The 523280-nt window shown below is 48.8% G+C and overlaps 3 protein-coding genes and 1 long non-coding RNA gene across 42 annotated transcripts; 2 read left to right on the top strand and 2 right to left on the bottom strand.

Moving 5' to 3' along the window:
- Window positions 1-37350: 37350 nt before the first annotated feature.
- RIMS1 (regulating synaptic membrane exocytosis 1) lies at window positions 37351-297756 on the bottom strand. Of its 35 annotated transcripts, XM_064164201.1 has the most exons (34): window positions 297218-297733; window positions 201745-201958; window positions 198415-198426; window positions 184299-184352; window positions 175270-175613; window positions 173386-174260; window positions 155125-155192; window positions 153042-153152; window positions 151780-151879; window positions 150543-150666; window positions 144420-144466; window positions 143213-143325; window positions 141053-141183; window positions 139478-139649; window positions 138401-138557; window positions 136186-136257; window positions 133170-133326; window positions 132154-132279; window positions 128037-128099; window positions 125628-125705; window positions 125199-125312; window positions 124524-124613; window positions 117510-117593; window positions 111511-111588; window positions 108687-108758; window positions 107423-107535; window positions 89794-89906; window positions 83296-83462; window positions 70381-70613; window positions 49620-49761; window positions 46641-46753; window positions 42126-42227; window positions 41348-41487; window positions 37351-40095 (listed from the first exon to the last, which is right to left on the bottom strand). In XM_064164201.1, exons 1-34 carry the CDS (start codon window positions 297379-297381, stop codon window positions 39877-39879), a joined length of 4962 nt encoding a protein of 1653 aa, XP_064020271.1. In that variant the 5' UTR covers window positions 297382-297733; the 3' UTR covers window positions 37351-39876. The 35 variants fall into 35 exon arrangements, with proteins under 35 accessions (XP_064020271.1, XP_064020239.1, XP_064020240.1 ...); XM_064164169.1 differs by lacking the exons at window positions 111511-111588; window positions 184299-184352 and having other exon boundaries at window positions 297218-297730; XM_064164170.1 differs by lacking the exons at window positions 111511-111588; window positions 184299-184352 and having other exon boundaries at window positions 133170-133323; window positions 297218-297730.
- Window positions 297757-355035: 57279 nt separating this feature from the next.
- On the bottom strand, window positions 355036-373768 carry LOC135186490 (uncharacterized). The gene is made up of 4 exons (XR_010306980.1): window positions 373443-373768; window positions 373078-373176; window positions 355978-356103; window positions 355036-355165 (listed from the first exon to the last, which is right to left on the bottom strand). It is a non-coding gene; the product is annotated as an uncharacterized LOC135186490 (long non-coding RNA).
- On the top strand, window positions 373131-404258 carry ASRGL1 (asparaginase and isoaspartyl peptidase 1). 3 transcript variants are annotated; one of them, XM_064164165.1, is made up of 7 exons: window positions 373131-373327; window positions 376783-377025; window positions 381254-381396; window positions 385911-386065; window positions 391570-391688; window positions 395259-395369; window positions 400695-404258. In XM_064164165.1, exons 2-7 carry the CDS (start codon window positions 376839-376841, stop codon window positions 400934-400936), a joined length of 957 nt encoding a protein of 318 aa, XP_064020235.1. In that variant the 5' UTR covers window positions 373131-373327; window positions 376783-376838; the 3' UTR covers window positions 400937-404258. The 3 variants fall into 3 exon arrangements, with proteins under 3 accessions (XP_064020235.1, XP_064020234.1, XP_064020236.1); XM_064164164.1 differs by lacking the exon at window positions 373131-373327 and adding an exon at window positions 373611-373805; XM_064164166.1 differs by lacking the exons at window positions 373131-373327; window positions 395259-395369 and adding an exon at window positions 373611-373805.
- A 75394-nt stretch (window positions 404259-479652) lies between these two features.
- On the top strand, window positions 479653-494409 carry OGFRL1 (opioid growth factor receptor like 1). Of its 3 annotated transcripts, none has more exons than XM_064164163.1 (7): window positions 479653-479712; window positions 484133-484219; window positions 485605-485686; window positions 490177-490255; window positions 490349-490415; window positions 490578-490723; window positions 493170-494409. In XM_064164163.1, exons 1-7 carry the CDS (start codon window positions 479680-479682, stop codon window positions 493915-493917), a joined length of 1242 nt encoding a protein of 413 aa, XP_064020233.1. In that variant the 5' UTR covers window positions 479653-479679; the 3' UTR covers window positions 493918-494409. The 3 variants fall into 3 exon arrangements, with proteins under 3 accessions (XP_064020233.1, XP_064020232.1, XP_064020231.1); XM_064164162.1 differs by lacking the exon at window positions 479653-479712 and adding an exon at window positions 480019-480528 and having other exon boundaries at window positions 485608-485686; XM_064164161.1 differs by lacking the exon at window positions 479653-479712 and adding an exon at window positions 480019-480528.
- The last annotated feature ends 28871 nt before the right edge of the window (window positions 494410-523280 follow it).

The raw sequence follows: 523280 nt of genomic DNA, 5'->3' as shown, positions 1-523280 counted from the left end.
ACAGTGACTGCCACAAGCCACTGGCAACAGTGCCAAATGCATTCTATTTTCCCATACATCTGGCTGAAATGTTTGGGCTTTTGCTGCCCAGGCCTTAGGGACAGGGGGAGGGAAAAATCCATTTCCCACCAAAAGCAAATGCTGCTGTGTGAAAAGAAAACTCAAAACTGAACTCCAAAACTGCTTTGACAGCTCTTTGGAACCAGGCACATAGTAGAAGATACTGGATACTGAGGTACTGGAAGGTGTCCAGAGAAGGGCAGCAAGGCTGGAGAAGGGCCTGGAGCACAGCCCTGTGAGGAGAGGCTGAGGGAGCTGGGGGTGTGCAGCCTGCAGCAGGGGAGGCTCAGGGCAGAGCTCATTGCTGTCTGCAGCTGCCTGCAGGGAGGCTGTAGCCAGGTGGGGTTGGGCTCTGCTGCCAGGCAAGCAGCAACAGAACAAGGGGACAGAGGCTCAAGCTGTGGCAGGGCAGGTCTAGGCTGGATGTTGTTATGAAGTTGTTGTCAGAGAGAGTGATTGGCATTGGAATGGGCTGCCCAGGGAGGTGGTGGAGTCTGTGTGGCTGGAGGTGCTGAAGCCAAGCCTGGCTGGGGCACTTAGTGCCATGGTCTGGTTGCTTGGCCAGGGCTGGGTGCTAGGCTGGACTGGATGAGCTTGGAGCTCTCTTCCAACTTGATTGTTTCTATGATTCTGTGAAGGGAGAGTGCAGAGCACAAACAGCCTCTCCTCCCACCCTGGCAGCTAAGCAAAAGGGTCTGCTGCAGGTCCTTGGAAAACCTTCCCAGCTCCACAGTGTAACTGGGTGGGGGGGGTGGTCCTTTAGCTTTGGACTGCACACAGCTCTCACAGGGATAAGAGCACTGGCACAGGCTGCCCAGGGGGGTTGTGGAGTCTCCCTCTCTGGAGATATCCAAACCCCACCTGGCTGTGTTCCTGTGTGCTCTGCTCTGGGTGCTCCTGCTCTGGCAGGGCGGTTGGACTGGATGAACTTTCGAGGTCCCTTCCAGCCCCTGACATTCTGTGATCTATTTATCCAAGAGCCTCTGCCACACCATGGAAAGGTGCTTGAGATCTAAGTGGACCTTGCTGGTGGGGGTTTTTCTTCCCCCAAACCCAAATGCTTGCATTCAGACCCTTTACTCTGATCTTTCCTGGGTGTTCTCTTTCTCCATGCAGTTCCCACTCAGCAGCAATATTCTGCTGACTCCAGTTTAAGGTTAAAGTTGCCCTCATAAGGAGGAAGCCTCTGCAGCAGTGACAGATGCCCATGTTGGTCTTTTTTATTGCTTTTAAAGAGTGCACTGCTTGCAAAAACCCTGACTGCTCAGCACTTTCCTCCCCCCCATGCTTTAATATCTACAAGAACTTGGTCTTGTCTTCTGTCTTCCATGAGCATTAGCTGGGGAAATCAGCAGGCACTGTTCCTGAAGCCCAGATGAAAAGGAAAAGGGACTTTTTACAAGGACATTTGGTCAGAGGGAGTGGATTGAAGCTTGAGAAGGGCAGATTGAGACTGCATGTTAGGAAGAAATTCTTTCTAGTGAGGGCGGTGAGACACTGGCACAGGTTGCCCAGGGAGGTTGTGGAGCACTTAGTGCCTTCATTATTAGATGCTTGAACACTCTTTCTGTGTAAAAATCTCTCCTAGACAGGTAGGAATGGGGACAAAGGTACCTTTAAAAACATTCCTTAGTGGCACTGCATTGATTTGAGGGCATTCATTATTAGAACCATCACTTGGAAAGGACTTCAAGGTCATTGGGTCCAACCATCCTCTATTTCTACTAAGGCTGGTGCTAAACAGGCTGAGAGAGTTGGAGTTGTTCAGTCTGGAGAAGAGAAAGCTCCCAGGAGACCTTATTGTGGCCTTCCAGTATCTGAAGGGGGGTACAGGAAAGCTGGGGAAGGACCTTTTTAAGGTGTCAGGTAGTGATAGGAGTTGGGGGGATGGAGCAAAACTAGAAGTGGGTAGATTCAGAGTGGATCATAGAATCATAGAATCAACCAGGTTGGAAGAGAGCTCCAAGCTCACCCAGTGCAACCTAGCACCCAGCCCTGGCCAAGCAACCAGACCATGGCACTAAGTGCCTCAGCCAGGCTTGAACACCTCCAGGGATGGTGACTCCAGGATGTTAGGAAGTTCTTCACTATGAGAGTGGTGAGACCCTGGCACAGGTTGCCCAGGGAGGTGGTGGAAGCCTCATCCCTAAAGGTGTTTAAGTCCAGCCTGGATGTGGCTCTGAGCAACTTGATCTAGTGTGAGGTGTTCCTGCCCATGGCAGGGGGGTTGGAACTGGCTGAGGGATTGGAACTGGCTGATCCTTGAGGTCCCTTCCAACCCTGACCACCCTGTGATCCAAGGCAAACCTCTAGCTCTCTTTCTCAAGTGCCTTTTAGAGAAAGACTGTTCTCTTTCTCCAAATTCTCTAGGTGTCACATAAAAAAAAATCACTTTCTGGTCCTTCTTCTTCCCTGAATTCTGAAACTTCCTAACCAACAGCACTTAGAAAACAGCATCAGGAGTGGTGCTGACTGCACGGTGTGCATCCAGGCTGAAAAGGAAGAGGATTTGTCACAGAGAAATTCAATTCTGCAAATGAAACTACTCCTGAAACTTCCCCCCCCCACCCTTTTTTTTTTTTTCTTGGTAGAAGAACATTAAACAACTCTAAAAAGATTAAAAACACCATCTGGTATTTTTTTTCCCTTCCCCCACACCTTCCTTCCCAGCACTAGGACAACCTGACACGTAATCCAGCTTTTGCTGCTCTGGCACCAGTGGGTGTCAGTTAGCATTGTTCAGTTGCCATCACACAGCTCCTTAGCAGATTGCACTATGGCTACAATTAATTAGGAGGAGAGATTGCTGCTGGCACTGCTGCCTCAGGTCTCTGGTTCAAGAGAAGACTGGATGAGGCACTTAGTGCCATGGTCTAGCTGACTGGCTAGGGCTGGGGGATAGGTTGGACTGGATGAGCTTGGAGGTCTCTTCCAACCTGCTTGATTCTATGATTCTCTTAGGCAGGCTGTGGTCAGTCTCCACTGGGGAGCACTTGGCTGGCAAAGGCCAGCAGGCTCTCAAGAATTTAGTTGTTCAGGAATTGTTCCAGTTCAGGAGAGACAGGGACCTGCTGGAAAGAGTCCAGTGGAGAGCCATGAGGGTGACTGGGGGACCTGAACATCTCCTCTATGAAGAGAGACTATGGCAGAACAAAGCTTTGCTCCACCTTACTCAGCAGTCCAGCTCTGACCAGGCTGTATGGCTGAGAGGAAGGCACAGGAGGGGCTACCAAAACTAAGATGCTTTGCCTGGTGTGAGCCCTGGTGCTGTTCTCACTGAAGTTAGTGAATGATTTAGGATCTAAGCTGTGACTGCCAAACACTTCTCAGGGTTCTCTTCGTAAAGCTCTGATCTTGCCATTTCCCATGGAAAGATCCCAAGTTTTACTTGGTGTGAATTTTAAAACAGGAGGAACCTTGCAAGGAATGGAAGAGCTGAAGTTGTAGGGGGAACTTCTTTAAGGGTCACAGAGCCACAAGGATGATTTTGGGACTTGAACATCTCACCTGTGAGGAGAGACCGAGAGCCCTGGGGCTGGTTAGTCTGCAGAAGAGAAGGCTGAGAGGGGATCTGACCAATGTGTACAAATATCTGAGGGGTGGGGGTCAAGTGGCTGGGGCCAAGCTCATTTTAGTGGTCAGCAGAGAGGTTGTGGGGATGTGAGGTCTCCTTCTCTGGAGCCTTTCAAGGCCTGTCTGGATGTGTTCCTCTGTGGTCTGTATTAGATAGCATTGTTCTGCTCTGGCAAGGGGGTTGGACGTGATGGCCTCCTTGGGTCCCTTCCAACCCCTAATATCCTGTGAGCCTGTGGTCCTGTGATCTGATCAATGTCTACAAATATCTGAGGAGTGGGTGTCAAGTGGCTGGGGCCAAGCTCTTCTCAGTGGTCAGCAGCAATAAGCCAAGGAGCAACAGGTACAAACCAGAACAGAGAAAGTTTCAGCTCAGTGTGAGGAGAGAGCAGGCTGCCCAGAGAGGTTGTGGAGTCTCCTTCTCTGCAGACTTCAAAGCCACCTGGATGCATCCCTGTGCAGACTACCCTAGGGGATCCTGCCTTGGCAAGGAAAGGTTGGACTGGGTGATCTCTGGAGGTGCCTTCCAACCTCTACAGTTCTGGGATTCTCTGATTGTGTTTAGCACCATGGAATGATGAAACCTCAGCATCCAGGAGAGTGTGGGGCAAGCCTTTGCCTACAAGAGGCAGCTACAAATGCAGAGCTTACCAGAGTAAAGAGCTCACTAAGTATGTTAGCTGTCACCTGAAATCACAGCAAAGATGGAAAGGTTCAAGTATCTCAGACTCACAGAATCATAAAATCACAGAATTCACTGCCTTGGAAAGCACCTTCAAAGTTCATCTAGTCCAACCCCTGCAGTGAGCAGGGACACATCCAAATACATCAAGTTTCTCAGAGCCCCCAGCCTTGAATATCTCCAGGGATGGGGCCTCCACCTGTGGTTCAGGGGTAGGTAGTTTTGCCAGAGGAATGGAAAAAAATCTTTCAAACCCTCCCCCCCCAAAAAAAAAAGATGACTTGGAGAGGTGCAGCAGTTCCAAAACATCCAACTTAAGATCAAAAGCCTTTCTGGAAAGACAGATATTTTAGTTCTAATTAATCAAGGGGCAAGGAGGGGGAAAGTTACAGTATCACAGTATCACCAAGGTTGGAAGAGACCTCACAGATCATCAAGTCCAATCCTTTACCACAGAGCTCAAGGCCAGACCATGGCACCAAGTGCCACATCCAGTCCTGCCTTGAGCAGCTCCAGGGACGGCGACTCCACCACCTCCCCGGGCAGCCCATTCCAGTGTCCAATGACTCTCTCAGGGAAGAACTTTCTCCTCACCTCCAGCCTAAATCTCCCCTGGCACAGCCTGAGGCTGTGTCCTCTTGTTCTGGTGCTGGCCACCTGAGAGAAGAGAGCAACCTCCTCCTGGCCACAACCACCCCTCAGGTAGTTGTAGACAGCAATAAGGTCACCCCTGAGCCTCCTCTTCTCCAGGCTAACCAATCCCAGCTCCCTCAGCCTCTCCTCGTAGGGCTGTGCTCAAGGCCTCTCCCCAGCCTCGTTGCCCTTCTCTGGACACACTCAAGCATCTCAATGTCCCTCCTAAACTGGGGGGCCCAGAACTGAACACAGTACTCAAGGTGTGGTCTGAGCAGTGCAGAGTACAGGGGCAGAATGACCTCCCTGCTCCTGCTGGCCACACCATTCCTGATGCAGGCCAGGATGCCACTGGCTCTCTTGGCCACCTGGGCACACTGCTGGCTCATGTTCAGGCGGGTATCAATCAGCACCCCCAGATCCCTCTCTGTCTGGCTGCTCTCCAGCTGTTATGTAGCCTTCTGATAGAAGGGATATAAACTCATGCTTGGAATGCAACAAACGGATTGGACCTTGCTTGCATCAAGCTTTCTCCCCATCTCTTACCCTATTACCCATGGTAATTGGCCTGTGGCCCCTTGGCTCATGGGTCTCACCTGTCCACAGCCCATTGTGAGGTTTGTTAGTTTGCACAGCTGCTGCACCCAGCTTCCCAACCTCTCACTGCCCTGGAGCTCTGCTCTTGATTCTTGGTGGCAGCAGAGCTGTCTGCACTGCAGCAGAAGCTAAATAAAGAGAGAGCTCAAGTCCCAGATAGGTTTTTACTATGACCTGTCAGAACAGCAGCTTTTAATGTTATGGATTTTTAACACAATGCCATGTTTCTGATGTGAAATCTCTTCTCTTTCTGTCTTGGAAAGGCTGAGAGTTCAAGGCAAGGTGGGCATCTGGGGAGGCAATGAGAGGATTTAGGCTTGTGCAAATTGGATTTCTTGAGAAGAAGACAATCCTTATTGGCAGGGCTAGCAAACCCATTTCATCCTAGCTAGCCTGTGAGGGGTGAGGGTAACGGCACCCAGAGGAAGGCAAGGGACCACTGATGGATCAGATGCATCAGCTGCTGCCAGAGAAAATTGCCATGGTAGATGGCCTGGAGGCAGAGCAGACAGCTATGAGCTTGACATCCATGGTATTAGCTAATCATTTTTTCACAGAAGCTGGAGGAAGGACATGCAGTCCTTTCGCTGGGATGCTACAAACACCTCGGGTTTAAGTGCAGTACAAAAGGGCTCAGCAGCACACACACCCCCTAAGCACCACCTGAAATCTCCTCACCACAGCCCCTCTGTGCTATAGGATGAAGAGAAGGCTTCCAGGAGACCTTGGAGTGGCCTTGCAGGATCTGAAGGGGCCTACAGCAGGAATGGGGAGGGACTATTGACAAGGTCTTGTAATGACAGGACAAGGAGGAATGGGTTTAAAGTAGCAGAGGGGAGATTGAAACTGGCTGTTAGGCAGAAGTTGTTTGCAGTGAGGGTGGTGAGACACTGGCACAGGTTGCCCAGGGAGGTTGTGGAGCACAGAAGCACCCAATGTGATCTTTGATCACATTGGGTGCTTCTGTGCTCCACAACCTTCCTGGAGGTGTTCAAGGCCAGGCTGGATGAGTCCTTGAGCAACCTGTTCTAGTGGGAGGTGTCTCTGCCTATGGCAGGGGATTGGAACTGGTTGATCTTTGAGGTCCCTTCCAACCTGAACCATTCTATGATTCTATGAAAGCAAAGCTGCCTCCAAATACATTCTTTTTAATAGCATGTGGTGAAGAAAATGAATTTTGCAAACTCTTTGCCATGTGATTAATATTACAGAGGAGAAATCTCAATTGCTAGTCAAAAGGGAAGCATGTTCTTAATAAGAGAACATTTGGACCAAAACAAAATGTCAAACGTTTTCTGATCAGCTGCATCCTCAGCTTGATGTGCCTCCTACTCTCTCACAAGATCAGCATCACCTACTGAGCTCTAGAGTGAAATCAGGCCTGCAGCTCAGTGGCTTTCTGGAAGCACTGAGGAGTCATGGCAGAGTGGTGGGAACAGCCAGCCCACGGGGAGAGTGTAGGCATAGTGCTGAGGTGAGACCTGAAGGGGGATGCAGCCTTTGGGGTGAACAATTCATAGAGCCATAGAATGGGTTGGGTTAGAAGGGACCTTAAAGATCATCCAGTTCCAGCTTCACTGCCGTGGGCAGGGACACAGAATCACAGCATGAACCAGATTGAAAGAGACCTCTAGGATCACTGAGTCCAACCTATCACTTAACGCCTCCTAATTAACTAATTCATGGCACTAAGTGCCTCATGCAGCCTCCTTTTAAACACCTCCAGGGGTGGGGACTCCACCACCTCCCCAGGCAGCCCATTCCAATGCCAATCTTGCCGTGATGAACTTCTTCCTAACATCCAGCCTGAACCTGCCCTGGTGCAGTTTGAGGCTGTGTCCTCTTGTTCTGTCACTGGGTGCCTGGCAGCAGAGCCCAACCCCACCTGGTTACAACCTCCTTTCAGGTGGCTGTAGAGAGCAATATGGTGTCCCCTCCAACTCGCCCACGTTGCTCAAGTTCCCATCCAACCTGGCCTGGAACACTGCCAGGGAGGGGACATCCATGGCTTCCCTGGGCAACCTGTGCCAGGGTCTCACAGCTCTCACTGCAAAGAATTTCTTCCTAGCATGGAAGGTAAATCTGCCCTCCTCAAGCTTCAATGCATTCCCTCTTGTCCTTTCACAGCAAGCCCTTGCAGAATGTCTCTTCCTGGCTTTCTCCTGTGCTCTCTTCAGATAATGGAGGGTCACTATAAGGTCTCTCTGGAGCCTTCTCTTACCCAGACTGAGCAGCCCCATCCCTCAGCCTGTCTCTAAAGAGGGAGTGCTCCGATCCTCTGAGCATCTCCATGGCCCTCCTCTGGATCTGCTCCAGCAGTTCAGTGATGGGACTAGCCACTTTGGAAGAGAACCAAAAGCTGTTGGTTACAGTGAAGCGAATCCTCAGGGGTCATGTACAAGACTATTTCCAAAAGCTTTACTGCCCAGAGCCAAAGGTGTTGGCTTCTACCTCGGGGAAACCATCAGAGGTCAAAGCCTACAGCAGCTCTGGGCTTGGCTCACTCCCCTCTGTGCCCAAGGCAGCTGGCTCCCTTGAAGCTGTACCATAAGTCTTGGTGACCAGTAGGAAAGGCCATGCAAATAGTTGGCTGAAGCAGCCATCTGCATTGACCCATATATTTACAAGCTGTATCTTGAACATCTGCAGCTCTCTTCAGCCTGGAGAAAGGAAGACCTCAGAGAGACCTCATAGTGCACTTCCAGTACCTGAAGGAGGCTAAAAAAAGCTGAGGAGGAACTTTGTACAAAAGCTTGTAGTGACAGGATGAGAGAGAATGGATTGAAGCTGGAGGAGGGCAGATTTAGACTGGTTGTTAGGAAGAAATTCTTTGCAGTGAGGGCTGTGAGACACTGCCGCAGTTTGCCCAGGGAGGTTGTGGATGCTCCCTCCTGGAGGTGTTCAAGGCCAGGTTGGATAAGGCCTCAAGCAACCTGTTCTAGTGGGAGGTGTCCCTGCCTATGGCAGGGGGTTGGAACTGGCTGATCCTTGAGGTCCCTTCCAACCTAAACCATTCCATGATTCTATAGGAACGTAGAACTGTTTCAATTGGAAAGGACCTATAAGATCATCGAGCCAAACCATCAACCCAACCCCATCCCCACTAAACCTGATCTGGAAGGTGCCCTCCAACCAGACCACTCTCTGAATCTAACAGCATGCAGGGGTACAGCAAGGGGTTTGAAAACCTCCCTTTAGAAGGAGACCAAAGAGCTCAACCGTGCAAAATGTTCTTGCTGGAGGACTCGGGGAGCACAAGTGGTAGCCAGAAAAAGCAGAGAGGAGGATTTGTGATGGCTCCAAGCAACAGAAGAGTGAGGCTTCTGAAAACAAGTGTTTCATAATCAGAATTACAGTAAGTGATAAGGCAGAGTATTCTCCAGTGTGGAAACTAAGGAGCTGTTTCCACCCGGAGACTCTTGGCTTAGGTTAACCGAGAAGGTCCTGGCGAAGCAGGATGATGTTCCAGAGAAACAAAACCCCACGGAGAGCAGGGCTCTTGGATTAGCTGCACTTATTTCACTGTCACTCTGTGTTCTCCCTGGCCTTTTCTCCCTCCCGATTCCAATTCAGATGCTAATTGCAGTATTCTGGCCATTAAAAGGTCCACTGCTGGGGGAGAAAAGCATCTACACCCTGGGTGGAATAGGTCATCCTGGGTCAGCTCTTCAAAGACAAAGGTGGAAAGGTTCTTCTGCAGGGCTTTATCTCCTCATGCCTTCTTGGGAATTTTGCTGATATACAGAGGGTAGCTCAGCTGCAGGGCATCGCAGAAAGAGTTCACTGACCTGCTAAAATGCTGGAAGAGTCTTGCTAAGTGCCTGCAGCCCCTCTTACGTTCATGTCATGCATCTGGATTCCTCAGTGCTCCCTCTTATGTTTCAAAAGAGAACCGTAGAATCAGTCAGGGTTGGAAGGCACCACAAGGATCAGCCAGTTCCAACCTCCCTGCCATAGGCAGGGACACCTCACACTGGAGCAGGCTGTCTAGAGCCTCATCTAGGCGACCTCCAGACAGAGCCTTGACCACCTCCCTGGGCAACCCATTCCAGGCTCTTGCCACCCTCACGCTGAAGGACTTCTCCCTAACATCCAGTCTGAATCTACCCATTTCTGACCCAAACCACAAGCTGGAGACAATCTTGACCTCAGATCTCATTCAGACTTGCCTCTTTTCACCAACATCTCTTTTAATCCTTAATGAGTCAAACTGTCCCTTAGTGTGTGATCTGGAAGAGAACCAAGAAAAACAGGGGCTTGATCAGTCAGTGGTTGGACTCAGTGGTCTGGGACATGGTTTGATGGTCATGGTGGAGTTAGGTCAATGGTTGGGCTCAGTGATTTGGGACATGGTTTGATGGTCATGGTGGTGTTAGGTCAATGGTTGGGCTCAGTGGGCTGGGACATGGTTTAATGGTCATGGTGGAGTTAGGTCAATGGTTGGGCTCAGTGATTTGGGACATGGTTTGATGGTCATGGTGGTGTTAGGTCAATGGTTGGGCTCAGTGGGCTGGGACATGGTTTAATAGTCATGGTGGTATTAGGTTAATGGTTGGGCTCAGTGATCTGGGACATGGTTTAATGGTCATGGTGGAGTTAGGTCAATGGTTGGGCTCAGTGATTTGGGACATGGTTTAATGGTCATGGTGGAGTTAGGTCAATGGTTGGGCTCAGTGATTTGGGACATGGTTTAATGCTCATGGTGGTGTTAGGTCAGTGGTTGGACTCTGTGACCTGGGACATGGTTTAATGTAAATGTTGGTGTTGGGTCAATGGTTGGGCTCAGTGATCTGGGACATGGTTTAATGGTCATGGTGGTGTTAGGTCAATTGTGGGGCTCAGTGGTCTGGGACACGGTTTAATGGTCATGGTGGCCATGCTGGTGTTAGGTCAATAGTTGGGTTCAGCGATCTTGAAGGCCTTTTCCTACTGAAACCATTCTATGACTCCAAACACTTTAGTCTCTTGATTTAAAAATAATTAAACTCCTTTGTTTTCTTTGCTGCTTAAGCTTGCCACAGTACCTTGGCAATCAAAAGAAAAGTGTTTCAGTAAGCAAATCAATCCAGTGAGCTTGGTGATCTCACCATGATCGCTGTCGATGACATTCCTTGGGCCCACAGTGTGTTCTCACCTTGTCTTCAGCTCTCTTGTGTGTTGATTTTTTTCATGCTGATGTCAGCACCTTTGCTAAGGATCAACTGAGAAGTTGCCAGTGCTTAGAAGCAGGCTGGTTTGCAAGTTAAACAGCTGCTATAGAGCCAATGAGTCCCTGGGGAACCGTTAACACAAGAAGGCTGATTTTAAAGTGGAATTTGTGATGCTTCTGACCTGGCTGAAGACCAAAGAGGGTGGAACCAGCATCACCTTGGTTTTAGAGATAGAAAATAACTGAACACAGCATTCAGGACTCATCAGTCAATATATAGAAGTGTGTGTGGCAGGGAGCTGCTAGGAAATCTGAACTAGGATCTGGCAGTTGGATGGCCAGGTGAAGAGACTAGGTGTGAGTCCAAGGAGAAGCAAACCAAGACACAGATGAAATGTGGCTAATGTTTGTGTTACGGTGAAAGGTGAAGATTCTGGAGCAGGATTTGGCAAGGGGGTCAGGGAAGGCTGCTCAGGGACTGGGGTCCTTCTAGACTGGACTACATTTCTAAGCTCTGCTGCTTGGAAGGAACTGCTTAGCCTACAGCCAAATTTATATTGCTGTGACACGTTCATCTCAGCCTGAAAGCACAGAGGACACTGTAATTCTATAAACAGGGCTCTTTGCTTCTATTTTCTTTCTTTCTGGCCACAGTTAGTGCTGCCTCCATTTCCTCTTTGGGTTATTGCTAGCATTAATCTCTCCAGGGACTTGTACTGCAGAGCACAAAGCTACCAACTGCTGCCTCGATGGCGAAGTGACAAACGTTGGAGGAAATACATAAGCCTGTAGATGTAAAGTGATAGAATTGTGTCAATTGCTTTTTCTCACTTCAAAACCAAGTCTTGGCCCAGCACAACCTGGTGTGCCTGACCATCAACACCAGATCAACCACTCTCAGTTCCCTGGGAGAGCAAGGGCACAAGTCATTTACTTGTGATGGTTTCTTTAACTGCACTGTGTATTGTATTTTACCAGAAGCTGGGTCTGTGATATTGCACAGAAACAAGCCCATGCATTGTGTAAGAGCCTCCCCAGAAAGACAGTCCTGGCAGGGTGTGATGTCCTTGGCCCAGTGGAGGATGGCTGTCAGAGGGATGAGGTGGTGTCTGCAGCTCCAACTGCTGCTCTTTTCCAGCCTCTGCTCTCCTGTCAAGGACAAGAAGTGGGGTGGGAGGATGAAGGCTCCTTGTGCCTGGCCTGGGAGCTGTGTGGAGAGTTTCTGGTGAGAAGCTGGTTGGCAGCAAGGAAAGTTTAAGGCTGATGTGTGAGCCAGCAGAGAAGACTCTGAGTAAGCCTAAAAATGTCTGGGCAAATGATGCAAACCAAAGCACATTCCCACAGAGGAGAGAATGCAGGGCAGTGGGTGGGTAAACAGTAGAAGAATGAAGTAGCTGCATAAACACCACTGGAAAGCTTCAGACTGCTACAGAAAGGGCTGCCAGGCCACTTAGATACTTGAAGGCTTCTATATGTGTGCAGGGCTCTCAGATCCCATTACTGAGATCTAGGGAACAGTTCAGCAGGTCACTGATGGGCAAGAAAAAAGCCTTTGTAAGCTGAGCTGCTCATCTGGAGAGGCAAGAGTCACATCTGCTGGCCTCATACTGACATCTGGACCACCCTAAAGCCTTCAAATGGCTTGAGGTGCCTGCTACAGGCAACTGAAGGAAGCTCTTAATCAGCAGAGTGATGGAGCACAAGGTTCAGGATGCCTTTTGCATGCAGCTGGGGCTCAGTCAAGTTGTCCAAATGGAAGCATCTATGTTCTGTTGTTTTAGGCATCATGGAATATCCTGTGTAACGATCCTACAGCAGATCTGCCAGCCCTCTGCAGCTCCTGGGTGTGCTGGGAATGAGGCTAGGGGAACACTGCACCAGATTGCATAGGGAAGTTGTTGAGGGCCTATAGAATGGTTTAGGTTGGAAGGGACCTCAAAGCTCATTCAGTGCAAATCCCCCACCAGGAACACCTCCTACTAGAACAGGTCACTCCAGGCCTCATCTGACCTGGTCCTGACCACCTCCAGGGAGGTTGTGGATCACATTCTGTGCTTCTGTGCTCCACAACCTCCCTGGGCAACCTGCAAAGAACTTCTTCCTAAATCCAGTTCAAATCTCCCCTCTGCCAGTTCAAACCCATTCCTCCTCATCCTGTCATTACCAGACCTTGTCAATAGTCCTTCCCCGGCCCTCCTGGAGCCCCCTTCAGACACTGGAAGGTCACTATAAGGTCTCCTCTAAGCCTTCTCTTCTCCAGGCTGCAGAGCCCCAACTCTCTCAGCCTGTTCTCAGAGCAGAGCTGCTGCAGCCCTCTCAGCATCTTGGTGGACTCCCTCCAACTATTCCTGGAGATATTCAGGGTGAGACTCGACAGGGCTCTGGGCAACCTGGTCTGGTTAAGGGTGTCCCTGCTGACTGCAGAGGGGCTTGGACTGGATGACCTTCAGAAGTGCCTTCCAATCCATACAACTCTCTCATGATTCCATGATGATTCTATGAGGACCATAGAGGAAAGTGATCCTCCCCCTCTGCTCCAGACTGGTGAGACTCCAGCACCAGTACTACATCCAGTTCTGGAGCCACTATTACAAGAGGGCTATGGAGGTGCTGGAAGGTGTCCAGAGAAGGGCCACGAAGATGAGCAGAGGGCTGGAGCTGCTCTGCTATTGTTTCCTTTTCACAGCCTACAATCTAATTGCTCTCACTAAAACATCCCAGCTAGGCTCAAGCTAGCACATGGAGGAAGGATGACATTGGTTGGCCTGGATGTTTTTTTAGTCTTGAAACTCTTCTTGCTTGTGTTAAGAAAAACTAAAGAAGCTGGAACAGACCCTGCAGCTTCCTCTGGCCTGAGACAGCAGAGAGTTCATAATTTCAAGTATTTGTCAAAGGAGAAATATAGTCTCAAAGAAAGAATTAAAAAAGAGAAAGTGTTTGTCATTGCTTTTATTATTTGGGGAGCTGTCTGGAAAAAAATGCACCACATTAAACTGGAAAGTAAAGAGCACAGCAATTCTAAAGTGCATTTTCTCAGCTCTTGGGGCAGTCCTAATTGTTCCTGCAGAGACAGCCCCTAGGGAGCAAAATCTATTGCCTGTGTACAAACCTCAAGACCAAATCTCTCAGAATTTACAACCTGACTAAAATCCTAATCCAGAGGAAAAAAAAAAAACCAACAATCCAACATTTACTCACTCTCTTCACAGTCAGTGTTTAAATAGCTGGAGGCTCTTAAAAATCATGCTTGGAGAGATGAGCTGTGTGCATATGAAAGATGCTTGTCACTTGCTGCTCTCTTACCAGCATTTCCATAACTTTCATAGGCACAGAGCTCAGCAGTGAGAGAGCTGAAGTTCTAAGCAGGCTTTTTTATACCTACATGTGTAGATACTCTGCCTGCCTCTCTCTGGGTGCCTCTCTTCAGCATGCCCAGAGAAGGGCAGCAAGGCTGGGGAGGGGGATGAAGCACCAGCCTCAGGAGGAGAGGCTGAGGGAGCTGGGGGTGTGCAGCCTGCAGCAGAGGAGGCTCAGGGCAGAGCTCATTGCTGCCTGCAGCTGCCTGCAGGGAGGCTGTAGCCAGGTGGGGTTGGGCTCTGCTGCCAGGCACCCAGCAACAGAACAAGGGGACAGAGTCTCAAGCTGTGCCAGGGGAGGTTGAGGCTGGTGTTAGGGAGAAATTTGTCACAGCAAGAGTGATTGGCATTGGAACGGGCTGCTTGGGGAGGTGGTGGAGTCACCATCCCTGGAGGTGCTTAAAGAGACTGGATGTGGCACTTGGAGCCATGATTTAGTTGATTAGATAATGCTGGGTAATAGGTTTGGCTTGATGATCTCAAAAGTCTTTTCTAACCTGATTGATTCTCTGATTCTGTGAACTACCTGAAAGAAGGTCGTGGCCAGGAGAGATTTGGTCTCTTCTTCCAGGCAACCAGTTACAGAATGAAGGGACACAGTCTGAAGCTGCACCAGGGCAGGTTCAGGCTGGATGTTAGGAAGAAGCTTTTCACAGAAAGAGTGATTGGCATTGGAATGGGCTGCCCAGGGAGGTGGTGGAGTCACCATCCCTGGAGGTGTTTAAAAGGAGGCTGGATGAGGCACTTGGTGCTGTGGTTTAGTTAATTAGATAATGTGAGGTAATAGGATGGACTTGGTGATCTCAAAGATCTTTTCCAACCCAGTTGCTTCTGTAGTAAAGATGTAGATCTGTGTGTAAGCATGTGGACATCTGCCCACATCTATCTGACTGCAAATGCTGGGAACCTCAGCCACTGCTCTGAGCTGGAAAGGTCACTTGAGCTGTATGAATTCAGGGAACTGGCTCTGGGGATTGAGCCTGGAAGCATCAGGCCCTAGAGCTGGCCAAGTAAGGGAAAATAATTCTGGAATTTTTTATTACTACTGTTTTTTTTTTTAATAGGGATGAGCCTGAAAGGCAAATCACAGAGCCAAACCATTCCACAAGTAGTGGAGCTTGGAAGAGATCTCTAAATTGGTTTCTTTACAGAGGAAAAAGTCATCCATCTTCTGGTCAGCAGAGGCCACTCACAATACTGGGTAGAAGCTATCCTGGTTTTTTGCCCCTGATGAGGTAATTCATCAGAATGGTTGCCAGACCTGTGCTATATCCTCTTTTGCATTGCTCTTCCTGGCTCAGAAAGCTGCAGGGGCAGCTGAGTGGACCAGTAGGTGTTGGAGCTCTCTGCTCTGGATAACTCTTCACCCACCTCTCCCACATCCATGTTTGAGAGAGTTTTCCTCCGTGCTTGATGACTCTTTCAGGTCCCCAGTGAAATCTAGACCAGTTTCACAGGACTGCAAGTCAAAGCACAGACCTCTGCCTTTTGTGTTAGGTTCTCAGCTATGTTCAGCCCAAGTGCTGATGTTTGTGGAATCACAGAAGCTTAGAATGGTAGGGATTGGAAGAGACCTTTGGAGATCATAGAATCATTGAATCAACCAGGTTGGAAGAGCTCATCCAGTCCAACCCAGCACCCAGCCCTGTCCAATCAACCAGACCATGATCATCGTGTTCAATCCCCCTGGCCAAGCAGGATCAGCTAGGGCAGGTCACACAGGAATGCATCCTGATGGGGTTTGAAAGTCTCCAGAGAAGGAGACTCCACAACTTCTCTGGGCAGTAGGTTCCATGGCTCCTGTACTCTCATGGTAAAGTTTTTTCCTCATGTTGAGGTGGAGCTTTCTGTGTTCCAGTTTGTAGCTGTTGCCCCTTGTCCTACCACAGAATACCACTGAAAAGACATGAACCACCTTCTTGACATCCACCCTCCAGATGTTTATCAACATTGGTAAGATCTCTCAGTCTTCTCTTCTATGGACTAAGCAGCCCCAGGGCTTTCAGCCTTTCCTCATCAGACAGATGCTCCAGTTCCTTCAGCATCTTTGTAGCTCCCTGTTGGCCTCTCTCCAGTAGATCTCTGTCCCTTTTGAACTGAGGAGCTCCAAAGAGGACTCCAGTTCTCCAGGCTAGGACAGAGTCAAGTGCAAGTAGAACCACCCTTGCTCTGCTGGCCAGATGGCAGTGAGCCACAATTACAGCAGCTCCCACTCACCCATCCCTACCCAACACCACCTTGTGTGGCCTCAAAGAAGAGAGAAGGGAAATGCAGGATCACTTTGAGAAGGGGATTGCAGTGGTAGGAGAATCTCCTCTGAGGGAGTGCAGGAGGAGGAACAAGCAGGGCAGTGCTCTGCAGAGGTACCCTGCCCCTTAGCAGTGTCAGCTGAAGCCAGTTAGCTCTGACTGATGTTGGAAGAGCCACTTGGCCTGTAGTTTAACTTTAGCTGACACCTAAAGTCCCCAGGCTGTTACCTGCTGAGCCATAACATGTGCTTATTTACAAGGCACTGAATGCAGCAGAGTAAACTCCTTTAAGGCACCTTCCTTCTATTTTCTTCCTGTATTTGGCTTCCAGTTCCTCAAGATGCAGTGGTTGCCCTTGGCAACATTCTCTGGATTCTTCCCCAAATGTAAGAAGATAAAATGGCACATTTGAGGACAAGCCATTTTGGTCATGAAATAAACATTCCCTTTCCATTCAGGGGCAGCATCAGAGCTACAGAGAGGCTTTTGCCTGGGTAGTTTCCTGAGAGTACTGTGATTTAGCACCAAAGCTACTGGGTCTTGCAGCAGAAAACTAACAAGTCCCACTCCATCCTAGGATGTGCACAGTCTTGCTACTCTGAGAATGAAAAACTCTCCATCAAAAGGTGAAATGATCCTTTTTGAAGCCCAAATTACCCATTTAAATAAATTAAAAAAATCAATCCACCAAAAGAAGAATCTTAATTAGTTGTTAAATTCCAGACCAGTTTGAAATCTATTACCAGGGTTTTTCAAATGGGCAGCAGCTCTGTGGCTGCCTTCACAGAACATTTTATCTCTAACATTCTTGGCTGGCTGACCCACAGTAGTATAATCTGGTTTTTTTGGTGGCCTACAAGTAGCCTAAGACAGGGTCACAGATCACAGGATGTTAGGGCTTGGAAGGGACCTCTGGAGAGCTTCCAAGTCCAACCCCCCCTGCCAGAGCAGGAGCAGAGAATCTAGCACAGGTCACGCAGGAACACATCCAGACAGAGCTGGAAAGGCTCCAGAGAAGGAGACTCCACAGCCTCTCTGGGCAGCCTGTGCCAGGGCTCTGGGACCCTTCCAGTCAAGAAGTTCTTCCTCATGTTGAGGTGGAACCTCCTGTGCTGCAGTTTCCATCCATTACCCCTGGTGCTATCCCAGGGTACAAGTGAGCAGAGCCTGTCCCTGTCCTTTGCTTCCTGACCCCCAGCCCTCAGCTATTGATAGACATTGCTCAGATCCCCTCCCAGCCTTCTCCTCTGCAGACTCTCAGCCCCAGGGCTCTCAGCCTTTCCTCCTCAGGCAGTGCTCCTGTCCCTGTAGCATCCTTGCAGCCCTCCCTTGGTCTCTCTCCAGTAGATCCCTGTCTTTCTTGAACTGGGGAGCCCAGAACTGGATGCAACATTCCAGGTAGGGCCTCACCAGAGCAGAGTAGAGGTTGAGGAGAACCTCCCTCTATCTGCTGGACACACTCTACTTAATGCACCCCAGGATGCCATTGACCTTGGCTGCAAGGGCACATTGCTGTCCCTGCAGAACTTCTTGTCCACCAAGACTGCCAGATCCTTCTCAAGGAGGCTGCTTTCTAGCAAATCACCTCCTAACCTGTACCAACAGAAACAGGAAAACCAAAGCAGGCACAAAACTTCACAATGAAAAAAAAAAAAAGAAACCCAACCAGAGTGAGAAATATAAGGAAAAAAATAGCAGCAATTACTCTAAATAAGTCCTTAACTCCATCTGCACAGGATTTAATTACAGCAAAGAGCAAATCAAAGCCTTCAGACACCAATATTTGCAGGCAATTGACACATCTTGGCAGAAGCACAGCCACATTAAAATGAAATAGGATACCTAGGTCTGGAAAACCTTGGCTGGAAAACCAGATCTGCCAGGGGATGGATGGATGGATGGATGGATGGATGGATGGATGGATGGATGGATGGATGGATGGATAGAGGAGAAAACAAATATGATTTGCTTGCAGGCTGAAGGACACATTAGGCTGTATGCAAAACAGCACACAAAGGTCAGAAAATACATCACTGAATGAGTGGCTGGAGGGAAAAATCAGTTGGAGAAAGCAATGTGGTAGAGAAGAAGTGATCTAGATCGAATCACAGCTTCAGTTACTGGGTTCAGTGCTGGGTGCCACAGTACAGGAAACACATTGAGGTCTTGGAGGGTGTCCAGAGGAAGAGCAAGGAGGCTGGTGAGGGGTTTGGAGGACATGGCATATGAGGAGCAGCTGAGGGAACTGAGGTTATTCAGTCTGGAGAAGAGAAGGCTAAGGGGAGGTCTTACTGCTCTCTCCATTCTCCCCGAATGGAGACTGGAATGAAGCTGGTGTTGGTCTCTTCTGCCAAGTAACCAGCAAAAGGACAAAAGGAAACGGGTTTAAGCTGTGCCAGTGGAGGCTTAGGTTGGATATGAGGAACCATTTCTTTCCTGAAGGAGTGGCCAGGCTTTGGAACGGGCTGCTGTGGGACGTGGTGGTGCCAACATCCGTGGAGGTGCTTAAGAAAGGTGCAGCTGTGATGCTTCAGGATATGGCATCGTGGTCACAGCAGCTGGGTTATAAATCACAGAACTATTGAGGCTGGAACAGACCTCTGAGATCACTGAGTCCAGCCTATGACCACCACACTGACCAAACCATGGCACTAAGTGCCACATCTAATCTTTTCTTAAACACCTCCAGCGAATCAAGCAGGTTGGAAGAGACCTCTGAGCTCAGCCAGTCCAACCTAGCACCCAGCCCTGTCCAATCAACTAGACCATGGCACTAAGTGCCTCATCAATTGAGGGAACTGAGGTGGTTTGGCCTGGAGAAAAGGAGGCTGAGGGCTAACATTCTTATTCTCTACAAGTCCCTGAAATGGGGCTGGAGTGAGGTCTCTTGCAGCCTTAATGATGCTATGCACTTCGAATAAGGCAGGGCTGTGCCAAAGCTGCCAGGTGCCTGTCAAGCTTCACTCAGAATCATAGGATCAGCCAGGTTGGAAGAGAGCTCCAAGCTCAGCCAGTCCAACCTAGCACCCAGCCCTGTCCAATCAACCAGACCATGGCACTAAGTGCCTCACCCAATCTTTCCCTAAACACCTCCAGGGATGGCAACTCCACGACCTTCCTGGGCAGCCCATTCCAGTGTCTAATTACCCTTTCCATGAGGAAGTGCTTCCTAGCATCCAGCCTAAACATTCTCTGGCACAGCTTCAGGCTGTGCCCTCTTGTCCTGTCACAAGTTGCCTGGGAGAACAGCCTGACCCCCACCTTACTACACCTTCCCTTCAGGGAGTTGTAGAGCATGCCAAGGTCGATTGGACTCAATCTTAAAGGTCTTTTCCAGCCTTAGTGATCCTTTGACTCCAAGAGTTCAAATTAACAGGGGGTTAAGAGCAGATTTAGATATTTCTTCTCTTTAAGTAACTGTACAAACAATGTTTGCTGGAGAAAAGGCACCCACAGTGCCAGTTACAGACAGCTGCAGTTGTCAAGGAGGGCATGGAAGCTTTCTTAGGAAAAGATGTGCACTGGTGGAGCTAATCCTTGGCTTTTCTCCTTCCTATGTTAAGACTAAGACTGTGTTATAAGGAGCCCCTCTGCTATAAAGACAGGCTGGGAGAATTGGGTAGTTACTTAGCCTGGAGAAGCCTCTGAGGAGATCTTGGAACTACATTTCAGTGTTTGAAGGGGACTTACAGGAAGGTTGGGGAGGGACTGCTGAGAAAGGCTTCTGGTGATAGGATGAGGAGCAATGGTTTGAAACTGGAGCAGGGCAGAGTTAGGTTGGACATCAGAAAGTTCTGTTCATAGAGAGTAGTGAAACACTGGAACAGGTTGCCCAGGGATGTGGTTGAGGCCCTCTTCCTGGATACATTCAAGGTCAGCCTGATCCCATTGGGGGTGTCCCTGCTGACTGTAGGGGAGTCAGACCAAATGGTCTTCGAGGGTCCCTTCCAGCACGATGCAACCTGTGAATATTGTTAAGTCAGTGTATGGAGTTTGGCAGCAAGGTTTTGGTAGTTGAGTGTCTACAGGGGTGGCTCTGCCTGTGCCCCCCAAGGAGATGCTTGACCTCTGCTCCCAGCATGTCCCAGCAGAGCAGACAGCACAGCCATAGATCCAGCTGGGAAAGACTTGCAGGTGTCCACTTCACTTGAGATCCTATGGCAGTGTACTGCAGCCTCTCACCACCCTTCCCACCTGCAGGACCTGCCCTGCCTCCTCCTGCACCTAGTGTGCTCACCCAGGTTAAAGTATCAGGTTCATGACAACGTTTGAACTTGAGCTGCTGACCCAAGTTAAAACTGAACAACCTGCAGTCCACAGATCTTGGAAATCAGGTTAGTGAACCTAGGCTAAGAAGATATCTGCTTTCCTGCACTAGCAGGAGCATGCTCCCAAAGATGCTCTCTGACTTTGCCAGCTTGTGTTGGTGCTGTGGCCTTGGCCTGGCTGTCCTGTACATCACAGCAGCCTGCTCTTTTTCCACCTAAAAGCAAATGAGCAAGGCCATTTCTGTGCAAACTGGGTGCTAAGAGCAGGCCTGTGTGAAATATTTCACTAACAGGAGCCCCTGGAATGTAAAGATAACACACCCGGCTCTATTTACAGCAGAGGCTGAGGATGTAGCACACATTTGCATCTCATTAGTGTAATAAGGAAGAGTAACTTTCCATGTCTCCAACTGCTTCTCTTGCCTGTAGTAGCTGTAAAGAAGGAACACAGGAGGGGAAAAAAAGGAGTCTGTCAGGAAAGAAGATCTGGTGTAAAGGACATGCAAACAGAAGGTAGGATGTGACCAAAACCCCAGAGGTGGGCACGGAAAAGCTCGTTTTAAATTGTCCCCCTAATTGCACCAGTTCCACTTGTTGGTGTGTTATGGCCCTGGTGGAGATGTTGTTATGAAATTAAGGCAGATGCATTCCACTACTCCTGTTGATCATCCTTATGTTTATTCATAGACTGTAGGGCAATTTACTCAAATGCTAACTTCTGGGGTTTCTCACCATCAGGGAATTGGATACAAGGGGAAAAAAAGGCAAAATTAATCCAAGCCTGGCTGTAGCTATCACACACCCCCCACCCAAAATCATTTAGATGAAGCACGAAGCAATCTCCTCTGAAAGGCTGCTCCTCCTGGAGAGGGAGCTGGGCGGGCAGCACCATGAGCTCTGCTCCTCAGCTGGAAGCAAGTGGAGTGTGGTGAGGAGACAGATCCCTTGCAGTGGCTTGGGGCACCTTGCTCGTGTGAAAGAGTCCAATGAAACATTTTAATCATCTCACAGATTCACAGACTGCATCAGGTTGGGAAGGACCCTCAAAACTCATCCACCTCCCCTGCAGTCAGCAGGGATACCTCCAACAAGCTCAGGCTGCCCAGGGCCACATCAAGTCTGATCTTGAATGTCCCCAGGGATGGGGCCTCAACCACATGCGTGGACAATCTGTTCCAGCACTTCACCACTCTCTTTACAAAGAGCTTTCTCCTGCTGTCCAACCCAAATCTGCTCCATTCTCAAGCCATCTCTACGAGCGTGGGGTTGCTTTAGAGGTCATCTGCTGTACACAGTGCAGACCTTGTCATTTTGAGGGTGCAGAGGAGTTTGCAGGCTGATGAGTACTCAGGAAGAATTCAAGGAAGAAACCAAGCCACACCAAGCCAGCGGGAACATAAAAGAAGCAAAAGCTGATGTCCCTCCCATTGAAACAAGGTGAGATGCTTGGCCTGGGTGAAGATTAAGTCTGTGTCCTGCAGAAGGGAAGACTGATGCTTGTCCCACAGCAAGACAAATACCACATTACAGTCAGGTCAAGCAAATAACTAACTCTTCAAATTGTAAAGAGGAAGAATCTACCCTGCCAGAGGGCAGATTTTGACTGGATATTAGGAAAAAATTCTTCACAGTGAGGGTGGTGAGACACTGGAGCAGGTAGCCCAGGGAGGTTGTGGATGTTCCCTCCTTGAAGGTCACAGGACCACAGGATCAGAGGTTCACAGGATGTTAGAGATTGGAAGGGACCCAAGGAGATCATCCAGTCCAACCCCCCTGCTGGAGCAGGACAGTCCTATCTAACACAGGTCACAGAGGAACACATCCAGACAGGCCTTGAAAGGCTCCAGAGAAGGAGATTCCACAACCTCTCTGGGCAGCCTGTGCCAGGGCTCTGGGACCCTTACAGTCAACAAGTTCCCCCTTGTGTTGAGGCAGAACCTCTTTTGCTGCAATTTGCACCCATTGCTCCTTGTCCTATCCCAGGGAGCAGTGAGCAGAGCCTGTCCCCCCCCTCCTGGCAGCCTTCAGATACTTACAAACATTTATCAAATCCCCTCTCAGTCTTCTCCAGTCCAAAAAGTCTGAAGTCTCTCAGCCTCTCCTCATAAGCCATGCCCTCCAGTCCCCTCATCATCCTGTTCAAGGCCAAGTTGCATGAGGCCCTGAGGAACTTGGTCTAGTGGAAGAGGGCTTGAAACCAGATGATCTCTAGAGTCTCTTCTGACTCAACCCACTCTACAAATCTATGCTGATGAAAAGGCCACGCAGACGATGGATGCTAATGTGGGAGCCATTCCCAATGTGCTTGGATCTTCCCAGTGTTTACTTGGAGAGCAGCTGTTGTGGTCTGAAGACAAATAACTGACACTACCTGCCTTTTTCCTGACCTTTCTAAGAGCCCAGCAGCCGCTCTCCACATGTCCTGCCTGACTGCTGGCTTGGCGGCTCCTGTGGGAAGGTGCCGAGGAACGGCTAGGCTGTGGATGAGAGAGCTCTGCGTAACAAGAGCTAACTGATGCCTCTAATTGGTCTTAGTTATTCACCCAAGGTTTGGTGATGTTGCATGAGGAAATGCTCAAAGGTCTGGCCCCAAGTTCTCGGTGTCAAAGTTAATGGTGTTGAGCTCCAAGAAGCTTTTAATAGCCAACCCTAATTGCCAATAGGTGCTGCTGCCAGGTCTCAACAGCAATTACAAGCGAGGAGGATGAGTTCAGGCTTTCTGAGGTCCCTCTTCCAAGAATTTTCTGGTTTGAAACCTCCCCAGCTCCACTGGCAGAGGGCTCCTTCACAGCTCCTGGGACGAAGGAACCACAAAAGGAGCAGACAGAAAGGCTCAGGACAGCCCCAACCATATTCACAGGCAACGAAACGTGCAAAACCCTGCTGGCGTGTCAGGACGGTGATCAGCAGCTCAGTTCAAAGTATCAGTTATTGAGCCTGGTGAGGTCCAGGAGGCTTAGTCACAGAGCAGCTTAGTCAGCTCTGCATCTTTTCAGCCTGTCCCAAAACCAGAGGGATTAGGATCACTACGAGGGGAAACTCAGAACAAGACCTGACCATCAGCCAGCCTGCCAGATGGTCTCCTCTCGCTGAAAGGCTCAGCCACATTTATTTCCTCAACTGTACACCCCATCTAGCTCACTTTGAAAAGTGTCACAGCTCCAGGCCACTTTCCCACGTGGCCACCAGGCATGAGTGACTGAAAATGGAAAATATTCAATGCTTTAATAGCCATGGTGGTCTCAGGTTGATGGTAGGACTCAATGGCCTTAGAGTTCTTTTCCAACTGAAACAATTCCATGGTCCTGTGATTCTGGGTGGAGTGGTGAGCGAGCCACACTTGCCTTTGCCCAAGTGTTCTGTCTTCTTGTGATTGATACAATGGTTTGGGTTAGAATGAACCTTGAAGATCATCTACTTCCAGCTACCCTGGTTTTGGCAGTGACACTTTCCACTAGACCAGGTTCACAGAATCACAGAATTAACCAGGTTGGAAGAGACCTCTAGGATCATTGAGTCCAGCCTAACACCTTCTAATTAACTAACCCATGGTACTAAGTGCCTCATGCAGCCTCCTTTTAAACACCCCCAGGGATGGGGACTCCACCACCTCCCCAGGCAGCCCATTCCAATGCCAATCACTTTTGCTGTGGAGAACTTCTTCCTAATGTCCAGCCTGATCCTTCCCTGGTGCAGTTTGAGACTATCCTTGATTGCCCAAGATCTCAACCAACTTGGCCTTGAACACCTTTATATTGTGTACCTTTATCTTCTAGAAATGAGTTTCTCTCTAACCAGAGGCTCTTTCCTGGAAAGGATGCTGTAACTTTCTGACTCCTCCTGCACCTGCTTCCCCAAAAAAGGTTGATCTCTGGCCACAGGTGTGTTGGCTGTTTCAAAATGGTCATTGTGGCACCAGCTCCCATGTTTCTGCAGCTAACCAAGTTATTAATTGAGTAGCTCATGAAGCTTAAAAGAGGATGCAAAGCGATTCTGAGAGTGTGTGAGCTGGTTTTGGGAGGTAGCTGTGCTGCTGGTTGATCAATTGACGTTTTGTCTTTGTGTTTTTGGAGCTTACCAACCAGCTCCTGCAAGCGCAATGGAGGGAGATTAGCTCCAAATTCCACCACCTAGGGGCCTTTTATCCCTCAGCCCTTTCACGCAGTAACAAATGGGAGTTGTCACTACTGCCTAAGTTACTTTTCTGCCTCTGCTCTTACGTATGCAAATGCCTAATCCTGTATGGAAAAGCAGTGGCAAAAAAAAACCACCCCAGCTTCTTTACAGACACATCGTGGAAGGCTTGGATTACAGCCCGGTGGAAGAATGCTTAATAAAAGCAGCAGCATTCCCAAATTCCCTGGGTTTTGGTTTTTTTTCCAATTTCAGAGCTTGCACAAACAGTTAAAGGAGCCTCAAACCCAGGCTGAAAATGGATACAATTTGTTTGTGGATACAGCTGCCGTCATCTGCAGTTGGATAATTTATTATCGCCTACCGCTGCTGGGGATAATAAAAGAGCTTGAGTGGGTTTTGTGATGCGAGTAAAACATGAGCACAAAATCTCCACTGGAAATACTGAGTCACTTTAATAAACATCTAGACCACAAATTCGTTGTACATTATTCATTACGCAGGTTACAGATGGGGCTGCAATAGAGGAGCCTGCTTAGGTTCGGTGATGGAGCAGGAGAAAAGGGTGTCCGGCTATGGATGTCCCTTTGGGCCACCTCCACAGATAGAGAAAGGTTGGGAGGCAACAAGATGTATCTCAGCCACCTGCAGGACCAGCAGCCTGCAGTTTTAGAGGTTTGGGCTGATCTCCAATGCCACTGGTGTTAAAGTCACTGTTGGAGGAAGAGCGATCAGGGGTGTCTGTATTCTTACAAACGAGGGATAAGGGATCTGAGATATTAGAATACAATGGAATCAGCCAGGTTGGAAGAGAGCTCCAAGCTCATCCAGTCCAACCTAGCACACAGCCCTGGCCAATCAACCAGACCATGGCACTAAATGCCCCAGCCAGGCTTGGCTTCAACACCTCCAGGTATGGCAACTCCACCACCTCCCTGGGCAGCCCATTGCAATGCCAATCACTCTCTCTGCCAACAACTTCCTCCTAACATCCAGCCTAGACCTCCCCTGCCACAGCTTGAGATATTAGAATACAATAGAATCAACCAGGTTGGAAGAGACCTCCAAGATCATCCATCCAGTCCAGCCTATCACAGCCAACCAGACCATGGCACTAAGTGTCTCATCCAGGCTTTTTGTGAACACCTCCAGGGATGGTGACTCCACCACCTCCCTGGGCAGCCCATTCCAATGCCAATCACTCTCTCTGTGAAGAACTTCCTAATATCAGGCCAGCTTCTTCTTGACACTGGTGTCTACCTCCAGTGAAGTAACAGCTGGCTGGACACCTGCAGTCTGGACTTCTGGCAGCAAAGTGCAGGGTAGAAGCAAGATATCTGCACAGGGTGGTTTACCTTAGTCGTTTGGATGTGTCAGTCTGACACAAGCTGGTCAAATGGACCCTCAGCTCCAAATAATCAATTCCACCCTGAAGATAGAGTCTGGGAAGTCCACAGCAGGAAGAAAAAGCAAGATCATAAAATTACAGAAGGTTTGGGTTGGAGGGGATCTTAAAGACCATCCATTTCCAGCCCCCACCATGGACATGGACACCTTCTTCTAGTCCTGCTCAAGGCCTGATCTAGGTCCAGCCTTGAACACTTCCAGGGAGAGGGCATCCATAGCTTCCCTGGGCAGCCTGTTCGAGATGCATGTCTCCTCCTTGCATGAAGCCTGTACAGCCCCACAGTTAGGCCAGAGGTTAGGACTGGTGACTTTGGCATTTATTGTAGACCCCTGGGTGGAAAAAAACACTCGGAGAGAGAAATGCAGGAGATGTGAATGTTCTGGTGGTACACAGCAGCCTGGAGCAGAGATCAGCTGGCCTCAGAAGCAGCACTGGAAGCAGGTCCTGCATCAGAACTTTAGCCAGAGGAATAAGAGCAGAGCCTTACCTCAGCCTTCTCACCTGGTGCACTTGCTTAACCCAAACTAAGCAGCACAACCTGCCCTCTTTTTTCTTACTCTTCTTCTCTTCTCTTCTCTTCTCTTCTCTTCTCTTCTCTTCTCTTCTCTTCTCTTCTCTTCTCTTCTCTTCTCTTCTCTTCTCTTCTCTTCTCTTCTCTTCTCTTCTCTTCTCTTCTCTTCTCTTCTCTTCTCTTCTCTTCTCTTCTCTCTTCTCTTCTCTCTTCTCTTCTCTTCTCTTCTCTTCTCTTCTCTTCTCTTCTCTCTTCTCTTCTCTTCTCTTCTCTTCTCTTCTCTTCTCTTCTCTTCTCTTCTCTTCTCTTCTCTTCTCTTCTCTTCTCTTCTCTTCTCTTCTCTTCTCTTCTCTCTTCTCTTCTCTTCTCTTCTCTTCTCTTCTCTTCTCTTCTCTTCTCTTCTCTTCTCTTCTCTTCTCACCTCTTTCCTCTCCTCTTCCCTTTGCCCTTTCCTTTCCTTTCCTTTCCTTTCCTTTCCTTTCCTTTCCTTTCCTTTCCTTTCCTTTCCTTTCCTTTCCTTTCCTTTCCTTTCCTTTCCTTTCCTTTCCTTTCCTTTCCTTCTTTGCGAATAACCAGACAGCAGTGCAGACCAAATCTCTGGAAAAGACTGGAATTTCCTTGGATTGTCACAACTCTGTTGTAATAAAATGGGCAAAAAAAGCTTCATGGCAACCTTAGTCCTACTTTCTGCAGGCAGCTGTGGTTTGACATTCAGATGAATGCTCACCCAGCTCACAAACACGAAGGCATTCAAGCCCAGGTGCCAAGGCACGGCCATACACTCCATTTGTGCAGCTGTCAGGGTGCCTACAAAACGCCAGCCCAGAGGAGAGGACCACCCTCTTACCCAGAGACCACAAGGCAGGCATTCTCATCTTCAGCACATTTTCCAGTCTTCCCCACCTCTTGAGGAGCCACTCTCCTCATCTGCAGTTGACAACACATCTATCCAAATTCAATCCTACAGCAGTTTCCTAGGTAACTAACTGCTTTGGCACCCAAACCCTCTGCACAGCAGAATGAGCCAAAACCTCCTCTTAGCATTTCCACTTTGTTTCAAACCTTTTGAAACATGCAAAGATATATATATATATAAAACCCAAAACAAAACCAAAAACCCAAAGTCAAGCCCCATCACAGAAGCATAAAGAAAAAAAACCCAAACCCAACCCAACCCACAACAGGAAAGCCAATGGCAAGGTTTGTTCAGCTCCTCTGTCTAACTTTCATCCAGGCAATTTTGCATCCACCAAAAATGAGCTCAAATCTGGAGACCAGACCAATCCAAGCTCTCAAACTGTTTCTCAAGGGTTGGACCTCTTAAAGGTATCTTCATAGATCCCAAACACCCTTCTAGGCTTGCAATTGTGCCTATAGTGTGGACAGACATTTCTAAGTGCTGGGAGCTAATAATTGGAGTCTCCACTCTCTCAGCCCCTCTTACTGTAGTCAAGCTCCAGCAGGGCCTTACAAGGAACATTATCTCCAGCCTATTAGTAGGCTTCTCTGGAGACATTTCCTCAGACTGCCTTGAACCTTGCTGTTCAATAATCATAGAATCAGCCAGGGTTGGAAGGGACCACAAGGAGCAGCCAGTCCCAACCCCCTGCCATGCCCAGGGACACCCTACCCTAGAGCAGGCTGCACACAGCCTCAGCCAGCCTGGCCTTAAACACCTCCAGCCATGGGGCCTCAACCACCTCCCTGGGCAACCCATTCCAGCCTCTCACCACTCTCATGCTGAGCAACTTCCTCCTCACAGCCAGGCTGACTTTCCCCACCTCCAGCTTTGCTCCATTGCCCCCACTCCTGGCACTCCCTGGCAGCCTAAAAAGTCCCTCCCCAGCTTTTTTGTAGCCCCCTTCAGATAGTGGAAGGTCACTCCTGCTGGCTGCAGAGCTATGATCACTTTTTCAGTATCACTCTAGTTATTTTCAGGTTCCTTTCCAAGGTTCTTCTGTCCTCCTCAAGAGTGACTTAAAGGGTTGGACTTGATGATCTGTGAGGTCTCTTCCAACCCTGATGATACTGTGATACTGTGACTCTGCAGTGCCCATCATGGGACTGGTTCTAAACGACTCCAGCGGAGGAATGGCAGCGAGGGAAGGGGCAGGGTGACTGCGGAGCTTGCCCTGGCTGCCCCTCTGCAGGCCAGCAAGCCCAGCTGGTTCAGGGGCAGGGCTGTGGCTGCAGAAGTGTGGTGAGGCAGAATGCATTTCCTTGGTTTGCCTGCAAGGAGAAGGCAAATTCTTGCCCGTCCCTCCTACCCAGACACGGTGTGCTTAGGCACGGGGAGGGGGAAAGCACGGCCCGAAGCCAGGTTGGTGTAGGAAGAGGCTGGGCTGCAGAGCTACGCTGACAGCTCTTCCTAGCGCTAGCGTGCACACACACAGAGCTGAGCCCTACCAAAAGGGAATTAAGGTGAGGGGGAAACCTGGGAGCGGCTGCCATAGAGTGCCCTGGAGGGGAGGAGGGGACTCAGGAATGCGCATCTGAAGGGCTTGGTCCGCTGTCAGGTTCTGCGAACAGGTCCTGCTGGATCTTGCTCGCATACCCGGGCGCAGCCAGCTCTGGCAGGCCTTCGCCAGCCCCGTTCCCGAGGGAAGGAGCGGGCTCCGCCGCTGGAGGCTCGGCCGCTGGAGGCTCGGCCGCTGGAGGCTGCAGCTCGCCGGCAGGCAGCGCCCGGGCCGCCCGCGGTGGTGCCATGCGCTGCGGGGGCCGTGCCCGCGGCTGTCCGCGCTCCGCCGCCTGTTACAGCACCTTAAAGGCTGCGGGAAGCTGTGCCAGCCACCGGGAAGCTTCCCTGGCAACCAAGCCCTGCCAGGGCATACAGATACGCCAGTCATGTCCCTGGAACAGTGCCTTCTCCAGGAGCTGGGGAGGGGGGGACGCCAGAGACACCTCCTGTTGACCTCCTGAGTGCTGTGCGGGAGAGGGGAGCTCCGAGGAGCCGCAAAAGCGGGGTTAAATGTGCCGTGCCCGAGTGCGAAGCTGCCCCGAAGTGAGCTGCCTTGGCTCACCAGCGAGTGCGAGACCTGCTGGTTTCTCCACTCGGGGGGTTTCATGCTGGTGATCCTCCGAAGTGCTTTACATCAGGTGAGCGCTTCCCTCCTTGCCATCTAGCAGAGGTCTGTTGCTGAGGCACAGCTGCCACTGGCAGTGCGCCGCAGACTGTGGTGTCCCCTGCTGACCCTCAGGGCTATGGCAAGATCAATGTCACTCTTCTGCTTGTGGTCCCCTTTTAGATTATCAGTAGCTGGCTGAGAGTCGTGTACCAGGGCTATGTGTTGCTATTCCCTCCTGATATGGGTAGAGAAGCTCCGACACTGGCCTCAGGGCTCAGCCCTTGCCTGTGTACCGTGTCTGACAGCCTGTAGCTCAACTGTGAGATTCTTCATACCAAGAGCAAAGCCCAGCAAACCTCAGTTTTGCTCTTGAAGGTTATTTATGTTAGCCTGAGTGATTTAATCCATCCATTTGATAATTTAAACGCCACAGTACTGCTATTGGGCTACACAATGCAGCCCTGTGCACTTCCCTGCTTCGGTTCCTTCGTGGTACTGCCCAGTGGTGCCCAGGGAGAGGACAAGGGGTAACAAATTGGAACACAGAACATAGAATCAAACAGCTTGGAAGAGATCTCCAAGATCATCCAGTCCAACCTAGCACTCCAACATAGGAGGTTCCACCTCAACACGAGGAAGAACACAAACCCTATGAGGAGAGGCTGGGGGTGTGCAGCCTGCAGCAGAGGAGGCTCAGGGCAGAGCTCATTGCTGCCTGCAGCTGCCTGCAGGGAGGCTGTAGCCAGGTGGGGTTGGGCTCTGCTGCCAGGCAGCCAGCAACAGAACAAGGGGACACAGTCTTAAGCTGTGCCAGGGCAGGTCTAGGCTGGATGTTGTTATGAAGTTGTTGTCAGAGAGAGTGATTGGCATTGGAATGGGCTGCCCAGGGAGGTGGTGGAGTGTCTGTGCCTGGAGGTGTTGCAGCCAAGCCTGGCTGGGGCACTTAGTGGCATGGTCTGGTTTATTGGGCAGGGCTGGGTGCTAGGTTGGACTGGATGAGCTTGGTCCCCCCGTCGAGGCCGAGGAAGCCGCCGGAATAACCCTGCTAGGAGAGCCTAAAACTTAGGCTTAGCCCTTGAGCCGCGCTGGGAGCTCGGCTCGGTGGGAGGCGGCTGAGGGGCTGGAGGTCGCCGAGCGGCATGGGCCTGCTGTGTTGCGGCGCCCTCTGGCGGCGGCAGGAGGGAACGGGCGGACTAGGGGAGCGGCAGCGAGCGGCCGTGGGGAAGGAGAGCGGCGGGCGGGCGGGAGGAGAGCGGCGGCGTTGTATTTTGCTTAATAAACAGAACAAATCACTCGAGTTGGCTGACGGCCGTAGCAGGTTGTTTTTGTTTGTTTGTTTGTTCGCTTCGATGCTCCTCAGGCACCTCCGGTACCGTGGCGCCGGGCCGGGGGCTGTCAGCGCGCTGCCAGGCTGCTGCTCTGGAGTGGCTTTGCAGACAGTGCCAGCTTTGGTCTTTTGTTGTTGTTGTTGTCGTCGGGGGATATGCATTACAAAAAAAAACAGAAGCAGCAATAAAAAGAGGCTCGTGTATGGGCAAGGCAATGTCTGCTTGTCACGCATGGGGTCCCTCGGCTGCGTGGTGCCGCCGCTGGCTGTCACCTCCGCTGTCACCGCACGGACTGCTGCGGCTGCGTGCTTGGTGCAGCTGGGATTGCTGGCAGCCCTCCTGCTTCGGCTGCGCTCCGACACTCACCTGCTGCCTCAAAAGGCGCTTTGGGCTTGAGGAAATCAGCGGCGAGATTTGCCATCTTTTCCAGCGCAGACAGAGCAAATCCGGACCGCTGTAAAACCTCAGCGTGCACAGGAGAGCTGCAAGCACTAGGGGGGCAACAGTGCTCTTCGACCCAGGAATGGGAGAGCGGCTCCAGAGGGGTGAGGTGTTCAGCAACCCTCCTCTGCTTCCCTCTCCTTGCTCCATTGTGAATGCTATCAAATCCAACAGGTATCCTCCCTGGAGGTGTCCAAGGCCAGGTTAGATGTGGCTTTGAGAGCCCTGTTCTAGTGGGAGGTGTCCCTGCCTATGGCAGGGGTTGGAACTGGATGAGCTTTGAGGTCCCTTCCAACCCAAACCATTCTATGATCCTCTGGATATGACAGATACAGCCCTGAGCTAGTATCAGGCAAACAAGTGATGGGAGAACAAGGCTAACATCAGTGCTGCAGGAGGGACATCACAGGATGTTAGGGGTTGGAAGGGACCTCCAGAGCTCATCTAGTCCACTCTCCCTGCCAGAGCAGGACCAGAGACTCTAGCTCAGGTCACACAGGAATGCATCCAGACAGGGCTTGAAAGGCTCCAGAGAAGGGTACTTGTCAAGAGTAACCAGGTCCAACAGAGGAGGGATTTGTATCTACTGATATCCTATCCTTCCTTACAGGGCTGCTCTTAAAGGGGAGAAGGCTTCTGCAGCTGGAGTGACTCTGCTTAGTAAATCCCTCTGCTTATGTATCTGCACTGCAGGAAATGCTGAGAACATTGTCTCCAGGCTGCTCAAACACCTCCAGGCATGGGGACTCCAGCACTGCCTTGGGCAGCCCATCAGTGTTTGAGGACCCTCTCTGGGAAGAAACATTTCCTAACACCCAGCCTGAACCTCCCCTGGTGCAGCTTGGAACTATTTCCTCCGATCCTGTCACTTGCCACCAAGGAGCAGAGGCTGCCTCCTCCTCACTCCAACCTCCCTTCAGGTAGTGCAGAGAACAATGAGGTCTCCAGCCTGAACACCTCCGGCTCCCTACCCTGTTCCTCACAGCCCAGCTGCTCCAAGCCCTTCTCCAGCCCCCCTGCTAGAGCACCATCCAGCACAGGTCACACAGGAACACATCCAGATGAGTCTTGAAAGCCTCCAGAGAAGGAGACTCCACAACCTTCCCTGGGGAGCCTGTTCCAGTGCTCTATGACCCACCTAAAGGACAAAGGGACAAGCAGGTGAAGCCCTAAAGAGTGGCTCACTTGCATGGACATGCATCTGCTTCTCCTCCTTTACTCGGGGCTTTGTTTTAGGCAATGTCTGAAGAGCATAACAGGAACCTACCAAAGAAGCCTGCATGTATAATGGAGCTGAAGAATGCAACAGCACCGCGGTGACTTCTGGCGTGGCTGCAATTGAATCCTGTTTCAGGCTCTCCAACAAAAGAACAGGCTTTCCTACCTCCGTGGTGTTGCTTTGTGGGTGTTTTTCGTGCACAATGGAAATGAAGAAGCCCTGAGGGCTGGGGGTTGTGCACTTTAACAGGAACGGTTTAGAAACGCTGTTCTTTTCCACCAGTGTGCTTGAGAATCCAGCGTGCAGCAGGCAACGCTGGAGCAAAGCAGCTGAGAGCTGAGCCCAGGCACCAAACTACACTAAACTTGGCTTCACAGCTTGCAAGGTGAATGAGCAGGGGAAAGGCAAGAGGAGGCAATCAGAATGTCTTTCTTTTTCTAGGAGAGCAGCTACTGTACTTCAGCTGTCTCCTAAACCTCAGGGCCTTTTTCCCACCGGGTAAAGAGGAGCGAAAGAGGTCAGCACAGCATTCTGAAGCTGCCTGTGACAAGCTTTTTTGAGGCTTCCTCTTCCCAGCAATTACAGCCTGTATGTGCCTTCTGAGACTAGCTACAGAGCAACTAAAAGATTGTTTGTGCCATGAACTTACCTTTCCTCTCCTGGTTAATTCCTGGAGAGTCACCTGTAAGAAAAAGAAACCACAGAGTGCATCCTATCTTTCTGACGAGCCTTGTGTCACTAGAGGGTCTATTTCCAGTACTGAAGCTGGGCCAAATTCCTTGAGCCTTCAGGAAGAAGGAGCCCATGGAGTAGACTGCCCAGAGACGTTGTGGAGTCTCCTTCCCTGGAAATTTCAAGACCTGTTTGGATGTGTTGCTGTTTGACCTGCCCTAAGTGATCCTGCTTTGGCAGAGGGGTTGGCCTTAGAGATCTCCAGAGGTCCCTTCCAACCCCTACCATTCTGTACTTGTGTTTTACAGGACTTGCTAGATTTGCTAATGTTATTTTTCAGTTTAAACTGCATGGCAAGCTTGCAGAAACTAGAACTACCCTACTGCCTCTTGCATGAGATTGTTCTAAATGGGATTACTCCACCTTCTAGAATCAGACCTGTAGTGTGTGCATGGGCAGCTTCCTTCTGTGGAGACCTGCTGACAGATCAGCCAACAGGGACTAAAGCCAAAGTGGTGGGACTGGCCATGCAGAGGTGATAGTGCTGTTGTGCTTTGTAAAGAACAGGAGATTTCGGTTTGGAGAGGAGAAGGCTCCCAGGTGACCTTATTGTGACCTTTCAGTATCTTAAGGGGGCCTACAAGAAAGCTGGGGAGGGACTTTTTAGGCTGTCAGGTACTGATAGGACTGGAGGGGGGATGGAACAAAGCTAGGAATGGGTAGATTCAGACTGGATGTTAGGAAGAAGTTCTTCAGCATGAGGGTAGTGAGACTTTGGAAGGGGTTGCCCAGGGAGGTGGTGGAAACCCTATCCCTGGAAGTATCATAGTATCATAGTATCATCAGGGTTGGAAGAGACCTCACAGATCATCGAGTCCAACCCTTTACCACAGAGCTCAAGGCTAGACCATGGCACCAAGTGCCACGTCCAACCTTGCCTTAAAGTGCCCCAGGGACGGCGACTCCACCACCTGGATGAGGCTCTGGACAGCCTGATCTTGTGTGAGGTGTCCCTGCCCACGGCAGGGGGATTGGAAATGGATGATCCTTGTGGTGCCTCCCAACCCTGACTGATTCTGTGATTGAGACAGAAGCCATCATGTGCATGAAGGGCCCTTTGTCTAGGTGATGGTATAAGCTAAACTGAAGGCAACAGCTGTGCTCTGCTTTGGTGTGTGGCTCAGGAGTTTGTACTTGTCTGCAGCTTAAATGTTAGAATCACAGAATGCTAGGGTTTGGAAGAGTTCTCTGGAGGTCATTGAGTCCAAGCCCTTTGCCAAATGGGATCACCTAAGGCAGGCCACACAGCAGTGTCCCCAGATGGACACAGTGAAATTCTCTAGAGGCGACTCCACAGCCCCTCTGGGCAGCCTATTCCAGTGCTCCACCACCTCCACAGTAAGGAGGTTTTTCCTCGTGCTGAGGTGCAGCTTCTTGTGTTCCACTTTATGACCACTGACCCTTATCACTGGCCCTTTCTTCTTGACACCCACCCTTTGGATATTTATGAACATGAATAAGATCTCCTCTCAGCCTCCTCTCCAGACTGAACAGCCCCAGGACTCTCAGCCTTTTCTCAGAAGGCAGTGTTCCAGTCAGTCATCTTTGTAGCTCTCTGATGGACTCTCTCCAGAAGATGCCTGCCTCTCTTGAACTGGGCAGCCCACAAGTGGACACTGTATTACAGATGTGGTCTCACTAGGGCAGAGTAGAGGGGGAGGAGAACCTCCCTTGACCTGCTGGGTACACTCTAGTGACAAGGTTTGGCACAGGAGATGCTGCTCACTCATACTTGTCAGTGTAGGAAAGACTTTGGGAGCCAGGACAAGAAAATGAGATCATCTGATGGAATCTCAGTCTTTGAGGTCCTCACAACTGCTTCTCCACATTGATGCTCTGTTCCTTCCATGTCTAGGCAATGTCTCTGAAACTGGGAATTGCACCTGCTCCCATTTTATTCATCACAAAGTCCAGGGGCAGAGGCTGATGCCTCGTTCTCAGTCACCCAAAACCAATGATTCACTAAAACTGAAAAGCAAATGTGAAAAGAGACTCTAATCCTTCACCTATATGCCTTGTTGAAGACAGTGAAAGCCCACACAACTAGAGATCCAAGTGCTTTACCAAGTGAGCCACTACTGACTTGTAACTGCAGGGCTCTGGATCACAGGATCTCAGGATGTTAGGGGCTGGAAGGGACCTCTGGAGATCTTCCAGTTCGAACCCCCCTGCCAGAGCAGCACCAGAGAATCTAGTGCAGGTCACACAGCAACAGGCAGGGCTGGAAAGGCTCCAGAGAAGGCAACCCCACGACCTCTCTGGGCAGCCTGTGCCAGTGCTCTGGGACTCTTCCAGTCAAGAAGTTCTTCCTCATGTTGAGGTGGAACTTCCTGTGCTGTAGTTTCCATCCACTGCTCCTTGTCTTATCACAGGGTGCAAGTGAGCAGAGGCTGTGCCTCCCTTCCTGACACTCAGCCCTCACAAACACGTTAAAGGTGACCAGAATGAGTAATTCTGAGTTGTCCAGGGAGCATTACAACAACAGCCTGCTGCTCATCACCTTCTGAAGCTTGTTTTTTCCAGAGGCCATCTGTGTGATTCTGTGAAACCCTTGGGTGAGTCACCTCTAGCATCTTGAATCTCCAACAGACTCAACTCTCCAGCACACCTCTCTCGTACTAGCTGAGGCATAAATACAGCTGCAGAATATTTTCCTTACCTGAACTTCTGTAATCCACAGATCCTATCACAGGATCACAGGATGTTAGGGGTTGGAAGGGACACAAGGAGATCATCCAGTCCAACCCCTCTGCCAGAGCAGGATAACACTAACACAGATCACAGAGGAACACATCCAGACAGGGCTGGAAAGGCTCCAGAGAAGGAGGCTCTACAACCTCTCTGGGCAGCCTGTGCCAGTGCTCTGGGACCCTTACAGTCAAGAAGTTCTCCCTTGTGTTGAGGCAGAACCTCTTTTGCTGCAACTTCCACCCATTGCTCCTTGTCCTATTCCAGGGGGCAGTGAGCAGAGCCTGTCCCCCCTCTCCTGGCCAGCCCTCCGTGAGCCTGGCCTTGGGCACAAGGACGGTGGAAGCTCTGAGACTGATGAAACTGAGGGCTTTTTACCCCAGTACAACAAATTCTGTGCTTAGCTCACTCCCCCCCCCCCTCCAAAAGCAGAAATGTAACATGCCTTTTGTTCAGAGATTTACCAGCTTTCATTATTTTTTTCTTTTTCTTTTCCTGTTTTCTTTTTTCCCTTCAGTAGCTTAACCACGTAGTCAGTAAAATCAAGTAAGAAACAAAAGTGTTCAGAGTGAGGCAATAATATTGTCTTTATGTTATTTTTTTCTTGTTTAAATTGTGATCAGGTATCTGTGGGACATGGGAAAAAAAAAAACCACCAAACCCAAAACAACAAACTAAAGACAAAAATAAAAATCAAAGTACAGAATCTTTGCTTCTCCAATCAAATTCAGTACCAAATTATGCTCTCAGGTACACTTCCATCAAGCACTGATATCCACAATGGCATCACAGTATAAGGACTGAGGGAGGTGTTAATTTTGGGGTTTAAAAAGTGCAAAAAAAGCTCAGGAGTTGTTCTTACCTCTTGCAGGCTGCTCAGACACCAAACTGGTGTCTGGCTCTAAGCTGACCTACTGCCAGCAGGCGCAGCACCGCTCAACTCCAGTAACGCGAGCTGCTTTCACCAGCTGCTCATTTGGCTCAGTCCAGGGTTTGACTTCAGTTTGCCTCCTTCAAGGCACGAGAGCACAATTTGGCTCCTTTCTCAGTGAAAAGGAAACCAACCAAACACAACTTCCCCCAGGCCTCAGGGTTTGACTTGTCTGGTTTGGCCCCAGATTTCAGCGTACATTTAATTACAGCCAAGGATAGAAACCACCTGAGCATTTCACGGCTCCTCGACACGTTTCACACAGTCCTGCAGCCAGCAGAATCACAGATGAACCTCAGAACGTACAGAGAGCACAACTACTACACTGGACATGAAAAGGAAATTTTATTAAACATGTTTACAGAACATGAGTTGGAAGTTCATTTAAAAGCACAGGGTGGGGAGGGGGAAAGTGTTAAGACAAGTGGTCCAAATAGAAAGATGCTATCCAATTATACCTAGTCGGTTGGGTTTTCCTTTTGGCCACTAAGACAGAACAGGATCTAGTAGTAGTGCACCAATGCTTGAGTTCTTCCTGCTCAGCAGGTCGAGCAGTAACCAATCTGTGCCCCATGGAAAGCTGGGCAGAGTTAATTCCCACGTGTTGAGTAAGAATAAATAGTTCACTCGGTGCAGGCAGTATGTCTATGGATTAAAACCTAGTGTGTACACAGTTTCTACATGTCTTACAGCCCCACGGTAGGAATCTACACCAAAAAGAGTTATTAGTCGAAGGAATTTGGTCCATACTACATCAGGTTGGGTGTTGTTTTTTTTTGTTTTGTATTTTTTTTTTTTCTCCAGAGGGTTAAAAAATAAAGTCCATCTATAGACATTTAGCACCAGACTCAACAGACCTAGCCTGGCTAAAACCTGCAAAATGCCTATAATAAGAAAAAATGGATGGCTTAGATTTCTTGGTTAACTTCAGTATAGTCATTACGAGCAAACTGTACAAGTACATGCAACATACAAGCTGGCCTATGTGGAACTAACATACATTAGTAAATGACCTTTTCTCTCTCGGGTGTTTTTTTTTTGGCTTTTTTGTTTTTTCATCTCTTTTTTTTTTGTTTTGTTTTGTTTTGTTTTGTTCTGTTGCTGTTGTCGTTGGTTTGTTGCTGCTGTTTGTTTGTGGTGGGTTTTTTGTTTGGTTTTCATACAAAACTTTGCATGCGGCTTTGAAACAGTTCCAAGTCATGCTGCTCCATTGGTGTGGTCACCAAAAAAGAGAAAGAACAAAAAATCCAATGGCCTGTAAAAGGAAAAGGAGGAGGGTGAGGGGGGGGGGAGGGAGGAAATATCTCAATGCACCTGCAGAAATCTGCAGTTGGGATGTTTTGGGTTTGTTTTGCACATGTACAGAATATCACAAGGGGCTTTGTTTTCTTCCTGTGTTTCTTTTGCTTTGTGGTGGTTTTCCTTTTGTTTCCAAGGCCAAGAAGAACTCAACTGAAGAAAAAGCAAATCGAAACCAGACCTTATATATATATATCTCTCTATATATTTATTTTCTTCTTCTTCTTCTTCTTTTTTTTTTTGGTCATTTGTTTGGTTTTTTGATCCTTTTTTTTTTTCCTTTTTGTTTTTTTTTACTCCAAAAAAAAAAAGTCAGCTCTCTGGCGTTAAAAAACCAAGCCTTGTGCTTGCATCCATCTCAAAGAAATGTAAACTCAAACCCAGATTTAAAAACCTCAGTGAAGTGCAGAAGATTTTTTCAGCTGGAACAGCCCAGCGCAAAGACCGAACGGCTCACACCATGCTCCTAAGCCCTGGGGTTGGGGGCAAGCCAAGAGGAGCCCCTGGGTGCAGCTGAGAAGTGTCCTACGCTCAATCCATCCCCGGTCAACGCTTCAGGGAGGTCAAATGTACATCTATACACAGAAAGGTAAAGCTTTCCTCTCCGTTTCTAGGAGGGGAAAATGTTGCATTACCAGTAACAGGTCAAAAAAAAAACAACCCCAAAAATGAAGACTAAAGCTGCTTTGTTTTTTATTGTTTTTTTCATTCCCAGGCCCCAGTTGCAGAATTCTTCAAAGTTCTTCCATGCAAAACATCCTCAACGGAAAAGTTCTTCTATAAAATGCAAACAGATCTGCTTGATTTTGTTATTTCACAAAGAAAAGGAGGGGAAAAAAAGCTGGCACTGTGAGATATATATATTTTAAGGGTATGAACTTAGCTTGGTTGGGTGTTCTGGGTTCTTCCTTGAGGGACTTGGAAGCGCCCAGGAAGTGAGGAAGGATTTGAATTGGCTGCCGAACGCTTTATTAACGATGCTTACAGAGATGTGCTTCAGCCCTTTGGAGTTTGGTTCACAAGAAGAAATAAAGAAGAGTCTCTGTTAGCGTTGTGAGGACAAAACTAGCAGGATCACGTGGCAATGGCAACCAAAAATCAACAACAACTGCAAAAAAAAACCCCAAACCCAAACCAGTGAAAGTAACAAGTACAGAAAAGAAAGAGCAAACCCTGCTGAAAACACCAGGAAGGTAACGCTGCTTGAGGGCTCTGTCAAAAGGGGGGAAAGACAACGGTGGTAACAGAGGGAGAGCTTCCAGTTTGGGTCATCTTTGACTTAGGTGGAATCTAAGGGTCGCTCTCTCTTTACTTTTGGGGTGGTGATAAGCATCGGTGATAGCCTCTAATAGATTGGCTGTGTGTGATAAACCTTTGCTCTGCCAACTTAAGCCATCTCTCGGCAGACAGACGTATTTTGGGGTAGCTACTACAAGCAGGAACAGAAGTGATTGTCTCTCTTCAACAGTGGTTTGGTTTGGGTTTGTTTCACCGTGTAATTGTCTGGTTCCCATTGGTATCCTGGGTGATGTTTCAATAGACAGCACCTGCTACTAGGATCTAATGCAGGGAGGCCCAGTTGAACTTTCCAGAGATGACTGGGAAGCCCTGCGTGTCAGGGGAGTCAAGGTTGGATCCACGAGTGATGAAGGTGGAAATAATTTATACCAGCCTATTACCACACTGGACAGATCCAGTTCCTCCAGAAGGATCTGGGCGACTCCCATGAAGCATTTGTGGTCCATTCGGCCATAGTCTCCCCACACTATTACCTGGAAGAACACAAGAGGCAGGTTCAGCATTGCCTCCAAACCCAGGCTGAGATGCTCAATGCTGCTGTCGGGTGGAGGGTAAGGATAAGCACGGAATCAGAGAGTGGTTTAGGTTGGAAGGGACCTCAAAGCTCAGCCAGTTCCAACCCCCTGCCATAGGCAGGGACACCTCCCACTAGAACAGGTCACTCAAGGCCTCATCCAACCTGGTCCTGTACACCTCCAGGGAGGGAGCAGCCACAACCTCCCTGGGCAACCTGTGCCAGTGTCTCACCACCCTCACTGCAAAGAACTTATTCCTAACATCCAGTTTAGATCTCCCCTCTGCCAGTTTAAACCTATCACTCCCCACCATAGGCAGGGACACCTCCTACTAGAACAGGTCACTTAAGGTCTCATCCAACTTGGCCTTGAACACCTCCCAGGGAAGGAGCATCCACAACCTCCCTGGACAACATGTTCCAGTGTCTCACCACCCTCACTGTAAAGAACTTCTTCCTAACATAGAATGTTACTCTTAAGGGTGAAGGATTGCTCTCTCTTGTGGGAAAACCTAATGGCAAGACAGAAGTAGAGGCAATAGGAGAAGAATGTTTCATCACAGAATCAAGAATGCACTGGGTTGGAAGGGACCCTTGCAAGTCACCATGTCATGCTCCCTCCCTGCAGTGCACAAGGGACATCTACACCTAGACCAGGCTTCTCAGGGCTTCATCAAGTCTGACCTTGAGTGTCTCTAAGCTTCCACCACCTCCCTGAGTGACTTGTTCCAGTATTTCATCACTCTCATGGTAAAGAACTTCCTCCTGCTGTCCAACCTAAATCACCCTTGCTCCACTTTCAAGCCATTGCCCCCCATCCTATCACTACAAGCTCTTCTAAAGAGACCCTCCCCAGCCTTCCCTTAGGTCCCCTTCAGATACTGAAAGGCTTCTATAAGGTCTCCCCAGAGCTTTCTCTTCTCCAGGCTGAACAGCTCCAACTCTTATAGCCTGTCCCTACAGGGGAAGTGCCCCAGCCCTCTGACAACTTTGTGAACTCCTCTGGACAGGTCCATGTCCTTGCTGTGTTGAGGACTCCAGAGGCAGCCAGGCATTGTTTCAGGTCCAAATCCACATGGCCACCTTTGCTGGCATTTACCAAACGAAATGCTTACCGAGCTGGGAGGCTTTCTGGATGTTGCTTAAACTTAACTAAACATGCAGGAGCTTCTCCAAGTGAAAGCCTCCAATGGGATTAAGCAGCAACTGACCTGAAGGACTTTACCCTGTGGACTATCATCAAAAACAAGTGTCTGTTGGTACAAAGGGTCCAGGGTCTTCCGTGCGATTCTTGTCTTCTTCTTGGCTATACACGCTCCGTTCTCCAGCAGATACACTTTGACATAGGGAGCTGCAAACAGAACATCAACACTTTAATGCTTGGGCTTGAAAACTTCTGCACTGCAGATCTGAGCTGGAGGACAAGTGTCTCAAAAGGAAGCTGAGTGCAAAGAAAATGATACATAGTACCTTTGCTGCATCATATGAATTATAGAATCAGTCAGGGTTGGAAGGGACCTCAAAGATCATCTAGTTCCAACCTCCCTGCCACAGGCAGGAGCACCTCACACCAGATCAGGCTGTCCAGAGCCTCATCCAGCCTGGCCTTAAACACCTCCAGGGACTCCCCTGCCAGAGCAGGTTACACAGGGATGCATCCAGGTGGGGTTTGAAAGCCTCCAGAGAAGGAGACTCCACAACCTCTCTGGGCAGTCTGTGCCAGGGCTCTGCCACCCTCGCCATAAAGAAGTTTTTCCTCAAGTCCAAGTGGAACATGAGTTGCTGGAAATCACTCCCTGCAAGGTGGCGTGCAACTGGAAGATGAAAGGTGGTAAGGAGTGGGCACTGGTAGCAAGGACATATCCGTGCACATTGTGGAAGAGCAAAGCAATCAAATACAAAGGCAGTGACAGCTAACAAGGAGCTCCAAAGGTCTCAGTCCATCCTATTCTTGTTCTCTGTTCACACATTGTCTATAGTTTTCCTTACCTGGGGTAGACTTGGAGCCAGGTTTTTGTGTGAGGCCACGGGCTCTAATGACTTCTACTTCTAACTGGCCCTTTTTATCCACCATTCCAATCTGGATGTCACCTGGGAGGGAAAAGAAAGAGGTCCACATTTCAGAGAAGCAGTATGGCCCAGCAGGTAAGTGTATGAAAGTGAGAAAAACCAGTTGGCTACCAGTCTGTCACATTGCTGTGCCTGCCACCTCTCCTCCTGATCCCTGTTAGTCCTGCTGTAAGGATGGAGAAGTTAAACAGACATACTCAGGTAGCACAGTGTCCTCTCCTGGTGTAGGGTTTACAGCAGAGCCCAGTACTTCTGATCCATGGAGGCAGGCAAATTTACAGCAGCACTATGGTGTAACCACCACACCTTGATTTGTGCACTGCTGGACTATCTGGAGGCTTCCTACCTAGGATTGCTGCCCCAGTGTGCCAGCCACTGACAGCGTGACACCCTGTCAGTGGCCATAAAACCCAACCTCACGTTCAGAAATCCCCAGAGATGGAGGTTTCTGGCCCCAGGCTGTGATGCAAGAGCTGGCAATGTGAAGGTTCCTTGTCTGGTGAATCAGGAACAACTGCTGGTAGAACCTGACATTGAACCCTTCTTCTGGGACTACAGGTGCCTGACTGGATCCTCGGGTCAGGCAAGGGCACTAACCAGTGCCTGACTGGATCCTCAGTGTCAGGCAAGGGCACTAACCAGAGCCTGACTGAGTTTTAAGGCCAGGCTGGATGTGGCTGTGGCCAGCCTGATCTAGTGTGAGGTGTCCCTGCCCATGGCAAGGGGCTTGGAGCTAGATGATCCTTGAGGTCCCTTCCAGCCCTGACAATTCTATGATACTATGACTTTAAACGACAATTCTGCAGGCAAAAGGAACTGCTTAGTGTGAGACCAAGCACTGTCCTAGATCAATAACATGCAAGGGAAGGCAAGCAAAGGCTGATGCTCAAAGTGTTACATCTGTGTGGTTTCACATAGCATTGAAGCAGCCTGACAGAAAGCTTAGCATAGAATCATGTCACTTTAGAGTGAAAAATGGACAAGAGGACGTGGGCAGCTATGTGCAACTGTGCACCAATCCATGGCACACCTGAGCATGTGCACGTTTGCCCTGTCAACTCAGAGAAAACACATCAAAAGTCAACTCTTGAACTCCAGAATTTGAGATCCAGATGTAGAAAGAGTGTTTTGAAACGATCAGGGCAGTGTGTTATAGCAGTGCAATCCCTCACCGTGCCTTGCTCCTTGGCCAGCAGCAAGGAAGCTTGGACAGGGCGTGTTGTCCAGAGCACACCTCCCCAGCACTACGTGCAGCAGGGAACCAGAAGGGGGAGCGATGCACAAACACATTCCAACCATCGCTAGTGAGAGGATGCCACACTAAAGGCTTCTTCAAACTGTTACAACCCATGAGCCAGTGCCTTTTTTTGGAGGGGGGGGATGGGGAGCGAGCAGCGCTGAGTTTTACTGAAGTGATCTGCAGGAACAAGTACTTTGTCAGCAAACGAGGTTCAAATACATGAAATCTAGACCCTTGCATTCTTCCTCTCTTTCCCTTTCTTTCCCTCTTCCTCTATTTCACTTCCTTCCATCCTTCCTTCCCTTTCTTCCCTCTCTTCCTTCCCTCCCTTCCTTCCTTTTCTTCCTCTCCTTCCCTTCTTCCTCTCCTTCCCTTCTTCCTCTCCTTCCCTTCTTCCTCTCCTTCCCTTCTTCCTCTCCTTCCTTCCTTCTTCCCTTCCTTCCTTCCTTCCTTCCATCTTTTCTTTCCTTCCTTCTCTTTCTTCCTCTCCTCTCCTTCCTTCCTCTCCTTCCTTTCTTCCTCTCCTTCCTTCCCTCCCTCTCTTCTTCCTTCCTTCCTCCCTTCCTCCCTCCCCTCTTTTTCTTCCTCTCCTTCCTTCCTTCCTTCCTTCCTTCCTTCCTTCCTTCCTTCCTTCCTTCCTTCCTTCCTTCCTTCCTTCCTTCCTTCCTTCCTTCCTTCCTTCCTTCCTTCCTTCCTTCCTTCCTTCCTTCCTTTCCTTCCTTCCTTCCTTCCTTCCTTCCTTCCTTCCTTCCTTCCTTCCTTCCTTCCTTCCTTCCTTCTCTTTCTTCCCTTCCTTCCTCCCTCCCTCCCTTCTCTCCTCCCTTCCTTCCTTCCTTCCTTCCTTCCTTCCTTCCTTCCTTCCTTCCTTCCTTCCTTCCTTCCTTCCTTCCTTCCTTCCTTCCCTCTTTCTTCCCTTCCTTCCTCCCTCCCTCCCTTCTTTCCTCTCTTCCTCTTTCTCTCTTTCCCTCTTTCTCTCTCTCTCTTCCTCTCTTTCTCTCTTTCCTTCTTTTTTCTCTCTTTCCTTCTTTTTTCTCTCTTTCCTTCTTTTTTCTCTCTTTTTCATTTTTCTTTCATTTTCCTTCCTTTCTTCCTGAGCAGCCCTTCCTGAAGCTGAGTCTCCCAGGACAGATGTACTGGAGCACTGCCCATGTCTCGTTTCCAGCAGGACAAGTATGGCTGAAGCAGAGGATCACAGACTCCTCTCTACAGTGCTAAAGCTTGTCTAGGAATGGCTCACACATAAGCCACAAAGCCCCTCCTGGCCTTTGCACAGCTGCTCACAGCACTGCACTGCTGCACACCTGATATATTCAGCCTCTGTTCATAAGCAAGCCACAGCTAATGCTGCTACAGGGGAAAGCAGAGTGGCCAGGATCAGGGAGATCACAGACGGCCCCGGGCAGGTGCTGCAGAAAAGGATTTCTGTCTCTTTCATCACAACCACTGGCTGCTACCAGCAGCTGGTCACTGGGCATTGCAAACAGGGGCAGAAGTTTCACATTCTGCAGTTAGATGAACTAAACTTGGACAAAAGCAGGCTTTAGCCAGAAACTGTTTGGCACAACCAATGTAATCTGTGGCAAGTAAAAATAAACTGAGCAGCTGAGGTCTGGCAGGGACCTGCTACTGGAAAAGCCACAATCATTCTGAGTGGGAAGTGAAATCCTTACCTTCAAATGACAAATGAGATTGGCTGACAACTCGCATGGAGCAAACATCTTATCTCACCCCATTAGGGGTGCTGGCATGCTAGGGATATCAAAGACTGTGTATAGAAGCTTCAGTGAGAGAAGCCCCTTTGTAGAAGTCTTTTTGGGGTCATAGTGTGACAGTGAGTGCATTAGAGGCACAGAATGCCAAGTTGGAAGGGACCTCAAGCATCATCTGGTCCAGCCTTTCACAGAATCACAGAATTAACCAGCTTGGAAAAGGCCTCCTGGGTCATCGAGTCCAACCTATCACCTAACACCTAATTAACTACACCACAGCAGTAAGTGCCTCATCCAGCCTCCTCTTAAGCACCTCCAGGGATGGGGACTCCACCACCTCCCTGGGCAGCCCATTCCAATGCCAATCACTCTTGCTGTGAAGAATCTCTTCCTAATATCCAGCCTGAACCTGCCCTGGTGCAACTTCAGACTGTGTCCCCTTGTTCTGTCCCTGGGTGCCTGGCAGCAGAGCCCAACCCCACCTGGCTACAGCCTCCCTTCAGGTGGTTGCAGACAGCAATGAGCTCTGCCCTGAGCCTCCTCTGCTGCAGGCTGCACACCCCCAGCTCCCTCAGCCTCTCCTCACAGGGCTCTGCTCCAGGCCCCTCCCCAGCCTTGTCGCCCTCCTGTGGACACTTCCAGCACCTCAACATCTCTCTGCAATTCAGGAGCCCAGAACTGGACACAGCACTCAAGGGATGGCCTGAGCAGTGCTGAGCACAGAGGCAGAAGGACTTCCCTGGTCCTGCCGGCCACACCCTTCCTGATCCAGGTCAGGATGCCATTGGCCTTCTTGGCCACCTGGGCACACTGCTGGCTCGTGTTCAATCAGCTGTTGACTGGTGCCACCAGGTCCCTCTCTGCCTGGCTGCTCTCAGCCACTCTATCCCCAGCCTGTAGCACTGCTTGGGGTTGCTGTGGCCAAAGTGCAGAACCTGGCACTCGGAGTTGTTAGAAAATTCTTCACTGAGAGAGTCATTGGGCACTGGAATGGGCTGCCTGGGGAGGTGGTGGAGTCGTCATCCCTGGGGCAGTTCAAGGCAAGGTTGGATGTGGCACTTGGTGCCATGGTCTAGCCTTGGGCACTGTGGTAAAGGGTTGGACTTGATGATCTGTGAGGTCTCTTCCAACCTTGGTGATACTGTGATACTGTGAACTCCTGGCACTGGACTGTGCCCATCTGTTCAGCCTGCTCACAGGCATGGATAAATCTGTGACTTATGCAGCTTCTGGAACAATCTTCTTGTTCAATCCTGACACTAAACAACTTGTTCAATCCTGACACTAAACTTGTTCAATCCTGACACTAAACTTGTTCCTGCGAGCGGTCAAAAACCTTGGCGCAGGCAACCAGCCAAAAGCAAACCGCTTGCGCAGGGAGTGCATGCAAATCATAAGCAGCAGGGAGTGTCATCTCGTGTAGCTAATTAAAGTGGCTGAGTTAATTGGCTTGTCATTGCACAGAGGAGAAGACGTGCTCCTTACCCATGGCAGGGGTTGCCAGCGTCTGCCGTCCCACTAACTGCGCAGGCCCCAGCCCGTCGAGGAAGTCGCTGAACTGGCTGTCAGCGCCCAGCCGTACTCCAGGAAATATTAAGCTGAAGCAAAATGAAAGCAGAAGAAGAGAGTTAATTTCTGTTGTCCCACAGTGTTTAACTCCAGAGATCACAGGATCGCAGAATTAACCAGGTTGGAATAGATCTCCAGGATCATCGAGTCCAACCTATCACCTAACACCTTCTCATTAACTAACCCAAGGCACTAAGTGCCTCATCCAGCCTCCTTTTAGACACCTCCAGGGATGGGGACTCCACCACCTCCCCAGGCAGACCATTCCTATGGGCAATCTACCCATAGAATGGGCAAGGCTGAGGGGCTTGGGATGTGCAATCACAGTGGCAAGAATCATGAGCTGCCTCTGGCAGACCTCGGGGAAGCAGAGTGAAATGCATCACAAAGAGATAAGGGAGGCCACAGCACAGGCTTGGTAAGGACTCCTTCTGGCATCCTGGGACCCTGTGAGGGGTCCAAGCCCCCTGCCAGAGCAGGACCACACAATTTAGCTCAGGTCACACAGGAACACAGCCAGACAGGCCTTGAAAGGCTCCAGAGAAGGAGATTCCACAACCTCTCTGGGGAGCCTGTGCCAGGGCTCTGGGACCCTTACAGTAAACCTCTCACCCAACATTATCTAATCAACTAAACCATGGCACCAAGTGCCACACTCAGTCTTTTTTAAAGCAATTCCAGGGACAGTGGCTCCACCACCTCCCCAGCAGCCCTTTCCAACATCCAATCACTCATTCTGAGAAGAACTTCTTCCTAACATCCAGCCTCAACCTCCCCTGACACAGCTTGGCCATTTCAGTCAGTTTGTGTAATGTCTTAAGCCACTATGCTCCTTACTTAGACCTTGACAGAGGACAGAGATGTCTTAATGAAATTGTTACTGCTCTGGATACATACATGCACCAGTGGGCACAATCCAGCATTCCCATCAACACTACTTGCTGCTTATCTGCTGTGCTTTTGAGCCATTCATGATGGAGGATTCAGTGATTCTATGACTCTGATTTTCTTGAGTGGCTCTTGCAGTTCTTAGTGTTAGCATAGAATCACAGAATGGTTTGGGTTGGAAGGGACCTTATTAAACCACCTAGTTCCCACCCCACTGCCACGGGCAGGGACACCTTCCACTAGCTCAGGTTGCTAAAAGCCTCATCCAATATGGCTTTGAACACTTCCACAGCTTCTCTGGGCAACCTGTTCCAGTGTCTCACTGCCCTCACTGTTAAAAGAGAAAGAGGGTGGTGAGATTATCCGGTAAGGGAGGAACTGCACCTTTACATAGCTCCTTCCAGCCACCAAGGCTGCCCCTGCTGCTTTATACCCAACGTGCAGCAGCAATTCTGCTAACATGGTAGGCATTGTAAATAAAGGAAGGTAGAGAAAAGGTCTTTCCCAACCAGAGTGATTCCATGGAATCCCAGCCTCCTGTTTTCTTTTCCCAGGTGTCTTAGGGTGCATTTGCCTGTTCTTGTTTTCATAGAATCAAGCAGGTTGGAAGAGAGCTCCAAGCTCAGCCAGCCCAACCTAGCACCCAGCCCTGGCCAACCAACCAGACCATGGCACTAAGTGCCCCAGCCAGGCTTGGCTTCAACACCTCCAGACACACAGACTCCACCACCTCCCTGGGCAGCCCATTCCAATGCCAATCACTCTCTCTGACAACAACTTCCTCCTCACATCCAGACTAGACCTGCCCTGGCACAACTGCAGACTGTGTCCCCTTGTTCTCTTGCTGGTTGCCTGGCATGAGACCAACCCTACTTGGCTACAGCCTCCCTGCAGGCAGCTGCAGACAGCAATGAGCTCTGCCCTGAGCCTCCTCTGCTGCAGGCTGCACCCCCCCAGCTCCCTCAGCCTCTCCTCACAGGGCTCTGCTCCAGGCCCCTCCCCAGCTTTGTCGCCCTCCTGTGGACACTTCCAGCACCTCAACGTCTCTCTGCAATTGAGGAGCCCAGAACTGGACACAGCACTCAAGGGATGGCCTGAGCAGTGCTCAGCACAGAGGCAGAAGAACCTCCCTTGTCCTGCTGCCCACACTGCTCCTGAGCCAGCCCAGGATGCCATTGGCCTTCTTGGCTGCCTGGGCACACTGCTGGCTCCTGTTCAGCTCCTCTCTGCCAGCACCCCCAGCTCCCTCTCTGCCTGGCTGCTCTCAGCCACTCTGTCCCCAGCCTGTAGCACTGCTTGGGGTTGTTGTGGCCTAAGTGTAGAACCCTGCCCTTGGCTTTGTTCAATCTCATCCCCTTGTTTTCCCCTTGTGCCTAAGAATTCCCTTGTAGGGAATTCTCTCATCAGAGTCCTACCAAAAGCTGTGAGGAGGTTGGACACAGTTTGGTGTCGGCTCTGCCTTTGTTCTTCTTTCCTGCACATCGAGGCACTCAGCAGGGAATAAAACCAGCTGCCCCATTCCCTGCCTGATGTCAGCTGAGGGGGCAGCGGGACTCTGGGTTTACAATCCTCAGCAAGAGCCTTGGCCCAGCTCCAAACTAAACTTTCTCTGTCTAGAGTGTTACAGAACAGAGTTTCGTATCACAGGGCTTTACATACAACAATCTGAGGCTTAGCTCTGAGTTAATCCAAACAGAACTGAAAGAAAAAGTAGCCCTGTGTCTGGTTTGGAGTAATGCTCTCTGCATTTACTCATCTTCTGACGATGAAGCAAATGCCTCAGTGGATGACAGGGGAAATGTGACTCCTTAAGAAGCCCTCCCTCTCACTGTCACTTGGCAAGAAATCTGTGCCTAAACCAGCTCACTTTAGCAAACATTCTTCCAGAGGAAGAATCTGCACACAGCACCATCCCCTCTGGCCACCACTGGGACCTCTGTTCACACCCCAAGGTGCCTGACCAAGACAAGAAACTCCCCCCCCCAGTGATGCTTCAGTGCCACTTACTTGCCCTCGGAGCTGTAGCTATTGATGCTGCCGTCGGTGGATTCTCGGCTGGGCTGCCGGACCATGCGGCTTCTCATCTCTGCTGCCATGCCTGTCTCTGTGCTTCTCTGTATCGTACTCTTGAGCTTCTTGCTGCCAGCCTCTGAAAGCAGAGAGAAGGAAGCAGCAGTTAGGACAACTCAGAGCAAAGTCTTTCCTTGCAGTTTTCCCACAACAGTGCCCTGACCTGGCTGTTAATGAGACAAAAAGATGGTCCTGATCGGAGAAGGATTCTCTCCTCTTCAGCTGGAAACAAGCAATGGCTTCTCCTTAGGAGGGCTGTGGGTTGAAGAGCTTTGTTAAGGCACACTTAGAGATGGAAGTGTGTTCTACATAACCTTTAGGCAGCTGGAGTGCAGGCAGAATGGCTGTGACAGGGGCTGCTAGCCATACACTCAGTAAGGTTGGGTGTGAGGCAGGTGGGGTGACTACAGAAGAATCACAGCAGCACAGAACGTTAGGGGTCGGAAGGCACCTCTGGAGATCAGCAAGGCAGGTTCACCTGAACAGTTCACACAAGAACATAACCAGGTGGGGTCTGAATGTCTCCAGAGATGGAGACATCTCACAGAAAAGAGGTGGTGGTGAAATAAAATCCTTCCTGTGTCCCACAGCAAAATGTAAAGCACTAAAATACTTCAGTATTAAAAACCAGAATGCTGTCTTTTGACTCTGCTTTTCACCACAGAAATTCTTCCAGCTAAGCAGGACACAGCTCCTGATCTCAGCACTTGGAGCAGCATCAACTCTTGGAGACTTTGTCTGGGGGATGATAGGTTTTGCAGCCCAGGCTTGCATTGAACACCACAGAGTCATCCAATTCTTCTCAAGTTGCCCAAAGACTCGATCCCTTAGGAAAAAACTTCCAGCACCCATTCTTCAAAATGCCATTTGAGTTCCACCTGGAAGGTTTTGTCTTGCCACTGAGCAAGAAGAGTTTCCACTCCTCTACAGGGGTGGTTATGAGCTGAAGGTGCCAATCTACCAAGAGTTCAGCTTCTAGATGATGATAATTGTTCTTAAAGACCTCTAACTGAAATACATTTTCTTCTGGAGTCCAATGGGAACCTCCCAGGCAGTAACTTGTCCCCATCACCTCCTGTCTTTTCCATGGGACTCCTTGCAAAAGCAGAGCCCTCAGCTGGAACCTCCCAGGCAGTAACTTGTCCCCATCACCTCCTGTCTTTTCCATGGGACTCCTTGCAAAAGCAGAGCCTTCAACTGGAATCTCCCAGGCAGTAACTTGTCCCCATCACCTCCTGTCTTTACCATAGGACTCCTTGCAAAAAACCAGAGTCTTCATCCTCTTGGTAGCTACTTTTCATGTCCTGGTCCATGGTGCTAAGGTCTCCTCTTCTAAGCCTTCTCTTCTGAAGGCTGAACAAACCCAGCTCTCTCAGCCTCTCCTCACATGGCTTCCAGTCTTCTGACCATTCTCAGGGTCCTTCTCTGGACAACTTTGTTGGTGTTGCTCTTGCTGAAGTGGCTCTTTTTAAACTTCCATTCCCAGCTTGCACTATTTTTAACCCAGCAGTCCTAAGTATACCTTTGGATTGCTGCCTTTATATGAAACCAGTTCATAAAGTGTTGACATTCAGTATCTATGCTATGATCTGCTGAGAAGCTTTTCTACTCTTGCCTGGACCTCTCTTGGAGAATTTTTGGTCCTCCTTCTGCTTGCTCTTAGTTTCATGTGTGTAATTAAATTTTCTATCAGGTTCCAGTTATTTGCCTGCCCTGTGTAGGTCACACCACATTCATTGTACAGCCTGAAGACAAACTGTCTCTACACTGAATGCCATTTAGGGGCAAAACTTACTCCAAAATGGTCTGTATGCTTCTGTATCAGGCCTTCTGCAGGAGGAAACAGAGATTGATGTGCTTCAATTGCTTGTAAACACCTAGTTCAACAGGCACCAGCCAGAGAAAACCTATTAGAGAGCAACTGTGATGAATCCTTTTGCAGCTTTAGTAACTGGTGCCAAAGGATCATAAAAGCAGGCAGCTGCAGCTACAGAGCAGACACAGCTTGTAAGCATTTTGCAGTTCATCCACAGCCTTGCTGTGGCCCCCAACTCAGCCTGAGTGCATGCAGTGAGATCTTTCAGTGCACCTACTGCAGATACAGCCTAGGCTGAGTCACAGAATCATGGAATGGTTTAGGTTGGAAGGGACCTCAAGGATCATCCAGTTCCAACCTCCTGCCATAGGCAGGGACACCTCCCACTAGAACAGGTTGCTGAGGGCCTCATTCAACCTGGCCTTGAACACCTTCAGGGAGGTTGTGGAGCACAGAAGCACAGAATGTGACCTCCAGAGACTGTGGAGTCCAATCCCCTTGCCAAAGCAGGATCCCCTAGGGCAGACTATACAGGGAGTGAAGCCTCTGAATCATAGAATCAAGAAGGCTGAAAGAGACCTCTAAGCTCATCCAGTCCAACCTATCCCCCAGCCCTGGCCAATCAACCAGACCATGGCACTAAGTGCCCCAGCCAGGCTTTGCTTGAACACCTCCAGGGATGGTGACTCCACCACCTCCCTGGGCAGCTGTCCCTGAAAGTATCACACAGTATCACAGTATCACCAAGTGTTGAAGCCAAGCCTGGCTGGGGCACTTAGTGCCATGGTCTGGTTGATTGGACAGGGCTGGGTGCTAGGTTGGACTGGATGAGCTTGGAGCTCTCTTCCAACCTCCTTGATTCTGTGATTCTATGAACTGCTTAAGGTCCACTCCCAAAACCAAAGTAAAGAAGAGCTTGAAAACTGGGCCATTATTTGCCCCCTGACAATGGTCTCAGCTCTGCTCTTACAAACCTTATCTCCTTACAAAAAGATGGCCTTAGGTATACCTATGGTGGGGGAAAGTAAAGCAGGGGAAAAAAGTGATTTTGGTATGATCACAGAATCACAGAACATTAGAGGTTGGAAGGAACCTCCAGAGATCATCAAGTCCAGCTCCCTTGCCAAAGAAGGATCCCCTAGGGTAGCTCATACAGGAATCATAGAATCAGTCAGGGTTGGAAGGGACCACAAGGATCATCCAGTTCCACCTCCCTGCCATGGGCAGGGACACCTCACACAACATCAGAATTGTCTACAGCCTCATCCAGCTTGGCCTTAAACATCTCCAGGGATAAGCCTTCCACCACCTCCCTGGGCAACTTGTTCCAGGGTCTCACCATTCTCATTGTGAAGAACTTCTTCCTACCACCCAGTCTGAATCTGCTCATTTTTAGCTTTGCATCCAGGTGGGGTTTGAAAGCCTCCAGAGGAGGAGACTCCACAGCCTCTCTGGGCAGCCTGCTCCAGGGCTCTGGCACCCTCACTGTAGAAAAGTTTCTCCTCATGTTGAGCTGAAACCTTCTCTGTTCCAGTTTGTAGCTGTTGCTCCTCGTCCTATCACTGCTGACCACTGCAAAGAGATGTGCCTCCTCCATTTGACACCCACCCCTCAGAAAGTTGTATCCATTGATCAGATCTCCTCTCAGCCTTCTCTTCTCCAGACTTGACAGCCCCAGGGCTCCCAGTCTCTTTTCATAGAGGAGATGCTCAAGGCCCCCAGCCATCCTCGTGGCTCTCCACTGGACTCTTTCTAGCAGGTCCCTGTCTCTGCTGAACTGGGGTCACCTAGGGCAGGCTGTGCAGGAATGCAAGCAGGCAGCTCTGATTTTCCCATGTCAGGTGAAAAAAAAACCCTGTCTAAGCAGGACAGAGGTATCTAAGTGAAAAGCAAGGCTATCAGCTCAGAAAAGCAAAGTGCTGACAGCATTGGTGGTCAAAACCTTTTCTGTGGGTAGTGTTGCCCACACACACTTGCAGTGGAGCAGAAGGAGCCACTGTCTGTGTGCTAAAATGAGGCAATCAGTGCTGATATATGGCACAGAGCTTTTACTGCTGGGATGGCACTAAACACCCTTTACAAACACACAGGGGGGTCAGCAGCTGCATTACCTTCCTGCCAGGTAGGCAAGGAGCAGAATCATTAGCAGGTATCCACACCTAACTCTTCAACTCTCAAAGCCAATTTCAAGTCGATTTCAATTCCTGGCACAACTGAAGTCATCTCCCCAACAAATTATTTACTGTGTAAACACTTCAGAACATTTTGGGCACCCTGTTACTCACATACTCCTGGCAGAGTAAATGAAGGAGCTCAGAAGAGCTGTTTGCACTTCAATAAGCACATTGCTGCAGCCAAACACAGCCCTGGATTGCAGCACTGCTTTTGTGCCAGCCAGCCCTTCGTAGATAACTGACATATGGGACAGAGAAAACATTTGTCCATGGAAGGGGTGGAAAAGGACACAGATGATGCCAGAGGGGAAAACAAATTCACTATGCAGAAGGGAGTGGAAGAGATTCTTCAGACAGACTAAGCCAGCAGATTCTTGCTTGGGGGATTTAAGTAACTGCAGGGTTTAGATTCCAAGCAGCCATTAAACTGTTGGGAAATTTGAAGCTGTTTTTAAATGAGTCTCTGCAATTATGGATAAATCAGTATTGATTACCTATAAAAACAATTAATATGGTAGCATGAAGACAATGTTTCAGAAGATGGTATCACCAACAGGAGAGGTTTCTAAGGCATGAGTAACAAAAGAACTTACTGTTCTACATGTCTTACAACCAGGTTGGCAGAGAGCTCCAAGCTCATCCAGCCCAACCTAGCACCCAGCCTTGGCCAACCAACCAGACCATGGCACTAAGTGCCCCAGCCAGGCTTGGCTTCAACACCTCCAGCCACACAGACTCCACCATCTCCCTGGGCAGCCCATTCCAATGCCAATCACTCTCTCTGACAACAACTTCCTCCTAACATCCCCTGCCACAACTTGAGGCTGTGTCCCCTTGTTCTGTTGCTGGGTGCCTGGCAGCAGAGCCCAACCCCACCTGGCTACAGCCTCCCTGCAGGTAGCTGTAGACAGCAATGAGCTCTGCCCTGAGCCTCCTCTTCTGCAGGCTGCACACCCCCAGCTCCCTCAGCCTCTCCTCACAGGGCTGTGCTCCCTAAGAACAATGTCCACAGTGGCAAACCAAAGCTTCATTTCTTCTAATAACTGCTGTAAGAAAACTACAAATTGAAGGAGTGCCAAAACCACCAGCACCAAAGCATCTGCTAGTAAGAAGATGTCCCATGCCTTTTTGTACACAGCAGAAGTTTCTGAGTTACAACTCAGCCCTAATTCAGCAGCCCAGCAAACACATTTACAGCTGCAGAGAGAGTTCTCCTCCTTTTTCCTTACAACAATTAGCATCCTCTGAGTTGATCTCAGACTCGGTCTGAGTGCAACTTTCAAGCTTCCTTTTGTCACTACCTCCCAGGTGAGTATTAGATTTGCCTTTTAAAACATCACTAACCTGCCCTTAGAGACCATTCCCAGTGCACTGGACCAAGGCAGTGTCACACCCAGAGAGGTTGTGCCTAGGTGAGTGCAGCAGGGCAAAGTTAGAACCTCCCAGACCGACAGACGCTGCTAAACGAGAGGAGACTCAGCACAGAGACACACAGACAGCAAAAGCTTACCTCTGCTCTAGGCAAAATTAAACATCAGCTACGATATAATCCTCAGCCAGCAGCTTCACCTTTAAATATCTGGAGCTGTTTCTGGGTAGAGTAAATCTCTGGGGTCCTGGAGCTGCCTCTCCCTCTTTCTCCTGTAACCACTTGGCACTGCTGCACCGCGAGGAATGATCAAGTTGCTTCACTCACCAGTTCCTTTTACAACTCTGATTACATTATAGGGCCTTGCAGTGAAAAAAAGAAGCCAACCCAACAAACCAGGAGTCCTCAAGTACCTGCCAGCTAGAACTTCACAATAGATTGCCAAAAAGCTTCACAAAGTCAGCCAGCAGGGCATTTGCCAGGGATGTGCAAGCAGGGAAGAGCAAAAAATATTCTTGGCAACCTTAGCCAAAGCATTTCATATTTTTTTCCTTACTGCTGCTGTTCAGAACTGGGTAAGAGTCAGATAAAGCCAGGAAGGTGTATCTCTGTCCTGGTGATTTGGACTCATTCTGCATGAGTTTTGCTGCAAAACCACCTGAAAGGCTGTGAAGAATGAGAACACTCAGACAAACCCAGAACCAGATTTCTCTATAGCAGTGATTTGGATTCATTCTGAATGAGTTTTGCTGCAAAACCACCTGAAAGGCTGTGAAGAATGAGAATAATCAGAAAAAAAACAGAGATTTCTCTATCCCAGTGATTTGGATTCATTCTGCATGAGTTCTGCTGCAAAACCACTTGAAAGGCTGTGAAGAATTAGAACAATCAGACAAACCCAGAAAGAGATTTCTCTGTCTTGGTGATTTGGACTCATTCTGCACGATTTTTGCTACAAAACCACCTGAAAGGCTGCAAAGAATGAGAACACTCAGACAAACCCAGAAAGAGATTTCTCTATCCCAGTGATTTGGATTCATTCTGCATGAGTTCTGCTGCAAAACCACTTGAAAGGCTGTGAAGAATTAGAACAATCAGACAAACCCAGAAAGAGATTTCTCTATCTTGGTGATTTGGACTCATTCTGCACAATTTTTGCTACAAAACCACCTGAAAGGCTGCAAAGAATGAGAACACTCAAACCCAGAAAGAGATTGCTCTATCCCAGTGATTTGGACTCATTCTGCATGATTTTTGCTACAAAACCACCTGAAAGACTGCAAAGCTGAGAAAGCATCAAGCTAGCATTAAATACTGAATTAAAGCTATGCCACAGAAAAGTCTTAATCATGTTCACAGATCATAGAATATTAGGGGTTGGAAGTGATCTCAGAAGCTCATCAGTCCAACCTCCCTGCCAGAGCAGGATCACTTAGAGAGTAAAATGACTACTGAGAAAAAGACAACTGATTTTATTATGCATTTCAGCTAATGAAGATGCAACAGGGTGTATGAGACAAACACTGTCCAACTCTAGACTACCAGATCCTCTGCAGCACATCTCATGCTGCACCTATGCAGGAATTTCATTGCACAGATGTCCTGCAGAGTACCACAGCTGAAGTAATTTGTATCTTCTGGCTCTGCAGTAAGCACTTAGGAATGATGCTCAGCACACCACAGATAGGGTGGTGGAAAATGGTAAGATTTAGCTCCCCAAGATCAGTCCAATGCCATGGTAGGAATGAAATACTGATGATGGTAGTTGCTCCTGAGGCATGCTTGCAGCATGAGCAAAGGGACTGAGGCCAGGTTGCCATGTCAGAAGCACAGAGGAGTTCCCTCCCATCCAGGCTCTTGCTTGGAGAAACTCAACAGAGCTTTAAAGCTTAAATAAAAACTTCAGGGAGAGAAAGATTTTCATGTCACAGACTCCCAGAAAACTCCCACCTCAGCCACAGCAAAGCTTAAATAAAAACTCCATGGAGGGAAAGGCTTTCATGCCACAGACTCCCAGAAAACCCCCACCTCAGCCACAGCCTTGCCCACTTTGTGCTCTTTCTTGTGGTACCAGGTCAGGCTGCCATGTCAGAAGCTTGGAGAAGTTCCCTCCCATCCAGGCTCTTAGAATCGTAGAATCAAGCAGGTTGGAAGAGAGCTCCAAGCTCAGCCAGTCCAACCTAGCACCCAGCCCTGGCCAAGCAACCAGACCATGGCACTAAGTGCCCCAGCCAGGCTTGGCTTCAACACCTCCAGCCACACAGACTCCACCACCTCCCTGGGCAGCCCATTCCAATGCCAATCACTCTCTCTGACAACAACTTTCTCCTAACATCCAGCCTAGACCTCCCCTGCCACAACTTGAGGCTGTGTCCCCTTGTTCTGTTGCTGGGTGCCTGGCAGCAGAGCCCAACCCCACCTGGCTACAGCCTCCCTGCAGGCAGCTGCAGACAGCAATGAGCTCTGCCCTGAGCCTCCTCTGCTGCAGGCTGCACCCCCCCAGCTCCCTCAGCCTCTCCTCACAGGGCTGTGCTCCAGGCCCCTCCCCAGCTTTGGCGCCCTCCTGTGGACACCTTCCAGCACCTCAACATCTCTCTTGAATTGAGTAGCCCAGAACTGGACACAGCACTCCAGGGGTGGCCTGAGCAGTGCTGAGCACAGGGGCAGAAGAACCTCCCTTGTCCTGCTGCCCACACTGCTCCTGAGCCAGCCCAGGATGCCATTGGCTCTGCTGCCCACCTGGGCACTGCTGCCTCATCTTCAGCTCCTCTCTCCCAGCACCCCCAGGTCCCTCTCTGCCTGGCTGCTCTCAGCCACTCTGTCCCCAGCCTGTAGCACTGCTTGGGGTTGTTGTGGCCAGAGTGCCCTTGGCCTTGCTCAGTCTCATCCCATTGGCCCCTGCCCATTTCCAAGCAGCTGTTTGCGGCATTAGGTTCAAACCAGTTTACATTAGTGGCAGCAGTCAGTATGTAAAAAAACACCTAAGGAGCTGGGCAGTGGATCTGTGCTGGATAAACACTGGATAGCTGTAAGACATAATTGTTCCCTTGCTGTTTATATTACTGAGAGTGGACAACTGTACACAAAGGCTCAGTTTGGAGACAGATGGTTCAGCCAAACTTCCCAAACGAACGCTCCGGCATAACCCCGCTTTGGATTCCTCAGCTTTGCATCCAGCCTTGCTGGATTATGTCCATCATTAAATATCAACTCTGCTGACAACACATGAAAAGGTTCAAGCACCCTGCAGGCAGACAGCAGCACAAAGAATTGCTGCAGCATCAGGACTGCTCTGATCCCCTGAGCAAAGCTGGGAGAGATGTGAGTGGGCAGGATTTTCTGCGGCACCTTCCCTCCCGCCACCAAAAATCAGAGAGTCACTCAGAATCCACAGATAATGGCAGGATCAGAGCTCTACAAAGATAACCCTAAGAAGTTTTTGGAAGTCACAGGTTAGATTCTAAATAATTCACTGACTTCATTGAAAACAGTACCAGGAGTCAAGCCAGGCAAAGCATCGTAGTTTCGGTAGCCCTTTCTGTGCCTTCCTCTCAGCCATACAGCCTGGTCAGAGCTGGACTGCTGAGTAGGATGGAGCAAAGCTTTGCTCTGCCATAGTGATTCCTATTTAGAATCATAGAACCAACCAGCTTGGAAGAGACCTCCAAGCTCAGCCAGTCCAACCTAGCACCCAGCCCTATCCAGTCAACCAGACCATGGCACTAAGTGCCCCAGCCAGGCTTGGCTTCAACTTCCTCCTAACATCCAGCCTAGACCTCCCCTGCCACAACTCCAGGCTGTGTCCCCTCCTTCTGTTGCTGCTTGCCTGGCAGCAGAGCCCAACCCCACCTGGCTACAGCCTCCCTGCAGGTAGCTGCAGACAGCAATGAGCTCTGCCCTGAGCCTCCTCTTCTGGAGGCTACAAACCCCTGCTCCATCAGCCTCTCCTCACAGAGCTGTGCTCCAGGTCTCTCATGAATCCAGGGTATTTTTGCATGTCCCTATGGCTGCCCCTTCCTCATTTTCCTTTCTGAATTGCAAATCTTGCTCAGTGAGGAAGCTCTGAACGGCACAGGAGATGAGACAACAGTCAACAGAGAGCAGGGAGAAAAGGTTTTAACACAGGTTCTCTGTTTTCCTACCACCTTTTCACTACAAAGCAGGAATCTTTTGTGATGTCTGTTGGCTTGATGGTTAATAGAATTCAACCACAATGAAGCTGTTAGAAACATGATCTTTAAAAAAGCAACCCAATCAACAAAGCAAGCAGAGTGAAGAATTAACCAATATTGTAAGTGCATGCTTGAGAGCATCTGAATTATAAGACAGCAAACACAAGCAGCCAGCCTGTGCTTAACTGGCTTTAGAGCCCTTTCTAACACAAGTCAGGAAGAGGTGGAAAGAAGAAAATGAAGCACAGAATCACAGAACTTTAGAGGTTGTAAGAGATCATCGAGTCCAACCTCCCTGCCAAGGCAGGACCCTCTAGAGTAGCTCACACAGGAACACATTTAGTTTGGAAAGTCTCTGGAAAAGACTGAAGTGGTACTATTACAGCTTAGCTTTACAGAGTAAGACCCACACAGCCTCCTTTGTAAGTGAAATGATATCACTGCTGCCAGACAAAAAAGAAACAACATGTGAGTGACTTTGGATAAGCTTAAGTAATATGCAGAGTTGGGATAATAACCATTTCAGTGCCTTTAAATAAGAAACAACATGTGAGTGACTTTGGATAAGCTTAAGTAATATTCAGAGTTGGGATAATAACCATCTCAGAGCCTTTAAATAAGAAACAACATGTGAGTGACTTTGGATAAGCTTAAATAATATACAGAGTTGGGCTAATAACCATCTCAGAGCCTTTAAATAAGAAACAATATGTGAGTGACTTTGGATAAGCTTAAGTAATATTCAGAGTTGGGATAATAACCATCTCAGAGCCTTTAAATAAGAAACAACATGTGAGTGACTTTGGATAAGCTTAAGTAATATTCAGAGTTGGGATAATAACCATCTCAGAGCCTTTAAATAAGAAACAACATGTGAGTGACTTTGGATAAGTTTAAGTAATACACAGAGCTGGTATGATAACCATTTCAGAGCCTTTAAATAATAGTATGTGAGCTACACCATTTTTAAGACCAGGAAAAACATTGACATTAGCACAGGTAGGTGTCAGAAAGAGGATATTTTGAAGGGGAGACTGCAGCCAATGGATTTAGCTTACCCATTAGTGATGCAGCGCTGAAGATTTGTAGTGAAGATGCTCTCCAGTTGCTTTTGAGCCCAAAACTGAGCCCAGGTTTGATGTGCATTTCGGTGGCACTGAAAGATGACTTCTAATCCTTTCATATGATGTGCTTGATGGCATGACTGTTTCCAAAAGGAACATCTGTATCCCTATCTCTGTATCTCTATTTCTATATCCCTATCTCTATATCCCTATCACTATCTCTATATCCCTATCACTATATCAATATCCCCCTCTCTATATCCATCTCTCTATATCCTCATCACTATATTACTATCTCTATATCCCTATTTCTATCCCTCTATCACTATCTCTATATCCCTATCCTGATCTCTGTATCTCTATATCCTTATCACTATATCCCTATCCCTATATCCCTATCCCTATATCACCACCTCTATATCACTATCTCTATATCCCTATCTCTATCCCTATTGCTATATCAATATCCCTCTCTCTATATTCACATCTCTATATCCCTATCCCTATATTACTATCCCTATATCCCTGTTTCTATCTCTATATCCCTATCCCTATATTACTATCCCTATATCCCTATTTCTATCTCTATCTCTATGTCACTCTCTCTCTCCCTCCCTACCTCTATATCCCTCAATCTCTATACCACTCTCCTCTCTCTCTCCATATTTATATATGTAAAGATATGGATACAATCACAGAACCACAGCATGTTAGGGGTTGGTTGGAAGTGACCTCAAAGCACCCAGTCCAACTCCCCTGCCAGAGCAGGATCACCTATACCAGATCACCCAGGAACAGATCCAGGCAGGTTTTGAATTACTCCAGAGAGGGAGACTCCAGAACCCCCACTCTGGGCAGCCTGTTCCAGGTAGACATTCACAACATCTCCTGTGTTCCTCAGTTTCAAACATGGCTTTAACTTTGAACCAAACCAGCACATTCCAAAGGCATTTCTCTCAAGTCCAGACCTTCCAATACACAGTCAGAGAAGCTCTTATCAGTAATTATGTTTTCCCCCACAGAAATTTTAAAGTAAAAGCAATCTTTCTAACCCTTGATTTGCCACCAGTGTCCAGTGGTGGTCTTGCTGTGCTGACTGCATTATGTGTACCAAGCTGAGAGGGAGGAAAATGCACAATGAAAACCACAGCTTTTACAGAAGTCTTAACTGATTTTGCCTTCCAACATTTTTCTGTTGTCTTCAAAGGAACTACAGAGGTTCACTGACTATAGCAAACCAAACAGAGAAGCATGGGGAATGTAAAGCAACCCCCTAAGTGTGTGGTCCTGTTTGCTCTATGGTTTTCCTCTCTATTTGGAAGAAGTGAGTGTTGGTTTTTTTATCTCACACATTTATTCACATGCAGAATTTTCACCAGGTCCAAGTTCATCATGTGCAGATCTCCAGGGGATTATTCCCTGTGAAACATACAGTAGAGTAGACATCACCCTCATCTGGACACTTCATGCACTGTGTTTAAATCAAACTCCTTAGATGTCTGCAATGCGCCCAACAGTGAGGAAAGTAAATGCACTTCAGAAACCCAAGTCAGCTTTCCCATAAAATCCTGATCCAGCACAAAGGTGCCTGAAAACCTGCAAGGATCACAATTCCCTAGCTGCCAGGATATGATTTACATAGAAGAGCATCATGGGTGTAACATAAATGACAATCCACGGGTTCAGAATCTGTTCTTTTCTCTTCCTCCCATCAACACAGTGAGCCAGAATCAGAGGGAAACTGTGGTCTGCTTCCCTCTGACACACATCTTACCATGCCATCTTCCTGCTGAGCAAGGTAGGTAGCCACAGGATATTCAGACAGTTTGTTTGAAGTGACAAGCAATTCTTTTGATAGAAAATCCTGAAGCAAAAGATCTGCTTACAGAGAGTTTAGGACTGTACCACCAAGGAAGAGAACCAACGCTGCCACGCTATGTCCTGAAGCACACACCACGAGCAGGTCAGCAGGATGGAAGGATGAAGCTCCCCAGTGATGGATGAATCTATTTGTAATCACTCAAACTTAGCTAATGAGCTGTGCATACAGCTTATGCCTTTCCCCACAGTGACTTGTGGTCAGCAAAAGCCTTTAGAATCATAACCCGAGTCTGTCAGGTCATCAGACACCACTGCTTGCTCATTTAGCTCATTTCACACCACAGAGAATAATGATCTCTTGTACAAACCTCTAAAGCAGGACCTTCCTGGTAGAGCATTTAATTGAAACCCCCCCAAAAAGAAACATTCTTAGTAGGAAGACACAAGGAAAATAAAAAGCTGTTAGAGGAAGCCAGGGATGAATGTTGGCACGACCCAGCAGCACAGAGACCCACAGCAGCCACATGTTGGAGGCAGCAAAACTCACAGCTATACATTTCCATTTCAAGAAAGCTGACACTGCCCTGGTTTGTACTGGGAACATAAACCACATTTGAGATGCAAGTTAAAGGAAGCCAAGGATGAGTGTTTGCACAACCCAGCAGCACAGAGGTGAGTCCTACTGCCACATGTTGGAGGCAGCAAAACTCACAGCTATACATTTCCATTTCAAGAAAGCTGACACTGCCCTGGTTTGTACTGGGAACATAAAACACATTTGAGATGCAAGTTAAAGGAAGCCAAGGATGAGTGCTTGCACAACTCAGCAGCACAGAGGTGAGTCCTACTGCCACATGTTGGAGGCAGCAAAACTCATAGCTATTAAGTTCCATTTCAAGAAAGCTAACACTGCATTGATTTGTGCTACAAACATTCTTAAACACATTTGAGATGCAAGTTAAAGGAAGCCAAGAGGCCATAGATTTCCATTTCAAGAAAGCTAACACTGCCCTGGTTTGTACTGGGAACATAAAACACATTTGAGATGCAAGCCAAAGGAAGCCAAGGATGAGTGTTTGCACGACCCAGCAGCACAGAGGTGAGTCCTACTGCCACATGTTGAGGGCATAGAAACTCACAGCCATAGATTTCCATTTCAAGAAAGCTAACACTGCATTGATTTGTGCTACAGACATTCTTAAACACATTTGAGATGCAAGTTAAAGGAAGCCAAGGATGAGTGTTTGCACAACCCAGCAGCACAGAGGTGAGTCCTACTGCCACATGTTGAGGGCACAGAAACTCACAGCTCTAAATTTCCATTTCAAGAAAGCTGGTTTGTACTGGAAACATTACTAAATGTGTTTGAGAGGCAAGCCACACCTAAACATATGGATATTTAAGGATCCATGGGATTTTGACTTAAAACAGCACCCCTGACTCCAGATTTACACACATGTGGTCACACACGCTCTCTGGGTACTCCTTCCACCACCGTTCCCAATGAGATTACTCTTACAATGCACTCCTGGGTACTTCAAAGAGCCACAGATGTATTTAGATGTACTTTTTAAAGCTGGGTAATCACAGTTGTAAGGTTTTTAGGAAGTTTGGGCTCTTCTGCAGACTGTGAGATTCCCAGGAGGAACTTGCAGTCCTGGACTTTGCTCCTCAATAAGCCAGAACTTACCGTACCTTGGTAAAACACTTTAAGGTCTACCACTGGCAACCAGACAAAGAACCACTGTTACTATTTAAAAGCTCTGACAGGAACTTGAACTATAAAAGCCAGAACACAAAGGAAGGGCACATCAAACAAGCTGTACTACAAAGCAAAGCCCAGCAGCACATGTTTATACAGCAGCCGCAGCAGCTATTCCTCAGGTCTGCATTGCAAAACCCTCACTAGAAAAATGTGGGCAGCAGGCAACAAAACCAAACCCCAAACCTGCAAAAGTTCAGCCATTTATTCCACAGAACAGCCTTATTGGGGTAGCAAATTCTTAAGCCTTGGAAGCAAGGGGTTTTTCTTTATCATGGATTTTTCAGCAGCAACCTCTCAAGTGCAATGGGTTTCTTAGAAATAAGCACATCCCAGTTTCTGCATGGAGAGAAATGACCTCTGTGTGTTTAATGCCTGTGGGAAGAGAGAAGGTCTTTAAGTGAAAAAGGAATGCTGGGATGCAAAGCATTCAAGGTACAGTTCTCAATCATGCAGCTTTGTTTCATTCACAGTTCCTTTACAAAACACAGAACACAGCTTCTAAGTACTGCCAGCCTTCTACTGATGAGCGCTGTGTGAACACAGACAGGGAGTGAGAGAGGAGAAGAAAGTCAAGAGATGGCATAAAAACAATAAAGATCATCCAAGACCTCCAAGACATCAGAGTCTAATCAACATGATGATACCTGTCATTCTAAATTAACATCATTCAGCTCTCCTTTTCAGACCAATCACTGATCCAACTGGATGGACTAGGTGACCTTTGGGGGCCCCGTCCAACACAAACCATTCTATGGCTCTGTGATTCTATGATTCTGTGATTCCATGATTCTGTGATGACATGATTCTGTGATGACATGATTCTCTGCTGCTGTGCTTCTATGATTCTGTGATTCTGATTCTGTGATTCTATGTTTCTCTGCTGCTGTGATTCTCTGCTGTGATTCTGTGATTCTATGCTTCTATGATTCTGTGCTTCTGTGATTGTGCTGTGATTCTATGATTCTATGACTGTGCTTCTATGATTCTATGACTCTGTGCTTCTATGATTCTGTGCTTCTGTGATTCTATGACTCTGTGCTTCTATGATTCTGTGCTTCTGTGATTCTATGACTCTGTGCTTCTATGATTCTGTGCTTCTGTGATTCTATGACTCTGTGCTTCTATGATTCTGTGCTTCTATGATTCTGTGCTTCTATGATTCTATGACTCTGTGCTTCTGTGATTCTGTGCTTCTGTGATTCTATGACTCTGTGCTTCTATGACTCTGTGCTTCTATGATTCTATGACTCTGTGCTTCTATGATTCTATGACTCTGTGCTTCTGTGATTCTATGACTCTGTGCTTCTATGATTCTGTGATTTAATTTGCCTCACTGCTTCTCTTCCTTGCTTTTAAATTAAGCTCATACTCAGAGAATCATAGAATCATGGAATGGGTTAGGCTGGAAATGACCTGAGAGATCATCTACTTCAACATCCCTGCCACTGGTAAGGATCACAGACTCACAGGACATCAGTGGTTGGAAGGGAACCAATGAGATCATCGAGTCCAGCCTCCCTGGCAGAGTAGGACCATACAATCAAGGATGCCTCCCAGCTAGACTTAGCTGCTCCAACCCAGCCTTGAATACCCCCAGGAATGTACTCAACCTCCTTGGACAGCCTATTCCACAGTCTCACCACCCTCATGCTGAAGACCTTCCTAAGACGCAGTCTAAACCTACTCTCCCTCAGCTTCAAACCATTCCTCCTTGTCCTGTTGCTAGACACCTTATGAAAAATCCCTTTGCAGCCTTCCTGGAGGATCCCTTCAGGTACTGGCCTTTATTGGGACCTTATTCTTCTGTGTGTCAGGGTTTGATTGCTGTGCCACAGGAGAGTCCTTTTCCTCTGGATGACTATAGGCACTCTAAACCTTTCTCCATAATCCCACAAGTTCCAGAAAGCCACAAACTGTGGCCCTGACCAGGCAAGAAGCACAGAAAGAGCAATAAAACTAACATTTGAGTCTGATGCTCTTACAGACCTGTGTTTATGTAGGAATGTTTAATATGAAGATAGCAGTCTTGGGTTTTTTCCCCCTTTTTGGCAGTGCTCTATTTCCTCTTTCTGTCATCATCCTGATATTATTTCAGCTCTGTGTTTGCACTTGCACAGAGCAAAACTTGTGAGCACAGGGTGAATTGGATGAGAGAGCAAACAATCCCCTTTAAACAAAGCTCAGTTAAGCACAGTCAGTATCAGCAGGTCTCACTAGAAAAGATTTCATGGGAATAAAACAGAAACAGAGGAATGAAGCTACACTGGTTAAATACATTTCATCTATTTTGATAGCTCCTCTGATATTACAGTTCACAGAGAGGTGGTTGGGGCTTGGATGTTAGGAACAAGAGGTGCTTGGATGTTAGCAACAAGTAGTGATTGGATGTTAGGAACAGGTGGTGGCTGGGGCTTGGATATTAGGAACAAGTGGTGGTTGGGGGGTTGGATGTTAGGAACAAGTGGTAGTTGGGGGGCAGGACGTTAGGAACAAGTGGTGGTTGGATGTTAGGAACAAGTGATGGTTGGGGGGCAGGATGTTAGGAACAGGTGGTGGTTGGATGTTAGGAACAAGTGATGGTTGGGGCTTGGATGTTAGCAACAAGTGGTGGTTGGGGGGCAGGATGTTAGGAACAGGTGGTGGTTGGATGTTAGGAACAAGTGATGGTTGGGGCTTGGATGTTAGCAACAAGTGGTGGTTGGGGGGCAGGATGTCAGGAACAGGTGGTGGTTGGATGTTAGGAACAAGTGATGGTTGGGGCTTGGATGTTAGCAACAAGTGGTGGTTGGGGGGCAGGATGTTAGGAACAGGTGGTGGTTGGATGTTAGGAACAAGTGATGGTTGGGGCTTGGATGTTAGCAAAAGTGGTGGTTGGGGGCTGGATGTTAGGAACAGGTGGTGGTTGGGGCTTGGATGTTAGAGACAAGTGGTGGTTGGATGTTAGGAGCAAGTGGTGTTTGGGGGTTGGATGTTAGGCACAAGTGGTGGTTGGGGGTTGGATGTTAGGCACAGGTTCTGCACCATGAGGCTGGTGGAACACTGGAACAGGATACCCATGCAGGTACTTGAGACCCCATCCTTGGAGATATTCAACGTGAGGCTCAAGAGGGCTCTGGGCAACCTGATCTAGTTGAGGATGTCCCTGCTGACTGCAGAGAGGCTAGGAATAGATGATCTTTGGAGGTCCAACCCAAACCCTTCTGTGATTCTTCAAGACACATATGTCACAGTTTAGCTAATAAAACAAGGCTGTGCTTTTGGAAAGGAATAAATTCTCCTCAACCTCACACTGCTTACATCTTGGGAGCAGCTCAAAGCACAGGGACCGCTGCAGCAGTACCCCTGCTTTGAGGCAGCAATTGCAAGGAGGGAAGCAAAGGAATACTTCTGAGTACAAGTCAAGCAAGAGCAGAGCAGGAGACACAGGCAGAATTTATGTCTGAGGAAAAAGGAAGAGAGCCACGTGTGAGAGTAAGACAGGAGGGCTTTGAAACTATGAGGCCTTATTAGGAAATCTTTTGGAAGATGAGCAAGTGGAACTGAAAGCTGTTTCTATTCAGGGCAGTGAATTCCTCAGCTAGAAGGCAGCAGTAAATAAAAGAGAACATGCTTACACTCACTCAGGAGTTGCAAAGAAGTAAGGATCATTACCAGAACAAAGAGTTCCCCTTACAAAAATAATCAGGTCTTTTCCTCTGGTTTTCATGTTATTCTTCATCCTTTCCTCACCCTCTCCTGCTGCTGCAGAGACGGTTGGGTGCAGGTGGAATGGGTGGGCAGCTGTGGCTGGGGCTACAGGGGTGCTCTTTGCTGCCAGAGTGTCAGGTCGAGAGCTCAGACCCTGTCAGAGTCCCCAGGGCACCCTTTCATGCCTGATGCTACACTACAGGCTTGCTTAGATCGGCTGAGAAGAGAAATCCATCTAAATGCCAATCCCCCTCCAACCTTCCTTTTGTGTTCTCTCTGAGTTGCTGTCCTCAGAGATCACCACCACAACTCTGCTGTGCAAGCTCCAGAGGCCTGGAAAAAAGAACAACCTGGATGGGACAGCCTCATGAGCGAGCTGCAGGATGGAGCAGCACACTTCTCTTAGGCTGCAGACAGCTCTTTTTCAGCTACGTTCCTCAATCACCTTCTACAACTACCTCAAAGGGTTGCTCTCTCCTCACATGCAACAAGCAGCAGGACGAAAGGAAATGATCTCAAGTGGTGCCAAGGCAAGTTCAGGTTGGATGCTAGGAAAAGATTCTGCTCTGAAGGGGTTAAGAGCCTGCCCAGTGAGGTGGTGGAGTCGCCATCCCTGGAGGTGTTTTCCTTTGGGTTTAATGGCCATGGTGGTGTTAGGTCAAGAGCTGGACTCAATGACCTCAGGAGTCTTTTTCAAGCACAACAATTCTTTGAGTCACTCTTACATCACTTCCTGATGGTGTTGCCCTTTAGCTTCAAAACCTTTTTTTGCCTTGTTGCTGTTTGCCCTCTCAAAGAACAACCAAACCTCTGTCCAACCTTCATTTGTACAGGCTGAACAGATCCAGCCCAACCTAGCACCCAGACCTGGCCAAGCAACCAGACCATGGCACTAAGTGCCCCAGCCAGGCTTGGCTTCAACACCTCCAGCCACACAGACTCCACCACCTCCCTGGGCAGCCCATTCCAATGCCAATCACTCTCTTTGCCAATAACTTCCTCCTCACATCCCCAGGCACAGCTTGAGGCTGTGTCCCCTTGTTCTGTTGCTGGGTGCCTGGCAGCAGAGCCCAACCCCACCTGGCTACAGCCTCCCTGCAGACAGCTGCAGACAGCAATGAGCTCTGCCCTGAGCCTCCTCTTCTGCAGGCTGCACCCCCCCAGCTCCATTAGCCTCTCCTCATAGGGCATTTAAATGAGATTTAAATGAGATTTAGGAGCCAGAAAGAAATGCCAGATCAAGACACAAAACCAGTCTGTAACACACTTACAATATTTTGGTTTTTACAGCAAATGGAGTAAAGCACAAACCTAAAATCCTCTCTATGACACAATACAACTTTTTATCACCTTAAGAGCTTGATTCTGATGCATCTAAAACATCTTAGTGTACAGAGCCACCTATATTCTACCCTAACATCAGGGCAGAGTGCCTTTTTGAGCAACACAACATGAATTCCCATTCTAGCCTTCAATTATGCCTGCTGCTTGGACCATTTGGTCCAGCTGCACAATTAGACACTTGCTGAATTAATTTAGTTGTTAAAAATCATTATTAATTAAAACAATATTTAAATTTGCTTATTTTTAATTTAATTTCTGTTATTTTTCCCCCTTTAACTCATAAATAAGTTCTGCAGGAAAATATTTCAATCTTCCTGCTAAGCCTAGCCCAGGTTTATATTTTGTAAGAATTACTTTTCTACTGCTTAGCTGGGAATAGAAAGAAAACCAAGGGGAAAGGGTGAGCTCCTTGATGATATAAATGATCTTGTTCCTTACCTTGGTTCAGATTGCCCTGGCTATGTGAGAGGAATGCTGCAATATGCCTGCCTCCTATGCTAGGCTGCAGCTTTTCCTCCTTTCAGCAACAAAGAACCCTTAGGGTTCTGCCCTGCTCTCACTGAAGACAAGAGCAAGGTTCAATAGAAGCAGGACAGGGACTTTAAGACATTCCCCCTCCTTTTGTATCTTTCTGGTTTGTTCCTTCAGGCTATGCAGATATGAAGCTTTTAATGTTTCTGGAGTGACAGTAAAGAGTTGGAAGTCTGATGTTCCTAATGGAGCATCTTGCTGTCATCTAATCTATCTGAAACCACTGACCCCAATTTGCTGTGTTGGGTTTAAAGGGGAAAATAAAGAAAAGAGATTTACTCTTGACTGTGAAATCAAAGGCAGTCATAAAAATATGTTTGTTTGGGGTTTTTTTTTGCCACTACAGGTAGAATCTTTTATCCAAGTCAAAGAAACATAGAATCAGGGTTGGAAGGGACCACAAGGATCATCTAGTTCCAACACCCCTGCCACAAGCAGGGACACCCTACTCTAGACCAGGTTGGCCAGAGCCTTAAACACCTCCAGGGATGGGGTCTCAACCTCCTCCCTGGGCAACCCATTCCAGGCTCTCACCACTCTCATGCTCAAGAACTTCCTCCTCACAGCCAGTCACATAATTGCCATTCATCTGCTCAGCTTCCAGTTACTCAGCTCTTCTGCTAGGAGGCACTGCCTAAGCACAAACCATTCTCTTAGCCAAACCATTCTTCTCTTAGCCAAACCATTACCCAGGTGAGACCCACCGATGTCTCTTTGAAAGAAAGGAATAAAACCCTTTTAGCACTGATCAGGAGAGAAAGTGGTTATGGTACATGTTCTGAAAGGCAGTTGGGTATTGTTTCTTGCAGGTGTCAAGCACCTCAGATATTTGTTCACAGCTTCCCTGCTGGGTGCTCTCTACCCAGAACCACACAACACAGACGCCACGGGTGAAAGGATGGCAACCCACGTTTGGTGAGGGTCCTGCTCCCAAGCAGTGCTGTGTCTCACTCACCTGTTTGGCTAAGCTGAGATGTGCTTCTGCTCCTTCGAGACACTATGGCAACCACCTTGGCACTAAGGCTGGAGCGCCTTTTCTTCCCACCTGTGCCAACCATGCCGACAGCCGTGTCCGACTGGCTCCCGTCATTGTGCTCCAGCTTATACATCTCTCCGCTCACACTTGTGCTCTTAGTGATTCTCCCTGAAGTCCCCATCCGTCTGCCTTGCATTTTAGGAGTAAATGTACTACAGTTACAAAGTAAAAACAGAACAGGTTAATCTGGCTGCCAGAGCAGGGCTCCAAAAGCCTTTGCTGCAGTCACACAGTGAGAACAGAACAGGTTAATCTGGCTGCCAGAGCAGGGCTCCAAAAGCCTTTGCTGCAGTCACACAGTGAGAACAGAACAGGTTAATCTGGCTGCCAGAGCAGGGCTCCAAAAGCCTTTGCTGCAGTCACACAGTGAGAACAGAACAGGTGAATCTGGCTGCCAGAGCAGGGCTCCAAAAGCCTTTGCTGCAGTCACACAGTAAGAACAGAACAGGTGAATCTGGCTGCCAGAGCAGGGCTCCAAAAGCCTTTGCTGCAGCCACACAGTAAGAACAGAACAGGTGAATCTGGCTGCCAGAGCAGGGCTCCAAAAGCCTTTGCTGCAGTCACACAGTAAGAACAGAACAGGTGAATCTGGCTGCCAGAGCAGGGCTCCAAAAGCCTTTGCTGCAGTCACACAGTGAGAACAGAACAGGTGAATCTGGCTGCCAGAGCAGGGCTCCAAAAGCCTTTGCTGCAGCCACACAGTAAGAACAGAACAGGTGAATCTGGCTGCCAGAGCAGGGCTCCAAAAGCCTTTGCTGCAGTCACACAGTGAGAACAGAACAGGTGAATCTGGCTGCCAGAGCAGGGCTCCAAAAGCCTTTGCTACAGTCACACAGTGAGAACAGAACAGGTTAACCTGGCTGCCAGAGCAGGGCTCCAAAAGCCTTTGCTGCAGTCACACAGTGAGAACAGAACAGGTGAATCTGGCTGCCAGAGCAGGGCTCCAAAAGCCTTTGCTGCAGCCACACAGTAAGAACAGAACAGGTGAATCTGGCTGCCAGAGCAGGGCTCCAAAAGCCTTTGCTGCAGTCACACAGTGAGAACAGAACAGGTGAATCTGGCTGCCAGAGCAGGGCTCCAAAAGCCTTTGCTGCAGTCACACAGTGAGAACAGAACAGGTTAATCTGGCTGCCAGAGCAGGGCTCCAAAAGCCTTTCATTATTACCTGGTTTGGTTTGATTAGTAACATAGCTTCAAGCCCTGACACATGTATTCAGTTTGCAATTGAAGGCCAGTATGATGCTTTCCTCAGGGTATGTATTTGTAACCTGCTCTTCATTTTTTTGGTGAGGGAAAGAAATGTGATGGAATGAACAGGGTCCTGTGTGTTTCAGTGACAAAAGGAGAGACTACATTCAAAAGCCCTGTGGAGCCTCCCTGTCTATGCTCCCAGAATACAGAAAAGCAGCTTTTGAATGACAGAGAGTGAGAATGGGCCAAGTGATATAGAATCATAGAATGCACTGAGTTGAGGCCTTGAGGGACCTGTTCTAGTGGGAGGTGTCCCTGCCTATGGCAGGGGGTTGGAACTAGTATGAGCTTTGAGGTCCCTTCCAACCTAAACCATTCTATGATTCCAAAGGTCATCTAGTCCAACCCTGCTAGAGCAAGCAAGGACATCCCCAACAAGACCAGGCTGTTCAGAGCCACATCAAGCCTGGACATCCCCAACAAGATCAGGTTGTTCAGAGCCACATCAAGCCTGAGCTTGAATGCCTCCAGTGATGGGGAGAGCAACCTGTTCCAGTCTTTCACCATCCTCAGAATAACAAATTTCTTCCTAATGTCCAGTCTAAAGTTACCCTGCTCTAGTTTCAAATCCCTTGTCCTATTGACAGGTTAAGAGACATATCTCAGTGGCCCTGCTCACCAAAGCTTTGAGACCTAACAGATATGAAGACGTGTTTTATGTTTTCACACATCACAGTTTGTTTCTCTTGCTGCTTCAAAAGGTAAATGCAATAATCACAGGATGAAGGCAAAGTAATTTTGGGGGAGAACATTTCACTGACTGACAGAAAGAAGAACCACTCTGATTTTCTTCAGCTGTATCATTGTATTTCAATGTTTCCACACAAATCCTTTTTTCTGATGCTGTACATGGAGGCTGGGGAAAGCATTCAGAAACATGCTCTAGAGAGCAAGCTCAGATACACACCAGGCACTAATACACAGACTGAACACTGCTGTGACCAAGCAATGCTCTAGAGGCAAGATGATGTTAGCTAGAACTCTGCACAGACCTAAGAATGCCAGCTGCAGCCTGACTCACTGCTGATGTAGCTGTTAAATCAGTCTAAAAGGTGGGAAGCTCAACAGGAGCCAGCAGTGTGCACTTGCAGCCCAGAAAGCCAAGCAGAGCCTGGGCTGCAGCAGCAGAAGTGTGGCCAGCAGGGCCAGGGAGGGGATTCTCCCCCTCTGATGCACTCTGCTGAGACCCCACCTGGAGTGCTGCATCCAGTTCTGGAACCCCTGGGACAAGAGGGCTGTGGAGATGCTGGAGAGTGTCCAGAGCAGGGCCAGGAGGATGCTGAGAGGCTGCAGCAGCTCTGCTGTGAGCACAGACTGAAAGAGTTGGGGCTGTGCAGGCTGGAGCAGAGGAGGCTCCCAGGTGACCTTCTTGTGGCCTGCCAGCATCTGAAGTGGGCTACAAAAAAGCTGAGGAGGGACTTTTGAGGCTGCCAGGGAGTGACAGGACTGGATGAAATGGAGCAAAGGTGGAGGTGGGGAGAGTGAGGCTGGAGGTGAGGAGGAAGTTGTTGAGCAGGAGAGTGGTGAGAGGCTGGAATGGGTTGCCCAGGGAGGTGGTTGAGGCCCCACGGCTGGAGGTGTTTGAGGCCAGGCTGGCTGAGGCTGTGTGCAGCCTGCTCTAGGGTAGGGTGTCCCTGGGCATGGCAGGGGGGTTGGAACTGGCTGATCCTTGTGGTCCTTTCCAACCCTGACAGATTCCATGATTCTAAATTCCATTAACAGCCCTACAGCTAACACACTCACCTGGGGGACTTTAACTTTCAGCAATTCTGCATTTTGAACTCAAATTTTGAATTTCTTTGTTAAGCAATGGTCCTACTGCTCCTACCAGCAAGTCTCATTCCCAGAAGATCTAATGGTCTGCTGCTGTTGTTCATCCCCCCAAAAATGAGAGTGGTTTTTTTAGGCTCAGCCTTCTTCACGTCATGACAAGTTTCAGACAGACAGGAAATCTTGTTGGGGAGAAATGAAGTGTTCTGTGGAAGAGCTGACATCCTCTGACTTCTGCACACCTGGGCCCTACTAAAGTCCTGTCCAAAGGCAGATCTCAGAGAGTAGAACAAAATGTACACCTCTGTTATGTTTTACTGACAGTTACCACAGGCAAGAGCAGAAGAAGCTGGAAGAGCCAAGCCCTTGGACAGACAACACTTAATAGCAGTTACCAATCATCTTTGCCACTGTCTTCATTCACCACTTAGGATCTGCTCCAGCTGGGTTCACATAAAAATCCAGCTACCACCTCCACAAAGAAGGTACTGTGATGCACTGGAGTACTCAAGAACACCTTTTAGTTGACCCCCCTGAGGCACACTAAGCTTAAAGCAGATTCTCTCATGTGCCCTCCTATCCCACTCAGACTTTAGGGGGTGGCATGGCAAAAATCACAGGACACAATGATAGAATCCTTAAGGACCTCCAAGATCATCAGGTCCAGCAACAAGAACAGTCAACCCAACAAGACCATTAAGCCATGACACAAAGAGACATCTATTTTTTGGGATAGTGACTTCACCACTTCTCTGGGCAGCCTGTTCATATAACCCTTGGGCTGGTTCATCACTTAACAGGAGAAGTATCAGAAGAACAAGCATTTAAGATCCAAATCTTCTTATAGCACCTGGTTGAGTACCCTTACAACAGTCTTTTTCCATTCCATTCCTAGCTCTTTGATAGAATCATTGAATCAGACAGAGTTGGAAGGGACCACAAGGATCACCTGTGCCATGCCCAGGGACACCTCGCACTAGATCAGGCTGCCCACAGCCTCATCCAGCCTGGCCTTAAACACCTCCAGGGCTGATGCTTCCACCACCTCCCTGGGCAACCTGTTTCAGGGTCTCACCACCCTCATGGTAAAGAACTTCTTCCTAAAGAAGAAGTAAAGATGGATTTGATATAGAGATACTATAGAGATGTGTTTGGTATAGAGATAATACAGAGATGTATCTGATATAGATATACTATAGAGATGCATTTGGCATAGTGATACTATAGAGATGTATTTGTTTGATATAGAGATACTGTAGAGGTGTATTTGATATAGAGATACTATAGAGATGTGTTTGGTATAGAGATAATACAGAGATGTAACTGGTATAGAGATACTATAGAGATGCATTTGGCATAGTGATACTATGGAGATGTATTTGTTTGATCTAGAGATACTGTAGAGATGTATTTGGTATAGAGATAATATAGAGATTATAGAGATAATATAGAGATGTGTTTGGCATAGAGATTCTGTAGAGATGTATTTGGTATAGAGATACTGTAGAGATGTGTTTGGTATAGAGATACTATAGAGATGTGTTTGGCATAGAGATACTATAGAGATGTATTTGGCATAGAGATAATAGAGAGATGTATTTGGCATAGAGATAATAGAGAGATGTATTTGATACAGAGATAATACAGAGATGTATTTGATATAGAGATACTATAGAGATCTATTTGGTATAGAAATACTATAGAGATGCATTTGGCATAGAGAGACTATAGAGATGTGTTTGGCATAGAGGTACTATAGAGATGTATTTGGAATAGAGATAATAGAGAGATGTATTTGGAATAGAGATAATAGAGAGATGTATTTGATATAGAGATACTATAGAGATCTATTTGGTATAGAGATACTATAGAGATGTGTTTGGCATAGAGGTACTATAGAGATGCATTTGGAATAGAGATAATGTAGAGATGTATTTGATACAGAGAATACAGAGATGTATTTGATATAGAGATACTACAGAGATGTATTTGGAATAGAGATAATGCAGAGATGTATTTGATACAGAGATAATGCAGAGATGTATTTGATACAGAGATAATACAGAGATGCATTTGATATAGAGATACTACAGAGATGTATTTGATACAGAGATAATACAGAGATGTATTTGATATAGAGACACGATAGAGATGTATCTGGTATAGAGATACTGTAGAGATGTATTTGGTATGCAGGTTGTATATAGATCTATTTGGAACAGAGATGATCTATAGATGTATTTGTTACACAGGTAACACAGAGCTAGATTGGGTCTAGAGCTGATACTCAGACACACTGGGTACAGAGACAAGCTACAGATCTCTTTGGTATACAGCCAGCCATTGAGGCTGCCTCAGTAACTACATCAAACACCTGCCAACAGGACCTATCACCTGAGAAAAGAAAAACACAGAGAAGATAGTAAGACACAGGAAGGCAGAAGAAAGCTTGCCCTGAAACTCACCTATAGAGAAGGCAGAGGTGCTTCCCTCCAGGGATCAAATCGGCAGTGCTCAGCCACTGCTGAAGTGAAAGCTTCTCTTCCCTTACTGACCACTTAGCAAAAAGCACTTTAGGTCTTCGTTTTGATGCTTGCCCCTCTCTGCTCCCTCCATTTTTCCCAGCATGCAAGCCACGAGCAAATAAGTAATCCCCTCTATTCCTCGAATCCACTTCTATTCCTTGCTGAAGAGGTGATATTTGCCTAGAAGTTCTTTCCACACAGTTGCAGTAACTTGAATCTGTCAACAGCACCCCTGGCCTTGCCCAGCAGGAGCTGGCAAGCCTCCTTTCTCCTCTGCTGAATGCAGAATCACTAACTCCTAGCCCCTAGGGCATCCTTCTGCAAAGAAGTAGCTCATGAATACTAATAACCTGCTAAAGGTGTGATAGCTGTGGGCTGGGGGGAAGGAGAGCAACTCCTGCCTAATGAGCAGCACTGCATTTCTAAAACTAAGCCAGGACTTCTTATTAGGCCTACATGATACATCATGAATAAATCCAAACTCTAAATCACCTATCCCCACATTGCTCTGCCAGTCTCAGCTCTGCTTGTGGGTGGTACAGAGCATTTGCTATAAGATTAATTACTGTACAGCTTTGGTTATTCCATAAATTAATTCCAACAGGGTGCTTCACAAACCAAAGCTTGCATCCAAATTCTCCCCAGTTAGTCAGGAGGCTTTTTTTAGACCATAGGGGAGAGGGAGGGGGAAAAAAACCCCAGCTTAGTCAATGAAATAGTAATAATTCTGTACAGCCTGTACCAACTGGAACTACATATTGACCAAGCATGTGCATTGATCATGTAGTAAATCCATGGAATGGCTGTTGGGATTAGACAGAACCCCCTGCTTCTCCTGTGTACTCACCATTTTGAAGTCCTGTGGTCTATGAAGCTAGTTGGAATTCAAGAACTTTCATACAGTTGTTTTGGTTGGAAGAGACCTTGAAGATCATCAAGTCTAATCACTCCCTAACCCTACCAAGTCTGGTGCTAAACCATGTTCCTCAGCACCACATCTACACAGCTTTCCAATCCCCCCAGGGATGGGGACTCCACCATGGCCACAGGCAGCCTGTTCTATGCCTTGACAAACCTTCATGGTCTGCCCTAATCCATGTTCCTCAGCACCACATCTACACAGCTTTCCAACCCCTCCAGGGATGTGGACTCCACCACTGCCACAGGCAGCCTGTTCTATGCCTTACAAACCTTTATGGGCCAGCCTAAACCATGTTCCTCAGCACCACATCTACACAGCTTTCCAATCCCCCCAGGGATGGGGACTCCACCATGGCCACAGGCAGCCTGTTCTATGCCTTACAAACCTTTATGGTCTGCCCTAAACCATATTCCTCAGCACCACATCTACACAGCTTTCCAACCCCTGCAGGGATGTGGACTCCACCACTGCCACAGGCAGCCTGTTCTATGCCTTGACAAACGTTTATGGGCCAGCCTAAACTTCTGGCATAACTTAAGGGCATCTCCTCTTGTTCTATCACTTGTTCCTTGGGATGAGAGATTGACTCCCACCTTGCTCTGACCTCCTCTCAGGGAGTTATAGAGAGTGAGGAGTTCACCCCTCAGCCTCCTTTTCTCCAGACTACACAGCCTCAGTTCCATCAGCTGCTCCTCACAAGGCTTCTGCTCTAGACCATTCACTAGCTTCAGCACTTCGAAGTCTTTCTTGTAGTCAGGGCCCCAAAACTGAACTGTCTACTCAAGGTGGTTTGCCCATGGACAAGTCACAGAGGAGAAGGTGGAGATGCAGCAGGACCTCTCTGCTGCTGAGTTCTCCAGGACAGAGGACTCACTTGTGCAAAGTGTATCTGTTCTTGACATCATTCCTATACTGCAAGCAGAGCTACCCAGAGACAGTCCCAGCCCCTCCATGCTCACCATGTAAACTCTCACCAAGGTAAAGGCTGAGAGGGATTTCATTACAGAAATCCCCTCTGAGAGCTTAACTGAGTACTACTTTCTATTTGGGAAGATCAGGGCAGTTCCATGGTGGAGCAGAGCATCAGAAGTTGTTTTGTGGAAGTGATTTCCTCAGTAACACACTGAGTTGTGAAAGTTTCACAGCTCTCTGATCCTAAGCATGCAAAGCCAACAGTCCTCCATTAAACAACAGCAAGTCAGACCCTAAATCTGTGTCTGCACCCAGTTTTGGGCTCCCCAATTTAACAGAGACAGGATCTGCTGGAAAGAGTCCAACAGAGAGCTAAAAGGGTCACAGGATGTTAGGGGTTGGAAGAGACCTCCACAGATCAATGAGTCCAACCCCAACCAACTGAGGATGATTAGGGGGCTTGCACATCTCTGCTGTGAAGAAAGACTGAGAGCCCTGAGGCTGTTTAGTCTGGAGAAGAGAAGGCTGAGAGGGGATCTGATCAATGCCTATCAATATCTGAGGAGTGGGTGCCAAAATGAAGGTGCCAGGCTCTGTTTGGTGGTGCCCAGTGATAGGTGATTGTAAAAGAGAAGCTGATCTTAACTGGTTTCCAAGCATCACAGAATGGTTTAGGTTAGAAGGGACCTCAAAGCTCAGCCAGTTCCAACCCTCTGCCATAGGCAGGGACACCTCCCACTAGAACAGGTCACTCAAGGCCTCATCCAATCTGGCCTTGAACACCTCCAGGGAGGTTGTGGAGCACAGAAGCACAGAATGGGATCTTTGATCCCATTCTGTGCTTCTGTGCTCCACAACCTCCCTGGGCAACCTGTGCCAGTGTCTCACCACCCTCACTGCAAACAACTTCTTCCCAACATCCAGTCTCAATCCCCCCTCTGCCAGGTCAAACCCATTCCTCCTCATCCTGGCATCACAAGACCTTGTCAATAGTCCCTCCCCAGCTTTTTTGGAGCCCCCTTCAGATCCTGGAAGGCCACTCCAAGGTCTCCTGGAAGCCTTCTCTTCTCCAGGCTGCAGAGCCCCAACTCTCTCAGCCTGTCCTCACAGCAGAGCTGCTGCAGCCCTCTGAGCATCTCGGTGGCCTCCTCTGGACCGGCTCAAACAGTTCCATGTCCTCCTTGTGTTGGGAGCATTAACTCATTTCACTGAGTTAATTTCATAGACACATAGAATTGTTAAGGTTGTAAAAGACCTCTAAGATCATCAGCTTCCACCTGCCAACCCAACACCACCATGCCCACTTAACCATGTCCCAGAGTGCCACTTCTACACACCTCCAGGGATGGTGACTCCACCACTGACCTGGGCAGCCTCTTTCAGTAAGATCTACAGGCAATAAGCACAAAACAGGGAATGGAGGAGGAAATCTCAGAGGCTAAATGGAATAGTGGAAGGAGATGACTTCCAGAGAAGGGCGAGAAGGCTGGGGAGGGGCCTGGAACACAGACCCTAGGAGGAGAGGCTGAGGGAGCTGGGGGTGTGCAGCCTGCAGAAGAGGAGGCTCAGGGCAGAGCTCATTGCTGTCTACAACTACCTGAAGGGAGGCTGTAGCCAGGTGGGGTTGGGCTCTGCTGCCAGGCAACCAGCAACAGAACAAGGAGACACAGCCCCAAGTTGTGGCAGGGGAGGTCTAGGCTGGATGTTGTTAGGAAGTTATTGGCAGAGAGAGTGATTGGCATTGGAATGGGCTGCCCAGGGAGGTGGTGGAGTCACTGTCCCTGGAGGTCTTCAAGAAAAGCCTGGATGAGGCACTCAGTGCCATGGTCTGGTTGACTGGACAGGGCTGGGTACTAGGTTGGACTGGATGATCTTGGAGGTCTCTTCCAACCTGCTTGATTCTATGACTCTATGACTAACCAAGAAAATACATAAAGTATCTTTAAAAAGATAAGCTGAAATGAAGATAAAGCAAAGAACAGAGAAACTGAAGTGAAGACAAAGCAGAGCAGAAACACAGATGAAGACCAAGCAAAGAAAAGCTCCTCTGAGGTCTGAGCCACAGCTAAAACTATTTCCCTCCAACTCTTCATTCCTAAACCAACCTGTGCTGCCTGTTAAAAACATCAGTGTGATGTTCTTGTACTAAAACTCTAGGAGTTGCACTCCCTTTTCAATCAACTGCAATAATTAAATGAAAATCCAGGGAGAATGATCTTTTTCAGTCATTAAGGAGAGCTGCTGCTCAGGTGACAGTTTCCCTGAAGAAGGAAGCCTAATTAGATAATTAACAATGCACAAGCAATGCTCCCCAGAACATTTTGCATGTACAGATGTTCTGAAGGGATTAAAGACTCCCTCTCTGACAGAAACACAAAGCAGTTTATAATGATGGATTTGGGGGAAAGCAAAAATCACTATCTTTAGAAAATGAATAATGAGAACATTAATTACTCTGGCTTCATCTTGGGTTTTGGCATAAATGACCTCAGAACTAGAAGTTTCCATCTGTACTATAGTGTTTGGGGGTAGATTATCTATTTGAAGCATCTCAGCTAATCTGTTTTAATACATCTTGCTTCCATGACAGTAATTTGGAGGCTGTTGCCCTCTATTTCCCCTGAAGCCTGTGTGCCAGGGGCTACCAGTGCAGACAGAAGAGGGGAGGAAGCTGACTCTGGCTCAGACCATCAGCAAAACTCCTTCATTTCTTTTCTTCAGCACCCATCCCCCTTTCCTCCTGACCTCTCTTGATCTGTAATCCCTATGCTATTCCTATGTAATTCCTATGCAGGTCTCTAAAGACTTTGACCTTAGTGCCCAGGTGGGCAGCAGAGCCAATGGCATCCTGGGCTGGCTCAGGAGCAGTGTGGGCAGCAGGACAAGGGAGGTTCTTCTGCCCCTGTGCTCAGCACTGCTCAGGCAACACCTTGAGTGCTGTGTCCAGTTCTGGGCTCCTGAATTGAAGAGAGATGTTGAGGTGCTGGAAGGTGCCCAGAGAAGGGCAGCAAGGCTGGGGAGGGGCCTGGAGCACAGCCCTGTGAGGAGAGGCTGAGGGAGCTGGGGGTGTGCAGCCTGCAGCAGAGGAGGCTCAGGGCAGAGCTCATTGCTGTCTGCAGCTGCCTGCAGGGAGGCTGTAGCCAGGTGGGGTTGGGCTCTGCTGCCAGGCACCCTGCAACAGAACAAGGGGACACAGCCTCAGATCATGCCAGGGAAGGTCTAGGGTGGATGTGAGGAGGAAGTTGTTGTCAGAGAGAGTGATTGGCATTGGAATGGGCTGCCCAGGGAGGTGGTGGAGTCTGTGTGGCTGGAGGTGTTGAAGCCAAGGCTGGCTGGGGCACTTAGTGCCATGGTCTGGTTGATTGGCCAGGGCTGGGTGCTAGGTTGGGCTGGCTGAGCTTGGAGCTCTCTTCCAACCTGCTTCATTCCATGACTCTATGATTCTATGATTCTTTTCACAGCAACAATGAGGAGCGAGCGTGGAACAGTGAATGTGGGCAACTGAAACAGGAACATCTGAGCAGTGGATATTCATCTTTCCCAACATACTGCAAATTTCACTCCACTGCACTTAGTGGTTGAAATAGGCTAATTGCAGAGTTACTCCTCAAGGACTATCTGTTTGACACAGAAATGTTGATGTTTTTTCCAACCTGCCAAACATATTGTGGTAGTGGTTAACTGGGGAAATTCCTCTCCAGAAAACAGAGGTAATTTGGTGTGATTGGAACCTTCTGTGTAAAGATAACTACTGAAAAGCTGTTAAAAATAAACAATGAGGTGGAGCTACTTCATACATAAAGGCCACACTCTGAGTTTGCCCAACAGCCTTTCCCATTGCCTACAGCTTTGTGGGTAATGTGGCTGGCTAGAAATGTTCTGCAGTATGTAGAGCTGCCATGCAGACTTTGATCAGACTGACTCCCTCTGCAAGAAGAAATGATGTTTGATAGTCCCTAATTCTTCTCGTGTCTTACAACACTTCAAGCCAACCTTTTCAGAGTCCAGACATTGGTAGATTTGACTATTAAGCTACTCCTACTGGTGGGAGTTTTGTCACCAAGTTAAATGAAGGCAGGAATCAATCTATTGAAAAGAAAGCACTAAGCCAAGAATGGCTTATCAGGGGTGAAAGAGATATCTGGTTATTGGTAATTCAAATGAATTAAACTACTATCAAAGCACAGATATCATGACACACAGATATCATGACATACAAATACTCATTTCAGATCTAGCAATATATGCACAAGAACTGCAAGATAAAAGCAGGTAGGTGGGGAAAGAGGAGAGAGAAGGATAGAATGAGAAGGAGGAGAGAAAAAGGAGAGAGAAGGAAAGAAAATGGAGAGAGAAGGAGAGAAAAAGGAGAGAGAAGGAGGAGATAGGAGGAGGGAGGAGTGAGGAGGAGAGAAAAGAGAATGAAAAGGAGAAGAGGGAAGGAGGAGACAAAAAGGAGAGAGAATAGGGAGAGGAGTGAAAAGCAGAGAGAAGGAGGAGAGAGGAGGAGAGAAAAAGGAGAGTGGAGGAGAGAGAAGGAGGAGAGAAAAAGGAGAGAGAAGGAGGAGAGAAAAAGGAGAGAGAAGGAGGAGAGAAAAAGGAGAGAGAAGGAGGAGAGAAAAAGGAGAGAGGAGGAGAGAAAAAGGAGAGAGAAGGAGGAGAGAGGAAGAGGAGGGAAAAGGAGGAGAGAGGAGGAGGAGGGAGAAGGAGAGAATGAAAAGGAGAGAGAAGGAGGAGAGACAAATGAGAGTGGAGGAGAGAGAAGGAGGAGAGAAAAAGGAGAGAGGAGGAGGAGGAGGAGAGAGAAGAAGGAGGAGAGAAAAATGAGAAAGGAGGAGATAAAAAGGAGAATGGAGGAGAGAAAAAAGAGAGAGAAGGAGGAAGGGAGGAGAGAAAAGAGAATGAAAAGGAGGAGAGGGAAGGAGGAGAGGGAAGGAGGAGTAAAATGGAGAGACAATGAGGAGAGAAAAAGGAGAGAGAAGGAGGAGAGAGGAACAGGAGGGAGGATGAGAGAGGAAGAGGAGGGAGAAGGAGAGAGAAGTCGGAGGGAGAAGAAGGAGAGAGAACAAGGAGATAAGGAAGGGAGAAAACCAGAGGCTTTATGCTAGAAAATTCTTCAGGTAAAGAAGTTCAGCAGTATTTCTGTTGTAAAGCCTTCTGGTATGCAGGTCACACTGATGGTTGGCCAGCAAGGAGATGCTAGAGGGTGTTGAAGCTGCATTTGCCACGCAGACATTAGCCTGCTCACGGCAAGTGTGCCTTCGGTTTGAGACACACAACCACAAAACCATTGGTCAGCCTTAGGCCAGCAAGGGAAGGCAGCTCAGAGATGTGCATGACATTCTCCATAAATCCTTATGGCATGGCCATGGAATTTCAGTACCTTCTGGCTGTATTTTGACACTGAACCGAAGAGGAGGCTGTGAGAGGAGGGAAGCTGCTCTGAGCACTCACCTGATTCTGCCCCGAGGGCGTTCAGATTGCTCTGACATAAAACTTGTGCTGCTGAGGCGTGAGGCACTGCTGGTTCTGGAAATGGCTGACACATCACTGACATCACTATCTGATGATTTGGCAGAGACGTTATCACAACTTCTGTACTGATCTGTTTGTATGTTATACTAGAGATCAAGAAAAGACAGGGTGAGGAGGCTCAGCAAAACAGCAGGCGCACAGCGAGACAACAAACCACCCGAGTAAGGCAACGCTCTCTGAGAGCTAGCACAGCTGACACAACTGTCTGACATGCTGGTAAATAACCTCTTTAGGTCTAGTGAAGCAACCAAACATGGTATTTAGGGACTACATGAGACACTTGGAATAGATTACAGCTTTGGAAACAGGCTGCTGGCTCTTTGGCACATGGCGAGTGTAAGAAGGAAGCACTTAGGCAGTAGACAGACATGAATGCAAGTGATGTTTTAATACACAGTCACAGCCTGCACAGGCTGGAAGGGACCCCCAAAGATCATCTTGTCCAATCCCCATGCAGTCAGCAGGGACACCTCCAACTAGCTCAGGGCCACATTGTGTCTGATCTTGAATGTCTTCAGCGATGGGGCCTCAACCATATCCCTGGCAAGCCTGTCCCAGCATTTCACTGCTCTCATTGTACAGAAATTCCTCCTGATGTTCAGCCAGCAACAGAATGAGGGGACACAGCCTCAAGTTGTGGCAGGGGAAGTATAGGCTGGATGTTAGCAGGAATTTCTTCAGAGAGAGAGTGATTGGCATTGGAATTGGCTGCCCAAAGAGGTGGTGGAGTTGCCTTGCCTGGAGGTGTTGAAGCCAAGCCTGGCTGGGGCACTTAGTGCCATGGTCTGGTTGACTGGACAGGGCTGGGTGCTAGGTTGGGCTGGCTGAGCTTGGAGCTCTCTTCCAACCTGCCTGATTCTATGATTCTAAACTGCTCCAGTTTCAAACCATTGCCCTTCACCCCATCACTTCAAGCCCTTCTAAACAGTCCCTTCCTCAGCCTTCCTGTAGCTCCCCATTGGATACTGAAATGTAGCTATAAGGTCTCCCCAGAAACTTCTCTTCTCCAGGCTGAACAGTCCCAACCCTCTCAGCTTGCCTTTAGGGGAAAGATTTTTGGGATTTTTTTTTTGCTATAGACTATTTTTTTTCTTCCAATTTCCCAAATATTCAACAAAGATGCTCTGAGATATGTGTGCAGGGTTAGGAACAGGAGAACTGTCTGAGTCTGAACAAAATGTAATGCTACATGAAGCTGACCCTGGGGATTGATTTCAGTGCCTCCGTTCTACCTACCTCAAAATACCTCTCTGTAGCTTGGTGCTAGAGGATGAGTCAGGCAGAAAGAGAAGTCAGCAAAACCAGTTTTTTTCAGACAGATCAGCTCCCTGGGGTAATTGCTTTCATATGTTCACAGGTGTGAGAACTGGCAGAAGAATTATGAGGCACTTAGTGCCATGGTCTGGTTGATTGGCAAGGGCTGGGTGCTAGGTTGGCCTGGATGAGCTTGGAGGTCTCTTCCAACCTGCTTGATTCTATTCTATGATTCTAAGAACCAACAGAAGGAATATGTGGCCAGGGGTAAAAGTTATTTCCCTTTTGCTAACAGCAGCAGGTTTGATTAGTTAAAACCAGCTGCAACACCACAGCACCTCTGACATAGTGCTCTTGTTACTCACATCACCAGTACAGAAGAGGAGGCTTCAGTCCCAACAGTGTCCTCAATCTTTTGTCACACAGATGCTAGGATCAAATCATTGTCAGGTTTACAAAGCTAAAGCCCACTGTCACTAAAGGGTGAGGTAGCTTTGGCTGGGGAGCAACTAACCCTGCTTCCCAGGGCACAGTAAAGCTGTTAACACTGGGAAGAGCAGGCAGCTTTTGACACAGCACTCCAGAGAGCTCACTTCCCAGATCTGTGCCCTGCAGAACTGCAAGAGGTAGAAGTTTATTTATGAATTCTACACAAAGCTGTGACAGTCTCCAGCTCCACCAGGAGCTGGGCTGCAGGCTGTCAGCTGGCAAATGTTGTGCTTTAACTTCAAAAGCCTGGCAAACACAGGCTCAGGTTTCTGCAGATGAATGGATCAGACCTCCTGTTGTGAAGCCAGGTTTATCTTCTCTTGCTCTGGTACAAGGTGTCCAGAGAAAGGCCACAAGGATGAGCAGAGGGCTGGACCACCTCTGCTATGAGGCACTAAGTGCCCCAGCCAGGCTTGGCTTCAACACCTCCAGCCACACAGACTCCACCACCTCCCTGGGCAGCCCATTCCAATGCCAACCACTCTCTCTGACAACAACTTCCTAACAACATCCAGCCTAGACCTGCCCTGGCACAACTTGAGACTCTGTCCCCTTGTTCTATTGCTGCTTGCCTGGCAGCAGAGCCCAACCCCACCTGGCTACAGCCTCCTTTCAGTTAGTTGTAGACAGTAATGAGGTCTGCCCTGAGCCTCCTCTTCTCCAGTCATTGAGTTACTGCACAGTGTGAAGCATTTCTTCCTAAATGAGAATTTTTGTGCCATGGTTGAGCTTTTACTACCCCTTTATACAGGGCTGTGACTCACCAGACACTGAAAACCCTTCCTTGCCTTCACAGAAACAGAGCACAGAGAGAGCTGATGGTGAAAATGCTACAGCTGTTAGATTTTACTACTACTTCCAGATTTAGCTCTTCTTGTAGCTGCTGCTTCTACTGAACTCACTGTCCTCTGGAGGAGGCACACAACTTCTCCTACTAATTTCCTACATAGTTCTCTTTCAGTGCAATCCAATAATCACTCAGCTAAGAGATGAACAAAATGAAAGCAATTCTGAAGTCAAACTACTTTTAACCTTCAAATGCAGTCAAAAGTACTCTGCTCTTGTCAGACCCCACCTGGAGTACTGTGTGCAGGTCTGGAGCCCCCAAGACAAGAAGGATGTGGAATTGTTGGAGCCAGTCTAGAGGAGGCCATAAGGATGCTCAGAGGGCTGCAGCAGCTCTGCTCTGAGGACAGGCTGAGAGAGTTGGGGCTCTGCAGCCTGGAGAAGAGAAGGCTTCCAGGAGACCTTGGAGTGGCCTTCCACTATCTGAAGGGGACCTACAGGAAGGCTGGGGAGGGACTATTGACAAGGTCTGGTAATGACATTATTGTAACACCAGTATAGAAGCATACATTACCAGCTGAGTCAGAACTGTGGCCCTTTTCCTGCTGTGTGTGGGCAGCCCCCTGCATCTGTGCTCATTACAGGTTTGGGACCTAAATGCATTAGATGTGTGCTGGGAGGAAAATGAGCCTGCAAAAGTGGTTTTAATGGAAGGGAGTAGAGATTGCTCTTGGTTGTGAAGGAAGAAAAGCCTCTGAAAAGCCTCTTTACAAGTGAGGGTGGTGAGACACTGGCACAGGTTGGCCAGGGAGGTTGTGGAGCACAGAAGCACAGAATGGGATCAAAGATCACGTTCTGTGCTTCTGTGCTCCACAACCTCCCTGGAGGTGTTCAAGGCCAGGTTGGATGAGGCCTTGAGTGACCTGTTCTAGTGGGAGGTGTCCCTGCCTATGGCAGAGGGTTGGAACTGGCTGAGCTTTGAGGTCCCTTCCAACCTAACCCATTCTATGACTCTGTGATTCTGTGAACACAATGCAGTGAGCACTAAAAGAACAAAATTTGACTGTTGCCATACACCTCAACCTCTCAGAGAGAAGAAAAACATCCTGAGCTAAGATCCAGTTCTTTGGTATCTGCCTCTGTGCTGGTTTGAGGCTAATTGGAACATTTTAATGAGAGAAATTAGATCATTCTCTGTGAAAAGAAAAGAGTGGTGATGGCTGTGGGCTCCCAGCTGGGCTCAGAAGTAACATGATGCCACCTTGCCCACCCAGAAAACTACTGCTCCTCATAACTCTGCCTGGATCTGCAATGCATTTCCCTCTCATATTTACCTATTTCATCATTTAGAAGCATCAAAACAAAGTGACTTTTCAGTGCCATCACTCCTCTGCCCAATCTCTTACAGGGGGGGTCAAGCTTATGCAACATTTCAATTGCAATTCATCACCTTAGGAGAGCTGCTGAACTTTGCAGCAACTTCAAAAGCAATTACCCCAGGAGCAGCTCTGGTGTTTGAAACATTAGGAGCCAGCTCAGCTCCAAATGCCCAAACTATCTGCACTGCTTTTGTTTTTCAATGTAACTCTCTGAAATATAAACAGCTGAAATGTAGTTCTTCCATTCACTTTACCACCTGTGGAGCTGCTGCTGCTGCTGCTTCTGTGCCAGCAAAAGGAGACAAATAAAAGAGGGATGATGAACTGCAGATGTGGCAGCATCAATGGAGAAGAGCAGAGATGTGAGGCAAAGGAGTGTGCTTCATGACTGCTTCTACAGTTCCTCAGTGACTTACAGTGGTAGCAATTTTACTGATCAGAAGGCACACTTTGGAGGTCTTCTAAGAGTTCATTATAACTATATTATCCTCCAGATTTGTATTTCTAGGCTTGCTTCCCAGGAACAGGGAGAATACAACAGATCAGAGCTCTGAAAATTGAAGGAGTGTGCCACAAGAATGGTGGCTAAGCTCTGGAAATCTGTGCCTCCTTAAGTGACTACAGTGAGGGAATTAAATGAGGTAATTTCAGTGAGGAAAGAGCAAACCAGAGCAGAAACAATAAGGGCTGGATTCAATCAGGGATATCTGCCAGTCTTGAGATCACAGCTACCTTTTGGGGCTTTCTGCTTACTCTGAAAACTGAAAAAGGAAAAGAGCTTTGTCTGGAAACCCTGAATTGTGCACCAAGCACACCTTGAGTTTTCTAACTGCCCACACAGGGTTCCTCCAAGTGCTGCCAGGGTTCATAGCCCAGCAGCTGCCACCTTGGTGTCTCCAAGCCTTATCTCTGACTCCTATTAGCATCTGGCTCTGCAGCTTAGGAGGGGCTCACAAAGCCCAGAAACACTGATTCTGGTTGGGACTGGCTGATCTTTGTGGTCCCTTCCAACCCTGACTGATTCTATGATTCTAGCTTGCAAGGCTGTGGGATAACATCCTGGCATTATCAAGAGGGCTGAAGAAAAGCCTCTCCATGTAACTTCTTTAGTGTAATTTCATGTGAACATAATGATCAGAGGACATCTTTACCCTGCCAAGTGCTCAGCCTGTATTTGAAGAAAGGAAATGCTCTCTGTGACATGGTTAGGATGCAAAAAATCCTATACAATCATGAGAACAGCTTCATGGGATTAGATCTGATTTTGTCCAGCTCTCTGCATGCCAGACAAGAGCAAGGGCATAGAGAAGAACAAAAAATTAGGGGTAACATGCCATGATACTTCACAGAATGCATCAGGTTGGAAGAGACTCTCAAAGGTCATCTTGTGCAATCCCCCTTCAGTCAGCAGAGTCATGCCCAATTAGATCAGGCTGCTCAGGGCCCTGTCAAGTCTGACCTTGAATGTCACCAAGGCTGGGATCTCCATCACAGCTCTGGGCAATCTGTGCCAACATTTCACTACCCTCATTGTGAACAACTTCTTCATGTCCCAGTTTATGCCCAGTGTCTAAACTTCCTCCCCAGACCCAAACTTCTTCCTCCCCAGGTCCAAACGTTTTCCTTAGTGTCCAAACTTCCTCTCCCCATGTCCAAACTTCCTCCCCATATCCAAATTTCCTCTCCCTAGTGTCCAAACTTCCTCCCCCCATGTCCAAACTTCCTCCTAATGTTCAAACTTCCTCCTAATGTCCAAAGTTACTTCCCAGGTCCAAATTTCCTCTCCAGGTCCAAATGTCCTCCCCAGGTCCAAACTTCCTCCTAAAGTCCAAAGTTTCTCCCCAGGTCCAAACTTCCTCCCCACATCCAAATTTCCTCTCCCCAGTGTCCAAACTTCCTCCTAATGTCCAAAGTTTCTCCCCAGGTCCAAATGTCCTCCCCAGTCCTAAACTTCCTCCTAATGTCCAAAGTTTCTCTCCACATCCAAATTTCCTCTCCCCAGTGTCCAAACTTCCTCCTAATGTCCAAACTTCCTCCTAAAGTCCAAAGTTTCTCCCCAGGTCCAAATGTCCTCCCCTTGTCCAAATGTCCTTCCCAGGTCCAAACTTCCTCCTCATGTCCAAATGTCCTCCCCACATCCAAACATCCTCCCCATGTCCTATCTTCCCTACCTTGGTGATACTGTGATACCTCCCTTTGCCAGCCTCCACGGATTGGCAGGCCAGGGGCTTCCTAAGCTAGAGGTGCCATTGCATTGATCAACAGCTGTGGAATGCTCTTTCTCTCCTGAACTAGTCCTGAGGTGTTGCTCTTTACTTGCAGGTCGATTTTAGGCAGAGGTCAAAGGCTGAACCTGATGCGTGCCAGCTGCGGGTGAAAGCGACGTTAGGAAGCTAGAACTCAGAGACATTTCTGCTGGGCTTTACAACACAGCCTGCTCGAGGGTTAGATCATATTTATATAGCAAGAGGTTTATGCCAAAGCATCATTCCAACACTACTGACTTTACCTTGGTATATTGCTCACGCTCATGTTCTTGGCTAGAGCCAGACCCTGACGTCTGATTATAACGGTGCATTTTCATTTTCATCTGTCTCGTTCGCTCCTCCACTACTAAGCTTGCTGCAAAAACACACAATGAGAATGAATTAAAAAGAGTGGAATTTTTTTGGAGGGGAGAGAGAAAAAAAAAACAAAACCAAACCAAAAACCCAACAACAACAGCAACAACAAAAAACAACCAACAAAACCCAAACGGTTTAGCAACAGTTTTAGCTTATTTCCATCTCAACGAAACAAAGAGTTATACAAACAGGTGGAACAAGCAGGGTGTGGACACAGAACAAAAGGAGAGCTGCTGTCAGGGAACCAATCACTTCCATTGCAAGTGTCTTTACCTGGATGTGAGCAGACATCTCAATTGCCTATACATAACCAAGCTGGTGCAACAGATATGAAAAGGAGTGAAAGAATTTAGGTGGCAGAGGCTCAGTTGTAAACCTGCTAAACCCTCTGGATGCAGGGGACACAAAAGTGTCACCATCTAATGGTGTATTTGCTTCAGTGTAGAAAGCATTACAGGGAAGAAGTCTGAGAGTGAATACATTAAACAGGGATTAAAATGTAGTTTGCAGTAATTGACTCCTGCTGTAGCCTTAAAATGTAACTGCTAAACAGTATTTGTGAGACAGAATTTCTCCATTCCCTTAGGATCATAGAATCAACCAGGTTGGAAGAGACCTCCAAGATCAGCTTAAAGATGTAACTGCTTACCATAGCTAAAGGTCAGTTGTGAGAAAGAAGTTCTCCATTCAACCAATATAGTAAAAGCATAAATTAAAGAAGCAATATTCTGGTAGTGATTTGCCTTTCAAAGCACTACTTTTTGCTCCCTTATGTCATAGAATCAGTCAGAGTTGGAAGAGACCACGAGGAGCATCCAGTTCCAACCCCTCCGCCATGGGCAGGGATGCTTCACACTAGATCAGGCTGTCCAGAGCTTTATCCAGCCTGGCCTTAAACACCTCCAGGGATGAGGCTTCCACCAGCTCCCTGTCCACTTCTATTTCAAAGAAATGATTTGTTATTGTGTTTTTAACTCCCCTGTGGCAATGTTTATGCATATAGGAAAAAAGAACTCTAACCTTAAACCTGTTGTGGTGCTAGAAAGGGCATCTTAGAATCATAGAATGGTCTGGGTTGGAAGGCACCACCAAAGGTCCCTTCCAACCCAGCTACAAATTCTGACATCTACTTGGTAAATACTAGGAGGAGATTGTGAATACTTCTTGTGGTGTTAGAAAGGGCATCTTAGAATCATACAATGGTCTGGGTTGGAAGGGACATCCAAAGGTGTCCTCCAACCCAGCTACAAATTCTGACATCTACTTGGTAAATACTAGGAGGAGAATGTGAATAAATCATAGAATAGTTTGGGTTGGAAGGAACCTTAAAGATCATCAAGTTCCAGCTCCCCTGCCATGGGCAGCAAATGTACTTAGTAATTATGAATATTATAGGACTGTAGAAAGGTTTGGGTTGGAAGGAACCTCCAAAGCTCATCCAGTCCAAGCCCCATGCAGTCAGCAGGGACATCCTCAGCTAGATCAGGTTGCCCAGAGTCCTGTGGAGGCTCACATTGAATATCTCCAGGGATGAGGTCCCAACCACCTTCCTTGGGCAACCTGTCCAACCTTCTTCAATTTAACTGTTATTAACAGCAATTAATATTGGCTATGATTGCCACAGGAAGATAACCTTGCACTTAAAAGGCAAAGAGTGGTGTGAAACCCCCTGGGCTAAGGCTTCCTTAAAACAAATTAACCCTTTTAAGAGGCAACTGCATATTCTGCCACTCTTCATGGCAGAATAACAAATGCAAAGGAACAGTAATAAAAGCAACACCTGGAAACCCATCACTTGCTAACAGCTCTAGAACTAGCTCCCAGACAGCCATCAGTAACCACTCCAAACCCTAGGGGTGCTCACCCCCTTCGTTGTGCTTTGACAGATCACAACATCTCTTAGCTGGAGGTTTGGTTTTGTGTGTGTGGCTGGGGGGTGTCACAAATTCAAGACTGGCATTTCACTTGCAAAACCTCAGCTAAATCTTCTGCTTTGAGGTCAGCCATGGATTTATGAGACTCTCTCCAAGTCATAAAACCCAAGATCTGTGTAAGCAGCCCTTCCCCAGGCTAGTGACAGGAGAGGAGACATCAACTTAAAAGCTGCATGGAAGCAAATTTCCAGCACAGAGAATTTCAAACCACTGGGAAATATTTGTCCTGTTCTTTAAGGCTCATTTATGTGAATTAAGAGGTACCAAAGTTCTCCTGTGGGGGGTTTATGCTGTTATTAACTGTGGGATTCTTTATAGATCTATTCTTTGCAGATCTATTCTTTGATTGCTTTTTGGTGGGTTTTTTTGGCCTGTGCTTTGCAAGCACAAAGGCACAAAAATGAACTCAAGCCACACATTTGCTCAGGGTTGGATATTTCACACTGTGCTACTGCACAAATCATAGAATCACAGAATGGATTGGGTTGGAAGGGACCTCCAAAGGGCATCTAGCCCAACTTCCCTACTGCCAACAGGGGCATCTTTCACTAGACTGGGCATATACCACCCATCATGTGCTTGTGGGATGTCTGTGCATTGGTGGGGTGTGGGGAAAAAATATACAAAGATCACTATGAAAAGAAGGTTGCAGCACTACAGACTGGGGACAGAGTGGCTGAGAGCAGCCAGGGAGAGAGGGACCTGGGGGTGCTGGGAGAGAGGAGCTGATCCAGGTGGCCAGGAGAGTCAATGGCGTCCTGGGCTGGCTCAGGAGCAGTGTGGGCAGCAGGACAAGGGAGGTTCTTCTGCCCCTGTGCTCAGCACTGCTCAGGCCACCCCTGCAGTGCTGTGTCCAGTTCTGAGCCCTGCAGTTCATGAGAAATGCTGAGGTGCTGGAAGTTGTCCACAGGAGGGTGACAAAGCTGGGGAGGGGCCTGGAGCAGAGCCCTGTGAGGAGAGGCTGAGGGAGCTGGGGGTGTGCAGCCTGCAGCAGAGGAGGCTCAGGGCAGAGCTCATTGCTGTCTGCAGCTGCCTGCAGGGAGGCTGTAGCCAGGTGGGGTTGGGCTCTGCTGCCAGGCAAGCAGCAACAGAAAAAGGGGACACAGTTTCAAGTTGTGCCAAGGGAGGTCTAGGCTGGATGTTGTTAGGAAGTTGTTGTCAGAGAGAGTGATTGGCATTGGAATGGGCTGCCCAGGGAGGTGGTGGAGTCTGTGTGGCTGGAGGTGTTGAAGCCAAGCCTGGCTGGGGCACTTAGTGCCATGGTCTGGTTGCTTGGCCAGGGCTGGGTGCTAGGTTGGACTGGCTGAGCTTGGAGGTCTCTTCCAAGCTGCTTGATTCTATGATTCTATGATTCATGCCCCTCCTTCCACACTCCTTGTTTTAAACCAGGAAAATTCAGCACAGGAAAATTCAGCACAGAAAACAACATCAGAACTCCACTCCAGCTAAGAATTAAAGGCAGGAACTAAAGTTATGGTCTCAGTCCTCAATCCCCCGCACGCAGAGGCTCCGATCTAGGGAAAATTCTGCACAGGCACAATGGCATTTGTGGGCCCAGAGATGATTCCAGGTGACTAATTATGTGTACCTTTAATTGCAATGAGTGCAGTTCCACCACCAGCACAGCTCCATGGACGTTGCATGGAGGTATCCCAGGGGCAAAATTGAGGCGCTTCAGGTGCAGTTTGAAAAGGTGGCCTCTTAAGGACAGATACCAAAGGATTAAGATACATCAGTTGGTGCCTGAAGTATGATAACCTCAGGTGTCTTAATCCTGTCATACATGCATGAAATAGACTGAGGGTATCAACTCAGAGGGAGAATTGAGACCCCTCTAAAAGTTCAGCCCTGTGCATGTATCGTGCATGGATCACAGGTACTCTAAACAAGAACCCTTTCATCGTGGGGCTTTTAGAGCTTCAGCCTGTCAACTGCACACAAAACTAAGCAATTTCTGTCACAGAATGCTACACTGTCCCATTTACAATGCCTGAGAAAGGCTGTTCTGTAGGAGATGCTGCTTTGGTGACTCTGCAGTCAAGGAGGGCTCAATATTCACCCCTAGGGCTGTAACTCTCGGTTTTTAATGCCATGTTTAAACCCCTAACCTTAACAACATACTTATATCCTGCTTTCCTTTTTAGATATCATCATCTAAAATGAGGACTGTCCAACAGATCTAAATCCCCTAATGGAGCAATGTGGGGTCATGCTTGGAGTAAAATGTAATTCAGCAGGAGATGGTGATGGACTTCTCAGCAAGCAACTGTGTGAAACGTTAAACCCGCTCTGAAGAACCCCACCTGAGTTCTCTCTGTGAACATCTGAGCACATGTTAGAGCTAGTTCACCTCTAGGATGGAAATCAACTCTGGGATGGAAATTGTCATCTGCCTGCTACAGTCTTTGGATGTTAATCACAAGAAGCAGGAAAAAGCAGAAGCTCTAGAACAGGAGGGAAAAGCACATCAGGAGAAGCTGTAACAACCATAAGCGACAGCACCATACGGCCACATTGCTTTCTTGGAACACAGCTGCTTACCACAGGGAATGAAATCTTGACATCAACAACACCTGAAGAGCTTAAGCTGCCTCTTAGGAAAATAAGGATCAACTTTTCTTTTCGGACACCAATGTTTAGAGTGGGGTTTGCTGGAGATCCTGAGAGGTAGAACTAGGCAGTAATTGACAGAATGGAGCAAGGCAGACCCAGGAATTTTACATTTCAGTGTGGTCCTAGAACTCAGAATGTGGACATTTGCCATAAGCGTCTCTAATTAGTGGTGCAGCCACCACGAGTAGCAGTTGTGATGATCTGTTAGTCTCTCTGGTGGCAGAAGTCATGTTCCAAAGAGCTGTAATTGTAATCTCTTTGTCAAGGGCTGCTGATTCAGGTGTGACATCAATCACAGGATCATTTAGGTTGAAAAAGACCTTCAAGATCATGGAGTCCAAGCATTATCCCTACTCCACCAAGCCCAGCAGAAGCAACTGTAAGAAGAGAACTCATTAAGCATCCTGTGCCAATGAGAGGTGTAGGCTTAGAGCTAAAGCTATTCCTGCTGCTAAAGCTGGTGAAGGTTGTGCAACAGTGATGTACACAGCGACTAAGCCATGCAGGAGAGAAAGGACACACGGACAGATGGAATCAAAATGTTGCACTTCAATTCCACTACAACACTTATAGCCCAGTCTGACATCCCAGGTGTGCTGAGCCTGCCTGGGATGGAGGCAGTTCTCTTCACAGCAGCCTGTTTGGTGCTGAGTTTGGGATCTGTGACTAAACGATGCTGATGACACAGAGGTGCTTTAGCAGCTGCTGAGCTGCTGCTTGCACAGCACCAAGCCCTCCTCTGTTTCTCACCAAGCCTTTGCCTTCCCAGCAAGTAGGCTGGAGACTGGGAGGGCAAATAGCTGGGACAGCTGACTACCCACTGAGCAAAGGGTTGTTCCATACCACAGAGCATCATCCTCAGCAGTGTTTCCAAGGTAGATGGTGCTCAGAGAGGGGCTGGGTATTGGTCTGCTGCTGGGAGGTAGTGAGTGCCTGCCTTTGTATCCCTTGGGTGATGTTCATGGAGATTTCCTTCTCCTTCAGTTATCTTTTTCTCTCTGCACTTATTCAGCTGTATTTATCTTGGCTCCTTATTGCTCTTCCAATTATCTCATCCTGCTGGGAAGGGTGGAGTAACTGAATAAGGGATTAGCTGCTGGCCTGGGTCATGTCACCACACCAAGCTACCAGTGTAGTTCTGAATGGTCTTATGTCAACCAAAGAAAAGTTCCCTCAGCTACCACTTCATTTATTATTCAGGTCACTGCTAAGCCCCAGCTGGTTTCCACTGAGGATGAGATTCAAAGGAAGGAGGCATAGTCTACAGAGATTAAGACCATCTCCCATCCCCTAGCAGGTCATCAGTTGGGTCTCCTCCTTACATGTCACTGAAGACAGAGCAGCTTGTGCTGTAATTCATAGCAGCCCAGCCCATGGTCTTGCAAAAAGCAGATTTAGGAGAGAAAGGAGATGTGTGGCTTGATTTGGGTCACAGGCTCACAGGATGTCAGGGGTTGGAAAAGACCCAAGGAGATCATCGAGTCCAACCCTCCTGCCACAGCAGGAACACCACAGTCTAGCTCAGTGCACACAGGAACACATCCAGACAGGGCTGGAAAGGCTCCAGAGAAGGAGACTCCACAACCTCTCTGGGCAGCCTGTGCCAGGGCTCTGGGACTCTTACAGTCAAGAAGTTCCCCCTTGTGTTGAGCTGGAACCTGCTGTGCTGCAGCTTCCATCCATTGCTGCTTGTCCTATCCCAGGGAGCAGTGAGCAGAGCCTGTCCCTCCGTCCTGACCCCCAGCCCTCAGAGATTTATAGACATTTATTAGATCTCCTCTCAGTCTTCTCTTCTGCAGACTAAGCAGCCCCAGGTCCCTCAGCCTCTCCTCATCAAGCAGTGCTCCAGTCCCCTACTCATCCTCGTAGCCCTCTGCTGGACTCTCTCCAGCAGATCCCTGCCCCTCTTAAACTGGGGAGCCCAAAACTGGACAGTACCCAAGATGAGGTCTCAGTAGGGCCGAGTAGAGGTGGAGGAGAACCTCCCTTGATCTGCTGGACACACTCCTCCTAATACACCCCAGGACTCCACTGGCCTCTTGGCCACCAGAGCACATTGCTGTGCCATGGATGTTCTCCACCAGCACTCCCAGGTCCCTCTCCACAGGGCTGCTCTCCAGCAGTCACCTCCCAGCCTGTACTGCTGCAGTTTGTTATTGCTCCCCAGGTGCAGCACTCTGCACTTGTCCTTGTTCAACCTTATTTTGTTCTGAGAGCTGTGCCCAGCTCTCCAGTCTGTAACTATTAACTGTCCTTAACTATTTACACATGGGAAGAACTCTGACAACAGAAGGCTCTTCAGTTTAGCAGACACAGGTACAGTAGTGCCCAGTAGCTACGAAATTAGGCAAAGTCAGCCAAGCAATAAACCAGACATGTTTAAAAAGCCAGGTGCTTAAGCACAGGGATGATTGCTTGTAGTCACAAAGCAAAAATCTCCTTCTAAAAGCCACTCCTGGATGGGCACAGTGCCTGAATGTCTGGTGACATTACTTGATCTCTGAAAATACTGGAACTGGTTGCCCAGGGAGGTGGTTGAGGCCCCACCGCTGGAGACACTCACAGTCAGACTTTACATGGCCCTGGGTAGCCTGATCTAGGTGGAGGTGTCCCTGCTGACTGCAGGGGGGTTGGACAAGATCACCTTTGAGGGTCCTTTCCAGCCCCAAGCTATCTGTGAATCTGAGAACCATCCTGGTTTTAGCAGGCTACAGCAAACCTGTGGAGGTTTTGGCACTGGCTATACCACCTGCTGCAACAGGGAAGCCTGCAGAAAGGACACAATTTGCTCTTGAGGTACTTTGAGATGGTTAAGATACGGAGGAGATGCAGGCAAAGAGCACAGTTTGGAAACCCTCTAAGTATTATCTGTGCTATTAAAGGTTGGAGTAAGCTGTGCAACGAGAAGATAATGGCACCAAGGTTGCTGTAACCCTTACCAGCTGAAATCACACAACCTTTAAGGGAAGGGGGAAAGGCTACAAGTGTACAAGGACAGGAAGATCTGCTTACACGAGGAAGCTACTGCAAACCAAGCTGGGGTGAAAAATGATCTCATAGAAACTTGGTTTACAGTTGTGCTGTTTCTCAGGCACAACGAGCAGGTGCTGGTAGGGAACCTGCACTTACCCCAGAGGCCACCAGAGAGCTGACCTGTCCTTTGCTCTCATTCTTCGCAGCAGGAGGAAAGGTTGATAAGGGCAAGCAGCTCCAGCTATAACACACCTAGAGGCATGTGCACTTAGCTTTCCTCCATGACAAAAGCCAAGAGCTTCACCTGCCTGTGCTGCTTAGATACTCTGTGGAAGGGAATCGATGGCAAAACAAAGACTCTGGGTTGAGGAACTGAGAAATGGAAGAGGAAGAAGCTAGCAGAGAGCTGACCTATTCTTCACTCTCAATCTTCACAGCAGGAGGAAAGGTGGATAAGGACAAACAGCTCCAGCTATAATGCACTTAGCTTTCCTCCAGGACAAAAGCCAAGAGCTTCACCTGCCTGTGCTGCTTAGATACTCTATGGAAGGGAATTGATGGGAAAACAAAGACTCTGGGTTGAGGAATTGAGAAATTGAAGAGGAAGAAGCTAGGCAGAACCAATGTCCAGAAGGGAAATAAAGCAGTGGTGAGATTTGGATGGGAGAATCCTCTAGTGTGGTGAGCAAAGGAAGGAAGGAGGAAGAGGAGCATTCCCTGGCTGTGTGTCACAGCAGAGAACTCACACTGCTGTTGCAGCACAATGAAGGACTGCAGAAATAACACAGAGGGGTCAAGGCTATTTCTGCTCAGCCCTTAGGATGAGCTTTGCATTATGCACACCTGTGGTCAATTCCATGGCTTCACAAACCCCGAGGAAATTTCACTATGAAATGTACAAAACCACATCAAACTGCTGAAATCATGAGCAGAGGAATGCTTGGAAATACAAGGTCAGCTAGACTGAAAAATCCATATGGTGCTAAGATACAGAACTTGCTGCTGCTTCTCTGCACAGATGACTTCAAAAGGTACTCATCTGCATGTTGCAGATAGCGAGGGAGAGGAGTCTGAAGCCTGCTCTGCAGCCCTGGTCCCTGCAACTGACTAGAATGTGCTGTGGCTCCTTAAACCCTTTATGCATGGGTTTCCTTCCCATGGGAGCTGATACTGCCCCACATCTCCTCCCAGACCAAAACTGAGGCATGGCCAAGACACATACTCAGGCTGCCAAGCTGAGAAGCGAATTGGGATCTCCCAGCAGATGCAGAGGCATAGTGGCTGCCTTGAGTTTAAGCACTCACTCCAGAAGGAAGCCAACAGAAACATCTGAACCAACTGATGCAACACTCAGTTCTACCTCAAAGGGTTTCAAACAGAAGCTTGCATTTAAAAGCAAACAAGAAAACACAACACAAGCTTTGAAAAGGGAAAGAAAAGTTAACTGCTGCTTTTGGTAGCAATCCAGGTTAACCTCTCTGTAACCTGCTTAAGGCTTCAGTGCAACCCTTTCCACTCATTAAATGGAACAGATTGCTTTTGGTAGCAGTCCAGGTTAACCTCTCTGTAACCTGCTTAAGGCTTCAGTGCAACCCTTCCCACTCATTAAATGGAACAGATTGCTTTTGGTAGCAATCCAGGTTAACCTCTCTGTAACCTGCTTAAGGCTTCAGTGCAACCCTTCCCATTCATTAAGTGGAACAAAGGCTTGATGCTTTTTTGTGTTGTAGAGTCACCTGGTGAGTGTTCACATCTGCTTTCCTTCTTATCTACATCTTTTGTCGCCCCTGTAACTCCTCCCAGTCCCCATCTCCCACTCACCTACTGTCTAGTCTTTTAATCTCTCATTCTGTACTGGCAAAGACACAGTTATCAGTAAGGCACTGTTTAAGCTATTCATGGTCCCCCAGAACTGCCAGCACTCCACTTCTACCTCTTTTTCTGCCCAGCTCTTTTTTTCCTCCAGGTTCCACCGGCATTCAGCACCCCTGAGCCAGAAGAACCTGTGCATGTAAAGACTCCATCATCTTCCACACACTCCCAAATCCTGGGTCAGATCCATCCAAATCTTGTGGAGACAAGTCCTTTTATAAACCCATTGCAGGCATGCTCTGGTTTGTCTCTATCAAGCTAATTGTTTCACACACAGAAGCATCCCACTGCAGCCCAAATCACAGGGCAGGGCTTGTGCACTTGAAAGAGGCATTAAAAACTCCCTGCCATGATTCATTTGGTTTGTTCTGTTTGAGAGAAAGAGAAATACTGAAGATTTATTTTTTTTAATCACAGAACTTGTAAATATCAACCACTCTGAGCACTCTCTGAAGACATTGCATAGTACATCCTCAACAAGCATAATCCTAGGATCCTAGGATCGTGGTGGTGGGAGATCACCTTGGAAATGAACAACCTCTAATTGCTACTCTCTATATTAAATATTATTTCCTTCTCATTTTTCTTTCACACATTATCATGAAAACCTACCCCCAAGTATTGGTGTGGCTGTTGGGAGCCTGCAGGCAGGGGAACATCTGCTGTATGTTTTACCTAGGCAAGGATGAATGTGACAGAGGGATTCAGCCTTCCAGAGAGCTGAGAAGTTGTAGGAGATGTTGTGATTGAAGTCCAACTCGTTTGACCTTGGCCCATTCAAAGCCTGTATTCAGAGCACAACTTCCCCAGACTCAAGACTAGAGGTCAGAACGAGTTAATCTGTGCTGCTGTTTACACAGATTAGTGTTTGGATGTTAACATTAAAAGGGATTCATTTATTTTTCTTCTTCTTTTTGTTGGGTTTTTTTCCCTCTCCAAGCTTCATTCTGATTTTGAGATAATGCCTGCTCTCAGCAAAAAGACATAAAGACTTCCCTACTAAGTTGCCTTGAGAGGGATATGATAGACTACACTTTTCACACCATGAGACAGCCTTAGGTACCTGTTATTTGAGCTCATTGACTCACTGGTATCAGCACAGGCATGGAGAATTCCCAGCAGGTCAAATTCACAGGTGTCTGCCACTGGAAACCTGCCTCACAGCCTGCCAAACCCTCTGCTTGTCAAGGGCTTGTCAGGTCAATAAAACACAGCTCATTCTTCAGCATCTCTCTGCATACAGGGGATAGCTTCTAGCCAACATCACCAAAACACAGCTCATTCTCCAGCACCTCTCTGCATACAGGGGATAGCTTCTAGCCAACATCACCAAAACACAGCTCATTCTTCAGCATCTCTCTGCATACAGGGGATAGCTTCTAGCCAACATCACCAAAACACAGCTCATTCTTCAGCATCTCTCTGCATACAGGGGATAGTTTCTAGCCAACATCACCAAAACACAGCTCATTCTTCAGCATCTCTCTGCATACAGGGGATAGTTTCTAGCCAACATCACCAAAACACAGCTCATTCTCCAGCACCTCTCTGCACACAGGGGATACTTTCTGGCTATCATCACCTCCAATTATTGCTAAACCCAGACCTATAAAACATCCTCCACATCTGCCGAGAGCTGTGGCTCGCAGATGTGCAAAGCTCAAGACTGATTCAGGTAAAGCCTTCATCTCTGTGTGAAGTTTACCTCAGTGGAGCTGCTTCTCAGCCATCCAAACATACTGCAGTTCAGGAGGAAAATCAGAAATCCCACGAGAAACCATCTTCAGATTCCAGAGAGGGACATCAGATAGCTCATAGATACAAAACAACCTCCTCATCCATTATACACTGTTAACTAACATCCTGACACCCCAAATAAAGGGAGAGGGGGGAAAAATCAGTGTTCACAGTTGCCAAGCATTTGTTTAAAACCAAAATAATGACAGAAATATTTACCTGTGGTGGAAGAGTTAAAAGCTTCTTGCTCTTCAATGAATTAAATGCACGGGATGATGGAAACAGGGAGGGAAAAAAAAGCACAAAGAAATCAGCAAATTGAAAGTTAGAGAAAGGAAATGTGTTAGAGGTGACAATGGCATGTAACAGCAGGCAGGACTCCAGTACATGTCAAAGTAATGTGGGAAAAGAAAAGTGAGAAACCATGACAAAGAAAAGAGCCTATGAGTTTGGGGGTTGGGGGTTTTTCTTCCCCCTCCTTTAACAGGAGCAATGAAGTTATTGAGAAGCAGGTTGTGGAGTCTTTAAAGCCTTCTCCTGGAGCAGTATTCTGAAGGACACACACAAACCAACCCCATTTAAATGGCTTTCAGTGCCACTCTGGAGCCCAGTTTTAGATTCAGAAGCCTTTTTTATTGCTGGGTTTTTTGAGTGTTACTAATGTATTACCTCTTAATTAAACCCCCACAGCAGCCAACAGCCATGGGGACCGCTGAAGAATAATCAACCTGTAAGGAAAAGATGAGAGATCCTGAGGCTCACAAGAGTCAGCAGCATGGAGGGGGAAAAAGAAAACACTCTCCACCACGAGTAAAGATTCCACAAGCTGCCTCAAAGTAGGCAGTGCCACCTCATCATTTCCAAACCAAACCAGGAACATGAAGACAAAACAAACAGTGCTAAAATTCTAACCTCTAAAATCGCTGTGATTTATTCTTTGGCCATTCCAGTCTTACACTGATGGATCAGGGAAAGGCTTTAAGTGAAAGGGTTTGGTCTTTCAGTATCACTCAAGCCCCAGTCTTGCTGCAATGACATTTCAAGGCTCACACATGTGGGTACAAAATGGTATTCACTAGCTGCTCACTCTTTTAGGATCTGAAGTTGGTTGACTGTTGGAAGGTATTTCCAGCTCAGATGTGTTATTTGACAATGTACTGACTTGCTGTATGAAATTCTGACTCTCAGCTGTTAAAAGCAAACACTTCACCCCTCTGTGATGTGATTACCATTAAAGACTTGTAATTAATACACATGAACTTTGCACAAGCAATCTTCATTGGGCACCAGAAGAGTCTTCCCCATAGCATTTCCCTCAGCAGCACACGCACAGACACTTCACCCTGCACCCAAGCTGTGTACAAATCTCATGCAGCATCCTCTAAGATGAGCCAAGCTGCAGCAACAATTACTGCTGGGCACACTTTTGCTTTTCTAAAGGTCACTGCTTACAGCCTCTTGCTGTCACCAGGTGCCACCGGGAGCACATCCACCACCGGTTCGCTTAGGTTTACAGGTGCTCTTGACACGGCAACAGGCTGCTGATTGTCACAAGGCTTACTCTCATTATAGGACTTCTGAACCATGCAATCACATTGGTGAAGCCAGGAAAAAGAAATCATGCAGTGAAGAGCCAAACAGAAGCAGATACAGGGCGGGGAAAGATCTGTTTTGCATGAATCAGCTGTCAGAGACCATTACCACACTGCACATGTCCTTCTCTGGCTCATACATTTCAACAGTGCACAGTTGTTGTTTTTTCTTCTTTACTTGCTGGATCTCCTAGCAGGATCCCTAATATTCATCTACAGCAGCTCAAAGCAAGTGCAGAAAAAGGCTGTATTACTTTCCTTCATTCATAAAGAGATGCCATATTAATTCCCTTCATTCACAAGCAGATGCCCCATCACACAAAGTGTAGAGACCCACCCTTGAATCCTAGTCAAGCAAGAGTTCCTGTGCTGGTTGCCAGTTGCAGTGCCAGAGGATAGAGCACAGAAATATGCTTCACACATTTAAAACCCACATAACTGCATAACCAAGTTGTGATAGGAAGAGCCAAGGAACGAAGCTGACGCAGAATCCACTGCACCTCTGAATGATTTGCACAGTTCCCCCTTCAAAGTGAGGCAAATAAAAAAGCCACTGATGCCAACCTGTGCTCAGCACAAAAATGAACACACCACTGTCCTTACCATGGCTTAGAATTTCACTGCTTTAGCCACCAAGCCAAGACTTCTTTGTATTGTGAGGTCCTTATACAAAAGGGTCAGGTAAAACAAAGAAATAACAAGAGTAAGCTTCTTAAAGCAGTGTAAGGTGGGGAAATTGCTAAAGGATGACACTGAAACCACACACAGGCACACATACACCAGGTTAGCTTGCAATGTTCAGAGATCTCAAGAACTTCAGTCCCAGTCACATCCCATTGTGCCTTGCACTCGAGGAAATACTCTTGATGGGGTTGCAAAGGGAAGAAATAACAGCCAGGTCTTCCTGCAGTGGCATTGGCATCAAAATCAAAACCAGGCTGCCTGAAAATTACAGAAGCCTACAAGCTCAGCTGCAACCATGTTCAAATGGCTCATATAGTGGAGCATAACAAATTACTAGCACTTGGAATTGTTCCACGTGAAAATAAACTACCTCCCTCCAGCACTCTGAAATCAGGCAAAGTTGCTGTCCCCTTCAGAACCAAGAAGATTGGTTGGTTGGTTGCTGTTTTGAGGCTTCAGTCCTTAAATTGGACTTCTTTTCTCTGCATTTAAGAGTCTATTTTTTGTCCTCTAGTCCCGATCAGAAGTCCCAATCCCATTTCTGTAATGCAACAGGGACCACCACTTTGGCCCTGTCTGTAAGAATCACTTCTATGAGATTTTTCTCCTGCAGACCCTTTATAAACTGCCTCTGGTTTATGATTCTCAAACTGCCAACCAAGACGTCTGCTAGAGACCAGGAAACAGCCACATCTCAAGTTCTGAACTTGCCAATGGCAAAATGGAATGTCCCAGATTCAAAGCCCAGTCCTACAGCAGGGTATGAACATTTACCACTGTGTGACACAGAGTAAAACACTTCTCTCTTGATTTCTCATGCTGAAAATCACTACCAGTCTCCTACTCCTTCGTTAATTCTCATCTGTTGCATCACAAGAGCTTTAAGGAGTAATAAAATCATTTGACTGCATTTTTCTATGCCTCCTTAACATGCAAAATATGCAATCCCCCTCCCAACCTCAGTATAGAGACATTCAATTACATCTGTTTTTACAGCAATCACTGTGGTATGTAAAGCAGACATAGATGCAGATATTTGGGTGTACAATCAACCCTCTTGCCACACCAGAGTTTAAATAGAGTACAAAAGAAGAGCTTTAGTATAAACAAAGACACCTTATGGTATATCACACTGGATTTCCTTGAGTCCCAGGAGGTCAATACCCACCACCAAAAAGCAGTTTATTTAGAAGTGAAGAGAATGTTCCCTGTGACATCTGCATAGTGCACCAGATGTTGGCATCATTTATACCCATGATGATGATGATGATACCCATTTATACCTTGACTGCCAGTTTAAATGAGTAAAGACACAACTCAGTTCCAAGCACAGTAAAGGAAAACCTTTTACAGACCTCAGTACACTTTGGATTCAGTCCTGCATTAGAGTCAGATTGCTTCTAGTGGCTCCATTTGACCCTGGTACTCATTAGACAGGGGATTAAAGAGGTGAAACTGATGTTTATGTTTGACACTGTAAACCAGAGCAAGTGGAATGGCCTCACAGTCTGACTGAATTCAGTTTCTTTCAGCAGGATCAAGTTTATGCACACTGTCATATTTATTTCAGAAGACACTGACCACATGGTCTAAAAACCATTTCATAGAATCCATTTCACTGAATTCTTCTCTGCAAATGTGACCTCACCTTGGACAAAGCATCAGATCAGAAAACCTCCCCTTCAAAAGGACAAAGCAGTCACTTAGCCAAACCCAAAGTGCTTTACAGAGAAGGAAATCTCTTTAGGCTCTTCAGCTGCCTGTGCCACAGAGGCAGGATGATGCAGAGCAAAGGGAAGGCTACGCCGCATCCTACTCAGACATTGGGTACATGAGACGCAAGCAGATCGACCACAGGGGTAAGTAAGAGCTGAGGGAAACCACTCCACAGGTGTTCACACCAGCAACAGCTTTCTCAACCTAGAGCAGTTTTAGCCTTCTGCTCAACTTTCATTTTCCCTCTCCTCTTCTGCACACCTCCCATCTCTGCTCATGTTTGGGCTATGTTCAGCATTGATTTCCAACGCCTTTGACAAAATATAAACCAGTAGTTCATCCTCAACACACCAAGCATCAAGAACAGCAGAGAGATGACAGATAAATATACAAGGGAAAGCCAACTTCAAATGAAACTGAAAGCTTCTCCACCATTGCATCTTGCACCATGTTCCAAAACTGCAGACAAAACGTGAAAGAAATCTGAAATTCATTACATATTCCATTGCCTTAAGAAGCTCCCAACTTACTACTATGCAGAAAGAAATTCATTGCTTATTCCATTTTCTTAAGAAGCCCCCAAATTACTGAGATACAGGAAGAAATTACTTATTCCATTTCCTTGAGAAGCCCCCAAATTACTGATACATAGAAAAGAATTAATTACTCATTCCATTTCCTTAAGAAACCCTCAACTTACTGATAGGCAGAAAGAAATTAATCACTCATTCCATTTCCTTAAGAAGTCCCAAACTTACTGATAGGCAGAAAGAAATTCATTACTTACTCCATTTCCTTAAGAAGCCCCCAACTTATTATTATGGAGAAAGGAATTCATTACTTATTCCATTTCCTTAAGAAGCCCCCAACTTACTGATAGGCAGAAAGAAATTAACCACTCATTCCATTTCCTTAAGAAGTCCCCAACTTACTGATAGGCAGAAAGAAATTCACTACTCCATTTCCTTAGGAAGCCCCCAAATTACTGATGTACAGAAGGAATTCATTACTTACTCCATTCCCTTAGGAAGCCCCCAACTTACTGATACACAGAAAGGAATTCATTACTTACTCCATTCCCTTAGGAAGCCCCCAACTTACTGATACACAGAAAGGAATTCATTACTTACTCCATTTCCTTAGCAAGCCCCCAACTTACTGATATACAGAAGGAAGTTCATTACTTACTCCATTTCCTTAGGAAGCCCCCAAATTACTGATGTACAAAAAGAAGTTCATTACTCCATTTCCTTAGTAAGCCCCCAACTTACTGATATACAGAAAGGAATTCACTACTTATTCCATTTCCTTAGGAAGCCCCCAGCTTACTAGCATGCAGAACCAGTGTAGTTTGTAACTAGAGTGCAGCCAATCCTTGGTTCACTACAAAACACAGAGGACTCGTGTAAAGGTTGAAGTTACTAAGCCCCACTTGCATTACTGTATAGCTCTTTCAGAATGAACACATGTATAAAACACAAAGAGATATGTTTTTAAAGTATTAAGTGAAGGTGTGCTATGGCATCACTCAGAAGATTGCATGTTCATGCAAGCCACCACCCACAAAAAACCCCTGTGGCAATGTATCATGACAAAAAGGTCACGGCCAACGGTATCATCTATTTGAGAAAGCAACCTGTCAACAGTTCTACCAAGCACCACAACATTTCATCACTGGAAGCATTCCCACGAAGAAGATAAACCTTGCAGTCCATGGCAAGCACAGTTGTCCCTTGCAGGCAGTGAGAAAAGAGGCTTTTTAAACACAGAAGGCAACCTGAACGGACAGACGTTATCGACTGTGCCATTTGACTTGACCATAACAGCTCTGCGTACGCTGCGTTGCTAGAAAAGGAAACAGTAACATCCATACTCATTTCATGTGAGGAGGTAAAAAAGAACTCCCACAATCATCAGGTCTAGGTTGGTAGCTGTTTGGGTTTGGGTTTTTTTCAGCATTCTTTGCCTGCTTATTTGACTCTCAAGAAAGAAAGAGCTGATGACCTGTGCATTCGCAGCCCTTATTCACGGAACTCCAGAAGAAGGACAGGTTTGTGATATTTATTACTACCCCATGGCAATAACAACCATTAATATAAAGCACAATGAGGAAGAGTGTGAAAATACCATCAATATCTTTGCCCCTGGTCAAACAAGATGCCTGTGACCCTAAAAGCAGGCGAACATAAAAGGGTGGCTAGAAAATTAAGGCAATTTAACCCACACGTAGTAATCCGCTGCTCAAACTCTTACTGGGTTTCCCAGCCCACAAATATGCTTCCATGCTCTTCTGTTGCTTGATTTGCAGAATTATAGTTATCAAAAGAGACTTTAGGCAAAGTAAAGGTAAGAAATCAAAGAGTCTGAGCTGCCAGGAGCTCAATATTTGATACCTTGCTCTATACTGCCACTTCTTACTGGAACCTGCGGGAGTTGTCTTCCCCTGCGACTGCTGAAGGAGGTGTCTGCAGGAGGAGACTGTGTGGGGCTCCCTTGTTGATGTATCCTGCAAACGAAATGGAGAGAGAAGTGAAATGACCCAAATGCAGAGGATGCTTCTCTTCTGAATTCTAACCACACATTAAGCTGTAAATACTGAAGATGAGGTTGAAGAAGGTTGCAGTTGGTGCATGCCATATACATACACTCAGGTCTAAGTACTAAGGTAACATAAAAGGCTTCACATTTAATTTCTCTTAACTAATTTCAGCCAAGGAGAAATATTTCCCTTTGGCTTGCTGCTGTGCTGTTGTTCTGCACACCCCCAGCTCCTTCAGCCTCTCCTCATGGGCCTGGAACAAAGCCCTGTCAGGAGAGTCTGAGGGACCTGGGGGTGTGCAGCCTGGAGCCAGGTTGGAAGAGCTCATCCAGTCCAGCCTAGCACCCAGCCCTGTCTAATCAACTAGACCATGGCACTAAGTGTCCCATCCAAGCTTTGCTTGAACACCCCCAGGGATGGTGACTCCACCACCTCCCTGGGCAGCCCATTCCAAAGCCAATCACTCTCTCTGGGAAGAATAAATCTGGTAATGTATTTTGTCATCATCTGAGTTACTGCAAAAAGGACAAAAGAACAATGACAAAGCACAGGAAATGTTTGATCCCTGCTTCCCAGATTCATCCCTGCTTCATCCACAGATGAAGATTGTGTCAGTGGATCTCAGACTGATTTCATATAATCATAGAATCAAGCAGAGTGGAAGAGACCTCCAAGCTCATCCCGTCCAACCTAGCACCCAGCCCTAGCCAGACCATGGCACTAAGTGCCTCATCTAGGCTTTTCTTGAACACTTCCAGGAACAGTGACTCCACCACCTCCCTGGGCAGCCCATTCCAATGCCAATCACTCTCTCTGCCAACAACTTCCTCCTAACATCCAGCCTAGACTGATTTTTGCCTCACAAAACAGAGGGACTGCTCAGCTTTACCTTTGAGCTTATCTGCAGTGAAGGTAAACACCAGAGCAATTCCATATGTATGTGCAACACAGCAGAGCTAATAACACAGGCAAGGAGTAAATAACACTGCAGATCATCACAACACAACTTTTGGTACTGTCACAGGTGGTCTACTTCCAAAACCACCTTAGAGGTGGATTCCCAAACCCGAAATCAGATGGATCCCAAGAGGCGTCGACTCGGCCGGCAGCAGTCCTACCTTTCTGTTTCAGCTGCGGAGCCTTTCCTAGTTTGTTTTTGGCTGCTATATCTCTCCACTTTCCTGGCCTGCCTGTGAAATGACATGTCAGAAAAGAAATAAACAAAGGAGAAAAAAGAACACAGAAAGGTGAAGGTTATTTAGTAAGGTGTTGTAAAGGTAACAACAGAAACGGTTGGCAGATGAGAAAGCGACAGCTTTGGTGAACTCTAGGTTGGAGATTAGTTTTGGTCGAGGGTGATGATGTGAAAGTTATGAGGTTCCCCAAACAGGGGAGGTAACACCAGTCCTGACTGACCCTGCAGCTAGCTCCCACTTCACAAATCCTCCTTTGATTGCAATTGATTGTAACCAAACTGCTCATTGCTTGATTACAAACAATACCCTCTCGTAGGACTTTCAGTCACCTCCTAACTGCGTGAAAAAGTAATGCAGGGTAGACAGAGGGAAAATAATTTGATCAGAGACATCTTTCATCATTAATCAGAGGGGAGTGGGGGGGTGGGAAAGCACTGCAGAAAGAACCAGAAAGTACTATTCAAACATACACCTTAGGAGTTGCTTTAAAACCCAAATTTGACAAGCAAACCCAACGATGCACCAGGTCAGATGTAAAGAATGCTGTCAGACTCCCGTGACTAACTTGGCTTTTACAAAGTCTCACCATGTTCAAACCTGGTAGAGTTTAGAAAGGGCTTAAAACTCTTTGTTTTCTATTCAGTGTAAATAAAGCAGAAGTTTATTTTGTTCCATGGCTCCTTTCTTACCTAAATCTGTGAGGGAATTCATCTGACAACTGAAGGGTGAGGCACTAGGTGCCTCTGACAGTGGAAGCATTTGCTTTGATAGGAGTAAGGACAATGAAGGGTAACATGGTTAAATACTTTAAAGAATAAAGGTGAAGCTTGTTCCACCATTATGTCCCAGGACTGCAGAAAGAGAGAGGGAGAGAGAGAGGGGAAGGGAGAGAGAGAAGGAAACAGGAAAGGAGAGAGGGAGGAAGAAAGGGAGAGTGGGATGGAAAGACAGATCTAGACAGATAGAGAGACAGAGAGAGGGAGACTGAGATGGAAAGACAGATATAGAAAGATAGGGAGACAGGGAGACAGAGCAAGGGACAGAGACAGAGAAAGAGAGAGAGAGGGAGGGAGGAGGGAAAGAAGACAGGAGAGAAGGAGACAGAAAGGGATGGAAAGATAGATATAGATAGATAGGGAGACAGAGAGAGAGGGAGAGAGGGATGGAGAGATAGATATAGACAGATAAGGAGACAGAGAGAGGGAAAGAGAAAGGGAAGGAGGGAGGGAGGGAAAGAGGAAGGGAGAGAGGGATGGTGGAAAGATAGATATAGACAGATAGGGAGACAGAAAGAGAGATAGAGACAGAGAAAGACAGAGAGAGATAGAGAAACACAGAGAAAGAGGGAGAGAGGAATGAAAAGATATAGATAGATAGGGAGAGATGAAGAAAGACAGAGACAGAAAGAGTTATAGCTAGAATGAATGAATGCAGCAGCATTATCACTCCAATTATGTCATCTTTAGTTTCTCCTTGCTTGGTTATAAGGTTTGTTTGTCTCTTGAACCTAATGTGAGTTGCTTAGACTGGGACACGATGTGCAATGGAGAGAAAGATGATTTAAGGACTAGGATGTGGGATGGAAAAGCTGAGAGCAGGACATGCTTTACTGTGAAAAGTGACCAAGTGATATACAGCTGAATATACTTATGTCTCTGCTTGAGATGTGTGTTTAAAACCACAAATTCCTTCCTGTTTGCTGCTCCTACAGTGCTGGCTTAGCCTGAGCACACTGTGGGCACCTGCAGGTGCATATTTAGGCATTCTCTCATTGAATCATTGAATCATAGCATCACAGAAACAGAATCACAGAATGGTTCTGGTTGGAAAAGACCTTTAAGATCATTGAATCCAACCACTCTCTAACTCTAAACCACATCCCTCAGCACCACGTCTAACTTGGTTCAATATTTTTTGTTTAAACCCTGCAGGAGATCCTGGTGTGCAAGAACAGAGCTTTACTATGCTCAGCTGTTCACCAGGAACACAGTTCATTGTCATATACAAGCTGGTGTGCAAGCAGAGAGCTTTACTGTGCTCAGCTGTTCACCAGGAACACAGTTCATTGTCATATACGATGTACAAAGGGCACACTGGGGCTAAGAACACCCAGGACACACTCCAAATTTACCTCTGAAATATACTTTAGAAGTGCTTAAATATTACCTGTGAACAATACATGCATAGAGACACTTGTACAGAAAAGGAGGGTGAAAGCTGAAGGTGTGGAAGGATTAGATAGAGCAGAGGAAGAATATCATCAGGTAGCAAACAGCAGCTGAAGGTGTGGAAGGATTACACAGAGCAGAGGAAGAATATCATCAGGTAGCAAACAGCAGCTGAAGGTGTGGAAGGATTACATAGAGCAGAGGAAGAATATCATCAGGTAGCCAACAGCAGCTGAAGGTGTGGAAGGATTACATAGAGCAGAGGAAGAATATCATCAGGTAGCAAACAGCAGCTGAAGGTGTGGAAGGATTACATAGAGCAGAGGAAGAATATCATCAGGTAGCAAACAGCAGCTGAAGGTGTGGAAGGATTACACAGAGCAGAGGAAGAATATCATCAGGTAGCCAAAAGCAGCTGAAGGTGTGGAAGGATTACATAGAGCAGAGGAAGAATATCATCAGGTAGCAAACAGCAGCTGAAGGCGTGGAAGGATTACATAGAGCAGAGGAAGAATATCATCAGGTAGCAAACAACAGCTAGGTTGCTTGGAACTATGATTTGAGTAAATTAAGGATACCTCTGTGCTGCTCCAGGTTGAGCACTTAGGTGGTCTACACTGTCCTGTTTGGGAACACAAGAGTCCAGCGTCCTTGTTCTTCAGCAAATTTGGCAGACATGGATGTGAATTTGGACAGAATGAGCAGAAACAGAGAGATGGTCACATGCAGTGAAGGTGGAGACATGCAGTCAAAGACATAAACCAAAAGCCTGATGGCAATGTCTGCTGAGGAAGGCTCTAGTTTCTCATTTCCCTTGCCATTGCTTTAATCCACACACAATTTAAGGAGCTGTTAAAATTTTTAGGTATGGTAGCAACAAGCCAAGATGCAATAAAGCCAAGAACTCAGGAGAGCCTCAAAACATGTATCACTGTTGAGTGGAAACAAAAATCTGCCCTAATGTCCCTAGCAAAAATCAAAATGATTATTCCTCTAGTGACAAAGTAAGAGGATTGTAGAAGGCAGTGACTAGCATTTAAAATTCTACATTACCAGTTTGTACAAGAGACCCCAAAGAGTCTCTTATCACAGAATCAACCAGGTTGGAAGAGACCTCCAAGATCATCCAGTCCAACCTAGCACCCAGCCCTAAAGCCCTCAAGAATGAGATGTTCAACACAACCTGAAATTTCTTGATGATCCCTGCAAGGTTGGATCTATCTGGTCTGTGAGCTAGAAGGTCACAACTGTTGTGGTGGCCTGGTAGTTCCTCATACTCATTTCTAGCACTTCAATTCATGTCTTGCAAAAATGCCTCCCTGATCAAACCAAACAGCACTGCTGGAACAAGGGGAAAGGATCACAGAATCATTCTGGTTGGAAAAGACCTTCAAGGTCATCGAGTCCAACCATTCCCTAACTCTGCAAAGGCTGGTGCCAAACCATACCCCTCAGCACCACATCCCTGCCTCTTTGAAACACCTCCAGGATTCAACCACTTCCCTGGGAAGCCTGTGCCAGTCTTAGAAACTTCTGCTAAAACCAAACCTAAGACTTCCCTGGGGCTATTTGAGGCCATTTCCTCTTGCCAATCAAACCAGCCAACAGACCAAAACAAACCAGCCAGCCAAACCAAATCAAAGCAGCCAACAGACCAAATAAAACCAATCAATAAACCAAATCAAACCAGACAATAAACCAAATGAAAACTGCCAACAAACCAAATCAAAGCAGCCAACCAAACCAAATCAAATCAATCAATAAACCAAATCAAACCAGCCAACCAACCAAATAAAACCAATCAATAAACCAAGTCAAACCAGACAATAAACCAAATGAAAACTGCCAACAAACCAAATCAAACCAGCCAACCAAACCAAATCAAATCAATCAATAAACCAAATCAAACCAGCCAACCAAACCAAATCAAACCAGCCAACCAAACCAAATCAAACCAGCCAACAGACCAAATCAAACCAGCCAACCAAACCAAATCAAACCAGCCAACAGACCAAATCAAACCAGCCAACAGACCAAATCAAACCAGCCAACAGACCAAATCAAACCAGCCAACCAAACCAAATAAACCCAGCCACCAACCAAAACCTCTTTCAACAAGGTTTAAAGCAATAAACCCAACCCAAATGCTACCCTTTATAACGCCTACAAGAAGTAGATGCTACTACCCAAACACTTGTTAACACTGAAGTAACACACAGCCCATGTCTCCATCTTCTCAAGGTGTCACTAATTTTTTGGCATGGCAAAGTGAACCAAGCCCAGAACAATAAACACTTCTGCCAAGACCTCTGCTAAAACTGGTATTATGAATGAATGTGCATGTATAAATCACAGAATCACCTGGGTTGGAAGGACTTCCAAAGGTCCTCTACTCCAACCCCTCCAGCAGTCATCAAGGACATCCTCCACTAGATCTGGTTGCCCAGAGCCCTGTTGAGTCTCACCTTGAGTATCTCCAGGGCTGGGGCCTCAACTACCTCTCTGGGTTTCCACTGCTCAACCACCCTTATTGTAAAAAACTTGTTCCTAATGTCCAACCTCAATCTGCTCTTCTCTACTTCAAAGCCATTGCCCTCATCCTGTCCCTGCAGGCCTTTGCAAACAGTCTCTCTGCATCCTTTTTGTAGCCCACTTCAGCTACTAGCAGGCTGCCATTAGGTCACCCTGGAGCCTTCTCTTCTCCAGGCTGAACAACCTCAGCTCCCTCAGTCTATCCCCATAGCAGAGGTGCTCCAACTCCTCTGATCATTTTTGTGGCCCTCCTCTGTACCCATCAGCTCCATGCCCTTCCTGTGCTGAGGGCATGAGAGCTGCTGTCTCTGAACAGGTAAGTTCCACAAACTGTATGTAAATCATCAAAATGAGCAATAATGCAGAAAGAATAAGCTTAAGGAATGCATTCAGGAATAGATCTTCTTGATTGCATCCTATATGCAAATTGGGGCAATCTGTAAGCCAGATCTGGAACGAACACCCAAAGGAAAACTGAGCTGTCATCTGCTAAAGTCAATTAATCTGTGCAAGCATGACTTGGAAGCTGTGAAAAGCAGTTAGTTAGCTACCCCTGCTGATCCATCAGGCACTCCTTCCCTGGCACCCACTGCATCCATTGGCAAAGTGATACAAACACAAAGAATCACAGAATGCACCAGGTTGGAAGGCACCTTCAGAGGTCATCTAGACCAGCTTCCCTGCAGGCACATCACCAACTAGACACTGGAGTCATCTCCCAAGGGAAGCAGTGGATTCCCCTACACTGGTCAGTTTTAAGGTCCATCTCCACAGGGTGCTGGGCCAGCTCATTTCAACTACATTGCCACAAAAAGTCTGGCTGGGGCACTTAGTGCCATGGTCTGGTTGATTGGATAGGGCTGGGTGCTAGGATGGACTGAATGAGCTTGAAGGTCTCTTCCAGCCTGCTTGATTCTATGATTCTATGGACCAGATGATCCTTGGGGTCCCTTCCAACCTGGCAATCTGTAATTCTGTGCTAGATCAGGTTCTTCAGAGTCCCATCAAGCCATGTCTCCAGCGATGGAGCCTCCACCACCTCCCTGGGTAACTTTTCAAACCTCATATATCATAGAACCGAGTGGTGCTGGCCAACTGCTAAAGCTATGGGAAGGAATGGAAATGTAGAGTGGGAGACAAAAGTTATGCATCACTGCTTCACTCACTGAGACTCTCCCTACAAAGCAGGTTATGGCCACAAAGTGCAAAGAGCTCCATGTTCACCTGACTTTTGTTAACCTTGGAAGAGGGTCCTGCAACTAGGAGGGTGCAACCAACCCTCAGGATTGAGGTTACTCTACGCTCCTGCTACGCTCAGCACTGACTGCATCACTGAGACTTGGTGGCCTGATCACTTGTAAGGTTTCCCAGCACAACTCTTAGTGAAATCAGTGCTGCCAACTGGACTGCTGTTTCTCCAGATCAAAATCCTTCCCATAATACTCTTCCACCTACAGAGACTTCACTGTATTGTGCTTGCTAACAGGCATTAGATGGTTTCAGCCTTCCAGCTGACATCAAAGAGATGACAATTCTGCAGCAAGTGTAGCAGTGTGTAGATGAAAACCTCACTTCAGTGGTATGGGAGATGATTGTGGCTCAATTTTAATTACTTCAAAACCCTAACAAGATTTAAGCAGGTCTGACCCACTGGAGACAAGGAGAGTCTTTTCCACTGGCTTGAAAAACGAAATTGCCAAAAGACACAAAGTGCTTCTGTAAAAAAGGGATGCACTGGGTTGGAAGGGACTTCTACAACACAATCCAGAAAGCAGGGACATCCCCAACTAGACCAGGTTGTTCAGAGCCCAATTAGGTCTCACTTTGAATGCCTGAAGACTGGATGTTAGGAACAAACTCTTGAGCATGAGGGTGGTGGAACACTGGAACAGGTAATTGAGGTCCCATCCTTGGAGATATTCAAGGTGAGGCTCAACGGGGCTCTGAGCAACCTGATCTAGAAGAGGATGTCCCTGCTGACTGCAGGGGGGTTGGACTGGATCATAGAATCATAGAATCAGACAGGTTGGAAGAGACCTCCAAGCTCAGCCAGCCCAACCTAGCACCCAGCCCTGGCCAAGCAACCAGACCATGGCACTAAGTGCCCCAGCCAGGCTTGGCTTCAACACCTCCAGGGACAGTGACTCCACCACCTCCCTGGGCAGCCCATTCCAATGCCAATCACTCTCTCTACCAGGAACTTCCTCCTAACATCCAGCCTAGACCTCCCCTGGCACAACTCCAGACTGTGTCCCCTTCTTCTGTTGCTGGCTGCCTGGCAGCAGAGCCCAACCTCACCTGGCTACAGCCTCCCTGCAGGCAGCTGCAGGCAGCAATGAGCTCTGCCCTGAGCCTCCTCTGCTGCAGGCTGCACACCCCCAGCTCCCTCAGCCTCTCCTCACAGGGCTCTGCTCCAGGCCCCTCCCCAGCCTTGCTGCCCTTCTCCAAACACCTTCCAGCACCTCAACATCTCTCTTAAATTGAACTGACCTCTGGAGGTCCTTTAAAACCCAACACATTCTATGATTCTATGAGACCTCCACCACCTCTCTGGGCAACCTGTTTCAGGGTTCCCACACCCTCATATTAAAGAACTCAAACTATTAATCTTTGCCCCATCAAAGAGATGCTTTGGCTAAACGTCTGGAAATGCAGTATCTGGAAGGGGGAGTGGGGGGTGGACAAATCTGAAGTCAAGATTGACAGATTTAATGTCACAGCTAAATTACAATTTACAATAGAATGCTCTTACTCATAGCCCAGAAATGCCATTGAAACAATTACACTCTTCCCACCTTGGATTAGTGGAATACCTCCAGTATCAAGCAAAGAAGACAAAATACAGCACAAAGAAGTACTCTAAGTAGCACTTAGTAAGTCTGCCTACTCTTTTTTTAGACTTAGTAGGTCTATCTACTTTTTTAAGTAGATAGACTTTAGCAGAAGGTTAAATACCTGCCCTGTAGTAACTGAGTTGTAGGCATTTACTAGTCTGAAGAGTTTTACATGCAGCTCCCTAAGAGTGGATTATTTACATGAGCCATCTGTGTCCTGTCCTTTACTGTGACACTAAAAACATCTGAAGGGAAAACTCTGAGTTTGCATCTTAAAAGAAATCAGAATGTCTGTAATAATGAAGGAAAAAAAACAGGTTGAAATAAACCAATAAATACCTCTGAAAGAAACCAAAACCCACCCAGCAAAATCCTACTGCCAAAGCAATGCAGTAGCAAAATTGGATCAGAGTAGCAAGTTTATGACAAGAGGAAAAACAAAAGAGTGTTTCTATTAATTGTAGCTGATGGTCAGGAGAAAATCTCATTTCAAGCACTGATGTTTGAAGCCAAACCTACCTTGTTAGGAAAAGCTGCTCCGTGGTGACCATCCAGATTTGGATAGGAATTTACACACACACACAGCCAGCTTTTACTACACACAGCAACTACCAAGTGTTACCAAGACTTCCAAACATGAACAGTTTGTTGTTTGTTTGCTTTGGGTTGGGGTTTTTTTCTTTCCCTTAGGAAAGGTTTGGTTTAAAACCAAGGAACAAATGAACCAGAACAAAACAGAACAAACCAATGCAAAGCCAAATCAAACCACCCCCCACTAACAAACCAAAAAGAAACAGCTGGACAGGAACAGGCTCTGCAACAAATACTGATCAGATTATAAAGCACCACAGTGAAAACACCACCAACACGTAGAGAAGCAGGTCAAAACCAGACTGCAGGAGGCTAACACAGATGCATGTTGGTCTGTTGTACTAAGACATTTCATTTCATGGCTGGTGTGGCATCGTTCTGCCCAACACAAAGCTTGAACAGACATCAGCTCCCAGGTGCTTTATAACAGCTGGACAAAAGGCAGAGATGGTCACTAAAGCTGCTGTTTTATTCTGGGCTTCTGGAGGTTGGAAGTTTTTCCTCTTTGTGGGTTGTTTTTTTTTCACATGTATCATGCAATACTTTGAAATTTCAGGGTACTCCTCAGAGTGCAAGATGCAGCAAAGGCACTTTTCAGCTGGGGAGGAGTTGACTAGTACCTGTCATCCTCCGGAGATGCATGCTGGATATGAATCCTGGGACTAGTAGGTCGTCTCCTCTCTAGGGAGGGGGACAATCTACCCCTGTTTGCCCATTCAATAAAACAGGAAAAAAAACAGGATATTTAGTTTGTGATCAAATCAAATAGATGGGATTTGGGACTGGAAAAAACACCCCAAAAAGGAATGAAAAGTGTGTCATTTCAGTGCTGTTCTTCTCAGCCCCAAGTAAGCTCTCCTTGTGGCTGTCTCTCTCTGGGGACAAAGAGAAATGTGTGGCCCTCCCAAAAGTGCAGAATTTAGGCCAACAGAAATATTTCACATAGCATGCCAGGAAGTTTTCAAATGCTAGATCATCTAAAGCCTGGCATTTACCTCCAAAGCCATCAGTTCAAACTCCAGTGAGCTTTTCAAAGACCATATGATGGCCATTTGCTGTCAGCTGCTGCTCACCTCTCATAGCATCATAAAGTGGTTTGGGTTGGAAAGGACCTGCAAGATCACCTCCCTGTCATGGACAGGGGCACCTTCACCAGACCACATTGCTCAAGGCCTCTTCTCCCTCTTTGGGCTGGAACCTCAATAAAATCATAGAATGGATTCTCAGTAACAATCATAGGTGGTTTGGGTTGGAAAGGACCTGCAAGATCACTTATTTCCAACCTCCCTGCCTTGGACAGGGGCACCTTCCACCAGACCACATTGCTCAAAGCCTCTATTCCCTCTTTGGGCTGGAACCTCAATAAAATCATAGCATGGATTCTGAGTAACAATCATAGATGGTTTGGGTTGGAAGGGACCTTCAAAGGTCATCTACTCCAACAGCCCTGCAGTGAGTAAGGACATCCTCCACTAGATCAATTTGCCCAGAGCCCTGGCAAGCCTCACCTTCAATATCTCCAGGAATATATAAAGTGTAGGACTATGAACTATAAAAAAAAATATTCTAAGGCATAAATGCCCTTTTTCTGGAATGCAATGAGACAGTAAAGGTAAATTAGCTACTACTAAGCTACACTTCTCTGAACAAGTACTGGGGTCTTTTTCTTTTTTCACATTGGCTGTGTGAGCAGGCAGCCTCCTCTGCTCATTTCTCTGTATCCCTGCAGCAGATTGTGGCCTGTAATTAAATTTAACACCAAAAAAGACCTGAATTACAACTGCAAATTGGTGTCTTACATGAAGACAAGCCCTGTGAGGACAGGCTGAGGGAGCTGGGGGTGTGCAGCCTGCAGAAGAGGAGGTTCAGGGCAGAGCTCATTGCTGGCTGCAGCTCCCTGAAGGGAGGCTGTGGCCAGGTGGGGTTGGGCTCTGCTGTCAGGCACCCAGCAACAGAAGAAGGGGACACAGCCTCAAGCTGTGCCAAGGGAGGTCTAGGCTGGATGTTAGGAGGAAGTTCCTGGTAGAGAGAGAGATTGGCATTGGAATGGGCTGCCCAGGGAGGTGGTGGAGTCTGTGTGGCTGGAGGTGCTGAAGCCAAGCCTGGCTGGGGCACTTAGTGCCATGGTCTGGTTGCTTGGCCAGGGCTGGGTGCTAGGTTGGACTGGCTGAGCCTGGAGGTCTCTTCCAACCTGCTTGATTCTATGACTCTATTTTTCCTTTGAGAATGATATACACCATACTATAGGCTGGTGCTGCTTTTAGTTCTGTTATGAGCTGGTGGTTAACAGTCTGAGGGTATGTGTGAGAATTGCCCAGATCAAAATTCTAAACATTCATTTGTTTGGGTTTTTTTTTTTCCCTGATACATTTCTATTAGATTAAATTATGTAGATGAATGTTTGGAGACTGATTTTTGTACTCTGATTTAAATACTGATTCATTTAAAAGCAGTTTACATGAGCACTCCACTGATTCACTTCCTGAGGTATCCTTCCAGTCCACGTAAGAAGGAAAAAGGAGTTGATTTATGGCACATGCAAATAGCAGAGGTTTCAAGGGGATTAGTGTCACTTGAGCAGTTAGGCAGATCTTTCAGAAGAGCAAATAGGTTGTTGTTAGTTGCTTTTTTTCTTTCCAAAGCATGAGTTAAAGAAATATTAATGCATCAGTGCACTCAAAAGCCCTTAATATGCTGATATCCTGCACACACAAAAATCAAACAGCATTGGATGGAGTGAACTTGGGCCATGCAGTGGGGACTTGGAGAACATGCTCAGCTCACTGAGCCACATGAGCCACAGCACACCACAGACAAGCAAGCAATAACCTATGCCTTGGTGTGGCTGAACTGAGAGCACAACACACTGCACAGCTAACACAAACAGTTATTCTCCTGCATGACAGCTTAAATGCAAAGGGTGGTAGCCAACACAACCCCAGGCCTGCAATGCAAACACCTCAGACTGCAGAATAAAAAGCTTAGAAAGACCAACATGGAATCAGGACAGGCCTCAACTGGATCAAAGGACAGCTCCAACTCCTCTGTGCTGCAGCTATGAGCAGGGAAGAGGTCGCTGTGCAGCTTGGGATCTCGTTTAGGTGGCAGAGACCAGCTGACAGCAAACCTTCTGAAGGCCTTTGAGATGCTGTGATTGCTGCTGCAGGAAGCACCTTGGTACAAACCCAAGGCAGCAGCACTTTTCAGATATGCTGGCCCTCTTGTGCATCAACTCACCCCTGGGCTGTGCTGGTTTTACTTGCTCAGACCTCCACTCAGCTCTCAGGGCCAAAGCACACAAAGGAGAACCAATCCATACAGTTGCTGTTGTGCCAACTGAGCCTACAGACAATTGCTTGCAGCAGGAGATGTAGAAGGTAAAGAAAAGCCACACTGCAGATTATTCAGTAACACTCTCTGGCTGCAATTTCAAGAACACCTTCTCCAGACTGATTTATGCTGAAACAGTTCAGGCACTGCACTGCAAATAACACCCCTGTGTGGCTCCCTAGAATCATTTTGGTCAAAAAAGACCTTTAGGATCATTGAGTCCAACCTGAGCAGAAGCTGCAGGGCTCAAATTACTGCATTCCAAAGAAATGGTACCCAATTAACAGAGGAGGGGGAAAGATAGAGAAATGTTGAGAAACATATTAAAAGATCCAAAAAATGGGGGGAAAAGGAGGCAGCAGCAGCAAAAATGTTTTAAATGGCATCAGAAGATAGATTCAGACTGATATGGGTCAAGAACTGGGTTGAGGGCTGGGTCCAGAGAGTGGTGGTGAATGGTGCCACAGCCAGCTGGCAGCTGTCACTGGTGGTGTGTCCCAAGCATCAGTGCTGGGCACAGTCCTGTTCAATATCTTTATTGATGATCTGGACCAGGGGATTGAGTCCAGCATCAGTGAGTTTGCAGATGGCACCAAGCTAGGAGCAAGTGTGGAGCTGTTGGAGGGTAGAAGAGCCCTGCAGAGGGACCTGGCCAGGCTGCATGGGTGGGCAGAGGCCAATGGGATGAGACTGAACAAGGCCAAGGGCAGGGTTCTACATTTTGGCCACAACAACCCCAAGCAGCACTACAGGCTGGGGACATAATTATTTGGGGGGAGGGGAGGTGGAAGAAAAAATGAACTAAACGCTTGGAATAAATAAGAGGGGGAAAACAAAAAGAGAAAAGAAACAGGAGACAAACATGGGGCTGCTGTATAGATGGTTTAGTAGAAGCTGGATATTTCTGAGTAGCTGAGTGTATACTGTGCCAAAAAGAAAAGGAATCATTTATTTGTTGTTGGTTTAGTTTGGATTTAGATTCCTTTTTTCCCCTCTTTTTGACCATCGATGTGAGTCAACAAAATGAGTTTTCCTGGCAAAGCAGCATTTAAAAGCCAGGAACTACTCCAAGCCTTCCAAATGATATGGATGATGTTGTAGAGAGCTGAAGGATCAAAACCATTTCCAACAAGTCACTGACAGAGAGAATTAGGGCTCTACTTTCCATCAGCTACAACCAACCAATATTCCTTTGATGAAACAAGCTCAAGTGGACTATTTTAACACCTGATCTCCAATAAAATCTCATTTATACCCTCTCAGTCAAAAGGCTGGGGGCAGGGGGGCAGAAGTAGATGTTATTTTCTAGGTGTGAGTATATTCATCATTCTGTTGAAGAGAATATACAGAGCCACATTTAGAACTCTACCTTTGTATTTGGAGGACTGGACTCCTGATCCAGTAAAATCTACCCCCTCTAGAGTTTCTCTTTGTTATAAGCAGGACCAAGCCTACACCTGACAGGTGTTTGCCTAATCCTAGAATGATTTGGGTTGCAAGGGACCTTAAAGAATGCCCAGTTCCAACACCCCTGCCAAGGGCAGGGATACCTTCCACTAGCCCAGGTTGCTCAAGGCTTCACCCAGCATGGCCCTGAACCCCTCCAGGAAGGGGGCATCCATGACCTCCCTGGGCAACCTGAGAAGTGTCTCTTCTAATAGCTTCTTAGTTGCATTCTTTCCCCCCAAACCCCAACCTTTCAGCATCCTCAATATGTTTCCCAGGTCAAAACCCACCTATTTAGAACTTCTAAAAGCAAAGACATAAAAGTTTGATACTGATTGATCTCTGGATCAGGCCCACAGATGATTTGGCCAGTCCAGGTGTGTTTAGTAGCAGTACAAACACAACACTTTGCTTCGTGAGCTGCGCGTTACGAATGCTGCAGATGCTGTGCACTGCCTGTCAGACAGAGGCTGCTGGACATGAATTACAAAGATATAAGAGAAGCAGTTTGGGTAGTTTTGAGTAGAACACTTTAACCAGATCATTTGCAATCGCCTCTGTTTGGTGGAACATTCAACTTGATGGGTGGCACCTTGAAACAAAAGTACAGAACCTCCTGCTTGTGTCCCTGTGCTATCAAATTGCTGCTTGGAGATGAATGCAGCTGGATGTAGCTACACATAGGTGTTAATCATAGAACCAGTCAGGGCTGGAAGGGACCACAAGGAGAATCCAGTTACAAGCCCCCTACCATGGCCAGGGACACCCCACACTGGATCAGGCTGGCCAGAACTTCAGCCTGGCCTTAAACACCTCCAGGGAGGAGGCTTCCAGCACCTCCCTGGGCAACCCCTTCCAGACTTTCACCACCCTCATGGTGAAGAACTTCTTCCTAACACCCAGGCTGAATCTACCCATTAGTAGCATTGTTCCATTCCCCCCCAGTCCTATCACTTCCTGACAGCCCAAAAAGCCCCTCCCCAGCTTTATTGTAAGCCCCCTTCAGATACTGAAATATGATAATGTGAGCCTGCAAATGTTTTTTTTTCCTAAAGATCTGGCTTGATGTTTTGGATTTCATTCTGAGAGGCCTTATTTTTGTCTTGTTTGCTTTTTAGTAGCCATTTAGATGTTCTCTGTGGTCTCTTGAGCTCAGTTTTAAAAAGGACTGAACTAATAGGGATGTACCTGAGATACTTCACCAAAACATTAGTTGCTCCTCTGCAACTAGGGCACAACTGGAGAAGAGACAAGCTCCAGTCAAAAAGCAAAGTGGGGAGGAGGGTAAAGGAAATTTCAGAGGAAAAAAGGAAAAGCTTAATGTCAGAAAGAACATTCTTGGTGCTTTCCTCAGTCCCCTCCCTCAATGACAAAAATGATGTCACTGTTGTAACCACCACACTGTGAGCTGACTGACAGAGCAACTTGGCACTACTGACTGCATCGTATGGGTGAAACTGTCACTCCATCACATCCCCACTCAAGGGCAAACTGACCTTGCCTTTAGTGATGCTCTGAAATCTGTCATCCCACCATAAAACACTGGTTAGTTTTTAGGCAAAAACATCTATCACCTCACCCTAACATGGTTTAGTTCTTAGACTAAAACATCTTTTACCTCACTCTCAAGTGGTGCAGTTCTTAGGCAAAAACATCTATCACCTCACTCTAAAGTGGTGTAGTTCTTAGGCAAAAACATCTTTCACCTCACTCTAAAGTGGTGTAGTTCTTAGGCAAAAACATCTTTCACCTCATCCTAACATGGTGTAGTTCTTAGGCAAAATCATCTATCGCTTCATCCTGACATGGTGTTGTTCTAAGGCAAAAACATCTTTTACCTCACTCTAAAGTGGTGTAGCTCTTAGGCAAAAACATCTTTCACCTCATCCTAACATGGTGTAGTTCTTAGTCAAAAACATCTTTCACCTCACCCTAAAGTGGTGTAGTTCTTAGGCAAAAACATCTAGCACACCCCCTAAAGTGGTGTAGTTCTTAGGCAAAAACATCTAGCACACCCCCTAAAGTGGTGTAGTTCTTAGGCAAAAACATCTAGCACACCCCCTAAAGTGGTGTACTTCTTCAGCCCAAACCCACAGGTTGTGATGAAAAAATCCCCTTCCAGAACAATGCCACCTGTCAAGGACACCAGGAGAATTTGCTTCACCTAAGCTTCTGCACCAAGCTGCTGTAACATTAACATCTCAGAGAGCACCCATAAAATGCCTGCAGAATGGATGTGGCACCACAAGACTTCTTTGAAACTGCAAAGGTGTTTTCTTAAGCCTTAATATGATGTCATAGCATGGAAAAAGAAAAACCAACACACCTCACTGCAGCCATTTGCCTTGCAATTGCCAAAGCAGATGCAGCAGATTGAGCTTAAGGAAGCAGTGAACCTTTTTTGGCTGGTTTGCAGAAAACCCATCACTATGCAAACTACAGTTCTGGTTTGAAGCACAGGAGGTCTGTTGTAACTCCTGAATGCTGATCACCATCTTATTAGCAGTCCACAGAGCAGGCAAGAAACAAACAAGAGCGCTTTTGGAGCAAATGATGATGAAGGTCAGCAAGCAACTCTGTCAAAAGAAGCAAGTCTGCAATGCTATTATCAGCATACTGAGGACTTCTGTAAGCAATGACATCAGCTTGAAGGAAAACAAAGGGAGAAGCCAGCAGCAGTTATAAACTCCACCACACAATTTACATGGCACACATGGAGAGAGGAGCAGAAATGTCTACGGATACCGAAGCAGACGTGAATGGACAAGAAGGTGGAGGAGGAGGAGGAGGGTGAAAAACAAAGCTGAGAAAGATCACCAGCACAGATGACAAGAAATTGATAAGGGTTTATTTGATACCTTTCTCGTTCTGGTGAATGCAAACTAGTATCTGGTCTCAAGCAGTTGGTACTAGCACTCCTAGCCCTGTCAAGGGAGGGCTGTAGTTCACTAGTGCCAGTGCATTGCATCCAATGGTAGAAGAGAAAGAAAAAAGAAAACAAAGAAAGGAATACAATGTTAGATATTAACTCATAAAATAATGCTCTCTTCACAGAAAATGCAGCACCACAATGATTTAATCAAGGGAAAACAGAAAAGGAGCTGACTGGATGACGAGTGCCAAGGTTTGTTCAGAACACAAAAGCAAACAAAGGACTGCTAAAAAATTTAATTTGGGTTTGGTTGGGTTTTGGTTTTTTGGCTAAAGCTGTTGAAATGTTTCAAACTGAATGAGACAGAACAACATCTGCTTGTAAGAAAGTGGTGTGAGAAATATCCAACAGTTAATGTGAAACCCTCATTAATAGCAGCAAGCCCTCAGCTGACATCAAAAGGATGGGATCTCTAAGGTAGGATGTGAAATCACTTCACTGTGAAGCTCATTTACTCCACAACTCCTTCTTACATACCAGATAGAAGTGGGGGAGGGGGGAGGAATTAATCACAGCATGGGCTGGGTTGGAAGCGACCTCCAGAGGCCATCTAAATCCAACCTCCCCTTCCCCAGGTTCTTACCAATCTTCAGGTTCTTACCTAACCAGCAGATCACCTCCCAGTTTCGGTGTTGGTGAGTTAAGGCAATCTCGAAGGAGTGAAATATCCTGTCTAATCACAGGTTGGCTCTTAGCACATGCAGGAAGAGTTGAGCTTTGTAAATTAAAATGATTTCAGCAAAATGAAAAAGACATTAAAAGAAATACATTGGGGGGGAAAAAAAGCAAGAAGGAAAGAAAAAGCAAACCCAAAAGCACGTGAGGTGCAACGTTAACGGCAAAGACAACTCTAACGCAAAGTGGTTGGGGTTGGAGCTTTCTTTTGGTTACACAGGGGTTGGTCTAAGCAGTTCTATGAAGTTATTTTAGGGTTAAAAAAGAAACTTTCATCATTTAGCATGGTAAAACTGTCTATTTATTTACAGGGGAGCTAACTACTTAGAACAGGGAGACTCTAAATGCTTCTTACCTGTAGAGGTTCCAATGAGTACCATTTTCTAGCAAAGGCATCTTGGGTGGTAGTGTTTTATAGTGCCTAACAGAACTTCTTGAATGTGGTGGAACAGAAAAGCAGAGCAGAACAACACAAAAAAATGCCAGAAATGAATAAACAGGTTCAAAAAAAATAAAAGGACAGGGAAATGAAAGCAAAGACTGAGCAGAACATAAAGTGAATGCATAGTATTCTGCTACGCTTCATAGCTCTACGAGTAGATTTCTCACTAGATGCTGTCCTCAGCTACTCTGAAAGCTATCTGGGGGGACACGAACTGTTGTACTTACTCACACCTGTGTGAATATACTGCCTAAGCTCATGATAGATCATAGAATAGAATCATAGAATCAACCAGGTTACAGTTCAGACTTTCCCCTTATCACAAAAATAATCTCAGTTCCAACCCACAGAATCACAGAATCACCATGGTTGGAAGAAAATGTCTAAGAGCATCGAGCTCAACCATTACCTAACTCTATCAGGGCCACACTAATAAAGAATTTTACTTAAAATATACAAGGTGTCATAAAGGATTAAGTTGGTATTAAACTTACTCCTTATTTCTCTTAGTGATGCCTGGCATAGACCCACAGAGAGTTCATCCTCTTCGGCAGCTAAGCCGAACACCATACTACAGCATGAGTAGCATGGTCTTAATTCTAGGTGTATTAGCAGCTGGCATTTTTGAATGGGGAAGTCTTTTGGAAGAGGTGTGTTAGTTCCAAAATGTAACAGTAATTTAATGCTATTAACAGTAAGCTAATTAAGACACCTAGGAGATCCACCTCATCAGTAGCACAGCAGCACTCTGAGATGTTACACAGAGAATCGCAGAACGGTAGCGGTTGGAAGGGACCTCCAGAGATCATCCAGTCCAAATCCCTTGCCAAAGCAGGACCACTTAGGGCAGGTCACACAGGAACACATCCAGGTGGGGTTGGAAAGTCCCCAGAGAAGGAGACTCCACAGCCTCCCTGAGCAGCCTGCTCCAGTGTTCAGTCATCTTTGATGCTGTTTCAAACTCAGTGAGGAGAATGAAAGCAACCCTGGGCTATTTATGAGCTAACCTGCAGGGGAAAATCCTCCATCAGGTCCATGAATAAGCACAGCATGAGTTAAAGCTGGGGTTGTTTAGCCTGGAGAAGAGGAGGCTCAGGGGTGATCTTATTACTGTCTACAACTACCTGAAGGGACATTGTAGCCAGGTGAGGGGTGGCCTCTTCTCCCAGGCAACCAGCAATAGAACAAGGGGGCACAGTCTCAAGTTCTGCCGGAGGAGGTCTAGGCTGGATGTTAGGAGGAAGTTCTTCACAGAGAGAGTGATTGGCATTGGAATGGGCTGCCCAGGGAGGTGGTGGAGGCACTGTCCCTGGAGGTGTTCAAGAAAAGCCTGGATAAGGCACTTGGTGCCATGGTCTAGTTGACTGGATAGGTCTGGGTGCTAGGTTGGACTGGATGATCTTGGAGGTCTCTTCCAACCTGCTTGATTCTATGATTCTATGAAAAAAGGTGATGATGGTTTGAAATGCATAGCACTGATGTAAAATTCTCAGCAGCAGTCTGATCCCAAAGAGGGAAATGGTTAACTCCTTGCCTGAAGCAACTGAATGCTTAATTACTTTTAACTGCAGCCTACTTTGTCACTGACTACGAGGAAAGTTTTCTGCACAACCTGATGTGGTGAACAAAGGGGGGGAAAAAAAAGGGGGGGGGAGGAGGGAGCAAAATTAAATTTATTAGACAAAGATATTTCAGTCCTGTTTAGTTTCACAACATTGGGCAGTGTTGAGAGACAGGAAGCCCCAAGCTTTGGGAGGAAAACTGAAGATGAGCCCAAAGGAGGAAGGTTATGCCTGGATTTAATTTGTAGAGGCATCAATATGGGAGCCCTAAAATGGGAGGTTGCCAGTGACCCCTTCATGACCCACCCTAGCAGTGAGCACAGTCAGCATGAGGTAAGGTGTCCCAACAAGTAGATATTGTTGGCTTGTGAGTGGCTACAATATAAGCATAAAAATGCAAATAAAGCAAAACATAAAGCCAGCTAAAATGGGATGTCTGAAATCCCAACAAGGAAGTCATGCACTGGGAGGTCAGGACTCACGGGACAGAAAAACTACCACAAAACACAACTGCAAAACCAAAGGCAGAATTTCTTCAGCTGACTGAATCCTGACTGAATTTACAGACAAACACACACACACACACATATCTCAATCTGAGCCAAAACGAACAAGGCAGACACCTGGATCACAAGGGGGACACCTGGACCACAAGGGGGAGAAGTGGGAAGGTCTTTACAGCGCTATGGGAAGACGTTGGGCACACAAAGTACAGACAAGCAACAGGAGGTGCTGGTGATGACCCAAGTCCTGTATTTACCTGATGGTATGTAGGCACTCTGCGCTTCTTCCTCGTTTTGCTCTGGGCAGCATAAGAAGCTCACTGTACAGACAGGATGGGGTGGGTGAAACAGGCATCAGTATGAAGCATCAGGTGACATGGGTTATGCCAATGACACGCAAATGACAGCAGAAAAAGAAACAAGAAGCTTCCACTCAACCTGGAAATGTTCAAACCCAGACTGGGCTTCTCAACCATTAACAGCTAAAAAATAAATGCCCTGTGTGAAAGACATTTGCAACGAATTCCTTTAGGCACCTACTTTGCTGGGGTTTCTCCTCTTAAAAGGCAGAAGTATTGGTTCAGGACAAGAGGAATCCATAAACCTAAACCTGCCACATTTTCTCTAACAGCCTTCTTCTCCTGAGCTAATTAATGAAGGGATCCTTTGCAAAACAATGCTGCAAACCTTCCCTCTCATTAGCTAATTAATGAAGGGATCCTTTGCAAAACAATGCTGCCAACCTTCCCTCTCATTAGCTAATGAATGAAGGGATCCTTTGCAAAACAATGCTGCCAACCTTCCCTCTCATTAGCTAATTAATGAAGGGATCCTTTGCAAAACAATGATGCCAGCCTTCCCTCACCTGAGCTAATTAATGAAGGGATCCTTTGCAAAACAATGCTGCCAACCTTCCCTCTCATTAGCTAATTAATGAAGGGATCCTTTGCAAAACAATGCTGCCAACCTTCTTCCTCATGAGCTAATTAATTTACAAAGCAATGCTGCCAACCTTCCCTCTCATTAGCTAATTAATGAAGGGATCCTTTGCAAAACAATGCTGCCAACCTTCTTCCTCATGAGCTAATTAATTTACAAAACAATGCTGCCAACCTTCCCTCTCATTAGCTAATGAATGAAGGGATCCTTTGCAAAAACAATGATGCCAGCCTTCCCTCACCTGAGCTAATTAATGAAGGGATCCTTTGCAAAACAATGCTGCCAACCTTCCTTCTCATCAGCTAATTAATGAAGGGATCCTTTGCAAAACAATGCTGCCAACCTTCCCTCTCATTAGCTAATTAATGAAGGGATCCTTTGCAAAACAATGCTGCCAACCTTCTTCCTCATGAGCTAATTAATTTACAAAGCAATGCTGCCAACCTTCCTTCTCTTGAGCTAATTAAGGAAGGGATCCTTTGCAAAACAATGCTGCCAACCTTCCTTCTCATCAGCTAATTAATGAAGGGATCCTTTGCAAAACAATGCTGCCAACCTTCCTTCTCATCAGCTAATTAATGAAGGGATCCTTTGCAAAACAATGCTGCCAACCTTCCCTCTCATTAGCTAATTAATGAAGGGATCCTTTACAAAACAATGCTGCAAACCTTCCCTCTCATTAGCTAATTAATGAAGGGATCCTCTGCAAAACAATGCTGCAAACCTTCCCTCTCATCAGCTAATTAATGAAGGGATCCTTTGCAAAACAATGCTGCCAACCTTCCTTCTCATCAGCTAATTAATGAAGGGATCCTTTACAAAAGCAATGCTGCCAACCTTCCCTCTCATTAGCTAATTAATGAAGGGATCCTTTGCAAAACAATGCTGCCAACCTTCCCTCTCCTGAGCTAATTAATGAAGGGATCCTTTGCAAAACAACGCTGCCAACCTTCTTCCTCATGAGCTAATTAACAAAGAAACACTGCACCAGGAAAAAGAAATACAGAAAATTATGCTAACCTTTCATTCCCACAAACTTATTAATGAAGAAATACTTGACAAAAAAATTGATGCTAATCTTCCTTCCCATAAACTAATGACAAACAAAAATGATGCTGACCTCTTTTCTCATGGACTGAAGCATACTTCTGTGTGTTTTTGATGTATACTCATGATTGAAGCATACTTAAAATGAATAAAGAGTGATGCTTGTTGTTTGTTTGGTTTGGTTTTCCTTCCTGATCCATGGAAACACACATGAAAAAAGCAGGAGGGAAGGTTTGCTACTTAACTGAGTGCAGGATGGTTGATGGGGAGAAGTAATCAGAACAATAAATGTAATTCACTGGAAGTACTTCATTTGCCCAGATATAAATCCTGACTCATAGTTCCTGATAGTAGTTTGCAAAGGAATCCTAAAGAACCAAAACCAGTTGCTGGTCAGCCATCAGGCTTTTCATTTCTTATCATTCCCAGCTGGATCTCTTCATTGTCAACAAACACAAGCTACAGCCAGCAAGATGATAAAACTAATAATCATTTATGCCTATGATAAATGTGACTGTGATGTGAATTACCCTTTGAATTTATCTTGTGGCTTAAGACACTTCAATCCAACTAAGAGACACCAAACTTCCTGATCATCCTAAATAAGAAATGAAAGCTAAACCAGAACCTTTCCATGAAGTTTAAAAGAAGCAGGGAATCATGAGAAGTACTATGGTGACAAAGAAAAAAGATTACAAACCAGAGAAGGCAGCACTTCATCAGTGTGTTTTGTGCTCAATGTCATTATAAAGTAGTCCATTTCACTGATGCAGTGTAGGGAATATCTAAGATTCTAAACTGGGCAGCTTGGAATTGTGGCTTTTGAGTCATAGCTCCTGATAGTAGTTTACAACAACTGTTAGGTTAGGAAATTCTGGACACATCTCTTAGCTAGAAAGTGGAATTTTAAGATGTGCCAAGCAACTCCTTAATTCCTACATTATAAGGAACTCATTCAGTCCTATATTACAAGGAAGTCATTAATTCCCATATTATAAGGAAGTCATTATTTCCCATATTATAAGGAACTCATTAATTCCCAGTTATGACATCACATTAAAACAACACCCACAAAACAAAACCAAAGCAAACCAGGCAAGATCAGAAAGAAAACAGAACTAATTTAACTGCAAATCCATCTGGCATTGCTTTAAAAACAGGACAAAGAGCTCCAGAGGCTCTGAAGAATTTTTCTCTACATGTCTTCATATCTCTAGGAAATGTATGTTCTGTTTTTACTGGCTGATGTGGAGAGGTTTTGTCACCCTTAGTCATAAAAAACCCCAAACCCCAACCCCTAACTCACTGCAACAAGGAAAAAAAAAACCCAAGACACTCCTAGGATAACTGATCTTGAATGGGAAAAGTTTGCCATTCTAGTTCAGCTATTTCATTTCTTGCAGAGCAAGTGAACAGCCCCCAAACACTGACAATCAAAGTTACTATTCTCATGATCTTCCCCAAGTACTGAACTGAACACTTGCTGAAGTTTTCTCACCTGCAAAAGAGAAATTCTGTTTCTCTTCCTACTCATTTGCATGTATTAGACATCTGACAGCAGTGCCTGCTAGGAGACACCAAATGGTCTCCAAGGAGTGCAGCCACTTGCATGTACTCCAGGGAGAGATGTGTACAGGTCACACATCTCAGTTTGGAGGTTCTTGCTGATTTTAAGCACTGCAACTGTCCTTGCTACACTTGGGTACTGCACCAAGTCCCCTAGAGATGGTCACAGAAGATGCACAAAGACTGCATAGACTCTGTAGAGTGAAGATGCTGTGAGACTGCATAGACTCCACAGAGTGAAGAAGCACAGAGACTGCATAGGCTCTGTAAAGATGCTGTGAGACTGTATAGACTCTGTAAAGATGCACAGAGGCTGCATAGACTCCACAGAGTGACGATGCACAGAGACTGCATAGACTCTGTATAATGAAGATGCATAGAGGCTGCACAGACTCCCAGCCCTGTAAGCACAGGAATGCATATCCTAGCAGATGCAACTGCTCACTGGTAGGAATGCATGCCTGGTGGTTTGCTGACTGCTGAAGCATATCAATTCTGACTGCCAATAATCTCCAGGGCATACTCAGAGATTTATGGGTTTCTACCAAAAACCTCTGGGCTTCACTCATCAAGCAAACAGCAGAATGCTCTAAGCTAAACACCCAGGAACCATTCATCCTTTTTCTGTCAATCCAGTGCAAAGCTTTGCCCCAACAAAAAGGGTTCAGAGAAGTGAACTATGCCTCTAGGTTTGTCATTTAGGATGATTCCTCTCCCTTCTCCATCACTGCCAGTCGTGCTTCTACTGAACACCTGAAAATGGAGCAAGCTGACAAAGGCATTTCCAAGCTTGTTTTTGCCAGGTTCAGGCTGACAATGTACCTTTCTTGATCAGACAAATACTGACTATCCACGTCTCTGGATCTGTAATCAACTGGAGTTCTGGAGGCATCATGGTGTCTAGTTGGAGAACGTGATCTTCTCATCTGATGAATTTCATCTAAGCTCCTGAAAGGCAGAAAGAAGTTATGATAATCTCATTTTCTCACACATGGATTACAGCACAAGTTGGTTGAGGGAAGGTTTCAATCACAAACTCAACTTGTTAAACACTTTTGGATCCTCAGAGGAATGAAACCCATCTGTATCTATAGGAAGCAGCCATTTCTGCTGCATTTAGAAGTCCATGCCTCTGTGTGCACTCAGTAATGGCATTTTCAAAGCCTTCTTTAAAGTCTAGCTGAGGATGTCTCTGCTGACTGCAGGGGAGGTTGGACCTTCAGAGGTCTCTTCCAACCCAGACCATTCTATGACTCTTCTATGAATAACTAAGAGAAGAACTGATAATCCCTCACAGGAAATTAAGGTTTTGTAGATCCATAGCCAGAATTCTACAGAGGCAACTTTTTGCAGGTATCTTCGAGTATTCTTGAAGAAATTCTGGGATAGGCTATGGGAACTTGGAGTAGATTTATCAGTTTCAGATTGAAGCAATCCATTTCAAATAGAAAAGGAGGGGGATTTTGTACAGATGCAGGAAAGCTCTGCCCTCCATGCAGATTCTTTCCTTAACTTAATAACTGCCACTGGAACAGGTTTTGCAAGCACAAAATGAAAGGATGGTTGGAAGGGATTGTATGAAATATCTCCTCTGGGCATTGTGCTTGTAGACAGAATCATAGAACCAAGCAGGTTGGAAGAGACCTCCAAGCTCACCCAGTGCAGCCTATCACTCACTTCATCCCCTGAACTCGCATCGACTTCAACCGCCGCTCGATGAAACTCAGGCACAAAAACTTTTAAGGTGGTGCCAGAACTGCTGAGGAAGAGACAAGTTCATCATGAGAGACTACAGACCCTGGAAACCAGGCAGCACTCCACCAGCTTGCGATGCCTACCTCTGTAATGGCACATTTGGTAAACGGGAACGGGGCCTGCCCTGATCGTCGCCGCGGTGAGGAGATACGGATCGTGAGCGGTGATGCGTCGTTCTTTGCTGCTCTGGCACAGTCAGCGTGGTGGATTTGCCTTCTCTAGCACTAGACCTATAACCTACTGGCAAGAGGGCAACAAAAGGAAGTTAGAGAACAGGAAGTCTGAAGCCTGGGAAGAGTTCAGCTGGTGAGTCCCGCCAGGAACACGCATCTCAACGCTTCGGCACTCAGCTGTTGTACAGCCCCACGCACCATGCAGCCAGGAGATGTTACTGGGCTTCACATGTCTGCACATACAGAGAGAAACTGAGATGATTTTCATTATGCTCTGGAAGATGTGAGGAGGACTGGAAGCAGTTTTCTGACTTAGGGAATCACAGAATGGTTTAGGTTGGAAGGGACCTCAGAGCTCAGCCAGTTCCAACCCTCTGCGATAGGCAGGGACAACTCCCGCTAGAAGAGGTCGCTCAAGGTCACATCCAACCTGGTCTTGAACACCTATCACCTAACCCTTCTAATTAACTAAACCATGGCACTAAGTGCCTCATCCAGTCTCTTTACTTCGGACAAGGCAGCAAATACCTGAAGGGAATCCAATTGCTGTGGGTTTGCCTCCTGTTTCTGTATGGCACCACAGACTCATCAGGGGCTGCTCACATATAAAGCATCCTTCTGACTCTTGTTTCAGGCAAAACCAAAGATGTTCATCAAATCACAGAGTGGTTTAGGTTGGAAGGGACCTCAAAGCTCAGCCAGTTCCAACGCCCCTGCCACTGGCAAGGACACCTCCCACTAGAACAGGTCACTCAAGGTCACATCCAACCCAGCCTTGAACACCCTCAGGGAGGTTGTGGATCCACAACCTCCCTGGGCAACCTCTGCCAGTGTCTCACCACCCTCACTGCAAAGAACTTCCTAACATCCAATTTCACCCCTGCTTCTGCCAGTTCAAACCCATTCCTCCTCGTCCTGCCATTACAAGACCTTGTCAATAATCCCTCTCCAGCCCTCCTGTAGGATCCCTTCAGGTACTGGAAGGGCACTACAATGTTCTGCTACTGAATGTGGTCAAACCCCAGGAGCATTGATTGCATAGAATACACAAAGCACTGCATGCTCTGCTGAAGATTTTTTTTCCTGGTAATATGAATGAGCTGCAAAGTTCATTTTCTGAGCTGTAGCTCATTTTCAGAGAGGTTTTAAAACCCCAGCCAGCAGAACATTAGCCCATTGGAAAGCACTGACAGCCTGGTGCCTTTTCCCACGTGGCACACTCTTTGCCTTGTTATACACTTTGAATCCCATGCTAAGCTAGACCCTGCAGCTGAGTAAGATGAAGAGCTTTCAAAAGCTGCCTGTTATCTCCCCAAAAAGAACCTAAGGAGATTTACTCACAGTTCAGTTGCTCCCTTCTAGACATTCAAATTGGATTAAAGGACTACCTTGACAGAAAATCCCTTGATGACAGAAAGGATGATCCCTTAATGACTACACAATTTATTATTTTGCTTCCACAATAGTAGATTCAGAGAATCAAGCAGGTTGGAAGAGAGCTCCAAGCTCAGCCAGCCCAACCTAGCACCCAGCCCTGGCCAAGCAACCAGACCATGGCACTAAGTGCCTCATCCAGGCTTGGCTTCAATGCTTTTCCCCATCAACCATCCTGCACTCAATTAAGTAGCAAACCTTCCCTCCAGCTTTTTCCTCCAGGAAATTTGACTGGTTGATGTTATGATGCTATGATAAGGTCCTGCAAGGAAAATAAGTTTTTTTTGCTACAGGTTGGGGTTTTCTTTAGGTGAACAAAATAACACAGTACTGGAACTTAATGCTGGACAGATTCAGAGGGCAGCAGAGAGCCAATGGCATCCTGGGCTGGCTCAGGAGCAGTGTGGCCAGCAGGACAAAGGAGGTTCTTCTGCCCACCCCTGTGCTCAGCACTGCTCAGGCCATCCCTGGAGTGCTGTGTCCAGTTCTGGGCTCCTCAATTCAAGAGAGATGTTGAGGTGTTGGAAGGTGTCCACAGGAGGGCAGCAACACTGGGGAGGGGTCTGGAGCACAGCCCTGTGAGGAGAGGCTGAGGGAGCTGGGGGTGTGCAGCCTGCAGCAGAGGAGGCTCAGGGCAGAGCTCACTGCTGTCTGCAGCTGCCTGCAGGGAGGCTGTAGCCAGGTGGGGTTGGGCTCTGCTGCCAGGCAACCAGCAACAGAAGAAGGGGACACAGCCTCCAGCTGTGCCAGAGAAGGTCTAGGCTGGATGTTAGGAGGAAGTTGTTGGCAGAGAGAGTGATTGGCATTGGAATGGGCTGCCCAGGGAGGTGGTGGGGTTGCCATCCCTGAAGGTGTTGAAGCCAAGCCTGGCTGGGGCACTTAGTGCCATGGTCTGGTTGCTTGGCCAGGGCTGGGTGCTAGGTTGGACTGGATGAGCTTGGAGGTCTCTTCCAACCTGCTTGATTCAATGATTTAAGGCAATGACAGCTCATGAAGCCTCACAGAAATTAGGAAGGACAAAGCCATGCTACATGCATCTTTAACTACAGCCATGCATTCCAGGGGAGACTGCATCATATCTCAGTTTCAAGCAGAGAAAACAACAGAAACCAAAAAGAATGCTTGCAGTAAGCATTAAAATCATGATAATCTTAATTACCATTTTTAATTTGATTTTTAAATCGAATTTTTAATGTAATTTGACATAATGCTTGCAACACTACAAAGTGAAGTGGAACCATGCAGTGGTTCACACGGAAAAGAAGTGTCAGTGAATCTTTTAATTCATCATGGTTTGGGATAGGTAGGATGGAATAATCAGGATAAATGGCTCAGGGTTGATGTCTTTTTTATTCCACAATGCACTCTCTGAAGCCAAGATGCTAAATAGTCAAAAAATGTTATAAAGGAAAGAAAAAGGAAGCAACAGAGGCATAAATAAAACAAAGCAAAGAAGAAGAAGGAAGCAGGAGCATGCTGTTCACCCACGCACCTGGAGGAACAACTCCAATACCATCATCAACATCATAATCTGAGATGTCACTATCACTGATTGGCCGAGATCCTGCACAACAGCAAGGCAAACAAACACCTCAACATCTGCAATGCCTGGGCATGGTACAGAATGGCAAGATAGCTTCATTTAATGCACTACTGCAGTTAAGAGTCTGTGAAGTTCAATCAGTAGCTGAGGAGAATGAAACTGCAGTGACTGACAGTGACGCTTCGTAAGGCAGCAGAGGCAATTCAATGCCTTGCAGCTGATGCAGCTTCCTTTCCCCTTCTCCTTCCCTCAAATCCTTCAGTAATCCTTTACCACAGCAGCTTCCCTCACTAAACCAGCAAAATCTTAACTGAAATGAGAAAAAAAAAGAACCCAAACCACTTTTTTGCTCTTTCAGTAAGCTGAATCAGCTTTCTGAACAGGAAAAGGAGGCAGTGGCAGCGTAGGATGAGAAAGGGGAAGAGGAAACAGCAGAGCCAGCTCTCAGAATCAACCACCTCATGAAAAGTAACCTTTAATTTGGTCACTCTATACACAGCCTCGGGCAGCAATTACTGAGCTGTCCCATTTGTGGATGAAATTTGTACCCATTCCCTAAGCATTGGCTGGGGTGAATGAATTCCATGTGGAATCAGAATCAGAAAACCAAACTTCAGCTTGGAGCATACTCCTCTGACATCCTTCCTATTCCTAAATCAACCTGAAATTCATTTACATGAACAGAGAACCTACAGCACTCAACTATTCCAATACCTTCACTGCTTTAATATGCATGAAAGACTCCTCTTGCACTTTCACTTTGCTGTAGAAGCAACACTTCTCATCTGATCATGTAAAGGGGGCTGAGAATTGTCTTTCTGATGAAAAGGCTATTTAAGCACCATCAGATTTTAAAGGCTTGGAGGCTGAGCATTGTCTTTCTGATGAAAAGAATACATAGGCATCATCAGATTTTAAGGACTTGGAGGCTGAGAATTGTCTTTAGGATAAAAGGATATTTAAGTATCATATTTGAAGGGCTTGGAGGCTGGGAATTGTCTTTATGATAAAAGGATATTTAAGTATCACAGGATTTAAGGTCTGGGAGGCTGAGAATTGTCTTTTTGATGAAAAGAATATTTAAGCATCAGATTTTAAGGACTGGGAGGCTGAGAATTGTCTTTAAGATAAAAGGATATTTAAGCATCATAGGATTTGAGGACTGGGAGGCTGAGAATTGTCTTTAAAATAAAAGGATATTCAAGTATCATATTTGAAGGGCTTAGAGGCTGAGAATTGTCTTTATGATGAAAGGATATTTAAGCATCATAGGATTTGAGGACTGGGAGGCTGAGAATTGTCTTTATGATGAAAAGGATATTTAAGCATCAGATTTTAAGGGCTGAGAGGCTGAGAATTGTCTTTAAAATAAAAGGATATTCAAGTATCATATTTGAAGGGCTTGGAGGCTGAGAATTGTCTTTATGGTGAAAAGGATATTTAAGTATCATAGGATTTAAGGGCTTGGAGGCTGAGAATTGTCTTTATGGTGAAAAGGATATTTAAGTATCATAGGATTTAAGGGCTTGGAGGCTGAGAATTGTCTTTATGATAAAAGTATATTTAAACATCAGATTTTAAGGGCTTGGAGGCTGAGAACTGTCTTTATGATAAAAGGATATTCAAGCAACAGATTTTAAGGACTGGGAGAGTGAGAATTGTCTTTTTGATGAAAGAATATTTAAGCATCAGATTTTAAGGGCCTGGAGGCTGAGAATTGTCTTTATGCTAAAAGGATATTTAAGTATCATAGGATTTAAGGGCTAGGAGGGTGAGAACTGTCTTTCTGATGAAAAGGATATTTAAGCATCATAAGATTCTAAGGACTTTTATTTAAATAAAAAGCTTTTAATGATTGAAAAAAAAAAAAAGAAGTATCCACCAAGGATGAACTGAATCTTTCTATTGAAAAGGAAATTTATTCAAACAGATGTCTGAACAATTTTCTTTTGCTAGTGAACACCAGGTTCAAACAGGTTTCACATATTGAGAGCCATGTCTCATAGGTGAAAGGCTGCCATGGCATAATTTGCATCTCTTCCACACATGTACATTGTCCTTCAAGACTATGAGCTAGGATTTTTATCTTGCAGGAGAAAGGCAACCCCCATTAAGCATGAACAGCATGCCTAATTTACAAGGGATTGATGGAATTTGGACTTACTTTGTAATTTTTTGCTAGTGCTCTCTCCACCATGAACATGTCTTCTTGGCATGAAAGGTGATGGCTGAGGCAGAGGTAGTGAAGATTCATCATGTGTCTGTAGCTTATACCAATGTGGTTCATCATCTAAAAGTGCTGTCTCCAGCTCTATAAGAATCTAGCAGAAAAATGAGCAGGTTTTAGTTTTCCTGTCAAGGCAGGCACATATAAACACATATGGAAAGTATATATGTGTATGGATCTTGTGGTTTAAGGTGGAGCAGGTGGACTCCAGGATGCCACTGGGGTCACTGAGTCAGGTTATTCTCTCCTCTTTCCTGCCAATCCCCTGTTTAAGGGGACAGGGAGCTCCTTCTCTCTCTTGCCTTTAGACTTGCTGCCTGTTAGGGAGCTGTGGTTGGCTGCTGGAACCCTTGGCATGGTCAAGCCTGCAGCCCCACCAGTTGTGGGGAGACCCACTGCCACTTGAGATTGGGTTTTGCACATGTCTGTGCATAGCCCTGCCCTCAATCTCTCTGTACATCTCTTTCCCTTTAATGCCTTTTATTATCTGCTAAAATTACTTCCCTTAACTTCCAATTCCATGCAAGTCCTTTTGTATACCACTTACTTCCTCTGCCTATTTCTTCTCTGAGGGGGGATGAGGAGAGAGGGAATGGAGAGGGTGGGGGTGGGGAGAGAGGGAGTGGGGAGAGAGTGGATGGGGAGAAAGGGATGGGAAGAGAGATGAGGGGAGATGGGGAGAGAGATGAGGGAGGATGGGGAGAGAGAGAGTGGGGAGAGAGATGAGGGGGGATCAGGAGAGAGGGGATGGGGAGAGAGGGAGTGGGGAGAGAATGGATGGGGAGAGATGAGGGGGGATGGGGAAAGAGGGAGTGGGGAGAGAGTGGATGGGGAGAGAGATGAGGGGGGATGGGGAGAGAGGGAGTGGGGAGAGAGTGGATGGGGAGAGAGGGATGGGGAGAGAGGGATAATCCAAATTCTGTCCTGTGGGGTGTTCACCCTGAAACCTTGAACAGTGACACTATATTCAAAGCCAAACAGCAAACTCAGGAGCAATGTGCTTGCAAGCATCACCTCTCCAAGAAATTCACTCTCTTCTTCTTGTACTCTTGGCTGATCCCAGACAGTTATCTCAAGCATTCGCTCTCTGAAATCTCTACGATGGACATGGGAGTAGAGAAAAGTTTGGTTCCACTTTGGCTCTAGACTTTTCTTTACTGTTTTGGTCCTCCTTTTACTCTTATCACTGAAAAATACAAATGTTTGTTGTCAGTTGGTTTGCAAAGGAAAAAAAAAACAACTTAAATCACAAATTGCCATCACTTCCTCTTTTAATTCTTTATGATCTGATAATGCCTACCAGGGGATAGAAAAGTATGAGGTGGAGAATGGATCACATTCATCCAAAGGTCCACAGAGCTAATTTGACATTGAGTTGCATGAGACAAGTGCAAGTTTGTTTTGTTATCATTAGTTTAACTACAACAAGCTATCAAAAGGGAATTCTTCACTTCAGAAGCATCCACTTTAATTTGCTGTAAAGTAGATCACATTCATCCAAAAGTCCACAGAGCTAATTTGACATTGACTTGAGTGATACAAGTCCAGGTCTGCTTTGTTATAATTACTCTAACTATAATAAACTATAAAGAGAGAATTCTTTACTTCATAAGCATCCACTTTAATTTGCTGTAGAGAGGATCACACTCATCCAAAGGTCAACAGAGCTAATTTGACATTGCCTTAGGTGATACAACTGCAGGTTTGCTTTGTTATACTTTAACTATAACAAACTATCAAAAGGGAACTCTTCATTTCACAAGCACCCATTTTAATTTGCTGTAGAGAGGATCACACTCATCCAAAAGTCCACAGAGCTAATTTGACATTGACTTGGGTGATACAAGTCCAGGTTTGCTTTGTTATAATTACTTTAATAAACTATCAAAAGGGAATTCTTCATTTCACAAGCACCCATTTTAATTTGTTGTAGAGAGGATCACATTCATCCAAAGGTCCACAGGGCTAATCTGACATTGACTTGGGTGATACAAGTCCAGGTTTGCTCTGTTATCATTAGTTTAACTATAACAAACTATCAAAAGGGAATTCTTTACTTCAGAAGCATCCACTTTAATTTGCTGTAGAGTGGATCACATTCATCCAAAGGTCAACAGAGCTAATTTGACATTGGCTTGGGTGATACAAATGCAGGTTTGCTTTGTTATAATTACTCTAACTATAATAAACTATCAAAAGGGAATTCTTCATTTCACAAGCACCCATTTCCATTTGCTGTACAGTGGATCACACTCATCCAAAAGTCTACAGAGCTGATTTGACATTGGCTTGGGTGATATAACTGCAGGTTTGCTCTGTTGTAATTACTCTAATATAAACTATCAAAAGGGAACTCTTCATTTCACAAGCACCCATTTTCATTTGCTGTAGAGAGGATCACACTCATCCAAAGGTCCACAGAGCTAATCTGACATTGACTTGGGTGATACAAGTGCAGGACTGCTTTGTTATAATTACTCTAACAAACTATTAAAAAGAGGAATTCTTCCCTTCATAAGCATTCATTTTACAAAGGGATTCAGCACATGCTAAGTGACAACACAGTTTTCCACACTGAAACCCTCCTACCTTCTGTCTGGAAGAAAATACATCTTTACATAGGGGTTCCTGGGGCGTCCATCTACTCTGGGTGGCAAATCTGTTGCCTGCAGAACATTGACTATCAACTGATGCCCCACTTTGTCATACCATAGTTTAACCTACAAGAGGCAAGGGACCAGAAAACATTACTGAAGATGGAGAAAGGAAGAAACAAAAAAGAGACTTTTCAGATTGCATCACATTAAGCACAAGGCAGAAGTAGTCACCGTTGGGTTTGGTCTCTTTTTTTTTCCATGAGAAAATTATTTCCAACAGCTTAATATTTAATTTAGATGGGAAAGATGATGACCACAGCTCAATAAAATTGTGGTGCCTGATTATACTTAAGTCTATTTATTGGAATCACTGCATAATCCTCTGCCTCTGAGTGCATTCAAACTAGGACAAGCCCCTCAAAAGCGACATTCAAACAGGAAGCCCTGTCTGCAGTTGACACCTGAAGCATAGCTGTCATCTACACACTCTGATCTGCCAATGGTCTTAGGCAGCTGAAGAATTAGGAACAACAGTCTGAATTATTTTAGCCTGCAGTATCAGCAGCCTAAAATAACACAGAATAATGCACAAACCAAAGTCTAAGTACTCACAGTGCATTTGATAAGCTTTGATTTAATAGCACAGGCAGCTTCGGGATGTAGTCTGTGTCTAAACGAATGCTCCCACTGTTGATTAGCTGAAATAATTAAGTATTAAATACAACTAATCACTTGGATATGTAATGTTGCATGATTTAGTATGCTGTTTGATTAGCTTTACTGACCGAGTGTCGAGTTCACAGCCTTAGACTGTAAACTTGCACCCACATTTGCTGAACTTGGGCAAAACTCAGCCCTGTTCGACCAAGACAAAGTACAAAAGCAAAGACAATGAAGGTACAAGCATCAACAGCAGCTGCAAGATGAGAGAATCATAGAATCAAGCAGATTGGAAGAGAGCTCCAAGATCATCCAGTCCAACCTAGCACCCAGCCCTGCCCAATCAACCAGACCATGGCACTAAGTGCCTCATCCAGACTTTGCTCCAGGGACGGAGACTCCACCACCTCCCTGGGCAGCCCATTCCAGTGCCAATCACTCTCTCTGACAACAACTTCCTCCTAACATCCAGCCTAGACCTTGAGACTTTGTCCCCTTGTTCTATTGCTGGTTGTTTGGGAGAAGAGACCAACCCCACCTGGCTACAACCTCCCTTCAGGTAGCTGTGGAGAGCAATGAGGTCACCTCTGAGCCTCCTCTTCTGCAGGCTGCACACCCCCAGCTCCCTCAGCCTCTCCTCATAGGGTTTGTGTTCCAGGCCCCTCACCAGCTTTGTCACCCTTCTCTGGACACCTTCCAGGACCTCAACATCTCTCTTAAACTGTGGGGCCCAGAACTGGACACAGTACTCAAGGTGTGGCCTGAGCAGTGCTGAGTATAGGGGAAGAAGAACCTCCCTTGTCCTACTGCCCACACTGCTCCTGAGCCAGCCCAAGATGCCATTGGCTCTCTTGGCTACCTGGGCCTGAAGGCAGAGGAGGATGCCAACAGACAATCTGAAGGCCCTGGAAGATCTCAGGTCAGAATCACCACTGCCCTAAAGTGTGTGTGAAAGGCATGTGAGGATCACAGGAAGGTCAGCTGCATAGTCTGTAAGGCTATAAAAGCCCAGGGATTTCTTTCGTTGAGGTCACCCTGTGGAGGAAGCCAGATCAAGCTGCACCATGCTATTAAGTGTGTGTGAGACTCTCAGCCCAAGCCTTTGCCTTGGGAAACCAAAGGCTCAGATTGTGCTTCTCTAGCACTCATAAATAAGCTGAAGTTATACTATGCTTGTTACCAGCGGCCATGTCAGAGTGCTATACCTCTGGTCATGCACAGAAGAGTCCCCAGAGGATGCAAAACATCTTTATGGGCTCCTCTCAGTGTGAATTCCTGCACTCTTTGGTGTAATGAAACAACAAATCTTTTCCTCTGCTGTGATTACAACAGCTTGTGAGCATGCACAGGAGGTCTTACAAAACCACTTGAAAGATGTTAGCCTTTACCAACACCAGACCTCCCAATAGACCTGGGAAGGTGGTGGGCAGAGCGACCAGGACAACTGGGCAGAGGGAGCACAAACAAGGGAAGAAAAGCAAGAACTGCTCACAGAAAGCTGCCCTGGTAGGACTTGTGGTGCATCCCGCAGTGCTCCAGGGCTGGTTGGAGATATAACAGAAATAGAAGGCCTGTCCATCTTCTGAGACTCAAAAGAACTTGAACCTAAAAGCACAGGAGAAACACAGGAACTTTCAAAGGGAAATTTGGATAAATCAGGAATTGGGTTTGTTGGTCTGGTAGGTTTTTTTGCTTTGAACTGTATAAGGTTTGTATCTGCATACAGTGTAGCTGCATTCATGTACATAGCATAGACTCATAGAATCAACCAGGTTGGAAGAGAGCTCCAAGCTCACCCAGCCCAACCTAGCACCCAGCCCTGCCCAATCAACCAGACCATGGCACTAAATGCCCCAGCCAGGCTTGGCTTCAACACCTCCAGCCACAGAGACTCCACCACCTCCCTGGGCAGCCCATTCCAATACAAATCACTCTCTCTGACAGCAACTTTCTCCTCACATCCAGCCTAGACCTCCCCAGCACAACTCGAGGCTGTGTCCCCTTGTTTTGTTGCTGGTTGTCTGGCAGCAGAGCCCAACCCCACCTGGCTACAGCCTCCCTCAGGTAGTTGCAGACAGCAATGAGCTCTGCCCTGAGCCTCCTCTGCTGCAGGCTGCACACCCCCAGCTCCCTCAGCCTCTCCTCACAGGGCTCTGCTTCAGGCCCTCCCCAGCTTTGTCGCCCTCCTGTGGACACTTCCAGTATCTCAACATCTCTCTTGAATGGAGGAGCCCAGAACCGGACACAGAATCACAGAATGGTAAGGGTTGAAGTGCCCTCTAAAGAGTGAATCCAACCCCCCTGCCAAAGTAGGATCACCCAGTGCAGGCTGCACAGGAAGGCATCCATACAGGGCATGAGGGTCTCCAGAGAAGGAGACTCCACAGCCTCTCTGGGCAGCCTGCTTCAGTGTTCCATAGAGAAGTTTCTCCTCACACTGAGGTAGAACTTTCTGTGTTCCAGCTTGCACCTGTTGTTCCTTACCCTGGCACTGAGCACCACCAAACAGAACCTTCATCCTGACACCCACCCCTCAGATACTGACAGACATTGATCAGATCCCCTCTCAGCTTTCTCTTCTCCAGGCTAAGCAGCCCCAAGGTTCTCAGTCTCTCTTTAGAGCAGAGATGTTCAAGTCCCCATGTCTGAAAGCAGCATGCTGTGTGTAAGCCCACGTGGAAGGAGCAGAGTGTACTCACTGGACTCTAACGGGGGGTGAGAAGTCTCAGGAATCCGTGGAATATCACTGAAACAGGAAGACAGAACAGTTAGAAACAACACAGATGGCCTTCTGCTGTGACAAACACATTCCTGGGAACACTCTCTTTCAAACACAGGTATGTTCCTGCTCTGATGGGTTACAAGGAAGGGGAAAAAAAGGGAAGCATTCAGGACAACCTGACTACTGCCAACGACATCATTAATCCACAGAGCCAGCAGACGTTAACAATACAACCACTACAATGGGAATATTGTGGGTGGATTCCACAATACTTTTGCAAGTCAGAGAGTTTTTAGGGAAAGAAAGGTGCTAAGAGGTAAGCTATGGATGCTCAACTATTTTTGGGGGGAGGAAAAAAAGGCAGGATTGAAAAGCAATAATAAAGGCTTAGCTTAACTCACTAGTAAGCTTTATATAAACGTCGCAGGGAGTTCACTGAATGAAAGTGGTGAAAGTGTCTTACAGCAATAAAAGAAAGAGAAGAAAGCAAAATGCCACTTAGGAATGTTAAACAAAGCCAAAGAATGATGCAGAAATAGAAAACCAATCCCATTGCAATTGAACATAGAGACTTTTCAACACACACATCACCTGCTACATATGTACACCTCATACACAGAATCAACCAGCTTGGAAGAGACCTCCAAGATCATCCAGTCCAACCCAGATGATCATAGTATCATAGTATCATAGTATCATCAGGGTTGGAAGAGACCTCACAGATCATCGAGTCCAACCCTTTACCACAGATCTTGGACATATATAGGTGTAAGCAAAACCAAAGGGGTGAAGCCTACACACACCTAACAAAGTTTTGCTCTCAACGAATTCAAACTCCCACCAAAACCTGGGTGATGCCAGTTGCTGCCTCTCTTCTGCCCTCAGCACTCATTGAACACTCATTGCAAGGGCAAGCAAAGGGCTGTTATTGTACAAATGTGAGTGCAGCAGCAGAGCAGCAAAAGGGAAACAAAGCTCTTGAGTGAATGATTTGGAAATGTTTTCATCTCAACTAATTAATGGAAAATTGGAACTACCATAATGGGTTTGAATAATAGTTACAAGGCTTGAACCCTATGCAGGCATTTCTCTGCTCAGTGGAACCCTAATTTACTGATTGGAAGTCAATAAAACAAAGATTTTTAGGTGTATATAAGTTCTCTATTGCAGACCTAAACTTATTCATTCTTCCTGGGTTTGCCTTGGTGTGGGGCTGGAGGTAAGCATGAGAAAGATTTTAGGGAAGAGAAATTTCCTAGCAATGAAGGGTGACAAAGCTGGAGAGGGGCCCGGAGCACAGCCCTGTGAGGAGAGGCTGAGGGAGCTGGGGGTGTGCAGCCTGCAGAAGAGGAGGCTCAGGGCAGAACTCATTGCTGTCTGCAGCTGCCTGAAGAGAGGTTGTAGCCAAGTTGGGTTGGGTTCTTCTCCCTGGGGTTGGAAGAGACTTCCAAGCTCAGCCAGTCCAACCTAGCACCCAGCCCTGCCCAATCAACCAGGCCATACCACTAAGTGCCCCAGCCAGGCTTTGCTTGCACACCTTCAAGGATGGTGACTCCACCTCCCTGGGCAGCCCATTCCAATGCCAATCACTCTCTCTGACAACAACTTCCTCCTAACATCCAGCCTAAACCTGCCTGGCACAGCTTGAGACTGTGTCTCCTTCTGTTGCTGGGTGCCTGGCAGCAGAGCCCAACCCCACCTGGCTACAGCTTCCCTTCAGATGAAACAGTAGCTCTTGGCTGAAAATGTTCAAAGCTACTTAAAGGAAATGGTTAAAAACAAATGAAGAATTTGCCCAGCCCCTTCTTTAAAAGAGCAGCAGAGTTTTACTCCCCTTTTAGAGCAATGAGAACATCAGAAGTGTCAGACACAGACTGCCACGAGCTGCCCACAGCAAGCTTTGCCTCCCTCTCTCTCCCTCTGTGGTTGCTGGTACCTATGATTATCCTGACACATCTCAATGAATACATAAAGCAAATTACACTTTGGGTTGAGACTAATCTGCAGATGCCTGCTTAGGGAGGCTCAGTGTCCCATAAATGACAGGACCAGCTATCATTTCAGCCATCACCCAAGGCAAACCAAATCCAGACATGGCTGTAACTCAGGTTGTTCTGTAGGGACAGAAGCATCACCCTCTAAACCCTACAGAGTTTGCAGAGATTCTGAGTACCTGTCCCCCCTGCTATTTCCAAACCCATTCCTTCTCATCAGAACCTCTACAGTCTCAACTCAGCAAGAGCAGCCCTCTGGAATTCAGAAGTGCCTAATGCCAGGGGCTCAGCCTCCTTGCTAGAACCTAGAGCACAGCAGCAGGAGCTGAACCACAGCAGAGAAACTACCACTTTGGCAAGATTCATTGCAGAAATCCAATCACACACAGCTAGCACCTGAGAAAGAGAACTGAAAATGGAAACAAAGCAGCATTGTTTTACCTGCAGTGTCTGACAGAGCCCAGCCCCAGCAGGCAGGATGCAGTGACTCAGTTAACCACGCCAGCTTCCTTCTCCAAAAAGCCAGGACATCTGCTCTGCTGTCCTATCTCAGCCACCTCCCCTGTTGTCTGCATAGCCACAGGTGATTCCTCCCCTCATATTTAGACAGCCAACCCATTAATTCTATTTTTTTTTCACAGCTGGTTTGTTTTTTTATCTACCTTGTGCAGCAATTATTAGCATTAGAGTCAATTAGTTTCTCTGGAGTTCTCCTGTTGTGGTTATAGTGTTTATTGTTATGCCTTCATCTAATAGTGCTGCATGGCTCACTTTCTTTTTTCCTCCCCCTTTTCACTAATAAACATCCTACAATTCCCCCATTACTCAAAAATTACATTTGCTAGGAGACAGGGGCAGGAGGGGGGAAACATAATCCAAATTTACAAGACTGAGCAAATTGTTTGGACAGCAATTTTTGTAACCGGGCAGCCCAATTTGTGGGCTTGCAGCTCTCCTGCTGCTTCACTTAAGCCAAACTCTGTCACATTTGGGCTTTTTAGCCCTCATATGGCAGGGAGGTTTTTTGAAATGTAGACCATCATAAGTGCCAGTACATTATTTGCATTATTAATACTGAGAGATGAAAACACTTCAATTATGCAGACAAAAAGATCATTTCTCAGGTCTTTCGGGAACCTCTTCCCTCACAGGAGTTTGTGATTTAATGGATTGCCACTCCAGGCTGTCTCAAGGAGCTGCAGCTTTGGTGAGTCAAGGCTTCAAGCAGACACCAAAGTTTGATATATATCAGATTAAGTAGAATTCCTGCTTGTCAGGTTGAGACAAGCAACAAGTTGGGATAACAAGGCAAGGAGATGCTATGGGGAGAGTGGAGGAAGAGCAATCTGTTAATGCAAGCAAACCAGTTCCCATTATGCAACATTATGCAATGAAGGGGAATGAAGTTCACAAGGGCAAGTGCAGAGTCTGGCACCTGGGAAAGAACAACCCCAGGGAGCAGGATAGGCTGGGGACTGAGGTGTTGGAAGGCAGTGAAGGGGAAAGCATCTGGGGGTCCTAGTGGATGGGAGGTTGGCCATGCCAGCAGTGTGCTCTGGTGGCCAGGAGGGGCAATGCCATTCTGGGGGGGATTAGAAGGGCTGTGGGTAGTAGGTTGAGAGAGGTTCTCCTGCCCCTCTACTCTGCCCTATTGAGGCCACATCTGGAGTACTGTGTCCAGTTCTGGGCCTCTCAGTTCATAGAACTGAGGGACATAGAACTGCTCGAGTCCAGCACAGAGCCACAAAGATGCTGAAGGGAATGGAACAGCTCTGTTACAAGGAGAGCTTGAGGGAGCTGGGGCTGTGCTACTGGGAGAGGAGGGGACTGAGAGGTGACCTCAGCAGTGGTTATCAATATGTGCAGGTGAGGGCCTAGAACAAGAAGAGCCAAAAAGAACAAAGAACAAACAAAACGACCAATAAAGAATGAAGTCTTAAAAAAAAAAAGATCAAAACAGACCAAAGTAAAGGAAACATAAAAGTAAATTAAAAAGCCAAAAAGGAAAAAAGGATCAAAAATGACAAAGTAGGACTCAGAAAGACCAAACCAAACAAATTTTAAAAGACCAAAAAAGACTGAAGTGAAAAAAAAACAACAGAAGACCAAAACAGACCAAAGTAAAAAGCAGAGACTCAAAACTGGAAGAGAAAGAAAATTCTGTGCACTCTGTTCCTCGTTGGCAATCACTAGCAGGATTTTCTTTGCTGCTCAATGTCTGATGGGTTTGGTTCTCCTGAGAGCACAGTCACAGAATCACAGAAGCATCCAGGTTGGCAAAGCCTCTCAGGATCACCGAGCCCAACCCATAGCCCTGCTCTACCGGGTTCACCCTAAACCATAGCCCCAAGCACCACATCCAAATGACCCTGAAACACAGCCAGGGTGGGTGACTCCACCACTCCACTGGGCAGCTCATTCCAGTGCCTGAGCACTCTTGCTGGGAAAAAGTTCTTCCTAACGTCCAGTCTAAACCTCCCCAGTGGCAGCTTGAGGCCATTTCCTCCTGTTGTATCACTAATTATCTGTGAGAAGAGACCAGCACCAACCTTTCCACAACCTCCTTTCAGGTAGGTGCAGACAGTGATGAGGTCTGCCCTCAGCCTCCTCTTTTTCACACCAACCATCCCCAGCTCCCTCAGTCTCTCTTCATCATTAATTCTTCACAGCTTCCTTGCCCTCCTCTGCACTGGCTCAAGCACCTCCACAGTCTCTTGTATTGAGGTACCCAAAACTGAGCACAACACTTGAGGTGTGACCTCACCAGAGGGGACAATCACCTCCCTGCTCCTGCTGGACACAGCATTGCTAACCCAAGCCAGGATACCATTGGCTTTCTTTGCCACCTGGGCACAGTGCTGGCTCATATCCAGCTGCTTGTCGATTACAACCCCCAGATCTCTTTCTGCTACTCAGCTTTCAGGCCACACTGCCCCAAGATGCTTGCCAGCTACATCCCAAGCTGCTACACAACAACAGGACTTTGACTCATTACTGCTAGGGGGAAAAAAAAGGAAGTGCCTTTAAATTTCAGAGTCACTTTGGGACATTCATTTGAGATGATTCATATTTGAAGCCAGGAAGACTTAGCTCAGAGTGGTCCCAACAGAGTCATGTTCGGGGAAGGAGGATAAAACATCACCACAAGTGTGACAGCTGCAGAACCAACCCTGCTAACCTTATAAACAGATTTTAGGATCTTTGCAAAGCTTTATTTGGGAAACTATTAGCAGTGGTCTCACAAACCTGGATTGATAATGAACTGATATCGGGATTATAAACACCTCATGTTGTGTTTGAACTTTGCTTCCACTTCTCATTTTGCTGACAGCATCATTTAAGGCTAAATATAATTCTTCCCAAGAAAAGTTTTGCTTTCCCTTGTTTAAAGAAGGTTTCCTCTTCCTTAAAGAGGGTCTTCAAACCTTCTTTAAAGGTCTGTTTAAAATCCTGCTAGCAGTGACTTAGTGACATCCTGCATCCCCCATGTTTTCTGCTGTTTCCTTCTGTTTATATTCCTATAAATTCTGATTTAGCCAAGCCAGAAGCCTGAAAATCAGGGTGGTTTTTTCCATGCACAAGCCCACTTGATCCACCAATTTTCCTTTGCCTCTTGGCAAAAAACCTGGACTAGTGGGAGGTGTCCTTGCCCATGGCAGAGGGGTGGGAACTAGACCACAGGATCACAGGATATTAGGGGCTGGAAAGAACCTCTGGAGATCTTCAAGTCCAACTCTGCCAGAGCAGGACCATAGAATTTAGTGCAGGCTGCACAGGAACACATCCAGATAGGTCTTGTAAGTCTCATCAAGTTGGACTGGATGATCTTGGTGGTCTCTTCCAACCTGGCTGATTCTATGATTCTCCAGAGAAGGTCTCACCCAACCCAAACTATTCAATGGATCCACTTTGCCCATACAGAAAAGAACATTCACAGCCCCATCTGTGAAGATCCAACAGCAAATGGAATTAAATGTCAATAGCAGAAAGTGAATCATTTTCCATCACTAAGAGACAAAACACAATGGACTCACATCCAGGCCCTTTTAAAAGTCACATCAGGAGATATAACAACTGTGCTGAAGAAGTTAAGTATTTAACCTTACCCAATAGGCCTCGAAACAATAATTTCAACTTGAGGTTCTGATTTTGATTCTAAAATAATGTTGTAAACTTCTTCATTTGTAGCTCCAGGCAAGGGTTTACCATTCCACTCTAGAACTTCATCCCCTTGAACAGAAAGAGAAGGTTGTATCATTCCCACATTCTTTCACATACAAGTGCAAAAGCATTTATGAAATGTATATCACCAGGTAACATTGCCCCAGATCTTAAAGATGCAGTTCAAGATGTCCCTGCTCACTGCACAGAGGTTGGCCAAGCTGACTTCTGAGTGTCCCTTTAACCTGATGCATTCTGTGGTTCTAGGAAAATCAAATTGGAGGGTTGGAACTCGATGATCTTCTTGTGGTCCCTTCCAACTCTGACTGATTCTATGATTCTGTTCTATAATTCTCTATCAGGTAGTGACAGGACTGGGGGGAATGGAGCAAAGCTGGAGGTGAGGAGATTCAGACTGAAGGGGAGGAGGAAAGTTGTTGAGCAGGAGAGTGGTGAGAGGCTGGAATGGGTTGCCCAGGGAGGTGGCTGAGGCCCCATGGCTGGAGGTGTTTAAGGCCAGGCTGGATGAGGCTGTGGGCTGCCTGCTCTAGGATAGGGTATCTAGGATAGGGGTGGAACTGGCTGCTCCTTGTGGTCCCTTCCAACCCTGACTGATTCTGTGCAATTAAAAGCAGTATTGAAACCCAACCCTAAAGTTCCTGCGAGACAAGGAGCTGTTAGAGACCTCACATTGTGGGTGTTCAGGATAACTAAGATACCTGCACAAAGCTGGTTGGCAGAACCTTCAGGACACCTACATCGTTATGGAGCTGCTTCTGCTGGTGAGAGATATATCCCCCAGGATGTCAAAGTTGCCTCTAGAATGGAACATTAACGCATCTTGTATCCTAACCCCCACCTTCTGCCTCTCCTGACCATGCATCACTAAGTTCTCAGGCTTCTGCTGCAAATCTCTGATTACAAGCTGCTTTTGAGCTAGCAAGCAAAAATGAAACCATCCTGACACCAGCACTAGTCAGGAAAGCCTTCATGTAATTGGAGCTAACAATACATTTGAAATGCAGGCAACTGTGACATTTCATAACCTCACAATGCTGTCCTGTATGTAAAAACACAATAAACATGAGCATGGCTTACCCAAGGTTAATAGAAATTAAGAGCTGCATTACAAATAGCCCCGAGGAGCCCCCAGAACACCTTCCACACGCCTGGTTGCTTTACCTGCTCTGAGATGCCCCACCACGTCAGCCAAGCTACCTTTCTTCACTTTGGTAATGAAGGCACCGAGTCGTCCCAGCTCTGTCATTTTGCCACCAACAACCTGGGGAACCACAAAAGTTGTGAGTTTCCAAGGCACATTTTAGTAGAGCAAAGCTGTCCTCACCTCCTGCAGCCCAACTCTGCCGCTTCAAGGGGGATATAAACGGCTTGCACCCAGCGTATGTCATTACCAAGGCTCTTCCTTGGGTTAATTCCCACCTTCACCATCAAAAATGACAACCCACAGCTCCATCACATGCATGAGATTAAACTATCAGACATGAGACTGCTTGCATAAGGAAACTGACTGCTGAAGTGGATGGGAATGCTTCATACTGTGCATTGTTTCTGTCGTCAGTGAGGAGAGGAAGATGCCCAAATTAAGTTCTCTCATTCCCCTTTGGATGCAGTAGTTTAAAACTATCTCTCTGTCCTGATTCTGAATTATAAGCCAGAGATAGGAAAATTCCAAAGACACTGAATAGAAAACAACAGTAAAAAGTAAATAAAACAGGGAAATGGATGCAAAAGAAAAACAAAAGACTAATCTATATCATTGGACTATGAATCAGTATATCCTTTGCTGCACAAACTATTCGTTGATTTTCTTCTTCCTTCTTTGCTTTTCTTTTTCCTTTCTTGCTTTTCCCCTCCTTTGCCTTTTCCCATCTTTCCTTTTCCTTTCCTTCTTTGCCTGTTATCTTCCTTCTTTGCTTTTCCTTTTCCTTCCTTGCTTTTCTCCTTCCTTCCTTGCTTTTCTCCTTCCTTCTTTGCTTCTCCCCTTTCTTCTTTGCATTTTTCCTTCCTTCTTTGGGTGGAAAGGAGGTGGAAGGGTGGTTGGAGGCCCTCCTGGGGACTCTGCTTTCTGGGAGGGCTGCTGTGCTTCTGTATTTAACTTGTCTATTTCTGTCTCTAGCTGTATAGATTGTAAATAGCTGCTTGTATCTTGTGCTAAGCTGGAAATGCAAAGCTTCATCTTAATTTTCAGCTTGGCTGAGTCTAGTCTGGGTGATTTGTTAATCATGGGGAGGTGAGGAACACCCAAACCATCACACTGTGCTGTAAACAGAGCTTCATCTTACTTCCAAGCCACCTGAGCCAGTCTGGTTTATATCAAATAGTGTAGGGGGGAAGCTCCTTTCCCATGTCAAAGGTGCCCCACCTCTAAGGGGAAGGCTTGTGGGAAGGTCTCTCATTTAAGCACACAGACAAGTAGCACTTACCTTTAGCCCCAGTAATGCACCTGATTCCTTGGGCATGGTTGTTCTCTTGTTAAGAATAACCCTCCCGATTAAGCGATCTCCCTCTTTGGAAGGCTGCCACGTTACAGGGTGCTGTTAAAGCAACAAACAACAGAGCAAGAGGTGCAATCAAAGAAGTGCAACCACCTGCCTGTATCCAGATCCACATTTATAGGCCACTGAAACTCCTGTGTCCAGAGAAGGGCAACAAGACTGGTGAAAGGCCTGGAACACAAACTCTATGAGGAGAGGCTGAGGGAGCTGGGGGCGTGCAGCCTGCAGCAGAGGAGGCTCAGGGCAGAGCTCATTACTGCCTGAAGGGAGGCTGCATCTAGGTGGGGGTTGGCCTCCTTTCCCAGACAAACAGCAACAGAAGAAGGGGACACAGCCTCAAGTTGTGCTGGGGGAAGTACAGGCTGGATGTTAGGAGGAAGTTGTTGGCAGAGAGAGTGATTTGCATTGGAATGGGCTGCCCAGGGAGGTGGTGGAGTCGCCACCCCTGGAGGTGTTCAAGAAAAGACTGGATGAGGCACTTGGTGCCATAGTCTAGTTGACTGGCTAGGGCGGGGTGCTAGGTTGGACTGGATGAGCTTGGAGGTCTCTTCCAACCTGCTTGATTCTCTGATTCCATGATTCTGGATCACTACGCTGCAGCAGACACAAGCATGCTGCAGGTGTGTTGCGTGTGCCACCCGTGCGTTCTGCCTGCTTTGTGTCTGATGGGCTGTGGCTTAATGAAACCACAGAATGGCTTAGGTTAGAAAGGACCTTAGAGATCACCTACTCCAACCTCTTTGCCAACCTCCTTCTCAACTAGACTTGGCTGCTCAAAGCCTCATCCATCCTAGCCTTGGACGTCCCAAGGGAGGGAGCACCCACAGCCTCTGTGAGCGACCCATTCCAGAGTCTCACCACCTTCATACGGAAGAACTTCTTAAGATCCAGTCTGTCCCTGCTCTTCTCCAGCTTCAAACCATCCCCCCTTGTCCTGTCTCCAGATACCCTCACGAAAAGTCCCTCTGCAGCCTTCCTGTAGTAGTACTGGAAGGCAGTTCTAGAGTCTGCCCAGAGCCTTCTCTTCTCCAGACTGAACACTCCCAGGTCCCTCAACCCATCCTCATAGCAGAAGTACTCCAGCCCTTGGATCATCTTTGTGGCCTCTTCTGTGGCCCCCAACAGTTCTATGATGGGGACACCAGGCCTGGATGAAGTATTCAAGGTGGGATTTCACCAGAGACGAGTAAAAGAGCAGAGTCCCCTCTCTTGCCCTGCTGGCCACAGTGCTCCTGGTGCAGCCCAGCACACGGTAGCCTTCTGGGCTGCATGAGAGCACTGCCAGCTCCTGGGGAGCTGCTCAGTAACCCATACCATCAAGTCTTTTTCTTCAGGGCTACTCTCAGCCCACTCTACACTCAGCCTGGATTTGTGCCTGAGGTTGTCCTGATGCAGCTGCAGGACCTTGCAATTTTGCCTTGTTGAACCTCATGCAGTTAATATAACAAATATTTGTGCCCAGTGTCAACAACAATCTGCAGGTAGAACTGGAATACAACTCAAAAGCTGATACAATGAAACACTGAAAATCTACCTTGGGTAATAAAATGAAACATTCCCTTTGAGATTCCATGCCCCTGAAAAGTGCATTTATGATTTGTACAATATTATGCAGCTCTACTATAAAGATATGCAATAAACCCCCAAATTTTCTCTGTATAATGAAAATCCAAATCATCTTTTTTCCCCCATTCTGAGCCTAAAGGTCACTCTCCTACAGCAGCATCACACTCCCAGCTGCTTTTATGGTGTGTGTGGTGAAATCAAGGATCATGTCTATGCAAGAAGTAAATTCAAGTTAAGAACCCAGGCAATTTCAACAGGATGCATTTTGCTGAGCAACTCTTTGGGATTTCAATTTCCACAAGCCACTGACTCAAATTTCCATAGAATTTGTGCAGAGTAATTTGGGTTTTTTTTCCCCAACAAAACACCTGTGCTGAACTGCAACAATCAGCCAACATTTCAGGTCACGCTTCAGAGCCTCTCTTCTTTCGGTCCTGTTTCTTACCGAACTAATGGGGGATGTCTCCCTGCTGTGCCACGTGGCAGGATCCAGCCAGTAATAATCCAAGTCACCTGGAAGAACATGAATAGAAAGAAATGTGTAATCTCTCACACAGAAGAAGAGGGGTGGATGATTACTTCTGCGTGCATGGATGTCAACGTGCAAGGCGTCTGATGAAGCAAACACCAAACCTGGATTAGGATTCGAATTAAACCTCTAGCACTTTGAAAATCAATTGAGCAATACAAAGCTAACAACACACACATGGTGATGCATTTATTTGCACCTCACAAGTTCCACTTCAGAACTGGTTGGTTGGTTTGTGGGGTTTTTTACATCTCCCAAGCATGGAACCCAATGATGGCATCCGCAGCCCTCTTCCTCCCCCCACGCCCCGTCTCAGTAACAGACACAGAGGACTACAGCTAATGATGACAGGAGAGAGAGGACCCACAAAAGAGGCACTGGGCTATAGTTAAGGACAGAACAGACAACCACACTCAAGAATCTGCAAAGTGGTTGATCAGTGTACTGTGGTCACAGGGGTGGTGCAGATGGAGAGGCAGAGGAGACGGTTAAGTGCTGAGAGAGCACCAGGGGAGACCACCACACAAACTGAGCAGGTAGCACCAACAGCAGAGAGCAGGTTGCAATCTTTCATTTCGCTGGGAACTAACTTGTGTACTGTGCACACTGAGAAGAGAGCTGCAGAGACTCTCCTACAAAGGCTGGAAGAGTTAAGGGGGTTCAGCCTGGAGAAGAGAAGGCTCCAGGGAGACCTTAGAGCAGCCTTCCAGTAGCTGAAGGACGTCTACAAGAAAGCTGGGGAGGGACTGTTTACAAGGGCATGTAGCACTAAGACTAGGGCCAATGGGTTTCAACTAGATTGGACATTAGGAGGAAGCTCTTTAGAATCATAGAGTCACAGAATCATAGAACCAAGAAGGTTGGAAGAGACCTCCAAGCTCAGCCAGTCCAACCCAGCACCCAGCCCTGCCCAACCAACCAGACCATGGCACTAAGTGCCCCAGCCAGGCTTGACTTCAACACCTCCAGACACACAGACTCCACCACCTCCCTGGGCAGCCCATTCCAATGCCAATCACTCTCTCTGACAACAACTTCCTCCTAACATCCAGCCTGGACCTCCCCTGCCACAACTGCAGACTGTGTCCCCTTGTTCTGTTGCAGGGTGCCTGGCAGCAGAGCCCAACCCCTACCTGGTTAACTCTACTATGAGGGTGGTGGAACAGTGTATGTGTTTAAGGGTCATTTGGATGTGGTGCTTAAGGCTATGGTTTAAGGTGAAGCTTGTTGAGTAGGGTTATAGGTTAGACTTGGTGATCCTGAGGGGCTTTTCCAACCAGGATGTTTCTTTGATTCTGTGAACAGGTTGCACAGGAAGGTGGTGGAGGCCCCATCCATGGAGACATTTAAGGTCAGCCTTGATGTGGTTTTGAGCAACCTGACCTAGTTGGGGATGTCTCTGCTTACTGCAGGGGTATTGAACTAGATGACTTTTAAAAGTCTCTTCCAACCCAGCAGATTCCATGGCTCTGTGATTCCAATAAACCCATGAATTACAGCAGCCAAGTTGGGAAGTGTGGTTAGAGCTTGGAAGAAAAGCAGCAGAACAGAACTCCACATGTTCCTGTGTGGTCTGCCTTAGGTGATCCTGCTTTGGCAGGGATGGGGTGGACCCAATGATCTCTGAAGCTCCCTTTCAATCCCTTACACTCTGCAGTGAAATAAATTACAGCTGCAGAAGGCTGAGCTGGTAGCTAAAAAAGTACAAACTTCGCTGGCAGCTGTCCACGAGAGAGGACTGACTGATGTAACCTTGCACTCAAAGGACAATAAGCAAAGGGAAAGGAACTGCAAGAGAAAGAACACTGCAGCTTTCTTTACAAAGAGGAAGGGTGAAGGTGGCATTGGGAAGGACACAGGATAAAAGATGGAGGGTAGAAGAGATCCAGCAGAAGGGCCAGTGCGAGACTGACAGCAGGAACAAGGCTGAAGGATTTCCCTTCTTTCTAATGTTTTCTTGCAGTGGCTGTAATACCTAAAGGCTTGAGGTGAAATAACCAAAGGAGACTTTCATTTGATCTGAGAAAAAGGAGATGATTCTGCCATTTAGCTTACAGTGCTTTAAACACATGAACAAACAAAACCCCAAACCTAAACTGTCCCTTCGGGGATCCTGTTGAGACCCTGAAGGAAACGCAGACACCTGTGAGTGTGGTTTATACCTACACCTGTACCTCAGGCATTTCCCCCCCTCTCATTTAGCAGAGCACCTTGAACGTTGGAGATCTGTTAGCAGAAGCCTTAGATAATGTTACTCTTTGCATGCACAAGTGAGGGGGGCTTCTTTTTTCCCCCAAGTCTTTAAATTATCAGTGGCCTTCCAGTACCTGAAGAGGGCTATGTGAAAGCTGGGGAGGGACTTTCTACAAGGGCTTGTAGAGACAGAACAAGGGGGAATGGATTGAGGCTGGAAGAGGGGAGATATAGACTGGAGGTTAGGATGAAATTCATTACAGTGAGGGTGGTGAGACACTGGAACAGGGAGGTTGTGGATGCCTCCTCCCTGGAGGTATCATATCATAGTATCATAGTATCATCAGGGTTGGAAGAGACCTCACAGATCCAAGGCCAGCCTGACAGAGCCTTGAGCATTGTGATCCAGTGGAAGGTGTCCCTGCCCATGGTGCAGGGGTTGGAATTAGATGATCTTTAAGGTCCCTCACAACCCAAACCATTCTATTATGAAATAGCTGCCTGGGCACACTGTTGGCTCCTATTCAGCTCCTGTCTATTACAGCCCCCAGGCCCCTTTCTGCCAGCAGCTCTCCAGCCACACTGCCCCAAGCCTGTAGCGTTGCTTGGGGTTGTTGTGACCCAGGTGCAGGACCTTGTTGAAACTTTGGCCTTGTTAAAACTCAACCCATTCATGTTGGCCCACTGATCTAAGCCTATCCAAGTTCCTCTGAGGAGCCTCTCTATCCTCACTCAAATCATGAAATACACTCCAGAATCCATAGAATCTTGAACACAATCACATGCAGAAGCTTAATTTGAAACAGATTATTACTGTTGTTGTTGTTGTCATCATTATTGTCATTACTATTATTATTATTATTATACTCATCATTATTATTACATCATCATCATTATTATTATCATTATTATTGTTGTTATTGTCATCATTATTGTCATTATTATTATACTCATCATTATTATCATTATTATTGTTGCTGTTGTCATCATTACTGTCATTATTATTAGGCTCATCATCATTATTATCATTATTATTGCTGTTGTTGTCATCATTACTGTCATTATTATGATGTTCATCATCATTATTATCACTATTATTGCTGTTGTTGTCATCATTACTGTCATTATTATTATACTCATCATATCATTATTATTGTTGTTGTTGTCATTACTGTCATTATTATTATACTCATCATCATTATTATCACTATTATCATCATTATCATTGTTGTTGTCATCATTACTGTCATTATTATTATACTCATCATTATCATAATCATCATTATCATAATCATCATTATTGTTGTTGTTGTCATCATTACTGTCATTATTATACTCATCATTTTTATCACTATTATTATCACTCATCATTTTTATCACTATTATTATCATTTCATTGTTGTCATCATTACTGTCATTATTATTATACTCATCATTATTATCACTATTATCATTGTTGTTGTCATCATTATTGTCATTATTATTATACTCATCATCATTATTATCACTATTATTACCATTATCATTGTTGTGGTCATCATTACTGTCATTACTATACTCATCATTATTATTACATCATCATCACTGTGACTATTATCATCAGCATATGCATAACCACAGGAGGTAGTTTGTGGCTGCATTAGCTACTGCAGCTCTGCAGTTTTGCAGAGCTCCACTTCACATCAAAGCTGTTTCAGCTTTATTTTCAGCATGGCTCCTTGGCAGTAATCTGGGACATGAGGCAGAGTTCTCCAGGTTTTAGTAACAGATCCAACAGCTGCACCAAAAAGCAGCCCTCTGCCAGGGGAGGAAAAAAAGATACACTTTGCCTCCGTGTTTCACTCAGCTACAGAGAAATGTTCAGGTAACAATAAACATCCCCTCCAGCAAGCAGATCTGTGTGTCCAAGTGCTCAAAATCATTTCTGCTCCAGTCCTCATTGCTCCCTGCTGCCTTTTCACACAGAATCATAGAATGGTCTGGGTTGGAAGGAACCTCCAAAGGGCATCTAGCCCACCACCCCCCTGCAGTAAGCAGGGACATCCTCAACTAGATCAGGCTGCTCAGAGCCATGTTGAGCTTCACCTTGAATATCTCCAGGCATGGGGCCTCAACTACCTCCCTGGGCAACCTGTTCCAGTGTTCCACCACCCTCTCATGGTGCAGAACTTGTTCTGAGTATCCAATCTAAATCTGCTCTGCTCCAGTTTGAAACCATTTTCCCTCATCCTGTAACTACAGACCTTTGCAAACAGCCTCTCTCCATCCTTCTTCTCCATCCTTGGGGACACAGTCTCAATTTGTGCCAGGGCAGGTCTAGGCTGGATGTTAGGAGGAAGTTGTTGGCAGAGAGAGTGATTGGCACTGGAATGGGCTGCCCAGGGAGGTGGTGGAGTCTCTGTGCCTGGAGGTGTTGCAGCCAAGCCTGGCTGGGGCACTTAATGCCATGGTCTGGTTGATTGGCCAGGGCTGGGTGCTAGGTTGGGCTGGATGAGCTTGGAGGTCTCTTCCAACCTGGTTGATTCTATGATTCTTGTAGCTCCCTTCAGGCACTGTCAGGCTGCTACTAGTTCTCCCCAGAGCTTTCTCTTCTCCAGGCTGCACACCCCCAGCTCCCTCAGCCTGTCCATGTAGCAGAGGTGATTCAGCCACCTGATCACTACTGTGGCCTTCCTCTGGACCCACTCCATCAGATCCACATCCTTCCTGTGTTGAGGGCAAAAGAGCTGGCATCTCTGAACAGGTAAGCCTCACAAACTGCATGTGAACCATCAGAATTGGCAATCATGCAGAAGGAATATGTTTAAGGAATGCATTCAGGAATAGATGTTCTTGACTGCATCCTGTATGCACATGTTCAACAGCACTACCCATGCCACAGGCAAGTGCTGGGATGCTGGGACTTAAGTGAAATCCTGCCAAGATACCTTTTCATTCTTGCTAAGCCCAAACAAACACAATCTATGAGGAAGTCTGCTTTTGTGTATGATCAGTCCTGCTGATTTCACAGAATCGAATGGTTTGGGTTGGAAAGGACCTTAAAGGTCATCTAGTTCCAACCCCTCTGCCGTGGGCAGGGACAGGCTCCACATTGCTCAAGGCTTCATCCAGCTCCAGAAAGTCTTGAATACCAGAGATAAAATACCCCCAAGATGTTTCCCCAAATCCATCCACCCAGAATGCACTCAGAGACTACTGCTGTTGAGCAAGGAAGATGCTTCTGGTGATCTGCTCTGGATTTGCAGCAGCTGTGTAAGACAAGAAGCAGATAGGCTCTTGATAAGAGCCAGCCAGCCCATGTTAGGCACTTAGTTGAGCCTAATGTATAGCTGCTAATTAATAAAGCACTTTTATCCCATAACTAGGAGCTTAGACAATTATTGTCAGGTTCTGCACCTAAAATAGAATCATAGAATCAGTCAGGGTTGGAAGGGACCACAAAGATCATCCAGTTCCAAGCCCCTGCCATGGGCAGGGACTCCTCACACTAGATCAGGCTGCTCAGAGCCTCACCGAGCCTGGCCTTAAACACCTCCAGGGAGGAGGCTTCCAATACCTCCCTGGGCAACCCCTTCCAGGCTCTCACCACCCTCATGCTGAACAACTTCTTCCTAACATCCAGGCTGAATCTCCCCATTTCCAGCTTTGTTCCATTCCCCCCAGTCCTATCACTACCTGGCAGCCTAAAAAGTCCCTCCACAGCTTTCTTGTAGCCTCTTTCAGATACTGCAAGGCCACAATAAGGTCACCTGGGAGCCTTCTCCTCTCCAGACTGAACAGCCCCAACTCCCTCAGTCTCTCCTCATAGCAGAGCAGCTGCAGCCCTCTGCTCATCCTCGTGGCTCTTCTCTGGACACCTTCCAGTACCTCCATATCCATCTTGTAACAGGGGCTCCAGAACTGGGCACACTGTGTGAAGGGGGCCTACAAGAGAGGTTGGAAGGGACTTTTTAGGGTGTCAGGTAGTGATAGGACTGGGGGGAATGGAGCAAAATTACAGGAGGACAGATTGAGATTAGATGTTAGAGAGAAGTTCTTCATCATGAGGCTGGTGAGATACTGGCACAGGTTGCCCAGGGAGGTGGTGGAAGCCTCATCCCTGGAGGTCTTTAAGGCCAGGCTGGATGTGGCTCTGGCCAGTGTGAGGTGTCCCTGCCCATGGCAGGGAGGCTGGAACTGGCTGACCCTTAAGGTCCTTTCCAATCCTGACCATTCTGTGATCTTGTCCAACCCCCCTGCAGTCAGCAGGGACACCTCCAAGCAGATCAGCTAGACTGCCCTGGTATCTAAGTGTCAAGCAGAGAATCCAAAAGCTACCTACTGCCTGTTCATGCAGAAAGCTTCCCAAAAATGCTCCTTCTCTCCTTGCTCTCAAATCATCCCACTTTAGATGCCAAGAGATAAGAACTGAAATCCCTGCAGAACGAGGTCTGCATTTTACCATCTATGCAGCTGAAGGGCAGGCTGGCTCCTGAGGAATGTGGGAAGAATGCACCACATGGCTGTGAAAAGAACATATAACTGCACTGGATTCAAGATCCCTCTTGGCACACATCCTCAGCACTGCAGGCTGGCACAGTGTGAGACTCCAAAGGTCAGACAAAGACTTGAGCTCCACACCAGTGACAATATATAGAGAATCACACAGAATTATTGAGCCTGGAAGAGACCTCTGAGATCATCAAGGCCATCCTATGACCCACCTAGACCACATCACTAAGTGCCACATCCAATCTTTCCTTAAACAGGAAAATACACTGGGGTACACACCTGGCACATGTGCCTGGGACCTCTATAAGCTCTCAAAGTTAGACCCAGCCTCGCAGATTATTCCCTCAGCTCAATATTTATCCAGGCATTTTAAGACAATGATGAGATATAAAACTGCCTTTCTGTACCTCAATTAAATCTCTGAGCATCAGAAAATAATTGCAGATGAGTCTACAGAGCTTTAAATAATTGAAAATGAGTTTATGGAGCTTTATGATAGAATCAAGCATATCTCCAAGATCATCCAGCCCAGCCCTGGCCAAGCAACCAGACCATGGCACTAAGTGCCCCAGCCAGGCTTGGCTTCAACACCTCCAGCCACACAGACTCCACCACCTCCCTGGGCAGCCCATTCCAATGCCAATCACTCTCTCTGCCAACAACTTCTTCCTCACATCCAGCCTAGACCTGCCCTGCCACAACTGCAGACACTGTCCCCTTGTTCTGTTGCTGCTTGCCTGGCAGCAGAGCCCAACCCCACCTGGCTACAGCCTCCCTGCAGGCAGCTGCAGACATCAATAAGCTCTGCCCTGAGCCTCCTCTGCTGCAGGCTGCACACCCCCAGCTCCCTCAGCCTCTCCTCACAGGGCTCTGCTCCAGGCCCCTCCCCAGCTTTGTCGCCCTCCTGTGGACACTTCCAGCACCTCAACATCTCTCTGCAATTCAGGAGCCCAGAACTGGACACAGCACTGCAGGGGTGGCCTGAGCAGTGCTGAGCACAGGGGCACAAGAACCTCCCTTGTCCTGCTGCCCACACTGCTCCTGAGCCAGCCCAGGATGCCATTGGCTCTGCTGCCCACCTGGGCACTGCTGCCTCTTCTTCAGCTCCTCTCTCCCAGCACCCCCAGCTCCCTCTCTGCCTGGCTGCTCTCCAGGCACTCTTTACCCAGTCTGTAGCACTGCATGGGGTTGATGTGGCCAAAGTGCAGAACCCTGCCCTTGGCCTTGTTAAAACTCCTGGCATTGGACATAACACTTCTCTTCTCTTCTCTTCTGAAGGAATTCATAGAACCATAGAATCAGGCAGGGTTGGAAGGCACCACAAGGAGCAGCCAGTTCCAACCCCCTGCCATGGACAGGGGCACCCTATCCTAGAGCAGGCTGCACACAGTCTCAGCCAGCCTGGCCTCAAACACCTCCAGCCATGGGGCCTCAACCACCTCCCTGGGCAACCCATTCCAGCCTCTCACCACTCTCCTGCTCAACAACTTCCTCCTCACCTCCAGCCTGAACCTATCCACCTCCAGCTTCGCTGCATTCCCAGCACTTCAAATATGTGCTGCTGCTCTTCAGTCCCAACGCAAATTTTCTTTCCCTGTGTTTTGTTTCTTTTTGTTTTCCTCCTTTTCATGCCTTTCAGGCAATCCCAGGCACATGGATACACAGCCCTCCTGTGCACTGACAGCCTGGCCAACTGCAAATAACTGTTCTCCTCTTCTGAAGGAATTCTCAGCACTTCAAATATGTGATGCTGCTCTTCAGTCTCAACACAATTTTTCTTTCCCTGTGTTTTGTTCCTGCTTTTTCCCTTTTCATTTGGTTTGATTGCCTTTTAGGGAGAGGTGAGAGAAGGTACTTTAAAAAGCCCACACAGAAAAAACATAGCTTTCAGCTGTGTTTTATTGTTTAGGTTGTTTCTCCCCCCTCCCCCTCCCCTGTGGATATTTTAATCCAATTGAGTAGGAATTAATTGCAAAAGAAAGCAATGTTTTCTTTTTCTCTTCATTCAGTATTTTCCCCCTGACAATCTGGGGAAAAAAAAAAAGGTTCAGTTGAATATTTTTTTATATCTTAATGCTTGTTAGGGGCTGATTTATGAACGAATTATAACTCAAAGCTGAAAGTAAATTCTCCTCATACCTCAGGGTGTTTTCACACTGCCAGCAGACAGGGAGAAGCAAACCAGGCAAAGGAGTAAGGCTGTGAAATTGCAACCCATGCCTTAGAAGTGCCATGGATGTATTGTCCACTGAGGTATCACTGCCCTGGGAGCATCTGCTGCAAACAAGGCGACCAGAACTGGCCATGCCCAGAGAGATTTACTTGAACATACATTTCCTCCTACTGCGTGGAAAGAAGAAAGGTAAATGCTCTGCTGAGACCCCACCTCCAGTTCTGGTGCCCCCATCATGAGAAGGGCACAGAGCTGCTGGAGAGAGTCCAGAGGAGGGCCATAAAGCTGATTCAAGGGGTGGAGAACCTCTGCTATGAGGATAGCCTGAGGCAGCTGAGAGTGTTCAGCCTAGAGAACAGAAGACACTGGCAGGACCTTACAGTTGCCCTCCATAGAATCATAGAAGCAACCAGGTTGGAAGAGACCTCCAAGATGATCCAGTCCAACCTATTACCCTCCAATTGCTGCAGAGATCCTACAGGAAGGCTGCAGAAGGATTTGTCATAAGGGTGTCTAGCAACAGGACATGGGAAAATAGTTTGATGCTGAGGGAGAGTAGGTTTAGACTGGATCTTAAGAAGAAGTTCTTCAGTACAAGGGTGGTGAAACTTTGGAATGGGTTGCCCAGAGAGGTTGTGGCTGCCTTCTCCCTGGGGGTGTTCAAAGCCAGCCTAGATGAGGTCTTAAGCAGCTGAGTCTAGTTGAGAGGTGTCCTTGCCTGTAGTGGGGAGGTTGGAGAAAATGATCTCTAAAGTCCCTTCCAACCTATGATTCTGTGATAGCAAAAACAGCAACTGGGACCAAGGCTTTTTATTATCCACAGGAGCACAGGAATGGGAAGGGAGAATGAGTGAGGATTGCTGGGTTTGGGATGGGACACTGGGGAGGTGGTGTGGTTAGAGGCCATTCCTAGGTGCACACCACTTGGATGCTGGAGAGAAAAGATGTTGATAATGTGGATAATGTGTAAGTTGCAGCAAAAGAGGTTCTGCCTCAACACATAGGGGGAACTTCTTGACTGTAAGGGTCACAGAGCACTGGCACAGGCTTCCCAGAGAGGTTGTGGAGTCTCCTTGTCTGGAGCCTCTCAAGGCCTGTCTGGATGTGCTCCTCTGTGATCTGTGTTAGATAGGATTGTCCTGCTCTGGCAGGGGGTTGGACTCAATGATCTCTTTGGGTCCCTTCCAACCCCTAACCTCCTGTGAGGCTGTGATCTGATTACATGCACACAGAGCTGGGCATGCAGACCTGTACAAGTCCCTTGAGAACACAACATTGTGTGCACTACAATCAAAGCCATGATTTCATTTTCAGGAATACTAAGAGATGATTAATCTCAAATATTTCAATCAAAAGGAAAGTCTGAGTGGGGGAAAAAATAAAGCAGCTTTTGATTGTCCTGAACCTCAGGACTGTAGAAGGAAATAAAGAGGATGAAGTTCTCTGCATCATGACTAAAGGTAAAAGCTGTTCAGCAAGGCCAGGATGGAGATTTACTCTAGAGCACCAAATTAGGAAGATGAGTCTGGTGGGGATTGTTTTGACTTTTAATGATAATTAATCAGAATCCTCCCTTATGCTGCACTTGAAGATAAGGAGAGGTTTAAAAGGCTTTCCCCTCTGCAGTCCAGAAAGGAATGCTGCAGGAAGAATCCTTGGAGAGCACACTGAGAGATCATTGGAACTGGGAAAGCAACCAGCGAAGAACCTCTGGAGCTCTGTGCCCCTCTAGGAGAAACAGTTAAAGTCTCTTCTGCCAGGCACCCAGGGACAGAACAAGAGAACAGGGTCTCAAACTGCACCAGGGCAGGTTCAGGTGGACATTAGGAAGAAATTCTTCATGGAAAGAGTGATTGGCATTGGAATGGGCTGCCTGGGGAGGTGGTGGAGTCACCATCCCTGGAGGTGCTTGAAAGGAGGCTGGATGAGGCACTTGGTGCCATGGGTTAATTGGAAGGGTGAGGTGATAGGTTAGGCTCGATGACTCTAGAGGTCTCTACCAACCTGCTTAATTCTGTGAAGATGGTAAAAAGTGAATAAACTTTGTGATCTTTAAAAACGGAAGGAAGGTGAATTCAAGCCAAACCTAAACCATCCTGACAGTACAGCCCTGCAATCCTGGAAGCACTTCAAGAAAGAATCCCAACACCAGGAGCAGCAAACAGCAAAGTATGCAAAAAACCATCTGAGCTCACCCTGCATCTTTTTAGTGCTTATTAGCCAGGAGCAAGTATTTGCCATTCTAGGATACTATGGCTGGAAAGACTCCGCCAGCACTTGGCAAATGCTCTCAAGGGGGCTAAGATGTTGTTTAAAGTGAGTTACCCTAAAAATGAAGTCAAACTCATAACAAGAAATTAATCTCTGTAGCATAAAAAATCGTTATGGCAAAGCAGTAAGAGGTCAGACTGTCTACACACAGCACACAGTAGGCCAATTCACTTCATCCTGGACTAACTGAAGACCTCTCTGAAGCTATCTTGTTGCCATGAAGAGTTATTTCCTCAGAAACGAGGCTCGACAGGGCTCTGGGCAACATGATCTGGTTGAGGACGTCCCTGCTGACTGCAGAGGGGGTTGGACTAGAGGATCTTTGGATCTTCTTTTCCCCCTTGTGCTGAGCTGGAACCTCCTGTGCTGCAGCTTCCATCCATTGCTCCTTGTCCCATCCCAGGGAGCAGTGAGCAGAGCCTGTCCCCCCTTCTCCTGACCCCCAGCCCTCAGATCTTTATATAAATCCCCTCTCAGTCTTCTCTTCTCCAGACTAAAAATTCCCAGGTCCCTCTGCCTTTCTTCATCAGGCAGTGCTCCTGTGCCCTCATCACCCTTCACAACTCTACAGTCCATTACACAAAACAGTCAAACCCTCTCAAGAGACACCAAAACTGGACCAAGGGATGTGAGGTCAGCATGATTCCAAAAGCATCCTTTAGTTCTCCCACGGGCTGGGGGAGTGCTGCTGTGCGCCGCTGCCCACGGAGCAGCCTCGAACCTCCGCAAGGCAGAACGTTGCAGCGCTGTACTCCTCAGCTCCAACTCTACTTCATCTCCTTCCTGTGCTTATGCTAAGATGCACAAGAGGTCTCTAGAAGGCAGTCTACAGCTGCCTACCCCAGCCAGTAGCCTGAAGAGGAGGCAGGGGGTTATGCAGCTAGAAACAACTCAGCAAATGTGAGACAGAGTGCAAAACTTTGGCCATAACCTAAGGTTTTCTCCAGCCTCATCCTTTAAACTTCCTGCAGAGCTGAAGGTGACTTGTCTCTTCCCAAGCTCAGCAGCACTTTGCTTTCCTGCTATTCCTGCTGTGGTTCCAGTTCCACCTGTGTTCTGGCTGCTGCTCAGCCAGCAGCCCTTTCTCTAATGCACCTTTCCAGGTGCTGCCCTCCGTACGCTTCTATCCTCCTTTAAACTCTGCTCAAAGAAATGAATTTCATGCCTGGCCTCCTTAAAATGTTCCTTGACACAGCTGTAAGGTTTGAGAGGATAAAACCACCCTCACAACTTATTCTAAAACCTTCAGCATTAATTCTTCTAGGGAAAAAGAGAAAAAACAACTTCTCAAAGCCAACTTCTGCAGACAACCTGTAAAGATCTTTGTTGCTCCCAACACACCGCAAAATCCTGAAGGACCTTGCAAGCATCAACCCTTCCTCTGGCTTTCCCTCGTGATCCTTTAGTGATTTAGCTGAGGAGCTTTTCCAAAGAGAGATTCCCCACCCCCACTAAGGAAAGGGCTGATGCCCTTCCCGGATTCAGCAAGAGCAATGCATCAGCATGATGATGATGCAGAAGTAACAGACAAAAGTAACCACCACTCTACATTTAGATTGCTGTTATAATCATAACCATTGCTACTACAATTATAACCAGACCTCTTAGGCTAAACAAACCTTTTTTTGCTCCACATGCATGGATCTGATGATTCCCCTCCCCCCCAAAAAAAAAACAACAGGCAAAAAATAAGAGTAACAGAAGCAAATTAGATCCTGAACTTGTTAAAGCTCCTAATCACAGCAGGATTCAGGGGATGGAGGGCACAGCAGAGACATACCACACAGGAATGCTGATTTCTTTCCCCAAGTTCAATCCCCAATTTCTTTCACTGCCACTTCTCCAAAGTGCAAAATAATCATCATGCAACCAAAGTGCTACTCTCAGGAACACATTTCCACCTCGATGGGTGCCCTCAAAATACAGATTTAGTTTGTTTGCTTGTTTGAAAACTCATGCCACATAGCATCACTGCTGTCAGACCCCACTGGACACAGGAGCTGCCAAAGCTCACATTTTAAGTCATATATAGTTATAAACACAGCTAAAATGCATTTGCAAGCAAAATGCTCCTTTATTCCCTGCTTAAGCTCAATATTTGCTACTATTAATACCTCTGCATTCAGAGGGTGCTGGATTTGGTGATCTTAAAGGTCTTTTCCAGCCAAAACAACTGTTCTGACACAACAGCTCCACTAAAACTGCACAGTAACGTCTACTGACAAAGAGATCTACTGACAAAGAGATCTACTGACAAAGAGATCTATCGAAAGAATACACAGATATAGATACGTAAACCATAAAAAAGACATCTAAAACCTCAGCACTGCAGAGCCTCTTGTTTTACCTGTCCCTGAACGCAACGTGTGGAGCAGGAACTGAAGGACCCCAGCAAACATAGCAGCATCAGCCAGGGAACGGTTAAAAAAGCACAGCTGGCGCTCGGCTCCAGCCTGCCACTGTAGCGCAACTGAGACGCGAGCAAGAGAAATCCACCTTCAGCGGCAGGGAGACAACATCAAACCAAGTCCCTAAGGTCCTTGCCGTCCTGATTCTAAGCCGAACGATTCTGCAGTGGCAAACGTTCACCAGCGGTGACACCCAAGAGGGCTCCAGCAGCTCTGCCACCAGCGCAGCTCTCCGCAGTGTGGTGCCGGCAGCGTTCGCTGCGCTCCTGCTCACACGCTCGCTGCAGAGGCAGGGAGTTGCAGGCTCCAGGAGGAGTTAATCACCTCCAGATTGAACAATTCCCAGCAAACAAAGATGTGAGGGAAGGGAAAAAATCAAAACCCAACAAAACACCCAACCCCAAGCTCCTCTGTCTCACTGTTCCTCAGTGCTTTAAAGCGAATCATAGAATCAAGCAGGTTGGAAGAGACCTCCCAAGATCATCCAAGTCCAACCTAGCACCCAGCCCTGGCCAATCAATCAGACCACGGCACCTAAGCAATCGGTCCTGCTGCTGCAGTTACTGTTTATATCCAGCCCCTGGTGCACTTGGACAAGTTTTAATGAACTGCAGAAATAAAGCAACTGTGTAAAGCAAAAGTGGCTGCTGTAAGTGACATAAAACTTCCCAAGCTGTAGCTCTTCCTTAGCAGCTCCCTGCCCGACTCCCAACACGAACAGATGTTGCAATCTGCTAACAGATGTTCAAGTGCAACTTGACTTGCCTACATCCCACATCTAAGCCACCTCAGGGAAAAAAGTTGAGCTGAAAACATCTCAAACCAGACTGCTCTTCTCTCTGGACTGTTCCTGATGGTTCCTTTTGGTCCATTTCCATACATCACTGCATCCATGTGGTTTCTCTCTCAGCCCACCAGCTACCTTCTTTGCCAGCAATGCTTACAGCACATGGAAGAAATCACTGGGGCAGGCATTTTGCCCATGCCCTCCTTCCTCAGGGAGCACTCAAACACCAGCAGAGGATGGAGGAAGAGGTCAGAGTGGTGAAACACTGGCACAGGTTGCCCAGGGAGGTTGTGGATGCTCCTTGAACACATGGAGATGTTCAAGGCCAGACTGGATGAGGCCTTGAACAACCTGCTCTAGTGGGGGTTGGAACTGGATGAGCTTTGAGATCCTTTCCAACCTAAACCATTCTATGAGTCTGGTTCTATCCTTTCCTCCTGAAGCAATGCAGAACTCACACATTCATAGAATCATTTCAGTTGGAAAAGATCATCCAGTCCAACCATCAAACCCCCCCCCCCCCCATGGCCATTAAACCATGTCCCCAAGTGCCATGGCCACACAGCTTTTCAACACCTCCAGGGATGGTGACTCCAAGAGTGCTCCAATGCCTGTAATTTTTCCTCATCTCCAACCTAGCCCTCCCCTGGCACAATTTCAGGTCTTTTCTTCTCATTCTATCACCTGATACCAGTGAGAAGAGACCAACCCCACCTCACTGCAGCCTCCTTTCAGATGTAGAAAGGCAAACCAGAGTGTTCTATTCTCCTCTGACCTCCAGGTCCTCCTCTCCTGATCACAACCCTTCACAGCATGTGCCAAGATCCCATCAAGCATCCTGCCCTAAACAGAAGAGTAATGCCATGAGAATGAGACTGAACTGGGTCACTCTGTTCCTCCCAGTGCCATACCAAAAGCATTATGAATGAAACAATCACATCACCTCTGAAAGAAACCAGAAAGTCATCTCAAGAGGCTGTTCTCAAACAAGGCTCCAACTCTCGCTCTCCTCGCTCCCAATTAACCCCATCAGCAAGCACAAAAAGTGAGTTTTTACTTAGCTTTTGATCACTTTGCTGGCACTACACAAGAATTAGGCACATTTTCAAGTCTCAGACCCATTTAGGCAAAGAACAGAGAGTATGCAAATATGAAGGACCTTATTCCCCTTTACAAGCACCTGAAAGAAGTTTGTAGCCAGGTGGGGTTGGTCTCCTCTGCCAGGCATCCAGGGACAGAACAAGAGGACACAGCCTCAAGCTGTGTCAGGGCAGATTTAGGCTGGATGTTATGGAGTTCTTCACAGCAAGAGTGATTGGCATTGGAATGGGCTGCCTGGGGAGGTGGTGGAGTCACCATCCCTGGAGGTGTTTAAAATTTGCAGCCTGGGCTTGATTTTCACATCAAGCAGCTTCCAGGTTATGGCAGCCCTCACTGAATATGGGAAATGCTAACTACTTCACAAGCCACTTCAGAATGATGCACACAGGTGAAAGCAAATGAAGATGGAAAATAAATCCTGTGCTAGAGCCCTCTGATGCCAACAGAGGAAGGCAGAGAAAATGACACAAATCCAATAGTCAGCATAAAACATTGCCACAAAAGAAGGGAAAGGGAATCAGAATTGTTGAGATTGGAAGGGACCTCTGCAAGTCCCTAGCTCAAAAGCCCTTGCTGAAAAGCAGGGTCAGCACAATGCTCAGAGCCACCTCCATTTGTCTCCTTTAGAATCTCCACGGATGGAGACTGTGCAACACCTCTGTGCAGCGTGTTCTAGCACTTCACAAGCCCCACAGGCAAAGAAAAAGTGAGGGGGTTTATGTCTAAGTGGGGTCTGGATTCAGATTTCAGGGACATCATCATCATCATCATCATCATCCCTCCTTAAATTGAGCAAAAGAGCAAGCTTCCAGATTGCCAATGAAAAAGTTTGTGCTCCCAAAGTTAAAAGCACAGATGGGATAGGAGAGAAATGTCATCTCTCCTTATCCTGGAGCTTTAGGGGATGTCAGGAGACCACAACATCAGATAAAGACAAACAGTCAGGTTAGCATGTACAAATCAAAGACAGGTCAGGGAGCTGTGCCAGGAACTAAAAGTCAGTGCAGAGAAGATGCTGGCATTTGAGCACCCACACAAACAGAAAACTTGCAAGTTACAAGCATGGGTAATTAAAGAGCTAAAAGCTACATCAGAGGACACAAAAAGCCTTCAGCTCACTGTCGTGACAAGCTGGGGTTCTAAGGCAGTTGGTAGGCTCTACTGCAGTGCTTTCTGATGGTGGTGCTTACTTTATCTGTTCACCATTCATGAATCTGATTCACTTCTGCAGCCAGAAGAAAGGCTTTGTTTGAAAGCACACAGTGTACTGCATTTACTCCTCACTGCTGAGTGTTACCATCAGCAGATGAAGCCAAACTTGAAAGAACACATTTTAAACATGCCTGTAAGCTTGCAAGCAAATTCCTCTGGACAAGGAGTTAGGCAATTCTCCTGTCTTTCCTATCTATCACTCCTCTTGCCCCATATCCTGCCCTGCTACATCTTTCAGGTGATTGATAATTCATTAAGGGTAGTCAGATTTTGCCTTTCTTAAGCCTGAGGTGTCAGTAAGTTTATGATGGTTTGTAGTGGTCTGCTCAGACTGTTACAAAACTCACTTTCCACTTTGTTCATAGAAAATGAGGGCTGAAGATGATCAGAGGGCTGGAGCATCTCTCCTGTGAGGACAGGCTGAGAGAGTTGGGGTTGTTCAGTTTGGAGAGAAGGATCCGAGGAGACCTTATTATGGCCTTCCAATATCTGAAAGGGGCTACAAGAAAGCTGGGGAGGGAGTTTTTAGTATGTCAGGTAGTGATAGGACTGGGAAGAATGGATCCAAGCTACAGGAGGGCAGATTTAGATGAGGTGTTAGGAAGAAGTTCTTCACCACAAGGGTGGTGAGACACTGGCACAGGTTGCCCAGGGAGATGGTGGAAGCCTCATCCCTGGAGGTCTCATAGAACTCCTAGAACAGAATTGATTTTGTTGGAAAAGACCTTCAGGATCATCCAGTCCAACCATCATCTGACTCTAACAAGCCTGGTGCTAAACCACAGCCCTCAGCACCACCTCTGCCTCTTTGAAACACCACCAGGGATGGGGATTTAACCACCTCCCTGGGGAGCCTGTTCCAGTGTTTGAGAACACTTTCAGTGAAGAGATTTCTTCTAATATCTAAACTAAACCTCCTCTGGTGCAACCTGAGGTCACTTCCTCTTGTCCTGTCACTTTTTACTAGGTCTTTAAGGCCAGGCTGGTTGTGGCTCTGCACAACCTGATCTAGTGGGAGGTGCCCTTGCCCGTGGCAGGAGGGTTGGAACTGGTTGAGGTCCTTTCCAATCCTGATGATTCTGTGATTGTGTGGTAATTATTCTACACACACCCCCCCCCCCAAAAAAGAGGATGAAGAAATGCCCAGAGGAGTACAGATAACCATGCAGAGAATAAACTACACCCCTTAAACACTGCCAGTCCTAGGTGAAAGAGGGAAGAGAACGTGAGAAAGAAACTCATCAGCCTATGCTACCTGCAACCACCTCACCTAGGAGTGCAAAAGGAAACATTGCAAACCAAACGTGAACAGGTATCAGACACTTCTCAGTTGGAAAAAGGAAACAAAAATAAAACAACCAAAAAAGCAACCACAACAAAAAAGAAAAGCAAAAAAAAAAAGAGGTTAAGGGGAAAACCAAAGGTGTATGTGTAAAAAAGAGGTTAAAAAAAAAAGAGAGAGAGAGAGAGAGAAGAGTACAGATTGAGTTTTGTTTTTTTTTTCCCCAAACCATGGCCATAATATACATAAAGGTCCTTACCTTTTTCACTGACACTTTCACTTTCTATCTCCACATCTTCACAGCTAGTATATTCTGGTGTTGATGCCCCTTCTTCCTCTGAGCTACTAACTGACATCTGCCTTTTCTTTCCGCCTCTTTTTGCTCTATGAGGCTTTGGAGGGGGTGGCCGCACTGATTCCGACTGGTCGGAGCTAAGGGAATCATTCCTTAGCATGGTCTCCGTTTTCTCCCGCTTTGCTTTTCGCATGAGAATAGCAGAGCTAGGATCAAGGCGGCTCTGGTTTCTAAAGGACTCGTGGTTCTTGTACTCTACGCGCTCTACGGCAACGGGGCTACGCCTGGCAGTTGGTGGGCTATGGGTAGGTAATTGTTTAGAAACAGAAATTCTTACATCACCTGTTCTGTCTATAGAGTACGACCTCTGAGTTTCCACAAGAGCTTTTCTGTCCTGAGTTCCCTGTAACTGGGAGCGTTTTCCTAATTTATTCTCAGGTACCTCCGCCTCCTCCTCCACTTCTGTGTGCGGCAGAGCTACGTCACTGTGTCTTCTCTCGTGCCGCGCTTTAGACACCTTGGCATGCATGCGCATCTGCTGCTCCTCAGGGGGAGGCTTTACAGGGTATCTTGCCAGATTGGGGTCACTCCTGTAACGGGTATGGAATTCATCTTCCTTCCTCTGTTTGTCATCATCAGGCACTTTGCCTTCCTCAAGTGTCTCGGGCACGTCTGGGTAGTCCTGTGACTTGCCTTTCTCCAGCCTTCTACCTTCGTGCCGTTCTTTGCGCTCTCTGTCGTCTGCCGCTGCTTCTTTGGGAAGTGGGGGCTTGGGCACGCGCTTGCGCTCGCTCTTTAAGCCTTTGCCGCTCGCCTCTGAGACCACTGCTGTCTTCTTCCTGCAAAGACACACACCACTGTCATTCCACAGAATCATACAGGCAGAGAATCAACCAGCTTGGAAGAGAGCTCCAAGCTCAGCCAGCCCAGCCTAGCACCCAGCCCTGCCCAACCAACCAGACCATGGCACTAAGTGCCCCAGCCAGGCTTGGCATCAACACCTCCAGCCACACAGACTCCACCACCTCCCTGGGCAGCCCATTCCAATGCCAATCACTCTCTCTGCCAGCAACTTCCTCCTAACATCCAGCCTAGACCTGCCCTGCCACAACTTGAGGCTCTGTCCCCTTGTTCTCTTGCTGCTTGCCTGGCAGAAGTGACTGACCCCACATGGCTACAGCCTCCCTTCAGGCAGCTGCAGACAGCAATGAGCTCTGCCCTGAGCCTCCTCTGCTGCAGGCTGCACCCCCCCAGCTCCCTCAGCCTCTCCTCATAGGGTTTGTGTTCCAGGCCCCTCACCAGCTTTGTCGCCCTTCTCTGGACACCTTCCAGCACATCAACATCTCTCTTGAATTGAGGAGCCCAGAACTGGACACAGTACTCAAGGTGTGGCCTGAGCAGTGCTGAGTACAAGGGAAGAATAACCTCCCTCGTCCTACTGGCCACACTGTTCCTGAGCCAGCCCAGGATGCCATTGGCTCTCTTGGCTACCTGGGCACACTGCTGGCTCATCTTCAGCTTACACATTTGAAGAACTGAAGGCAATAACAAAACCAACCAGCCAAGTAAGTTCGTTTATGACTGCTGTTGTGGTAACTAAATTATAGAATCACAGAAGTGTCTTGGTTGGAAAGGACTTACAAGATCATAGAATGGTTTAGGTTGGAAGGGACCTCAAAGATCATCTAGTTCCAACCCCCAGCAACAGGCAGGGATACCTCCCACTAGAACATGTCACTCAAGGCCTCATCCCAGCCAAATAAATATGCTTATGAAGGGCAACAAAGCTGAAGTGTCAAGAGAGAAGTCTTGTGAGAAGTGGCTGAAGGAACATACAGCAAACATTACCTCTCTCTTGGAGGTTCACTTCTAGACCTCGAGGAAACTTGCTTTTGGTCCGGGCCCATTGCTGGCTGCGACACTTCTGCTCCTTTCCTGCGGTCGGGCTGCACGCTGGAAGAAGAGATCTCCTGTGCTGAGGCAGCTGCTGTGCTTAGGGGAGTCTGTGACCTGGAGCGCTCTTGGAGCCTTGCTTTCTTTTCCCTGGGCGCATCTGAGCCGCCCCCGGTGGCCGTATCGCTCAGCGTCCCGTCCTGGCTGGGGGAGGGCTGCGGGCCGCTGCCGAAGAACCAGGCTCCGGACTTGGTTAGGATCTCCTGTTGCTTTCGACACAGATTGCATACCCACATGACCTGGGTGAAAACAACAAGAGCAGTCAGGGCAGCTGCCCCCCAGGCCCCGAAATCCACGCTCCCTGTCACAGAGCAGGGACGATCCCCCGCTCTCCTCTAGCCCAGTGAGGGTGGTGCTCATGACAGGACCCACGGCATGCTTCTCCAAGCACTGACTGCACTGGCTAAAGCCAAGCATCCTCCAGGCACATGCTATGCAAGCATCTCCAAAGTGTCTTGTCAGTATACACCAGCAGCAAACCCCACCCCTGCCCAGCCCTAGTTCTCTTCGCAATAAACACTGACCAAGGCTTGGGGCTGGTGTGGATGCGGTTGGGAGAGTGGGGCTGGGCTGGTTTGGTTAGGACAAGCCCACCAGGCTCTAAACTCTTGGACTTTTGGTGGCAGAGCTCTGCCCATCTCATTCACAACCTCCACCACCACCCAAAACCGACACAGGATTTGCCTTTAATGATTGTTCTTTTTCCCATGGAACACAACTCAAAAGTGACCTGCAAACCAACTCAGCATTGACTGCACATGGTTGGAGCTACATCCAAGCCCACTACTTACCAGAGGCGTAAGGTAAGAGCTAGTGAAAGCTACTAGCAGAGAACTACATGCACTAAAAGAATGCCAAAGTGCCACATTTTGTACTGGTTGGAAATGATTCTTTACCATCTCCTTCAGTTATAGCTGTACCTAAGAAAGACATAATGAAACATGTATCCCTGGCAACCACAAGCCAATTGTCTGCCTTTCAGGATAGATTTTCGTGGTTTCATTCCAGGTGCAGAGATGAAAAGGAGCACATAGTAAAGCAAGACTCTGTGTTTCAAGTCTACACACAGCACAAGACAGTTTTACATACAGGAGTAAATCACCACAGTTAAACATGATTTGTAAAATAATGGTTAATCAGGACTCCAGAGTATGTGAATATGTAAGGGGGTGGGAGGGAGTGGAATAAAGATAAAAGGAGTTTTGAGGCAGAAGAACAAACCAGACAACACGAATGAAGGCTAGACAGGAGGCAGAGATTTTGTCAACTATGAAAATAGAGATGGGAGGAGAACAAAGATGAGAGCTAATAAGGAAGTGTGAAAGAGCATGTTGTAGTTTGGAGAAGTAAAGGGGTAAAGAGGGTAAGAAGGATGGCAAAAGCTGGCAGGAAAAATACACTGGAATTATTTTGTGTGCACACAGGAATGATGCAGCAGTCACCAAATGACACAGGAACGGAAAAAGCCAATCAATGTAGGGAAGAAACTGCCACAGGACAAAGCTCTGGCACCAAGACCTCTGCTTCTCTGGCCTGGGGAGGAGGACCACGGCTTAGATGGCATGATGAAAACTTGAGGCATCTCAGAAGTTACTTGCATGTATTTGAAACACCCTAGATGAAGCTACCTGTTTAGCCCAGAACTTCCAACACCATTTCTGCTCCGTTTGACCAACTGACACTCGAGAAGACATTCAACTCTCTGTTTTTCCCCCTACCTGGATTGTGCTTTTATCTCAGGCTGACTGCTACCTTTCTTCTGTGGAAAGGTAGCAGTTCCAACTGCTGGTAGTTCCAACTGGTAGTTCTGGTAGTTCCCACTCTGCTTAGTCTGACAGATGCCTGTGAGATTTTGTTCCATTTCAGAAGAATAAACAAAATGCCAATTGCAACTTTCCTTAGCTGAAAGGATGACTGCTACAGCTCTGCTTCAGAAGAATAAACATCCTCATTTTAATCAGCTTTAATTAGCTTGACTGTTACAGTTCTTCTATTGAAGAACAAGAAATAAAAGATCTGTTCCAACTGCAATTGGTTTAAAAGACAACTGTCACCTTTCTTCTATTTAAGACAAATAAACACCTATTCCCATGTTAATTAGCTGAAAAGCTGACTGCTGTATATCTTCTATTTAAGAAGAAATAAAACACCTATTCCCATGTTAATTAGCTTAAAAGATGACTGCTTTAAGAAGAAATAAAACACCTATTCCCATGTTAATTAGCTTAAAAGATAACTGATATATATCTTCTATTTAAGACAAATAAATACCTATTCCCATGTTAATTAGCTTAAAAGATGACTGCTATAGTTCTATTTAAGAACAAATAATACCTATTCCCATGTTAATTAGCTTAAAAGATGACTGATATATATCTTCTATTTAAGGCAAATAAATACCTATTCCCATGTTAATTAGCTTAAAAGATGACTGATATATATCTTCTATTAAAGACAAATAAATATCTATTCCCATGTTAACTAGCTTAAAAGATGACTGATATATATCTTCTATGTAAGAAGAAATAAAACACCTATTCCCATGTTAATTAGCTTAAAAGATGACTGCTATAGTTCTATTTAAGAAGAAATAAAACACCTATTCCCATCTTATTTAGCTTAAAAGATGACTGCTATAGTTCTATTTAAGAACAAATAATACCTATTCCCATGTTAATTAGCTTAAAAGATGACTGATATATATCTTCTATTTAAGGCAAATAAATACCTATTCCCATGTTAACTAGCTGAAAAGCTGACTGCTGTATATCTTCTATTTAAGAAGAAATAAAACACCTATTCCCATATTAATTGGCTTAAAAGATGACTGCTATAGTTCTTCTATTTAAGAAGAAAGAATACCTATTCCCATGTTAATTAGCTTAAAAGATGACTGATATATATCTTCTATTTAAGACAAATAAATACCTATTCCCATGTTAATTAGCTTAAAAGATGACTGATATATATCTTCTATTAAAGACAAATAAATACCTATTCCCATGTTAACTAGCTTAAAAGATGACTGATATATATCTTCTATGTAAGAAGAAATAAACCACCTATTCCCATGTTAATTAGCTTAAAAGATGACTGCTATAGTTCTATTTAAGAAGAAATAAAACACCTATTCCCATCTTATTTAGCTTAAAAGATGACTGCTATAGTTCTATTTAAGAACAAATAATACCTATTCCCATGTTAATTAGCTTAAAAGATGACTGATATATATCTTCTATTTAAGACAAATACCTATTCCCATGTTAACTAGCTTAAAAGATGACTGATATATATCTTCTATTTAAGAAGAAATAAAACACCTATTCCCATGTTAATTAGCTTAAAAGATGACTGTTACAGTTCCTCTATTTAAGAACAAATAATACCTATTCCCATGTTAATTAGCTTAAAAGATGACTGCTACAGTTCCTCTATTTAAGAAGAAATAATACCTATTCCCACGTTAATTAGCTTAAAAGACAACTGTTATAGTTCCTCTATTTAAGGATAAATAAAATACCTATTCCCATTGTAATTAATTTAAAAGATGACTGTTGGAGCTTTCCTATTTAAGAATAAATCAAATATCTATCCCCCTTTTAATTAAGATGACTGTTGGAGCTCTTCTATTTAAGAATAAATCAAACATCTATTCCCCTTTTAATTAAGATGACTGCTGTAGCCCTTCTATTTCAGAAGCATAAATAACATAGTGATTCCCATGGTCATTAGGTGAAAAGATGACTGCTGTATCTCTTCTATTTAAGGAGTATTAAGAAAAGATCTATTTTTAATTAAACTAAAAAAACGAATAATCAAAAGCTAAATTCACTCCACCAGTAGTACAACTAAGAGAGATGACTCTCAGTAGGATGACAGCTAAATGTCAGTCCTTTAACCAAAAAAAGACTTTCCTTTAATGATAAATGTCTTATTTCTTCCATCCAATATACCTGACTAAACATTCACTTTATCAGACTTCATTTTAATAGAATAAGTTTTCAGTCTGGCTCCTGTTATTATAGGTACTAAAAAATATTAGCAAGACAAAAAGAGGGGGAAAAAAAACCTCCACAGAACCACCAAAAAGAAATACATTCAAATAAAAAAACAGTAAAAACATAAAAGGAAATGCATTAAAACTCAGAAATATTTAAAATCATATAAATAAATAAATATTTTAAACTCTCACAAAATTAATATTATATGAAAATATTCATTGATTTAAAAGGCACAAACAAAAGTAAAACACATTAAAATAAAAGCCTAAAATAAAATGCATTAAAATAATACATTAAAATAAAAAATAAATAAAATGAGTTAAAAAACTTTACAATAAAAAAATTCACATAAAATAAATACAAATAAAACCACAACCAGAAATAAAATACTTGAAAATAAAAACCATGAAAAGCATAAAATGAAATGCATTAAAATTAAGAATATATTACAATTAAAAAAGAATAAAATGCATTAAAATAAAAAATGCATTAAAATAAAAAATGCATTAAAATAAAAAATACATTAAAATAAAAAATACATTAAAATTAAAAAATACATTAAAATAAAAAATACATTAAAATAAAAACTTCACATAAAATAAATGCAAAGAAAACCACAAACAGAAATAAAATACTTGAAAATAAAAACCATGAAAAGCATAAAATGAAATGCATTAAAATTAAGAATATATTACAATAAAAAATAAATAAAATGCATTAAAATAAATACATTAAAATAAAAAGTTAAGAGAAAATATATACAAATAAATGCACAAACAGAAATAAAATACTTTAAAATAAAAACCATGAAAGTAAAAGTAGAAACTGAAATGCATTAAAATTGAAAATATGTTACAATAAAAAAGAAATAAAATGCATTAAAATTAAAAAAACCCATTAAAATAAAAATAACATAAATTAAATACAAATAAAACCACAAACAGAAACAAAATACATTCAAATAAAAAGAAGCATTAAAATACAAAACAAAATGAATAAAAATACAGTATCACAGTATCATCAGGGTTGGAAGAGACCTCACAGATCATCAAGTCCAACCCTTTACCAAAGGTATTAAAATAAAAAATACAACAAAATGTTAAAAATTAAATAAAACATTACAATAAAAAATTAAAATAAAAACCTAAACATAATGAAGTAATAAAAGAAAATCGATTAAAAATAGATTAAAATAAGAAAAAATAAAGGTGGTAAAATGAAAAATACATTAAAAATTAAATAAACCATTATAAATAAATAAATCTAAAATAAAAAAACCACTAAAGTACTGAAATAATAAAAGAAAATAGATGAAAAATACATTAAAATAAGAAAAAACAAAGGTGTTAAAATAAAACATACATAAAAAATAAAAAAATTAATAAACCATTACAATAAATAAAACTAAAATAAAAAACACTAAAGTAATGAAATAATAAAAGAAAATAGATTAAAAATAGATTAAAATAAGAAAAAATAAAGGTGTTAAAATAAAAATACATTAAAAATAATAAAATAATAAAACATTATAATAATTAAAACTAAAATTTTTAAAAAACACACTAAAATAATGAAATAAAAAATACAATAGATTAAAAATATATTAATAGATGAAAAAATAAATGTGTTAAGATAAAAAATACCAAAAAATTAGAAATTTCAATAAAACATTAAAATAATTAAAACTAAAATAAAAAACACTAAAATAAAATTATGAAGTAATAAAATAGATTAAAAATACATTAAAATATGAAACAATAAATGTGTTGAAATAAGTACAGGAAAAAATTAAAATTAAATAAAACATTAAAATAAAACTAAATAAAAATAATGAAATAATAAAATAAAATAGATTAAAAAATACATTAACATATGAAGAAATAAATCTGTTAAGATAAAAAAACCCCAAAATTTAAAAAGAACATTTAAATAAATAAAACTAAAATAAAAACTATTAAAATAAAATCATGAAGTCATAAAATAGATTAAAAATACATGAAAATAAGAAAAAATAAATGTGCTAAAATACAAAAATACATTAAAAAGTAAGAATTTAAATAAAACATTACAATAAATAAAACTAAAATTAAAAAACCACTAAAATAAAATAATGTAATAATAAAGTAATGCAATAATAAAATAAAATAGATTTAAAATACATTAATATATGAAAAAATAAAGGTGTTAAAATAAAAAATACGACGTAAAAATGTAAAAAATTAAGCAAAACATTAAAATAAAACAAAAATTTTAAAAAATTAAAATAAAATAATGAAGTAATAAAATAAACCAGATTAAAAGTGCATGAAAATAAGAAAAAAAATTGTGTTAAAATAAAAAAATACATAAAAATGTAATAAATTAAGCAAAAAATTAAAATAAACTTAAAATAAAAAACATTAAAATAAAACAATGAAGTAATAAAATAAAACAGATTAAAAATACATGAAAATAAGGGGAAAAAGTGTTAGAAATACATAAAAACGTAAAAATTGTGATAAAATAAAAAATACATTAAAATGTAATAAATTAAGCAAAAAATTAAAATAAACTTAAAATAAAAAACATTAAAATAAAATAATGAAGTAATAAAACAGATTAAAAATACATGAAAGTAAGGGAAAAAAGTGTTAAAAATACATAAATACGTAAAAAATTAAGCAAAACATTAAAAGAAATCTAAAATAAAAAGCATTAAAATAAAGAAGTAATAACATAAAACAGATTAAAATGCATGAAAATAAGAAAAAAATGTGTTAAAAATACATAAAAATGTAAAAAATTAAGCAAAACATTAAAATAAATCTAAAATAAAAAGCATTAAAATAAAATAATGAAGTAATAAAATAAAATAGATTAAAAATACATGAAAATAAGAAAAAAAGTGTTAAAAATACATAAACACGTAAAAAATTAAGCAGAACATTAATCTAAAATAAAAAGCATTAAAATAAAATAATGAAGTAATAAAATAAAATAGATTAAAAATGCATGAAAATAAGAAAAAAGTCTTAAAAATACATAAAAATGTAAAAAATTAAGCAAAACATTAAAATAAACTTAAAATAAAAGGCATTAAAATAAAATAATGAAGTAATAAAATAAAATAGATTAAAAATGCATGAAAATAAGGGAAAAAAGTCTTAAAAATACATAAAAATGTAAAAAATTAAGCAAAACATTAAAATAAATCTAAAATAAAAAGCATTAAAATAAAATAATGAAGTAATAAAATAAAACAGATTAAAAATGCATGAAAATAAGAAAAAAGTGTTAAAATAAAAAATATATTAAAAAATTAAAAATAAATAAAATATTAAAGTAAATAAACCTCATATAAAAACCATTCCATTGAAATAATGAAATAATAACATAAAATAGATCAACAATACATTGACATAAAAAAATAATCATAACATGAATTAAAATACATTCAAATGCATGGAGGAAAGAGATCTTTTTTAACCCTCAAAACTAAAGAATAAGACAGACAAACCCCAGATAAATAAAGAGAAGGTAAATACAAACAAGATCAATCTCTTTCAAACTAATATTTTTAAAGTGTTTATAACTCAGAGTTAGTTTAAAGGAAAGCAGAGGAGCCCTAAAGCCAAACTGAAATACTCTTCATTAAATCACTTCTGTGCCTGAATGCACACAGAGCTGACCCAGGCTTCATTTAGAGCTGAGTGAATGAGAAGGCTCTAAGTAACCCCCAGGAGTTTCCACTAAAGGACAGAAGCATCTTGGATGCTGTGATGCACTGAACACAAAACATTACCAGCTCTAAGCCAACAGGAACGGTTAAGGCACAAACAGAGCCAGGGAGAAGAGGGAGCACAGAAAGAAGAGACAGCAGACAGGTAAACACAAACCCATTCTCTCTCCAGCTGCCTTTAAACACACCACACAGAGCGCTCACTACAGGGCAGACAGGCAGGAAATCTGTGTTATACTCACAGAGATGCTACACTACCCATCCCTGCTTAGGAATCTCTTCAGGACTTGGGGGGGGACACAAAAGAAAAGCTATATTCCTTTGAGAAATATGCAGTCCAAAAGGAAAAGAAAGGCAAAACAATAATAATAATAATAATAATAATAATAATAATAATAATAATAATAATAATAGCAGCTTTAAGAGGAAAGTAACTCCCCAAAGCTGAGGTGACAGGCAGAGACCTGTATATTGAACAGCATTATTCAGAGCAGGATGTGGAGCCAGCAGCTCAGCAGCATGCAGGAATTATACCCTGATTGAATACCCTGGGATGTGCTCCAAACTAATCTAAAGGAAAGCAGGGTCTGTGTCATAACTTATCCTAACAATCCACAGATGTTAGGCGACCAAACAAATGCCCTGCTGAAGGATTACAGTTCACTAATGTGGCTCCTGGACCTCCACGTGATGCAGCATGAAAATGAAGAGCCTGAAGACAATTTTACTCTGGTCTGGCACTTCCAAGAGAGTTTCTGTTTACTCTTTGTTTTTCTGGATGCTGAGCTCCAAAGAGTCATTCAGGACATCCAGAAAAGTGAGGTCTGTTGCTGGGTTTGTTCCTTCTTTATGGCATCAGCACAGAGTTCGGTGCATAACTGCAGGTGAAGCTATTCTAGACAACCAGTGCAGGTAGTGCTCCTCCTCCAAGGGTTCATACAGGTGGCTCTGAGGTGAAAACTAAAGCAATAAATGTGCACTTCCACCAGCATAGCAAAGGGCTTGGGGCTTTAGTGCTGCAGAACAAAACCAGCCTGGCACACACAGAGCTCAGCAGAGGTGGGGCAGCAGCTCCCACACAGATTCAGTGCCAGTGGAAGACTAAACAGGCTGGGTGAAAACATGCTCGAAGGATCCCATGCTGGCCTTCGTGTGGAACAGGGAAGGGGCATTCATTCAGAGAGAGAGGTGCTCCTCAAACTTACTCTTACAGGTACTGATGGATGAGATCCACAATGAGTAGGGACAGTATTCCTGTACTAACACAACATGAAATTCCAACTTGAAAGAGCCCACAGTAAATCATATATACAACTACACACAGAGAAGAGAAACAGAGCTTTCCTTTTTCACTTCCAGAAGCAGGAACACCCTTCTATTCATCTCTTGGAAGTCAGATGGAAGAAACATTACCCAGGATCACAGGTCACAGGGTGTTAAGTGTTGGAAGTGACCTCTGGATATCTTCCAGTCCAACCCTCCTGCCAGAGCAGGAGCAGAGAACCTAGCACAGGTCACACAGCAACACATCCAGACAGGGCTGCAAAGGCTCCACAGAAGGAGACTCCACAACCTCCCTGGGCAGCCTGTGCCAGTGTCTTACCACCCTCAACCCATGCCAGTGTCTCACCACCTTCACTGCCAAGATCTTCTTCCTAAGGTTCATAGAATCACAGAATCATGAACTTGCTGTCCACCAGCACTCCCAATCTGCTCTTCCAAAGCTATTCCCTCACACAATTAAAGTCAGGCTATGTATCACTTCACCTTCCTGGGCACGAATATCTTTGCAGCAAGCCATGAACTTAGGACCCAGCATTGCTTTGGTCTCTTCTGCCATATCAAAATGAATTCTATAACCAAACCCTAGCTCAGGTGTCCATGGAAATGTACATAAACAGAGCTGAAAATCACAGGATCACAGGATATTAGGGGTTGGAAGGGACCCATGGAGATCATGGAGTCCATTTGAATCCTTACAGTAGTCCAAAATCTAAGCAACCACCTCTGCCTTCTCTTGAGCCTCTTCCTCCTTTTCAGGGTTTGTCCTCTCTCTTAGAACTATAGAATGAGTCAGGTTGGAAGGAACCCTCCAAGGTCACCTTGTTCAATCCTCATACAGTGAGCCAGGACACCTACAACTCAGTAAGGTTGCTCAGAGCCCCATCAAGCCTGACCTTGAATGTCTCCAGGGAAGAGGTCTCCACCACCTCCCTTGCCAACTCATTGCAGTGTTCCATCACCCTCATATTAAAGAGATTCTTCCTGAAGTCCAACCTAAAGCAATCCTGCTCCAGTTTCAAACCACTGTCCCTACTCCTCTCACTACATCCCCTTGCAAACAGTCCCTCCCCAGCCTTCCTGTAGGTGCCACTCAGATATTTAAATGCTGCTCTTAAGGTCTCCCTGGAGCCTTTTGTCCAGGAGAGAGCTGAACAACCCCAGCTCCCCCAGCTTGCCTTCATAGGAAGGGTGCTCCAGCTTCCCCATACCACACACACCCTTGTATGAAGTCCTTTGACTGCCAGGTCCTGCCCAGGCCCACTTAGGTTTAAAAAACACAGCAGAAACACATCTGTATTTTTAACTGGTTTGATTTGATTGTCACATCTGCTCTTCTCATTGAGGGGTGTAAAGAGCAGTGAATCATGTGCAGGAAGAGAGGCAAGTGGGTCTGCCATCCTCTCTGAAACTACATCCTGAAATGACACCACTACAAGTACACTAAACTTGCACAGAGCTGCTTTGAAGCACTGAAGCCAAATGGCATGAAGTAACCTGCTAGGATCTCTGTTCTACTCCAAAGCAAGTTGGCTGCATATAAATTGCCTCCTAGGGATGAGCTTCAGAGCTCCCCAACTCCTAAACTGGGAGGAAGAAGACCAAAAGTGGGCTAAGCAGCCTTCCTGGCAGCTCACTAGCACAGATACTCCTAACACCCAGTCACAGTCCCAGACCAGGTTAGTAAAGAAGTGGCCTAGGAGTCTCTATTTTTGCTCTTTCTGAAGCCTCTCCTTTAGTCTGAAGGGCTCAAACCCACCATAACATTCCCTACCATTCTCCCATCCAAACAGAGACCAATTTGCCCACATTGATGCTCAGCAGACACCTGGGGCTCAACTATTTCAGGACATTAAAGCCATTTGAGCACTTTCTGGTTGTGTTTTTTTCTTTTCCAGAGCAGATTTCCTTCATAACTTACATTTTCAGCCTGGTATTTTTATCCTGCATTGGCAAGAAAATGATTTCATGCTGGCAGCTGATTGGTTTCTTCTCTCTTTTCTCACTACAGCCTCCAATAATATTTTAACACACTGCTTGTGTATGATGAAATTTTGCACAAGCATGGGATTTTGCCAGGGATTGTATCCTTAAATGACACCAAGCTAGGGGCAGCTGTGGAGCTGTGGGAGGGCAGGAGAGCCCTGCAGAGGGATCTGGCCAGGCTGCATGGGTGGGCAGAGGCCAAGGGGATGAGACTGAACAAGGCCAAGGGCAGGTTCTGCACTTTGGCCGCAACAACCCCAAGCAGCACTACAGGCTGGGCACAGAGTGGCTGAGAGCAGCCAGGCAGAGAGGGAGCTGGGGGTGCTGGGAGAGAGGAGCTGAACAGGAGCCAGCAGTGCCCAGGTGGGCAGCAGAGCCAATGGCATCCTGGGCTGGCTCAGGAGCAGTGTGGGCAGCAGGACAAGGGAAGTTCTTCTGCCCCTGTGCTCAGCACTGCTCAGGCCACCCCTGGAGTGCTGTGTCCAGTGCTGGGCTCCTCAGTTCAAGAGAGATGTTGAGGTGCTGGAAGGTGCCCAGAGAAGGGCAGCAAGGCTGGGGAGGGGCCTGGAGCACAGCCCTGTGAGGAGAGGCTGAGGGAGCTGGGGGTGTGCAGCCTGCAGCAGAGGAGGCTCAGGGCAGAGCTCATTGCTGCCTGCAGCTGCCTGCAGGGAGGCTGTAGCCAGGTGGGGTTGGGCTCTGCTGCCAGGCAGCCAACAGCAGAACAAGGGGACACGAAAGGGAAGGAAGCGAGGAAAGTCAGGAAAGGGAAGGAAGGAAGGAAGGAAAGGGAAGGAGAGAAGAGAGGGAAGGGAGGAAAGAACTTTTGATGCTTGGAGGGCAGAACTTTTCATGCTGGCAGGTTAAGTGTCACATGGTGCCTACCTCTAAATGAGTATTTGTGACCAGTTAGTTGCAGCTGCCCAGGAAGGGTTGTGACAAAGCACCAAGGAAGATGCTGCCCTGTACACAATGTTCCACACAATCCATGCCTCACAAAAGCTGTCTCCAAACTCACCCTGAAGGTTGTAGCTTGCTTCGCACAATCAGATTTAGGCTTCTTTTTTTTCATCCTTATGCATGGAATGCTTCTAATGATAAAAATCTTTCTTCTTCCCACTCTGATATCATATACTCAGGATTTACAGGCTCACAGGATGTCAGGGGTTGGAAAGGACACAAGGAGATCACCCAGTCCAACACCCCTGCCACAGCAGGACAATCCTATCTAACACAGATCACAGAGGAACACATCAAGACAGGCCTTGAAAGGCTCCAGAGAAGGAGACTCCACAACCTCTCTGGGCACCCTGTGCCAGTGCTCTGAGACCCTTACAGTCAAGATATTCCCCCTTGTGTTGAGCTGGAACCTCCTGTGCTGCAGCTTCCATCCATTGCTGCTTGTCCTATCCCAGGGAGCAGTGAGCAGAGCCTGTCCCCCCCTCCTGGCAGCCTTCAGATACTTAGAAACATTTATCAAATCCCCTCTCAATCTTCTCTTCTCCAGACTAAAAGGCCCCAAGTGCCTCAGCTTCTCCTCATCAGCCATGCCCTCCAGTCCCCTCATCATCCTCATAGCCTTCTGCTGGACCCTCTCCAGCAGATCCCTGTCCCTCTTCAACTGGGGAGCCCAAAACTGAGCACAGCTATTTAGAAGAGCTGCTTTCAAAACAAGCAGATGCTTTCTGCCTGCACCATTCTGCCTTACACAGGGCAGCACCTCTTTGACCTCCTCTTCTGAAAAAGCTACCAGGCTACCCTTAAAAAAGCACAAGGCACCACCAGCTGGCTCAGCACCTCCCCTGCAGTTCCTTCTTTGCCAAAAAGATGACAAAGATTTGTAGCTTTTGGGCTTGAGGCTTTTTCTGTGGGTTGTGCTTTGGGTTTGGGGTTTTTTTTTCACATTTCATCTTTGTTTTGCTCCTACCTTCTGAGATGTCCATGGTCCTTTCTCTTAATTCTGCCCCCTCTGGCTCCAGGTGCAGAGTCTGAGGCTAAGTTGGTTAAGTTTGTGCTATCTGTGCTAGCAAGCTCGAGCACAAAGGAACCTCAGTAAATCTGGGATGGAAGATTTGAGGGAGGGGAAGAGAGAATATCAGTGTTCTACAACACATTTGAGTGGATAGCTAAGATATCAAACCCAAACCAAACACACCAAAACTGGGGAAGATGATGCATTTTTGGTAAAGGAAAAGTGTGGCATTTTAGGGGAGTAAAGACCACAGGGTGGCTGAGAAAGGGATAAACAACTGTGAGATTGAACATGGAAGATTTACAAGAGGAAAACAGGGCAGGAAAATGCAGCAGGAGTTTTGTGCCAGAGTAAAAATGGTCTAATTAATTGAGTGGATCTACAGAGTGCACTGTGGACAGCCAAGCCACAGCCCAGCCCCAGTCTCAGGTTGACTGTCCTGAATGGGCATCACTACTGGCAGAGTACATAGGGGAAGAGAAGACTTTCAATAAGGTAAGAAGATGCCAAGGGGTACAGAACATCACAGCTGGGAAAGTCAAAACATTAAGGGAGATTTCATTAACTGATGAAGCTACTTGGACAAAAACAGGTGCCAAAAGATTCCAGATCAGAACTTTGCTAGATGAGGAGACAACCATTCTGATCCTCTGCACTTACCTGGATAGTCACAGGTATCTAAGGAGGCTTTGGGTTTCCTAAGTAAATAAAAGGCATACAGTGCAGTGATGATTTAAGGGCATGAAGGGAGGGGAAGAGGCAACAATTAAGGCTGTCCTGCCTCTTTATTATCACAAATAGAGGGATGTGTACCCAATGATGGTGCAAATACAGGGACCATGAGCCCTTGGTCCACATTTATACACTGGTGAAGGCTTTTTGTGCTCACATGTACAGTCTGTCCGAGCAATCCCTTTAAGTGGTTGGCTGGCACAGGTTTCTCTCTGTGTGTCAGGGGCTAGGAGAGATTTATGGCCTGCCAAACCCCTCTCAACTGCTGCTTCCCCAGGCACTTGCACCTTACACACAGGAGAGAGAACCTAAGTAGAGAAATCCTTACTCTCTGCTTTGTAGAAGGTAACCTTCCCAAAGAGACATCTTCCAGAGCTGGTGAGGTCTGCCTGTTGTTGCCTAACCTTGGCTCACCTTTCCTGCCCTCAGATCTTAGCTGCATTCAGCATTCAGCCACGTGTGAAGCAGCTGAGCACTGAACAACCCCAGAGTGTGCAGGAAGCAGAAGTGTTTCGGGTGAGATGGACCAGCTGCTCAAAAATAACTTCCAAATATATCAGCCTACTGCTGGCACCAAAGAGTTTGATTGATCATCTCTTGGCCTGAACAGATCATTTGAACCAATCCAGATGATAATCATAGAATCACAGAATGTTAGGGGTTGGAAAGGACTTCTACAGATCATCATTGTGTTGGGGCTGTGCAGGCTGGAGCAGAGGAGGCTCCCAGGTGACCTTCTTGTGGCCTGCCAGGATCTGAAGGGGGCTACAAAAAAAATGGGGAGGGACTTCTGAGGCTGTCAGGGAGTGACAGGACTGAGGGGAATGGAGCAAAGGTGGAGGTGGGGAGAGTCAGCCTGGATGTGAGGAGGAAGTTGTTGAGCAGGAGAGTGGTGAGAGGCTGGAATGGGTTGCCCAGGGAGGTGGTTGAAGCCCCATCCTGGAGGTGTTTCAGGCCAGGTTGGCTGAGGCTGTGTGCAGCCTGCTCTAGGGTAGGGTGTCCCTGGGCATGGCAGGGGGGTTGGAACTGGCTGCTCCTTGTGGTCCCTTCCAACCCTGCCTGATTCTATGATCTAGATCAACCCCTGCCAAAGCAGGATCATCCAGGGCAGGTCACACAGGGACACATCCAGGTGGGGTTTAAAAGTCTCCAGGGAAGGAGACTCCACAACCTCTCTGGGCAGCTTATTCCAGGGCTCCAGCACCCACAACATAAAGCTTCTCCTCTTATTGAGGTGGAACCTCCTGATTTCCAGCTCCAACCTGTGTTCCAGCTTCAACCACCACTGGACACCAGTGAAAAGAGCCTGGCACCTTCATCTTGACACCACCCCTCAGTCAATTACTGACATTGATCAGATCCCCTCTCAGCCTTCTCTTCTCCAGACCGAACAGCTCTCAGTCTTTCTATCCTAGAGAGATAAATCCTGCTCACAGTACTGCTCCTCTCAGCTCTGATTTAATCCCTGCATGTTTTTTTTATGAATCCACCTCTGAATATTTTGATTTCCTTTTTTTTTTTTTCAGTTTTAATTTAGCTTACATAACACAGCCACCAGAATCAGCCCAGCCAAACAAATTGACTTTGCTTACTGAACTCCAAACCACTTAGAACAGACAAACCAAGACAAATTCCACCTTCATCCATAGCTGGAGGGAAGGATTTTTTTTCCCCCATAAGATCTGATCTCAAGCAATATCTGTTGCTTCTAGAATGTGAGTCTGATCAGGCATTGGTGCTTCTCTCTAGCTTGTAATTAATTGATCCCAAGGCTGAAATTGGGTCAGTGAGCTGCATATGAAGAAGGTTAGCACAGCTTTGCTCTGGTTGTCACTGTAAGTTTTAGGTGATTATACTAAAACCAGAGGTTTATCCCAGCTTAAATACTTCACTGCAGGTCACTCCCTTCTGGCCCTGTAGTCTGTAATAACTTTCTCTTTAACCATTTCAACTCTTCCTTGTCTCCAGACAAAAGAATACAATGGTAAGAGGGAAGACTTTGAGGGTGAGGTGGCCAAAGAAGAAATAATGTCCAAGAAGACAATGACCAACAGGTGGAAAGGTTCAAAGCAGGGTGAAAAGTGAAAGAGGAAACGACAAGCAGAAGAGAACAATTCAGAGAGGCAACAGTGTGAGAGCAGCACAAAGAGCAGGAGTCAGAGGAAACAACTGTGCTGGAAAAGCAACAGAATTGGGTTGTGTTGATAGCACATATCAGAGGTTATTGCATTTGGAACACAGATGATGCATGGAGAAATAAAACTGACTTCAGAGCAAACTCCTTCCTTTCCTCAGTTTAAGCTTTCCCTTTGGCTCTGGGATTATTAATTCCCTTTGGGTTTGGGAAATGTTTCTGCCTGTAGGTTTGGGAATTTATTCCCTTTGTGGTTGAGATGTTTTATTCCCTTTGTGGTTGGGATTTGTTTAACCCTCTTTGGGTTTGTGGGTTTTTTTTCCCTCCCCTGTGGGTTTGGCTAATTTTTCTCCTTTTGAGTTTGGAACATTTTTCCCTTTGGGTCTGGGATTTTTTCTCCCCTTTGGGTCTGGGATTTTTATTCCCCTTTGGGTTTGGGATTTTTTTCTCCCCTTTGGGTCTGAGATTTTTTCTCCCCTTTAGGTTTGGGATTTTTATTCCCCTTTGGGTTTGGGATTTTTTTCTCCCCTTTGAGTCTGAGATTTTTTCTCCCCTTTGGGTCTGAGATTTTTTCCTCCCCTTTGGGTCTGAGATTTTTTCCTCCCCTTTGGGTCTGGGATTCTTTCTCCCCTTTGGGTCTGAGGTTTTTTTCTCCCCTTTGGGTCTGAGGTTTTCTCCCTTTTGGGTCTGGGATATTTTCTCCCATTTGCATCTGAGATTTTTTCTCCCCTTTGGATCTGAGATTTTTTTTTTCCTTTTGGGGTTGGGATTTTGTTTTTCTCTTTGAGGTTGAGATTTTTTTTCTTCCCTTTGGGGTTGAGATTTTTTTCTTCCCTTTGGGGTTGGGATTTTTTTCCCCCATGGGTTTGGGATATATTTTTTTCCCCTTTGGGATTGGGAATGGTTTTGTCCCTTTAGATTTGGGATTTTTTTCCCCATGGAATTTAAGTTTTTTGTGGGTCTGGTTTTTTTTCCCCTTTTGCTTTGAGATATTTTGGGTTGTTTATTATTTCTTTTTACCTTTAGATCTTGGATATTTTCCTTCCCCTCTTTTTTTTAATTGAGGTTTGAGATCTTTTTTTTTCCCCTTTGGGTCTCTTTGGGTTTGGGACTTTTTCTTCCCCTTGGGTTTGGGATTTTCCCCTCCCTCCTTTTTTTTTTAGTCTGGGATTTTTTTCTTCCCTCCACATCTAGGATTTTTTCTTCCCCTTGGATTTGGGATTTTTACTTTATCCTTTGGCTTTGGGATGTTCTTTTCTTTAGAAGAGAAAGAAGGCATTTGAGGATTGAAGGTTATCTTTCTCTCTTAGAAAAACTGCTTTTTTGGCAAGCTATACATCTCTTCAGGCCAAAGCAGCAGAAGACATGAAGAAGCCTACACACATGGGAGCACTACAGCAAACCACCTACCAAATCAGCTTACCAGAACTCTCAGCAGGCAGCAGCAAACAGTAGCAGATTGAATGGGAGACATTAAAGCTCTAAATGGAAACAAAGTGCATCCAGCAGCTCTTGTACTAATCACATGCCACTGAAATCTTTGACTTGCAAATCCTCCTTCTTTTGGGTTGGGTTTTTGGGGGGGTTGTCTCGTCTATTTTAAAGGGACAAGAACTATCCTAACGTTTAATGTTTAATCACAGGCTCACAGGATGTGAGGGGCTGGAATGGACACAAGGAGATCATCCAGTCCAACCCCCCCTGCCAGAGCAGGACAATCCTATCTAACACAGAGCACACAGCAACACATCCAGACAGGCCTGGAGAGGCTCCAGACAAGGAGACTCCACAACCTCTCTGGGCAGCCTGTGCCAGGGCTCTGGGACCCTGACAGGAAAGAAGTTCCCCCTTGGGTTGAGCTGGAACCTGCTGTGCTGCAGCTTCCATCCATTGCTCCTTGTCCTATCCCAGGGAGCAGTGAGCAGAGCCTGACCCCCCCTCCTGACCCCCAGCCCTCAGAGATTTATAAACATTTATCAAATCCCCTCTCAGTCTTCTCTTCTCCAGACTAAGCAGCCCTGTGCTGGACTGTCTCAAGCAGTTCTATGTCCCTCTTGAACTGGGGGGCCCAGAACTGGACACAGTACTGCAGATGCAGACTCACCAGGGCTGAAGTCAAGGGGCAATGGATGGAAACTACAGCACAGAAAGTTCCACCTCAATGACAGGAAGAACTTCTTGACTGTAAGGGTCCCAGAGAACTGGCACAGGCTACGCAGGGAGGTTGTGGAGTCTCCTCCTCTGGAGCCTTTTGAGACCTCTTTGAATGTGTTCCAGTGCCATGATTAAACTTCAGCCTAAAGAAGTTGAAGCTCTTTGGAAATCTTTCCCTAGACATTAATAAAGCACTGGGTTCTACCTGCTCCAGGAGGAACTGGAGAATCATAGAATCAAGCAGGTTGGAAGAGAGCTCCAAGCTCATCCAGTCCAACCTAGCACCCAGCCCTGCCCAACCAACCAGACCATGGCACTAAGTGCCCCAGCCAGGCTTGGCAAGAACACCTCCAGCCACACAGACTCCACCACCTCCCTGGGCAGCCCATTCCAATGCCAATCACTCTCTCTGCCAGGAACTTCCTCCTCACATCCAGCCTAGATCTGCTCTGCCACAACTCCAGACTGTGTCCCCTTCTTCTGTTGTTGCTTGCCTGGCAGCAGAGCCCAACCCCACCTGGCTACAGCCTCCCTGCAAGCAGCTGCAGGCAGCAATGAGCTCTGCCCTGAGCCTCCTCTGCTGCAGGCTGCACACCCCCAGCTCCCTCAGCCTCTCCTCACAGGGTTTATTATTTATTATTTATTTATTATGTTTAATAAAATCATCTACCTCAGACATAGCTACACCAAACTGTCCTAAGCCCTCACTAACTGCAGAGCTGGAGATACAGAGGTGCAATTATCCACATGCAGCTAGCACACAAACCACAGAAATGCTCCAGAACACAAAAGGCAGAGAAGATATAAAACTAAATTTAATAACTGAATTATCTTTTATCTAGGACATTGCAGTGCTAAAAATACCCTGGGTTTTAATCCTGGATGAGGATTAAGGTTTGGGGTTTGGTTCAATGTTTGGGTTTGGTTGTTTTTTTTCTTTGTTTGGGGTTTTTTTTTTGGTAATAAAAGAGAAACAGAGAGAGAGAAAGCAGAGATTAGCTCCAGCCTTCATAATGACTTTGCTCTCTGGAATTTTGACCTGCTACTTGTTGGTTGCTCATAGTGCTTAATGGGTCAGAAATTACATCACAGAATCATAGAATCAAGCAGGTTGGAAGAGACCTCCAAGCTCAGCCAGTCCAACCTATCCCCCAGCCCTATCCAGTCAACCAGACCATGGCACCAAGTGCCTCATCCAGTCTTTTCTTGAAGACCTCAAGGGATGGTGCCTCCACCACCTCCCTGGGCAGCCCATCCCAATGCCAACCACTCTCCATCACAGAATCACAGAATGTTAGGGGCTGGAAGTGACCTTGAAGGATCACCTGGTCCAGCCTCCCTGCCAGGGCAGGATCACCCAGAGCAGATCACACAGAAATGCAGCCAAATGGTTCTTGAATACCTCCAGAGAGGGAGACTCCACAACTTCCCTGGGCAGCCTGTTCCAGTGCTCTGTCACCCCCACAGGGAGAAAATTCTTCAGACTCACACAGAATCTCCTGTGCCTCAACTTCCACCCATTGCCCTGTGTCCTTTCACTTGAACTTGCAGCAAGATCTCAAAGCTAAATTCTTGCTGGGTTTGGGGTGACAAACCAGGCACAGAACTCAGCTTGCTCAGTGTAGCTCCATTTAGCATCTCCATGTTGCCTTCTAAGCCCAGGGCATTGTGTCTCAGCAGTGCACAGATTGTCACTGACCAAGTCCCATTTAGTCCCCAGCTCTACCTGAAAGATTAAACCCCTCATTCTATGAAAGGAGCTCACAGGAAAGAGGGTCAGAGTGATTCCAGCTGACAGACACAAATTCCAGGAGGAAGGAAATTGATAGAGGGAAGAATTTGTTGGGGACAAAGGGTACCCTCTGGGCTGCCTGTGCTTAACTCAGAGTGCCCTCCTGTGCCCAGCAGCTGGCAGCAGTCTGGTTTTCATAGACTCACAGAATGGTTTAGGTCAGAAGGGACCTCAAAGCTCAGCCAGTTCCAACCCCTGCCATAGGCAGGGACACCTCCCACCAGAACAAGCTGCTCAATGCCTCATCCAACCTGGTCCTGAACACCTCCAGGGAGATTGTGGGTCACAGAATCACAGAATGTAATCCTGAGGAACACCATTAGTGCCTGGCCTGCAACTGTCACAGGACAAATCACCCTGAGCTCTCTATCAGGGGTGTATAAAAACCCACTCCTGACAACTCAGACATTTCATTCTAACAGCATTAACCACTTCTGCTAAAGCCATTTAGTGCACAGCCCAAATATGTGCTCACGTTGGCAAAGCTTACATTAGCAAGCCACGATGCAAGGAATTGTTAAGCACAGTTTAAAGGAACTAAATGACAAACAGCCTCTAAAAACCACCTGAGATACCACGAAGGAGGAGTCTCCAAGTTGTCTTTCTTTCCAGGTCTCACTCATAGGGCTGGAAGGGACCTCCAAAGCTCAGCCAGTCCAAACTCCTGCCAGAGCAGGATCACCCAGAGCAGATCACACAGCAACACACCCAGGCAGGGTTTGGATATCTCCAGAGAGGGAGACTCCACAGCCCCCCTGGGCAGCCTGTGCCAGGCCTCTGTCACCCTCACAGGGAAAAAACCCTCCTCATGTTTAAATGAAACTTCCTCTGCCTCAGCTTCCACCCAGTGCCCCTTGTGCTGGGGTTGGACATCACCCAGCAGAGCCTGGCTCCATCATACCTCAGATGAGAAGTATGAAGGGCCAGACAAAACTCAAAAGAGCATGGAAGACCTTCAGGCATATTAGATGTATTTTGACATATTAGACTGAGAATCCCTGGCAGGGCTGTGCCACCTCAGCCACCAGCACCTCCTGGCTATTACAAATCAGTTCTGGAAGTGTTCTAGAGTCATCTTCATAGAATCATAGGATTAACCAGGCTGGAAGAGAGCTCCAAACTCATCCAGTCCAACCTAGCACCCAGCCCTGCCCAAGCAACCAGACCATGGCACTAAGTGCCCCAGCCAGGCTTGGCTGCAACACCTCCAGCCACACAGACTCCACCACCTCCCTGGGCAGCCCATTCCAGCGCCAATCACTCTCTCTGACAACAACTTCCTAACAACATCCAGCCTAGATCTGCCCTGCCACAACTCCAGACTGTGTCCCCTTGTTCTGTTGCTGGGTGCCTGGCAGCAGAGCCCAACCCCACCTGGCTACAGCCTCCCTGCAGGCAGCTGCAGGCAGCAATGAGCTCTGCCCTGAGCCTCCTCTGCTGCAGGCTGCACACCCCCAGCTCCCTCAGCCTCTCCTCACAGGGCTGTGCTCCAGGCCCCTCCCCAGCCTTGTCGCCCTGCTGTGGACACCTTCCAGCACCTCAACATCTCTTGAAGTGAGAGGCCCAGAACTGGACAGAGGACTCAAGGTACTCATCTCTCTTGAATTGAGGAGCATATATCTCAGCATGTGGAAGCCTGGATTTCAACACAGCTAAACCTAAGCCAAGGCAAGCATAAACACTGAGGATGTACTTAAGTGAGCTTAGAATGAGTCAGGTATGTCTTGAGGACACATCTCCAGAGCACTTCAGTGAAGTGGAGTCTATGTTCTGGATCCTAAATGACATTTTTCAAAGGGCCAAAGCTCAGGTGCCATCTCAGAGTCTCTGCATGCAGACACTATCACCATTTCAGTCACCCAGCAAGGTCCTTGTGGCAAACTGAAGTGTGAAGCATGCCTCAAGCACAGATGCAGGTTGAGTGAGGCACTCTCAGTCTTCTCTTCTCCAGACTAAACAGCCCCAGGTCCCTCAGCCTCTCCTCATCAGCCATGCCCTCCAGTCCCCTCATCATCCTCATAGCCCTCTGCAGGACTCTCTCCAGCAGGTCCCTGTCCCTCTTCAACTGGGGAGCCCAAAACTGAATGCAGTATTCAAGATGAGGTCTCACCAGGGCAGAGTAGAGGGGAAGAGAACCTCCCTTGATCTGCTGCACACACTCCTCCTAATACACCCCAGGATCCCATTGTCCCTCTTGGCCCCCAGAGCACATTGCTGTGCCATGGATGTTCTCCACCAGCACTCCCAGGTGCCCATCCACAGGGCTGCTCTCCAGCAGTCACCTCCCAGCCTGTACTGCTGCAGTTTGTTATTGCTCCCCAGGTGCAGGACTCTGCACTTGTCCTTTTGAACCCCATTTGGTTCCTCTGTGCCCAGCTCTGTCTGTCCAGCTCTCTCTGGATGGCCGCACAGCCTGCAGCTCTATCAGCCAAACCTACCAGTTTGGGGTCATCAGCAAACTTGCTGAGCAGAATCTGTCTGTCTGCCCCCTCATCAATGTCATTGGTGAAGATGTTGAACAAGACCAGACCCAGCACTGATCCCTAGGATTCAAGTACTGCCACCCCTCTCTTCATGCAGAGGGCACAGAGACGATGGGGGAACAACCCTCACCTATTCCAGATCAGGCTCCTGCTGAGCATGGCAGCTCTTGATCCTGAAAGTTTTGCAGAGGTTTGGGATGGTTCCTACACATTCAGGAAGGATTCACCCCAGCTTGGTCTCTACACCTAACACTTTGAAGAAGGCACTGCTTTGAGTGTGCACATTCATTCCAAAAGTAAGTCCATGAGGTGACCTGACAACAATTCCCTCAATCTCTGCTGCAGCCAGAAGTGAAACACAGCAAACTATGGAAATCAGTGTAAAACAGCCAACAAAACACAGCAGAGTTCCTGAAGCTAATGGCAAGTCCTGGCATGCAAAAAGACACAGTTGTTAATCAAGTGCATTTTAATGCAATCAAGCTTTGTTTCCCTCTTGCCTCCTCTACTTTTTAGTCTATGAATTGGTTCATAATTCATTTTTTTCATCCTCCTAACTTCGACACCAGCCTTGGGTTTCCTTGCTGGGCTGTCTTTGAAGTGTTATGTTCAGCCAGGGGATGGGCAGAGCCTGGGTGTTAGGATTCCTGTCCTTTCCCCCTCCCCTTTGGGTGGATTTCAAACGCCAGTTGAGTTTGGTAGTTGTTGTTTTTTTGGGTTTACATTAATAAGTTTCCCAGTTAACTAAACAACAGCATAACAATAAATGGTAAAAAGCATGGATTCTAACCACTTTGTCCTCCTTTTGGGAAAGCATCCAAGGAAGCAGAATAAAAAGAGAAAAGAAAGAAAGAAGAGAAAAGAAGAATAAAACAGGCAAGTATTAATAGACAGGTTTCAAAGAAATGCAATTCCAGTTAACTCTGTACAAAGAGATCAAGCCAGAAGGGGAAGGAAATAAACCTTGATATTAAATGATGACACTGCATGTGTAGAAACCATCTTTGCCCACCCTAACCCACCCCCAGCAGCATAAACAGTGCAGCAAACAGGAGGCGAGATGCAAACAAATGGACACTTTTCCATCTCCGTGGCTTGAAAGAGTGGGTGAAAAAGAATTAAAACAGAGTCATTTTGGTTTGCTCTGAGTGAAGATAAATCACAGCACAGCCTTAAAACAAATGCCATCACATTAAGGCAGAGCAGAGCCCAGCAAACTCTTCTTTTTCCTAGGTTTGCTCTCCTGACACCACCTGCAGGTAAATGCGATGTGGTGCATTGACTGAGATTAAAACCTTCATAGAGAGATGAAAATTACATCTCCACTTTTGCCAGAATGGGAGTTTCATTGAACAGGCTCCCAAATACATCTCTCTCTGTATATATATGTGAGGGCTGTGGCAAATAAAGGCAAAATGATTTGTTTATCATAAGGAGTTTTTGGTGTGTCTGTTACCATGAACCTTTGGAAGCCCTCTCTTCAGGTTGACATTTAGCTCAAGGAAAGTGAAAAAGCCAAAAAGTTCCATTCTGAACATGCTGCAATTTTGAAATGCTAGAAAACTCATTAAGAACTTTTCATTGCATTTGTGTTGATGCAAAGAAAAATAAAGCATTGATCATTGATGCATTTCTCTTACAAAAGACCTTCAAGCCCTACCTAGGAGAAAAGTTCTCTGATTTCATCAAGGGTAACACAATTATTTGTGCAATGAGCAAAATGATTCATGCAATAAGCAAAATGATTCATGCAACAAAAGGATCTTTACAGAATGTTTTCCAACACATCCCAGGCCAAAATTCATCACTGGGTAATGGTCTCCCAAATATAGATCCTGCCTCTGATGTACAGGTGAGTAGCCAGTTCCTTGTAAGGGACTGGCTGACACCCTCCAGTTCAGGGCACAGTGTATGTGGATCAGAGGGAGGATTTACTTCCCCTGCCTGAAAGCAGGATGCCTAACCCAGCTTAATCCAAAGTGTTGCTTGTTAAAGAGGTGTAAAATGAATTGATACAACACTTTAGGGTAAGGAAAGTGGTTTTTGTTCTTTTGTACACTGCTTGGAAAGGACCTTTTAAAGGTCTATCCATTCCAACCTCCCTGCAGCAGAGATAAGATACCTCCAGCTAGAGCAGGTTGCTCAGAGATCTTATGTAAGAGATATCTCTAAATGCAGATGAAAAGCTCTGTAAAACAGAGAATTTAAATCATTGTTTAGAAAAGAAATTAATAGAAAGATAGAAAACCCCAAGACAGATGACAAAGGCAGTGAAAAGAAAGAGAAAGCATTTGAATAGGAACAGTAATAAAAATAATAGTGAGAGAACACCAGCAAAAATAAAGATAGTAAGACTGTAACAACATCAGCAATAGACAACAACAGTAACAATAAGGAAATTATTGTGGGGATGATGATGCTATTGATAAATTATTATGGTGATGATGATGCTAATGATGTCTTCCTAATAATAGGAAAATATCAATAATACTACTGTTAATTATTATGAATAATATTAAATACTGTTAATAGTAGTAAATATAAATATGGTATTAATAATGCTATTAGGAGAATGAGAATAAGCTAATAATAAGATAACAATAATTATAATAATGGTGATTAAAATAATGATAACAATAATAAAAATGATTGTAAGAATAATAGGATAATAACAATAAGAGAGGAAGGAGAGGAAGGAGAGGAAGGAGAGGAAGGAGAGGAAGGAGAGGAAGGAGAGGAAGGAGAGGAAGGAGAGGAAGGAGAGGAAGGAGAGGAAGGAGAGGAAGGAGAGGAAGGAGAGGAAGGAGAGGAAGGAGAGGAAGGAGAGGAAGGAGAGGAAGGAGAGGAAGGAGAGGAAGGAGAGGAAGGAGAGGAAGGAGAGGAAGGAGAGGAAGGAGAGGAAGGAGAGGAAGGAGAGGAAGGAGAGGAAGGAGAGGAAGGAGAGGAAGGAGAGGAAGGAGAGGAAGGAGAGGAAGGAGAGGAAGGAGAGGAAGGAGAGGAAGGAGAGGAAGGAGAGGAAGGAGAGGAAGGAGAGGAAGGAGAGGAAGGAGAGGAAGGAGAGGAAGGAGAGGAAGGAGAGGAAGGAGAGGAAGGAGAGGAAGGAGAGGAAGGAGAGGAAGGAGAGGAAGGAGAGGAAGGAGAGGAAGGAGAGGAAGGAGAGGAAGGAGGAGGAGGAGGGGGGAAGGGAAGAAGGGGAAGGAGAAGGAGAAAGAGGGGAAGGGGAAGGAGAAGGAGAAAGAGGGGAAGGGGAAGGAGAAGGAGAAAGAGGGGAAGGGGAAGGAGAAGGAGAAAGAGGGGAAGGGGAAGGAGAAGGAGAAAGAGGGGAAGGGGAAGGAGAAGGAGAAAGAGGGGAAGGGGAAGGAGAAGGAGAAAGAGGGGAAGGGGAAGGAGAAGGAGAAAGAGGGGAAGGGGAAGGAGAAGGAGAAAGAGGGGAAGGGGAAGGAGAAAGAGGGGAAGGGGAAGGAGAAAGAGGGGAAGGGGAAGGAGAAGGAGAAAGAGGGGAAGGGGAAGGAGAAGGAGAAAGAGGGGAAGGAGAAGGAGGAAGAGGGGAAGGAGAAGGAGGAAGAGGGGAAGGAGAAGGAGAAAGAGGGGAAGGAGAAGGAGAAAGAGGGGAAGGAGAAGGAGAAAGAGGGGAAGGAGAAGGAGAAAGAGGGGAAGGAGAAGGAGAAAGAGGGGAAGGAGAAGGAGAAAGAGGGGAAGGAGAAGGAGAAAGAGGGGAAGGAGAAGGAGAAAGAGGAGAAAGAGGAGGAGAAGGATAATAATAATAATAATAATAATAATAATAATAATAATAATAATAATAATAATAATAATAAACTAATGTAGAAGAGTATCAATGCGGAGCTGCACCAGAGCAGCCCAGTTTCTCCTTCCACTCTGCGCAAACCAGGTGTAAGTTTCAAACAACCGCTCAGCAGAACTACACATCCTAAATCACTTCCTTCTTTTCACTTATCACCTCTGCAGATCCTAAACTTGCTCCACATGCGCTTTACACACCTCGCAGCGAAGTGAGGAACGAAACAATGAAGCAAAACGAAGCGTGAAATGCCCAAGTTAAGGCGAGCCACCAAGAGCATCCAGGAGGCTGCTCGCACGGAGCAGCCCCCGGCAGACTTACGCTGTTGGAGCGCAGGGAGACGCGGCCGCCGCAGCGCGCACAGAACTTGGTCCGGCAGTAGGAGCACAAATGGCCACAGCCATCTGCGAACTTCGTTTTGTGACAGATGCCGCAGGTCGGAGCATCGTCCTTGTGCTCGCCCTGGTAACGCCGAGCCTCTTCTCCTATCTTTCTTACTTGCTCCTTGTAGCTCTCGAATTGTTGATGCAACCTCCTGCGCAGAGGAGAAAAAGAAGGGAGGGGAAATAGTCCTGTGAAGGTCTTTCTTTTGCAGCTCTACTACTGAGGTCAATGGCATAGCCAAAAGATGAAGAAAGGTGTGTGAAGAGATTGAAATCAGAGCAAACAACAGAGGAAGCTGTTCCAGCACTTGACACTGCACATCCAGAACTCAGACTTGCAGAGCTTCACAGAAACTTTCCACCTGCACTAAGCAGATATAATAATGATGATCTGAGAACATACTTCATTTTCATTAGCAGATTAAAAAGGGGCTTGTATATTTATGGTCTGGCTGCACAGGTTGTTGGTTGTTAGGTTTTTTTTTGGCTACAAATGCCAAAGGTTTGGGTCCCTTTTATGCAGAGCTACATTCTCAGTGCTTTTGAAACGTAGTCTGAAACCTCCTTTTCCCCTTACTCCAAACTCCAGGAGATGGCACTGCAGGTTGCGTTTTCACTGCTTGCTCAACTCAAAAGGGCTCAGGCTTGCAATCACAGAGATCACAGAATAGTAGGGGGTGGAAGGGACCTCTGGAGAGCACCTGCCCAGCAAGAGCTAAAGAGTGGATAACACAGGGATGGACTCTGCGTCCAGTTCTGGAGCCTCTGGGACAAGAGGGATATGGAGGTGCTGGAAGGTGTTCAGAGAAGGGCCATGAGGATCAGTAGAGGGCTGGAGCTGCTCTGCTATGAGGAGAGATGGAGAGAGTTGGAGTTGTTCAGTCTGGAGAGGAGACGGCTCCCAGGTGACCTCCTTGTGACCTTCCAGTATCTGAAGGGGGCCTACGAAAAAGCTGGGGAAGGACTTTTTAGGCTGGAATTCTGTGCTCCACAACCTCCCTGGAGGTGCTCAGGACCAAGTTGGATGAGGCCTTGAGTGACCTGTTCTAGCATGAGGTGTCCCTGCCTATGGCAGGGGGTTGGAACTGGCTGAGCTTTGAGGTCCCTTCCAACCTAAACCACTCTATGATAGTATAAAGCTGTCCACTTTGTGATGGGGTTTAGGAGCACACACTTTAAGCAAAGCCAAGACAGGTAACCTTAGCAAGATGCTATGGATAGTTTTGTCTGCACAAAGGGAATTGAGGAGCCTAGGGGGAATCTAGCAGATGCTGACTAGAATAGCTAAAGCCCAACAAAGAGTTCTGGCTATGTTTCCTGGTCAGCTCACATCTAAAGCTGTTACTAAAATCCATACTTTCTGCACAAGTAGGACAAAGTGAGGTTGAATAATAAATAAATCCAGCTAACTCTTCCAGCTCCCAAGTGCTTGACCTAGACACATTAATGTGTTAGCACATTTGAAGTCTGGGATGCTTCCTGACTGTTTGAGGTGTGATGCTTTTTAGCACAGATGTTAGCTGGCTTGAATGGGTTGTGAAGACCACAAACTGCTGAGTGTACTCAGACTGCCAAATATTGTACTTGTGAGGGAAGTGCCTTGAGTATTGGGCTCAGTTTTGGGGAACTTGCTACAAGGATATTGAGGTGCTGGAGCAGGTCCAGACAGGGCAATAAAGCCGCTGAAGGGTGGTCTGGAGAACAGGGCTGGGCATGAGTGGCTGAGAGAACTGAGGGTGTCTGGAGAAGAAGAGGTTGAAGGGAGACCTTGAGGAAAGGAACTTGGGGGTGCTGGTGGATGAGAAGCTCAATAGGAGCTGTCAGTGTGCTCCTGCAGCCCAGAGAGCAACCAGAGCCTGGGCTGCATCAAGAGAAAAGAGAGCAGAAGGGTGAGGGAAGTGATCCCCCCCTCTGCTCTGCACTGCTGAGACCCCACCTGGAGTTACTGTGTCCAGTTCTGGAGCCTCTGTTACAAAAGGGATGTGGATGTGCTGGAAGGTGTCCAGAGAAAGGCCATGAGCATCAGCAGAGGGCTGGAGCTGCTCTGCTCTGAGGAGAGACTGATGCAGTTGGGGCTGTTCAGTCTGGAGTGGAGAAGGCTTCCAGGTGACCTTCTTGTGGCCTTTCAGTATCTGCAAGGGGCTACAGGAAGGACTTTTTAGTCTGTCAGGTAGTGACAGGAGTGGGGGGAATGGAACAAAGCTGGAAATGGGGAGATTCAGACTGGATGTTAGCAAGAAGTTCTTCAGCACGAGGGCGATGAGAGCCTGGAATGGGTTGCCCAGGGAGGTGGTGGAAGCCTCATGCCTGGAGATGTTTAAGGCCAGGCTGGATGAGGCTCTGAACAGCCTGATCTAGTGTGAGGTGTCCCTCTTATTACTGTCTACAACTACCTGAAGGGACATTGTAGCCAGGTGGGGGGTGGCCTCTTCTCCCAGGTAACCAGCAATAGAACAAGGGGACACAGTCTCAAGTTGTGCCAGGGCAGGTCTAGGCTGGATGTGAGGAGGAAGTTGTTGTCAGACAGAGTGATTGGCATTGGAATGGGCTGCCCAGGGAGGTGGTGGAGTCTGTGTGGCTGGAGGTGTTGAAGCCAAGCCTGGCTGGGGCACTTAGTGCCATGGTCTGGTTGCTTGGGCAGGGCTGGGTGCTAGGTTGGGCTGGATGAGCTTGGAGCTCTCTTCCAACCTGCTTGATTCTATGATCTCCTCCTATGCCAACCAACCTCCCTTGTCCTGCTGGCCACACTCTTCCTGAGCCAGGCCAGGATGCCACTGGCTCTCTCAGCCACCTGGGCACACTGCTGCCTCAGCAAGCACACAAATGAGCCCATTAAATAACTTGCATAAACCCTCATTTTCTCAGCTTCCTGGAAGCTTCCTAATGTAGGTTAGTGGAAAGCTTTATTTTTGTATCCTTCTCTTCTCCTTTTTTTTCCTTTCCTTTTTCTTCCCTTGGTGTTAAATAATCACAGCCCACAAGCAGACTTTCTCCTTACCCAACTGAGGAACTGTGAGTCACAAATGTGCAATGTCTACAATAAGGAATTTACATCCCAGCTTCCCACAGTTCCTCCCAGATGACCGTTACCCTGTCTGAGGTAGAAGAGGGAAAGCAGATAACTAAGCAAACTCCTCTAAGGGTGCTAACAAAAAAGGCACAGCTGAGGAATGTGGAAAGAAACTCTGCCTTGGGTGGAAAGAAAAGCACTTCCATGCTGGGATCTATTTAGTGCTGAAGGAATCGATGCCTTCTGCAGAGAAAAAAGGAAGTGATAATTAATGATCTCTGTTTAAAACCATGCAGGGCTTCTATGAGAAATGGCAATGCTTTCAATCAGCTGCTTTTTGGGTTTTCATGGCTTGGTCTGAGTTCATAGAAGTAGGAAAATCAACACTGCTGCTAAGCCAGGAAGAGAGAGCCTTGGGGCTGTTTAGTCTTGAGAAGAGAAGGTTGAGAGGGGATCTAATAAAGTTCAGGTTTGGGCTGCCCAGTTTAAGAGGCACAAGGATCTGCTGGACAGAGGAGGGCTACAAGGATGATGAGGAGACTGGAGCACTGCCTGATGAGGAGAGGCTGAGGGACCTAAGGCTGTTTAGTCTGGAGAAGAGAAGGTTGAGAGGGGATCTAATAAAGTTCAGTATTGGGCTGCCCAGTTTAAGAGGCACAGGGATCTGCTGAAGAGAGTCCAGCGGAGGGCTGTGAGGATGCTGATGGGACTGGAGCACTGCCTGCTGAGGAGAGGCTGAGGGACCTGGGGCTACTTAGTCTAGAGAAGAGAAAACTGAGAGGGGATTTAATAAATGTCTATAAATCTCTGAGCGCTGGGGGTCAGAAGGGGGGGGCAGGCTCTGCTCACTGCTCCCTGGGGGATAGGACAAGGAGCAATGGATGGGAGCTGCAGCACAAGAGGTGTTCAAGGCCAAGTTGGGCGAGTCCTTGAGCAATCTGGGCTAGTGGGAAGTATCTCTGCCCATGGCAGGCAGGTTGGAACTGGATGACCTTTAAGGTCCAAACCATTGTATGAATCTATGAATTCTCAAACCATCCCAAGGCAACCATTTTCCAGCATCTCTGCCATTCACAACCCCCTGACACTTTAGCCCCTGCTAAACTGGGAAGTGAGATCAAGACTCCTCTGCTCTTTCCCCAGCTATTTCAGAGACAAAAGTCTACTCATCCAATGAATGAAATGCATATACATTAAACAAATGAAGTTTTATGTAAGGCTTACTTCAAATTAGGAACCCAGTGCTTCTTTCTGGCACCAAGAGAAGAATGATAACAAGAAAGGCAATTAACTAAGGTTCATTTTCTTTCTTCAAGTGAAATTGCAGTGCTGCCTTCTCTGGAGACTTTCAAGGGCTCTCTGGGTGTGTGCCTCTGCAACCCTGCTTTTGGACTGGATGACTTCTGCAGGTCCCTTCCAATCCCTACCACTCTATGCAATGTTTTCACTCTCTGTGTTTTCTTTATACAGCACAAGAGAGGCACTGTTTAAGCACAAGCACAGGGCAGCAAGCAAAGACTCCAGAGACTCCCAGCCACACTAGAAGCATTTGTGAGATGGCAGGGCATGGCCTCTCACACTACTGCACTTGCAGGTACAGGTGATTGTCAGACACAGTTGCTTATTGCAAAAGCAAGCCCCAAATACACTCAGCACAAGCTCCTTCTATAAAACCTTTCTAAAAAGAAGAGTGCTGGGAGGTTCTTGTAAGGAAGTCTCATTGAGATGTAGAGGCACTCTTGAAGTTCTGTCTCCCTAAAACAAATAAATTGCTCTGGATCTTCTCAGAGCAGCACCAAACATCATCATTCATAGGTTTGGGTTGGACATTAGAAGGAAGTTCTTAACAATGAGAGTGGTGGAATACTGCAACAGGTTGGCCAGGGGATGTGGATGAGATCCCTGTCCCTGAAGACATTCAGCATCAGACTCCACATCACCCTGAGCAGCCTGATCTAGTTGGAGGTGTCCCTGATGACTGCAGGAGGGTTGGACAAGATGGCCTGAGAGCTCTTTCCAACCCAATGCAGTCTGTGAATCTAAAGCTTCAACAAGCTCAGGAATCAAGAGCAAGGTTAGCAGGGACAAGATGGCCTGAGAGCTCCTTCCAACCCAATGCAGTCTGTGCTCCAGGCCCCTCACCAGCTTTGTCGCCCTCCTGTGGACACCTTCCAGCACCTCAACATCTCTCTGAAGGGGGCTCGAAGAAAGCTGGGGAAGGACTTTTCAGAGTGTCAAGTAGTGATAGGACTGGGGGGAATGGAACACAGCTGGAAATGGGGAGATTCAGACTGGGTGTTAGGAAGAAGTTCTTCAGCATGAGGGCGGTGAGAGCCTGGAAGGGGTTGCCCAGGGAGGTGGTGGAAGCCTCATGCCTGGAAGTGTTTAAGGCCAGGCTGGATGAGGCTCTGGGCAGTCTGATCTAGTGTGAGGTGTCCCTGCCCATGGCAGGGGGGTTGGAACTGGCTGATCCTTGTGGTCACTTCCAACTCTGACTGATTCTATGATCCTGCTCTAGAAGGAGGAGTTTGACTAGATGATCTTCATCATCTTCAAAGATGGTCCCCTGGCCCCTGCCATTCTAAGGCCCTGTTGCAAAACCTCATTCTGGGTGGATTTTACCTTTTCATTCCCTCTCTATTGCTGCTTTGCTGGTCCTAAACAGTGAAATATTTCAGGTCCTGGATTATGCTTTTCCTTATCAACTGAGTCCTGTCTTCATTTTCCTCCTTGTCTGACTGCTCCTGAGTCTAACCCAGCACCATGCTCTCTTCCACGTGTATGAAAGACACACAAAAAGTGCCTCCTGAGCGAGCTGACCTGCAGCTCACGATGGCACAAAAGTGCTTTAATGCCATTTACTTCACTGAAAGAAGCACAAAATGCTCCTTGGAGCAGCAGTCTCTGAGCCTCATAAGAAATTTCTCCAGGCAAATAATATTTAGTGAAGCAGCTCTGCCAGCAAACATCCCCTAAAATACATTAAATCAGCGAGTCAAGAATGATTTGATTTATTGTCTCTTCAGAAACATCAGCTTCATTTTATTACAGGACACAAATTGCATTTATTTAAGCTAAACCTCACTAAAAGTCTATTTTTTGGCGAACAAACAAAAGCTAATCTGTTTTCAGAGCAAAGGGAAAGAGAATTAGATGCTATTCCCTTCAATTAATTGAATTAATTTATTGAATCAGACAATAAGCTACCGTGGGCAGGTCTGTTTTCAGTCTGAGGGTGGTCATCACACCAGAACCAACCAGCCATAACATGGAGAGCAACTGGCAGAGACATAAAACAAAGAGGTGTGGAGGCTGTGGGCAGCAGAAAAGTTTGATTTGAGGAGTGGAGGAGGAAGGGGGGGGGGGGGAAACAAAGCAACCAAACAGAAAGAATAGAAGTCTTAAGGAAGAGTTCACAGAATCATAGAGTGGTTAGGCTGAAAGGGACCTCAGAGATCAGCTACCCCAACCCCTCTGCAGGGATACCTCTCAATTAGACTCAGCTGCCCAAGCTCTCATCCAACTGAACATCCCCAGGGAGGAGGCATCCACAGCCTCTCTGGGCAACCTGTTCCAGAGCCTCACCACCCTTGTACTGAAGAACTTCTTCCTAAGATGCAGTCCAAACCAAATCTCTTTCAATTAAGGCACAAATTTGTGCTTATGACCAAATCACCACCACAGGTATCAGTATTTAGGTCTCTTATTGTGAATAGAGGACTACTAACCACATTAGTGAAGCAGGGAGAGGGAAGAGAAGCTCCTTTCTCCCAGTGAACAACACTAATGAGTAACACTAAGCTCAGCTGGATGGATCACATCACCTGTCTCACAGGGCAGAATTTATCCTGACCAAGCAGCTGCCTACAACACAGGCACCTCATGTCAGTGGAGAGCAGGAGTGCCTGTCAGCTGAGACCACTCAGAGCCTTAAGAGATCACCTACTGTTTATGGGCAGTTGCTGCAATGTGGAATTGCACTTCTGAGCTCTTAAATCAGTTTGGAAATGATAGATTGGTTTAGGTTGGAAGGGACTTGAGAGATCATCTACTCCAACCTCCCTGCCATGGGCAGGAACACCTCTCAACTAGGCTCAGCTGCTCAAGGCCTCATTCTACCTGGCCTTGAACACCCCACGGGAGGAGACAGCCACAACCTCCTGGGCAGTCTGTTCCAGAGTCTCCCCAGCCTCATACTGAAGAACTTCTTCCTAAGATCCAGTCTAACCCTACTCTCCCCTCAGCTTCAAACCACTCCTCCTTGTCCTGTTGCTAGACACTCCTGTGAGAAGCCTCCATGCAGCCTTCCTGCAGCATCCCTTCAGGCACTGGAAGGCAGCTCTAAGGTCCCCCTCTCTTCTCCAGGCCCTTTGCACAGCATTAACCAGTGATGCTGGCAGAAGCTGACCACAGAATTCTATGGCTTTGCTATGGGTACATAACTGTGACTGCTGCTGCTCTTTGTCCCCACCAAGAAGCCCTTGGAAACTGCAGCTAATGAGCATCTCTTCTAAAGGTTAAGCTTACAAAGATCAAGCAAGTCAAGATTAGGAAAGCAAGAGTAGCCAAGCATTGGAACAGGCTGCCCAGGGAGTTGGTGGAGTCACCATCCCTGGAGATTGTAAAAAATGTGTGGCTGCAGCACTTCAGGAGGTGATTTAATGGGCATGGTGGTATTGGGCTGACAGTTGGTCTTGATCTTAAAGGTCTTTCTCAAGTAAAACTATTCTATGGTTCTATGATTTTTGCATCTCAGAATACTACTGAATGAAAACTTCATCCTGCCTCATACCCTAAATGCTCCTGCAGGGTCCTCAACCTCAAATTCAGCAAAACACTAACTTTTTCATGCTGCCTGCTCTTTTGCCCCCTACATTTAATTGCACTGTGACAGTTGGCAAAGTGATTTTTTTGTGGTGTCAGTGTTGTTGGAGATGGAGACAGTGGATTAAAATGGCATCAGGCACCACTAATGCCAATGCCAGCACCTGCAGATCACAGTGTATTGGAGCTGCCAAACCAGCTTCAAAAACAGTTGCTTAGTGCAACCCTGATAGAGTTGCAATTAGCAACCAGGGTAAGAATAGACTCTGCTGTACTTTGAGAATGTCATTTTGGTTACAGTCACTCAGCAGGAAAGGATGCTGAGGCACAGCAAGGTCTGCCACGAGCACGGAGTGCACACAAGCCATGGAATATAAGAAAGGGAGAGGAAAAGAAGGAAAAAGGAAGAGAATCTTACAATCAACAAGGTTGGAAGAGAGCTCCAAGTTCAGCCAGTCCAACCTAGCACCCAGCCCTGCCCAACCAACCAGACCATGGCACTAAGTGCCCCAGCCAGCCTTGGCTTCAACACCTCCAGCCACACAGACTCCACCACCTCCCTGGGCAGCCCATTCCAATGCCAATCACTCTCTCTGACAACAACTTCCTAGCAACATCCAGCCTAGACCTCCCCTGCCACAACTTCAGACTGTGTCCCCTTCTTCTGTTGCTGCTTGCCTGGCAGCAGAGACCAACCCCACCTGGCTACAACCTCCCTTCAGGGAGTTGCAGACAGCAATGAGCTCTGCCCTGAGCCTCCTCTGCTGCAGGCTGCACACCCCCAGCTCCCTCAGCCTCTCCTCACAGGGCTCTGCTCTAGGGCCCTCACAGCTTTGTCGCCCTCCTGTGGACACCTTCCAGTACTGCAACATCTCTCTGCAATGGAGGAGCCCAGAACTGGACACAGCACTCAAGGCATGGCCTGAGCACAGGGGCACAAGAATCTCCCTTGTCCTGCTACCCACACTGCTCCTGAGCCAGCCCAGGATGCCATTGGCTCTGCTGCCCACCTGGGCACTGCTGCCTCCTCTTCAGCTCCTCTCTCCCACCACCCCCAGCTCCCTCTCTGCCTGGCTGCTTTCAGCCACTCTGTCCCCAGCCTGTAGAGCTGCTTGGGGTTGTTGTGGTCAAAGTGTAGGACCCTGGAAGAGGAAGAGGAAAGGAGGAAGAGGGGAAGGAAGTGGAGAAAGAGGAAGAGAAGGAGGAAGGGACTGAGGAAAAAGGAGAAGGAGACAGAATGAGGAAAAATTATTTAAAAAATGAAAAGAAAAAGAAAACAAAAAAGGTAAAAATTGGGGGGAGGAAGGGAAAAAAAAAAAAGAGAAGCCAAGAAAAAGCAGAAGGGAAGAGCTAACCTCCCTCCCCAGAGCTGCAGTAAATGCCCTCAGTCAGCTGGCACCTGTCAGAAGGCTGGGAAGGGTGAGAAGTGTGGGTACCAGCTCAACCTAACAGGAAATTACTTTGGAGCAATGTTTATTAAAACAGCTTTCTGAAACAGGCTCTCTCACACATGCATTTGGAAAAGAAAAAGCCAAGCCCAAAATGTGAGTAATTTTGGCATCCAAGGTGTCAAACAGATGATAGGTATCAGATGGCAATGCAGGGTGAGCAGCTAAAATATGACAAAGCACAGTGGTCTGTAAACAGAGCAGAGCTCCTGAAAGCCTAACTGCCATCTGCTGGGAAGGAGCGGGACACATGCGGAACAGGAACAGCTCGCAGCGAGCGGCGGGCGGCAGCCAGCCAGAGGCAGAGCAGCGCGGGTGGAAGGGCAGAAGGAAACAGGAAGGGAAAGAAGGAAAAGAGGGAAAGGGGAAGGGGAGAGGAGAGGGGGAAAGGGGAAGGGGAGAGGAGAGGGGGAACGGGAACGGGACAGGAGAGGGGGAAAAGGGAACGGGAAAGGAGAGGGGGAAAGGGGAAGGGGAGAGGAGAGGGGGAAAGGGGAAGGGGAGAGGAGAGGGGGAAAGGGGAAGGGGAGAGGAGAGGGGGAAAGGGGAAGGGGAGAGGAGAGGGGGAAAGGGGAAGGGGAGAGGAGAGGGGGAAAGGGGAAGGGGAGAGGAGAGGGGGAAAGGGGAAGGGGAGAGGAGAGGGGGAAAGGGGAAGGGGAGAGGAGAGGGGGAAAGGGGAAGGGGAGAGGAGAGGGGGAAAGGGGAAGGGGAGAGGAGAGGGGGAAAGGGGAAGGGGAGAGGAGAGGGGGAAAGGGGAAGGGGAGAGGAGAGGGGGAAAGGGGAAGGGGAGAGGAGAGGGGGAAAGGGGAAGGGGAGAGGAGAGGGGGAAAGGGGAAGGGGAGAGGAGAGGGGGAAAGGGGAAGGGGAGAGGAGAGGGGGAAAGGGGAAGGGGAGAGGAGAGGGGGAAAGGGGAAGGGGAGAGGAGAGGGGGAAAGGGGAAGGGGAGAGGAGAGGGGGAAAGGGGAAGGGGAGAGGAGAGGGGGAAAGGGGAAGGGGAGAGGAGAGGGGGAAAGGGGAAGGGGAGAGGAGAGGGGGAAAGGGGAAGGGGAGAGGAGAGGGGGAAAGGGGAAGGGGAGAGGAGAGGGGGAAAGGGGAAGGGGAGAGGAGAGGGGGAAAGGGGAAGGGGAGAGGAGAGGGGGAAAGGGGAAGGGGAGAGGAGAGGGGGAAAGGGGAAGGGGAGAGGAGAGGGGGAAAGGGGAAGGGGAGAGGAGAGGGGGAAAGGGGAAGGGGAGAGGAGAGGGGGAAAGGGGAAGGGGAGAGGAGAGGGGGAAAGGGGAAGGGGAGAGGAGAGGGGGAAAGGGGAAGGGGAGAGGAGAGGGGGAAAGGGGAAGGGGAGAGGAGAGGGGGAAAGGGGAAGGGGAGAGGAGAGGGGGAAAGGGGAGGGGAGAGGAGAGGGGGAAAGGGGAAGGGGAGAGGAGAGGGGGAAAGGGGAAGGGGAGAGGAGAGGGGGAAAGGGGAAGGGGAGAGGAGAGGGGGAAAGGGGAAGGGGAGAGGAGAGGGGAGGGGGGCGAGGGAGAGGGGCGAGGGAGAGGGCAAGAAGATGGGACGGGAGGGAAGACGGGAGGGGAGGAAAAAGGAAAGGGCAGGAAAAGGGCAGGAAAGGGCCACAAGAGGACTAGCAGCACGAGTGTGCTACTGCTCCCACTGAACTCCTTGCAGCCCAGGCTCAGTGTGCACCGTGTGTGCCTGCCACCTAAAATAATGCAGCAGCCTGGCCGAGCGCATCTCTCATTTATCATCCTGCTCACCTTCCTTTACAATTTCTATGTTACAAGGCCCCAAAAAGACTCCCACATCTATTTTAAATATCCCATCCAAGTGTCTGGGCACAAACTAACGCTGAAGCTTCTCTCCAGCACTCTCCCCTTCCCCTCATTCTTCTGGGTGCCAAAGTAAACAGCAACGCAAAGCAGATGGCGTTTGGGTGAACGAGCAAAGGAGAACATCCACTGGCTTCATTTCCTGCACATGCTAACATCTAACATTTCAAAGCTTTTTAACACTTGTGATTTCTTTCAGTCCCTTCTTTTAATGTGCTCTTTTCTCTAGGGACTTTCAAGACTCGTCTGGATGTGGTCCTGCATGATGAGAGGCGATGGAAACAAAGCGGAGCACAGGAGGTTCCACCTCACCTGCTCTGCTCAGAGCAGGCTACCCAGAGAGGTTGTAGAGGAGAATATGAATCTGTTAACTGTTCCTTAATTCAGACAAGAATCTAAAGGTTAGGTTAGACTTAACAGACAGGGTTCTGCTGGAGAGAGCCCAATGGAGAGATACAAGGATGACTGGAGCACTTGAACAAGACCTCTCCTGTGAGGAAAGACTGAGAGACCTGAGGCTGTTTAGTCTGGAGACAAAAAGGCTGAGAGGGGACCTGATCAGTGGCTATCAATATCTGAGGGGTGAGTGTTAGGAGGAAGGTGCCAGGCTTTTTTTTAAGGAGGCTCCCAGGTGACCTTCCAGTATCTGAAGGGGGCTACAAAAAAGCTGGGGAGGGACTTTTTAGGCTGCTAGGGAGTGCCAGGAGTGGGGGGAATGGAGCAAAGCTGGAGGTGGGGAGAGTGAGGCTGGAGGTGAGGAGGAAGTTGTTCAGCATGAGAGTGGTGAGAGGCTGGCAGGGGTTGCCCAGGGAGGTGGTTGAGGCCCCATGGCTGGAGGTGTTTGAGGCCAGGCTGGATGAGGCTGTGTGCAGCCTGCTCTAGGGTAGGGTGTCCCTGGGCATGGCAGGGGGGTTGGAACTGGCTGCTCCTTGTGGTCCCTTCCAACCCTGGCTGATTCTGTGATTCTAAGATAAGGAAGAAAAGGTACAAACTGGAACACAGGAGGTTCCATCTCAACATGAGGGGAAACTTATTTTTGTGAGGGTGCTGGAGCCCTGGAGCAGGCTGCCCAGAGAGGCTGTGGAGTCTCCTTCTGTAGACATTCAAGATCCACCTGGATGTGTTCCTGTGCGACCTGCCCTGAGTAATTCTGCTCTAACAGGGAGGGCTGGACTCAATGAACTCTGGAGGTCCCTTCCAACCTCTAACTTTCCACAATTCTGTGAAGTTAAACACTCTCAAGAACACCACCTGTGAAAGAAACTCATCAGCTCACTTTCTACATTTTAATCCCCCCCCCCAATATCACTGCTCATGACTCTTGTATGACAACTGTACTGAGCTAGAAGTTATTTTCAGCAGAAGAATGGAGCATCTTTTGTGGTGAGCATCCCTGCAGTGAGCATCCCTGCTTCTCCATGCTCACTGAGAACACACAAGCTAAGAGTGACATCAGCACTAGCAAAGACATTTCTGCACAGCTCCCTCATCTGGTGAAGTTGTTCAGCAGAAAGCATGAGCCTCAAATCAACTATTTTTCCCTTTGATCTAAAACTCCACAGCAAGGCCAATTTCAAGTTTTCTTCTCCTTCCCTTCTTATTTCCTATCAACAGCTTTAATTAATTCCCAAGCTTATTATTTATGCCCAAATCCCTCCAAAAAGAGGGAAAAAAACCACAACAACCAAGCAAAAAGACATTAGCATAAAGAAATGTAGTTCCCATAGGTCAGCACTGCTAATATATCAAAATATGGATTTATCCCTCGAATATTGTATATTGGATGATTGTCACAGGGACACAACAACTCCAAGCAGTGCTACAGGCTGGGGACAGAGTGGCTGAGAGCAGCCAGGCAGAGAGGGAGCTGGGGGTGTTGGGAGAGAGGAGCTGAACAGGAGGCAGCAGTGCCCAGGTGGGCAGCAGAGCCAATGGCATCCTGGGCTGGCTCAGGAGCAGTGTGGGCAGCAGGACAAGAGAGGTTCTTCTGCCCCTGTGCTCAGCACTGCTCAGGCCATGCCTTGAGTGCTGTGTCCAGTTCTGGGCTCCTGAATTGCAGAGAGATGTTGAGGTGCTGGAAGGTGTTTGGAGAAGGGCAACAAAGCTGGGGAGGGGCCTGGAGCACAGCCCTGTGAGGAGAGGCTGAGGGAGCTGGGGGTGTGCAGCCTGCAGCAGAGGAGGCTCAGGGCAGAGCTCATTGCTGCCTGCAGCTGCCTGAAGGGAGGCTGTAGCCAGGTGGGGTTGGGCTCTGCTGCCAGGCAAGCAGCAGTAGAACCAGGGGACACAGCCTCAAGCTGTGCCAGGGGAAGTCTAGGCTGGATGTTAGGAGGAAGTTGTTGGCAGAGAGAGTGATTGGCACTAGAATGGGCTGCCCAGGGAGGTGGTTAAGTCGCCGTTGCTAGAGATGTTGAAGCCAAGCCTGGATGAGGCACTTAGTGCCATGGGGTGGTTGATTGGCTAGGACTGGGTGCTAGGTTGGACTGTATGAGCTTGGAGGTCTCTTCCAGCCTGGTTGATTCTATGGATCTAAGACAACTCAGCAGAAGGCCAGCAGGAGGGGATGCTTCAGTGAGCAGGTGCTCATTAATCACATCTAGCAGCCCCCCTGGGGTTCTCTCACACCACTCGCAGGTATGCTTTGAAGAGAAGAAAAGCTTCTGCCAAGCCACTTCCCCTTTCAGTCCTGACAGAAAAGCCCCAGGGCTCGTTTTAAACCAATAAAATCTTAAATAACAGGAGTGAGTGTCCTTTGGGAAACACTGCACAAAGTCTATTAACCTGTTTTATGATTCTGCTGCTACTCTGGAGCAGCCATAAATCTGGCAGGGAGACATTTCTCCACAGGTTTGCCTTGGTTCATATTTTTTCTACTGTTCTACAGTGGTTCCCAACGACAGCCCATTAAGCAAGGTGCATTCACAGAGTTGCAGGCTCCCTGATCATTTCTGACTGCCACGGGCTGCTGAGCCACCCTGTGCCATAAGGTCAGCCCTCCAGAGTCACAGAATTAATCAGGTTGGAAAGGGTCTTTGAGATCATCAAGTCCAGACAATCACCCAACACCATCTAATCAACTAAACCATAGCACCAAGTGCCTCATCCAATCTGTTTCTATACACTTCCAGAGATGGGGACTCCACCACCTCCCTGGGCAGCCCACTCCAATGCCAATCACTCTCTCTGACAACAACTTCTTCCTAACATCCAGCCTGAACCTCCCCTGCCACAACTTGAGGCTCTGTCCCCTTCTTCTGTTGCTGCTTGCCTGGCAGAAGAGAGCTCAACCCCACCTGGCTACAGCCTCCCTTCAGGTAGTTGCAGACAGCAATGAGCTCTGCCCTGAGCCTCCTCTGCTGCAGGCTGCACACCCCCAGCTCCCTCAGCCTCTCCTCACAGGGCTTGAGACATAATCTCCATATTATTAAAGATCATAGAATCAAGCAGGTTGGAAGAGAGCTCCAAGCTCACCCAGCCCAACCTAGCACCCAGCCCTGGCCAAGCAACCAGACCATGGCACTAAGTGCCCCAGCCAGGCTTGGCTTCAACACCTCCAGGCACACAGACTCCACCACCTCCCTGGGCAGCCCATTCCAGTGCCAATCACTCTCTTTAGCAAAAAAAGGCATTTCACCCAGAGAACCAAGAGCTCTAAAGAGTGAGTTCCTGTCATAGCTCACTGTTTTAAGCTAAACCCAGCTCTGCAGCTGGAGCTGGGTGTAAAGGAAGGCTATAATTCCTTCACATCAGGATTTCCTATGGCTGGAGCCAGCAGCCTCTCCTCACCTAAGCAGACTTCTCGTGCTTTTGATGATCACTTGCTTGTCGTTCTGCCAAACTCACAGACTTTTTGTTCACAACCACAGTGGAACAGTGGCAGAACAGGACCACTATTTTATAGTCTTGTTCTGTACTATGCTTTTCAAAAGGCACTCCCTCTCCTTACTTGGAGTACCTGATGTAAACCCCAAAGCCGTGTCAAGAGTGCTTGAAGGCTGTTTTTTTCAGCCAGCACATTGCACAAGATTCACTAAAAGCTGAACAGAAGGACAGAGAGTGAAGCTCTATGGGTGCCCAGAGAGAAAGATTTTGAAACAGAAGATGACTCTTTCTTATCAGCTCTCTCCACCCAAGTGGAACAACTGAAGATTTCTTTCTGTCAGCTCTAAGCTGGAACAGCACCTAGCGCATTTCTCGAGTAGAAGTGAAAATCTAGAGGCTTCCAGAAGATTCCTGGAGCTGGCCAACAGCAGAAATAACACTGTGCTCCAAAGAAAATCACCTACCATGCCATCTGTGCATTGCACCACGGCCTTGGTCTAAAGCCAGAAGAGCAGAGAGGTTAGCTGGGATCAGACTATTCAAGCACAGCACTGCCAGAAACCTCCCTCCCATCTCCCAGCTTCCCAAAAGGCAGGGAGTTAGATGCAACCCACCAGAGAAGTTTGGCATGGTGATTGAGGGTACACCACAAATCTGGCTTGCTTGATGAAAGGCAATACTTCTCCTACCCAAAACCAGACAAGGAGCAGTTCCCTCTCAGTAACAGCAACTCTCACTGCGAACCACCAAGACAGGGCTGGGTGCTAGGTTGGACTGGATGAGCTTGGAGGTCTCTTCCAACCTGCTTGATTCTATGAGCCTATGAAAATACTAACTTGATATGTCCAATATTTTATGTGTGTTCAAAAAAAGAGGAGAGGAGAGACAGCCTCCAGCTGGAACTGCACTAGTGTGAAATCACAGGCTCACAGGATATTAGGGGTTGGAAGGGACACAAGGAGATCAAGTTCAATGCCCCTGCCAGAGCAGGACCATACAATCTAGCTCAGGGCACACAGCAACACATCCAGACAGGCCTGGAAAGGCTCCACAGAAGGAGGCTCCACAACCTCTCTGGGCAGCCTGTGCCAGGGCTCTGGGACCCTTGCAGTCAACAAGTTGCCCCTTGTGTTGAGCTGGAACCTGCTGTGCTGCAGCTTCCATCCATTGCTCCTTGTCCTATCCCAGGAAGCAGTGAGCAGAGCCTGTCCCCCCCTTCTGACCCCCAGCCCTCAGAGATTTATGAACATTTATTAAATGCCCTCTCAATCTTCTCCAGACTAAGCAGCCCCAGGTCCCTCAGCCTCTCCTCATCAGCCATGCCCTGCAGTCCCCTACTCATCCTTGTAGCTTTCTGATGGACCCTCTCCAGCAGATCCCTGTCTCTCTTCAACTGGGGAGCCCAAAACTGAATTGCAGTATTCAAGATGAGGTCTCACCAGGTCAGAGTAGAGGGGGAGGAGAACTTCCCTTGATCTGCTGGACACACTCCTCCTAATACACCCCAGGATCCCATTGTCCCTCTTGGCCACCAGAGCACATTGCTGTGCCATGGATGTTCTCCACCAGCACTCCCAGGTGCCTCTCCACAGGGTTGCTCTCCAGCAGATCACCTCCCAGCCTGTACTGCTGCAGTTTATTACTCCTTGTCCTTTATGTTGCCCTTTAATACCTCAGCAGGACTGACTTGACTTTGGGTATGTGGTGCACTGAAGGACAGACAGGATTTGGGTTGGGTTTTTTTTCCCCTTCTGTTATGAGGACTGAGCTGGAGATTTATTTTTCCTCTTTTGTACTACATGATCTGCCTGTGCTCACTGCCATTCCTACTGTGAGTAATGTCATAGGTCATTAGAAGGCCTGGAAGGAAGCCTGGAAGGAAGCAGACTGTTTGGAACTCCAACGATTGTGTCTGAACCAAAGATCCACGAGGTGTCCTATTTTACTTCATCTCCTTAGGTCAGCTGACCCAGGGGTTAATTTAATGTGTCCTATAGATTTTCCAGCCTAATCATTGTGCTTCTTGGAGCCTGCAGAACTGGCTGGTTTAGCCTGGAGGAGCGTGGGAGCATGGTTTTACATGCTTTGTATCAGTGCCTAGTTAATGACCTGGGATTTACAACAGGTAGTAAGCACAGCTGACGAGCGAGAAACAATGGGCTGGTTGCAACCATTCTACTGGAAATACTCTCTCACATACAATGAAATGTATGAAAGCAGTGAGCATAGTTAAATTGTCTTTACTACACCATAAAACATGTCAATTAGTTCCTGGAGGAAACCTGCTCCTGACTTAGGAAGATGTAAAACAGAAGCCCCTTAACATCACTGCAATGTGGCAACAGCAACAATTTTCAGTCCTATGAAGTCTTTTAGTCTTCTCCTGCACAAGTAACCAGGGCAAATTTATGTTTAAATACCCAAAGCAGTTGTCTTTGGTTGCTATCAAGGTGGGAAATGACTTCTTGTCCTCACAGGATACAAAGATACTTCTCCATTTTCCCATGTACAGACATATGTATTCAGCTCATTTTTGTAGGCACCAGCAGTGCCAGCAGGTCCCTCTGAAAATGGGCCAGGATCTTCCTCTGGGTATCTTCTGTCTAATCCATCCTGATCCACTTCTTGTTACCTGCAGATCTGGGATTCTTTCCTTCTTAGCCCTGCACAGGTCATTCTAAACAGTTGGTTTATAAGGAACTGCAGGGGTTGGAAGGAACCACTGAAAATCATCTTGTCCATCCCTGCCCCTAGAGCAGAATCACCCAGAGTAAAGCACTCATGAAACATGTTTGTGTGGGGTTTGAAAGTCTCCAGAGAAGGAAACTCCACAACCTCTCTGGGCAGCCTGCTCCAGAGCTCCAGCACCCTCACAGTGAATAAGTTTTATTTGCTTTAGATTTGCAAGGAACCTTCTGCATCCCAGTCATCAGAAATATCATCATAGAATCAAGCAGGTTGGAAGAGAGCTCCAAGCTCAGCCAGCCCAACCTAGCACCCAGCCCTGGCCAAACAACCAGATCATGGCACTAAGTGCCCCAGCCAGGCTTGGCTTCAGCACCTCCAGCCACACAGACTCCACCACCTCCCTGGGCAGCCCATTCCAATGCCAATCACTCTCTCTCTGACAACAACTTCCTAACAACATCCAGCCTCGACCTCCCCTGCCACAACTTCAGACTGTGTCCCCTTCTTCTGTTGCTGGCTGCCTGGCAGCAGAGCCCAACCCCACCTGGCTACAGCCTCCCTGCAGGCAGCTGCAGACAGCAATGAGCTCTGCCCTGAGCCTCCTCTGCTGCAGGCTGCACACCCCCAGCTCCCTCAGCCTCTCCTCACAGGGTTAAGGTATCCCACACTAGATCTGACAGCAGCCTGTTGAACACAGGTGTAGTCTCACAGGCTGCTTTTCATCTCTGGAAAGCACTATAAATATTGCCCTATTTTCTTCGTTGTAGTCTCAACAAAGAACAACTTCAAATCTTCCCCCTCCAGTTCTCAGGGAAAAGGTTTGACATTTGTAACAGCACAAAAATTACCTCCCCATGCTTATGACACTACATAAGCAGGCCTTGTGAATCACAATGCCCTTAAACACCTCCAGCCATGGGGCCTCAGCCACCTCCCTGGGCAACCCATTCCAGCCTCTCACCACTCTCCTGCTCAACAACTTCCTCCTCACCTCCAGCCTCACTCTCCCCACCTCCAGCTTTGCTCCATTCCCCCCAGTCCTGTCAAAATGCTCCTGAATGTTGTATCCTTCTTTCGTTCTCACCTTCCTTAGCTTAATCTCCAAGTCTTCAACAAGGGAAATTCCTTGGAAACAATTCTGAAATCCTTCCCTCAATCTACTCCCTATTTTTAGCTCTCAGATGTTGGCAGGTATGAAGGTTGATTGCTTGCAAATCCCAAATTTCAGCTGAGTTCCTTTGATTTCCTTCTTGGAGGGCACAACAGACAATTAGTACAGCTCTGCTGTCAGAAAAGTTTCTTAATTAAGTTAGAAAAAGCCTTTTGAATTCCTGACTGAAGTGGAACACACTCGTGTAGCGCTCACAGAGCCACTGCTGCCAATGCTACCAACAGCTCTGCTGCCTCTCCACCTGCATGCTCTCCAGTGCTGAGGCACCACAACCACCATGGAGACACAGAATGGCTTGGGAAGCTCTCCTGCTGCTGCTCCTCCTGCATGCTCTCCAGTGCTGAGCCACCACAACCACCATGGAGACACAGAATGGTTTAGGTTGGAAGGGACTTTAAAGACCATCCAGTTCCAACACCCCTGCCATATGCAGGAACACCTTCCACTAGCCCAGGATGCTCAGGGCCTCATCCAGCCTGGGCTTGAGCAGCAGTTGAGGTTTCAGCAGAATGATTCACAGATTCACAGTATGCTTTGGGTAGGAAGGGACCTTAAAGATCACCTAGTTCCAACTCCCCCACTATGGGCAGGGACACCTCCCACTAGCACAGGTTGCTTAAGGCCTCATCCAACCTGGCCCTGAACACATCCATGGAGGAGGCACCCTTAGGCAAGCTGTTCCAGTGTCTCTCCACCCTCCCAGTAAAAACTTTCTTCCCAATCTCCAGTCTCAATCTTCACAGAATTCTTGCTCCTCCTTCCTCAAGCTTCAATCTATTCTCTCTCATCCTACCATTACAAACTCCTGGAGCCCTTTCAGGTACTCAAAGGCTGCTCTAAGGTCTCCCTAGAGCCTTCTTTCTCTTCTCCAGACTGCACAGCCCTAACTCTCTCAGCCTGTCCTCATAAGGAGGAAAGGGACTTGAGGGTGCTGGTGGATGAGAAGCTCAGCATGAGTCAACAGTGTGCACTTGCAGCCCAGAGAGCAACCAGAGCCCAGGAGCATCAAGAGGAGTGTGGCCAGCAGAGTGAGGGAGGGGATTCTCTCCCACTACTCCACTCTGGTGAGACCCCACCTGGGGTACTGTGTCCAGTTCTGGAGTCTCTATTACAGGAAAGATCTGCAAGTGCTGGAACATGTCCAGAGAAGGGCCGTGAGGATGAGCAGAGGACTGGAGCTGCTCTGCTGTGAGAAGAGGCTGAGAGAGTTGGGATCGTTCGGTCTGGAGAGGAGAAGGCTCCAAGGAGACCTTATTGTGGCCTTCCAGTATCTGCAGGGGGCTACAGGAAAGCTGGGGAGAGACTTTTCAGGCTGTCAAGTAGTGGTAGGACTCGGGGAAACAGAGCAACATTAGAAATGAGTAGATTCAGATTGAATGTTAGGGAGAAGTTCTTCAGCATGAGGGTGGTGAGAGCCTGGAACAGGTTGCCAAAGGAGGTGGTGGAAGCCTCCTTCCCGGGAGGTGTTTAAGGCCAGGCTGGATGAGGCTGTGGGCAGCCTGATCTAGTGTGAGGTGTCCCTGCCTATGCCAGGGGGTCTGGAACTGGCTGCTCTTTGTGGTCCCTTCCAACCCTGATAGTTCTGTGACTCTGTGCAGAATTTATTCAGATATCTCTTAGGTAAGTGTTTGGTTGTGGCAAAGATGTGATTTGCATTTCAGGGGTAAGGAGAGCAAAAGCTGGATTCACACAACAAGAGCCATTTAGAGTGACAAGAGCTGAGAGACAAAAAGACAACATTTCCAGCTTCAATGTTTGGTAGGTGCTCAAAAAGGAACAGGAGATGACAATGCTGGGGGGGAGGGGGGAAGGCAACAAAATGTAAAGTATGGTGTCAGACCATTTTTGTCACATTCATTTTTAGCACTGTCAGAACCATGCAAATATGCTGCTCTGCTGTTCAATTTTCTTCTCCATTTGGAAAACATTTAATGCATTAGCAGGCTTCCACCAGGGCAAGCCAATATTGCTCTATTCAGTTTACTTCCTTCCTTATTCATTAGCAGAAATGATTAAGTCAAGAGGATTAATAAGTAAGGAGTTTTCTGTTTCCAGCTCTGACATACTGTGTTAGACCCTGCAGAGATGCAGCCATCTGAAACTGTTGTGGTTGGGGGTTTGGGTCTCTTTTGCTGTTGAGATTGGGGACTGCAACACACAAACACAATAATACCTGCTGAAGTTGTGAGCCACAGGCACACAGATGTTCACAGAATCACAGGACCTCAGAGGTTGGAAAGCACCTCCAGAGATCATCCAGTCCAACCCCCCTGCCAAGGCAGGATGACCTAGGGTAGGTCACACAGGAATGCATCCAGGTGGGGGTTGAAAGCCTCCAGAAGAGACTACACAGACTCTCTGGGCAGCCTGCTCCAGGGCTCTGTCACCCTCACTGTAAAGAAGTTTCTCTTCATGTTGAGGTGAAACCTTCTCTGTTCCAGTTTGTATCCACTGCTCCTTGGCTTATTGCTGCTGACCACCACACAGAGCCTGGCACCTGCATCCTGACACCCGCCCCTCAGATATTTGTACACACTGATCAGATCTGCTCTCAGCCTTCTCTTCTCCAGCCTAAACAGCCCCAGGGCTCTCAGTCTCTCTTCATAGGGAAGATGCTCAAGTTCCCACTTCATCCTCATAGCTCTCCACTGGACTCTCTCCAGCAGGGCCTTGTCTCTCTTGAACTGGGAAGCCCAAAACTGGACACAGTATTGCAGCTGTGGTCTCACTTTATTTGGCTTTGGTGAGGCCACAGCTCCAGTGCTGTGCTCACTTCTGGGCAGTGCAACACAAGAGAGATGAGGAGGTGCTGGCATGGGTCCAGAGGAGGCAATGAAGCTGGGGAAAGGCCTGGAGAATAAATCTTATAAGAATTGACTGAGGGAGCTGGGGATGGTTAGCGTGAGGAAGAGGAGGCTGAGAGGGAGACCTCATTGCTGTCTACAGCTACCTGAAGGGACATTATGGAGAGGCTGCTGCTGGGCTCTTCTCACAGGTAACTGGAGACAGAACAAGGGGGAATGGCCTCAAGCTGAGGCTGGGGAGGTTTAGATTGGACATCAGGAAAAAGTCTTTTCTGGAGACAGTGGTCAGGGACTGGAATGAGCTGCCCAGGGGCGTGGTGGAATCAGCCACCCTGGCTGTGTTTAAGGGTGGTTTGGATGTGGTGCTTAGGTCTATGGTTTAAGGTGAATCTTGTAGAGCAGGGTTCTAGATTGGGCTTGGTGACACTGCAGGGCTGTGCCAACCTGCATGTTTCTGTGATTCTGTGACTAGGGCAGAGTAGAGAGGGAGAAGAACCTCCCTAGACCTGCTATTCCAGAACAAGAAGTCCCAAAGGTTTTGGCAACCTCTATGTTTCTGTGACTCTGTAATGCTCCCCTTGCAGTGAGTGGCCCAGAACCGAACAGTCCTCAAGGTGCAGCCTCACCAGTACGGAGTGCAGAGGGATGATCACCTCCCTGTGCCTGCTGGCCACAGAGGAGTCTGCAGTGGTTCCCCACCAGGAGCTAACACTGAGGTATGAGGGAAGAAAGCCCATGGCTTCTGCCAGGAAAACTTCACCCATGTCACCTCTAGCACACTCCCTCCGCTCCACCCCGGCAGCGGCGCCGCGCTCCCGTGCGCTTCTCTCTGACAGATGAAGGCGCCGAGCGTGGCAGCTCATTAAAGCAGCTTTAAATAAAGCACAGTTTGGGGGATTTCTAATGTGAGCATGACTTCTAGAATTACCTCCACACAGCCTCTCTCCATGGCAGTATTTCCCCAGACAGCAAAGCCAAGCACCAAAGCACGCTTCCCGTTTTAATTTGTAATTGCTCAGCACCATAAAGCTGCTGCGGGAGGGAGGGTGATGAATTGCAGCCTTGGTGAACGTATTCAGAGAAGTCCTGACTGTAAGCAAATGAATTCAGCAGTCTATTAGCTGGCAGAATAGCAGCAGTAAATGGTGAGCTGAATGTCCCTGCTGCTGCACAACACAGAACAAAGAAATGGAAAGCGCTCGGCAGCGATGGGCAGAGCCATTCCCTGTGTCACCAGCAGCCAGCTCTGGCATGGAAACATAGCATTGTTTTGGTGGGGAAAGACCTCTAAGATCACTGAGTCCAACCACTGACCTAACACCACCATGGACATTAAACCATATCCTCAAGTGCCATGGCCACACATAGAATCATAGAATCAATCAGCTCGGAAGAGACCTCCAAGATCATCCAGCACAACCTAGCACCCAGCCCTGGCCACTAAGTGCCCCAGCCAGGCTTGGCTTCAACACCTCCAGCCACAGACACTCCACCACCTCCCTGGGCAGCCCATTCCAATGCCAATCACTCTCTCTGACAGCAACTTCCTCCTAACATCCAGCCTAGACCTCCCCTTGGCACAGCTTGAGACTCTGTCCCCTTCTTCTGTTGCTGGCTGTCTGGCAGCAGAGCCCAACCTCACCTGCCTACAGCCTTCCTTCAGTGAGGTCACAGTTCTTGAACACCTCCAGGGATGGTAACTCTACCAGCCTGTGCCAGTCACAGAATAGAACAGAATCATAGAATCAACCAGGTTGGAAGAGACCACCAAGATCATCCAGTCCAAGCTAGCACCCAGCCCTAGCCAATCAACCAGACCATGGCACTGTGCTCCAGGCCCCTCCCCAGCTTTGTTGCCCTTCTCTGGACACCTTCCAGCACCTCAACATCTCTCTGCAATTAAGGAGCCCAGAACTGGACACAGCACTCAAGGGGTGGCCTGACCAGTGCTGAGCACAGGGGCAGAACAATATCCCTTGTCCTACTGGCCACACTGCTCCTGAGCCAGGCCAGGATGCCATTGGCTCTCTTGGCCACCTGGGCACACTGCTGGCTCATGTACCAAAAAGCCAAAAAGATATGGTCTTAAACAGAAGTAGGACAGCCTGTGAGCAGCCACTAGTCCATTGGTTAGAGAAACATTGGTTTCCTTCAACTTCTCCATGCCAGAGAAAAAGATAGTGTGGGAGACACAAAGAGAAAGCAGAGTACCTGAGAGGGTGGAAGAGCAGCGAAGTCACTTTCCCAGCTACCCTGTGCCAGCCACAAACCTTGTTTCCAGCAAGCAGGGATTCAGAGAGTCTCCAGAGGTTAAACAGAAGTTAGACACCAAAAATGCAAACACTTTCAGATTGGTGTTGCCAAAACTGGGTCTTTATGCCCCCCCAAAACTGCCTCATACATCACCAGGCAAAGTAAAACTGCCTCCCAAAGTGTGAGATGCTTCTCTGACCTGTGGGCAGACCTGATGGGGACAGTAGTGACTACAGGTTACTTACACATCCACGGGCAAGCATGAAAGAAAAGTGGGCTTGGATAAACTAACTGCCTGGCAGAAGAGGTTCAGGACCAACATTTGCTCTAATTATTCCTTCTGTGAGCAGGGAAGGAAAAAAAACAAAGCAAACCAAAAATAAACTACTGCCTTATCTCTAGGTGAAAGCCTAGGAGCAGAATCGCTCCCCCTCTTATGCCCTCCTTACTTAATCCCCCCTTGCACTCACCTGCTCCCCCTCCTCCTTTGTTCTATTTTCCACCTTCATTACCACCTCCTCCTCACCTCTCACATTCTCTCTTTTGTCTCCCTCACTCTCCCTTTCTCCCCTCCCCCTCCTCCTTTTCTACTCCCCATCCCACACACCCTCCTCTGTTAGCTTCGCTGTGTGAGAAGTTAAGAGGAAGAGAAGAAAAGACAGAAGGATTTACGGAGGTGGAGAACCACAAATAAGGAGAGAGAGACAAAAAAAGAAAGCTGTGCTAAGCCATCCTATTTGTGTCAGTGGAAGGCAGGGATGAACCCAGAGCCCCCCACCCAGCAGACAGATGCTAACTGGTAGGGAGCAATTCTGCCAGCAGGGACACCACTTAAAAATCCAATCAATAGCAGATCTCTGGTGAAAACAAATAAGCCTGCAATATTCAAATGCAGATTAAAAACCATTAGGATCACACTGGGGTTTAGTGGCAGAGGGAGAATTAGAAATTGGAGTACAAATGGAGTGATTTTGAACTCAGAATAGCTTCAGAGACACTAAAATAATAAGCAGTAATAATAATAATGATACAAAAAAAGATATCAAAAGTCTTCTCCCCCCAGAACTCCCCCAGCAGCTACCACACTTAACAAAACCTTGGAATCATTTTGCTTGGCAAAGACCTTGAAGATCACCAAATCCAACCATTGTCTAACTCATAGAATCAACTAGGTTGGAAGAGACCTCCAAGCTCAGCCAGTCCAACCTAGCACCCAGCCCTAGCCAGTCAACCAGACCATGGCACTAAGTGCCCCAGCCAGGCTTGGCTGCAACACCTCCAGGGATGGTGACTCCACCACCTCCCTGGGCAGCCCATTCCAATGGCAAATCACTCTCTCTGTGAAGACTCAAGCAAGACTGATGCTAAGCCATGTCCCTCAGCACCACATCTCTGAGCTGCTGAAACACCTCCCAGGATGGGGATTCAGCCCCCTCCCTGGGAGCCTGTTGCAGTGTTTGGTAACTCTTTCAGTGAAAAAGTTCTTCTCATAGAGACAAGTATTTTTAATATGCAATTTTCACTGACAACATCAAAGAGATCAAATATCAGAAAGACAGTATCAAAAATCCAAAGCAGTGTGGCCAGCAGGTCCAGAGAGGAGATTCTGAGACTTTGCTCTGGTGAGACTTTGCCTGAAGTGCTGCACCCAGCTCTGGAGCCCTCAACACAGGAAGGACATGGACCTGAGGGAGTGTGAGCAGAGAAGGGCCACAAAAATGATCAGGGGGGTGGAGCATCTCTGCTATGAGGACAGGCTGAGGGAGCTGGAGGTGTTTAGCTTGGAGGAAAAGTCTCCAGGGAGACCTAAGAGCAGCCTGCCAGTGCCTGAAGGGGGCTACAAGAGAGCTGCAGGGGGACTGTTTGCAAAGGTTTGCAGAGACAGGAGAAGGGACAATGGCTCGAAATGAGAGCAGAGCAGATTTAGATTGGATGTGAGGGACAAATTCTGCACTGTGAGGGTAGTGGAACACTGCAACAGGTTGCTTACAGAGGTGTTTTAGGCTCCATCCCTGGAGATATTTAAGGTGAGGCTTGATAGAGCTCTGGGCAACCTGATCTAGCAAAGGATGTCCCTGCTGACTGCATGAGGCTTGGACTGGATGAGCTTTGGAGGTTCCTTCCAACCCAAACCATTCTACAATCCTATAATATTCATAATTACTAAGTACATTTGCTGCTCATGGCAGGGGAGCTGGAACTTGATGATCTTTAAGGTCCCTTCCAACCCAAACTATTCTATGATTTACTCACATTCTCCCCCTGCTATTTACCAAGTGTGTGTCAGAATTTGCAGCAGGGATCCTCCCAAGTTGCTAAACCTGTGCAGTTCTCACTACTTCATGGCTATAGTCAATCAGGCAGTATAGAGAGTGGTGCTTCATTAGATCATATCAGGGCTATAATTAGCACTGTGTGGGAGCAGAGTTAAGGTAACAGCAAAAGGCAGAAAAAAACTACCTTGCCCTAGCAGTAAAACAACTAACAGTGTCTCATGACCTTCTCCTTGCCACGTGGCTCTCATTTCCAGCACAAGCCAGGGGAAGTGGTTCCAAGAGGAGAAAGCAGAACTTGCCTCCTTAGCCACACAGCTGCAGAGCTCAGACGGTGCAAAGGTGACACAGCCACTTCCACTAGGGGTGTCTGAGCACACCACGGACCTGCTGCACACTGTATGGATTCAGCAGAAGGAAGCATCTTGGCTACTGACACCTTTGTGTCCTGGAAGGAAGTCCAAGCTGTTTGAAGCAGGACAGACAGCACACCTACTGCCTCCCACCCTGAGCACTGCCAAGGGCCAAAGAGAAGCACACTGGTGGAAGCAGGATAGGCAGCACACCTTAGAATCACAGAATCAAGCAGGTTGGAGGAGACCTCCAAGCTCAGCCAGTCCAACCTAGCACCCAGCCCTGGCCAAGCAACCAGTCCATGGCACTAAGTGCCCCAGCCAGGCTTTCCTTCAACACCTCCAGCCACACAGACTCCACCACCTCCCTGGGCAGCCCATTCCACTGCCAATCACTCTCTCTGACAACAACTTCCTAACAACATCCAGCCTAGACCTCCCCTGCCACAACTCCAGGCTGTGTCCCCTTCTTCTGTTGCTGCTTGCCTGGCAGCAGAGCCCAACCCCACCTAACTACAGCCTCCCTTCAGGGAGCTGCAGACAGCAATGAGCTCTGCCCTGAGCCTCCTCTGCTGCAGGCTGCACACCCCCAGCTCCCTCAGCCTCTCCTCACAGGGCTTGTGTCACTTAGATCTGATGAATAATTTCCACTCCCCATTCACTTCCAGCTCTGGATTTATTGCTTGATGGGCTAGAGGCAGGGTCCATGCTCCTACCTGGATCAACTTCCCACTGGAATGCAGTGCAGTTTTCATGGCAGTCAAGGCACTTAAGCAGCCAACACCCTGCTGCAGCAGCAAACACCCTGCTGCCCTCACCTGCTAGCTTTTCTTCCAAGCCATCAGCTCAATTGCTTGCAACTGCTGCCCCAACTCCAATCATCTAACTGAAGGCTCAACGAGCAAGAAGAGGAGCAAATATAATGAACCTGTCCCAGAGTGGCTGCATTTTAAAGCACTTCTTACAAGTCTAATTTTAAAAGCAGGATGGGAAAAAGGGGAGAAAAAAGAAAAAGAAAAGAAAAAAGTGAGAGAAAAGCAGTGGGGAAGTAATTTCTGTGGTTTACTCCTTGGAAAATGAAGATGTTCCACTCCTTTCAATCATTTTTGGTGGCTCTGTGAGTTAGTTACAAGCAGAAATGTGTTAAAAAGAGAGAGGCTCACAGACTTGATTTTGTTTGTTGGGTTTGGGGTTTGATTTGGGTTTTTGGAGCTTTTTTTACTGTAAAAGGCCAATTCACCACCCTTATGACAAGAGCCTCTCCCCAGAGGCAATCAGTAGGTTCCAGCAGCCAAGAAGAAGGGAAGACTAACATAAATCAGTGTCTCACAGAGTTTGTTGTGAATGACTGTATTATATTTGCACACCTAAATCACACATTCAGACCTGACTGAGCTTTGTCAACTGAGACAATTCAGGAAACTTTGCCACTGCTTCCAAATTTCTCTTTTCAAAACACAACAGCCTTAACTGAGGCCTTCTGGCAGAGAAGTGTCTCCAGTGAGGAGCAATCATGCACCTGGCACATAGCTGAGCAGACTTCAACATGATTCCCTCACAGCCAGAGAAGACAGATGCACATTACCAGTTCTTTCTCACATTCAGCTCCTGCCATCTTACACTCATGGAATCATTTTGGTTAGAAAAAAATCAAATTCAACCATTCCCTATAAGCTGTACCAAGTCTAGGGCTAAACCATGACCCTCAGCACCACATCTCTGCCTCTTTGAAACACCTCCACAGATGGACACTGGATCACCTCCTGGGATGGACGTTCAACCACCTCCCTGGGCAGCCTGGTTCAGCCATACAATCATAGAATCAAGCAGCTTGGAAGCAACCTCCAAGCTCAGCCAGCCCAACCTAGCACCCAGCCCTGCCCAACCAACCAGACCATGGCACTAAGTGCCCCAGCCAGGCTTGGCTTCAACACCTCCAGCCACAGAGACTCCACCACCTCCCTGGGCAGCCCATTCCAATGCCAATCACTCTCTCTGACAACAACTTCCTCCTAACATCCAGCCTAGACCTCCCCTGCCACAACTTCAGGCTGTGTCCCCTTCTTCTGTCCCTGGCTGCCTGGCAGCAGAGCCCAACCCCACCTGGCTACAGCCTCCCTGCAGGCAACTGCAGACAGCAATGAGCTCTGCCCTGAGCCTCCTCTGCTGCAGGCTGCACACCCCCAGCTCCCTCAGCCTCTCCTCATAGGGTTTGTGTTCCAGGCCCCTCACCAGCTTTGTCACCCTTCTCTGGACACCTTCCAGCACCTCAACATCTCCCTTGAATTGAGTGGCCCAGTCTTTGAGAACCTTTTCAGTCATGAAGAGTCTTCTAATATTCAATCTAAACCTCCCCTGGTGCAACTTGAGGCCATTTCCTCTTATCACTTGTAACTTGGGAGTAGAGACTGACCCCTACCTCACCACAACCTCCTCTCAGGGAGCTGTAGAGAGCAATGAGGTCTCCCCTCAGCCTCCTCTTCTCCAGATTAAACACCCCCAGTTGCCTCAGCTGCTCCTCACCAGCCCTGTTCTCCAGGCCCTTCACCAGCTTCGATGCCCTTCTCTGGAGCTGTTCCAGCACCTCAGCATCTTCCTTGCATCTTCTTCTTCCTCTGTTCATTGTCCCTTTGATTTTCAGTTGTGCTATTTCTTCCCTATCACTTTTCCTGCTACGTTTTCCCCCTTTCTATTTAATTTTTCCACTTTCCTTCCCACCTTTTTCCCCCTCAATCCTGGTGTTCCCTGCCTATTCTTAGCAGGGCTGCAGGATACACCTACTCTTAGAGAAGCAATGCACACTTTGAGAGAACACTTGCATAAAATCACATCCATGGATGTTATGCAAAGACAAACAACCCACAGCTCTACCTCAGCCTCCTGATGAGTCTAACATCTCTGTCTTCCCTTTGTGCATTCTGCTAATAAATCTCCTTTTCTGACACCATTTATCTTCCAAGAGGCTGTGTCCTGGTCTCCCTCCCTTTGCTCTTCCCTCCATTACCCTCAAGATACCTTCCTTCAATCGTGCCAGGTCTCCCAGAGTGAGAAAGAGTCAAGACTGAGAAAGAATCACAGAATGGATTGGGTTGGCAGGGACCTCCAAAGGTCATCCATTCCAACCCCCTCCAGATCAGGTTGCCCAGAGCCCTGTTAAGCCTGACCTTGAATATCTCCAGGGATGAGGCCTCAACCACCTCCCTGGGCAACCTGTTCCAGTGTTCCTCCTCATCTTGTTGGATGAGAGAATTTGGGCTCTGAAGCCTGGAAGAGAGAAGGCTTCAAGGAGACCTTGGAGTGGCCTTCAAGTATCTGAAGGGGGCTGCAGGAGGGCTGGGGAGGGACTATTGAGAAGTTCTTGTAATGACAGGAGGAGGAGGAATGGGTTTGAACTGGCAGGGGGAGATTGAAACCAGATGTTAGAAGTTGTTTGCAGTGAGGGTGGTGAGACACTGGCACAGGTTGCCCAGGGAGGTGTTCAAGACCAGTTTGGATGAGGCCTTGAGTGACCTGTTCTAGTGGGAGTTGTCCCTGCTCATGGCAGAGGGTTGGAACTGGCTGAGCTTTGAGTTGCCTTCCAACCTTACCCATTCCATGATTCTAGGAGTTAGGTCTATTCACAACCCATCAGGCTTCTTACCATAGATGTGGTTTGCTGCACCACTGCCCAGAACAGCTCCTACAGGGGGTGAGATCAGCCAAAAGAGAAGCAAGTGGACCAGAAACAAAAAGATTAATTAAACCCACTAATTTCTGAATGAAAAGAGGGCAGCAATAACTCTGTGCTGCAAATCACATCAGTTGTGTGAGGCCATCTAGTCAGGAAGGATGCCACCTAGAGAGCTCTGTGATGCCAGGGAATCTTTGGCAGTGAGTCTGGGACAGGGAAATACTGCAGTCCAAGTGAGGCTACGAGGATGATGAGGGCACTGCAACAGCTGTCTGATGAGGAAAGGCTGAGTGACCTGGGGCTGGTTAGCCTGGAGAAGAGAAGGCTGAGAGGAGACCATACTAATGCTTACAAAAGTGTCAGCAAGTGGGGCACTGAGAGTCTTGGCACCAGCAGCTGGGCTGGGGGCTGCAGGCATGGGGGGCACCTGTGCCAGGTGCCAGCAAGGGCACAGAGCAGGTGGCTGTGCTGGAACAGGCTGCCCTGGGATGTGTTTGAGGTTGTGTCCCTGGAGACATTCAAAATCAGACTTGTGGCCCTGGGCAGCCTAATCCAACTGGAAGTCTCCCTGCTGACCTTTAAGAGTCTCTTCCAACTCGATGCAATCTTGAAGGGTGGCAAGAAGGTGGTGCCAGGCTCTTTTCAGTGGTGTCCTATGATAGCACAAGGGGCAGTGGACAGAAACTCACACAGAGCATGTTCCACCTGAACAAGAGGAAAAAGTTTTTCACTAGGAGGGTGCTGGAGACTGGAGCAGGCTGCCCAGAGAGGTTGTGAAGTCTTCTCTAGAGACTTTCATAATCTTCCTGGAGACATTCCTGTGTGGCCTGCCCCAGGTGATGCTGCTTTGGCAGGGGAGTTGGACTCAATGCTCTCTGGAAGTCCTTTCCAACCCCTACCCTTCTATGATTCTATGAAATATACCTGGACAAACTTCACCAGTTATATCCAGGACACTTTTTAAACCCCATGAATTAACACCTCCACAATGCACAGCTTAGTTTTGCCCTGGCAAGCTCTGTTACATAAACATTCACCTGCTTTCTCCCTCAATTGCACTCTATTTTTAAAGCAATGATGAATGCTGATTTTATCCCACTTCTATTTTGATGGCCTGTAACAGATGGCAGAATTAGTGAGTTTGTTTGCAGTTTACTGCATACCTAAATTACAGCCATGTTTAACACAGAGAGAAGAACAGGAGGAAGGCACTGCCCTGGCTGCTTTCCCTGGGGTGGAAGCAGAGATCTCTGAGCTCCTCCTCGACACCTGTAGCTCCTGCCATGGAGCAGCAGGAAGGCAGGGCACTGAAAACTCCTAGACTGGAAAAGGCAACAAGGTGGACCACTAATGGATTGCAAAGGGCAGCACTGATCTGCGGACCAGAGGAGATTGCACAGAGTTTGCATGGCTCAGGGAAATACAGAAGTTGGCCCAGGTCCTCCATTGCAAGAGGCTCAAAGAATGAAATCCACCTAGCAGACCAGAGCTAGCTGAGCAGCTGTCCAGCCTGACCATGAATGCCTCCAGATTGGGGCCCTCACCACCTCCATGGGCAGCCTGTTGCAGTGTTCACCACCCTCATGGTGCAGAGCTTGCTCCTAACATCCAATCTCAGTCTGCTCCTCTCTGATTTCAAACCATTGTCCCTCGTCCTATCTCTGCAGGCCTCTCCAAACAGTCTCTCTCCATCCCTCTTTAGGCTCCTTTCAGGCACTGGAAGGTTGCTATTAGGTCTTCCCAGAGCCTCCTCTTTTCCAGGCTGAGCAGCTCCTACTAACTCTCTCAGCCTGTCATTGTAGGAGACAAATGGGTGGAGGAAGGTCTGAAAGGAGACCACAATCTCTACAACTACACAAAAGGAAGCTGTAATGAGGTGGGGTTCAGTCTGTTCTCCCCAGTGACAGCACAAGAGGAAATGGCCTCAGTCTGTGCCAGAAGAGGTTTAAGTTGGACATTAGGAAGAATGTCTTGTCAGGCACTGGAACAGGCTGCCCAGGGAGGTGGTGGAGTCAAAGTGTTCCAAAACAACATGCAAATATGGCACTTGGGGACATGCTTCAGCATCCATGGTGGGGTTGGGTTGATGGTTGGACTTCACCTTAAGAGCCCTTTTCCAGCTTTAATGATTGTCTGACTCTGTTCTCTGATTCTATGCCAGGAAACAACACTAAAGAAAGATCTTTCAATATTTAATCAACCACTTTCCTTTGGTGGCTTATGGTAACACAGGAGAACACTGACAGGAGGCCCCCTAGCTCCTCAGAGCTCACAGAATTATAGAATCATGGAATCAAGCAGGTTGGAAGAGACCTCCAAGCTCAGCCAGCACAACCTAGCACCCAGCCCTGGCCAATCAACCAGACCATGGCACTAAGTGCCCCAGCCAGGCTTGGCTGCAACACCTCCAGGCACAGAGGCTCCACTACCTCCCTGGGCAGCCCATTCCAATGGCAAACACTCTCTCTGACAACAACTTCCTCCTAACATCCAGACTAGACCTCCCCTGCCACAACTTCAGGCTGTGTCCCCTTCTTCTGTTGGTGCTTGCCTGGCAGCAGAGCCCAACCCCACCTGGCTACAGCCTCCCTGCAGGCAGCTGCAGACAGCAATGAGCTCTGCCCTGAGCCTCCTCTGCTGCAGGCTGCACACCCCCAGCTCCCTCAGCCTCTCCTCACAGGGCTCTGCTCCAGGCCCCTCATCAGCTTTGTTGCCCTTCTCTGGACACCTTTCAGTATCTCATATCTCTCTTGAACTGAGGAGCCCAGAACTGGACACAATACTTAAGGGGTGGCCTGACCAGTGCTGAGTACAAGGGCAGAATAACTTCCCTTGTCCTGCTGGCCACACTGTTAAGCTGGAAGACAGGAATATCACAGAATCACAGCACCATGCAGGCTGGCAAAGCCCCTCAGGATCACCAAGTCCAGCCTAGAACCCTACTCTACAAGATTCACCTTAAACCATAGCCCTGAGCATCACATCCAGATGACCCTGAAACACATCCAGGGTGGGTGATTCAACCTCCAAGCACAGAGCTACTTTGCTCTTCTAAAACACTGAATTCCTGGCAATTCCATGAGAAAAGATGGAATTCTAGGAAATTAATTCTTCAGTCACCTACTGTTTACTCAGGCTGCTCAAAGAAGTCACATCAAGTTAGACAGGCAATGGGGTAAAAATAGACATAATTGTTGAAATGATTATTTGCCCTTCAAAGGCTTTGTATTCCTGATGGCTGATAAATCACTTCTATTTTGTGACTGAATCCAATTAACACATCTATAAATAAGCTAGAATTGCTAATTCAGGTTTTCTGGTGGAAATACCAGTAATATAGAGGCACAGGTCTAAATTGAAACCATCTTTACAAGTTGCATGTGCATGTAACACTGAGACAATCACAGAGAAGGTCTGCTTAAAAGAGACCTTCAAGCTCATCCAGTCCAACCAGCACTGCAATGTCAACACCAAACCATGTCCTTAAGCACCAGCTCCACACACTGCTGAAACACCTCCAGGGATGGTGACTCCAGCACTGCCCTGGGCAGACCATTCCAATGTTTGAGAACCCTCTCTGGGAAGAAAGGTTTCCTAATATCCAACCTAAATTTCCCCTGGTGCAGCTTAAAACTATTTCTCTGGTCCTGTTGCTTGCCACCATGGAGCAGAGGCTGCCTCCCTCCCTCCAACCTCCTTTCAGGGCGTCATAGAGTGCAATGAGATCTGCTCTCAGTATCCTCTTCTCCAGCCTGAACACTTCCAGCTCACTCAGATGCTCCTCACAACTCAGCTGCTCCAGGCTCTATTCCAGCTTTGTTGCCCTTCTCTGGATGCACTCCAGCACCTCAATGTCCCTCTTGTAGTGAGGGGCCTAGAACTGAACACAGCACCCAAGGTGTGGCCTCACCAGTGCTGAGTGCAGATCGATGACGACCTCCCTGTGCCTGCTGCCCACCCTGTTTCTTACCCAAACCAGGATGCCTTTGGCTTTCTTGACCACCTGGGCACTGCTGACTCACCTTCAGTCAACTATCAACCAGCACCCCAAGATGCACAGCTTTAAATCGTGCTGTACTTACCCACAGCACCATCAACCAAAGAGCCGCTTCTGTCACACTGGTTGCAGGCTGATACAACGTTGCCTCCAGGTTTTAATGCAACACAAACTGCATTCAGCACAAATTGCAGAACTGTTTTCTGCAGATTCCTCCTTTTCTTTCTCACTTTTCTGCCTTAACCACTGGCTGCTTTTTTTTACCATTGGGCAGTGGTAAAGTGGTTTAAGGCTTCCCAACCGCTCTCTCCCCCTCCAACAGCGCAGGCCCTCAAATCAAATAACAGTGATCCTGCACTTCAAAGAGGTAATTGCAGCTGATAAAGGTATTTTTTTTTACATCTCTCAGCTCTTTTGTCCACAGAGGAGCAGAATATATTTGTTGATTGACTTGCAACAGTGTTTTGATGAAGCGGTGACTGTTGCCGGCGCGGACGCGTAACAGGCTGTCGTTTGTCATCCCCACCAAAGAAATCCTCTAGCAGATTAATATCTCAAAGTTTGGATGTAAAAGAGCTTGTTAAATATGCTCCCAGAACGGTCAATTTGCTCATTTAATTGACTCAGTACTCTTGGCTACTTCTCTTAATTGGGTGAGCAGCTAGAATAGATAATGCAGCATAAGGATGAAATTACACGCTGCGTAAATTCTGCTACCAAATTTATGCTCAAGCAGCTCAGAATGAAGCACATTTCAACTGGATCATAAAATAAACCCAGCCCCCTCCCCAAACCCACCACATACTGGGGACATTAAGGTCTCTCTTTAACTTCTCCTAGCATGGAAAAGAAAATACAAACCCAACAGTGGAATAATGGTTAAGTTTAAAACTAAGTTATCGCTTGTTCTGGATTGAATTGCAGTCAGGGCACCCAGAGTAGCATTAAACTTTACCCACTGAAAACAAGAGGTGACAATTGTAGCCTTAAGTCATTTTGGTTTGCATTTGTACTCTAAAAAATATACAATTATAGAATCATAGAATCAGTCAGGGTTGGAAGGGAGCACAAGGAGCAGCCAGTTCCAGACTCCCTGCCATGCCCAGGGACACCCTACCCTAGAGCAGGCTGCACACAGCCTCAGCCAGCCTGGCCTCAAACACCTCCAGCCATGGGGCCTCAACCACCTCCCTGGGCAACCCCTTCCAGGCTCTCACCACTCTCATGATCAACAACTTCCTCCTCATCTCCAGTCTGAATCTACCCACCTCCAGCTTTGCTCCATTCCCCCTATATTCCCTTACATATATAGATATCCAATGAATTATATACATATATATATATATATATATAAACATCACAAGATGTTAGATGTTGGAAAGGAGCTCTGGAGATCTTCCAGTCCAACCCCCCTGCAGTGCAGGACCATAGAATGTAGCTCAGGTCACACAGCAACACATCCAGACAGGGCTGGAAAGGCTCCAAAGGAGACTCCACAACCTCTCTGGGCAGCCTGTGCCAGGGCTCCTGGACCCTTAAGTCAGGAAGTTCTTGGGCATATTGAGGTGCAGCTTTCTGTGCTGTTGTTTCCATCCACTGCCCCTTGTGCTATCCCAGGGCACAAGTGAGCAGAGGCTGTCCCTGTCCCTGCCCTGCTGACCCCCAGCCCTCAGCTATTGATAGACATTGCTCAGATCCCCTCTCAGCCTTCTCCTCTGCAGACTTAGCAGCCCCAGGGCTCTCAGCCTTTCCTCCTCAGGCAGTGCTCCTGTCCCTGCAGCACCCTTGCAGCCCTCCCTTGGACTCTCTCCAGCAGATCCCTGTCCCTCTTGAACTGGGGAGCCCAGAACTGGATGCAGTATTCCAGGTGGGGCCTCACTAGGGCAGAGTAGAGATGGAGGAGAACCTCCCTCTATCTGCTGGCCACACTCCCCTTAATGCACCCCAGGAGCCTATTGGCCTTCTTGGCCACCCGGGCACATTGCTGCCCCGTGCAGCACTTGCTCTCCACCAGCACTCCCAGGTCCCTCTCCACAGGGCTGCTCTCCAGCAGATCACCTCCCAACCCTTACTGGTGCAGTTTATTATTCTTCCCCGGGTGCAGCACTGTGCACTTATCCTTGCTGAACCTCCTATCTCTCTTCTATCACAGCGTGACAAACTTACCAAAATACCTCTCAGAAACTGCAAGGTTCAAGTGAAAAAAAAAAAAAAGAGGGGGAGAACAATTTAAAAATATCAAATTACATCAAGAGATGGCAGAAAGGTGGAGAAAAAGGCAACCTAGAAAGAAATAAAACCACATCCTCTAGACACTAAGCAGCAGAGCAATTACTGAAATGTTGTCTCTCATTCTATCACCTAGACAGATTTGGCTTTCTCAGACAATGTCAAGAAAATATTGTGGTCCTAGAAAACACTATCAGATGCAGACAGTATCAAAGCCACCAGAACACCTCCTAATCTGCTTTATTGCCCTGGAAATTAAGGAGGAGAGGCAATCATTCCTCTGATGGAGAAACGGTGAAGTCGCACCTGAGGGGATGTTTCTGTACTACAAATCACTGCCTCCACTGAGAGGTGGTGGAATCCTCAGCCCTGGAGCTGTTTCAAAGAGGCAGAGATGGGGTGCTGAGGGACATGGCTTAGCACCAGCTTTGGTAGAGTTAGAGAATGGTTGGAATCAATGATCTCAGAGGTCTTTTCACAACTGTAACAACTCTATGATGCTACAAACAACTCTGGTGAGTCCAGGAGATCGGATGTTAGAAACAGGTTCCCTACTGTGAGGGTGGTGGAACAGGTTGCCCAGGGAGGTGGTTGGAGTCCCATGTCTGGAGATATTCAAGGAGAGGCTCAACGGGGCTCTGGGCAACCTGACCTAGCTGAGGATGTCTCTGAGTGCAGAGGAGGTTGGACTGGATGACTTTTGGAAGTCTCTTCCAACTCAGACCATTCTATGATTCCATGATTCTGTCATTCTACAATTCTATGATTCTGTGATTCTATGGCTCTATGGTTCTGTGATTCTGTGGTTCTATGGTTCTGTGATTCTGTGGTTCTGTGATTCTGTGATTCTATGATTCTGTGGCTCTGTGGTTCTGTGATTCTGTGGTTCTGTGGTTCTGTGATTCTATGATTCTGTGGCTCTATGGTTCTGTGATTTTGTGGTTCTGTCATTCTGTGGTTCTGTCATTCTGTGATTCTGTGCTTCTGTGACCAAGCCAAGCTGCCTCTGTTCCTTCACTGAAGGCAAAACCTTCAGGAAAGACTCACAGAAGCATCTTCTCAATCATCCTTCCTGACAGAAGCACATTCAGTGGGAGTACCTAACCTTCTTCTGAGCTCAAACTCTATTACCACTTAACTACAGGATGTTTTCCAACATCACCTTGCAAAAAGAGGCTGCAACACCACAGGCAAGTACCCCTGGCTATGATTAAATGCTGTCAGATGTACCTGCCTAGAGAGCATCAGGATTCCAGGTGCACAAAAGGAAACACATGATGGGGTCTAAGGCATCATAGCTAATCCCATGCACCTTTTTCATCCTCACCAGCAAGAAGAAGAAGAGGGAGAAGAAGGAGAAGAAGAAGGAGAGGGAGAATGAGAGGGAGAGGGAGAAAGGAGAAGAAGGAGGAGGAGAATGAGAGGGAGAAAGGAGAAGCCCTGAATAGCAGACAATCATAGAATCAACCAGGTTGGAAGAGACCTCCAAGATCATCCAGTCCAACAAACAGATTTGCTTGGCTGAAACACCCAAAATTCTTTAAACAGAAAATAAAGAGAAATAACTGAGAGTAGCCCTACACAGCATACCTGCTTTGCTTTGCTTTGGTTTCAACTTCCCTCTTGTATATAACCCCTATTACGAACTAAGCAACCTGCTCCTCCTAAAAATAATGGGGAGGGAGAGAAACCAAAGCACAAATAGTTATCACTATTTCTACTTTCAAGCCTCAGCAAAATGCCATGGTGGTAACTGCCTTGCAAGCACACAGAAAGAAAGAGAACAACACAGCTTGGATCCCAGATAACCCCAAACAAAGTGGCCTGCTTATGCAGTTAGGTCCTTACTTGGTGGAGATCCCCATGGAATCTGAAGGCTGTTTCTCATCCATCAGACCTAAAACCCTTCCACACCAGCAGGTTTGAAGACCAGCAAGATGCTGGTCCCCTTCTAGGCTCAAGGTAGACTTTAAAGTGCTTTCTAGTTCAGAATTTGAGAGGGCTGAAGATATGCATGAAGTGAAAACGTGGCTGGTACTGAGATGCAAAGATTGAGAAGTCCTCTGTGCATCACGGCTCAAATACTTCAAAACATCATTTGAATACTCCTACAATTGAAAAAAAAAAGGAAAAAAAAGAAAGAAAGCAAAAAAAAAATTCATTTCCATTTCCCAACCTTCTGCTGGTAACTATTTCTTTTGGTAAAACTCTGTATTTGAAGTTGTTTTTCTGGGAGCTGAGCGTTGGCAGAGTGTTCCAAGCCTGGCACTTCACTGCAGCTCAGCTTTTCATCTCATTGATCTAAATCAGCAAATTCCTACACTTGAAATACTAACACAAGTGGAGTTCTGGGTGCCAGGGTGCTAAGGCTCCAAAAGTATTTCACAACAGCCTGAGCATTTTATGGCAAACTCTTGTCTGGGCCTCCCCAGCTACTCTAACTGATGGAGGTTTTCTCTGTGAGTATTTATAGAGTCATGGAATGGTTTGGGATGGAAGGGCCCTTACAGACTATCTTTCAACCCACACACATGGAATCACAGGATGTCAGGGGCTGGGAGGGACCTCCAAAGCTCAGCCAGCCCAACCCCCCCTGCCAGAGCAGGGGCACCCAGAGCAGACCATATAGCAACACATGTCTACATGTGTAGTCTACAACTACCTGAGGGGAGGTTGTGGCCAGGTGGAGGTTGCTCTCTTCTCTCAGGTGGCCAGCACCAGAACAAGAGGACACAGCCTCAAGCTGCACCAGGGGAGATTTAGGCTGGAGGTGAGGAGAAAGTTCTTCCCTGAGAGAGTCATTGGACACTGGAATGGGCTGCCCGGGGAGGTGGTGGAGTCGCCGTCCCTGGAGCTGTTCAAGGCAGGACTGGACGTGGCACTTGGTGCCATGGTCTGGCCTTGAGCTCTGTGGTAAAGGGTTGGACTTGATGATCTGTGAGGTCTCTTCCAACCTTGGTGATACTGTGATACTGTGATACTGTGATACTGTGCAGTTTGAATATCTCCAGAGAGGGAGACTCCACAACCCCCTGGGGCAGCCTGTTCCAGGGCTCTGTCACCCTCACAGGGAAAAAATCCTCCTCATGTTTACACAAAACTTCCTCTGCCTCAGGTCCCACCCAGTGCCCCTTCTCCTGTCCCTGGGCATCACCCAGCAGAGCCTGGCTGCAGCTCCTGCCACTCACCTGCACACTTTGATAACCACTGCTGAGGTCACCTCTCAGTCTCCTCTCCCAGCAGCACAGCCCCAGCTCCCTCAGGCTCTCCTCCTAACAGAGCTGTTCCATTCCCTTCAGCATCTCTGTGGCTCTGTGCTGGACTCTCTCCAGCACTTCCACGTCCCTTTCACACTGGGGTGCCCAGACCGGGACACAGCACTCCAGACATGGCCTCCCCAGGGCAGAGCAGAGGGGCAGGAGCACCTCTCTCACGCCATGTGCAGAGCCCTTCCACTAGCCCAGGCTGCTCAAAGCCTTGTCCAACCTGGCCCTGAACGCCTCCAGGGAGAGGAAATCCACAACCTCCTTCTCCTCCTCCTCCCTGCTTGTCCTGCTCCCAGGCCCGGGACCAGCCTGCTCTGACCCCACGGCTCGTGGGGCGCTGGCGAGCAGGGAGCGGAGCCGCTGAGGCCTTGCAGGCCCCGCCGGGGCTGGAGGGCAGCTTCGGCCTGCCCTGAGGCGACCCAGGGTGGAAGGGGTGGAGGATCCTCTGCAGCTGCCTGCAGCTGGGGCTGGGCTCTGCTGCCAGGCAGCCAGCACCAGAACAAGGGGACACAGCCTCAAGCTGTGCCAGGGCAGGTCCAGGCTGGGTGTTGGGAAGAAGTTCTTCACAGCAAGAGTGATTGGCACTGGAATGGGCTGCCCGGGGAGGTGGTGGAGGCACCATCCCTGGAGGGGTTTGAAAGGAGGCTGCACGAGGCACTTGGTGCCATGGGTTAGTGAACTGGAAGGGTTGGGTGATAGGTTGGACTGGATGATCTCCAACGTCTCTTAGGGCTGGGTGCTAGGTTGGACTGGATGATCTTGGAGGTCTCTTAGGGCTGGGTGCTAGGTTGGACTGGATGATCTTGGAGGTCTCTTAGGGCTGGGTGCTAGGTTGGACTGGATGATCTTGGAGGTCTCTTCCAACCTGCTTGATTCTATGATTCCAACCTGGTTAGTTCTGTGATTCTCTGATTCTAGAAGGCCAGTTTGGGCCTAGTGAATCATAGAACCATAGAACCAACCAGGCTGGAAGAGACTTTTGAGATCATCCAGTCCAACCTATCCCCCAGCCCTATCCACTCAACCAGACCACAGCACCAAGTGCCTCATCCAGGCTTTGCTTGAACACCTCCAGGGATGGTGACTCCACCACCTCCCTGGATTCTGTACTTATTCTACCTGATTGCCTTTTGTTTATATACTCTTGTAAACACAACAGAACTTCTCTTTCAAACTTCCAGGCAGTGTGCAGTGTCCTCATACTCCTGAGAAGGGGCAAGAGTTGATTCTGCTCTCCAGAAGCAGCTATGCTTGTAGCCCAATCTGCAACACCAGGTCAGACTGATGCTATGGTTTGGTTCTCAGGAGACAGCAAAGGGTCCACACAGAGACCCCCATGAACTGCACTGTAAATAGAACAGAATTTCTCTTTCAAACTTCCAGGCAGTGTGCAGTGTCCTCATACTCCTGAGAAGGGGTAAGAGAGTTAGTTCTGCTCTCCAGAAGCAGCTATGCTTGCAGCCCAATCTGCAACACCAGGTCAGACTGATGCTATAGTTTGGTTCTCAGGAGACAGCAAAGGGTTCCCAGAGGGAGGTGTGATGAGCTGCACTGCTCTGGAGGGCCCCTTCCCCTCACTCTCCACAAGAGCCCACTGCTGTGGTTTGAGGGATGCAAAAGAAGACAGAAGCACAAGGAAGCTGAGAGCATATTAGCTCCATCTGAAATGTCACTGAAAGCTGTCGCCTGTCACACAGGGAAGTTGCCAAGTTAAAAATAGCAACTGCTCTTCTGACTACAGCTGTGAGATGCATTTCACTGACTGGGCTGGCTTTCATCTCTTTTGTATTCTATTTAAAAGGACAAATCTCTTAAAGAAACAACAACAACAAAAACCAGACTAAAACCCAACCCAAGCCTAGGTCTGTGAAATGTTACCTGTTTCAGAACATCAAAACCTGCGGTGCTGACTGCACAGAGAAATTAAAAGCAAGCCAGCATCTTGCAATGCATCTTCTCAGCAGCAGCAGCAGGTCAGCAGGAAGCACTGTGATGAACATGCTGCTGCTGCTGCTTTTCTCTCTCTGGCAGGAAAGGAGAGAGAGATAGAAGCCTGAACGGGTAGTTTTCATCAGAGATGTTCAGGTACTACATGGGACTAGTCTGAATGGGCTGGAGTCCTTTTGGTCTCCAGGGAGACATAATATTGACCTTCCAGTACCCGCAGGGGGTCTACAAGAATGATGGAGAGACTATTTCTAAAGGCCTGCAGTGACAGGATGAGGGACGATGGCTTCAAACTAGAGAAGATACAGATTGGGTGTTAGGAACAGGTCGTTTACCATGAGGCTGGTGGAACACTGGAACAGGTTGCCCAGGGAGGTAGCTGGGGCTCCATCCCTTGAGATATTCAAGGTGAGGCTTGACAGAGCTGTGGGCAGCCTGATCTAGTGGAGGAAGTCCCTGCTGAGTGCAGAGAGGGTTGGACTGGATGAGCTTTGGAGGCCACTTCCAACCCTATGACTTTATGATAACACTGAGTAGTACACAGTGTACACTATGGGCACAGTGTAACCAAGTGAATGCTGTCACTCATCTGTAATACCACAGAATCATACAAGAGTTCTGGTTGGAAAAGACACTTAAGATTATCAAGTCCAACCTTTCTCTAACTCTGCTAAGGCTGGTGCTAAACCATGTCCCTCAGCACCACGTCTCTGTCTCTTTTAAACACCTCCTGGGATGGGGATTCAGCCACATCTCTGGAAAGCCTTTTCCAGTGTTTAAGAACCCTTTCAGTCGAGAAGTTTCTGTTAAAATCCAATCTAAACCTGCCCTGCTGCTACTTGAGACCATTTCCTCTCATCCCATCACTTGATACTGGGGAGAAGAGACAGACACCCACCACACGAAAACTTCCTTCCAGCGAGCTGCAGAGATTGAGAAGGTCTCCCCTCAGTCTCCTTTTCTCTAGACTCCCCAGTTCCCTCAGCTGCTCCTCACCAGCCCTGTTCTCTAGACCACTCACCAGCTCCATTGGCCTCTCTGGACCTTCTCCAGCACTTCAATGTCTTTCTTGTAGTGAGGACCCCAAAAGTGAGCCCAGTACTCAAGGCGTGGTCTCACCAGTGCTGAGCACAGGGGCACAGTCACTGCCCTGGTGCTGCTGGTCATGCTATTACTGATCCAAACCAGGATGCTATTGGCCTTCTTGGCTCAACTGCTGGCTCAACTTCAGCTGCCTGTCAATCAGCTGCTCTGCAGTAACAGAGAAGGACTTCAAGGCAATCTTCAAAAATTACTCAGCTGGAAGCTTATAAAATAAATAAACAGCACATTCCTTGAAACACCACTGAGGTGAAGGTAAGTTCAATTTCTTCCTCCTGCTGTCTCTTCAAAAGGGAGAAAGATGGTCTCAAAACCTGTATCTGTGCAGTGCTTCACTTTGCAGGATGCAAGGGACCAAGCAGAGTCATCCAACACCCATGGGACTCATGAAGAGAGATTTCCCAGGCATCCATAAACCACTACCCTTGCACACAGTCAATTAACTGCACATGCAACTATGGATCTTCAATCACACTCTGTGCTTCTGTGCTCCACAGCCTCCCTGGGCTTCTGTGCCAGTGTCTCACCACCCTCACTGCAAGCAACTTCCTCCTAACATCCACTTTCAATCTCCCCTCTGCCACTTCAAACCCATTACCCCTTGTCCCACCATTACAAGACCTTGTCAATAGTCCTTCCAGATCCTTCCTCTAGGCCCCCTTCAGATACTGGAAAGCTACTCCAAGGTCTCCTGGAAGTCTTCTCCAGGCTGCAGAACCCAAACTCTCGCAGCCTGTCCTCAGAGCAGAGCTGCTGCAGCCCTCTGAACATCTTGGTGGCCCCCTCTGGACTGGCTCCAACAGTCCCATCTCCTGCTTGTGTTGGGGGCTCCAAAACTGCATACAGGACAGCAGGTGGGATCTCCTGAGAGCAGAGCAAAGGGGGATGATGCATGATCCTGAAGGTCTCCTCCAACCAGACAGATTCTGTGATCCTGTGACTTGAGCTCATAGTCACTTGCCCATCTCAAAAGAGACATCTCTCCCCTGCAGGAAGCAACATTTATTGCTACTGAGACTCTGCTGGTCCATCTCCAGGTGTGAAAGCAACACACCTGAAGAAACCATACCTGCAGACCACTCTTGTGTGCACTACTCTCTCAGTAGGTCACCTACAATATCCTTGAAGTGCATATTTCCTTTGATGTACACTGCTAAAACTAATGAGAACACTGAGGAACTCCTGAGAACAAAGGAAAACAGAGGCCCTGAGGGCTGTGCACTCCCTCCCAGTGAAAGCAGTGACTGCCTTAGTGTGAGCTGCCTGAGCCACAACAGGAAGCCTCCTGAATAGGAGATAAAGGATGCATGCACTTTAATGGGAACACTGCCATGGTGAAGTTTGGCTTATATATATTTTAATCAGAGCTTCTGAAAAAGCTTCAAAGAGCCTACACTGTCCAATTTAATTAGCAACTGGTTAGAGGGACAGCAGGGTCGCTTTGAAATTCTGCCATCTGATAGGGAACAAGCACAACGGGTCTGAGGTGCTGTGCAAACCACAAACACACTGCTCCAGCCTTCGTGCAAGAGGAAAGCCTTCTGTCCTTGCAGCCTGGGCTGCAGCACAGGAATCGTGGCCAGCAGGTCCTCCCCCTCTTCTCTGCCCTGCTGAGACCTCAGCTTGAGCACTGCCTTCAGTTTTGGGCTGCCCAGTTTAAGAGGGACAGAGATTTGCTGGAGAGGGTCCTGCAGAGGGCTACCAGGATGAGGGGACTGGAGCACTGCCTGAGGAGGGGCTGAGGGACCTGGGGCTGTTTAGTCTGGAGAAGAGAAGACTGAGAGGGGATTTAATCAATGTCTATAAATCTCTGAGGGCTGGGGGTCAGGAGAGGGGGGACAGGCTCTGCTCACTGCTCCCTGGGATAGGACAAGGAGCAATGGATGGAAGCTGCAGCACAGGAGGTTCCAGCTCAACACAAGGGAGAACTTCTTGACTGTCAGGGTCGCAGAGCCCTGGCACAGGCTGCCCAGAGAGGTTGTGCAGTCTCCTTCTCTGGAGCCTTTCCAGCTCTGTCTGGATGTGTTGCTGTGTGCCCTGAACTGGATTGTGTGGTCCTGCTGTGGCAGGGGGGTTGGACTCGATGATCTCTATGGGTTCCTTCTAACCCCTGACATCCTGTGAGCCTATGAGCCTGTGAGAGGGGATTCTGCCACTCTGCTCTGGTCAGACCTCACCTGGACTTCTGTGTCCATCTCTGGGGTCTCCAACACAAGAGTCATGGACTTGCTGAAGTGGGTCCAGGAAAGGGACACCAGGATGATCAGAAAGGCTGTGGTATCTCTGCTATGAAGCCAGGTTGAGAGAGTTGGGGCTGCTCAGCCTGAAGAGGAGGCTCCAGGGAGACCTTAGAGCTACATTTCAGTACCTGAAGAGGACCTATGGGAAGGCTGGGGAGGGACTGTTTAGAAGGGCTTGGAGTGATAGGACAAGGAGCAATGGTCTGAAATTGGATCAGGGCAGGTTTAGGTTGGAGAGCAGGAGGAAGTTCTGCACAACAACAGTGGTAAAACACTGGAACAGGCTGCCCAGGCGTGGGGTTGAGGCCCTATCCCCAGAGACATTCAAGGTCAGACTCAATGTGGCCCTGGGCAGCCTGACCTAGCTGGAGCCGTCCCTGTCAACTGCAAGGGGATTGGACAAGATGACCCTTCCAGCTCGATGCAATCCATTAATCTATCTCACCTTTATCCTCTTCTATCCCAGCTTGTCCTTCTTCTAAGCTGAGCTTAGAGCAAGACCTGACCCAGGAGGTCCAACTGCAAACCGGTCAACTTAAGGGAAGTCGAGATTGATTGTTCCACTTCTCACTGGGCAGATCTGGCTCTGTAAGGGGACAGTGGTTCATAATTCAACATCCTAAGCCCTGATCTAACAACAAAGAATCTGCCCTTTCCAAATTAAGTCCTTCAATTTAAATGCAGCGACAGCCTTGACATAAATTCAGCCTCAAATGTCCCAGCCAGTACTAGATCAGCCTGCAGTGACAGCTCTGTAGCTTTCTGAGAAGCAGTGAACTGCACAGGTCAAACTGGAAGAGCTGGACCAGCTCACAGGGCAGCATTTACTCCCACCCAGTTTCAAATAAATCAGATTTATAAATTAAGAATGGGAGTTATTTCAGTCTGCTGTAGCTTTCCCCCCCTTTGGAGACAAAGCTGACGTAAAACCCTGTCAAGATCATCAATTAGTTCGGCAGTCATTGCAACGAGGGGAGAAAAACAGAGATACAGCAGTTTTAAGAGTGAGAAGGTACAGGATGGCTTCCTGCTTCTGACACTCCACTTGAAATTAGACTTCTGCTGTCATCTAATACCTTAAAAATAGGCAGTTCAAGAATGCACCTCAAAATTTCCCCTCTGTCATGACCTTTCTAAAGCTGCCTCTTTTAAAAGCAAAAGACACACTCCAGATGGTAGCACAACCTAGAGGTCACCTCTTGTAAGTGGGTAGCAGGTGGAGAGAGGAGATTCTGTCATTGGGATAATCTGGAACCACTCAAACCATGACATTTGCTCTGGTGAGACCTCATCTGGAGTACTCTGAGGTCATCATCAGAGGAAGGACATGGATCTGATGGAGAGGGGCTCAGAGGAGGGCCATGGAAATGATCAGGGGGTTGGAACACCTCTGCTATGAGGTGATGATGATCAGGAAGCTGGAGCAGCTCTGCTATGAAGACAGGCTGAGGGAGCTGGGGGTGTTCAGTTTGGAGAAGAGAAGGCTCCGAGGAAGACCTCATAGCAGCCTGCCAGTACCTGAAGAGGGCTACAGAAAGAGTGGAGAGAGACTGTTTACAAAGGCCTGTGGTGATAGGAGGAGGGCAATGGCTTCAAACTAGAGCAGAGCAGATTGAGATTGGATGTTAGGAACAAGTTCTGCACCATGAGGATGCTGGAACACTGCAACAGGTTGCCCAGGGCAGTGGTTGGGGTCCCATCCCTGGAGATGTTCAATGTTAGACTCGACAGGACTCTGGGCAACCTGATCTAGTTGAGGATGCCCCTGCTGACTGCAGGGAGGGTTGGACTGGATGCCCTTTGGAGGTCCCCTCCAGCCCAGACCATTCTACGACTCTGCTCCTCTGCCAAGTGCCTTTCACCGCACACACAACCCTTCAACCTCCACCTCCGCAGAGGGCGGTGGGCTTGAGGGGAGGGAAAGAATTAAACCCTTTCCATTCCCTCTGAGCACCTCCTTTTAATCAGATGCATTTAGCACACATTTCCCCTCAGCACATTCAGCAGGTTCGAGCAGCTTCTGCAATCACTTGCGAGGGCACAAGCGCAGCTCCCGCAAGAGCCTGAGCGGCTGCGGCTGCGGCTGGGGCTGGCTCCACCTCTCCGCTCGGTGGTTTTATGAATGAGTGGCAATCACTGCCGGTGAATGACTGCCAACTGCCCACTCAACCCTTTCTACTCTTCCCTGCACGTACGTACTAGAGAAGCAAACAAGCTTCATGACTGCAAATGAGCCTGCAGCACACTTTCCAATGTATGGCATCCATCCCTCGGAAAGCAAAAGAGAAACAACAAAACCCCAAACCAGAGAGGAACTGAATGTTCTTCCGGATACTTAGAGTAGAGAAATCAAATATTAAAGGCTTATGCAACATCCTTTCTCCTTTTGTTTTTCTTTTCTCTTCAGGTTTTTTTCAACCGGCTAAGTTTTCAGGCATTCAATCAACGTGAAATTGTCTTTTCTTTCCCCCTCCCCCTCTATGCTTCACTGCTTCAGCAGCAGACATGAACAACTGGACTTAAAGAGCCACAGAACCACAGAAGCTTTGAGGTTGGAAGGGACCCCCAGACATCATCCAGTCCAACCTCCCTGCAAACACGGCTGAGAGCAACCAAAGCTCAGCACTGCAGAGCCACAGAAGCTTAGAGGTTGCAAGGGACCCCCAGACATCATCCAGTCCAACCTGCCTGCAAACGTGGCTGAGAGCAACCAAAGCTCAGCACTGCAGAGCCACAGAAGCTTAGAGGTTGCAAGGGACCCCCAGACATCATCCAGTCCAACCTGCCTGCAAACGTGGCTGAGAGCAACCAAAGCTCAGCACTGCAGAGCCACAGAAGCTTAGAGGTTGCAAGGGACCCCCAGACATCATCCAGTCCAACCTCCCTGCAAACACGGCTGAGAGCAACCAAAGCTCAGCACTGCAGAGCCACAGAAGCTTAGAGGTTGCAAGGGACCCCCAGACATCATCCAGTCCAACCTCCCTGCAAACACGGCTGAGAGGAACCAAAGCTCAGCACTGCAGAGCCACAGAAGCTTAGAGGTTGCAAGGGACCCCCAGACATCATCCAGTCCAACCTCCCTGCAAACACGGCTGAGAGCAACCAAAGCTCAGCACTGCAGAGCCACAGAAGCTTAGAGGTTGCAAGGGACCCCCAGACATCATCCAGTCCAACCTGCCCTGCAAACACGGCTGAGAGCAACCAAAGCTCAGCACTGCAGAGCCACAGAAGCTTAGAGGTTGCAAGGGACCTCCAGAGACCATTCAGTTCAACCTCCCTGCCATGGCAGGATCCCCTAGGGTAGTCCACACAGGAATGCTTCCAGGTGGGGTTTGAAAGCCCTCATCTACCTCCAGAAAAATGAGGTTTAGCTGGAGGCAAAACACAGTTGTTTTCTAGCACTGTGTTGTAATGTTGAAACTCAAGCCTGGGGCAAGAATAGTGTGGCCAGAAGGACCAGAGATTGTCTCCCTGTAGCCAAGGAAGGTGGTTGAGGCTCCATCCCTGGAAGTATTCAGGGTGAGGCTTGACAGGGCTCTGAGCAACCTGATCTAGTTGCGGATGCCCCTGCTGACTGCAGAGGGGATTGGACCTATGGAGGTCCCTTCCAACCCAGAGCATTCTGTGATTCTCTGATTCTACTCAGTCCTGGTGAGGTCACACCTTGAGTCCTGGGTTCAGTTTTGGGGCCCTCAATACAACAAGGACATGGAGGTGCTGAAGCACATCCAAAGGAACAGCTCTGGAGCTGTTCCAGCAAACAGCTGAGGAAAGGTCTAGAGAACAGGGCTGGGGAGGAGCAGCTGAGGGAACTGGAGCTAGTTAGTCTGGAGGAGGCTGAACGTGGACCTCCTCACTCTCTACAACTCCCTGGAAGGAGGCTGGAGCATGGTGGGTGTTAGGCTCTTCTTCCTAGTAACAAGTGACAGGAAATGGCCTCAGCTTGCTTCAGGGGAGGTTCAGGTGGGATACTAGAAGAAGCTTCTTGACTGAAGCTGCCCAGGGAGGTGGCTGAATCCCCATCCCAGGAGGTGTTTCAAAGAGGCAGAGACGTGGTGCTGAGGGACCTTGGCAGGGTTAGAGAATGGTTGGACTTCATAATCTTAAAGGTCTTTCCTAACTAAAACACTTCTGTGATTGTATCCAGAAGGCTACACCACCAATTCCTTCATTTAAGGGATCCAGGAAAACAATCAGCACTGCTTGTTAATGACCCTGAGAATGGGCTAGGAAGCACACCAAATGCCACCCTATTTACCATCCTAGCCCCAGCAATCTGAGCCTGTGACTATAAGCAGAGGGGGGAAAAACCCACACAGGAGAAACATTTGGATTCCAGAGTAGCTGCTGAGGCCAGAAGTAAAGGAAGGAGCTCACTGTGGTGCTCTGGTATGGCTGTTGTACCAGGAAACACAGGTAAAGGCTAGAGTGAGGGGACACAGGGCATAAAGGGATCTTGTCAGCATCTATATCAGCAATGAGGCACTGGATATGGCACTTAGTGCCATGGTCTAATTGACTGGATAGGGCTGGGTGCCAGGTTGGACTGGATGAGCTTGGAGGTCTCTTCCAACCTGGTTGATTCTATGATTCTATGATTTAATGTACAGAGAAGCATTCTTAATGCAAATGTGTTGGTGCCCAGACAACAAGACACAGGTTGCAGATTCCATTCTCCACACTCTTCCTCCAATGGAGGGCTAAATGAAGCTCCTCTTGATGCTCTGCTCACATCAGCACGAATAAGAAGATGTAAGTATGAATGTATGCAGTGACAGAAGTGATTTCAACATCTTCTTCATCATGCCAAGAGCTGACACCCATGAGACCATCACAATATGCATCAAAAGGTTTTAGTGAACTCCTCCAGTGCCATGGCCTAAAGCAAACATTTTTCTCTTTCCAGCTGCCAGCAGGGGATGTGGAGTGCAGTGCATGCTGAAGCCAACACATCCTCTGTGCCCTGAAAAACGGGATTAAGAGAAATCTTTACTCTGCTCTCCTCAGACCCCACCTGGAGTAGTGTGTGCAGGTCTGGAGCCCCCAACACAAGGACATGGAACTGTTGGAGCCAGTCCAGAGAAGACCACAAAGATGCTCAGAGAGCTGCAGCAGCTCTGCTACGAGGACAGGCTGAGAGAGTTGGGGCTCTGCAGCCTGGAGAAGAGAAGGCTTGGAGGAGACCTTGGAGTGGCCTTCCAGGATCTGAAGGCAGCTACAGGAGGGCTGGGAAGGGACTACTGACAAAGTCTTGTAATGACAGAATGAGGAGGAATGGGTTTGAAGTGGCAGAGGGGAGATTGAAAGTGGATGTTAGGAAGAAGTTGTTTGCAGTGAGGGTGGTGAGACACTGGCACAGGTTGCCCAGGGAGGCTGTGGAGCACAGAAGCACAGAATGTGAGGTGTTGAAGGCCAGGTTGGATGAGGCCTTGAGAGACCTGTTCTAGTGGGAGGCTCTCACCACTCTCATGCTCAACAACTTCCTCCTCACCTCCAGCCTCACTCTCCTCACCTCCAGCTTTGCTCCATTCCCCCCAGTCCTGTCACTCCCTGACAGCCTAAGAAGTCCCTCCCCAGCTTTTTTGTAAGCCCCTTTCAGATCCTGGAAGGCCACCGGAAGGTCACCTGGGAGTCTCCTCTGCTCCAGCCTGCATAGCCCCAACTCTTTCAGTCTGTGCTCACAGTAGAGCTGCTGCAGCCCTCTGAGCACCACACTCCAGCATCTCCACATCCCTCTTGTCCCAGGGGCTCCAGATCTGAATGTAGTACTCCAGGTGGGGTCTCAGCAGAGCAGAGTAGAGGAGGAGAATCACCTCCCTCAACCTGCTGGCCACACTTCTGCTGCAGCCCAGGCTCTGTTTACATTTCTGGTTGCTCCCCCTGAATATTTGGCTTTGTTTCAGTGCAGCCACCACAATCACTTCATCTGGTGCCCCCCTCAATGCTAGTCATAGCATGAAAATCTCAGCCATTCCATTCTTCTCCTTTGATCTATTTTTGCAGGTGTTCTGATGCTGCCACGATTAGGCTGAGAGCAGACTTTGTCTGAAAGTAATTCTGATTCAAGACTCAAAGAGAAACCCCAAACCTTTATCACTGCAAGATCTGAAACACCATCACTCTTAGGGACATAATTATGGATTCTTTCTGGTTTGGTTTGGGGCTTTTTTGGTTGTTTTATTCCCCCCCCCCCCCCCAGGAGCTATTTAAGATTCTGATGACAGATCCTGACTACACAGTACTAACCATTCTTTCACATCCAATTCCAACAACTTTTGTTCTGTGGTGCTGGAGAAAGCCAACATGTTAGGCATTGGAAGTGATTCAGGAAGACAGACAGTTATGTTCACATAGCACAAAAAACAGCCCCTCAATTAGTCTTGATTACATCAGTGCTGCCCAGTTGGAAAGAGCTGAGAGCTGCATTTAGACTTCAGCAGGGGACATTCATGGCATGAATTATTTGCAAACTGTCAGAGCCCAGTGCTGTGTTTACCTGGAACACAAGCATCCAGAGGAGGCTGCAAAGATGCTCAGAGAGAGCTGCAGCAGCTCTGCTATGTGTTTACCTGGAACACAAGCATCCAGAGGAAGCTGTAAAGATGCTCAGAGAGCTGCAGCAGCTCTGCTATGTGTTTACCTGGAACATAAGCATCCAGAGGAGGCTGCAAAGATGCTCAGAGAGGGCTGCAGCATCTTTGATCACATTCTGTGCTTCTGTGCTCCACCACCTCCCTGGAGGTGTTCAAGGCCAGGCTGGATGAGGCTTTGAGCAACCTGTTCTAGTGGGAGGTGTCCCTGCCTATAGCAGGGGGGTTGGAACTGGCTGAGCTTTGAGGTCCCTTCTAACCTAAACCATTTTATGATTCTGTGATTCCTGGCCTGGGAAATGCAGCTTGTCTCCAAACAGCAGAGCTACACTGAGCTCTTGCAAGACCTTTTATCCCCCTCATTGCTCATGCCCTGTTCTCTATCTAAATGATCTAAATGGAAGTCATTTATTAGATCCTTCAAGGAGATGCATTCCACAGCAATCCAGGCAAGGGATTGGACTAGAGGATCTTTCAAGGTCCCTTCCAACTCCTAATGTTCTGTGTGAATCTGTGATAAGTGCACGAATACAGTGACAACATTTCAGACCTTGCTGGTTCTGAGCTAAAATAAGATCTGTGAAGCTCTGGGGAGGTAGAGAAAAGCAGAAAGAGTGGGTCTGGGGCTTGTTTCTTTTCCTCCACTGAGATCCAAGAATTCCTTATTTAAAAACCAGCAGTGTGCCCAGCTGGCCAAGAAGGCTAAAAGCATCCTGGCCTGGATCAGGAATGGTGTGAGCAGGGAAGTGGCTGTCCCCTTGTACTTAGCACTGGTCACATTGCACCTTCAGTCTTTGGTTCAGTTTTGGGGTCCTCATTGCAAGAAAGACATTGAAGGGCTGGAGCAGGTCCAGAGAAGGGCTGGGGAAGGGTCTGGAGAACAGGGCTAGGGAGGAGCAGCTGAGGGAGCTGGAGGTGTTTAAGTGTGGAGAAGAGGAGGCTGAGGGCAGAGGTCATTGCTCTCTACAACTACCTGAAAGAAGGTTGTAGCCTGGTGGGTGTTGGCCTCTTCTCTCTAGTGACAAGTGATAGAAGAAGAGGAAATGGCCTAAAATTGAGCAAGGGGAGGGTTAGGTTGGAGATTATGAAACATTTCTTTGCTGGAAGAGTGGTTAGGGACAGGCACAGGCTGCCCAGGGAGGTGGTGGAGTCACCATCCCTAGAGGAGTTCAAAAACCTATGGCCATGGCACTATGGGACATGGTTTAATGGCCAGGGTGGCATTAGGTTGACAGTTGGACTCAATGATCTTTGAGGCCTCTTCCAAGAGAAACAATTCTCTCACTCTATGATACTGCTTGTCAGTAGTGATCTAATTCTGTGGTCCCTACATCCACACAGGATCTCTGCAGAACCCATTCTCTACTTGGTCTGTGCTTGCACACTCCGACGCACACAGACACTCACAGGATATTTGAGGTTGGAAGGGATCTCTGGAGATGAGGTAGTCCAACCCACTGCTCACAGCTGGGTCAGCTCTGACAGCAGATCAGGCTGCTCAGGGCTCCCTCCAGTCACTCTTGAAACCTCCAAGGGTGGAGGCTACAAATTCCCTGGGCAGATGCTGTAATTGGCAACTGCTCACTGCTTGGCTGTCATGTGGTGAGAAAGCTTTTGAATAGAATAGAAGGGGAAGAAGAAGATGGGGAAGAAGAAGAGGGAGAAGAAGAAGAAAAAGAGGAAGAATAAGATGGGGAAGAATAAGAAGAAGAAGAGGGAGAAGAAGGAGGAGAAAGAGAAGGAGGAGAAGGAGAAGGAGAAGGAGAAGGAGAAGGAGAAGGAGAAGGAGAAGGAGAAGGAGAAGAAGGGGAAGGGGAAGGGGAAGGAGAAGGAGAAGGAGAAGGAGAAGGAGAAGGAGAAGGAGAAGGAGAAGGAGAAGGAGAAGGAGAAGGAGAAGGAGAAGGAGAAGGAGAAGGAGAAGGAGAAGGAGAAGGAGAAGGAGAAGGAGAAGGAGAAGGAGAAGGAGAAGGAGAAGGAGAAGGAGAAGGAGAAGAAGGGGAAGGGAGCCTGGAATAGCCTAGCTCCATCTTCCGAACCAACTCCATATAGGTGCTGGAAGGGCACTAACAGGTCCCTCAGAGCTCTCTAACCTTCTAGATGAAGATCCTGGTGGCCTCTGCTGTGTTGACTCCAGTTCACCAACATCTTTCCTGTACTGTGAGGTCCAAACTCAGGTGCAATATCTATTACTGTAGAAATGAAACTGCCATGCAATGAAATGACATCAGCTAAGGCCAGACATAAAGCCCTTAGAACCTACAACAACAAACAGGCACGACACTGGGTGGGGAGGGAAGCAGAAGGAAGTTTGCTCTCATGGAAGTCTTCAGGCAGAACATTTAGGTCCAGAGTTTGTGCTAATGGCACATCAGATGTGGTGGCACACAGCAGTGCCAGGGCACAAGTGCTACAGAGGGCAAGATTTGCACAGTGTTACCAGGAGAAGAAAGGTTTTATGAGCTCCAGCAGGGCCTAAAGAACATATTGCAGATGAGATGGAAAAGAAAATGATGCTTAAGGAAGGGGAAAGTGATGTCTTGAGCACTTAGGTCCTTCCCTAATCACCATGCCATCAAAATAATCCCCCATCATATATTCATGACTGATTAACTGGAAGCCAGGGAGAGGGAACACACAAAGACTCACCCCTAAGCATTCCTTACACCTGGCTTTATGCAGAGTCAGCAGCAGGGACATTTTAGACAGGGAACTGAACCTCCCTCTCAAAAGAAGATAATTAGATAGAAATGGAGCTCAGAGAGAGACATCCTGCAGACTGTTACTTGGCAGCCTGGGAGCCTGTCAGGTGCTCCAGCCTCTTGCCTGGTGCCAACCCAAGGTGCATTCTCAAGCCAAGAGATTTCCCAAGACACTGAGCCTACTCTGCTGGGTCTTTGCTTGCTTCCATTGCTGTTTACAACCTCTGCAGGCAGATGTCTCCTGCCCAGCCTGCCAGTCTCTCCTGCAGCTTACTAGCACCCATTGCTTAGTCTGGAGAACAGAAGACTGAGAGGGGATTTAATCAATGTTCATAAATCTCTGAGGGCTGGGGGTCAGGAGGGAGGGGACAGGCTCTGCTCACTGCTCCCTGGGATAGGACAAGGAGCAATGGATGGAAGCTGCAGCACAGGAGGTTCCAGCTCAGCACAAGGGAGAACTTCTTGACTGGAAGGGTCCCAGAGCCCTGGCACAGGCTGCCCAGAGAGGTTGTGCAGTCTCCTTCTCTGGAGCCTTTCCAGGCCTGTCTGGATGTGTTGCTATGTGCCCTGAGCTAGATTGTGTGGTCCTACTCTGGCAGAGGAGTTGGACTGGCTGATCTCTTTGGGTCCCTGCTAACCCCTAACATCCCATGAATCCTGTGAACCTGTAAGCATGCCTGAAAACCAGTACAAAACTTAGGCTGCAAACAGGTTTTCCTATGCATCAAAAATACTTCCTTGACACCATTCATTGGGAAGAGAAGGGTGGAGAGGAAAAAAAAACCCAACCCAACATATCATTCACAGCTTTCATTAAGTGAGGTTGTGACAAACTGTCACAGGCAGAACCAACTCAGCTTTTGAAAGCCATTTGACAAATACATAAGGTTTTGTTCTAAAGAAGACTGCCTGCTTCCTTTTCACCAAACCCAAATTTAGCTTCAATAATTAACATTTCTATCAGAATTGTCTCCCCAAGAGAAGATTGAATCACAGAATCAAGACTGGCAGTGTTTGGTGCAGTCAAATCTGCCAGTGTGGAACCACAGAACAAATGAAGAGCTGCTGCACACTGGCAGATATGCTCCACAAGTTTTGCTCTGATCAATTCCTGCCTGGGAAGCACTGGCTCTGGAAGGAATTGTCTCTGGTTTGGTTCTTTTACAACCAAAAAAGGGCTCCTCTGTGTTGTGAAGGTGGCTTGCTGTTCCCCCAACGTTTAAAAGCCCTGCTCTGCACAGGACACTGGGACCAGAGCTCCCAGAGTAACTGTAACCAAAGTTACCAGCACTTTGGAAACATCCAGAACAGTTTAGTGACCGAGGTTAGAGAGTCAAAGAATGGTTTGGGTGGGAAAGGATCTTTGTAAGTCACAGAATCACAGCCACATGCAGGCTGGCAAAGCCCCTCAGGAGCACCAAGCCCAATCTAGAATCCTGCTCTACAAGATTCACCTTAAACCAGAGCCCTGAGCACCACATCCAAACCACCCTTAAACACACCAGGCTGGCTGACTCCACCACCTCCCTGGGCAGCTCATTCCAGTCCCTGAACACTCTTTCCATGGAAAACATTCTCCTGATGTCCAATCTAAACCTCCCCAGCCTCAGCTTGAGGCCATTCCCCCTTGTTCTGTCTCCAGTTACCTATGAGCAGAGCCCAGCAGCAGCCTCTCCACAATGTCCCTTCAGGTAGCTGTAGACAGCAGTGAGGTCTCCCCCTCAGCCTCCTCTTCCTCACACTACCCATCCCCAGCTCCCTCAGTCCCTCCTCATCAGATTCATTCTCCAGGCCCTTCCCCAGCTTCCTTGCCCTCCTTTGGACCTGCTGCAGCACCTCCTCATCTCTCTTGTATTGTGGTGCCCAGAACTGAGCACAGTACAGGCCATCTAGTCCCTTCTCCAGGCTACACAAGCCCAGCTCCCTCAGCCTGTCCTCGTAGCAGAGGTGCTCCAGCCATCTTTGCAGCCCTCATCTGGAACTGCTCCACCAGGTCCATGTCCTTCCTGTGATGAGGGCACCAGAGCTGGACATGGCACTGCAGGTGAGGTCTCCTCAGAGCAGAGCAGAGCAGAGGGGCAGGATCTCCTCTCTCCATCTCTGGCCACACTGCTTTGGATGCAGCCCTGGCTGCCAATGACCTTCTGGGCTGCCAGTGCCCATTGCTGGCTCTTGTCCAGCTTCTCATCCACCAGCAGCCCCAAGTCTTTTTCTGCAGGGCCCCTCTCAAAGTCTGGACTGATGTCTGGGATTGCTATTTTCACATTGTCTTCAGGTGCTCATTAACACAGATTGTGGAGCAAGACCTCCTCCTGTGGTAGAGCTCTCTGCTGCACAGGACAGGCATCCAGGAACTGCTTCCAGCTTCTTGATCCTGAGACAAAGGACTTTGTTCTGACACATAACTGCTGGCAGGCAGTTCCATGTTGCCCTACTGACACAAGGAGTGGGACTCATTTTGCCTGTCTTCACACACCTACAAAAATAAGAAGCTCTCACAAGCTGAGCTACTCATTCTAGGCTCCTTTTGTAGTCGGTGTAGAGAAACAGGGACCTTAGGAGGAGATGAATAGTACCAAGCAGCTGAGGGAACTGGGATTGTGTAGTCCAGAAAAGAGGAAGCTGAGGGCAGACGTCACTGATCTCTACAACTACCTGAAACTTCCTGGGCAGTCTGTTCCAGTCCCTGACCACTCTTCCAGCAAAGAATGTTCTCCTAGACCTCCCCTGGCACAATTTCAAGCCATTTCCTCTCACCTTACCACTAGTTACTTAGGAGAAAAGGCCAACAACCACCTGGCTACGACCTCCTTTCAGGGAGCTGTAGAGAGCAATGAGGTCTCCCCTCAGCCTCTCTTCTCCACACTAAACACCCCCAGTTCCCTCAGCTGCTCCTCACCAGCTCTGTTCTCCAGACCCTTCCCCAGCTTTGTTGTCCTTCTCTAGACATTCTGTTGTGGAATCAGACAAGAGAAAGACAGAGAGAAACAAAACCTCTCATTCCAGTGCTCGTTCACTGGTATTTAGGTGCTTCATGGTTTCCCCTTTTCCTACTGCCTAAAGCAAACCAAATCTGCATCACTCCAAACTATCACCAAGCCAAGACTGGATGAGGCACTTATTCCCATGGTCTGGTTGACTGGCCAGGGCTGGGTGCTAGGTTGGGCTGGATGAGGCACTTAGTGCCATGGTCTGGTTGACTGGCCAGGGCTGGGTGCTAGGTTGGGCTGGATGAGGCACTTACTCCCATGGTCTGGTTGACTGGCCAGGGCTGGGTGCTAGGTTGGGCTGGATGAGGCACTTAGTGCCATGGTCTGGTTGATTGGCCAGGGCTGGGTGCTAGGTTGGACTGGCTGAGCTTGGAGGTCTCTTCAACCTGGCTGATTCTACGATCACCTTGGGCCGTGGGGCAGTGAAGCCACATGTTCATGACACCTCTGCAGCCATCAGGCTTGCAGGGAGCCCATTCTGGATGGAGGTGAGGATAAAGGTGCCTAATGATAGAAAAACCCAGCAGAGCAGCCAAGAACTGAGAAGCCACCAAGGAGAAACACTCAGAGCCTGGGTGACATCCTGGCAGAAGGGAGCACCTTTCCCACCTCCCGGCATGGCCTGTGGAGGATGTGGTCCTGCACTCCACTCAGGGAAGAGAATTATGGCCACATTTTCCTCCCTGCTTAGCCAGTCCTAACCCCCTCAGCACACACCCCCCAAGCCTCTTTGACCTCCTGCACCACTCCTGTTCCTGTGAGACAGACACGAGTTGCCTTGAGCTTCCGCACCCTATTTTTAAAAGCAGTGCTGCCTTCTGATTTTTTTCGGGTCAAGCCAAGCTGCCCACGAGGCTGTTGATGCTCCATATGCTGCTGAAAGCTGGAGAGGAAGAAGGGCAAGGGAATGCTGGCAGAGACCAAGCAGGAAGAGTTGGTATTTCAGTGCCATGACGGAAGATGGAAGCCATTCCCTGTCAGCTCTTCCGCAGAGGAAAGATTCTCATTGAGAGGTCTTTACACATAAATCCTCAGGGAATATGTAGCACACTGAAAGTAAATGCTGGGTGCTGGAGGGCTGTGCCACATTTTCCACATACCAAACATACAGCTCCATTCAGTGGAAAGAGAGAGGCACAGAGCACACTGGAGTCCACCCCCGGCTCATTCTTCATGCGTGCGCGGCACCAGGGGGGCCACTGCCGCTGTCGCTGCCTGCTTAGATCTGAAAAGGAAGAGGCTGCCTCTGAATGTTGGCTGCAACTGAGTTCTCCTGAGAGCAGCTGCTGCCATTTGAGTTCAGGCCAAGATGGCAACGTTGGAGAAAAACAACTGATCTTGTGAATTTCCCACCTCTTGGAGTGGAAGCTTGGAGATGCCAGAGGCAGGCACCTGATAAGTACAGAGACCCAATGCAGGCAGCAAACTCAACCCACTAAAGCTCCCATCCAGTCATCACCTCTCTCATCCTCTTACCCACACCTCATCCCCATGCTCTTTAAAGCTCCAGGATCTCCAGAAAGCTCCATGAGTAAATGTAGTGGCAAGCAACCAGCTCCAGGATCTCCAGAAAGCTCCATGAGTAAATGTAGTGGCAACCAACCAGCTCCAGGATCTCCAGAAAGCTCCATGAGTAAATGTAGTGGCAAGCAACCAGCTCCAGGATGTCCAGAAAGCTCCATGGTTGGATACAGTGGCCAATAACCACCACTGACTGTCGCCTACCATTTCTAATCAGAGACCTCTGTGGAGATGACAAGGAATGTTCTTCTTCAAAAGGCAAACCTCATATGGCAGGAGCTACCTTCCCGAGCCATCAGCTGAAAGAAGGACTTGGAAGGCAGGCAAGATGTGAGCACTGTCACTGCCTGCTGCTTCAAGTAGACATTTCAGGTCTGCCTCTTGGTCTTGATGATCTTGAAGGTCCTTTCCAACCTGACTGATGCTGTGATTCTAACACAGACCACGGGAACTGCACCACACCAGATGATTATCCTAGGTGCCCAGCCTCTGGAGGCTGGCAGATGTTAGTCCTGCCACTTAATGCATGGCTGGGAGGATGCTGTGGTACCATGATTGGCATTGGAATGGGCTGCCCAGGGAGCTGGTGGAGTCGCTGCCATCCCTGGAGGTGTTGAAGCAAAGCCTGGAAGAGGCACTTAGTGCCTTGGTCTGGGCTGGTTGCTAGGTTGGACTGGATGAGCTTAGAGGTCTCTTCCAACTTGGTTGATTCTATGATTCTACATTGTGCCAGGGGAGGTATAGGCTGGATGTGAGGAGGAAGTTGTTGTCAGAGAGAGTGATTGGCATTGGAATGGGCTGCCCAGGGAGGTGGTGGAGTCGCCACCCCTGGAGGTGTTCAAGCAAAGACTGGCTGAAGCACTTAGTGCCATGGTCTGGTTGATTGGCTAGGGCTGAGTGATAGGTTGGATGGGGTGAGCTTGGAGGTCTCTTCCAACCTGCTTGATTCTATGATTCTTGTGCCTATTTCTTTACCTATTCCTTCAGCCCAAAGAATCCTTTAAGTAAAGGTGCACAGAGAGGGAAAAAATGAAATGTTTATAAACACAGTGAAATTTTAATCTGGTTTTAAATGACAATGAAAATGTGTTGAGGGTTTTGCTTTCTGTTATTTTTAATTCTAGTTCTCAGGGCACTCAGCAGATGTTCAGTGCAGAAATGCATTTGAAACAGAGAAGAAAAGAAAATGAAATGTAACACTTCTTGAGTATTCCAAGTGGCAAACTGCAGAAGGGGCTGTGAGCCATGCAGCTATTCCTTCTCTAAGTGCTATCCTGTCTTCTGCAGCTGCAGATGCTAAGACTGATGTTCAAGGAATATTTTCCTTAGAAGTTAAAGGCAGTCATAAGAGTCTGTGTTTGGCATACAGGCAAGGAATTACTGTGGCCAGGAGAACAAACCCAAAAGCCATTTAAACCACACCTTCCAAGTGCTTCCTTGGTTTTGCACACTTGCAAAACATGCCAGGAGACCTTAATCTGACCAGAGGTAGTCAGGAATTTAGTGTTACACCCCATGGACAAGCTCTTTCTTGGTTATCAATTTGCACACCTACAAAACATGCCAGAAGACCTTAATCTGAGCACAAGTAGTGAGGAATTCAGATGGCAATAGCAGAGTATAACTGCACTTTAAACTTCAGATCAGATTGCACCAAAGTATCATAGAATCACAGAGCTTTACCTCTTGTACTGGTAGAAGAGTGGAGGTCAGCAGGAACCACAGAAGTAGAGAATCACAGAACCACAGAACCTCAGAGTTTGGAAGGGACCTCCAGAGATCACTGACTCCAACCTCCCTGCCAAAAGCAGGATCCCCTAGAGTACTTTGCACAGGGATGCATCCAGGTGGGGTTTGAAAGTCTGCAGAGAAGGAGACTCCACAACCTCTCTGGGCAGCCTGCTCCAGGGCTCTGCCACCCTCACTGTAAAGAAGTTTCTCCTCATGTTGAGGTGAAACCTTCTCTGTTCCAGTTTGTATCCATTGCTCCTTGGCTTATTGCTGCTGACCACCACAAAGAGCTTGGCCCCAGCCACTTGACACCCACCCCTCAGGTATTTGCACACATTGATCAGATCCCTCTCAGCCTTCTCTTCTCCAGCCTTAACAGCCCCAGGGCTCTCAGTCTCTCTCCATAGAGGAGATGCTCAAGTCTACCAGTTGTCCTCATGGCTCTCTGTTGGAGCCTCTCCAGCAAGTCACAGGATCACAGGATATTAGGGGTTGGAAAGGACCCAAGTCCCCATCTCTTAGACTGGGGAGCCCAAAATTGAACACATATTACAGAATCAAAGAATCACTGAATCAAGCAGGTTGGAAGAGACCTCCAAGCTCGTCCAGAGTTGGGGCTGTGAAGGCTGGAGCAGAGGAGGCTCCCAGGTGACCTTCTTGTGGCCTTCCAGGATCTGAAGTGGGCTACAAAAAAGCTGGAGAGGGACTTTTGAGGCTGAGAGTGACAGGACTGGGGGGCATGGAGCAAAGCTGGAGGTGGGGAGAGTGAGGCTGGAGGTGAGGAGGAAGTTGTTGAGCAGGAGAGTGGTGAGAGGCTGGAATGGGTTGCCAGGGAGGTGGTTGAGGCCCCATGGCTGGAGGTGTTTGAGGCCAGGCTGGCTGAGGCTGTGTGCAGCCTGCTCTAGGGTAGGGTGTCCCTGGGCATGGCAGGGGGTTGGAACTGGCTCCTCCTCGTGGTGCCTTCCAACCCTGACTGATTCTGTGATTCTATGATTGTGGAGCCTCCTTCTCTGGAGACTTTCAAAATCTACCCCAATGCATTCCTGTGTGGTCTGCCCTAGAGGTTGATCCTGCTTTGGCCGGGGGGGGGTTGGACACAATGATGTCTGGGAGGTCCCTTCTGTGATTTCCAGTAGGTAAATGGCAGTTACACTTACAAAGATGGGCAAAGGATGACTCACCCTAACTGATGTCCTGCTTTAACTCACTTTAAATTCCAAAGCAGTGCTCTTTAAACTCCCTGATTAATGACAGAGGAGCAGGGCAATGGAGTTTCCAGCACTTAGCTGATAAAGGGATGAGCAGTTAGGTTAGGACATCACACAATCTTTTAACACAATTCATCTTCTAATTTTAAGTAAATACACATTTTGTCCTTACACCTACCTCCCACTTACCAGATTTTCTATACTGAGAGAGGTGCCATTGGCTGCAGGGAACTCAGCAACAAAAAAACCCCAACCAGCAGCTAAAAAACCCAAGCCACAGTTGGCAGAGGCTGGCACATTCTCAAGTCCAGGCTTGCAAAATGACTACAGGAACTTCCTGGCCAGTGGTTGACTACAGGACAAATCTCCTTGCTGACTCTGCACTTTCCAAAGCATTTCAGATGTTGTTTGAGTCTCCTTCATGTGGGCAAAACTTGCCTGGGTACAGCTGATTCACGCTGACATAAGCTTTGCTCCCACCCCTGGAACGAGTGGGTTTGCTCTCAGCCAGAATGGTCTCTCTTAGGTGAAGAGCAAGAAGCTTCTGGGTATTAAAAGTTACCTCCCCTCCTCTCCAGGACAATGAGTGCCTGACAGGAGAAAGAACTCAACTCCATACACACAATCATAGCATCACTAAGGCTGCAAAAGATCTTTGAGATCATCAAACCACAACCATAATCCACTTCCCGTGGCCACTCTAAGACAGATGAGATGAAGCACACAGGACAAACTCAGAGTCATTGAGCTGTTAGGATTGGAGAAGATCTCTCAGCTCATCAAGTCCAACCACCAACCCAACACCACCATGGGCATCAAACCATGTCCCACCATGGCCACATGTTTCATGAACACCTCCAGGGGAGGTGACTCCACCACCTCCCTGGGCAGCCTGTGCCAATCCCTGACAGCTCTTGCAGCAAAGAAGTTCTTTTCCTAATGCTCAATCTAAAACTCCCCTGGTGCAACTTGAGGCCGTTTCCTCTCATCCCATCTCCAGTTACTTGAGAGAAGAAACCAACACCCACCCCACTATAACCTCCTGTCAGGTAGCTGTAGAGAGCAATAAGGTCTGCCAATAAGCAGCAAGGCCTTTTGGCAGCTTTAGAAGCAAAGGAAGCAAAACCTTCTCCAAGCAGGAGCCAAAACCAACCCAAAATAGTAATAATGTGACAAAAGTTACTGGGCCTGAGCTGTGGCTGCTCTGGATGCTGCAGTCCCAAACCCACAGCTCCTGACAGCTGATTATCCAAGTACAGGACACACCACAGCACACAGACACCGACAGATGGGAGAGCAGAAGGAAAGGATGAGTCAGGCTTGGTCTGTGTGTCCAAAGAGCTGGCACACCAAGTCCCAGGTATGGCTGCAGGTCTGCTGAGGGACAGCCACATAACCAGGAGGAACAAAACTTGTTGCTGCCTTTAGAAGCGTGATGAAAGCACTCAGCAGCCTGGGCATGCAATGTTCTATCTTGGTCTATGCAGCAGCATTTGGAAGCAAATGACTGTCAAAGACAGAGGTACACTTAAGAATCACAGAAGGGTAGGGGTTGGAAGGGACCTCCAGAGATCACTGAGTCCATCCCCACTGCCAGAGCAGGATCAGCCAGGGCAGGGCACACAGGAATGCATCCAGGTGGGGTTTGAAAGTCTCCAGACAAGAAGACTCCACAACTTCTCTGGGCAGCCTGCTCCAGTCTCCAGCACCCTCACAGTAAAGAAGTTTCTCACCTTGTGGTGGAACTTACTGTGTGCCAATTTGTGTCTACTGCCCCTTGTCCTATCACTGGGCACCACTGACAAGAGACTGGCACCACCTTCTGGACACCCACTCCTCAGATAGCTGTAAACATTACTGATATCCCTTCTCAGACTTCTCCAGCCCCAGGGCTCTCAGCCTTCACTCATCAGACAGCTACCCCAGTCCCTTCATCATCCTCATAGCCTCCATTGGTCTCTCCCTAGCATATCCCTGTCCCTCTTAAAGGGGGAAGCCCAGAAGTGGACACAGTACTCCAGGTGTAATCTCACCAGGGCAGAGAAGAGAGTAAGAGAATCTCCCTTGAGCTGCTGCTCAGGGAGTGAGAAAATGGAGAGGAAAGAAGACATCAAGAAAATATTGGTCACACCAGCCCAGTGCTGAAAGCCTCCTTTGCTGAGCTCTTCCTAAACAAAGGCAAGCAGAGGTGGCCAAAACATCAATAAAGCTTTTGCTAGAGTCAAAAGGGAAACCACTGCTTAAATTGAACAGAGAATAACACAGAAACTTTCTTCCAGTACCTGAAGTGGGCTACAAGGAAGCTAAGGAGGGACTTTTTCCAAGGGCTTGGAATGATAGGATGAGAGGAAATGGGTTGAAGCTGGAGGAGGGGAGTTTTAGACTGGAGATCAGGAAGAAATTCTTTCCAGTGAGGGTGGTGAGACACTGGCACAGGTTGCCCAGGGAGGTGTTAAAGGCCAGGTTTAATGAGGTCTTGAGCAACCTGTGCTAGAGGGAGGTGTCCCTGCCCAAGGCAGAGGAGTTGGAAGTGGATGACCTGTAAGGTCCCTTCCAAGCCAAACCATTCTATGAAACTTGGTTTCTTCAGCAACCAAGCTGAAGAAAAGACAGGGAAAAATCTTTCTGTGAGGTGTACTACAGGTCAAAAGGAGGATGACTTATCAAGTCATCAAGATGTGATTCTCCCCCTCTGCTCTGCTGAGACCCCACCTGGAGTCCTGCATCCAGTTCTGGAGCTCCTGGGACAAGAGGGCTGTGGAGATGCTGGAGAGTGTCCAGAGCAGGGCCAGGAGGATGCTCAGAGGCTGCAGCAGCTCTGCTGTGAGCACAGACTGAAAGAGTTGGGGCTGTGCAGGCTGGAGCAGAGGAGGCTCCCAGGTGACCTTCTTGTGGCCTTCCAGGATCTGAAGGGGGCTTACAAAAAAGCTGGGGAGGGACTTTTGAGGCTGTCAGGGAGTGCCAGGAGTGGGGGGGAATGGAGCAAAGCTGGAGGTGGGGAGAGTGAGGCTGGAGGTGAGGAGGAAGTTGTTGAGCAGGAGAGTGGTGAGAGGCTGGAATGGGTTGCCCAGGGAGGTGGTTGAGGCCCCATGGCTGGAGGTGTTTGAGGCCAGGCTGGCTGAGGCTGTGTGCAGCCTGCTCTAGGGTAGGGTGTCCCTGGGCATGGCAGGGGGGTTGGAACTGGCTGCTCCTTGTGGTCCCTTCCAACCCTGACTGACTTTATGATTCTATGACTCTAAGTGTCACAGAGTTGGGACTAGGACTGCCTGCATTTATCACTTATCTCCACAGCCTTTGCACAAGAGCTGTAACTGTGTTGAAGAAGCTTCCTCGTGACACAGATTTGGGAGGCAGGGTCAGTGCAGAGACAGACTGAACTGTACACAGAGGCAAATGACCTCGAGTAGCACAATAAGATTACCTTCAGTAGTACAAAATGTAATGTCAGGCACCTGCAGATTAATAACCTCTATCACAAGCTACAAGTTCATTACCTGGAAACCAGTGAGGAAAGAAAGAGAGAGAGAGAGATAGCAACTGGCCCAAGTCTGCTCGTTCATCACAGCAGAGCTGTGCATAACCACTGCAGCCCCAGAAGAGGGTAAGGAGAGAGACTTTCTGATGGAAGTGAGGGACCTTCACCAGTGTAAAAAGCTGGGGACAACCCAGTGGAAGCCTCAGGATGTACTCAGCTCAAAATACAGCATTGTGGAGTCTCCTTCTCTGGAGACTGCCTGGATGCATTCCTGTGTGACCTGCCCTAGGGGATCCTGCCTTGGCAGGGAGGCTGGACTGGATCTCTGGAGGTCCCTTCCAACCTCTACAGTTCTGTGACTGTAACCACAAGGTTGCCTAAACTGGAAAAGACCTTTCACAGAATCACAGAATGCTAGCAGTTGAAAGGGATCTCCAGAGTGACATCATCCAATCCAGCCCCTCTGCCAGAGCAGCATCACCCACAGCAAGTCATACAGGAACATATCCAGGCGGGGTTGGAATGTCTCCAAATCCCTCTGGGCAGCCTGCTCCAGGGCTCTGGGCATCATCACAGTAAAGAAGGTTCTCCTCGTGTTGAGGTGGAGCCTCCTGCGTGCCAGCTTGTGCCTGCTGGTCCTTGTCCTAGCACTGGGCACCACTGAAAAGAGCATGGCCCCTTCCTCTTCCTCAGCTATCACAAGACCCCTCCCAGCCTTCTCTTCTCCAGACCAACCAGCCCCAAGGCTCTCAGGCTTCCTTTGCAGCAGAGACTTTCAAGTCTCCAGTCATCCTCGTGGCTCTCCACTGGACTCTCTCCAGCAGGTCCCTGTCTCTCATGAACTGGGGAGCCCCAAATTAAACACAGTATTCCAGCTGTGATCTCACCAGGGCAGGGTAGAGGGAAAGAGAACTTCCTTAGCCCTGCTGAACACACATTTCTTGGTGCACCCCAGGATGCCACTGGCTCTCTTGGCTACCAGGGCACATAGACTTATAGAACCATAGAATCAATCAAGCTAGAAGAGACCTCCAGGATCACCCAGTCCAACCTATCACCCAGCCCTGTCCTATCAACTAGACCATGGCCCATGCAGAACTTGCTGCCCAGCAGCACTCCAAGGCCTTTCTCCAGTGAGCTGCTCTTCAGCAGGAAGAGCCCTGGGCTGTGCTGGTGCCTGCTGCTGTTCCTGCCCAGGCGCAGGATGCTGCACTTGTCTTTACTAAACTTCATGAGGTTCCCCTTCACCCAGCTCTCAGCCTGGCCAGATCCCAGCTAGCAGCACAGCCTGATGTGGTGTCAGCAGAGCCTCATGGAGTGACAACCACACACTCCCCCCAGTTTCATATCATCAGCAAACTGGCTCAGGGTTCCCCCAGTCCTCTCACCCAGGTCACTGATGAAGATACTGAAAAGTATCTCTTAGATCACTGAGTCCAATCTGTAGCTTAACACAGACAAGTCCTTCTCTAAACCCTGTCCCTAACCACTACTCTCAAATACCTCCAGTGATGGGGACTCCCCCACCTGCCTGGGCAAGCTCTTCCAGTGCCTGACAACCCTGACAACAAGAAATTCTTCTTCATTATCCAAGTTTTGTAAGATATTATAGAACCAGGCAGCCCAAGGTGGTCCAGAAAGCTACACTGCAGCTCTTGTAAAGCATTTTGGCAACACTGGGTGTATTGTTACCCTAATTAATTAATCTGCTGGGTGCACTTGAATTATACACACACTGAAGTCCCACCTAAAGGCTTTCTAAAGCCTGGTTAATGCAAGATGTTTGAAACAAAGAGAGGGAATTAATTAATGAGAGAGGAGGAAAGAGTGGCCAGTGATGGTTTTCTCCTGCAGCAGTAGCTCAGGAAGGTTCCCAGAGGTTTGTTAAGGCCACGTGGAAGTAACAAGGAGCAATTAGTAATTAGCAACAGTTCATTTTTGTTCAGTCCCCAAGAATTCAAGGATTCAAGGCCTGGAGCACAGCCCTGTGAGGACAGGCTGAGGGAGCTGGGGGTGTGCAGCCTGCAGAAGAGGAGGCTCAGGGCAGAGCTCATTGCTGTCTACAACTACCTGAAGGGAGGCTGTAGCCAGGTGGGGCTGGGCTCTGCTGCCAGGCAAGCAGCAACAGAACAAAAGGACACAGTCTCAAGCTGTGCCAGGGCAGGTCTAGGCTGGATGTTGTTAGGAAGTTGTTGTCAGAGAGAGTGATTGGCACTGGAATGGGCTGCCCAGGGAGGTGGTGGAGTCTGTGTGGCTGGAGGTGTTGAAGCCAAGGCTGGCTGGGGCACTTAGTGCCATGGTCTGGTTGAATGGACAGGGCTGGGTGCTAGGTTGGACTGGGTGAGCTTGGAGGTCTCTTCCAACCTGTTTGATTCTATGATTCTATGAGGAGAAATTTCTCTACTGTGATGCTGCTGGAGCCCTGGAGCAGGCTGCCCAGAGAGGTCTCCTTCTCTGGAGACATTCACAACCTGCCTGGATGTGTTCCTCTGTGACCTGTCCTAGGTGATCCTGCTGTGGCAGGGGGATTAGGCTTGATCTTTGGAGGTCCCTTCTGCCCCCTGCTGTGGTGTGGTCCTGTGATTCCCTGCCTCCCAGAGAGCCTCCTCAACTGCAGTGCCTATTTCAGCGCAGCTTCTGCTGATCAATCTGTCTGTAAGTTGAGTATCTGGGTAGCCACCCACTGGCATTCTTGAATTTTAAGAATAAATTATGGTTCTGGCCAACCTCCTTCTCCCTCTGTTCGTAGGAAGAGGAGAGAGAAAAACCTCCTGGAACATTCCAGTTCAGACTGGATATTAGGAGGAAATTCTTTGCAGTGAGGATGATGAGACACTGGCACATGTTGCCCAGGAAGGTTGTGGATGCTCCCTCCCTGGAGGTGCTCAAAGCCTTGAGCCACTTGGACTAGTGGAAAGTGTCCCTGCCCATGGCAGGGAAGTTGGAACTGGATGATCTTTAAGATCCCTTCCAACCCAAACCATTCTAAGATTCTATGATCCTGCTGGAGAAAAAAAAGGCCACCAGGATGACCTGGGAATGGAGCTTGCACAAGCAAAGGAGACCCAAAGTGCTCATTTAGCCATCCAAACAGATCTTGCAAGAGCTCCTTTAACTGCACAGGGTTAAAATGCCCAGAAGAAATGAGTTGAACAAGCAGCAGTCCACACAGGCTGGCCAGAAGATGAGTTCAGCCTGGAATTTATAACAGCAAATGATCAGGCCAGAGCTGAGGATTCATCTCTCCTGGATGCCTTGAGACAGAGGAACCCTTTTGGGGAGAAGTGAACAGACAGATCTATGTCTCGGTAGGAAAATCATCGTTTCTCCTAACACAGCTGAAAGTACCAAAATCTCTTCCTCTGCAGTTGAGTTCTGGGCAAGGGAATCTCCTACCAGTTTCTAAAAGCATCCTGGGAATCTCAAAAATAAAAGTTATGGAGCTACAGAGTGGCAGCCTCTTATATTTTTACTCTTCCACAAGTACAGAAGCAGTTGTGAGTGCACTGAGAACGTCTGAAAATCCTACCATAGGATCACAGAATGGTAGGGATTGGAAGGGATCTCTGGAGACCACCAAGTTCAAGCCTCTGCCCAAGCAGGATCACCCAGGGCAGGTCACACAGGAACGCATCCAGGTGGGGTTTGAAAGTCTGCAGAGCAGGAGACTCCACAACCTCTATGGGCAGCCTGCTCCAGGGCTCCACATCCTCAAAGTAATTAAGAGTTTCACAAATCACAATCACAAAAACATTCCAGTTGGAAGAGACCCTCAGGATCTTTTATACATTGCCTCAGCAATGTATAAAAGGAGGAGTTTTATCCAGAAATGATTATTTGGCAAGAAGCCTTCTAAATAAAAGTGACATTTCATATTCTGTGCTCCACAACCTCCCTGGAAGTGTTCAAGGCCAGGCTGGATGAGGTCTTGAGTGACCTGTTCTAGTGGGAGGTGTCCCTGCCTATGGCAGGGGGTTGGAACTGGATGAGCTTTGAGGTCCTTTCCAACCTAAACCCTTCTGTGATTCTATAATTTGAGAGAGAAGCATCCAGATGGCTTTGCCAAAGAAGCATCTAGATGCATTGTTTCTGATTGAAGCTTGAGGAGGGCAGACTTAGATGGAGGAAAAATTCTTTGCAGTGAGGGTGGTGAAACACTGGAACAGGTTGCTCTGGGAAGCTGTGGATATCCCCTCCCTGGAGGTGTTCAAGGCCAGGCTGGATGAGACCTTGAGCAACCTGAGCTAGTGGAAGGTATCCCTGCAAATGGCTGGGGGTTTGGAATTAGATGATCTTTAAGATCCCTTCCAACCCAAACCATTCTATGAGTCTGTGATCTTAAAGGACTCTTCCAATTGAAAGGACTCTTTGATCCTACGACAGTGAGAGACACACACAGGAGAACGCTGCTAGTTCAGCTTACACATTTGCTCTGAGCACAGGCTGAGAGAGTTGAGGCTCTGCAGCCTGGAGAAGAGAAAGCTTCCAGGAGACCTTGGAGTGGCCTCACAGGATCTGAAGGGGGCTACAGGAGGGCTGGGGAGGGACTATTGACAAGGTCTTGTAAGGACAGGATGAGGAGGAATGGGTTTGAACTGGAAAAGAGGAGATTGAAAGTGGCTGTTAGGAAGAAGTTGTTTGCAGTGAGGGTGGTGAGACACTGGCACAGGTTGCCCAGGGAGGTTTTGGAGCACAGAAGCACAGAATGGGATCTTTGATCCCATTCTGTGCTTCTGTGCTCCACAACCTCCCTAGAGGTGTTCAAGGCCAGGTTGGATGAGGCCTTGAGTGACCTGTTCTAGCAGGAGGTGTCCCTGTCCATAGAAGGGGGTTGGAACTGGCTGAGCTTTGAGGTCCCTAAACCATTCTATGATTTCTTGACTCCTCACTCCTGGAAACCCAAAGTTAAGTTGTTCAAGGAATTTCTATGTGCTCTACTGAGGCAAATGAGATGTGTGTGAGAAGTGTGAGCTGGAGACTGGGAGGGGTTGGACTTGATCTCTGGAGGTCCCTTCCAACCCTTAACCTTCTGTGAATCTGTGCTCATGGCAGAAGACAACTCTGAATGTGGAAAAGCAGAGATTTTTTTTTCTTCCCAGGGACTCAGCACACAAAGTGTGAGCAATAACCATGCACACCCAAGCACCAAGGCATGCACCAGAGCCCACAGAGCACCACCTTCATCTCCTCCACTTCGTAGGGTGGAGAAGGCAGCCTTCACGTGGCAGTCGTTCCCCCAGCCTCCTTTACTAGCCAAGGAGGCACTTTGAGGCTCTGAGTCATTTCATCTCAGCATAAAGGTAAAAAAAGAGGTTCTTCATGGCTGTGATTCATCTGTCCTCTTTCTCTCCATTCCCCACACAGGGAGCCTTGGGTGACTAACTCAGATGTAGACGTCTACATTTTGCCATAGGAATCCCACTCACAGTCTGTAGTTTCCCAAGCCTGCCATGCAGGAGCAGAAGATTTCAAACCTGAAGAAGGAAGTTTGGAGACAGTTTCACCATCTTCCCCCCCTCTCCAAGCTGTGCCAGGTTCATTATATCTGTTGCTCTTGCATTGTCTGTGCTCACTAGGGGGATCTGACAACATGCCTGGAGCTGTACGACTATCAAAATATTTCCCTTCTGATATTTCCCTTCTGATCCTCCAGCTGCAAGTTATTGCAGAGCCAACAAGTGACTCCCAAGGAATATCAGACTTTGGGGGGAAGGAAGGAGTCTGATGAAATGATAATCACAGAATTAACTGGGTTGGAAGAGATTTCTAGGATCATCGAGTCCCATCCATCACCTAAGCCTTCTAATTAACTAAGCCATGACACTAAGTGCCTCATGCAGCCTCCTCTTAAACACTTCCAGGGACAGGGAATCCACCACCTCCCCAGGCAGCCCATTCCAATGCCAATCACTCCTGCTGTGAAGAATTTCTTCCCAATGTTCATCCTGAACCTGCCCTGGCACAGCTTGAGACCTGTTCTGCCCCTGTGCTCAGCACTGCTCAGGCCACACACTGAGTGCTGTGTCTAGTTCTGGGCTCCTCAATTCAAGAGAGATGCTGAGGTGCTGGAAGATGTCCAGAGAAGGGCAGCAAGGCTGGGGAAGTGCCAGGAGCAGAGCCCTGTGAGGAGAGGCTGAGGGAGATGGGGGTGTGCAGCCTGCAGAAGAGGAGGCTCAGGGCAGAGCTCATTGCTGCCTGCAGCTGCCTGCAGGGAGGCTGTAGCCAGGTGGGGTTGGGCTCTGCTGCCAGGCAGCCAGGGACAGAAGAAGGGGACACAGCCTCAAGCTGTGCCAGGGCAGGTCTAGGCTGATCTCCTGAGAAGAGGCAGACAGCGAAATCACAGTTCATGACTTTGGGAAAGCTGCTGTCACAATAAGCTCATGATACTGCCACCTGTATTGGACAGCAGCACATCACCCAATGTGTTTAAAAGGAGGCTGGATGAGGCAGTCAGTGCCATGGTTTAGTTGATTAGAAAGTTTAGGTTGGACTTGATGATCTCTGATGTTTTTTCCAACCTGGTTAATTGTGTGATTCTAAAAACACATCACAAATTTTGGACCACCACTACAGTCCACTTACATTCTCTCTGCAATCTCTGGAAGCTAAAACACCTCTGCTTTGCTTTCAAGACATTGATTTGAGCTGCTTTACTCCCTGCTGTGGTTTTTCAGTTCTTTCCAAGTTTGGCCATTATTCTTACAAGAAATTCCAGAGATTTTTCCATGTTACCATGAAAATCTTCTAAAAGTGAAGCATTTCACAAGACAAACAGGAGGAAGCAGTCATAGAATCATAGAAAGGTTTAGGTTGGAAGGGACCTCAAAGCTCATCCACTTCCAACACCTTCTGCCATAGGCAGGGACACCTCCCACTACAACAGGTCACTCAAGGCCTCATCCAACCTGGCCTTGAACACCTCCAGGGAGGTTGTGGAGTACAGAAGCACAGAATGGGATCAAAGATCACACTCTGTGCTTCTGTGCTCCACAACCTCCCTGGGCAACCTGTGCCAGTGTCTCACCACCCTCACTGCAAACAACTTCTTCCTAACAGCCACTTTCAATCTCCTCTTTTCCAGTTCAAACCCATTCCTCCTCATCCTGTCCTTACAAGACCTTGTCAATAGTCCCTCCCCAGCCCTCCTGTAGCTGCCTTCAGATCCTGTGAGGCCACTCCAAGGTCTCCTGGAAGCCTTCTCTTCTCCAAGCTGCAGAGCCCCAACGATCCCATTCTGTGCTTCTGTGCTCTACAACCTCCCTGGCCAACCTGTGCCAGTGTCTCACCACCCTCACTTGTAAAGAGGCTTTTCAGAGGCTTTTCTTTCTTCACAACCAAGAGCAATCTCTACTCCCTTCCATTAAAACCACTTTTGCAGGCTCATTTTCTCCCAGCACACATCTAATGCATTTAGGTCCCAAACCTGTAATGAGCACAGATGCAGGGGGCTGCCCACACACAGCAGGAAAAGGGCCACAGTTCTGACTCAGCTGGTAATTTATGCTTCTATACTGGTGTTACAATAATGTTAATATTGCAGGAAAATATTTCTATAACACTTAGAATATTTGTCCAAAAATAATATTGAGAGCTTGTCAAATTGCCATCATGGTTCTGACGGGATCAGAGCATCCCCTCCTCCTCCTCTGGATGCCTGCACTGCTGAGGGCACATCAAAAGGCAGCTTTGGAGGTGTTTAAGGTCAGGCTGGCTGAGGCTGTGTGCAGCCTGCTCTAGGGTAGGGTGTCCCTGGGCATGGCAGGGGGGTTGGAACTGGCTGATCCTTGTGGTCCCTTCCAACCCTGCCTGATTCTAGGATCTTCACTGGGCACAAGAATTTCCAGAGATTTTTCCACGTTACCATGAAAATCTTCTAAAAGTGAAGCATTTCACAAGACAATCAGGAGGAAGCATTCACAGAATCATAAAATGGTTTAGGTTGGAAGGGACCTCAAAGCTCAGCCAGTTCCAACACCTTCTGCCCTAGGCAGGGACACCTCCTACTACAACAGGTCACTCAAGGCCTCATCCAGCCTGGCCTTGAACACCTCCAGGGAAGCTGTGGAGCACAGAAGCACAGAATGTGATCTTTGATCAGGCACAGTGACCTCAGCCACTGACAGCCTGAGGGGCAAGAGGAAAACCTGTCAGCAACTGAAAACATCCAACTCACTTGCTGTGAACATCTCCAAGTTCTGGAGAGTAGAATCACAGAAGCTTAGAGGTTGGAAGGGACCTCCAAGTGGAGAGCACTGAAAGGGAGAAGGACTTGGGAGTCCTACTGGATGAAAGGATGGCCATAAGTCAGCAGTGTGCTCTGGTGGCCAGGAAGGCCAATGCCTTCCATCACATTCTGTGCTTCTGTGCTTCACAACCTCCCTGGAGGTGTTCAAGGCCAGGTTGGATGAGGCCTTGAGTGATCTATTCTAGTGGGAGGTGTCCCTGCCTATGGCAGGGGTTTGGAAGTGGATGAGCTTTGAAGTCCTTTCCAACCTAAACCATTCTATGAGTCTATAACTGCAGCTCCTAAACCCTCAGCGAGCAGCGACTGAATGTGCTAGGACAGCTTTGGTTTTCTTCTGTGCCAAGAAGACACAAAAAGAAGATTCTCAGATTAAAAAAAGCAACACCACAGGCTGGTTGAAGTCAGACTGCTGCTCTGAGTGACAGCTGAGATGTTCAAAAGATACTCCAGCCAGCTGACTGGAGAAAAAGTTTAGAGAGATGGCAGTATGAAAGGCAGGATGGTGTGAATGTGTGTGTGTATGCATGGGGCAGAGGGGGGAGATCTGCAACTGTGTCCACACACTGTGTCCAGCTCTGCTGCCCTCAGCATGAGAGGGACATGGAGCTGCTGGAGTGGCTCCAGAGAGCTAGGGAAACTCCCCTACTGAGACAGGCTGAGAGCTGGGGTTGTTCAGCCTGGATAAGAGAAGGCTCTGGGGAGACCTTAGAGCAGCCTTCCAGTGAGGCTTTTGAGGTCCAGCCCAAGACTGCATTCATGAAGAGGTAGGAGGTGCATCTGGAGGCACACCAGCCCCAAAGTGTACAAGCAGGGTGCTCCTGTCACCATGTCTCCAGGTAGAATCATAGAATCAAGCAGGTTGGAAGAGACCTCCAAGCTCCCCCAGCCCTATCCAGTCAACCAGACCATGGCACCAAGTGCCTCATCCAGTCTTTTCTTGAAGGTCTGATGGCATTTGACAGGAGCAGTGCTTGCAGATGGCTGGAGCTGAGGTGACTCTTGAGGAAAGGGCAGAAGCATCCACCCATGAAGCTCATCCACCAACACACATCTTTTGATTATTCTACCCCATCTGTCTCCTCTGGAGACCTCCAAACCCCACCTGGACATGCTCCTGTGTGACCTGCCCTGGGTGATCCTGCTCTGGCAGGTGGGGTTGGACTCGATGATCTCTGCAGGCCCCTTCCAACTTCTTCCATTCTGTGCTTCTGTGACTCTCTCCTGCAAAGTTTACCCTTTCCCTTCCAGAGGAAGCCCCAGTGTAAAATGAAGAAGAAAATCATAAACAAGAAGGCAAAGCAGAGTTGCCAGGCTGGCAGCCCTACCAGGGAAGTCTCCACCACTCTGTGTCAGATGATGGGGCTGTAAAAAAGTGAAGGGATTGTCAAAGCCACAGTCCCAAGAAGAGAAGCATCCTCCCAAGGAGCCAAGGAAGGGAACTGTGGGCAGAGGATTTAATTTTGCACACACTGAAATGCTGATGCTTCACTTCCACCACACAGAGCTCCCTTGGTAAGAAACAAAACTACCAGGGCACAGCACTGCAGAAGAGTCGGGGTGGTGGCAGCTGAGGACACAGCTCAGTAGGTCTGACTATCCACACCCTGTCTGCAGAGTCCATTGCAAGGTCTGACGCTGCTCAGAACCGCACAGGTAGGAGGCTGCTGTAAAGCTTTGTTAATTCTCTTCCCTTTTATATGCAAATTCTCTCCTGTGCATCACAGAAGAGCATCCAAGGACCTAATTTCACATCCAGCTCTGAGCTGGTTGATAACAAACCCCAGGGTGTACACACACACAAATGGCAGAACGCAGAGCTGCACAAGCATTGCACCAACCACACCTAAGCAGAGCCACAGACTGCACTGCCTTGGAAGGGATCTCCAAAGCTCATCTTGTCCAACCCCCCTGCAGGCACCAGGGACACCTCCAACTAGGTCAGGCTACACAGGGCCACATCTAGTGTGACCACGAATGTCTCCAGGGACGGGGACATCAACCACAGCCTTGGGCAACCTGTTCCAGTATTTCTCCACTCTCACTGTGCAACACTTCTTCCTGATGTCCAATCCAGTTCTACCCTGGTCCAGTTTCAAACTGTTGTCCCTCCTCCTGGACTCCAAACACTTCTAAACAGTCCCTCCCCAGCCTTCCTGCAGGTCCCCTTCAGATACTGAAACACAGCTATGAAATGCCCTGGGAGCCTTCTCTTCTCCAGGCTGAACAGCCCCATCCTGTCACTCCAGTCCCTCCCCAGCCTTCCTGCAGGTCCCCTTCAGATACTGAAACACAGCTATGAAATGCCCTGGGAGCCTTCTCTTCTCCAGGCTGAACAGCTCCAGCTCTCTCAGCTCACCCCCATAGGGAAGGAGCTCCACTCTCTGACCGCCCTTGTGCTCCCTCCTCTGGACCCACTCCATCAGGTTCATGACTTTCCTGTAAAGGCCAGATGAGGCCTAACTAGAGTAGAGTGGCAGAATCAGTGTTGGACCCAGTCCTGGTCAATACCCTTACTGATGATCTGGAGCAGGGGACTGACTCCAGCATCAGTAAGTTTGCAGATGACACCAACCTAGGAGCAGCTGTGGAGCTGTTGGAGGATAGGAGAGCCCTGCAGAGGGACCTGGCCAGGCTGCATGGGTGGGCAGAGGCCAAGGGGATGAGACTGAACAAGGCCAAGGGCAGGGTTCTACACTTAGGCCACAACAACCCCAAGCAGCACTGCAGGCTGGGGACTGAGTGGCTGAGAGCAGCCAGGCAGAGAGGGAGCTGGGGGTGCTGGTAGAGAGGAGCTGAAGAGGAGGCAGCAATGCCCAGGTGGGCAGCAGAGCCAATGACATCCTGGGCTGGCTCAGGAGCAGTGTGGCCAGCAGTCTGGGGCACTTAGTGCCATGGTCTGGTTGGCTGGACAGGGCTGGGGGATAGGTTGGACTGGATGATCTTGGAGGTCTCTTCCAACCTGCCTGATTCTATGATCCTATGAATCCACTCTCTCGACCTGTTTTTGATGCAGCCCAAAATGTGAAGTTAGGCAACAGATGGGAAGCAGGAGTGCAGCCTGGCTCCTGCCTCTGCCAGAAAGCACTGAGAACACAACACTTCTAGCTATAAAATCATCCATATGTGTATTTTATAGATAAGCACACATACACTCAGAAAAAAAATGCTTTGTGAGCCACTTAAACAACACCCAGATAAAGTTTTCCCCAGCCCTCTATTTCCTCACCCTGTCTTACCAAGACACATTACTGAAGCAAGCTTCCTCCTCAAACACTTTCCCCTCCTTGCTCTACCTTCTGGTCTTAAAAGGAACCAGGCACTCTGATGTCTATTTTCTTTGCCTGCCTAAAGCAAAATGTGGGGCTGAATTAGAAAGCAGAGGAATCACAGAATCATCAAATTGTCAGGGCTGGAAGGGACCACAAGGATCAGCCAGTTCCAACCCCCCTGCCATGGGCAGGGACACTTCACATAGATCAGCCCGGCCAAAGCCTAATCCATCCTGGCCTTAAAAACATCAAGGGATGAGGCTTCCACCACCTCCCTGGGCAACCTGTGCCAGGCTCTGACCACCCTCATGCTGAACAACTTCTTCCTAACATCCAATCTAAATCTCCCTTCCCCTAGCTTGGATCCATTCCTCCCAGTCCTGTCACTACCTGACACCCTAAAAAAACCCTCAACTTTTGCAGCCCCCTTCAGATGCTGGAAGGCCACAATAAGCTCTCCTCAGAGCCCTCTCTTCTCCAGACTGACCAGCCCCAACTCCCTCAGCTGCACAAGCAGCAGGCTAAAACACAAAGCCAACTGTAAAGGATCTTCCACCTAGCACTGCTAAAAACGCTGTGCTTTTAATAAGCTTCCCCCTTAACACAGCTCAGTGTAAGGGAAAAGAAATCCTACCTGGACAGGAGCTATGACAAGGTGCAAACTGGTCCCACTTCCATAGAATTCTTCATCCCCCTCACTACCACATCAAGCAGCCTTATCTCTGCCTCTTAAGGTTGTAAAACTGTATGCAAACAGTAATGGAACAAGTGACTGGGAGATTACAAAATGCAATTTTCCTGCTCCCAGTGCCAGCTTCCAATCCAGCAAAACACCCACCTCTGCTATCTTACTCCCTGCAGGAAACCTCACAGCTCAGCCTGCTCCACAGCTGAGTGGAAAAGACAAACCTGCACCTTTGAGCAAACCTACACAGACCTCCAGAGCTATGGGCATGGAGGGCTCAGGGAGAAGGTTGGACAGAACAAGGCCAAATGTAGGGTCCTGCACCTGGGTCACAGCAGTTATTAACACAGGCTGGGGAACGAGGTGATGGAGAGAAGCCCTGTGGAAAAGGACTTGGGAGAACTCCCAAGCAGAGGAGAAGGTGGACATAGATTCATAGAATCAATCAGGTTGGAAGAAACCTCCAAGCTCATCCAGTCCAACCTAGCACCCAGCCCTAGCCATGGCAGCCTGGGCTGGATCTAAAGATGTGCAGCCAGAGACAGAGGAGATTCTGCCACTCTGCTCTGGTGAGATCTCATCTGCACTGCTGCATCCAGCTCTGGAGCCCTCAGCACAGGAAGGACATGCACCTGATAGAGTGGGGCCAGAGGAGAGGCACAAAAATGATCAGGAGGTTGGAGCACCTCTGCTACAAGGGCAGGCTGAGGGAGCTGGAGGTATTCAGCCTGGAGAAGAGAAGACTCCAGGGAGCCTTTCAGCAGCCTTCCAGTGCCTGAAGGGGGCTACAAGAAAGGTGCAGAGGGACTGTTTACAAAAGCCTGAAGTGATAGGACGAGGGCAATGGCTTCAAACCAAAGCAGAGAGATTTAGACTGGATGTCAGGAACAAGTTCTACACCATGAGAGTAGTGCAACACTGCAACAGGGAGGCGGTTGGGGCCCCATCCTGGAGATATTCAAGGGGAGGCTCAACAAGGCTCAGGGCAACCTGATCTAGTGGAGGATGTCCCTGCTGACTGCAGAGGGGATTGGACTGGGTGAACTTTGCATGCCCCTTCCACCCCAGACCACTCTATGATCCTCTGTACCCCTCGACTCCACTTCCATAGTATTTATGCACAGGCTTTAAGGTCCTTGACACATCCTCCTAGCTGCAGGGGGGGGGGGGGTTGTTGTTATCTTCTGGGGTTTGTTATTTTTTTTCCCACTGAGGTTAGCAACTGTTTCTTAGTGAACAGCCACCTTGACCAGCATGGAGAACAGCTTTTCAGATGTGGGGTTGTGTTTTCTTCTGAAGGCAGAACCCCCCAAGGCAAATTGGTGATCATTCAACCGCACAAGAGGGATTTCCATTCAAGAGACCAGCAGGTATTGCCACTGCCTCTTAACAATTAGGCCCTGAGTGACACCGTAAATGGGGCTCAGAGGAAAAGAAATCCTCATGCTGTACATTACTAAGCTGCCACAATTATGTAAGAAATTAAAACCAAAAAGTTAACTTCAGAGCAGTGCAAAGTGCAAATCTGCCTTCTTGAAACGACACAGAGGTGGCCAAAGGGCAACAGGTGGGTTAACTTCTTTGGTATTGATGGTTGGACTCAATGAGCTTAGAGATCAAATCCATGGGTTTATGATCTTAGGTCATTGCTTGCCTCTATCCTTGGTAATGGGATCAGAGTTGGTGATGTTGGGACATCCTTTTCGCTCTCATCTTAACATCTTTGTCAAGGACCAGCATGAGGTGTCAGGCGACAGGAGAGGAAATGGCCTGACACTCTGCCAGGGGAGGGTTAGGATCATAGAAGCAGTCAGGGTTGGAAGAGACCACAAGGATCATCCACTTCCAACCTCCCTGCCATGGAACACCTCCCCCATGCCACACCTCACACTAGATCAGGCTGCAGAGAGCCTCACCCAGCCTGGCCTTAAACACCTCCAGGGACGAGGCTTCCACCACCTCCCTGGGCAACCCCTTCCAGGCTCTCACCACCCTCATGCTGAACAACTTCTTCCTAACATCCAGGCTGAATCTACCCATTTCCACCTTCTTCCATTCCCCCCAGCCCTATCACTCCCTGACAGCCTAAAAAGTCCCTCCTTAGCTTTCTCATAACCCCCTTAAGATCCTGCAAGGCCACAATAAGGTCACCCTGGAGCCTTCTCCTCTCCAGACTGAACAGCCCCAACTCCCTCAGTCTCTCCTCACAGCAGAGCAGCTCCAGCCCTCTGCTCATCCTCGTGGCCCTTCCCTGGACCCCTTCCAGCACATCCATATCTCTCTTGGATGTTAGGTTGAAGATCAGGAAAAAATTCTTTTCTGGAAGAGTGGTCAGGCACTGGAAGAGGCTGCCCAGGGTGGTGGTGGTGTCACCATCCCTGCAGGTGTCCAAAAAATGTGTGGGCTGAAAAGACAAATGAGACCCATCTGCTAAGCTGAAGGTTTTGTCACCGCTGCCTGTGTCCTGGAATGAAACCCAGATGGTCCAGGGATCACTTGCAGCTGAGGAAACAGCCACCCATGATGTGCCCAAGGGAGCAAGCAGTGCTGTCTATAGCTGTCCAGCACTCCCTCTGCTGAAAAGCTCGGTGCAAAATAGGAACCAGCTTCCCATTCTTTCCTTCCAAAAAAAAAGGAGGGACACAGGACAGCTCAAATAGTAGCAGATCCCTCTGTTTAGACAACAAAATCATAGAATCAAGCAGGTTGGAGGAGACCTCCAAGCTCATCCAGTCCAACCTAGCACCCAGCCCTGGCCAATCAACCAGCCCATGGCACTAAGTGCCCCAGCCAGGCTTTGCCTGAACACCTTCAGCAAGAGCACAGGTTTCATGCAGTCACCACATGCCCAGGGACAGTGCAGGCAGACCTTCAGCTAGAGGTGGAAAGTGGGCACCAAGCACAAATCATCCACTGAGCAACATCTTATGAGCTGAGCAGGACATCTGCACTGAACATCAGTCCAGTCTCCTGCCAGCTTTGCAGGAAGCTCACCTTAACCAGAAATGCAGTTTGCTTGGTACTCAGCTTGGTTTGTCTTAAGATTGTGTTTTATCAAGAGCACAACTTTAGTGCCTGGAAAGAAAAGCCTCAATGAAAAACGTGAGCTAGAGGCAAATGCACTCTGCTAAAACAGGAGGAACTTCTTTACTTTGATACTGGAGCAGGCTGCCCAGAGAGCTTGTGGAGTCTCCTGCTCTGGAGGCTTTCAAACCCCACCTGGATGTGTTCCTATGCAACCTGCTGAGCTAGATGATGTCCAGAGCTCCCTTCCAACCTCTACCATCCTGTGCTTCAGTGACCACAGTTTTACAGAGCATAATTTGACCTGTCTTCTAGTGAGCAGACAGCAGCAGCACTTCTCATCTGAGGCTTACAAAATCTAACAAAACAAGGCAGTTCAGGTAGTACCAGGAGTGGGGGGAATGGAGCAAAGCTGGAGGTGGGGAGAGTGAGGCTGGAGGTGAGGAGGGTTGTTGGGCATGAGAGTGGTGAGAGGCTGGAATGGGTTGCCCAGGGAGGTGGTTGAGGCCCCATGGCTGGAGGTGTTTCAGGCCAGGCTGGCTGAGGCTGTGTGCAGCCTGCTCTAGGGTAGGGTGTCCCTGGCCATGGCAGGGGGTTGGGACTGGCTGATCTTTGTGGTCCCTTCCAACCCTTACTGATTCTGTGATTCTATGAAATGTTGAGAAGTAATAAAAAGAAGGCTGAGAGCCTGAGGGATGTCCTCCCTGAAGGACAAACATCTTAGAATCATAGAATCAAGCAGGTTGGAAGAGACCTCCAAGATGAACCAGTCCAACCTAGCACCCAGCCCTATCCAATTAACCAGCTCATGGTTTGATATCAAATGAAAAGGCCACAACTTCAGAGCATAAAAATCTGCAGGCTGATAGGTAAACTGTGGTCAGACAGCAAAAAGAAAGGAAAAGGCTCTGTTGTAGTCTCAGCTCTTAGCTTTAGCCTGCAGCAAAAACAACTTTTCCTTTTCCAACAGGGGAAACACTTTTAATTCTCTTGTTCATTCAGCTCTTGGCCTCTGACAAAGGAGTCAAAAGGGTGACAGTTGCCAAAGTCACTTATTGATTTCCTTGGTTTATTTATGAATGCCAGGCATGCAAGTGCCTGTCTTCAAAATTTAACACCTGGTATTTTACACCATTAAGGGAATGGGCAGGAATGTCAGATCCCTTCCACCTCTGCAACTGCCTGCAATGAATGAGTTGCCCTCACAGCAGGTTCACCAAACTTCAGCTTTCAGAGCTCTCAGATTTAAGACCCCTTCGTTCAAGCTGTACATGGAAATTCCCTACCCTTTGTTAATCCTCCACCTAGGAAGGAACAACAACAGGCACCAGGACAGGTTGGGGCTGCCCAGCTGGAAAGCAGCTCCATGGAGAAAGACTCTTGGAGTGCTGCTGGGCAGCAAGTTCTGCATGGGTCAGTAACGTGTCCTTGTGGTCAAGAAAGCCAATGGCATCCTGGGGTGCAGCAGGAAAAGTGTGGCCAGCAGGGCTAAGGAGGTTCTCCTCCCTCTCTGCTCTGGTGAGACTACGCCTGCAATACTGTGCCCAGTTTAAGAGAGACAGGGACCTGCTGGAGAGAGTCCAGTGGAGAGCCATGAGGATGATTGGGGGATTGGAGCATCTCTCCTATGAAGAGAGATTGAGAGCCCTGGGGGCTGTTTAGGCTGGAGAAGAGAAGGCTGAGAGGAGATCTGATCAGTGTGTACAAATATCTGTGATCTGCAACCTGTGCCAGTGTCTTACCACCCTCACTGGAAAGAAGTTCTTCATCTCCAGTCTCAGTCTGCCCTGATCAAGCTTCAACCCATTCCCTCTTGTCCTGTCGCTACAAGCCCTTGTAAAAAGTCTCTTCCTGGGGTTTTTCTGGTAGGCTCCCTTCAGGTACTGACAAGCTGCCCTAAGGTCTGCCTGAAGCCTCCTCTTCCCCAGGCTGAACAGCCCCAACCCTCTCCACTTGTCCCCACAGGGGAAGCTCTCCAGCCCTCTGATCATCTCTGTGGCCTCCTCTGGACCCACTCCAACCACCTGATGGCCTTTTTATGTGGGGAGCCCTAGAACTGGACACAGTTGGAGTCTCACAAGAGCAGAGCAGAAGAGGAGATTACAAAGAGATTTTTTGCTTATAAATGGGAGAGCTCTTACATTTAAGAAGTCAAATCAATATCAAATCATCTAAACCCACAAAATACAATAATCATAATGGGTGAGTGAGGTTCTATATCCTTAGATTTCTCATATAAAGAAATAAAAATCAATATCTAATTTTTGCTCTGAACTACAAGAAAAATGTAGGTCTGCCTTTAATCTCAAAGGATTTTTCACCCTTTTTACATGTATATGACCAGAATCAATTCATAACCCCCTGCAATCTCCACCTCTAAGTGAGCACAATCCCTGTCTAGCAGTGTACTGAAAAGCAGGGCTGTGGAGAAAGCAGAAGGGGAGAACAGAACACAGCATTAAGAAGGCAGGAAATTAGGGGTGCACAGAGCACAACATAGTTTGAGTAAGCTCTTTACCATCAGGGTAGCAGAACAGGTTGCCCAGAGAGGTGGTTGCAGCCCCATGCCTGATGGAGCAGGTCCAGAGGAGGGCCAGGAAAAGGATCAGGAGGTTGTAACACCTCTGCTATGAGGACAGGCTGAGGGAGCTGGGGGTGTGCAGCCTGGAGGAGAGAAGGGTCCAGGAAGACCTCATAGCAGCCTGCCAGTGCCTGAAGTGGGCTACAAGCAGGCTGCAGAGGGACTGTTTGCAAAGGCCTGCAGGGACAGGACAAAGGTTCCAAACTAGAGCAGAGCAGATTTAGAGTGGATGTTAGGAACAAGTTCTGCACCATGAGGGTAGTACAACATTGGAACAGGTTGCCCAGGGAGGTAGTTGAGGTCCCAGGCCTGAAGATATTAAGGTGAGGCTTGACAGGGCTCTGGACAACCTGGTCTAGCAGAGGATGTCCCTGCTGACTGCAGAGGGGGTTGGATTAGATGACTTTTGGAGATCCCTTCCAGCACAGACCATTTTGTGTCTCTGTGATTGTTAAAAATGCAGACACACTTGGAACAGCAATAAATGGGAAGGGTTTGGGGGTTTTTTGCAGGTAGCTATGCCTTGATTTCACTGTGCTGAAGTTTATTCCCTATGTAAAGCCTGGGGAGTAACTGAAGAGCTGCTGGGTGCATTTGGGGGAGGGGAAAGGGCTTATTTCTGAAAAAAAAACAAGCCTGGGAGTCTAAATAGTCTCAACAACACTTGAAATCTTACTCCAGTGTGCTCAGGTGAGGAGGGCAGATGTGGACTGAAGATCAGAAAGAAATTCTTGACAGTGAGGGTTATGAGACACTGGAACATGTTGCCATGGGAGGTTCTGGATGCCTCCCTCCTTGGAGGTGTCCCAGCCCAGACTGGATGAGGTCTTGAGCAACCTGGGCTGGTGACAGGTGTCCTTGCCCATGGCAGAGGGTTGGGACTAGATGATCTCTGAGGTCCAACCCAAACCACTCCATGAATCCATGAGGTGCTTGATTCAGGTACACCAAAATTAAGCAAACTCAGCAGAGGCACAGACCACAGCACCAGAAGGTTTTGCAAGTCCATGGCAGCACCAGAAGGTTTTGCAGGTCCATGGCAGCAATTTCTTCAGCTGTGTCCTGTCCCCACAATATGGCTGCAGGCAAAACTGTTGGCAGTTTTCAGCTCCTGATCAAATTTCACCACTGCATTCTGCATATTGTAAGCAAGGCTAAGCAACATTGCAACTGAAGTCCATTACACAACCTGTAACCATTTCTGTGAGCCTTGGCTCCATGCTGTGGAGAGGCTGCTGCTGGGCTCTGCTCACAGGTAACTGGAGACAGCACAAGGGGGAATGGCCTCAAGCTGAGACTGGGGAGGTTTAGATTGGTCATTAGGATAAAGTTTTTCTTGGAGAGAGTGGTCAGGGACTGGAATGAGCTGCCCAGGGAGGTGGTGGAGTCACCCAGCCTGGCTGTGTTTAAGGGTGGTTTGGATGTGGTGCTTAGGGCTATGGTTAAAGTGAATCCTGTAGAGCAGGGCTCTAGGTTGGACTTGGTGCTCCTGTGGGGCTTTGCCAACCTGCATGTTTTTGTGATACTCTTAGGCACAAGCACACACACATACAAAATCTCTTCCAGTACTCCCCCCTGAACTGCAAACCCATTACCCTGATCCTTTGCAGGTGGCATGCAGAGCCAGAATCAACAGGGCTGAACTAGAGGGATCTAAAGTTCTCATCAATTCTGTCCTTTCTCTACTGCTCACCCAGCCTTGTGCACCAGGCACTCCATCAACCCCCTGAAAAACACAGAGCCAGCAGAACATTCAACTGGAGAGATGAACTCTGCCCTGTGATGTCAACATTCTTGCACTAAACAACACTACCAAGGAGACTTATCACATAAAGCAACTAAAATAGATTGCTTGTGGCCTTTTACCACTCAAGCTTTCACATTGTATTTCCATCTACATCACAAAGTCCCAGAATGGGACCTCTGAAGATCATCTAAGCCCAATCTCCCTGTCAGAGTAGGATCACCCAGGGTAAACCACAGAGGAGCACATCCAGGTGGGTTCTGCACGCCTGCAGAAACAGAGACTGCGCAGCCTTGAGCACAACATCTGCACCATTTCATTTCATCTGCACAAAATTTAGCTTCCTGATCTCAAATATCAAAATCATTCTCAAGTTGATACTGCAAACAAGCAAAAATGCAATGACTTTATCATAGAATCAAGCAGGTTGGAAGAGAGCTCCAAGCTCAGCCAGCCCAACCTAGCACCCAGCCCTGGCCAACCAACCAGACCATGGCACTACGTGGCTCACCCAGGCTTTGCTTCAGCACCTCCATGGACAGCAACTCCACCACTTCCCAGATAGGACAAGAGGCAATGGATTGGTCAGGTTTGGGCACTGCAGCATACGACATGGAATGGGTAGAGAAAAGGGGAATGAAGCTGGTGAGGGGTTTGGAAAGCAGGTTTCATGAGGAGAAGCTGCAGGAGCTGGGATTGCCTAACCTGAAGAAGAGGGGGCTGAGAAAACTCACTGCTCTCTCTACAGCTACCTGAAAAGAGGCTGGAGTGAGGCTGGTTTTGACTTCTTCTCCCAGGTTAACCAACAACAGCACAAGAGGTCATATCCTCAAGCTGCTCCACAGGTTGGATATTGGGGAGAATTTATTTGCTACAAGAGTGGTCAGGCATTGGAACAGGCTGTCTGGGAGCTGGTGAAGTCACCATGCCTGGAGGTGTTCAAAAAACAAGTAGATGTAGCACCTGAGGGCATGGTCTGGTGGTCAGGGAGGTGTCGGCAGAAGTGTGGACATGATCATACAATGGTTAGATTGAAGAGACCTCAAAGCTCAGCCAGTTCCAACCCCTGCCATAAGCAGGGACACCTCCCACTAGAACAGGTTGCTCAAGGACTCATCCAACCTGGACTACAACATCTCCAGGGAGGCTGTGGAGCACAGAAGCACCCAATGTGATCTTCGATCCCATTCTGTGCTCCACAGCCTCCCTGGGCAACCTGTGCCAGTGTCTCACCACCCTCACTGTAAGAACCCTTTCTTAACATCTAGTTTGAATCTGCCAGTTTAAACCCATTTCTCCTCCTCATCCTGTCATTACCAGATCTTGTCAATAGTACCTCCCCAGCCCCCCTGGAGCCCCCTCCAGATCCTGCAAAGCCACTCCAAGGTCTCCTGGAAGCCTTCTCTGCTCCAGGCTGCAGAACCCCAACTCTTGTAGCCTGTCCTCAGAGCAGAACTGCTGCAGCCCTCTGATCTTGGGGCTCTTTTTTCACCTTAATGATTCTATGAGAAATGCAGACAAAAATCTTCCTTTGCAAAGCTTGCAGGGCCCAAAGGCCAGACTAGGCTTGGGGGAGGGGGGGGACACCAGCATTTTTTATTGGGCCCTGCTAGTGTGAGGCTGATGGAGGCAGGCTTCTGTGTACCTGATCTCTTTGTTTGATCAATTCACAGTAGGCAGTATTGGTAATCAAGGGAAACACTTGAGAAGACACTTCACACTTAGGTCACTCAAGCATGTGAGGACTTCCATTAGCAATTTTCAGAGCAAACAGAGCACTCTGGTTTCTCCCTAGCAGAGCAGCAGACTTTTCCTCTGCAATGTAACAGTGCTTGGGCTGTGCTCCCTTCACGAGCAACGCTCCTGCACATCTCCCATGAAGAAGCTTGCAATAACAGCTCTCAATTAAAGACCTGAAGGGACCTTTGTTTTATTTTGACAAGAGGCATTTCAGCCACCGCTGTTACTGGAATTTGGTGTTTATCTCAAGTTCAAAACACAGAGGAAAGAATTATTCTTTGATTACAGCTCAGCTCCTCACTATTTCACCTGATCCAGTGAAAAAATGCAGCTCTATCTGCCAGCTTCACCTCTGATCAACATAAAAAGGCAACTCTCAGGGCATGCAATCATCTGCAGTGATTCCAAGAGGGATTAATATCAGGAAGACAGAAAAAATCAGGTGATTCCCAGCATTAGCCATCTGAAAAATGCATCCTCAGCCAGACACACTTCCCTGTCTTCAGGAGCTTTACCACATCTCACAAGCAAAGCTTGCAGAGATCTGACACTGAAAATAAGATACTGCTGGGTACTGAGTTTAGTTTTGGGCATCAGAGGGTAAGATTATCATCTGAGGTGCCAAGGAGGGTCTAGAGAAGGGCAGTGAAGTTGGGGAAGGGTCTGGAGGACTGATGAGAAGCAGCTGAGGCAACTGGGGATGTTTAGTGTGCAGAAGAGGAGGCTGAGGGGAGAGCTCATTGCCCTCTACAGCTCCCTGATGGGAGGCTCCAGTGAGGCGGGGTTTGGGCTCTCACAGAATCACAGAACTGTTTCAGTTGGAAAAGACTTCTAAGATCAAGTCCAACTGTCAATCTAAGGTCACCATGGCCATTAAGCCAAGTCCCCAAGTGCCATGTCCAAACATTTCTTGAACTCCTCCAGGGATGGGGACTCCACCACCTCCCTGGGCAGCCTGTGCCAATCCCTGACCACTCTTGCAGCAAAGAAATGTTCCCTAATCTTCAATTTAAACCTCCTCCAGTGCAATTTGAGGCTGTTTCCTCTGATTCCATCTACTAATACTAGAAACCAACCCCCACCTCCCTTGGATCTCTTTTCAGGGAGCTGTAGAGAGCAATGAGGTCTCTTCTCAGCCTCCTCTTCTCCACACTAAACACCCCCAGAGCTCCCTGGGCTGCTCCTCCCCAGCCCTGTTCTCTAGACCCTTCACCAGCTTTGCTGCCCTGCTCTGGACACACTCCAGCAACAAAATCTCTTTCTTCTCACTGGTCACAATTGACAGGACAAGAGGAAACAGCACCAAGTTGTGCCAGGGGAGATTTACTTTAGACATCAGGAAAAAATTCTCTACCATAAAGGGTTCTCAAAGACTGGAACAGGCTGCCCAGGGAAGTGGTTGAATCCCCATCTCTGGATGTATTTAGAACCCGTAGAGACTGAGGGAGTTGGGGCTGTGCAGTTTGGAGAGGAGAAGGCTCCCAGGTGACCTTATTGTGGCCTTCCAGTATCTGAAGTGGGCTACAAGAAAGCTGGGGAGGGGCTTTTAGGCTATCAGGCAGTGATAGGACTGGGGGGAAGGGAACAAAGCTGGAAATGGGGAGATTCAGCCTGGATGTTAGGAAGAAGTTCTTCACCATGAGGATGGGGAAAACCAGGAAGGGGTTGCCCAAGGAGGTGTTGGAAGCCTCATCCCCAGAGGTGTTTAAGGCCAGGCTGGATGAGGCTCTGGACAGGCTGATCCAGTGTGAGGTGTCCCTGCCCATGGCAGGTGGGGTGGAACTGGCTGATCCTTGTGGTCCCTTCCCACCCTGACTGATTCCATGGTTCTGTCTAGATACAGTGCTCAAGGATATGGTATAGTAGAGGCCCTCAAAGATAATGGTTGGAGTTGATGATCTTAGAGGTATTTCCTAACTGTGGTGGTTCTGATATGAACAAATTCAGACTAGGGGTCAAAACAGCTGTTCCAATTCAATCTAGAACTGCCTGGAAACTGCTGCTCCTCATGCAGTGTCTCCTCATGCCTCTGGAGTGGCAACTGCATGAATGGGTTTGTCTGTGTCATTACTCTGCAAATTGCAACCAGCTTTCTTTGCCTCTGTAACAGTGCCAGGAAATATATTTGGAATGTGGCTTTCTTCCTTAAAGCTCTCTCTGGACACAAGAATCTGATATGCAGTCACATTTGGAGGATGATTACTCTGGTTCCAAGTACAAAGAATGATGAGGCTGCCCAGTGCCCTCTGCAAATTGTCTTGCCCAAGTAATCCTTCAAGCACACAGAGTGGAGTCCTTTGCTTGTTTGCTGGGAGAACCAAACATAACATAACTCTGACTGATATTTTCATAGAATCAACCAGATTGGAAGAGAGCTCCAAGCTCAGCCAGTCCAACCTAGCAGCCAGCCCTGCCCAACCAACCAGACCATGGCACTAAGTGCCCCAGCCAGGCTTGGCTGCAACACCTCCAGCCACACAGACTCCACCACCTCCCTGGGCAGCCCATTCCAATGCCAATCACTCTCTCTGACAACAATTTCCTAACAACATCCAGCCTAGACCTCCCCTGGCACAGCTTGAGACTGTGTCCCCTTCTTCTGGTGCTGGTTGCCTGGCAGCAGAGCCCAACCCCACCTGGCTACAGCCTCCCTGCAGGCAGCTGCAGGCAGCAATGAGCTCTGCCCTGAGCCTCCTCTGCTGCAGGCTGCACCCCCCCAGCTCCCTCAGCCTCTCCTCACAGGGCTGTGCTCCAGGCCCCTCCCCAGCCTTGCTGCCCTTCTCCAAACACCTTCCAGCACCTCAACATCTCTCTTGAGTTGAGGAGCCCAGAACTGGACACAGCACTCAAGGGGTGGACTGAGCAGTGCTGAGTACAGGGGAAGAAGAACCTCTCTTGTCCTACTGACCACACTGCTCCTGAGCCAGGCCAGGATGCCATTGGCTCTGCTGCCCACCTGGGCACACATTCTGCTGCCTAGAGCCCAAAAGCAGGCAACACCATAATCATGGCACAATATTTTACTGTATCAGTTAAGTCTAAGACTCGAAGAGACTTAACCATGCACACAGGTAAGCAGCCTGCACCTTGTCCTCTGCTCCACAACAGAGCTTGAACCATGATGGTTACAAACCTCTCTAAGTGCACAGGAAGAAACAAAGGTTTTCAAGCAGCAGAGGTGAGGGTACCCTCCATTTCTCCTGCTCCACTGCACAGAAAGTGTGATCCATGGGACCACATAAAGAACAAGCCAGAGGGAGTCTGACTCAGGAGGGAGTCTTGCTATTGTTTATCTATTTCAGCCTTTAATTCTGCAGTGCCAAATGCACAACCAGTTCCCAAAACTCTCAGTTCCTCCTTTGTCTTCTCAGACTTTTGATCTTGTATCCTAAAGATAGGCTAAATACTGACTTCCTCATGATGGCCCCTTGACTTTTGTTTTTATGTCTGCCAAGTGGCCCAGTTTTTGTTGAGGGGATGAGGAATGATCCTACCTCTCCCTTCCCTGCTGTTTCTGGAAGGGCAGTTATCAGCAGGGGATTTAGAAGGCCTTGGAATCCTACTTCCATACTTTGCCCATATGTACAATGCACCATGAGGGTGGCAGCAGCTGCCACTGTGTTGTGAGCACAGCTCCTGACAGGGTTAGATGTGGTCCAAGCATTGGAAATGGAGAGGGAAGCAATCTGTCTCCAGCACGCTGGGGAAGAGCATGTTCCTCCTGGCCAGTCTGGTCAGCTCCAGAGCTACACAGCTGGCAGGACAGGCTGGAAGCTTCCAGGTGCACAGAGGAAATTACACAGGGGTTATCCTGAAATCTCTGAACAGAGAATTCTCACCAACTGCAAATGACTTTGGGATTTGGCTGCCCTGAAACGTGAGCAGCTGTTGATTCCAGGGATCTGGATTCTGCTAAAACCATAGAATGCTTTGGGTTGGAAGGGACTTTAAAGATCATCCACAGTTCCTACCCCAGTGCCATGGGCAGGGACACCTCCCACTAGAACAGGTTGCTCAAAGCCTCATCCAGCCTGGTTTTAAAACACTTTTAGGAATGAGGCATCCACAACTTCTCTTGCTCCAGTGTCTCACCACCTTTTCAGCATCACAGACCTCAAAATATCATCCAGTCAAACCCCCCTGCCAGAGCAGGATCACCTGGAGTAGGGCACACGAGGAGGCACCCAGGCAGGTTTTGAATGTCTCCAGAGAAGGAAACACCACAGCCTCTCTGGGCAGCCTGCTCCAGGGCTCTGACACACTCACAGTGAAAACGTTTTCCTTTCTGTTCCCATGGAACCTCTTCTGCTCCAGCTTGCCCCTAGTACCCCTTGTCCTGTTACTGGTCCTTGCCTGAGCAGAGCCTGGCTCTGTCCTTCTGCCACTGCCCTGCACATCTTTATCACAGCACTGAGGGCAGCCCTCAGGCTCCTCTGTTCCAAGCTCCAAGCCCCAGCTCCCTCAGCCTGTGCTCACAGGAGATGTCCCACTGCCTGCAGCAGCTTTGGGGCTCTGCCCCACAAAACCATTCTATGATTCTGTGCAGCATTATAGAAAGATTCTGCAGACTGCACTCAAGGTGCCACAGCTTCTACACTGTGCCAGGTAAATATCAAAGTGCTTATGTGGATCTGAGCCCTCGGTGCCACGCACCAGAGCAGGACCCTGCTTTACTGCACACAGACCATGGATATGCTCTCAGGAGTACCTAGAGACATTTCCCCTATTGCAGGAGAAATGCAAACCACAGCTTTGCCTATAAAGGCGATTTCATGGCAATTGGCTAACATTAAAGGGTTCCTCACACCAAAGAACACCTGTTGGTTAAAAAAAGGCAAAAACTGGAACCTTCAGAAAGCCCTAACTCCTCAGCACACGGCTGCAAGCTGTTCAACAGGTCACAGGACCTCAGAATGTTTCACTTCCACAAACACCACACACGGCAGTTTGAAATCTGATATCGGAAGGATGAGGGGAGGACAACCTCTCTGCCACTGAGCAGACACAGCCAGGAAAACAAAGCCATGCCAGTCACTGTCAGCTGCATACCTTTATCCTAGGGGTGTGACAATCTCCCTTAGCCCCAAAGGGCTGAATGAAACTCGGCAGGGGGACAGGAAATTGACAGACAGGACAAGTTGCTGGAAAGAGATGAGCAGGTGGTGTCAAACCAAGGCACGCAATTTCTGCCACCCTCCACTGCAAGCAGCCAAAGCACTGCGTGGTCCCCAGTCCTGCGCCCTGCTCGCAGGCTGGCACACTGCACTGTGTGCTGATGTCAGCATGAACTGGCAGAGAGGGTTTACAAGAAGGCTTTTAGCTCAGTCAGGAACAGGGCTCAGGAACACAGAGAGGTAGAGACCCAGAGGAGAAGAGGGCAGCCTCTTGACCATAATCTCTTGCACTTCTCCAGAAACCCTTTATAGTCTACTCACGGCAACGCCTCCAAGTCCCTGGGAGCCTCAGTTCTGTGATCACCACAAGAAGAGCACAGCAGTTCAAGCAATCATTCTTCCTGCAGTTCTCTGCTATCAGGCATGCAGGAAAGGCAAACTGCAAGTCCTATTTTAAAAACTTTTATTGCTCTCAGGACACCCAAACGGGAGAGAAATGCTGCACGTTTTTTAGTGCTGATGATTCAGGAGACAGCAGGCATCCAGCCACCCACCCAGCCAGGGCTGGAAGCAGCCCAGTTTGCAACACAGAATGGAAGGATTGGAATGAACCTCTGGAGATCATCCAGTCCAACCTCTTTGCCAAGGCAGGTTCACCTGAAGAAGGCCACACAAGAACATGTCCAGGTGAGTTGTGAACGGAGAGGTCTAGGCTGGATGTTAGGTGGAAGCTGTTGCCAGAGAGAGTGATTGGCATTGGAATGGGCTGCCCAGGAGGTGGTGGAGTTGCCATCCCTGGAGGTGTTGAAGCAAAGCCTGTCTGGGGCACTTAGTGCCATGGTTTGGTTGATTGGACAGGGCTGGGGGATAGGTTGGCCTGGATGAACTTAGAGGTCTCTTTCAACTTGGTTGATTCTATGATTCAGAGGCTTCACTCCCTGTGTAGTCTGCCCTAGGGGATCCTGCTTTGGCAAGGGGGTTGGACTCCACAGTCTCTGGAGGTCCCTTCCAACCCCTACCATTCTGTGATGCGATGATTTGCACACAAGTGTCACAATTCCTCTGACAGATGGTTTTGGAAGAAAACTGATGGCTATTTTGCTGAGATATTTTAACAGACAGGGAAAAAAAAAACACCTTCTGCTTAAGACAGCAGGAAGGGATGGTGGCAACATCTAGATACAGCCATGTCACCTCTATAACACCACTGTATACTTGCAACCAACCTCCACACAATAATGGAAGTAATTGTTTTGTCTCAAAATCCAACCTCAGAAGAAGAAAAATATGTCTTAACTTCTGTCCCAAAAAGGAATTCAAGTGCTCAGCATACACAAATGGCAAAAGATCTTCCCCCCCCTCAAAAAAAAAAATATCTAGCAGCTTACTCTAAGAGCCGAACTAGAATCCAGCTGAAAATTGTTTGCTGTGACCCTAATCTTTGGATGCCAACAACACAGCTGAAGACAGTACACAGGTTTGTAAGTTTCACAGTGCATATCCTCTCAACTTCTGGCTCTGGAAGAGTAAAACCTACCTACAAAAATAAATAAATCACAATTTCTCAGGCCAACAGTGAGCCTAGACTGTTGTCCTTGTGATATGAAGCAGCTTTTGTCAGGAAATAAACCTTTAAGTCTGGGTATCACAAGCCTTAGAAGATAATACAGAGCAGTTTCAAGTTGAAGTCACAAAGCACAGTTTTTTACCTCCCCCCCTTCCCTAAACACTGTATTTAAAGTTTCCTAAATGCATTTAGTAAAACTGCTGCAGATTCCCAGAATCTCACAGAAGAGGAAGTCCCAGTCCAGAGTTCTGAAATAGATATAGAATCAAGCAGGTTGGAAGAGACCTCCAAGCTCATCCAGTCCAACCCATTACTCAGCCCTATCCAATCAACTAGACCATGGCACTAAATGGCCCATCCAGGCTTTGCTTGAAATGCAAGGATAGAAGAGAAACAGGAGAAGGGGAAAAAAACACCAACCCGAAAACAAAAGGGAGTGCAGGGGGTGGGAAGGAGGAAAATGTATTCCCTACCCCATGTTACCAAGAATAGGGCTGAGAAATTGCCACCCCTACCAGCAAAAGTTCATTCCTGCTGTTAAGAGCTACAGCATCGCCTCGCATCACCACGGCAGCAGTCATCTTCCTCACAGAGTGAAAGCTGAGTATTTAGAGGGAAGGACAGCAAGCAGGAGAAGGATAAATATTGTTTAGAATCTCTGAGCTGCTCCTTTACTCCACTGCCTTCTGATAAACAGAAGCCGAGGACGGATGCTCCATATAGGTTTCACCACGCTGCCTAACAAGGCATTCTCACAAAACACGCCTTGCCTTCGGCACCTCCGAGCCCAGCCACACCCCAAGCACAAGGCACAGCTCCAGCCAAGGGAACTCTTCATCCTGGACCCAAGATCCAAAGGCCAGCTCCTCGGCGCTACGAAAGGCGAGCAGCTGGGCCTCGGTACCCGCCGGTGTAACGAGCCCCGCACGAACGCAGAGCCGGGGAGGCGGTGGGAAGGGGCAGCAACAGCGATCTCCCGAGCCGCTGTCAACAGCTTCGTGGGGATGAAGCCAGGGAGCCTGCTGGGGGGTTTGGTTTGTCCATGGGCCAGAGAAAGCCACGGGGAAGAGCCGGCACCCAGGTGGCTCGAGTGGGTATTTCCAGCAGCGCCTCAGCACGTCACACCTCCCCAGCGCCCCTTCCAAGCACAGGTGCACGCAAGCAGAAGGCAACGAGGCAAGGGTGCACCTCCCGGGGTAGGGAGGCTCTGGGTAACCTCAGAGCTTTGCACTGTTGCAGTCAGCTCTCCCCTCAGGAGCGCAGAGGCCCGACGGGCAGCCAGCAGAGGAGGAGCCCTGATCCTCCTCCACAGGCCACGGCTTCAATCTGCTCATTCGCATCACTCGCAGCAGGCAGTTCGGTACCGTTACGTTTGAAGCCTTCTGTTGACGGAGCGGTCACATGCGCGGCTTGGCACGGACAGGGGCGGGGGGCAGAGGAGCGAGAAGAGGCTCCGAGGAGGCTGCGAGGACCTGCTTTCCAAACATGGCCCGGCCGCTGCCGCTCCGTCCCGCCGCCACACGCCCGCTCCCCTCTCCGCAGCGAGCGGTGCGCCTAATCGCAATGATTGCCTAATTACGAACGCCCTGCTGTCCTCTCTCCCGGCTGCCTCCGGCCGCTGCCCTCCCGGGAGCAGGTGACGGGCGCGCCGGAGACGATGGCTGAAGGGGGCGGGCAGGAGGCCGGAGCGGTGGCAGGGCGGTGGCGGAGGGGCAGCCGCGCAGGTGCTGCCGCCTTCAGCCGGGGAGCAGCCGCCTCAGCCGGGCGGCGGCAGAGGAGCAGAGGAACAGCCCCCCTCAGCCCGGGGCAGCCGCCTCAGCCGGGCGGCAGCTGAGGCCGAGCCAGGCGGGGGCAGCACGGGCGGCCGCCGCCGAGGCTCCAGCACGCAGGGAAACCCCACCCAGCGGCCCCTCCTGGCAGAGGCGGGGTTTTGGGGACCCCAAAGGAATCCCACCTCGCCCCTCACCCCCATATCGGGGTTTCCGCCCGCCCCTTCCCCCGCCCTGCGCCGCCGGCTCCCTCGGGGCGGGGAGGGCCCCGGCTGTCCCGCTCCGTCCTGCCGTGCCGGGCTCCCCCACAACAGTTCAGCCTCTGAAAGAGCTGCCCGGGGCTGGGGGAGGCCAGCCGAGGAGGAGGAAGTTCTGGATCGGGAGCGGAGGGGGCCCGGGGCTCCGCAACGCTAGCCCCGGCGAGGGGTCCCTGCGGGGCGGCCCTGGGCACCGGCCGGCTCCCGCTGTGGCAGCACCCGCTGCTCCCCGCCGGCGATGGGCGCATGAATGAGCGGCTGAATGAATGAATGACTGGCGTCTGCTTACTTGAGCATGGCCTCTTCTTTCTCCTCCTCTTCTTTCTGCCGGTCCATCACTGCCATGATAATGTTCCTCTCCTCCTCTGTCAGGTGGCTCAGGTCGGGCAGCTCCTGCATTGGGGGGGGCACCGTGGGCGGGCGAGGGCCGCGGGGCCCCACCGAAGAAGACATTTTCCTTCCGCCTTTCCCTTACACCTTCTACCTTCGCACGGCAAACCCAGCCGGCCTCTCCTCCGCCCCCTTTACAGTGTAGTCCTCCGAGCAGCAGCAGCAGCAGCAGCCGGCAGCTCTCTGGCAGCAGCGGAGGAGGAGGCGGAGACCCAGCCTTTCATGGTTGCTTGCATCCACCCCGGCCCGGCTGCTCGCTGCCGCTTCGCTCCCTTTGTTTCCTCGGCTTCAGGGAGCACGGGGGCTGCCGTGCCGCCGCCCGCTGCCCATCCTCCCGGCGGTGGGCGTGCGGGGCGGGGGTGCCGTGGTGCGGAGGGCTCTGCCGATCGCCGCTGCCGGGCTGCGTGAGGGAGCCGAGGGGGGCGGTGCGCGCCGCGGGCTGGCCGGGAAGGGCGGGTGCTGCTGCCGCCGAAACGCTCCGCCGCTGCGAGCCCGGCGCTGCCAGCAGCCTGGGAGGCAGGGAGAGAGGGAGGGGGGGAGTTCGGTGCCGGTGAGGCGGAGTCCGACACTGCCAACGCTGCCCGCCCCTGTGCCGCTGCTGGTGGCGGGGACCCGGGCCGGCCGCGCCTCTCCTCGCAGCAGCCCCCTCGCCCGTCCCGCGGTCACGGCGTTGGCCCCCGCACCGCTGTCCTCCTCACGTCTTCCTCCTCCTCCTCCTCCTCGAGGTTTGCGCACCGCAGCTCGGGGCCGTCGCGCCCTGGGTAGGGGCCCGCGGCGGGAGGGCTGCGGTTTGCCGGAGGTGCCGGGGAAGCCCTGGGTTCCCCAGCGCAGCCGCCGCTTTCTCGGGGGTCAGCCCCAGCTCCTGAGGCTCCAAGGTACAGTCGCAGCCCCGTCGCCGTGAGCCAGCGCTGTCACCGCTTCGCTATCCCTTCCTTGGGGTCCTCAAGCGGTCTTCATGCGCTGTCACACCCAGGCAGTGGCACCCGTGCCGTGGTCTCCGATGCCAGTACTCTTAACTCTCCTCCTAGAATCGTAGAATCGTTTTGGTTGGAAAGGACCTTTTAGATCATCGAGTCCACCCATCATCTGTCAGCCACGTTTTTCTCACTGCTGTGAGCTACCGGCACTGAAACGTGCCATATTTCCAGCCAAGGAGACTTTCACAGAATCACCCTAGGGTTTGGAAGCAACCTCTGACGATAGTCAAACAGCCTTGCTCGAGCAGGATCACCTAGAAAAAGATCACTCCCTATCGATTTCTGACCTACCAGCAGCTCTAAGCAATTTGATTTTGGGGAGCTGGCAATGAACATGACAAGCCCTTTTCATACTGGAGATTGTCTGCATGTGATCCACTGGTCAGAAACTCATGCCTATAGCTCTGAAATGCTCCTTGCTCAGAGGTGTGCCTATCAGTGCCTGAAATCCTTCGGGCTACTTAGAAATGCAAAGCTGAAATGGAGAGAAAATTGCACTTGCAAACAAAATGTGAAGTTCCCCTGACACATGCTGACACTTCAGACCTCTCAGCCTTGCTTCTGCTGAGGTCACAGCATGGAAACAGCTTTGGTTTCTAGAGAGATCATCTGATGGGCACGGACCAAAAGGGGGGGGAAAAAATCTATGCTGGCAGTGTGCAATAAATACTTCTTGCTGCCAAGCTTGCCAGGTCTGGAAGGCAGAGGGACCAGCTCTCAGCCAGCCACACTAATACCTCTCACACAAACTCTGAGGACTATGAACCTTCGTGATCCTTCAAATTTGAGAGGAATTACTGTGGCCATCTGCTTGTAGTCCCCCCAAGAGATTTTCTGCAGGATGCAATCTGATAACACAAATTTAAATGGGGGGGGGGGGGGGGGGGGGGAAGAGTATGATAAGCCCTGCTGTGACCACAGAACTTTTGAGTAGCAATGTCCAAGTTCAGCTCAGAAAGTTTGGTCTCCCAACTCTTCCAGCACATGAAGGAAACTGAAACTTGAATGACCGACAGATGGCTCAGAAGAGATTAAAGTGATGCTAATAAGCAAAGCACTGCGAAGGGCTGGGAAATATCATAATGTCACACTCAGTTAAAGACACAGACCCTCCTCTAGCTCGTGTGCTGACTTGTCCTAGGGCCTATCCTAGGGCCACCTTGTTCCTGCTAGATGTAATCCTTCTAGCTACCTACTAACAAATCAATCAAATCACCTCCTGCCATCTGTAGCCAGCAGGGAAGGTAGCCTTCGTGTTACAGGCTGATGATCAAGAATTTAGCCATTCCCTACCAACAGGCAACCACCTCACAGCTGAAGGAAGAGAGCCTAGAAAGAATAAGATGCTAAGAAAGTGAGGCACCACTGTGTGCTTAGTAGCAGAAACAACTGAAACGTGACAAGGACAAGGGTAGAGCCCTGCCCCTGAGGAGGAACAATCCCCTGCACCAGGGCAGGTGAGGGGCTGGCCTGCTGGAAAGCAGCTCTGCAGAGAAGGAGCTGGCACTCCTGGTGGACAACTTCACCTCCAGCAAATGTGCCCTTGTGGCCAAGAAGGCCAATGCTGTCCTGGGGTGCATTAAGAAGAGTGTGGCCAGCAGGTTGAGGGAGGTTCTTCTGATCCTCTACTCTGCCTTGCTGAGGCCACATCGGGAGTATTGTCCAGTTCTGGGCTCCCTGGTCACAGAGAGATGAGGAACTACTGAAGATAATCTGACAGAGGACTGCAAAGATGATGATGATGAGACTGGAGCATCTCTTTTACAAGAGCTTGGCCTCTTTAGCCTGGAGAAGAGAAGACTGAGAGGAGGCCTGCTGAAAGGAGGTTGAAGTGAGGTGGGTGTTGGTCTCCTTTCCCAGGTAAATAGAAAGTGGTTTCAAGTTGTGTCAGGTGAAGTTGGTGCTGAATATTAGGAAATATTTCTTTCCTGCAAGAGTGGTCAGGCATTGGAACAGGCTGCCCAGAGAAGCAGTGGAGGTGTTCAAAAAACACACTGACACAGCTCTTTGGGACATGGTTTAGTGATGCTGGGTTGGCAGATGGTGTCAATGATCTTAGAGGTCTTTTCCAACCATAATGATTCTGTGAAGAAGTTGAGAAGGGACACAGCTGGAACAGCTGTCCCCAACTGACTGAAGGGTTATTCTGTACCATGTGATGTTGCACTCAGCATGGGGGAAGAAGAAGGAAGCAGGGAATGTTCAGAATGATGGGTTTTGTCTTCCCAAGTCCCTGCCACACATGACAAAGCCCTCCTTTCCTGGAGGTGGCTGAACACCTGCCTGCTGCTGGGCAGAGGTGAATGAATTCCTTCTTTCACTTCACTTGGGTGTGCAGCTTTCACTTGAGCTGTTAAACTTCCTTTGTCTCAACCCACAAGTTGGCTCATTTTTGCTCTGCTGATTCTTTCCCCTGTCCCACCATGGAAGGAGTGAGTGAGTGGCTGTGAGGCTGCTTAGCTGCTGCCTGGGGTTAAGCCATGACAAGGGTCTAAGCCCATAAGACCCAACTGTCTCCAAGATAATTTTATGAAGGAGATATTACACGAGGTTAAGTTGCCCTACTCACCTCTCTGCTTACTAATTACTGACACAGCCACATATGTGTCTGTCCTGTGTTACTGTGTTAATTGCTGTGTGCTGGGTTAAGAGCACAGATTCTTACTGCTGTGTGTGAAATACAGACTGAATGCAAAGACTGTGAGGGCATTCTGCATGGAGTTGGAAAGGGAAAGCTCAAAGCTCTTGCACAGTAATGGTTAAAACAATCACGATGGAAGCTGGAAGTGTGGACTTGGAGCAAGCTGCTATTATGTTAGTGAAAAGCACAGAACCACAGAATCATTTCAGTTGGAAAGGGAGCTCTGGAGATCATCTATTCCATCCTCCCTGGTCAAGCAGGGTCAGCTGCAGCAGGTTGTCCAGGCCAGCATACAGATGGCATTTAAGCATTGCCAAGCATGGAGACTCCACAGCCTCTCTGGCAATCTGTGCCAGTGCTCAGTCACTCTCTATTTCCTCCTGTTCAGATGAGCTCCATTGTGCTTTAGTTTGTGCCCCTTGCCTCTTGTCCTGTCACTGGGCACCACTGAGAAGAGCCTGACTCAAACTTGCTTACATCCTTCCAGCAAATATTTGTTCACACTGAGATCTCTCTGAGTCTTCTGTTCTCCAGGCTAAATGGCTCCACAGAATCACAGCATTGTTTTGGTTGGAAAAGACCTTTGAGATCATTGATTCCAACCACTCCAACTCTACCAAGTCTGGTGCTAAACCGTGTCCCTCAGCGCCACATCTCTGCACCTTTGAAACACTTCCAGGGATGGGGATGCAGCCACCTCCCTGGGCAGCCTCTTCCAGTGGTTGAGAACTCTCTCAGTCTCCCAGGTGTTCCTCATCAGACATGCTCCAATCCCTTAAATGCCTTCATTGTCCTTCATCTGCTCTGCTCCACTACGTCTACGCTTCTCTTGTACTGGGGAGCCATGAACTAGACTTAGCACTCCAGATGCAGCTCCACCAGTGCCAAGTAGATGGGCAGGTTCACCTCTCTCAACCTTCTGACAATGCTCTCCTATACAGTGTTAGGCACAACAAATGAATTTGCTACAGAGAACTAGAGAAGAACCTACTAAGTAACCTCATTTTTCACTGGGCTACACGAAGAGACTCAGCTCTTGCTGTCAGTGCTTCAGACCTTTGGTGGGCATTTTCTGACTTGCCTGCACTGGCATTGCCAAGATGAAAACAAGATGCTGTGCTACCAGCAATGCTTGGCAAGTCCATCCTAAGTTCAGAACATTCTATCCTGAGGCTGCAGTGACAGGTGAGAGCCTTGAAGAGAATATCATTGCCTGGTGAGTAAGAGTGCCCCAGGCTTAGTACCGGCCCAGGTCTTGTCACTGACAGGGTCTTGTTAACTCCATTTCTCTGAAGTCCTATCTAGGGAAAGCTGCTGTGAAAGCTGGAAATGGAATAGTAATAGAGCTGTTGTAACATAGCAGGTAAATTACCTTCTTAAACTGGAGAAGCTGATCAGCATAGTGGAATCTGGGATCTTTTCTCCTCTCTTCATAACCACAGGTGTCCACATATGCCCTGTGCATGACAGATGCACAGCATCATAGAACTGTTTCAGCAGGAAAAGACCTCTCATATTACTGAGTCCAACCACCACCCAAAGACCACCATGGCTATTAAACCTCATCTCAAAGTGCCACTTCTGTATTTCTACACAATTCTAGACCTTCCTTCAATCTTTGGAACTTACCTTCAGTGTATCCTCCTTTCATGTTGCCCGAAGACCATGTTCTAAACCTCTCAATTCCATCAGTACTCCCTTTGCAAGCTCTCTTCAGTACCATAGCCATGAGCAGTCATGAGTGTCTGTTTCCTTGCTTGAGGTAAACTGAAGGAAGAAACAAGAAACAAACATTTTGGAGGGTCTTCCTGTAAATTCCTTCCCTAGAAGCCAACCTCATGAAATTCAACAAGGCCAAATGTAAGGTCCTGCACCTGCGTGGGTGCAATCCCAAGCACAACTCCAGGCTGGGTGGAGGAAAAGGACCTGGGGGTCTGGGTTGAGGAAAAACTCAACATGAGCTGGAACATGAGCTGGAAAGCAGCCCTGAGGAAAAGGACCTGGAGATTTGGGTTGAGGAAAAACTCAACATGAGCCTGCAGTGTGAGTGCAGCCCAGACAGCAACCCTGTGCTGGGCTGCAGCAAGAGTAGTGTGGGCAGCAGGGCAAGGGAGGGGACTCTGCCCCTTGGCTCTGCTCTCCTCAGACCCCACCTGCAGTCCTGTGTGCAGTCCTGGAGCCCCCAGCACAAGCAGGACATGGAACTGTTGGAGCCAGTCCAGAGGAGGCCACCAAGATGCTCAGAGGGCTGCAGCAGCTCTGCTGTGAGGACAGAGTGACAGAGTTGGGGCTCTGCAGCCTGGAGAAGGCTTCCAGAAGACTTTATAGTGGCCTTGCAGGATCTGAAGGGGGCTACAGGAGGGCTGAGCAGGGACTATTGACAAAGTCTTGTAACAGAATGAGCAGTAATGGGTTTAAACTGCAGAGGGGAGATTGAAACTGGATCTTAGGAAGAAGTTGTTTGCAGTGAGGGTGGTGAGACACTGGCACAAGTTGCCCAGGGAGGTTGTGGAGCACAGAAGCACAGAATGTGATCAAAGATTCTGTGATCACATTCTGTGATTCTCTGATCCACAACCTCCCTGGAGGTGTTCAAGGCCAGGTTGGATGAGGCCTCGAGCGACCTGTTCTAGTGGGAGGTGTCTCTGCCTATGGTGGGGGGTTGGAACTGGCTGAGCTTTGAGTTTTCTTCCAACCTAAACCCTTCTGTGATTCTATGATGCTCTTTCCCAGACTCATGGAGAGTAGGCATAGCCCGAGCTAAGTAGGAGTTTCCAATCTGAGGGGGTTTACTGTCTGAGGCACAGCCATGAAGCATTAAATGAGACTTTCAGCAACCTGGTCTAGTGGAAGGTGTCCCTGCCCATGCTGGGGTGGTTGAAACTGGATGACTTTTAAGGTCCCTTCCAAACCATTCTGTGAGTCTCTGAACCATCCTGTAGCACTAAGGGCTCCAAGTAATTTCTGCCAGTAGAAGTGGGACACAGTGACTTGTCTCCCATTCAAGAAGAAGCTGAATGAATCGAAACATTTCAAAGGCAGAGAGTAAAAGATCTTTTATTAACATACCATGATTTTCAAGAGCAGTTTTTGTTGTTGAGTCTGACTCACGATTTCTCCTTTCTTTAGGTTTGGTAGTACTGCAGCATTTTAAGGGAGGGAAGAAGGTCACAGCTAGCTCTAGCACAAGAAGAAATGGAAACAGCCCTTTCCAAGGGAGACAAACAAAAAGCCCCACTGGCACAAAGGCAGTTTGTTTCAGGTAGGCATTTCAGGGCCTGTTTTGGACAAGATCTGTTATTATGCCTCATTTTCTAAGGAGTGCATACATCCTGCAGTGATTAGTGTCTTAAAAATGCTCTCAGGCAGAAGTCTTCTTGTAAATATATCTTAAAAACCCACACCACCACCACCACACAAAAAAATATCTCCTACCTCACAAAACCCACCCCAAAAAAACCTTCTCCAAACAACAATCAGTTCCAGCAGCAGCAAACCTTATGAAGCCTGGCTTTGGATGTGTGCTAGTTTGAGCCTAGCTGGAATATCTTGGTGAGAAGAGTTAGATGCTAGGCTGTGAAAAGGAAACAGTGGGGATGTCTGCTGCACTCATAGGCTTGCTGAGATGGATAAAAACAAGAACACAAACACAGAGAACAGAGATGGATAAAACGAAGAACACAAACATAGAGAACAGAGTTGCTGTGTGTCTCTGGCTGCCTGCACTTTTCTCCCTAACCTGCTGTCTGTGTAACAAATCCTCCTGCTTCCTAACCTCCCTGGCTGACCCTCCAAACTTACCTTGAATGTAAGGCAAAGTCTGGGATAAGGTAGAGGGGTGGAAAGGAGGTGGAAGGATGGTTTGGAGCCCCTCCTGGGGACTCTGCTTTCTGGGAGGGCTGCTGTGTTTCTGTATTTAACTTGTCTATTTCTGTCTCTAGCTGTATAGATTGTAAATAGCTGCTTGTATCTTGTGCTAAGCTGGAAATACAAAGCTTCATCTTAATTTTCAGCTTGGCTGAGTCTAGTCTGGGTGATTTCATAACAGTGGGGGAACAGGGAACACCCAAACCATCACAGGATGACAGCTTCTTCAGAGAGAGAGTGATTGACATTGGATTGGACTGCCCAGGGAGGTGGTGGAGTTGTCTCACCTGGAGGTGTTGAAGCCAAGCCTGGCTGGGGCACTTAGTGCCATGGTCTGACTGACTGGACAGGGCTGGGTGCTAGGTTGGACTGGCTGAGCTTGGAGGTCTCTTCCAACCTGCTTGATTCTATGATTCTATGAATTCTTTACAAAACAACTGGTAGAATCATTCTTTGAATTCTCTTGAGTCCAATAATGCAGCTGAGTTGACACTTCCACCTGTTCTTTAGCAGGTGCAGAAATCTGAGTCTCCTCTATCTGACTCTCATCAAACCTGCAGGAGCAGAGTGGGCTTAGACCTCTTTCTTGTTTGTTTTTTGTTGGTGGTTGTGGTGGTTTTTTTGGGAGGGCTTTTTTCATAGAATCACAGAATGGTTTAGGTTGGAAGGGACCTCAAAGCTCAGCCAGTTCCAACCCCCTGCCATAGGCAGGGACACCTCCCACTAGAACAGACTGCTCAAGGCCTCATCCAACCTGGCCTTGATCACCTCCAGGGAGGTTGTGGAGCACAGAAGCACCCAATGTGATCTTTGATCACATTGGGTGCTTCTGTGCTCCACAACCTCCCTGAGCAACCTGTGCCAGTGCCTCACCACCCTCACTGTAGAGAACCCTTTCCTAACATCCAGTTTGAATCTCCCCTCTTCCACTTTAAACCCATTACCTCTTGCCCTGTCACTGCAAGCCCTTGTTTTTGGGGGGGGGTTGTTTGATTGTTTGGGGGTTGGTTTGTTTGTTTGGGTTTTGTTTTGGGATTTTTTTTTGCCAGGCTTCTTTGAAATTGGTCAAGAGATTCAAATGTCAGTGCTGGAGTGCTGACAGAAAACCAGTCCAATGGCATAGCTTGGTTCGCTTAAAAGAAATAGACTAAAAACCCCTGTCCCACCCTCTGCTCTTCTCAGTTCCCTCCTGTTTAGCTGTGTATTTCTAGCAAGGCACTTGCCAAGAAGAAAAAATCATCCCATCCTTCAGGTGCAGCTTGCCAGAACTGCAGACAGAGGAACTGTCACCTTCCTCCTCCGTGCCATGAGGCTTCTCTGTGTGCAGCTCCGAATCATCCACCCCTGGTTAGGTGAGGCAGTGCCTATGCAAACTCCTGGCTGAGTTGATTCTTAGACTCATAGAATGGTTTGGGTTGGTATCATAGAATCATAGAATCAAGCAGGTTGGAAGAGACCTCCAAGCTCAGCCAGTCCAACCTAGCACCCAGCCCTGTCCAATCAACAAGACCATGGCACTAAGTGCCTTATTCAGCCTTTGCTTCAACACCTCCAGGGACAGCGACTCCACTACCTCCCTGAGCAGCCCATTCCTATGCCAATCACTCTCTCTGCCAACAACTTCCTCCTAACATCCAGCCTAGACCTGCCCTGGCACAACTTGAGGCTGTGTCCACTTGTTCTGTTGCTGGTTGCCTGGGAGAAGAGCAACCCCATCTGGCTACAGCCTCCCTTCAGGTCCCACTTTGAAGCTACAAGCTACCTGGGACTGCAGGACAGAAAAATACCTATTACCCCTATGCAGGATCCCTCAAACTACCACAGAAGGGACCTCCAAAGCTCATCCAATCCAACCCATTGCAGTCAGCAGGGACATCCTCCACTTAGGTCAGGGTCCCCAGAGCTCTGTTGAGCCTCACCTTGAATATCTCCAGACATGGGGCCTCAACTACCTCCTTGGACAATCTGTTCCACTGTTCCACTACCCTGATGGTAAAAAGCTTACTTAAATTACTTTGTGCTCTGTGCACCCCTAATTTCCTGCCTTCTTAGTGATGTATTTTGTTTCCCCTTTTGCTGTCTGCTTTCCAGACATAGTTGTTAATAATTTGGGGGTTTAAGCATGGTTTGAAGTGCAACAGAGTGCTAAGATCAGTTTCCATTTCCACTCCTTTAGCCAGTCAAAAGAAGTGCAAAAAAATGATGGAGCTGACACCACCCCCAGACTCCAAAAAGTCATCATCTACTTTTTCCTCCATCTGCTGGACCTATTGCCTGAAGCTGATAGTGCAGGGGAGCCCTCCATAAGGCCACTGCACAGAAAGCTCCCAAGATTGTGGTATCTTTTTACATCTGTCAGTAAGGCTGAGAAGTGTGATGGCTCACACAGAAGAAACTGAAGCCCAACACTCTTAGTCAGCAACCTGGCAGTTGGGAAAGCAGTGATTCAGTTCAAGCATTGCAGCAACACAACTTTTGCTATCATTCTGAACCAGGTCTTTCTGGAAGAAGGATTTTGTTGTTGCCTTGGTGCTTTTGCTGAAGAGTTCTCATGTAAAGTAACCCATAGATGGAACAAAAATGTACTCTGCATTACAATGTATAAAGGGGGGGTTAAGTGTTTGCTGCTTCTTGATCTTTGATCACATTCTGTGGTTCTGTGCTCCACAACCTCCCTGGAAGGTGTTCAAGGTGAGGTTGGATGAGGCCTTGAGCAACCTGTTCTAGTGGGAGGTGTCCCTGCCTATGGCAGGGGCTTGGAACTAGATGATCCTTGAGGTCCCTTCCAACCTAAACCATCCCAGGAATCTATGAAAAGCTGAAACTCTACCTAGGTTTACTCTCAGGATGTATGAGATTATGTCTCCCACTCCTAAAAGTCTGTGGTCTCAGGTCCAAATCTGAGATCCAGCTTGGAAAAGAATATCTATTTCCATGTAGTTTGGTGTTAAAAATAGGCTCAGAATGAGATCTGTTGAAACACTTTATGTGATCCAAGGCATAATTAGAGAGGAGAAAGATTTCTACAAGTCTAAGAATGTCTTCAGTTACAGTCAATTTTGTTGCCCTCTGGGCTAAAAGACAAAATCAAAGTGGGAGAACAGAAGATCATCAGAATAAGGAAAATGGAGTAGAATTAATGAATTTGCAATGAAGGTGGAAGCATTTGGGCTCAGCAGAGGAGAGGAACAGAAGATGCAGCTCAGATGTTGATATTAGTTGAGCGAGAGGCAAAACACAACAGCATAAGGTCTGCTGCAGTCCTGAGAGTAATTGGATCAGAAACTACTGATGGTGTGATTGAACAGCTATCAATTACAGCTGCTTTTCTTCCTCCTTCCTTCTCAGTGGAAGAAAAATAGCCAGGGGGATGCTGTAATACAAAATATACCCAAAAATATACAAAAAATGCCACTCAAATTACAAAAAAAAACCCTATCAAAAAAAGAGAAAACACTAAAAAATGTAAAGGGATCAGACAAACACATCATGGTACTGCTGTGTTAGCATTCTGGGTCTAGCTGCAGCTTTGGAATGAGTTATATAACTAACAACTTCACCAAACTTGTGCCATCATGAACATGAGCCAATGGCATCCTGGGCTGGCTCAGGAGCAGTGTGGGCAGCAGGACAAGGGAGCTTCTTCTGCCCCTGTGCTCAGCACTGCTCAGGCCACACCTGCAGTGCTGTGTCCAGTTCAGGGCTCCTCAACTCAAGAGAGATGTTGAGGTGCTGGAAGGTGTCCAGAGAAGGGCAACAAGGCTGGGGAGGGGCCTGGAGCACAGCCCTGTGAGGAGAGGCTGAGGGAGCTGGGGGTGTGCAGCCTGCAGAAGAGGAGGCTCAGGGCAGAGCTCATTGCTGTCTACAAGTACCTGAAGGGAGGCTGTAGCCAGGTGGGGTTGGGCTCTGCTGCCAGGCATCCAGCAACAGAACAAGGGGACACAGCTTCAAGCTGTGCCAGGGGAGGTCTAGACTGAATGTTAGGAGGAAGTTGTTGTCAGAGAGAGTGATTGGCATTGGAATGGGCTGCCCAGGGAGGTGCTGGAGTTGCCATCCCTGGAGGTGTTGCAGCCAAGCCTGGCTGGGGCACTTAGTGCCATGGTCTGGTTGCTTGGGAAGGGCTGGGGGATAGGTTGGACTGGATGAGCTTGGAGCTCTCTTCCAAGCTGCTTGATTCTACGATTCTATGATCAAGTGACAAAGAATTAAGTTACAGGTGATGTAAGAGGCTGAAGGACACCAGAGTGGAAGCACCACAGCTTTGTGCACTGTATGTTAGGAGAGGCTTGGAATCAAGCCATGGCATGGCTAAACCAGGCTGGCAGAATTAAGAAAACATCACCTAAAACTCTGGAATTGTGTTCAAGCAAAACTGAGCAGCTGAAGGAACTGAGGTTATTTAATCTGGAGGAGAGGAGGCTGAGGGGAGACCTCATTGCTCTCCACAACTCCCCAAGAGAAGGCTACAGTGAGGTGGGAGTCACTCTCTTCCCTCAAGTAATTGGTGAAAGGTTGAGAGGAAATGGCCTTAAGTTGCACCAGGGGAAGTTTAGGTTGGGTATTTGAAACCTTTCCTTACTGGAAGAGTGGTCAGGCATTGGAAGAGGCTGCCCAGGGAGGTGGTTGAATCTCCATTTCTGGAGGTGTCAAAAAAAATGTGTGGACCTGGCACTGTGGGACATGGTTTAGTGCTCATGGCTGTGGTGGGCTGATGGTTGGACTTGATGAATCTTGGAAATCTGTTCCAGCCTGAATGATTCCATGAAAATAGAAAAGATCATCAATTTGGGTAGATGAAATGTGAAAACATAATCAAGCAGGCAAAAAGGAATTGGAAGAGTAGCTTCCTAAAGGAACTAAAATTAGTGCTAAATTCTTCTCTGAGGACATCAGGAACAAAATATTTGGCAAGCATTTTGTAGCACTTTTTTAACTGGAGTAGAAAAAGGAGGAGCAGGAGAGGACAAGACCATGAGAAAAAGGAGGAGCAGGAGAGGACAAGACCATGAGAAAAAGGAGCAGCAGGAGAGGACAAGACCATGAGAAAAAGGAGCAGCAGGAGAGGACAAGACCATAGCAGAACAGCTAAAGAAAGGACTGGATGAGGCACTTGGTGCCATGGTCTGGTTGACTGGATAGGGCTGGGGGATAGGTTGGACTGGATGAGCTTGGAGGTCTCTTCCAACCTGCTTGATTCTATGATTCTTGATTCTATGATTCTATTGCCATGCAGGTTCATTATAGATGAGAGGAGATTTCAACAGATGTTGAGGAGGAACTTCCTGTGATTGACATCCATTGCCCCTTGTGCTCTCATTTGGTACCACTGACAAGAGCCTGGCTCCATCCTCCTGACATCCACCCTTCAGCATTTTGTAGACAGACTTCTCCAGACTGAGTTGGAGGGTTGGACTCAATGATCTCTTTGGGTCCCTTCCAAGCCCTGACATCCTGTGATCCTGTGAACAGCCTCTGGTCTCTCAGTCTTGCCTCAGACGACATGCTCCAGTCCCCTCAGCATCCTCAGAGCTCTCCACTGACCTTTCTCCAGCAGTTCCTTGTCCCTCTTGAACTGGAGAGCCCAGAACTGGACACAATATTCCAGATGCAGTCCAACTAGGGCTGAGTAAAGGCAGAGGAGAACCTCCCTTGAGGTATTTGCCACAGTCTTCTTAACACACCCAAGTATGCTCTTGGTCTTCTTGGCCCCTAGGGCACATTGCTGTCCCATGGCTCACTTATCATTAAGCAGGAATTATGTCACAACTGAGGTCTGAATGGACTTCTAGAGGTCACATAGTCCAACCTTTGGCTCAAAGTGGAGCAGTCTTACACCTCAGATAAGATTACTCATGGTCATGAGCTCGAGTCAAGCTTTGAATATCTAGAGGGCAGAAGTCCCACAAGCTTTTTGGGTGTCTTGGTAGAGCATGAAGAAAGTCTTGCCTTATACTAAGCAGAATTTATCTTGCAGCAATTCGTGTCCATTGCCTCTTCTCTTTGCATTGTGAACCTGTGAGAAGAGTCCACCTCTGGCTTCTCTCTAATCTCATTTTAAGAAGCCAAACAAAGCACTTTGATATCCTGTTAGGCTTCTCTTCAAGCTGAACAAACACAGCTGGAAGTAACACACAAGAGGAATTAACAGTCAAAATGCTCAGGAAAGGAAAGAGGGGTTTGATAGAATTCTCTGCTGGGACCCCAAGGGCCTTAGCACAGCCACAAATGACCTGGGAAAGGGGATGAACAGTGAGGTGTAAGGGTAGTGAAGGACTGAAATGTGTCACTCAGAGAGGTGTTAGAAGCTCCATCCCTGGAAACATTCAACATTCAAGGTTGGCCTGGGCTCTCCCCAACCTGATCTAGTGAAAAGATTCATATGATTTGTAAGGACCTCAAAGCTCATCCAGTTCCAGCCTCCCTGCCATGGGCAGGGACACCTCACACCAACCCAGGTTGCTCAAGGCTTTATCCAACCTGGCCTTGAACACCTTCAGGGAGGGAGCATCCACAGCCTCCCTGGGCAACCTGTGCCAGTGTCTCACCACCTCCAATCTAGAGAATTTCTTCCTAATCTCCAGTCGCAATCTGCCCTCTTCCAGTTTCAATCCATTCCCTCTCATCCTGTCACTACAGCCCTTGTAAAAAGATCTTTACATCTTGTCTTAGGGGAAACTCTCAGACACAGGAAGGTTTCTGGGAAAACAAAACAATGCAGATGGATCCTTTAAATATTTTGGGGTGTAACAATGATGTTTCATTTCACTTTGTCTTCCATCAAAAGGGACCAGGCTGGGTCTTAAACCCTTGCTGGAAAGAATTTGTTCCTCATCTCCAGCCTAAATCTGTCCTCCTCCAGCTTCAATCCATTCCCTCTCATCCTGTCACTACAAGCCCTTGTACACAGTCCCTCCTCAGCTTTCTTCTAGACCCCTTTCAGGTGCTGGAAGGCCACCATAAGGTCTTCCTGCTCACTGTAGGCTCTTTGGACTAGATAACCTTTCAAGGCCCCTGCCAACACAATGCATTCTATGATGACTCTGCAGTGTTCTATGAGTTCAAAGTTTCCTGGTGATAGAGGTCTCAACACAATAAGAACAAGAGGTTGAGAGTAGAATTGCTGAAAGATCTTACAAGGCTTTGTGACCAAGCAGTAAAATGTTGTGTGAAACCCTGTGGTGCAAAACAATCTTAGCTTCATCCATCAAATAGTGGCCTGTGGCCTGATCATTACCACTCATAAGTGAGAGAGATTTGGGGGTTAAGATAAAGACTACCCATAAAGGACTATCTCAGTGCTCAGCAGCCATCAGAAAATAAATCAAATGTGAGGAGCTATCAGGAAAGAAGTGAAGAAGGCTGCAGAAAACAGAGTTACATTTCTGGGCAGCTGCAGATTTCTTAGGCAGTGAATACTACCTGCAATTCTCATCTTCTCATTTAAGAAAAGATGCATCAGAGCCTAAATGAGATTCCAAGAAGGACATATTTGATGATGCAAGAGCACAAAGTGGCTTCTGTACAGGGAATGATTTGGTGGGCTGGGAGTCTGCAAAAACTAAAATCAAAATTAGGGTGACCTGTGGGGATGTGGTGGAGACCTACAATGCCCTAACTGGCATGGCTGGATTGGATAGAGGTCAACTACTAGCCAGGTGGGGGTTGGGCTCTTCTCTCAGGCAACTAGCAAGAGAACAAGGAGACACAGTCTGAAGTGGTGCCAGGGGAGGTCTAGGCTGGATGTTAGGAGGAAGTTGTTGGCAGAGAGAGTGATTGGCATTGGAATGGGCTGCCCAGGGAGGTGGTGGAGTCACTTTGCCTGGAGGTGTTGAAGCAAAGCCTGGATGAGGCACTTAGTGCCATGGTCTGGTTGCTTGGCCAGGGCTGGGTGCTAGGTTGGACTGGCTGAGCTTGGAGGTCTCTTCCAACTTGGTTGATTCTATGATTCTAAGGTGATGTTGAATGTCTTCATAAATGCAATGTTTATCAGGGTCTCCTGCATTGACAGAACAAACCCAACATCTTTGTTAGGTGAGATTTCCTGTTTTCAAAGAAGCTGAAGCCAGTCCTGTAAAGGAGGTTTGTTACATTTTTTATAGTGACCTGCCAGATGCTGCACAGAAAACCCCAGAGAAATCTACCAGATGCTGCAGGGAGAAGCTAACAAAATCGATGTCAGACTAAATAGCTCCTTATACTTTGCAGTGGAAGAGGGTTAAAGGCATCTATAGATCTCTGTCCCTTAACTGGTGCTACTATAGCACATAGGTAGGCTGATAAGAGACTTCTATTAGAGAAAAGCTTTGGTCAGCAAGCAGCCAGCAAATCCAACCTTCAGTCCTTTGGAAAGGATTGTTCCCAGCCTTCTCACCTTGGGTTAAAGGATCTATATTTTTGCTACTTTGATTTAAAAACCCCACCTTGTTTTCAACCCAGTGGCTGCACCACACAGGAACAATCAAGAAACCAGAAGTCAAAGCTGTTAGACTTCAAAATGAAATAACTTCTTTCTAAGGGCCAGAGATAGTTGTCCAAGCAGAAGTAAATCCATTTGTGCTGTGAGAGTTGACAGGATCAGCTGTCCTGGGAGAATTCTTCCAAGACTCAGAGGCACTGCAAAGCAGAAAAGTGTTGGTGATAATGGAAAGAGGCCCAAAGAAAACATAGAGATTGTACTAAAGCTGTCTCAGGATTAACTTACTACCCACCACCACAGCTTAATTTATGGAGCAACCTTGTAGAAGAGATGTAAAGAGTGAGTGTGGTGCAGTGTAGCTTACAGCCCTGCGTGCACTGTGCTGGCTCAGGCTACAATTCACAGTATTGCACCATTTTTGCCTTTCAGGCAACTCTATCATAAGGGTTTGTTTCAAACAGGCTTTTCCTCCTCTAGTACTGCATCCTAGCAAGGAGAGTTCTCTGCCTAGGTGTTTCTTTAGAGGCAAAAGGTGCTGCTGCTGAAAAGAGCATCCCTAGAGATGCAGCAGACCAGCTGAGTGTTTTCAGGCGTAGCAGGGATTTAGCTCACATGGTTCTCGCACAGCCCTGTGTCCTCAGAGCACCCTGCTAAGTCTTCTGAGCTCCTGCAGGGTGACTGTGCCCAAATCCTGCAAGTGCAGGTTTCACCTGAAGTTCTGTGATTTGCAGATTGGTAGCTTGGTGCATTTCTGGCAGCACCCACAGCTTCCTTGGAGCCATGGTGGTGGAATCCCAGAGCCCCTTCAGAGGAAGCATGCTGGAAGGCAGCATGGTAGCAAGCTGCTCTCTTGGCACTCAGCCTCCAGCTGAGGCACTGCTTTGCAGCTGGTGAGCCAAGTTCTTCTTGGCCCAGGCATCCCTGCTTTGTAAGGGACAGTGCCACAGACCCTGCACTGTCAGCCAAAGGAAGGGTGAATATGGCACTGCTGTCCCAAGGTATGGTAACAAAATCTGGCTGGACTGCTGGTGCTTTTCCCTCTGAGGTCAGAAACATGCTTCAGTCTGACTGAAGAGCCTGGTGCTCTTTGAAGTTAAATACCCCTGGCCTGCATCCCATCAGCCTCAGAGATTCTGTTGTTTTGCTTTGCTGGGAAAGGCAGGAAGGAAGAGAGACCAAAGATGGTGCCTTGTTGGTTGGGTTGTTGTAACTGAATGGAGAAAAAGTAGAAACTGGCCAATTGACCAGACAGAGGAAAATGAAAGCTGAGGCCTAACACCAGCAGTTGTAAGACACAGCCTGGTCCCTTTTGATGGAAGACAAAGTGAAATGAAACATCATTGTTACACCCCAAAATATTTAAAGGATCCATCTGCATTGTTTTGTTTTCCTAGAAACCCTCCTGTGTCTGAGAGTTTCCCCTAAGACAAAAGGTAAAGATCTTTTTACAAGGGCTGTAGTGACAGGATGAGAGGGAATGGATTGAAACTGGAAGAGGGCAGGAAGAGGGCAGATTGAGACTGGAGATTAGGAAGACATTCTCTAGATTGGAGGTGGTGAGACACTGGCACAGGCTGCCCAGGGAGGCTGTGGATGTTCCCTCCCTAAAGGTGTTCAAGGCCAGGCTGGATGAGCCCTTGAGCAACCTGAGCTAGTGGGAGATGTCCCTGCCCGTGGCAAGGGTTGGAACTGGATGAGCTTTGAGGTCACTTCCAACCCAAACCATTCTATGAATCTACAAACCTCACACCCTTGGCTACCATCTACTCTTCTATCCAGCAGCTAAGAAGTCTCAGAGTTTTCTTTTAGCCCTATCAGATTCACACAAGCTTATGGACAAGTGACCTGAAGGACCTAACTGCAAAGATCTCCTTCCCTTCCAAATATGGGCCAGGAGGATGCTCAGAGGGCTGAAGCACCTCTGCTATGAGGACAGGCTACATGAGTTAGGGCTCTGCAGCCTGGAGAAGAGAAGGCTTCAAGGAGACCTTATAGTGGCCTTCCAGTATCTGAAAGGGACCTACTGGAAGGCTGGGGAGGGACTATTGACAAGGTCTTGTAATGACAGGACGAGGGGTAATGGGTTTAAACTGGCAGAGGGGAGATTGAAACTGGATGTTAGGGAAGGATTTACAGTGTGGTGAGACACTGGCACAGGTTGCCCAGGGAGGTTGTGAATGCTCCCTCCCTGAAGGTGTTCAAGGCCAGGCTGGATGAGTCCTTGAGCAACCTGAGCTAGTGGGAGATGTCCCTGCCCGTGGCAAGGTTGGAACTGGCTGATTTTTGAGGTCACTTCCAACCCAAACCATTCTCTGGCTCTATGTCTGTTAGTAATAAGATACAAGTAGGGCTTGTCAGACATCTGTGATGTTCTTGAACACAGATGTCTTTCAAACAGATTGGGGCTACTAAAGATGAGGTGCTTGGTCAGCCTGGATATTTTAAAGCAGTGGAATAGTCAGTGTCCATACTTTCAAACCAGAGACCCTATCTTATAAACTGCTCAAAGCAAAGAAGTGTGGCTGGTTTGGTTTGGCAGACTTACACTCACCTGGAGATTGGGTAGAGTAAGAGTGGAGGAGAGTGAAAATCACTGGCTTGGCATGCATGCAAAAGATCAGAACTGCAGTCAGGCACAGTCTGTCAGACACCCTCTGAGATCTGACAGGAGGTAAAAGTCAAACATGATAGTGAGAAGAAGCAGAACTTCCTTTGCCAAGCATCTTCTCTTCCATTGAGGTATTGGAGTGTCAGACTTGCAAGGGTATGAGGAGAAAATGTGGTAACTCAGGATAAAGGCAGAAAGTGACTAATGTGAGTGAGCAGAAGGATGAGAAAGAAGTAGGGATGGAACCAAACTCCTAAAGAGAGAAATGAACTCTCACAGGTAATTTTTCCTCCCCAGAATCACAAAACATTACAGGTTGGAAGGGATCTCCAGAGATCACTGAGTCCAACCCCCCCTCCAGAACAGGATCCCCTAGGGCAGGTCACACAGGAATGCAGCCAGGTAGGGTTTGAAAGACTCCAGAGAGGGAGACTCCACAACCTCTCTGGGCAGCCTGCTCCAAGGCTCTGGCACCCTCACTGTAAAGAAGTTTCTCCTCATGCTAAGGTGAAATCTTCTCTGTTCCAGTTTGTACCTGTTACTTGTTGTATTAATGGACACCACCACAAAGAGCTTGGTCTCAGCCACTTGGCACCCACCCCTCAGGTACTTGTACACATTGATCAGATCCCCTCTCAGCCTTCTCTTCTCCAGACTAAACAGCCCCAGGGCTCTCAGTCTCTCTCAGTAGGGGAGATGCTCAAGGCCCCCAGTCATCCTTGTGGCTCTCCATTGGACTCTCTCCAGCAAGCCCCTGTCTCTGGACACCATATTCCAAGTGTGGTCTTTCCAGGACAGAGCAGGGGGGCGAAGAACCTCCCTAGCCCTGCTGGCCACACTTTTCCTGCTGCATTTCAGGATGCCATTGGCACTCTTGGCCACAAGAGTACATTTTCATCTTTTTGGCTAGTGTTAAGTGTGATCAATATCAGTCCCTTTGCTATCTTAAGTATGAAGGGTCACAGAAAAGAATTGAGGAGAGGCTTCAGGAGGTCACCTGGTCCATGATCAATTATCCCTTTAGGATCAAACATTTGCCTACTTTGTTCCTCAGGACAGCTAAACTACTTGAGAGACTATCTTTACTCTTGGAAAGCTACTCCTCATGTGAAAGCTCACTCTGCTACAATTTTAGCCCTGTATTTCCTGGTTTGTACACAGGAGACATTCCCAGCCTCTTTGCAGAAGCCTTTAATGCATCTGAAGATTGCTATCACATCTCTTCTGCAGTGTTCCCCTCCTGGCAATTTTAGATTCCAAACCACAACCAAACTTACAGCTTTCCTGACTCCATTCTCCTTTACTTCCTAAGTGAATCACAGAATCACAGAACCAGTCAGGGTGGAAGGGACCACAAAAATCATGCAGTTCCAACCACCCTGCCATGGACAGGGACATCCTACTCTAGATGAGGCTGGCCAGAGCCTCACCCAGCCTGCCCTTAAACACCTCCAAGGATGGAGCCTCAACCACCTCCCTGGGCAACCCATTCCAGCCTCTCATCACTCTCCTGCTCAACAACTTCCTCCTCACATCCAGGCTGACTCTCCTCACCTCCAGCTTTGCTCCATGAGAGTGTGAAGCTTTTTTGCTTACCTCTCTCCTGAGGGAGGTGGCTACACAAGCCTTTAGAATCATCTGGAGAGAAGGCACACACACAAGTCCTGAGCAAATGAAACAGCCTACACCTGTACCTGCCTGGAATCACAGAATGCATTGCCTTGCAAAGGACCCTTGAGGATCATCCTTGTCAAACCACCTTGCAGTGGGCATCTGCTGGATATAGGCTGGATGTTAGGAGGAAGTTGTTGGCAGAGAGAGTGATTGGCACTGGAATGGGCTGCCCAGGGAGGTGGTGGAGTCTCTGTGCCTGGAGGTGTTGAAGCCAAGCCTGGCTGGGGCACTTAGTGCCATAGTCTGGTTGCTCGGCCAGGGCTGGGTGCTAGGTTGGGCTGGCTGAGCTTGGAGCTCTCTTCCAGCCTGCTTGATTCTGTGATTCTATGAATTCTTTACAAAACAACTGGTGGACTCATTCCTCAGAGTGCCACATGAGGGAAAACCAGATAGCTCTGAATTTCACTCCTAACTGGGAAGGACAAGCATGCTGATGAGGTGTTTATTTCTCCTTAGGATTACAACTGCAGCTCGTAAGCCCAGGAGCCTGTCTGGCTGCTGAAGGTTACTGCCATGCTGTAGCACTGTAAATGCCAGGGTCAGCAATTGCTGGGCTCCATTTAAGCTCTCTCTTCCATTTATACCCTTGAAAGGGAAAGAGAAAAGAAAAGGAAAGGTAGAAAGAGATTCTGCTTCTATTCCTGTTAAAGGGAACGCAACAGGATCCTGCAGGCTGTAGGTGTTGCTAGGAAAGTACTGCACAAGCTGGGCTGCCTCTTTCACTCTGCTAGCTCTCTGCCTTCTACCAGCTGAGAATGCCATGGAAACAGAGGTTGGGAAGCAAAAGCTGGGCAGGTTGAGGAGCAGGGATTTCAGGGCTGTTTTTTTAGGACCCATATCAAAGGAGACTTTCTTTGGCCTGACAGTGTGAAAGCTCCTGCCCCATATCTAGTCACCTCTGTGGCAGTGGGTGCTAGGTTGGACTAGATGAGCTTGGGGGTCTCTTTCAACCTGGTTGATTCTATGATTTTATGATTCCCACTGGACAAAGGCAAACCATCTGACAAGGTCAGTGCAGGAGATGATTCAGTAGCTCCTAAGCAGTGATTTAAAATAAAATTAAAACAATTAGGAAAATGAGGCATGAGAATACAAAATTATCTTTAAGTGCAAGCAAATCAACCCAGTTTACCTTCCTCCAAACTGGTGCACCCAGGGGCAGTGAATGAATGGTGTGAACTGGCAAGGGTGAACACGGGCAGTGAAAAATGACAGGATCACAGAATGGGCTGGGTTGGAAGGGACCTCCAGAGCTCATCCACTCCAACCCCCTCTGCAGGCAGCAGGGACATCCTCAACTAGATCAGGTTGCTCAGAGCCCTGTCCAGCCTCAGCTTGAGTATCTCTAGGGATGGGGCCTCAACCACCTCCCTGGGCAACCTGTTGCAGTGTTCCAGCACACCTATGGTGCGGAACTTGTTCCTAACATCCAATCTAAATCTGCTCTGCTCTAATTCCAAACCACGGCCCCAGGTCCTGTCCCTGCAGGCCTTTGCAAACAGTCTCTCTGCAGCCTTCTTGTAGCCCCCTTCAAGTACCAGCAGGCTGCTATTAGGTCTCCCTCTCTTCTCCAGATTGAACACTCCCAGCTCCCTCAGCCTGTCTCACAGCAGAGCTGCTCCAGCCCCCAGTCATTTTGTGGCCCTCTTCTGGACCTACTCCATCAGGTCCATGTCCTTCCTGTATGAAATATAAACCTGGGTTTGAAAGTTAGTTATCTTCTCCTGAATGAGTCTTCATCTTGCAAATCAGCATCTGGCTTTCTCATTGTTGTGCTGTTCTCACTTGTCTGCATCACTAAAAGCCTGACCTTGATGGTGGCAAATGAAGAACTTGTAACAGCAGTATCTCAGTCCAGGTCACAGTCAGTAGGCCACAGAATCACAGCATTATTTTGGTTGGGAAAGACCTCTAAGAATATTGACCCCATCTGTCAAACTAACAGCACCATGGCCATTAAACCACATCCCAGAGTGCCATGGCCACACATTTCCTGAGTACCTCCAGGGATGGGGACTGCACTGCCTCCCTGGGCAGCCTGTGCCAGTCTCTGACCTCTCTTGCAAGAAAGAATTTTTATCTAATCTCCAACTTAAACCTCTCCTGATACAATTTCAGGCCATTTCCTCTCTTTCTGGAGAAGAGATCAACCTGCACCTCACTCCAACCTGCTTCCAAGCAGTTGTAGGTCTATAGCTCACAGTTGTAGGTCTATAGCCTGCAGTTGTAGGTCTGCAGCTCGCAGTTTTAGGTCTGTAGCTCACAGCTGTAGGTCTACAGCTCACAGTTGTAGATCTGTAGCTTGCAGGTGTAGGTCTGTAGCTCGCAGTTGTAGGTCTATAGCTCACAGTTGTAGGATAGCTCACAGTTGCAGGTCTGTAGCTCACAGTTGTAGGTCTGTAGCTCACAGCTGTAGGTCTATAGCTCACAGTTGTAGGTCTGCAGCTTGCAGCTGTAGGTCTGTAGCTCACAGTGGAGCTGCCATGATTCAAGCATTTCTCCTTATCAGGTACTCCCAATGTGCACAGTTCTAACCCTCAGTGAAAGTGGGGCAAGACATCTTGCCTGAGTTTGCAGGGAAGAATCACTAAGCTAAATGCAAATGCTTTTGAAACTGCTGGCCTGGGCCCCAAAGAGCTCAGCCAGTGGAACTAAATTCCCATCAGCCTCGGGATCCAGACCTTCAAACATGTACACAGATGCTGTAGAGCTGCTGCAGCTCAGCTGCCTTAGTGATGACCCTTTGGGGCTGGGTTGAAGTTTGGACTGGATGACCTTCGAGGGCTCTTCCAACCAGATGTATTCTGTGATGTACAGGTGGAGGTGCCAGACATTCTCAGGCCCACCAAAGCCAATCAGTGTACCCAGCAGCTGTGCACTATGGCCTGCATCTCCTGTTCCTCCTGTCTGTCAAGGGGAATCTTACTGAGAGCAGAATTCTGCTGTTGTTCCTTTTCTCGTGGTGACATTTTTTTCCTCCATAACTGTGTTTTCACAGTCTTTCAAGAGCTTCCTTAATATGGTTTTGTAATTAAAGGGCAATTTTCTTGCATGTGGTGATGTAGCTGCAACAGCCTTTTCCAATGGCAGTGTAGCAGCATAGGAGTCATTGGAAATGACCTGCAGAGCTCCTCAAGGCCAAAGCAGGATCACTGCTCTTGTGGGAGAGCTGCTCCAGCCCTCAACCCATCTTTGTGGCCCTGCTCTCCAACAGATCCACATCCTTCTTGTGTTGAGGACTCCAGAGCTGGGCTCTGATTTTCTGAAAGGTGATGTGCACTGGAAAAAGCAGTAGAGGAAGCCTGTGAATGGTAGTGGCTGCTGCAAGGGGTCTTAGCCTGTGACAAAATTGTCTGCCCTTGGTGTTGGACAGTTCTGTGGCAGTGCCTGCACATTGCAGTGAGGCTTTCAGGGCAGCAAGAGCTGTAGGTTCTCTGCCCTGCGTTCTGAATAAGTGCATTTGAATAATCAAACAGCAGCAGCAGCAGCTGCTGGCAACTAGGTATAAAGAAAACCCAGTCTGATAGCACCTTCCAGAGAGTGAGTTTGGGACAGCACAGCGTTTTGTCTCTTCATGAGAGACCATGCCATGCAGACTGCTCTTCTTCCAGTCTGTGATGTGCCAGCTGGAAGGGGCGAGGTTGTGACCTCTTTGTTTTCCCAGCGGAGCTGAGTGGCAGCAAAGAGCACACCAGCACCTGCAATGACCCAGCCTGTGTTGTCCTCTGAACCTTTTGTTACGTTTTCAGATCTTTGCTTTGGCTTTCCACTCGTTCTCAGAGCTCAGCCTGGCAAGCACATTAGTGCATAGGATGTGTTTTTAAAGCAGAGGTTGGCTGGAGAGTGCAGCTATCATGGCACGCTCACATCAGTGTGTTTACTTTGAAAGCTGCACTCAGGCCAGGATAAATCACTGCTTTCTGTAGTTGGCTGCAGAGCAAAGTCTTTAGCTGAACTATGGCTTCCAGGTGAATTTTGTCTGCTTCTGACAGCTAAAGTTCAACCAGCCTGGAGAATTCCTCAAAACAGACATTCACAGGGAGGTAATGAAAAGTACTAGGGGAGGGCAAACACTTCTGATAAGTGAAAATAACTGGAATTGCTTACAGTGAAGACAACTGCAAGAGCAAATACTGGGTTAAGGACCAGCTTCAGCCTTTAAAGGCTGCCTCACCTACACCATGCTGGGTTGCAGCAACAAGAGCATCACTGGCAGATATAAAGAAGTCACTGTCCTGTTCTGCTCAGTGCTGCTCAGACCACACCAGGAGCATGCAGTTTTGATCCCTACTATATAGAAAAGGTATGGACAGGATGGAAAATGTCCAGAAAAGAGCTATGAGAATGATCAGAGGACTGGAAGCCATGTGAGAAAAGGCTGAGATCTGGGTTTGTTCAGCCTTCAGAAGAGAAAGTTTAGGTGAAAGTTTAGCACCATGGACCAGAAGATAAAAGTGTAGCTACCAGGAGGTGGAGAATGGCAATGAAGCTGGTGAGGGGCCTGGAGCACAGCCCTGTGAGGAGAGGCTGAGGGAGCTGGGGGTGTGCAGCCTGCAGCAGAGGAGGCTCAGGGCAGAGCTCATTGCTGTCTACAACTACCTGAAAGTAGGTTGTAACCAGACAGGGTTGGTTTCTTCTGCCAGGCAGCCAGCAGCAGAACAAGGGGACACTGTCTCAAGTTGTACCAGGGGAGGTTAGGGGGAAGTAGTTGGCAGAGAGAGTGCTTAGCACTGGAATGGGCTGCCCAGGGAGGTGGTGGAGTCGCTGTCCCTGGAGGTGTTCAAGCAAAGCCTGGATGAGGCACTTAGTGCCATGGTCTGGTTGACTGGCTAGGGCTGGGTGCTAGGTTGGACTGGATGAGCTTGGAGCTCTCTTCTAACCTGCTTGATTCTATGATTCTAAGGGGTGCCATGGAAAAGACAAGGGGTAATGTGTACAGGTTACTGCTGGGGATGTTCCAGTTGAACTACAGAAGAAAATTTGTCACCATGAGAACAGACACTGGAATCATCTCCCAGGGGCAGCAGTGGATCCCCCTGCACTGGTCAGTTTCAAGACTCAGCTCACCAGGGTGCTGGGGCAGCTCATTTCAACTCTACTTTTACCTGGAAAGATTGGCCCAGATGATCCTTGGGGTCCCTTCCAAGCTGGCACTCTGTGCTTGTGCTGAGTCTGTGCTTATCAAAAGCAAGGGCTGATGTAGGTGTGGCACCATAAGGGATCCAAACTGAGCTGCCTCGAACGTGTTGCAGTTTCACAGCCATGGCAAGCTTGCTATTTGAAAACCCGAGCCCACGAGTTATTTTGAGTCAGCTGCACAAACCCAATGACTTCCTGCCACTTCAGGCCCAGTTTTAAATGGGTAGCACATCACAAGCAATGAAGTTCATTATTGCAAGGGATTATTTAGACATCTGATGAAACTCTGAGCTCTGTCAATGTGTGAATTGCCAAGTAGAAGATCCCAAATTAGTTCTGGTCAGGAAAATATTCCTTACTGTGTTATCACACCTTTATGGAGACTGCAGATAAGTTCTGTGCCATTCTCAGAAGCTTAGGAGACAAGATATCAGAGCCTCCACATTGTTTGCTTTATTAGTCATTCTCTTTGGGTACACAGGTATATACATTTCATTTTTCCCCACTAAAGTATTTCAGATACTGAAATCATAGAATCATAGAATGGTTTAAGTTGGAAGGGATCTCAGAGGTCAGCCAGTTCCAACCCCCCACCATAGGCAGGGACACCTTCCCCTAGAACAGGTCGCTCAAGACTTCATCCAACCTGGTCCTGAACACCTCCAGGGAGGTTGTGGAGCACAGAAGCACAGAATGTGATCAAAGATCCCATTCTGTGCTTCTGTGCTCCACAACCTCCCTGGGCAACCTGTGCCAGTGTCTCACCACCCTCACTGCAAACAACTTCCAGTTTCAATCTCCCCTCTGCCAGTTTAAACCCATTCCTTCTCGTCCTGTCACTACAAGACCTTGTCAATCATAGAATCATAGAATGAACTAGGTTGGAAGAGAGCTCCAAGCTCATCCAGTCCAACCTAGCACCCAGCCCTGGCCAATCAACCAGACCATGGCACTAAGTGCCCCAGCCAGGCTTGGCTTCAACACCCCCAGGCACACAGACTCCACCTCCCTGGGCAGCCCATTCCAATGCCAATCACTCTCTCTGACAACAACTTCCTCCTAACATCCAGCCTAGACCTCCCTTGGCACAGCTTGACACTGTGTCCCCTTGTTCTATTTCTAGTTGCCTGGCAGAAGAGATCAACCCCCAACTGGCTACAGCCTCCCTCTCCAGCCCTCCTGTAGTCCCTTTCAGATACTGGAAAGCCACTCCAAGGTCTCCTCAAAACCTTCTCTTCTCAAGGCTGAAATGCCTCAATTCTTATAGCCTGTCCTCACAGCAGAGCTGCTGCAGCTCTCTGAGCACCTTCGCAGCCCTCCTCTGGACTCGCTCCAACAGTTCCATGTCCTTCTTGTGTCAGAACTGTACACAGCAAGATAATAATCCACTTGGAAAGGAGGATTGGAATCCACTTGGAAAGGTTTGGTTTATTCAGTTAACCCATTCCTCCTCCTGACAGCTAATGGGCATCCTTTTATATACACACACAACTGAGAATGCAATTAAACAGAGGTGAACTAATAAGATGCTGGTATTGATTAAGAAGAGCCAGGTAATTTTAGAGTTGAGTCTCTGGTTATAGTATTAGCAGGAACCAAAGCACTCTCTGGTATAGCAGCACATATGGTACATCATATCACCCACTGTTCTGAGAAGCCCTGTTAGACAGCCATATGTGCTGACAAAAGTCTCTGCTTCTTCAGGGGCTTAGTTGAGATTGAGTGGCTGGGGGGGTTGTTTTCTTTTTTGTTTGTCTCCAAATGTCCTTGATTTACTGGTTTACATCTAAATTGGAACCTCTAAACTGTAAATATTCATGCTCAGTTTTAAAATGCTACAGGATGCATGGTTTCAGCCTGAAATACCAAGCTGCACTTCTAGCAGACAAGCACAAGCAAATCCTCCATGCTCAGGAGCTATGAAGAAAGGTTTCTGTTCTTCTGTTGCAGTCTAAGCAACATTCATTCCATCACCTAAACCTTTTGCCATTGGAATGGGCTGCCCAGGGAGGTGGTGGAGTCACCATCCCTGGAGGTGTTCAAGAGAAGTCTGGATGAGGCACTTAGTGCCATGGTCTAGTTGACTGCATAGGGCTGGGTGATAGGTTGGACTGGATGCCCTTGGAGGTCTCTTCCAACCTGGTTGATTCTATGATTCCCCACCTTACTCCCTTCCAGAACACACTTCTTGATGTGGCTTTCCTAATGGAGGCTCAGGGGTGACCTCATTGCTGTCTACAACTACCTTAAGGGAGGCTGTAGCCAGGTGGAGTTGGGCTCTTCTGCCAGGCAACCAGCAACAAAACAAGGAGACACAGTCTCAAGCTGTGCCAGGGGAGGTCTGGGCTGGATGTTAGGAGGAAGTTGTTGGCAGAGAGAGTGATTGGCATTGGAATGGGCTGCCCAGGGAGGTGGTGGAGTCTGTGTGGCTGGAGGTGTTGAAGCCAAGCCTGGCTGGGGCACTTAGTGCCATGGTCTGGTTGGTTGGCCAGGGCTGGGTGCTAGGTTGAACTGGCTGAGCTTGGAGCTCTCTTCCAACCTGCCTGATTCTGTGATTCTATGGTTGTAGCACTCCAGTCCTCATTTCATAGCCTCACAGAACAGCTTAGGTTGGAAGGGACCTTAGGTATAATCATAGAATCATAGAATGTTAGGTTGGAAGGGACCTCAGAGTTCATCTGCTCCAACCTCCCCACCATGGGCAGGGACACCTCTCAGCTAGACTCAGCTGCTCAGGGCCTCATCAAGCCTGGCCTTGAACACCTCCAGGGAGGAGGAATCCGCATCCTACCTGGGTAACCAATTCCAGAGTCTCACCACCCTCATACTGATGAACTTCTTCCTAAGATCCAGTCTAACTTTCCATCAGCTTCAAACCATTCTCCCTTGTCCTGTCTCTAGACAGCCTCATGAAAAGTCCCTCTGCAGCCTTCCTGTTGGATTCCTACAGGTACCGTAAGGAACCACCCTTCTAGAGCAGAACTTGCTCCTAGCATCCAACCTAAATCTGCTCTGAATTCCAAACCACTCCCCCTCATCACTGCAGACCTTTATAAAAAGTATCCCCCAGCCTTCTTGTAGCCCCCTCCAGGTACTGGCAGGCTGCCATTAGGTCTCCCTGGAGCCTTCTCTTCTCCAGGCTGAACAGCCCCAGCTCCCTCAGCCTTTCCTCAAAGCAGAACCACTGCAGTCCTTGGATCATCTCTGTGACCCTCCTCTGGACTCTCTCCAACAGTTCTATGTCCTTCTTAGGCTGAGGACACCAGAACTGGATGCAGTATTTGAGGTGGGATCTCAGCAGAGCAGCCATGGAGCAGAATCCCCTCTCTTGCCTTGCTGCCCACACTCCTCTGGCTGTAGCCTAGGATACAATTTGCCTCCTGGGCTGTATTTTACCTCTTCTCTTTCAGTATCCAGTTTACACACACACTCTGTGAGTTCTCTGTGGTTTGAAGAGTGGAAACATCCCATAGGAAATGTATGTAAATAGCAGCAGTTATGGGACAACAAATACTGAATCTTTTGTGAGTCAGCTTTGGCGGCTCTGAATAAAATGGGTATAGAAGAGAGCTCACCACAATGAAAAGGATATTGTAGGGTATTTGCTTAAAGGAAAAGTTAAAGCATGGGAATAGACACTAAAAATAAGGCTGGACTGAAAAGGGATTTTACAATGGCAATTTAGAGTGAGAGCAGTACAAAATCTTCATAGAATCATGGAATCACAGAATGGCTTAGGTTGGAAGGGATCTCAGAGATCATCTCCTCCAAACTCCCTGCCATGACAGGGACACCTCTCAACGAGACTCAGCTGCTCAAGGCCTCATTCAACCTGGCCTTGAACCCCCCCAGGGAAGAGGCAGACATAACCTGCCTGGGCAGCCTGTTCCAGAGTCTGCAGTACCACCCTTGTAGTGAAGAACTTCTTCCTAAGATCCAGTCTGTCCCTGCTGTCTCTCAGCCTCAAACCATTCCTCCTTGTCCTGTCTCTAGACACCCTTATGAGAAGTCCTTCTGCAGGAAGGGGATCATCTTTGTGGCCCTCCTCTGGACTCTCTCCAACAGTTCTATGCCCTTCTTATGTTGGGGCACCAGAACTGGAGGCAGGATTGGAAGTGAGGTCTCAGCAGAGCAGAGTCAAGGGGCAGAACCTCCTCTCTTGCCCTGCTGCCCACACTTCTCTGGCTGCAGCCTTCCTGCAGGATCCCTTCAGGTACTGGAAGGCAGCTCTAAGGTCCCCCTGGAGTCTTCTCTTCTCCAGGCTGAACAACCCCAGCTCCCTCAGCCCTTCCTCGTAGCAGAAGTGCTCCAGCCCTCTGTTTGGAAGGCTCCCAAACCTTGGAACATTTGCAATGAAATCTCTGCTATAGTGTCTTTAATGGGAATGAAAAGACACTTCAGCTAACCCAAAAGTAGGGCATTTGACTTCTTTGACAGAAAAATTCCTTCACTAAAGGAGCTGAGCTGGTTTCCTGTAGGCTTCACTAAAGAGTTTGACTTAGTTTGACTTAGCACCTGGTGAGGTTCTGTGAAACAATTAGCACAATACCTGGGAAGCACATAATGAGTGGCCTCAGAAATTGGAGTCTGCAGAGCTGTCTGGCAGCATAGCCTCATCCCTGGGTAGTGTATCTCTGGTGGCTTTCCTTCTGACTACATTGCACAGCCTTCAACCCTCTCTTCAATGACCTAAAAGTAAACACAAAATCAGCATTAATAAAAGCTGTGGGTGAGATGAGGGCTGCCAGAGTGGTGACTAACAGTGACTAGAGCTAAGTCAGAGTGGTTTGGGTCAGCTGGTGGCTTTGTGTCCAGTTCTGGGCCCCTCAAGTCAAGAGAGATGTTGAGATGCTGGAAGGTGTCCACAGAAGGGCGACAAAGCTGGTGAGGGGCCTGGAACACAAACCCTATGAGAAGAGACTGAGGGAGCTGGGGGTGTGCAGCCTGCAGCAGAGGAGGCTCAGGGCAGAGCTCATTGCTGTCTGCAGCTCCATGCAGGGAGGCTGTAGCCAGGTGGGGTTGGGCTCTTTTCCCAGGCAAGCAACGACAGAAGGGGACATGGTCTCAAGCTGTGCCAGGAGAGGTCTAGGCTGGATGTTAGGAGGAAGTTGTTGGCAGAGAGAGTGATTGGCATTGGAATGGGCTGCCCAGAGAGGTGGTGGAGTCGCCATACCTGGAGGTGTTGAAGCCAAGCCTGGCTGGGGCACTTAGTGCCACGGTCTGGTTGACTGGATAGGGCTGGGTGCTAGGTTGGGCTGGCTGAGCTTGGAGGTCTCTTCTAGCCTAGTTGATTCAAACTGGAACACAGGAAGTTCCACCTCAATACAACTGTAAGGGTTCTGAAGCCCTGGAGCAGACTGCCCAGAGAGGTTGTGCAGTCTCCTCTGCTTTCTCTTGAGACTTTCAAAGGCCATCTGGGCACACTCCTGTGTGACCTGCCCTGGGTGATCCTTCTTTGGCAGGAAGGTTGGACTTGATGATCTCCAGAGGCCACTTCCAACCCTTACCATTGTATAATTGTCTGATTCTATGAAGGGAGCAAAAAAAAATACCTCTTTAATTCAGACTTATGTTCCTTTCACTTTTAACTACACAAAGGTTTGAGTTCAAGACAGAGCTAAGTGGGTGAAATGTGAGGATTTATGAAAGGCAGTGTCAGGCTGAGTAATCCAGCACCCTTTTTTCCTCCTTAACTCCACAGATCTCTGGTACACAGATGAAATTTGTTTTCTCTCAGCTCCATTTGGTTGTTCCACAAATAGATTTAATTGTGGTTAAGTGTTAAGCCCATTTCTTTCCAAAACAAGGGGAAAAAAAAACCCCAACAACCTTTCAAATGGAAAGGATATTAGTTAGTATAGAAAATCTGCAAATACAAAGTGTAAATGTTTATATTTACATCCCCCTGGGCTGAGTGGGCAGAGGCTGACATCCATGTGGAAAGACATTAATATGCATTGGTGAGTATAAATAGCCCCCCAAAAAAGACATTGATTGAGAGATGATGGTAGAAGGGTTCTTGCCCCACTCTTTATCTAAGTATACAGGACAGGTTTAAAGTCTCATGTGAAATATTTGGGGGTTTAGCTGCTGGTTTGGCCCCACTGTAGTACCAGCACCCACCTCCTGCTCTGCTTTATGGCCTCCGTGGGCTCTGCATATTAATCATCCAGGGATGGGGCCTCAACCACCTCCCTGAGCAGCCTGCTTCAGTAGTTCTCCACACACATTGTGAAGAACTTCCTGATGATGTCCAGCCTAAATCTGCTCTGCTCCACTTGCAAACCACTGCCCCTCTAAGTCCTTCCAAACAGCCCTGCCCCAGCCCTCCTGCAAGTCCCCTTCCGAAACACAGCTCTAAGGTCTCAACCACATCCCTGTGCAACCTGTTCCAGTATTTCACTGTCTCATTAGAAAGAGCATTTGTGGACAACAGGTTACTAACAAGTCACAGAATAGAATCGAATCAAATAGAATGGAACAAAATAGAAGGGAATAGAATGGAATGGAATGGAATGGAATGGAATGGAGTAGAATACGATAGAATAGGATAGAATAGAATAGAACAGAACAGAATAGAATAGAATATGATAGAATAGGACAGAATATACTACAATAGAATGGAATGGAACAGAATAGAATAGAACAGAACAGAATAGAATATGATAGACTAGGGTAGGATAGAATAGAATAGAATAGAATAGAATAGAATAGAATAGAATAGAATAGAATAGAATAGAATAGAATAGAACAGTACAGAACAGAATAGAATATGGTAGAATAGGATAAAATAGATTAGACTAGAATGAAATGGAATAGACTAGAATAGAATGGAATAGAATAGAACAGAACAGAACAGAACAGAACAGAACAGAACAGAACAGAACAGAATGATAGAATAGGATAGGATAGAACAGAATGGAATGGAATGGAATGGAATGGAATGGAATGGAATGGAATGGAATGGAATGGAATGGAACGGAATAGACTAGAATAGAATGAAAAATAATAGAACAGAATAGAATACGATAGAACAGGATAGAACAGAACAGAACAGAACAGAATAGAATAGAATAGAATAGAATCAGTCAAGGTCAGAAGGGACCACAAGGATCATCCAGTTCCAAACCCCCTTGCCGTGGGCAGAGCCTCATCCAGCCTGGCCTTAAACACCTCCAGGGATGAGGCCTCCACCAGCTCCCTGGGCAACCTGTTCTAGACTCTCACCACTCTCATGCTGAAGAACTTCCTCCTAACATCCAGGCTGAGCCTGCCCTGGACAACCCCAGGGCTGTGAATCTGCTATCTGTTTTCATCACTTCTCTTAGGATTTTTAATTCCACCATCCCATGGTCAGTGTCACCAAGGTGGGCCCTGACATTTAAGTCTACTTATTAGAATAGTCTTCCTCTTAGGAAATTTGAGGTCTTAACTTCCTTCAGTCTTGTAGGGTCTGAACTCACCTCAATGCCTGATCCTCTATTTTAATGAAGCCACTGAAGAACAATTAGGCCAAGAGCAGATCTCTGCAGGATGTGCTCAAAGCACCCCACTGGATGATTAGCAATTTACATAGACAGTTCCATTTTGCAGCCTATTACTTGGCTACTTTTTAATTTGCTTTAATTAGGAGGCTGCATTGATTTGGTGTATTCTTCTATCTATATTTTTTAATCAGAATGTCATGAATCTAAAAATATGCCCCCAATAACAGCCTTAACCATGCTGTTCAGCCAGCCAGAAGCAATATCAGATTGCTTTGATAAGATACAGTCAACAAAGCCACGTTGATTGCCATTAATTAAACACCTTCCTCTCCTTCCTTGCTGATTGCATTCCCTAGCAGCCTCTTTGTGAGTCTGCCCAAAAGTCCTGTGCAGTTGATTGGCCTATTGTTTCAAGGGGATGACACTTGGAAGGGAAAAAAGCATGGAAAGGAGAGAAGGAAAAATTGTAGGGAACAGAAGTTTTACCTCTCTGTCTGTTTTGCTGCTCCCTTGGGCACTGGCTGTGCTGAAAGGAGGCTCAGCATAGCGTCATAGAATGGGTTGGGTTGGAAGGGACCTCCAAAGGTCATTGAGTCCAATCCCTCCTGCAGCCAGCAGGGACATCCTCCACTAGATCAAGTGGCTCAGAGCCTTGTCAAGCCTCACCTTGAATATCTCCAGGGATGGGGACTCAACCCCATCCCTGGGCAACCTGTTGCAGTGTTTCATAGAATCAACGAGGTTGGAAGAGACCTCCAAGCTCAACTCCAGAGACTGCAACTCCACCACCTCCCTGGGCAGCCCATTCCAATGCCAATCACTCTCTCTGACAACAACTTCCTAACAACATCCAGCCTAGACCTGCCCTGCCACAACTCCAGACTGTGTCCCCTTGTTCTGCTGTTGATTGCCTGGCAGAAGAAACCAACCCCACCTGGCTACAGCCTCCCTGCAGGCAGCTGCAGACAGCAATGAGCTCTGCCCTGAGCCTCCTCTGCTGCAGGCTGCACACCCCCAGCTCCCTCAGCCTCTCCTCACAGGGCTCTGCTCCAGGCCCCTCCCCAGCCTTGCTGCCCTTCTCCAAACACCTTCCAGCACCTCAACATCTCTCTTGAATGGAGGTTTCAGTACCCTCATAGTGCAGAATTTGTTCCTCATCTCCAATCTAAATCTGCTCTAGTTCAAAGCCATTGCCCTCATCCTGTCCCTGCAGGCCTTTGCAAACAGTCTCTCTGCACCCTTCTTGTAGCCTCTTTGGGCACTGACAGGCTGCTATGAGGCCTCCCTGGAGCTTTCTCTTCTCCAGTCTGCACACCTCCAGCTCCCTCAGCCTGTCCTCATAGCAGAGATGCTCCAGCCCCCTGATCATTTTCATGGCCTACTCTGGACCCATTCCATCAAGTCCATATCCTTCCTGTGTTGAAGATTCCAGAGCTGGACACAGCACTCCAGGTGAGCTGTTACGAGAGCACACTTGTTTAGGACAAAGCCTGCCCCAGCCTCAGCAGACAGTGTTTTTTTCCTGTTATTTTGATGAAAAAAACTCTTTAATTTTTCATAATTAGAGGAATTATTTAATTTGAAGAATGCATCCCCTAAAGTAGCAGAATAGAAATGGCAAAGGGGAAACTGTTCCAGGGGAAGTTTATGTTGGATATTAGGAAAATTTCTTTGCTGCAAGAGTGGTCAGGATTTGAAAGAAGGCTGCCCAGAGAGATGCTGGAGTCACCATCCCTGGAGGTGTTCAAGCAAAGCCTGGATGAGGCATTTAGTGCCATGGTCTGGTTGGTTGGTCAGGGCAGGGTGATAGGTTGGGCTGGATAAGCTTGGAGGTCTCTGCCAACCTGGTTGATTCTATGTTAGGGGTTGCCACAGCAGGACCACACAATCTAGCTCAGGGCACACAGGAACACATCCAGACAGGCCTGGAAAGGCTCCAGACAAGGAGACTCCACAGCCTCTCTGGGCAGCCTGTGCCAATGGTCTGGGACCCTTACAGTAAAGAAGTTCCCCCTGGTGTTGAGCTGGAACCTGCTGTGCTGCAGCTTCCATCCATTGCTCCTTGTCCTATCCCAGGGAGCAGTGAGCAGAGCCTGTCCCCCCCTCACTGTCCAACTGTTTCCATGGGGAAACACTGTCTACTGGAGTCCAACGGGAATCTCCCCAGAAGGAGCTTGTCCCCATCACCCCTCATCCTCTCCCTGGGACTCCTTGTCAAAAGGGAATCTCCATGCTCATGGTAGCCACCCTTTATGCACTGGTCCACAGCAGTAAGGTCTCCCCTAAGCCTTCTCTTCTCAAGGCTGAACAGGATGACCTTTGAGGCTCCCTTCCCACTCAATGCATTCTGTGATGTTGCTGACTGCAGGGGATGCTATGATTCTATGGTGGTGTTGGGTTGATGGTTGGACTTGATGGTCTTGGAGGTCTTCTCCAACAGGAACAATTCTGTGATTCTACCATTCCATGATTCTGTATAGCTGGTGCTGGGCACTGCTTTTTCTCTGTTCAGTCTGTTAAGGGAGGAGGCCTGGAGCCAGGCTCTGCTCAGTGGTGTCCACTGACAGGACGAGGGGCACTGGGTGCAAGCTGGAGCAGAGGAGGTTCCACGTGAACAGAAAGCAAAACCTTTTCACTGTGAGAGTGACAAAATGCTAGAAGAGGCTACCCAGAGAGGTTGTGGAGTCTCCTTTTCTCTGAAGACATTGAAAACCCACACAAATGCTTTCCTGTGTGACCTGCCCTAGGTGATCCTGCTCTGGCAGGGGAGTTGAATTTGATGATTTCCAACCTCTAATGTGCTGTGTGATCCTGTGATCATACACCACAGCAGAAAAACAGAAAGCAAAACTGAAGAGAGCTTCCTGGGTAACAAATCAGACTGCATCTGCTTCTATCCATCATGCAACACAACCTCCTTCCCAATTCAATCAAGCCCCAAGCTGGCTGCTTTTGACTTTATCACTAAAACCTGAACCTGAACCCAGAACCTGAACTGAAACTCTTCTTTGAATTTCAAGCCTGGAGTCAATCTATGCCAAATCCTCTCTGCCTATAAGCTGTACTGCTGCCACTGAGTTTCAAAAGCTCTCCTCCTGCATTGATCTTGATATTTATAGGCAGTGATCATATCTCCTTCCAGCTCTTGATATAGTGCCCTAAGAGCCAACCTACCATAGGCTCCTCATCCCCTAATTGTCCTCTTAGCCATTTGGAAAATGCATTGAGGCTTGAGATCATCACTTTTGAAGACAGATGACCAAGGCTGCTTAAAGTAGCCTGCATCAGAACTCCCCAAACTACTCTGAACTTGCATCTACAGGCTGGAGAAAGCAAGGTGGGAGGAGGTTTTTCCACAGAGGTAGACAAGAAGGACATCTTCTTTTTATTTGGATATCTTCTTTTCACCTAGGAGATCTTTTTCTCTAGGATAGCTTCTTTTTATGTAAGATATCTTCATTTTATCTAGGATGTCTTCTTTTCCTCTAGGATAAATTCTTTTCCTCTAGGATAACTTCTTTTTCTCTAGAGTATCTTTTTTTTTCTCTGGGATAGCTTCTTTTTTCTCTTGGATATCTTCTTTTTGTCTAGGATAACTTCTTTTGGTCTAGGATATATTATTTTTCTCTAGGATATCTTCTTTTCCTCTAGGATATCTTCTTTTTATCTAGAACATCTTTTTCTCTAGGATATCTTCTTTTCCTCTAGGATATCTTCTTTTCCTTTAGGATATCTTCTTTTTCTCTAGGATAGCTTCTTTTCCTTTAGGATATCTTCTTTTTCTATAGGATAGCTTCTTTTCCTCTAGGACATCTTCTTTTTCTCTAGGATATCTTCTTTTCCTTTAGGATATCTTCTTTTTCTCTAGGATATATTATTTTTCTCAAAGATATCTTCTTTTCCTCTAGGATAAATTCTTTTCCTCTAGGATAACTTCTTTTCCTCTAGGATATCTTCTTTTCCTCTAGGATAGCTTCTTTTCCTTTAGGATATCTTCTTTTTCTCTAGGATAGCTTCTTTTCCTCTAGGACATCTTCTTTTTCTCTAGGATATCTTCTTTTCCTTTAGGATATCTTCTTTTTCTCTAGGATATCTTCTTTTCCTCTAGGATATCTTCATTTTCTCTAGGATGTCTTCTTTTCCTTTAGGATATCTTCTTTTTCTCTAGGATATCTTCTTTTTCTCAAGGATATCTTCTTTTCCTCTAGGATAAATTCTTTTCCTCTAGGATAACTTCTTTTCCTCTAGGATATCTTCTTTTCCTCTAGGATAAATTCTTTTCCTCTAGGATAACTTCTTTTCCTCTATTATATCTTCTTTTGACTTAGGATATCTTCATTTTCTCTAGGATACCTTCTTTTTACCTAGGCTATCTAGAGTAGCCACATCCTGCTTTCAAAACTAAAGGAGGCTGTCAGAGGAGCTGTCCAGAGCACACTGGTCTGGCCAGGAGCCAGAAATGCCTGCAGTTCCAGGTACTTTGGATCCCAAGTGATTGCTGCTGGTGCCCTCCTCAGGGGTTTTTGATATTGCACTGCGTGCACTAAATGCAAACACTAATGGACTAATGATGGCAAATGATTGAATGACATTTCTGTTCTTGCACGAGGAATAGGGATTTGATGAGCCACCAGAAAGGATCTCCCTCCACAGAAGCTCCAGGGCTGAGGTGGTCGAGTCACAGAATAAGGTCTTGGTAATAGAACTTCATTAAGGTCTTGGCAAAAGACCTTAATTAAGATCATTGAGTCCAACCATAAACCAACATCTCCCTCTACACAATTGTTAGACCATGGCCCTAAGCTCCTCATCCAAACCTCTTTTAAATACCTCCAGGGATGGTGACTCCACCACCTGCCTGAGCAGCCTGTTCCAGTGCCTGATGACCCTTTGGAGGAAGAAGTTTTTTTCTAATATTAACCTAAACCTCACCTGGTGCAACTTGAGGCCATTTCCCTTCATCCTACCTGTAGTTACTGGGGAAAAGAGGCTGGAGTAGCTAGCCCCTACCTCACTCCAACCTCCTTTCAGAGAGTGGTAGAGAGCGATGAGGTCTCCCTTCAGCCTCCTCTTCTCCAGGCTGAGCAATCCCAGTTCCCTCAGGCAATCCTATAGGAGTTGGGTTCAAGACCCCTCAGCAGCCTTCTTGTCCTTCTCTGCACACTCTCCAGTGTCCTTCCTGTAGTGAGGAGCCCAAACCTGAACATTTTTGCCAGGAGAAAATGCAGATTCCAAAGAGAGCCAACACCATCACCATGCCATGTCAGAAGGCTCTAAGAACTTGCAGACATCAGCAGAATGTGGCAGAGAAGGAGATTAACTCTCTGTTATTCTACTGAAGCACTTAGAACTGAAATCCTTGGCATCACATCTGCCTCTGGATGGTATTTTCAACAGCTAGTGCCAAGGCAGCTGGAGAGGGAGGTTGTGTCTTCAGAGCACAGGATCCACCTCTACAAATCAGCATGTCCACAGAAGGAGGTCTGCAGTGTTCAGAAGGTGTGGGAATGGTCAGTGGCACAGTTAGAGGAAAGATTTTAATGGCTGTCAGTGATTTTGCAAAGGGAAGGGGTCCAGTTGTTGGTCTCCACTGTGTTATGACAGCAGCTCTAGCTCCTTGCTGCTGATTCATGGTACACCACTTCTATCCCAGCTGACATTTCTACTTGAACCACATCCAATCCATTTTCTGCTTATTCCATCCTTCCCAGCCCATGCCTCTGTAAGATGTTAGCCTTTTGAAACAGAGTAGGCAGCAATACAAAACTCAATACATAAATAATACAGAAATATCCAAGTACACAGCCCCTCATTTATGCCATGCAAAATGCATTTTAATTAATTTTTCAAACAGGCAAGGATGATTTAGATAAGCAGAAATAAATATGATGCACCAAATGACATTAAATTTAGCCTGGTTTATAGTCCTCACTTGCAAATGGGTGATGGCCTTCCATTTTAAAAAGCTGTGATAGAAATGTTCTCCTCCTTGCTTTGGAGAGATTTGATTCAGCTGCCAAAAATAAAACTCAAACAAACAAACAAAAAGTAAAGAATCACAGAATTGTCAGGGCTGGTAGGGATCATCCATAGAATCATAGAATCAAGCAGGTCGGAAGAGACCTCCAGGCTCAGCCAGCCCAGCCTAGCACCCAGCCCTGGTCAAGCAACCAGATCATGGCACTAAGTGCCCCAGCCAGGCTTGGCTTCAACACCTCCAGCCACCCAGACTCCACCACCTCCCTGGGCAGCCCATTCCAATGCCAATCACTCTCTCTGATAACAACTTCCTCCTAACATCCAGCCTGGATCTGCCCTGGCACAGCTTGAGACTCTGTCCCCTTCTTCTGTTGCTGGCTGCCTGGCAAAAGAAACCAACCCCACCTGGCTACAACCTCTCTGCAGGCAGCTACAGACAGCAATGAGCTCTGCCCTGAGCCTCCTCTGCTGCAGGCTGCACACCCTCAGCTCCCTCAGCCTCTCCTCACAGGGCTGTGCTCCAGGCCCCTCCCCAGCCTTGCTGCCCTTCTCTGGGCACCTTCCAGCACCTCAACATCTCTCTGCAATGGAGGAGCCCAGAACTGGGCACAGTACTCAAGGTGTGGCCAGTTTCAACTCCCATGCCATGGGCAGGGACACTTCACACTTGATCTGGCTGTCCAGAGCCTCATCCTGCCTGGCCTTAAAAACTCACAGGAATGAGGCTTCCACTACCTCCCTGGGCAATCTGTGCCAGTGTCTCACCACCCTCGTGGTGAGGAACTTCTTCCTAACATCCAAGCTCAATCTGCTCTCCTCTAGCTTGGATCCATCCTCTCCCCGCCCCAGTCCTATCACTACCTGACACCTTAAAAAAACCCTCACCCCTTGTAGCCCTCTTCAGATGCTGGAAGGCTACAATAAGCTCTCCTCAGAGCCCTCTCTTCTCCAGACTGACCAGCCCCAACTGCCTCAGCTGCACAAGCAGCAGGCTAAAACACAAAGCCAACTGTAAAGGATCTTCCACCTGGCACTGCTAAAAATGCTCTATTTTTAATAACCCTTCCTCTGAATCTACCCACTTCTAGTTTTGCTCCATCCCCCCTAGATGTGCTAAAAAAAAAGCAAAGACAAATCACCTTGCTGGAGCAGAGGATTGCCTTAACAAGTCATCAGTAATAGGCACAGCCTCAGAGACTGATGAGAAAGTTCCTAGGATCACAGGATATTAGGGGTTGGAAGGGACACAAGGATATCATCCAGTCCAACCCCTCTGCCAGAGCAGGACCACACAATCTAGCTCAGGTTACACAGGAACACATCCAGACAGGCTTTGAGAGCCTCCAGAGAAGGAGGCTCCACAACCTCTCTGGGCAGCCTGTGCCAGTGCTCTGGGATCCTTATAGTAAAGAAGTTGCCCCTTGTGTTGAGCTGGAACCTCCTGTGCTGCAGCTTCCATCCATATACAATGAAAGAAAACAACCTCCCACCCAGCTCCCTTGGGATATCTTCTTAGCTGCAGTCAGATGGTTTTCTCACTGGAATATGAAGATTTCCAGACTTCATAGTCTGATTATTTCTTTTCAGCTATCCAGAGTTAGATTTTACTGATCATAGAATCATACAATGGTTTAGGTTGGAAGAGATCTCAAAGCTCAGCCAGTTCCAACCCCCTGCCATAGGCAGGGACACCTCCACTAGAACAGGTTACTCAAGGCCTCATCCAACCTGGCCTTGAACACCTCCCTGGGCAACCTGTGCCAGTGTCTCACCACCCTCCCTGCAAACAACTTCTTCCTGACATCCAGTTTCAGTCTCCCCTCTGCGAGTTCAAACCCATTCCTCATCGTTCTGTCATTACAAGACCTTGTCAATAGTCTCTCCCTAGCCTTCCTGTAGCCCTCTTCAGACACTGGAAGGCCACTCCAAGGTCTCCTCTAAGTCTTCTCCAGGCTGCAGAGCCCCAACTCTCTCAGCCTGTCCTCATAGCAGAGCTGCTGCAGCCCTCTGAGCATCTTGGTGGCCTCCTCTGAACTGGCTCAAATAGTTCCATGTTCTCCTTGTGTTGGGGGCTCCAGAACTGCACACAGGACTCCAGAGGAGGCTGAAACTGGATGTTAGGTAGAAGCTCTTTACAATGAGAGTGGTGAGACACTGGCACAGGTTGCCCAGGGAGGTTGATGCTCCCTCCTTGGAGATGTTCAGGACCAGGTTGGATGATGCCTTAAGCAACCTGTTCTAGTGGGAGGTGTCCCTGCCTATGGCAGGGAGTTGGAACTGAATGATCTGTAAGGTCTCTTCCAACTATGAATGTATGAAATGTGTAAGCTGATCAAGAACAGGCTAATTAGACAATGATAATACAGACAGAGAAGACAAGCATCAAAAAACTCTTTAAAGAAACAGCTTCTATTATGTTTATGTACCTCAGAGAAGAAGAGAGGAGAATCTTTAGTGTAAATGGTATTAAGGCAATCAACCACTAAAGTATTGAAATGGTAAGAAATTAGTCTGGCTAAACCCAGGAAAAGTATTTAGTGCTAAGATGAAGAAAACAAGAGATGGATGGGATGAAATAATACAGAAATACAAGTAGGGAAAAAATGCAGGAGGAGAATGTTCAGATGTGGAGGATGCTGTGGGTCAGTCTCTTCTGACAGGCACCCAGCAACAGAATGAGGGGACACAGTCTCAAGCTGTGCCAGGGCAGGTCTAGGCTGGATGTTAGGAGGAAGTTGTTGGCAGAGAGAGTGATTGGCATTGGAATGGCCTGCCCAGGGAGGTGGTGGAGTCTGTGTGCCTGGAGGTGTTGAAGCCAAGCCTGGCTGGGGCACTTAGTGCCATGGTCTGGTTGACTGGCTAGGGCTGGGTGCTAGGTTGGACTGGCTGAGCTTGGAGCTCTCTTCCAACCTGGTGGATTCTATGACTATGTGTCCAGAGAAGGGTAATGAGGCTCGAGAAGGGCCTGGAGCTCCTGGGAAGGAGCTGGGTGTGTTCAGGCTGGAGAAGAGGAGGCTGAGGGCAGAACTCATTGCTCTTTATAACCACCTGAAGGAGGTTGGAGTGAGGAGGGGGCAGCCTCTGCTCCCTGACGTAAAGAGACAGAACTAGAGGAATTGGTTTCAAGCTGCACCAGGGGAGGCTCAGGCTGGATGCTAGGAACTATTTATTCACTGCAAGGGTTCTCAAACATTGGAATTGTCTGCCCAGGGCAGTGCTAGAATCACCATCCCTGGAGCAGCTCAAGCAGCCTGTGGAGCTGGCACTTAGGGACACGGTTTAGTGCTGGCTCAGGGGTTGGACCAGATGATCTTCCAGGTCTCTTCCAACCAGATACATTCTGTGATTTCTGTCATAAGTCCTCCTGATGGCTGAGGAGAAAACCCAGCAAACTTACAGGCAAATGAGACCTTGCTGCTTTAGTCACATCTCTCAGGCAAAGAGATCCACAGCTTTCATAGAAGTCACGCACACTGCCATGGAAACACAAAGTGGAAGTGCTGCTCTGCTGAGGGGTATTTTGGGCCCAACCAAAGCAGAGACACACAGTTACTCGTTTCAGTTCTGCTGAACAGAGCAGGTCTGCTGCCAGGTTGTCTTTGGATGACTTTGTCATGAAGCCTGCTTTACTTACTGGTTTTAACCTGCCATTAGATACTGAAATAAGAGGGGATAAATATTGAAACACCTGCTGTAAAACCAATGAGAGTTCATTTTCATGATTTCCATATTCTTTTCCTATTGGATATGTTCAAAGCAATTTAATTTTTGGATTACCAAATGGATTTTAGCACCTTAGATAGGAAGAAGAGTTCAGATGTTTCCTGACTGCTGTTCAAAAGTGACTTTGTTGTCTTTTTGCTACAGCACATAGGAAAGGGAAGAGCAGCTTTGGAACTGTCCAGTTCACTGATGGAATATCTTAGGGATGGCATCTAAGGTTTCTGGCCACTCTGAAATGTCAGCTGATTAATCAAAGGATCATAGAATTGTTCAGGTTGGAAAAGACTTTAAGATCCTCGAGTCCAACCCAGCACTGCCAACTGCAACATTAAACCATGCTCCTCAATGCCACATCTTCTAAATACCTCCAGGAGCAGTGCTTCAACCTGGGCAGCTGTTCCAATGCTCACAGCCCTTTTGGTCAAGACAGTTTTTCTCATGTCCAGCTAATCCTCTCCTAGCACAACAGGAGGAAATCTCCTCTTGACCCACCCCTTGTTTCTAGGGAGAGGAAGCCAAAACCCACCTCACTCCAGACTCCTTTCAGGGAGTTGTGGAGAGGGAGATCTCCCTTCAACCATCTTTTCTCCAGGCTAAACGCCCCCAGTTCTCTCAGCTGCTGCTCATCAGCCCTGTTCTCCAGACTCCTCACCAGCTTCACTGCCCTCCTCTGCACCCACCCCAGCAACTCAACAGATTTCTTGCAGCAAGGGGTCCAAAACTGAACCCAGTGCTCAAGATATGGCCTCACCAGTGCCCTCATGAAAAGTCTCTCTGCAGCCTTCCTTTTAGGATCCCTTCAGCTATTGGAAGGCAGCCCTAAGGTTCCCCTGGAGACTTCCCTCCACTAGATAAGGTTGTCCAGAGCCCTGTCAAGCCTCTCACCTTGAGTATCTCCAGGGATGGGGTCTCAACTACCTCCCTGGGCAACCTGTTGCAGTGTTCCACTACCCTTAAGGTACAGAACTTGTTCTTAATATTCAATCTAAATCTGCTCTGCTCTAGTTTGAAGCCGTTGCCCTCATCCTGTCCCTGCAGGCCTTTGCAAACAGTCTCTCTGCAGCCTTCTTCTAGCCCTCTTCATGTACTGGCAGGCTGCTATTAGGTCTCCCTAGAGCCTTCTCTTCTCCAGGCTGAACACCCTCAACTCCCTCAGCCTATCCTCATAGCAGAGGTGTCCCAGTCCCATGCTAACCACTGTGTCCTCTTTCTGAAATGCTAATGAGACACTGCCAAAGCTGAACCACAACAACTGACACTGAGAGCATGGAAATGGCTAAACATTTAAAACTGCTGCCCAAAGTGCTTAGCAGTGTGGCTAGTTCAGTGAATCCTGCTCAGAAAGCAATCTTCTCTCATGAAAGAATCAAACACAGTTGCAGCCTTTCATTTCATCTCTGACAGACTCCTCTGTATGGCTTGCCAAACAGCAAGAGAACTTTAAATGAAGGCAGTTAGAACAGGGGTTGAAATAAAAAGTTGGGTTGTTGTTTCTTTTGTGGAAGGCAGCCCCAGGCAGGGAATGCTTTGCTAAAAAAAGGGCTGAGTGTTTCCATCAATCCAAGAGGTCCCACGGAAGGTAAACTGAACATAAATCTTATGAGGAGCAGCTGAGAGAGCTGAGGTTGTTCAGTTTGGAGGAGAAGAGGCCCAGGGGAGACCTTATTGCTTTCTCCAACTACCTGAAAGGAGGCTGTAGAGAGGTGGGGGCTGGTCTGTTCAACCACCTAGCAAGTGCTAGGACAAGAGGAAATGGCCTCAGGTTGTACCAAGCGAAGTTCAGGTTGAATATTAGGAAGAGTATCTCCAGGGATGGGGCCTCAACCAGGCAACATGTTTCAGTGCTCCACCACCCTCATGGTGCAGAATTTGTTCCTAACATTCAATCTAAATCTCCTCTTTTCTAATCTCAAACCATTGCCTCTTGCCCTATTAATGCAGCCTTCTTGTAGCCCCCTTCAGGTATTGGCAGGCTGCTATTAGGTCTCCCTGGAGCATTCCCTTCTCCAGGCTGCACACCCCCAGCTCCTTCAGTCTGTCTCATAGCAGAGGTGCTCCAACCCCCTGATCATTTCTGTGGCCCTCCTCTGGACTTCTCTCCATTAGGTCCATGTCATTCCTGGATGCAGAGCTGGACACAGTACTCCAGGTGAGGGTTCAGCAGAGCAAAGTGGCAGAATTACGTCTCTCTATCTGCTGGGCACTCTTCTTTTGGTGCCTCTTTCTATGTTTGGGTAATTTGTTTTGTCTAAGCACATCCTCCTCAGCTGAGGAACTTGCTTCTCACTGTCATGCTGTGGTAGGTTCTCATCATCTAAACCTTCTAGTCACAAGTTTTGATAACACAGAATCATAGAATGGTTTAGGTTGGAAGGGACCTCAAAGCTCATCCACTTTCAACCCTCTGCCATAGGCAGGGACACCTCCCACTGGAACAGGTTGCTCAAGGCCTCATCCAATCTGGCCTTGAACACCTCCAGGGAGGCTGTGAAGCACAGAAGGTGATTAATGATCACCTTCTGTGCTTCTGTGCTCCACAACCTCCCTGGGCAACCTGTGCCAGTGTCTCACCACCCTCACTGCAAACAACTTCCTCCTAACATCCAGTTCCAATCTCCCCTCTGCCAGTTCAAACCCATTCCTCCTCATCCTGTCATTACAAGACCTTGTCAGTAGTTCCTCCCCAACCCTCCTGAAGCCCCCTTCAGATCCTGGAAGATCATCCCAAGGTCTCCTCCAAGCCAGGACTCCAGGCTGCAGAACCCCAACTCTCTCAGCCTGTGCTCACAGCAGAGCTGTTCCACAATACAGTTTGTACAGTTCTTTTTGAGAGAATTATTTTTCTTGCTCCATTAGATTAATTTCTTGTCCCACCTGATTCTCTGTCACAGAATCACAGATGGTAGGGGTTGGGAGTGACCTTCAGAGAGCATCAAGTCAAGCCCTCCCCTACCAAGGCAAGTTCACTTGGACAAGGTCACACAGGAACACAGCTAGGTGGGTTATGAATGTCTCCAGAGATGGACATGTCAGCTGTTCATCACTTTTGCTGTTGATTCAGTAACTTCAGTTTGAGTTATTTGCTCATTAAGTCTGCTGTTTCTAACACAGCTGTGCCACAGAGGCTTCTGCCATGTTCTGCCAGAACATGAACCCCATGCCTCAGCATTTTCAACACACAAATAGGTATTTTATGAGGACAGCCTACAAGAGCTGGGGTTCTTCAGCCTGGAGAAGAGAAGGTTTCAAGAAGACCTTATAGTGGCCTTCCAGACACATCTGAAGGGGGCTACAGGAGGGTTGGGGAGTGACTACTGACAAGGTCTTGTAATGACAGGATGAGGAGGAATGGGTTTAAACTGGAAAAGAGGAGATTGAAAGTGGCTGTTAGGAAGAAGTTGTTTGCAGTGAGGGTGGTGAGACACTGGCACAGGTTGCCCAGGGAGGTTGTGGAGCACAGAAGGTGATCATTAATCACATTCTGTGCTTCTGTGCTCCACAGCCTCCCTGGAGGTGTTCAAGGCCAGGATGGATGAGGCCTTGAGCAACCTGTTCTAGTGGGAGGTGTCTCTGCCTATGGCAGGCAGTTGGAGCTGGGTGAGTTTTGAGGTCACTTCCCTGGAGTCTCCATCCTTGGAGGTGTTCAAGAACTATGTGGCCATGCCACCTGGGGACATGGTTTAATGGCCACAGTGGTGTTGAGTTGATGGTTGGACTTGATGATCTTGGAGCTCTTTTGCAACCTTACTGACTCCATGATTCTATAAGTATGTATGTAAAAGGTGCCCTAGAAACATGTACATCTCTCCATTGACTCTGAAGTGGGTTTGCTACTCCCTAGTGTGAACACCTAATGTTGTAGACACCTCCCCATTAGGTGAGGTGAATCCCACCTTGTAGGTCTCCACAAAGCCCAACAGATCCTTCAGTTTCTCCTAAACATTTTCCTCCTCTCCTCCTGCTGTGTAAATCATTCCATCAGCAAGATATTTACTGAAGTGTGCTCAGCCCTGTCTAGCTCCATTTAGCATCTGTCCCTCAGCACCCCCAGAACATGCTTCAGAAAAGGAAAGGAGTCAGCTGGAAGTGATTTGTCAGCTTCCATGTCTTCCTTCCAGACACCCAATTCTGTGAAACTTTCCCTTAGTCAGTTAGACTGTCACAGCTCATTATTGTCAGAGCAGAGCTCAATCTATCAGCTTTGCAGTTTCAGCTTGATGGCCACCAGTCATTGCTGATACAAAGTTCCAAGCTCTGCCTATATTTTTACAGGGGAAGCAACACAGGTTCCATATTCTGTTTAGGTTTTCTGGTCATGCTTGGTCACACGAATGCAGGGGCTAGAGGATACCTCAGGCTGTTCACAGAATCATAGAAAGGTTTAGGTTGGAAGGGACCTCAAAGCTCAGCCAGTTCCAATGCCCTGGCATAGGCAGGGACAGCTCCCACTAGAACAGGTCACTCAAGGCCTCATCCAGCCTGGCCTTGAACACCTTCAGGGAGGTTGTGGATCACTGAATCACAGCCCTGTGAGGGGAGGCTGAGGGAGCTGGGGGTGTGCAGCCTACAGAAGAGGAGGCTCAGGGCAGACCTTATTGCTCTCTACTACCTGAAGGGAGGCTGTAGCCAGGTGAGGTTGGTCTCTTCTATCAGGCACCCAGTGACAGAACAAGAAGACACAGCCTTAAGCTGTGCCAGGGCAGGTTCAGGCTGGACATGAGGAAGAAGTTCTACACAGAAGAAGTGATTGGCATTGGAATGGGCTGCCCAGGGGGGTGGTAGTGTTTAGAAGGAGGATGGATGAGGCACTTAGTGCCATGGGTTAGTTAATTAGAAGGCTTAGGTGACAGGTTGGACCCAATGATCCTCTAGGTCTCTTCCAACCTGGTTAATTCCATGATTCCTCTGTTTTCCTGACAAGAGTGAATTTTCAAACAGGTTATTTCCTTGAACTTCTGCAAGGTTCTTTTTTTCCCTTCATTCTAGTACCAAAGGAGAAGGGTTTTTTTTAATCCATTTCCTACAGAACAGGAATTGCATTTCCTGTACATCTCCAATCCTTCCCTTTTTATTTTGCAGCATGTATTTCAGGAAGCAAATCCTTCTCCACTTACCACCACTGCTAAGACAGACAGATGAATCACGCCCTGGAGGTGCCTGCTTCTTTCAGCTGGCTATAAAGGGAATCTAGGTTGATGAGTCTAGACATCGACAACCAACTTGCAGATAGTTGGCCTTAGGCAAGAGGACTCCTTTCCATGGAGAAGATGAAAACACCACACAATTACTTTTCAGTCAGCGTGGGTTTTGTCTTCAATCATGCTTAAGGGAATGTTTATCAACAGCTTGTCTTCTAATTATAAGCCTTAAAAGAGGTTAGGAGTGGCCTTCCAGTGTCTGAAGGGGACCTACAGGAGGGATGGGGGGGACTGTTACAAGGTCTTGTATTACAAGAGACATTACAAGGTCTTGTAAAGACAGGACAAGGAGGAATGGGTTTAAGCTGGCAGAGGGGAGATTGAAACTGGATTCTAGGAAGAAGTTGTTTGCAGTGAGGGTGGTGAGACACTGGCACAGGTTGCCCAGGGAGGTGGTGGAATCCTTGCCAACCTGGGGTGGGAATGTGTTAAGCACATCCATGGAATCATAGAATTGTTTGAGTAGGAAAAGACCTCTAGGATCATTGAGCCCAACCTTCAACCCAACACCCCCATGGCCGTTAAACCATGTCCCCATGTGCCTTGAACACCTTCAGGGATGGTGACTCCACCACCTCTCTGGGCTGCCTGTGCCAATGCCTGACCACTCTGGCAGCAAAGAACTTTTTCTTCATCTTTGACCATACTTTTCAGCCTGGAAAACAGAAGGCTTCGAGGAGACCTTGGAGTGACCTTTCAGTACCTGAAGGGGGCTACAGGAGGGCTGGGGAGAGAATACTGACAAGGTCTTGTGATGGCAGAACGAGAAGGAATGGGTTTAAAAAGGCAGAGGGGAGATTGAAACTGGATGTTAGGAAGAAGTTGTTTGCAGTGAGGGTGGTGAGACACTGGCACAAGTTGCCCAGGGAGGTTGTGGAGCACAGAAGCACAGAATCCTTTTGTTGCAAGCTTGCCAGCACTGAAGATGGAGATAAATGTCATTTGTGTAGAGATCAATGGGAAAAGGCCTCCCAAAATTAGTGTCCCACTGTATGTCTGCATCAGGATAAGGTGGTGGGAAGAGAGGGGTGAGGTAGGTGTAGATTTAACAGATGGGATGTACTTTCTTGGGCTGAAGGCAAGAGAAAACAGAAGCAGCTTCACTTTCAGCACAGCTTTTGAGAGAAAGAGAGAGAAGTTGTCTCTTGGGTCGTTGCTCGAATAAGGTAGAATTAAGGTTACCTGAGGACTTGAAATAACTCTTCATTTCATGGTTTTCTAGAAGCCTAATATTTGTTGACTTTCTCATGCTGAAAGGGCACAAGAAATGCCTGGGATGTGTTCGCTGCCTTAGCAGAGTTTTTCAGCAGTGAATTACTTTCTTTTGTTGAGGACAATGCATTTACATTTGGGGTTGCTGATGTGAGTGGACTTCTAAGCAGCTGCAGATATCCATTTAAGATGTCCTCCTCTACTCTGCTTTGGTGAGGCTGCAGCTGGAATGTTGTGTCCAGTTCTGAGCCCTTCAGCTCGAGAAGGAGCTCAGGCAACTGCTAGAAGGAGGCCAGGGCAGAGCCACAAAGATGCTGAAGGCAGTGGAATATCTCCCTGTGAGGCCAGGCTGAGGGAGCTCAGGCTTGGAGCTTGGAAAAGAGGAGGCTGAGGGTGACCTCATTCATGTTTATCAAGAAGTATAAAGGGTGAGGGCCAAGAGGCTGGAGGCAGGCTCTGCTGGGTGATGTCCACTGCCAGGCCATGGGGCACTGGGTGGAAGTTGAGGCATAGGAAGTCCCATGGAAATGAGGAAAAACTTTGTCAGTGTGAGGCTGACAGAGCAATGGAACAGGCTGCCCAGGGGAGTTGTGGAGTGTCCCTCTCTGGAGATAGTCAAAGCCCACCTGGATGTGTTGCTGTGTGACCTGCTCTAGGTGATCTTGCTCTGGCAGAGGGGTTGGACTGGATGAGCTGTCGAGGTCCCTTCCAGCCCCTGACATTCTGCACTTCTGTGAAGCTCTAACTTGTGTGCCCTTGGTGACCTCCTTTAGCACACTGCTGTTAGCCAGAGACCAGCACCTCACCACGTTCAGCTCTGCCTAGGATCAAAGGTTGTTAGCTTCACTTGCCTGCACTGTGTGATCTATTCAGCACCCACCTATGGCAGCTGCTGGCAGCCGATGCTGTATCAGTGAAATCTCATCACTCTGAGAGCACTTTCTGTTATTAAAAGTGCAATTAAACCCAAATCAAATACTTTCATTAAGTGCCACCACTGAAAAAAAACACAAATGATCCTCCTGGTTGCTCTCTCCTCATTAAGAAAATTTGCATGTGAACAAGTTTTCAACTGTGTGTATTTGTAATTAATGCAATTACAAGGCAGAGATCTGCTCCCAAAAGTAAAGAAAACTTCTTTATCAGTTTGGCCATTTTAATTGAAAGAAGACTTTGTATAGTGAATTATTTAATGTCTGTTATCTGAAGAGTACATACAGAGATAAGAAGTCAGCCTCGGTATTTGGGACTGTGCCCATTTATTTCAGAGCTAAGTGGAAGTCCTGGGAGCCACAGAGGATGAATTGTTGGGTTCAGCCTGGAATACTGAGTGTTGTGGCTTTGTTGGTTTGCAGCTAGGGCTTATTGTTTGTTGAACTCTTTAAAATGATCTCTTTTTTCTTTTCTAAATTACTGTGTGATAGATAGGAAGATAAAGAGGCATAAAAGATTTAGCTGGGTTGAGGGAAGATGAAAAGTGCTCATGGCAGGAAAAGGGAACATGATAGCATTTCTAAATAAGATCATAGAATCACTGCACTTGGAAAAGACTTTTAAGATCATTGAGTCCAACTGTTATCTGACTCTGCCAAGCTTGGTGCTAAACCATGTTAGAGAGTCATAGAATCACAGAATCACGCAGGTTGGAAGAGACCTCCAGGCTCATTCAGCCATAGGATCAGGCTGGCCAGAGCCTCATCCAGCCTGGCCTTAAACATCTCCAGGGATGGGAGCTCAACAACCTCCCTGGGCAACCCTTTCCAGACTCTCATGGTGCAGAACTTCCTCCTCACGTCCAGTCTGAATCTCCCCACCTCCAGCTTTGCTCCATCAAGATGAGCAAAATTCCTTTAAACTCCTTCTCCCCAGGAGGGCTGGAATACCCATCTTCCACTACTCCTCAGATACAAATAGATATAGATTTTTCTTATATGATGCACTCAGCAGCAAAACAAACTGTACAGAGAGCAAGCAAGCAGAAAGAGAAGATGTGCTGAATGCATCATTTTCCAGCATCTCCCAGTCCCTCTCCTTTTCCTCTCTCAGAAGAAGAGGGCTCACATCCATGCTCTCAAACTGTCTGTCTCCTAACTTTGGTTCACTGCTTAAAGATTATTTCAAGTGAAGAACTGGAAAAAAAGAGAAGCTACATGCAACAGGCAAGGAAGAAATCTAATGCAAAGAGGAACTGCTTGTGTGGCCAGTAGGACAAAGGAGGTTATTCTTCCCTTGTATTCAACATTGGTCAGGCCACACTTTGAGTGCTGTGTCCACTTCTGGGCCCCTCAATTGCAGAGAGATGTTGAGGTGCTGGAAGGTGTCCAGAGAAGGGCAGCAAGGCTGGGGAGGGGCCTGGAGCACAGCCCTGTGAGGAGAGGCTGAGGGAGCTGGGGGTGTGCAGCCTGCAGCACAGAAGGCTCAAGGCAGAGCTCATTGCTCTCTACAACTACCTGCAGGGAGGCTGTAGCCAGGTGGGGTTGGGCTCTGCTGCCAGGCAATCAACAGCAGAACAAGGGGACACAGTCTGGAGTTGTGGCAGGGGAGGTCTAGGCTGGATGTTAGGAGGAAGTTTTTGGCAGAGAGAGTGATTGGCATTGGAATGGGCTGCCCAGGGAGGTGGTGGAGTCTGTGTGGCTGGAGGTGTTGCAGCCAAGCCTGGCTGGGGCACTTAGTGCCATGGTCTCGTCGCTTGGCCAGGGCTGGGTGCTAGGTTGGGCTGGCTGAGCTTGGAGCTCTCTTCCAACCTGGTTAATTGTACTCTATGATTCTACTCCACCAGAACAAGAAGGCTCTCTACAGATTTCCTCACACAAGACATCAAATCCCCTCAGCCTCCTCTAACCACCCCCAGCTCCCTCAGCTGCTCCTCCCCAGCCCTGTTCTCCAGGCCCTTCACCAACTTTGTTACCCTACTCCAGCCACACTTCAGCATGGTATCCCTGCACCAATATTCACCATCAGCTTTGCAGCTAATCTTCTTATTTGGCTTATTTGACACTTTTATACTCTTTATGTTCCTTTAAATGTAGACATTGGTGGGCTGTAAAGTAAAAAAGAATTAACTCCAGAAACCACAAGTTACAAATTTATCTATGAGTGTTCTGTTGTGTCTTCAGATTATGGAATGGTTTGGATTGGAAGGGACCTCCAAAGGTCATCTAGTCCAACACTCCTGCAGGCAGAAGGGAAATCCTCAACTAGATCAGGCTGCTCAGAGCCTTGTCAAGATCATAGAATCACAGAATGGTTTGGATTGGAAGGGACCTCCAAAGGTCATCTAGTCCAACACTCCTGCAGGCAGAAGGGAAATCCTCAACTAGATCAGGCTGCTCAGAGCCTTCTCAAGCCTGACCTTGAATATCTCCAGGGATGGGGCCTCAACCACTTCCCAGTGCAACCTGTTGCAGTGTTCCACCACCCTCCTGGTGCAGAACTTATTCCTAATATCCAATCTCAATCTGCTCTGCTCTCATTTGAAGCCACTGCCCTTATCCTGTCCTTGCAGGCCTTTGCACACAGTCCCTCTGCAGCCTTCTTGTAGCCCCTTTCAGCTACTGGCAGGCTGCTATTAGGTCTCCCCGGAGCCTTCTCTCCTGCAGGCTGAACAGGCACATCAGACATCAACAGTTACTCAAAGTTAAAAAGAAGAGTGATTATTTTTTCTTTCTTTTAATATGAAATTAAGAGTCAGGTGAAATGAGAGTGAGAAGAAAACTGTAAAGATGCTCCTTGATAAATTAAGTATGAAAGATGCAAATATGTTCCAGCAGAATGTAATTATTTCTAGGAATCTACTGCTCACCAGAAGACAAATTATGCTGCAGGAGAAGTCTATAAAAATCCAGGTAAGGACTTCTAATGAGGAAATTGATGATTATTTTAACAGATGAGTCTGCTGTCACTTACCCATAATGGGAAAAATGGCTCAGGTTTTTTTCTTGTTGTCTCACAGGAAATTGAGAAAAGCAATTAAATTTCTCAACTTGGAGAACTTTGTTCCTAATGACAGGTTTCCAGTAGTGTTTCACAGACATTAGTGGCTTCAGCCTTTAATGCAAACATTCATTCCTTGGACCAAAGAGTGACTTGGGATGCTGCTCTGCAAGCTGAAGTGATCTCTGCACTGCTTAAAAATAGACAGGGGTCACTTCAGTGGTAACAGAGTTGTTAAGTCATAGAATCATGGGTTGGAAGGGATCTTCAAGATCATAAAATAGAATCATAGAATGGTTTAGGTTGGAAAGGACCTCAAAGCTCAGCCAGTACCAGCCCCCTGCCACGGGCAGAGACACCTCCCACTAGAACAAGTCAGTCAAGGCCTCATCCAACCTGGCCTTGAACACCTCCAGGGAGGCTGTGGAGCACAGAAAGTGATCTTTGATCACATTCTGTGCTTCTGTGCTCCACAACCTCCCTGGGCAACCTGTGCCAGTGTCTCTGCAAGAACTTCTCCCTAACATCCAGTTTCAATCTCTCCTCTGCCAGTTTAAACTCATTCCTCCTCATGCTGTCATTACAAGACCTTGTCAGTAGTCCCTCCCCAGCCCTCCTGGAGCCCTCTTCAGATACTGCAAAGAACTTCTTCCTAACATCCAGTTTCAATCTCTTCTCTGCCAGTTTAAACTCATTACTCCTCATGCTGGCATTACAAGACCTTGCCAATAGTCCCTCCTGAGCCTTCCTGGAGCCCCCTTCAGTTACTGGAAGGCCACTCCAAGGTCTCCTCAAAGCCTTCTCTTCTCTAGGCTGAAAAGCCTCAATTCTAGGTTGGAAGGGACCTCAAAGATCATCTAGTTCCAACTCCCCCACCACAGGCAGGGACACGTAGTTCCAGATGTTTCTTCTAAGAGTCTTTTGATGTTTGTCTTCTCTCTCTGTATTATCATTGTCTAATTAGCCTGTTCTTGATCAGCTTACACATTTCATACATTCATACTTGGAAGAGACCTTACAGATCATTCAGTTCCAACTCCTTGCCATGGGCAGGGACACCTCCCACTAGCACAGGTTGCTCAAGGCCTCTTCCAACCTAGCCTTGACTACTTCCAGGAAGGAGTCATCCACAGCAGCCTCCCTGGGCAACCTCTTCCAAAGTCTCACCAGCCTCACTGGAAAGAATTTCTTCCTAATCTCTAGTCTAAATCTGCCCTCTTGCAGCTTCAATCCATTCCCCCTCATCCCATCACTCCAAGCCCTCCCCAGCTTTCTTGTAGCCCACTTCAGGTACTGGCAAGCTGCTATTAAGCCTTCTCTTCTCCAGGCTGAACAGCCCCAACTTTGCCAGCCTGAAAGATTGACCTTCTCCTGTGGTTTACACAAAGCAAACAAAATGACTCTTTGCTTCTCCTATCTGTGTGATCTTAACATACATTTCTCTGAATCATTTGACTCTTGTTTATTTTCCAGTGTTGCAGCCTGTCCCCATGTCCCCTGTCCTGCCAGGACAGCAGGTTTCCAATAACCCCTTCTGCAAATGAAACTTCCTCTCTTAATAAAGGCTGCAAATACCTGCTCAACCCTTTTTTAATAGCCTGTGTAGCATATATGCTGTCCAAAAAAAGGTTAAAGAAGGAAATAGTTGGTGTGAAGAAATAGTTTATTCATCCAGAAAAGACCCAAAAAGCAAGCCTCAAACCCTGCTCCTCAAACAACATCCTGCTAATTACCTAAACCTTCCTTACTGCAGTGGTTTTCAGTGTTCTCAAAAGTCCTTTGATTGCACTGAATAGCTGTGCAAAACCCTGAGTCATTTCAGCCTGGAAAGATCTCTGCCCAGTGGATTAAGGGAGTGTAAGTGGTGTGAGGTATCAGAAAACATTCCACCTGAAAGCCATCACAGGACATCAGTTCTCTTCTGTTTGGTGTGGAGACATCTTCTGCAGTGCAATACCTCTGCTTTTACAGAATCATAGAATCACAGAATGTCAGGGGCTGGAAGAGATCTCCAAAGCTCATCCAGTTCAACCCTCCTGCCAGAGCAGGATCACCTAGAGCAGATCACACAGCAACACATCCAGGCAGGTCTTGAATATCCCCAGAGAGGGAGACTTCACAACTCCTCTGGGCAGCCTGTTCCAGTGTTCTGACACCCTCACAGGGGAAAAATCCCTCCTCATGTTTAAATGAAACTTCCCATGCCTCAGCTTCCACTCAGTGCCCCCTGTCCTGTCACCAGGCATCACCCAGCAGAGCCTGGCTCCAGCCTCCTGGCACTCACCCTGCACATACTGATAAACATTGATGAAGTCACCTCTCAGTCTCCTCCACACACTTATGTCAGGGTGTAACATGAAACAGTCATTTCTCAGTGTCTTTCACTTTAGCAAGTGACAACAGCATCACAAAACCATAGAACGTTAGGGGTTGGGAGGGACCTCCAGAGGTCATCAGTCCAACCTCCATGCCAAAGTGGAATCACCCAGGGCAGGTCACACAGGGATGCATCCAGGTTGGCTTTGAAAGTCTCCAGAGAACGAGACTCTACAACCTCTCTGGGCAGCCTGCTCCAGGGCTCCAGCACCCTCACTGTAAAGAAGTTTCTCCTCATGCTGAGGTAAAACCTTCTATGTTCCAGTTTGTATCTGTTGCTTCTTATCTTATTCATGGGCACCACTTAAAAGAGCTTGGCCCCATCCACTTGACACCCACCTCTCAGATATCACAAGATCCACTCTCAGCCTTCTCAAGACTAAACAGCTTCATAACCTCTCTGGGCAGCCTGTTCCAGGGCTCCAGCACCCTCACAGTAAAGAAGTTTCTCCCCATGTTCAGGTGGCACCTCCTGTGTTCCAGCTATACTCATTACTCCTTGTCCTATTACCAGGTGCCAGTGAAAAGAGCCTGGCCCCTTCCTCTTGACACCCACCTCTCACATATCACAAGATCCCCTCTCAGCCTTCTCTTCTCCAAACTAAACAGGCCCAGGTCTCTCAGTTTTTCTTCATCAGATAAAGTGGAGTGAGGAAACTCAAGCACTCTGAGTATAAATGAAGAGTTATGTGCTTATGTAGCACCCAGCAAGATGCAGCCCAGCTTCACTGAAGGTCCAGTGCTATGAAATAAAACTCATGTGGTTTTCAGAGATACAGGCACTGGTTTAGGTTGAAAGGATCTTAAAGGTCATCTAGTTCCAACTCCCCTGCCATGGACAGGGAGAAGCAGAATCAAGCAGGTTAGAAGAGACCTCCAAGCTCAGCCAGTCCAACCTAGCACCCAGCCCTAGCCAAGCAACCAGACCATGGCACTAAGTGCCCCAGCCAGGCTTGGCTGCAACACCTCCAGGGACAGCAGGGACACCTCCCTGGGCAGCCCATTCCAATGCAAATCACTCTCTCTGACAACAACTTCCTAACAACATCCAGCCTAGACCTGCCCTGGCACAGCTTGAGACTGTGTCCCCTTCTTCTGTTGCTGTTGATTGCCTGGCAGCAGAGCCCAACCCCACCTGGCTACAGCCTCCCTTCAGGTAGTTGTAGACAGCAATGAGCTCTGCCCTGAGCCTCCTCTTCTGCAGGCTGCACACCCCCAGCTCTCTCAGCTCTGCATTTATAGAATCATAGAATGGTTTAGGTTGGAAAGGACCTCAAAGCTCATCCAGTTCCAAATCCTGCCACAGGCAGGGACACCTCCCACTAGAACAGGTCGCTCAAGGCCTCATCTAACCTGGTCTTGAACACCTCCAGGGAGGTTCTGTGACTCTGTCATCCTCAACCTCCCTGGGCAACCTGTGCCAGTGTCTCACCATCCTCACTGCAAACAACTTCCTCCTAACATCAAGTTTCAGTCTCCTCTCTGCCAGTTCAAACGCATTCCTCCTTGTCCTGTCATTACAAGACCTTGGCAATAGTCCTTCCCCAGCCCTCTTGTAGTCCCCTTCAGATACTGGAAGGCCATTCCAAGGTCTCCTCAAAGCCTTCTTTTCTCTCAGCCTGTCCTCATAGCAGAGCTGCTGCAGCCCTCTGAGCATCTTCGTGGCCCTCTGAGAGGCATCCTGCTCTCTCTTACATGTTAGATACCTTAAACTCTTTGTGGAACAGAGTGGCTGGAACGTTGTCAGGCAGAAAAAGACCTGGGAGTCCTGGTTGGCAGCTCTCTGGGCATGAGCCTGCAATGTGCCCAGGTAGCCAAGAAGGCCAACAGCATCCTGGCCTGGATTAGGAACAGTGTGGCCTGCAGGATGAGGGCAGTGACTGTTCCCCCATATTCAGCACCAGTGAGGCTGCACCTGTTATACTGGGTTCAGTTTTGGGGCCCTCACTACAAGAAAGACACTGAGGTCCTGGAGAGGATCCAGAGAAGGGTAACAAAGTTAGAGAAGGGTCTAGAGAACAGGGCTGCAGAGAAGCAGCTGAGGGAGCTGCGGGTGGTTAGTGTGGAGAAGAGGAGGCTGAGGGGAGACCGCACTGCTCTCTATAATTCCTTGAAAGGAGGTGGGAGTGAGGTGGGTGTGGGCTCTTCTCCCTAGTATCAGGTGACAGAACAAGAGGAAGTGGCCTGAAATTGTGCCAGGGGAGGGCTAGGTTGGACATGAGGAAAATTTTCTTTGCTGCAAGAGCAGTTAGGGTTTGGCACAGGATGCCCAGAGAGGTGGTGGAGTCCCCATGCCTGGAGGTGCTGAAGTAACATTTAGACATGGAAGTGCAGGCCACCCTTTAATGGCCATAGTGGTGTTAGGTCAGTGGTTGGACTCAATGATCTTAGAGAATTTTCCCAACCAAAACAACTCTGTGACCCTATGCATCTTTCTATGGTGTGTTGCCCTGTAGCAGCCCAGGTGATGCCAAGCAGGGTAGGACGATGACTTTCAGCACTTCACTTATAGTGTTGATTTAATACACCACAGCATAAGCTTTACATTTTCTACAGCAGCCTCAATTGAGTTTGTTGTCCTTGGTGGCTTCTGTTTCCTTTTCTGTGTTGCCCCAACCTGCCAAGGAGGAGGAAGGTGGGGAAGGTATTATTCTGATAGAGAGATCTGTGGGCTGGATGTGATATCATGCAGAAGGAGTGACACTGAGATGACAATATGAAATCAAAGCTAAATGAGAAGCCTGACTATTTACCTCACCAAAACCATCAGTGGATTTTATGTTGGAGGAAAATTGCATACCTCATGCAGTGTTAAAGGCTTTTGTGCTCCCTTTAAATTGTATCTTTATGCATATTTGCATGAAACTACTTGGGAAGTTTTATTACCATATTGAATAATAATAGAGTCCAGAGCCTGTAGGAATTGAAAGACACATCCAGTCCCAAGGCAGCTCCTATTCTCTCTGGCTGATATTTGTCTGACCAGCTCATAAACAAGCAGGCAGAGAAGCCTCCACAGCCCCAGTGCTTTCGCTAAGCCTAGCGAAAACAATTTAACAGTACTGTTGAGCCTAAAATTTGCCTATGATTTAAACCCATTTCACATTTTCCTACTCCCATTAGCCCACAGGACAGCTTCTTCTCTTTCTGCTTTCTTCTTTTAAATATTTGATACTTGTCATGTCTTCCCAGCACGTTCACCTTTTTATAGCAACACAACACTACTGAGTCACGCTTAACCTCAGCACCGCTCTCCATTCCTCATGCTACGCTGCAGATAAGAAACACCATCTACAGAGAGCAGTACCTTGAATTGCTCCATGAACTGCATCCTGATTTTTCTCAGACTATTCTTCCACATCTATATCAAACCTCTCCTGGGCAGATTTCAGTCCTCCCAGCCTTGAATTGTCTGCAAACATCACATACCTGGAATCGATATAGAGAAGCACAGCTTCTGGATTCCATACACCTGCAAGCCACTGTGTGCAGGAGATCTGCTGCTGTTGGCCATCTCTGGGAGACAAAGAGCAGGCACACCAAGCACACTGCCTCCTAAATGGAAAAGCAGTGGAGAAGGGATTGATGTCAGCAGTTCTAATTTATGTATCTTCCATTTACAGAACATGGCAGAAATCCACACGTCCCCAGTTTTAATGCTATGCACATCCATATGCAGGCCCAGCCTTAACTGTGCTCTTAAAGCTCTTCTGTACAGGTGCTTCAGGACTAGTGAATATTTGCTTCTCTACTGATGGTTACATTCAAGAACTCAGCCACTGGTATAGTTTCCAAATGCAGTCCAGCTCATTAGCATCTCTTGTGGCTTTCAATCAAATGGGTAAGGTGATCTACAAATAAATCATAGCATCGTGGAATCATAGAATGGGTTGGGTTGGAAGAGATCTTAAAGATCATCTCATTCCAAACCCACCCCTGCCATGTGCAGGGATACCTCCCAGTAATCCAGGTTGCTCAAGGCCTCAGCCAACCTGGCTTTAAACACTTCCCAGAAAGGGATATCTACAACTTCCCTGAACAACCTGTTCCTGTCTCACCACCCTCACTAGAAAGTATTTCTTCCTCACCTCCAGTCTAAATCTGCCCTCCTCAAGCTTCAGTCTGTTCCCTCTTGTCTTACCACAATAACAATAAGCCTTTGTAAAGTCTCTTTCTGGCTTTCTTGCAGCCCCCTTCATAGAATCATAGAATTAGTCAGGGTTGGAAGGGTCCACAAGGATCATCTAGTTCCCACCACTCTGCCATGGGCAGGGACACCCTACCCTAGATCAGGAAGGCTTGGGCCTCTAAGGTCTCCCTGAAGCCTTCTCTTCTCCAGGCTGAACAGCCCCAACTCTCTCAGCCTGTCCCCACAGGGGAGGTTCTCCAGCCCTTTGATTGTCTTTGTGGACTCCTCTGGATCTGCTCTAGCATTTTGTTATCCTTCTTGTGATGGGGGACACCAGAACTGGTACTCCAGGTGGGGTCTTACATGAACATGGCAGGGATCACTAAGGCTTGTCATGTATCTTCCTCAACACAAAGTCCATCCCTTGCTGCAGGGTTTAAGGCTTCTCTTCATGACTGGGTGTTAGTAGGAAGTTGTTCAGAGAGAGTGTGATTGGCACTGGAATGGGTTCGGGGCAGACCTCATTGCTGTCTACAACTACCTGAAGGGAGGCTGTAGCCAGGTGGGGTTGGGCTCTGCTGCAAGGCAATCAACAGCAGAACAAGGGCACAGAGTCTCAAGCTGTGGCAGGGGAGGTCTAGGCTGGATGTTAGGAGGAAGTTGTTGTCAGAGAGAGTGATTGGCACTGGAATGGGCTGCCCAGGGAGGTGGTGGAGTCTCTGTGCCTGGAGGTGTTGAAGCCAAGCCTGGATGAGGCACTTAGTGCCATGGTCTGGTTGATTGGCCAGGGCTGAGTGATGGATGATCTCAGAGGTCTTTTCCAACCTGGCTGATTCTGTGATTCCATGTCTCCAACCACAGACACACTCACACACACAGACTCAGCCTTTTGAAAACATGCTGTCTAGTCCCCAAAGCCTGGTTTTTAGTTTGCATTTACCCTTTACAAGTTTTTATATAATCATCCCAGAATGCTTTTACTTTTCATTCTGTGAGATAACCATGGAGACCCGAAAGGTTTGATGTTTCTCAGCAAGAAGGAGTATGGCACTGCTGCAGAGCCTTTGTAGAGGAAGTAATCCCAAACTAAGCCTGTTTATTGTAGCAATAGTTGTTCAGCAGCCCTTTACCAAGCAACATTGTTCAGAATTTTTAATCTGGAAGCAGTACTATGAGGAAAAAATTAGAGGGGGGTGAGAAGGGGCCTTTAAGTGTTGTGAAGTGTGAGCAACACAATCAGCTATGTCAGGGAAACTGCAACAGCAGCTTCATGTGTTGTTCCCAGGCATGTTAAGGCAAGCTAATTTTAGCAGTCCTTCTGTGTTCTGAGAACATGGGTCCAGCCTTTAGGAACTTGCAGGGATTGACTGTTAAATGATTTATCATTAATCCCATGGCTTGGCTTCTGTCCACCCTGGGTGAAAGAACTTTCAACTCCCTAAGTGGCAGCAGCACAACGTGAAATATTCAAGAGCAATATTTATCTAGACACAGTCTCTTTCTATCTATGGATTTCAGACATGAGATAAAAGGTTTCCATTGTTGATTATTTCAGCTCTCTTGGTACTACTGCAGAGCGTTCGCTGCCGAGCTCTGAGCTGCAGCTTGGGGATTTCAAACTGTCAGAGAAATGCTCCAAACTAAGCAACCTCCTTTTGATTTGCCACAAAGTATTCTGAGCTAGCATCAGCAGTGTTCTTCTGGTGGTGGGGGGGAAGATCAAATGTAATGAATCACATTCATCACCCTCTGGGGAAACAATCACATTTCTCTATTACATAAGAGCAGTTTGGATGAGGTAATGGTTTCAGGAGTCCACCATGGAGTCCAACCTGCATTTTGCATCACTTCATGGAATTACAGAATCATAGAATCAAGCAGGTTGGAAGACACCTCCAAGATCATCCAGTCCAACCTAGCACCCAGCCCTGGCCAAGCAACCAGACCATGGCAATAAGTGCCCCAGCCAGGCTTGGCTTCAACACTCGAGGCATGGCGACTCCACCACCTCCCTGGGCAGCCCATTCCAATGCCAATCACTCTCTCTGACAACAACTTCCTCCTCACATCCAGCCTAGACCTGCCCTGGCACAGCTTGAGGCTGTGTCCCCTTTTTCTGTTGCCGCTTGCCTGGCAGCAGAGCCCAACCCCACCTGGCTGCAGCCTCCCTGCAGGCAGCTGCAGACAGCAATGAGCTCTGCCCTGAGCCTCGTCTTCTGCAGGCTGCACCCCCCCAGCTCCCTCAGCCTCTCCTCACAGGGCTGTGCTCCAGGCCCCTCCCCAACTCCAAAAGTTTTACCCTAAGTAAGGGAGACGTTAGCTGTCAGCACACTCAGGTTTATATTCCAAACCAGTCCCTTTTGGAGCAGATGCACTCAGATAGAGAACTCGCCACGCTGTCCAGCTGAGTGTTATCTTTAAGCAAGACGGTGTTTAAAATGAAAATGAATTCAGTAGCTGCTCAAGACATTTCCATTGCCCTGTTTAATACTCCCTGTTATAGACAAATCTTCTTTATGGAACCATACAGTGACAGATTGGTCTTCCTTGTTATCAGGTATCTAGCAAGCCAGCCTCATCCAACAGCCCCAGTGACTATAAATGATGTTCTGGTTCCCCTGGATACACCCTTGTGTCCTTTGCAATTTTACCTTCCTTTGTCTTTAAAACCAGAATTAGCAAAGTGTAGAATTCAAACTTATCCAACAGACTCAAGGTTGTTTCTTGTCTTTGGTCAATGCATCTACTATATAGAATCAAGGAATGGTTTAGCTTCTTCTATTGCTGCTTGCCTGGCAGAAGACACTAACACCACCTGGCTACAACCTCCCTGCAGGCAGCTGCAGACAGCAATGAGCTCTGCCCTGAGCCTCCTCTGCTGCAGGCTGCACACCCCCAGCTCCCTCAGCCTCTCCTCACAGGGCTCTGCTCCAGGCACCTCCCCAGCCTTGCTGCCCTTCTCCAAACACCTTCCAGCACCTCAACATCTCTCTGCAATTCAGGAGCCCAGAACTGGACACAGCACTCCAGGTGTGGCCTGAGCAGTGCTGAGCACAGGGACAGAAGAACCTCCCTTGTCCTGCTGCCCACACTGCTCCTGAGCCAGCCCAGGATGCCATTGGCTCTGCTGCCCACCTGGGCACTGCTGCCTCAGCTTCAGCTCCTCTCTACCAGCACCCCCAGCTCCCTCTCTGCCTGGCTGCTCTCAGCCACTCTGGCCCCAGCCTGTAGTGCTGCTTGGGGTTGTTGTGGCCAAAGTGTAGAACCCTGCCCCTGGCCTTGTTCAGTCTCATCCCCTTGGCCTCTGCCCACCCATCCAGCCTGTCCAGGTCCCTCTGCAGGGCTCTCCTACCCTCCATCAGCTCCACACCTGCTCTTAGCTTGGTGTCCTCTGCAAACTTACTGGTGCTGGACTCGATCCTCTGCTCCAGACCATTAATAAAGATATTGAACAGGATCCTACCTACCTTAGCTGCTCTGAATTCCTAGGGATGAACCCTGCGTATCAGTACATGTTGGGAGCTGATCTGCTGGAGAACAGCTCTGGGGAAAAGGACCTGGGAGTCCTCCTGGACAATAGGATGTCCATGAGCCAGCAATGTGCTCTGGTGGCCAAGAAGGCCAATGGCATCCTGGGGTGGATTCAGGAGAGTGTGGCTAGCAGGTTAAGGAAACTTCTATTCCCCCTCTGCTCTACCTTGGTGAGGCCACATCTGGAATATTGTGTCCAGTTCTGTACTCCCTCTTTCAAGAAGGACAAGGAACTGCTGGAGAGGGTACAGAAAAGGGCTAGAAAGATGATTAAGAGGCTAGAACATGTCTCTTCTGAGGAAGGACTGAGAGAATTTGGGCTTTTTTAGCCTGGACAAGAGAAAACTGAGAGGGGATCTCATCAATGCTTATAAATACTTAAAGGGCTGGTGTCAGAAGGATGGGGATAGTCAGGATGGGGCAATGGGCACAAATTTGAGCATAAGAAGTTCCATCTTGAACATGAGGAGGAACTTCTTTAATTTAAGGATGCCAGAGCACTGTAACAGGCTACCCAGAAAGGCTGTGGAGTCTCCATCTCTGGATACATTCAAAACCCACCTGGATATGTTCCTGTGTGACCTTCTTTAAGTGATTCTGCCTTGGCAGTAGGGTTGGACTCGATCTCCAGAGGTCCCTTCCAACCCCTACCATGTGATTCTGTGTGAATTGTTCACTGGAGGTGCTAACTCTTCCCTGCTGATTACAGATGGTGCCTGGACTCCTTCTTAAGAAACCTCATTTGGTGTCTAAACCCAGATGTGATGGATACTTCACTGGGACCTCACAGTCTTCAAACTGGCCAAGGGAGGAGTTTGAACAAAATAATTAATGAGTTTAAAGCTTCATCCTTGTAAGTTCTGCCAAAAGGTGTGCCTGAAGCAGTACTCAGTGGACACTGAAGCTGATGTCATGTACATGCTCCCTGCACCTTGCAGGTCCTCAAAGTCCATGCTGTACTTATGTAAATACATGCTAGCAATCTTTCAGTAGAGAAACACCAAGAGCAATGGACTCTAGGTCCAGTTACAAAGTAATTTCCATATAAAGCCATTTCAACAGTGGAAGCTGATGCAAAGTGGTTATCAAGGCCATGGCTTCACATCTCTGTGTAATGTGTCACAGAGAAATGTTCTGGTTTGGCTAAAACCACCATCTATATGAAAGCTACAGCAGGAGAGCAGTGCAGGTTCCCTTCTTCTTTCAGCACAACTGGTGGTCTTCCCGACTTTTTCACCATGCCTGCATGCCTGAACCTCTTCTCATTCCAAGCCCCTGGTGCTGAGCTCTCTCTGCCATCACTCAGCAGTGCAGAAGGCAGCTATCTAGGCTAAGTTAGTCATCTAGGTCTCCCTCTATCGCCAGCCGAGTGGCAGGTACCTCCAGAGGATGACTCATCCCATCTATTTCAGACACATATCTTACACCAGGATGAATCACTCTCAAAATACCTCTCCCCACGGCTTGCAGAGGAAGTCCCAGCTTAGCCAGGACACCTAACTTTTTTTTTTTGCCAGCTATGGCAAGTGCCTGCCAGGCTCTTCAGGGAGAAAAGAGTTTTTCCTTCCAATTTAGACACTTCGACTGACGGTAACATAGAGACATATCCGTGCTGAACTATCAGACCATGAGACCATTAAATCACTACCAGCCTGCCTCCTTTCTGACCTTGAGGTGAACAATTCCCTCTTCCTCTGCCAGCTTTTTGTGCTAACTAATTCCAATAGGAACAGCTTGACAAAGGCAGGTGCAGCTGGACAAGCAAGGTGCAGCACCCAGCAAGCACCAAGCCTACAAATTGGAACAGAGAAGGTTTCAGCTCAACATGAGGAGAAACTTCTTTAGAGTGAGGGTGACAGAGCCCTGGAGCAGGCTGCCCAGAGAGGTTGTGGAGTCTCCTTCTCCGAAGACTTTCAAACCCCACCTGGATGCATTCCTGTGCAAACCACCCTAGGGGATCCTGCTTTGGCAGAGAGGTTGGACTGGACTATCTCTGGAGATCCCTTCCAACCTCTAAAGTTCTGTGATTCTGTGAAATTTGTGGCTGAGGAGTCTTCTTTTGGCATTTTCCTAGCCAGTTTGGGTAGTCTCTAATCCCAGCTGGTTCATACTGCTTACTGGTTTAGGACTTGGTGGTCTTTCAACATCCCTTCCAACCCCTCACATTCTCTAATTCTGTGCTGTCCAGACTGGTGTTGGGAAGTAGTTACTCAGCAACAGCTTAGTAACTGTAAATGCAACCTGCCTCCAGAATTCTAATTGGAGGTAACCTCCCCCATTAAGACACATGTCCAATCTCATCATCTGCTTGTACAACCTAGCCCAATAAACTTCATTATGTTGGACAATTTTGTTGTGTCCTGTGAAGGATTTTAGCTGGGACATTCTTTACTGACCTCTGTGAGACCAAGGACAAGGTTTGAAGCTGAGGGACATCACAGTTAGACTGGAGCTTAGGAAGAGGTTTTTCAGTATGAGGGTGGTGAGACTCTGGAATAGGCTGCCCAGGGAGGCTGTGGATGTCTCCTCCCTTGGGATGTTCAAGGTCAGGTTGGATGAGGCCTTGAGCAGACAAATCTAGTTGAGAGGTGTCCCTGCTCATGGTGGGGAGGTTGGAGTAGATGAACTCTGAGGTCTCTGCCAACCTAAGCCATTCTAGGTTTCTAGGATATCCTTCTGACTGAAATTCATACATGAATCATAGAATCACAGAATTCTTAGGGCTGGAAGGAAACTCAAGGATCACCCAGTTCCAACCTCCCTGCCATGGGCAGGGACACCTCACACTAGATCAGGCTGCTCAGAGCCACATCCAGCCTGGCTTTAAACACCTCCAGCAATGAGGCTTCCACCACCTCCCTGGGCAACCTGTTCCAGGCTCTCACCACCTTCATGCTGAACAACTTCTTCCTAACTTCCAATCTGAATCTGCCCACTTCTAGTTTTGCTCCATTCCCCCCAGTCCGATCACTACCTGACATCCTAATAAGTCCCTCCACAGCTTTCTTGTAGCCCATTTCAGATACTGGAAGGCCACAATAAGGTCTCCTCGGAGTCTTCTCTTCTCCAGACTGAACAACCCCAACTCTCTCAGAATGCTTTCACCCAGAAGAGGATGCAGTGTTATTAGACCAGAAGTGGATGCAGTGTTACTAATCCCAGGAGAAGATGCAGTGTTATCACAGCACTATGCATCTACTCTCTTTGTTAACCCCCTTCAAATGGGCTGGATAGGGAAAAAGAAAATCTGCTAATTAAATTACAAGGTCTTGAAGAGGTCACAGCAGTGTGGTACACAGCCTGCTCTAACTCAAAGACCACAGGAAGCAGTGCAATTCGAATTTGTCATCCTTTGACATGGTGTAGTTAGGAATTTTAGAGAGAAACACATCTTTTTTTTCCAGCTTTCTCTCTCTCTCTGGGGTCACTGCACTGTGATCTATTTTTACATAGGAAAGAAGAGAGCTTTCATTGTTAAAACAAGTTGGATGCTCCCACATCTCATATTCGATCAGAGAGCATTTCAGAAAGCTTAGTGTCCTCCTTTCAACTTGATTTGAAGCATTTCTTCTAGTTATAGACTTCAGTCAACTGCAGTATCATAACCAAAAAAAAAGCCCACCAACCCTGTATGTATTTAGAAGTGGGGGGAAAAAATGGAACTTCCAGTGCCATAGGAATAGAAGTTACTGAAATGCTGTCTTTCAAAATGCAAAAGCTAGAGCAGAGAGATGGCAAATCAGAATGGCTTAGATTGGAAGGGACCCTGGAGATTCATAGAACGGTTTAGGTTGGAAGGGACCTTAAAGACCGTCTAGTTCCAACCCCGCTGCCATGGGTTGGGCCACCTCCCACTAGCCCAGGTTGCTCAAGTCCTCATCCTACCTGGCCTTGAACACCATCCACAACTTCTCTGAGTAATCTATTACATAGTCTCACCACTCTTGTACTGTACTAAAATCCAGTCTAAACCTACTCTCTCTTAGCTTCAGACCATTCCTCCTTTTCCTATCACTAGACACTCTTATGAAAAGTTCCTCTCCAGACTTACTGTAGGTTTCTTTCACATATTGTAAGGCAGCAATAAGGTCTCCCTGAAGCCTTCTCTTCTCCAGGCTGAACATTTGACCCAAGAAAAACTCTCATGTCTGTAATTTCCTAAGGGCCACACGTGGTCATTACAACCCTTCTGAGAAGAGAGTAATTGCTCTATGTTAGCACACCTGCAAGTGGAGCATGCTTAAACACAGCAAACTTCTACTTGAGATTTCCCTGCCCAGCCTTCTGCAAAATTAAAGCACCTCCACAGGGTCAGCTGCAGGTAATGACAATGAACCCCCTGAGATGCATTTGCTAACCTCTGACAATGTTAACCTGTGGTGGAAGGTCCAAATTATATCTAGACTACATATCCAAACCATGTCCTAAACACCTGCCTGAATACCTACCTTGCCCCCCTCACACACACACCTCTCTCCTTCTTCCGAGGTGGAAGCAGCATGGGAAAGCAGACAACAGCCTTGGTGCCTCTCAGCCTATCACAGCCTGCTTTGCAGCCTGCGTTGTCTTGGGTAAACACAGGTCACAGATGCCAGGCATGTGCACTGCACCCTTTTTTGGTGCAATAACGTAAGATTGGTTCTAGGGGTGTTTTTATCTGTTGCTATTGGTCAAAGGCACTCTTAAAACCCCAGCCAACTCGTTTCTTGGCTGCTGCCAAGAGAACTGTGTTTTCCCTAATGTAATCAAAGTGTAAAGGCAACATAAAGGCAGGAGATGCACCTAAGAGAAATGCTTCCTAAATCTTGAGGGTTCAAGGGCTTGCAGTTGTTGTGATGGCCCTGGAGTTTGCAAGTGATTTTGGCTAGGGGGTGTGGGGTTGAACCAGAACAAGTTTGATTCCTGCCAGCTCTAAGGGTGCCATTGTTGGGAGACCTCTACGCCCTCTATAAATACCTCCAAGAAGGTATTTGGGAGACCTCAACACTCTCTACAAACAGCTCAAAGGAGGTATTTGGGAGACCTCATCATCCTCCCCAAATACCTCAAAGGAGGTATTTGGGAGACTTCAACATCCTCCCCAAATACTTCAAAGGAGGTATTTGGGAGACTTCAACATCCTCCCCAAATACTTCAAAGGAGGTATTTGGGAGACCTCAACACCCTCTACAAACACGTCAAAGGAGGTATGTGGGAGACTTCATCACCCTCTACAAAGATCTCAAAGGAGGTATTTGGAAGACCTCAACATCCTCTACAAATACCTCAAAGGAGGTATTTGGGAGACCTCATCACCCTCCCCAAATATCTCAAAGGAGTTTGGAGAGTGGTGAGGGGTGGTATCCTCTGACATGCAACAAGTGACAGGACAAGAGGAAATAACCTCATATTGTGCCAAGGGAGGTTCAGGTTGGACATTAGGCCAAATTTCTTTACAGAAAGGGTCATCTAACATTGGAAAAGGCTGCTCAGGGAGGTGGTGGAGTCACCATCCCTGGAGGTGTTTAAAAGACACATGGATGTGGTGCTCAGGGACATGGTTTAGTGGTAGAAACTTGGCAGTAGTGGTGGGATTGTAAGCAAACAGACTTGATATTCTCAAAGGTCTCTTCCAACCTTGATTCTATGGTTCTGTGATCTAGGATTCAATAATCTTCTCTGAAAGAATGGATCCAGACATCCACTGTGCTTCTGGGAAGCTTTAAGCTTCTGCCAGACAAACAGAAAGGTTTTCCAACATGCTGCACACATGTAGTATACAAATTAGCCCAAACTGTCTGAAAGCCTTTTACAGATAGAAGGCAAATCTTGGAATAAAGAGGGAATTAAAAATAATCTCAAAACATCAAACTTGATCTGCTTTCTGTGAAGTAAAAGTGATTAGAAGGGAGCAGGCTGGCATTTACAGACTCCACAGTGTGTGAGGGACTTCAAAAGCACAGAGGTGATACAGGAACAAGCTTTTTCAGACCTGCAGTGATAGAAATGCAAGGTGGTTTCAGGGCTCTTGTAACAACAGGAAGAAAAGGAAAACAGAAAGTTCTATTTTTAGTCACTGCCAGTCATCCATGTTGCAGTTTGACTGCCTTGTGCTTAAGACACCTCAAATGCACCATCAGCACAACACAGGGCTGATAAATACTGAGAGACTCCCAGTAAATGGACATGACACACAGATGAGAACCACCAAGACCATTTTCAATCTTTGAAAAGTGGTCAAACCCAATCTGGACTTGATTCAGAACTAGCATCTGAACTGGGATTTCACAGTATCACAGTATCACAGTATCACAGTATCACCAAGGTTGGAAGAGACCTCACAGATCATCAAGTCCAACCCTTTACCACAGTGCCCAAGGCTAGACCATGGCACCAAGTGCCACATCCAACCTTGCCTTGAACAGCTCCAGGGACGGCGACTCCACCACCTCCCCGGGCAGCCCATTCCAGTGTCCAATGACTCTCTCAGGGAAGAACTTTCTCCTCACCTCCAGCCTAAATCTCCCCTGGCGCAGCCTGAGGCTGTGTCCTCTCGTTCTGGAGCTGGCCACCTGAGAGAAGAGAGCAACCTCCTCCTGGCCACAACCACCCCTCAGGTAGTTGTAGACAGCAATAAGGTCACCCCTGAGACTCCTCTTCTCCAGGCTAACCAATCCCAGCTCCCTCAGCCTCTCCTCATAGGGTTTGTGCTCAAGGCCTCTCCCCAGCCTCATTGCCCTTCTCTGGACACACTCAAGCATCTCAATGTCCCTCCTAAACTGGGGGGCCCAGAACTGAACACAGCACTCAAGGTGTGGTCTAACCAGTGCAGAGTACAGGGGCAGAATGACCTCCCTGCTCCTGCTGACCACACCATTCCTGATGCAGGCCAGGATGCCACTGGCTCTCTTGGCCACCTGGGCACACTGCTGGCTCATGTTCAGGCGGGTATCGATCAGTATTTCTCACAACCAGTACCACATCATAGGCTGCTCTGTCTTCTCCCCCCAGCACAAAGGTTTCATAGAATCATAGAATGGTTTAGGTTGGAAAGGACCTCGAGGATCATCCAGCTGCAACCTCCTGCCATAGGCAGGGACACCTCCCACTAGAACAGGTTGCTCAAGACCTTATCCAACCTGACCTTGAACACCTCCAGGGAGGGAGCAGCCACAACCTCCCTGGGCAACCTGTGCCAGTGTCTCACCACCCTCACTGCAAACAACTTCTTCCTAACATCCAGTTTCAGTCTCCCCTCTGCCACTTCAAACCCATTTCTCCTTGTCCTGTCATTACAAGACCTTGTCAATAGTCACTCCCTGGCCCTCCTGTAGCCCCCTTGAGATGTGGCTGGAAGGCCACTCCAAGGTCTTCTCTTCTCCAGGCTGCAGAGCCCCAACTCTCTCAGCCTGTCCTCATAGCAGAGATGCTGCAGCCCTCTGGGAATCTTGGTGGCCTTCTCTGGACGCACTCCAACACTTCCATCTCCTGCTTGTGTTGGGGGCTCCAGAACTGCACACAGGACTGCAGGTGGGGTCTGAGGAGAGCAGAGCCAAGGGGTAGAATCCCCTCTCTTGCCCTGCTGGCCACACTGCTCTTGCTGCAGCCCAGCACAGGGTTGCTGTCTGGGCTGCACTCACACTGCAGGCTCCTGTTGATCTTTTTAACACCCCAGACCCTCAGGTCCTTTTCCTCAGGGCTGCTCTCAGCCATTTGCCACCCAGCCTGGAGTTGTGCTTGGGATTGTGTCAACCCAGGTGCAGGACCTTACACTTGGCCTTGCTGAATTTCATGAGGTTTCATAGAAGTGTTGAGATTGGAAGAGACCTTTGAGATCACCAAGTCCAATCACATGTCTTGAGCTCACAATCCCACCACTGCTGTTAAAGCACTACTGCCTCTCTGGTAGGACCATCCCACTGTGTAGAAAATACTGGGAGCAGCAAAATGTTGCTAACTTCCTGATTGGGATAATCTGCTACATGAAAGACATTTGAATTCTACAATTAAAAGAACAGAACCACAGCAGTGTCAGGGTTGGAAGGGATGTCAAGGATCATCTACTTCAAATCCCCTACCATGGGCAGGGACGTTTTCCACCAGATCAGGTTGCCCAAAGTCACATCCAGCCTGGCCTTAAAAACTTTCCCTCAAAGTACAAAGATGAGGCCTTAAGCAATGTGGTCTAGTGGAGAGTGACCCTGCTAATGCCAGGGGGGTAGAACTAGATGACCCTTAAGGTCCCTTCCAGCACAAACCATTCTATAAATCCATGACTCCACCTCCAATTTAATCTTCCTTCTAGTCAGAAAGGGAGAAAACATCACTGCCATTGGTGGTCAAAGCCTCTCCACTCAAGGAACTATTTCCAGCTAAACTATTCAACACAGAACTCATTAATGAATTTGAATTGATCACATTTATATGGTTGTGAATAAAACATCTACCATTTTCTGTCTTACTGCTTTCATTGTTCATCTTTGCTGAAATTTTGTTTAAGTTCCTATCCCACTGTACTCTGCCCTGTTGAGACCACATCTAGAAATATTGTGACAAGTTCTGGGCTCCTCAGTTCAAGAAGGGATCTGCTTGGAAGAGTCCAGCACAGAGGCACAAAGCTGCTGCAAGCAGTAGAAGATCTCCTGTGAGCACAGGCTGAGGGAGCTGGGGCTGGGTGCTTGGAGCAGAGGAGCCTGAAGGCTGCCCTCAGTGCTGTGATAAAGATGTGCAGGGCAGTGGCAGGAGGACAGAGCTAGGCTCTGCTCAGCGATGGCCAAGGACAGGATAAGGGGCACTGGGGGCAAGCTCCAGCAGAAGAGGTTCCATGGGAACAGAGGAGAAAACATTTCACTGCAAGGGGGTTAGAGCCCAGGAGCAGGCTGCCCAGGATCACAAGATTGCAGGCTCACAGGACTGCAGGGGTTTGAAGGGACCCAAAGAGATCATCCAGTCCAAGCCCCCTGCCAGAGCAGGACCATACAATCTAGCTCAGGTCACACAGCAACACAGCCAGACAGGCCTTGAAAGTTTCCAGAGAAGGAGACTCCACAATCTCTCTGGACAGCCTGTCCAGAGAGGCTGTGGAGTCTCCTTCTCTGGAGACATTGAAAACCCACCTGGATGCATTCCTGTGTGACCTGCCCTGGGTGACCCTGCTCTGGCAGGAGGGTTGGACTGGATGATCTTTGGAGGTCCCTTCCAACCCCTAACATTCTGTGCTTCTGTGAAGTTCTGCAATTTACATTAAAAGAAAAAAATAAAACTGCTTCTCAGAGAAACTCATCTGGGTTTGTTTTCCTCCCCCCCCCACCCAGCTTCTCTACACAGCAGCATGCTCTTTGCAATAAAATTATGGGCATAAGTTATTTACAGACTTAATTGAATTCTGCACCTGAACTACCTGATGCTACATGCATAACTTTGTGCAGAGCGTGACCTGAGCATCCCAATGCCACAGCCATCTCCCTGTGACAGCTCCTCCTAACAGAGACAAGCTCCAGGTCTGCAGGCTTTTTGAATTAGTGGTTGTGTTTCTGCCTGTTTATGACACTTGTTTGAGCAGCTGTAGTCTTGATCAACCCTGCGTGCTCCTATGATCCCAGCAATAAGCCACAGAACACTGCTCCCAGTTCTAGATCAGCCTTTGAAGGCTTTAAACCAGCTCGTGGACAGCAGACAAGTTGCTACATAAACATTTACTCAACAGGAAAAGGAAACACTGCATAGAGAATCAGAGAATTGTTGTGGTTGGAAAAGATTTTTAAGCTCATAGAATCATCCTCTTCCCCTTTGCGCTCCCAAGCAAAGCACTTTGATTGCTGCAGTGGCAACAAGGTCAAGCATGGGGCACAAAACTTACAGGTCTCCATCCTCTCTTACTTCATTAAGGATACCTTTCAGTTGGAAGAGAGCAAGTCCAACCATTAGAATCATAGAATCAGTCAGGGTTGGAAGGGACCACAATGATCAGCCAGTTCCAACCCCCTGCCGTGGGCAGCGACACCTCACACTAGATCAGGCTGCCCAGAGCCTCATCCAGCCTGGCCTTAAAACACCTCCAGCAAGGAGGCTTCCAGCACCTCCCTGGGCAACCCCTTCCAGGCTCTCACCACCCTCATGCTGAACAACTTCTTCCTAACATCCAGGCTGAATCTACCTATTTCTAACTTTGTTCCATTCCCCCCAGTCCTATCACTACCTGACAGCCTAGAAAGTATCTCCCCAGCTTTCTTGTAGCCCCCTTCAGACACTGAAAGGCCACAAGAAGGTCACCTGGGAGCCTTCTCCTCTCCAGACTGAACAGCCTCAACTCCCTCAGTCTCTCCTCATAGGAGAGGTGCTCCAGATCATCCAGTCCAACCATTCTCCAACTCTACCAAGGGTGCTGCTAAGCATGGCCCTCAGTACCACATCTCTGCCTCTATTAAACATCTCCAGGAATTGGGATTCAATCACAGATCAGCCCAGTTCTATCAAGTGACACACCTGGTTTGTTGAATTCTAGCAACACTAGACTGATACTAAGCATTTCAACATCAATTTACCAATTTACCACCTAATTTCAGTTTTCAGCTGCCCGTGCAAGCAATTGAAACAAATCTTCTAAATCATTTAAGCTACCTAGTATCACTTTCCTGTTTTGACATTATCTCTGAAAGCAAGATAAATATTCTCTAAAAACAATTAATCCACATATGAAATCTGAAGTCTTCTCTTAATCCTACAGGTGACAGTGAAAAACCAGAGTAATTCCTTTTAATTAAACTACACTAATCCATTTTAAACCAACCTTCAGGATGAAAACAGATCCGAAATTGAGTGACTGGAAGGACATGGACCTGATGGGGTGAATCCAGAGGAATGCCACAAAAATGATCAGGGGGCTGGAGTACCTCTGCTACAAGGACAGGCTGAGAGAGCTGGGGGTGTTCAACCCGGAGAAGAGAAGGCTCCAGGGTGACCTGCCAGCAGCCTGCCAGTTCCTGAAGGGTGCTACAAGAAGGCTGCAGGGAGACTGTTTGGAAAGGCCTGCAGAGACAGGATGAGGGGCAATGGCTTCAAACTAGAGAACAGCAGATTTAGATTGGATGTTAGGAGCAGGTTCTGCACCATGAGGGTAATGGAGCACTGGAACAGGTTGCCCAGTGAGGTGGTTAAGCCCCCATCCCTGGAAATATTCAAGGTGAGGCTCAACAGGGCTCTGGGCAACCTGATCTAGTTGAGGATATCCCTGCTGATTGCAGAGGATGTTGGATTAGATGACCTTTGGAGGTAACTTCCAACCCAGACCATTCTATGACTGCACACTGCAATAAATATTAGTCTTTTTGCACAGCCATGTCACCTCGACTGCTTGCATGGCCACAACAGGCTTCACTCATCAGTCTCCCTGCAGGCCAGCCTAGAACCACAAAATGGGGAAGAAAGCAGAGGTGGGGAGAAAACGGTGAAGGAAGAATGCCAGCTGCTTGCTGGGTAGAGTTTGTGTACAGTTTGAGAAGCATTTGTTTATATTCTCACTTCTAAAAGCAACAATGGAATTGTATACCTCTGTTTTTAAGTACCCTACAGATACTTTTCCTTCTCAGGAAGAACTTCTATAGTAGTTCTTTTCATAGCAACCAACTGTTCCTTCCACCATCAGCCTATTATTTTTGTAAGCATTAACAGTAAATAGCAAGCTTATTTCTTGCCTCTGCAATTTATTTGGGATCAGCTTGTCTTCATCTGGTCTGCAGCAGCCTGATAGCAGGCAGGGACACCTGATGGTGACAGTGGTAGGCTATAAGACCTGCCCTGTGCATTAAATGTATTGCTCTCTTAGAATCATAGAATCAACCAGGGCAGAAGAGACCTCCAAGCTCACCCAGCCCAACCTAGCACCCAGCCCTGACCAATCAACCAGACCATGGCACTAAGTGCCCCAGCCAGGCTTGGCTGCAACACCTCCAGCCACATAGACTCCACCACCTCCCTGGGCAGCCCATTCCAATGCCAATCACTCTCTCTGACAACAACTTCCTAACAACATCCAGCCTAGACCTCCCCTGGCACAGCTTCAGGCTGTGTCCCCTTCTTCTGTCCCTGGCTGCCTGGCAGCAGAGCCCAACCCCACCTGGCTACAGCCTCCCTGCAGGCAGCTGCAGACAGCAATGAGCTCTGCCCTGAGCCTCCTCTGCTGCAGCCTGCACACCCCCAGCTCCCTCAGCCTCTCCTCACAGGGCTGTGCTCCAGGCCCCTCCCCAGCCTTGGTAAGTTGGCTTTGATAATCTTGGAGGCCTTTTCCTCCCGCAGTGTCTCTGTGACTGTATGTCACAGCATCGCTACTGACAGCAGGAAGATCACAGAGTGCTGATAAAGAGCCTTACAGACCAGGTGCATATTTTTGAGGATGTCTGTAGCAAACCATAAAATACCAAACTTTGTAGAAGTGTTTGTTTGTAGCAGTCAGCTGATAACATGCAACCAGCAACAGAAGAAGGGGACACAGCCTGAAGCTGTGCCAGGGGAGGCCTAGGCTGGATGTTAGGAGGAAGTTGTTGGCAGAGAGAGTGATTTGCACTGGAATGGGCTGCCCAGGGAGGTGGTGGAGTCTCTGTGGCTGTAGGTGTTGAAGCCAAGCCTGGCTGGGGCACTTAGTGCCATGGTCTGGTTGCTTGGTCAGGACTGGGAGCTAGGTTGGGCTGGCTGAGCTTGGAGCTCTCTGCCAACCTGCTTGATTCTATGATCCTGACTTCATCAGTGAAGGGAGGCCTGCTGATCAAAGGTGAAAACACCCTGTGAGGAAAACTGCTGACCTTCATGCCAGAAGAGCACCCAAGACCACCAGGGTGGAGAAGGGGAAAACACCTGTGTCAATGAACTCCAAGCAATAATTGTAGCAACCCTACCTTCTGTCATGGAGATGTGTGCTCTTGTAACAGGAGTGGTGCCTTGTGCCAGCATGGGATGTGCAGGAGGGGTGCAGCGATTCCACCCTGTACCCAGCCCTGCAAGAAACATTATCTGCTCCAGAACCCTCCACGAGTCTTTGGGGGTCATTGTGCAGCTCACCACAGCTGCCCCAAGGCAGGCCTAAAGCCTCTTTCAACTTTCCAAGTGGCAGCCCAAGCTTTAGGCCTGGGAAGAACAGAGAGGAAGGTTGGTTCTTGGGCTCTGACTGCAAGGAGAGGTGCCATGTCCCCGGTGAAGCTGAGGGGGAACCAGGCGGTGGTGGGTGAGAAGGCGATGCCCTTCATGAGAACTTACTGCTCACCTGCAGGCCGTGGCTGAGGCAGAAGGACAGCGAGAAGGGGCAGGCGGCAGCAGCGCTCCGCCGCCACCGCGCCCCGAGCCGGGCTGCTCCCTCAGGCGCTGCTCCCTCAGGCGCTGCGCTCGGCGCCGCGGGGGTGTGCCGGCGCGGGGAAGGCGCCGGCGGGAACGGCAGCGGGCACCATCTTAACTGAGGGCAGCGCTCACAGCAGGCGCCCGGCGCCATGTCTGCTCAGGGCACTGAGCCTGCCCGGGACAGGCTGGCCCGTCCGCAGCCGCCGTGCAGCCTCCCTTGCCGCCGGTCCCGCCCCGGAGCGTGGCCGGAACGACGCTTGCCGCGGGTTGCTGTGGGGACGGGGAGCTGCAGGTGGGCTCCGACTCGGCGCTGTCCCCTCTCGGCTCGGGCGGGTGAGGCCGAGCGGCCGTGCTGGGGGCGGGCAGAGGGTAGGCAGCCCGGAGAGGATCCATTCGCGGCTGGGAGCAGCCCGTGCTGAGCTGCTTCCCCCTCAGCTCTCTGCCCGGACCCTAGCGGAGGGGAGGTCGTAGGTGCCCGTGCTGAGCTGCTTCCCCCTCAGCTCTCTGCCCGGACCCTAGCGGAGGGGAGGTCGTAGGTGCCTGTGCTGAGCTGCTTCTCCCTCAGCTCTCTGCCCGGACCCTAGCGGAGGGGAGGTCGTAGGTGCCTGTGCTGAGCTGCTGCTCCCTCAGCTCTCTGCCCGGACCCTAGCGGAGGGGAGGTCGTAGGTGCCTGTGCTGAGCTGCTTCTCCCTCAGCTCTCTGCCCGGACCCCAGCGGAGGGGAGGTCGTAGGTGCCTGTGCTGAGCTGCTGCTCCCTCAGCTCTCTGCCCGGACCCCAGCGGAGGGGAGGTCGTAGGTGCTCATTGACATCAGCGCTCGAAACGCCTCGCTGAGGGGATCGGCGGTGGAAATGGGGCCGCGTTCTGCTCCGCCTCGGGCTATGAGGTCTGAGCTGTGCCGGGCAGCGGCCCCCGGAGCAAGAGCTGCTCCTGAGGCTGCCGCAGCCTGAGGGTCTGGGCTGGCCTGGGCTGCGCTCAGACTCTAAAGGTTGTGCTTGGAGGATGGGGAAAAAGGCTGTTGCGTGGTGCTCTTCACCGGCTTCCAGCAGAGCTGTCCCGGTGTTTACATGTGGAGAGTTTTCTCTGCGCGGTGCCCTCGGGGGGAGTTGAGGCTGCTTCTGCTTCGCCTTCTGCAAGCACAACTGCGGTGGCCACCAGCAGTGATGTGCAGCAGTGTTCCTGTGTTGCTCACAGGGAGCCATGAGCGGTGGCAACAAACTGTTGCCTGCCAGGTCTGAGTGTGTTGCCTCTCCTGCAGGGCTGGGCCCAGAGAGCGGTGGTGAATGGTGCTGCATCCAGTTGGCAGCTGTCACTGGTGGTGTCCCCTGGGGATCAGGGCTGGGCCCAGTCCTGTTCAGTATCCTCATTGATGATCTGGACCAGGGGATTGAGTCCTCCATTAGTAAGTTTGCAGATGACACCAAGCTTGATTGGCCAGGGCTGGGTGCTAGGTTGGGCTGGAGGAGCTTAGAGGTCTCTTCCAACCTGCTTGATTCTCTGATTCTGTGAAGTATAAGGTTTGGCAAGAGGTGAGGAGGTCGAAACACAGGCAGTGGAGCTGGTTAAGCTCTTAACTCAGGTCGTGTCCCTTTACTGCTGGTTTTATTACTGCACTCAGCAGTGCAGCTACTGCCTAAGGTGAAGAGCAGTTAGCAGGATCAAGGGTTACTCAGATGCTTCTTTCTGTGTAACTTAATAACTCCACCAGAGAGGGTTCATGCTAAATCATGAGATTGTAGAGTAACTCAGACTGGAAGGGGCCTTCAGAGGTCATCTGGCCCAGCCTCTGCTTGAAACAGGGAACACCTCAGTGCTCCATGAACTTGCCTTCAGTCCAGACTTGAACTAGGAGCTCTGTCATGTGAGTACTCATCTTCTTGAATGGTGAAATGAATGCCAGGTTGGAAGGGACCCCAGGGACCATCTGGTCCAACCTTTCCAGTTGATAGTGTTGTTGAAATCAGCTGCTCCAGCACCCTGCCAAGCTGAGTCTTGAAACTGACCAGTGCAGGGGAATTCACTGCTGCCCTTGGGAGAGGGTTCCAGGGTCTGACTGTTCTCATGGGGAAACATTTTGCAGTTGGAACATCCTTAGAAGTAACTTGTCTCCAGAACCCCTTGTCTTTTCCTTGTGAAATAGGATTCTCCATCCTCCTGGTAGCCACTGTTTATGTACATGGTGCTAAAACCTTGCCTGAACCCTCTTCTGAAGGCTGCACAAAGCCAGCTCTCAGCGTTTGCTCACATGGTAACTCTTTCTGTCCTCTGATCATTCTTGTGGCTCTTCTGTGGACACAAGACAGTTGCAGTCAAAGTGATCATAAAGTATTAACTAACCTGCAGGTCTTTCACAGGAGGTTCCACCTCAACGTGAGGAAGAGCTTCTTGACTGTAAAGATCCCAGAGCACTGACACAGGCTGCCCAGAGAGGTTGTGGAGTCTCCTTCCCTGGAGCCTTTCAAGACCCCTGGATGTGTTCCTGTGCAACCTGCACTGAATTCTCTGGTCCTGCTCTGGCAGGGGGTTGGACTGGAAGATCTCCAGAGGTCATAGAATGGTTTGGGTTGGAAGTGACCTCAAAGCTCATCCAGTTCCAGCCCCCTGCCATAGGCAGGGACACCTCCCACAAGAACAGGTCACTCAAGGCCTCATCCAACCTGGCCTTGAACACCTCCAGGGAGGTTGTAGATCACATTCTGTGCTTCTGTGCTCCACAGTCTCCCTGGGCAACCTGTGCCAGTGTCTCACCACCCTCACTGCAAAGAACTTCTTCCTGATATCCAGTTTGAATCTCTCCTCTGCCAGTTTAAACTCATTCCTCCTCATCCTGTCATTCCCAGACCTTGTCAATAGTCCCTCCCCAGCCCTCCTGTAGCCCCCTTCAGATCTAGAAGGCCACTCCAAGGCCTCCCAAAACCTTCTCTTCTGCAGGCTGCAGAGTCCCAACTTTTGTAGCCTGTCCTCATAGCAGAGCTGCTTCAGCCCTCCCTCATCCAACCTGGCCTTGAACACCTCCAGGGAGGTTGTGGAGCACAGAAGCACAGAATGGGATCTTTGATCTTTGATCACATTCTGTGCTCTACAACCTCCCTGGGCAGCCTATGCCAGTGTCTCACCACCCTCAACCTGTGCCAGTGTCTCACCACCCTCACTAGAAAGAACTTCTTCCTAACATCCAGTTCCAATCTCTCCTCTGCCAGTTTAAACCCTAACAACCGCTTCCAACCCCTCATCTCCTGCAATCCTCTGACTCTTTTTCTTCCAAACCAGGCTAATCAGGACTAACCTGTGTGCAGAGCTGAAAGCCTGGGGAGGACTTTGGCAGGATGAAACCTGTCATCGTGGTGCACGGTGGAGCTGGCCGCGTCTTCAAAGAACGAGAAGAGGGATGTCGTGCTGGTGTTGTCAGAGCTGCTCTGCAAGGTTATGCCCTCCTGAAACAGGGAGGCAGTGCCTTAGATGCAGTTGAAGAGGCAGTACAGTCCATGGAAGATGATCCTCATTTTAATGCAGGTAACTTTGCTAGAATTAAGTGGGTCTAGAATCATTCTGTAGTTAGCATAAAATGGTCTGGGTTGGAAGGCACCTCCAAAAGTCATCTAGTTCAGGCTCCTCTGCAGTAAGCAGGGACATAGAATCATAGAATGGTTTGGGTTGGAAGGGACCTCAAAGCTCCAGTTCCAACCCCCTGACATAGGCAGGGACAGCTCCAACTGGAACAGGTCACTCAAGGCCTCGTCCAACCTGGCCTTCAACACCTCTAGGGAGGTTGTGGAGCACAGAAGCACCCAATGTGATCTTTGATCACATTGGGTGATTCTGTGCTCCACAACCTCCCTGGGCAGCTTGTGCCAGTGTCTCACCACTCTCACAATTTCAACTAGATTCTGTTCAGCCTCACTCTGAATGTCTCCACGAATGGGGCCCCTGTTCCTGTGCTTCATCACATTCATGGCAAAGGATTTCTTCCTGACATCCAATCTAAATCTGCTCTTCTCTAGTTTGAATCCATTGCCCCTTGTCATATCAGTGCAGGCCTTTGGAAACAGCCTCTCTCCATCCTTCTTGTAGCCTTCTTCAGGTACTGGAAGGCTGCTTTTAGGTGTCCCTGGAGCCCTCTCTTCTCCAGGCTCCCTCAACTCCTTCTGCTTGTCCTTGTAGCAGAGGTGCTCCAACCCCCTGATCATTTTCATGGCCTCCTCTGGACCCACTCTGCCAGGTTTGTATTGTTTCTGTGTTGAGGGCTGCAGAGCTGGGTGCAGCAGTCCAGGTGAGGTTTCACCAGAGCAGAGTGACAGAATCCCCTCTCTCCATCTGCTGGCCAGGTATCTCCTGGTGCAGCCCACTTCATATGACCTCAAATCTATTATTTTGATGAATTTCAGTGAAAATATTTCACCACATGCACCAAGGTATGTCAGGAATGAACATGAAAAGAGAGGCCTGTCAAGTGTTGAGTGTTTTATATAACACAGCTATTAGTTATGTGCACACTTGTGTTGCAGAGGTTCTCTTGTTCCTTCTCATCTTGCAAGCAGGCAAGCAGAGTCCTAAAGCAGAGTCCTCAGAGTACACCTGGGGTTACTGGTAGACAGTAGCTGAACATGAGCCAGCAGTGTGCCCAGGTGGGCAGCAGAGCCAATGGCATCCTGGGCTGGCTCAGGAGCAGTGTGTGCAGCAGGACAAGGGAGGTTATTGTGCCCCTGTGTTCAGCAGTGCTTAGGCCACACCCTGAGTGCTGTGCCCAGTTCTGGTCTTTTCAGTTCAAAAGAGATGTTGAGGTGCTGGAAGGTGTTTGGAGCAGGGCAGCAAGGCTGGGGAGGAGTCTGGAGCATATCCCTGTGAGGAGAGGCTGAGGGAGCTGGGGGTGTGCAGCCTGCAGCAGAGGAGGCTCAGGGCAGAGCTCATTGCTGTCTGCAGCTGCCTGCAGGGAGGCTGTAGCCAGGTGGGGTTGGGCTCTTCTCCAGGCACCCAGCAACAGAAGAAGGGGACACAGCCTCAAGCTGTGCCAGGGGAGGCCTAGGCTGGATGTTAGGAGGAAGTTGTTGACAGAGAGAGTGATTGGCATTGGAATGGGCTGCCCAGGGAGGTGGTGGAGTCTCTGTGGCTGGAGGTGTTGAAGCAAAGCCTGGCTGGGGCACTTAGTGCCATGGTCTGGTTGATTGGCCAGGGCTGGGTGCTAGATTGGGCTGGCTGAGCTTGGAGGTCTCTTCCAACCTGCTTGATTCTCTGATTCTCTGATCTTGTAATTGGAAGTCTGGAGGAGACTTTACTCCACGTGAAGTATTTTGGTACTGTCTTGGGCTGAACATCTTGATTTTTGAGGGATTTGAGCTGAAATCCTGAAGGGGATTTAGAGGTTATGGTGTGTAGTATATATCATTAACCTAAGGGTGACATTCTTTCATTTAACTTTAACTGGGCTTGAGCCTTAAGCCCTAGCTCAGGTTTGACTAAATGGTAAATAGCCTGGGAATCACTTACAGATAGGTCTAATTGTGTTAATGCTTATTAGATACAGCTGCTCCCAATAGCTGACAAAAATGAGCTGAAAGCTGTGTGAAAAAGGCCCTGATTAGAGTGTCTGTTTCAAACTGCCTGTGTAGTATCTATCCTTGGAAAAGAAAAATCAGGTTTGTGGTAGTACTTTTGTAGGAAAACACAGACACTGCTAAGAGGCAGTGCTGAAGATTGGGATGAATGTGCATAACAATGAGGAGGTGTCCTGCTTTGAATGCTGTGTGTGCACACAGCCATGCTGTGGAGATGCATCTAGACACACTAGAAAGGAATTTTTTTACAGTGAAGCTGATGAGACACTGGGACAGGTTGCCCAGGGAGGTCATGGATGCCTCCACCCTGGAGGTGTTTGAGGCCAGGCTGGACAGGACCTTTGGCAACCTGGTTTAGTGGAAGGTGTCCCTGCCTATGGCAAGGGGTTGGAACTAGATGATCTTTAAGGTCCCTTTCAACCCAAACCACAACTCTCTAAGGCAACTAGAATGAATTTTAGCCTAAGGGTGCTGGAGCTTTGGAACAGGTTGCCCAGGGAGGTGGCTGAGGCCCCATCCTTGGAAATAATCAAGGTGATGCTCTCCAGGGCTCTGGGTAACCTGATCTAGTGGAGGATATGCCTGTTTGCTGCAGGGGGTGATGAAACTGGATGATCTTCAGAGGCCTCTTTCAACCCAGACCATTCTATGATATTCAGTTGTTCTCAGAGGGCTCCTCTCTCTCTATCTCCTCCATTGCTTCAGCTCTATGCAATGTTCAGGTCTTCCTACCTGAGCTGCTGTGTTGTCTGTCATGTTTTGCTTTAGTTTTTTTTCAGCTTCCTCTTTAGCTTAGCCTTCTCATCCTTATTAACAAGGCTTGTGCACTCAGTGAGGTGTAATTAATTACTCCCCTGTGATACAGTTATTGACATTGTTAAAAAAAAACAACCCTATTTGCATTGTCTCCTTTGGTATCTCATTAATTTTCAATCAGGTTGGTGGTAGCACTGATAATTACAGAAGAAAACTTAACCAACACTTTATTTCCTTACCTTTTTAATGATTTCTTATTATTATTCCTTCATTTACTGTTTTCTGTTTGGTCACATAGAAGTTGTTGTTTCAAGCTTTTCTTACACTAGTGAGTGAAAACTTCTGTTCTGCTCCATCACTGTTTGCAGTTCCTTAAATGCTGTGTGCTGTTAATGTGTGGATAGGGTTGGACATTGCCCTGTTTTGTTGGGTTATATTGTGTCTTCCTTGGGAAAAAATGGAGGTAAAATAGTTTTATGGGCACTGGAAATGCAGCAGGTCTAGGGAGGTTCTATTCCCCATCTGCTCTGCCCTGGTGAGACCACATCTATGATATTGTGTCCAGTCTTGGGCTCCCCAGTTCGAGACAGACAGGGATCTGCTGGAGAGAATGCAATGGAGAGCTACAAGCATGATTGGGGGACTGGAACATCTCTCCTAAGTATAAAGACTGAGTGCCCTGGGCCTGTTTAGTCTGGAGAAGAGAGGCTGAGAGGGGATGTGATCAATACCTATCAATATCTGAGGGGTGAGTGTCAAGATGAAGGTGCCAGGCTCTGGTGGTGCCCTGTGCTAGGACAAGGAGCAAGAAATACAAAGTGGAACACAGGATTCAACATGAGGAGGAATTTGTTTACTGTGAGGGTGCTGGAGCCCTGGAGCAGGCTGCCCAGAGAAGTTGTGTAGCCTCTTCTCTAGGGACTTCCAAGACCCACCTGGATGCATTCCTATGTGACCTGCCCTGGGTGATCTTGCTTTGGCAGGGAGGTTGGACTTGATGACCCTTTGAGATCCCTTCCAACCCCTGATGTTCTCTGATTCTATGGTTCTGTGAACTGGAGGATAAGGAATTCTGTTGATGACTGTTGGTCATTTTAACTTCCATACTTGGAAATGTACTTTTCATGCTATAGAAATAAAAGTCAGTGTTAAAGCTGTACCCTGTGAGACTTCAGTTCATGGTTTGTGGTTACACTCAGCAGAGTTTCTGCTGCTTTCTTTCTATTCAGGAGATACTTTCAGTAAGTCAGACAGCAAACTGGGAAAGAGAAAGTTTGCTTGTTGAGATTTCATGATTGAATCAGCAGATTGGAGGTCTCTTCCAACTTGCTTGATTCTGTGTCATTCTGTGGGTAACTCTTTATGCCTTTTCTCTTCTTTCCTGAAGATTTTCTGTGTTTATTTTAAATCTCTTTTTTTCTTTTTATCTTCAGGCCTTGGATCTGTTCTAAATGAAAAAGGTGAAGTAGAAATGGATGCCATTATCATGGATGGAAAAAATTTAGACTCTGGAGCAGTGTCTGCAGTTAAATCTGTAGCAAACCCAATAAAACTTGCTCGACTTGTCATGGAAAAGGTATGGTAAGAATGTACTGCAGTGTGATGTGAGTTTGTCCTTTAGAACCTTATTTGGTGTATTGATACATCATATAGTCATGGAATCATGGAATGGTAGGGCTTGGAAGGGACTTTTGGAGGTCATCAAGTCCAACTCCCCTGCCAGAGCAGCATCACCTAGGGCAGGTCACACAGGAAAGCATCCAGATGGGTTTTTAAAGTCTCCAGAGAAGGAGATCTCTCTGGGCAGCCTGCTGCAGTGCATTGTCACCCTCACAGTAAATCATTCTCCCCATGCTGAGGTGGAACTTCCTGTGTTCCAATTTCTACCTCTTGTTCTTTGTCCTAGCACTGGGCACCACCAAAAAGAGCCTGGAGCCTTCATCCTGGCATCTTCATCCTGGCACCTACCCCTCAGATATTTATAGACATTGCTCAGGTCCCTTCTCAGCTTTCTCTTCTCCAGACCAAACAGACCCAGAGCTCTCAGTCTTTCTTCCTAGGAGCGATATTCACATCCTTTAATCATCCTCATAGGTCTCCACTGCACTCTTTCCAGCAGATCCCTTGCACTTGAAAGCCAAAATACATCACAGTATCACAGTATCACCAAGGTTGGAAGAGACCTCACAGATCATCCTGCACAGAGGAAGAACTCCTCTGGATTCTGTAGGTAGATCTCTATGGCAAACTGCTCTCCCAGTACTGACAGTGATGGAAGAATGTGCTGGGGCACTTAGTGCCGTGGTCTGGTTGATTGGCCAGGGCTGGGTGCTAGGTTGGGCTGGCTGAGCTTGGAGCTCTCTTCCAACCTGGCTGATTCTGTGATTCTACGATTGTTGTACAGGGTTGATATTTGCAAACCCACTCATTAACCAAGAGGATTTATTTGTCTTTAACCTTTCAGAAGAATGTTTGAGGAAGCAAAACCTCTTTATGATCAGATAAAATGATTGAAATATAATTTTTCCTCAGCAGCTTCTGGAGAAAGCTGAAATTCATCTTTTTTCCCTTAACAGCAGGATAGTTCTGCTTTTCAAACCTCAACTTCCCACTAAAGTATTTAATATAAACACTTTAGTGGGAAGATCTGGTTTTGCTGAAGCATTTATTATAAATACTTGTCTAGGAGACATAGATTTCACTAAACTTGTTAAAGCTTGTGATGAACAAGCTTTTTATTCCTTCAGATCATTTTTGTTCTGGCATTTAGCTAGAACAAATAAATAAGTAGAGCTGGCAGACAGCTGCAGAATACCAAACCTTTCAGAATTTGAGAATGGAGGTAGAGGGTTGGGGGAGACATTTCCTCTAGCATGTTGTGGTTTATTTTTCTTTCTGTAGATGACTTCTTTTGGTGCCCCTTGTACATTTGATGTTCCACCCACTGACCTTTTTCCCTGTTGTCCTCTCCATGACAAAATCCCACCTAAAGTCAACAAGAATCAGAACAACTCTGTTGGATTTTGAGAATGTAATGTTCCAAAGAGTTCTTAAACTACAAAGTAGAAAGGTCCCTCAACAAAACCCTCTTCTCTCTTGACTGTTGTACAGTCCTCTTGTCATTGTGTGGTGCTTCTTTTCTTTTGTGCTTCTTTTCTTGTGTCCAGAAGTGTTGAGGCCAAAAATAAAAGGAAGTCTTAACATTCAACTGTACAGAACCAGGTATAATCATAGAATGTTAGGTTGGAAGGGACCTCAGAGGTCATCTGCTCCAACCTCCCTACCATGGGCAGGGACACCTCTCAGCTAGACTCAGCTGCTCAAGGCCTCATCAAGCCTGGCCTTGAACATCTCCAGGGAGGAGAAATCCACAACCTACCTGGGCAGTCTCACCACCCTCATACTGATGAACTTCTTCCTAAGATCCAGTCTAACTTTCCCTCAGCTTCAAACCTTTCTCCCTTGTCCTGTCTCTAGACAGCCTCATAAAAAGTCCCTCTGCAGCCTTCCTGTTGGATTCCTCCAGGTACTGGAAGGCAGCTCTAAGGTCCCCCTGGAGTCTTCCCTTCTCCAGGGTGAGCACCGCCAGCTCCATCAGCCTATCCTCATAGAATGTTAGGTTGGAAGGGACCTCAGAGATCATCTGTTCCACCCTCACAGCCATGGGCAGGGACACCTCTCAACTAGACTTGCCTACCCAAGGCCTCATCTAGCCTGGCCTTGAACACTCTCAGGTAGGAGGCATCCACAGCCTGCCTGAGCAGACCATTCCAGAGTCTGAACCTTTGTACTGAAGAACTTCTTCCTAAGATGAAATCTAACCCTGCTCTTCCTCACCTTCAAACCATTCCCCCCTATCCTGTTGCTAGATACCTTTATGACAAGTCCCTCTGCAGCCTTCCTGGAGGATCTCTTCAGGTATTGGAAGGCAGCTCTGAAGTCCCCCTGGAACAATCCCAGTTCCTTCAGCCTGTTCTCATAGCAGAGCTGCTCAACCCCCCTGATCACTTTTGTGGCCCTCCTCTGGACCCACTCCATCAGGTCCATGTCCTTTCTGTGCTGAGGGCTCCAGAGCTGGGTTAGTAGTGCAGGTGAGTTCCCACCAGAGCAGAGCAGAGTGGCAGAATCACTTCTCTCCATCTGCTGGCTACACATCTTTTGATGCAGCCCAGGCTGCCCTTGGCCTTGTGGGCTGCAAGGTCAGACTGTCTGCTTGTGTCCAGCTTCTTGTCCATCAGCACTCCCAAGTCCTTTCCCTCAGGGTTGTTTCTGTCACCTCCTCCCCCAGCCTGTATTGACAGTGAGGATTGTTCTGGCTCCCTGCACTTGCTTTTATTGAACCTCATGAGGTTCACCTGGGCCACCTCTCCAGCTTGTCCAGGTCCCTCTGAATGACCTCCTGCCCCTCTGCTCTATTGACAGCAGCACTCAGCTCGGTGCCATCTGCACACTTGCTGACGGTGCCTCCATCCTGCTGTCTGTAGCACTGATACAAGTACTAAACCTAAACAGTGCAGGTCCCCGAACAGACCCCTGAGGAACACCACTTGGCACTGCATTGTCACTGTGTTAGGATGCTTATTGCCCGGTGGTTTTGTGCTGCCCTGCTGCCTGAAGGAGTTCTGAAACACGCAGCTCCCCAAACCAACCAACCCATAAATTCCCTCCCCACCTGCTTGTAATTTTCTCTCCCTTTCTAATACGGAACAATCTGGGCTCCATCTGGTGGCCAGAGCAGCTCTCCTAGAGTGTTGTGCACATTCCTCCTGTGTCCTGTCCCATTCTCACTGGGCTCAAAGTTACCCAAATTCACAGGATAGAAGAAAAGAGGGCACCAGAATAATTTCTGATCATAATTTACTGTGCCTCTAGAGATGGAAGGGGTTTAATGTGTTAACTAATTCAACAAATCCTTGAGCAAGCAATTAAATGCCTGTTGAATTATTCCTGTTTGTAGCAAACAAAACCAAGGCACTGAAGTGACATTTTAAATTACTTTTGTTTTGTTGATCAGACATTATAATCCTCTCAGCTCCAACATTTCATTAGATCACAGACCACAGGGTTGGAAGGGACCTCTGGAGATCTTCCAGTCCAACTCCCCTGCCAGAGCAGGACCAGAGAATCCAGTGCAGGTCACACAGCAACACATCCAGACAGGGCTGGAAAGGCTCCAGTCAGCAAGGACATCCTCCACTAGATCAGGTTACTCAGAGCCCTGACAAGCCTCACCTTGAATATCTCCAGGTATGGGGCCTCAACCACCTCCGTGGGCAACCTGTCCCAGTGTTCCAGCACCCTCATGGTAACTAGTTGACGTCAGAGCCCCACTCTCAGGAATCATAGAATGAATGAATCACAGAATGGGAGGGGCTGGAAGGGACCTCAAAAGATCCTCTGGTCCAGCCCCGCTGCCAGAGCAGTTTCTGGAGTGTGGCCACACTTCCCACTTCTGTAACTGGCTAGGGCTGGGTGCTAGGTTGGACTGGATGATCTTGGAGGTTTAACTGATTCTATGAACTATCTCAAAGGATTAGTGCAGAGGCTGCAACAGACTTCAGCAGAGAGCAGTGCCTATGGTTTGGGAAGAAGTTCAGCTGGGATTGGTGGTGATTGTGTGTCACTTGTATGTATGATGCTTATATTTGTGGTCATTTTATTCTCATGAGGTAGAATATTTCCACACAGAACAGTATTCGATTTACCATTCATTCCTTCTAAGTAAGATCCTTCTAAACCTCATAGTTAACTGGTCAGAACAGTTAGTTAAGTAGTGATTGGCCAACTGACTGAAAACAGACCAAAGAAGTTGCATGTAAATGAGCAAATTTCATCCCCCATTACAATAAGAATGAATCAGATAAATGCAGTTCTTTACTCCTAATGAAGGTTTGTTTTCTGTGAAGGACTTTATTTCAGCTGGTGGAAGAGGCCAGAGGCATAGAAATCTAGCAAGTTGAAAATGACAAAAGAAAATGGGATTGTCTTTGTGTGGGTGCTTCTAAAAATAAAGGGTGATTATAAAAAGTGCTGGGTGGAAGGTGGAAGAATCAAAATTGCCAGTTGAATCTCTTTGTCTGTCTCCCACAGACGAAGCACATGCTGCTGACAGAGACTGGTGCACACCTCTTTGCTCAGGCCATGGGCATTCCTGAGACTCCAGGGGACAAACTCATAACCAAGAGATCTCTGGAAAGATGGAAGAAGAGCCTCGAGGCAGATTCCAACCCTGAAGAGTTTCAGAAGTAGGTTTTTTCATTGTAACACATTTTGTTTTTTTTAGATTCAGGTCATTGCATAGAATATCACAGGCTTACAGGATGTGAGGGGTTGGAAGGGACCCAAGGAGATCATCCAGTCCAACCCCCCTGCCAGAGCAGGACAATCCTATCTAACACAGATCACAGAGGAACACATCCAGACAGGCCTTGAAAGGCTCCAGAGAAGGAGCCCCACCAACCTCTCTGGGAAGCCTATTCCAGTGCTCTGTGACCCTTACAGTAAATAAATTCCCCCTTGAATATACAAATATGAACATCTATATATCAATATATATGAATATATAAAGATGGAGTTGTAGAATCACTTTGCTCAGATAAGACCTTAAAGGGCATCAAGTCCAACCACTGCCCAGGTGGCCAAGAGAGCCAATGGCATCCTGGCCTGCATCAGGAACAGTGTGGCCAGTAGGACAAGGGAGGTTATTCTTCCCCTGTACTCAACACTGGTCTTTGAGTACTGTGTCCAGTTCTGGGCTCCTCAATTCAAGAGAGATGTTGAGGTGCTGGAAGGTGTCCGGAGAAGGGCAACAAGGCTGGTGAAAGGCCTGGAACACAAACCCTATAAGGAGAGGCTGAGGGAGCTGGGGCTGTTTAGCCTGGAGAAGAGGAGGCTCAGGGGTGACCTCATTGCTGTCTACAACTACCTGAAAGGACATTGTAGCCAGGTGGGGGTTGAGCTCTTCTCCCAGGCAACCAGCAATAGAACAAGGGGACACAGTCTCAAGTTGTGCTGGGGAAAGTATAGGCTGGATGTTAGGAGGAAGTTGTTGTCAGAGAGAGTGATTGGCATTGGAATGGGCTGCCCAGGGAGGTGGTGGAGTCTCTGTGGCTGGAGGTGTTGAAGCCAAGCCTGGCTGGGGCACTTAGTGCCATGGTCTGGTTGACTGGTTAGGACTGGGGGATAGGTTGGACTGGATGATCTTGGAGGTCTCTTCCAACCTGGTTGATTCTATGATTAGCTCTGCTAAGTCTGCTGCTAACCCATGGCTAAACAGAAACAAATTATCAGCCAAGAAGAGAGGTTCCTAAATGTTTCACCTAAGTGAGGCTTCTAACCATGTCCTAGAACTGGTACCAAAGTGTTTTTTGGGTGCTGAGTGCAGGTGGAGGTGTGATGCCTGATCACCTGTATTGAAGCAAGCCTGCTCTATTGTAGCTCAGGCTGCCTTCCAGTACTTGCCACCTAAGAACTTTACTGATGGGGAGAGACTGGGCAAAGCAGGTCCTGATACCAGCTATGGGTGCCTCAGTCCCTCTGGCCCTCTCTTCAAAAGTAAACTGATTTCTCCCACAGCAGGAGTGTGACAGAATTGCCCTGGGGATGATTGCAGTTGGGAATAAAATAAAGTCTCCTTGGTTCCTTTCAAGTTGCCTTATCCTTAACAAGAAGCTCACTTCTGGATGAGGAGGAAGGTGAGAGGCAGACATTTGGAAGTGACAAGAAAAATGGAATTTCCCAGGTTGAAGTTCACCATAGTGACCATAAGTGAGTGTTTCATTTGCAGTCAGTTCAAAATAACCAAGCCAACCAATCAACCAACAGCACCTGAGAAACCCAAATCCTGAAGGCCTGTATTGAGACTTGAGAATACTTCAGTGTGGCAGTGACAGAATCAAGGAATTAACCATGTTGGAAAAGACCTCCAAGCTCAGCCAGTCCAACCTAGCACCCAGCCCTGTCCAGTCAACCAGACCATGGCACTAAGTGCCCCAGCCAGGCTTGGCTTCAACACCTCCAGAAAGACAGACTCCACCACCTCCCTGGGCAGCCCATTCCAATGCCAATCACTCTCTCTGACAAGAACTTCAACGCATAGAATCATAGAATCATCCAGCCTAGACCTCTCCTGCCACAACTTGAGGCTGTGTCCCCTTCTTCTGTTGCTGGCTGCCTGGCAGCAGAGCCCAACTCCACCTGGCTACAGCCTCCCTTCAGGTAGTTGTAGACAGCAATGAGCTCTGCCCTGAGCCTCCTCTGCTGCAGGCTGCACACCCCCAGCTCCCTCAGCCTCTCCTCACAGGGCTGTGCTCCAGGCCCCTCCCCAGCTTTGTCGCCCTCCTGTGGACACCTTCCAATACTTCAACATCTCTCTTGAATTGAGGAGCCCAGAACTGGACACAGCACTCAGGGTGTGGGCTGACCAGTGATTCTCAGACCTCTGCTTTGTTTTGCCTGCCTTGGCAATGGTTCTGAGCCAGCTATCTGTGTATGAGATTGTTTATATCTCATTTGGCTTTGTTCTGAAGAGGAACAAAGCAAACTTGTGACACTGAAACAATAAAAAAGTTTAAAGGGACAGTAAGCAGTAGAGTGCAGTTGTCTGTCTGCTCAGGTGAACTATGTTGGACACATTCACTTTGTTCAGTTTGCTGCCAGTTGAGTGCTCAGACCAACTCAGCTGGCAGCAGCAGATGTCATCTGTGTGCTTCCATAGATCCATAGAATGGTCTGGTTTGGAAGGGACCTTAAAGATCATCTAGTGCCATGGGCAGGGACACCTTCCACTAGACCAAGTTAAGCTAAACACTGCTTTTGGTGGGGGATTTTGGACTTGCTGCTCTCTGGAGGTCCCTTCCAAGCTGTGATTCTGTGAATACACTCCTAGGAAAATGTACCTCTGGATGCACCTCTCTTGGATTTCCCTGGAGGAACTAACCTCAGCTGGTTGAAGGGTGGCACAGGAGCATGCAAAGGAGGCCTGCATTTATTAATCTCCTTTTCAGCAAATCATTTGTAACAGATGGATGGGTGGGAAGCCCATCTGCAGCAGCAGAGCACTTGGAGATGAGGTCCTTCTCCAGAGAAATGTCAGAGCACTTTGTAAGGTCTGTGATTCATCACTCAACTTGGAGTTGCTGTGAATGAAGCTGAGGGCCTGACAGTATATTTTACATAAGCAGGAGGCAACAGGAACTTGGGTCTCTGAGGAACTGATGTCTCATGGTACACAAAGGCTTTGTCTGAGTGAATTAGCTACAGTTTTATGTGGTTATAGGCAGACCCTCACCAGTGCCCAGGCTACTGCCAAAGGTATTCCAGTTCCAGTTGCCTGTTGGGCACTGCCTTGAAGAGTTATTACAAATTGCTGGTTGACAGCAGCTGAACATGAGCCAGCAGTGTGCTCAGATGGCCAAGAAGGCCAGCAGCATCCTGGCCTGGATCAGGAGTAGTGTGGCCAGCAGGAGCAGGGCAGTGATTGTGCCTCTGTACTCAGCACTGGTGAGGTTGCATCTTGAGTACTGAATTCAGTTTTGGGCCTCTCACTACAAGAGGAACATTGAGGTGCTGGAGCATATCCAGGGAAGGACAACAAAGCTGATGAAGGGTCTGGAGAAAGAAGAGGTGCTGGTGAAAGGTCTGGAGTTGTTTAGTCTAGAGAAGAGGAGGCTGAGAAGAGGCCTTCTGGTTCTCTACCACTCCCTGAAAGGAGGTTGCAGTGAGGTGAGGGCTGGGCTCTTCTCCCTAGTATCAGTAGACAGAATGACTGGAAGTGGCCTGAAATTGTGCCAGGGGAGGGTTAGGTTGGAGATTAGGGTTTTATTTTTCCCTGCAAGAGTGTTCAGGGATTGGCACAGGCTGCCCAGGGAGGTCTCCTGGATGCCCTGGACCTGCCCAAGATGGAGCCCCCATCCCTGCAGTTGTTCAGCAAGTGTGTGGCCATGGCACTTGAGGACACAGCTTAATGGCCCTGGTGGGGTTGGATAAATGGTTGGACTGAATGATCTTGGAGGCCTTTTCCATCCAAAACAATTCCATGATTCTGTGACAAATTGTTTTCCTGTGTGGAGAGATTTAGAAGGTTTTGGGCAGGTGGTGGTTTAGGTGCCTGTATGAATTGCCAAGGTTGGAATGCATGGACACTCAGACTCCTGCTTCTCAGTAATGTCAGCTTACAGCAAGATACAGCTGCCTTTTTTCCTTTGAGTGGGAACACACCTAAATATTTTATGCAGCCTGTTAGAAAAATCTCCTGACTTCTCTCTGCTGGAGAATAAGCAGTGGCTGAGATTCTCTTTTCTTCAGTGCATGAAGGGTTTTATGCTGATGTATGCTTTCAACTGATATTTGCTGGCCAAGTGATTTAAACCTCAAGATTGCATAGCTGCAAGGGCAAAACTCTGTGTTAACCATGCCTTGTGAGCAATGCTGGTTGAAAGACACATCAATAACTTTTTGTTTTTCTTTTTATCTTGGAGGCATTCAAACATTTAGGGGAATAAGGAAGAGGAAAGAGGAGGAACAGGAAGGAAATGATTCAGTGCACGCAGAACATTACTGTCCTTGTTAGTATTCACTGGGTTCTGTGCATTAATCATTCTGCTGAACTTCCCATTCAGACAGTGCAGACAATTCTTGTGTCTTTAAGTTGTTCTTTAAGAAAAGTTGTGTGTTGCAGAGAGACAAAAAAACCTTCTCCAGAACTCTCAGAGCTAGAAATATTTCTTCGCTGTGTGCTCTGGTGTTTGGGGTTTATTCCTCCACAGGTCAAAGTTTCCTTCCTATTCATAGATGCAGTGGAAAGGAAAATGAGGTTCATAAACTCATAGATTCACAGAAGGGTTTGGGTTGGAAGGGATCTTCAAGATCATCCAGTTCCAACTCCCCTGCCATGGGCAGGGACACTCTGCACTAGCCCAGGTTGCTCAAGGCCTCATCCAGCCTGGCTTTGAACGCCTCTAGGGAGAGCAGACATCCATGAGACACTGACAGTGTCTCAACACCTTCACTCTAAAGAATTCCTTCCTGATCTCCAGTCTAAATCTGCCCTCCTCAGGCTTCAATCCATTGCCCCTCCTCCTGTCACTACAGGCCCTTGTAAAAAGTTCCTCCCCAGCTCTCCTGTAGTCCCCTTCAGAGAATCACAGAATCAACCAGGTTGGAAGAGAGCTCCAAGCTCAGCCAGCCCAACCTAGCACCCAGCCCTGGCCAATCAACCAGACCATGGCACTAAGTGCCCCAGCCAGGCTTGGCTGCAACACTCCAGAGACAGAGACTCCACCACCTCCCTGGGCAGCCCATTCCAATGCCAATCACTCTCTCTGGGAAGAACTTCTCCTAACATCCAGCCTGAACCTGCCCTGGCACAACTTGAGACTGTGTCCTGGAAGGCTGCTCTAGGGTCTCTCCAAAGGGTGTGTGAACAACCCCAGCTCTATCAGCCTGTCCCCACAGGGGAGGTGCTCCAGCCCTTTGATTATCCTATGAAGGTAAAGGAATCATAGGAAGAGATAATAAAAACCAATGGAGTGTTTTCTGCTCTATGAAATCTAAGGCTAGGAGAATTGTGAGCTACTGCCTGTTATTTTTGTCATGAGAAGCATGGTAAAAACTAGCTTGATGATGAGCAGTAATCTGTTTTTTTTTGCAGCAGTCTTTGTTTTTAAAGGTTACCTGGAAGAGAAATGCAACATGCTTTGACAGGTAGGCTTTCATTCTACCTCATTTTGTGACCTGTTTTTCTTGGCAGAGACCTGGGAACAGTTGGTGCTGTTGCTGTTGACAGTGAAGGAAATGTAGCTTGTGCAACATCCACTGGAGGACTCTCTAATAAACTGGTTGGCCGTGTTGGTGACACTGCATGCATAGGTATGGGCTGGGAGCTCTTGCTTCTTGTGTTTTGGAGATAGCTCATTTAAGGAAATTAAAGAGAGAGTGAATCATAGAATGGCTTAGGTTGGAAGGGAGCTCAGAAGACCATCTACTTCAACCTCCCTGTGCCATGGCCAGGGACACCTAGAATCATAGAATCATAGAATCAGTCAGGGTTGGAAAGGACCACAAGGATCAGCCAATTCCAACCCCCCTGCCATGCCCAGGGACACCCTACCCTAGAGCAGGCTGCCCACAGCCTCAGCCAGCCTGGCCTCAAACACCTCCAGCCATGAGGCCTCAACCACCTCCCTGGGCAACCCCTGCCAGCCTCTCACCACTCTCCTGCTCAACAACTTCCTCCTCACCTCCAGCCTCACTCTCCCCACCTCCAGCTTTGCTCCATTCTCCCCAGTCCTGTCACTCCCTCATAGCCTAAAAAGTCCCTCCCCAGCTTTTTTGTAGTCCTCTTCAGATCCTGGAAGGCCACCAGAAAGTCACCTGGGAGCCTCCTCTGCTCCAGCCTGCACAGCCCCAACTCTTTCAGTCTGTGCTCACAGCAGAGCTGCTGCAGCCTCTGAGCATCCTCCTGGCCCTGCTCTGGACACACTCCAGCATCTCCACATCCCTCTTATCCCAGGGGCTCCAGAGCTGGATGCAGTACTCCAGGTGGGGTCTCAGCAGAGCACAGCAGACGGGGAGAATCCCCTCCCTGGCCCTGCTGGCCACACTTCTGCTGCTGCAGCCCAGGATCTGTTTGGCCCTCCAAGCGTCAACTAGACTGGGCGGCTCAAGGTCTCGTCCAGCCTGGGCTTGAACACCTTCAGGCAGGAGGCATCCACAGCCTCCCTGGGCAGCCTAATAAAGATTCACCACCCTCATACTGAAGAATGCCTTCCTAACATCCAGTCTAACCCTGCTTTCCCTCAGCTTCAACCCATTCCCCTTTGTCCTCTCACTGGACACCCTTATGAGAAGTCCCTCTGCAGCCTTTCTGTAGGAGTGGGTCTAGAGAAGTGCCTTGGACATGATCAGGGGACTGGAGCACCTCTGCTACAAGGACAGGCTGGGGGAGCTGGGGGTGTTCAGCCTGGAAAAGTGAAGGCTCCAGGGACACCTAAGAGCAGCCTGCCAGTACCTGAAGGGGGATACAAGAAGCTGCAGAGGGACTGTTTCCAGAGGCCTGCAGTAACAGGATGAGGGCAATGGCTTCAAACTTGAGAAGAGTAGATTCAGATTGGATGTTAGGAACAAGTGCTATACCTTGAGGATAGTGGAACACTGCAACAGGTTGCTCAGGGAAGTAGTTTGAGACCCCATCCCTGGATATTCAAGGTGAGGCTTGACAGGGCTCTGGGCAACCTGATCTAGTTGAGGATGCCCCTGCTGACTGCAGAGGGACTAGATGACCTTTGGAGCTCCCTTCCAACCCAGAGCATTCCATGATCCCTTCAGGTATTGGAAGGCAGCTTTAAGGTCCCCCTGATGAAACATAAATCCTAGTACATCTGAAATGAAAACCTGACTCTTAAATAGACCAAAGCTCCTCAACACAACACTGAGGCTGGAAGCAAAGATTGGCAGTGGAGAGGTAGTGCTATCAGTATTATCATCATCCAGCACTGTTCTGTCTGGAAAATAGGGATGGGGAATTCTTCCTTTTCTCTTCTCTCCTGATTGCTAACACTTTCTTTTTGTTTCATTTCTGTTCATTCTGACAAAGCTCTTCTTTTGTCCATCCATACTTACAGCTAAGGCAGAAGCTGACCTGTTCCATACTGAGGTGCTCTTCTCTTGACACTGAAGAAAGTAGGTGTAATTGCTGCTTGTTATGTGAGCCAGAATTCCAAAGTGACTGGCAACTGTGAGTGAATTCCTGTTCTTAGAGAGCCCTGATAAAGCTCCTTCAGAGCCTAAGAGAAGCAGTGTGGAATAAAGGAAATATTTTAAGAGCTCTCTTATCTAAGTAGAAAGAGACACTTGAAATCCTTTCCCCAGACTTCTTCCTCTCCTGGGACAGACTTGCCACTTGATTGCTTCAGGGCTCAGCCATGCAGTTGGGATTTGGCAAAGAAGTATTCTTAGTAAAACATGTTCCAAACTCAAATGGCATTTCTGTGAGCAGGGCACAATGGTTATAAAACTAATCCAGAGGGTTGTGGGAGACCTGATGGCAGCCTGCCAGTGCCTGAAGGGGGCTACAAAAAGGCTGCTGAAGGGACTGTTTGCAAAGGCCTGCAGGGACAGGATGAGGGACAGTGGCACCTAAACTAAGGAGTAGATTTAGATTGGATGTTAGGAACAAATTCTGCACCATGAGGGTAGTGGAACACTGCAACAGGTTGCCCAGGGAGGTAGTTGAGGCCCCATCCCTGGAGATAGTAAGGTGAGGCTCAACAGGGCTCTGGGCAGCCTGATCTAGTAGAGGATGTCCCTGGTGACTGCAGAGAGGGTTGGACTAAACGACCTTTGGAGCTCCCTTCCAACTCAGACCATTCTGTGATTCTCTGATTCTAATCCCAACTTTCTCTTGCACCTAAAGGTGTTACTATTTTGATCCCCTCTCCATTTTACCTATGATTCTCTGCTGACTTCTGGCTGCAGCCTGCCAACTGCAATTGCCATTCTCTCATGTAGTATGGGACACAGCTCTGTCAAGGACAGGTGGAACCGGGCACTGTTGGGCATATTGCTTGCAACTTCTGCTCTTAGAAGAGATCTGCAGGATTGCTTAGAGAAATGCTGTCTGTCCTTTTACACATTAGAGCCTTGGCAGAGTGACTGTGGCAGTGTTTATCCACGTGTAAATCAGGGCCTGTTGAAATCATCTGATCTTTAGAAAGTATAGATGTGAAGAAACCTCCATTGCTTTTCCTTCTATGCCTCTTTGCCTTCTCGCTGTACCTTGTTTATAGTGCTCTGGTATGTTCCTTCCCAGCTGCTGAGAAATATTTCTCTTAGGAGATGTGCTAGAAACATGGGTGTTGAGCAAGCAGAAGCTGAGTGGAGAACAGGGTGTGGAATGTGCCAGCAAAACAAGGATGGGAGGGAAAAGGAAAAAGGAAGGGGAGGGGGTGGGGAGGTGGAGTTTAACAAGAGATGCACTCTGCTTATGGTGAGGACTTGCAAGATTCTTCAGGGGTGTTTCATGATGGTTCACTAACCCCCAGGCTTTTGCTCTTGCAGATGAGTTCCCCTCAAACTTTGGTCAGTCCAACAATATCCTCACAACATCTTCCCTCATAGCTCCTCAGACCTGGCATTCTGCACTGCTGCCTTGCTGCTCCTCACTGTATCATCCCTTTGGTGTTTTGGCCCATCCCTGTGGCCTGCTTCTGCTTCTTGTACCACAACTGCTTCTCTCAGCTTGGCAACTTCACCCATCTGTGAATCTCTTTCATTTATTTTACTTTGCAAGTGAGAAAAGGGTTTGGCACTGCCTCTCTGCTCCCAGAGCAGAACTGCTGGACCTTTACTACCTCTCTGGTACCTGTTTTAAACAAGGCAGAGCTTGTAGATGGTATTACAGAATATTACCTTCTTTCTGTTTGTTTTCCCTCTGAAAAGGAAGTGGAGGTTATGCTGATAACAGCTCTGGTGCCACTTCAACCACAGGACATGGGGAGAGCATTATGAAAGTGGTCTTAGCCCGACTGATCCTCTATCACATGGAGCAAGGTATGTTCCAAACTTCCTGAGGTTGGGAAATGCTGCCTCGTGGCAGGTTTCACTTGATCACAGGATCACAGGATGGCAGATGTTGGAAGGGACCCATAGAGGGTTGATGTTCTCTCACCATCCTACTCCAGCTGTCAGAAGAGTTGCTCCCAGGAGGCTGTGGCTGGGTCACCTCTCTGTAAAAGCAAAAGAGTACTAAAATATGAGTAATGCTAAAATAGACTTCCCACAATGTATATGCTGCTTGGTGGTTGATTCTGCTTTTAGGTCAGTGTACACTGAAAGGCAGTATAGTGTCATGGAATGGTAGGGGTTGGAAGGGACCTCCAAAGGTCATTAAATGCAACCCACTTGCATAACCTAAGGCAGGTCACACAGGAATGCATCCAGGTGGGTTTGGGAAGTGTCTAGAGAAGGAGACTCCACAACCTCTCTGGGCAGCCTGCTCCAGGGTTCCAGCACCCACACAGTAAAGAAGTTTCTCCTCATGTTGTGGTGGAATCTCTTGTTTTTCAGCTTGTCTCCGTTGTTCCTTAGCCTACCAAAGAGCACTACCAAAAAGAGCCTGGCACCTTCATTTTGGCACTCACCCCTCAGATACTCATGGACACTGATAAGATCCCCTCTCAGCCTTCTCCTCTCAAGACTACCTGAGGTCTTTCAGTCTTTCTTTGTAGGAGAGATGTTCAAGTCCCTTCATCACCCTCACAGCCCTCCCATGGACACTCTGTAGTATATCCCTGTACATCTTGAACTGGGGAGCTCAAAACTGGACACAGTATTCCAGGTGTGGTCTCACCAGAGCAGAGGGAGAGAAGAACCTCCCTCAATCTGCTGACCACACTCTTCTTAATGCAGCCCAGGATCCCATTTGGCCCTCTTGGCCACCAGGGCACATTGCTGTGCCATGGATAACCTCTTGTCACCAGGACTCCATTGTCCTTCTCCATGGAGATGCTTTCCAGCACATCAGTCCCTATTCTGTACTGGTGCCTGGTGTTGTTCCTCCCCAGATGCAGGACTCTACACTTAATTCTTGCTGTACCTCATAAGGTTCCCCTCTGATCTTAAGAGAGAAAAATATTTCCCTGTGAGGCTGTTGGAGCCCTGGAGCAGGCTGCCCAAAGGGGTTGTGGAGTCTCCTTCTCTAGAGGCTTTCAAAACCCATCTGGATGCATTCTTGTGTGACCTGCCCTGGGTGATCCTGCTCTGGCAGGGGAGTTGGACTCAATGATCTCTGGAGATCCCTTCCAATCCCTGATTCTGTGTGATCAGCTCTCCAGTCTGTCCAGCTCTCACTGAATGAGGTCAGCTCTCCAGTCTGTTCAACCTGGGGGAGTCTCAACCAGTCCTCCCAGTGTGGTATCATCAGCAAGCTGGCTGAGGGCTCACTCTGTCCCCTCATTCATGTTGAATAACATTGGACCTAGTGCTTGCCCCCTAGGAAACACTCAGGGTCCACTTCTACCTGAAGTCCTTCCATTTTTTTTCCCCCCAATTTTAAAGTGAAATAATTTGGGGACCAAAGAAATAGAAACCAGATAGAAATAGAGATAGAAAAGCAGGATGTACTGAAGGGAGCAGCAGGAGTGGGTTAGGGATAGATAATCCTTGCTGAAAGAAGAAAGCCCAGGAGATCACCTTTCTAATAAAAACTAGGGGGGTCTTTATTTTAACAGCTCTGATTACAGCAGCAGAAATGCTTTTAGGACATTTTAACTGGGATTTACATTTTCCTCTTGTTCTGGAAAGTACACTAAAACTGCCTGGGTTGGGTATGTGGCAAGCAGCTGACACAGGATGTCTCATGTGACTGTAACAGAATCTGACTGGGGGATGACCCTTTGGAGCTCTACCTTCACGAGTTGTCTGTCACCTAAACCCTTGATTATGTTACAGCCTGCAAACCTAGCCAGACAGCATAGTTATCTCTCCTGCAGTTGAAGAACCATTAATAGAGAGGTCACCATTATTTTTAGAAAGCAATAGCTTGGGGGCAGTACAGTGTCACTGGCTTGGAGATCAGCTGAGCTGGGGAAGAGTTGGAGAACTTTCAGTTTGCATATTCGTTGAAGAAGCTGCAAGCAGAGGGACAAGTAACAGCTGAGAGTGTTTGTGTTATGCTTTACAGAGCTGCTTGCATATAATGAGTGAAAGTCTTTGGAAGCTGGGAGTGTCTCTGTAAAGCTTTGGGATGGAATCATAGAATGCAAGGGACTTCTACAGGTCATCCAGTCCAACATCCATGCCAGAGCAAGATGGCTTAGGACAAGCCATACAGGAGAGGTCTCTAGAGAAGGAGACTCCACAACTTCTCTGGGCATCCTGTTTCAGGGCTCCAGCACCCTCACAGTAAAGAAGTTTCTCCTAATGTTGAGGTGGAACTTCCTTTGTATCCAGCTTTTCCCTGTTGTTCCTTGTCTTATCACTGGGCACCACCAAACAGAGCCTGGCACCTTCATCTTGACACCCACCCCTCAGATACTGATAGACGTTGATCAGATCCCCTCTCAGCCTTCTCTTCTCCAGCCTAAACAGCCCCAGGGCTCTCAGCCTTTCTTCACAGCAGAGATGCTCAAGTCCCCCAGTCATCCTCACAGCTCTCCATTGGACTTTCTCCAGCAGGTCCCTGTCTCTCTTGAACTGGACACAGTATTCCAGTGTGGCACCACCAGGGCAGAGTAATGTGGAGGAGAACCTCCGTAGCCCTGCTGGACACACTTTTCTTGCTGGTAGTTTCAGCATGAAATACAACTTGCAGATTGTTTCCCAAAGACACTGTGGGCTCCCCTTGCTCCCTCTGTTATGTCCCCAGCTATCCAATTTGTGAATACCCTTCCAAGCTCTATTAGTCTGAACTGTGTAAACCACCTTCTTCTCTGGCATGAAGCTGAGTGCACTGCAAAACCTATGTACTGATAGCAGTTATCTGGCTTGTGATAAGTCTGTGTCCATTTATGGGCTCCCCAGCTCTAAAGGACGAGGATATGCTAGAGATTGTCCAAGGGAGAGAAGAGGATGATGAAGGAACTGGAACACCTGTCTGATGAGGAAAGGTGAGAGACCTGGGACTGCACTGGTCAGGCCACTCCTTGAGTAGTGTGTCCAGTTCTGGGCTCCTCAATTCAAGAGAGGTGTTGAGGTACTGGAAGGTGTCCAGAAAAGGGCAACAAGGCTGGGAAGGGGCCTGGAGCACAGCCCTGTGAGGAGAGGCTGAAGAAGCTGGGGGTGTGCAGCCTGCAGCAGAGGAGGCTCAGGGCAGAGCTCATTGCTGTCTGCAGCTGCCTGCAGGGAGGCTGTAGCCAGGTGGGGTTGGGCTCTGCTGCCAGGCACCCAGCAACAGAACAAGGGGACAGAGTCTCAAGCTGTGCCAGGGGAGGTGTGGGCTGGATGTTAGGAGGAAGTTGTTGTCAGAGAGAGTGATTGGCATTGGAATGGGCTGCCCAGGGAGGTGGTGGAGTCTCTGTCGCTGGAGGTGTTGAAGCCAAGTCTGGCTGGGGCACTTAGTGCCATGGTCTGGTTGCTTGGCCAGGGCTGGGTGCTAGGTTGGGCTGGCTGAGCTTGGAGCTCTCTTCCAACCTGCTTGATTCTATGATTCTATGAAGAGAAGGCTGAGAGGGGTCTTACTAATGTTTAGACATCCCTGAAGGGTGGGTGTCTGGAAGAAGAGGTCATTCTGTTTTCAGTGCTGTCCTGTGATAGGACAAGAGACAATGGATCTAAACTGGCACACAGGAGGTTCCACCTCAGCATGAGGGAAAATGTCTTTTCTGTTAGGGTGCTGGAGACTGGAGCAGGCTGCCCAAAGAGGTTGTGGTGTCTCCTTCTCTGAAGACTTTCAAAACCTACCTGGAGCATTCCTGTATGACCTCTCCCAGGTGATCCTGCTTTGGCAGTGGGGTTGGGCTCAATGACCTCTGGAGGTCTTTTCCACCCCCTAACATTCTGTGATTCTGTGACTTGTGCAGTGCACTCTGTGCACAAAAGTAGAATGATGAGTTGTGGTGAATCTATGAAATCAGCCTGAAAGGCAAATGAAGCTCAAATCAACAAGTTTTTGTTTGTGAAGAGAAACAAAAAGGGGCAAAGGAAATGAACCTGTGTGTGTGTGTGTAATTGGTTTGCACTTGGTCAGCCTGCCTGTGCTTGCTCTACCTTCATTCATCCTGCCCAGAAGCATCAGTCAGCTGCCAGGAAAATACATCAGCAACAGACTGACTTGGTTTTTTTTGGGGGGTTCCCTCCACATTTCCATGAAGGCCCTGAAAACAAACCCTCAAGTTACTCTTTTTGAGCCTTTGAGCTGTGAGCTGAAGTTGCACTTCTAAGAACAGCTACAGAGCTCTTCCATAAACCTTCTCAACTGTTCAATAAGTCACATAGGAAAACTCTTCCTTTGGACCAATGCTGCAAAATTGACTCTTGGCTTTCAGGAGTGAACTGCTCTGCCAGTCTTAACAGCTGTTGGAATCTTTGTCTTATGGTGGCAGCTGTTGACACACACACACACACAAAATCAAAGAGTGAAATAGTGACCCTTTGAAGTCAGTGCTGCTGCCTTGGGTAGCCACAGTGACACCCCTAACATCAGAGAAAGGAGCTTTAGCCTGTCAGTCAGCAGTGCTGTGGGTAATTCTGACTCTGCTGGCTTTTGTGGTTGGTTGTAACTCCAACTTTGCAGGGAAGGCAGCAGGGTCAGGTCAGTTTTTCTTCTGCAGCCTAAGCTGCATAGCAGCACCCATGGGGTAGATGTTACAACTGCTAGGCTGAGCCAACAGCATTGCTGAATTTACAGGCAAACTTGGAGTGAACAAATATTTTAGAGTTACTGCAGGCCTGTGTGTGTAATGTGCACAGCAGCTTGGGCTCTTCAGAAAATACTTCTGCTCTTATCAACTGATGTACAGCTAAAGTTGCTTTGCTGGTGCTTTCTCTGATAGAATCACAGGATGGGCTGGCTTGGAAAGGACCTCTGAAGCTCAGCCAGTCCAGCCCCCTCTGCAGGCAACAGGGACATCTTCAACTAGATCAGGTTGACCAAAGCCCTGTTGAGCCTCACCTTGAGTATCTCCAGGGATCCTGTGCACTGCTCTCCAGCAGATCAACCTCTGCTGGTTCGTGGGATTGTTCTTTCCAAGATGCAAGACTCTACACTGGGCCTTGTTGGATTTCATTCAGTTTCTCCCCAGCCAACTCTCCAGCCTATCCAGGTCTCACTGAACAGCAGCACAGCCTTCAGGGGTGTCAGCCACTGCTTCCAGTCTGGTGTCAGCAGCAAACCTGCTGACAGTGCCCTCTGTGATGTTATCTTGTTCTTCTTTTCAGGGATGTCGCCAGAGCTGGCTGCTGACACTGCATTAGACTACATGAAGACACGAGTTGGGGGCCTGGGAGGTGTTATTGTTGTTAGCAGTTCAGGAGAGTGGGCAGCAAGGTTCTCCACCAAGCAGATGCCCTGGGCTACTGTAAAAGAGGACCAGCTGCATTATGGGATTTATGCTGGGGAGAGCCATACAAAGTCTGTGGATGAAGCACTGGCATCTGAAAGTAAGAGATTCCAAGAGTGAAGAAACACTGCCTGAGGAAGAATGGAGATCTGCAGCTTTTGCTGGAGAACAGTGACCATTGAGGTCACCTTCCTGAAAGATCTGTGCCCTTTGGACTGCTTACAGAATCAGAATCACAGAATACATCTGCTTGGAAGAGACCTCCAAGCTCATCCAGGCCAACCCTCAACCCAGCACTGCAGGCTTAACACCAAACCATGTCCCTAAGCACCAGCTCCGCAGGCTGCTTGAACACCCCCAGGGTTGGTGACTCCAGCACTGCCCTGGGCAGACCATTCCAGCGTTTGAGAACCCTCTCTGGAAAAAAATATTTCCTAATATCCAGCCTGAACCTCCCCTGGCGCAGCTTGGAACTATTTACTGCTGCCACTTGACATCAGGGAGCAGAGGCTGCCCCCTCCTCCCTCCAACCTCCCTTCAGGAAGTTGTAGAGAGTAATGAGGTCTGCCCTCAGCCTCCTCTTCTCCAGCCTGAACACCTCCAGCTCCCTCGGATGCTTCTCACAGCCCAGCTGCTCCAGGCCCCTCTCCAGCCTCATTGCCCTTCTCTGGGTGCACTCCAGCACCTCAGTGTCCTTCCTGATTTAAGTGGCCCAGAACTGAACACAGCACTCAAGGTGTGGCCTCACCGGTGCTGAGTGCAGGGCAATGATGGCTTCCCTGTGCCTGCTGCCCACCCTGCTTCTAACCCAAGCCAGGATGCCTTTGGCTTTCTTGGCCACCTGGGCACTGCTGACTCATCTTCAGTCAGCTCTCAACCTGAACCCCCAGATACCGCTCCAAGTCCCAGCTTTCCAAGCTCAGACCTCTGGCTCACAGGCATTGCCACATTTGCAATCAGAAGGAGATCTGGATGTGGTTCTGCAGTGCTCCTGGGCATGTGTGTAGTGTTTATTGATACCTCGAGGCTATCAGGAGATCCTCCTGTTCTGTGTAAGAAAGAAAAGGGCCTGGAGGCTTCTTGCTTAGCTTGCCTCAATCCTCCATCAAAAGGAGCCTGAGTTGCTGTATTAGAGGAACTCATTTCCATTCCGTGCTCAGAACCTGCTGCCAAGTTGATTTGAGTGCTCACAGGCTCACAGGATGTCAGGGGTTGGAAGGGGCCCAAAGAGATCATCCAGTCCAACCCTCTGCCAGAGCAGGACCATACAATCTAGCTCAGGTCACACAGCAACACATCCAGACAGGCCTGGAAAGGCTCCAGAGAAGGAGACTCCACAACCTCTCTGGGCAGCCTGTGCCAGGGCTCTGGGACCCTGACAGGAAAGAAGTTGCTCCTTGTGTTGAGCTGGAACCTGCTGTGCTGCAGCTTCCATCCATTGCTCCTTGTCCTATCCCAGGGAGCAGTGAGCAGAGCCTTTGCCCCCCTCCTGACCCCCAGCCCTCAGATATTGATAAACATAGATTAAATCCCCTCTCAGTCTTCTCTTCTCCAGACTAAACAGCTCCAGGTCCATCAGCCTCTGCTCATCAGGCAGTGCTCCAGTCCCCTCAGCATCCTCACCCTCTCCAGCAGATCCCTGTCCCTATTCAACTGGGGAGCCCAAAACTAAAGGCAGTCCTGAAGATGGTGTCTCAGCAGGTCAGAGTAGAGGGGGAGGAGAACCTCCCTTGATCTGCTGGACACACTCTGCTTAATCCACTGCAGGATCCCATTGGCCTTCTTGGCCACCAGGGCACATTCCTGTCCTTGCAGTAATTAAAACCTGAACTGGGGAAATTACATCACTCTCCAGAGCCTTTTGAGCACTCATCCCAGGAGAACAAAGTGCTAACCAGCAGTGAAAGACCACCAAAGAGCAGCGAAGAATGAAGGCTACACCCTTGTCACAGGCTGGAGGGGGAAAGAACAGTGAAGGAAAGCAAACAGCTGTTCTCCAGAGATGAGCAATGTGATGTTTTCTATGGACTCCTGATTTATCCCATTCACTGGGGTCAGACATGCAGTTAAACACTCAGCAACCACCACAAAGCAGGCCACAATATTTCAACATCTGTGTGGATAGGTAAGAGGATAGCTGGGACTGACTTAATATCTGGGGTAGTAATGAAGAAGGTGAGGATTTCAGGACACACAAACCCAGCAGCAATCCCTGCTGCTCAAATACAGAGGTGGTAGGCAGCTGTTTAAGTCTAAACAAGAGACAGAGAGATGCTGATTAACTGGGAAAATAATTACCTAAAATCAAGTGATGAAAGCAAGCAAACTGCCTCTTAACAAGCTGCTGCTTTGAAGTCTGAGATGCTTTCTGGAGAGTCTTCTGAAAAACCTTTTAAACCACCTTGCTGGAGCTTGTCTTAAAAGATAGGAATTGTCCTGTGTTGCCTCTAATGGAGTTTCTTTCTCTTGCTGTTTTTTGCCTTAGCTGCATTTTTGGTGTGTTAAGAGGGTGTCATTTTATGGAGTTTAGCTGGTGACCAGGTTCCCTCTCTGAAATCATTCCCTGTGGTATCGTTGCACACCAGCAGGAGCATGTCCACATCATGTGTGTGTCCAGAGATGGGCAGTGAAGGGTCTGGAGAACAGGTTTGGTGAGGAGCAGCTGAAGGAGCTGGGGGTGTTTTGTCTGGAGAAGAGGAAGCTGAGGGGAGACCTCACTGTTCTCCACAACTCCTTGAAAGGAGGTAGGTGTTGGTCTCTTCTCCCTAGTATCAGGTGATAGAATAAGGGGCAGTGGCCTGAAATTGTGCCAGAGGGGAGCTTAGGTTGGAGATTAGAAACCATTCCCTGATGCTTTAAGCACCTGCAGTGTACCAGAGGATGCTGTTAGTAGCAGTGATTTGTTTCCTCAAGAACTCAGGCAAAGCAGTGGTGCCAGCAGTCAGGGACCTGTGCCTGGTGCTCCTCCAGAACAGAAGAGATGTCCTCACTGCCTGCGGATGGCAAGTGGACCTCTTCCACAGCAGTGATTTCTTTCCCCCCTGAGTGCCAGGGGAGAAGGTTCTGGAGAGACCCTAGAGCAGCTCTCCAGGACACAGTCTCAGGTTGTGCCAGGGGAGGTCTAGGCTGGATGTTAGGAGGAAGTTGTTGGCAGAGAGAGTGATTGGCATTGGAATGAGCTGCCCAGGTTGGTGGTGGTGTTGCTGTCCCTGGAGGTGTTGAAGCCAAGCCTGGTTGGGGCACTTAGTGCCATGGTCTGGTTGTCTGGCCAGGGCTGGGTGCTAGGTTGGGCTGGCTGAGCTTGGAGCTCTCTTCCAACCTGCTTAATTCTATGATTCTATGAACTCAGCACTGACTTTGCTTGGAGGTTGTTAAATTCTGTGTGGGGTTTTCCTTCTTAATCTTTTGCAAGTTGTAAGCAATTAAAAACTCTTGCATGGGACATCAGTGTTTGGAACTGTCACTTTATGTTTTCTTTTACAGTGTTCTACTTTGTTTAGTTCTGTGTCTCTGGGGTGGTTTTCATTGACTTTGAAATCTATCTTGGCAAGGTTTCATGGCACTGGCTGTTTTGCTTGTTTCTCTTCTGAGCTGCTTTTCCTTTGATATGCTCTGATAAATATTTGCTGTGGGACAGATCTCAGTCTTGGTGACGTCAGTAGAAAGGAAAAAAGCACTGACACTGGAGTCCGTGAGTGCAGCAGAGGAAGTGAAGTCAGATGTGGGCTTGCCTGTCTGAAGCTGGGAGCTCTGTGACTGTTCAGCATCAGGAGCAAACAGCATTTGTTACCAGGAGAAAAGAGAGAGAGGACAGAGGGCCTGCTGCTGGGAGTCACAGAATCATACAACTGTTTGGGCTGGAAAAGCCTTCTGAGATCATCCAGTCCAACCAGCGACCCAACACCACCATGGCCATTAAACCATGTCCCAAAGTGCCATGGCCACACATTTCTTGGACACCTCCAGGGGTAGTGACTCCACCACCTCCCTGGGCAGCCTGTCCAATGCCTGACCACTCTTTCCATGGATGAAGTTTTCCTCATCTCCAACCTAACCCTCCCTGGCACTTCCTTTTGCTCTATCGCTCAATACTAGGGAGAAGAGTCCAACACCCATCTTAGTCCAGCCTCCATCTTAGTCCAAGTTCCCATCAGGGAGCTGTAGAGAGCAGTGAGTTCTCCCCTCAGCCTCCTCCACACTAACCACCCCCACTTCCCTCAGCTGTTCCTCCCCAGCTCTGTTCTCAGACCCTTCCCCAACTTTGTTGCCTTTCTCTGAACCCTCCTCCAACACCTCAATGCCTTTTTTGTAGTGAGGCCCAAAACTGAACCCAGTACTTGAGCTGTGGCTTCATCAGTGCTGAGTACAGGGGCATGATTCTGGTCCTGGACCTGGTCCTTCTGACCACACTAGGCCTGATCCAAGCCAGGATGCTGTTTGCCTTCTGGACCACCTTGGCACACTGCTGACTCATTAGACACTGTGTGAGACTGGTCTCTGGTAGCATCAAAGATGATGCCCATAGAAATAGGTAAATATGCACACTGGAAATAAGTGTCAGAGAATTCAGGAGAAAGAATGTTAAGGTCACACAGACAGGAGAAGCAAAGAGTCATTGTGGAAAGCACACGGAAGGTGAATCCCTCAGGTTGAGAGTTGGAGCTGTTCAGCATGGACAAGAGAAGGCTCCAGGGAGACCTTAGAGCAGCCTTCCAGTACCTGAAGGGGGCTACAAGAAAGCTGGAGAGGGACTTTTGACGAGGGCTTGTAGGGAGAGGACTAGAGGGAATGGATTAAAGCTGGAAGAGGGGAGCTCTAGATGTAGAGAGATTTAGACTGGATGTTAGGAAGAAATTGTTTGCAGTGAGGGTGGTGAGACACTGACACAGGTTGCCCAGGGAGGTGTTCAAGGCCAGTTTAGATGAGGCCTTTAGCAACCTGAGCTAGTGGAAGGTGTCTCTGCCCATGACAGAGAGGCTGGAACTGGATGACCTTTAAGATCCCTTCCAACCCATTCTATGAATCTATGAACCACATTTTCCTTTCCACTGAACTCCTCATGCTCAGTTTACTGAGGGCAGATGGATTCCCTAAAACCTTTGTGGAGCTGAGCTCTGCCACACCTGACCACTTCTGCTTTAAATTCAACTATTTTTAACATTCTTTCAGCCTTTATCATTTTTCCTTGCTTGGAGTGAGAGTTGTTTTCTTGCAGCTCCTCTGGAAGTCCTTTTCCTCTGGGGACAGGATGGGATCCGACGTGGTCAGTGTGGGCTTTATCCCTTCAGCTCTGCACTTTTGACCCTTTGCTGCCAGGGCTTTACTGCACCTTAAGCTATGTAAATGCAGCATCTTAAACACCCAGCTGCTTGCAGACCTAAGGCTCTGCCTGGTGCTGCCTGCTTAGCAACCCAGGCTGCTGTCAAGGCATCACCCCCGTGCACTGCAGCCTCTGCTGCCTCCACACTGCACACAGTGAATGCTTCCAGCCTTCCCTCATGGCACAGAGAGTATTTCCAGCTTGCCCTGATGGGACACAAAACCTTAACTAGTTTCAGGTGTTGCTGCCACCTGCCAGCCACAGCTTGTGCTAATAGCAGCACCAGCAGGGCTGACTAATGTGGGAAACAAAATCCAAGGCTGTTAGAGGTGTTGGACTCCTCTGTGCAGGTGCTAATGAGTGCAGCCCAAACAGAACTGCCTGTACATGTGAAAACCACATTGGTTTAGCACTTACTTTTCCTCAGCAATTCCCAAGTGTCCACTTAGAAGCAGTTTCTAGAATCATTCACAAACTGCTGCTCCCCTGGGCTGGAAAAGTGCACAGTCTGCTGAGGTGTGGGCACTCTTCCTCTCTTTAGGTGGAAATCATTTGCTGCATGGCAGAGGGATGCAGCCAGGATTCATAGCTTCATAGAATGGTTTGGGTTGGAAGAGACCTAAAGGTCATAGAATCATAGAATCAGTCAGGGTTGGAAGGGACCACAAGGAGCAGCCAGTTCCAACCCCCCTGCCATGCCCAGGGACACCCTACCCTAGAGCAGGCTGCACACAGCCTCAGCCAGCCTGGCCTGAAACACCTCCAGCCAGGGGGCCTCAACCACCTCCCTGGGCAACCCATTCCAGCCTCTCACCACTCTCCTGCTCAACAGCTTCCTCCTCACATTCAGGCTGACTCTCCCCACCTCCAGCTTTGCTCCATTTCACCCAGTCCTATCACTCCCTGAGAGCCTAAAAAGCCCCTCCCCAGCTTTCCTGTAGCCCCTCTTAAGATACTGAAAGGCCACAATAAGGTCACCTTGGACCCTTCTCTCCAGACTGAACAGCTCCAACTCAGTCCTATCATCATCTAGTTCCAACTCCCCCAGCCATGGTCAGGGACACCTCCCACTGATTTCTGTCATAAAACAGACCTGTGCTGGTTTCACTCCTAAAACAGGATCTTCAGGGCTGTCTTCTGGCTGTGTCGAGTGGTATTCTTGAAAGGGGTCAGTCTCAGCTCTGTCCTTCCAGTATGTGGAGAGAGCCTACAAGAAGACTGCAGAGGAACTCTTTACAAAGGCCTGCAGTGATAGAACCAGGGGCAGTGGCTTCAAACTAGAGAAGAGCAGTTTTAGATTGGGTGTTAGGAACAAGTTCTGCACCGCGAGGGTGGTGGAACACTGCAACAGGTTGCCCAGCCTCTTCCCTGGAGATACTTAAGGCCTGGCTCAACAGGGCTCTGGGCAACCTATCACAGAATTAACCAGGTTGGAAAAGACCTCTGAGACTGAGTCCAACCTACCACCTAACACCTTCTAATTAACTAACCCATGGCACTAAGTGCCTCATCCAACCTCCTCTTAAACACCCCCAGGGATGGGGACTCCACCACCTCCCCAGGCAGCCCATTCCAACGTCAATCACTCTTGCTGTGAAGAACTTCTTCCTAACATCCAACCTAAACCTGCCCTGGTGCAGTTGAGGCTGTGTCCTCTTGTTCTGTCACTGATCTAGCTGAGGATGCCCTTGCTGACTGCAGAGGGGCTTGGACTAGGTGAGCTTTGGAGCTCCCTTCCAACCCAACCCAACCCAACGGCAGTCACCCTGGTGGCTTCTGTGCTGCCACCAGGCTGTGCTTGAACCCTCTGCATGGGCTGAGAGTTCCTGCTAGAAAACAGCCCTGCCATTCCAGACCCAAAGATCCAGGGAATGTGTTTTGTTCCTGGAGACACAGCTCCAGCAGTGCTCCTTGGCCTGGTTGTGTTTATGTAACAATCCAGCTCCTCAGAGCAGTGCACAGAAGCTGTGAACTGATCTGCACAGCTCTTCAGTGGAGTTTATTGTGTTTGAACTGTTTTATCTCTGGTGAGCACGCAGGGAGATTAAACAACTACTCTGGAGCCACCAAATGCATCTGAGGCAGGGCCAAGATTAGAATATTGATTTCTGGCCTCTGCAGTCAGGCCTGGGCTCAGTTCACTGCATTATGTTGTTTTTACAGATAATGTTTAGACAAATAGATCTTGACATATCAAAAGCTCAGTAGCCTCTCAGTAAATTGAGCAGGGCTTTAGCTGTTCAATTCCTGTGATTTGTGCATGCCTCCTACTTTGTCCTGGTAATCTTAGGAGCCATTGTCTATTTACAGTGAAACCCACTTGGAGCCTGAAGCATATTAGGCTTTGCTTTTTCTTCTTCTTGTTTTCTCTCTCAGAGCAAAAAGAAGCCCAATCACGATGCATTTTTTCCTTGGCAGATTGAGATCTGCAAATATGGTACATCCAAGAACTTCTCTTTCAGCCCTTTTCCAACAGGAGGCTCTGGTGCCCCCAGCACAAGAGAGACAGGGACCTGCTGAAGGGGGTCCAGAGGAGGGCCACAGGGATGAGCAGAGGGTTGGAGCACCTCTCCAGCAAGGACAGGCTGGGAGAGTTGGGGCTGTTCAGCCTGGAAAGGAGAAAGCTCTGGGGGGGGCTTATAGCTACATTACAATATCTGGAGGGGATCTCTAGGAAGGCTGGGGAAGGACTGTTTAGAAGGGCTTGGAGCAAGAGGATGAGAGGCAATGGTTTGAAACTGGAGCAGGGCAGATTTAGGCTGGACATCAGGAGGAAGTTCTGCACAATGAGAGTGGGGAAAGACTGGAAGAGATTGTCCAGGGGTGCGGTTGAGGCTCTGTCTCTAGAGACATTCAAGATCAGACTCGATGTGGCCCTAGGCAGCCTGACCTAGCTGGATGTGTCCCTGCTGCCTGCAGGAGGGTTGGACAAGATGACCTCTGAAGGTGCCTTCCAACCCGATGCAATCTGTGAATCTAAGAGCACACACTGCTGGAGATTCTCAGCTTGTCCATCCTTCTAATCCCTTGTTTAGCTTAGACATCATAAACAAGTCCCACAGCCCCAGGGTTCAAACACAAGTGCTCCTAATGAAATCACCACAGGTCACCTGAGGATAATGACAGAGACAGGGCAAGGGTGTACTGCAGAATCATACAGCGTTAGGGGGTGGGAAGAGACCTCCAGAGATCAGCCAGCCCAATCCCCCTGCCAGAGCAGGATCACCCAGGGCAGGGCACACAGCAATGCATCCAGGTGGGTTTGGAAAGTCTCTAGAGACTCTAAAGAGACTCCACAGCCTCTCTGGGCAGCCTGCTCCAGGGCTCCAGCACCCTCACAGCAAAGAAGTTTCTCCTCACGTTGAGGTGGAAGTTCCTGGGTCTTTGTCCTAGCACTGGGCACCACCAAAAACAGAATGCCCCCCTCCACTTGACAGCCACCCCTCAGGTATTCATAGGCATTGCTCAGAGCCCCTCTCAGCCTCTCCAGAGCAAACACTCCCAGGGCTCTCAGCCTTTCTTCCTAGGAGAGATGTTCACATCCTTTAATCACCCTGATAGTTGCTGGACTCTTTCCAGCAGATCCCTTGCACTTGAAAGCCAAAATACATCCTGCACAGAGGGAGAACTCCTCTGGATTCTGTAGGTAGATCTCTATGGCAAACTGCTCTCCCAGTACTGACAGTGATGGAAGAATGTGCTGCTGATGCAGGCCAGGAAACCTCTGAGCTACCTGAGCTTGCTGAAAGGTAGACCAGAGCTCTTTTTCCACATTTCTGCACTCCAAGCCTCTCACCTGCAGCTGGCAAAGGCCCCTGCTTACTGTTACAGAGCCTACTTGAGGCTTGGCAGCCCTACAAAAGCTGTGCTGGCCTTCCGAATGCATCAGGTTATCTCAGAGCCTTCTCCACCCCTCTTTGTTCCTGGAGGCAGCAGCACGATGTCAGCTGGCAAGGTGCCAAAGCTGCAGACATGCTGAATATGTGAATACCGAGGAAGTGGTTTCCTTAGCAATAACAGGCATGTGAAAGTCAAAACTTCCTTTCCTCCTCAGCTGACCTTTTCCAGAGCAATTCAGCCCAGGGACAATAGGAGTGAATTCCAAGCACCCACAAGGGCTCCTGCGCCACCGGGCAGGGATCTGTCAACTTACCAGACTCTTTTAAAGGGTTCCTAAGGTGAAGTTTTGTTTCTCTTTAGAGGGCCAATGGCATCCTGGGGTGCATCAAGAAAAGTGTGGCCAGCAGGGCTAGGGAGGTTCTCTCCCTCTCCTCTGCCCTGCTGAGATCACAGCTGCAATACTGTGTCCAGTTTTGGGCTTCCCAATTCAAGTGAGGCAGGGACCTGCTGGGGAGAGTCCAATGGAGAGCTACGAGGATGACTGGGAACTTGAGCATCTCCCCCACGAAGAGAGTCTGAGAGCCCTGGGGGTGTTTAGGCTGGCGAAGAGAAGGCTGAGATCTGATCAATGGGCACATCTGAGGGGTGGGTGTCAAGTGCCTGGGGCCAAGCTCTTTGTGGTGGTCAGCAGCAATAAGCCAAGGAGCAATGGATACAAACTGGAACAGAGAAGGTTTCACCTCAACATGAGGAGAAACTTCTTTAGAGTGAGGGTGACAGAGCCCTGGAGCAGGCTGCCCAGAGAGGTTGTGGAGTCTCCTTCTCTGCAGACTTTCAAACCCCACCTGGATGCATCCCTGTGTGACCTGCCCCAGGGCATCCTGCTTTGGCAGTGAGGTTGGGATGGATGATCCCTAGAGGTCCTTTCCAACCTCTAACATTCTGTGGTTCTGTGATCTTCTCCACTAAGGATTTGGGGTGCTGATGTGCACAGTTCAGTGTTTCCTGAAAGCAAAATTGCCTAACACCACAGAAACAAACAGAGAACATTGCTAAGGAATTTCATGCCATCGTGGACCAACACTTCTGTTGCACATAAAACCCTAAGGCTTTTTCTGTCATGAGGAGATGAGGGCATGAAAACTATTACCAGTTTGTTTTAATAGAACAGAATCAAGCAGGATAGAAGAGAGCTCCAAGCTCAGCCACTCCAACCTAGCACCCAGCCCTGCCCAAGCAACCAGACCATGGCACTAAGTGCCCCAGCCAGGCTTGGCTTCAACACCTCCAGCCACACAGACTCCACCACCTCCCTGTTCTAGTGGGAGGTGTCCCTGCCTATTGTGGAAGGGGTTGGAACTGAATGAGCTTTGAGGTCCCTTCCAACCTAAACCATTCTATGATTCTCTGACTCTGAACTTCTGGTATTGGAGTTTGTAGAATCACAGAATTAGTCAGGGTTGGAAGGGACCACAAAGATCATCCAGTTCCAACCCTCCTGCCATGGGCAGGGATGCCTCACTCTAGACCAGGCTGTCCAGAGCCTCATCCAGCCTGGCCCAGTGCTACTTGGCCACCACTCCTTGCTAGCTGCCTTGCTAGTCAAGTTCCTGGTCATGAGCAGAGAAGGGATTCTGCAGTCCTCAGAGACCACTGACAGGCATCTTGCTTTCAGTCACAGAGGTGCTGTGATTTGCTTAGTTGTTTCCCACCTCTCCCAGTTTCAGTATTTAGTTTTGAGTTCTAGAGGACCACTTTTCAGCAATGAACCATGCCATGTGGATAGCTGAATTTGGAGCTGGTCCCACCAGGCAGGAGAAGACATTTTGACAGGAGCTGGCTCCTCTGCAGCTTTCTGGGAATCTGGGGAAGGGATGAGGCATGGATTTTGGAGCCTAAATGTCTGGAGGGAAACAGGCAAGCCATCTGCTCCCACAGGTGCTGGCTGATGGGTGCTTTGTGCACAGAATTTACTGTCTAGCCAAGCACTGATGTCTATCAGAGTGTGTAAGCACCTGTGGTGAGCTGCTGAATGAAATCCCAGGCCACTCCTGGCAGGGTCACAACAAGCATGGTCACAGTTAATGCCAGGAGCTGTGCAACAGTCCTGGAACAGTCCTGTGGTTTATGAAAGTGGAATGAACCATTTCTGTTTGGGAAGGACCTTTAAGAGTGAGTCCCACAGGTATCTAACTCTACCAAGGCTGAGGAAGCCCTATGAGGATGTGCATGGGCTGTTCTCAGGGAGGGGTTGGTGCATGCAGCAGCTTCTGCTGCTGGTTTGGTGCCCAAGGGATGGTGTTCAGGCCAATTTCTCCTTACAGCCTCGAAGCCAAAAGGCAGGAGTGCCCAGGAACAGGGGCAGCCAAAGCAAGCCAGACCCAGCTGCAGTGAGCAGCTGGTGGTGAGTCTTGCCAGATAGGAGGTATCTGCCTCCCACACAAGCAGTGAGGAGGAGAAGAACCAGGACAGTGCTTCCCCACTCCAGTGGGGGAGTGAGTGGGCAGCCATCAGGGCACCACCACAGAATGGGCCAAGGTGGAGGTGGGCTCCCTGCCATCAGAAGTCTTGGCAAGCAAAGCCATCCAGCTGTCTCCATCTTGCTGCTCTGGGGGCAGCACTGTCCTACAGGAAAGCCTGGAAGGGACATTGCACAAGGGCCTGTGCTGATAGGATGAGAGGCAATGGATTGATGGTTGAGAAGGGCAGATTTAGGCTGGACATAAAGCAGAAATTCTCTCCAGTGATGGTGGTGAAACACTGGCAAGGTTGCTCAGGGAGGTTGTGGATGTGCCCTCCCTGGAGGTGCTCAAGGCCAGGTTGGATGAGGCCTTGGGCAACCTGGGCTAGTGGCAGAGGGGTTGGAGCTGGCAGAGGGAAGACTATCAGGGGAATCAAGTGCACCCTCAGCAAGTTTGCAGATGACACCAAGCTGTGTGGCACAGTTGACTTGCTAGAGGGCAAGGATGCATCCAGAGGGACCTGCACAGGCTGGAGAGCTGGGCCCAGGCCAACCTTGTGACACTCAACAAGGCTAAGTGTAAGGTCCTGCACCTGGGTCGCTGCAATCCCAAGCACAGCTACAGGCTGGGTGGGGAATGGCTGAGAGCAGCCCTAAGGAAAAGGACTGGGTGATAGGTTGGACTGGATGGTCCTAGAATCATAGAATCAAGCAGATTGGGAGAGGCCTCCAAGCTCCTTCAGCCCAACCTAGCACCCAGCCCTGGCCAATCAACCAGACCATGGCACTAAGTGCCCCAGCCAGGCTTGGAGGTCTCTTCCAACTTGGTTGATTCTATGACTCTATGATTTTTACAGTTCCCTTCCATCCTCAAACCATTCTCTGCATCTTAAAGGTACTTTTCCAACCAAACCAATTCCCTGATGGTTTTATTTCATTCCATCTCCCTTTGGCCACCTTAAGCCAGCCTGTATTTCTCTTCCCGTGCCACTCAGCCCAAACATTCCTCGCTGAGTGTTTAAGCAAAGATCCTTTCTTTGTGTTCCTTCTGGAGCGTGCCTGGCTCAATCTCTTTTGATCTGGAGAGATAATCGAGCCAGGAGATGCCAACTCCTCCTGCCTTAACCCACTTAGTACTTTTTTCTTCCCTCCCCCCTTTTAGTTCTTGTATGTTTCAGTTTTCCAACGACTCCCACGGGTCTTAATAAAGCCAGAGAGAAAGAGAATACATTCAGGGTATTTTGAAAACTAACAAGCTGCATCCTTCCCAGGAAACGTGGGCTGAGGCTCCCTGCACAAACTTTGTCCCTCTCCTTTCATCTCACTTAACAGGGACACAGCTCAGCCAGGCTGGGCTCTGATAGGAGCTAATTAATAAATGAGCTTGCAGGTTCTGGGACTGCTAGAAAAGGCTCAGCAGCAGAAGTCACTGCGACAGAGCTGCTTTTCAGCCTGTTCTCCTTCTGCTGAAAGGTCTCCCTCTGAAGCCAACGTTTGTCTCAAGCACCGAGAAGAGTAATGACCTACTATAAACAGCACTGCCTGGCACTCAGAGCTTGTCAGCTTCAAGCTACTGCCTCGGCAGCTCATTGCCAGCCTTGCTGAGCAAACGCAGGTATTAAATCATTCAGCTGCTGCAGAAAAGAGCAGATTCAGTTCAAAACTATGCACTATGATGTCCCTAGACTTCACTTTGGGAGCAGCTGGCTTCTAGGAGGTGGGAGTGTGAGCTAGAGCAGTATGCGGTGTGCCTTAGGACAGGCATCTCCCAGCTGGGCCAGCAAGACAGTGCTCAGTGCTTTTGGGACCCGTGGTGACAGGACCATGAAAGCCATGAGAACCATGCAAATGTATGCTGGAATGCAGGAAGTTCCATCTCAGCATGAGGAGAAACTTCCTTACTCTGAGGGTGATGCAGCACTGCAACAGGCTCCAGAGAGAGGCTGTGGAGTCTCCTTCTCGGGAGACTTTCCAAACCCACCCGGATGCATTCCTGTGGGGATCCTGCTTTGGCAGGGAGCTTGGACTCGATCTCTGGAGGTCCCTTCCAACCCCTGCCATTCTGTGATTCTGTACAGTTGCTCTGGATCTAGAAGAGCTGCTCCAGGTGAAACTCCCAGCAAGAGGAGACATTCAGTAAGAACGAGGGCAGGCGCAGACCTGGGAGTGGGATGTGGAGAAAAGGATGGGATGTGGAGAGAAGCATGGGATATAGACACTGCTGGGGGATGCAGAAGGGGTGGATATTATATCCCTGCAGCCTCCTCTCCAGGCTGAACACCCCCAGATCCCTCAGCCTGTCCTAGTAGCAGAGGTGTCAGAACCTCCTGATCATTTTTGTGGCCCTCCTCTGGACCTGTTCCATCAGGCCCATGTCCTTCCTGTGTTGAAGGCTGCAGAGTGGACAGAGTAGTGCAGGTGAGATCTCAGCAGAGCAGAGTGGCAGAATCCCCTCTCTCCTTCTGCTGGCTGTGCTGTTTTTGATGCATCTCAGGATGCATGTTCAGTGATTTAATATTACCAAAGCAATAATGCAATGCAATGTCTGATACTGGCACCTGCTGTGCCAGTGGTTTAGTGAAGAGCACAGAAAGCCTGGAGACTGGAAAGAAAACCAAACAAAACAAAGCCAACATAAGAGAAAAGGTGTTCCTGGGTGCCAGGCTCTGGCAAAGATCATGAAGTCCAGAGCAGGATCACCTTGGGCAGGTCACACAGGAACACATCCAAGTGGGTCTTGGAAGTCTCCAGAGAAGGAGACTCTACAACCTCTCTGGGCAGCCTGTTCCAGGGCTCCAGCACCCTCACAGTAAAGAAGTTCCTCCTCATGTTCAAATGGAACTTCTTCCATTCAAGTTTGTGCTCCTTACCCCTCGTCCTCAGAGACCACTTGCCACTGCAGGGAAATGCTCTGGTTGAAAAAACTTACAAGAAAGCACAATGCCCATAGCCAAGTCTGCAAAGATGCAGAAGAGCTCCCTCTTTACAGGCCATGCTGTCAAACCATTTGCAGTTTGAACCAAGGGGCAGTGAGCAAATCCCTGTACAGGCAGAGGCCTGGGAGCTTCAGTGCTTGTGTTTGCTTCACGCTGTTGGAGCCCTTCTTTCCTCCTAACCTGGCAGCTTTGGAGGAGGGCAGGGATTTTTCCAGTACCTGTTTTGGACTGCGTTGTGCTATTGTCTGATAGCATCATTAGCTGAAACCTTAGCCACGAAGCCAAAGTGAAGCCAGGCATGAGCAAAACCTTTAGTGCTGAAGGCCAACAATAAGGGCAATGTGACTTTGAATTGTTGTTTAAAGAAGGAAGGGCTCAGCTTTGCCAGGCTGATAGCAGAGCAAGTTTCTCCTGAAGGCCACAGGACAAGTTTTAGTCAGCACCACTGGATACTAGTAAAAAAGGAAAAACATGATCTAGCCTTCAGAGGCAAGCAGATAGGTGTGAGCTAGAAATACTTTTAATAAAGGTCTCTGAAGAAACAGGCAGAAGTTCTCCTGCTACAAGGTGTATTTATGTATCTCCTGGTACGAGATTCAGAGACTCATAGAATGGCTTGAGTTGGAAGGGACATTAGAAATCATCTAGTTCCAATCCCCTGCCACAGGCAGGGACACCTCCCACTAGACCAGGCTGCTCAAAGCCTCATCCTGCCTGCTCTTAAAACACTTCCAAGGATGAGGCATCCACAACTTCTTTGGGCAACTCTCTCCAGTGTCCCATCACCCTCTCAGTAAAGAACTTCTTCTTAATATCCAATCTAACCCCTCCTGCTCTAGTTTAAAACCATTGACCTTTATTCTATCACCAGCCCTTATAAAAAGTCCTTCTCCACCTTTCTTGTACCTTTCAGTACCTTTAAGGTATTGGGATACCACTATATATGCCAGGTGAGGGTTGGTCTCTTCTGCCAGGCAGCCAGCAACAGAAGAAGGGGACACAGCCTCAAGTTGTGCCAGGGGAGGTCTAGGCTGGATGTTAGGAGGAAGTTGTTGTCAGAGAGAGTGATTGGCATTGGAATGGGCTGCCCAGGAGGTGGTGGAGTCTGTGTGGCTGGAGGTGTTGAAGCCAAGCCTGGCTGGGGCACTTAGTGCCATGGTCTGGTTGACTGGCCAGGGCTGGGTGCTAGGTTGGACTGGATGAGCTCAGAGGTCTCTTCCAACCTGCTCGATTCTATGACTCTATCTCCTCCTTGCCTCCTGCTCAGCTTTCCTTCCAGAACAGTAAGCCCCAGGCACCATCCATCAGTCTGCATATACATTAAGACTATGACTTTGTTTATAGTTCTGATGACCTCTGGGGAGAATGCATCAACACTTTTTCATCTGACTACAGCCCTGAGAGTGAGTAAAACACAGTTGTTTTGTCTTTGGGCAAGGGATTGAATGAGAAAGCTCTCTTGGTAATTAAAACCCCCCAGAACCCTTGAATGGCTTCTCTATTAATCACTACAAGGACACCATTGACCTAGGGCATTTGTGAGAAACGTGCCCTCAGCTCCAGGAACATTTCATTTGGCAAAGGCTAATCACTTCCCCTCACAGATATTACAGTAATAAACTTGGACTCAAAGTCATATCTTAAAGATAGGAGTGAAATTTGTGTGTTTACCCAGCTATTTTGAGGAGAAAACAGTAAAGTTCAGCTCTTCAAAGGTCTGCAATATTGAGCTGAGATCGACTCCAGGGGAGGGCAATGAGGATCATGAAAGGACTTAACATCTCTCCTGGGAAGAAAGGCTGAGAGAACTAGAGCTATGGGCTGGATGTTAGGAGGAAGCTGTTGGCAGAGAGAGTGATTGGCATTGGAATGGGCTGCCCAGGGAGGTGGTGGAGTCTGTCTGGCTGGAGGTGTTGAAGCCAAGCCTGGCTGGGGCACTTAGTGCCATGGTCTGGTTGGTTGGGCAGGGCTGGGTGCTAGACTGGGCTGGCTGAGCTTGGAGCTCTCTTCCAACCTGTTTGATTCTATGATATGATTTTAAGGAGGCTGAGAGGGCATCTGCTCAATGTCTAAATATATCTGAGGGGTAGGTGTCAGGATGAAGATGCCAGGCTGTATTTGGTGGTGCCCAGTGCTAGGACAAGGAAAACCAAGTGCCAGCTGGGCCACAGGAGAGTCCATCTCAACATGAGGAGAAACTTTACCGTGAGAGTGGCAGAGCCCCGGAGCAGGATGCCCAGAGAGGTTGTGTGGTCTCCTTCTCTGGAGCCACCTGGATGTGTTCCTCTGTGACCTGCCCTGGCTGGTCCTGCTTTGGCAGGGGGCTTGGACTGGATGATCTCTGGAGGTCCCTTCCAACTGCTACCATCCCATGATTGTGTGAGCCTCATGAAGTTTTTAATACACTCCTGAGCTTTGAGACTATTAAGAACTTAGACTTTAGAGTGACTTCTAACACCTTTAAAAATTCTAAACATAGAATCACAGAATGGTTTAGGTGGGAAGGGACCTCAAAGCTCAGCCAGTTCCAAGCCCCTGCCACAGGCAGGGACACCTCCTGCTAGAACAGGTCGCTCAAGGCCTCATCCAACCTGGCCTTGAACACCTCCAGGGATTAACAGTTGGACTTGATCATCTCAAATGTCTTTTCCAAACGAAACAATCCTCTGAGATTATTTATTAGTATTATTATTATTAGTGCTGTGCACTGCTTGGGTGTATCAGGGGTTGCGTTTTGCTTGCACTCCCAAAGTGATGGCAGTGCCAATCAGAGGAGGCTTCTGCCCACGGCAAACACTCCGTTTCTAAGCCCTCCGGACCTCAGTCGGGATGTCTCTCTCCTTACAACCCCTTTTTGCCTCCAGTCGCGCTCACCTGCTCGGAAAAGCCTGTGTGGAAGCAGGCGAGGCAAGGCTGCATCGGCGGTACGAGCCAGCACGCTCTGCGGGCCCGAGTGCCGCTGAGGGGACACCAGCCACACAGGCGCAGCGGTGCCCGGCTCCTTCCCGCTCGGCACAGCGGCGCTTTGTGAGCCGCGCCGCCTCTCCCAGCGCCGGAGCGCACTGCCGGAGCCCGGAGCCCGGAGCCGGCCCCGCGGCGCAGGCGGCGGCAGAGCCCTGGCGCTGCCGGCGGGGCCGTGCGCGGCGCGCGGCGGGGAGGCGGGGCTGCGCGCTGCTCGCCGCCCATTGGCTCGCCCTGCGGGACCCTCCGCGCTCCCTGCCGCCCCATTGGCCAGGCCTGCCCCTTTCCCCTGAGCTAATTGGCGGAGCGGGAGGGGTCCCCCTCCGGCGGGGCCGGGGGAGGTGGCGCTGAGGCGCCGGGCGGGGTCAGCCGCTCGGTCACCTGCGGCCGCGCTGCTCCTGCGGCCCCGCCGCCGCGGGAGTCCGGCAGGGAGCTCTGCTAGGGGCAGGCGGAGCCTGCGGTCGTCACGAGGAACGCCGAGGAAAGCCAGAGAAACAAAGAACATGGCGAGGGAAGGCGGAGCTTGCACCCCCTCCCCAGCCGGGAAGGACGCTCCGGGGGCGGACAATGCCCGGCCCGGCCCGCCCCGGTGGCGGCGCCGCCGGAGGGTGGTTCGTCTTCCCCCGCCCTCTTTCCCCGCCCCTGTGGATGGGGCTCAGCGGGGGCTGGGCTCGGCCCCCGCCCCGCGGGACGGGCTGGACTGGAGGCCGCTGCCTGCCGCAAGTTTCACCCGGAGTGGGAAAGTTGGGCGCGGTACGGCGGGACCCGGCCAGGTAAGGAGCGGGAGCGGCGGCTGGCGGTGTGGGACCGGGGGAAACGCGGGCGGGCCGGGACACCTGCAGAAACAGGGCTGGGCTGCCCGCTCCAGCCTGCCGCTTCCAGGCGGCTCCTATGGGCGAGGTGGGCGCCGACCGGGTCCGCAGGTGCTGCCGCTCGGGAGCTCCGACAGCGACTGGGCCGGCGGCCGTGTCCGGTGGGCTCCCGGGGTGCAGGGTAGGGGTTAAGCGACCGCCGAGCCTGGGAATTGTTTGGGAAAGTTTCTGAGCGGTGCCCGCTCGGGACTCTGTGTAAGGCGGCACAGCTGCCGTGCCGCTGCCCCGCGGGCGCCTGGCCCAGCAGCCGGCGGGGACCCATCTGCGGCGCTGGAACGGGCACCTCCTGGAATGCTCTCAGAAAACTGCGTGGAGCTCAGAACCTGCCTGCGGGGAGGCGCTGGGGCCGCTGCCCTTGCCGCAGGAAAACTCCTCAGCCCGTTTTGCCTGTTGCGTCCGCGCAGAGCGCGGCTCGCCAGCGCTCAGCTCCGCACTGACTCCTTAGTTCTGCCCCGGAGGAGATACTGCTGGTGTCAAAATAATTACAGTAGTGCCGTGAGGCCTTGGCCGCGATTGGGATCCTTTTACTTTGTACCGAGGTGGAGCCTTCCTTATTGATGTATTAACGAACTAACCGAGCATCCAGTGTGAGAGCCGATCCAGACGGATCTGTACCGAGGGTTCTGCTTCTCGCTGCCTTGGGCGACTCACCTGAAATTTGGATTTCCAGGGGTGTTTAGAAGCGAACAGATACAATGCCTGACTAAAATCGTGATTAATGTGTTCATAATTAATTCTGCTAGAGTCTGTCGTTCTCCCTCCCCCCCCCCCCCCCTTCCTCCTCTAGAGTTACATCCAGGGAGCCCAATTGCATATCAAAAGCCTCTTCTCGTTTTCATGCAGTGAATTATTAGACTTTCAAACTGCTCTTCCTCCCTTTTTTGTTGATACTTTGAGCATCTGAAATGAGATTTCGAGGAGCGTCTCTCTGTATTTGGTTAGACACAACTTCGGAAGACATCTTAGGGACAGGGTAGCCAGGAGCCTTGTCTGTATTTCCACTCAAAGGTTAATTAATTCCCTCAGCCGCAGGTGTTGCAGCTGGGCAAGGTTTGCAGGTAAAAGCAATGGGCAGGGTTTGCAGGTGGAAGCAATGGAAGGTACCTTTTAACCACCCTGGGTAGGGTTAATTAATTCCCTCCTTAGCCGCACGTGTTGCAGCTGGGTAAGGTTTGCAGGTAAAAGCAATGGGCAGGGTTTGTAGGTGGAAGCAATGGAAGGTACCTTTTAACCACCCTGGGTAGGGTTAATTAATTCCCTCGCTAGCTGCACGTGTTGCAGTTGGGTAAGGTTTGCAGGTAAAAGCGATGGGCAGGGTTTGTAGGTGGAAGCAATGCAAGGTACCTTTTAACCACCCAGGGTAGGGTTAATTAATTCCCTCGCTAGCTGCACGTGTTGCAGCTGGGTAAGGTTTGCAGGTAAAAGCAATGGGCAGGGTTTGTAGGTGGAAGCAATGCAAGGTACCTTTTAACCACCCTGGGTAGGGTTAATTAATTCCCTCGCTAGCTGCACGTGTTGCAGCTGGGTAGGGCTTGCAGGCGAAAGCAATGGAAGGTACCTTTTAACCATCCTGCCCCCAACTCGAGAAGAATGTCTCTTTAAAAACGTGTTGACATTTAATTGACCTTTGGAAGTTCGTTCTGTTAATCATCCTCAAAGCGCCAAAGCTATGGTTGGCTGATCTGGTGTTCCTCCGTTCAGCCGTGCTCAGCATGTAAATTCTGCCGCATAATTGCTACTTATTGAGCAAGAGTTTCTTTTCTTCTCCCAAAACGAGAAAGTTTTGCTTCGCCTGGGGCTGGGTGCTGCGGGTAGAGTTGTGAAGCCGAACGCTTTCCTGCCATCAGTCCTTGGGGCGGGTGTGGCCTCCAGCCAGGCAAGAAATTCCTTTGCTGAAACTGTGTTTTTCTCCTTCCTCAGGCTGCACATAGGGCAAGGTAACCTTGAAGGTTACTTCTGCCTTAGTGAGTCAAAACACAATGGCTCACTTCTTTTTTTTGTGTGTGTGTGGTTTGTTTTGTTTTTAAACTCCTCTGAACTCTGATTTGTAAATAGGTTGATTGCAGGAGATGATAACTTCCCCTCAAAAAAAAAAAACCAAACAAACAACCAACTTGGCTCTTAAAGTCAAACTTATTCTGCTGGCGTCGAGATGCTGCCTGCTCGGTGGCTGTCGAGGTGCTGCCTGCTCGGTGCCTGCTCGGTGGCTTTTCTTGGTCACCAAAACTCATACAGGTAGCAAGAATGGAAGCATTACAGAAGGATAGAATCAGTCAGGGTTGGAAGGAACCACAAGGAGCAGCCAGTCCCACCCCCCCCACCATGCCCAGGGACACCCTACCCTAGAGCAGGCTGCACACAGCCTCAGCCAGCCTGGCCTTAAACACCTGCAGGCATGAGGCTTCCACCACCTCCCTGGGCAACCCATTCCAGCCTCTCACCACTCTCCTGCTGAAGAACCTAGTCCTCACATCCCGGCTGCATCTCTCCACCTCCAGCTTTGCTCCATTCCCCCTTAGTCCTGTCACTCCCTGGTACCCTAAAGGACACCTGTGAGGTTGCTCTGGAAGGGTCTAGTTAACAATTACTTTTTGCTGTGTTCACTTGCTGAGGGTTTCCCACCGAGGTTAATCTCACCAGCAGTGTGGGTTTTTTTTCGTGTACAGACCTCTTGTGTCCTATGCTGAACCCAAAACTCTTTGCTTCCTCGTGAGAAGTGAGGGAGGTTATGTTAAATGCATCCCCTGCCATTCCTAACAGGTCATTAACTCCTTGCTATTCCCATTGAAAACTAATTAATAGCTCTTAATTACAAATCTACTTACAAAGTTAGAGCCCTGGCCATGCTGTTGCACTTCCCTAAGCTTCCCCTCCCCAAGGCTGCTTTTGTCACTGGAATCCCTTTTAACGGTGAAGTCAGATGTGATGTTCAAGCTGCGTTTGCAGCCAAGTCGCTGCCCTGTCTTTCTGCAGGGCCAGGAGCTGTGAAGCCTTGGGGAGGAGGGGGGGAGGCACTCGGGGGAGTGTTTTCATCAGAGCTGCCTCCACCGACGTGCAAGTGCTTTGGATGCTTGAAAAGAGATCCTGTGGTTGAGTTGTGTTTATTTTACTCTGGTGGATACAAGTGCTGCATGTGATTCATTTCACTGAAGCTTCAGAGAGCCGAGTGAGGAGAACTATGCCAACGGCATGTCTGTACTTTCTGGGCAGTTGACAGAGGGAGGAGGCAGGAGCCTCAAGTAGCTTAAAGGCTGAAGCGTGCAGATGCCTGGCCTGCAGCTGCTCTGCTGCCCAGCAGCCCTGAGTTGGCACCGGCAGGGAAAAAGGCCATGCAGGGTGTCCTCTGGCCACCTTAGAAGACAACAAGTGGCCTCAGCTGACCAGTGGCACCTGCTTTTAGAGAGGCTTAGGTCTGGGGTTTAGCTGACTGGAGGTGTTTGATCCGTTCCTGTTTGCAGTTGCAAATGCTGTTCCAGAGTGAGCTGCCTGAGCAGGGTCTCCTTGTCCCAAGGCTCTTCTTTAGGCTATCTTGCTAACTGAGGGAAATGATTTGAGTGTGTTGCTCTTGGGAGTGGCAGGAGCTCCTGGGCTGAGCCTCCCCTTGTTGAATTCACCGGACAGGGCATGAGTGGCATCACTGCAAGAGCATAGGAGTTCAACTAGGGGAATAAAAGCCAAGGTTTGCAGCCTGAGACAGCCCTAATGGGGACTGTAAACCTGAACACTTCTTGTCTGAGTGTTAATATTGTACAAAAAAGGCTTCTGGCACAGCCAGCCCATTCCCAGACTCCTGGTTTGATTGCTGGGAAGAAGGACAGATCTGGAAGTTGCACTTTGAAAAGCACACTGCTGTGTTTGGACGGTGGAGGTGTGACAAGATGAGAAGGGTGTTTGAGAACACCGTGGAGCTTTGGACCTGTGCTTCTGGTTCAAGCAGTGCTGCAAAGGCTTCAGTGCTGGTGGTACATGTTCCCACTGGCAGAAAGGTGTGTGCTGCAAGGGTTGTGGCACTGCTCCACAGGGTGCTTAAAGGTTTGTTCAGATCTGAAACTCTATCAGGCACCTAAACCCTTGAGGGCTCAGAGGGAGAGTTGCATGAAAGTGAGGGTTGATGTTCTTTGTATCTGCACTCCGAGGTTACTCTGAGGAGGATAATGTGAAGTCATTCACTGAAGATTAGGGGATTGCATGGAAGGAATGTAACATTAGGCCACAAATGAACAGAAAACAGGAAAAGCTCATTTTCAGCTCTGGCTTAATCCAGTCATTTACATATCAAACCATTTGTACTGCATCATTCAGCAAGCACAACTCCAGGCTGGGCAGTGAGTGGCTGGAGAGCAGCCCTGAGGAGAGGGACTTGGGGGTGCTGCTGGAGGAGAAGCTCCACAGGAGCCAGCAGTGTGCACTTGCAGCCCAGAGAGCCAAGCAGAGCCTGGGCTGCAGCAGCAGCAGTGTGGCCAGCAGGGCCAGGGAGGGGATTCTCCCCCTGTGCTCTGCTGCACTTTGCTGAGACCCCATCTGGAGTGCTGCATCCATATCTAGAGCCCCTGGGACAAGAGGGCTGTGGAGATGCTGGAGAGTGTCCAGAGCAGGGCCAGGAGGATGCTGAGAGGCTGCAGCAGCTCTGCTGTGAGCACAGACTGAAAGAGTTGGGGCTGTGCAGGCTGGAGCAGAGGAGGCTCCCAGGTGCCCTTCTTGTGGCCTGCCAGGATCGAAGGGGGCTACAAAAAAGCTGGGGAGGGACTTTTGAGGCTGTGAGGGAGTGGCAGGAGTGGGGGGAATGGAGCAAAGGTGGAGGTGGGGAGAGTGAGGCTGGAGGTGAGGAGGAAGTTGTTGAGCATGAGAGTGGTGAGAGGCTGGAATGGGTTGCCCAGGGAGGTGGTTGAGGCCCCATGGCTGGAGGTGTTTGAGGCCAGGCTGGCTGAGGCTGTGTGCAGCCTGCTCTAGGGTAGGGTGTCCCTGGGCATGGCAGGGGAGTTGGAACTGGCTGCTCCTTGTGGTCCCTTCCAACCCTGCCTGATTCTGTGATTCAGTTCCACCTTCTGTAATACCAGAGCCTAGCGCAGCAAGCAGAGAGCAAAACCTGAGTTCAGGTGTGCAGGGAAATAGTTACACACTATCCTCTCGGGACTTTTCCTTCCCCCTTGCAACACTTGATGGTGAATAAAAGAGGATTGCAGGGTGGTCTTGATCAGCATGAATCCAACAGGTGCCTTTGCTCTGTATCCATTTGAGCTGTGAAGGAAGCAGGAGTCAGAGACAGGTTGAGTTGCATTTTAACGTACTTGCTGGTCAAGGTGAGCCCAAGCCACCCTAATGTGACATGCTTGACATAATCCAAAGCAGATTAGTTATTAATGCCTTGGAAAAGTCAAGTCTGCTCTTCAGTGTGGGTATGTTTTTTTTCCCCTCGGTGGCACGAGTTCAACATGAAAGCTGTTGTGGGGAGTTGATGATAAACTTGGTGAGAGCCTAAGCAGCCGAGAGCTGTCCTTGGAGCTGCTAAGGTACATTCGAATGGCTCCCATGTTCAGCTGACTACAGATGCTGCCTTCATCTACCTAGAGGGGGGGATTACTTGCTGATAAACATCAGAAAAGTCGTTTTGGATAGGAAACCATTTCACAGAAGTCCTCCTGTCCCCTTTTCAGCATTGGTGTTAGCATTTGCTAGAGCTTCTGGGCAGTTGTTTCTGCTCCGCAGCAGCAGCGTGCGGTGACAGCACCTATTTGGGTCTGTAGAAGGCTGTGTGTGGGCAGCACTTAGAGTAGCTCTTTGTGGCTTAGACTGGAAATTTTGGGGTGAAGAAGGGTGATTTCAGGTTTCCAACGCCTGCAGCTAGCAACAATTTCTTCTTTGTGTCCTCTTCCTACCCACCCCTGTTCCTGGTCTCTCTCTGTGGTCAGCCTGATGCTTTCTTGTTGCTTTCCAGGACTGAATTGTTTCTCTCTCTAGCTTGTGTCTGTTAGTCTTGTTGTAACTTCTGCTTCTGCAAAGCTGGGAGGAAAGACCTTTACATGCTGATGAAAAAACAGCTTGAGAGAAACTCTGAAGTGTAACATTAACAGGGCTCAGGTTGGTGGCCCTGCCAGTGTGATGTCAGCAATTTATCCCCTAGGTCAGTGTTTAATTGCATACTGTGGGAACAAGCGAGGTGAGGAGAAAGTTCTTCACTGAGAGAGTCATTGGGCACTGGAATGGGCTGCCCGGGGAGGTGGTGGAGTCCCTGGGGCAGTTCAAGGCAGGATTGGATGTGGCACTTGGTGCCATGGTCTGGCCTTGAGCTCTGTGGTAAAGGGTTGGACTTGATGATCTGTGAGGTCTCTTCCAACCCTGATGATACTGTGAGTTGGAGCTGTTCAGTCTGAAGAAGAGAAGGCTCCCAGGTGATTTTATTGTGATCTTTCAGTCTCTTAAGGGGGCTACAAGAAAGCTTGGGAGGGACTTTTTAGTCTGTCAGGGAGTGACAGGACTGGGGGGAATGGAACAAAGCTGGAAATGGGTAAATTCAGCCTGGATGTTAGGAAGAAGTTGTTCAGCATGAGGGTGGTGAGAGCCTGGAAGGGATTGCTCAGGGAGGTGGTGGAAGCCTCATGCCTGGAGGTGTTTAAGGCCAGGCTGGATGAGGCTGAGGGCAGCCTGATCTAGTGTGAGGTGTCCCTGGGCATGGCAGGGGGGTTGAAACTGGATAACCCTTCTGGTCCCTTCCAACCCTGCCTGATTCTATGATTCTTTGATGGGACATCAACTGACATGGCTTTTGGCTCTGCCAGCAAGTGTGCTAATGCTCTGAATCACCTGAATGTTACCCTCAGGATGGCATCCTGCCCCTCTGGCATAGTGACAGCATCACTTAGCTTGGTGTCACCTCCTAACTTACTGAGGGTGCACTTGATCCCACTCTCTGTACCACCGACAAGGATATCAAACAGCACTGGTCCCACTGCAGAGCCCTGAGGAATGCTGTCACCAGTTTCCACTTGGCCATCAAGCCATTAGCCCCTACTCTTTGGATGTGACCACCCAGCCAATTCCTTCTGCCCTGAGCAGCCCACCCACTGAATCCACATCTCTCCAACTTGGAAGGATGTGTTTATTATCACAGGCACCTTCATTTCATGTGGTCGCATACAGAACTGGTTCAAGTGACTTCAAAAGGTGCCACACGTGCAAGTGGCTAACTAATACATTTTGAGTGTGCAAATTTGGGCCAATAAGCCCTAATTACTGCACTTCTTTTGCCTTGTTGAGTGCCCATAGCTGAGATTCCACAACCACCACCTGTGGATTCTCCTGCTACAGACTGGTTTGCTTTACTTCCCTTTGTTATGTTCTTCCACCTAGATTCATGGAATGCTTTGTGTTGGAAGGGACCTTGAGGAGCATCCAGTTCCAAGCCATGGGTAGGACACCTTCCACAAGCCCTGGTTGCTCAAGGCCTCATGCAGCCTGGCCTTGAACACCTCCAGGGAGGTGTTCAACCTCCCTGAGCAACCTTTCCATGCTCTTCTCAATCTCTGTGTCTCTATTTCTTTGGTTTTTCAACTAGTAGGCAGAGTTGATAATGCTCAAGCTAGTCCATAAATGTGGTCCTACTGCCACTGTGGATTCCTACCTTTAGAGGACCTAAAAGGATTATTTAGAGGAGGCCAAAATGTCCCTTCAGCAGTCACAAACCCCCTCTGCATGGAAAATTAAACTGAACTTAGCATATATGTAAGGCATGCAACCACTGTATGTACTTGACATTTGAACTCCCACAACTAACCCTGCCACTGATTTTCCTCCTTATGCAAAGGCATCACCTATCTAAGAGCAGGACACTCCTCTGTCTGTAATGCCATTATCTGCAACCAGAATAAATCAATACATGAAATGATGCCCTTCTGAGCATCAGGAGTCACTGTAAAACAGGAGTCAGAGGCTGTAAAAGCCACACACACCTCCTTCAGTAGTCTGGTTCTGTCTTGTGTCTGCCTGTCCATCCATCCTTTGAGGGGTCCTCTCTGTCCCTTTCCCTCCACAGTGACAGCATGAATGAATTCCTTACCTGAGAGGCTTCACTGGGAGGATTTTGCTGTTTGAACCCTGGGGGGGGTTTACTTTTCTGAAGTGCTGCTCCCTCTCAGATTTATGACCTGGTTGGTTTTGGTTGTGTAATCTCAGCGTTTCTTAAAATAACAAACAAGAGAAGTTGTTAGCTGTCCCTGGTGGGAAATTTAACTGCTTCAGGAGAGGTTCTGAATATTTATGCTACCTTGGCAGTTAACCTTTATCTCCTCTTATTGAGAGGCAGCTGCATGCAGGAGTCATTTGTCACTTTGAACACTTCCAAATTTTACAGTGGCTGTGCCAGGAAAGGAGAAGGTTTTAATAAGAGTTGCTAAAAGCTATCTGACTTCTTGCAGACAGGCTTCATAATGAGAGCTGTGTGATCTGAACCACTGAGCTGCTGGAATTACAATAACTTCTCTTCATGGCCCTGAGACAGATTCCTGGAAATCGGAGGAGCAGTCTTTGGCAGCTGAAGAATGCACTTCTCCCTGGAGGTGTGGGTATCTCCTGTGAAAAGAGGACTGAAGGAGGATCAGCTGGGATCCAAAAAAGTAAGTTGTTGGGGTTTTTCCCCCCTCTCTGGATATATTGCTACTGAAGTACCCTGTGGAATTCATTCAGCTAAATGGAGTAGAAGGTGATTTATAGCCCCAGAGGTTAGACACTGGGGACACTTCTGGGAAGAGGCTTGTGGCAAAGCAGTCTTGTTCTTTTACCAGTCATTTGGACATATCATTCCCCTGTGTTTGGGAAGAATCAGAGTTCTCTGCCAGGTTGGAAAAGACCTTTGAGATCTTCAAGTCCAATCTATCACTTGACACCTTCTAACTGACTAACTCAAGGCACTAAGTGCCTCATCCAGCCTCTTCTTAAACACTTCCAGGTATGGCAACTCCACCACCTCCCTGGGCAGCCCATTCCAGTGCCAATCACTCTCCCTGCCAACAACTTCCTCCTAACATCCAGCCTAGACCTCCCCTGGCACAGCTTGAGGCTGTGTCCCCTTCTTCTGTTGCTGCTTGCCTGGCAGCAGAGCCCAACCCCACCTGGCTACAGCCTCTTTTCAGGGAGTCGTAGACAGCAATAAGGTCTCTCCAGAGCAATTTGGATGTTCTCTGTCTCTAATGATGCATAATTTCAACTTCTTGTCTGCAACTGCCTGCTCAGCACAGAGGGGAGCTTCCTTCAGGCATTTTTGAGCAAGCTGCAATGCAGTTGGGAGCATTGGATTCATCAGTGACAGTTGGAAATGCTCCTGCTGTATCCCAACAGCTGTGAGCTGGAGTTCATGGGAGTAATGTGTGCTTAATCTTCCCTTGCTGTCAGTGACAGGAAGAGGGGGAATTTATTTTTTCCTCCTGTACTTAATGCTGAGCTTAAGGCTTTTGACAAGCAAATTGGAGATTTTACTGGTATATTACAAAACAAGTTAGGGAATGTCCAGTTCTGGGCTCCTCAGTTCAAGAGAGGTGTTGAGGTGCTGGAAGGTGTTTGGAGAAGGGCAGCAAGGCTGGGGAGGGGCCTGGAGCAGAGCCCTGTGAGGAGAGGCTGAGGGAGCTGGGGGTGTGCAGCCTGCAGCAGAGGAGGCTCAGGGCAGAGCTCATTGCTGTCTGCAGCTGCCTGCAGGGAGGCTGTAGCCAGGTGGGGTTGGGCTCTGCTGCCAGGCAGCCAGGGACAGAACAAGGGGACACAGCCTCAAGTTGTGGCAGGGGAGGTCTAGGCTGGATGTTGTTAGGAAGTTGTTGTCAGAGAGAGTGATTGGCATTGGAATGGGCTGCCCAGGGAGGTGGTGGAGTCTCTGTGTCTGGAGGTGTTGCAGCCAAGCCTGGCTGGGGCACTTAGTGCCATGGTCTGGTTGACTGGGTAGGGCTGGGTGCTAGGTTGGACTGGCTGAGCTTGGAGCTTTCTGCCAACCTGCTTGATTCTGTGATTCTCTGAAATGTTTACTACCAGTTAATGTTTGGGTTTTCAAGTTCTGTGCAGCTTTGAATTTGCCTCCTTTTTTGGTATGTCTTGGTGTTCCAGGATTGCTCTAATGTGATTAAAAACTGACTTGGCTGAGTTTGGATATCATCTCACCTCTGTGAAAGGTGGCAAGACACTGGCACAGGTTGCCCAGGAGGTTGTGAAGCACAGAATACAAGAGAGATGTGGAGGTGCTGGAGCAGGTCCAGAGGAGAGCAGTGAAGGGCCTGGAGAATGAATCTGCTGAGGAGGGACTGAGAGAGCTGGGGATGGGTAGTGTGAGGAAGAGGAGGCTGAGGGCAGATCTCATTGCTGTCTACAGCTACCTGAAGGGACATTGTGGAACGGCTGCTGCTGGGCTCTGCTTGCAGGTAACTGGAGACAGAACAAGGGGGAATGGCCTCAAGCTGAGGCTGGGAAGGTTTAGATTGGACATCGGGAAAAAGTTTTCCATGGAAAGAGTGGTCAGGGACTGGAATGAGCTGCCCAGGGGGGTGGTGGAGTCACCCAGCCTGGCTGTGTTTCAGGGCGGTTTGGCTGTGGTGCTCAGGGCTATGGTTTAAGGTGAATCTTGCAGAGCAGGGTTCTAGGTTGGACTTGGTGCTCCTGAGGGGCTGTGCCAGCCTGCATGTGGCTGTGATTCTGTGTTTGCTTGACATGTATTTTCTTACCCTGGTGTCCTTCAGAAGACCCCGGGCAGGGTTGTCACTACCTTCTTGTACTGGCAACCTTGTGAAGTTGGGCACCTTACTGAAGGTTTTGTAGCCTGTAGCTCTGCTGAGGAGAGGGTGAGTGGATCCCGTGGCTCTGGCGTGGTACATAGATGCCAAGTGCTAGGAATTCCTGGAATGCAGAGTGGTGCAGCACTGATAAAGTTTGCTTTGTTCCCTTAGTGACTTGCCCCATTGAGAAGATGTGGTTCCCTAGGAAGCTTTAATAGCTCCCAGTTGATACCGAATCAAGGCAAAGGCCCCAACACCATTCTGCTTGTTTTCACCTGCTGCCTGAAAGATTAACTTCTTTAACCTTAGCATAGAAAATACAACCCTGCCTTTGGAAAGTGATTTATGGAAATCCTTCACACTTATCAGTAGGAGTAAATACACCACAGGCTTCTGCCTTCCAGCTTTGGTCTTTTCATACCCCACTGCCTTTACAGCTCAATAATTTCATTGGAGGGCAAGAAGAGTTTCAAGGCAAAAAAAAAACCCCAAGAAACCCAACAAACCACACCTCAGAGTCTTCTAATTAGAGTGATGGAATCACTCTGCTTGCCTGCTGTGGTTTCTTACGACTTGAGGAAAATAGTTGTGTGATTAATCTTTAATTTTCCCCATCATTAACTTAATAAGGAAGTGGGAGATAGAAGGAGAAACAAACAGCAGAACTGTGCAGCCCAGCTAGCCTTGTGCCAAACCTCTTTTGGCTTTCTCCTGTGGTGAGGAATGCCATTCTGCCAACCAAGTGCAGCAGCAACTGCCTGGCTCTGATAATGACACCAAGCTAGGAGCAGCTGTGGAGCTGTTGGAGGGGAGCAGAGCCCTGCAGAGGGACCTGGCCAGGCTGGATGGGTGGGCAGAGGCCAAGAGGATGAGACTGAACAAGGCCAAGGGCAGGGTTCTACACTTTGGCCACAACAACCCCAAGCAGCACTACAGGCTGGGCACAGAGTGGCTGAGAGCAGCCAGGCAGAGAGGGAGCTGGGGGTGCTGGGAGAGAGGAGCTGAAGAGGAGGCAGCAGTGCCCAGGTAGGCAGCAGAGCCAATGGCATCCTGGGCTGGCTCAGGAGCAGTGTGGGCAGCAGGACAAGGGAGGTTCTTGTGCCCCTGTGCTCAGCACTGCTCAGGCCACCCCTGGAGTGCTGTGTCCAGTGCTGGGCTCCTGAATTGAAGAGAGCTGTTGAGGTGCGGGAAGGTGTTTGGAGAAGGGCAGCAAGGCTGGGGAGGGGCCTGGAGCACAGCCCTGTGAGGAGAGGCTGAGGGAGCTGGGGGGGTGCAGCCTGCAGCAGAGGAGGCTCAGGGCAGAGCTCATTGCTGCCTGCAGCTGCCTGCAGGGAGGCTGTAGCCAGGTGGGGTTGGGCTCTGCTGCCAGGCAGCCAGGGCCAGAAGAAGGGGACACAGCCTGAAGCTGTGCCAGGGCAGGTTCAGGCTGGATGTTGTTAGGAAGTTGTTGTCAGAGAGAGTGATTGGCATTGGAATGGACTGCCCAGGGAGGTGGTGGAGTCTGTGTGGCTGGAGGTGTTGAAGCCAAGCCTGGCTGGGGCACTTAGTGCCATGGTCTGGTTGCTTGGCCAGGGCTGGGTGCTAGGTTGGGCTGGGTGAGCTTGGAGCTCTCTTCCAACCTGCTTGATTCTGTGATTCTAAGATGTGTAGAAATCTTCCAGCAGGTTTGGACTTTACTGAGGTCTTAGAGCTAAGTCCCCTGTGGCTTGGGTGGTTGCTTTGGTGGTGCTGTTGTGGTCCTTTCCCCCCCACTATGTTTATGTCTGGAAGCAAACCTTGCATAGAACTAAGCTCTATACTACATGATGCCTTCACATCCACTTCTCTGTGGGGATGATCCTGGTGGTCCTTTCCATCCACAGTGATCATAGCCATTTGATGTTGTGCTCAGGGATTTGATTTAGTCAAGGACTTGTCAGTGTGAAACTAATGATTGGACTGGAGGAGCTTGAAGGTCTTTTCCAATCTAAGGAATTCTGTGAAGGAAACTATCTCAGGCACTGGTGGAATACACTTAGGGAAGGTTTGGTACTATTTTTGTGCTGCTTGCTGTCTTTAGGCACTGCACTGATAAGCAAACTTAGTTGTAGAGCAGTGCAGGTTTTGTAAGGAACACGACAAGATTGCTCCAGCCTCTGAGCACAAAACGAAAGCAGCAGGGGCAGCCAAGTTGCTCTTTTTCATACCTCTCTATTCCAGTTCCTGCTGGCTGTAAAACAGGCAGTGTGACTCTGCAGCACAGATTCACAGAACAGCTTTATCTTCTCTTGGTTAATTCTTATGTGTGGGTTTATCCAGAGAAAACCAGAGGTGTTCCTGTTAGCTTGCCAATTCATTCAGTGGTGCAGAGGTAGAATGAAGATCAGAGAATCTGAATGGCTTAGGGTGGAAGGGGCCTTAGAGATCATCTACTCTAAGCTCCCTCTCAACTAGACTCAGCTGCTCAAGGCCTCATCCAACCTGGCCTTGACTACCCCCAGGGAGGAGGCAGCCACAGCCTCCCTGGGCAGCCTGTTCCAGAGTCTCACCACCCTCATACAGAAGAACTTCTTCCTAAGATCCACTCTGTCCCTGCTCTCTCTCAGCTTCAAACCATTCCTCCTTGCCCTGTCTCTAGGCACCCTATGGGAGGTCTCTCTGGAGCCTTCCTGTAGGGTTCCTTCACGTACTGGAAGGCAGCTCTAAGGTCCTCCTGGAGCCTTCTCTTCTCCAAGCTGCACAACCCCAGCTCCATTACAGCAGAAGTGCTTCATCTCTTGGATCATCTTTGTGACCCCTGCTCTGGGCTCACTCCAGCAGTTCTGCATCCCTGTGGGGATGTGCATCCTTGTGCAGATGGGGACAGCAGAACTGGATGCAGCATTCAAGGCTGAGTCTCAGCAGAGCAGAGCCAAGAAGCAGAATCCCCTCTCCTGCCCTGCTGCTCACACTCCTCTGGCTGCAGCCCAGCACACAGTTTGGATGTGTAATGCTCCTGCAGCAGCTCCCCTGGCTGTGTGCAAGTGTTCCTATGCACTCACAGGATGTCAGAGGTTGGAAGGGACCCAAAGAGATCAGCCAGTCCAGCCCCCCTGACAGAGCAGGACCATACAATCTAGCTCAGGTCACACAGCAACACATCCAGACAGGCCTGGAAAGGCTCCAGACAAGGAGACTGCACAACCTCTCTGGGCAGCTTGTGCCAGGGCTCTGGGACCCTTCCAGCCAAGAAGTTGCTCCTTGTGCTGAGCTGGAACCTGCTGTGCTGCAGCTTCCATCCATTGCTCCTTGTCCTATCCCAGGGAGCAGTGAGCAGAGCCTGTCCCTCCCTCCTGACCCCCATCTCTTTATAAACATTGATTAGGTGCCCTCTCAGGCTCCTCTTCTCCAAGCCACACCTGATGTCTTCGGTAGCTCAGTGCAGCAGCAGGGCGCTGCGGGTCCACAGGTGGCGAGGCAGTGGCGGCAGGGCTGGGAGCTGTAAGCTGCTGGGAGGCCTCTGCATGTCACTGCCATGCAGTGAGCAGCTGAGGAATGCCTGTTGCTGTTGACAGTGAGCGACTGTAAACATCCTCGACTGGAAGCTGTGAAGCAGCAGATGGGGCTTTCAGTCGGATGTTTGCAGCTGCCAACTGTCACAGACGTCAAGAAGTGTTTGACACCTAAAGCAGAGATGTCTGTTTAAGACTTGCAGGCTCTTGGGTGGATCCCAGACCTGGGAATTCAGGCCAGACTTTTCTATCTGACTTCCTAATCTTTCTTGTGATGTCTGTGTCTGAGGGTCTTAGAATGGTTTGGGTTGGAAGGAACCTTAAAGATCATTTGGTTCCAAGCCTCTGCCATGGGCACAGACACATTCCGCTAGCACAGCTTGCTCAAGGCTTCAGCCAGCCTGGCCTTGAACACCTCCAGGGAGGGGCATCCATGACCTCCCTGGGCAACCTGTGCCAGTGTCTCCCCACCCTCACTGCAGAGAACTTTTTCCTAATCTCCAATCTCTGTCTCCCCTCTTCCAGCTTCAATCCGTTCCTTCTTGTCCTATCACTACAAGCCCTTGTAAGAAGTCCCTCCCCAGCTTTCCTGTAGGCCCCCTTCAGGTACTGGCAGGCTGCTCTAAGGTCTCCCCAGAGCCTTCTCTAGGCTGAACAGCTCCAACTCCTTTAGCCTGTCCCCACAGGGGAGGTTCTTCAGCCCTCTGATCACCTTTGCAGCCTCCTCTGGACCCACTCCAACGGTTTGGTGTCGTCCTTCTGCTGAGAACACCAGACCTGGACACGGTGCTCCATGTGGGGTCTCAGGAGAGCAGAGTGGAGAGGAGAACCTAGAAGTCATCCAATCTCTGATAGGAAAAACTCTGAACCATTAGGTTGTATTTTTAACTGCAAACTCAGTTCTGAGTTTTCAGAGGTGAGCTTCTGTGCAGCTTGGTTTGCTGTAGAATCACAGAATCACCCAGGTTGGAAGAGACCTCCAAGAGCACCCAGCCCAACCTAGCACCCAGCCCTGCCCAACCAACCAGACCATGGCACTAAGTGCCCCAGCCAGGCTTGGCTGCAACACCTCCAGCCACAGAGACTCCACCACCTCCCTGGGCAGCCCATTCCAATGCCAATCACTCTCTCTGGCAACAACTTCCTAACAACATCCAGCCTAGACCTCCCCTGGCACAACTTGAGACTGTGTCCCCTTGTTCTCTTGCTGGGTGCTGACTGCCACAAACAAACCCTTCTCCAAAGTGGCCATGCTGGTCTTAGGTCGGACTCTGTGATCTTGGAGGTCTTTTCCAACCAAAGCATTCCACAGTTCTATGACTAGATCGTCTTGAAGGTCTCTTCCAACCAAAGATACTCTGTAGTTCTGTGCTTCAGCATCTAACAGGTGTTTAGATGAGAGCTTCTGCAACCTTCCTGGCCTTTAGAACTGGCTTTATTGACAACCCAGAGAGCTTCCAAAGCGACCTGGTCGTGAAAGTCATGAACCTTGGATGCGTTTGAGAAGCGCTCTCGAGGCAGAAGGTTCTTGATGCATCTCCTCATATGGGAAGCTTTGCTATCTATTTGAAGAAGATGATTGAGCAAGAGGAGAGAACTTGCATAGGCCAAGTATTCAATATCAAAAGCATGAAGTACCTCCTGTGAAGATTTACATATTGATAATATTTGTGCTCTGGCAGGAAATTCTTTCAATGCCCATTCTATTACTCTTCTTCCTGCATGACGTAGTGTCTCAGCTCAGCCTGCTTCCTCTTGGACAATGCACTAGTGTGGTGGGGGCTGCTTTCTTCAGCCTTTAAGTTCACTGCATGCACATGAGTTCTCTTGCCTTGCTCAGGCTCTGTCTGGACTACTGTGTCCAGTTCTGGGCTACTCAACTGAAGAAAGACCTCAGCGATCTGCTTGAAAGAGTCTAGCACAGAGCCCCAACGCTGCTGCAGGCAGGAAAACCTCCTCAGTGTGTAGCTTGTGGATATTTATATGTGGTGTTATTCTTCTTTAGGTGTGCAGGAGGTGTGCTAGAATTACCTCATGTCAGCTGGGAAAAAACCACCAACCAAACTTCTCTGTGTTTGCATTAATTGTTTGTGCATCTCCCAGTGAAACTCCACCTTCATCAGACTGCAGTGAGACCTGCACAGGCTGAGAGTTGTGTGGGCAGATGTGGGATGAAATCCAACAAGGACAAGAGTAGAGTCTTGCACCTGGGAAGGAACAACCTCATGGACCAGTAGAGGTTGGAGGCTGATCTGCTGGAGAGCAGACCAGGGGAATGGGACCTGGGGGTCCTGGTGGACAAGAGGATGCTGTGAGCCAGCAGTGTGCCCTTGTGGCCAAGAAGGCCAGGGGCATCCTGGGGTGGATTAAAAGGGCTGTGGTTAGCAGGTCAAGAGATGTCCTCCTGCTTCTCTGTATCCTTCCCCCTACTCTGCCCTGGTGAGGCCACATCTGGACTACTGTGTCCAGTTATGGGCCCTCGGGTCAAGAAAGACCTCAGAGAACTGCATGGAAGAGTCCAGCCCAGGGCTGCAAAGCTGCTGCAGGCAGTGGAACATCTCCTGTGAGCACAGGCTGAGGGAGCTGGGGCTGGGAGCTTGGAGCAGAGGAGCCTGAGGGCTGCCCTCAGTGCTGTGCTAAAGATGTGCAGGGCAGTGGCAGGAGGGCAGAGCCAGGCTCTGCTCAGGGATGGCCAAGGACAGGATAAGGGGCACTGGGGGCAAGCTGGAGCAGAGGAGGTGCCATGGGAACAGCAGGGAAAACATTTTCATTGTGAGTGTAGCAGAGCCCTGGAGCAGGCTGCCCAGAGAGGCTGTGGAGTCTCCTTCTTTGGATCCAGTCAAACCCCACCTGGCTGTGTTCCTGTGTGACCTGCTCTGGGTGACCCTGCTCTGGCAGGAGGGGTGGTTTGGATGGGCTTTGGAGGTCCCTGCCAACCCCTAATGACCTGTGTTTCTGTGCAGAACAGCTGCAGACACTTAACTCATTCTTCTGCCACCTGCCTCTCCAAACCTGCCCAGCTAAGCTTCAGAAGAAGGTTAGAGCAGTGGTTTCAGTTGCCACCTGCAGTGGAATTGCAGCTCTGGAGACCATCTAGGCCAACCCCCTTGCTAACACGGCACGGGAAGGTGTGCAGGCAGGCTTTGGAAGTTTCCCAGAGTCACACAATGTCCTTTGTCCTGTCCCTGCAGGCCGTTGCAAACAGTCCCTCTGCAGCCTTCGTACAGCCCCCTGCAGCTGCTGGCAGGCTGCTATTAGGTCTCCCCAGAGCCTCCTCTTCTGCAGGCTGAACACCCCCAGCTCCCTCAGGTCAAGTCAAAGCCTTCTCACCCCTCTACTCAATTAATGGATATGTTCTTTTAAAAGTTGCTTCCCTCCCTAGCCCTGTTTGCATGGGAAGAGCATTTCTTGCCTGTGTCTGGCAGCCAGAGAGGAGGGAAGGGGAAGGCAGCAGCTGAGCCGTGCCTGCTGTCTGTGGAAATCAGCTGGCAAATGCCAGGGCAGCTGTGGGAAAGGCAGCCCCCATCTGCCTGCAGAGGCACTTGAGAACAAGAGAATGCAGGAGCTGGTGTGAGTGGGGAGCTTGCTGTGCTCTGCTGCTGCTCCTGCTCCAGCCCTGCTCACGGCTGGAGGGGGTTCAGATGCCTGCTGCAGGCCTTTGCTTGAGCGGTGCCAGCGGTTCACAGCCAGGCTTTGGGGGAGTCCCCTTCGGTTAGGGGGTGTGAAATGGGAGTTGTGCAACCTGCTTGGCCTGTGTCAGCACAGGAGAGGAGGAGCTCGTCCTCTAGCTCCACAGCAGGCCTGACTTGGAAGGGATTCACAGATTTGATTGTGTTGGTTGGAAGGGACCCTCAAAGGTCACCTTGTCCAAACCCTCTGCAGGCAACAGGGTCACCTCCAGCTAGATCAGGTTGCTCTGGGCCACATCAAGCCTGACCTTGAAAGTCTCCAGGTATGGGGTCTGAACCACATCCCTGGCTAACCTGTTCCAGAATTTCACCACCCTCATTGTAAAGAACTTCCTCCTGATGTCCACCTAAGTCTCCCCTGGTCCAGCTTCAAACCACTGCCCCTCACCATAAGCCCTTCTGAGCAGTCTCTCCCCAGCCTTCCTACAGCTCCTCTTCAGATGCTGAAATGCAGCTTGAAGGTCTCCCTGCAGCTGCTTTCTCTCCAGGCTGAAGAGCCCCAACTCTTTCAGCCTGTCCTCATAGGAGAGATGCTTCAGACCTCTTATGATTTCTGTGGCCTCTTCTGGCCCCTCTCCATCAGGTCCATGTCTCTCTTGTGTTAAGAGCCCCAGAGCTGGACACAGCACTGCAGGTGAGGTCTCACCAGGGCACAGCAGAGTGGCAGAATCACTTCTGTCTGCCTGCTGGCTGTGATTCTTGTGATGCAGCCCAGGCTGCCATTGCCCTTCTGGGCTGCAGGCAGACACTGTTGGCTCATGTCCAGTTTCTCACTCAACCAGCACCCCAAGTCCTTTTCTGCAGGGCTACTCTCAGCCTCCTCATGGAATCAACCAGGTTGGAAGACACCTCAAAGATCATCCAGTCCAACCTATCCCCCAGCCTGCATTGATACCCAGGGTTGCCCCAGCCTAGGATGATTCTTTGGAGCTGATTTGGGTGTATAATTTGGTTTTCCCCCCTTTAAGGAGTAATCCGTAAACCCAAAGTGCCCAAAGTCACTCCTTTTCTTTTGCTGATGTTGCTTTTGCCCTGATCTATACAGGCTGTTCTTTTTTGCTCCCCTCAAGCTTCAAGCAGTTATTATGAAAGCAATAACTGAACAAAGGATATGAGAAGGAAGCTACATGCAGGGCAATGACATGGTGTTTTTCCAGATGATGGCTTGAGGCATCTTTTTAGCTGTGGCTGTAAACCCTAGCTTCTTTTATTCAACCATTCTTCTCTTGATTTAATATGGAGAGCTTGCATTTTGCTCCAGTTCATACTTTCTGCCACTGCTGCTTGATGGTTTTTTGTCCTAGTGAGTAAATCTGAGATTTTTGTTGGGTAATTTTCTGTCTCCTGTCTTGCTGAAAATTATTTTCCTTCCTCTTGTGTGCCCTCTGTCTTCAGATACCTCCTTTGATAATGCAGAGTGTTGAAAATGAACTCCAGAGCTTCTACCCATAGCAAGGCAAGAGGAGGAGAATCTCATGGGGTTCAATATGGAATCATAGAATGGTTTAGGTTGGAAGGGATCTCAAAGCTCAGACAGTTCCAACCCCCCACCATAGGCAGGGACACCTCCCACTAGAACAGGTCACTCAAGGCCTCATCCAACCTGGCCTTGAACATCTCCAGGGAGGTTGTGGAGCACAGAATGAGATCAAAGATCCCATTGGGTGCTTCTGTGCTCCACAACCTCCCTGGGCAACGTGTGCCAGTGTCTCACCACCCTCCCTGCAAAGAACCCTTTCCTAACATCCAGTTTCAGTCTCCCCTCTGCCACTTCAAACCCATTCCTCCTCATCCTGTCATCACAAGACCTTGTCAATAGTCCCTCCCCAGCCCTCCTGTAGCCCCCTTCAGATCCTGCAAGGCCACTCCAAGGTCTCCTCAAAGCCTTCTCTTCTCCAGGCTGCACAGCCCCAACTCTCTCAGCCTGTCCTTAGAGCAGAGCTGCTGCAGCCCTCTGAGCATCTTGGTGGCTCCTCTGGGCTGGCTTCAACAGTCACAGTCCCTGGAGGTGTTGAAGCCAAGCCTGGCTGGGGCACTTAGTGCCATGGTCTGGTTGATTGGCCAGGGCTGGGTGCTAGGTTGTGCTGGCTGAGCTTGGAGCTCTCTTCCAACCTGCTTGATTCTATGATTCTATTCTTGTGCTGGGGGCTCCAGAACTGTGCACAGTACTCCAGGAGGGGTCTGTGTGCAGCGTAAGGTCCTGCATCTAGGTTGGGGCAACCCTCAATGTCAGTCCAGGCTGGAGATGGTGAGACTGAGAGCAAATGCTGCAGAGAAGGATGTGGGGGGTGCTGGTGGATAAGAAACTGGACATGAGCCAGCATGGGCACTGGCAGCCCAGAAGGGCACTGGCAGCCCAGGCTGCATCACAAGGCTTGCAGCCAGCAGACAGGAGATTGTGCCACTGTTGTGGCTTGGTGAGACCTCATCTGGAGTGCTGTGTCCAGCTCTGGGGCCCTCAACACAGGAAGGACATGAGCCTAATAGCAAAGGACCAGAGGAGGGCATTGAAAATGATCAGGGGTGGAGCAGCTCTGCTATGATGACAGGTTGAGGGAGCTGGAGGTGTTCAGCCTGGAGAAGAGAAGGCTCTGGGGAGACCCAGGAAGGACCTTCCAGTGCCTGAAGGGGGCTGCAAGAAGGCTGCAGAGGGTCTGTTGGCAAAGGCTTGCAGGGAGAGGATGAGGGCAATGGTTTGGAATGAGAGCAGATTTAGATTGGATGTTAGGAACAAGTTCTGCACCATGAGGGTGGAACAGGTTGCCCGTGGAGGTAGAGGCCCCCATCCCTGGAGATATTAGGGTTGGACTTGATGATCTGTGAGGTCTCTTCCAACCCTGATGATACTGTGATATTTAAGGTCAGGCTGGACAAGGCTCTAAGCAACCTGCTCCAGTGGAGGTTGTCCCTGCTGACTGCAGAGAGGTTGGACTGGATAACCTTTGGAGCTGCCTTCCAACCCAAAGCATTCTGATTCTATAAGAGCAGTTGTGGGCTGCTCTGAGAGCTGCTGGACAGCAGTGGAGGAGAGGAATATTGCTCAGAGGCCTTCCCTGCACTCTCCTGGTGTCAGTGAGTAGCTGCTCTTTCAGTAGCTGCCCGGAGGATCTCTGAGCCATTCTGTCCTCTTCACTGCACTCTTTATTTACTTTTTGTCTTGTGTAAGGGCAGAGAAATTGCTTTTAGCTCTCCTGAATGCTTCTTGTCTCTCTGCTTTCCACAGATCACTCATCTCTTTGCCTTCCCTCTCCTCACCTCTATTTATTAGATTGAGCATGAACTGCTGCTTTTGCCTTGGAGGCTGACTCAGACTTGCCAAGCATTAACTCCCACATCCAGTTGTCCTCTAATGCTGTTCTCAGTTGCTGGCTTCAACTTGTAGCTTTTCTGAACTTCTGAACTTTGTTTCAGTCATAAGAAGCTAAGCAGCCAACAGCTTTTCCTAACTACTTGTTGCAGGAAGCTTTGGGAAGGATTTGTGCACTCCTCTGAAGGCCATTTTCTTACAACAATGTTTATAGTACTCTTTTTTCCTCTTGTTCCCTTGCCCTCATCACCTTCTGTGTACTTGAGAGTTGGATTCATATGTTCTTACTGCAGTGTTGGCTTTGCAGAGCTGATGGCTCCAGGTCTGAGCTGTCTGCTCTAGCCTGTGCAGGGTGGTGAGAGTGTTTGAGGCTCATGGAATGGGTTGGGTTGGAAGGGACTTTCAAAGCTCAGCCATTCCAACCTTGCTGCAGTCAGCAGGGGCATCCTCCACTAGATCAAGTTGTTCAGAGCCTTGTCCAGCCTCACCTTGAATATCTCCAGGGATGAGGCCTCAACTACCTCCCTGGGAACCTGTTTCAGTGTTTCACTACCCTCATGGTGAAGAACTTGTTCCTCACATCCAACCTACATGTCCTCTTCTCTCATTTCAAACCATTGCTTCTTGTCCTGCCCCTGCAGGCCTGTGCAAATACTCCCTCTGCAGCTTTCATGTAGTCCCCTTCAGGTACTGGCAGGCTGATAGTAGAATCATGGAATCAAGCAGGTTGGAAGAGAGCTCCAAGCTCGCCCAACCTAGCACCCAGCCCTGGCCAACCAACCAGACCATGGCACTAAGTGCCTCAGCCAGGCTTGGCTGCAACACCTCCAGCCACACAGACTCCAGCACCTCCCTGGGCAGCCCATTCCAATGCCAATCACTCTCTCTGACAACAGCTTCCTCCTAACATCCAGCCTAGACCTCCCCCGGCATAACTCCAGGCTGTGTCCCCTTGTTCTGTTGCTGGCTGCCTGGCAGCAGAGCCCAACCCCACCTGGCTACAGCCTCCCTGCAGGCAGCTGCAGGCAGCAATGAGCTCTGCCCTGAGCCTCCTCTGCTGCAGGCTGCACCCTCACTTCTCCCTGAAGTCTTCTCCAGGCTGCACACCCCTTTCCAGTAGCCCAGGCTTCTGAAGGCCACATCAAGCCTGGCCATGAGCACCTTTAGGGAGAGAGCATCCACAGCTTCTCTGGGCAACCTGTTTGAGTGCCCTACCACCCTCGTAGTGAAGAACTTCTTGCATCTAATCTAAATGCACCTTCTTTCAGTTCAGAGCCACTGTCCCTTGTCCTAGCAATACAGGCCCTTGTAAAAAGTCTTTCTCCAGCTTACTTGTAGGTCTGCTTCAGGTACTGGAAGGATGCAGACATCATCTACTGCAGCTGCCCTGGCATGGGCTGGGACACCATTCAGCTAGATTTGGTTTACCAAGGTCTAATCCAATCTGGCTTTGAATGACTCCAGGGAAGTTACAGCCACAGCTTCCCTGGGCAGCCTATTCCAGAGTCCCACCAGCCTCCTACTGAGGAACTTCTTCCTAAGCCCCAGTCTAACCCTGTCCTGCCTCATCTTCAAACCATTCCCCCTTGGCCTCTCTTAGACACCCTTGTGAGAAGTCCCTCTGCAGCCTTCCTGCAGGATGCCTTCAGCTTTCGGAAGGCAGCTCTGAGGTCTCCCTGGAGCCTTCTCCAGGCTGCACCTCCCTCAGCCTATCCTCACAGCAGAGCTGCTCCAGCCCTTGGATCATCATTGTGGCCTCCTCTGGACTCACTCCAGCCTTTCTGTGTCCTCCTTCTGCTGGGAACACCAGAACTGGATTCAGTATTGGAGCTGGGATCTCGTAAGAGCAGAGCTATGGGGCAGAATCCCCTCTCTTAACTTGTTGGCCTCAGTCCTCCTGATGCTGCCTGAGAATGAGCCACCTAAAGAAATAGTTGCTTGCTTATTCTCTGCACAATTAAACTGCTTCTCAAAGAAACAAACAGGAAAGAACACTTTGAAAGTGAAGGTGCTGTGGTCTTAAGGTGGAAAACCCACTGGGGATGAGACTTCTGTGTTCCATAGTGCAATGGTGTAGTGCTTAGCTTTGAATGCTCTGTGAGGATCTCACTGTTGATGAAAGTTATTGGGAAAGAACCTCTGGGAAGGGTTTCATGTGGCTGAACTTACTACAGCTGTGGTGTAGTTAAGTTGTGTGCAGTTCTGGAGCCCCCAGCACAAGAAGGACATGGAACTGTTGGAGCCAGTCCAGAGGATGCTCAGAGGGCTGCAGCAGCTCTGCTCTGAGGACAGGCTGAGAGAGTTGGGGCTGTGCAGCCTGGAGAGGAGAAGGCTTCCAGGAGACCTTGGAGTGGCCTTGCAGGATCTGAAGTGGGTTACAGGAGGGCTGGGGAGGGACTATTGACAAGGTCTGGTAATTGAGAGGATGAGGAGGAATGGGTTTGAAGTGGCAGAGGGGAGATTGAAGCTGGATGTAAGGAAAGGGTTCTTTGCAGGGAGGGTGGTGAGACACTGGCGCAGGTTGTCCAGGGAGGTTGTGGAGCACAGAGGCACAGAATGGGATCTTTGATCTCATTCTGTGCCTCTGTGTTCCACAACCTCTCTGGAGGTGTTCAAGGCCAGGTTGGATGAGGCCTTGAGTGACCTGTTCTAGTGGGAGGTGTCCCTGCCTATGGCAGGAGGTTGGAGCTGGCTGAGCTCTGAGGTCCCTTCCAACCTAAACCATTCCATGATTCTACATCCCAAGTGGGCTGGTTGGCTTTATGCTAATGAAGGAGAAGTCCTTTAGCAGGACAATCTCTGTGCTTTATCTTGGATATCTCTTTAGGAATTGGGCTGATTTATCCCCAGCTGCCCTGCTTTATCTTCAAAGTCAGCCAGGGATAACTAGCTCAGGTGTGAGTAGCTCTGCTGCTGGTGTCAGATGAATGCAATCTTTTCTTCTCCAAAAGGAGGCGATTCAAAAGGTAGAAAAGCTTTTGAACAACACAAGGAGAAAGATGAAATATGAGCAGGGGGTGGGGGAAAAAACCCCAACAGAGCCCTTTGCAATGGCTTAACACAAACCTTGCTAGTTGTGGGAGAATCCACAATCAAGGCAGATAGCAAAGATAAAATACCTGAGAACAGAGGTGGAAATGGCTCTTAAAAAATACTCTTTCCCTTCCTCCTGCCAGCAGAAATCCCTAAATAGATGGCTGACAGCTTTCATTCCATGAATATAAATGAGCAGGTAATGAAGCAATGCACAAAATTAGTAAGAAGATGACAGAGGTGGAGGGAGGACAACTGGACAGACAGAGAAAGAAAGGTGTCTTTTGTTAAAAACCAAAGTCACTTCAGATGTTGGTGCTCCACCACCAAGGTAGAAGTCAAAGTCATAGAGCAGTGCCCAAATCTACCAAGTCTTGATGTCTTGGTCAGCTGTGTGGTTAGATTTCAGTCAAGATGCAAATGCTGGTGGCATTCTTTTCCATTTCAGCAAGCCAGGGGGTTCATAGAGTCATTGAGGCTGGAAGACTTCTGAGATCAAGTCCAGCCTATGACCTAGCACCATGGAGGGCTATGAGGATGATGAGGGGACTGGAGCACTGCCTGATGAGCAGAGGCTGAGGGACCTGGGGCTGTTTAGTCTGGAGAAGAGAAGGCTGAGAGGAGATCTAATAAATGTTTATAAATGCCTGAGGGCTGGGGGTCAGGAGTGGGGCAAAGGCTCTGCTCACTGCTCCCTGGGATAGGACAAGCAGCAATGGATGGAAGCTGCAGCACAGCAGGTTCCAGCTCAACACAACGGAGAACTTCTTTCCTGTCAGGATCCCAGAGCCCTGGCACAGGCTGCCCAGAGAGGTTGTGCAGTCTCCTTCTCTGGAGCCTTTCCAGGCCTGTCTGGATGTGTTGCTGTGTGACCTGAGCTAGACTGTATGGTCCTGCTCTGGCAGGGAGGTTGGACTGGATGATCTCTTTGGGTCCCTTCCAAGCCCTGACATCCTGTGAGCCTGTGTGACATCAGCTAAACCATGCTACCAAGTGCCACATCCACTCTGTTAAGCCTTAAAGACCTCCAGGAATGGTGACTCCACCACCTCCATGGTTGTTTATCACCAGCTGTGGCATCACTCAGAGGATGCCACTAAATTGTAGCAAGGACTTAGAGAGGTCTGACGTGAGGAGCTCTGTGGACTGCTAATCTCAGATTAGAGCACTGCAGGTGACAGAGGAACTGCTTGTGCCAGTGCTTGGCTGGCTGAGTAGAGTGCTTGAGTGCCTACAGGCTGTCAGCAGGACAGGTTAGGCAGAGGTACTGAAATACAGCTTGGAGCAGAGCAGAGTGGAGGAAATCATACTGAGGAATGGAGCTCATCTGCTCTGCCAGCTTTTTGATGTCACATTCAGTCAGGCAGATCCTGGAGCCATAGAGACGTGGAATGGTAGGGGCTGGAAGGGACCTCCAGAGGTAGAATCATAGAGTCAGGCAGGGTTGGAAGGGACCACAAGGAGCAGCCAGTTCCAACTCCCCTGCCATGCCCAGGGACACCTCACACTAGATCAGGCTGCCCACAGCCTCGTCCAGCCTGGCCTTAAACACCTCCAGGGAGGAGGCTTCCACCACCTCTCTGGGCAACCCCTTCCAGGCTCTCACCACCCTCATGCTGAACAACTTCTTCCTAACATCCAGTCTGAATCTCCCCATTTCCAGCTTTGCTCCATTCCCCCCAGTCCTAGCACTACCTGACAGCCTAAAGAGTCCCTCCCCAGCTTTCTTGTAGGCTGCTTTAAGATACTGAAAGCTCACAGTAAGGTCACCTTGGAGCCCTCTCCTCTCCAGATCATTGAGTCCAACCTCTCTGCCAGAGCAGGGTCACCCAGGGCAGGTCACACATGAACACATCCAGGTGGGTCTTGAAAGTTTCCAGAGAAGGAGACTCCACAGCCTCTCTGAGCAGCCTGCTCTGGGGCTCCAGCATCCTCATGGTGAAGAAGTTTCTCCTCATGTTGAGGTGTACCCTCCTGTGTTCCAGCTTGTGCCTGTTGTGCCTTGTCCTAGCACTGGGCACCACTGAAGAGAGCCTGGCACCTTCACCCTGATACCCACCCCTCAGATATTGATAGACACTGATCAGATCCCCTCTCAGCCTTCCCTTCTTTGTATGCATAGCCTCATAGAGACACTACCCTTGATGATGTATGTCAGGATATTTGCTTTGGCAGCCCAAAGATCCTGATGGAAAACCAGTAAAGCTAGTAAAAACTCCAGGTGGGATGCTTGAGAGGGCTTAAAACTGGCAAATGAGTGTAGGACTACAGTTATCAATGAAGCATTCTGATGGCTCCTTCTGTGACTCCAGAGGAGAATCTTTAGGAGTGTTGAGTGGTGTTTCTGAGAGGAGCAAATCTCAGCTCTACCCTTCCAGTATCTGAAGTGGGCTACAAGAAGGCTGCAGAGGGACTGTTTCCAAAGGCTCTGCAGTGATAGGGTGGGGGGCAATAGTTTGACATTAAAGAGAAGTAGATGTAGCTTGGATGTTAGGAACAAGGTCTTTGCCACGAGAGAGGTGGAACACTGCAACAGGTTGCCCAGGGAGGTGGTTGAGGCCCCACCCCTGGAGATATGCCAGGTCAGGCTCAACAAGGCTCTGAGCAGCCTGATGTGGTAGAAGATATCCCTGCCTACTTCATAGAATCAAGCAGGTTGGAAAAGACCTCGAAGAACATCCAGTCCAACCTATCCCCCAGCCCTACCCAGTCAACCAGACCATGGCACTAAGTGCCCCAGCCAAGCTTGGCTTCAACACCTCCAGCCACACAGACTCCACCACCTCCCTGGGCAGCCCATTCCTATGCCAATCACTCTCTCTGACAACAACTTCCTCCTAACATCCAGCCTAGACCTGCCCTGGCACAGCTTGAAGCTGTGTCCCCTTGTTCTGTTGCTGCTTACCTGGCAGCAGAGCCCAACCCCACCTGGCTACAGCCTCCCTGCAGGGAGCTGCAGACAGCAATGAGCTCTGCCCTGAGCCTCCTCTGCTACAGGCTGCACCTCCCCAGCTCCCTCAGCCTCTCCTCACAGGGCTGTGCTCCAGGCCCCTCCCCAGCCTTGCTGCCCTTCTCCAAACACCTTCCAGCACCTCAACAGCTCTCTACAATTCAGGAGCCCAGTGTCCACTCAAGGGGTGGCCTGAGCAGTGTTGAGCACAGGGGCAGAAGAACCTCCCTTGTCCTGCTGCCCACACTGCTCCTGAGCCAGCCCAGGATGCCATTGGCTCTGCTGCCCACCTGGGCACTGCTGCCTCCTCTTCAGCTTCTCTCTCCCAGCACCCCCAGGGCCCTCTCTGCCTGGCTGCTCTCAGCCACTCTGGCCCCAGCCTGTAGTGCTGCTTGGGGTTGTTGTGGCCAAAGTGCAGAACCCTGCCCTTGGCCTTGTTCAGTCTCATCCCCTTGGTCTCTGCTCACCCATCCAGCCTGGCCAGGTCCCTCTGCAGGGCTCTGCTACCCTCCAACAGTTCAACACCTGCTCCTAGCTTGGTGCCATCTGCAAACTTACTGATGCTGGAGTCAGTCTCCTCATCCAGATCATCAACAGGGGGTTTGGACAAGATGACCTTTAGAGGTCCCTTCCAACCCAAAGCATTCTGTGGTTCTATGAAAGCAGCCCATTAAAATGCTGTTTGGGAGCTGTCTGCTCTCAGAGCTGAAGTGGCTGAGCTATGGATTCCTTCTCACACTTCAGGGCACAGCCCCAATACGAGCTGAGGTTAATAGATCACATTCCTAAGTCAGGCAGCCTCTGATTCATCTTTCAGGTGTTGTTCCAGATCTTCAAAGTAAGCCAGATTCTCTACAGCAAGAAATGTTTCTACTCCTCCCAGCATACTGAACAAGTAAATAAGTCCAGCAAAACTCAGATGCAATTTGGCAAGCCAGGGTAGTGCTGGAATTCCTTGCCAGAAACTGCCTTGGCAAAAACTCTTCTCTGTTTTCAGTAGGCTTGAAATGAAATTAGACAAGATCTCAGCTTTCTCTCCATGGGAACCTTGTGAGTCGCTTGAGTATTGCTACTACAGGGTGGATTGTGATGAGTATAGCTCTGGAAGCACTGGGTGGAGGGTGGTTCCCTTGCACAACATCCCAGCCTGTGAGCTGTGAGAACTGGGTTAGAGCTGAATCCTTCAGGTGCTTGTTAAGTGAGTGAGGAAGGAGAACCTGGTGTGCTTGCAGAGAAGGGACAAAACTTCCCCCAGCACTTCCAAAGTTAGTAGCTGCTCTGTCCAGCTCTCATTTCAGGAGGCAGAGCACAGCCAGGAGATTGATGGTCCTCCCTTGGAAACAAATCCCAGGAGATGGATGGGCCAAAGAATCATGGCAGTCACTCAGTGCTAATTAATACCCTCCAGTGCATTATTGCTCACCCCCCTCAAGAACTGGCTGGATGGCAGAGCCCAGAGAGTGGTGGTGAATGGTGCCACATCCAGCTGGCACTAGTGGTGTTCCCCAAGGATCAGTGCTGGGCCCAGTCCTGTTCAACATCTTTATTGATGATCCGGATGAGGGGATTGAGTCCTGCATCAGTGAGTTTGCAGATGACACCAAGCTAGGAGCAGGTGTTGATCTGTTGGAGGGTAGCAGAGCCCTGCAGAGGGACCTGGACAGGCTGGATGGGTGGGCAGAGGCCAAGGGGATGAGATTTAACAAGGCCAAGGGCAAAGTGCTGCACTTGGGCTACCACAACCCCAAGCAGCACTACAGGCTGGGGCCAGAGTGGCTGAGAGCAGCCAGGCAGAAAGGGACCTGGGGGTACTGATAGATAGTAGACTGAAGCTGAGGCAGCAGTGCCCAGGTGGCTAAGAGAGCCAATGGCATCCTGGGCTGGCTCAGGAGCAGTGTGGGCAGCAGGACAAGGGAGGTTCTTGTGCCCCTGTGCTCAGCACTGCTCAGGCCACCCCTGGAGTGCTGTGTCCAGTTCTGGGCTCCTGAATTGCAGAGAGCTGTTGAGGTGCTGGAAGGTGTTTGGAGAAGGGCAGCAGGGCTGGGGAGGGTCCTGGAGCACAGCCCTGTGAGGAGAGGCTGAGGGAGCTGGGGGGGTGCAGCCTGCAGCAGAGGAGGCTCAGGGCAGAGCTCATTGCTGCCTGCAGCTGCCTGCAGGGAGGCTGTAGCCAGGTGGGGTTGGGCTCTGCTGCCAGGCAGCCAGCAACAGAATGAGAGGACAGAGTCTGAAGTTGTGCCAGGGCAGGTCTAGGCTGGATGTTAGGAGGAAGTTCCTGGCAGAGAGAGTGATTGGCATTGAAATGGGCTGCCCAGGGAGGTGGTGGAGTCTCTGTGGCTGGAGGTGTTGAAGCCAAGCCTGGCTGGGGCACTTAGTGCCATGGTCTGGTTGGTTGGCCAGGGCTGGGTGCTTGGTTGGCCTGGCTGAGCTTGGAGCTCTCTGCCAACCTGCTTGATTCTATGATTCTATTCACGGTAGCACAAATGCAGACTGGATGCTGCTGTTTGAGTTTAGGTTTCTTGCTTAGCAGTGGAGAGGCAATGATTTGGGGCATTAGGTGAACCTGCCCAGGTATGTGTGACAATAAAAGAGTATTTTTGGACACTTTGTCCATCCAGTAAGTGAGGAAAGAAAGAGAAATAGATGATGGCAAACAGTAGCACTGGGGGTGGGGGATGAATAAATTACAGCCTTAAACCATCAAGAGAAGTGCCATGGAATTTGAAAGCTGTCATACCTCTGGTTTCTTATCCTGTCTGGTTTTCACTTGTGTATTCCTCACCTGACAGAGTTAGAATGTTCAGGCTGTAGCAAGATGCTGGTGTGGCCACTAATGATGCCTAAGATGGATGTTGGAAGCGATTTAGATGCCAAAAGTTAGACAGCAACTCCCTCTGGAGGTCTTTAAAGGCATCTCTGTACCAGGAGCTTTGTACTTCAGGAACAGAGCATCATTAAGTTGCTGAGCTTGGCATTGTTCTGGATGCTCTGTTAGCTTCTAACCCAGCCCTGCACGGTCAGTGAAAGCAGAGCGTGGTGCAGAGCCAGGCTGGGTGCTGGCTGAGTGGGAGAACAGAGCTGCTGTGGGATTTGTGCACTGCACTAAAGAGAGGTTGATGATTCAGACAGTTGTTGGATTCTTAGGATGGCTTGGGGTGGAAGGGACCTTAAAGCTCACCCAGTTCCAACCCCCTGCCATGGGCAGGGACACCTTCCACTAGCCCAGGGTGCTTAGGGCTTCATCCAGCCTGGCCTTGAACACTTCCACTGAGAAGGCATCCACAGCCCTCCTGGGCAACCTGTGCCAGTGTCTCGCCACCCTCACTGCAAAGAATTTCTTCCTGACCTCCAGCCTGAATCTCCCCTCCTCAAGCTTCAATCCATTCCTTGTTCTATCACTGCAAGCCCTTCTAAAAAGTCTCTGGCTTTCTTTTAAGCCCTTCCAGGCACTGGCAGGCTCCTCTACGGTCTCCTTGGAGCCTTCTCTTCTCCAGGCTGAACACTCCCATCTCCCTCAGCCTGTCCTCATAGCAGAGGTGCTGCAACCTCCTGATCATTGTTGTGGTCTCCTCTGCACCTGCTCCACCAGGTCCATGTCCTTCCTGGCTTGAGGGCTCCAGAGCTGGATGCAGCACCAGAGCAGAGTGGCAGAATCCCCTCTGCCCATCTGCTGGCCACACTGCTTTTGGTGCAGCCCAGGCTGCCAGGGGCTTTCTGGGCTGCAAGTGCACACTGTTGGCTCATGTCCAGAGGCTCACAAAGAGTCAGGACTTAGCCCAGGGGTACTGAAAGAGTTGATTTGTTTTATAGGACCACTCAGTGAAGTGCTGACAATGTTCCAAGGTAATCTGCACTCCATTCCCAGATGAAGTCTTTCAAGATTTCTTATGGCTTTTATTCCTTTCCCCCCCCCCCAACATGTATTATCCCTCTTGTCTATCATCTGATCCACATGGATATATTTCTCTAGGCCTGTGCACAACATATGGGAGCTCTGTAAGGTTGCTAACACTGTGTCTGTCTGACAGCCTCAAAGCAGGAAGCTGAAAGGGTTTCAATTTCAAGATGGATCAAGTAGAGCATATTGGAAACCTGTAAGGAAGAAGTCTGAGCTCTCTTCTTTTTCCCCTTAAGTCTGCACCATAGCAACTATCTCCACATAGGGATTTGATGTCTTGTGTGAGGAAATCTGTAGAGAGCCTTCTTGTTCTGGTGGAGTAGAATCATAGAGTACAATTAACCAGGTTGGAAGAGAGCTCCAAGCTCACCCAGCCCAACCTAGCACCCAGCCCTGGCCAACCAACCAGACCATGGCACTAAGTGCCCCAGCCAGGCTTGGCTTCAACACCTCCAGCCTGACATTCTGTGAGTCTCTAACTTTTCAGGGCAGTTCCCAGATACCTTCACCTAACACATCTCTGGGGTAGAAATGAACACACCTGGAGCACAGCCCTGTGAGGAGAGGCTGAGGGAGCTGGGGGTGTGCAGCCTGCAGCAGAGGAGGCTCAGGGCAGAGCTCATTGCTGCCTGCAGCTGCCTGCAGGGAGGCTGTAGCCAGGTGGGGTTGGGCTCTGCTGCCACACACCCAGGGACATAGCCTCAAACTGTGTCAGGGCAAGTTCAGGCTGGATGTTAGGAAAAAAATCTTAATGGAAAGAGTGATTGGCACTGGAATGGGCTGTCCAGGGAGGTGGTGGAGTCCCCATCCCTGGAGATGTTTAAAAGGAGGCTGACTGAGGCTCTTAGTGCCATGGGTTAGTTACTTAGAAGGGTTCAGAAGGGTGGACTGGATGGTCCTAGAGGTCTCTTCCAACCTGGTTAATTCTGTGGTTCTATGAAGATGTTCCATTCCCTTTTTCCTGTCTGTGGCTCTGCACTGGACTCTTTCACATAGTTCCCTGAGGTCCTTCTTGAGCTGAGTGGCCCAGAACTGGACACAGTATTCCAGATGTGACCTCACCAGGGCAGAGGACAGGGACACAGTCATTTCCCTGATGCTGCTGGCTGCCTTGGCCACCTCAGCACAGTGCTGGCTCCTGCTCAGAGGGCTGCCAAGCAGCAGATTGGTTCTTGCAGAAGCTGAAGTTCTCCTTTACCTTCTGAAAGCTTTGCTTGTAAAGCCAGCAGGTTTGCTGGGAGGGAAGCCAGTTGTTAGCTGCTTTGGCACAGAGCAGGAGCTGGCCCTTGAGTCATGGTCCCTCGATGCTGGCAGTGTTCTTGGGTTTTCCTGAAGAGAGTGACTGCAGTGGCACTTGGCAGCTGGGCATGCTGAGATGAGAATCACAGAATGTCAGGGGCTGGAAGGGCTCTGGAAAGCTCATCCAGTCCAACCTCCCTGCCAGAGCAGGATCACCTCGGGCAGGTCACACAGGAACACATCCAGGTGGGTTTCAGGTATCTCCAGAGAGGGAGACTTGGTCTGAGCAAGTGGCACATGGAAACCTGAGGCACTTGGGGCTGCTTTTGGACATGTTTTCAGTGTACAAAATGCATGGTGGGTGGAGAGACAACTTGAAGAGAGCTGTTGTAGAAACAAGCATTTACTTGTGGAGGATTTGAAGGAGGAGAATTCACAGAGGGAAGCTCTGAGCCTCAAGGGTCTTTGTCAGAACGAGAGGCAAGGCTCCTGAATCCAAACCTCCCCATCAATTACCTCTTGTTTTAGCCCGACCAAGGCTTGCAGTTGTGTGGATCAGAACAGGAGGTGTGCAGAGGTTTCCTGATGAAGCTGCAAAGCAAGGTGAAACATGCTTGTAGCTCTTTACATTTCATTAAGTGCTTGCTCAGCTTTGCCACAAAACTGCCTTTCCTCCCCAGTCCATCATCAGGCTCCTCCAAGAGAACCTCCTGAGCCTGCGCAGCTCCCCTCCCTTGGAGGAGGAGGAGGAGGGTCCAGGACTTAGCTTAGGGAGGAGATTAGAGATGCTCTTCCTTTGGATATAATTTTCATACCATGTTAAGTGGTTTGGAGGTTTCCTGTGAAGTGATTTACTTCAGATGAATTTTTTTTTCTTATGGTTGCTGCTGCTCAACTTGTAAGTAGTTTGTGCTTCATCTCCCCTTCAGAGCTACTGAAGGTAAAGCTTCTAGAATGCTGGCTGCTTCTCTGCTTTTTAGTCCTCTTCTCCACAGTAGTGTCCAAATTGTCCAGCATGTTCACAGGATGTAAGGGGCTGGAAGGGATCCTAGGAGATCATCCAGTCCAACCCCCCTACCAGAGCAGGACCACACAGTCTAGCACAGATCACAGAGGAGCACATCCAGACAGGCCTTGAAAGGCTCCAGACAAGGAGACTCCACAGCCTCTGTGGGCAGCCTTCATTCAGCTGATAGAGCTGCAGGCTGTGCTGCCATCCAGAGAGAGCTGGACAGACAGAGCTGGGCACAGAGGAACCAAATGAGGTGCAACAAGGACAAGTGCAGAGTGCTGCACCTGAGGAGCAATAACAAACTGCAGCAGTACAGGCTGGGAGGTGACTGCTGGAGAGCAGCCCCAAGGAGAGGCACCTGGGAGTGCTGGTGGAGAACATCCATGGCACAGCAATGAGCCCTGGGGGCCAAGAAGGCCAATGGGATCCTGGGGTGTATTAGGAGGAGTGTGTCCAGCAGAGCAAGGGAGGTTCTCCTCCCCTCTACTCTGCTCTGCTGAGACCTCATCTTGAGTCCTGCCTTCAGTTTTGGGCTCCCCAGTTGAAGAGGGACAGGGATCTGCTGGAGAGAGTCCTGCAGAGGGCTGTGATGATGCTGAGAGGACTGGAGCACTGCTTGCTGAGGAGAGGCTGAGGGACCTGGGGCAGTTTAGTCTGGAGAAGAGAAGATTGAGAGGGGATTGAATCAATGTTTATAAATCTCTGAGGGCTGAGGGTCAGGAGGGGGGACAGGCTCTGCTCACTGCTCCCTGGGACAGGACAAGGATCAATGGATGGAAGCTGCAGCACAGGAGGTTCCAGCTCAGCACAAGGGGAAATGAAGATGTTGATTGTTGAATGAAGATGTTTATTAAGAACACATAACTGCTCCCAAAAAGCCTCTATCTGTTTTTTTGCTGCTCTTCCAGTTTTGCCCAAGTTGGAAGATGTCCCTGCCCAAGGAAGGGAGTTGGAACTAGGTGATCTTAAAGGTCTCTTCTAGCTGAAACCATTCCATGTAATGACAGGACAAGGAGGAATGGGTTTAAACTGACAGAGGAGAGATTTAAACTGGCTGTTAAGGAAGGGCTGTTTAGAGTGAGGGTGGTGAGACACTGGCACAGGTTGCCCAGAGAGGTTATGGAGCACAGAATCAAAGATCACATTCTGTGCTCCACAACCTCCCTGAAGGTGGTCAAGGCCAGGTTGGATGAAGTCTTGAGCAACCTGGGCTGGTAGGAGGTGTCCCTGCCCATAGCAGGAGGGTTGGAACTGGATGATATTTGAGGTCCCTTCCAACTTAAACCAATCTATGAATCTGCCATTGAGAAAGTCTAAGTTTTGATTCTTCTTTGTGTGAAGGAATGATCTGAACACTGCTGTTAGTCAACTCACAGCAACATCCAGGCTGGCACAGCCCCTCAGCATCACCAAGTCCAACCTAGAACCCTGCTCTACAAGGCTCACCTTTAGCCATATCCCTAAGCACCACATCCAAACCACCCTTAAAGACATCCAGGGTGGGTGACTCCACCACCTCCCTGGGCAGCTCATTCCAGTGCCTGACCTCATCTGGAGGCAGTGAACTTACAACTGCTATCTTAAAGGGTAGAGAAAAGGAGGGAGGGTTGGAGGCAGCCTCTGCTGCAGCACAGGGGCAGCCATGCTAATGCTTGCTTAGCAGAGAGGCTTTATTTAGCTTAGCAGCCTCACTGCTAAATGTTCCTCAGTGCTTTGCAGCACCATCTAAGGAGCCTGAACCTGGTTAGGAGCAGAGGGACTGTGAAGGTGTGGGGCAGAGACACACACCATAGCTAAAGTGTCAGAGCAGCATGAGGAAGGAGGGCACTGAAGCTCAATTAGAGGTTATTTAATGTCCAGCTGGTTCTTGATGTCCTGAGGCAGCAGAACTTGGTGCTGGTTCTCACAGCCTTATGTTTAGTTTTTGTGTGCACGTTGATAAGATGCAAAGGAGATCATGTGGCAAGCCCCAGAGGCTGCTGCTGCTGCTGCACATAACAGTGAGACTTTCTGTCCTGTGTGACTCTTTCCCTTCAGGGCTGATGGCAGGGCTGGATTGGTGTACCCGGGCAGCTGTGGGGGTGTTCAGTAGGTGTCCTCAGCAGGCTGGAGTGGCAAGATGCTGTTGCAGTGCTGCAGGCTCTGCTGACATCTGCTGGCACTTCATAGTGGGTGGCAGGAGTTGTAGAATCATAGAATCAGGGTTGGAAAGGACCACAAGGAGCAGCCAGTTCCACTCTCCTGCCATGCCCAGGGACACCCTACCCTAGAGCAGGCTGCACACAGCCTCAGCCAGCCTGGCCTCAAACACCTCCAGCCATGGGGCCTCAACCACCTCCCTGGGCAGCCCATTCCAGCCTCTCACCACTCTTCTGCTCAACAACTTCCTTCTCACCTCCACTCTGACTTTCCCCACCTCCAGTTTTGTTCCATTCCCCCCAGTCCTGGCACTCCCTGACAGCCTAAAAAGTCCCTCCCCAGCTCTTTTGTAGCCCAGTTCAGATTCTGGAAAGCCACAAGAAGGTCACCTGGGAGCCTCCTCTGCTCCAGCCTGCACAGCCCCAACTCTTTCAGGCTGTGCTCACAGCAGAGCTGCTGCAGCCTCCTGGCCCTGCTCTGGACACTCTCCAGCATCTCCTCAGCCCTCTTGTCATAGGGGCTCCAGAACTGGATGCAGGACTCCAGGTGGGAAGTTCTTCCTTCAGGGATTCACAGGTTGCACTGGCTTGGAAGGGACCCAAAGGTCATCTTCTCCAGCCCCCCTGTGGTCAGAGGGGCACCTCCAACAAGAGCAGATGGTCAGTGGCTGGAGAGCAGCCCTTGGGGAAAAGGCCCTGGGGGTCTGGAGTGAGGAAAAGCTCAACAGGAGCCTGCAGTGTGAGTGCAGCCCAGACACAACCCTGGGCTGGGCTGCAAGAGCAGTGTGGGCAGCAGGGCAAGGGAGAGGATTCTGCCCCTTGGCTCTGCTCTCCTCAGACCCCACCTGCAGTCCTGGGTGCAGTTCCGGAGCCCCCAGCACAAGCAGCACATGGAACTGTTGGAGCCAGTGCAGAGGAGGCCACCAAGATGCTGAGAGGGCTGCAGCAGCTCTGCTGTGAGGACAGGCTGAGAGAGTTGGGGCTCTGCAGCCTGGAGAGGAGAAGGCTTGGAGTGGTCTTCCAGGATCTGAAGGGGGCTACAGGAGGGCTGGGGAGGGACTATCGACGAGGTCTGGTGGGAAGCATATCTGGAATACAGGTACAAATCAGGCTTAGAGACCTAAATCACTTCTGTCAGCCATTGAAATGCTGAAGGTGAAGAAGATACAACAAGTCTCAGAAGTGTTTGGGCTCCATAACAGTAGGAGACAAAAATATATTGCTTAGCTTTTATTCTGCTGCTTCTTGCTCTGAATTTCTGTGTTGTTTTTTTCCCTTCATCCAGTTGAGTATTTCCTTGTCACTTTGCCTTGACAAGTTTTCTTCCTTTATGTGCTGACAGTGTCTTGTCTGCTCTCATAAATTTCCTTAGGTGTGAGCCCAACAGCTCCAGCAGTTCACAGACTTATTTTGAAAGCAGAATTCTTTCTTGTCATAGAAAGAAAAAGCCAAAGCAGGGTTCTGCACTTGGGCCACAACAACCCCAAGCAGCTCTACAGGCTGGGCACAGAGTGGCTGAGAGCAGCCAGGCAGAGAGGGAGCTGGGGGTGCTGGGAGAGAGGAGCTGAAGCTGAGGCAGCAGTGCCCAGGTGGGCAGCAGAGCCAATGGCATCCTGGGCTGGCTCAGGAGCAGTGTGGGCAGCAGGACAAGGGAGGTTCTTGTGCCCCTGTGCTCAGCACTGCTCAGGCCACACCTTGAGTGCTGTGCCCAGGTCTGGGCTCCTGAATTGCAGAGAGATGTTGAGGTGCTGGAAGTGTCCACAGGAGGGCGACAAAGCTGGGGAGGGGCCTGGAGCAGAGCCCTGTGAGGAGAGGCTGAGGGAGCTGGGGGGGTGCAGCCTGCAGCAGAGGAGGCTCAGGGCAGAGCTCATTGCTGTCTGCAGCTGCCTGCAGGGAGGCTGTAGCCAGGTGGGGTTGGGCTCTGCTGCCAGGCACCCAGCAACAGAACAAAAGGGGACACAGCCTCAAGCTGTGCCAGGGCAGGTCTAGGCTGGATGTTGTTAGGAAGTTCCTGTCAGAGAGAGTGACTGGCATTGGAATGGGCTGCCCAGGGAGGTGGTGGAATCCCCATCCCTGGAGGTGTTTAAAAGGAGGCTGGATGAGGCTCTTGGTTAATTAGAAGTTGTTAGGTTGGACTCAATCCCAGAGCTCTTTTCCAACGTGGTTAATTCTGTGACTTTTCTCCCTGCTTGCTTGCTAGCATCTTTCTGTGCCCTCCCTCAGATGGTGACTTCTCTCTTTTTCTGCAGGCACAGCTTCCAGGACATTCAGGACTCCTTTAGAATGAACTGGCAAGAATCCTTGCTGTGCCACAGCAACTGTGCTCTGGAGATGCTGAAGCTCAGCTTGATTTTGAACTTCTTTCGTCTGCCTCCCAGCTTGTGCCCAAAGGACTTAGCACTGATTTGGATTCCTGTGGTATAAAACAGTCAAGGGTATGGGTTTGTTGTTCTTTTCTTTCCCCCTCCTTCCTTTGCTTGACATCTGCATGTTTCTGGCAGTCCCTGATAAGTCTGTGCTGAGCCTGCTGACATTTGGTCTGTTTCTGAGAGCTCTGAGTGACAGGTACTGTAAACATCCTACACTCTCAGCTGTGGAAAGTAAGAAAGCTGGGAGAAGGCTGTTTACTCTCCCTGCCTTGGAAGTCATCTGGAGGACAAGGATGGGATGTTGTGAGTTGTGTGTTGATTGTCTTTCTGACAAACCTCTATTTCATATTTGGTGTTCTGGCCTTGGTGGGAAAAAAAACAACCTAATAGCATTATATCTTGTCATCAGTGTCTGGTGCTTGGGCTGAGGGCAGGAGAGGCTCTCAACCTGCTGTGGCTGCACTGCTGCCTTGAGGGAGGCTTAAATAGCCACAGTAATGCATCATAATGTTCCCACCCTTAAGCAGTGGTTGAGATTTGGACAGGTCAGAGACCTGGGCACAAATGAGGTGCAACAAGGACAAGTGCAGAGTGCTGCACCTGGGGAGCAATAACAAACTGCAGCAGTACAGGCTGGGAGGTGACTGCTGGAGAGCAGCCCCAAGGAGAGGCACCTGGGAGTGCTGGTAGAGAACATCCATGGCACAGCAATGTGCCCTGGTGGCCAAGAGGGCCAATGGGATCCTGGGGTGTACCCTGGCATGTGTCCAGCAGATCAAGGGAGGTTCTCCTCCCCCTCTGCTCTGCCCTGCTGAGACACCATCTTGAGTCCTGCCTTCAGTTTTGGGCTCCCCAGCTGAAGAGGGACAGGGAGAGGGTCCAGCAGAGGGCGGTGAGGATGATGAGGGGACTGAGCACTGCCTGATGAGCAGAGGCTGAGGGACCTGGGGCTGCTTAGACTGCAGAAGAGAAGACTGAGAGGGGATTTAATCTATGTCTATAAATCTCTGAGGGATGAGGTTCAGGAGTGGGGGCAGGCTCTGCTCACTGCTCCCCGGGACAGGACAAGCAGCAATGGATGGAAGCTGCAGCACAGCAGGTTCCAGCTCAACACAAGGGGGAACTTCTTTCCTGGAAGGGTCCCAGAGCCCTGGCACAGGCTGCCCAGAGAGGTTGTGGAGTCTCCTTGCGTGGAGCCTTTCCAGGCCTGTTTGGATGTGTTGCTGTGTGCCCTGAGCTAGACTGTATGGTCCTGCTCTGGCAGGGGTGTTGCACTGGGTGATCTCTTTGGGTCCTTCCCGACCCCTGGCATCCTGTGAGCCTGTGCAATAGCCCAGCTATGCTGTTTGTGTATAGGTGCTGGTACATGCAAGTTAAGTGGAGACATCCTCAGAGGTGTAGTTAACCAAAACCATCCTGAAATCTTCTGGGGTTGTTCTCTAAGACTCATACAGTTCTTGTTTCCTACCCAGAAAAGGGCTAGAAACAGAGGTCAGGAGGCAAAAATGGTTCTGTGGAACTTCAAATTTCATTTTCTGCTGCTTCAGCTGTCTAGCAAAGGCCTTTCAGTAGAAGATGCTGGAAAGAAAGGCTGCTCTAAGTGTAAACACCAGTGTCTGGGGAGGGGTGGGAGCAGGAAGGTGACAGAAAGGTAAAGGTGGTGTAAAGATTTGGAGTGGTTCTTCTACAGAGTGGGCAAAAGAGAATTCAGCTCTTCTGGATGGGTTCCTAGGCCATCTTCTGTAGGTGAATCTGCCGTGGCAGGGAGGTTTATTTGATCTCCAGAGATCCCTTCCAGCCCCTGCCGTTCTGAGATTCTGACACACGGTGGCTCTGAGGCTCTTAGCTGCTGAGGTGCGGTGGCTCTGAGGTCCTGTGGCTCTCAGGAGCTGTGGCTCTGAGGTCCTTTGGCTCTCAGGGGCTGTGGCTCTGAGGTTCAGTGGCTCTCAGGGGCTATGGCTCTGAGGTCCTTTGGCTCTGAGGTGCAGTGGCTCTCAGGGGCTGTGGCTCTGAGGTCCTGTGGCTCTCAGGGGCTGTGGCTCTGAGGTCCTTTGGCTCTGAGGTGCAGTGGCAGTCAGGGGCTGTGGCTCTGAGGTCCTTTGGCTCTGAGGTTCAGTGGCAGTCAGGGGCTGTGGCTCTGAGGTCCTTTGTCTCTCAGGGGCTGTGTCTCTGAGGTTCAGTGGCTCTTAGGAGCTGTGGCTCTGAGGTGCAGTGGCTCTCAGGTGCTGTGGCTCTGAGGATTCAAAGTGTTATTTGAAGCAGTCATTGTCCTTCAGGCCCTGGCTGACTTTGCCTCGGGAAGAAGGCACTGGAGAGGAAGGCAGAGTCACAGTGCCTGGCAAAGTGCTGCAGCTAAGGAGTGAACTCACGAGTGGGAAGAAGATTGAGGTCTGGCTGGCTGCAAGCCACCAGTGCTTCACCTGTGGGAAGGGGTTAACTGCTGGTTTGGGTTGTGGTTTCTAAAGAGCTAAGTTAGGCTCCTACAGAGCTGATTTTCAGGAGAGCTTAGCTGCTCAGAGCAGGCAAACGATAGAGGGTAGCATTCCCTAACACACATGGTTCAGAGAGGCTTCTCAGTCACATCCTCCTCTGCATCACACTGCTGACTCTGGGCTTGAAGACCCCCTCCTGCAAGGAGAAAACATCCTCAGTGTGTATATTGTGGATATTTATATGTGTTATTACTCTTACTTAGGTGTGCAGGAGGTGTGCTAGAATTACCTCATGTCAGCTGGGAAAAAACCACCAACCAAACTTCTCTGTGTTTGCATTAATTGTTTGTGCATCTCCCAGTGAAACTCCACCTTCACCAGACTGCAGTGAGACCTGCACGGGCTGAGAGTTGTGTGGGCAGATGTGGGATGAAATCCAACAAGGACAAGAGTAGAGTCTTGCACCTGGGAAGGAACAACCTCATGGACCAGTAGAGGTTGGAGGCTGATCTGCTGGAGAGCAGACCAGGGGAATGGGACCTGGGGGTCCTGGTGGACAAGAGGATGCTATGAGCCAGCAGTGTGCCCTTGTGGCCAAGAAGGCCAGGGGCATCCTGGGGTGGATTAGAAGGGCTGTGGTTAGCAGGTCAAGAGATGTCCTCCTGCTTCTCTGTCTCCTGCCCCTCTACTGTGGCCTCGTGTGGCCACATCTGGACTACTGTGTCCAGTTCTGGACTCTCAGGTCAAGAAAGACCTCAGAGAACTGCATGGAAGAGTCCAGCCCAGGGCTGCAAAGCTGCTGCAGGCAGTGGAACATCTCCTGTGAGCACAGGCTGAGGGAGCTGGGGCTGGGAGCTTGGAGCAGAGGAGCCTGAGGGCTGCCCTCAGTGCTGTGCTAAAGATGTGCAGGGCAGTGGCAGGAGGACAGCGCCAGACTCTGCTCAGGAATGGCCAAGGACAGGACAAGGGGCACTGGGGGCAAGCTGGAGCAGAGGAGGTGCCATGGGAACAGAAGGGAAAGCATTTTCCCTGAGTGTAGCACAGCCCTGGAGCAGGCTGCCCAGAGAGGCTGTGGAGTCTCCTTCTTTGGATCCAGTCAAACCCCACCTGGCTGTGTTCCTGTGTGACCTGCTCTGGGTGACCCTGCTCTGGCAGGAGGGGTGGATTGGATGGGCTTTGGAGGTCCCTGCCAACCTCTAACGTTCTGTGTGTTGGAGGCTTTCTCCTACACTTCAGCCATGCTTGCCTGCCCTTTAACTAGTGCTGACATTGGTTTGAACTGTGAATTCATTCAGTGCCTTGGCCCAGCTGAAAACTAAATAGTCTGCTTTTGTCGGGATCAGCTGAGTACTGCTCTGCTGTGGCCTAAAACCCTCCTGAAAATGTTCATTCCTTCCATTATGGTCACTTCCTGAAGACCCAGAACAGAAGAGTTTTCTCTGCCTGATCATAGAATCAAGCAGGTTGGAAGAGAGCTCCAAGCTCAGCCAGTCCAACCTAGCACCCAGCCCTGGCCAATCAACCAGACCATGGCACTAAGTGCCCCAGCCAGGCTTGGCTTCAACACCTCCAGCCACAGCGACTCCACCACCTCCCTGGGCAGCCCATTCCAATGCCAATCACTCTCTCTGCCAACAACTTCCTCCTCACATCCAGCCCAGACCTCTCCTGGCACAGCTTGAGGCTGTGTCCCCTTGTTCTGTTACTGGTTGCCTGGCAGAAGAGCTTGGGCAGGGGAAGGCCATGAAAATGATCAAGAGGCTGGAGCAGCTCTGCTACCAGGACAGGCTTAGGGAGCTGGGGGTGTTCAGTCTGCAGAAGAGAAGGCTCCAAGGACACCTAAGATCAGCCTGCCAGTACCTGAAGGGGGCTACAAAAAGGTTGCAGAGAGAGTGTTTGCAAAGGCCTGCAGAGACAGGAGGAAGGGAAATGGCTTCAAATGAGAGCAGAGCAGATTTAGATTGGATGTTAGGACCAAATTCTGCACCATGAGGGTGGTAGAACACTGGAACAGGTTGCCCAGGGAGTGAGTTGACACCCCAACCTTGAAGATATTCAAGGTCAAGCTCAAGAGGGCTCTGAACAACCTGCTCTAGTGGCAGGTGTCCCTGCTGCCTGCAGGAGCATGGGACTAGATGACCTTTGGAGGTCCCTCCCAAGCCAGCCCATGCTAAGATTAAATCCTAACCCAGTCAAATGGTGCAATTGCAGCATTTTGTGTCTATGATTTCATATTAAATCCTTCTGCTAATGCTGTTTGAATGCAGTTGCAAGCACAATGCTAGAATGAATCCTAAAGCAACACTGATTTAATGATCCTTCATTATTACCATTGTGATTCTCAATGCCATTCATTGCTTCTCCTTTAGCTTTCTGACTACAGCATGTTGGTAAGGGGAAGCAACCAGCAATTTTGCTATCTCCAGACCTTTGGTTGTGAAGGTATCCTCTGATGTGCTTGTACCACGCTGAGCACTCTCTAAACTCCATTCTTTCTAGCTCACAGAGGGTGTTTCCTTCGCCCAGGTATCACTCGCCAAGCCAGAGGCAAACCTTTTGTCCTTTTCTCCTGTTTATCTCAGCCTTCAAAGAGCTGAAGCTTCTTTCTAGTCCGTCAATTAAGCACAGAGCCTTTCCCATTGTGAGAAACAAACCACAGAGGGGCTGTTCGAAAGCCTTGCTGCCAGGAATGAGCTTTGGGTTGGCTGCTCCAAGAGGTAATCTGGATGGGAAACTCCTGGCTGTGGGCATGGGCTCTTCTCCTTTGAGTCTCTGCGAGGGCAGCTCTGCCAGGATGCAAAAAGTGACTTGCTCCAAGTGATTCTTGGCACCACCTGGGACAGCAGAGCTCAGGGTGCTGCTTTGGCTGTGCTCAGGGCTGTTCAGCAGCGAGAGGAGGATGCTCCAGAGCTCAGCATAGTTCCTTATTTCCAAGCTGAAGTTTAGGGTTTGTCATTTTCTCCCTTTAAATACTTAAACAGAAACAAAGCAGATTTTTTCTCCCCAATTTCTTCCTTCCCTTCTTTTTCCCCACATTTTCCTTTCTCCCCCTGATGTCCTCTTTCTCTTTCCCCCCCACCAATTGTCCTCTCTTCCTCCCCACCAATTGTCCTCTCTTCCCTCCCACCAATTGTCCTCTCTTCCCTCCCACCAATTGTCCTCTCTTCCCTCCCACCAATTGTCCTCTCTTCCCTCCCACCAATTGTCCTCTCTTCCCTCCCACCAATTGTCCTCTCTTTCCCCCCACCAATTGTCCTCTCTTTCCCCCCACCAATTGTCCTCTCTTTCCCCCCCACCAATTGTCCTCTCTTTCCCCCCACCAATTGTCCTCTCTTTCCCCCCACCAATTGTCCTCTCTTTCCCCTCACCAATTGTCCTCTCTTTCCCCCCCACCAATTGTCCTCTCTTCCCTCCCACCAATTGTCCTCTCTTTCCCCCCACCAATTGTCCTCTCTTTCCCCCCACCAATTGTCCTCCCTTTCCCCCCCACCAATTGTCCTCTCTTTCCCCCCACCAATTGTCCTCCCTTTCCCCCCCACCAATTGTCCTCTCTTTTCCCCCCACCAATTGTCCTCTCTTCCCTCCCACCAATTGTCCTCTCTTTCCCCCCACCAATTGTCCTCCCTTTCCCCCCCACCAATTGTCCTCTCTTTCCCCCCACCAATTGTCCTCTCTTTTCCCCCCACCAATTGTCCTCTCTTTTCCCCCCACCAATTGTCCTCTCTTTTCCCCCCACCAATTGTCCTCCCTTTCCCCCCCACCAATTGTCCTCTCTTCCCCCCCACCAATTGTCCTCTCTTCCCCCCCACCAATTGTCCTCTCTTTCCCCCCCACCAATTGTCCTCTCTTTCCCCCCCACCAATTGTCCTCTCTTTCCCCCCCCACCAATTGTCCTCTCTTTCCCCCCACCAATTGTCCTCTCTTCTCTTTCTCTCCCCCATTTCTTTTATGTCATTTTTCTCCCCCTTCTTTCCTCTCTCTTTCTTCCCTCTTTCTTCCCTTCTCTTTTTCTCTTCTGCCAGGAGAGGTTTAGGTTGGAGATTAGGAAAAACTTCTTCCCTCCAGGAGTGGTGAGGGATTGGCACAGGCTGCCCAGGGCCGTGGTGGAGTGCCCATCCCTGGTGGTGTTCCAGACACCTGTGACCATGGTGTGTGGGGACAGGGTTCAGTGGCCGTGGTGGGGCTGGGCTGAGGGTTGGGCTGGATGATCTTAGAAGTCTATTCCAAGCAAAAGTCAGGAGTGGAGCTGACTTGGTTGTTTGTGTAGTGGCAACAGCATACTCCAGGCATTGGTATACCTCAACCCCATGAGTGCAGGCAGCACTTGGGAGGCAGAAAAAGGAAGAAAATCCCCCCCCAGCTCCCCAGCCCCTCCCCACGGCAGCAGGCGATCGCAGCTGCTCTCCAGGAGAAGCTGTGTCAGCAGATCTTCGGCAGCTCAGCTCAGAAGGGTTGTGTCAGCAGCCCACAAAAGCTGGTCCATCAGCATTTCTGTTTGATTCCACACACACACCACAGCTTGCTGAACAATGATGCCAGAGGCAGGGAATATTTCTTGATCACACAGCTCGGAAGCAGCAGCTTCCTGCGGGAGCACTTGGCCTGGCGTGCCCCAGAGAGCTGAGAGGGGTTAGCTGCAAGTCCTCCTTGCTGCCACTTACTGGAAGATGGGGTTGGGAGCTAAGGCACTTAGTGTTCCATCGTGGCCAGGCAGTCCATGGAAATCACAGGCTTGCAGGATGGCAGAGGTTGGAAGGGACCCAAAGAGATCAGCCAGTCCAAGCCCCCTGCCAGAGCAGGACCACACAATCCAGTTCAGGGCACACAGCAACACATCCAGACAGGCCTGGAAAGGCTCCACACAAGGAGACAGCACAACCTCTCTGGGCAGCCTATGCCAGGGCTCTGGGATCACTACAGGAAAGAAGTTCCCCCTTGTGCTAAGCTGGAACCTCCTGAGCTGCAGCTTCCATCCATTGCTCCTTGTCCTGAGCCAGGGAGCAGTGAGCAGAGCCTGTCCCCCCTTCCTGACCCCCAGCCCTCAGAGATTTATAGACACTTATTAAATCCCCTCTCAGTCTTCTACAGTCTAAGCAGCCCCAGGTCCCTCAGCCTCTCCTCACCAGGCAGTGCTCAGTCCCCTCAGCATCCTCATAGCCCTCTGCTGGACCCTCTCTCTGTCCCTCTAAACTGGGGAGCCCAAAACTGAAGGCAGTGCTCAAGATGAGGTCTCAGCAGGGCAGAGTAGAGGGGGAGGAAATCATAGATTCACTCATGACTCTCTGGAGGCAGTCACTTCCTGAGCTTCCAAGCTTGCCCTCTCAAAGTGTATTCACTATAAAAGGAGCTTGATGCTGTTCAGGTTTTTCGCCTCCACTTTCTTCACAGAATCTCAGAATTCTTTTGGTAGGAAAAGACTTCTGGGACTGAGTCAGTTGTTGACCTAACCCTACCATGGCTGTTAAACCCTGTCCCCAAGTGCCATGGCTGCAGGTTTCTTGAGCACCTCCAGGGATGGTGACTCCACCACCTCCCTGGGCAACCTGTGCCAATCCCTGATCACTCTTGCAGCAAAGAATTTTTCCCTCCAACTTAACCCTCCCCTGGCACAATTTCAGGCCAGTTTCTCTTATCCTGTCACCTGACACTAAGGGGAAGAGCCCAACCCCCACCTTGCTCCAACCTCCTTTCAGGTGGCTGCAAAGAGCAACGAGGTCTTTCCTCAGCCTCCTCTTCTCCAAGACACACAAAGTGCACCTTGATTTCAGCATCTCACCATCACAAAAGGCAGGACAGAGCTGGGAGGAATCTTGGAGGCCAACTGATTTACTGCTTTAATCTGTATTTATTGCTTTCTCTCAAGTGTCTTTTGGGCAGAAAGATGTTTTTATTCCTCCTGTGTCAGGGGTCACAGCAAAGAACAAAGATTTTATTGAATAACTGTGGTGGAGAAAGAGAATTGGTTTTAATTTCACTTCCTTTATTGAATGAGCCCTGATTTCTTTCTCTTTTCCCTCTTGTGAATATAGGCAACAACTGGCTGCAGAATGCTTAATATCTGCTAACTGCATGTTGCTTGGAGGACCAAACCAAAACCCAAAGCAAATTGAATGCTTCAATCAGTTAAAGAAACAACAGAAGAGGAGAATAAAGTCCCCAGACACTGGTGGTGGATTTCACAGAGTTGTAGAATGGTAGCAGTTGGAAGAGACCTCCAGAGATCATCCAGTCCAAGCCCCCTGCCAAAGCAGGACCACCCAGGGCAGATCACACAGGAATGTATTCAGGTGAGTCTTGAAAGTCTGCAGAGAAGGAGACTTCACAACCTCTCTGGGCAGCCTGCTCCATGCTCTGCCATCCTCACTGCAAAAAAGTTTCTCCTCATGTTGAGGTGGAGCTTCCTGGGTCCCAGTTTGTATTCATTGCTGCTTGTCCTATCACAGGACACCACTGAAGAGAGACTAGTCCCTTCTTGACACTCACCCCCCAGATAATATAGACGTGGAGCAGATCCCCTCTCAGCCTTCTCCTCTCCAGGCTAAACAGCCCCAGGGCTCTCAGTCTTTCCTCGGAAGAGAGGTGCTCAAGTCCCTAAATCATCCTCATAGCTCTCCAGTCTTAGAGGGCTTTTCCTAACATCAGTAATCACAGAATCAGCCAGGCTGGAAGAGAGCTCCAAGCTCAGCCAGTCCAACCTAGCACCCAGCCCTATCCAGTCAACCAGACCATGGCACTAAGTGCCCCAGCCAGGCTTGGCTTCAACACCTCCAGCCACACAGACTCCACCACCTCCCTGGGCAGCCCATTCCAATGCCAATCACTCTCTCTGCCAGGAACTTCCTAACAACATCCAGCCTAGACCTGCCCTGGCACAGCTTGAGGCTGTGTCCCCTTTTGTTCTGTTGCTGCTTGCCTGGCAGCAGAGCCCAACCCCACCTGCCTACAGCCTCCCTGCAGGCAGCTGCAGGCAGCAATGAGCTCTGCCCTGAGCCTCCTCTGCTGCAGGCTGCACACCCCCAGCTCCCTCAGCCTCTCCTCACAGGGCTGTGCTCCAGGCCCCTCCCCAGCCTTGCTGCCCTTCTCCAAACACCTTCCAGCACCTCAACATCTCTCTTGAATGGAGTAGCCCAGAACTGGACACAGCACTCAAGGTGTGGCCTGAGCAGTGCTGAGCACAGGGGAAGAAGAACTTCGCTTGTCCTGGATGCCATTGGCTCTGCTGACCACCTGGGCACACTGCTGATTCTATGATGCAGGAGATCATAAGATCCTTAACTTCTAAAGCCTTGTTTCAAACTGCTGGTAGCTGAAAAGTTTAATATACTAAATGTATTTGCAAAGCCTCTTCCTTGCATTTTGTATCCCATATGGTATCCTGTAGTAAGCTTCTCAGGGGGCACTCTCTGCTGGAGGAGTAACTTAGGAGAAAGAGATATTGACTGGAACTCAGCAGCAGTCAGCTCCTAGCTCAATAATATGTCACTGCCTGTTTGATTTGTTCACTCTGACTTTCACACAAGGTGTTGCTGAGTCATTACCTGGGAGCACCTCCTGTGCTGCAGCTTCCATCCATTGCTGCTTGTCCTATCCCAGGAAGCAGTGAGCAGAGCCTTTGCCCCCCTCCTGACCCCCAGCCCTCAGAGATTTATAAACATTGATTAAATCCCCTCTCAGTTTTCTCTTCTCCAGACTAAACAGCCCCAGGTCCTTCAGCCTCTCCTCACCAGGCAGTGCTCCAGTCCCCTCAGCATCCTCATAGCCCTCTGCTGGACTCTCTCCAGAAGATCCCTGCCCCTCCTAAACTGGGGAGCCCAAAACTAAAGGCTGTACTGAAGATGATGTCTCAGCAGGTCGGAGTAGAGGGGGAGGAGAACCTCCCTTGATCTTTACTACCACTGCTTGAAACTTCTGAGTGTGCTTTAAGGTGGAGTTACTGAGATGATCTGACCAAGGGAAGTGATGGCACACCTGTGCTCAGCACTGCTGAGACCACACCTTGAGTACTGGGCTCAGGTTTGGGCCCTTCACTACAAGAAGGACATCGAAGGGCTGCAGAGGGTTCAGAGGAGAGCAGGAAAGCTGGGGAAGGGTCTGAAGAGCAGAGCTGGTGAGAAGCAGCTGAGGGAGCTGGGGGTGTGCGGTGTGGAGAAGAGGAGGCTGAGAGGAGACCTCATTGCTCTCTAGAGCTCCTTGGAAGGAGGTTGGAGTAAGGTGAGTGTTGGGCTCTTCTCCCTAGTATCAGGTGGTAGAATGAGAAGAAATGGCCTGAAACTGTGCCAGGAGAGGGTTAAGTTGGAGATTAGGAAGTTTTTTTTTATCCTACAAGTGTGGTCAGGGATTGGCAGAGGCTGCCCAGGGAGGTGCTGGAGTCCCCATCCCTGGAGGTGTTGAAGAACCCTGTAGCCATGGTGCTTTGGGACATGGTTTGATGGCCATGGGGGTGTTGGGTTGATGGTTGGACTTGATCATCTTAGAGATCTATTCCAACCAAACCAATCCCATGATTCTGTGGCTCCAAACCAGTTTGAAGATGAATCTTTTGAATGGCTTGGCCAATACTTAGAGCTTTGCCAACTCCTGCCTTGGGCTGCAAGGCAGTGGATATTTTAAAGCAGGCTTTTAATGAGTGATGGAATTTTACCTTTTGCAGGTGACACCCTGGACACATTGCCAATATCCCTGGCTTGAATTTACTAAGCAAGCAGGCAATCAAATCAAGTCTACAGAGGTCCATAAAACGAGGGGTGCTTGGATTTACTGCCTGTAGATACAAGGTAAGTATGATTAAGAAGCATTTCATGCTGCCTTCCTAATAACTCCTCTGCTAAAAATCTCCACTCCAGGCATTTCTGTCAGCTTTATTGTTGCTTTTTAATTTTGATCTGAAGATTATTTTTTTTATCAGATGCCATTGTTCCCTTTGAGGATTATGGGATGCATAAATTTTGTGCAGATGAGAGAGTTTCTCTGACTCCCTCTTTTTTTTTTCCCCCTTGGGTTCTGATGGTTTAGGAGGAGGCTCCTCAGCTGTGTCTCTAGTTGGCTTGCATTCTGAAGTCTTTTCATGGAATCACAGAATCAAGCAGGTTGGAAGAGAGCTCCAAGCTCATCCAGTCCAACCTAGCACCCAGCCCTGCCCAACCAACCAGACCATGGCACTAAGTGCCCCAGCCAGGCTTGGCTTCAACACCTCCAGCCACACAGACTCCACCACCTCCCTGGGCAGCCCATTCCAGTGCCAATCACTCTCTCTGACAACAACTTCCTAACAACATCCAGCCTAGACCTGCCCTGCCACAACTTCAGACTGTGTCCCCTTCTTCTCTTGCTGGCTGATTGCCTGGCAGCAGAGCCCAACCCCACCTGGCTACAGCCTCCCTTCAGGGAGCTGCAGACAGCAATGAGCTCTGCCCTGAGCCTCCTCTGCTGCAGGCTGCACACCCCCAGCTCCCTCAGCCTCTCCTCACAGGGCTCTGCTCCAGGCCCCTCCCCAGCCTTGCTGCCCTTCTCCAAACACCTTCCAGCACCTCAACAGCTCTCTGCAATGGAGGAGCCCAGAACTGGACACAGCACTCAAGGTGTGGCCTGAGCAGTGCTGAGCACAGGGGCACAAGAACTTCCCTTGTCCTGCTGCCCACACTGCTCCTGAGCCAGCCCAGCATGCCATTGGCATCTGGCCTCAGCTTCCTGACACCCACCCCTTAGACATTTTTAGGCATTGATAAAGTCCTCCCTCAGCCTCTTCTCGAAGCTACACAGCTCCAGTTCTCAGCCTTTCCTCCTAAGCTTCCAGTCCCCTCAGCAGCTCAGTGGCCCTGTGCTGGTCTCTCTCCAGTAGTTCTCTGTCCTTGAGCTGGGTTGCCCAGAACTGAACACGTCACCATGAGGAAAAAATTGAAGGTACTGGTGCAGGCTGCTCAAAGAGGCTGTGGAGTTTCCTTCTCTGGAGACCTTCAAGCCCTGCCTGGATGTGTTCCTGTGCATCTCACTCTAGGTGATCCTGCTCTGGCAGGGGGGTTGGACTGGGTGATCTCTGGAGGTGCCTTCCAGCTCCTACCATCGGATGCCTCTATGAGGTGGCCTTAGAGCCCACAAACGTGGTGTACATCTTCATGCAGGTGAGCTGAGGCAGCTGACAGATTGGCTTCATATCTGCCTCTCACCAAGTGCTGGAGGAATGCTCAGCCTGGATCCGGGCAGAAGTCGCAGCAGACTGGGGACAAGGAGTTCTGCATGGGAGCAGAAGAAAGCTGGGCCAAGCAGGCAGAGATCCCACACAGCCTCTTCTCAGGGAAATGGCTGAGGTTGCCATGGCATTTGCCACCATAGCTGCTCAGTGCTCTATTCCTGTTCTGAATGCCTTGTGCCTGGCACAGCAGCTGTGGCACCACAGCTGAGCGCTTTGTGCCCGGTGACTCAGCTGGGCGGGGAGCAGCTACAGCAGGAGCCCTACAGCAGGACACAGTGGAGTGGACATTGCTGTAGCCTGTGCTGGTGTCAGCCTGGGTGCAAAACCTCTCCCCTTGGCAGCAAACAAACCCACCAGCAGCTGGAGAAGCAGTGGGTAGCTCTGCTGCTGCCAGGCTTTGTGCGCTGTGCCCTCAGGGTAGGACTCTGGTGCTGATGTGCACTATGTGAGTGGGAGGGGAACAGAGTTGCACAGGCTGGGGGATGGCATCTCACAGACCTTTGCTGGTGCCTGGCAGGGTCCTGAGGTAAATCCTGGGGCCACCAAACCAAATCATAGAACCAGAGAATGGTTTAGGTTGGAAGGGACCTCAAAGCTCAGCCAGTTCCAACCCCCTGCCATAGGCAGGGACACCTCCCACTAGAACAGGTCACTCAAGGCCTCATCCAACCTGGCCTTGAACACCTCCAGGGAGGTTGTGGAGCCCAGAAGCACAGAATGTGATCTTTGATCACATTCTGTGCTTCTGGGCTCCACAACCTCCCTGGGCAACCTGTTCCAGATCACCCATCTCTTAGTCCTACACCTTCTGCTGGCAGCCCACTGGAGTGGAGACACATCACTTGCTCAGCATTACTCATCTCAGCCACCCTCCCACACTCTCTGTGTTCAATTTTCACATCACTTGGTTGCTTTTTGTCCTCATTTAGAGCTACTTTGGCAGGTGAGGAGTGCTGCTGGACTGCCATACCCTGTGTGGCTTCCACAGCAGTGCTGGCATGAGCTCAGATGCCAAAGCAGTTCCTCAAGGTCAGGGAAGTGGCTTGGCCATGTTTGCCTACAGGGGCATGGCTCAAAAGGCCCTTGATAGGAGCTGGTGGATGCTTGTTTAATCATAGGATGGTGGAAGGCACTGGGTTGGAGTGGACCTCTAGGGGAACTCATGGGTCAGGACTGGAGGCAGAGGAGACAGAGATCTCCTCAGACATTAACCAGTGATGAAGAGCCATAGAATTGGTCTGGGTTGGAAGGAACTTCTAGAGGTCATCTAGTCCAACCCTCCCTGCAGTAATCAACTAGATCAGCTTGCTCAGAGCCCCATCCAGTCTGACCTTGAATGTCTCCAGGGAGAGGGCCTCCACTATCACCCTGGGCAACCTGTTGCAGTGTTGCACCACCCTCATGGTGAAGAACTTCCTCTTAATGTCCAGTCTAAATCTACCCTGCTCTAGTTTCAAACTGTTGCTTCTCTTCCTGTCACTACAAGCCCTTCTGAACAGACCTTCCCCTTCCTTCCCCTTCCTTCCCCTTCAGATACTGAAATGCAGCTCTAAGGTCTCCTCTCCACCAGCTCAAGTAGCTCAGCACCTTGGCCAGCCTGACTTTGAATGTCTGCAGGGATGGGGCCTCAACTACTTCCCTGGCAACCTGTTGCAACGTTCCCCTACCCTCCTGGTGCACAGCTTGTTTCTAACATCTGACCTGAATGGACCCTGCTTCAGTTTCAAACCATTGTCCCTTGTCCTAGTGCTGCCTGCCCTTGCAAACAGTAAGTACAAATAAAAGTGAGTGAGTGTGTGGCTCAAGCAGTGCTGCTAACACCCCCAAGGCCACTGAGGAGCTTGCACAGCATCAGGAGTGATTTGCCATTGGAATGGGCTGCCCAGGGAGGTGGTGGAGTCTGTGTGGCTGGAGGTGTTGAAGCCAAGCCTGGCTGGGGCACTTAGTGCCATGGTCTGGTTGGTTGGGCAGGGCTGGGTGCTAGGTTGGGCTGGATGAGCTTGGAGCTCTCTTCCAACCTGCTTGGTTCTATGATTCTCTGCCTTTCTCCTTTTTCCCCACTCTGTCCCCCAGCAAGTAAGCTAGGGGTGGACAAGTGTTTGGGAGGACACACACCCAACACAGGTGACCCAAATCAACCAGAGGGCTGTTTCCCACCATAAAGCATCCTGCTCAGCAGCACAAAACATGGTGCAGAGGAAGAAGGCAGCACAGTGGGTGGCTTTCTAGGTGGCCACTGTTCAGAGACTGCCTGTGGCAGGTGGTAAGAGACCTTTCTTCTTTACCCTGCTGAGCTGTCTCTCATCTCAGCCCTCGAGGTGGATCAGCTCTGTTCTTCCTATCTTCTGCCTTTGTCCTGCTGGAGCGGGGGAGGCAGCAGGGAGCTGTGTGTGGGTGCTTGGCTGCTGGCCAGGCTTAACCCACCCCAGTTCTCTTTGGCACTTGATCTGGGGCTCGGGGAAGGGGGGGTCAGGAGGATGGTGGCTTTGATCAGTGTGCCAGACTGAGAGGCTGAGCTGTTACTTGGCAGGCTGGAGCTTGCTGTAGCTGGTCCCTGTGATGATGATGACACGTTTGCTCCTCTGCCTCTCTCACCTGCTCCTCCATTGCTTGCTCCTTTCTTGCACCTGCAATTCTAGGGCTTCTCAGTGGCTCCTTTCAGCTTCTGCTGGTTTCTGTGGTGTTCATCACTTTGCTTGGCCTTCCCTGGGAAACCTGTGACAAAAACACTGGCCTTGAGCCCAGGTTGGTGTCTGACCCTTGCATCTCTGCCCTCCCAGTCTCTGGAGAATCATTTTAAAGAGACAGCATCAGTTACACCTTCCTGCTCTGCTCTAGCAGCTGCTCTGTGGGAAGAGTGAATTAAAGAGTGAATCAATGAATCCTAGAGTGAGAGGATGCTTTGGGTTGGAAGGGACTTCTAGAGGTCATCCAGTCCATGCAGGACCCTCCTGCAGGGACATCCCCAACCAGATCAGGTTGCTCAGAGTCCCATCAAGCCTGACTTTGAATGTCTTCAGGGATAGGGCATCTGCCACCTGCCTGGGCAACCTGTTCCAGGGTTCCACCACCCTCAGAGTGAACAAAAGAAGGAAGTGACCTTGTTCTTCTCCTCCAGTGTAGATGTTTCCAGCACTACTGCAAAGACCACTCAGTTTCTTGAACACCTCTTCACAATCAGAGCTCTCACAGGGGTGTGGGCTGTGAACCTGATGTCACCTTCTCATCTGGTAGGGGACAAGGGGCAGCCAATTCCTGGGCAGTACAACGTGTGGGCAGTGTCCTGGTCAGGCTGGGATGGACTTAACTTTCTTCACAGTGGCTGTGGTCTGTGGCTAAGACTCTGTTGGTAACTCCAAAACCTCCAGCACCAGGTGTCTCCAGGCAGTTTCCCATCTGTGTACCACTCCAGATCTGCCTTTGCCAAAGGGCTGATCCAAAATCCATGGAAATCCAGGGCTGTCTTTCAGTCTGATTCAGGCCATCTTGGTAAAGCCCTCGCTCAGTGGTGTTTCTGATCAGCTTCTTGTACCATCTCATTATGAAATGATTGAACTGAAAGTCTCTTCTTTTGCCCTGGGACTCCAGCAGGCAGAACCAACACTTTGTTAGCAGATGTGCAACACTAAGGACATGGAGGTGTAGGTCCAGAGAAGGGCAACAAAGCTGGTGAGGGGGTCTGGAGAGGAGCAGCTGAGGGAACTGGCAGTGTTTAGTGTGGAGAAGAGGCTGAGGGGAGACCTTGTTGCTCTCTACAGCTCCCTGAAAGGAGGGTATAGAGAGGTGGGGGTTGGGCTCTTCTCCATGGTGCCAGATGATAGAACAAAAGGAAATCATAGAATTGGCAAGGCTGGAAGGGACCTCAAGGATCATCCAGCTCCAGCCCCTCACACCAGATCAGGCTGCTCAAAGCCACATCCAGCCTGGCCTTGAAGACTTCCAGGGGTGAGGCTTCTAGCATCTCCCTGGGCAACCTGTTCCAGGGTCTCACCACCCTCATGGTGAAGATCTTCTTCCTACCATCCAATCTGAATCTACCCACTTTAGTATTGCTCCAAATGGTCTCAAGTTGCACCAGGGGAGGTTTAGTTTGGAGATTAAGAGAAATTTATTTGCTGCAAGAGTGGTCAGGGATTGGAACAGGCTGCCCAGGGAGGTGGTAGAGTCTTCATCCCTGGAGGTGTTAAATACAGCCATGGCTCTTTGGTACATGGTTTAATGGCCATGGTGGTGTTGGGTTGATGGCTGGATTCAATGATCTTGGAATTCCATGATTCTGTGATTACTTCTGGTGCACTCAGCTGGGTGGGTGGTGCTGGGAATGGTCTCCATGCTTTGTTTTGCAGTTTGTTCTTTTGCAGCCACCTGGACTGGTAGGCAATAACATCCTGCTCACTCAACTGCAATTTATGGTTGGATGAAGTCCTGAAGCTGTACTGCTATAAACAAAACCCCCATGAGGGTTGTAGTTTCAATTTAGTGGCTGCCTCAGGCAGGTAGAGGAACTCTGTAGGCCTGCAAGAGTCATTGCTCATCAGCAGGTATTTTGCAACCTCACTGAAGTCACTACCTCATGCAGGACCTGTTTCTGCCTTTGTTTAGTGGAATCACAGAATCAAGCAGGTCAGAAGAGACCTCCAAGCTCATCCAGTTCAACCTAGCACCCAGCCCTGGCCAATCAACCAGACCATGGCACTAAGTGCCCCAGCCAGGCTTGGCTTCAACACCTCCAGCCACACAGACTCCATCACCTCCCTGGGCAGCCCATTCCAGTGCCAATCACTCTCTCTGCCAGGAACTTCCTCCTAACATCCAGCCTAGACCTGCCCTGGCACAGCTTGAGGCTGTGTCCCCTTGTTCTGTCCCTGGCTGCCTGGCAGCAGAGCCCAACCCCACCTGGCTACAGCCTCCCTGCAGGCAGCTGCAGAGAGCAATGAGCTCTGCCCTGAGCCTCCTCTGCTGCAGGCTGCACACCCCCAGCTCCCTCAGCCTCTCCTCACAGGGCTCTGCTCCAGGCCCCTCCCCAGCCTTGCTGCCCTTCTCCAAACACCTTCCAGCACCTCAACAGCTCTCTTCAATTGAGATTTTCTTTGTCTAATTGCTGGATTTTGGAGAACAAACCTCCAGTCTATGGTTCTATGATTCTAGATGATCTCTGGAGGTGTTTCCTGTGATTCTCTCTCCTCCAATCTTGACAGTTCTATGATTCTATGATTCTAAATGATCTCTGGAGGTGTTTCCTGTGATTCTCTCTCTTCAACATTGACAGTTCTATGGTTCTGTGATTCTAGATGATCTCTGGAGGTGTTTTCTGTGATTCTCTCTCCTCCAACCTTGACAGTTTTATGATTCTAGATGATCTCTGGAGGTGTTTTCTCTGATTCTCTCTCTTCAACCTTGACAGTTTTGTGATTCTAGATGATCTCTAGAGGTCCTTTCTAAGCCCTACCATGCTGTGATGCCATGAAATGGTTGTTCTCACAGCAGGCCTGTGAGAAGCCACTGGAAGGCAGCACTGTTGGTGCTTTCTGCTCTCTGGTTGTGTTCGTTTGCTGCCTTTTGTAGCTCAGTCTCTGTGTGTTTGCCTTAATCTCAAGCTAAAAGCCCTGTGGAAGGTCAGTGACCTAATTAAAAATGGCTCCCCTGATGAAGTTCTTCCCCAGTGTGTGTGCTCACAGAGGCTCCCTGCAGATGCCATGCAGAGAGGGCTATGGGAGAGGATGAAAAGCAGGTGGTGATGGAGTCGCTGCTTGCAGTCATCCCGCTTGTGGTCTTTGGCCTTCTGCCAGCCTCTAACTAGAGCAAACTGCTGAGGAGTTTCTCACTGTCAAATGATCCCTGATTCATAGAGTTGTTCAGGTTGGATGGGGCCTTGGAGATCAACCAGTTCCAACCCCCTTGCCATGGGCAGGGATACTTGCAATGAGCCAAGGAGCAATGGCTATGAACTGGAACAGAGAAGGTTTCACCTCAGCATGAGGAGAAACTTCTTTGCAGTGAGGGTGACAGAGCTGTGGAGCAGGCTGCCCAGAGAGGTTGTGGAGTCTGCTTCTCTGGAGGCTTTCCAAACCCACCTGGATGCATTCCTGTGTCATCTGCCCTGGGTGATCCTGCTTTGGCAAAGGGGTTGGACTGGATGATCTCTGAAGGTCCCTTCCAGCCTCCAGGGTTCTGTGATTTTGCAACACTTCCACCAGCTCAGGTCGCTCAAGACCTCCTCCAACCTGTCTGTAAACATCTCCAAGGAGGGATCATCCACAACCTTCCTGGGCAGCCTGTCCCAGTGTCTCCCCAGCCTCACTGGAAAGAATTTCTTCCTAATACCATGTCTAAGAAATGAGAATTGTCCCCCCCACAGCAAGCTGCAGAGCTGCACGAACACAGAGCATTGAAGAGGGAGCCCCATGAGTCACATCAGTCTCCAGGTAAATCAGATCTTGGAAACAGCTATGCTGCACCATGCTGACTACACAGACTTAGGCACACACAAAAGCTCTGCCTCTCACTAGAAGAGATGAGAACCTCTTAGATGGTATGACCTGGTTACACAGTGGAAGCCTCATTTAGAACAGAAGCCACATTTAGATACCTTGCAGCAACTGCTGCCAAGCTGTGCCCGGGTTGACACAGTAGGCAGTTTGCAATCCCAGATTTTCAGCTGCAGTTGCTCACTTTGTTGCTGCCACAGTTGCCTTAAGGTAGTGCAAGGCTCATCTTCTGGCTTTCCCTTTGCCTTGTTAGCTGCAGGTGTCTCAGGGTGTCTCAGACTCACAGCTTACTCAGTAGAACTGGTTGCTTCTTCAGCGTGACCATACTCAGGTGCGAGGTCTTAAATGGCAGCACCCACCAGAGCAGTTTGATCCAACAGTGGATTCATGTAAGTGGGGAAGGAAAGGCTAAGGAGAGACCTTACTGTTCTTTACAGCTACCTGAAAGGAGGCTGGAGCGAGGCCAATGTTGGTGTCTTCTCCCCAGTAACTGATAGAATGAGAGGAAATGGCCTTAAGTTGCACCAGGGCAGGTGTAGGTTGGATCTCAGGAAGAATTTCTTTCCTGCATGAGTGGTCAGGCACTGGAACAGGCTGCTCAGGGAGGTGGTGGTGTCACCATCCCTGGAGGAGTTCAAAAAGCAAGTAGATGTGGCACTGTGGGACAAGACCTAGTGGTCATGGAGCTGTTGGGGAGAAGGTTGAGCTTGATCACAGAATCAGAGAATCAAGCAGGTTGGAAGAGACCTCCAAGGTCATCCAGCCCAACCTAGCACCCAGCCCTATCCCATCATAGAATCAAGCAGGTTGGAAGAGACCTCCAATCTCATCCAGTCCAACCTAGCACCCAGCCCTATCCCATCATAGAATCAGGCAGGTTGGAAGAGACCTCCAATCTCATCCAGTCCAACCTAGCATCCAGCCCTGTCCAATCAAACAGACCATGGCACTAAGTGCCTCATCCAGTCTTTAATGGGGAAACATTTTCCTCTGGTCTCCACTGCTGCCCTTGGGAGGTGATTCCAGTGTCCAACAACCAGACCATGGCACTAAGTGCCTCATCTTGTTTTTATCCTGAACACCTCCAGGGATGGCAACTCCACCACCTCCCTGGGCAGCCCATTCCAATGCCAATCACTCTCTCTGTGATGATCTTAGAAGTCTGAAACAGGTTGCCAAGAGAAATTGTGGTGTCTCCTTCTCTAGAGGTCTTCAGAATCCACCTGCATGTGTTCCTGTGTGGCCTGCCCTAGGTGATGCTGCTTTGCAGGGGGGGTTGGTCCTGGTGATCTCTGGATGTCCCTTCCAACCCCTTGCACTGTGTGATTCTGTCTTTCCAACCTTAATGCCTCTAAATCCCTGATGTTTCTGTTTTCTGCTCACCTTGGCATGTTTATGCACCCACTATGAAATGTTTTACATCCTCTCAGCTGTGTTGCCTTTGACTAACGTTATTTGTTTTGCCCTCTTCTGCCATGTATCAAAGTGCTTTTGTAGTCTCCTGATCTCCTCTAAGGATGCATAATCCCCCTCAGCTTTCTATCACCTTAATATTAGGCTTGCTAAGACTCTCCACAGTTGCTAATTGACCTCACTGCTACCCTCTTCCAAACACCCTCCCGAGATAATGAGGAGGTACAACAGTTCCCTCCCATTTAATTTGGAATGCAGTTGTCGTTACCACCCTGGCATACATGCAGCAGGAGCTGCCAGAAAGTGATGTGGCTTCCAGATTTAAGTCCTTGTAAAACCACATCCTCGTGGAAAGAACAAACCCTCAACAGGTTTTTTTGGACACATCCACCTGGTGTCAGAAGCAGGGAAATGTTTAGGACCAGAGCTCAAATGCTGTTTGTATTTAACCACAGAGTTTCATACAGTCACAGACTCACAAACTGCACTTCAGTGGACCTCTAGAGGTCATCTAGTCCAACACCTCTGCAGTCAGCAGGGACACCCCCAACTAGAGCAGGTTGCTCAGACTCCCACCAAGCCTGACCTTTAGTATCTCTAGGGATGGAGCCTCAACCACCTGCCTGGGCAACCTGTTCCAGTGCTGCACTACCCTCCTGGTGCAAAACCTGTTCCTAATGTCCAACCTAAATCTCTTCTCTCATTTCCAACCAGTGTCCCTTGCCCCTGTAACAGCCCCTCCCCAGCCTTCCTGTAGGCCCCCTTCAGGTACTAGGAGGTCTCTCTAATGTCTCCCTGGAGCCTTCTCTTCTCTAGGCTAAACAACCCCAACTCTCCAGCCTGTCCCCACAGGAGAGATGCTCCAGCCCCTCTGATCATTTCTGCAGCCCTCCTCTGGACCATCTCAGAATCACAGAATTAACCAGGTTGGAACAGACCTCTAGGATCATGGAGTCCAACCTAGCACCTTCTAATTAACTAACCTATGGCACTAAGTGCCTCATCCAGCCTCCTTTTAAACACCTCCAGGGATGGCAACTCCACCACCTCCCTGGGCAGCCCATTCCAATGCCAATCACTCTCTCTGCCAACAACTTCCTCCTAACATCCAGCCCAGACCTCCCCTGGAACAACTTGAGGCTGTGTCCCCTTCTTCTGTTGCTGCTTGCCTGGCAGCAGAGCCCAACCCCACCTGGCTACAGCCTCCCTGCAGGTAGTTGTAGAGAGCAATGAGGCCAGCGACACAACAAGGGGACACAGCCTGAAGCTGTGGCAGGGCAGGTCCAGGCTGGATGTTGTTAGGAAGTTGTTGTCAGAGAGAGTGATTGGCACTGGAATGGGCTGCCCAGGGAGGTGGTGGAGTCTGTGTGGCTGGAGGTGTTGCAGCCAAGCCTGGCTGGGGCACTTAGTGCCATGGTCTGGTTGATTATCACCCATGGGCTGGGTGCTAGGTTGGGCTGGCTGAGCTCAGAGCTCTCTTCCAACCTGCTTGGATTGCTTTCTACAACTACATGAAAGGAGGCTGTAGCAAGGTGAGTGTTGGTCTCTTCTCCCAAGCAGCAAGTAACAGGATCAAAGGAAATGGCCTCAAGTTGCACCAGGGGAGGTTTAGGTCAGAAAACTTTGTTCACTGAAAGGGTTCTCAAACAGTGGAGCAGCTTCCCCCAGGGAAGTGATTGAGTCATCAACCCTGCAGGTGTTTAAAAGCTGTGTAGACTGCAGCGGTTAGCAGCATGGTTGTGCTGGGTGAATGCTTGGACTAGATGATCTCAAAGGTGTTTTCTGTGATACTGCCAGGCAGTTAAAGTGTTGGTACCCACCCTTGGAGAGGATGCTATGATTCTGTGGTTGTTATCCACCAACTCTCAGGGCTCTTAGAAGCAGCTGAACCTGGCCGAGTACCACACTACTATCCCCAACATTCCTGTCTCCTCTGTATTCACAGAATGGCAGGAGTCGGAAGGGACCTCTGGAGCCCACCTGTTCCAGCTCCCCTGCCACGGCAAGATCAGCTGTTGGTGGCTGCCCCTGAACGCATCGGTGCGGGTTCGTAAAGTCTCCAGCGAAGGAGACTGCACAGCTTTTCTGGGCCGCCTCTTCCTTGATGTCCATCTCACCACCTCCTTTCCCATGTCTGGTAGGCAACCGGTGCTGATACCCTGCGCATCAGCCACCGAATCAGCAGCTCCTTGCCAGAGCTCTGCCCCGGGCCCGCTGCCCTACCCGGTGCTGCCTTTCCTGCTGCGCCTTTAGGGGACAGGCAGCCGCCTTGGAGGGGGCATTGCCGCAGCCTTTCCCCACGCCTCCCTTCCCCGGGGCCGCGCAGCCAGCCCGGCCGTGCCCGGGGCGGAGGCGGGCACTCTCTGCCGTCCCGCCGGGCTCGGTCCCGCCGGTGCTCGGTCCCGCCGGTGCTCGCCGCCACGGCGCCGCGCAGCACACGTGGGGCGGGCGGGACGCGGGGCGGGCGTGCGTGGGTCTCCTCTGGAGATCCCGGAGCCTCCGGCTCCGCCCTGCGCTTCTCCGTGGGCTGGGGCCGGGCCGGAGGGAGCAGCCCCGGCCGCCGCCGCCGCCCCTCGCCATGCCGCAGCCGTAGGCAGCCCCGCGGCTGCTGACAGCCTTCGGCCTCCGCGGCCTCCGGGCGGCGCGGCGGCGGGCTCGGCCCGGCCCGGCCCTGCCCTGCCCGATGGGCAGCCTCCTGAGCGGGGTCAGCTTCAAGGAGCCCACCACGGTGGAGGACTGCGACTCCACCTGGGAGACCGACTCGGAGCCCGAGGAGGAGGAAGCGGCGGCGGCGGCGCAGCCCGGCGGAGAGCCGCGGCGGCAGGAGGGGGTGTGCACCGCCGCGGGAGGCGGGGAAGAGCCGGCCGAGCTGCCCGCCGCAGACTGCCGGCCCCCGGAGCCGCCGCCGGAGGAAGGGGGCCGGGCTGAGGCGGACGCCGCCAACCCCGAGCAGGTACCGCCGCGGCACCGGGCGCAACCCCGGCCTTGCCCTGCCCTGCCCTGCCCCGCGGGCTCGGCGGCCGCGCTGCGGTGGGGGCCGGGAGGCACGCAGGGCGGCGGGGCCGCTGCTTGGCGCCGGCCCGGGACCTCCCGCTGCCCTCCGTGGTGCTGCGGAGCGGAGCCGAGCGCCCCCGCCGCGGGCCGGGGCAGCCGCGCTGCCGCCCTCCTGGCGCTGCGGCGCTGCGAGGCCGGGGGCCGGGCGGGTGAGGCACGGCGGCGTGGGGCGAACCAGCGCTGCGTCCGGGGCAGCGATGAGATGCTTTATCCCACCCCGCATCGGTGTGGCAACCCGCTCTGGGGGGAGATCGAGGCCTGGGAGTCGCTGTCAGTCCCTGCTGCGGCTGTCTGTAGGGAAGTGCTGCTTGGCATCAGCTGTGGGCTCCAGCTCGGCCTCTGAATTCAGTGGGTTAACAGTCCGAGCCTTGGGCCGAACGTGGCAATGGCTTCGGCGCTCCTCGCCTGCTCTTTCTCCTCGCAGCTTTGCTGCCTTTTAAGAACCCTTGAGAACGACACCCCCAGAGAAACGAGGGGGTGCTCTGGCACGAATCTCACTGAAGTTAGGCTTGGGGCTGGGGCGTTGGGTTTGTCTGTTTAGCCTGTTAGGTGTATTGCGTTTATATTTGGCTCGTAAGCTGTGCACAATTAAAGGAGCATGAGTCTTTATCCCTTGTCCTGCCTGATAGAGTGGGGTGCTGACGCCTGGTGCTGGCGTGGCAGGGGGTGTTGCTTGTTCAGGTAACTACAGTTTTGCCTGGAGGTGTGGTCAGAGCTGATCTGGCAGAAGGAAGGATGGAAACAGACCCACGTTTGTCACCAGCATGCAGCTGATGAGCAATAATAAAGGCAAATAGCCAGTGCAGCCACAAAGGAGCTTCCCTTTTTAGGCTTAACTTTATGTGCACAGCAAGGAGCAGAATGAATCTGTTTTATTTCCTCTTTTTTTGGTCCTCATTAGGCCTTCTGGTTTTAGTGTAGACTTGATTCGATGAGATGGAACAGTACAAACCTCTCCTTTGCAGCATGGTCATAAAGAAATTCTTCACCATGAGGGTGGTGAGACCCTGGAAGAGCCCTAAACACAAAAGAGCCCTTCCAACCCAGTCTGTCAATCTATAAAACCCTACTACTTTGAATTAACGTGATGAAGGACATGATGGAGATAGGTAGACTCAGACTGGATGTTAGGAGCAAGTTCTGCACCATAAGGGTGGTGAGACTTTAGAAAGGATTGCCCAGGGAGGTGGTGGAAGCCTTCTCCCTGGAGATGTTCCAGACCAGGCTGGATGAAGCTCTGGCCAGCCTGATCTAGCATGAGGTGTCCCTGCCCATAGCAGGGGAGTTGTAACTGGATGATTCTTGTGGTCCCTTCCAACTCTTGACTGGTTCTGAGATTCTATAAGTGGCAAAGAAAAATGAAGTTGTTGCCAGCAGGTTGAACTCTCTGCACACTTGTGCATCCTTTTCAGTTATTCTTCCACCTGTGTGTGGTTTTTACAAGCACTCTCTGAAGTGGTTGGGATTATTTCCACTCAGCTTCGTGGGCTGACAGCAGGTCTGCAGGAAGCAGGTTTGTTGGGTTGGGGTTTAGAGGTTCAGGAAGGTGTTAGGACTGCAGTTTGGCTTGTCCATGGCCATTCATTTTCATAGGATCGTAGTTGGAGTGTTTGCATTCTCCTAAATGCCAGTGCTGGGTTACTGAACCATTTCTGTGCACAGTCAGGACATTTGCCCACTCTTACACCTGGATTTGTCTCAGCCTATGCCCAGCTATTCAGGGATTTCTCTGTGCTTGCCACAGCAACAGACTTTGGCCCAGTGTTTTGCTGGGAGCTGAGCTATTAAGGAAAGCGAACCTCACATGCAGAGGTTCTTGCCTAGTAAGTGCATGTGGGTAGCCTCTGGTACTGCTAAGTGGGAGTTGTGTGTAGGCTGTGGTGAGGGGATATGGATGTGCAATTGGACTAAATCAGAGTCATAGAATGGTTTGGGTTGGAAGGGACCTCTAAAGCTCATCCAGTCCATGCCCCTCTGCAGTCAGCAGGGACATCCTCAACTAGATCAGGTTGTCCAGAGCCCTGTCCAGCCTCACCTGGAAATATCTCCAGGGATAGAGCCTCGACCACCTCCCTGGGCAGCTATTTAGTGTTCCAGCATCCTCATGGTGCAGAACTTGTTCCTCACTTCCAACCTAAATGTGCTTTGCACTAGTTTGAAGCCATTGCCCTCGTCCTGTCCCTGCAGGCGTTTTCTCCTCCAGGTTGCAAGCATAGCAATTAAATCCCTGCACACATGACAAATGGTCTTTGCAAGCAGTATGATTTGCTGCTCAAAATGAGGAATGCCTTTGCCTTTTTGCCTCCAGTTATTTATTGAGTCTTCTGCTAGCACTTTGAAGCCTTGCATTTAGAAATGACCATCAACCTGTTGATTTAAATCCACTGGAAAGACATCTCCCTAGTCTTGCTTTTCTGGTTTGTTTTGTTACTTAGTTTAGATTTCAAGTGTGTTGGTGTGAAGTATTCACAGGGAGGTTTGCAGTGTTTGACCAGGTTCGATGTGGCCTTGAGTGACCTCATTGCTGTCTACAGCTACCTGAAGGGAGGCTGTAGCCAGGTGGGGTTGGGCTCTGCTGCCAGGCAGCCAGCAACAGAAGAAGGGGACACAGTCTCAAGCTGTGCCAGGGGAGGTCTAGGCTGGATGTTGGGAGGAAGTTGTTGTCAGAGAGAGTGATTGGCATTGGAATGGGCTGCCCAGGGAGGTGGTGGAGTTGCCATCCCTGGAGGTGTTGCAGCTAAGCCTGGCTGGGGCACTTAGTGCCATGGTCTGGTTGCTTGGCCAGGGCTGGGTGCTAGGTTGGGCTGGCTGAGCTTGGAGCTCTCTTCTGACCTGCTTGATTCTATGGTTCTGTGATTCTTGAGCAATCTGCTCTAGTGGAAGGTGTGAAGAGCCTAGAGATTAAATCATATGAGGAGCAACTGAGGGAGCTGGGCATGGTTAGTGTGAGGAAGAGGAGGCTGAAGGGGAGACCTCATTGCTGTCTTCAACTACATGAAGGGACATCGTGGAGAGGCTGCTGCTGGGCTCTTCTCACAGGTAATTGGAGACAGAACAAGGGGGAATGGCCTCAAGCTGAGCCTGGGGAGATTTAGATTGGACATCAGGAGAAAGTTTTTCCTGGAGAGAGTGGTCAGGGACTGGAAGGAGCTGCCCAGGGAGGTGGTGGAGTCACCCAGCCTAGATGTGTTTAAGTGTGGTTTGGATGTGGTGCTTAGGGCTATGGTTTAAGGTGAATCTTGTAGAGTTCTAGGTTGGACTTGGTGATCCTGAGGGGCTTTGCCAATCTAGATGATTCTGTGTCTGCTAATACCAAGGTGGGTTGGAACTAGATGATCTCCGTGGCCCCTTCTGACTCAACCCGCTCTCTGAACCAGCAGGCACATACATGCACTTGTGCTTGTTTACACTGCTGAAATCCATTATGGGAAGTAATAACACTACACAGCTTTGCTTTTAGCGTGTGTGTGGATGGTCATTTTCTGCTTCCTTGCTTGTTTCAGAGTGGTGATGGAACTGAGCTGACAGCCAAGCCAAAGAGAAGCTTCTACGCAGCCAGAGATTTATACAAGTACCGACACCAGTATCCAGTAAGAGTATTTTATGGTTTAAAATAGCCTTTCTTTAGAAGGCAGCACACAGCCCACATGGTCCTGACCCTTTGTGATGCTTAGTAAAGAGGAGAGAGGACAATAAAACAGCTGACACCAATGCCCAGTGTGTGCTAGTGGGAGAGGAGTGAAAGTAGCACAAAGTCTTTTCAGCCCAGGTGTATGTGCCAACACATGAGATAGAAAGGTCTGGGAGCAGCAGTGGGAGCCCAGGGAGGGGCTTGTGCCTTGAACATCCATGGGGGTAGAGTACAGAGCTTGGAGAAGGCAAAAGCATCTTCACTTTAAGGGTGGCAGAGCACTGGAACAGGCTGTGCAGAGGGGTTGTGGAGTCTGTATTTTTGGAGGCATTCAAATCCAGCTGCATGTGTTCCTGTGTGATTTACTCTGGGTGATCCTGCTCTAGCAGGGGGTTGCACTTGATGAGCTTGAGAGGTCACTGCCAATCCTGACCATTCTGTGACTTACTATAATTTGGCTCCTGAGTTCCTTGAAACTGAAGCCAAGGTGCTGTTTTGTTTGCTGCTCTACCCTCTGTCTTGGTAGCTCTAAGATCCTTAAATTGAGTCACAGGATCACAGGGTTTGGAAGAGACCTTTGGAGATCATCCAGTCCAACCCTCCTGCCAGAGCAGGAGCAGAGAATCTAGCACAGGTCACACAGGAGCACATCCAGACAGGGCTGGAAAGGCTCCAGAGAAGGAGACTCCACAACCTCTCTGGGCAGCCTGTGCCAGGGCTCTGGGACCCTTGCAGTCAAGAAGTTCTTCCTCATATTGAGGTGGAACTTCCTGTGCTGCAGTTTCCATCCCTTGCCCCTGGTGCTATCCCAGGGCACAAGTGAGCAGAGCCTGTCCCTGTCCCTGCCTTCCTGACCCCAGCCCTCAGCTGTTGATAGACATTGCTCAGATCCCCTCTCAGCCTTCTCCTCTGCAGACTAAGCAGCCCCAGGGCTCTCAGCCTTTCCTCCTCAGGCAGTGCTCCAGTCCCTGCAGCATCCTTGCAGCTCTCCCTTGGACTCTGTCCAGCAGATCCCTGACCCTCTTGTTCTGGAGAGCCCAGAATTGGATGCAGTATTCCAGATGCGGCCTCACCAGGAGAGAGTAGAGAGAGGAGAACCTCCCTAGATCTGCTGGACACACTCTACTTAATGCCCCCCAGGACCCCACTGGCCTTCCTGGCCACAAAGGCACCCTGCTGCCCATGCAGGACTTGCTGTCCACCAGCACTGCCAGGTCCAGTTCCTAAAACTCCTGACTTTTTTTGTGTCCCCTCAAATTAAGCAAGGAGCACAATATTGCTTTTTGGGTCCTGTGTTGACAGTTGTGTCATAGGCTGCTGATGTTCCTCTGTCCTTCCCTTCAGCAGAACTTCAAAGACCTTCGCTATCAGAATGATTTGTGCAACCTCCGCTTCTACAAGAACAAGATCCCCTTCAAACCCGATGGTGAGTGCTGCCCTGCCTGTGGCACAGCTCACACACTGCTCACAGCTGGCAGCATGGGAATGGGCTGCCCAGGGAGGTGGTGGAGTCTGTGTGGCTGGAGGTGTTGAAGCCAAGCCTGGCTGGGGCACTTAGTGCCATGGTCTGGTTTACTGGATAGGGCTGGGTGCTAGGTTGTGCTGGCTGAGCTTGGAGCTCTCTTCCAACCTGGGTGATTCTGTGATTCTGTGAAACATCTGATAGCTGCACTGCTGGCAAATTAAAGATGTTTACAGCCATTAGTGCTTTCTCCACTTCTGGGGCCTACCTGAAGGGACATTGTAGTCAGGTGGGGGATGGCCTCTTCTGCCAGGCAACCACCAACAGAACAAGGGGACACAGTCTCAAGTTGTGCTGGGGGAGGTCTGGGCTGGATGTTAGGAGGAAGTTGTTGGCAGAGAGAGTGATTGGCATTGGAATGGGCTGCCCAGGGAGGTGGTGGAGGCACCGTCCCTGGAGGTGTTGAAGAAAAGCCTGGCTGAGGCACTTAGTGCCATGGTCTGGTTGACTGGATAGGGCTGGGTGCTAGGTTGGACTGGATGAGCTTCTCTTCCAACCTACTTGATTCTGTGATTCTGTGATCAACACAAGAAAGACATGGACCTGGTGGAGAGGGTCCAGAAAAGGCCCACAGAAATGATCAAAGGGATGAAGAACCTCTGCTGCGGGGACAGGCTGAGAGAGTTGGGGTTGTTCAGGCTGGAGAAGAGAAGGCTCCAGGGACACCTATAGCAGCTTGCCAGTACTTGTACTGGCCATGGGTTAGTTAATTAGAAGGGTTAGGTGATAGGTTGGACTCGATGATCCTAGAGATCTTTTCCAACCTGGTTGATTCTGTGATTTTGTGATTCTGAGATGGTCCAGAAGAGGACCAGATTCTTCATGGAAAGAGTGATTGGCTTTGGGGTGGGCTGCCCATGGAGGTGGTGGAGTCACCATCCCTGGTGGTGTTTAAGAGGAGGCTGGATGAGGCACTTAGTGCCATAGATTAGTTAATTAGAAGGCTTAGGTGATAGGTTGGGCTCCATGATCCTAGAGATCTGTTCCAGCCTGGGTAATTCTGTGATTCTGAGATGGTCCAGAGGAGGGCTGTAGAAATGATCAGAGGGGCTGCAGCACCTCTCCTGTGGGGACAGGCTGGAGAGTTGGGGCTGTTCAGGCTGGAGAGGAGAAGGCTCCAGGGAGACATTAGAGAGACCTTCTAGTACCTGAAGGGGGCCTACAGGAAGGCTGTGGAGGGGCTGTTACAAGTGCTTGTAGTGATAGGGGGAGGGACACTGGTTGCAAATGAGAGAAGAGATTTAGGTTGGATGTTAGGAACAAGTTCTGCACTATGAGGGTAGCGCAGCACTGGAACAGGTTGCAAAGGGTGGTGGTTGAGGCTCCATCCCTGGAGATATCCAAGGTCAGGAGCAGATATCCAAGGGCTGGAGCAGCTCTGCTGTGAGGACAGGCTGAGGGAGCTAGGGGTGTTCAGCCTGGAGAAGAGAAGGGGAGACCTAAAAGCATCCTTCCAAGTACCTAAGGGGGGCTACAGGAAAGCTGGGGAGGGACTTTTGACAAGGGCTCATTGTGTAATTTGAGGTGCAATGGTTTTAAGCTGGAAGAGGGGAGGTTTAGACTGGAGATTAGGAAAAAAACTTGGAGAGTGAAGGTGGTGAGACACTCTGACAGGTTGCACAGGGAAGTTGTGGGTGCCTCTTTCCTGAAGGTGTTTAAGGCCAGGTTGGATGGGCCCTTGAGCAACCTGGGCTAGTGGAAGGTGTCCTTGCCTAGGGCAAGGGGTTGGCACTAGGTGGGCTTCAAGGTCCCTTCCAACCCAACCCATTCTGTGAGTGGTGTGACTTGAAGCTGCCCTGTTGGAGCAGCTTGGAGCTGTTGGTAACACAGGAGCAGCTTGTGCTTAGATCAGAGCTATCCCTTTGCTGAAGGAAGTGGTGCTTGCCCCATGCGTTCTCAGCAGGGTGTGGTACAGGACATTGTTTGTGCTACTGCTTTACACTGCCCTTTGTTAAACAAAGATAAAGTTGTTCCACTCTGCTGCACCAACTCTTGCTGCTTGGAGTGGCAGGCATCAGGCTGTTATCCCTAGCAGTGTGTAAGGGAGAAGGAATGTGCTGGAACTGCCTTATGGAAGGTTAGTACAGTAACAGTAATAGTTTCTCAACGTCCTTAGTGGTTCTAGGAGTGGATCCTCATATGCAGGGTTCTGCACCAGCACAGGATGAGCTGAAAGATGACAAATCCTGCTCCAAAGAGGGTGCAGGCAGAGTGTGAGAGACAAAAGGCTAGCAGACAGATGGGGAAGCAGGGGACAATAAAATAGGCTTGGCTAGAATGATAGACAGGAGTCTTGGTGCATGAGAGCTTAGCCTTTGGCCAAAAAGCCAATTTGCAGGCCAAAAGTAAGGTTTGGAGAGCTTCAAAAGAACCATGAGGAGGTTCTTTGGAGAGCTTTAAAAGAACCATGAGGAGGTTACTTTGAAGGTGTTTGCTCTTGTCAGCACAAAAAGCAGCTTGGGAGGAAATACCAGAAGTGCACTTTGGAGTACAGAAGAAGGGAAACGAGGAGGCTGCCACTGAAGCAGGATGCTGTCAGTGGCAACAAATGGCTTCTGATAAAGCAGGAAGGGATAAGTCACAGAAGGCTTTGGAAGTGAAGGTTTCTAGGTTTTGATTGATGTTGCAGCAAAGGGCTTCACAGTGGAAGAATGCCAAGCAAAAAAGGAGGCAACAGCACGCAGCTGTGGTCTGGAAACATGATCTGAGCAGGGGAGGTGTGTGCAGGGCAGGAGGGAGCTTAGCAGGGTTGGCAGAAGGGGCATTGAGATGCAGAGTGTTGCAGTTCTGATAGGAAGCTGGACGGGAAGGAGCATTGAGCAGAAGGGTGGGAAGGGTATGGATAGGAAGGTTGAAGATGAGAGCTGTTCATGGGTGAGGTAGCAACAGTGTCCTCAGCACCTGAGAAAATGAGTCACTGTGTGTGGAAGAAAGGCAAGAACATCTGGAGCTTCATCCAGATGTCCACAGGCAGATACTGTTCGTAGCTTGACCCGAAGAGGAGTTAGGTCTGGGACCAGTAAAAAGGTAGCAAATTCAGGGGCCATCACACAGGGAGCAGAAGGAAAGAGAAGGGCTCTGAGGCACTTAATCCTAGGATCACTCAGGTTGGAAGGCACCTCAGACGTCATCTGCTCCAACCTCCCACCATGAGCAGGGACACCTCTCAACCAGAATTGACTGCTCAAGGCCTCATCCAGCCTGGCCATCTCCAGGGAGGATGTTCCACATCCACAACCTCCCTGGGCAACCTGTTCTAGGGTCTGAGTGGGAGTTGATGACCATGAGGAGTTTCTTAGATGTAGTTATTTCTGTGTGTACATGTGCAGGCTTCTGGGAAAGCAGTGGCAGGAGATGTTTATGGAGCTGGTTTGGTAATTAAAGGCAATGCAATGAAATGCTCTAGGACATGAGGACTTCTGTTCTGGTAGAAGGTGTCCCAGTTTGGAACTGGATGATCTTTACAGGCTCACAGGATGTTAGGGACTAGAAGGGACCCAAGGAGATCATAGAGTCAAACCTCCCCACCAGAGCAGGACAATATTATCTAACAGAGATCACAGAGGAACACATGCAGACATCTTTGAGGTCCCTTCCAACCTAAACCATTCTATGACTTCAGAGAGGTTGTTGTCCTGTACCCTCTGCTGGTAAATAACTCCAGTTAGGGAGTTACAGGAAAGCTGGGGAGGGACTTTTAACAAGGGCTTGGAGTAATAGGATGAGAGGAACTGGATTGAAGCTTGAGGAGGGCAGATTTAAGCTGAAGATTAGGAAGCAATTCTTTACAGTGAGAGTGAGGAGATGCTGGAACAAGAGGAGTTGTGGATGCCCCTGACCCTGAAGGTGTTCAGGACCAGGCTGGATGAGACCTTGAGCAACCTGATCTAGGGAAAGTTGTCCATGCCCATGGCAGGGGAGTTGGAACTAGAAAAGCTTCCAAGGTTCCTTCCAACCCAAACCATTCCATGATTCTCTAATCATAGAATGGTTTAGGTTGGAAGGGACCTCAAAAGCTCAGCCAGTTCCAACCCCCTGCCACAGGAAGGGACTCATCCAACCTGGCCTTGAACACCTCCAGGGAGGTTGTGGAGCACAGAAGCACCGAATGTGATCTTCGATCACATTCGGTGCTTCTGTGCTCCACAGCCTCCCTGAACAACCTGTTCAGTATTGCTCAATCTCTTCTTTTGACCAGTTTTAGTACCTAGGTTGACTTTAAGTTTAAAATGACTTTATTTCTGGTTGTCACAGACTTCATTTCAATTAGTCTGTGAAAGAATGAAGTATTCCTATCACCTTCTGAACATGGCGTGTGTGGCTGACTGCTGCTCTCGATGGCTACCACCTAAACAGCTCTCAAATTGTTGGTTTCTTTCTTTTTTTTCCTACAGGGGTTTATATTGAAGAAGTCTTAAATAAATGGAAAGGAGACTATGAAAAACTGGAACATAACCACACTTACATCCAGTGGTTGGTCACTTCTTAACCTATTTCTGATTGCAAGCATGAGTTTGATGAAGTGTCCGTGCAGCACGAGCCATAAACATGCTTTTCTTCCAACAGGCTTTTCCCACTGAGGGAACAAGGTCTCAACTTCTATGCTAAAGAATTAACAACCTATGAAATTGAGGTAATGCAGATGGAGCTGAATGCTCCTCACATTCATTTCAATCCATGATTGCTCCCCTTTGGTTTATGTTGTTGAGGCTTGGAGCCGTTTGATACGAGGCGGGAGTGCGTTCTGGCTTTTAATGCCACTTGGAATGTTTGATCTCTTCTTTTGCTTTGTTAGGAGTTCAAGAAGACAAAAGAAGCAATTAGAAGGTTTCTTTTGGCTTACAAAATGATGTTGGAGTTTTTTGGCATCAAACTGATTGATAAAACTGGAAATGTAGCACGAGCTGCTAACTGGCAAGAAAGATTTCAGCATCTCAATGAGTAAGTGATGATGACATGCACCCCACTCTAGAATCATAGCATTGGAAGGGACCTCATGGGTTGGAAGGGACCTCATAGGTTAAAAGGGACCTCAAGGTCCAAGGGCCCTCAGCCTAAGAAAGACATGAACTTCATTGGAGCAAACCCAGAGGAGGGCTGTGAAGATGAGCAAAGGGCTGGAACCCTATGAGACCAGAGTGACAAGAGTTCATAGCATCATAGAATGGTTTAGGTTGGAAAGGACCTCAGAGCTCAGCCAGTTCCACCCCCCTGCCATAGGCAGGGACACCTTCTACTAGAACAGGCTGCTCAAGGTCTCATCCAGCCTGGCCTTGAACACCTTCCAGTCCCTGACCACTCTCTCTGTGAAAAAAACATTTTCCTAATGTCCAGTCTAAATCTCCCCAGCCTCAGCTTGAGGCCATTTCCCCTTGTTCTGTCTCCAATTACCTGTGAGAAGAGTCCAGCAGCAGCTTCTCCACAATGTCCCTTCAGGCAGTAGTAGGCAGCAATGAGGTCTCACTTTCAGCCTCCTCTTCCTCACACTAACCATCTCCAGCTCCCTCAGTCACTCCTCATATGATTTAATCTCTAGGCTCTTCACACTTTCCACTAGAGCAGATTGCTCAAGAATCACAGAATCATAGAATCAAGCAGGTTGGAAGAGAGCTCCAAGCTCACCCAGCCCTGGCCAACCAACCAGACCATGGCACTAAGTGCCCCAGCCAGGCTTGGCTTCAACACCTCCAGGGATGGCAACTCCACCACCTCCCTGGGGAAGCCCATTCCAGTCCCTGACTACTCTCTCTGTGAAAAAAACCTTTTCCTAATGTCCAATCTAAACCTCCTCAGCCGCAGCTTGAGGCCATTCCCCCTTGTTCTGTCTCCAGTTACCTGTGAGCAGAGCCCAGGAGCAGCCTCTCCACAATGTCCCTTCAGGTAGCTGTAGACATCAGTTGTTGCCAGACAGCTTAACTGGAGTGCTTCAGATGTGCACTAGGTCAGACTTCAGCCCAGCTTTCAGCAAATCCAATCTGTTGCTTTGCAATTCACTTTTGTCCCACGCAGATGAATCAAAATCTCTTTTCAGGTGTTGGGACCCCTCTGCCCTTTGAGCTGAAGATTGTTTTCTTGCAGTGTTTTGTTCTCCTCTGCCAATGCAAGCTTGTGGCTAGAGCTGCTGAGGCAGAATTTTGAGTGACTCATGGGAGTGATTTGTTAGTGGTTTGACTTAGTTATGAGCCAATATGAGTGTGGGCTCAGATAAAGCAGGTTTACCACTCAGGCTTTTTTACTCACTGCACACTTTTACACTCTTAGTTTCTGTATTCTGACCAGTGAGCAGCTCCATCCTTTTCAGTCAGGGGTTTGGACTCCTTTTACTTCATCTTTAGCACTAAGAATTTAGACATTTAAGTTTTACTGTTACTTAGGTGTACTTTGTGAGGGAAAGAGCTCTTCACAAGCACTTCCAGAAGACAGTTTGTTTATCTTAGATACTTCCTCTGAGGGTGGAACTTGCTCTCCAGAGGTGCTTCCTCTTCTCCCAGCACTGCATCAGCAGTGGAGGTCACTGAGCCACACAGAATGGTTTGGGTTGGAAGGGACCTTAAAGATCACCCAGTTGCAACCCTCCTGCCATGGACAGGGACACCTCCCACTCGACCAGGTTGCTTGAGGGTTCAGCCAACCTGGCCCTGAAGACCTCCAGGGAGGGAGCATCCACAGCCTCCGTGGGTGACCTGTGCCAGTGTCTCACCACCCTCACTGTGAAGAATTTCTTCCTAATCTCCAGTCTAAATCTCTCCTCAAGCTTCAATCCATCCCCTCTCATCTCACCACCCCAAACCCTTGTAAAGAGTCCCATAGGGCTGATGGAGCACTGGAACTGTCTGTCCAGAGAGGGGGTGGTGTGTCCATCACTGTCACCCTCACTGCCAAGAATTTCCTCTTAATCCTCTCCAGTCTAAGTCTGTGCCTGCCACAGCTCAAAGCCATTGCCTCTCACTCCAGAGTAGTTCTATCTCCTGGACTGGAGACTCAGCTTTTAGATAGCTTAAGTGCAGCAAATCCTGTTCTGTAGCCACATTAACACTACTGACCCATGCTTTCCAAAGTGGTGAGCTTTTCTCTTCAGAAAGAACACAGGCAGCAGAAGGAATCCCAATCAGTGCACACTTGGATTCCATTCCCCTTTTTTTTCAGCCTGCTGCCTCATTTCATTTTACAGACCCACATTTTCCCTCACAACATCCTAGCCAAGGAGCTGCTAGCAAGCCACAGCAGCTGTGAGAAATCAAAGACCAGAGAGCCTGAAATACACACCTGGAGTGATAAAAAGGAGGGAGAATTTGCAGTCCCAGTTCTGTATCTCTAAGGGTTGGGTTGGGTTGGTTGTTGGGGTGTTTTTTTCTGACTCAGTGGCATTTTTTCCACCTTTCTAAAGGTCTCAACACAACTACTTGAGGATCACTCGGATTCTGAAGAGTCTTGGTGAGCTTGGCTATGAGAGTTTCAAATCTCCCCTGGTAAAATTCATTCTTCACGAGGCTCTGGTGGAAGATACCATTCCCAACATCAAGCAGAGTGCTCTGGAATACTTTGTGTACACTATTAGAGACCGGCGAGAAAGGAGAAAACTCCTGAGGTTTGCCCAGCAACATTACACTCCCCCAGAGCATTTCATCTGGGGACCCCCAAGGAAACAAAAGGCAGAGGCAAACAAACCAAACAAAAAGCCAGCATCCCCAGTTTCTACTCACAACAGTTGCATCTCCAGGCATAAGAAAGCAAAAGAGCCTAAGAACGCAGGGAGTGGAAGCTCAGCTGGGAAACCAACTGAAGAGAGAAAGGCAGAACTCACCAAAAAAGGGGAAGACAATGAGCAGGGTGAAGAAGAACTGAGCTGTGATGCTGTTGGGCAGAACAGCAGTGAAAAGAACAGTGATGCTGATAGTGCTCAGCATTCAAAGGCAGAAGAGCCTCCTGGTTCCAGTCCAAGCAGAAAGGAGGACGCTTCCCATTCCAAAAGAGATGATGGAAACCTGAGCAATGACTCAGGCACTGTAGAGAAAGATTCATGTGGCACTGAGGACTCCTCAGGTAACACAGCAGCAGAGCTACAAGATCAGCTTGCTAAGGGTACACCATCAGAGGGGACCACCACAAAACCCAAGGATGAGCTCAAGTCTTGAGCCTGAGGTTAAACCAAACACCAAATCCTTCTTTCACGTTGAATGAAGCAATCTTTTCACTTCTCCTTCATTGGGGGGGGGGGGAGGGGCTGAATTTTTCCATCTGGTGTAGTATAAAATGTCCCTGAGACCCTGCTTGTTGCAAATGCATCAGATAAGGCTTCTCTTAGGTTAATGAATTTTGGGTTGGTTCATTTGCTTTTACAACCCTGAGTTTATCAGCAGTCAGCCAGGTGTGGCTCTTTAAAACATTGGGGGCTAATCAAAGCTAAATTCATTATCTTCTCCAGCCAGATTACACAGGGAAAAAATAACCTTACCCTTTTTTTTGCCACTGCCTTCACCCATGGGAGGGAGGGGGGTTAAAAAAAACCACCCCAAACCAACCAACCAAGCTGACTGAGTAGGAAGCCTTGGAACATGAGGATTTTTAAGTTGCTTTTGATATGCTTTACATGATGATTTATGAAGTGACTAAAAATCCTTTCAGGAGCACTTTTGTTTGGTTCTGTTTTTTCTCTGGAGGATATTTTGGGTTGGGGTATTTTTTAGGCACTCTGTTGGTGTTTAACAGCAGTATTTGCACAGTGTCTTTTTTTACCTTAGGGTTAGCATCCTGCCAGAGATACCAAGTACCAGATAGGAAGATATCCTATGGAATAAAAGTTGCACTTAGTGAAAACTGTAGCCACAGCTTTGGGAGCCAAGGGAAGATGCACTTCAGAGTTCTCTTAGGCCCTGTTAAAAGATTTCTCTTGACTCATTTGTTGCTACTGACTTTTGGGGGGGGAATCTCTTTGATGGCTCAGATTTGGTTTCAGTCAAAAGTGACATTACACAACTTGTTTTCTCTCCCCTCTGGGGAGGGACTTTTGAGGCTATCAGGTGTTTGACCAGGTTGGATGTGGCCTTGAGTGATCTCATTGCTCTCTACAGCTACCTTCAGGGAGCTGCAGACAGCAATGAGCTCTGCCCTGAGCCTCCTCTGCTGCAGGCTGCACACCCCCAGCTCCCTCAGCCTCTCCTCACAGGGCTGTGCTCCAGGCCCCTCCCCAGCCTTGCTGCCCTTCTCCAAACACCTCCCAGCACCTCAACAGCTCTCTGCAATTCAGGAGCCCAGAACTGGACACAGCACTGCAGGTGTTGCCTGAGCAGTGCTGAGCACAGGGGCAGAAGAACCTCCCTTGTCCTGCTGCCCACACTGCTCCTGAGCCAGCCCAGGATGCCATTGGCTCTGCTGCCCACCTGGGCACTGCTGCCTCCTCTGCAGCTCCTCTCTCCCAGCACCCCCAGGTCCTTTTCTGCGTGGCTGCTCTCAGCCACTCTGGCCCCAGCCTGTAGTGCTGCTTGGGGCTGTTGTGGCCAAAGTGTAGAACCCTGCACTTGGCCTTGTTCAGTCTCATCCCCTTGGCCTCTGCCCACCCATCCAGCCTGGCCAGGTCCCTCTGCAGGGCTCTGCTACCCTCCAACAGCTCCACAGCTGCTCCTAGCTTGGTGTCATCTGCAAACTTACTGATGCTGGACTCAATCCTCTGGTCCAGATCATTAGTTAAGATATAGACCATGACTGGTCCCAGCACTGATCCCTGGGGCACACCACCAGTGACAGCTGCCAGCTGGATGTGGCACCATTCAGCACCACTCTCTGGGCCTGGCCTTCCAACCAAAGTGGGAGACTCACTCTGAAATTCAGAGTCCAAGAGACCCCTGCAGCCCCCACATAAAGCACCTTTAAAACTCACAAATGCAAAGGAAATTGTTCCAACAGCTGAAACACACAGGTGAGGTAAGTCTCACTGCTTCAGTGATGAACTGCTGCAAGACTCCACACAGCTTGTCTCTGAAATCATCCAGGAAGGAGAAGGTTCTCCAGTGTGAAGGTCCTGAGGCACTGGAACAGGTCACAAGGAGGCTGTGGATGCCAAAGGACAGATGTAGCTAAGAAGTAAGGAGCAGGTTCTCCAGTGTGAAGGTCCTGAGGCACTGGAACAGGTCACACAGAGGCTGTGGATGCCAAAGGACAGATGTAGCTAAGAAGTAAGGAGCAGGTTCTCCAGTGTGAAGGTCCTGAGGCACTGGAACAGGTCACACAGAGGCTGTGGATGCCAAAGGACAGATGTAGCTAAGAAGTAAGGAGCAGGTTCTCCAGTGTGAAGGTCCTGAGGCACTGGAACAGGTCACACAGAGGCTGTGGATGCCAAAGGACAGATGTAGCTAAGAAGTAAGGAGCAGGCTCTCCGGTGTGAAGGTCCTGAGGCACTAGAACAGTCACACAGAGAGGTTATGAATACCCTCTCCCTAGAGGTGTCCAAAATTCATGGTGGGCAGGGCTTTGAGCAACCTGTGGGCTAGTGGGAGGTGTCCCTGCTCTTGGCAAGGGGACTGGATCTAGATGACCTCTAAGGACCCCTCCAACCTAAGCCATTCCTTGCTCCTATGCAGCCAACAACTTCATTGAGCAGCACAAAGGCAGTCAACCCACAGCAACTCCTGGCAGCTCAGACCTTTCCTTACCTTAACCTTGCTTTCCAAGCTGAAAAATGAAACTGCTTTCCAAGGAGTCTCCCTGTGGGGGGAAAAAAAACCCACCAGCAACAAGTGAAGAAGGTTTAATTAGGTCCAAGGATTTAGCTTAGCTGATAAAAATCTTGGCCTGCTTTTAAAATCCTTTGCTAGAGTTTATGCAATGCATTGGGATGGGGTTGAGGTTGGGTTGGGGCTTTCTTTTTGCAGGCACTGTTGTGTGGAGCTCCTTAATTTGAAAGCTTACTGAATGTGGGAAGAGCATTTGCAACTCAGCTGCTTCTTTCTGGCTTTATTTAGTGTATAAATCAGAGAGAATTCATGCACAGCTCCTGCCAGCCTGCCACGTTTAGGGAGCACTGCCTGTGGCTAGAAACATTCTGTGGCAGCTGTTTTGGGTCTCAGCAGGGAAACAGCCCCCAAAAACAGCCAAAAAGAGAGAGGGGGGGATGAAGGAGGAAAGGGAAGAGGAAGGGAGAGAGGAGAGGAGAGGAGAGGAGGAAAGGGAAAAAGGAGGGAGAGAGAGGAGGAGGAAAGGGAAAAGGGAGGGAGAGAGGGGAGGAGGAAAGGGAAGAGGGAGGGAGAGAGAGGGGAGGAGGAAAGGGAAGAGGGAGGGAGAGAGAGGGGAGGAGGAAAGGGAAGAGGGAGGGAGAGAGGGGAGGAGGAAAGGGAAGAGGGAGGGAGGGAGAGGGGAGGAGGAAAGGGAAGAGGGAGAGAGGGGAGGAGAAAAGGGAAGAGGGAAGGAAGAGAGGAGGAAAGAGGATGGAGAGGGGAAAAAAAGAGGAGAGGAAAAAATGAGAGAAAAGAAAGAGGAAAAAGAAACCTCACATTTTCAGGTCTCCAATTTCCTTTGAAACCTTAAACAAGGAAGTTTCTCCTTTATTTTTCTGCTTGTGAGGAAAGACTCAGAGCCCCGGGGCTGTTGGCACTGGAGAATCACAGACTCACAGAATCAGCCAGGTTGGAAGAGAGCTCCAAGCTCAGCCAGCCCAACCTAGCACCCAGCCCTGGCCAACTAACCAGACCATGGCACTAAGTGCCCCAGCCAGGCTTGGCTTCAACACCTCCTGAGATGGCAACTCCACCTGGGGCAGGACACACAGGGATGCATCCAGGTGGGGTTTGAAAGTCTGCAGAGAAGGAGACTCCACAACCTCTCTGGGCAGCCTGCTCCAGGGCTCTGGCACCCTCACTCTAAAGAAGTTTCTCCTCCTGTTGAGCTGAAACCTTCTCTGTTCCAGTTTGTATCCATTGCTCCTTGGCTTATTGCTGCTGACCACTAAGAAGAGCTTGGCCCCAGCCAGACGCTTGGCACCCACCCCTCAGGTATTTGTACACACTGATCAGATCCTCTCTCAGCCTTCTCTTCTCCAGCCTGAGCAGCCCCAGGGCTCTCAGTCTCTCTCCTTAGGGCAGATGCTCCAATCCCCCAATCATCCTCCTGGCTCTCTGCTGCACTCTCTCCAGCAGGTCCCTGTCCCTCTTGAACTGGGGACCCCAGAACTGGGCACAGTATTGCAGCTGTGGTCTCAGCAGGGCAGAGCAGAGGGGGAGAAGAACCTCCCTAGCCCTGCTGGCCACACTTTTCCTGCTGCAGCCCAGGATGCCATTGGCTCTCCTGGCCACAAGGGCACAGAACTTGCTTTTAAGAAAGGACACGAAGTGACTGCAATAAACCTTCTTGAGCTCCCCTCAGATGACTACCCTCAGGTATCAGAGTTTGTTTATGGTAACAAAGACCCCAATGCCATAAAGCCAGCAGGAATCTGTCCCACTGCTGCCCTCTTAGAAGCTTTGGATAAAATGCTGCTGACAAAATGTCAACCCTGAGATCTCTCCTGCAGCCATTAGGTAATTCAGGACTGCTGCTGACTCACAGCCACCTAAGGGTAAGTGGCTCCCTGGGGCAGGGCTGGGAGCACCAATGCCTGTTTCAGGACAGCAGATGTGGATGATGAAGTGATGGATGCCCAGGGGCACAGCCTCTGCTGACTCATTTGCTGTTCTGCTGCTGAGATCTTAGCAGCCCTACCAAGGAAAAGCCAAGGCAGAGAGTTTTTGCCAGGGCTTCACAAAGAGCTGTTCAGAGAGACTCAGAAGGATGATAAATGTATACAACGAGAGTCACCTTGTAGGTTCAAGGAGCTTTGCTGGAGAGAATCTGACTCTTCTGGGGCCTCTTTGCTGGAATTAGAGGTGGGACTGCCTCTGTTGAGTACATCCTTACCTCATCCACTTCATCAGGATTGATTTGGGATATTACATCAGGAGTGACCTTTTGGTGGGAGCAGGCTCAGAACAAAGGTGAAGGTAGGACTTTGGGCACAGGTTGCCCAGGGAGATTGTGGAGCACAGAAGCACAGAATGTGATCAAAGAAGGGAAGCAAGGTACAACATAGATATACAACCAGTTAGATGGCAGTGGATGGAGGCAGGTTCAGTGGTCAGGTGGCCATGTGGCAAAACCAGGAGCAGCAGGACCCAGGATGGTGCTGGCAGGCAGGCAGGGAGGGCAGAGAGAAAGAGAGGCAGCAATGCCTCTGGTTTTATAGGGGGTCTAAGACACAAAGTGGGAGTGAGCTAACCACTACAGCTGGGGGCAGGTTCAGAACACCCCCAGGGAGGAGTCAGGAGGACCTCAGATTAGGTTCAGACCACCCTCAGAAGGGTTAACCCTTTACAAATGTGCTCACAAATCTCTTCCTTCTCAGCTCTCCAACACTGTGATAGGCTCCCCAGAGATGTGGCTGAATCTCTGCCTCTGGAGGAGTTTGCAAGAGGCAGGGGTGTGGTGCTGAGGGACATGGTTTAGCATCAGCCTTGCAGAGCTTGAGAATGCTTGGGCTCAGTGATCTTAAAAGCCTTTTCCAACTGAAGCTATTCTAAGGTCTCTTTTTCCCCCCTCATCAGCTGTGTTGCTCAAACCAACAACTACTACTGCAGCTCAGACATCTCCAAGATCAGGTCTGTAGACTTCAATCCTATGATTCCATGGAATCAGTGGCTTCCTGGTTTCCTGAGCTTCCAAGCATGCCCTCCATGTTCACTCTGAAGGGAGCTTGGTGCTGCTCAGACATTTTTGGCCTCCACATTCTTCACAGAATCACAGAACTCTTTTGGTTGGAAAAGACCTCTGAGACTGAGCCAATTGTTGACTCATCCAGCCCATCCTAGCAGCCAGCCCTGGCCAATCAGCCAGATGACAGCACTAAGTGCCTCGTCCAGCCTTCTCTTAAACACCTTCAGGGATGGGGACTCCACCACCTCCCTGAGCAGCCCATTCCAGTGCCAATCACTCTTGCTGTGAAGAACTTCCTCCTAACATCCAGCCTGAACCTGCCCTGGTGCAGCTTGAGGTCCCCTTGTTCTGTTGCTGGCTGCCTGGCAGCAGAGCCCAACCCCACCTGGCTACAGCCTCCCTGCAGGCAGCTGCAGGCAGCAATGAGCTCTGCCCTGAGCCTCCTCTGCTGCAGGCTGCACACCCCCAGCTCCCTCAGCCTCTCCTCACAGGGCTCTGCTCCAGGCCCCTCCCCAGCCTTGCTGCCCTTCTCCTAACACCTTCCAGCACCTCAACATCTCTCTTGAATGGAGGAGCCCAGAACTGGACACAGCACTCAAGATGTGGCCTGAGCAGTGCTGAGTACAGGGGCAGAAGAACCTCCCTTGTCCTGCTGCCCACACTGCTCCTGAGCCAGGCCAGGATGCCATTGGCCTTCTTGGCCACCTGGGCACACTGCTGGCTCATGTTCAGCTGCCAACCAGTACCCCCAGCTCCCTCTCTGCCTGGCTGCTCTGTCCCACTCTTTTCATTGTGCCTAAGTAAACAGATGCACATGCAGCAGACCTAAGGCTCATGGCATGAGCAGCACCTCTGGTGCCACAGCTGCTCTGCTCCATGCCTGGGGTGTCTGAGAGAAACCAGCTGTATAGAAGAGTAGAGATTGCCTGGAAACATCTGCAAAGATGAGAATATGTGATGAAAGAAAGATGCTCAGAGGGCTGCAGAACCTCTCCTGTGAAGACAGGCTGAGAGAGTTGGAGTTGTTCAGCACGAAGAAGAGAAGGCTCTGGGGACATCTTAGAGCTGCATTTCAGTATCTGAAGAGAACCTATGGGAAGGCTGGGGAGGGACTGTTTAGAAGAGCTTGGAGTGATAGGATGAGGGGCAATGGTTTGAAACTGGAGCAAGGGAGACTTAGGCTGGACATCAGGAAGAAGTTCTGTGCCATAAGAGTGGGGAAACACTGCACAGGCAGCCCAGGGATGGGACTGAGGAGCCACCCCTGGAGACATTCAAGATCAGACTCAACGTGGCCCTGTGCAGCCTGCTCTAGTTGGAGGTGTCCCTGCTGCCTTTGAGGGTGCCTTCCAAGGCAGTGCAGTCTGTGACTCCCCCCATATCAGAGCCCCTTGTCTGAGCCTGGGGCAGCTGCGTTGTGCCTTCCTCGGCTCCATCTGGAGTTTCACACAGCCACTTCCCTGGGGATCTTTTCTTTGTCACTGCTATTCCTCTGTTGCTTCTTTAAAATAGAAGCAGAGTTTAATTTTTCAGCAGCACATCCTGAAGCCACTAAACTCAGTCTTTTTAATCCCACTCTATCAATATTAAATGTAACTCCCATGCTCTGCAGCCTGAGTGCAGGAGAGAGGGGGGTGAGGATAGGATTATTGCCTGATAGCTTTATTCAGCATCCCCAAAGCTCCACGTGCATAATCTGGAAGTCTCTGTGGTCTAACTATGAGGTTTTAGTAGAAAAAATCACAGAATCAGACAGGTTGGAAAATACCTTCAAGATCCTGGTCTCCAGGCTGGCGACACATGGGTTGGATGGGTGGGCACTGGATGGATAAAGAACTGGCTTGATGGCTGCACCCAAAGAGTGGCTGTCAATGGCTCCATGGCCAAGTGGAGGCCTGTGACAAGTGGAGTCCCTCAGGGATCAGTCCTGGGAGTAGGCTTTGTGGGTGCCATGGACAGAGGCACTGAGTGCAGCCTCAGCAGGTTTGCTGCCCACACCAAGCTGTGTGGTGCAGCAGCCAGGCTGGAGGGCAGGGATCCAGCCAGAGGGACCTGGGCAGGCTGCAGAGCTGGGCACAAGCCAAGCTCAGGAGGGTCAACAAGACCAAGTGCAAGGTCCTGCAGCTGGGTCAAGGCAATCCCAAGCATAACTCCAGGCTGGGCAGGGACTGGCTGGAGAGCAGCCCTGAGGAGAGGGACTGGGGGTGCTGCTGGAGGAGAAGCTCAAGAGGAGCCAGCAGTGTGCACTTGCAGCCCAGAAAGCCAAGCAGAGCCTGGGCTGCAGCAGCAGCAGTGTGGCCAGCAGGGCCAGGGAGGGGATTCTCCCCCTCTGCTCTGCTGTGCTGAGACCCCACCTGGAGTCCTGCATCCAGCTCTGGAGCCCCTGGGACAAGAGGGCTGTGGAGATGCTGGAGAGTGTCCAGAGCAGGGCCAGGAGGATGCTGAGAGGCTGCAGCAGCTCTGCTGTGAGCACAGCCTGAAAGAGTTGGGGCTGTGCAGGCTGGAGCAGAGGAGGCTCCCAAGTGACCTTCTTGTGGCCTTCCAGGATCTGAAGGGGGCTACAAAAAAGCTGGGGAGGTCTCCTGGAAGCCTTCTCCAGGCTGCAGAGCCCCAACTCTCTCAGCTTATCCTCAGAGCAGAGCTGCTGCATCTGAGCATCTTAGTGGCTTCCTTTGGACTGGCTCCAACAGTTCCATGTCCTTCTTGTGTTGGGGGCTCCAGAACTACACACAGTACATCCCCAACTAGATCAGGTTGCTCAGAGCCCCATTGAGTGTGACCACAAATGTCTCCAGGCATGGAGCTTCCACCACCTCCCAAGTCTGGAGGGGTGACACCAACAGGTCATCCCAGAAGACAATTAATTGGGAAAGGCTTTGATGGCAGTGCTTGATCCAGCCTGTGAGGTAGCTCATCAATCATCTCTTCCCACAACACACTGAAATCAAAGCTTATGGCAGCCTGAGGTGAAGTGGGTCCAGAATTTGGCATTAATATGAGCAAACCTTAATGGAAGAGAAATAAAACCAAGATCCAGGCAAGCAGCTTGGTGTGGGCTCATGAGCTGAAGGAGCCTGCTGGATCCAGAACCTAAGGATTCCTTCAGAGGGCAGCTTTCATGGCATCCCTGAGGAGCTTCCTAAGGAATATTATAAGAAATACTATAGCTGGCTTAGAAAATTACTGTGGGGACCAGAGGCAAAGCCAATCTTGCATTAGCCTTGCCAGCTTCTACTGCTCTTTGCTACTGCTCTCCTCTCCAACCCCTTTATTAAGGGTTTTCAAGTGCCATTTTCCAATTACACAGGGCTAAAATTTGTCCATCAGGATGAGAAATCCTATTTAAGTGGCTTTAACCTCTTGCAATAAGGAGAGGCACAGTGAGCTGTTAACCTTGCTCTGTTCCCAGACTCGTTCTGCTGTTGTGAGCTGTTCAGAGAGTAATTTGGTACAGTGGCTTGAGGTAGATCTGGTGGACTCTGATAGTTTACAGTCCCAGTTCTGGCACTTTTTCTTCTTGGGAAAGCCCTTTGGCATTTTTCTATCCCTTCCTTCACACATACAGAACAGAAACTGGAGGAGCCAAAGAGGAATCAAAGAGATATCAGCACCCCAGAGAGCTTCTCCCCTGCCATTGTGCTGCTCTAAGCTATTCCTTCCACAGTCATAGAATCAAGCAGGTTGGAAGAGACCTCCAAGCTCAGCCACTCAACCTAGCACCCAGCCCTGGGCAAGCAACCAGACCATGGCACTAAGTGCCCCAGCCAGGCTTGGCTGCAACATCTCCAGGCACAGCCACTCCACCACCTCCCTGGGCAGCCCATTCCAGTGCCAATCACTCTCTCTGTGACTTGGTGATCTTAAAGGTTGAAACACTTCTGTGGCTGGGGTCCTGCTGGCTGCAGTGCACTTGTTCTGTGGACAAGAGCTGCAGCCTATTAAGCTGTCAGCCTGGTGAGCTTTGTACCAACTGAAAACTCCTTTTCCAGTGAGAGTGGAGGAAAGGGCATCACACAAAGCAGTTCCTCTGCAGGAGGAGACTGTGCTTATCTAGGGCCTGCTTTTGATCCCGAGGTACTTTAGACTGTATCTGAAATGTTAGGCCAATGAGATAGTGCAAGAAGCAGGCTGTTATTTTGTCAGCAAGGGCTGAAGGCTGCAGGAGCTTCCACACTGACTCCTCTCACTGCCATGTCAGCATCAGCACAGCCTCAGACTAATTCAATTTTCTTCTCCCTACACCATCATGTCCAAAGGAAGTGTTCAGAGTGCTTCAATGTCTTCAGCTCCCCTGCACATTTGGGTCCCTCTCAGAGGGTGATGCCTTCAGGTCCGACCCTGTCAGCTCCACTGAGCACAGACAGCAGCAGAGCTGCCACAGGAGCTGATGGATGTCACTGTTTCCCCTTGCTCTTCCTATTGCTCTGCTTCTGAAAGGACTTTCAATTTGGTAGTGTCTAGGGTCCAACTTGCAGGGATTGGAGATACAGAATTCCCTGAGTTAAGGTTATTAAATCAATCTGCTTCAGTGAAGGATGAAGCAGACTGGAGAAAGGAGTGGTTATTGCACAGGCCCTGTGGGCTTAGGGCATCAGGAGGTGAAAGGCAATCATTTAATACAGCTCATTTTAGAATGCTTGCAAAAACTGAGTCATCTTCATCACCTGAGATCATTTTGGATCTATCAGAGCTTATCCAAAGACTAAAGGAGTTCAAACCAAGTGGGTTTTTCTTAATGTGAAAAGGGTTGGGCATGGTTAGCAGAGGTGAGTGAACACTGAAGTCCTGCACTTAGAACCATAGAATCAGTCAGGGTTGGAAGGGAGCACAAGGAGCAGCCAGTGCCAACCCCCCTGCCATGCCCAGGGACACCCTACCCTAGAGCAGGCTGCACACAGCCTCAGCCAGCCTGGCCTTAAACACCTCCAGCCATGGGGCCTCAGCCACCTCCCTGGCAACCCATTCCAGCCTCTCACCACTCTCCTGCTCAACAACTTCCTCCTCACCTCCAGCCTCACTCTCCCCACCTCCAGCTTTGCTCCATTGCCCCCAGTCCTGCCACTCACTGACAGCCTAAAAAGTCCCTCCTCAGCTTTTTTGGAGCCCCCTTCAGATGCTGGCAGGCCACAAGAAGGTCCCCTGGGAGCCTCCTCTGCTCCAGCCTGCACAGCCCCAACTCTTTCAGTCTGTGCTCTTAACAGATTCATGATTCACCTGTTTTTCTCTTCCAGCTATCAAGTATGTGCCACACACATAAAGGTGAAGATCCTGCCAAGAAGAGCTCAGAGCCATCTTTGGCATAAGCTGGTGAGGAAGGGAGGAGGAGATGGGAAGGGCAGGAGCTGCTGCTGCTGACACAGTTGGTGGGAAGAGATTCTCTAAAGCACTTTGGAAGACCTGAGAGCACTGACAGGATGGATTTGGGGTGTAGGACAGATGGCCCTGGATGGGTGGGAGGGGAGGACAATAGGAGACAAGAGGCTGGCTGCCTTTAGTGAAAAGATGCAAAGAGGACACGGGCAGCTAAGCTGCTTAGGAAAGCAGGACTGGCACCCAGATCTAGGCTGTGCCATGAACCCTGCGACCAAGCAGCAGCCTGAGGCAGCAACAGGCACCACAGGTTGGTTGCACAGCTGGAGGCAGAGCTTCACACTGCTCCCACTGCTAGCGTTTGTAAGGCATCACCGAACGGCAGGGGTTGGGAGGGACCTCCAAAGATCATCCAGTCCAGCCCCCCTGCCAGAGCAGCATCCCCCAGGGCAGGGCACACAGGAATGCATTCAGCTGGGTTTGGAATCCTTCCAGAGAAGGAGACTCCACAGCCTCTCTGGGCAGCCTGCAGCTTTCCCTTCTGTTCCCATGGTACCTCCTCTGCTCCAGCTTGCCCCCAGTGCCCCTTGTCCTGTCCTTGGCCATCCCTGAGCAGAGCCTGGCTCTGTCCTCCTGCCACTGCCCTGCACATCTTTAGCACAGCACTGAGGGCAGCCCTCAGGCTCCTCTGCTCCAAGCTCCCAGCCCCAGCTCCCTCAGCCTGTGCTCACAGGAGATGTTCCACTGCCTGCAGCAGCTTTGCAGCCCTGGGCTGGATGCTTCCAAGCTGTTCTCTGAGGTCCTTCTTGACTTGAGTGGCCCAGAACTGGGCACAATATCCCAGGCAAGCAGCAACAGAAGAAGGGGACACAGTCTCAAGCTGTGCCAGGGCAGGTCTAGGCTGGATGTTAGCAGGAAGTTGTTGTCAGAGAGAGTGATTGGCATTGGAATGGGCTGCCCAGGGAGGTGGTGGAGTCTGTGTGGCTGGAGGTGTTGAAGCCAAGCCTGGCTGGGGCACTTAGTGCCATGGTCTGGTTGGTTGGGCAGGGCTGGGTGCTAGGTTGGGCTGGCTGAGCTTGGAGCTCTCTTCCAACCTGCTGATTCTATGATTCTGTGTTTGTTTGTATGATTCCAGATGTGGCCTCAGCAAGGCAGAGTAGAGAGGGAGCAGAACCTGTATCCATGTACTAACCACAGCCCTTCTAATCCACCCCAGGACACCCTTGGCCTTCTTGGCCACAAGGGCACATTGCTGGCATCCTCTGTTGCCCACCAGGACTCCCAGGTGCTGTTCCCTTGTGCTGCTCATCCCCAGATCAGCACCCATGAGGTTGTTCTTTCCTAGATACAGAACTACCACAGATTATTATCTTTTGTTTCTCTCTCCTTTTGGTACTAACCTCATTCCCACAGCTGGGATGGGAAGTGAACCAGATAGCAGAACTCATAAAGCTTCCCTGCTTTATTTCACATCACAACCCCTAGCCTAAAATGAAATACACAGACAGAATGATGAGCAATCTCCTGCTTTCCTTTCAGTCTTTAGTGTCTGCAGGGTTTTTTTTCCCCCTCCTACCATGTGAAAAAATTCTTTCTGTCTCCTCACGCTGTGCATTATAAGGACGATGCCTCCAGGGACAGCTGAAAGGAGCACCAGCCCCGTACCAAAGGAGCCAGAAACATTCCCAGTCCCACAGAAGTGATAAAGAATAAAGCTGACAGGCAGGTGGCTGAGAGATTCCCCTGCTGCCACGGTTGGGATGGAAGAGGAATAGGCCCACGTGCCTGCTGTCCACACCATAGCCTGACCACCCAACCTGTGCCTTACCTGCAGCAGCTCTGCCCCCAGCCACATCTGTGCTGCCTCACTCACTGGGTGGTTCCACAGCCTTGCTCTTTGCCCTCCTGCTTCCCATGAGCTATGGATCATGCAGAGGAATCCAAACCTATCTATGGCTCTTCATCAGCTTTTGCTGTCTCCTCTAGGTGGAATCATTAAGCTGGGGAAAGGCCCAGGGGGAGGTTGCTCTCTTCTCTCAGGTGGCCAGCACCAGAACAAGAGGACACAGCCTCAGGCTGTGCCAGGGGAGATTTAGGCTGGAGGTGAGGAGAAAGTTCTTCCCTGAGAGAGTCATTGGACACTGGAATGGGCTGCCCGGGGAGGTGGTGGAGTCGCCGTCCCTGGAGCTGTTCAAGGCAGGACTGGACGTGGCACTTGGTGCCATGGTCTGGCCTTGAGCTCTGTGGTAAAGGGTTGGACTTGATGATCTGTGAGGTCTCTTCCAACCTTGGTGATACTGTGATACTGTGGCCTCTAAGATCATCCACTCCAACCACCAACCCAACCCCACCGTGCCCACTAAACCCTGTCCCAAAGTGCCATGGCCACAGGTTCTTGGAGCACCTCCAGGGATGGGGACTCCACCACCTCCCTGGGCAGCCTGTGCCAGTCCCTGATCACCCTTTCAGTAAAGAGTTTTTCCTACCTCCCCTGGTACAACTTGAGGCCATTTCTGCTCATCTCATCACTTGTTACTTGGAAGAAGAGACCAGTCCCTGCCTCATTCCAACCAGGGAGCTGTAGAGAGCAAAGGGGTCTCACCTCAGCCTTCTCTTCTCCAGACTAAACAGTCCCAGCTCCCACAGCCTCTGCTCACAGGAGGTCTAGCCTCCTCACCAGCTTCTCTACCCTTCTCTGGACACAGGTAGGAATGTGTGGGGTAATCAAACAGCCTTGAGCAAGCCAGGAGCCCTCTTTGACTGCTCTCAGAGTGACTCCATGCATTTTGCAGAGCTAATCTGCACCATTCAGCTATGATGGAATGCAGCAGAGGCAGAAGCCAGGCAGAGCAGTTTGGTATTGTCCACCAGGGAGAGGGAAGAGCAAGCAGCATCTTTCTTCCTTGTTCAGCTGGGGTTTGGCTGAGGCAAAGGCAGCAAGACTGACACTAAGCAGCTAAATAATCCACATTGGAACAAAGAGATCTCTGGAGAGAGATCTTCCCATCTGCATTATGTCTCCTGCAGTACCGGAGTAAAAGATGGAGTTTCCTTAGGTACACCTCCTGGGAAACATTCACACAGGCTCACAGGATGGCAGGGGTGGGAAGGGACCTCCACAGATCACTGAGTCCAGCCCCCCTGCCAGAGCAGGACCTGACAATCTAGCACAGGTTGTGCATGAATGCATCCAGACAGGCCTGGAAAGGCTCCAGAGAAGGAGACTCCACAACCTCTCTGAGCAGCCTGTGCCATGAATCTGCCTCTATCCCACTTGTCCCCCCAAAATCTGCCTTTATTAAACGTTGCTGCTTCATTTCAGAGTAGACCCATCAAGCCTGCAGGACTCACCCAACTGCTTTTAGAGCCCCTTGCCTACTCCCACACTTCTCAGTGCCAAATGCCCTGCACAGATGCTGATTTGATGCTGAGTCCTTGCACACAAAGGCAAATACTCTCTTGTCAGTTCTACCACAGGCACAAAATGACATCCTGTGGAGCTGACAGCTGTGCTGGACCTCCTTTGTGTTGGCATCAGCAGGCCTGTGGGCAGCTTCTGTGTTGCCCTCCAGCTTGGCCACCAGCCCTGCAGCACAGCAAGGACAAGGAAGCTCTTCGAAGTGCTGGGACTTGTGGGAGAGGTTTTGGTACCTCTGCTCCTCTGCTAAGCCTGTAATCCTTCCTCAGCTGAGATGAAATAGCCTCTGACACAGGGAGCAAAGAGATCTCTTTGGGGACATGCAAATGTGTCCTATTTTGCTCCTTAGGCTGTGAGAGTCTCAGGCTAGAGAAGAACATTTGCTATTCCTGCAGAGCAGAGACAGGTTTTAGCTGAGGCCTCTTGCTGAGTCTATGACACCCAGCAGCAGAGGCTTCTCTGACAGAAGTGTGTTGGGAATGATAGGAATTTGCCTTGGAAAAACAGCCAAGCCCTCAAAAGAGGAGGGTGCCAAGGTGCATGTGTGGGAACAGGAGCCTCTGAGTGTGAGCTCCAGCCCACAGGTCTGAACCAGGGCAGGTTTAGATTGGACATGAGGGAGGATTTATTTCCTTCAAGCACTGAAGGAGAGGTTTAGATTGGATATTAAGAAAAAACTGTTTCCTGCCAGAGTGGCCAAGCACTGGCACAGGCTGCCCAGGGAGGTGGTGGAGTCACCATCCACAGAGGTGTTCAAGACCATGGCACTAAGTGCCCCAGCCAGGCTTGGCTTCAACACCTCCAGCCACACAGACTCCACCACCTCCCTGGGCAGCCCATTCCAGTGCCAATCACTCCTAACATCCAGCCTAGACCTTGAGGCTGTGTCCCCTTGTTCTGCTGCTGGCTGCCTGGCAGCAGAGCCCAACCCCACCTGGCTACAGCCTCCCTGCAGGCAGCTGCAGGCAGCAATGAGCTCTGCCCTGAGCCTCCTCTGCTGCAGGCTGCACACCCCCAGCTCCCTCAGCCTCTCCTCACAGGGCTCTGCTCCAGGCCCCTCCCCAGCCTTGCTGCCCTTCTCTGAACACCTTCCAGCACCTCAACATCTCTCTGCAATGGAGGAGCCCAGAACTGGACACAGCACTCCAGGGGTGGCCTGAGCAGTGCTGAGCACAGGGGCACAAGAACCTCCCTTGTCCTGCTGCCCACACTGCTCCTGAGCCAGCCCAGGATGCCATTGGCTCTGCTGCCCACCTGGGCACTGCTGCCTCCTCTGCAGCTCCTCTCTCCCAGCACCCCCAGCTCCCTCTCTGCCTGGCTGCTCTCAGCCACTCTGTCCCCAGCCTGAAGTGCTGCCTGGGGTTGTTGTGGCCAAAGTGTAGAACCCTGCACTTGGCCTTGTTCAGTCTCATCCCATTGGCCTCTGCCCACCCATCCAGCCACTGGGGAAGGCAGGGATGTCTTGAGAAGAGCTTTAAACAGGATCAGAGCCTCACTGCTGGGTGAGTGCAGCAGGGAGAAAGAGCAGAAAAAAGAGTTTGCAGCCTCTGGTGAGGAAGTCAGAGAAGAGAACCTTCAAAGCTGGCAGCTTGGTAACAAAAGGCACAAAGGTGACAGGTTCTGAAACAGAAGTAGGACAAGGTGAAACTGTGCCAAACCTCAGCTGTGAGCTGCAGCATCTCAGGTTCAGCAGCTTGTAAAGGCTTTCATCAGGCTGGAAGAACTGGGCTGCTGGCTTGGGAACATGCTGGCTCTGCTCTCCTCTTTTGATAGATTGAAAGGAGCAACACAGGCAAAAAGGAACCAAAAGTGTTACAGCAGGCTTGGGAGGGGAGGATCTGAGTGGCAGGGGGTAAAGCATGTGATAAAAGAGCTACTGGATTGAAATGTGGCCTGGGTGTTTGAAGAGAGGAGAGAAATAAACCACACAGTGGAGAAAATGGACTCTCAAGTTGCAGCAGGGGAGGTTTAGAGTCATAGAACGGTCTGGGTTGGAAGGCACCTCTGAAGATCATCTTGTCCAACCCCTTCTGCAGTAAGTAGGATGGGAATCATAGGATCAAGCAGGTTGGAAGAGAGCTCCAAGCTCAGCCAGCCCAACCTAGCACCCAGCCCTGCCCAACCAACCAGACCATGGCACTAAGTGCCCCAGCCAGGCTTGGCTTCAACACCTCCAGCCACACAGACTCCACCACCTCCCTGGGCAGCCCATTCCAGTGCCAATCACTCTCTCTGCCAACAGCTTCCTCCTAACATCCAGCCTAGACCTTGAGGCTGTGTCCCCTTGTTCTATTGCTGGGTGCCTGGCAGCAGAGCCCAACCCCACCTGGCTACAGCCTCCCTGCAGGCAGCTGCAGGCAGCAATGAGCTCTGCCCTGAGCCTCCTCTGCTGCAGGCTGCACATCCCCAGCTCCCTCAGCCTCTCCTCACAGGGCTGTGCTCCAGGCCCCTCCCCAGCCTTGCTGCCCTTCTCCAAACACCTCCCAGCACCTCAACATCTCTCTGCAATTGAGGAGCCCAGAAGTGGACACAGCACTGCAGGGGTGGCCTGAGCAGTGCTGAAGCTGCATATTAGGAAAAAAAATCATCACCCAAGGGGTCATGGTGGAGTCACCACCCCTGGAGGTGTTATTTGGATGAGGAGCTTCAGGATGTGGGCTAAGGATTGTGTGTAGGGAGATGCTAGGTTCTGGCTGAGGTCTCTTCCAAGCAGGCACCTCTATGGTTCTGTAGTGTCCAGGGCAACACTGTGGCAGCAGCAGGGAGTGATTCTGGCAAGAGAAGGAGTTGTGGTTTCCCTCAGTGAAGCCCATCATTAGATATCCAAGGGGAGACAGCAAACACTGCCCAAATGTCAGAGCTCAGTGAAAATGAGCAAGGGCAGAAACAAGCTTTGGAACTGCAGGGAGCTACAGTGGTTGGGAAGCCAAAGCTGTAGCTAATCATGGAAGGCTTAAAGGGGGAGGATGTTTCCTGAGGTGATTAGATGCTTTCTATCCAAATTTACTACAAGAGTGAGCAAAGTGGAAGAACAAAGACTATTTTGGTGAGGATCTCAACTTCCCAGGTAGAATGATGTTTTAATAGGCCTTGCTAATGCTTAATTACAGCTGGGTCTTTATTAAGGCTCTTAAGGAGAGCTCTTTGTGATGCTTCACAGTGGAACAATGTCACTATTGTAACAGCAACTCAGCATCTTCATCTTTCTCTCATCCTACCAAGAAGTGGAAAGAAGGAGCTATTGTTTCAGAAACCAAAGCTAGATCAAAGGCAGGACAGGTTGAACATAAGGCTACAATTAAAAAGAATAAAAACCTTGTGATAGGGGGAGGGAAAAAAAAGCTTTCGTGGTGGAAACGAAGGAGCCAGAAGTTTGCAAGGCCTTAACCTGTAATTATTGCTAATAGCTTAGCTTTAATTGAGTGCTTTTCACTTGGAAAGCCCCCAGGATGGTTTAGAGGCTCTCTTGCAAACCTAAGAGTTTTCATTCTGAGCTTCTCAGCTACTGGGCAAGCAGCAGCAGCAGCTGCTGAATTGCAGAGAGATGTTGAGGTGCTGGAAGGTGTTTGGAGAAGGGCAGCAAGGCTGGGGAGGGGCCTGGAGCAGAGCCCTGTGAGGAGAGGCTGAGGGAGCTGGGGGTGTGCAGCCTGCAGCAGAGGAGGCTCAGGGCAGAGCTCATTGCTGTCTGCAGCTGCCTGCAGGGAGGCTGTAGCCAGGTGGGGTTGGGCTCTGCTGCCAGGCAGCCAGCAACAGAAGAAGGGGACACAGCCTCAAGCTGTGCCAGGGGAGGTCTAGGCTGGATGTTAGGAGGAAGTTGTTGGCAGGGAGAGTGATTGGCATTGGAATGGGCTGCCCAGGGAGGTGGTGGAGTCGCTGTGCCTGGAGGTGTTGAAGCCAAGCCTGGCTGGGGCACTTAGTGCCATGGTCTGGTTGGTTGGCCAGGGCTGGGTGCTAGGTTGGACTGAATGAACTTGGAGCTCTCTTCCAGCCTGCCTGATTCTATGATGACTCTATGGACTCTGAGGCTGTACCTGCCTCTTCTTTTAAGGACACAGACAGGAGGAGGCAGCAGCTCAGAGCTCCATGGATGGTGTGAACGGCTGCAGAGGGAGGGCTGCTTGCAGAGCCAAAGATAATGCAGTGCTTCACATCCCTTCAGAAGAGAAAGCTGAGACCAGAGGCAGGGGGAGGAAGAATGAACATGGAGCTCTTGTGCTGGCTGTGATTTCAACAATATCACTTCAATTACAAAAGCTCCATAAACAGCAGGAGAACCACAAGGGCAGCAGTAAAAGGAAATGCATCCACATGAGTCCTGATTTAGCAGATCAGGCATTTTTAGGAGAGGATGCTTCATTGCTGCCATTGCTATGGGAATAAAGAGGAGGGGAAATAAGAAGAGCTTCCTGAATTCCCTCTGATTAATCCCCTCTATCTTTTCTTGTCTATTAGCACGAGTTCAAGAATAGCTGCTAGACATAACAGTCTGCCAGCACAAAGAGGTGGCTGGGGGGGGGGGGGGGGGAGTTTTATATCCTCATTAGGCAACTGCAGAAAATGCAATTTCTCTGATGCTTGCAGAAGGAGTATGCTGGATGCAGCAGCCTAAAGCAGTGGCAGTGCTTGCTGTACAGAGCACCACATTATCAGTTTGGCCTCCTGAACACTTTCTGCCCACTGCCCTTTACAGCAAGCCCAAAAGCTTGTTTTGAATAGAGTGAATTTCCTAAGAGAAAAGAAGAATGGACTTAGACCTGGTGTGAAAACAGTGGGAGAGAGAAAACCACTACTGTGGTTGGACACTCAGCACCAAGAAGCTATGTCTTGCTTCCTCCTGGCTCCTTGCATTGAGCCATAGCATCACAGCGTGGCCAGAGGGACAAGGGAGGTTCTTCTGCCCATCCTCAGCATTGCTCAGGCCACACCTGGAGTGCTGTGTCCACTTCTGGGCTCCTCAATTCAAGAGAGATGCTGAGGTGCTGGAAGGTGTTTGGAGAAGGGCAGCAAGGCTGGGGAGGGGCCTGGAGCACAGCCCTGTGAGGAGAGGCTGAGGGAGCTGGGGGGGTGCAGCCTGCAGCAGAGGAGGCTCAGGGCAGAGCTCATTGCTGCCTGCAGCTGCCTGCAGGGAGGCTGTAGCCAGGTGGGGTTGGGCTCTGCTGCCAGGCAGCCAGCAACAGAACAAGGGGACCTCAAGCTGCACCAGGGCAGGATGGATGTTAGGAGGAAGTTCTTCACAGCAAGAGTGATTGGCACTGGAATGGGCTGCCCAGGGAGGTGGTGGAGTCCCCATCCCTGGAGGTGTCTCAAAAGAGGCTGGATGAGGCACTCAGTGCCATGGGTTAGCTGTAAGGTGCCAGGTGATAGCTGGACTCGATCTTGAAGGTCTTTTCCAACCTGATTAGTTCTGTGATTCTTTATTAACTACATTTGTAAGCTTACCTGAGAAACAAACCCAACAAAATGGCCTGCCTTTGCCTGGGTGCATTTCCTCTGCTTTACCAGGATTAATGATGCTGTCAGTTTTTACTTCATTAACAAACCAATCCCATGCAGTTCTCAGATTGAGGCCAGGCACCCCTCACATATCATTACCTGGGTCATCCTGCTTGCAGCATGGATGTTTGCAGTGTCAGAGCACCACAGAAGTGTTTTGGTTGGAAAGGAACTTCTAATGTCAAGCCAAACTGCTGACCCAACACCACCAGGCTTGCTAAGCCATGCCCAAAGCTGCCATGTCCACACATTTCTGGGACATCTCCAGGGCTAGGGACTCCAACACCTCCCTGGGCAGCCTGTACCAATGCCTGACCAATCCTGCAGCAAGGAAATGTTTCCTAACACCCAATCTAAACCTGTCCTGGCACAACTTGAACCCATTTTCTGTTGCTAATTGCTAAGGAGAAGAGCCCAGCCCCTACCTAACTACAATCAGCCTTCAGTTACTTGCTCTCTACAAGGTCTCTCCTCAGGCTCCTCTTCTCCAGACTAAATAAGCCCAGTTCCTTCAGCCACTTCTCACAAGACTTCACCTTTGTTGCCCTCCTCTGGGCATCCTGGGAGCAGAGCCATTACAGAATCTCCTTTCTCCTTCAAACAATCTTGACACTCTACTCTGGTAAGAGCCCATCTGGAGTACTGTGTCCAGCCATGGGACCCCCAACACTAGAGGGCCATGGACCTGCTGGAGTGGATCCACAGGAGTGCCACAAAGATGATCAGAAAGCTGTGGAAACAGGCTCAGAGAGTTGGGGCTGCTCAGTCTGAGGAAGGGAAGGCTCTGGGATGACCTTAAAGCTATGTTTCAGTATCTGAAAGGGACCTACAGGGAAGCTGGGAAGGGACTGTTTAGAAGGGCTTGGAGTGATTGGCTGAAGGACAATGGTTTGAAACAGGAGCAGGGCAGAGTTAAGTTGGACACCAGGAGGAAGTTCTGCACAATGAGAGTGGGGAAAGACTGGAATTGGTTTGCCCAGGGGGGCAGTTGAGAATCTATCCCTGGAGACACTCAAGATCAGACTCAATGTGGCCCTGGGCAGCCTGCTCCAGTTGGAGGTGTCCCTGCTGCCTGCAGGGGGGTTGGACAAGCTGACCTTTGAGGGTCCCTTCCAGCCTGATGCAATCTGTGAAGCTGTAAATATTAGAATAGGAAGGGAAGAAGAAGAAGAAGGGAGAAATGATCAGAAGTGTGGAGTCTGTGGGAAGAATTAGTGAGAACAAAGAATAAAACATCCCTTTCCTCGTGGAGAATTTTAGGCTTGTGGCATTTGGTTGCACTCTTCTGATGCTTCCCTGGCCAATGTGCAGTGGAGGTGTTTCAATGGTCTCAAAGCTCTTCCAGAAGGAAACATCTGGTGTTGGTCTAACACCTCTGTGTGATATTTCATCTTTAATCATCTCCCCTGCTAAAGCTCCCACTTGGCTTCCAGAGGGCATTTCTTTTACCTCCCACTTCCAGCTGTGTTTTGGGTGCAGCCTTCTGAAGATCCTCTCTTAGCAACGTTTCCTTCCCTTTGTAGATACTTCTGAACTGAAAGCAGACTCCCTCTTAACCTTCTCTTTGATAATCCAAATAGATTGACATGTTGAGTGCCTCACTACAAGGCACTTCAACCCTTTCATCATTCTCAGGGCTTTCTTCTGAGTTAGGGCCAGCTTCTCAGTGTTTCTCTTGGAGAATTGACTGCCTAACACAAACTGCATCCCTGCTTTATTCTGCTCAAGATGCCTTTTCTTTCTCTACCCAAAGTGGAAACTGATGCCACACCTGTGGACATGGCCTGCCCTCAACTTGCTGTCAAGCACAACCCATTTGTCAGAACTTGAGTGGCTTCTTCATTCTACCTTCCTGTAATGTTAGTAGCAAGTGACAGAGTCATAGAATCAACCAGGTTGGAAGAGACCTCCAAGCCCATCCAAGTCCAACCTAGCACCCAGCCCTGGCCAACCAGTGTGGCCCCAGCTCTTTTGTAGCCCACTTCAAATACTTGGCAGGCCACAAGAATGTCACCTGGGAGCCTCCTCTGCTCCAGCCTGCACAGCCCCAACTCTTTCAGGCTGTGCTCACAGCAGAGCTGCTGCAGCCTCTCAGCATCCTCCTGGCCCTGCTCTGGACACACTCCAGCATCTCCACATCCCTCTTGTCCCAGGGGCTCCAGAACTGGATGCAGGACTCCAGGTGGGGTCTCAGCAGAGCAGAGCAGAGGGGGAGAATCACCTCCCTGGCCCTGCTGGCCACACTGCTGCTGCTGCAGCCCAGGCTCTGCTTGGCTCTCTGGGCTGCAAGTGCACACTGCTGGCTCCTGTGGAGCTTCTCCTCCACCAAGTTGTTCCAAGAAACTCTCAGCTCTTCCAGGGAAATCATCTCCAGCACACACACACACACACATATATATATCTATCTTACTCAAAGTTTGGATTCTGTCTTATTTCTTCCTTCCAAATTCAACCAGCAGGCAGATGGAGGTGACAGAGAGGCCATGCTTCACAGAAGGAGAGTGTGTATGCAGTGACAGATTGAAGGCTGACATGCTAGTGCCTTCCTTTCTCTCTCTTTTCTTGGCTCTGATCCTCACAAGTGTTGTCTCCAGATGCTTATTAATATTAACCAACAAAAAAAGAGAGCTACAAAAGTGACCAAAGTGAAACAAAGCTTCTGAATAATAATTAGTCAAGGTCAAGCTTTTATGTCTTGTTGACATCTCCATCCCTGGAGGTGTTCCAAAGAGGCAGAGATGTGGTGCTGATGGACATGGTTTAGCTGCAGCCTTGGCAGAGTTGGAGAGTGGTTGGACTTGAGGATCTTAAAGGTCTCTTCCAACTGAAATGTTTCTGTGAGTCTCTGAAACACTCTTCAGGCCACCCTGCTAGACTGAATATATAGCAGGACTTTATCCAAGAGTGCTTACTAAGAGCTTCTGCCTCAGAATTTAGGACCTGTAATAACTCTTTTGCTTAATATTTAATTACTTCCTTGAAGGGGATTTATTGATCATACTAAGAGACCCAATAACAGCAGCAGGGGACTTGGGCAGTGGCTGCTCTCTGCAGAGCCACAAAGCCTGGCACAGGTAGGACTTGCTGGGGGATCTCCTGGGCTGCAGGAGAGGAACTGCTTGAGGTGGAGGAGCACCTAGAGAATAATAATGGGATAAGAAGCAGCCAGCATGGATTTGTGACCAGCAAGGCACATCACACCTATTTGATTTCCTCTCTTGCTAGCCCTGCTGCTGAAGAGGAGAGCAGTCAGTGTGGCTCTTTGAGTCACAGCCCTGTGTGACACTCTCCAGCATTTCCTAGCACAGTGGGAGATGGCCTGGTTGAAATTCCTGTACAGTGGATATATTGTTTGAAGGGGGAAAATAAAAGAATCATAGAGTCAAGCAGGTTGGAAGAGACCTCCAGGCTCAGCCAGCCCAACCTAGCACCCAGCCCTGCCCAACCAACCAGACCATGGCACTAAGTGCCCCAGCCAGGCTTGGCTTCAACACCTCCAGCCACACAGACTCCACCACCTCCCTGGGCAGCCCATTCCAATGCCAATCACTCTCTCTGACAACAACTTCCTAACAACATCCAGCCTAGACCTGCCCTGGCACAGCTCAAGACTGTGTCCCCTTGTTCTGGTGCTGGTAGCCAGAATGATTCACATTCTATCAACACCCTCTATCAAACCAGACAAGCAGTTTATGTGGCCTCCCAGGGGCTTCCATAATTTGATTAGCAGTCCCAAGGATGGACTAGCATGGATAACTGATTTGCTTGATGACACCAAATTGGGAGGGCTTTTGCAAAGCTCTGTGGAGGGCAAGTTTAGAATTTGCAATGATCTTTGACAAATTGGGGAAGTGGCCTGCAGATCAATAAGATGAAATGAAATCAGATCAAGCACAAAATAGTGCACCTAAGAAGGAAAACAAAACCAATCAAACAAACCCAAAAGTCAAATGCAGAAAGCCAGAGCCTGGGCTGCAGCAAGAGAAGTTCCTGGATGTTGTTAGGAAGTTGTTGGCAAAGAGAGTGATTGGCATTGGAATGGGCTGCCCAGGGAGGTGGTGGAGTCTGTGTGGCTGGAGGTGTTGAAGCCAAGCCTGGCTGGGGCACTTAGTGCCATGGTCTGGTTGGTTGGGCAGGGCTGGGTGCTAGGCTGGGCTGGATGAGGCACTTGGTGCCATGGTCTGGTTGCTTGGCCAGGGCTGGGTGCTAGGTTGGGCTGGATGAGGCACTTAGTGCCATGGTCTGGTTGCTTGGCCAGGGCTGGGTGCTAGGTTGGGCTGGATGAGCTTGGAGGTCTCTTCCAGCCTGCTTGATTCTATGCAGCAGGGTGAGGAAGGGGATTCTGCCCCTCTGCACTGCTCTGGTGAGACCTCACCTGGAGCACTGTGTCCAGTTGTGGAGTCCCTATTGCAAGAAAGCTCTGGAGGTGCTGGAAGGTGTCTAGAGAAGGACCATGAGGATGATCAGAGGGCTGGAGATGCTTTGCTTATGAGGACAGTATGGCAGGGCACACCCAAGTCCCTGCCCCAGCCTTCCAGAACAGACAGGCTGAGAGAGTTGGGGTGTTCTCTTTGGAGAAGGCTCCAAGGAGACCTTACTGTGACCTTCCACTTTCTGGAAGGGGATACAGGAAAGCTGGGGAGGGACTTTTTAGGGTGTTGGGTAGCAATAGGACCAGGGAGAATGGATCCAAGCTAGAGGAGGGGAGCTTTAGATCAGACCTCAGGAAGTTTCTCACCGTGATGGTGGTGAAACACTGCAAGAGGTTGCTCAGGGAGGTGGTGGAAGCCTCATCCTTGGAATTTTTAAGGCCAGGCTGGATGTGGCTCTGGGCAACTTGATCTTGGCAAGTGTCCCTGCCCATAACAGGGAGGTTGGAACTGGCTGATGCTCAAGGTCCCTTCCAGCCCTGACAATTCTGTGATGCTGTACCAAGAGAGAAGGATTTGGATTTACTCTGCAGAGAAGGACCAGGGCTTACAATTAGCCACAGTCAAAAGCTGCTGCTCCAAAGGAAGACCTCCTGAGGCTTACAGGCAGGAATGCCAGGTAAGGGCGGGGGAGTGAGTCACTAATTCGGCTGTTCTTAGCGCTGCTGGGCTACTGTGGCCAGCTCCAGCTGCCCCCTTTGCGAGACAGAGCAAGAATGGAGCAATTCAGGCAGCTTGACTTCTGAGGAAAGGCTCAAACACATGCTTGGCTTTCTTTACAACTTAGAAGGGATGTAATAACGGCCTGGAGAGAGGGGAAAGGCTGCTTTAATTCGTGGTTAACTATGTCTCTTAGCTATGGAAAACAGCTCAGTAAGTTGACACTCATGCAAAAGTTAATATATTAGGAAAGGTTTTCCAGTTCCTGGGCTAGCAAGAAACGGAGGAAACAAAGCTTTTAAGGAAAGCTTTGACACAATCTTCCCTGGAGATTCAAAGCAAGGTCAGATAGTGTGGAAAACACTTGGGTTCTGCTCTAAAGAAGGGCTTTGGCTTGCAGCTCCTGCCAGTCTTGCAATCACATGCTATTGTTAAAGTCCTTTGGCCTGACACTCTGCCTGCATCTCAGAATGGGTCCTTCAGTGCCTCTCACCCTGAAGAGTTCTTTTCCAAACAGATACACACCACTTCTCCAGCCCAAAGATGCTTTGATTCAGGGATCTCGGGGTCAGAAATCCTACTGACTCTGACTGCTGCCCCAAAAGGGAGTTTTCAGGAGGCCAAGGGAAATGCCTTCAGTGACTGCGAGGTCGTGATTTAAGCTCTCCTCGCCAAAATCCGTGATGTGACCCTCCCCACCTGGCTGCTGCTGGAGAGCAGGTGTTGGTATTTGCATCAGAAGGAGCTGGGCTGAACTAACTCCTGCTGGAGCTGTTAATGGTCCATGATATTGTTTAAAGAGTGCCACTGAATGTTTGCCGGGCGCTGCTAACTGCTTCTGTTCCACTTGCTAATCACATCAGGCGAAAGCAACACCTACTCCTGTTTGCTCCTTACACCAGCTCCCTACCCAGGCTGCTTGCTTGCTTGAGGCCAATCCTGTTAGAGCTACATCTTGGCAGAGGTGCTGCTGGCAGGGGAAAGTCCAGAGACAGGACACAATTCTGGCTGTCCTGCCAAGCATGGGCTTGGCTGAGGCAAGGTGGTTAAAACAAACTGTGTAAGCAGCCAAAGTGCAAGTATCCACTGCACAGCTCTGCAGATGATAGGCTCATAGAACCAGGCAGGGTTGGAAGGCACCACAAGGAGCAGCCAGTTCCAAGCCCCCTGCCATGCCCAGGGGCACCTCACACTAAATCAGGCTGCCCAGAGCCTCATCCAGCCTGGCCTTAAACACCTCCAGGGAGGAGGCTTCCACCACCTCCCTGGGCAACCCCTTCCAGGCTCTCATCACCCTCATGCTGAACAAATTCTTCCTAACATCCAGGCTCAATCTACCCATTTCTGGCTTTCCTCCCACCTCTATCACTCTCTGACAGCCTCTAAAGTCCCTCCCCAGCTTTCTCCATCACTCAGTGACCCCTGCCCAGCAGAGAAGGGGCAATAGGAAAAAGAGAGAAGAGACACAGGTTGAAATGCAAACTGATTCCAGGAAACAGCCACAGTAATCCCCATGCCCACACAAGAGATAAAGTTATTCTCAGCTCAGCAACAGTGCAGCACTCACAGTATCCAGGGAGGCAGCCTCAGGAGCAGAGAAGAGGTGAGCAGGAGGCTCCTTACCTCAAACTTCCCCTTGAATGCTGGTTCTGATGCTGCTGGTCTGGGACACACCTGTGGCCAATGCCAATCAGCTGTGCTGGCTGACTCACAGAGCTGTAGAGGCTGGAAGGGACCTCCAGAGATCATCGAGTCCAAGCCCAACCAGAACCACTGGAGAGAACTCTGGCAGCTGCCTGCAGAGTGCCACATCAGCCTCAGCATCCTGGCTGGGTGCTCTGTGGCAGACTCCCACCACCCTCTCAGCCTTGATTCCTCATGCATGGACACTCAACTCTATCACCACCATCACCAAGTCTTAGCCAACCACACTCCCTGCCCAACATGGAGAGAACCACCCCACAGCCTCTTCTCCCTTGTCTGTCCCTTCTGAACAGCTGGCACCCATCTGCTGCAGTCTCAAGCTGTGCCAGGGCAGGTCTAGGCTGGATGTTGTTAGGAAGTTGTTGTCAGAGAGAGTGATTGGCACTGGAATGGGCTGCCCAGGGAGGTGGTGGAGTCTGTGTGCCTGGAGGTGTTGAAGCCAAGCCTGGCTGGGGCACTTAGTGCCATGGTCTGGTTGGTTGGCCAGGGCTGGGTGCTAGGTTGGACTGGCTGAGCTTGGAGCTCTCTTCCAACCTGCTTGGTTCTATGATCCTATGCTAAGTTCAGAGCAGAAAAACAAAACTCAGGGCAGAATTCCCAACTAATCCAACAACACTGAGAGATGAAACTGAATGCAAGGCAGAGAGCTGCTGCTAAATTAACTGAGAGAGATGCAAGACAGAAGGCAGCTGCATGCACCTGAGTGCTACAGGGCTCTAAATGAGCACTTCACAGGAGAGAACACGAACACCATCGTGGATACCTCACTGCAAAAGGTTTCAACAGGAAATAAGAAGGCAGATCAAGTAAATGTGAAGCTGAGGGCACAGAGTAGAACCACATCAAAAGACCAAATACTTCTGCTGCAGGTCAGTGAAGCTCCATCAACTAAGCCAGAAGGAGGTCTCCAGGGTGCATAGTTTCATGTAGTCCATTCAAAACCATAACCTCTGAAAGGGTAGTGCCAAAACTATGCAGGGGATGGACTCTGCCCAGTCAGCAGAGCTGTTGAAAGTTAAGAGAGACAAATGAGCAGAAAAATAGGGTAGAAAGTACAGTGTGCTACTGACACCTCCACAGGACCACAGAGTCACAGCCCAAGCCCCCTGCCAGAGCAGGATCAGCCAGGGCAGGTCACACAGGAGCACATCCAGGAAGGCACTGAATGCCTCCAGAGAAGAAGACTCCACAACCAATCTGGGCAGCCTGTGCCAGTGCTCTGTCACAGTATCATAGAATGGTTTAGGTTGGCAGAGAGCTCCAAGCTCAGCCAGCCCAACCTAGCACCCAGCCCTGGCCAACCAACCAGACCATGGCACTAAGTGCCCCAGCCAGGCTTGGCTTCAACACCTTCAGGGATGGCAACCCCACCACCTCCCTGGGCAGCCCATTCCAATGCCAATCACTCTCTCTGACAACAACTTCCTAACAACATCCAGCCTAGACTTGCCCTGCCACAGCTTGAGGCTGTGTCCCCTTCTTCTGTCCCTGGCTGCCTGGCAGCAGAGCCCAACCCCACCTGGCTACAGCCTCCCTGCAGGCAGCTGCAGAGAGCAATGAGCTCTGCCCTGAGCCTCCTCTGCTGCAGGCTGCACCCCCCCAGCTCCCTCAGCCTCTCCTCACAGGGCTCTGCTCCAGGCCCCTCCCCAGCCTTGCTGCCCTTCTCCAAACACCTTCCAGCACCTCAGCATCTCTCTTAAAAGTCTTTCCCAACCAAAACCATTCCATGCTTCTGTGACCCCCCCCAATGCCTTCCTGCTTCCCAGGGCTTGCCTTGCAGCTGAGAACAGAACTCCCCTGCCCATGCAGAAGTGCTTGGCCTCCTTTTTGGAGCTCCAGAGCTTAAAACCCAAATGTGTTATACCAAAGCAGTTTGCTGCTGGAGGCAAATACTGAATAAAATGGATCTGATTTGGTATGGTGCAGCTTGTGGGGTGGCATTTGCCCTTCAGGGAGGAGATGGCAATGCAGAACCACTTAGCCATTGCATATTCTCTTTGAAATGTGGTGGCTTTGGTTTTTTTTCCCCTCCTTCTTCTAATATTCAGCTTGCTGCAGCCTGATGGGAATGTTAAATGAGGGGACTGGTGGGGAGAGTGAATTTCTTTTTGTTAATGGCTTTTCCTTTCAAGCTGCATTGTTATTATTATTCTTCAGTTGCCATGGTTTATCTGATTTTGGAAAGTACCCAGGGAGCTATTGCAATGCCTGGGCACATCCACTGATGGGTAAGACATTGTCTAGCTGTGAAGGGGAGAAGAGTAAAATCTTCCATCTTGGGGACCACTCCTTGCCTTGCTCAGCTGAAATCCAGACCCTTTTTTCCTTTATGTGTTGAGTACTTTAGGTGAATGAGTGCCAAGAATCACAGAATCAACCAGGTTGGAAGAGAGCTCCAAGCTCAGCCAGCCCAACCTAGCACCCAGCCCTGCCCAACCAACCAGACCATGGCACTAAGTGCCCCAGCCAGGCTTGGCTTCAACACCTCCAGCCACACAGACTCCACCACCTCCCTGGGCAGCCCATTCCAGTGCCAATCACTCTCTCTGTGACTTGGTGATCTTAAAGGTCTCTTCCAGTTGAAACACTTCTGTGGCTGGGGTCCTGCTGGCTGCAGTGCACTTGTTCTGTGGACAAGAGCTGCAGCCTATTAAGCTGTCAGCCTGGTGAGCTTTGTACCAACTGAAAACTCCTTTTCCAGTGAGAGTGGAGGAAAGGGCATCACACAAAGCAGTTCCTCTGCAGGAGGAGACTGTGCTTATCTAGGGCCTGCTTTTGATCCCAGGGTACTTTAGACTGTATCTGA

This window comes from Pogoniulus pusillus, chromosome 25, assembly GCF_015220805.1.
Source record: "Pogoniulus pusillus isolate bPogPus1 chromosome 25, bPogPus1.pri, whole genome shotgun sequence".
In the NCBI taxonomy this organism is placed as follows: domain Eukaryota; kingdom Metazoa; phylum Chordata; class Aves; order Piciformes; family Lybiidae; genus Pogoniulus; species Pogoniulus pusillus.
This window is presented reverse-complemented; position numbering and strand designations above follow the sequence as displayed.

Bases quoted from the DNA above. Each gene is read 5' to 3' on its own strand.
- OGFRL1 (XM_064164161.1), top strand. From the start codon at position 480,259: ATGGGCAGCCTCCTGAGCGGGGTCAGCTTCAAGGAGCCCACCACGGTG. The intron at 480,529-484,132 runs GTACCGCCGCGG...TGCTTGTTTCAG, and splicing joins ACGCCGCCAACCCCGAGCAG to AGTGGTGATGGAACTGAGCT. The intron at 490,416-490,577 runs GTAATGCAGATG...TTGCTTTGTTAG, and splicing joins TAACAACCTATGAAATTGAG to GAGTTCAAGAAGACAAAAGA.
- ASRGL1 (XM_064164165.1), top strand. From the start codon at position 376,839: ATGAAACCTGTCATCGTGGTGCACGGTGGAGCTGGCCGCGTCTTCAAA. The intron at 377,026-381,253 runs GTAACTTTGCTA...TTTTATCTTCAG, and splicing joins TGATCCTCATTTTAATGCAG to GCCTTGGATCTGTTCTAAAT. The intron at 381,397-385,910 runs GTATGGTAAGAA...TGTCTCCCACAG, and splicing joins CTCGACTTGTCATGGAAAAG to ACGAAGCACATGCTGCTGAC.
- RIMS1 (XM_064164201.1), bottom strand. From the start codon at position 297,381: ATGTCTTCTTCGGTGGGGCCCCGCGGCCCTCGCCCGCCCACGGTGCCC. The intron at 151,880-153,041 runs GTAAGTGCTACT...GTGGTTCCCCAG, and splicing joins GTGCATTACTGGGGCTAAAG to GTTGTTGGTGGCAAAATGAC. The intron at 83,463-89,793 runs GTAAAGTCAGTA...CTTGATCTCTAG, and splicing joins AGCGTGAGCAATATACCAAG to TATAACATACAAACAGATCA.